Here is a 467,524-nt window from a genome sequence, read left to right as displayed (position 1 = left end):
ACAGCAGCCAAGCCCGAGGCTTGAGCCCTGGTCCTCAATTCAACTGAGACTACGCAGCTCCCATGTCATCTGTCCCTCCACCAGACAAGGTCTGTAGGCCAGCGGCAACTTACATTATCACTCTCTAACAGAGTCTTGCAATCACCAATGAAATGTCCGAGACAATCTCCCATGGTTATACCGTACCAACTCCGAAGCTTGCGAGCAGGGGGCAGCAACGAAATCTGTAGCCAGGTCAGTTGGTCTGAATCCAAACCGGCTCTTCCGACATCCTAACCAGCTCCTCCATCCAGCTACTCTGATCAACAAGTAGCTTACTGATGGAGTAGCCCTGCAGTACCCAATGTTCTTGGAGCAGACTTGTCTTTGGATTGTAAAAAACAAATTTTACAAAGAAAAAAGCTTCTTTGATTGCCCCCAAGAGGCTGCTGCATTCACATGCACCGCCAAAAAAGCCCAAAAACTAATCCCCCCCACCTAACCAATGTCCATTTTGCTCCACCTTCCTCATACTCATGTGCCTGTCTAAATGTCTCTGAAAAGTCTCTAATGTATTTGCCTCCACCACCATACCAGGCAGCACATTCCAGCCATCCACAACTCTGAGTAAAAAACCTACTCCTCAAATCCCCTTTCAACTTACCTTTGAACCTTCAATACATGGCCTCTGCTATTTGACATTTCAACCTTGGGGAGAAAGATACTCCCTGTCTACTCAATCTATGCCTCTCATAATCTTATAAACCTCCATCAGATCTCCCCTCAGCCTCTACTGCTCCGTAGAAAACAACCCAAGTTTATCCAACCTCCTATGATGGCGCATGCCCTCTAAACCAGACAGCATCCTGTTAAACCTCTTCTGCACTCTCTCCAAAGCCTCAACGTCCTTCCAACTTGGGTTAGGCCATATCTGGAGTATTGCATAGAGATTTTTGCTGGTGGTGGTATTGGGGAGAGTCGTCGTCTTGCTGCTGCTGCTTGTGCATGGGAGAGGGAGTTGGGGGGTGCTTTGGGGTTCTAACGTTTAACTCATTCTTTGGGGCACTCCTCTGTTTTCACGGATGTTTGCAAAGAAAAAGAATTTCAGGATGTATATTGTATACCTTTCTCTGACATTAAATGTACCTTTGAAACCTCTATCAGCATTTTCAAGGAGCTATGAACTTGAACCCCAAAATCTGTCTGCTCAGCAACACTGTGAAGGGTCATTTGCTCTACCAAGGTATAACGCCGCACATTTATCTGAGTTAAACTCCATCTGCCAGTTCTCTGTCCATATCTGCAACTGATCAAGATTGTGCTGCATTCTTTGCCAGTCTCCTACATTAGCTACAACTCCACCAATCTTAGTATCATCTGCAAGCTTACTAACCCACGCATCTACATTTTCATCCAAGTCATTGTTATACATCACAAGCAACACAGATCCCTGCAGGACACCACTGGTTACAGACCTCAAGCTCGAATAAATGCTTTTCACCACTACCCTCTGTCACCCTGGTCTCCATGCATCCTAATCTGGATTAGCCTTCCATGTGGGACTTTGTCAAGCATCTTCCTAACATCCACATTGACAACACCCACTGCATTACCTTCATCGATCTCTCTCATCACCTTGTCAAAAAACTCATTCAAATTGGTAAGACACAACTTGCCCCACACAAAGCCATGCTGCCTCTGCCTAATTAGGCCAAATGTTTCCAAGTGATCATATATCCTATCGATAAGAATTTTCTCCAGCAACTTCATGCAAGCTTTAACAGAGCACTGCAAGATCTGTGGGTGATACTCAAGATTAACCCCCTTTGTCTGTTTGCTGTCCCATCCTGCATTTTCCTCTTCCTAGTCCTACAATTTAATTCCATTTTTCAAGTTATGAATTAAACTAGTAAACCACTCTGTGAGTTCATTCCGATGGTTTAAGTACATTTGAGATATTTTCCAGTAGCTGTAAGTCTCTCTTTGAAGTTGTTATTACCATTGCAGTAATGCTACAAACAGAGCATTTTAAGAGCAACATGTCTGTGATTGCTTGTGTGTAACATGTCTGAGGAAGACCTGTATGCTAATGGGAGGAAGAGAAAGGAGAACGCAACATATATCTCCTGCTAGAGCCCACGACCGATTGCTGGCTCAGGCAAGCTTTATTTTGCTGATGGAATGTACGTGAGATTGCCGGGCTCTACCTTTGAGGGAGAGGAGAATTGCAGCAGAGGCGTTTGATGCTTAATTTACTTTTTGAAAGCAAAGTAGGAGGAGGATTATCTTAAATTCTGTCATGAAAGATGATTTGCAGGACACACAAGTGCCATTCTTCATTCTGCATCCTGCTTTCTTGGTAGCAAGGTAACACAGCACTGCCCTTAAAGTGCTTTCATGTGCGTGCTCAGAATGTGGTTTCCCTAGAGCCTGTCAGTCAACACCCTGCCCCTACACTCTGTGCAGAATATTCAAGGAAGGAAGGAAGTGGGCTGTCGCTGCATTACCCATAGGATTGAAAGCTACTAGTGCAACATTTTTACACCAGATAGCCATTAAATGTTAATAATCCTGGATTTAAATCACCAGTCAAGTTTACTAGTCCATTGCAGAGCTAGTGCATCTGTTTTAAATCACCACAAGGTTACCAAGTAGTGGATTTTAACTGTTGGACACGTAGATTGGCTGCCCATTGTACACACCAGCTAATTTTGCTTTCAATTAACTCCAGTGGAAAAGAAATTCAGGCAGTGTGTATAAATGGTAGCTGATTATCCACGGTCAGGTTGAAATTGACACATCGGATTTTAGTTGCGGCACTGAAATGTCGACAACATATCGCCGAGCAACAGGTCAGTGAATGTGGCAGGGGTGCACTTGCAGAACCCTTCAAATTGACAGGAGGATTCCTTTAACAAGACAACCGGAGTCATGCATGCTGTGTAGTAAGGGTAATGATTAGTTATGGTGTCTGGCCCTTTGGGAGCTGCTGTGACACTCCTCCAAGCTAATTTAATTAAGGGCTCTTGACAGCCCTACAGCATGAGACTCTCAACTCTCCTTCAAGAGCTGCCAGGTTCAGAGAAGGCTCACTCGAAAATGTAGCCTGGCCTTAGAGTTGACAGGATATGCAGTGAGCTGAGTGTCCAGGACTTGCTGCTCCAATAGCCCTGCTGTAGTGTAGGATACAGGTTCTGCCCAGATTACAAACGTTCAACTTGGATGTACAGCTGTGCAGGTGAACAAGCTTTGGAAAGGCTGAAAGGATGAACTTGCTGGCTCCTTGATGAATGCAAGGCTGGCTGGTGGCGTAGTGGCATCAGCGCTTGACTTCGGGGAGAGAGGTCCCGAGTTTGAATCCAACCGGCTCCCTTGCACTGTTTCCATCTGTGCTGGGTTAGGAGCTGGAGATCTCTTAAAAAAAAACCGGCGGAAGGCAAAGGCAAACCACTGCTGTAACCTGCCACGTACATGATTTCCCAATATGTCAGAGGGGAATATGGAGCGAAATCGTCCGCCAACTGGAAATTCCAGATGCGACCTACCGACGACGACGACAATAGGCGAATGCAATCATTTTCTGCTGCATGGGAAATTGGTTCACTGCAATATCTGGATGGTTGAGTGAAACATATTGTCTTGGATGGTGGCAGGATCAGAAGCAGGTTTATTATCACTGACATATATGCTGTTTTCATGGCAGCAGTACAGTGGGATAAAAATACCATGTTAAAATTAAAAAATTAAAATATACAATGTGCAATTGAGGAATAGTGAGATAATATTCACAGGTTCTTGGACCGTTACTAAATCTCATAGTGGAGGAGAAGGAGCTGTTCCTAAAACATTGAGTGTCCATATTCAGGTTCCTGTACCTCCTTGCTGATGGTATTAACGAGAAGTGGGCACATCCCAGATGGTAAGGGTCCTTAATGAGGCAACGCATCTTGAAGATGTCCTCAGTGGTGGGGAGAATTGCACCCAATGATGTCGCTGGCTGAATCTATAACCCTCTCCAGCCTCTGTGACTACTAGCCTCTCCACTGTCTTTTGATCCTGTGCTTTGGAACCTCCGTACCAGGCAGCGATGCAAGCAGTTAGAACGCTGTCCACTGTACATCTCTAGAAATGTTCTAGTCTTTGGTGATATACTAAATCTCCTCAGACTCCTAATGAAGTATATCCATTGGCATGCATTCTTCATAATTGCATGAATGTATTGATCCCAGGGTAGATCCTCTGAGATTGCTTAAGATTCATTTAAATATATTGTCAGGCAACTACATTTCAGTTACTTCTCAGGAATGGAACCCTGCTATGACCTGGGGAGGACCAGTTATAAGAGGAAGATGAATTAGCCATCCCCTGGATAGTACCTAAGTATTTTACTCTGCACTCCAAGGCTGTGACCCTCAGTTTCAGACCCCTTAGATACAGGAGGCAGGTAAAGAGACTGGAATCTAATGTTTATTATGAATTGCTGCATTTAATTGGAACACAAACGGAAGTACCTCAAGCATTAGAATTCTGAAGAAAATGTTGAAAATTCTCAAAAAATAGTTTGTATAAGCATTGGATGTTTTCTATGCAGCATCAAAGGCTGAGGGGACAACCTGATAGAGTTCATAAAATTCTGAGAGGCATAGATAGGGTAGTCAATGTTTTTCCCAGGGCTGTACTGTCAAATGCTAGAGGACACTAAAATAGGTCGGGCTATTGACACAGAAGACGTTTATCGGGATTTACAGAGGGATCTTGATCAGCTAAGTGGGCGGAGGAGTCACAAATGGGTTTAACTTAGTTAAGTGAAAAGTGTTTCATTTTAGGAAGACAAATGAGTCCAATGATACAAATGTTCTACAGCACTTCCTAGGTCCTTACCAGTGAATGGTGGGGCCCTGGGGAGTGCTTTGGAACAAAGCAACCAAGGAGTGCAAGTACATGGTTCCCCTAAATTGGCAACACAGGTAGAGAGGGTGATGAAGAAGACTTCAGCTATACTGGCCTTCATCAGTCCATTGCACAGAGATTACGGTAAGTTGCATTTGAGCAAGGTGTTGGTAAAGTTACATTTGCAATTAAGATTTCTGGATTTTTGGAATTTCTTCTGAGGAAGGTTTGACCTGTATAAAAAGGACAGGTTGTACCTGATCCTAAGGGGGGGGGGGCACAATATTCTCATGGACAGGTTTGGTAGAGCTGTTGGGGAGGGTTTAAATTATTTTGGCAGGGGGTGGGAACTGGGGTGATAGGGCTGAGGATGGGACAGTTGTTACAGAAGTAGATGCAGTGCATAGTGAGACTGTGAGGAAGGACAGGCAAATAATAGGGCAAAATTGCAGTCAGTGGATGAGTTAAAGTGTAGCAGGGGGTCAAAGTCAAAAAGGGTGAAGAATGCAGGACTGAAGGTATTATATTTGAATGCACACAGTATATGGAATAAGGTAGATAATTAGAGATTGGCAGGTTTGACATTGTGGGCATCACAGATTCATGATAAAAGATTATAGCTGGGAACTTAACATTCAAGGATACATGTTGTATCAACAGGGCAGGTAGGCAGGCAGAGGGGGAGGAGTGGTTGTATTGGTAAAAAAAAATCAAAGCCTTAGAAAGAGGTGACATAAGATAGGAAGGTATAAAATCCTTCTGGGTAGAGTTAAGAAACTTCAAGGGTAAAAAGACCCTGATGGGAGTTTTATACAGGCCTCCAAACAGTAGCCAGGATGTGGTAAACAGATTGCAATAGGAGACAGAAACAACAGAGTTGTTTAAAAAGATTCAGTCACACAGCATTCAGGATGGGGTAGTAAATTGGATTAGACATTGGCTTTGTGGGAGAAACCAGAGAGTGGTAGTAGATGGTTGCCTCTCTGACTGGAGGCCCATGATTAGTGGAGTGTTGCAGGGATCAGTGCTAGGTGTGTCATTAGTTGTCATCTATATCAATGATCTGGATGATAATATGGTTAACTGGATCAGCAAATTTTCAGATGACACCAAGATTAAGGGTGTAGTAGACAATGAGGAAGGCTATCATGGCTTAAATCCACTGGAAAAATGGCAGATAGATTTTAATGCAGATAAGTGCAAGGTTTTGAACTTCAGTATGACCAACCAGTGTAGGTCTTACACAGTGAAGGTTAGAGCACTGAGGAGTATGGTAGAGCAAAGAGATCTGGGAGGATGTAAACAAAGATGAAAGAATACAGAGAAAACTCACAAGGATGTTGCCAGGTCTGGAGGATCTGCGTTATCAGGAAAGATTGAACAGGTTAGAACTGTATTTGTTAGAAAGTAGATTGAGAGGAAATTTGATTGAGGTATATAAAATTATGAGGGGTATAGATAGTGTAAATGCAAGGAGACTATTTCCACTGAAGTTGGATGGGACTACAAACAGAGGTCATGGGTTAAGGATGAAAGGTGAGAAGTTTAAAGGGAACATGAGGGGAAATTTCTTCACTCAAAGGATCATGAGAGTGTGTAATGAGCTGCCAACACAACTCCCCACCTCTTTCTGCAGGGATCGCTCCCTATGCAATCCCCTTGTCCACTCGTCCCCCCATCCCTTCCCACCGATCTCCCTCCTGGCACTTATCCTTGTAAGCGGAACAAGTGCTACACCTGCCCTTACACTTCCTGCCTCACCACCATTCAGGGCCCCAGACAGTCCTTCCGGGTGAGGCGACACTTCACCTGTGAGTCGGCTGGTGTGGTATACTGCGTCCGGAGCTCCCAGTGTGGCCTTTTATATATTGGTGAGACCCGACGCAGACTGGGAGACCATTTCGCTGAACACCTATGCTCGGTCTGCCAGAAAAAGCAGGATCTCCCAGTGGCCACACATTTTAATTCCACGTCTCATTCCCATTCTGATATGTCTATCCATGGTCTCCTCTACTGTCAAGATGAAGCCACACTCATGTTGGAGGAACAACACCTTATATACCAGCTGGGTAGCCTCCAACCTGATGGCATGAACGTTGAATTCTCTAACTTCTGTTAATGCCCCTCCTCCCCTTCTTACCCCATCACTGACAATATTTAGTTGTTCGTTTTTTTCTCCCTCTCTGCCCATCACTCTGCCTGTTCTCTATCTCCCTCTGGTGCTCCCCCCTCCCCCTTTCTTTCTCCTGAGCCCTCCCATCCCATGATCCTTTCCCTTCTCCAGCTCTGTATCACTTTCGCCAATCACCTTTCCAGCTCTTAGCTTCACCCCACCCCCTCCGGTCTTCTCCTATCATTTCGCATTTCCCCCTCCCCCCACTACTTTCAAATCTCTTACTACCTTTCCTTTCAGTTAGTCCTGACGAAGTGTCTCAGCCCAAAACGTCAACATCGCTTCTCGCTATAGATGCTGCCTAGCCTGCTGTGTTCCACCAGCATTTTGTGTGTGTGGGTGCATGTGAGCTTGATTTCAACATTTAACAAAAATTTGGGTAAGTGCATGGATAGCAGGGATATGGAGGGCTATGGTCCCAGTGCAGGTCGATGGGAGGAGGTAGTTTAAGTAGTTTTAGCATGGGATAAGTGGGCCAAAGGGCCTGTTTCTGTTCTGTACTTCTCTATGACTATGACTGTAAAAAGAGCAATGTTGTGATAATCATGGGGGATTTCAATATGCATGGGTGACTTCAATAGATTGTGAAAGTCCATTTGGTGCTGAATCCCAAGTGAGGGAACTTGTAGAACGCATACAAGATAGCATTGTGGAGCAGCTTGTGTTTAGCCCACTCAAGGAATAGCAATTCTAGATTATGTGTTATATAATGAAACAGATTTGTTTAGAAATCTTAAGGTAAATAATCCTGCTGTTTTAGAAGGAGAAGCTAAAATCAGATGTATCAGTAGAGTAAAGGGAATCACAAAGGCATGAGAAAGGAGCTGGCCAGTGTTGATTGGAAGGGGACACTAACAGGGATGATGGCAGACAGCAATGTCAAATATATATATCAGCTGCACATTACACTAGTGATGGCATTTCAGAATTACTTGATTCTCTTGCAACACCTGCCATTGAAATATTTTACAAGTTCTCTGTTGGGTCTTGCTCAACACATACCTTTCAGGAGGATTTAAAATAATGTGGCAGGGGGATGGGAACAAGTGCAGAGAGATAGAGGGGTGTAAAATGAGGGTAGAAGCAAAAGGTAGTAAGGTGAAAAGTAAAAGCGGCAGGCAGGCAAATCCAGGGCAAAAATCAAAAAGAGCCACTTTTCAACATAATTGTATAAGGGCTAAGAGTGTTGTAAAAACAAGCCTGAAGGCTTTGTGTGTCAATGCAAGGAGCATTCGTAACAAGGTGAATGAATTGAATGTGCAGATAATTATTAATGAATATGATATAGTTGGGATCACAGAGACTTGGCTCCAGGGTGACCAAGGATGGGAGCTCAACATCCAGGGATATTCAATATTCAGGAGGGATAGACAGGAAAGAAAAGGAGGTGGAGTAGCATTGCTGGTTAGAGAGAAGATTAACGCAATAGAAAGGAAGGACATCAGCCTGGAAGATGTGGAATTGATATGGGTAGAGCTGCATAACACTAAGGGGCAGAAAATGCTGGTGGGAGTTCTGTACAGGCCACCTAACATTAGTAGTGAGGATGGGGATGGCAATAAACAGGAAATTAGAAATGCGTGCAATAAAGGAACAGTAGTTATAATGAGTGACTTCAATCTACATATAGATTGGGTGAACCAAATTGGTAAGGGTGCTGAGGAAGAGGATTTCTTGGAACGTATGTGGGATGGTTTTCTGAACCAACATGTCGAGGAACCAACTAGAGAGCAGGCCATTCTAGACTGGGTATTGAGCAATGAGGAAGGATTAGTTGGCAATCTTGTCGTGCGAGGCCCCTTGGGTAAGAGTGACCATAATATGGTGGAATTCTTCATTAAGATGGAGAGTGACATAGTTATTCAGAAACAAAGGTTCTGAACTTAAAGAAGGATAACTTTGAAGGTATGAGATGTGAATTAGCTAAGATAGACTGGCAAATGATACTTAAAGGGTTGACGGTGAATATGCAATGGCAAGCATTTAAAGATCGCATGGATGAACTACAACAATTGTTCATCCCAGTTTGGCAAAAGAATAAACCAGGGAAGGTAGTGCACCCGTGGCTGACAAGGGAAATTAGGGACAGTATCAAGTCCAAAGAAGAAACATATAAATTAGCCAGAAAAAGCAGCACACCTGAGGACTGGGAGAAATTCAGAGACCAGCAGAGGAGGACAGAGGGCTTAATTAGGAAAGGGAAAAAAGATTATGAGAGAAAGCTGGCAGGGAACATAAAAACTGACTGTAAAAGCTTTTATGTGAAAAGAAAAAGATTGGTCAAGACAAATGTAGGTCCCTTACAGTCAGAAACAGGTGAATTGATCATAGGGAACAAAGACATGGCAGACCAGTTGAATAACTACTTTGGTTCTGTCTTCACTAAGGAGGACGTAAATAATCTTCCGGAAGTAGTAAGAGACCGAGGGTCAAGTGAGATGGAGGAACTGAGGGAAATACATGTTAGTAGGAAAGTGGTGTTATGTAAATTGAAGGGATTAAAGGCACATAAATCCCCAGGGCCAGATGGTCTGTGTCCCAGAGTGCTTAAGGAAGTAGCCCAAGAATTATTGGATGCATTAGTGATAATTTTTCAAAACTCCTTAGATTCTGGATTAGTTCCTGAGGATTGGAGGGTGGCTAATGTAACCCCACTTTTTAAAAAAGGAGGGAGAGAAAAACTGGGGAATTATAGGCCGGTGAGTCTGACATCGGTGGTCGGGAAAATGCTAGAGTCAGTTATCAAAGATGTGATAACAGCGCATTCGGAAAAAGGTGAAATCATCGGACAAAGTCAGCATGGATTTGTGAAAGGAAAATCATGTCTGACGAATCTTATAGAAATTTTTTGAAGATGTAATTAGTAGAGTGGATAGGGGAGAGCCAGTGGATGTGGTATATTTAGATTTTCAAAAGGCTTTTCACAAAGTCTAACACAGGAGATTAGTGTGCAAACTTAAAGTGCACGGTATTGGGGGTATGGTATTGATGTGGATAGAGAATTGGTTGGCAGACAGGAAGCAAAGAGAGGGAGTAAACAAGACACTTTCAGAATGGCAGGCAGTGACTAGTGGGGTACCGCAAGGCTCAGTGCTGGGACCCCAGTTGTTTACAATATATATTAATGATTTAGATGAGCGAATTAAATGCAGCATCTCCAAGTTTGCTGATGACACGAAGCTGGGCGGTGGTGTTAGCTGTGAGGAGGATGCTAAGAGGATGCAGGGTGACTTGGATAGGTTAGGTGAGTGGGCAAATTCATGGCAGATGCAATTTAATGTGGATAAATGTGAGGTTATCCACTTTGTTCGCAAGAACAGGAAAACAGATTATTATCTGAACTGTGGCCAATTAGGAAAAGGGGAGATGCAATAAGACCTGAGTGTCATTGTACACCAGTCATTGAAGTTGGGCATGCAGGTACAGCAGGCGGTGAAAAAGGCAAATGGTATGTTGGCATTCATAGCAAAATGATTTGAGTACAGGAGCAGGGAGGTTCTGCTGTAGTTGTACAAGGCCTTGGTGAGACTGCACCTAGAGTATTGTGTGCAGTTTTGGTCCCCTAATCTGAGGAAAGACATTCTTGCCATAGAGGGAGTACAGAGAAGGTTCACCAGATTGATTCCTGGGATGGCAGGACTTTCATATGAAGAAAGACTGGATCGACTAGGCTTATACTCACTAGAATTTAAAAGATTGAGGGGGGATCTTATTGAAACATATAAAATTCTAAAGGGATTGGACAGGCTAGATGCAGGAAGATTGTTTCCGATGTTGGGGAAGTCATCGGAAGGATGAAGGGGAAGCCTTTTAGGACCAAGATGAGGAAAAACTTCTTCACACAGAGAGTGGTGAATCTGTGGAATTCTCTGTCACAAGAAACAGTTGAGGCCGGTTCTTTGGCTATATTTAAGAGGAAGTTAGATCTGGCCCTTGTGGCTAAAGGGATCAGGGGGTATGGAGAGAAAGCAGGTGCAGGGTTCTGAGTTGGATGATCAGCCATGATCATACTGAATGGCGGTGCAGGCTCGAAGGGCCGAATGGCCTACTCCTGCACCTATTTTCTATGTTTCTATGTTTCAACATACTTTCAAACGAAGTCCATTGTCTTTCACTTCCTGTGATTTACATGATCTGTAGGTAAGGAGCAATACGTCTCAAGCTTAGTATACAGACTGATCCTGTCCTAAAGAGGAAGGTTATCAGAGATCGTGTGGGCTGCGCCTGTATTCAGTGTATCAATAATTAAAGACTGGTCAGGCAGCCTAGCAATACACAAAATACTATGTACTCCAATGTACTAAGAAATGAAATCATGAGGTCCTAAATTTATTGTCTGCCTGCTCCCCAATCAGAATCCTAAGGATTGAGGTTGTTGGTGTTGACTGGTTTCACTCCATATTTGTTAAGTGCAGTCACTTATTGGTTCTTCTTCACCCACCTCTTCACATTCTAGTCCACAGACAGTGTGCATCGCCATTTCTGGTAAGTGCACAGGTTGATCAGTTACTGCAACCAGTTAACATCGGATACCAGAGTCAACGTTGGTAAGAGTGATGCCATGCTCTCCAGCATCTAGTCCGACCATTGCAGCAGCCCCTTTGCTCTCAGACCTGGTTTAGAGGGGCTAAACAACATAAAAAGAATTGGCTGAAGCAAATTGGGAGAGTCAAACAAAAATGGTCTGTGGAAAGGGTCCAAGATGCAGTGACTTTGATGGGTCATGTTACACAGGTCTAGAGAGAATGGGGACCAAAGTATTCCAAACGTTGCCCTCATCCTGAGGACCGCCTTCATGCGTCAGGCTGTACATGGATCTAAAGTACATGGGCACCAAGTGTCATTACCTGCTAAGATTCTACCTGTCCCTGCTGTTGTAGAAGATAGGCCCAGCCACTTTACTGCACAATGGCTATTTGTGGAGGGGTTCTTCCAATATAACACCAAGTTTGACCATAAGTCCATCAAGCAGTGGTTAGCATAGAATGTACCACAGATACTGTGGGAAAGGGACACTATGGATTCTATGAGTTTTCTCCCTAATCAAACAGTCCAAACCATCGGCAGAATGCCTCATCACCAGAACTAAGCAACAAGCACCAAGACCTTACTTGGCTGGAGATAAGAACAGCCTCACAGTCAGGTCCTTCCTGTACAGACATCACATCATTCCCTCGTAACAGCTAAAGTGAAGAAGTGATGGACCCCCACCTCATTGCAGACGATGTATTTGCTCAGAGTGTGGAGAAGAATGCAAGGCTCCCTATCCTGCTTCATCCCGCAGCTATGTGGTGGATTCTCTGATCTCTGCGCTGTTCACAGGAACACACATTAAGACAGACATAAGGTACTGCTGGAAGATCGTTAGTTCAGTGAAAGACGCCCTTTGGTCTGTCCGAATCTTGTTGGTCTTCCAGCAGTAAAGGAAAACTGCAGACTGGCACAGTGGAAGCTGTAGAACTACGTACTGAGGGATGGGCCGAAGCCTGGTACTGCCAATGCGATAGGTCTGTGGGGAAGAACCTTCCACTATTACATATGGAGGGCTAGATTAGGGTGGGGAAGCCCCTTGGACAATGAATGGGACATCACCTCAGGGGGCTATGAGAGTGCTCTGTTTGTTTGTGTTGTTTTTCTTTAAAGGTTTACACTACTGAATGAAATAGACATGAATGTAAATGTTTGCTTGCACTATTTCATTAAATATTTTGTTATTATAAGTAAAGTCAATTTCCGGAATTAAAAAAATATTCTGGAATGTAATTACATGACTTTATCTATTGTTTTTACATTGTATTATTTATTTTCATACATATGACATGAGACGAGCATTCCTGTTGAGTTCAGTCAGCTAGTTAAATTGCTTGCTTGACCAGCAGGAAACCAAATACACTTGGTTGATTCAGGTCTGGCAAGGCTAACTACTGCTAACTATATGCAAGGAGTGCAGTGTAAGCTCTGATCAATTGATCCATATTACAACGTTAACACATGTGAGTAGATTCCTGACAGAATCTGTGGTTCTATGAGCATTCCCTAGCTGGCACTCTAGGGTATTGTAGCACTTAGAGGCATAGTCATAGAAAAGTACAGCTCTGAAACAGGCCCATTGGCCCATCTAGCTGCCTAGTCCCATCAACCTGCACTGGGACCATAGTCCCCACCATCCATGTATCTGTCCAAAATTCTCTTAAATGTTGAAATTGAGTTTGCATGCACCCCTTGCACTGGCAGCTCATTCCACACTCTCACAATCCTTGAGTGTAGTTCTCCTCATGTTCCCTTTTAACTTTTCACCTTTCTCCCTTAAGTATGACCTCTAGTTGTAGTTCCATGCAACCTCAATGGAAAAAGCCTGCTTGCATTTACCCTACCTATACCTCTCATAATTTTGTATGCCTCAATCAAATCTGTTCTCAATGTTCTGTATTCCAGGGAACAAAGTCCTAACCTATCAAATCTTTCCATATAACTCAGGTCCTCAAACCTGGCAATATCCTCATAAATTTTCTCTGTACTCTTTCAGGTACAGGATCAAGGATCAGCAACATGAGCCTCAAATGATTCAGAGAGCACTTGCTTGTTCTGTTGTCTACCCTGAATTGCTAGGACATTTCTTAACCCACAGCCCTTCCAAAAGAAGTAGAAATTCAGCATCAGTTGCTTGCATGATTCCAATCCAACGATACCCAATGTGTTAACGTGAACACTGTAAAGCTGAATAATGTTGAAGCCTGCCGTAAATATCCCAACTAACTCTTCCCTCCCCCTTGTGTTCCTGGCCAGTAATTAACAAGGATTTAGACAGCATGTACCCTGCCATCTGGTCACTCTCAACCAACTAAATCCTAACAAATTCATTGGGATTATAGTGACTCAATAATCCAGCCTTCCTTTGAACTGAAAAGGATTTAAAAGGATTTGAAGCTACATGATAATAAAGTTTATTAGGATGCAATCCGCTTTAGTTCACTGCCTCGGATAGTATCAGAGGGATGAAAGCAAAAAAAATAAAAATGAGGGACACCTCTGATTCCAGTCCTGTGGATCAACAGACCTACCTCAGAAGGCACCTTTCATTACCTCACAGTGGATAAACTTGCATTATTCTTTCAATGGATTAACATGGGATCTTTAGGGAGAACAAACCAATCACAGCTTCCCATTGTTTTATTTTTCTTGTATATCATTACTGTTTTAACATCAAAAATTTCAATCTCTATCTTTTAGTCACCTCCTCTATCACTCCTTTGGCAGCAGTCTGATACACAACCAGTAAATGCTCTTGGAGCTAAAGACTTCTTCTCTTTATATGCATGGGTAATTATTATTGTAATGTTTACAGAAAGAGCTAGGCATATTGTATAACTAATGAACTAGAGCTTTTATTTAAATTGCTTTCATTATATTACATAACATTAAGGAAAATAAATTTCAGTCAGAAGTTGAATCACTTTAGATAAATGCTCTTACTTCCAAAGTCTTGTCCATCGTATTGAGAATCAGAATCAGGTTTATTATCACCGGCATGTGACGTGAAATTTATTAACTTAGCAACAGCAGTTCAATGCAATACATAATCTAGCTGAGGAAATAAATAGCAATAAATAAAATAAAAATTATAAGAAGAATAAATAAACAAGTAAATCAATTACGTATATTGAATAGATTTTTTTAAAACACCCAAAACAGAAATACTATATATTTTTTAAAAAGGAGGTAGTGTCCAAAGATTCAATGTCCATTTAAGAATCAGATGGCAGAGGGGAAGAAGCCCCTCCCTCTTGCTGGTTTGTATTGCTAGAAACAAATTAGTGCATAGCTGAGAAGCTGGTGTAGGGGGCAGGGCTTCAGGTTCTTGGATCATTGGGATCTCTTCTGGGGGAGGTATGACCTGTTCAAAAGTGACGGTTCGCACCTGAACCTGAGGGAGCCAATATTCTCGTGGGCAGGTTTGTTAGAATTGTTGGAGAGGGCTTAAATTAATTTTTTCAGGGGGTGGGAACCATAGTGAAGGTATTCAGGACAGGATGTGTGGTTAAAAAAGCAAAGACTGCGTGCAGTCAGACTGTCAGGAAGGGCAGACAACTGATAGGACAAAATTGCAACCAAAAGGGTGAGTATCAGTGTATTAGGGATGCAGAATCAAAAAGGGTAGCAAATCCAGTACTCAAAGTGTTAAATCTCAATGCAAAGAGTATAAGAAATAAGGTAGCTGATCTTGTTGAACTATTGCAGATTATCAGGTACGACGTTGTGGCCATCACTGAATTATGGCTGAAGGATGGTGGTAGTGGGAGTTCAGTGTTCAATGTTACAAGTTGTATCGGGAGGAGAGGATGTTAAGTTGAGGGGGTGGAGTGCCTCTGCTAGTAAAAGATGGCATCAAATCATTAGAAAGATGTGACATAGGATCAGAAGATGTTGAATCCTTGTTTGAGCTAGGAAACTGCAACGGTCACTGATGGCAGTTATATACAGGCCTCCCAACAGTAGCTGGGATGTGTACTACAGATTACAATGGGAAATAGAAAAGGAATGTCAAAAGGCAATATTATAATAGTTATGGGAGATTTCAACATGCAGGTTGATTGGGAAAATCAGGTTGGTAATGGATCTCAAGAGAGTGAGTTTGTTGAATGCCTAAGAGATGGCCTTTTAGAACAGTTTGTCATTGAGCCTACTAGAGGATTAGCTATACTGGATTGGGTGTTAGGTAATGGTCTGGAGGTGAATAGGGAGCTTAAGGTAGAAGAACCCTTAGGAGACAGTGATCACAATATGATAGACTTCAACTTGGAATTTCATAGGGCGAAAGTAAATTCTGAGGTAGCAATATTTGAGTGGAGTAAAAGAAATTACAGTGGTATGAGAGAGGAGCTGGCCGATGTAAATTGGAAGAAGTTGCTGGCTGGGATGACAGCAAAGCAGAAATGGTATGAATTTCTGGGGGAAATGAGGAAGATTCAGGATAGATGTATTCCAAAACCAAAGAAATACTCAAATGACAAAATTGTACAACCGCTGACAAGGGAAGTCAAAGCTAATGTAAAAGCCAAACAGAGGGCATACAACAAAATAAAAATTAGTGGTAAATCAGAGGATTAGGAAGCTTTTAAAAACACTTAGAGAACAACTAAATGAATCATTAGGGAGGAAAAGATGAAATATGAAAGCAAACTAACAAAAAATATCAAAGTGGATAGTAAAAACTTTTTCAGGAATGTAAAGAATAAAAGAGAGATGGGTGTGAATATAGGACACCAGAAAATGAGGCCAGAGAAATAATAATGGGAGACAAGGAGATGGCAGATGAACTAAATGAGTATTTTGCATCAGTCTTCATAGTGGAAGACACTAGCAGTGTGCCAGATATTGAAGTGTGTGAAGGAAGAGAAGTGAATGTAGTTACTATTACAAGGGAGAAGATGCTCAAATAGCTGCAAGGCCTAAGGGACAATAAGTCACCCATACCAGATTAACTGCATCCTAGTGTTCTGAAAGAGGTATTTGTAGAGATTGTGGAGGCATGAGTAATGATCTTTCAAAGATTATTGGACTCCGGCATGGTGACAGATGACAGTAAAATTGCAAATTCCACTCCACTCTTTAAGAAAGGAGGAAGGCAACAGAAAGGAAGTTATAGACCAGTTAGCCTGATCTCAGTGCTTGGGAAGATGTTACACATGAAGTTATGAAAGACTTGGTGAAACAGGACAAAATAGGACAAAGTCAATATGGTTTCCTTAAGGGAAAATCTTCCCTAATAAACCTGTTGGAATTCTTTGAGGAAATTACAAGTAAGATAGATAAAGAGGACGCAGTGGATGGTGTATATTTGGACTTCCAGAAGGCCTTTGACAAGATACCACACATGAGGCTGCTTACCAAGTTAAGAGCCCATGGAATTACAGGAAAGTTACTGGCATGGTTAGAATATTGGCTGATCGGTAGGAGGCAGTGTGTGGGAATAAAAGGATCATTTTCTGGTTGGCTGCCAGTTACTAGTGGTATTCTGTAGGGATCAATGTTGGGATCACTTCTTTTTATGCTGTATATCAATGATTTAGATGATTGAATAGGTAGTTTTTTTGCCAAGTTTGCAGATGATCTGAAGATTGGTGGAGGGGCAGGTAGTATTGAGGAAACAGATCAGCTGCAGAAGGGCTTAGACAGATTAGGAGAATGGGCAAGAAAGTGGCAAATGAAATACAATGTTGGAAAATGCATGGTCATGCACTTTGCTAGAAGAAATAAATGTGTGGACTATTTTCTAAATGGAGAGAAGATACAAAAATCTGAGATGCAAAGGGACTTGAGACTCCTTGTGCAGAACACCCTAAAGGTTAAGTTGCAGGTTTAGTTGGTGGTGAGGAAGACAAATGTAATATTAGCATTCATTTCAAGAGGTCTAGAATATAAGAGCAGGGATGTGATGCTGAGGCTTTATAAAGCACTGGTGAGGCCTCACCTTGAGTATTGTGAGCAGTTTTGGGCTCCTCATCTTAGAAAAGATGTGCTGGCATTGGAGAAGTTTCAGAGGAGGTTCATAAGGATGATTCGAGGAATGAAAGTGTTATCATACGATGAATGTTTGATTGTTCAGGGTCTGTACTCCCTGGAATTTCGAAAGATGAGGGGGGAGGGGGTATCTCATTGAAACCTTTCAGATGTTGAAAGACCTAGACAGAGTAGATGTGGAAAGGACGTTTCCCATGGTGGGGTAGTCTAGGATAAGCCTCAGGAATGAGACACATCTATTTAAAACAAAAATGCAGAGAAATTTCTTTAACCAGAGTGCAGTGAATTTGTGGAATTTATTATCACAGGCAACTGTGGAGGCCTGTCCATTGGGTGTATTTAAGGCAGAGCTTGATAGGTTCTTGATTGGACATGACATCAAAAGTTACGGGAAGAAGGTCAGGGAGCGGTGCTGAGGAGGGAAAACAGCCAGGATTGAATGGCAGAGCAGGCTCAATGGGCCAAATGGCCTAATTCTACTCCTATGTCTTTGGTCTTATGGTCTAGTCTTCTGGTATTCTCAGGACTCCTTATCATCATAGCAGGCAAATGTACTAACTGTGGTTAGCATCATGATTGAATCTATCCTTGTCCTTCAGAAGAGATCAAAACAAAAAAGAACTCATATTTTAACTGTGCTTTTCTCAAGCTTATCATGTCTCAATCAGTAAAGTACTTCTATAGTTTAGTGGATGCCGGGAATGTTACAGGGATCTTATGGTAAGAATATGCACACTCCAGCTGGTTTTCCACTCTTGGGTATCCTGAATCCAATTAAAATATTCCTCGTGCTCCCCTGTTTGGAACCCAATTAGGAACAGGCCATTCAGCCCAACAAATCTGTCTCCAATAGTCAGTGAGATGATGGTTTATCTGAACCACAGTTCTACCATTCCTGAGTCCAAATCACTTAAGATCATTCTCAAACTAGGATAAGAGATGAAGCAACTGTACAACTCAGCTATAAAAATGATAAGGGTGATTGATTCTTACAATGGATCTTCACACATTTAGAACAGCAATTCTTTTCTGGATGAGTAACATTATTGATACAAGCCAGTTCTGGAAACTGAGAAGGTAAAGGAATAACCCCTAAAAGGTTTAAGCATGACATTGAGATTTAATGCCTGTCACTGTTTATCTTTTTGAGAGTCCCTTGGCTACTGCCCTGGAATCAGTAGCATTAATTATTCTTGTAGCAAATTGCCCCACAGTGAAGGTGAGTGGGCAGACCTCATAGGAAGTTGAGGGAAATGTGAGGAGAATACAGTGGGAATAGTTGTTTGATGGCCAGCAAGGATTCAATAGACTGAATGGCCTGTTCCCATTCAGACTTCTTATTTTCCAGAATAAAACCACACTGCTAGATAACAGCCAATATATGTATTATCATGGAGTGTATTAATGTAACCATTCCTGATAGCAATTCTGTGCCTTTTGCTGTCAAATACCTGGAAATTCCAGAGAATCCTAAATACTGTGCTAGAATAGCATAGATACAATAGGACTAAAGGCTTGGTCACAATAAATTGAATATTACTTAGCTCCGGAGTTGGTCCTTCCTCTGGAGAGATTGGCCTTGCAAGTTCAATACGAGTGCAAGGGACTGGCAGCTTTCTCTCCAGGTTGAGGACACTGGCATTCTAGCATGAGAAAGGCTTTAGGAATTATAGTAATAAACAGGACAATAACTTACAATTTTTGGAAGTGAAATTTGTTTATTTATTTATTGATTGAGATAGAATGTGGAATAAATAGGTCCTTCCAGCTCTTTGCGCTGCACCCAGAATTTCCAAAGTTCAAAGTAAAATTTATTATCAGCTACATATACTTCAGCACATACAATCCCGAGATTCTTTTTCTGCAGGTATACTTAGCAAATCTATAGAACCATAACTGTAAACATCAGGAACTATAATCTCTAAACAAACTGTGGAAATGCAGATATAAATAAGTAGCAATAAATAATGAGCATGAAATGACAATATGACAGAGTCTTTAAATGCACTCATTATCCCCTTTTGTTCAAGAGCCTGATGGTTGAGGGGTAGTAACTGTTCTTGAACCTGGTAGTGCGAGACCTGAGGCACCTGTACCTTCTACCTGTTAGGAGCAGTGAGAAAAGAGCGTGGCCTGGGTAGTGAGGATCTTTGATGTAGATTCTGATTTTCTACAGCAACATTTCACTTATGGCTCAATGGTTGGGAGGATTTTACTCATGATGTACTGGGCTAAATCCACTACCTTTTGAAGGATTTTCCACTCAAAGGCAATGGTGTTTCCGTACCAGTCCATATGCAGCCAGTCAGCACACTTTCCACCACACATCTATAAAAGTTTGCCAAGGTTTTCAATGGCATGCCAAATCTCCACAGACTCCTGAGGAAGTAAAGGCTTTCTGGTCACACGAGTGAATCTGCAGATGCTGGAAATAAATAAAAACACAAAATGCCGGCAGAACTCAGCAGGCCAGACAGTATCTATGGGAGGAGGTAATAACGACGTTTCGGGCCAAAACCCTTCATGCAAAACCCTCCTGATGAAGGGTTTCAGCCAGAAACGTCGTCACTACCTCCTCCCATAGATGCTGTCTGGCCTGCTGAGTTCTGCCAGCATTTTGTGTTTTTATTTTTATATGCTTTCTGGTGCTTTCTTCACAACAATGGGTTAATTCTTCACAATAAATCCATTTATATGGCAGGTTCTCTGAGATAGTGACACCCAAGAATTTAATGTTATTGACCCTCTCCACCTCCGATAATTGCTGGCTCATGGACCTCTGGTTTCCCTCTCCTTAAATCTACAATCAGTTCCTTGGTCTTACTGACATTGAGTGAATGGTTGTTGTTATTACACCTCTCAGACGGGTTTTCAATCTCCCTCCTGTACACTGACTCATCACCACTGTTCATACAGCCCACAACAGTGGTGTCATCAGCAAACTTGTCATAGGACAATTTACAATGCCCAATTAACCTACCAACCATTACGTCTCTGGTCTGAGGGAGGAAGCCCACGTGGTCACAGTAGAATGTACAAACTCCTTACAGGCAGTGGTGGGAATTGAACCTGGGTTGCCTCTACTGTAGATTGTTATGCTAACCACTATGCTACCCTGCTGTCCCAGTAATGAAATAACCATTTCTAACAAATGGAACCACATTTTTTAGAATCACCAACCCCAGCCTGTCAGCACAGAGAAATTTTGTCCAAGAATGTGGAGGGTGAGTTTATTTCCAAACTGAACGTATTCACATTTCAGAAGAACAACCTGATAGAAGTTTGAAAAGGTGCCCCTTTCAACAAGCTGGTTAGGAGAGAATACGAAAGAAATGAAGATCTTTCTTCCTACAGCTAGCAACCTGTTCAGAGGAGGCACTTCTTTCGCACCTGTCTCCTATCAATGGACAGCTAAGCAGAAGCTGTAATTAAGTTCACAATTGACAAAAAGGTTTGGCCCGCCCATAGAAAAGCTTATAATAGAGTGGCTTTGGTGAGGATGTTTCCTATCATGGGTAAGTCTAGGACCAAAGGGCATGGCCTCAGGATAGAGTGACATCCATTTAGAGCAGAAATGAGGTGGAATTTCTTTAGCCAGGGTATTGTGAATCTGTGGAATTCATTGCCACGGGCAGCTGTTGAGGCTAAATCATTAAGTATACATTAAGCAGAAATTGATAGGTTCTTCATTGGCAGGGTCATCAAAGGTTACAAAGAGAAGGCAGGAGAATGGGGTTGAGAGGGAGAATGAGGTTGGTGGAATAGAATCAATGGGCCAAATGGCCTAACTCCACTCCTATGACATGGTCTTATCAAGTGTACTTAGAGCACATAGCTCTAGTAAGAGGGGGATGAGAAAGGACTGAGTGTGTCGGAGATTGAGGAAAAGAGAGAGAGAGAATGAGAACTGCTGTAGAGATCAGTGTTTCAACCCTGCCAGCTGTTAATTTGGTCTGCCTGGTAATTTATTTAACAGCTGCCATTAAATTTTATACCTTACAATGCCGACACTCATATATGGAGGCTGAAGAGGGAGGGCAAATGGATTATCCTAATGAATGTGCTGGTGGGTGGCCAGGGATTTGGGTACTTAATTATCTTATCTACCTCCCAGGTGGTGCAGCTGACCGTTCAGTCCTGGGAATGTGCCACAACAGGTATCCCCATGACACCATGGTTCAAATTCCCCATGCAGTGCTTCAAAGGCAGCAATGGTTGAGGAATGACTTCACCCCATGCGACCACGCCTGGCAGGGAGAATTTAGAGGAAATGCCCAGTCAGATTTTAAGTGCAATGCTGAACAACTCAGCAATGTTTTTCTCATTGTCCTCTCTGATTGAAATCAATGCTTTTTAACTACATTGATATAAAGTGTTATGAAATTTAACTTTCAGGTGCATGCATCTCTATTTAAAGTGTGGCAAGGTCAAGTAAAAATCATTATGTTCTTTAAAGTGAAGGTACAGATCAATAGTTATGGTTGGATTCACTAAATTCAATCATTACAACATATTAAATTAATAAGCTCCTATTCTTTTCCATATAAATAGATAACCCTACTCTGAGTTCTTCGTTGTTAATTACATTGTTGCATTATTATGCTTGACCAACTGTTGCCTTCACAACTTTACGCTACATTGTTAGAAGAGCATCTAACTCACAGTACTAGAAGTCAGGTTCAATATGGACTTTGGGGCCACCTGTGTGCCCATACAGTCGCATGTTTTCCCTGTGACTGCACGGGTTTCCTCCTGATGCTACAGTTTCCTTCTACATCCCAAAGGCATGCAGGTTGGTAGGTAGATTGATCACTGGAATTTGCCCTCAGTGTGTAGGTGAGTGATGGAACATGGGTGGGAGAGCTGGCATACAAGTTCAGGAGAATACTGAGAGAATAAAAGATGGCATTAGTGTCAGATTCATGTAAATGAATGTACAAATGACAATGTGCACAAAAGGGCTTGTTTCTAGGCTGGATTGTTCTTTGAATCTATCATTATTCTTGTTTATATGCTTGACATTTACCCAGCATAATATTCAAAGCAATCAGCTGACTATGGCTTGCCACTCAGAGTGTGTCAGAGAGCTTAGAGCAGGAAATAAAGTTATATCATTGTCGTGGTCCGGTCCGTGGGCACCAGACTCTGGGTCTTTCGGCATTCCCTTGCCTCAATTGGGCTTAATCGTAGGCACCTGATTCTTGTCTTTGGGCCGGGAATTTAAGTGGCCCTGGGTTCAAGGCTGGTTGCTGGTTTGTCTTGTCAGTATTCTATCCTTGTCTCTGTGGGGTTCATCTCGTCAGTATCATGTCCTTGCCTCTGTGTGGGTTTGTCTTGTTGGTATCCTGTCCTTGCCTCTGTTGGGTAAGTCAGGCTGTCATTGCTGTTATCCTGAGGCTGGAGTTGTTCCCTTCCTTATCACTGAAGCCCTACCCTGTAGCCTGTGCTGGGAGCCCTGCCTCTGTTTGGAGCCTTGCCCTGTTTACAACTGTCTGTCAGTGTCCATGCCTTCACTAGGTAGGTCTGGCTGTTTTGCCGCTACCTAGCGTTGGGAACTGTCTTGTTGTGTTCAGTGTTCTGTGTAATGAGTCCTGGCCCTACGTCCTGTACCCAAGGAGGGGTCCCGGCTCGGTGTTCCATGTCCCTGCCTCTCCCTCGACTGTGTTCTGTGTTCATGTTCTCCCTCGACCAATGCTCTGTGTTCTGCATTCCTGTTCTCCCTCGACCAAGGCTCTGGGTTCTGTGTTCCTGTTCTCCCTCGACCAAGGCTCTGTGTTCTGCATTCCTGTTCTCCCTCGACCCAGGCTCAGTGTTCTGCATTCCTGTTCTCCCTCGACCAAGGCTCTGTGTTCTGCATTCCTGTTCTCCCTCGACTAAGGCTCTGTGTTCTGCATTCCTGTTCTCCCTCGACCCAGGCTCAGTGTTCTGCATTCCTGTTCTCCCTCGACCCAGGCTCAGTGTTCTGCATTCCTGTTCTCCCTCGACCAAGGCTCTGTGTTCTGCATTCCTGTTCTCCCTCGACTAAGGCTCTGTGTTCTGCATTCCTGTTCTCCCTCGACCCAGGCTCAGTGTTCTGCATTCCTGTTCTCCCTCGACCAAGGCTCTGTGTTCTGCATTCCTGTTCTCCCTCGACTAAGGCTCTGTGTTCTGCATTCCTGTTCTCCCTCGACCAAGGCTCTGTGTTCTGCATTCCTGTTCTCCCTCGACTAAGGCTCTGTGTTCTGCATTCCTGTTCTCCCTCGACCAAGGCTCAGTGTTCTGCATTCCTGTTCTCCCTCGACTAAGGCTCTGTGTTCTGCATTCCTGTTCTCCCTCGACCAAGGCTCCGGGTTCTGTGTTCCTGTTCTCCCTCGACCAGGGCTCTGTGTTCTCATCTTGCTGATGTGCCTTGCCCAGCACAGTAGTACCTTGCCCAGCCTGGTGCTGGGATTCCCTCGTCCTGTACTGGGGTTCCCTTGTCCTGTCCAGGAGTCTCACGTCCAGTCCTGTTGCCTCTCCTCATCCTGTAGCCACGTCTTATCCTCATCTGGCTCTGGAGTCGGAGCCCGAGTCAAGACCCAGGTTCTGGGTCCTTGTCCAGTCTCTGGCTCGGAGTCCAAGCCCAGGCTCCTAGTTCTCAGTTCCTTGTCTTGGTTCTGCTATCCTTGTCAAGTCCTAGACCAGGCCTGGAATCCTTGTCTCATCTGGGGCCTTTGTCATGTCCAGTGTCCTTTCTTCCTCACTTCCCTTGCTTCCTTCTCATGCCTAGTCCTATTCCTGGGAGTTCAGTGTCTGTGCCTTGCTTTTGGGTCCGCTCCCAACACCTCCCCCCCCCCCCCCCCCATTATGACAGTCATTCTCTGATAGGCCTCCTTCCACAGATTCTTTAGGGTCACTACCAAGGCATTTCCTGAAAAACAATACATTCCCTAGTTTGCATTTTTCTGAAGGAGCCATCACCTGTGAGGTACTGCAGGAAACCATTCTTAAGACTGTTGTGCTTCCTGTAGAAGTCAAGGTCACATTGACACCCAACTTCGTAGAAACACAGAAAACATACAGCACAATACAGGCCCTTTGGCCCACAAAGCTGTGCTGAATATACCCCCACCTTAGAACTACATAGGCTTTACCCATAGCCCTCTATTTTTCTCATCTCCATGTAGCCATCCAGGAGTCTCTTAAAAGACCCTGTTGTTTCCTCCTCCACCACTGCTGCTGACAGCCCACTCCACACACTCACCACTCTTTGCGGTTTTTTTTAAACTTACCCCAACATCTCCTCTGTACCTACTTTATCAGATCTTTCCAAGCAGCAGATCTCTGTTATGCACTCAACGTTGCTCTTCCCCACAGCACCAGAAGGCACCCTGGCACGATATTCACAGAAGAATTATACCAATCATTTTTATTTCAGTATAGCCAGTGAGGCCTTGTTGTTGTGTTTCATAAGGTTTGTTCTCTAATACCAGTCCTGGGATTCCATTCCAGTCAATGATCACTAATATTGAGATGAAATTTATGACAATGATCCTAAACCAACCTTTCACTGCTATGATTGTGATAATAGTGTTAATTTGTAACAATGTTCTGGATCTACCCTTATTTCAAAATTTATTACCTTACATACATTTGTAATACCAATTCTCAGACACTCACTTTAGCACTCAAACTCTGTTGGAAGAGTTCCCATTCTCTGGTTCTAGATACCAACCTTACTTTTCCTCTTAAACAAGGAGATTCAGCAGATGCTGGAAATTCAGAGGAACACACAAAATGCTGGAGGAACTCAACAGGTTAGGTAGCCTCTATGGAGGGGTATAAGTGGTTGTCATTATGGCTCGAGACCCTGCATCAGAACTCATGTTAGACCATAAGATGGAAGCATTTGGCCCATTGAGTCTGCTCTTTTGCAAAAATGAAGGAGTTCCTCAGCATCCACATCACCGAGGACCTCACATGGTCTGTACACATCAGCTGCATGGTGACAAAGGCACAACAGTGCCTCTTTCACCTCAGACAGTTGAGGAAGTTTGGTATGGGCCCCCAAATCCTAAGAAGTTTCTACAGAGACACAACTGAGAATTTACTATCAAGATCAACAATTTGCTGACATTAGTTATTACTGTAGGACAGCAGTCAGATATGTAGTGGACCAAGCATTTAGAATTAGATGTGCTCAAAGATACCAGATGATTAATGATGATTAATGTATGAGGAATATTTGATATCCCTTGGCTAAATGGAGTTCAGAAGGATGGAGGGAGTTCTCTTATAAACTTAGCAAAAACTGAAAGACCTGGATAGAATGAACAGGGAAATGATGTTTCCACTAATAGGGAAGTCTAGGATCTGAGGACACACCCTTTAAATAAAGGGGAGACCCTTTAAAACTGGTGTAGTTGCATTAGCACCAGACTTCAAGGCAAATGGTCCTGAGTTCAAATCCAGCCGGCCCTCACATGCTTTCCTTCTGTGCTGGGTTGAGCGTTGAGCTAGAAACTTGGCCGTGTTGATACAAACAGTCAGATGCTACAGAAACAGCAAAAAAGCCAGCCAATGCACCACAGGTTGCGAGAAGGAACAACAACAGCTTTAAAACTGAGTTGAGCAGTAATTTTTTCAGCCAGAGGGTGGTGAATTTGTTGCCATAAAAGGCTGCGGAGGTCAAGTCCTTGGGTATATTTAAGGCAGAGATTGACATGTTCAGTATTAGCAGGAAGGTTAAGGGTTATAGGGAGAAGGCGGGAGAATGAGGTTAACAATCAGGCACGATTGAGTGGTGGAGCAGATTTAGTGAGCTGAATGGCTAATTCTCCTCTTATATTTATAGTCTAATGGTCTTCTTCAAAAAAGTACAACACCTCCATGAACTCCTGGAAATTTCCAGCCCATAACTTCTCAAAGAGAAGAAGCAACTCACATAAGGACCACCCACCCATCCTTTGAGTCACCGCCTGCCCAATCTGAAAAAGGGTCAATGGTTCCCACATTGTCCTCATTCAAACACCTCTAATCCAAAGTGGAAGAAAATTATCCTTGATTTTTGGTTCCTCATTAAAAAAAAGTCAGCTTCTCTATTTCTTGAGGAAATGAAGAAAGGCTGAAATATATTTGGAATTGTCAGCATTGGAAGGGTTAATTTTCTCCATCCCACACTGCAGGTATTCCTTATGTAATTAACTAAGAAAAAGACATTCAGCTTACATAACAAGGGATGGCATATTAGAATTTAATGAGTTGAGCAAATGGCTTCACTAACCTGACACATATACATAAGTATGGAGTAGCAACTTGGCCTTGTTGAAACAGTCAGATGCTACAGAAACAGCCAGAGTTATTAACTCCAAGCTTGGAGTTATTTCCCTGTGATTGTCAAATGCTGTCACAGTCTGTTTTGAAAAAGAGCCACTCACAATATTTTTTTACTGTTGTGCCTTTCTAAGACATTAAAAAGCAAACAATCTCAATATGTAACCACAAGGAAATCTGCAGATGCTGGAAATTCAAACAACGCACACAAAATGCTGGTGGAACACAGCAGGCCAGGCAGCATCTATAGGGAGAAGCACTGTCGACCTTTCGGGCCAAGACCCTTCGTCAATACGTAACCAGGCTTGTTTAATCCTACCAGTAGATATGGAGGATTTTGCTGACATGCAGCACTGTGCAAAAGTCTTAGGCACATATACCTATCTAAAGTGCCTAATACTTTCGCACAGTACCTAATATTGATTGGCTAAAATAGGAGGGTGGTTAGGAAACAGAAATAAGAGTAGTAGTATTAAGTATTTTTTGGTAACTGGAAGACATAATATACAGTACTGTGCAGCAGTCTTAGACACACTAGCTATATCGATGTATCTGAACCTTTTGCATAGCTCTGTAGTATTAGTGGTATCTATACAATGCTTTGACATGCCTGCTGTAGGGGACCCAAATTTCAGAAGTGTATAAGTGGTCAGTGCAGGCCATAAACAGTGACTTTTATATTGAGTATAAATACTTTTATTCTCAAAAAGTTAAATGCTGTATTGACACATTGAAGGTGAATTTCAAGACTGATGTGTGCCTTCACTGAAAGACGTCTCTCAGAATATAGAAGTAGCCAGACACACAAAATGCTGGAGAAACTCATCAGGTCCGGCAGCGTTAATAGAGGGGAATAAACAGTCAACGTTTCAGGCCAGGACCCTCCATCAGTTTACTTTCCTCCATGTCATTACAAGGAAGGCATAGCGGTGCCTTTACTTTCTTCAAAGTTTGCAGAAATTCAGCATGTCTTCTAAAACTCTGACAAACTTCTATAAATGCCCAGTGGTGAGTATTCAGACTAATTGCAACATGGCCATGCCCTTGAATGGAAAAGCCTACAAAAAGTAATGGATACAGCTGAGTCTATCACAGGTAAAGCCCTCCCCACCACTGAGCACATCTGCAAGAAGCTTAGTCATAGGAAAGCAGCATCCACCTTCAAGGACCCCAACAGTCCAGGCCACGCTCACTTCTCGCTGCTGCCATTCCGAAGGAGATACAGGAGCTATAGGTCTCACACTACCAAGCTCAGGAACAGTTATTAACCCTCAACTATCAGACATAACTTCACTCACCCCAACACTGAACTGATTCCTCCACCTATGGAATCACTTTCAAGCATTCTGCAACTCATGCTCTCAGTATTTATTATTATTGTTTGAATTTTTTTGTATTTGTACCATTTGTTGTTTTTTTATAAATCATTGTCTGTTTGTCTGCCTTTGTGTGCAGTTTTTCATTGATTCTGCATGCTCCTTTGTATTTACTGCAAATGCCCGCAAGAAAATGAAATTCAGTGTGCCATACGCTCAGTAGCCACTTTATTAAATACACCTGTGTACCTGTACCTTGGTACTAATATCAATCAGCCAATCATATGGCAGCAACTCAATGCATAAAAGCATGCAGACATGGTCACGAGGTTCTGTTCTGACTAAACATCAGGAGGTAGCTAATTACAGTAAAGAACCACTTAGTGTAGTCTCTTTTATTTCTTTAGATTAGTGTGTGTAGTGTAGTCCTCCGTTAGTCTTGATAGACCATGGATTTGCACCTTGGGAAGTTTCCAGGGCACAAGCCTGGGCAAGTTTTTTTATGGAAGACTGGCAGTTGCCCAAGCTGCAAGCCTCCCCTCTCCACGCCACCGATGTTGTCCAAGGGGAGGGCATTAGGACCTATACGGCTCAGCACAGGTGTTGTCACATTAGATTAGTAACAGTCCACTCGTAAACATTGGAGCTGAGGTGCAGAACTGTAGGGAGAAAGATGGGGTGGGGTGGAGGGGAGACTTGTTGGAGCAATAACATAGTCTTGCTTGGTACCGAGATTGTATGTGTTAGTGACCCAGAGGTGAGGATCATGTCTTTATGCCATCATGAAGCAAATATGAGATGGAAATGAATTGTATGCTGGCACCTGTACTGTTGGACTCCAAGAGACATCATGGTGTACAATCTGAGAATGGAGGTGCTCAGATCACCACAATCTGATATCAGATCTACCAGGAGCGTCTAGCAGGAAAGATTAATATTTAAACATCACCCTTGTGGAATATACCTTAAACAACTGATAGAAAGAGAATGCGTTCAAATATCCCTGAGCTCTTGTGAGCTAAACATTTTGAATTCTAGTGACAAAAAAAAATTTGCTGTAGTTGATTTTGTTTCCCTTTCAAGTTTTGTCAGGTACCCTTCACTGGTACCTGTTCTTCATTTAGTTCTTTTTCATGCCTAAGCTGATTTGCTGAAGGTGATGGAATTGAAATGCTCCAGTCTGGGAGATCAGTCCACACCTCTTTTTCTGCACAAACTGCAGTCCTATCCCATTTATTGCTCACAGTTTCCCCCTTTGTATTTGCTCCTTTTAATTTTCTAATTTTTATTTCTTTTCTTTTACTCTTATACTCGGTCCTTTCCCTCCTTTCTTGTACTTTTCTGCCTAATTGTATCCTTTTTCATGCCTTTCCCTCATACATTCACTTTAATGCTTCTTTACTGCATCTTTTTTGTTATTTTTGTTTATTTAATTCTTTTAATATGTTCCATATTCTCTCTTCACTCTTTTCCATTTCTCTCCCCTTTTTTTTATTTTTCTCTCTTTGTTGTTTTCCTATCCCCTTCTCCTACTCTAATTTTATTCTTTTCATCTCAGAGCTTTTTCTTTCATTTTTCATTTTTCTAATTCTTCAAAATCTTAACTCTATCCCCCCTCCAACCCCTTCTTTGCCTTTAATTTTTAGCCTCCCCCTCTTTTGTTCCACTTTCCTTTCTGTATTCCCCCTTTCTCTGCCTCCTGCCTTCTTAAACAAGCTGTGTGCTCCCTTAACTTCTGGAGTCTTGCAGTGGAGAAGAGCAATTCTTTAACCATGTGATCAGAGCTGTAAGTTTATACCTGTTAGCAACTATTCTTGTCAGCAGTTACTGTCCTTTTGCAAAGGATGTTCTGTTGGGAAATAAAAGCCTGCCCGAAACAGGGTACACCTATTCATCTGCTACAGAAAAGTGAGAAATGGTTTAAATGCTTAAATAGTTTATAATTAGTGCAAGCTTTGTACTAATGGATAACAGACAAACTACTTAGTGGAAGGTTAGTAGAATGGTGATTGACACTGCAGGAAGTAGGCAGTATAGATTTTGCATGAAAGTTCCATAATTTGCCTTCTAATCCAATAACATTTGTTGTCCTTGCACAATCAACTGTTACTTGAATATTATCTTCTTCTATAAAAATGGCAAACCTGCAGACAATGGAGGTCTGAAATAAACTCAACAATGGTAAAAATACATGGAAGGTCAGACAGCATCTATAGATAGAGAGATGGAGAGAGACATTTCAGACTAATGATCTTTCATCAATTCTGCTGCCCTCCATGTATGATAACCTGATGCAGGTGTTTAGTCACATGAGTAGAAGCAGAGTTCCCTCAGTCACTCCAGTCTCCTGTTGCTCACATGTTGTCTGAAATATAAGGCTGGTGAATGATTGGAACAAACAAACTTGCCCTTGCCTGGAAATGGAAATGGTTCAGTTCTGAAAAATGCCACAATTGTTCAATCACATTATTAATTTTTAATGATTAAAACCTCATACAGTGAACAAAAACTTCCCAATCCTTTCCTGTCATTTATTTATTCATTTATTTATTCATTCATTCATTTGTTTGTTTATTTATTTATCTTTCTATGTATCTATTTATTTATTTATGTGGCAATACAGCACGGAGTAAGCTTTTTTGACCCTTCAAGCCAGGCCCCCTCAGCAACCCCTGATTACCCCTAACCTCTTGATGAGACAATTTACAATGACCCAGATGGTGTGTCTTTGAACTGTGGGAGGAAACCAGAGAATCCGGGTCAAAACCCATGCATTCCATGGGAGAGACGTAAAGACACCTTACAGAATGGCACCAGAATTGAAACCCCAAACACTGGAATGCCCCGACCTGTGATAGTATCATGCCACCATGTAATGGGATATCTCAAGCCATCATGATCATTCATATAATGATTTAGGATACATTCTGATCTGTGTCAATTGGAATGCCAACTTCAGCAAGAACTCAAAGGGATTAAAAAAGTGCAGATGCGGAATGCCAGAAATAAAAACAGAAAAACACCGGAGACTTTCAGCTGGTCAGGCATCATCTGTGGAGCAAGGCATAAGGTTGGAATTTCAGGTGAAAGCAGACGAGCAGAGCTGGTGACCCGAAAATAGAGTGAGAAAGCAGTCAGTTTCATCGCAAGATCTGTTAACGTGTTCTACCAAATCATTAAATGCTGAAAACACCCAACAAGACAGGCAGTCTCTGAGGAATGGCCCACCAGCTGAAATATCAATTCTGCTTTCTTTTCCACAGCTGCTGACTGACATATTGAGCATTTCCAACATTCTCTTTTCACCTCGAGGGAATAGGATGCAGATTCTGGGAAAATGTTTTGACTGATAGCAACATCAGAATTAAACCAAAAAGAATGAAAATTAAACAGTTTGAGAATTTATATAAGCCCAATTAATATAAACCCAAAATGCTACAAATATATTTAATTACCTAATGCATTAAGTGGTTGTTTGTAAGTATACCTATTTCTGTTTTATGATAATAACTTTGATTAAATTATATGGATATAGGCATTTAGTCTAGTTTTGCATACTATAATGCTTAATAAACAATTCAATCCTGACCAAGACGATATGGGAAATCTATTTTGACGTTAGGCCAAATGAAATCGAGGATGGGTGAAGAATAGTCTTTAAGAAACTGCTGTTCTTTAAAATAAAGTGTGAAGTACAGTGATTTCTGTAAAACCCATTTTTGCCTGCTCTCTACTTCCCTTGAAAGGCCAAACATTGGAATTTGATGATAAGCTGTTGAGGAGGAGGAAGCACTGCTGGTGGTGGTGGGGGGGGGGGGGGTAGCTGTGAGAATTTCCTGTCCTCCTATACCCTGCTACCTGCTGAACGCGCTTCTGCCAAATTATCCATTGATTTTAAATTCATCAGTGGCTGCTTTGCTAGCACTAGGCTTAATTTCCCAAGATACCATTTAGGTTAAAGGCATCCTGTCAATAAAGTGCAAATCTGAAAACCCTTGCAAGCTTACTCGCATGCTCCCTCCACCTCGCCATCTCTCACCTTCCCTCCGCACCATTCTTTGTGCAAGCGGACCCCGTGCTATACTGGGCACTCGGCATGTAAATTGTCTGACGCTGTTGACTCGAAAGGAGATTAATAGGGCCAGTTCCCCTCAGTCTTGTACCCCACCATAAACAACCTCCCGGTTCCATTTCCCGTTCAATAATTACTTGATGAGAGAGACTGTGATGAATTCTATACATGAAATATGTCCGCTCCCTTTGACTCGTCGCTGTATATTAACCAGCCCGAGAATCCGCCGAGATCAACCTCTATAGAATTGCCCTCCCTGTCCTCAACACATTCATTTCATGGCTCCCAGTGATTATAAAAGAAATTATAAGACAACAGGTCATTTATCCAGGCGGCCAACACTGTCCCCCACCCAGGATGTAATCGACCAATTCTTTGAGCGAAAGCACGTGTCGGAGTGCAGTGTCATTGGTAGAGGGAATTTGTTTTCCAAAGGGAAACTAATGTTATTTCAATTTATACTCCTTATATAGGTGGATATATTCCTTATGTTAAATAACGTGCCTTTAAAGCACATTTGTTATTTGTAGAGAGGCCTGTCTGTCATTTTTACAGCCTTTGGAAAATAGCTAGAAGAAAACTGACAATATTCCGGAGAAGGAAGCCAGGAGTAAGTGTAGTTTGCATGCGCCGTTTCTCTTGCAGTTGTCCATGCAGACATACAGGCGAACGATTGTACATCAGAGGCTTTCCATTAGCATTAAGAAACAGACCGAAATGTTGTTATCTTTCCAGTCCTGATGAAGGGTCTCGGCCCCAAACATTAACAGTTTAGTTTTTACCATAGATGCGGCCTGGTCTGCAGAGTTCTTCCGGCATTTTGTGTCTGTCGTTTGTTCACGTTGATATTAGTAACTGTAGTTGGAATTAAGTGCTGACCCTGCAGTTAAATAGACCCGTATCTTTGCAAGTAACTTGAATAAAATTGACTGCCTACTGATTTGTGCATAATATTTGCTTGTGTGTAAACTAGAGGCATTGTTGAATTGTTCTTGAGGTAAATAGATATGCTTAAGACTTGATAGACCTTTCTCGGGCACAGACGAAGGTCCCATAGCTCAATACTTAGAGCTCTCACACAGCCGTGCTATGTATCCACACAATCATCGCCATCTCCAAAAGGAACCAGTTGGGTGCTGGGCTGACAATGTTGAAGGGTGCAGGGGTTGGGTAAGAATTTGTTTGTCCGGGTCACGATGACAGAAACGAGAAATATCATTTTGTGGTGGAGGGGAGGATGGGATTGCTGGTGGAAAGGGTGGGCGGGATGGGGGGGGATGTTATTTTTGAACTGACGGAATGAGGGCTGGTCCACAGCGAGAGTCTGGAGATCTCAGACATGGACAGCGAGAGGGAGCTGAGTTACCGCGAGCAAGAGACACAGAGTTTGAACAAAGATTTCCTGATGGCATTTCTGGGTCAAAACCAACAAATTGGAAACGGTGAGAGAGGACCTATAGCCGGATAGTGTTAGAGTAAGATGTATTTACGAGCGTCTAGCATTGATATTCATTGACCTAGCCCGAGCACGTCGACTGTATTATAACTCTGAGAGATGTGCTCAAAAATAAACAATTTATTTAAATGGATAGGTCGTCTCTGAAGTGAAAAATATTCCTAACTACGGAGCATAAAATAAGCAAATTTGCAAATTCTTTAAGTAGATCATTCCTCACAGATTTCACCCCCAATATCCACCCCCCCCCCCCCCCGGTAGCTAGCCGGAACTGGGAGTGAAAGACCCAGACCGGTGCTTTGGTCTGATCTGTACAGATAGGCTGATTGTAAGTATATTTATCAAACAGGCAACGTGTCATTTCCCCCTCTTCTAAATAAATTTCATCGTGATGTATTTTTGCTGCTTCCTTGAATGTACAAGTTTAAACAAGCAAGATACAGTTACATAGTCAATTAATCCACAGGCGGATTTGTCAGGAGACAGCAATTCCCTAATAGCATTTGCGCCAAAGTGCAATTTAATTTTCTCTCTGTTATCAATAGCTTTCTTCTCCATCTGACAATTACGGCGGCTGAAGGGGGGAGTCTGGCTTTTGTTTGTACTGTTTTGTCTTGTGATTCACCAGAAACAGACATTTTATTTTTCTCTCTTCCTTAATCGATTGTTATCGTTATTATTATCGTGATTATTGCGAAATATCTAATTGTATAAAGTCCATCTGACTCCTCGCTGAAGGGTGCGTAGCCTGGTTGGGGTTCTGAGATCCAGTTAGCCGGTAGGTCTGATGTTAATTTTTTGCATTATATATCGCAGGGAGGGTGCATCTGATGGGCATCTGATGGGCATCTTTTAATATCGAGGCTCCTACCACGCTATTAGCCGAGAATTCCTGCCTTTTCTTGCGTACTCATGCGGATCATTTGTTTGCATCAGTATACTTAATAATAGACTCACCCTAGAGGAGAAGGCTCGCGGTTTTTGAAAGTACAGTATTTATTCCCAGAATCATTATTAGATAGAGAGGGGGAAATATTATCTACAGAACGGCATGTTTCTATTAACTATATGTAAATTTCAATGGGCAGAATCGAATTACTTGGTTGGTTATTCCAGTCGCGGATTTTCTAGTAGATTAGGCCCAAGAATAGAATCATTGAAAGTGTATTTCATACATAGATCAAACAGAACTGAGGCAGTGGCGGGAGACAACGCTTGTACTGAATAGACCACCATAACACGTGTAACACCCACCGGTCTGTGTGTGCATTGAGGTTCCCCCCACCCACAACGAGTAGCAACTCTGGGTGTTAAATCTCTTCAATGGATATAAAAACTCGTTGAGTAAAGACATGAGAAGTAAGACTCACATGGCCCGAATATAAGCCCGCGACACCGGGCGTGAACACACTGAACCCGGCTGTACTGGGTTTAAAACTCACTTGACCGGGTATGAAGTGGCAATGTACTGGGTGTTACCTCACTGACTGAGCGTGGTCCCACTTCTCAGCGGTGCTCTGAGATTTTTTGTCGAACAGTACTTAACAAAACGAGGAGCCGCTTATCAGATCACTCATTGCATTGAACCTGCTTTTTCCGAAATTGCTCGGACAATGCGGAAGTTAAATAAAAGATCGTGTTCCTGTCCGGTCACCGGACTCACGTTCCATCTGTTTAGCTATTTGATTCCTCGCGCACTCTAACCTTCTCATCAACACCAAGAGACCGAATCCCGGACACTGCTGTCCCAAACTGCCGTCCCAAACTGCGATGCATAGCAGGTGGGAACAGTTATTTTATTAACGGGGTTTCAAATCTACACTTTGCAAAGGACACCCATCTATTATAGTTCGGAATTCAGGGATATTTACAGACGATTTCGTGTGAAGAGTGACATCAGTGACATCATTCTGTCAACTGAAAGTTTTAGTAAGTGTATATCTTAAGAACGTTGCAATCAGTTCTTCGGCGATTGTTCATAATCTATTGGTTTTTGTAACGAAACGAAGGTTCGGATTAGGACTGAGCTGCCGATACACTTGTTGATTAAATTATAATGCTGCCTTCTGCATACCACTCTGTTTTGGTTACTATGTAGAGCAGTTCTCTGTAATACATTAATCCACACTGTACAGATAAGTTATGACACGTGTCTTCATGTTTTTCATGAAGAAAAGCTTCCAGAAGAACTTCAGTAGTTTTAACACATTCAGGAAGGAAGACAAATTTTGATACTTAGATACAAGTCTTTTGCGTATGAAATTTTATCGACTATTTCATATCAGTCGGAACATCATGTAATACTTTACATTGATTTCCGTAATAGATTTATTTGGTATGTCACAATAATCCATATTATAAAACGGCAGGTTCTGCCTATAATTTTCACTACTTTTGATGACAATACCCAGGCACTTCCTCTGATAAATGCTGCTCCTCCCCGATGTTAAGTCAGTTCATTTAAGGATAACTGCGCCTTCTGTGTGGCTACGCGGTGTTTTTGTATTTCTGTTATTATGTCAGATCTGCAACAAATCAGGAGGTTTGCGATTATGTTGGAAATAAATCAGATAAAAGAAAGTCCAGCTGGTGTATTTACTAAACAGCTGACCAACAGAGAGGACGTTCGTTCAGTCCATTCATGGAAATTTTGCAAGTTGAACTGGTTTTAAAATAAATCTTTGTGAGCGTAAGCTCGAATAGCTATTTGAAGTTTAACTGTGTGAAAATCCATATGCCTGTTTTATGATGTGAATGCGGGGATGTAAATTTCCATATCATTTACGTGCGTTCTCTCTTCTCTCAACCCACGCCCTATCCAGTCAGCTTTTCCGACAACAGTTATTTTTAAATGTATAACGCTTAGCCCCTGAGAACTTGTCTCAGAGCTCACAACAGTGTTGAAAAACAAATCGGGGCAGTAAACCACAGATGTGGAATAGTCAAACATTTGCCAGTTAGACCTTGAGTGCATGAAAAGAGGGGAAAGAGGTAAAGAGATTTTCGAAGGGGGCTTCTTCCTGCAAATTGTGGCTGAGAAACTGGGAGGAGTCCTGGCATCTGAAGGCGAAAGGACTGGAGGAGCTGACGGACATAGAAATTGAAATTGTTTGCCCTCTAACCCCTCCTTTCTGTGCCCAGCTCCTGCCCTGTTCACCACATAGGTACTATTCTGAGTGTGACCGAGGCCTGATGCGTTGCCCTCTCTCACCGAGCTTTGTCCCTCCCCTTTATAATCTACTTATGTTGTTCCAGCTGTTCAAAGAGCTCAGCGCAGCCTTCAGAAGCACAAATACACAACAGACTTAGCAGGGATCAGTGCAGGGAACACGCGCAGGCCGGCTCTGAGTTCCTCTCACGCTTTCAGGTTGAATCGTTGGCCCGAAAGGCGGAGGAGTGGTGCGGGCGCTTTTTTTAATTGAACAATTTCGTCAAGTTCTATGAAAGGAACGCAGACGCAGCAGACCTTAATAAGTGCTGAAAAAGCAAGAGTTTCGGATGTGGATGGAGAGAGGTTGAAAGGGTGATTCTGGAAATGTATTTTACATGGGAAGTGTAATAATTTGTCTAGCGTTATTGGAATTGAAAGTTTGACAGTAAATAGATGTGATCATTCCATGGATAGTGGTCCTGAAGCGACTGTTTATTTCTCTGTTTTTGTGATTGTTTTGGCTGGACAGTGTTGCAGCCCTGCTTCCGGCAGCCCAAACCCTTTTTCACCTTTGCCCAATCCTGTAGAAAATGCACAGGCGTTGCTCCCTCTGTCTATTACGACAGCTGAATATCTAAAAATACAGATAAAATCTCCGTCTATCTTTTTCATTAGTAGATGTGAATCTTGATTTCTCAGTGCCGAAATTTACTATTAAAATTAGATTTTTTTCAGCCAGGAAATACAATACTTCTTCGGATATCTGAGGATAGTCAGAAAAATTACATGCACCTGAAAATATATGGTGAAAAAGCATCAAAAATGGAAAACAATATATGACTGCTCTTATATTAATAAAATTACAAACAGTTACTGCACACTGGCGAAAAAGAGCGTTGCATTAATATAACACATGCACATGTTTCGGCAATTCACGCATAAATCATTTCTTCACGTCTTGAATTTTGCATTTATGCAATCTGTATACATAATCTAGAGATTTCTCATAAATATAAAACATTGTATGCAGATCTCGCAAATATTCATCCCTTGATAGCTACTTTATGCAAATCATACATTTTTTACAATACAGTAGTACGTGGAAAAATCTATTAAATATCCATGAAATGTTTACTGATGTGTCTATCTATAACATCTGTGCAGCCGGCCAAAATATATAACAGAGGATTTTGTGTAGTATAACGACTCACAGATATCTCACGGGTTAGTCTGGTGAACAGGTACCATCGCCGGGTATTGTCAGGAGTTGGCACAGTACTCTGCAAAAGTCTTGGGCACTTATATATAGCAAATCTTTTGCACTGCACAGCAGTAACTGTATGTATCGCACTGTACAGCTGCCGCAAAAAAAAAATACAGATTTCATGACATACGTGAGTGGTGATATATCTGATTCCGATATGGGTCTCTATTGTGGATTGAATGGGAAATGGGCTGGAAGAGTGGAATCATGGTTGGGAAAAGGGGAAGGGAGCGGGAAGTTCCAGAGAGACATTCTGTAATGATCAATAACCCAACTGTTTGGAATCAAATTACTTTGCCTGGTATCTCAGCGCTGGGTCTGTCTGCACCCGTGCCACACCACGCCTCCTGCACTCGTTCTTTGCCATGTGTCCCACACCCCTCCCGTGGTGCTCCACCCTCGCCATTCCCAACTTCCTTTGCTCCCGCCAGGTGTTCAAACTCGCTCTCCACTCCGTGTTGCCAAATATAGTGCGTGTTGTGCAAAAGCCTTGGGCGCCTTAGCTACATATGTATATATGCCTAAGACTTTTGTATTGTACATGGCCAGAGATAGACCCAGAGTACTTAAAGACACCTTTTAGACTGTAAACTCATAGTTATATATAAAAAACACAAAGTCTGTTTTGAACAGAACTTGAAGCAAGAGTAGACCATTTGGCTCCACAGGCCTGCTTCAGGGATTATGAGAATTGTGTAGTATACCTGTTCAGTATTACTCCTTTATTTTATAATATGTATCAAAGTCGGAATAGAATTCGAGCATGTTGTGTATTAGCATAGGGAAGTCACATGTTTGGCTGGTTTTCAAATCTTCCAACTATGAAACATGCCAATTCATTCTGTTTTCCCTAATAGAAATAAAGGAGCTGTGCACAGGTTAGTGGAACAGAACTAGTATATAAATATAACTTACTACATATTCACTTTTATATCATAACATGAGGATTGTGTACTGAATAATAACCCGATATCTCATAGATAGCTAATATAGGGCATGTTTCCGTAATATGTAAAGCACATTTAACAATGCTCTGTGCACAGTACCAAATACACAGCAAGTATAAGTATGCAACATAACATTCTGTATATTCCAGATAGAGCTCATGGCACAGAATATAAATGTATGTGCCTCATAAATGTAATAGTACATATAATATTAATTACATATTATGTTATTTCTGTATTAATATACAGTGTATCATCATCATTATGTGCTGTGTCATATGACGTAGACAATCATGGTGACCATAAATGTTCTTGACAATTTTTTCTACAGAAGTGGTTTTCCATTGCCTCCTTCTGGGCAATGTCTTCACACGACGAGTGACCCAAGCTATTATCAATACTCATCAGAATTAGTCTGAATGTTGCCAATGGTCACATAACCAGGACTTGTGATATGCACCGGCAGCTCATACGACCATCCACTACCTGCTCCCATGATGCTGATCAGGGTGGCTAAGCAGGTGCTATACCTTGCCCAAGGGTGGCCTGCAGGCTAGTGGAGATAAAGAATGCCTTACACCTCCTGTCTTACACCAGTATCTCTACCCTGACACCCTATACAGTGTATCAATGAATTATCAAGTCAAGTCAAGTTACTTTTTATTGTCATTTCGACCATAAACTGCTGGTACAGTACATAGTAAAAATGAAACATCATTCCTCCAGGACCATTGTGCTAAATGAAACAACACAAAACTACACTAGACTATGTAAGACAACTCAAGGCTACACTAGACTACATAAAAAACAACACAAAAACTACATTAGACTACAGACCTACACAGGACTACATAAAGTGCACAAATCAGTGCAGGACAGTACAATAATAAATTAATTAATAAATAACTAAATAATAAACAAAACAAAAGGCACAGTGGAGGACAAATTTCAATATAATAATAAATGATGTAGATATCAGTCTAGGCTCTGGGTATTGAGGAGTCTGGTGGATTGGGGGAAGAAACTATCTATTGCACAGTCTGGTTGTGAGAGCCTGAATGCTTAAAAAAAACATATTGCAAGACACCACAGACAGTTAACATACAAAGTCTAGTGTCTTTCCACTTGCTGAAGTGTGGACAGATCTCTTAATAAGAATATACTCAGAATATACAATTCAGATGCTACAGATATCTCAAATTTGCATTACAAACTTGTCTTTGCTTGATGTACATTATAGTTGCTGAAATGCAATATGACTCTTCATATTTGGCCTATTGTGAGAAATCTGGACTGAAGAAATTGTGCTATTTCCACCACCAGCCCACACATTATTGCCATTCATTACTGTTGTATCGTGTTAGCTAGTATAATTCCCATGCTCTAATTATGCAGTGACAGAACTTCTGGGAATTAGGGTATTGCGGTTAATGGGTAAAATTCAGAATTTGTCCTTTTGAATGGTCTTGACTGCCTTTCTCTAACTCATGTCCCAACTGAAATATCACTGCCCCACTTTATATTCCTTCAGGCAGAGCGTTAGATTTTGCCTGAGCTATGATGTCATAACTTCCCCCTTTATTGATGTAGTGCTTGAGGTTGGACTTAAACAGTAGGTGATTGACTGTATTTGTTCATTCATAATGACAATGGCAGAAGCAAACCAAATGAAAAAAAATGTAGACAGTATAGTGTAGAATATCCAAAATATGGATTTATACCAGCATCAAACAACTAACAGCAGCCAATCTATATGATACGTAAAAAAGTTTTTTTTCAAATGAAGCAACAAATCCTTTCAGACTCTTTGAACATTTGAATGGAATGCACTCTGATAAAGCAAACAAGAACATGACTTACTTTCAGTCATTTCTTGAAAACTTTCAGTAAATGGAAAATGCTTCAAAACATGTTTGCCAATACTTCACAGCAAAACAATGCTGACTTGCGAGTTCATGCAACAATTCATTGCTCATTGTTAAACTGATTCTGTCAGCAGTAAGGGAGGTTCTCAATACAGTTTTGCATAAGTCACCAAACCAAATAATTAAAGTGATTCGGCTCAGCTACAGCTCTGTTCAAAGATGAATAGATGAAATGTCTGAGAATGTGGAAGACACAACATACTTAGGATAGCAGAATTTGCTCTGCAGTTGGATGAGTCAATTTTGCCATGCAATGGATCATTGCTTCTTGGTTATGTTCATTTTATAAAAGATAAAAACACGGTTCAAGAGTTGATCTTCATAAAGAGGTTGGAAACAGATATGAAGGTGGAGTGGAGTCAATATTTTGGGTTGTTGAGCAATTTTGCAAAGACAAGGACACTCCACTCACCAACATTCATGGTTTTGCAACAGATGGGGTGCCAACAGTAACAGGATGCCACTGTGGGGTCATTACTTTCTTTAAATAAACTGCACCTAACATGTTTACCATTTACTGTGTAATTCACAGACAACATATAGTTTTAAAAAAGCTGAATAAATCAGGTGCATAAAGCATTAAATGTTGATATCACAACAGTACATAAAATAAAGTCCAAGACTATTTCAAGAGCTTTGCATTGAGAATGAAGAACAGTTGGAATGCTAGCTGTTGCACACAGAAGTCAGATGGCTCTCAAAAGGAAACTGTCTGAGGCACTTTTATGTGCTTTTTGAAACAATGATAAAATTCTTTGAAGGCTCAAGTCCTTCATTCAGTAATCAGCTCAAGAATACTAGGCATGATAGTGCTTGTTTGTCAGAATTATTTGCAAAGTTTAATGAAATCAATTTTCTATTGCAAGGAAATGATGTAGTAACGCTGCCGCATTTGGCTGTATTCATGATTATTCATGTATGGTTAAATGACAATTATAACTGAATTGAATTGTATCAAGGTCAAATCAAGTGTCTCCACATTTCAGTCCAAGTTAACGATATTTAGGGGCAACATTGGCCATCGTGACCTGTTCCAGTTTCTGAGCCACTCTGATTTGGAAGGCAAAGAAAGAATAATGGATGATGATCTTCAAGAACTGTATACTGTGCCCACCTGGCTGAGCTGCAAACAGACAGGTCAAGGAGATTTCAGGATCTTCTCTTTATCTAAATTCCAGATTGGGTTATAAATCCATTCCTGAGCATTTGTACTGAGGAATTAACATGAAGGATGGAGGAAGAACTGATCTCACTACAAAATAATTTAGAGCTGAAAGCACGGTTCAAAAAATTGTATCAAGACTTTTGGTTGTAGAAAGAAATCTCTGAATGCTGTCTTGCACTGTGGAAAAGGGTCAAGATGTTCTTCATTGCTTTTCCAATGTCATATTTAGTGGAGTGCAATTTCAGTTCCGTCACCCAACACCTTTCAAAGCAATGAAACAGACTGCAATTACTGAACATGGGGATCTGAGCCTCCTGAGTGACAATCGGCCTGATGTTGAATCAAAATAAGAATCATAATCAGGTTTAATATTACCACGATATGTTGTAAAATTTGTTGTCCTTGTGACAGCAGTAGAATGCAGTAGAAAATAATAGAGAAAAAAGTCAGAGTTACAGTAAGTATATACATACTAAACAGTTAAATTAAAGATATAGTGCAAAAATAAACATTTTACAAAGTAGTGAGGTAGTGTTCATGGGTGCAATGTCCATTCAGAAATTGGATGGCAGAAGGGAAGAAGCTATTCCTGAATCATTGAGTGAGTGCTTTCAGATTCTTGTACCTCCTTCTTGATGGTGGCAATGAGAAACAGGGCATATCCTGGGTGACGCCGCCTTTTTGAAGCATTGCTTCTTCAAGTAGCCCTGGTTACTATGGACACTAGTGCCCAGGATCAGAAGTCTCTGCAGCTTATTTTGGTCCTCTGCAGTAGCCACCGCCACACCCCCCCCCCCCCCATACCAGACAATGATGCAGCCAGTTAGAATGCTCTCTACGGTACATCTACAGAGATTTGCATTTGGCTTTGGTGTCATACAAAGTCACTTCAAACTCCTAATGAAATATGGCTGCTGTTGTGCCTCCTTTGTAGCTGCATCAATATATTGGGTCCAAGATACATCTGCAGAGATGTTGACACCCAAGAACTTGAAATTGCTCACACTATCCTCTTCTGAACCCTCTACGAGGACTAGTGTGTGTCCCCTCGTCCTGCCCTTTCTGAAGTCCACAGTCAGTTTGTTGGTCTTACTGATATTGACTGCAAGGTTGTTGTTGTGACCCCACTGATATATCTCGCTCCTGTACACCGCTCCCCCACCCCCCCCCGTCACCATCTGAAATTCTTCCAACAATAGTTCTGTCGTCCGCAAATTTATAGGGTGAACATATTGCTGTAGAAATGCATATGCAAATTTACAAAGACATGCATATTGATACAGATATACACAGGCACACACCCAAGAAGATGATGTATTTGAACAAGCACAGAGTCAGAGTAGATATTTATACAAAACTACCAACACATGTAGATGGAAGCACACGTGTATAAAAAAATTAGCAGACATGCTGTATATGCACACAAAAAAACACATTATAAGTTTTTATAGAGTATTACAGAGGCCAAACTAAAAACCACACAATGTCACATACATGCAAACACTTATATTGAAAGAGGGCTTTTGATTCTGACTGCACTATTTATGTAAAGGTATCAAGGCTTCTGTACTTAATAATGACTTGCTCAAATTTGACCTTGCTCTTTTCAAGTTGATTTGTGTCAGAGAAGCTCAACACAGAAGTAAATGTAGAATCCCATGTTGCTGTTTGGCATGAGGCTAGAATCATAGTTAAGCAATGTCACAACAATGATTAAAAAAGAGTTATTAACAGCCAAAGCTTTGACCAAGTGCAATCTAATCTCAATTGTGCATTTATATTATATTAAACAGAACATGCTGGGCAAAGGTTTTTTTTCCATCATAAATGAAGTAGGTGTTTCCCAAATGGAGACAGGTTACATAGGCTTTAATAGCTTGGCCATCATCAGCAGTCATAAAATGAAATGAAAAGTAGGGATCCACACTGTAATTACAGCTACAGGAGCAACACTTAGGGTTAGCAAATTAAATGCTTCTGCTCCTTGACCCCGGTATTCATTCAGTCACTGCTATAGATCAATTTCAGCAAGAAGGCCCTTGTAGCACAGGCAGGAATTTTATAGCAGCAATTTTATCGGGAAAAAAACTCTTAACTAAGTCTGATAGCAGCTTCTCAATGGTGATGTGGCCATTTAGTGTCTGTTAGTTGCATTTGACATTTGGATTGTAAATTCAGCTTACACTGCTGCTTTTTAGTAGATTTCTGTAAATTGAAATGTGTCTTCAAAGTGTTGTTAATTACAGATAAGAGGAAACGTAATGTTTTGAACTGGAGAAGGCTGATTTCTAGAGGAAATAAAAACCTAGCAAAAATAGATTGGGTAAAAAATGCTTTCAGGTAAAACAGCAGACAACAAGTAAGGTCTTCAAAAGAGATTTAGTAACAGTTCAAGGGCAGCAATTTCTGGTATGGATGAAAGGTAAGCTGGCAAGACTAAGGAACTTTGGATGACAAAAGGCATTGAAGGTTCGATCTGGATAACAATAGGAAGCATACAACAGGTATGGACAATTCGGCTTGAGGAAATTTCTTGAGGAATATAGAGTGTGTGGAAGAGAATTTAAGAATGAATATAAGTTGAAAAGGAGCAAAGAATTATACTTGACAAGTAAGATTAATCTCGACATTCCATAATTATATTTGGACCAAGAGGGTAGCCAAAGAGAAAGTGGGTTGCATTCAGGACCAAAGGGGTTCTGTGAAGGATGTGGAGAATAAAGTGTTCAGGGAAGGGTACACAGATAATCTCGAACAGATCTGTATAAAGTGGGGGGGGGGGGGTTGTTCAATGTCATGAGACACATAGGAATTGTTAAATTTCCTGGGCTAGGTATCTCCCAGAAATCTATGGGGGAAAAACAGAGGAGATGGAGGCATTCACATATTCATTTGTAGCTTCTGAGGTAGCAGAAGACTGGAGGATAACTAAATGATGCTTTATTAAAGTTCTGCACACCTTTGAGTAGATCCATCATGAAGAACCCCCACCATCCAGGCTATGCTCTTTTCTAACTACCAACATTGGGCAGAAGATAGAGAAGTTTTAGGTCACACACCACCAGGTTCAGGAACAGTCATTACCATTCAACCATCAGACTTCTGACCCAGTGTGGATAACCTCACTGAACACAACTCCTGAACTTATTGCACATCCTATAGACTCACTTTCAAAGACTCTTTTACCACTCATATTCTCAGTATTATTTTTATTTGCATATTTTGTCTTCTTGTACACAATCTTTGCTTGTCTTTCTATGTTTATGTATGTTTTACTTTGTAGATTCAATTGTATTACTTTGGTTTTCCTTTAAATGCCTGCAAGAAAATTACCGTAAATTCAAGCTAGTATATGGTAACATGTAGGCACTTCGATAATAAATTTATTTTGACTTTTGATTTTGACTTTATTTAAGAAGTGAAACAAGAATAAGTCAAGTAACTACAAATCAGTGAGTTTTATGTCCTGGCAGGGAATTTGTGGAAAAAACTCAAGATGCTGGAAAGGTAGTAATGGGAACAATGAAATAGCAGACAAGCTGAATAAGTATTTTGCGTCACTCTTCACTGTGGAAGACACTAGAAGTATGGTGGAAGTTCCAGGAGTCAGGAGTCATGAAGTGTGTGAAGTTACCATTACGAGAGAAAAGTTTCCTGGGAAATTGAAAGTTCTGAATAAGTCACCTGGATCAGATAGTGTACACTTCAGAGTTCTGAAAGTTCTGAAGGTAGATAAGTCACCTGGATCAGATAGTGTACACGCCAGAGTTCTGAAAGTTCTGAAGGTAGATAAGTCACCTGGATCAGATAGTGTACACCTAGAGTTCTGAAAGTTCTGAAGGTAGATAAGTCACCTGGATCAGATAGTGTACACGCCAGAGTTCTGAAAGTTCTGAAGGTAGATAAGTCACCTGGATCAGATAGTGTACACTTCAGAGTTCTGAAAGTTCTGAAGGTAGATAAGTCACCTGGATCAGATAGTGTACACCTAGAGTTCTGAAAGTTCTGAAGGTAGATAAGTCACCTGGATCAGATAGTGTACACGCCAGAGTTCTGAAAGTTCTGAAGGTAGATAAGTCACCTGGATCAGATAGTGTACACGCCAGAGTTCTGAAAGTTCTGAAGGTAGATAAGTCACCTGGATCAGATAGTGTACACGCCAGAGTTCTGAAAGTTCTGAAGGTAGATAAGTCACCTGGATCAGATAGTGTATACTTCAGAGTTCTGAAAGTTCTGAAGGTAGATAAGTCACCTGGATCAGATAGTGTACACGCCAGAGTTCTGAAAGTTCTGAAGGTAGATAAGTCACCTGGATCAGATAGTGTACACGCCAGAGTTCTGAAAGTTCTGAAGGTAGATAAGTCACCTGGATCAGATAGTGTACACTTCAGAGTTCTGAAAGTTCTGAAGGTAGATAAGTCACCTGGATCAGATAGTGTACACCTAGAGTTCTGAAAGTTCTGAAGGTAGATAAGTCACCTGGATCAGATAGTGTACACGCCAGAGTTCTGAAAGTTCTGAAGGTAGATAAGTCACCTGGATCAGATAGTGTACACTTCAGAGTTCTGAAAGTTCTGAAGGTAGATAAGTCACCTGGATCAGATAGTGTACACCTAGAGTTCTGAAAGTTCTGAAGGTAGATAAGTCACCTGGATCAGATAGTGTACACCCTAGAGTTCTGAAAGTTCTGAAGGTAGATAAGTCACCTGGATCAGATAGTGTACACGCCAGAGTTCTGAAAGTTCTGAAGGTAGATAAGTCACCTGGATCAGATAGTGTACACGCCAGAGTTCTGAAAGTTCTGAAGGTAGATAAGTCACCTGGATCAGATAGTGTACACTTCAGAGTTCTGAAAGTTCTGAAGGTAGATAAGTCACCTGGATCAGATAGTGTACACGCCAGAGTTCTGAAAGTTCTGAAGGTAGATAAGTCACCTGGATCAGATAGTGTATACTTCAGAGTTCTGAAAGTTCTGAAGGTAGATAAGTCACCTGGATCAGATAGTGTATACTTCAGAGTTCTGAAAGTTCTGAAGGTAGATAAGTCACCTGGATCAGATAGTGTACACCCTAGAGTTCTGAAAGTTCTGAAGGTAGATAAGTCACCTGGATCAGATAGTGTACACGCCAGAGTTCTGAAAGTTCTGAAGGTAGATAAGTCACCTGGATCAGATAGTGTACACCCTAGAGTTCTGAAAGTTCTGAAGGTAGATAAGTCACCTGGATCAGATAGTGTACACTTCAGAGTTCTGAAAGTTCTGAAGGTAGATAAGTCACCTGGATCAGATAGTGTACACCTAGAGTTCTGAAAGTTCTGAAGGTAGATAAGTCACCTGGATCAGATAGTGTACACCCTAGAGTTCTGAAAGTTCTGAAGGTAGATAAGTCACCTGGATCAGATAGTGTACACTTCAGAGTTCTGAAAGTTCTGAAGGTAGATAAGTCACCTGGATCAGATAGTGTACACGCCAGAGTTCTGAAAGTTCTGAAGGTAGATAAGTCACCTGGATCAGATAGTGTACACTTCAGAGTTCTGAAAGTTCTGAAGGTAGATAAGTCACCTGGATCAGATAGTGTACACCTAGAGTTCTGAAAGTTCTGAAGGTAGATAAGTCACCTGGATCAGATAGTGTACACCCTAGAGTTCTGAAAGTTCTGAAGGTAGATAAGTCACCTGGATCAGATAGTGTACACTTCAGAGTTCTGAAAGTTCTGAAGGTAGATAAGTCACCTGGATCAGATAGTGTACACTTCAGAGTTCTGAAAGTTCTGAAGGTAGATAAGTCACCTGGATCAGATAGTGTACACCCTAGAGTTCTGAAAGTTCTGAAGGTAGATAAGTCACCTGGATCAGATAGTGTACACTTCAGAGTTCTGAAAGTTCTGAAGGTAGATAAGTCACCTGGATCAGATAGTGTACACGCCAGAGTTCTGAAAGTTCTGAAGGTAGATAAGTCACCTGGATCAGATAGTGTACACTTCAGAGTTCTGAAAGTTCTGAAGGTAGATAAGTCACCTGGATCAGATAGTGTACACGCCAGAGTTCTGAAAGAGGTGGCTGAAGAGAACAAGGAGGCGTTATCAATGATTTTTCAAGCATCACTATAATCTGGAATGGTTCCAGAAGACTGGGAAATTGCAAATGTCACTCCACTCTTCAATAAGAGAGAGAGGCAGAAAAAAGAAAACTATAAGCCAGGTAGTCTGACCTCAGTGTTGGGAAGATGTTGGAGTCAATTATTAAGGCTTGTTGAAATAGGCTGTAGCCAGCAAAGTTACCTCAAGGGAAAGTATTGCCTGACAAATCTGTTGGGATTCTTTCAAGAAATAACAAGCAGGATACACAAAGGAGAATCATTTGATGTTGTGCACTTGGATTTTCAGAAGGCTTTTGACAAGGTTCCAAACTGGGGGCTGCTTAACAAGCTACGAACCCATGGAATTAGAGGAAATATTCCAGAAATGAAAAAGCAGTTGCTGATTTTCAAGAGGCAAAGAGTGGAAATAATGGGTGCCTTGTCTGGTTGCCTGCAAGTGATTAGTGATGTTCCACAGGGGTCTGTGTTGGAACTGATTCTTTTTACATTGTATGTCAATGATTTGCGTGATGGAATTGATGGCATTTTTGCAAAGTTTGGAGGCAATATAAAGATAGTGGAGGGGCAGGTAGCTTTAAGAAGTAGAGAGGCAACAAAAGGACAATCAGATTAGGAGAATGGGCAAAGAAATGGCAGATGGAATGCAGTGTCAGGAAGTGTATGGCCATGCACTTTGTTAGAGGAAGTGAAAGGGTTGAACACTTTTTAAATGGAGAGTAAATATAATTAACTGGGGTGCAAAGGTGCTTGGGAGTCATTGTGCAGGATTCCCTAAAGATTAATTTTCAGGTTGAGCCTGTGATGAAGAAGGCAAGTGCAATCTTAGCATTCGTTTCAACAAGACTAGAATATAAAAGCAAGGTGTAATCTTCAGAATTAAAACAGCACTGGTAAGGCCTCACTTTGGGCCCCTTACCTTAGAAAGGACATGCTGAACCTGGAGAGGGTTCAAAGGACGTTCACAAAATTGATCTAGGATTGAATAGCTTGTCATATGAAGAGCGTTTGATGGCTCTGTGCCTGTATTCACTGGAATTCAGAAAAATGAGGGGTGACCTCATTGAAACCCATCAAATCATGAAAGGCCTTCATAGAGTGAATGTGGAGACAATGTTTCCTATGATGGGAGAGTGTAAGAACTGAGGACACAGCCTCAGAATAGAGGGAGGGGTGTCCTTTTAGAACAGAGATGAGGAATTTCTTTTACCAGAGAGTGGTGATGTGTGGAATTCTTTGACACAGGCAGCTGTGGAGGTTAAGTCTTTATGTATATATAAGGCAGAGGTTGATAGATTCTTGATTGGTCAGGGCATGAAGGGATACAATGAGAAGACAGGAGAACGGGGCTAAGAGGAAAATTGGATCAGCCATGATGAAATGGTGGAGCAGACTCAATGGTCAAATGGCCTAATTCTGCTCTTATATATTTCTGGTCTTATAAATGATTTGACTACATTTGAAAAGGCTAGACCTGATCACAGACAGTCATCAAGGTTTTGTGCAGAGCAAATCCTGCCTCACTAATTTGACTTTTTTGAGGAGATAACTGAGAAGGCTGATGAAGGCAAAGTGGTAGATGTTGTTTATATGGACTTTTGTCAGGCATTTGAAAACATCTTGCATCACGGGCAAGTCCAGAAATTTAAGGCATATGGGAACCAAGGTGAGCTGGCTAATGGGATCCAAGATTGGATTGATGATGTGTCATGTTGGAATGATGCTTTTTTTGATTGCAAGTCTATGACCAGTGGTATATCACAGACATCTGTGTTTGCAAACTTGTGTTTATGATATATATTAAAATCTTGAATATGAATATAGGGAGTATGATTACTATGATTACAGGTGGCATGAAAATTAGTGGTGGTGGATAGCAAAGAAGATTGACTAAGTTTACAGTAGTTTATAGATCAAGTATAAAGTTGTGTGGCTTGTTAGAAAAAGGAATTTGATATCAAGAAGTACAGCATCTCAAAATCTTCCTGTGAAATCAGCCCATACTTTTAAAACAAAGCAATGAAAAAGATCTTCAGATTTGGCTTATATCAAGGATTGCAGCAATTTGCAGTGCAGTGAAGAAAAGATGATATGGAATTAATGGGAAAGGTCATTACTAAGGGAATAATGGAGTCATAAGGAAAATAAATAGTCAAATCAAGTCATTTTCCACAAATGATGAAGTCATGCAAAGTTAAGGTATCAATTCAGAAAGCATTCAAAGAATCACAGGTACAGAATGGTTAGAAAGTGGAAGGAGACCGCTCAGTCTGCATCTTGATGTTAGCTCTACTAACTTTCTAGTTGAACATTCTACGCAGGAATGTTCAGCTTCACACCATTTCCCTACAAATCCTAGAGAGGGAAGGAGACTGATAAGACTCAAAGAACATGAACAGTCACATAACAGTGCAGACTAGTGATTCAAGATTCAAGATTGTTTAATATCATTTCTTGTAAATAAGTGTAAAGGAGAGTGAAATAATTGTTACTCTGGATGCAGCACAAAAACTCACAAAGGAGAGAGAACAATAATAATAAAAGCGCAATAAATCTAAATACATAAAATAACTAAATACAGTACATAAGATACCTTATATACATTGATCATTTATCAATGAAGTGATGCTAGGCAGTACATAAGGTGATGCACAAGAGATAATAAAGTTGTGGTGGAGTTAGTGGGTGGAAATGTTGATTAGTTTTAATGTTTTGGGAAAGTAACAGTTTTTGAGTGTGGTGGTCCTGGTATGGATGCTACACAGCTTCCTCCCTAAAAGGAGTGGGGCAAACAGTCCATGAGCAGGGAGGATGGAATCCTTCATGATGTTACTGGCTCTTTCCTGGTGCCATTCTGTATACATGTCCTTGATAGTGGGTAGGCCAGTACCAGTTGGGCAGTTTTGATTACCCATTGTAAAGTCTTTCTGCCACCACAGTACAGTTTCCATACCAAACAGAGGTACTGCTTGTCAGAATGTGCTCTACTGAAGGATTATGGGGAGAAGGCAGGGAGATGGGGTTGAGAAGGAAATTAATCAGCCATGATGAAATGGTGGAGCAGACTCTATGGGCTGAATGGCCTAATTCTGCTCCTATCTCTTATGATTGACTGTGCATCTGTAGAATGATATGTGTATGGATGTGCAAAGTCCAGTTCTCTTCAGAAAGCAGTGATGCAATTAATGAATAGTAATATGAAACTGGAGCGGGTGAAGATATGCTTTGTGTGCCAAGTTACCTCTAGAAGAGTATAGAATACCAAGTTTGTTGATGGATTAAGGTGCATGCCTCACCTGTTTTCTCCCTAAAGTTATTGATAAACCTTTTGGAGAGTTGAGGGACATCTGGGCCCAAAAGTCGATTCAGTGTTAATGTCACTCCAGCCCTCTGTTCTCGTTGTGTTGGTATTGCGCTATACACTAGTAAACAGTATCTGCAAATGCCTCTGTAAATACACTGATACCAGCACAATCACAATATTTCTTTATTTAAACCGGCAATGAATATCCCATTTTTAAATGGCTTTGATAGTTACAAAGAAAATAATCTAATTTCAGTGTTTTGATGACAAGCAATTTGAGCTGTTTTCGGATATATTTTGCTTTAGTTCAACCTTTTTAACATCATGATGACTTGTATCAAGGTAATATTCTTTATCCTTTCACTGAGACCATTTTGTATTTCTGGCATTGTATTTTTTCAAATTTCCATTTAAAATCAAAACTAATTGTGATAGCACTTTGGTGACATTATGTCTTGTCATATTTTTTGTGCTGCTTTGTCTATTAATGATGACTTCTTTGTGCTTCTCTCTGAGTCTTCAGCAACTTGTATAGGAAATAGAAGTAGGAGTAGGCCATTTGGTCCTTCATGCCTGTTCCACTTTCATTAAGTCCATTTTGTACCTCAGCACCTGCTTCATATTTCTCTGCACCTATTTTCCTTGATTCCCTTAATATCAGCTTCTACAAATAATAGCTTTATTATGCCTAAGGATAGACTGAGAGACTGAATGCAGTAGAGTCAGTGTAAGCTCATGTGAAGTGAAAACATCGGCGTGAATTTTGGTCTGAATCACCTGGAACGTCACTATAATACCAGTTAAGTGAAGTGATCATGTGTCCAGTCCCAAGTGAGCACATCTGAGGCCTGAGTTGCCTTTCTTACTTAAGTAGATGGTTTGGTTGTGAAAAAACATTTACTGAGTTTTTGAGTATTGCTGTTCCAGTTAGAGGCACTGAGCTGTGTCAAGTGCAGAGAAAATAGCATCTCATTGTGTCCAAATTCATCTTCAGCTTTACATTTTCTCCATTACATCTCTACAATCATTAAGTGTTCCATTTCTTGTGATCTTCTTGTAAACAATACTTTATTATAAACCCTCAGTTTCATGGGTCAGTTTGGCTTGATTCGTAACTCTCTCCCGACCCAGTTCAGAAGATTGTGAGCTCAGGTTACGCATTAAAGTCAAAGTTTGTAATCTAGGCTAGCCTTAAGTAGAATAGTGATCAAGTGGAGATATAACCTGTTGTGGTTTTGTAATATTCTGCTTGTTCACACAGCTGTTAAACACCACTGGAATACACGTGATTAGCACCACTTAGGCAACTGTGTGTAAATGATGCTGGGTCCAGGGTTTCAGCCTTGTTTTTTAACATAGTTCCTGCAAGTGAATTGATGGAGGTCAATTGATGGTCAACAACCCATTACTAACATAATAGGCACTGCCAAGCTAGCCTCAGGATTCCACACCAGTTTTTTTAAATGCTTGGCTACATATTGTGGTGTGAAAAGGTACTGTATAAAGGAAATGTATTGCTTCTCCCATGGTCCACACTTCAGTCCTATCAGATTACTTCTTCAGTCCTTTATCTTTTCCACCTATCACCTCACAGCTTCACATTTCATAACCATCCACTACCCACTCATTCATCTTCTCCCTCACCTGGTCTTTCCTATCCTCTCATGGCTTCACCTATTATCTTCTAGCTATCCTTCCATCACCTGCTGATTCTAGCATTTTCCCCTTTTCGTTCCAGTACTGAGAAGGGTCTCAGCCTGAAAGGTTGAATGTTTGTTCACTTCCATGGATGCTGCCTGACTGCTGAGTTCCTCCAGCATTTTGTGTGTGTTGACCTGCCAGCTTGTACTCCTTCCCTGCTCCCACCCCACCTTTTATAGATTTTCCCCCTTCTTTTTCAGTCCTGATGAGGGGTCTCAGTGTGAAATGTCGAGTGTTTATTCTCCTCCATATGCCTGACTTAGAAACATAGAAACATAGAAACTGTACAGCACAATACAAGCCCTTCAGCCCACAAAGCTGTGTTGAACATGTACTTACTTTAGAAATTACCTAGGGTTACCATAGCCCTCTATTTTTCTGGACTCCATGTACCTATCCAGGAGTCTCTAAAAAGACCCTATTGTATCTATTTCCACCTCCATTGCCAGCAGCCCATTCCATGCACTCAGTTCCCAATACAAATTAAGTACAACCTCTCTTCTTGTAAGCTTATCTACATATTGTGTCAAGAAACCTTACTGAACACACCTAACAAACTCCACCCCATCTAATCCCTTTGCTCTAGGGAGATGCCAATCAATATTGAGGAAATTAAAATCTCCCATCATCATTTTGTGTTTTGCTCTGGATTTCCAGCATCTGCCAATTCTCCTATGTACTAATTTGTATTTTTGATCAAAGAAAGTTTATTTCAGTCAGGTCTATTAAGAAAATCAGTTGTTGGTAATGTTTGAGATCTGGAGGCTGATTGTTCTGCTGCCTCATTTTGTAGCTCTGATAGCTGAGAGTAAAGTATTGCCCTTCCATGATGTGTTGTGGCTCACCTCAATCATAAAAATCAGAAGTTTGTTTGCTCTGCTATATAAATCCTCTTTTGCATCACACATTAATCCAACCATGTTAAGTAACCTTTTCTACAGGGCTTAACATAATCATATTATCATCCTGTGCTGTGGAAAACATTACTGATCCTGTGAGGACCATTGAGATTAGGACCAGTCAAGTGTGAGAGTGGAAAAGTGTGTATGGAACCAGAGGCGATAGCAGAGGTACTTGATGAGAACTTTGCTTCAGTATTTAGTACAGAAAAGAATCTTGGTGATTGTAGTAATGACTTACAGTGGACTGAAAAGCTTGAGCATGTAGATTTTAAGGAAGAGGATGATTTTAAAGAAGAGCTTTTGAAAAGCATCAAGTTGGATAAGTCACTGGGACCAGACAAGATGTACCCCAGACTACTGTGGGAGGTGAGGGAGGAGATTGCTTTCTTTCTTTCTTTCTTTCTTTTTCAATCTTTTTATTGAATTTCATATATATAAAGAGAAACATAACATAATATAAATAGGTTATAAATGCATTAGATTTATAGGAGATTGCTGAGCCTCTAGCAATAAAGTGGGGACGGGAGAGGTTCTGGAGGATCGGAGGGTTGCGGACGTTGTTCCCTTATTCAAGAAAGGGCGTAGAGATAGCCCAGAAAATTATAGACCAGTGAGTCTTACTTCAGTGGTTGGTAAGTTAATGATGAAGATCCTGAGAGGCAGGATTTATGAACATTTGGAGAGGCATAATATGATTAGGAATAGTCAGAGTGGCTTTGTCAAAGGCAGGTCATGCCTTACGAGCCTGATTGTATTTTTTGAGGATGTGACTAAATACTTTGATAAAGAAAGAGCAGTAGATGTAGTGTATTTGGATTTTAGCAAGGCATTTGATAAGGTACCCCTTGCAAGGCTTATTGAGAAAGTAAGGAGACATGGGATCCAAGGGGACCTTGATTTGTGGATCCAGAACTGGCTTGCCCACAGAAGACAAAGAGTGGTTGTAGACAAGTCATTTTCTGCGTGGAGATCGGTGACCAGAGGTGCTCCTCAGGGATCTATTCTGGAACCCCTACTCTTGGCAATTTTTTTATAAATGACCTGGATGAGGAAGTGGAGGGATGGGTTAGTAAATTTGCTGATGGCACAAAAGTTGGGGGTATTGTGGATAGTGTGGAGGGATGTCAGAGGTTACAGCGGGACATTAATAGGATGCAAAACTGGGCTGAAAAGTGGCAGGTGGAGTTCAACCCAGATAGGTGTAAGGTAGTTATTTTGGTAGGTCAAATATGACGGCAGAATATAGCATTAATGGTAAGACTCTTGGAAGTGTGAAGGATCAGAGGGATCTTAGGGTCCGAGTGCAAAGGACTCTCTAAGTTGCTGCACGGGTTGACTCTGTGGTTAAGAAAACATATAATGCATTGATCTTCATTAATCATGGGATTGAGTTTAAGAGCTGAGAGTTAATGTTGCAGCTATATAGGACCCTGGTCAGACCACACTTGGCGTACTGTGCTCGGTTCTGATTGCCTCACTACAGGAAGGATGTGGAAACCATAGAAAGGGTACTGAAGAGATTTACAAGGATGTTGCCTGGTTTGGGGGCATGCCTTATGAGAATATGTTGAGTGAATTCAGCCTTTTCTCCTTGGAGCGACAGAGGATGAGAGGTGATCTGATAATGTATGCAAGATGATCAGAGGCAGAGATCACGTGGATAGTCAGAGGCTTTTTCCTAGGGCTGAAATGGTTAGCATGCGAGCACACAGTTTAAGGTGTTTGGAAGTAGGTACAGAGGAGATGTCTGGGGTAAGTACTTTACGCAGAGATTGGTGAGTGCATGGAATGGTTTGCTGATGACAGTGGTGTAGGCGGATATAATAGGGTCTTTTAAGAGACTTTTAGATAGATACATGGAGCTTAGTAAAATAGAGGGCTATATGTAAGCCTAGTAATTTCTAAGGTAGGGACATGTTTGGCACAACTTTGTGAACCAAAGGGCCTCAATTGTGCTGTAGGTTTTCTATGTTTCTATGTCTAGAAGAGATGTCAGGGATAATTTTTTTACTCAGAGTGGTAAGAGCGTCTTCAATGCTGCTCCATTCCCAGAAAGACAAAACACAAACAACATCACAGGGAGAAGGTCAGCACTGTAATGGTGTGGACTGGCAACTTGTTTTGATGACCACCACACTGCTCTGAGGATCTCTGGGCCCATTCTGGGCTGTTGTTTACTAGGCAGCTCTGATGATTACTGGCATTCTCTGGGTTGTTAATAACTGGCCCATACTGAATAGTACTGACTGTCACTGGCATACACAGGGTAGGCAATCACTGAAAAATACTAGGTAGCCAATCACCGGCACATACACTGGGCAGCCAATCACTGGCACACACTGGCAGCCAATCACTGACACACACTGGCAGCCAATCACTGACACACACTGGGCAGCCAATCACTGACACACACTGGCACACATTGGCCAGCTAATTACTGACACACACTAGGCATCAATCACTGGCACACAGTGGACAGCCAATCACTGGCATACAGGGTGCTGCACTGACATTATTTCAATTTCAGATTCCCAGTATTGCACTTTTTTCACAAAGTTTTACACTGATTTGGTTAAATGGTAGCAGTATGACTTAATCTGAACATGTATTGAGATTTATGATAGAAATCAATAACATTGCATTGAGGATTCAAACTGAATGGTGAAGATATTCAGGCAATCGAGCAGCATATGTGAGTCAATAACTTCTCATGGAAACCAACTACTTTAATTTTACAGCATCTGCCATATTTTCTTTTAGATTATTTGCTATTTCACACAGCTGCTGTGGTCATAACGGCTGCATCCTCCACATTCAGTCATTCCTCTGGGACACACAGCTATTCTGACAGAGGGATCTAATGAAACAAGGTGAAATGAATTTCCCTTTCATTAGCTTTGGGCAAGGACAGTTGCAAGTATCTTCCCTTTAAGTATTTGGATCAATTATCATGAGGAATGTGGCTGCTCCGGGAAACATGTCAAACAACATGCACACAAAATGCCGGAGGAACTCAGCAGCACAGTCAGCAACTATGGAAGTGAATAAACGGTCGATGTTACGGGCCGAGACCCTTCATCAGTACTGGAAAGGAAGGGGATGATGCCAGAATAAGAAAGTGGTGGAAGTGGAAGGAGGACAGATTAGAAGGTGATAGGTGAGGCCAGGTAAGTCGGGGAGGGAGTGAGATAAGAAGCTGGGAAGTGAAGCCCTGCCTGCTTTCTGAACATCCTGTAAGTGACAGTCAGCTTGAGAGCAGCAGTGGATCTGTTCATGGGTGCTTTCAGACTGGGCCAGGCCCTCAGGTGACTTGCAACAGTGCTCCATTTAACACAGAACAATACAGCACATGAACAGAGCCTTCAGCCCACAATGTTGCACCAAACCAGCTAAATAGCAAATCTAAAACACCCAAGTGCTAATCTCTCCTACCTACACAATATCCATATCCTTCCAACTTCCTCACATCCGTGTGCCTGTCTAAATGCCTCTTAAAAGCCTCTGAAGTATTTGCCTCTGCCACCACACCAGGCTGCACATTCCAGACATCCACCATTCTCTTGGTAAAAATCTTACCGCTCACATCTCCTTTGAGCCTACTCCCTCTCACCTTCAATCCATGCCCCCTGATATTAGACATTACAACCCTGGGAAACAGACGCTCTCTTTCTGCTCTATCTAAGCCTCTCATAATCTTATAACCCTCTATCAGATCTCCCCTCAGCCTCCGCCACTTCAGGGAAAACAGCCGAAGTTTATCTAGGCTCTCATGATAGCTCAGGCTCTCTAAACCAGGCAGCATACTGGTAAACCTCTTCTGCACCCTCTCCAAAGCCTCAACATCCTTCCTATAGTGGAGTGGCCAGAACTATATGCAATACTCCAGATGTGGCTGAACCAGAGTTATATAAAGTCAGAAAATAACCTCTTAACTTTTGAACTCAGTGCCTCGACGAATAAAAGCAAGCGTTCCACAAGCCTCTGGATCACCTTATCAACCTGTGTAGCCACTTCCAAGGAGCTATGAACTTGGATCCCAAGATCTCCTGCTCAGCAATACTGTTAAGGATCTTACCCTTATCAGTAGACTGACTGCTTGCATTTGCCCCACCAAGTTGCAACACCTCATATTTATTCTGCCATTTTTCTGGCCATAGCTACAACTGATCTAGAAGGTGTTCTATTCATTTTCAGTCTTCTGCACTATCCACTACTCTACCAATCTTGGTAACATGCACAAATTTGCTAACCCATCCATCTACGTTTTTATCCAGATCATTTATATACATCACAAACAGCAGAGGTCCCAGCACAGATCCCTGTGGAACACCACTAATTACAGACCTCCAGCTTGAAGAAGTCCCTGTAACCACCACCTTCTGTCCTTTATGCACAAGCCAGTTCTGAATACAAACAGATAATTTGCAGTGGACTTCATGCATCTTAGTGTTCTGGATTAGCATCCCATGAGGGACTTTTTCAAATGCCTTCATAAAATTCATGCAGACAACATCCACTGCATTGCCCTTATCTATGTTTCTCATCACATTGTCAAAATCTCAATCAAGTTGGTAAGATATGACTTACTCTGCACAAAGCCATGTTGGCTCTCTCCCTAATTAGGTCATAGGTTTCCAAAATCTCATATATCCTATTCATAAAATTTTCTCCAGAAATTTCCCTACAGCTGACATCAGACTCACTGATCTATAGTTCCCAGGATTCTTCCTTGTTCCCTTCGGAAACAAAGGTACAACATTAGCCACACACCATTCCTCACCTGTGCCTCGAGAGGGCATGAAGATACAGGTCAAGGCTCCAAAAATCTTGTTTTCTGTCTCATTCAATAACCTGGGGTAAATCCCATCAGGTCCTGGGGACTTATCCACCTTAACATTCATTAAGAGGCCTAACACTCCGTTCTCCTTGACCTCTAAATAACATATTTATACACTCAGCACTGATCTCCTGGTTCCTCCATTTCCTTGGTAAATACTGAAACAAAGTACTCATTAAGTACCTCACTCACATTCTCCACATCCAAGCAAATGTTCCCTGCTTTATCCATGATGAATAGTCCCTAGTTATCCTCTTGCGCTTGTTGTGTGTATACAATGCCTTGGAATTCACCTCAATCTTACTTATGAAGGACTTTTCATGGTCAATCCTAGCTTTCCTAATACCCTTCTTTAGTTCTTTTCTAGCTTCTTTATACTCCTGATCTCCTTTGTTTAATCCTAACTTTGAAAGCTTTACACATTTTTCCTTTTTCTTCTTGACTAAATTTGTCACCTCTCTGAACATCCGAAGTTCTCTTATCTTTCCAACCAAGTCCTTCCTTCTAACAGGAACATACTTTCCTGTACTCTGTGCAATTGATCTTTAAACACCCTCCATATACCTGATGTGGACGCCAGAAAAAAGATGTTCCCAATTAATTTCTTAGTTCCTGCCTCATTATTTGCCCTACACCAATTTAAAACTCTCCTGCAAGCACCATATCTATCCTTATCTATAGCTTTCCTTAAAGATAAGGAGTTGTAGTCACTCTTCCCTATCTGCTCACCCAATGAAAGGTCAGTCGCCTGGCCAGGTTCATTACCCGACACCAAGTCGAGTACAGACCCTCCTCAAGTTGGACCATTCGTATATTATCAATATATTGATTTAAGAAACCCTCCTCGATACACTCAACAAATTCTGCCTCACCAAGTTGCTCAACCAAGTTTTAGTAATGGCTACAACATCATATTTTCACAGTTTGGCACCTTTGCTACTTCCACTAGGGTTCCAATCTGCTATTTTGAAGATGCAATTGAAGTTGCTGGCCAGGATGTCACCAGCAGTGGTGGGACAGTGAATCAGCGGGGACATTGGGAAATCCAACCTCATCTTTGGGGTCAGCTACAGTACCGCTCCCAGTCACCCTCAGGGGGTGCTACTGGACTGAGTACTTTTCTCACCGGTTCCTGGCTGGGTCTTTACTTCCTCCTTACCATTCCCTCTATTTTGCTGTTTTCTCTGCCTATGGTATCAATTTGTTGGTGATATTTCATTTCAAGATGGGGGCACACTCCCAGCTGAGCATTTGTACTTTTTCCCTTTTATATTCTCACTATTCAAGATGCCCAGGCTTTTGGATGGTGACTTCTGTACCTTCTTCATCTTCAACACCTGCCACTCCTCTGTATATTCCACTCTGGTCCCTCTTCCGTTGATTCGATCACTAGGAAAAGTGTTCAGGGTTTGATGTCTGAGGCGAAGTAACCTGAGGTGCTCAGACTTCCCTCACTGTTCCTATCTTCTTTCTTTGCTGGAGTCTCAGTGAGGATAACCTTGTCATCATTCCTTGAGGATTTGGTTGACAGCTCCCCAAGTTATTGCCCATCTATAAAAGCCAAATGAGTTTATTGTTCTATGCACAGATGCATGTGTGTACAGGTGCAATGAAAAGCTTTCCTTCAGTAACATCAGAGGCACATGGCGTCATATAAGCAGCATTCACAAGAAAACATAAATTAAATATAAATTATACAAATTTTTATGAGAAAGCTTGCAGGGCAATAAACAATGAAGTCCATTTTGGTACAAAGTGATCAAATTGTTTATTATAACATCATAAGACATTCAAAAGATTTCATTGAGATCCCCCCATCCTTCTAAATTCCAGTGAGTATAGACCAAGAGGTATCAAATGTTCCTTGTATGATGACCCTTTTATTTCTGGAATGACCCTTCCAAATCTCCTCTGAACCCTCCCAATGCAGCACATCTTTCCTGAGATGTGGAGCCCAAACCTGTTCACAATACTTAAGTTGAGGCCTCACCAGAGCCTTATAAAACCGTAGCATCACATCCCTGCTCTTGGACTCTTGAAATGAATGCCAACATTACGTTTGCCTTCCTCACCATTGACTCAACCTGCAAGTTAACTTTTAGGGTGATCTGGAGAAGAACTCCCAAGTCCTTTTGCATCTCAGATTTTTGGATTTTCTTCCCTTTTAGAAAATAGTCTGCACATTTATTTCTACAACGAAGTGCATAACTATGCATTTTCTTACATCATATTTCATTTACCACTTTCTTGCCCATTCTCCTAATCTGCCTAAGTCCTTCTGCATCCTATCCGTTTCCTCAACACTGCCTGTCCCTCCACCAATCTTCTTATCATCTGCAAACCTGGCAACCAAGCCGTCTATTCCGTCATCTAAATCATTGATATGCAGCATAAAATGAAGCCAATGCTCTAACCATGCCAGTAACTTTCCTGTATATCATGGGCTCTTAATTTTGCTAAACTGTGGTAATTAGCATTCTGCCAGTTGTTTCAAGAATTAAATGGCTGTTCTTGAACCAGGTACTATGGGACGTCTAGCTTAGTTACTTGCTTCCCGGTGGTATATATGAGAAGATGAAGTGGCTGGACAGTGGGGAATTTTGACTAACGATGTTGCTTTCTTGAGGAAGCACCTGCTGTAGATACTGCTGATGGTGGGGAGGGATGTGCCTGTCATGTACTGCGCAGAGTCCAATAGTCTCTGAAGCTCCTTGTGTCCCTGCGCATTTGGATTGCCACACCAGATCATAATGCAACCAGTCAGGTTACTTTGGACAGTACGTTTGTAGAAGTTTGTTGAAGTGTTAGATGATAAGCTAAGCCTCGGCAACCTTCAGAGACAGTAAATACACTGGTGTGCTTTCCTTGTGATTGCACCTGTATGCTTGGTCCAATAGCCAGCAATTTGAAGCTGATGACTCTCTCTGCCATCAGTTCCCCAACATAGACTGGTATATGCCCAGCCTCCTTTCCCATCCTGAAGCCAACAATAGCCCTTTAGTTTTGTTCACATGGAGCGAGAAGTTTTTTGTTGCAGCTCCATCCAGCCAGGTGACTTATCTCACTCTAACTAACTCATCACCATCTGTCATTTGTCCAATAACAGTAGTGTTGTTAGCAAATTTAAAGTTAGCAATGGAGCTGTGCTTAGCCACACAGTCATGTGTGTATATAGAGTAGAACAAGGGAGCTAAGCAGTCAGCCTTGAGTGTACCTGTGTTGATGGACAGCAGGGATCAGATATTGTTACCAATTGAGGTCTGCTGATGAGGAAGTTTGAGTATCCATTTACAGAGGAGGATACAAAGATCCAGGTCCTGAAGCTTGATGATGAGTTTGGAAGGGATGATGGTGTTGAACACCAAGAAGTAGTCAATGAACTTCAGCTGAACAACAAGTTCCTGTTGTCTAGCTGGCTCAGAGAAGGGTGAAGAGCCAAAGAAATCTCATAAGCTGCTGATTCATTGTGGCAGTAGGCAATGTGGAGCAGATCGGGTCATCTCTGAGACGGGAATTAAATTGCGCCATAACCAACCTTTCAAATCACTTCATTACATTTGTTGAAAGCGCCACCGGATGGTAGTCATTGAGACATGTCACCATGCTCTTCTTGGGCATCAGTAAAATAAATGCCTATTTGAAGTAGGTGGGAACCTTGGTCAGTAGAAAAGAAAGACTGAATATGTCAATAAGTCTTCCATCCAGTTAGTCTGCACAGATTTTCAGTATTCAGCCCACCAAAGCATTCATAAAATGCATTGAGTTCATTTGGGTGTGATGGGTTGTTGCCACCTAATTTTGCCTTGCAGTAAGTTAAATAGTGCAAGCCATGGCACAGCTGTCAAACATCTGCCTATGATTCCAGTTAAGTCTGAAATGACATCTTTGCATTTACAATTGGCTACTGATGTTGTACCTGGACTTCTTAACTAAGTCTGGGTTGTCAGTCCTAAATGCTCAGATCTAGCCCTTAGCAGATTACAAATTTTTTGGCTCATCCAAGCTTTCTGTTTGGGGAGGATCTGGTGAATAAGATCTAAGGCAGATCTTTCCATGATGAGAAACTTCCCCACACAGTTTGCATCTTGATCTCCTGACAGTCTTTGATATAATGGCCTTCCCATTGCAATTCATTCACATGATTACTTTTCACTGGTCTGCTAGATGTCCTGCTACTGTTGAAGTTATAGCACACCCTGGACTGTTCTATATACACCATATACCTACCTACATCTTTCTCCAACTGTGAAAATAGACGATAAGTAGATAATAATTCCCTTGTCAATGACTCTCTATGTGACCTTGACCTGGCATTTGCTCATCAAATCAAAATAATCATTCACATTGATGCAGTTTCCTGCTCCCTCAACAGATCGGGACAGTGAAGTTCGCGCATCCTTGAAAGGAAATATGGGTTGAATGTGTGTACAGTGAATCTGCATTCTCTTCTTGTGGGAAAGACAAAGAACAGCTGTCCTTCACCAGTAAAAGGTGAACTTCACTAGTAACAATAATAAAAATGTATCATAATCTCCCTTCTCTTTTATTCTATGCACTGCTATGTATCCTTTATGTCTTTTTCACTACTTTATCTTCCTATGCAGTATCTTCAGGAATCCTTAACTTGCGCACAAAGATTCCCCGTTCATCAAGTCAAGTCAAGTCAAGTCAAGTCACTTTTATTGTCATTTCGACCATAACTGCTGGTACAGTACATAGTAAAAGTGAGACAATGTTTTTCCGGACAATGGTTTACATGACACAGTACAAGAACTAGACTGAACTACGTAAAAAAAAAACAACACAGAAAAAGCTACACTAGACTATAGACCTACACAGGACTACATAAAGTGCACAAAAACTGTGCAGGCATTACAATAGATAATAAACAGGACAATAGGGCAAGGTGTCAGTCCAGGCTTTGGGTATTGAGGAATCTGATAGCTTGGGGGAAGAAACTGTTACATAGTCTGATCGTGAAAGCCCGAATGCTTCGGAGCCTTTTCCCAGACGGCAGGAGGAAGAAGAGATTGTATGAGGGTGCATGGGGTCCTTCATAATGCTGTTTACTTTGCTGATGCAGCATATAGTGTGAATGTCCGTGATGGCAGGAAGAGAGACACCAATGATCTTCTCAACTGACCTCACTATCTGCTGCAGGTCTTGCGATCCGAGATGGTGCAATTTCTGAACCAGGCAGTGATGCAGCTGCTCAGGATGTTCTCAATACAACCCCTGTAGAATGTGATGAGGATGGGGGGTAGTGGGAGATGGACTTTCCTCAGCCTTCGCAGAAAGTAGAGACACTGCTGGGCTTTCTTTGCTAAGGAGCTGGTGTTGAGGGACCAGGTGAGATTCTGCATCAGGTGAACACCAAGAAATTTGGTGCTCTTTACGAGGAGCCATCAATGTTCAGCAGGGATTGGTCGCTCTGTGCCCTCCTGAAGTCAACAACCATCTCTTTTGTTTTGTTCACATTAAGAGACAGGTTGTTGGCTCTGCACCAGTCTGCACCTCCCCTCTGTAAGCTGACTAGTCATTCTTGCTGATGAGACCCACCACGGTCTCATCACCACCATCAATACTCCCATTCACTATTAGTCCTCTCAAAGTGTATTGCCTCACACTTATCAGAATTAAATTCCATCTGCCATTGCTTTGCCCATCTTAACAACTGATCAATATCATCCTTCAATCTAAATTGACTTGTTAGCATAAGCAAAATTAGTTTTGATAAGGCAGTCTAAACTTGCCCTTGGTGGCATGCACTAAAATTATATATTCCTTTATTTAGAGTAGAAAAGGTTAAAGTTAGATTTAATTTTGTTTAAAATATTATAAAACAATTAAGCCTTTTTAATTGTGATGAGGAGAGTAATTTTCTAGTACAAAGGTATAAATGGTGGGGAGTCACGAATGTATAATTGATATTAGCAATAAGTAGAAATATTAGAAGGAATTCTTAAGGAGAAAGCTTATGGACCACACAATAATTTGCATTGGAAGAGTGTTGATGCAGCATCCGTTGCATCTTTAAGAAAGCTTGAACTATTATCTGAAATAAAGGTAAATGCTGTGGACAGTGCTGCTCTAGCCTTAAATTATACCAACAAAGAATTAGCACAGACTATTCAAATGGTCACAAACCGTGGTAGCAAGTGCTTTGGTCATTAAAATGTTATTGCTGTTAATAATAAAATAACTACTAGTAAATTATCATGAATTTGTTGTAGATGATATCTATAGAACACTGAAGTTATTATTGGTAATCTACACAGTAATGGTATTAGGAAATAATCAGATAAATCATTAATACTCATAAAAAATGGCAAGACTGGTAAAGTTCACAAATTATTTTAAGTAACAAGTTGAAATCAATATTAGTGGATTGTTAAATTATTACTGGTATGTAAAAATAGCACTTTAAATAATGAACAATTAAATTACTTTTGGTAATACGTTCCAAAATTATTACTGAAAACAAAACCAGAAATTATTTTAAATAATGTAGATGAAACCTTCTTTAATGCAGATTATTTCCACAATACAAAACCAAAGTTACAATTAGCGTGCATGGAATGACTCTGCTGAATGTAGACAGGGTAAGTCGAAAGTCACCTGCAAGGTTCGAGAGGCCGCCTATGATATCATGATGTCAAGAAATGACCTGAAATTCTCCTGGAAATTGATTTTGATACGAGAGAATGTGCAGAGAGTGGGGAAAAAAATCCTTCGTTATTGTAGACTTAACAGGACCAAATCAAAGTGAAAGAAAACAGAGGATATGCCACATTTATGGGCAAGATAAACGCCGGATTAAATCCGTACCGCGTGGGAAAGTGAATCTTTTATGTTTATCTTCCTAATGTGATAAAATCAGTAATGATACTATGTTTTCCAAAATTAACATGTCTTGGAACTGGGGGCGTGGTGGGGGGGGGGGGGTCGTTCTAACTCGCCGTGTCGTGTAAATGGTTGCAATTAACGCAAATTTGAACCTAGTAGCAACAAAGCAGGAATAAATCTTGATGGGTCAAAACGCCAGCAGCTAAAGAAAGAATAAACCACTCATTCCTGAGCTCTGGTAATGGGATCATTGCAAGCAGTATTTATTCTCTCCGAAATTCGCGAACTGAGGTGTGTGAAAGCAGTGGGGAAACTCGTTGCATTTCTAGTATGCTTGTCGCAATGGTTCTTCTGTAATCTATGTTAGTCATTACCCAAGCAGTGACCTGGTCCAGGGGAATTAGACATGATAAGCGGCTCTGGGTAGGTGGGATTATGCACCACCTCGAATATTTTCTCCGATTTAACCATTAAAAGTTAGCCGTAAATGTTTATTAAAGCCCATCAGTTGGGTACGTGCGTTGTTGGCTGGCGGTAGTGCAGTGAGTTCGGTGCATTGCAAATACGTCCCTTCGAAATGCTTCAGGGGCTAGCGATCCTTCAGTGTCTGATCCAGGAATCCGTTCAGATCCACGGGCTTAGAGTTGCTATCAAGGAGCAGCTGTTAGATGTTTGAAACTGGACTGAGCAAGAGACTTCCGGATGCAAGTCAGTAAGTATCCTTTCATGGAACTAAGGGATCGGTTTCAATGTTGTGAATTGTTATCAACTGTGCTCTAAAAGGCGGCTTGCAGAAGAAAGAAATGGAAACAGGTTCAGCGCTTCAAATGCCAGTGTTATATTAAATCAGGCTGCGCGTCAGCACGTGAGTTTACCTAAGCTCTTGTGCTGAATTGTCTGCATTCACGTGAATGTTTTACTTTTGTGACATACAGATATAATTGTGTGATTCTGTGTTTTGTTGGGATTACTGGGCAACAATGTGAAGCAACCTTCATCGTGTGCGATTATTTGTTTCTGCTAGCGTTTATAGGAATGTGTATTAATCGCAAATTATTATTTCTGTGTTCACGATTAAGTTTTCTTTCTTAGTGGCGTTTCTGTGCATTTGGCTAATTAGCTACATTTCAGTGCGAATGGACTGATATTAAAGTTACCTTTTAATTGCTTGTTTCTAGATTGATTAGAAACTATTGTGTTTGATGTCCTGTTTTGAAACGTGGAAGTTAAGACATTCACTCAGATCGTATTAGAGCTAAAACGTTTAATGCTTATATCAGTCTAGTTCTCTGGCAGTTTTGAGATTTCAGAATACTTGTTTCTTTTAAGCTTGTGTTGAGGACGTTCTATCTAGGTTCACAAGGTTTAAGAAAAACTTTAAACAAATTAGATTCACTGGTTTATGTTAAAAATCCAGTCGCTTCTTGAAGCAAAGTAGGCAAGGGACTGTGAAATTAATGCAGAAGATGCTGGAAGCACTGAGTACGTGTTTCCACATCTTTGGAAATAAAAACATTGTGTTTTAGGTTGAAGATATTTTGTCAGAATTCAAGGCAAAGCCCTTTAGATAAGGCCTGCAATTCTTACGGAAGTTGTTAATCTAAAACGTTAACTTTGTTTCCTTTCCCGTGAATGTTACCTGACCTTTTGGACGTTTCTAACATTCTCTGTTTTTATTTCAGGTTGCTTGCATCTGCAGTTATTTTTGTGTGTGTGATTGTGATTTGGCAAAATGGGGATTACTTCAAAATCTGTTTATGCAACACCATGGACTCCTACACTAAGATTTTCAAATAAAATTCACTACGTTTTGTTTCTCTACGCCCCCCTCCTCCCCACCACACATAGACACGATTGATCCTAACTTTTCACTTTTTAGTCCAATGTCTTCCGTTCCCAAATTTAAGCCGTGAGCCCTTACATTTCCAGAAAACCTTCTGGTAAACATGAAATGGATGGTACAAGGGCTTGGGAGTTTAATCTTTGACGACAGCTATGCCTCAGTCTCTCTGCAGTGAGGACGCAGTTCAGTTTGTTGGATGACGTCTTGACGTTGATTGCATTTCTATATGTATACCTGAGAGGGTTTAGTTTCAAAATGTAGCGGCCGTGCTCTCCTCTCCAAAGGCAGGTGTGCGGTTGCGGCGGATCATCCTTGAAACTCAGATTGATTTTTCTATAATATGTTTCCAAATTAATCTTTGCTAGATACTTTAACGATTTTGTTTCATTCTGACGAACGATCAATAAATTCAATGGAAATCAATTCTTTCGCTGATTTAATATGTGGGACGAGCAAGCCTGTGAAAGATTCTCTCTGGATTCGTTTTGTTGAGTATTCACACCTTTTGGGGACAGTTTTACAACTTACACGAGCGCACAACGTTCCAACGTATCTATTTAGGATATTTAAAGTAATGCACGCAAGTTTTAATTGGTTTCAGCAGGGCAGGGAACATCTGTAGAAGGAGAAGTAGACAATTTTTCGGGTGAAAGATCCTTCGTGGGATTGTAGATGGGACATGACTCGAGTGTGGATATGTGCCTTTGATCTGGGCTGCAGTCAACGGCCGCACAATGAGGCGATTTTGGGAAACATTGTAAAATTGGACAAAGTCAAAAGAGGAATGTCAGTTAATGCAAGATTTTAACTTCATAACATTTCATTAAAAAAACAAAGATAGCAGATTTATGAAGAATTTCCTCTTTGCATACGTAGACAAGGAAGTAACAGCTCCACGCAGACGAATCAGGTTTTGCTGAAATTAAAATTCGCGTTGAGAGTCCTCGCGATATTATTGTATCAGCTGCAAATCACAAAACAGAAATATACATAGTTAAGGACGTAGTAGACCTGGGTGATTCACTTATGTTCCTCGCGACTTTTCCTTACACGTGATTTATGGTGCAGTTTTTTTCCAGGAGCTGTCTTGTAAACCCGACGTTACGGTGAGCAATTTGAATAATGTAATCTGTCTCATGTACACTGTAATTAAAGCAATGGAGGAGAATAACGTAATTTTGTATGCAAAACTGGGAATCCAACAAAAAATGGAATCACATTCATGAACTAACGGCTTGGGCATCCAGCAATAGTTATGCAGAAGCGACTCACAGTGGCCGTGAAATGGGAGCCATTGCGAGAGAGCTTGGTGTGCCAAAGCAGATTGGGGGTTCAGTGAAAAAGTAGCTGGTGTGATCACGAGGAATTATGATGTAAGCCAAAAATGCACAGCGAGACAACGTGTCGACAGTATCTCGATATAAAATGTAAACACGGGGTTTCTCCAGCATTTTCTGTTTTTTTTAGATGACCAAGATTTTCACTTTTTTAAATATTAACGATGTGATCCAGTCAAACAAAAAAGTAACTCTTGTACAATTTTATAAACATAATGAAAAAGAGCAATTTTGCCAGGTAGACAGCGTAGCTGGAGATTTATGTGCAACTGTGTGCACTAGTTGGTGAGGCCAGAAAGGAGAGAGAAGAGAATGGGCAGAATAGAGCGAGGACTGAGTGACCACGTGACATGGGGTTGTATTTCAACAAGCAAAGAAAATGAAGTAGTAGAACTTTCTGAGGGGCTAAAGTCATGAAGGGTAGATAAGGAGAAGGTGGTTCGATTGGCAATAGAGACAAGTCATGTGGTATTTTTGCCGCAAGCGCGGGTAGGGTAGGGTACAGAACACTTGCTAATGCTTGGGATAGGGTTGAGCAGGACTGTTGGTCTGAATAACCTGACGGTTTTAGCAACGCAGTTATTCCTGAATCGGGTGATGTTAAGTGGGCTTAAGTTGACTGGTGCGAGGGCAAGAGGAGAAATGAAATGACATGGGAAGTCCTGACTTGTGGACTCGAGGCGGAGAATCAGCAGAAACTTTCGAATAGGATGGGGTACACAGTGCTGTGCAAAAATCTTAGGGACACTACCTAAGTCCTGTAGCAAATTTATATATTGCACGATACTACCGCCGAAAAAAAACGAATTTCATGGCATATCTGAGTGTTGATAAACCTGACTTTGCTATAGGTCTCTGCTGTGGACCGAGAGTGCGAAGAGCTGGGAGAGGGGAATCATGGTTGGGAAAAGGGAAAGGGAGAGGGGAGAGAGCGGGAAGCATCAGCGAGACATTCTGTAATGATCAATAAACCAATTGTTTGGAATCAACTGACCTTCCCTGGTATCTCAGGGCTGGGCGTGTCTGCACCCATTCAACCCCCGCCCCTGGCTCTCCTCTGCTACCTGTCCGACAGCTCTACCGCAGCACTCCATCCTTGCCATTCCCAACATCGTTTACTCCCACCAGATGTATAAACTCGCTCTCCGCTCGCCGTTGACAAATGCAGTGCTCAGCAAAAGTCTTAGGCACCCTCGCTATATATATATATGCCCAAGACTTTTGCACAGTACTATATCTGAATATGGAGATACCATAATGTTCTTGAGAGAAGACTGAGATGGATGCAACCACCCACTGAATTACTGGACGGGCCTACTTACACCTCAGTACTGTATGATTCAGTGAAGCGTGAATCAATGAAGCTAATACATTAAAAAAGCATAATATTGAGAAGCTCTGCTGCAAACGCTTCTGCATATCGAGCAAACTGCATTTGGGAACTACATAGCTGAACGCCCCAAACATCGTCATATATACTAAGTTAATGACAACACTTAAATTTCAGGGGGAAGGGAAAAGCGTTCATAGTTCAACAGTACTGATGAAACCGTCCTCTGTTTACGGAATCGTTCGCTCCATTACTGACATTCCAAGGCTTTGGTAGGCTGCCCTGTCGATTTCCATTTGGGAATCCAATCCTTTAAGATTTCTAGCATCTTGATTAGATCGACAAGGTTTGCCAATCTATCTCGAATTGTCAGGTCTTGGTTGGAGGCTTTGGTTGCGATTGCTTCTCTGTACGCGTTGAGCTCACAATCACCCTTCTTGTTGGTCGCTAATCTAACCTCCTAAACTAACATCTTCATTTTTGTCCTGTGGCCTTGAGTGTTTTATTGGCAACTATCTCTCCACCGCATACCAATTGTAGGGTAATGTGATCTCATCTCAGTTCGCTCTGCTTAATCAAAATGTAAATGAAACTAAATACCTCTGCATATTGTTCCTTAATTTTCTGGATTCATCCTTATTATCCGAGATATGTTTTGCTAAATTATTGCCCAATCGTGGTGTGACCGTTTCTTAAACTAGAATAGTTAATGGGCAAACGTTGGGATAATCTAAAAAAAGAATTAAAATGACTCATGCTGACGCGTATGACAAGAAGGTGGGATGTGGGATTAAATTAAGACAATTGAAGAAAAACAATGTTGACGGAACTGATTAAGGAACTGGAGTCTCTGGATTACAGAAGAGATTGTTACCGGGTGTGCTGTGCTCGTCAATGGTCGAGACCTGTGGTGTGGAATTAGAGATACGAGTAGAAACGTAAGGGGTAGATAAGGAGGAAGTGTTTTCAAATCACTTTTCAAACTGCAAAGTGCAGTTTGATTGCAGATATCACATTGGATTGGATTGGCCGTGAGAATCGAAGTTGAAAGAGGTAACAGAGGAAGGATGGTGCTTGAAATGTACTAGGGCATATGATAAACATTCCATCAATCGTTCCGTTGTCTGTGGGGAGTCTGCACCTTGTGATGGTGTGAATGGTTAAATTACACCACTTCCCTGCTCTAGCCCTGTGCCCCAACAGGCTATAGGTCTTCAAATGGTCCACCGTGCATCTATTAAATGTTAAAGATCTCTATTTCTGTCATCTTTCGGATGATTTCCAGACCCCCAATTGCACTTTGGGCGAAAAACTATAATTCCCAGCTGACCCCTAATCCTTTGGCCAAGTACTTTCAATTTAATCCGTAATTGACTTTCGTTCATCTTGTCAAGCACCCCTTCTCACTCGTCCTAGACCAATTCAAATCAAAAATTATTCTCCCCACGTTTTCATCAAGTCCCATCCGATTCTACCGCTCACTTAACACCAATCTAGATATTTCTGAGATGTGAGAAACTCACGCTGTCACAGTCCACTCTGAGAACAGCTGAGGACTCTCGTGTTGCGAGGCAGCAACTCTACCACTGCGCTACTGTGCCGCCCAACTGTTGGGTGAGAATTGTAGATCTTACCAGACAGGATCTGAGCTGGAACCTCACAGGGGTCTTCTAGTGGGTGAAACAAACCTTCAATAGAAGGCAAATCATTTCAATACGGCAGCACGAAATTAGTAACGCAATTGGAGCCACCCAACTGCATTTTGCAGCTTTAAAGGCAATGAAAGTTCTGCTATTACTCGAACTCTCTCTGAACCTTATATTCTTCTCAGTGTTGATACTGAATTATTAAACACGTGCCCGGGTTGATACAACCCGGTGCAGTACCTATCCAGGTATTGTAAAGGAATATAAATCATGTACAATATCTTAATTTGGAGAGTATTTCTTGGTAATGTCTGCAGGTATTGTTAATGCGGAATATACTGTATAATCTCACAGTAGTAATTGTCGGGGTGTGCCGGATTATATTGTTTATGTGGATAGCCAAATTAAGTGGACCATGTCATTCTCTGAAAGCAAAGCACAATCTTATTTTTCGAAATATTTGAATGTGTAAGTGTTCTCAACCTTTATTTAACAAATAATAGTTCTGAGAATTTACATCCAAATAGCAAATCAATCTATTATCATTACTATCCATTGTAAATATCTCTGCTTTCTTCAATGTGAAAAGTCAAAAGACGATTAACACAATGTTTAATAAAATGGACCTCGGTGAAATAGTGAGACGTTGGGACAATGGAGTGAATACTTTTCCAGAATGATAGGGGATTTTGGAGGGGAGGGATATAGAGATTGGGAAGAAGGAAATGCTGGTATGTGGAGCCTAGCAGATCATGGGGTGGCTTATTGCAGTGGGATGGACGACGGAAGTTGCACAGGAGAAGCGAAAGACGAGTGTTGGGAGGACTGGGTAGTGGTGAATGGGAAGTCTGGGGTATGTTGCAGATATTGGTAAAGGCACGTTGAGAGAATGTATATTAGCGCAGATGGGCGTGACAAATGATCTGTATTTGGAGCACGGTGGGCTTCAGTCTACTGAATATAAATGAGCTGATGTTTACAGTTTGTGGCCTATGGTGGCATAGTCGTTTGGAGGTAGCAAAGGCTTTTGATCTAAGCAACAGTGTTGTGTAATGTTGTCAAGATGAGAGCAGATATGACTTGTCATATAATTCTACAGCACCATGGAAACAGGCTTTACGGCCCATCTCATCCATGCAGACCAATGTGCCTTCCTGAGCTAGTTTCATTTGCCTACATTGGGCTCGCATTTATATAAGCCTTTCCTTTCCGTATATAACTGTCTTTTAACGAGTAAATCTGTACTAGTCTGCGCTGCTTCCTTCCATACATCCAGCATACTATTGGAAAAACCTACCCCTCGGGTCCAATTTACAATTTCCCTTCTCGCCTTAAACCTCTGTCCTCGAGAATTAGACTCTCCTACCTGGGAGGAAAGATCTGCCACCTGATCGATGCTCCGACATGATTTTATAAATCTCGGTCTCCTTTGTTCCAGAGAGAAGTCCCAGCGTATTCAGTATCTTCTTATTCAAGCGCCCCGGTCCCAGAAACATCCTTATACTCTTTTTGTTTGCGCCGTCGCTATCTTTATCACAGAACTGCGCAGAATATTTCAGATCGTGTACAGCCGCAACAACTTTTGTACCCCGTTTGATGAAGGCATGAGCACCTCACGCCTTCTTCACCACCTTGTCTACCTGTGCGCCAATTTCAACCATTTGCGCATTTGTAACCCTGAGTCTCTACAAGTTCCCAGCGATGAACCGATTATGTATTTTTAGCAACATACTCAAAATGCTAGAGGAATTCAGCAAGTCAGGCAGCAGCCATGGAAATGAACAGACAGCAGACGTATTCGGCCGAGACCCTTCTTCAAGACTATATATGTATCTATAGAACCGGATTGTGATCCATAGGATTGTTAGGCCTTCAATACGGTTCTAGCTGAGACATTGAGCTGCGAGCCAAACTTGATGGTAAGTGCATAGGCAACGTGCCTGGGGCTTGCATATTGTGAAACCTGGATGGGCAAGAGAGTTGCAGCAGGGATAGAGATCAATACAATCACGGTGCTTCTGAAAGTGGAGCTCACGCCTTCGGACCAACAACAACAGTGACATCTCCAAAGATGTTTCACAACTGGATCATTAAAGGACAAAAGTAACATTAAAACATTCACTTAAGCGATCAGAGAGGCGGCACGGGGCAGAACCTTACAGACGTTGGAAACGTGGAGAATCTGGATAATGTGAAGGGGATATCTCAGGGCTAACTTTGCCAAGAGTGGACAAACAAGGAATACACGTGAACGGCCTGCATTGGAAGAAGTCAACTGTCGATACCACGGAAGTAAAAACATAGGAATAAGGAAAGAGATCACTGTGGTAGACACTTCTGCTACAATTGGATCGGCAGTGCTGCTGCCTTCCAGGCCGGTGGAACTTAGCTATTTGGTCAGTCCGGTGACTGCGAAGTGGCGTTAGATCAGACTGACAGTATTCAGAAAATAAAACTCGATTCTACACGGTACAAACATTGGATCATGGGTGCAGGTCTGCTGCTTGCTTTTGCCACAACCATAAATATAAGTCCATGCATTCTGTGCCAAAATTCGGGAGTGGAATCTATGGTGCGTCGAAGTATACTGCGGCTTTAATTAGTTCCACTGAGTGAAAAGAACCCGAGGTGGTGCATTGATTGTAATGACGCACCTATTTATGGAGATCCCGCCCATCTAAGCTCAATTATCTCCGCTTATGGCAAAGTCGCGCCCCCAGAGGGGGCATCCTCGGTGCCTGATTGGCAGGTGGGAGTCGGTGATGTCATGAAGTGTTGGACTGACTGTATGATAGCGATCTTGGATGTGTCAGTGAGTAGGGAATCCCGCATCAGCCCCAGCGACCGAGGCAGTAGATATATTTATTAATATCTACACGGATCGGCGTGCAACACGGGCCGGAGTTATATTGTGTACATTTATTTTATTGTATGTATTTTTTCTGTTCTCTGTTGGGGGAGGGGCGAATTTCGGTTTGAGAATGATGCAAAGTGCGGCGGTCGCCACAGAGAGTCCTGGGAAAGGAGTTCAGGAGCTGTTGGGAGTCACAGTGCAACGTAAGGAACCATTCAAACAAGGACGCTTTCTCCCTCCACTTCGCCACCGTCCTACCTGTCAGTTCCACACATTCCAGAACCAAGCGAGCAGGAGATTTGGTACTGGGCCAGGGTGGGTGCACGGACTTGGTGGGGACGGGGCGAGTGGGGAAGAGAGGCTAGTAGAAGGATATATCAGAGGGGAAAATGACGAGTGACGAACCGCAAAACAAGCAATTATAATGTATTTCTAGACTGCGGTGCTAATAAGGCCCAAACGATTGGTCATGATGTCCGTATTATTGACGGGAAGCGTGATACTGGTCTGTGCAGTGAAAGGGCGTGAGTTACAACTTTATTATTGAGAACGCTGAAAAGGGTGAGAGGTAGTATGGTTTATTTAACTGTGGCTTCCGACCGCATAAATCACCTGTTATTGAGTACGACTTCCAGCGACAGGAGTGACAGCGCTCGTGTTGGACCGATAATGTTGCAGCATTAAGGTAGTGCGATTGAGATATACTTACGAGGCTGCGCTCTCCGCACTGTGCAGTCAAGTCGGAGCCAAGTTCAGTCAGGCAACGCCGCAAAAATAAAGCGTCATTTCTGCTGAAACCGCTAATGGAGTCGGCAAAGCAAAATGTTTAACAAGCGGCCAACAGCCAGTGATCGGGGCAGGAAATTTAAAAGGAAGGGCAAGGTGTCGAGCCTGTCGGATACGGATGCTGGTACAGCACGAGTAAATTGTCTGAACTGTTTTATCTGTAGGCCATCTCAGATGTAATTTTGTATCACTTAGGCCTCTCTCATATCTTCGGTATGTCACTAGCTATTTCCCATTTGAAAACGGACCTCTAGAGAAAATCTACCATTATAGGAGGATTTCTATCTTTTCTTTAAGGAATAGGTAACACAAAATCTCGACGGAAATACCCTCACTGCAGTGGTGCAGAGGTATATCTGGCTAGACAGGTATCAGCTGGTTAGGTTTTCAATTACAGATACCTAGTGGATGAAAATAGGTATTTACTATTTACTGCTGAAGCGTTATCCATTTAACCCTGAATCCCATTGAAAAGGCAACGTTGCTCCCTGGCAATGAGCAGGGCAAGACAGCATATTTAGTTGTTTATGTCACCGCAGTTGCCAACTCTCACCGGCACTTGTCCCATGTCAACAAAATGGAACAGATTTGATGTTAGGCTAAACTTATTTAAAGCCCTGGACACTCGTCCATTTGAGAAATGTATGACCAGTTCCGTTTTGAAACACTAAAAACAGTATCTGCAATCTCAAAGCATTTATTTCGGTTAACGCATGTTCTTCGGAAACGATATTCCTGGCGCTGGCCGTACGCAGAATGAATACATTGATACAAAGCCATCAAATACTTTTCATTCTTAGCGTTCACCCTACTACCGATTTAATTCGTTTAGGACAATCTCACCCCTGACTATTTTAAAATTATAGGAACACAATAGCTGTTGAAGTCCAGGACAATTTATACCCGATGGACACTATTTAAATGTGGGGGAGTTAGGAATGAACTACCGGGCATTGTAAACACCTTAATCCTCGCGTTCGTGTTTAATGGAGACATAGCCTGCATTTTTTCTCTCTTTCTATTTCTCATTGAATCTTCCTGTCCTTTGCTCTGTACATTTGAAAACGTTTTATATATAACATGCTGCACTATATGTTTAATTGCTGTAAGTTTATAATTAAATTAGAAATCGCAACAACGAAGTATTCCGGAGGGTTGAACATAGTCTCGATGTTATAAAGTTTCCATGCCAGTACTATTCTGTCCATTCGCCGCCTTTCTTAAATCAGAAATCTTTACTGTATAATTCAGACTGGCTTTTTGGTTGTAACCGTTGAATACAGAAATTTCGCTTGAAAAGCTATATAGCTATTTTACGGTCTATTTGGTTGACTGTGGACTTCTTGCAAAACGTTTATTATTTTACGCTAAGGCTTCTTTACACCTGAGTGATTTAGGTTTATGCATTTCCACTTGTTTTTTTCCACTATCCGGTATTAGATTCATCCCACTCCCACAGCTTCTGTATCTCTTTCAGCTTGTTGAATTCTCTCCCTCTCCTTTGTAGAGATCCCGCTGTGTGCAGGCTGCAATCAGCACATACTGGATAAGTTCATCCTGAAGGTGCTGGACCGATCTTGGCACAGCAAGTGCCTGAAATGTGCCGACTGTCAAGTCCAGCTGGCCGACAAGTGCTTCTCCAGGGCTGGGAACGTTTATTGCAAGGAAGACTTCTTCAAGTGAGTCACACTTGGGTTTACAAATGGGTAAGGGAAGGAATGGCCTCAGTCTTGCACGGTTTGGGGGAAGGGGTGGAGAAACGAAAGTAATAAACAGCAGTGTCCGCCCCCGCCACGTCGGCGGAATTGCCCGTGCCCTCCTCCTTCAAAAGAAGCAAACTATGCCCAATTTCATACATGGCACTTTCCATGCCGCGGGTTATGGAGTTCGTGATTAATAACAACATAAACAGCGTGATTTTAACAAACAACATCTTGGTTTAATTATCACCTTTGCGTCAGGCAAAGTTATTATTGTTCACTTATGGTAGTGATGCCCACGGGCACTCGTTGTGACATCTGATATTCCTGCCACCATACCCACCCCATTGACTCGTTAGTCGCTACTTAGAAATATGGATAATTGTCCTTTTAAGCCGACGCACCAATCTTGTTTCAAACACACCTTACTTTGATCGTAGCGGCGTTGTTTCATAGGACTTTTCCAGTATTAGCGCCGGTTGTAAAGTAGGTGCCAGTAATTGTTTAAAGAATAGAAAATGTTGGGAAAATTTAGCAGGTCAGGCAGCATCCGTGCACCAACAGAAACAGATGGTCTTCACCCCTTAGAAACTCTGCTTTTCTAAATTTGAATCACTATTCGAATATTTAAAAATGCCAAAATAGATATTGATCCTTGTGTTTATAGTGAGGAACCCTGTTGCAAAGGTGCTTCGGATCAAAGAAGCGTGGTTGTTCCAGGAGCAGTTCGCACCAGTCTACAATTATAGTCAGTAACGGTGGTGTGTGTGTGTGTGTGTGTGGGCGAGATTCTGCTTCGTCTAAATTCGTTCAGTTGGAAAACCCGAAACAAAACATTAAGAATGGTGTTAGATCGGATAGTTAAGGAGGGGCGGATTTGGTTAAACAACCCACAACAAAGGGGGCGGAATATGACCTGTCAGAGCGAAAGAAGGACTTTCTTCCTCCGTGCTATGAGCAGGATTTGTGAGTGGTTTAGACTGGAGTTAGTCAATAGCCGAGGTTTGTCCCTGAGATACCAACTATTCTCACTTTGTGCTGGGGTGCAGGGGAGCCACAAAGAGAGAGCAACTGGCAATTCTTGAGGCAGAGATTCTGCTTGTTACATTACACATTGTTATCAGATGCTTTGTGTTAATATTTTCAGACCAGTCGTACAAATATTATGAAGACAATTGTGTAAATATTCTGTGCTTTCCGTGCCTAGAGTTTGGTGCTATTAACCATTAGTTTACTGGGAGTAATCGGTTGAGTCTCGGGTCCCTCGTCCTCCTCTGGGCCCTCTCTAATGTTGACTGTTGCTGGAGGGACACTGCTGGACCAAACAGTAGATATAATTGTCTTTGTGGCACAATTAACCTCCCTTAAATAAATTTATTAGTAGATTTGCAAACCTGCCGCCTTTATCATTAGCGAGGAAGCATCGAACCTGGGCAGAGTGTTTGAGAGATAATGGTCGCAGGCTGGCTGTTAATGTTTTGCCTTGGCTGAAGTTACTCCGTGCATGGACACATATGTAGTATTGAATTATTATTTCTGCCAGAATACAACAGTTCACTGTGCTGGACACGTGCTTTACTGCAAGTGATATTGCAATAGAGTAAACACGCAGAAAGTAACAGACACACGTCGATATAGTAATGTATATAGATAGAATGATTACATTATAGTTTAGGTTTCTGTCTTCAAATGCAGCTAGGCGTACTTAGGCGATTTGTTTATAAAATAAGGAAACATATCGGACGACTGGTACATTGTGAGTGTGTTGAAGAAACAAAGCGTCCAATGTTAATAAAGTGCGTTCGTGGCATCGAATATCCGAAAGAGCGAACGAAAAAGATGCTTAAAAAGCATGGTGATTCTTACAGCGGGACCCCTATGTTAGGAAATTGCTGTGTACAAACACGTTCCTTCAAATTACAGTTAATGCAACCATTTATGAAATTCTGTGATTGCTGGGTTTGCTTTTTACAAGTGAAGTTGCACTAGCTGCTCTGGAGTTCTCTTTTGTTTTGCCCTCTCTCTGTCTCTCTCCTCTTTCTTTCTTCGATGCTTTATGTTGACCCAAATACTGAAGATTAACTTCTGCGTGTTTGCCACCGTATTACACCGAAAATCCGAGCCTTTAATCACCTCGTGAAACAACATCTGTTCACACTCATCGAAGCCTAAAATGCCGACCTCTGGTTGTGATTGTGCGCAGCATTGTGCATGTAAAATAAGTACTTGTTTTATAAGCAGCGCGTTGTAGTTTACTCGTAAATAGAGCCAGGATTCATCTTTCCATTTAAAATGAACAGTCGGTACATTGTCAAACCTTTGTTTAAGTCATTGTCGGTACTTATGCAGATTTTGCGGTTTCTTTACAGACCGTTAAAGGGTTTGAAACAGGACCGTTCTCTAATTCGGAATGTTGTATTATAGTGCTTAAATCGAAATGTTTTAAAATCGAAATGATTATTAAATTTGGCAAGTGGTAGTAAACCTGGGTGTTTTGCAATTATTGTTAAACTAGCACAGAAAATTATATTATTATTTCACTTTACCTAACCACTAAATTGCACGCATCTTTAACAGGTTGCAGTGTCAGATCATTGTTTACAATCGGAATATTATACGATCTGAATTTGAGTTTTAATGGGCTTTCACGACCAAATCTTGTGTTAGCAGAAATGGCTTTCTAAAGCACACCCGCTTGACGCGATTAGATACTGGGAACATTTTGTTTAATTTAACATGATGAACTAAAAGCCTTGCGTTTAATTGCTTAGCGACCGAAAATATAGAGGTTGCATTCTGAACAAATTACTATATACTGTACTCTTTTTATTCAAATGGCAATTCTGCCTTTATTCGCTAATTTCCAACCAGAATTAGATATAGTTCGTTCCGCACTGAAGTCAGTAGACCGACCGCCCGAGATTTCTCTTCTGAACCAAACAGCAGAACCACACTCATGATTTTTTTAAAATAAATTAGAACAGAAGTAAATCTAACAATAAAATAAAACGAATTTATATTCATGTTGTTTTTCTGCCGAGTTTTAACTGCCTGTAACTGATAATGGATAAATTAAACAAGCCGTGACTTTGTTGAATTGATGGCAGGCACGCGAAGCCCGGCAGATATGAAAGATTTGACAATCATATATTATCTGGCTAGACTGATTGAAAAACCCGTATTTCCGTCAAATGAAACTCCACTAACTCTACTGAATGTCTCTTCTAGCACAGTTAGGATGAAACTTTGAAATGAAAGAGGAGATCTGGTAAAGTGCACGAGAGGCGTGAACTGTGGGCAAGATTAGATGGGTGAAGCGTGTAGGATTGTAGTGTTATTGGGGTTCAGTGTGAAATGGTTGTTTCTAAGGTTGAGTTTCACGTGAACATATTTTGTTATTCACACTTGTGCTCAGCCAAATTTCTTCTTAACTCGCTTCCAAACCCTGTTGGTCCTTTCTGTAAATAAAATCCCTTCTGCCAACCCACTTAGAATCGGAACACGAGCTATCTCTACAGGCCGAGGGCGGCTCCCCGTTGAATCATGAAACTTCTCAGAAAAACTGAACACGTACTCATTGGAAACACATTTAAAAATAACAATGAAAAAAAAATTGAGCGTCTTTCTCATTTTAAATAAGCCTTGTGGTTGTGAATTCCCAAGCTTCCCTATAGATACAAGACCAGCAAGCGTGTGCACTGAGAGCGCGGGCTATGTTTCCAGCAGTTGGTCTGACCGATACGCCACTCGTCGATCATTGAACAGCTATCGCTGCTCTTCACAGGTATCTCCTAGTCCAGCGAAGCTCAGGAAATGGTGAATGCCATTTCAGTGAAAATAAATACCTTTGCTTTAACGATCTTGAAAACAACTGGTACATTTATTTTTATGTGTTAGAGAATGATAACTTGCTTTCCCTCACACCAGTTCTCCAGTGTCGTAGGACCTTTTTTATATAAACACTTCCAACACAGTTTACAGGGAATACAGAGTGAGTGTGTGTGTGTGTGTGTGTGTGTGTGTGTGTGTGTGTGTGTGTGTGTGTGTGTAGTGCTGTTGCTGAATTTGCGGGATATAACAGCGCAAGCAATGGTCAGGAATGGAGGCCAGTGTGGAATCGCACTGGATTCTCACTTATTTCAGATATTTTTTGGGAACCTAGTGCACTACTCTCGCCCTTTCACCAGCTCGGATTAGCCCGCGGCTGTGGCTCGGAATCTACGCTGTCGGAGTCGAGTTAAACACCGAGCCGTCTCTTTGCTGCGGGCAGCGCGTTCACGTGCAGCTCAACGCAGCACTTTAGCTGGAAATCAGGGGTTATGGCTTAACCTGAGTCCGGGGGCAAGTGACCAACGACTAATCGAAACCATGCAGAGATTAGTTCAAACAAAATGACGTATTCGTTCTGATAATAATGTGGAAGTGCCAGAGCGGAGAGGAAACGTTGCAAAGAGCCCCTATGTCCAGTGAATCATTTCTTTTGGGGAAATGATGAGGCTGTGAATATCTCTCTTTATAAAAATAAAAGCGGGGATACAAATAATACACGAACATTTAAAAAAGACTATAAAATCAAATTATAGAAAATACTCGGCAAGTCGGACGCATTTGTGGAAAGGAAAGTTAACATTTCAGATAGAAGAGCATTTGCTTTGTTTTTGTTTAATGCAGATGGCTGTAAAACAGTTAGATCAATATGTGTGGTTAAGTAAATACTGGTCCTTTTTTTGCTAGGTATCTGGCTTTAGACAAAGTAGTATGCAAGATTTCTGGAGTCACATGTGCTTTTTCAGCTTTCAGGCTCAGAGAGTGTGGTGTCGGAGCTAATGTCCCCCAAAGCAGGACATAGCGTTTGAAACTAAAAGTAAACCATCAAAATGTTTTAACAAGAGTTGTGATTGGGTATAGAAGGGAATATAAAGCTGGTAGTTCAAATTCATTCTCATTGAGGTGTGAGTTAAGAAAAACATAAGTAGGTGAAGTCTAAATGGAATCAGTGTCGTGGAGTTACACCCAGTGGCCACATTATTAGGTACACCTGTACACCTGCTTGCTGATGCAAATATCTAGCCAATCATGTGACAGCAACCCAATGCATACAAGCATTTATACATGTCAAGAAGCTCAGTTGTTCAGGCAAACAAGAAATGTGACGTGACTGTCGCCGTAAAACGTTTGTTAGTGCCAGAGGAGGTGGTTTGAGTATCACAGAAATGGCTGACCTCTAGGGATATTCACACACAACAGACTCTAGAATTTATAGAGAATGATGCAAAATGCAAAAAAAACACAAACAGCTTCAAATGAACAGAGCAAAAACAACTTGTTATTAAGAGAGGTCAGAGGCTACGCCGACAGGAAAGTGATAGTAATTCAAATAACCACCTGTTACAACATTGGTGTGTAGAAGAGCATCTCTGAATGCAAACACCTTGACGTGGGAGGGTTACAGCAGCAGAAAACTACCAACATACACACTGACAATATTCGTTAGTACAGCCGGTACCTAATAAAGTGGCCAATGAATGTATGTGGGGCAGCATTTCATAGGATTTTGAAAGCTGTAATTAAGTTTGTGGGATTCAAGTTTTTGTTCTTGATATAGAATAGGCAGTGATGATCCTATATACAACTTTTGTATGACCAGCTAACAAGCTTTGAAGAGTATTGAATGGCACACTGTAGGCAGGGTACTGATGTTTTATAGATACTATAAAGTAGGTTGACCAAGATGAACATATGGTGAAATACTTGAAAATTGGCATATTATTTTTGAGACATAATGGATGGTTTTGAATTTAACCAATGATGGGATAAAATCAGACTGCTTTTAATAATGATGGGGACCAGTATAGACATGTATGAGAACACATGGAATAGAGAGTAGCAGCAAGCTCATTACAAGGATACTTATGAAAATGAGATATACCCTTCAAGGATTCAGGCACAAGCTGTGTGGGCAATCAGAATTATATTGGAAAGGAGGAATGACAGGATTGAGAAACAGGAGCCAGATCTGGTCATGTGTTTTCACAAGTCTGATCTTCCATTCCAAAAGGACCCGTCTAACTGCCTATAACTCAAGGTGACATTCCTGATTAATTCCCATGTCAGTGTTTTTTCGTCCTTCAATTTCAGCTTTGAATATACCCAGTAACTGAGCAGTCACAACCACCCAAAGTAGAAAACTCCAAAGATTCAACTCAAAAGTCACAATCTTCTTCTGATTGAAGAAGTTCCCTCTCACCTTATACCTAAATGGCTGACTACTTCTAAGGTGTTCTTCAGGGTACAGTCCTAAAAAATATGTTGAGGAGAACAGCGTGATTAAATCACAACCATTTATGGATGGTAGCTGTTGGTGTTTACGGTTCTATTAACTTGATTTGATATGTTAAGTTCTCTACGTTTTTATGCCAATTTGCTTAGCTACAGTTTATTTGGGCCATGACCTGACTTACACAATAAATGATGAGCAATTGTTCAGAGGAGGTATTGATTACCACCCTAGGTGATGAGACTCCTGAATCCTCACTCCAATTGTGCTTCTGATATAAACTTTGTTGTTGAATTCATGGACAATAACTCAGAATTTATCCAAAGCAAAGCATAAATTCAAAAACTATATAATTTTTAAAAATTTCTTCCACTAAATTTCAAATTGGTAGAACATTTGAATGCCTTGACAATGAATTAAGAGTAGTTTATACCAGCAGCGTGACCTGATTCTTCAGTTCCCAGAAGACATGAATTTCTGTTAACCATAGCTTCTTTCATCATGTTGTGAGATGCAGTGGTCCTTCCATAGAAGCATTACATTACATTTAAAAATCCTGTTTCTTGAAGGAGCTTATGTTTGGATCTTCCCCAATGTTGTTACTCAGCTTTTGGAATTGAACTCATGTGCACAACACGCCTCCTGTGTTCCTGCCATAACCCAGGAACAGAATTTGTGTTTTTCAATCTGAGATGCTTGATGCCACCCTGTTCCCTATTTGCATGCTGCCCATTACACTGCTGGTATTTATGGAGGCAATGAAGGTCCTCCATCTTTGTCTGTCCTTGGCCATCATTGTGCCCCAGGTGTAGTTCAGGTCTCTTTTTCTGCCTGTACAATCTTTGGTCTTTCACATTTCCTCCGCCATTCAATGAAGTGCTGTCTTGATAATAGAGTTGGCCTCTCTTCACATTCCCCCACGTGGCCATGTCCTCTTGATGACACTGAAGGAGTAAGGTGTGGTTGGAAATCTTTCTTGGCCAGAAAATATGGAGGATCTTTTCAAGGCTCCTGGTGTGGAATGACAACAGCTTGGGAAGATCATGTGCCAGCATTCTGACCGTAATTGTATATCCCTGATTTTTTTTTGGTCCATTATTCTGCCTTTAGCTACGTAGGTCCCAAGTTTGCAAATTCCCTTCCCATACTTTACAATATTTCCAAACCCCTCAACTTTTTAGAATTTCTTCTGCTCCACCTCTTTAATGCAGACACACTTGCCCTGATATATCCTTATATCTTAAAGTCAACCTTGCTTTATAATTACCCTTGTGAAGAGCTTTGGATGTTTTATTATATTTAATTATATAGGGTGTTGCAATTTCTCAACCTGTTTATATGTAGTGCATACAAATAATGGGGAAATTTGTGCTTGCCTTTCATTGCAATCAATTTGACTACCGTGCCTGTATTTACTCACTATAATTTCATTGTTAACCTTTGACTTGAGCTAAATTTAATTCTGCAGCCAGCATGTTGTGAATCTGTCAGTGCTTAAGATTGCCCAACAAACAGCTAGGTGAACTGCTGAGACGGCACAGTTGCAGTAACTGAACTAGTGCTCATTATGGATTGGGGTAGTTCTTCAAGGAAGTTCTTCAATGAAGAACTATGGAAGTTCTTCCATAACTTCAAGGTAGTTCTTCGATGAAGTGTCCACAACAGCGGTGATTGATAAGTTTGTGACCTAAGGTAGAAGGAGGTGAGTTATACAGCTCTCGTTACATGCACATGCAGGTCAACTCTTTGAATGGTTATGCGGAAAGTTTAAAGTTAATAGCTCATCAGGGTGATTGATAAGTTTGTGGCCTAAGGTAGAAGGAAATGAGTTATGAAAGTGTGGACACTTTCTGGAGGTCCAAGATCCATATGCTCCACGACCGCTGGACTAAGTGTGTAAATGTAGGAGGGGACTACGTTGAAATATAAATGTGCTAGGTTTTCTAGAATTGACTCCTTCTGCCTTAGGCTATGAACATATCAATCACCCCTGGTACGTCAACATTTAAATGTAATTATTTTAATATTCTGTTCTGTTTTCTCTTTAATCCAGCCTTTCATCCACTCTCTTTATTTTTTTTATATATCCCACACTGATTTTGAACAAATCAAATCTTAACTTGGTTATCTCTCAGTCCTCTTACCTCATTGATTGCCCTGTTTGTTTTACGTGACTAAAGTTGTAGCTGTCCCCCTTTCCTTGCCACCCTATTGTCCACAGAATAAGCAATAAAATGAGCAAAATACAGACATAAGGGACTGAATATGTGGGGAACTCAATGGGTAGCGATTGATCTCCAGCAGTTGAAAGGCCTCAACCCGAAAGTCAATTGCCAATTTTCTTCCATAGACACTCTCAGACTCTCCAGCACTTTGTGTGCGTTGCAATGTGAGGAACAACATGTTTTAAAAAGTTACTATACACTTGCAAATCTTAAAACAGGCCATGTGTAATATATCGGCACATACACTCAGAGATCACTTTGTAAGGTACCTAGTAAAGTGGCCACTGAGTCTCTGTTCATGGTCTTCTGCTGCTGTAGCCCAACCACTTGAAGGTTCAATGTTTTGTTCAATTTGATTTGTTGTCACCTTTCTTTCACCTTGAACCAGTCTGGTCACTCTCCTTTGACCTCTCTCATAAACAAGCCTTTTTTTTTGCCCAAAAAACTGACCCTCACTATGTGTTTTGTTTGTTTGTTTTTTTACGCTCCATTCTCCATAAATCCCAGGAGATCAGCACTTTCTACAATACTCAAACCACCCTGTTTGGCACCAACAATCATGCCATGCTCAAGATCACTTTGGCAATATTTCTTCTCCATACTGATATTTGGTCTGAACAACAACTGAACCTCTTGACCTTGTCTGCATGCTTTTATACATTGAGTTGCTGCCACATGATTGGCTGGCTGATTAGATATTTGAACTAATGAGTAGGTATATAGGTGTACCTAATAAAGTGGCCACTGAGTCTATTTTAAGAAGTGTGTAATTAGATTTCTGCTTCCATAATCCTTAGCCTTGGATTTGTGTAAATTTTGATCATTCCATGCACAGAGACCTGATTTTAAATATTCGGGCACTTTGGCTAGGTAGTGTTAGCAGTGATCTGTACATGTAATATTTTAGCTTTCTATGGCAATGTGTCACAGTAGATGTACATGTAGCACATTGCTATCTTTTAGGGTGGCTTCACAGTAATGATGTCACTGCCATGTATTAGAGTACAGGACAATAGAATGTTATGAACTATATAAATGTATTTTTTCATTGAGTTTAGTAAGTTCTGACTGTGTTTCAGTATCTTTTGGGGTGCAATGTTTGATGTTCTTACAACATATATGGATATATCTGGGCTCTTCCTGCTCCTAATGTACTGACATACAAATGTACAAGTTGAGTGCAGGAAAAGGGCAGTCCGTCTCTGCAATCTGTATTGTCATTCAATAATATAATGGCTGATCTGATTATAATTTCAACTCCACATTTCCATCAACCCACGACAACTTTACACTACCTTGCTTAATATCAATCCAGCTGTCTTAAAAATTCTTTACGACTCTACTTCCACTATCCTTTGAGAAAGAGAATTTCAGATTGCTAAGGTGCACATTGAGAAAAACAATTGGCCTGATCTCTGTCTTATTTTTGAACAGTGACCCGAGTTCTAGATATTCATTCAAGAGGAAATATCCTCTCCATGTTCACCATATCAAGACTACTCAGCGTCTTTCATACCCAATCACCACTGTAACTCTATGTCCAACACCTTATCATTTCTCTCTCTCTCACACACACTTCTCTCTTTCTCCATTTCTCCCTCCATTTTGTTTTTTCACACTGCATCACTCATTGCCTCTCTCTTGCCCACTCTTCCTCATCCCTTTTCTCTCTCCAATCTCTCCATTTTCTCCTCCACTTCCATTTCCTTCTTCCCATCCTCTATATCTCGTCTCTCTTAACTGATTCTCACTCACTTGTTTTCCCTTCTTTCCTTGCTCCTCCTACTTCCTTCCCTCTGTCTCTGCACACTTTTTACACTTCCAGCCTCCTCACCTTTGCCTCTCATTGCTGTCTTCCATCTCTCTTCCCATTGCCTTTCCCCTCTCCCTCCTTTTCCCTACTCTCTCGAGTTTATCTCATCAGCTCTGACCAATTTGGTTAACAACACCCAGAGTGATTAGGAAGACAGAAGCAATGGAAACTGAACAGGAATTGGCCTGCCCAGTCTTTCAGTGGCTCCCTTTTCTGGGCTCTTCACTTCTTGCTCATCGAAAAATAACTTTTCTTGAGTAAACTTAGCAGTGATTTAACTGTACTGCTTTTTAAATGGGTTGCATAGTCAACAGTGGTTTAGCAAAGGAAAACAATATATATATACAAGAGACAAGAAGGACAGATTGTTGAGATCTGAGACTACTTGATCAGTGGTAACCACAAAGATAGGTTGAGTCCATTGAGGAGTATGAACACAATTACAATTTTTATTTTATTATTTGAGGTTATTATGACAATTCATTTTACACTGAACCACTCAAAAGTAAAATCAAAGCCTTTTCCCGGCAATATCCTGGTAAATCTCCTCCGCACCAAATCTAATTCCACATCCTTACTACAAAGAGATGTCCAGAACTGAACTGCAACATTACCTTGTGGCTCTTGAACTCAGGTTCACGATTAATGAAGACCAATGCATCACATGTCTCCTTAACCACCCAAACAACTTGCATGGCAACTTTGAGGAACCTATGGACTTGGACCCCAAGATCCCTCTATTCCTCTACACTGCAAAGAGTCCTGCTATTAACCCTGTATTACACCTTCAAGTTCAATCTTCCAGAGTTTTTCACTTCACACTTTTCCGTATTGAACTTCATCTAACACTTCTTAGCCCAGCTCTACAGCCTTTCAATATCCCGTTGTAAACTACGATAACCCTTTACTCTATTCACACTATCAAACTTTCTATCATCAACCAACTTTCTAACCCATCCTTCTACTTCCTCATCCAAGTAATGCATAAAAATTACAAAAGAGCAGAGGCCCCAGAATAGAACTCTGTCAAACACCACAAATTACGGACTTCCAGTCAGAAAATTCTCCATTTACTACCTACCTCTACCTTCTGTAGGCAAGACAATTCCAAATCTTTTGCAGTCAGCTTTACATGGATCTTATGCTTTATAACTTTCTGGAAGAGCTTACCATGGGGAGCCTTATTAGATACCTTACTAAAACATAACCTTGACAAGTTTTTTCCATGAATTTTAACATTCAAATCAAATTCCCATTTTTGTCTTGATTTATGAATTCCTGATTTGTCTGTTTTTGAATCAAGTTATACATACAAGATGTAAGTTTTTTAATTTTTCCTTTTCGAATTAATATTTCTATTTCACTAGATTTTGGCATCAACATTGTTTGACCCAGCTTTTCTCATAAATAAGCCTTTAATTGAAAAAAACTGGTCAAAATTATGTTCTGATGGTATGAGAAATGCAATAAATGTTTGACTTAGATTAATACAATATAATTTTTTACATCAATTATATATAACACCACAGAAAATAAATAGATTAAATTCAAATATGTCTGACCAATGTTTTCGATGTAATCGAGAAATTGGTACTTTTTTACATTCTACTTGGTCTTGTTTTAAAATTCAACCATTTTGGATAAATCTAAGACTTTTATTGGAACAAATTACTGGAGTACAACTCCCACATAGTCCAGTATTATTTTTATTAGGAGACATTAAAGGGACACTACCGAAACTTAAATTGAATAAGTATCAGAAAAAATTTATAAAAATTGCATTGGCAGTAGCCAAAAAAGTTATTGCAGTTACTTGGAAATCTGATTTATATTTAACTATGGATCGTTGGAATAATGAAATACATAGTTGTATTCCACTTGAAAAAATTACATACAATCTAAGAAATGAATATGATATATTTTTGAAAATTTGGCTCCCATACCTACAAAAGCTAGGAGTAAATACATAGGTCCTTTGAAGATAAAATTATAAAGTAATTGGGGAAAGTAAAAATAAATATTAAAATTATTTTGAACTCCATGGAGCTTGTGGGGATCCTCCGATATCCAGGCAATCTTTCTCTTCTTTTTTCCTTCTTTAGATAAGGGTTAAGGGGAGGGGGGAGGGCTAATATTATTTTTCTCACTATTTATCATCACATTTATTCTTTGTAATTTTCTAAAATTTAATAAATAAATAAATATTTTTTTTTAAAAAGATACCTTACTAAAATCCATATGCACCACAATCACCAGTCTACCTTCATCACTTTGTTTTGTCACCACTTTAAAAAACTCAATCAGGCTCATGAGGGAAGACATGCTCCTCAGAAAACCATAAACAAGAGAAAATCTGCAGATGCTGGAAATCCAAGCAACTCACACAAAATGCTGGAGGAATTCAGCAGGCCAGGCAGTATCTATGGAAAAAAGTACAGTCAATGTTTTGGATCAAAAACCTTCCAATGCAGGAGTTGGATGGTGGGGTATGTGTGTTGATAGTTAGTGAGGTGGGAGGGGAGTGTTTTCCATCTATAGTTTAAACGGTGTTCCCAATGCTACAAGAATATTCAATGTTATATGTTATAGTGTAGTAATGTATCATAGGAGTATTGAATATTCCATGACATTGTGTATTACTATAATGTAGAGATACTGAATTCTCAGTTCCATATTCTCCACTTTTAGCAGCGATATACACTATTACTTCATGGTCAGGGATATACAGTATTACTTCAGCTCATTGAGTACTGTCTCATGAGTGCCTGATGCTCCTGTACTGCATTTATATACCTTCATGGAATGGTCAAAGGCTATTATGTACTAATTTACAGTGCTATGGAATATTTATAGTATGTTCATCTATTGTGACATGGCATTCAATGTTCCTATAATACATTAAGATAAATTGGCATGGGATGCATGATATCCCCTTAGTACATTAATAATCTTTGTCATGGAAGGGTTGGGGTCCCTATGGTGTAATGCATCATGGATCAGTCAATATTTTGATAGTGCATTAAAGCACCATGACATTGAGTATTCAATATCCCAAGTATACTGTGCACTATTGTAAATAATATGCTGTGCCATGGGATCTGAGCTGCCCTCATACTTCTCATTTAGAAATAGGGAAATATTGTTGCAATTTTACAGGGCATTGATGAGACACAGTTTTGGTCCCCTTATTTAAGAAGGGATACACTTACACTGGAGGCAATCCAAAAGAGATTCACTGGGATCATTTCTGGGGTGGGAGGTCTGACTTATCACTAAAGAAGTTTCAGTTGCATTATTTGGAATTCAGAAGAATGGGTGATAATTTTATTGAAATATGTAAGATCTTTCAGGGGGAAGAGAGAGTTTGTGCAGAATTGTTTCCTCTCATGGAAGAATCTTGTGAGGCAACGTACAATGAAGTTTAGGGGACAATCACTTAAGACTGAGCTCTGGAGGAACTTCTTCTTAGTTAATCTCTGAAAGTCCTTGTGTGGTGCAGTGGCATTGCTGGTACAGCCATTGCCTCACAGTGGCAGAAACCTGGGTTCAATCATGACATCATGTTTCTGTGGTATTTGGGGGTTAACGTTGATGACAAGTAAGTTCAGGGTGGGAAAGGCTTGATCTGAAATATAATCATGTTGGGGTAACAAGGGCAACATGTGCTTTGGTTTGACAGGGCAAGGACTGATGAGGAAATTGTGCTGTGGGTGTAGGTGGGGGCTCACCAAGCAAGTACAGTTAAAGATGGAACCTACTTGAGACACATTAACAACTCACCAGGTCACGGAAGCTCTTTAATGCTAAAGTGGGATTTGACCAACTGACTAAAGCCTACCCCAGTATTTGTGTCTGGCAGCTGAGTGCTGGGCACCATTTTGATGTTATGGCACTGATCCAGAAGACTGCCCTGCATACAGTTTTGTAGATTAAATATTCAGTTGCATTGTGGCACGATAGCTTAGTGGTTAGCATAATGCTTTACGACATCAGCGACCCAGGTTTAATGCACACGACTGCCTGTAAGGAGTTTGTACGTTCTCCCCATGACTGCATAGGCTTCCAATGGGTGCTCTGGTTTCGTCCCACTGACAAAAGATGTAACAGTTGGTAGGTTAATCGGTCATTTTAAATTGTCCCGTGATCAGGCTCAGGTTAAATCGGGGGGTGGGGGGGGGGGGGGGTTGTTGGGCGGCATGTCTTGAAGTGCCAGATGGACCTATTCTCCACTGTATTTCAATAAAAAAATAATGTACTTAATCTTCTTCAGTGATAATCTTTTTGATTAAATTCTTTCTCATCATGCATAAATGAGTTATACCATGGAATTTCTAGACTATTATTTCCATAGAAATGTACCTATGATCCATTAATGAACTGTGTCGTCCCTTGGTCTGTGTCCATATTGAACTTAAGTACAAAATCCTTGAAGTACTCTGGATTTCTATATCTCTTTAGTTAACCAGCGTAGAGTGTTCAAGACTCTTATTGGACATTTATCAGGAAGTTCATCATGGGTGTCATAAAATATAGTTCTCAATATCTCAAAAGCATTTGAGTATACAGTACTGTTACAAGGATTGCTTATGAACTCCATTGTATGTTAAGATGCTCTGCATGTGAAGTGTTAGTAAAATGTCACAGAATATTCCATATCACAATCACTTAGAAGCATGTCACCAGATGGTATTTGCGTGGTCTTCCACAAAGCATTTAATAATTGCTCTCATAAGAGAGTTCTAGATAAAATCCACAGAATAAAGACAATTTATTAATCTGGTTACAAAATAGGCTGAGTAAGAGACAGAGAATGGATAATGGGCATATAGTTAAGTTGGTCATGTGTAACTAATGGTATCCTACAAGGCAGTGTTGGAGCTGTAAATAACAATTATACTTATAAATGAATTAGATGGTGCAATGGAAAGTCACATATCCAAGTGACCAAAAGGCAGGTGTCATTGTGACTACTGTAATTAGAATTTTAACATTGCAGAGCAAATGGATTGAGTAAATGGATAAAACAAATGCAGATGGATTTCAATGCAGAGAAATATGAGGTCAGATCAAAAAGGACAGAGCAGATTTCCAAAACAGTGAAAAACTGCTATCAAAAGACTCTACAGGATTCATACACACAGACAATTAAAAACTAGATGTAAGAAACAATCCAAAGGTATTTGGATACTGGTCTCATATGTGGATGATGTAAATGAAAGGTGGAAGTTGCACTAAGCTATACAAAGCCATTTTAAACATCACCTGGAATACTGAATGTGGTGCAGGGTAGCACATCTGAATTATGGTACATAAGCTCTGAAGGGGAAGGAGTATAGATTTATCAAAACAATACTTGAATGCTAAGATTTGGATTGTGAGGTTTGTTTATGCAAACGTGCACTCCCTGGAATTTAAATTATTAGTGTGATTTGAATGGAGATTAAGTAGAACTGATGTAGATGGATAAGGACATCTACTTCTGTGATCAAGGGGTCTTTGACAAATGTGTGAATGTTAATAATTAGTGCAATATCTTTCCTAAATGAATTTAGAAAGTGTTTAATGCAATTTCAATCAGTAATTTAAAATCTTAGACAGATAAATTTTATTAGTCAAAATAAATAAGAGGATATGAGGCTAAGTGGAGTTAGGTGTGAGATCATTCAAATTGCACTGGATGGTTGAACAGGTTTGAGGAGCAAAATGGTCCAGCTTCTATGCTTTATTGTTTCTAGTACATTATAAAATGTTGTGCTGAATGACCCAACAAGGCAACAAAATACAGTGTCATTAAGTAATCTTTGCTTAAATAGTATATTAGTATTCTTTGCTGTGGAATTTCCAATGTCAATGTGGTATATTAATAAATTGTGTGATGAGACACTCATTTTCCCTATTGAATGCTAATTTATATTCCAAAGAGTGCTTTATGTCCCTTTTGGATATTAATATTTAGTGCAATGTACCCTTGAATCACAATTAATACACTGTGTATTAGAATATTCAAGGTTCATATATTACATCATAATACCATATCAAGGAGCAATCAGCATTCCTATAATGCATAAATATATTGTGGCATTATGTGTCCTACACACTGTTATACACACTATTCAGTGTCCCGGTAGTACATTATTGTGGCATGTGATGTTAATTTTAGTACTGTGTTTGTTTTATATTCCTATTTTATGTTAATTTGCCCTACTATGGAAAGTTAATGTACATCAAAGAGTAATGAATGTCATGAGGTGCACATCTTCTTTATACTTCATAATGTCCCATCTCACTGACTGCTGAATGCTGTACCACAGTCAATGTCCTGGCAATGCATTACACATTGTGACTTGGTGTGCTCGATTCACTGCACCTGTATGCTGTATAATTGTGTTCTCAATAAGTGACTGTACCAGAGGATGCCCAGTGAGCCTGGAGTCTATACTCTAGAAAATGTCAAAGAACTTCTAGTTCAGATCATGTCAGGAAGCAATTAATGTCTTAATGATATATGTAATGATTGTGCACTATGTCAATATTTGGTGCATATATCAAATGATAATATATAATGATCTCCCAAAAGTGCGATCGTATACTGTGATATGCAAATAAAATATCCATATAGTATGGTAATGCACCGTTTCATGAAATGCCCATCATTTACAGTCCATTTTATTATTTCCTCTGTACATTACTTATGATACCTGTGCTTTATAAATATACAGCACACATGAACTCACAATGAACACCAATATATTGTGATTGTCTATGGTTCTAGTCTTGTCACACTTGCACCAGAGTTGCAAAGTCACTGTGGTTTGGAGGTGCAGGCTGCAGGTGGTTGTGAAACTGGGCTCTGATGCATCATTTGATGTCTCTATTGTGCATTAAATTAGTGTGCCAATTAAATGTGTGTGTTCCTTTTTTATGGGACCTGGGCATTGCCAGGAAGACAAGCATTTATTGCTCATCAATACTTGCCTTTGAGAAGGTGGCATTGAGACATCTTCTTGATGGGTAGTACAGTTAAAATATTGCAAAATGAAGTATTCTACAATGTACCTCTATAGTACACTGACATAGATGCATCCCAGTGCTAGACAAGACTGTTTAACAGAGTGATCCACACCCATATTTTGTATTACAAAACAGTACCCGTAGAATAAGCAATGTATTGCTTGGCACATTAATATCTTATATCACAGAATTTAACTCCTCCTAAAAGTTCATTAATATATTGATTCATAGAGTATTTAATATTCACATAGTACATTAATATTTGTGCCATTTAGGTTACATATTTCAATAAACACTAGAAATACTCAATGCACAGAAGACACAATTTAAATTATATACAATACCACATTAGTAATTTGAGCTAAGATATGGCTTGCTACACAACGTTCGATCTATAACCCCAAAAACCTGGTGTTTTGGAAGGCTCAGCTTCCTTCTGGAACATTTACATTTTCTGGATCATGGAAGGCTTGTATTTTCTAAAGTATGTTAACACCAAGTAATATGAAATAATGCCCAAATTGTACTCTGTAATCCTTGGCATTCGTAATGAATTGTAATACCTTGCATGGTGGAGTACCCAATCAACTGTGCCTGTAAGTACATTGCTGTACTGTAACACAGAGTTTGATATCCCTATAATCCTTCACTATACCTCAACACTAAGTAATCAATGTTCCAGAAGTATGTTAATATATTTTTGTCATGGAATAACCAATGTTCCAAATGTCATGCAGTGCCTGATGTTCATATAGTACACAAATATATTGGGACTTGAAGGCTATATACTTATTTATTCTGGTACAGCATGGAATAGGCCCTTCCAGCCCTTTGAGACAGGGTGCCCAACAACCCCCGACTGAATCCTAGCCTAATCACGGGACAATTTACAATGTCCAATGGATCTATCAACCAGTATATCTCTGGACTGCGGGAGGAATCCCGAGCCCCAGTGGTGTCATTGTGGTCTTGCAGCTTATTGCATGCCTGCACTTTCTCTGTAACTGCAACACTATTCTGCATTTGATTATTGCTTTCCCCTTACAGTAGCTCAATACACTGATGTGTTTGAAGTGATCTGAATGGACATCGTGCAAGACAGTTTTTCACTGCACCTCAGTACATGTGACAATAATAAACCAGTTTAAATGAGTTAGAATTAAGACTATACTTTAGCAACTTAATTTGCACTTGGCTAATTTTCACATTTACTGATAGTTATAGACTTCAAGGAGATATAACCATACTGGTAGGAATGAGCAGATCTATGATGAATGAAAAGTAATTTGAAAAATGATGAGAAACAGTATGCAAGCGGGGATAATTCTAAAAGAAGGGTTTTAAAACTAAAGAGGCCCAAGATCATGGAAAGCAGTGGAGTAGGCTAATAAAGTGTTTAGCACATGAGTCCCTGGGCTTTGGAAAAAGGTTTAGGCCACAAGAGTACAGTGAGCAGATGCCACAGCACCTGAGATTTTGAGTTTAATACCAACCTCAGGTGTGGTGCTTGCATGTTCTGTCACCTGCAGGTCAACTCCAGGTAATCCAGCTTTTTGTTTATTTATTGAGATACAGTGCAGAATAGCCCCTGAAAGCCATGCTGCCCCGTAGCCCTAGTGGAGTAATGGGATAATTTACAATGACCGATTAACCCACCAACCAGTACGTCTTAGGACTGTGGGTGGAAACCAGTCTACCCAAAGGAAACTCATGCAGCCATGGCGAGAACATACAATTTCCTTGCCGAGAGAGGTGGGTTTTGAACTGGGGTCGCTGGTACTGTAACGTGTTATGCTAAGCACTATTCTTTTAACAGGGCCTGGGCATTGCCAGGAAGAAAAGCATTTATTGATCATCAATACTTGCCTTTGAGAAGGTGGTATTGAGTTGAGTCACCTTCTTGAACCAATGCTTCTGTACATAATGCAGTTCATATAGTGCAAAATGAAGTATTCTATATCCCTATAGAACACTCCCCACCAGCACTACTTTACCATCTCCTGTAAGAGTCAGCTTATGTACCTAGTGTCACTTTATGTACATATAATCAGTCTATATATATGATAACCTTCTATATTTACATCTACTGTGTTTTTATTGTATTCTTTGAGCTTATTGTGTTTTTAATGCTGCATCAGATTCAGAGTAACTATCATTTTGTTCTCCTTTACACTGATGACTGACAATGAACAAACTTGAACCTTCAATCCAGAGCAACTGTGAATCCTGACGAAGGGTCTCGGCCCAAAACGTTGACTGCTCGTTTCAACGGATGCTGCCCGACCTGCTGAGTTCATCCAGCTTTTGTACGTGTCAACTATGGAAAATATCAGCCAAATACAGAATTGCATTAACAGCCAGAGGAAATGAATGAGCAAATAACCTATAAAAACTCTTTAAGTACCTCTGCTGGAAGGTCCAGAAATTTGGGTAGTGTTTGCTGGAGTAAAGTGGTAGCACAAGTATTAAGTTAGTTTTGCATTCACAGTGACATTAAAACCTACCTGTTCAGCACACCTTGGTTAAACACAAGTTTACAGCTTTCACCAAAACAGCAACTGGATCAATTTTCATGTTTCTTGTATTTTCCTTACAACAAAGAAGTCATTCATCCCATCAAGTCTATGCTAGCTCTCAAAACATTCACCTATGTCCTATTTCCCCCATTTAGTCCCTATAACTTACTCTGTCTTACATGTTCGTCAACTCCCCATTATCCTATCACACACATGTACTGTGGCCAATTAACTTAAGAGTACATGTTTGGGATGTGGGATGAAATCGGAGAACCTGGGGGAAAATGTGGTCACGGGGGTGGGGGGGGGGGGGAGATGCAGACACCACAGACTATGCATCCAAAGTCAGTACTGAACTGGAGAATGGGCACTATTGCCTGATGCACAACAGTGTGACTCAGCTGTACTTCTGTATCTTCCTGAGCTGAATCCAATTGGGCACTGCAGAGTATTTTGGATCCCAAACAACAATGTCACTAGCCAAGGTACAGCACAACCAATCCCAGCTGCATGCCCACTCTGTCTTGGAGTGGCGTGTGCAGTATTTTTTCTTCAGCGGTTTGATCGAGGGACGACTGCGCAGGCGCGTAGACATCAGCGAGTTAGACCGGCGGGAAGAATTTAAAATGAAGACAGCTTTATAGAGTGGGCATCAGAGTGGGAGGGCTTTGGCTCAACGGGTATATTACTTGTGAATAATATGAATAGGAAGTATGTCTGTGAGGCCAGTGTTCTGTACTGGGATGTCTGGGAGACTCCCAGCCTCCTGGACGGCCACGCCTGTGTCAGGCGCATCAAGCTGCAGCTCCTTAGGAACCGCATTAGGGAACTGGAGATGCAGCTCGATGACCTTCATCTGGTGGGGAGAGTGAGGAGGTGAGAGAGAGGAGCTACAGGCAAGTAGTCACACTGAGGTCTCAGGGGACAGACAACTAGGAACAGTCAGGAGAGGGAAGGGCAAGAGTCAGATACTAGAGAGTACACCTGTGGCAGCCCCCTTAACAATAAGTACTCCTGTTTGAGTACTGTTGGGAGGGACGACCTACCTGGAGGAAGCAACAGCGGCCGTGCCTCTGGCACAGTCTGGCCCTGTGGCTCAGAAGGGTAGGGAAAGGAAGAGGATGGCAGCAGTGATAGGGGACTCTGTAGTCAGGGGGTCAGACAGGCGATTCTGTGGATGCAGGAAAGAAACGCGGATGGTAGTTTGCCTCCCAAGTGCCAGCGTCCGGGATGTTTCTGATCGCGTCTGTGATATCCTGAAGTAGGGAGGTGAACAGACAGAGGTCATGGTACATATTGGTACCAACGACATAGGTAGGAAAAGGGAGGAGGTCCTGAAAACAGACTACAGGGAGTTAGGAAAGAAGCTGAGAAGCAGGACCACAAAGGTAGTAATCTTGGGATTACTGTCTGTGCCACGCAACAGTGAGAAGAGGATTAGAGCGAAGTGGAGGATAACTGTGCAGCTGAGGGATTGGAGCAGGGAGCAGGGAATCAGATTTTGAGATCATTGGGACCTCTTTTAGGGCAGGCATGACCTGAACAAAAAGGATGGGTTGCACTTGAATCCGAGGGGGACCAATATCCTGACAGGGAGGTTTGCTAAGGCTTTTGGGGATAGTTTAAACTAGAATTGCTCAGGGTGGGAACTGAACTGAAGAGACGGAGGAAGGGGCAGTTGGATCACAAATAGAGAAAGCTTGTAGGCAGTGTGAGAGGGAGGATAGGCAGGTGATAGTGTAGGGATGCGCTCAGACTGATGGTTTAAGTTGTGTCTGTTTTAATGTAAGGAGTATCATGAACAAAGCGGATGAGCGTAGAGCATGGATCAGTACTTGGAGCTATCATATTGTGGACATTACAGAGACTTGGATGGCTCAGGGGCCTGAATGGTACTTTAGATGTTTCAGAAAGGACAGAGTGGGAGGCAACAGCGGTGGGGGTGTTGCATTGCTGATCAGAGAATGTGTCACAGCTGCAAAAAAAGAGGAAGTCATAGAGGGATTGTCTATTGAGTTTCTGTGGGTAGAAGTTAGAAACAGGAAGGGGTCAATAATTCTACTGAGTGTTTTTTATAGACCACCCAATAGTAACATGGTAATCGAGGAGCAGATAGGGAGACAGATTCTGGACAGGTGTAATAATACCAGGGTCGGCGTGATGGGAGATTTTAATTTCTCAAATATCGATTGGCATCTCCCTAGAGCAAGGGGTTTAGATGGGGTGGAGTTTGTTAGGTGTGTTCAGGAAGGTTTCCTGACACAACATGTAAATAAGCCTACAAGAGGAGAGGCTGTACTTGATTTGGTATTGGGGAATGAACCTGGTCAGGTGTCAGGTCTCTCAGTGGGAGAGCTTTTGGAGATACCGATCACAATTCTATTTCTTTTACCATAGCATTGGAGAGGGATAGGAAGGGACAAATTAGGAAAACATTTAATTGGAGTAAGGGGAAATATGAAGATATCAGGCAGGAACTTGGAAGCATAAATTGGGAACAGATGTTCTCAGGGAAATGTACAGCAGAAATGTGGCAAATGTTCAGGGGATATTTGCGTGGTGCTCTACATAGGTATGTTCCAATGAGACAGGGAGAGGATGGTAGGGTACAGGGACCATGGTGTACAAAGGCTGTTGAAAATCTAGACAAGAAGAAAAGGAAAGCTTACAAAAGGTTCAAAAAGCTAGGTAATGATAGAGATCTAGAAAATTATAAGGCTAGCAGGAAGGAGCTTAAGAATGAAATTAGGAGAGCCAGAAGGGGCCATGAGAAGGTCTTGGTGAGCAGGATTAAGGAAAATTCCAAGGCATTCTACAAGTATATGAAGAGCAAGAGGGTAAGATGTGAGAGAATAGGACCTATCAAGTGTGAAAGTGAAGAAGTGTGTATGGAACCGGAGGGCATAGCAGAGGTACTGAATGAATACTTTGCTTCACTATTCATCACAGAAAAGGACTTTGGTGATTGTAGGGATGAGTTACAGCAGACTGAAAAGCTTGAGCATACGGGTATTAAGAAAGAGGATGTGCTGGAGCTTTTGGAAAACATCAAGTTGGATAAGTCACCGGGACCGGATGAGATATACCCCAGGCTACACTGGGAGTCGAGGGAGTAGAATGCTGAGCCTCTGGCAATGATATTTCCATCATCTATGGGGACAGGAGTTGTTCCAGAGGATTGGAGGGTTGCAGATGTTATTCCCTTATTCAAGACAGGGAGTAGAGATAGCCCAGGAAATTATAGACCAGTGAGTCTTACTTCAGTGTTTGGTAAGTTGATGGAGAAAATCCTGAGAGGCAGGATTTATGAATATCTGGAGAGGTATAATATGATTAGGAATAGTCAGTATGGCTTTATCAAAGGCAGGTCATGCTTTGCGAGTCTGATTGAATTTTTTGAGGCTGAGACTAAACACGTTGATGAAGGTAGAGCAGTAGATGTAGTGTATGTGGATTTCTGCAAGGCATTTGATAAGGTACCCCATTCAAGGCTTATTGAGAAAGTGAGGGGGCATGCAATCCAAGCAGACCTTGCTTTGTGGATCCAGAATTGGCTTGCCCACAGAAGGCAAAGAGTGGTTGTACATGAGTCACATTCTGCATGGAAGTTGGTGAACAATGATGTGCCTCAGGAATTAGTTCTAGGACCCCTTCTTTTCACGATTTTTATAAATGACCTGGATGAGGAAATGGAGGGATGGGTTAGTAAACTTGCTAATTCAGGTGTTGTGGATAGTGTGGAGGGCCGTCACAGTTAAACATCAGGACATCGATAGGATAAACTGGGCTGAGAAGTGGCAGATGGAGTTCAACACAGAAGTGTGAGGTGGTTCATTTTGGTAGGTCAAGTATGATGGCAGAATATAGTATTAGTGGTAAGACTCTTGGCAGTATGGAGGATCAGAGGGATCTTGGGTTCTGAGTCCTTTAAACCATAAGATATAGGAGCATAAGTAGGCCACTCAACTCATCAAGTCTGCTCCGCCATCAATCTTGGCTGATCCAATTCTTCTCAGCAATCTTCACTCCCCTGCCTTTTCCCCAAAGCCTTTGATGCCCTGGCTAATAAAGAACCTATCTATCTCTGCCTTAAATGCACCCAATGACATGGCCTCCACAGCCACTCATGGCAACAAATTCCACAGATTTACCACCCTCTGACTAAAGTAATTTCTCTGCATCTCTGTTCTAAATGGACGTCCTTCAATCCTAAAGTCATGCCCTCTTGTCCTAGACTCCCCTACCATGGGAAATAACCTTGCTATATCTAATCTGTTCATATCTAATAATGTTTCTTGAGATCCCCCCCTCCCTCTCATGAACTCCAGGGAATACTGCCCAAGATTTGCCAGATGTACCTCATACAGTAACCCTTCCATTCCTGGAATCATTCTTGTGAATCTTATTTGAACCCTCTCCAATGTCAGTATATTCTTTCTAAAATAAGGAGCCCAAAACTGTACACAATGTGTGGTCTCATGAGTGCCTTAGAGAGCCTCAATATCACATCCTTGCTCTTATATTCTATACCTGTCAAAATGAATATCAACATTGCATTTGCCTTCATCACAAATGATTCAACCTGGAGGTTAACCTTTAGGGTATCCTGCACAAGGACTCCCAAGTCCCTTTGCATCTGTGCATTTTGAATTCACTCCCTATCTAAATAATAGTCTGCCTATTTATTTCTTCCACCAAGGTGCATGACCATACACTTTTCAACATTGTATTTCATTTGCCACTTCTTTGCCCTTTCCTCTAAACTATCTAAATCTCTCTGCAGGCTCTCTGTTTCCTCAACACTACCTGCTCTTCCACTTATCTTTGTATCAAAAGCAAATTTAGCCACAAATCCCAAGGGTACATTCCATCAGGTCCAGGAAATTTATCCACCCTCAGACCATTAAGCTTCCTGAGCACCTTCTCAGTTTTAATTTTCACTGCACATACTTCACTTCCCTGACTCTTGAATGTCCGGTATACTGCAGATTAACCATGTAACAATTACAGATGTCTTCCACTGTGAAGACTGATGCAAAATATGCATTCTGTTCCTCTGCCATCTCTGCGTCTCTCATTACAATATCGCCAGCGCCATTTTCTATTTGTCCTATATCTACCATCAAAATCTAGGAGAAGAAAAGCTCTGATCTCAAACCTCCACTACCTTGCAGATATACCTACTCATGGGGAAGGCTTTGGGAGTAAACCCAGAGGAAATCTCTGGAGCTAGAGTCCCTAAGTCAGTCCTACTTTGAGGTCAATGCTGATTGGCAACTCCTGTGATGCCACTGGCATGTAACTGTGCCAATCTCTGCCATCCTTTGGATTAATTAGCTGTGTAAGGAGGAGGAGTCTGCTGCAGGGGCAACAGTTTGCCCTCCACATTGTATTTCCCTGACTTGTATGTCATGTAGACAGCTAGGACTCAATATTCATGGCTGACCCCAAACAACTGACGGTCTCAAAGGTCAGAGATCAACAAAGACCAATTATTATAAATATACAACTAAATAATTAATGCCCATAATATACATGTATTTTAGCAGGGAATTCTCAATATTCTCATAGTATATTATTATTTATTCATGAATGCATAATCTCCTTATAGTACATTGATGTATTGACTCAAAAGTATATTAATAAACTTTGCCATGAATCAGTCCCTATCCCTTTGCTGCAGTAATAAACCATGACATCGAGTGGACTTTGTTCTTATAGAGCATTAGTCATCATTTTCCTTTAGAAGCTGTGTTGAAACCCGTCCAGCAATATAAGTTCCATGAAGCCTTCAAAAACTACATTAACAAACTGAGCCCTGGCAGCTTCACTATCACAACATTATTTGTTATCATACCATGGTGCAGGGCTCAATCACAACTCCATAACGGAATGGTCAATGAAATTGCAGAAATTTATTTCATTTAATACTTCATACAGTATTGTATAATACTACATAGTGCCCTGACTCTTAAATATCACTTAGAATATTAAGATAGAGTGTTTGATGTTCATTTGTAGATTGACGACCTCAGCACCCAACACCTTTTCTCCCTCACCTGCTCTCACCTATCACCTACCACTTTGTACTCTTTCCCCACCCCCACCTTCTTACTATGGCTTCTCCCCACTTCCTTTTCAGTCCTGATGAAGCATCTTGGCCTGAAATGTTGACCGTTTATTTTCTTCCTTAAATGCTACCTAACTTTGCTAAGTTCCTCCAATACTTTGTCTTGCATTAAATATTGACCCTGATGAATGGTGAAACTACATGATATTGTGCAACTGAAACCAGGCAAGAATAACAGCTTTCTTTGATGGAGTAGACACTGTTAATTAAAATACAGGAGATCTGATTCTAAGAATCTCTGCATTAAAAGCCAGTCAGAGAAACAACACTTGTCACTGATCTTAAAAAAAGCTGCTCAAAAATTAGATGTGTCAATTTTCTCTTTTCCTGATAATTGCCACTGTTAAGTGTCAGCTCCAAAGGGGCCTGGGCTTCCATAAGCTATGATACCAACAAGCATGCTGAGTGACAACCCCCATTAAATAATTCTAAATCAAATCAAACTAATAGAAAGGGGAAAAAAACACAAATTTTAATCACTTTTAGGCATGGGCAGACTAGGAAGCCATTCTCTGGAATGTGGGAGTAACTTGGAAGAGGTATATAGGATCTTGAGGGATATAAACACATGAAAGTGCATGGTCTTTTCTCCAGGGAGCGAATGCTAGATACGAGAGGAGCATTGGGTTTAAGATCAGAGGAGATTTAAAAGGGGCTTCAGGGGAGGTTTCTTCATGCAAAGTATGGTGTGGTTTTTGGAATGAGCTGCCAGGTCAAGGATTAGGGCAGGTGTATGAGCAATCTGAAAAATTACAGGAGTAGGAGCTGTTTAGATGGCTATGGGGCAAACACGGGTAGATGGGACTAACACAGCTGACGTGGATAAGTTGACTGAAGAACCTATTTCTATGCGATATGCTTATGACTTTATACAAGAAAGTAGTGCCCCACTGATGTTGAAATCTCTCTTGTATATATTTAGACTCTACCATGTAATGCTTTCACACTCATTAGTATGTCACATTGAAATGCTCATCTGTTCCATGTGGTACAGAGATGTAGAGTGAAACAATGTCCACTGTCACCATATTTCACCAATATACAGTGTAGGCAGTGATCACATCGTACTTTCTGTATCAATGGAATGCATAATACTGTGTTTATGTTATGTAGTAGTAGTGTAAATATTTCTACACTGCATTGCTTGATGTAACTAACCTGCTATGCAGAGGAGAGTTCAATATCTCAGAATCAGGTTTATTATCACCGGCATGTGACATGAAATTTGTTAGCTTAGCAGAAGCAGTTCAATGCAATGCATAATATAGAATTAAAAAAATAGATAATAAATCAATTATGGTATATGTATATTGAATAGATTTAAAATTGTGCAAAAACAGAAATGCTGTTTATTTTTAAAAGTGAGGTAATGTCCATTTAGGATTCGGATAGCATTTCGGAGGGGAAAAAGCTGTTCCTGAATCGCTGAGTTTGTACCTTCAGGCTTCTGTATCTCCTACCTGATAGTAACAGTGAGAAAAGTGCATGCCCTGGATGCTGGATGTTCTTAATAATAGATGCTGCCTTTTTTAGACACCACTCCTTGAAGATGTCCTGGGTATTTTGCAGGCTAGTACCCAAGATGGAACTGACTAAATTTACAACCCTTTGCAATTTCTTTTGGTCCTGTGCAGTAGAGCCCCCCCCCCCCCCACCCCATACCAGACAGTGATGCAGCCTGTCACAATGCTCTCCACAGTACAACTATAGAAGTTTTTGAATGTATTCCTAATGAAGTATAGCCACTCTCTTGCCTTCTTTATAACTACATCGGTATGGTGGGACCAGGTTAGATCCTCAGAGATCTTGACGCCTAGGAACTTGAAGCTGCTCACTCTGTCCACTTCTGATCCCTCTATGAAGATTGGCATGTGTTTCTTCGTCTTACCCTTCCTGAAGTCCACAATCAGCTCTCTTGTCTTACTGACATTGAGTGGCAGGTTGTTGCTGCAACACCATCTCACTAGTTGGCATATCATATTCCTGTATGCCCTCTCGTCACCACCTGACATTCTACCAGCAATGGTTGTATCATCAGCAGATTTATAGCTGGTACCTAAGTTATGCCTAGCCACACAGTTGTGGGTTCATTTGTATAATGAAGTGTCAAGCAGGCAATGGCCAATGATTTGGTTATATCATGGCACAATGTGTTTGATAATCATATAATGCATCAATAAACCATGTCTTGGAATGACTGATGTCATCATATTCAATGCACAACATCTGTATAGCATATTAATATACTGCACCATAGAGTCCTCATTGTCCTTAAACTATAGTAATATACTGTGGTCATTTAATGCTTAATGTCTCTGGAGTAAATTAATTTACTCTTATGTGCAAGCTCATAGTCCCAAAAGTACTTTAACAAAGCATGTCCCAGAACAATCAATGTCTTGATTATACATTAATATACAGTGACACGGAGAGCTTGGTGTGCCTATAGCAAAATGAGGCACAGCCTCTGCAGGGAAGGCCAGACTGACAATTCAAATCATTTCTGAGAGCCGCAGACATGAAACCTGTTTTGTTTTAATCACACACGCAATACCTAAGACCTTTGCTCAGAAATGCAGTAGTTTTATCACTGAACTGCTGCAAAAAAAAACAAGTTTCACGACGTAATGTGAGTGATGATAAAACTGATTCTGATATGGATCTCTGTTGTGGACTGAAATTGGGAAGGGGACTGGGAGAGGGGAATCATAGTTGGGAAGAGGAGAAGAGAGAGGGGAGGGAGTGGGAAGCTCCAAAGAGACAATCTGTAATGATCAATAAACCAGTTGTTTGGAATCAAGTGATCTTGCCTGGTGTCTCAAAGCTTGATGTGTCTATGCCACCCACCCACGGAGGTGCTCCTTCTCTACCACCTGTCCTACACCCCTCCTACATTGCTCCACCCTCACCATTCCCAACATCCTCTGATCCTGCCAGATTTACAAACTTGCTTTCTGCACTACATTGACAAATACGGTATGTGCAAAAGTCTTAGACACACACACACACACACACATATATATATATAGCTATGGTATCTATGATATCAGTCTCACACAAATGCTGGTGTTTGTCTACAGTCCTGTTGCTGCTTAGATTTCTATCAAGTTTCTTTAGTTAACACGCAGGGGGTTATGACTGGTGCTTTTTATTTGCCTAACAGCATAGTTCTCTTTGAAATTATTTTATAGCACTTTGTTATTGCCAGTAATCAGCATAATAGAAGGAGTTTGCTATAACTGAGCAAATTCCTTGAGCTGAACATCCAGGGATTTGCATACAAATTTCAAATATGGGGTGTACTATCAGCAGGAGGAGGACACGTAACACGTGCAGGAACATGTAGAGTCTCTGCCAAGTTCTGCAAGTGCGGTGCCCTCTGAGAGACAGTGCTTGAGTTGCAAATATCTCCACTGACACTGTCAGCAGAGTGAATATTGCACTGGTTGATGACAAGAGGCAGTAAATGAGGTCTGCCTCATTTGGCATCTGAAGTGAAAAAGGAAGATTCCGCGGCACTATTTTGAAGAAGTGCAAGAGAGTTATTGAGGTATTCCCTGGTCAAATTTGTACTTTGTAAAACACAAGTGAGACACATTTTCTCACACTTCAGTATGTAGGATTCATCTTGATATTTCCTATCACACAGCAATGAGTGCTGCGGATAAACAGAGCTTTAGAACATCTTTCTTTTCTTTCTTTCTAAATCTTTTTATTAATATTAGTAATATGGACAGAATACAGATGATATATTGATAAAGAAATTACCAACATACACATTCCATTACATATGAAAAAAAACATACATAATAGTTACAATATAAATGAGTTTACCAAGACATAAGCCATAAGATATATGTATGGACATAGTAAATCTAAATATTTCGTAATGTATAATATAAAAAAAACAAAAAAAATTTATATAATGCAGAACTAGCTAATCTAATCTAATAACTATAACTAATAAGTAATATAAAAGAAAAAAAACAAAAAAGAAGGAAAAAAAAATGGGCTGTTTATAATATCTCACAAAAATAAGTATTCATCAATGCCGTCACTTCTGGTCCTCTCAAAATACATAAGCTGAAAACTGGGAAATCAAATGAACTTGGCACAGGGTCATATTACATCATATGAAAATGTTGAATATAGAACATCTTGAAGGACTCATAATAGTCAATATATAAATAAATGTTGCCATTTCTTTTTGAGAGCCATTTACTGCTTGAATGAAATCTTATTGTGGCAACCTCTTCACTCAGATTAGGTTTCTGAAATTCTGTTATTAACAAAAGGATTGTTTTCTGAACAATTGATGACTGCTATAGTTAGAATTATTTTTTTCAATATATGTGCCTCAGCTTTTTTCTATGTTGTCTAACTATGCAAGAGAGCAGAGTTAGGGTTAGAAAATTGCCATGTTGATCTCAGAATAATTGTTAATTGAAAGACATGATGTTAGAAGCTTCTAACAGGTGCACCGCAAGGCTGGGTGTTTAGCTCCCTGCTCTACTCACTTTACACCTTTGACTGCGTGGCAAAGTATAGCTACAATGCCATATTCAAGTTTGCTGATGACCCCACTGTCATGGGCCAAATCAAAGGTGATGATGAATCAGCATACAGGATGGAGATTGAAAATCTGGCTGAGTGGTGTCATAACACAATGTCAGCCAGACCAAGGAACTAATTATAGACCAGGAGAGGGAAACCAGAGGTCAATGAGCCCTCCTCATCAGAGGACGAGAGGCGGAGAGGGCCAGCAACTTTAAATTCCTGAGTGTTACTATTGCAGAGGACCTATTCTGGACCCAGCACTTAAGTGCAATTGCGAAGAAAGCACGGAATGCTTCTACTTCCTTAGGAATCTATGGAGATTTGGCATGACATCTAAAACATTGACAAAATTCAATAGATGTGTAGTGGAGAGTATATTGATTGGTTGCATTGCAGCGAGGTATGGGAACACCAGTGCTTCTGAATGAAAAATCCTACAAAAGGTAGTGGATTCAGTCCAGTGCATCACAGGTAGAGCACTCCCAACCACTGAGCACATCTACATAAAATGCTGTTGTAGAAACGTAGCAACCATCATCAGAGATTCCCACCAGCCAGGTCATGCTGCCATCAGGTAGAAGGTACAGGAACCTCAGGACTTACACAAGCCAGCTCAAGAACAGTTACTACCCCTCAACCATAGGCTCTTGAATAAAAGGGGGTAACTACACTCACTTGTCCCAACATTGAAATGTTCCCACAACCAATGATCTCACTTTTAAGGTTTTTCAAAATTTCATTATTTCATAATCTTGTTATTTATTGCTACTTATTTATATCTGTATTTGTACAGTTGTCTTTTGTACTCTGGCTGATCATTCATTGATCCTGTTAATATTCTATAAATTTGCTGAGTATGCCCACAGGAAAATTAATCTCAGGGCTGTATGTGGTGACATATATGTACTGTACATACTTTGATAAAATTTACTTTGAACTTTTTAATTGGAGGGCACTGGATGTTAGTGGTTTCTGATCATGTTGTAGAGTCATAGAATCATACAGTATTGAAAGAGGCCAGGTCTGCACAGGCCATCAACCATCCATTAAAACTAAATCTACACGACACTGACCTTATTCTAGGTTCTAGCATTTACCTACATACTAGGGATAATTACAGTGACCAGTTAATCTGTCAATCTACATGTTTTGGGATGTGAGAGGAAATCTGTTCAGTTACAGGAAGACCATGCAAACTCTACACCGACAGTACTTGAGGTCAGGATTGAACCTAGATCACCGACACTGTGAGTTAATGCCTCCACTAGCTGAGGCACTGAGCCATCCTCTGCTCCACTACCAGCAGCACTTTCTGTCATCTCTGTCACAACAGCTCGGTGTTGAAACCTCATCTTTGTCTCTGCCCCACCCTCCATAAAGTTCAACTCATCCCAAACGGCTACCTCCCTTATCCAAGCTCAGGCATTGTTCTTTTCACCCCTGCGTGCTTTATGAAGCATTTTGGCTCCCAGTAGACCAATGAAAGAATTTTAAAATTCCCCACTTTAATTTCACATTCCTCAACAGACAAAACCCGTCCTATCTAATAACGGATCTCCTGCACTACAGCCATGTAGAATAATACCTATCTCTATTCCTAGCTTTTGTGTATCCAAAAATTTAATCACTTCCTCATTGAATGCTGGAGTTTTCTTCCTAAACCTTTTTGCCTGTGCATCTTTACCATGCTCCCTGATATCCTCTTATACCAAGCTATTAGTCAGCTGTTTATTATCGTATATGTGGAGCAGCAGGTAGTGCTGCTGTCTCACAACCCCAGCAGCCTATGCCTTCTCATTTGGAGTTTTCTCTGTGACTGTGTGTGATTTGTTATGTGCTTTGCTATCCTCCATATCCCAAAGATAAGCTGATTGGTAGTTTAATTAGAATGGAGGTGAGTGACACGAGATCTGGGGAGAATCGATGGACACATGAAAGAATAGCTTACAGAGAAATAAACAGGGATGGGACTGATGAGATTGCTTTGAGCATTAGCAAAGACAGTAGACTAAATGTCCTCCTTACCTTTCATGAGAAAATATAATATATTTTTAATTGTTCTTTCATGAGATGTACTTAATACAGAGTCTTAGAGCTCATCCTTGAGAAGACAGTGATGAGAAGCCTTTGCAAATTGTCACTAGCCGCTTGCTGAAAGAACTCCCTCCCACAATGGATTGGGGGTGGGTCAGAGAGTTCCAGGATTATACTGTCCAGTGAGGAGGAGGAAACTGCAATATATTTAGAGTTCTAAATAATGGGTGATGTGGAGGGGACCGCAGAACTGAAAGTGTTCCCTTCTGACATCTGTCCCTGTTCTTATAGCTGGTAGAGTCTTGAGATGCCTCTAAGAAGCTTTAGTGAATGATTTCACCGCATCTTCATCACACCTCACTGTCAGGAGTGGGTAAACGTGCCAACCAGGGTCACCAGTTGGTGAAAAAGGCAGGTGGTAGGCCACAAAAGCACATTAGTGCAAAGGGTTTTATTTAGTTCTAGGCGGAAAAAAAGAACAAAAGCTACCCAAAAGTTATAAAGTTAAAAAATTATTTACAAATAGACAAGTGAAAACAAACATGTACAAAAATTTACAAATATACAGAGGCTCTCTCCTCAACACACTTTGTCATTAACTTTCCAATGTATCTATTCACCAACCATCAAATGCAACCTCCACACTCCTCAGCAAAGCCAAACAGAGGGTTTAACTCTACCCACGTAGGGTGTAGCGTGCCTGCTCCCACTAACCCAGACTTTACTTTAGGATGCCCCAAACTGTCCACTGGATCTTTGGGGCCATTCTGCTATCTACAAACTGATATAATGGGGTGAATGAAAATAAATAACACAGTTTGGAATGCCTGTGTTTAGAAGCCTTATTTTTATGAGTTATAAACCAGTAGAGCACATTAACTGAAGGGGTTGTTTTGATTAGCCAAAATAACGATAGTTTTACTATTGGGGTGTGTAAATTGTGAACTCCAAAAACTGTGGAATGGGAGGGCAAAGTGTGTGAGCTGCTGGGGAAACTGGACCATGAACAGAATGAAAAGGATGGACTAACTGGGCAAAGGGGTAAGGTTAGCGGGAGAATTAGCATTGCCAAACTGTTCTGTCACAGTCCTATAGATGGAACACACTGTAATGGTAGGGTAAGGAGTATGGATGACATGTTAACACTTGGGAAGGCTGCTTTGCCTTCAATTGCATAATGTTTCTTGAATGTTGTCAACAAAGTTCTCATCAAATTCAATTAAGTATTTCATCATAACCCTGACTTACATATTTTGGGAAGTGGAAGGCATTGGGGACTCATTTCAGTGATTTATTATAGCATACTAAGTGTCTGAGATACATTTGATAACTAGTCCAGTTAAATTTTTGGTCCATGGTAAAGCACAATAATGAAATGGTGGAGAGAAGGTGCGTGGGGTAATGCAATGTATTGAATATCAATATAGCGATGTAGATATTTCTCTTTGCGGAAGATCATCATTGTCTGGAACATGTGTCTTTCCAACTACCAGCTCAAGCATAAATTTTGTCTATGTCTTTCTGTGTTCAAGCATGGATGCTTCATTACTGATACATTATGAATAAAATTGATTACTGCACGCTCTTCTGCAATGTCTCATTTCTGGATTTTTACAGGATAGTTATCAATCAAGCAGGTGAGGATGGTCAACCTCAGGAGGAATTCCTCCAGTGATATTTTGGGGATAAGATGACATGCCTCTAACTATATCTTACTTCTCTAAGGAGTTTCCTCGGCTAATACAGAGCTTCCATATAATTCCCATTTACCTTAATTTTACCAAGTTCTTGATACCACAAAGGAAAGTTACCTTGATGTCAAGGCTGTTCACTAAAAGTCAGCTTCTATTATCAAGGTTTGGCCAAGGTTGTAATGAGGTCAGCAGTGGAATCATTCCAATAAAACACAAACTACCCATTTCTGATTAAGATTTGGAGACTAAGTGCTACTAGATGGCAATCCTCATCACCTTGCTAATTGATGTTGGGCTGATGGGGCACAAATTGGCAAATAGGATTTGTCCAGCTCTTTTAGACAGGACATTCCTGGATACATTCACATTGCCAGATTGAAGACGGCATTGCAACTGCATAGCCATGCCTTGCCAGTATATTAGCTCTAAAGTGATTTACAGTAGATGTATTCAAAACTCCAGAATATATTAATATGTTCTGCTATCAGGTGCATCTTACTTTTCCACTGAGTTACGAAATGCCAGGATACTGGAAGAGAAGCAGAAGGCATTTTTCACATAGCGGAACGAGGGTTCTTTCAGCCTGAAATGTGATCACTTTAAACATCTTCAGATTGCAGTAAGTGGAACACAAACTGAAAGGTGGAAGAGACTGGCTGAGGAAATCCCGTGCTATGCTGACACTGAAAACCTTAAGATGCTCTTCAGTGCCATCAAAGCAATCAATAGACCACACAAGCCATGCACCACACCCCTTCTGTCAGCTGATGGCACAGTCCTGCTCCAAGAGTAAAAGAGCATCAACAACAGGTAGAGAGAGCACTTCCAGCAACTTGTTCAACAGGCCCTCCACAGAGACCAGGCTGCACCTGGTCAGATCCCCTAGGAACCCACTGTCGAAAGCCTCGGCTGCCCTCCTACAACGGTTGAGGTCAAACAAACCATTGCTCACTTAATTTCTGGAAAAGCCTCAGGGAAGAACAGAATCCCTGCTGAGATCTTCAACTCAATGGGTCCAAGTGCACGAATGGCCTTTCGTTCCGATGAGCATCTGGGAAAATGAAAATGTGCCCAATGAATTCAGAGGTGCTTTGAACAAAGGCAGCAAAGCTGACAATGGTTACTACTGCGGCATCTCACTGCAGTCTATTGATGGGAAGACTGTATCATTCTCAAGTGCTTAATCACCACCATGTCAGAGAAGAACCTGCCCATGACATAGTGTGGGTTCTGCCCTGGAACAACCATTGATATGATGTATATTGCCCATCGGGTTCAAGAAAAGTGTACTGAGTAGAACCTGAATCTATACATTGTCTTCATAGATTTAACCAAGGCCTTTGACACGGTTAATGGAGAAGTATTCTGGCCAACCTTGTCAAGGTTGGAATGCCCACGCAAGTTCATTGTTCTTCCTTGTCTTTTCCATGATGCTATGGCTGTCCTTGTTCTCTTAAGTGGGGAAGCCTCAAAGCCGATCAATATCCTAAATGGCATGAAGCAAGGGTGTGTGCTGGCCTGTGCCATTCAACCTCCTTTTTCACACATGTACTCAATGACGTGGTCAGGGACCTTGGATATGGGGTGTATTACAGTACAGACTTGATGGATCATTGTTTGATCTGCATCGCCTAAAATCCAAATCTAAGAAGGTTACAAGAGTCATCCTATACAGACGACTTCACTCTAATGGCCCACATGGTGTCTGGTCTGCAAATAGTTACTGTCATGTTCACAGAAGCCTTGCGTCTATTTGGCCTCACCATCAGTCAGGACTAACCAGATTTCAGCCAGCTCCTGAATCCACTGCTCTGCTGTCTTGCATCACCATCAAAGGCACAACTCTTAGGGGTAGTAAAGGAATTCAAATACCTTGCCAGTGTCATCTCCAATAATGGTTCCTTTTATAGAGAAATCAACACCAGGATTTTCAAGGCTAGTTAGGGCCTGTGTCACCTGCGATCACGTGTGCTAAGTCATCACAATATCCAGATGGCCACTAAGATCAACTTTGTGAAAGCCAGTATTGGTTCTAGTGGGCTTGCTCCCTGGCATTTGGAACATAGCATACAAGAAGGAACTGGTTGAAGTGCCTTGGTTAAACTTGCTCACAGCAACCTAGAAGACAAGTGTCACACGATCCTGAACAGGAAAGCAGGAGCAGCAGCCGTGCCTACGGAATCAGGGCAATTCCCTTGTCCCTACTGTGAACACCTATGATGTTCAAGAATTGGCCTTGACTGTCACCTCTGAACGCACATCAGATGAGATGCACAAACACAATTGTCATCGTTGAAATCGGCAGATCATCAACATTCTTAGCTGTTAAAAGAGGATAGTGAAGGAATTTAAATACCTCGTCAGTGTCATTTCTACTGATGGCTCTTTGGATAAAGAAATCAACGCCAGGATTTGCAAAGCTAGTCAGAGCCTAGGCTGCCTGTGATCATGTGTGCTAAGTCAGCTATGCACTAGGTCCTCATGACATAACATCCCACATCATGCAATAAATGTATTGAACTATCTTTATTATGAGGTGCAGTGTTTGATGCTTAAATTGTTCATGAATATGGGGTGTTAGGAATTACTTTAATAATATAATACTGCACTTCATACAACAACTCCAATGAACATGCAGGCACTCTGCCATGACATACTCTCACCTGTGGATTCGTGTAGCTGCTCATGCATGATGACGGCCACACCTTGCCAAAATGTGTCTAAGCTAGTTGAGGGGAGCCAGTTGACTTGTATTCAGAATGATGGAGGGCTCAGTGATGATTGTGGTGAACAGGGCAGGTATACTCCAAATGAGAAGACATGGCAGCAATGCCACTCAGGTCATGGGTGTGGAGACATCAAGTTCTAATGGCTACCCAACTTTGCCCTCCCACATCTGTTAACATTAATTTCATCATACCATTGAATGGAAATGTTGAAGGAAAGAAGTGTAAGGTAAACTAATTGAAGCAAACTCTTATATAATGCCATTGCATGCAATTAAAAAGCAAAGAAACAGGTCATCCAACCACTAACAACTGTCTGCAGTGCCCAAAAATATCATTCTGCCATCTTTCACCATGTACTTTTAGTCTATCTTCTACTGCTTTCTCTTTCTTATACTTATCTGATCTTGCCCAAAGTACATCTTACAGTAGCGGATTGTAGATCCTCAATATTCACCAAGTGTAGTGGTTATTCCTGGATTTATTAATGGCCAACAATATTTATAGCCTCTGATTCTGGACTTGTGCCACAAGTAGAAGTAATATCTCCACATAAAATTTCTTCATAATTTTAAGGACCTTTTACAAGCTGCCTCTCAATCATTCCAGGAAAGAATGTCTCAGCCCATTGAGTATCTTTCCCCAGTTTTGGTATCATGCTCGAAGACATTTATTCTACCTTTTCCAATCATTGTACATTTTTTAATATTTGTAATACAAGGGACAATGCACAGTGTTGTAGATGGGGTCTAATCAAAGTTCTATATCAGTTTTACTTGTCTATTTTTGAACTCTATTCATCTTAATATGAACTCTTCACTCTACTTGCTTATTTGAGGCCTGGTTAAACTATATTGTTACTTAAAATGATTGTGATTCTGCATCTATAATTCTTTTTCTTGTCAATTTACCTTCTTGCTTTCCTGCATGTCAGTGGCTTCTGATATTCTTTCTACCTAAAGTGTCACATTACATCTTGAAATTTATATTCTACGTAGATTCTTGTTCTATACATTTTCACTCAGATGAACTCTACTCACCACCTCAGATCCATCAACAATTTGGTGTTATCCCCATATTTTGATATTATGTTTCCAATTCTAAGTTCCTACTTGATTGCAAAATTGTTAAACTGTGGGGTAAACGTTAAACTGTAGAGTTATGGTATTGGTTTACAGATGACACACATTGCTCATAATAGAAACTGTTCTACATAATTCAGAATCACTATCATTGAGTCATTGTGTTCACTTTAAGAGACAGTGTCTGACATAATGATGTCAGTGCAAAGCGACTGCTTTTGTTTTCTTGGCAATGGAAGTAAAAGACTGCAGCTTTTGTTAAGCACACGTTTTATTGACAAAATCCTACAAAATAAAAGTCCTAGCATCAATGTCAGTTGAATATCACTTCCTGTTTTCCTCCACATCTGCTCCTATTAAACCCTGTTCTACCTTAACTATTCTTAAGCCATTCTTGTCATTTTTCTCCCCATATTCGACATCATAATTCCACAACTACACCAGAGAAGAATGGACAAGAAAGTAGGTGAAGTTACTCTGAAACTGTGGTTGGAGATAAACATACGATAGGGTCGTTCATCAATATACTAAATAAAAATCATTGTTGCCTGCTTTCACAAGATTGAGTGAACAATTTTTCACGTAGGAATAGATTAGATTGATACAGCATCTTTTTAATATCATTCATAAGGTTCTTCACAGAAGTACTATCAAAGAATAGGTGTCATGCTCCAATAAATGGAAGCATGTGTGTTTTTACATTATATTTTAATGAGCATCTTGTGAGAAAAGAGATAGTTTTCACAGAGAATCCAAAGGTTAGTGCTAGAACAATTGAAGGTAGAGCCAATGGAGAGTGTATGAAAATGAAGAGGAAAATTTTAAGAATATGAGGATTCAATTATTACAATTTGGGGTGACAGATGACAGAATGTAAATAAAAATATTTGCAGGCAAGGGTTGGAAATTTAATGTTGTAATGGCACTGAACTGGGAATCTAAACACTCAAGCAACTTCAATCAGAACATGAGAAAGAGACTTTTTGAAAGCCTTGGTGGTTTGGGATGATTTCACACTTACAGAGGGTTGAAAATGGGGGAACGAGAGGAATATTCTGGATGAAGATCTTGGCATCAAATGAGATGGGGCAGAGTACAAATAAGGTAGGAGAATGATAGAAGAAATTGATTTGTTAGCTGAGGATCAAAATGATTTCCAAACTTTGTAGTTACTCATTTATTGAGATATAGCGCAGAGTAGGGTTCCAGCCCTTGGAGCCGCAACGCACAGCAACACACAATATAACCCTAGCTGAATCATGTGACAACTTACAATGACCAATTAACCTACCAACCAGTATGGTTTTGGACTGTGGAAGGAAACCAAAGCTCCCAGAAGAATTCCATGCAGTCATGGGGAGAATGTACAACCTTCTTGTGGACAGTGGCGGGAATCAAACCCGGCTTGCTGGTACTGTAAAGTATGATGCTAACCACTATGCTACCACGCCAATATTTTAAGTCAAAGCCCTAATATGGATTTTTGACCCAAAACATCAACTATTCCTTAACTCAAATGATGCTGTCTGACCCACTGAGTTCCTACATCAGATTGCTATTCCTGAATATCATGCTATAGTTGAATGGAGAACAATTTTTGGAAGCCAACTGCATTCCAAATCAAGAATAAAAACCTTTCTCTCAGCATTATTTGAACACTTCATTGAATTTGGTTCTGACAGATTTTGATTCTGAAGATATAAAGTAGACTGTACAAAATTAAGCAGAACTGTCTGTGCTCAATTTGTCAGGCTTAAGGAAGTTGTTATCTATTTTACCAATCTATGGTGTAGAGGAACTTTGCAAAGTCAGTGTGTTCTTTTTATGTTTGTGGTCAAAGATTGATGGATTGATTGGTTGAGGGTGTTAGTGAGTAGATTAGCCAAATAGAAGAATTGTTATTTTTTGTTTAGAATCAGTGTGGCGTAAGATTCAGCATCCTATTTTGTCAACTTATTAAAGACACAGAAAGCACAATTTGATTTGCATGTAGATACAGCTGAACAATCAAGGATGTATGGTCAGTCATTAAAAACCTTTAAGTCTTAACCATAAGTACGTTCCACATACTGATTCCATTTCAGCCCTTATTGCTACAGGTTTATTCCAAAAACCCTCACTCCAAGAATAACCATGTCTGCGACCTATACACACCACTCACCTTTTCCCAACAAACTCCTAAGGACAATTATTTTTCCTCCCCATGTTCCATTCACAGTAGCTCCTTCAGTTCAGGCATTCTCTCTGTGTTACAAACAAGGGGACCCACATCTAACCGTTGAAGGTATCTAACTTTCTTCATCTGAGAAACACACACAAAATGCTGGAGGAACTATGCAGGCCAGGCAGCATCTGCAGGAAAAAGTACAGTCGACGTTTTGGGCCAAAACCTTAAGCAGGAGTACAGTCAACTTTTCGGGCCAAGACCCTTCAGCAGGAGTACAGTCGATGATTCCAGCTGAGAATTGTCAGCAGACCCTTCAGGCCTGCTGAAGAGTCTTGGCCAAAAACCTTGATTGTACGCTTTTCCACAGATGCCTGGCCTGTTGAGTTCCTTCAGCATTTTGTGTGTGTTGCTTGGATTTCCAGCATCTGCAGATTTTGTCATCTTTGTTTCATCTGAGTGATTTTTTTCCTCAACAGCCTTATATATTCTTTTTTTTAAATCATGCTTAAATCATGCTGATTCTTCTGTCTTCTTGTAATACCTGTTCAAAATTAGAATGTAAATGCAATATATTAGCATCATTTGTCCTTCTCGAACTTACAGTAAACCCAACAGTATTTAAGTAAAGGATTTGCCTTCATATGGGACCTCATAACTTTCAGAACTTCCAATGTGTTGTAGTGTATATCACTATTATAACGTAGAAAGCATCATCCTTCTAAATATTGTTCTGAGTTGCATGAACAGTCCCATTATTCCTCTGCATCTAATACCATTCTTTTCAGGGAATGTCCAATAATTATCTCAAATTTTACTTCTGATTTGCAGTCTTACTTCTCCCTCTCCCAAAAATTCTTTATCTACACACAGCTAGAAATGGAGCTGATCTCCAGAGGAATGATTAATATGCAGTACATCTGAAAGAATGAATATTGCAGAAATTGGGTTTATTGGTAAAATACATTTTAATTACATGTAGATGCAGCCAGCAACTCAATGGTGAATTATTAAATGTTAAACTTTCAGATATCAAACACCCTTGATTTGAAACTAAGATAGCCTGAAAGAAGTTGTCCTACTCATTGAGTCCCTCATGCTGACTTCAGCTCACTGTCTCCAACTGAACTGCCTCATACTCACCCTTTGATTTCATCTCTCTGTCCCACCACTAATAGAAGACCTTAAATGTTCTTTAGTGCCACTCCCTGGAAATCTATCCTTCATCAACCATCCGTTCCTTATTTGATCTTTGACAAGCCCATTTCTTGATGATTTTGCAAATTCCTCCATTAGGGCTTATTGTCTGTTCCATTTTATCTAATCTATTATAAAGCATCTTCTTTTCTCCACTTAGCAGTTCTTAATTTAATCAGATTACTCCTATGACTATACACTGACCTTAGTGGAATATGGAGATAGTAATTCCAAATGGCAATGAATGGCGTTATTTTGTATTGCTGTTTGTCCTTGGTTCAGGGCAGGCTGAGCTGAATGGTTGAAGTGATAACACATTACCTTGCCTTACTGGCATTGATCAAAAAATCATGTTTGCTAGGCAGAGGGGAATTGTGATGGGATAAAGCAAACTGAGCCAGTTCATGGACACAAATAGTTGCAAGATTTGAACAAAGTTCCAGAATGTTTCAATGATAAATGAAGAAGCTAAAACATATTTGATCAATTAGGCTATCAGAATATATTTCATATATTCATGGTGACACAAGAAACCACAGATGCCACTGGAAGAACTCAGGTTTTTGATGCAGGGTCTTAAACTGTGATGGTATTAGGTTTACTGACCATGAAGTTCTAAACTCAAGTAAAGATCTTAAGCTCTATTGGATATAAATGGCCATGAGTATTTTCACTAAAGAGAGGTTACACTGCAGCCATCTACTCTTCAAAGGCTAGGTTACTTCCTTGTTGATCCTGCACAGTGAGTTTAGCTGCCAATACCCATTGGTGGAGCAGTGGGTACCCACTCCCTACCAAGGAGGAGATACTTTTAGCTAACAAAGTACTTTAAACACAGTTTTTATTTATTTTTAATTATTCACATTTAAATTTACATAAATTTATTAAAACTCATTAAAAACTCAGAGGTTTTCTATCTTATAAACAATTTCTCAATTACAAATGATTTCTAAAACATAAAGCATTTCAAAAACACAGTCACAATTCCTATAACCTAACAAGACATACCAATGAGTTACAAGTGAATGAGTCATCTGTTGCAGAAATCAAAGGCAGAAGAATGCACCCTGATTTTCTGTTCATCGCCTTGATGCTCCTTGACCATTCCTAACAAGCCTGATTGCTCTATTACATGTCTACTTTTGGAAATAATTCTGAAAATGTGTAGCTTGTATGATTGAAGTTGGGTTGAGTTGTTCTCCAAACTTGACAGTTACTTGCAAATGTTTCATCACCATACGAGGAGACATCATCAAAGTGCTGTTAATGGTGGTGTGTCCTCTGAATGCTTGGCATTTATATACTTATCAGTCGGCTGATTGGTCATCATTACAGAAACTCAATTGTGATGTGAGGAGGAAATCTCATTGCTGATTGGTTGCATGTGTTATGGTCTGGAATTTGGCCTGTTTTGGCTCATAAATAGGATCGAGGTCTTCATCACAATTGAGTTTCTGTAATGATGACCAATCAGCTGATGATTATATAAAGACTGTCCGGCTTGAAGAGGCAGGCACTTCCCAGACTCCACCAAGCTAAGGAGTCATCTACCACTCGTTTCCAACTCATCACCTGCAGCCTATTTAAACCCAGCTCTCATACTCAGCACTTGTTCACCCACTGAGCCAGTCAGCCTCAGCCAGTTGCTCCTAGCCTTCAGGTACTTTGTTGTCTGTGTTGTTAACTATTTGTTCTCTTTCATTTTGAAGCCCCTTATGGCTTGTGACTTTTGCAGTCTATTATTAAAGTTATTGTTCATCGCTGGACCATTTTCACTACTCTCCTATTGGCTCAAGCCTCTGTTACATTCCCCAACAGGATAGGTGAACCACTGATTGAGCCAGAAAAGTTTGTTTGTCGAAAAGAAGTTGTCTGTCGACACGAGCACACGATCTGGAAGCAGCAGGAAACTGTTGACCATCTGCTCGTCACTCTGTCTCAATACAGCAACCCAGCGCCAGTCACCTTCCTCCCACAGAACACCTGATTCCAGTGCCTGAGCACTTTGATGCATCCCCAACCCGAAGCTGCAACTTCATGTCCCAATGTGTCTGCACTTAAAGCACCAGTCATTTCTGTGCTCTACAAACCGAGCCAAGATTGCCTTTGTCATCTCTCTCTTGCTTGAGTGAATATTGGCACTGGCTGCCACTAACTGGGACAATAAAGCCACCATTTGCAATAAATATGAGGAACTCACCTCTGAGCTGCATCGGGTTTTTGACCATCTGGGAAGTGGAATGGAGGCAGTGAACTGGATACTTAGTGTATGGTGAAACTCACACTTGGTGCTGGATTACCCCATGGAATTCCAGACCCTCACGGCAGAGTGCAGCTGGAATATGTAAGCACTGCTGACTCGTCACCATCTTGTGTGCTTACTGAGTAGCAGCTGATCACCCACATGCCAAATATCCACTGTGTCTGGCAAACTCCAGTGGGCTCACCCGTCTCCGGTCACCTAGGTGCACAACGGACTCTGGATTTTCTGTGACGCTGGTTCTGGTGGCCCTCCATGATCACAGATGTACATACATGAGTTTGTCACCTCATGCCTTCACTGTGCCCAGTCCATTCCCTCCAATAGTGGCCCTTTAAGCTTTTGCAGACCCTACCAGTCCCTCATTGTCTGTGGACCCACGTTGCCATGGACTTCTTCAAGGATTCTGCCGCTTTCCAATGAGGGTACATTGATCAAAACAGTGACAGACTAGTTCTCCTAGGAGGCAACTTCTTTGCCTTCCCAAACTCCATCAGCCACTGAGATCTGGTTTTCCAACAGGTAGATCGCCTTCACAATTTCCCTCAGGATATTGTGTCAGGACAGGCCCCAAAATTCGTCTTCCCCTTCTGGTGAGCCTTCTGCTTCCTCCTCCACACCGCAGTGAGTTGGTCCTCTGGCAATCATCCGCAGACCAATGGTCAGTCAGAAAGAGCCAATCAGCAAGTGGAGAAGTTTCTGTGATGCTTTGCCATCTCTTACCCTTCCACATGGAAGAACTATCTGCCCTGGGCTGAGCTGTCCCACAATCTATACATCTCCTCTGCTGTGGGTATGTCAGCCCTTGAAATGTTTCATGGCTACCAATCCCTGTTGTTTCAACAGACGAGCCAATGGTGGATGTTCCATCCATGAGGGCCCTGGTTTGCCGCTGCTAGAATGCTTGGAAGAGGGCACAGAGGGCCATCCTAGCTGCCAACCTTGCTGTCAGCACCAAGCCAGGCAACTCTGGCTCAGGGACCATGTCTGGCTGTCCACTAGAGATCTGCCCTTGTGCACCAACTCCCACAAGCTCTCACCCTGGTTCATTGATCCCTGTCAGACTACCCATCGCATCAATCCAGTCTTTTACTGTCCCTCGGGATCATACCTCCTGCCTCAAGCCCATTGTGTTTGGACCATTCAACTCACCTGAGACTACACCTCCGGAACCTCGGATGGTGGTAGGCGGTGTTATGTTCACGGTTCACTGGGTAATGACCTCACATCACCATGGATGGAATATGCAGTACCTGGTCAACAGAGAAAGGGTATTACCCAGAGGAGAGGTCATATTTTATCTTGAATCCATCTCTCATTGAGGAGTTCCACTGGACCCATCCAGATCACTTTGGGTGATTGGGTGCCAGCTGTGGAGGAGAGATCCTGTGAGGCTTGCATGTGCAGGCACCTCCTAGTCTCCACCCAACTAACAGGAGTAACTTGCCAGTCCTTTCCAACTCATCACCTGCAGCCTATGTAAACCCAGCTCTTATCCACGGTCCTTGTTCCCCCATCAAAACAGTCAGCCTCAACAAGTTGGTCCTAGCCTTCAGTTACCTTGTAGTCTGTGGTGTTTCGTATCTGTTCTCCCTTGTTTTGCGGCCTGTCATGGAGTGTTATCATTTATTGCTGAATCATCTCCACTGTTCTGCTTTTAGGTCAAGCCTCCTCTACATTCCCTGACAGATATTCCACACACCCAAAGTTATTGTTGTGAAGCTGACTCTCTACACAAAGCTTCCTACTATTGATAGGTCAGCTATTGGTAAATGATAGTATTGATCTGGTCTGCAAGCTTCCTTGAACTAAATAGTATTATCTGGTTTGAAACAGTCAAGTTAACATAACCCCATTGTCTCACACTGCATCTCCCAAGCAATTAGCCCTATGCAAAGAGCCAGCAGTCTATGTTCTATAGACAGTGTTGTTTGTTTGCAAACCTGTCCTTTTAATTTCACAGATTGCTATTTGCAATTTATATGAAGAACTGAAGATTGGATCCCATTTGCAACAAGAAGTTGAACAAAGAATATTGGTTGGAAGTTCAACGTACTCAAAAACAGCTCTTTGAACTCTAGAAGGGCCAACTGTTGTTGGAAAGTTGAGGTTGGCAAAAAGGCACCCCACCCAGCCCTGGACCCTTTTCCTCCACAAATGCTGCTTGACCCACTAAGTTGTTCTAGCAGTTTATTCTTTTTCTTCTATATTCATGTGGTCTTCACAGAAAACTATCACTTATTACCCATCCCTGATATAAATATGTGCTCTGAAGGGCTGATGTGAGGAATACAGTGACTCCTAAAGGAAATTAGATCAGACAGGGTTTGTGAGAATATTTCTCCTGCAGTGATTGAGATGTGCACAAGGCTTTCTTCTGAAAAGACTAAGACTAAGATTGTTCATACAATGTTTTCCTCTGAAGACACAAAGACTGGGATGGCATGAACAATTCTTTCTTATGAAGGCTGTTTTTTTTTCCCATTCGGGAATTATGGTTAATATGGAAAACCAGTTTAGTAAATTCTCAAGTGAATGCATCTGGGGACTTCTGATGCATGCTTCATTGACTCTTGTATAAACAGTAGATCTGTGAAATAGAACAAATGTAGAATATTAGGATCACTTACATGTTAGAGTGGAAAGAAAGAGTAGCAGTTGAACTACTTTAAGAATACAGTAATTAGTATTAGTGGCTGTTCAACAAAGTTAATATTTTATGCTTACTGACATAACCATCTAATTGCAAGGTTGACTGTTGCCAGAAATGGTTAGCCCAATAGTTTACTCTGATGGTCTATTGTTTGGGGGATTGGGAATATGTGAAAAGGTGGCGGTGGGGGTGGGGGGGGGGGGGGGGGAGATAAAAAGGAAGAGATAAAAGTAACATTCAAGTTATACTATAAGGGTTAGTTTAAAATTCAACATCTGCAGATGTGGATGTATTAAAGATTAGCTGAGTGGCCTAATTCTGCTCCCATATCTTGTGGTCCTATTCTTTCTCTAAAGTCTACATAAGCCAGGTGTTCCTTTTAAGTAGGTTGGAAAGGAGAGTAGGTTATTTATCCAGTATTTATGACATTACCAAAGTTCAAAGTATATGTATTATCAAAGTACATATATGTCATCATATACAAAACTGTAATTTATTTTCTTGCAGGAATACTCGATAAACCTATAATAGAATAATGGCCATAACAGAATCAATGAAAATCAGGAATGAGATTTGACTGATTATCATCACCTCACTCCCTATCTCCATTATCCCTTCCACTCACTTCTCAATTATTTCCCCTAACCTCATCTGTCAATTACCTTCCCTAAGATCACTATCAATCACTTTCTCTACCCCTTGCCTGTCCATCACTCTCCCCTCTGACCCAAAAAAGGTTGTGAGGCTCATGACTACCCCTGGTTAAAAGCATTGAAGTTAGCACTGAATAAAAATGAAGCTTAAATTCTTTCTGATTAATATGGTTGATTTTCTTTGAATTTTCATAAGGGTCTTCATCTGTCCAGCTCTTAAGCTCTGAAATTGCGTCTAAGCCTCTGTTCCTTTCTCCTACTCTAGAGTGCTTTTTGCAACCAACAATTTTGACCGATACCTGCATGATCTCTTTGTGGTGGCTTGTTGTCAAATCCTGTTGTTTCATCATTCACGTAGCCACACTGAGACATTTTACTATGTTTACGGTGCTATGCAAATACTTGTTTTTGTTGAGATAAATCAATGGGACAATTAAAAGGTCATAATGAGTGCATACTATTCAATCAGAGAAGACTACCCTCTTCTCCCTCAATGTCCATTCTCATGTTTCTGCATTTAATTGCAATTTGAGGGGTGGGGGCGCTGTGGTGTGGTAAGTGAGTGTTTGCATTTGGACGCAATATTTCCCATAATGAGAGTGGAGAAAAAGTTGTCAATCATGCTGGATACGCATAGCTGTAGTTTTACATTTATTTTGCATTATCCCATACTAACTGCTCTTTCTAAATAAAATGACACTGCTTTTGCTGAGAGATGTTGGGGTAGTTTGTTACCCCTTTAAGCAAAAGACTGACATCTGTGAATACCTCCAACCTATAAGTTGGCACAAAGTTGGTAACAAGCACTTTCTCATTTACAGTTGAAAAGCAAAAGTGTACAGGTGTTGAAAATCTGAAATAAAGACAAAAATGACAGAAAGCAGATAAAGTAACATCTATGGAAATGGGAACAGTAAACATTTTGGATCAATAACCTTCCATCAGAACTGAGTCAAAATATTGATTCAGCTTCCATCTCCACAGATACTGCCTGACCTGTTTGGTGTTTCAGGATTTTCACTATTCTCTGTGAACTCCTCTTCACGAACTTGGGCTGTCTATTTCTTCATAGGAATATCATATGTAACCTCTGAGAACATTGAGGAACAACGACTAAGGGCCACTGGAACCAACAAGCTTTTCTTTTTCATAGGTACCTATCAGTTTAACTTTCGCCTGACCCTGCAATCTCCCCACAGAAATAACCCAAACATCTATCGAATCCAATTTTTCATGATCCATAACAAGGATATTTCCCACTCTGGACCCTCAGCACAGCAAACATCTGACCAGATTAATTTCCAAGGTATTGACAGAAAACAAATCTTAGCTTCTTTCAGTCAAGATAAGCTGATACATTCAAATGCGGCTTTTCCTCGGAGCCAGCGAAATAAAAAGGCTTGCTCCCTGGGACTTACTTGTTTTTTCACTGCACTGCTTGAGCAGCTCAGCACTAATGAGGCAAAAGCAAACTGCAGTCTGCAAGTCCGTGCCAGCTTTCCTACATTAATAGCAATTTTTCACTTGTTTCTTTGGCAGAGAAGGGCTGAATACTGCATTAATGTCACCTACTGCTGCAATATTTTTGTCTGTGCTTTTTCCTGAGATATTGTCCATGGCATGTGGATAATTCTTGTTGTGTTAGATGCTTTTCCGTCTGACAGCAAGACTGAAGTGAAATCAGAAAATGCTAGAGATACACTACAGAGCAGGCAGCATCTCGGAACAGAGGGGAAAGGATTCAATGACCTTTCTTTATCCACAGATGCTATCTAACTGCCAAGCACTTCCAGCAGCTTGATTTCAGATTTCTAGTATCTGAAGTAGTTTGCTTTGGGGAGGATGGGGCTGGTGCTTCTGAAAGTGAATGAGAATGTTGAGTGGCTTGTGTCCTGTTATGGTGAAAGGAATCATATCCATGTAAAGCACAGCAAATATTTAGTGATGAACATAATTTAAATTTGTTACCAATGCAAGTGGATCATCAGTGGTGTAGGGGTTCATGATGGTCACATTCATTTTGGTACACCATCCCAGCCCATGCAGACTTACTTTCACCTCTTCTAACCTTTAGAGGATTAAGCTCAATCTGTTATAGATGATAAACCGTCCCCTGGAATGCCCCAGCAAACAATCAGATCAGAACTTGACTCGAGATAATCAGTCAAAGTCTACTGTGCAGTGACAGCTATCTGGGCTCTAAAACAAAATAAATCTCTTCCTTCTGTGTCCTGTTCTGCCAAGCGCACTGAATCCAGAAAAACTCCGGGCTCCATCTATGGTGAGATTCTGGAACTGACCTTAGCAGCCCTGTTCCTGATGTTAATCATCAATCATATTTGCAATGCACAGTGATTGGACTGGTGAAGTGAACAACTGGCTGGGTTGTGTCAGTGGAAGATTAGATGGTGGTGGCAGTGTATTTTGCCATAACATAAACAGGTTAGGATAAGGTGAAGGTAACAGAATGCAATGTTTCTATGAAAGTTTAATCAAGTTTTAATCCTTTAAGAGTCATGGAGTTAGACTATCTTTACCACACCATGTCCATACTCACCATGAAGTACCCATCTACATTACTCCCATTTACAGGCACTTGGTCAAATTCAAATGTTCGGCAAAATAAGGGATGGCACAGTGGCATCGTGGGTTACCATCGTGGTTAGCACAACACTTTATAGGACGACCAACTCGGGTTCATTTCCCTCTACTGCCTTTAAGTGGTTTGTACATTCTCCCTGTTTCCTCCTGTTGCTCCGGTTTCCTCCCACAATCCGAAGATGTACCGGCTGGTTGGTTAATTGGTCATTGTAAATTATCCGGTGATTAGGCTAGGTGATTGGGAGACTGCTGGGTGGAAAAGGCCCATTCTGAGTTGTATCAATAATTTTTTTAAAAAATGCATATATACATAGAGTACATTGATAAACATGTAGATAGATAATTAAATTAACAATAAAATAAAAATATTTCTTAAATGTAGTGAGAATACCTGCCTCTGTCACTGACTCAGGCAGTGTGTTCCATAATCCATCCATCGTGCACATAAAAAGGTTCTGTCAGAGCTCTTCCCCAAACTTTTTACTCTCACTTTAAACCCACGCCTTCTAGTATTAAACACTTCCGCCATGGGGAAAAGTTTTTTTAGTGTTTACTCAATCTCTGCCCCTTGTAACTTCGCATTGCTCTGTCAGGATCCCCTCAGTCTCAACTACAGTCAGTCCAACAGTCTAATTCAAAATTCTTGGGCACAAATATGTAGCTAAGGTGCCTAAGACTTCTGCATACTACTATATTTGTCAATGTGCAATGGAGAGCAGGTTTGAAAATCTGGTGGGAGTAAAGGATGTTGGGAATAGAGAGGTTGGAGTTCTATGGGAGGTGTGTGGGACAGGGGTCGGAGAAGGAGCACCAGGGTCAGGAGGATTGGCACGAGTGCAGACAACCCAGCCCTGAAACACCAGGCAAGGACATCTGATTCCAAACAATTGGTATATTGATCATTACAGAATGTCTCCCTGATGTTTCCTATTCCCTCCCCTTTACCCAACCATGATTCCCCTCTCAGTCCCCTTCCCACTCTCAGTTCACAATAGAGACCCATATCAGAATCAGGTTTTTCACCACTCATATGTCACGAAATTTGTATTTTCTCGCGGAGGTAGCACAGTGCAATACATAAAGTTACCAGAGTACTGTGTTTAAGTCTTAGGTACCCTACCTGTATATATATATATGAAGAAGCATGAAGAAATTTTGACTCAAACCGAAATTTGAAAGAGGGCTTGTACAGGGATCAGAACTATCCTTTATAGATATTAGCAAGAATTTCCCCAAAGTTTTCCTGAAACATGGTGTAGATTTCTCTTTAGCCCTGTAGTCTGCATTATCAGTGATCCAGCAAACCAACACAGCAGGATGTACTCTTGTGTGGATAAGAACTTTGTCTCCTTCTGGTCTTGTATCACGCACATTTATGTCTGTGCTTGTGGAGGCCCTGGTCTCTCTGCCCTCCACTATCTGAAGCAATACAATGGAAAATTGCGTTAGGCAATCTCAATCCAGTCCCTGGTGGAAATATGTTCAAAATAATTTAGAAAAGACAGCTCCATTTTGACAGAGATTAGTACTTACCCATGACCTTGCTATAAATGTCGACAAAGATTGCTGATGTTAAAAACGAAATGTCATGTGCTAACAATGAGTGATACGGTCCTGTGTTTAGAATTGAACTAATTGGTTGAGACAGAGCAAAGAAGGCCTCAGTCTGGGCATGGCCCGAGCTTACCAAGTGCATGATCAGAGCGTGTGGTAAAGAGGGTTCTGAGGCTGTATTCCAGGAATAAAACAGTGTTGATATGTTCTCCATACCCCACTGCTAATAACCAGCACTTGGGCATTTTCAAAGGGAGAATAACATAAAAATGTTCAAAATATTCAGGTTGTCAGGAAATGGAGTGGTTTTCTACTGCCATAGAAATGATAAATATGTTGAATCCTTACTAGTCCAGGCTCTGGCTGAAAACACTGAGAGTACCGAATATTTAAGGTTCCCAAACTCAGAAAGAAACTCAACATATAGGAAGTTCCATATTGGATCTGTAGCACTTTTCCCAGTAGGATGTGCCACTGGAAAGGTACCCTGTCTGGGAAAGGGGTAAGGAGGGTAAAAAGGAGCTTATTGGGGCAATCGTCTGAGGTTGAGTCAATTGCTCCTTTTAGATTATTTACTTATTTATTGGGGATACAGCGCAGAATGGGCCTTTCTGGCCTTTTGAGACATGCTGCCCAGCAAGCCTGATTTAACTCTAGCCTAAACACGGAACAGTTTACAATGATCAATTAACCTACCAATCAGTACGCCCTTGGACTGTGGGAGGAAATCAGAGCTCCTGGAGGAAACACACGCACTCACGGGGAGTACGTACAGACTCCTGACAGGCAGCAGCAGGAATTGAACCCAGGTCACTGGTACTGTAAAGCACTGAGCTAACCACCGTATTACCATTTGCACTACCAGCTTCCTTGACAAACATTGCCCCTGAGGAGCTAGGAGCTTTTATATTCAATGGATTGGAGGGGACTCACACCTCAACCCCTCTGACAACAGCCATCCATGCAGGGCAGGTTACTGGGCTATCCTGGCGATGGGCATGGAAGAGGGGAGCATTCCCAGTGTCATTGGAAACGGTCCCAGTGGGTGAGGTCTTGACACAGTCACTGAGTGGCACAGGTATTGGCAGCTATGGCTGAATCTGCCCATCTTTAACATTTACTGATAGCTGCCACAACTACATTAACCATGTGGTAACAGTGATTGAATTATCTCTCCCTTTGTAAAAGCACATCTCCCTTCATTATCACTTTCCTTAACGGCGCTAGTTCTTCTGTTTTGACTCTCAATGATTTGAAAAAAATGTTTGGAACAAAAAGTCCTGATTTATATTTGTTGTATCCTAAAGGGGGGTGGGGGTGCGTTTTTAAAGCTGAAGTATTGTGGTGCTTGAAATTACATAATTCCATCTGAAGTGGCACAGTGGTGCCCTTCCTTGCAGCTCAGCAGTCCATGTCCGATTCTCACCTCAGTACTGGCACATTGGCCCTGTGACAGGTGAATTTCCAGTTCCCTCCCACCTGCCGAAAAATGTGTGGCCTAGTTCTTTTGTTTGTTGCTGTAGTTTGCCCCAAGTCAGCGAGTGGTCAAATTTGGCAGGGGAGGGTGTGTGTTGAGATTTGATGATAGGAAAGTGGGGAGGATAAAATGGGTTAGGGTCAGATCACTACAGAAATCAGTGTTTAACGGCCACTGCAGACTTGCTGGGCTGATGGGCCAGTTTCCATGTTGTATTTCTTTCTGACAATGACTCTACAGCCTGTCAACTGCTTTGATTGGAATCTCGGGATGGCGCTAATTATTGCGATAGAACACAGAGGGAAGAATGGCTCAGTCGCATGGTGGTTAGCATAACACTTTGCAGTACAGGCGACCCGGGTTCAATTCCCACTGCTACCTGTAAGGAGTTTGCAGGATTTTCCCATGACCGCATGGGTTTCCTCCAGGTGCTCCGGTTTCCTTCTACAATCCATAGACGTACCAGTTGGTAGGTTAATTGGTCATTGTAAATTGTCCCATGATTAGGCTAGTATTTAATTGAGAGATTACTGGATAGCACTGCTCAAAGGTCTATTCTCTGCTGTATCTCAATAAATTAAAAAAGGAATATATATCACTGCTGATATAAATAGCTTTATCAGGCAGTAAGTAGACACAGGGGATTTTTTTCGAGTTCACACCCACTTCATTATTGTCTTGCCCAGTGTTTTTAACAGGCTGAAGATGAGCATTCATCCAGTTACCCAGGTGAATGCCTGAACCCTTAACTCCATCAGAAACTCATGTCTCCTTGAACTCCCAGTGCATGAATAAGTTCCCAGTTCTGTCTTGTATGAGAAAGATGGTGCAGTCGTCCCTTTATTCAGCACTGGAAAGACAGGCAGATGCAGTTCTATAGCAGCCCTCAAATCCACGGCCTTGTGCCACTGGTGAGACTTCCGTCCACTTAGTCACAGCTGACACAAGCGCAATGCCTCTTGAGGGCAATGCAAAAATGCAGCCGGTAAACGAGTTTTGTCATCGATGATGGATTCGCTTGAATGTGGATCTTTCAGTGAGGCTAGGAACTTGGCCCTAGAGTGCTGAAATTTATAACGTGGTGCACTGTTTCTTCATTATGGATAGCCTTCTCATCAGTCAACCTTAAGCCATTCACTCAGGAATATTATAATAATCTTTCAAACTTGGAACGATGATGTGATGAGTAAACACATTTGTGGATGGCACGCAGCCAAAAACATCCTGCATTAAAAGAAGGGATGGCTTGCATTCAGTGATAGTTCTTCAAGTTCTGATGGCACCTGCTTATTCATTCACCCGTCCCCATTAAGCTTCAGTTCTGCTGTTTGGTGTTAAATGGTGTCAGCTGCAGCCTGCTTCCCAGCCTCTTTACCTCTGGGTCAATGGATTAAGGGCTCAGACCCTGTCTAAACGTAGTCTGTCGTCTCAGCTAACATTATACTGCCAAACAGAGGAAGTGAATTAGCACGAGACCTTGTCTGCCCACCCCAGCCGATTTAAAACTCCCACCCCTCTGAACAGGACATACTGTCCTGTGTCTTCAGGAACCTGGAGAGTTTTACAGAGCCACAAGTAGATCTGCCATTGCCTATTGTGGAGCAAAGAAACAAAGTTGTGTTCATGTTGACTAACCCTGTAAAGTAAACGTGCCTTGTCACTCTGTTGTACTCTCATTCATTGCAGACGATTTGGGACAAAATGTGCAGCCTGTCAGCAGGGTATCCCCCCGACCCAGGTGGTGAGGAAAGCGCAGGACTTTGTCTACCACCTTCACTGCTTCTCCTGCATCATGTGTAACCGGCAGCTGGCCACTGGCGATGAGTTCTACTTGATGGAAGACAGCCGGCTTGTCTGCAAGGAGGACTATGAGACGGCCAAACAGAATGGTAGGCACTTTGCTTGTAAGGTGAATTAACTGTGAGGTGACAATTACATTGCACCTTCATTATCCATTATGGTGTACTGTTTAACTTGGTATAATGGTTTGCTGCCTTATCAACAGAATTATTCTACTCAAAGTTGACATTGTATATGGATTTCAACAAGGCATTTGATAAGGTACCCATTGCAAGGTTTGTTGAGAAAGTAAGGAGGCATGGGATCCAAGGACATTGCTTTATGGATCCAGAACTGGCTTGCCCACAAAAGATAAAGAGTGGTTGTAGATGGGTCATATTCTGCATGGAGGTCAGTGGCCAGTGGTGTGACTCGAGGATCTGTTCTGGGTCCCTTACTCTTTGTGATTTTTATAAATGACCTGGACAAGAAAGTGGAGGGATGGGTTAGTAAGTTTGCTGATAACACAAAGGTTTGGGGTGTTTTGGATAGTGTGGAGGGCTGTCAGAGGTTACAGCAGGACATTGATGGGATGCAGAACTGAGCTGAAAGTAGCAGGTGGAGTTCAACCCAGATAAGTGTGAAGTGGTTAATTTTGGTAGGTCAAATATGATAGCAAAATATAGTATTAACGGTAAGACTCTTGGTAATGTGGAGGATCAGAGGGATCTTGGGGACCGAGTCCATAAAACACTCAAAGCAGCTGCACAGGCTGACTGTGGTTAAGAAGGCATATGGTGTATTGGCTTTCATCAATCGTGGGATTGAGTTTAAGAGCCGAGAGGTAATGTTGCAGCTATATAGGACCCTGGTCAGACCCACTTGGAGTACTGTGCTCAGTTCTGGTCACCTCACTACAGGAAGGATGTGGAAACCATAGAAAGGATGCAGAGGAGATTTACAAGGATGTTGCCTGGATTGGGAGCATGCCTTATGAAAACTGTTTGAGTGAACTCAGCTTTTTCTCCTTGGAGTGACAGAGGATGAGAGGTGACCTGATAGAGGTGTACAAGATGATGAGAGGCATTGAACATGTGGAAAGTCAGAGGCTTTTTCCTAGGGCTGAAATGGCTGCCATAGCAGAGCACAGGTTTAAGGAGCTTGGGAGTAGGTACAGAGGAGATGTCAAGGGTAGGTCTTTTACGCAGAGAGTGGTGAGTGTGTGGAATGGGCTGCTGGCAACAGTGGTGGAGGCGGATACAATATGATCTTTTAGGAGACTTTTGGATAGGTACATGGAGCTTAGAAAAATAGAGGGCTATGGACAACACTAGTAATTTCTAAGGTAGGGACATGTACTGCACAACTTTGTGGGCTGAAGGGCCTGTATTGTGCTGTAGATTTTCTATGTTTCTATTGAGGATTGTCATGTACACAGTTACATGTAAGCACACTAAAACAGGGTAGTACAATAGTGTAGTAGTTAGCATAATGCTTTACAGTACCAGCGACCCAGGTTCAATTCCCACCGCTGCCTGTAAGGAGTTTGTACATTCTCCCCATGACTGCATGAGTTTCCTCCAGGTGCTCTGGTTTCTCCCATTTTCCAGAGACATACTGGTTGGTAAGTTAATTTGTCATTGTAAATTGTCCTGTAATTAGGCGAGGGTTAAATTAGGGGTTGCTAGGCAGCATAGCTCAAAAGACTGCAAGGGCCTACTCTGTGCTGTGTCCCAACAAATAAATTTATAGATAGATAGGAATCTTACTTCCAGCAACATCACTGGCACATTTCAACAGACAGACAGCATGAACATGAAAAATGGGAATTAAACACAAATTATCTACAATTTATTTTACAAGGAAGAACACAGTTAGAACAACAAAGGTCTATTATTGTGCAAAGTGATCAAGGTGGTCATAGATTTGCTATACCGAGTAAGGTCGTGTGCCTTGGTTCAAGAGCTAGTTGTTTGAAGAGAAGGGGAAGTCCCTGAACCTGGTGATGAGAGAATTCAGGCTTCTGCACTTCCTGCCTGATGGTTGCTGTGAGAAGATGGCATGGTGAGAATCTTTGATATTTGATGTGGCTTCCTTGAGGCAGTGCCTCATGTAGATATACTGAAGGCGGAGAAGGGATGTGTCCACAATGTGCTAAGTCCACTACTCTCAGCAACTTACATTCCTACACATGTAAATTGCCATATCACAATGATGCAACCAGTGAGCATATGTTCAACAGTGCATCTGTAGAAGTTTATCAGTGTGTGGTAACTTGCTAAACCTCCTTAATCTTCTTAGAAAGTAAAGATGCTGGCATGCCTTGCTTGTGATTGATTCTACATGCTGTAAGATTTAAATATTTAAAAACATTTTACATTAAAATGTCTTTCAAAAACCTTTTGAAGTTTAGCAGGCTCATTGCATTTACTTTAACAGGGACATGGCGTATCATTGACCTCTACCACACCCGCTGTGATCTTCCACTAAGTATGCTCTGATCATAATCATCTTGTACAAACCGACAGGTTTATCTCAGTCATTCTGCCCTCAGTGACTGAGAGTCTACACAGTAGGCAAAGCAGTCATCTTTGAACCAGACAGCTCAGGAATGCTCCTGAAAACTTGAGATTCTCCTTGAAAAGATGCTGAGGCTGAGGAGAAACTGAAAATTTCAGAACAGATTTGAAATGATCTTGTAAGTGAGGATATCAAGAGATAGAACCAAGGTAGTTGCATAGAGTTAAGAATCATTATGACCTAACTGAACATGGAGACTAGCGCAAGGGGTTCAATGGCATATTCTTTCTCTTCAAGGCATAGAAAGATGTTACACAGTTACAGGCTATTCAACCCAACAACTCCAAGTGACCTTTAACCACGCATTTACACTAATCCTATCCTAGCTGAATTTAGCTTCCCCACATTCATATCCAATCTCACAAGATTAAATCTCCCACGAGGAAGTTTACAGTGCCAATTAACCTACTGTATTTTAGGGATGTCAGAGAAAACTACAGCTCCCAGAGGAAGCACACATGGGAAAACATGCAAACTCCACACAGATAACACCAGAGAACATAAACATAAGAACATAAGAAATAGGAGCAGGAGTAGGCCATCCGGCCCATCAAGCCTGCCCCGCCATTCAATAAGATCATGGCTAATCTGTCCGTAAAGTCAGCTCCATCTACCTGCCTTTTCCCCATAACCCTTAATTCCCTTGCTATGTAAAAACCTATCTAAATGTTTCTTAAATATATTTAGTGAAGAAGCCTCAACTGCTTCCCTGGGCAGAGAATTCCACAGATTCACCACTCTCTGGGAAAAACAGTTTCTCCTCATCTCCGTTCTAAATCTTCTCCCCTGAATCTTGAGGCAATGTCCCCTAGTTCTAGTCTCACCTACCAGAGGTCAGAATTGAACTTAGTTTGACGGAGACATCAGTTCTACAGACAGAACCTCTATGCCACCTTTTTATACAGTGCTGGAGCCAATTTGGAAATTAGCAGTGGCAACTGTGCTGCTCCTTTAAGTGAACAGGGCTCAATCTGGAAGGTGCTGGTTGCTTGCACAGTGGAGGTGACTGTGGTCAGAGAAGAGGTCTGCACACAGATCACCCTGTTGTCAGGCTTTAAAGAAGGGAAGCAAAAGAACTACAAAAGCTAAGTGAAGTTCGATCAGCGTGACAAGAATGAGATGCAGATGGGTTGATTGTTCTGGTCATTTTTATACATCATGCTTCTACAGTCACAGCCTTGTTACTGAAATGTTCACATCTAATGTCTTTCGCTGACCTGTAGTCCACTGATCGACTAATATTAATGAGATTAATGACAATTACTAATAACCTGTTGTGCAGATAGTTATTAATAGGTCTCTGGAGCAGGTGTTGTGCACTGAGTAATATCACAACACCAAATACAAATGTACATTACATCACCTGAGCCAATCAATCAGATGGCAAGGATGCCACAATTTATAGTTACCCAGCAATCCTTTCTGTCAGCCTTGTAATGAATTAACTCCTTCACTCATGCAGTAGAGTGGCACTGAATATTTAAACCTATGAGGGCAGCGCTGGACGTCCTAACAGAGTATAACACCAAATGGGCATTAGCTCCATTGGAATTGAAGTCTTGGAAATATTTTTTCATCATTTTACTAAGGGGCAGGAAAGAGATAAATAGAGAGAGAGCGAGAGAGAGAGAGAAAGAGAGAGAGAAAATAAAATCTAACCACTCCATAGCACAGTGCCAAATTTTATTAGGAATTCAACACTAGCTCTGAAAACATTTGATTGATCCACTCATAGTTAAACTTCACTGATCAATTTAGGGATATTTTATTGATCAGTGAATGACTCAATTTCCTTTCAGATGCAAATTGAGCACAGGATTGAGCTATCTGTATTGGCTAACAAGTGTTAGCAGATGAAAAGCATATGTAAGTTATAGAAATAATTCAGACTTAGCATTGGGCTGTCAAATGCCTTTACTTACAGGCTAGGCCATTTACAATTCTTTCAGGCTACTGACAGATTAAATGCAGACATGTCTGAAGCATAAAATCAGGTGCCTGCAAATAACCAGACCATTTTCAGCAGCAATTGCCCGACTGTGAGTTCTACATTAGACTCTTGAATGTTTTCCTTGTCCTGAAATAATGTCATTTGCTTAAATTGGCTTAGTAAGCCATCAAGAAACATGAATTGCAAGACAATAGAATCAAAATTCATCTACACTGACTACTGTCTTCCTTGAAGCTCCATTATACAAAGGAAATGCACTTTTAGCCAATGATAACACTTACTGTCTATCAGCTTGTCCACAACTTCTGGAGCTATGAAATCCCCTGAGCTACAAAGTCTTGACATCCATAGATCCAAAGCCACCAGTCTCTCCTGAGGTTCCACACTCTATCCAAATACATTAATTCCTAAAGGAAATCTCCAATTTTTAACTTTAATTTGGATTTGACCATTTATAGCGTGAAGTCTTTAATCTGGGCAGAAATACGATAACTTTTCATTTTCTCTTGTCAATACAGTCTAACGTAATGTGTAGGATTGTAGATGTGAAGTAAGTGTTCATGAGCACAATTGTATATTCTTCTAAAAATTCAGTAAAGCAGCTTACATATTAAGTAATTTTTATTTTGCTTTGCTAAGGTATTTTCACTTCTGCACTAACTTATTTGTTCAAAACAGAATGTGGTCAGTAAACCTATCCTTGACAAAATGTTTTCAACCAATGTGGACAGAAATGCAACAAATGGTGATAGAGCACATTATTCCAGTCTTACTGCAGAATTGTCTAATCATCATCACTTTAATACCTAAAATCAAGTGTGTGTTTTTGGAAAGAACATCTAACCCACAGAACCCAATTTTTGGGGGGATTATGAATCAGGAATTGGCTAGATTTTAAGAATATTGCAGTACCGTAGATATTTAGCTCCAAGGAATTGCCTTTGTTCCTCTCAGTTGTATAGTGGAGAGCAGAGAGCACCTCATGGACATTACATCAACAGTACATCGGTTGCTTAGAAAGATGAGTATCGGACAGAGAAAGAACATATGGATACAGTAAAAGTAAAGGTAAAAAGTAGAAGTAAATTTTATTATCAGAGTACATACATGTCACCACATACAACCCTAAGATTCATTTTCTTCTTGGCATACTCAGCAATTCTATAGAATAGTAACTATAACCGGATCAATGAAAGATCAACCAGAGTGCAGAAGACAATAAACTCTGCAGAGGTAAATCTGCGTAAATAGCAAAAATAACAAGTCCATGAAATAACAAGATAAAATGTCCTTAAAACGAGATCATTGATTGTGGAACGTAACAATGGATTGGCAAGTGAGTGTAGCTCTCCCTTTTGTTCAAGAGCCTGATGGTAGAGGGGTAGTTAAATGGTGGAGCGAGTCCTAAAGCTCTTGCACCTTTTGTCTGATGGCAGCAGTGTGAAAAGGGCATAGCCTGGGTGGTGAGAATCTCTGTTGATGGATGTTGCTTTCCTACGACAGTGTTTCATGTAGATGTGCTCAATGGTTGGGAGGGTTTTACTCATAATATTCTAGACTGAATCCGTTACCTTTTATAGGATTTTCTATTCAAGGGCATTGGTGTTTCCATACCAGGATGTGATACCGCCAGTCAATGCACTTTTCACCTCACATGTATAGAAATTTGTCAAAACCTTTGATGTCATGCCAAATCACTACAGACTCCTAAGAAAGTAGAGGCACTGCCATGCTTTCTTGGCAATTACACTTATTTTGAATCAATCTCTGTATCTCCAGCCTCTGTTGTGAATGAGTTGCGAGACCCAGGTTTAACACTGACCTATAACACTAGAGCACTTGCCACGTATCTTTGCCATAAAAGTTTGATAGGCAATAACACACAGCTAGAAAACTGATATGGAAGAGTATGATATGATATCATACTCTTCCAGTTTATTCAGGCTGTTTAAGCATGTGTTTGAAGTTTGCAGTAGTGTAGATCTATGACAATGTGGAACAGGATATTTGAAAGTCAGAAGTTCTAAATGTTAAATGAGTGGCAAATGGCGTGTTAAGTTGGGGTGTGCCAGTAGGTGTTACATGACATCTAAATATGAGAGTTCTGACATTGACCACATGAGTGGATCCATTCCAAGGGACTTGATACTAGGTACTGTCTGTTGCTGTTAGTTCATCATGAGGCTGTGACTGGAGGACTTCCTGGTTTATATAAAGTACCTCTCCTTTCTTCTGCTGCTTTGAATGTTTTGAACCATATCTGGAAAACTATAGCAGCCTTCCCTGCCTCAATATATGCCATTCTTTAGTGTTTCCTCAGTCAGTTTCACTTGCTGCATGACTGCCAGCCGCTGGCATCTCAGCATTATGTTTGTGCAAGTTAGCCTAAGCATTGCAGACATCAGAGAGTGCAGATGCTGGAATCTGGAGTAAGACACAAAACTCAGGAGATCAGACAGCATCTGTGGAAATTAGGCAGTCGAAATTTTGGGTCAGGAACCTTCATCTGGACTGGAGAATTTCAGATGAAGAGTGTCAAACTGAAATATCAACTATCCGTTTCCCTTTATAGTTGCTGCCTGACCTTCTGAGTTCTAACATGTCTTTGTGTGTTGATTAAGTACGTATATATAACTTGCTATAGCTAGTTGCATGACAATGGTGTCTGGCAATGCATCCAGCCAGTGAAGAAATGGGGGCACTGATTAGACATGGATATAATTTAAATGAGAAAGCAACAAATTTCACGACATATGCCTGTGATAATAAACCCGATTTTGATTCTGAAAACCACAAAGCTGATGTGCTGCCTATAATGGCTGTAAGTTCTAAGTGAATTGTCAGGATTCAAAATTCAAGTTTATTTGTTATGTGTACATTGAAACATGCAGTGAAATGCATAATTTGCCTTAACAACCAACACACCTGAGAGTGTGTGTGACGCCACACATTACGGCGTCAACATAACATGCCCACACTGCTCAGAAACACGGCACACAACATAAGAAGCAACTAAACAACAGCGGCAAGCCGAGCCCCTTTCCTCTCTCTCTCACCCATGCACTTACACAGGCCTGTAATTCCAGGACAGGCCTCTAGGGTTGGGCCTGTGGACGCTGGGCTTCACCTTACCCAGTGGACTCGCAGAGACTCTCAGGCCAAAGAACCTCAAGTTCCAGACTTCAGATCGATCCTCAGCCTTCAATCCCAGGATCACAATAATCATTGATTAGGCCTCGAATTCTGTATTTGCTGATGATTGGACCCGGAACACTAGGACCATATCATCTGTAAAGCCTTGCTAGTTTTCTGGGACCATTCAAGGTAAATCCTTCTTGCCCCATGGACTGAATTAAGTTACTTCTCCAAGAAAATGATTGAGATAACTTATACTTTGACATTGCACATCCTTATGCATGTATTATAATATAAAGCATGTACTTTGTTTGCACTGACTTTATCACATGTTACAGCTTGTAATTTTAATATCTACTCCAAACCTGTTGTCTTACACAGATGCTGATGCAGAGGCTGGAGCAAAGAGGCCGCGGACTACAATTACAGCTAAGCAATTGGAAACACTGAAAAATGCATACAAAACCTCTCCAAAGCCAGCTCGCCATGTGCGGGAACAGCTCTCTTCAGAGACGGGGCTTGACATGAGGGTTGTGCAGGTAAATGGAGAAGCCACTTTTCTGGGCACGCACCTTGCTTGGTTTTGCTTGGCCACCACTATTACGTATGCAGAGTACATTAGTATTCACACCATTCCCTCACCAGTGGTCAAAGCAGTTTACAGCTGCTTGCTTGCAGGAGCAATGTCAGCAGATGGTGAGGTCACTGTGGTGACATCATCAAGGCAGCACTGAGACTAAACAGTGTCATGTGATAAATCAGTAAGCTCTTCCTCTCCCATAAAACGTGGGAACTTCAAGGCAGAATAGGATAATGATGCAGGCCACTGAAAAATGTTGCTATTTTTGGATTTTTTTCAACTATGTAAAATAAATCAAAGCTGCAATTATGGAAAAAAGACGTTAAAAATACCCGCGAAGCTATTGCCTCCGGTCTCATAAAAGTTGACCATATCATCTAAGGTCAATAATGTTTATCATGCACACCCAGCATACCAGGAAGAAGGGTTCAAAGTTGTAGCCCTGTGCTATTGCAAAAGGAAATGAGCACAAATTAGGTGCTTGAAGACTATGTGCTGTCTTGCTGAAGAACCAGTGCTTAGTCCATGAAGTTCTGGAAGGGGAGATGACTGGCTCAGTTCTACCCCAAAGAGCAATGCCTGGCTCTTACGGATCATGCCTAACATGTTGAAGGCTAGTAGAGTACAACATGAGAAAAACATAAAAACCTGTGTTCTATGGCTTTCTTGAGGTGAACCATCTAATGGCCAGCTGGGAAGTAGTGAAGTGTTTTCAATCAGCAAATTACTACAATGTGGACTGAATATCTGATGTCTGAATTCAGAATCAAACTTTAGGCCCCAAACAAGATTGGCATTGTACCCTAAACTGCAGATGCTGGAAATCTGAAATAAAAACTGTAAATATCGTAAACGTTCAGCAGGTCAAGCAGTATTAGTTAATACATCTGAAACCCATTATCACACTTTGGAATAAGATCAAATAATTATTTTTCAGTAATAAAGAAGTTTGGAGAATGGTGGCTGATAGGTTGAGACCTTGATTTTATGTGCCAATTAAATAAGTCCTCATTATCATCAATGGTTTTGAGTGTGGGCTGAAAATAAGAAATGTCATGAATAAGGTGCATTTTATGTTTGACTGATCATTCAGTTTGAATGCATTCATGATCACTAATGTGGTCCATCTGATATTTGACTGATCATAAATGCATTCAATAATTTTCACAACAAAGTCGATAAAGATTTGACATACATAGACCACATTACCTTACCTAGCCAGGTGATGCTGAGCAAATATATAGAGATGGAAATTGTCAAATTTCTTTCAGGTTTGGTTCCAGAACAGAAGAGCGAAGGAGAAGCGCTTGAAGAAGGATGCTGGCAGACACCGATGGGGACAGTACTACAAGAATGTGAAAAGAAGCCGTGGTGGAACAAAGAGTGGGAAAGAGAGCTCATTGGAGGATGTAGGCCTCAGTGATAGTGAGCTGAGTCTCAGAGGTGAGTAAGCTAAACACGGTCAACATCGTTTAATAGCTTGAGGAAATTAGCACACGAGCCTTCAAGAAAGAGTTAGTTATTAGGGTATTCAATTGGACATCAGAGCTGTTCTTTGCAGCTTTTAATAATCATGGCATCAAGTCTTTTGCAGACAATAGAAGAATTAGTGCATTGAGATCCCTGCCACTACATTGAGAAATCCTTGGGTGTTCAAGTTGTGCATTGGGTGGCAGAAAAAATCTATAGAAGCCATGTCACACAAACCAGGGAAAATTTCAGGCTCTACTGGTGTAATACCCAAATTCTTTCTACTGCCTCCAATTTGTGTGATGGTTTGAGCTCCCTTTAGCCAGATGGCAGTAGCTGTAATGAGTTTCAAGGAACTCACCCCTAGCATGGAGATTATTTGATCACTGTATCCAAAACTCATTTACAGTATTCATTCCAGTATCTAGTGTATTATCTACAGTGGGTACACTGTAGCATCTCATCAATTCTCAATGAAACACATCTGGCAAACTAGTCTGCACTGCAAACTGGAAGCACAGATTTACAAAGGCACATTTTCTCCTACTAATTTACATCACTTTTCAGTATACTTCAATGTACAGTACAAATTGACCAAAAAGTTAGACAGAGTAATTCAGCACAGAAACAGCCCTATCTAGCCCACGCCAACATGATTGTCTGCCTAGTCACACCTACCACACAAATATCATATCCCTCCAAACCATTCCCATCTACGTATCTGCCCAATCTGTTTCAACTGAACCCACATCTATCACATTTGCAGGCAAACTCATTCCACATGAGCATCACGCTCTCTCTGATGGGAAAAAGCCTGTATGGATTCACCCTGCCTATACCCCTCATAATTTTGTATGCATCTTTAATATCTCCCCTCATCTCCTGTGCTCCAAGGAATAAGGTCATAACAAATTCAAATCTTTCCCTATAACTCAGGTCCTCAAGTTCTGGCACCATCCTTATGAATTTTCTCTGCACTTTTTCAATCTTATTTAGATCTTTCGTGTAGGTAGGTAATCATAACTGCACATAATAATGTAAATTCAGCCTCATGAACATCATGTACAACTTCAACATAACATCCCAACTCCTGCATTCGGTGACCTGAGTTATGAAAGTCAGTGTGCCAAAAGCTCTCTTTATGACCCTATCTACCTGTGGTGCGAATGCCAAAGAATTGTTGATATCTCTTTGCACACCTCAGTGTCCTACAGTTCACTAAGTCTTACCCTCACTTGTCCTCCCAAAGTGCAAAACCTTGCACTGTCTATGTTGAATTCCATCTGCCATCTTTTAACCCTTTTTCCCAGCTGGTCAAGATCACACTACAAGCTTCCTTGCTGTCCCCTACACTCCCAATCTTAGTGTCATCCACAAATTTGCTAATCCAGTTTACCATATTATCATCAACAGATGATAAACAACAATGGACAAGGCACCAATCCCTGCACCACACCAATAGGCCTCCATTCAGAGACACAACCATTTACTACCAAATTCTGGCTTCTCTCACTAAGCCAATATTGGGTCTAAATGGTTACTTCATCGTATTTACCAAAAGATATATCCTTTTGGCATGAGGGACTTTGTCCAGGCCTTACTAAAGTCTATGTAGAATAAGTCCACTGCCTTCCTAAACCTTGGTAATCTCCTCAAAGATCTCTTTAGACATGACCTAACATGCACAAAACTATGTTGACTGTCCCTAATCAAGCCCTGTCTATCCAAATAGTTATATATCCTGTCCATTAGAATAGCTTCCAATAATACAGTACCACAGCTGATGTAGGCTCACAGGACTATAGTGTCTGACTTATTTTTAGAGCCTTTCTTTACAACAGAACAACATTAAGTATTGTCCTGTCCTCCGGCACCTCACCAATGGCTAAGGACATTTTCAGTATCTCTGCCAGGACCCCTGCAATTTTTGTACAAGCTTCCCACAATGCCCGATAGAACACCTTGTCAGGCCCTAGGTATTTATCGATTCTAATTTGCCCTAAGACAGACTCCTCTTCCATCAACTGGATATGGTCCATGACCTCACTATTCTTTTGCCTCAGTTCTACATTGTCCATGCTACCTTCCAAACAAATGCGGATGTGAAAAAATCATTTAAGATCTCCCCTATAACCTCTCAGCTCCATGCACAGATATTCTCTCTAATCTTCAAAAGGACCAATGTTGTTCCTTGCTAACCTTTTGCTCTTAATATAGTGATAAAAACCCTTGGGATTCTCTTTCACCTTGTCTGCCAGAGTAACCACATGGCCTCTTTTTAGCATTCCTGATTTCTCTCTTAAAGTGTTCTCTTGCACTTTTTCTCCTCCTCAAGTACTTCATCTGTTCCTAACTTCCTATACCTGATGTACACCAACCGAATTTTCTTTACCTGGGCCTCAAAATCCCACGATAACCAGGGTTCCCTAAACCTGTCAGTCTTGCCTTTTATTCTAACAGAAACATCCATAATTGACCTAGCTAACAAATTGGTTAAGTACCAGGACAGGAACAGAAATAGAACACCACTGTTTTAGAAAGGAACAAGGGAGAATAAAGGGAACCATAGACCATCATCATCATCATTATGTGCCATGTCATATGACGCAGATGATTGTGCTTTCATGAAAAAAATTGCTCTTGGCAAATTTTTCTACAGAAGTGCCAATGCCTTCCTCTGGGTAGTGTCTTTACAAGATCGGTGACTCCAGCCATTATTAATACTCTTCAGAGGTTGTCTGCCTGGCATCAGTGGTGACATAACCAGGACTTGTGATATGTACCAGCTGTTTATAGACCTTCTCTTCATGCTGCTATAGCTTTACATGGTCCTGATCAAGAGGATAAGCAGGAGTCACACCTTGCCCAAGGGTGACCTGCACTCTAGCAGAGCAAAGGAGCACCTTACTCCTCCTTGGTAGAGATGTATCTCCACTCTGCCACCCACTGCTTTGATATTAGTACTATGGAACCTGCTGAAATCCACTATAATGGTCGCACTCCCAGGGCACAGAAAATAATAAAAGGATTAGGCAGAGTCATCTGGGATTTATGAAATCTTCTTGCGAATTTACCGGTATACTTTGAACTTGTAATGATCAGAATCACGTGACATTTGTTGTCTTTGTGGCAGCAGTACGACGTAATAGAAAATAATAGAGAAAAAAACTACAAATTACTGTAAGTATATATATGTATAAAATAGTTAAGTTAAATAAATGGTGCAAAAGTAAAAATAAAGAAGTAGTGTAGCGTTCATAGGTTCAATGTCCATTCAGAAATTGAATTAGTAGATTTGATCAAGGCAAATCATTTTAATCTAGTGTTGTTAATAAGGTCCCACAGAAGATACTGCTAAGCAGAATTAGAGCACTTTTTCTGCCAGGTATTATACTCATGTGGAATGCTAGTTTGTTAACAGAAAGAAAACAAACCTGTAGGAACAAATAAGCGTGACGCAAAGGCACCAGAGGAACTCGTCAGGAAGCATCAGTGGAGGGAAATAGAGAGCTGACATTTTGTTGAGACCAGTCAAGCAGGAGAGGATAGATAAGAGGGAGGAAAAGGTACAGGGAAGGGCTGGAGAAGGAGTTGTCAGGTGATAGCTGGATCCAGGTGAGGGGAGTGATAGCAGATGAAGGAGAAAGGAGATCACTCAGCTGGATTCATCTATCATCTGTCAACTCTTGCTACACCCCTTCACCTTTTGTATTAAATAAGGTACTGTGCAAAAGTCCTAGATACATATATATAACTAGGGGGTGCCTAAGAGTTTTGCACAGCACTCTACACTGTTTATTCTGTAAGCTTCATGTAAGTGGGGAGTTTCATTTCACCCTGATGTAAATGAGAACAAACTTATCTGAATATAATAAGTATCTGAGTCTGTCCTCTTGGAGCAATATTAGACAGCAGAGTTCAGTCATATTGGCCTAAGAGAAATATGATGTGATTATACCTTAATATAAAACCTTAATTGCAGGAGTTATCTTAAAAATGCAAGATTATGCAGATTCAGGTTGTATTCGCTAGGATACAAATTAAAGAGATTATTTGATTGCTGTCCATGGTAGACTATTTTTCCCAGTATTTGTTGACAACCGCTCTAATTTTTCTGCTTGTCACTGTTCCAGATGATCAGATACTCTCTGAGCTAGGACACGCCAATGGGATATATAGCGGTGTGAGTGACGTGACTGGCCGGCAGTTACTGAATGGGGCCTTCACCGTGGATGTCACAGGACAGCAGTACCATGACCTGAGAGCAAGCAGCCCCTACGGAATACCCCAGTCTCCATCGTCCATAGCCTCCGCCCCCGCACACACCCCACTTATGAACAGCCTCGGTTATATTGACAATAACTTGGGAATTATAGCACAAGGAGGACAGGGAATGGGCCATGCCCTGAGAATGATGACAGGAGGTCCCACGTCTGATATCTCCACAGGTAGCAGTGCTGGTTACCCAGACTTTCCAACAAGTCCTGCCTCCTGGCTTGATGACATGGACCGGTTTTAATGCATCATGAGGTAAGCCTGAGATGCAATGGCGATGTCCGAAAGAGAGCGAGCGGCCTCAGACACTGCAGGACTTCTGCAGGCAAGCGATGTATGTGTTTACAGCTTTGGTTTCCTCACCCTGTGGCAGTGAATTCAACTCAAATTTAGCACAGAGTTTCATGGACCAAAACCATTGGGTCTGAGACAGGCACTCTTCTTGATGGGCCTTCCTGCTACACCAGTGCTTGCAAATGACAACAGGACCACTTGGTGATGTCTCATTGGCTGAAGTGTCAAAGTGATAGAAGCATGCAGGTGTGTGAGGGAGGAGACACTTGTGCAATGGTCTAGTCATAAAGGGGACAATGAAACTTGAGATGGGCTTACTGGAGGGTGCATTTCACTATAGCTAAACTTCAAATCTACAAACCTACAAGCAAAGAGACAAACTGTAGAGTTGGCCGTAAACGCCACTGTAAAATAAGCAGTAGACACGAACGCTCTGCCACACGTATCTTACTTCAACATGGTATTTATGTTACTGATGACATAAGAGGTGATACAGAGGCTAATCTATCTCAATGTTATTGGATTGACATTGAATGTGTGTGGCCCAGGGTTCATCCCCAGATGCTGATGGCATTGTGACTGTGGATGGGGTGGAGGGTGGAGGGGAGAAGGGTGGCAGGGGCAGCGCTTGATAAGGAGGTAAGAAGAACTCTAACCTTACCACTCTTGGTATACATTGCCAAGTTCGCACCCCCTTAGGAACTCTTTCAGTTGTTATAGGAACAACAGCTGGCCAATTCAGCCCAGTGAGACAACTTTGGTTCCACTTGCCCAATACGTTAGGCTAACTAGACACTGGGTTCTACTCCAGGATGAAACTGTGAAAGAAACACAGAATCAGTGGTGCACATTTAAGCCTGTGAGTCATAGCTGAAATGTATTATGTTCAGAATCTAGAACTCTCCCACAAGCATTTTGAGATTTGTAAACTCCTAATTGTGAACACAGGCAAACTCAAATGACTGTGCATAGATGTCCTGGGAATTCAACAAGTCCTGTATTATTAAAAGCTATAGAAATAAACCCCAAATAAAACAACAGGCTGGAGACTGAGTCCTTAACCTGCTACTAAGTAACTGCCTCCACGTTGCCTCTCAGCTCCAAAAAAATCACCTACTTAAATCCATACAAAACCCTTCAGCCTTGCCACTCAAGCCTGACACTTGCTGAAAGAGTCAGCCCAGTTCAAATTTGCCACTCGTCTTTGCTCTGTGGTGTACATATATATTTTTTCCAGGTACAACGAGAGCTTTATTAAACTCTCTATTTTACGCAACTAGGTGGGGCTGTTGGAAGAATTTTCCCTTTGCATATGTGTTATTTTAGGGAAAAGGATGGCAAATGCACTCTAGAACTTCTTTCTAAGTATTTTTTTTTTGTGAAACTGTCTTTTATTTTTTCCCTGATATATAAAAATGTATTGTGATACCAAGACAATCTTCTCCTGGCTTTGAAACAACTCGTAATGAAGGCAGACACAACCTCACAAGTATAGGAGATGTGGAATGAATGTGAAAGGTCAGTTGCCCATTTACTTCGGTTAAATCCTGACGGGTATGAACCAATTTGCTTTGTAAACCTATGTTTTATTTCAGGAATTGCACTGCATTCCATTATTTTTTTTAATCCAGTTTAGAAATCCTACCCACATCCCTTTTAATCAGTAATCCAACAATTCACTGGAAGCATAAAGCAGGTTAAGCAAAACATATTGCAATGTAATTTCTAAGTTGTGTTAGTGACATGTGAAATTAATCCTGTATTCAGCAGAAATAGACTGGCAATTGATGAACATTTTAGTGATTTTGCATTTGAAAATGTTGTACTAAAGCAAGAGGTAGTAATTTGGTGCACAGGAGCCCATTATACATTCTACACAAATGATGAGATATCTGATTCCTTAGAGCCTAACACAGCAATCTAGTCCTCTGAAATTCTACATGATGGTACACCATGACAAATGGCTTGGCCTCTTGAAGTGTTTTATTGGAACTTAAAATGATGGTAATAAACAATGTTACTCTGGCCCATTCTACCTTGATTTAATATGAGTGAAGGGAACTTTTATGCTCTGCTGGCTTTTCTGAAGCTAAATTAACATCTGCAATTAAGATTGAAATTTGTCAAAAATTTGATTTTTGTCCAGCCACCTAAAAGGCACAAATTACACAGAGCTGACTGCTGGAAGACTACTCATCCCGGATTCTTTTGAACATGTGGTTTGTTTCAGTAATTCACGGGTCTTTGCTAATATTGATTTGAAGATGAATCACAGGGATAAAATGTAAAGCCAATTGGCAGCCAGACTGTTTTCTCATGTTACGATGGAGTAATGCAGCATACAGAGGGTTGTCAATCCACTACCTTACACCCACACTCAGTGATCTATTAATCTAATCCTATACTAAGCATATTTTATTCTTCCCACAATCTCAGCAACTCACCCGCCACCCCCAGATTCTACCATTATCCTACACACTAGAGCTGATAACAATGGCTACTAAACTGCATGTCCTTGGAATGAAGGAGATACCGGAGCACCCAGGGCGAACCTAGATAGTCACAAGCAGAAGTCCACAAAGACAATTTTGGTCAGGGTTGAACCTGGGTGTCTAGAGCTGCCCCAATATTGATTTATAAATGCCCAAATGTAGTGGTAACAATGCGGGAATCATGACCTTTTGGCAATGCTAATAGATAAATAGTAATCAGTGATCAAAGCAGGATCAATACCACCCAGACAGATACTTCAAAGCCAGACTTGTTGGATCTGAAATGAACTTGCATTGGTTGTTGTCCACATGATTTGAAATTTGCTTCTTTTATCTACTTCTATTCACTCTCTGCACTCATGCACCTTGACTTCGCATCTAGCCAATGAACTTTTACTTCACTGGTTTCTCCGACGTTAGTACCAGTGAGTTTTGGAAAAGTACTTCATGATTTATAATCATTTACTGAAAGCAGTGTGGGCAGGGCATGGTCAACATGTCTTGCAAAATGAATGTGAAAACTGATAGCCATCATTTAAACTTGAGTCATTGTAACTGCTCTGTAACTGGAGCTAAACTGGAAAATTGAAATAGCACATTAAGCAGATCAGCAATATTAAGCATTAGATCTTTTGTTTCACATTTTCTAGTCCCTCAGGGGGATTTTTTGTTTATTTCAACACAAATACAGTATATTGAAGCAGTCACATCATAAACATTCATGTGGAAATTGTGGTTATTGAAAATGAAGATCATAAGACCACAAGACATAGGAGCAGAATTCTGACATCTGGCCTATCGAGTCTGTTCCGCAATTCCATCATGGCTGATTTAATATCCCTCTCAATCCCATTCTCCTGCCTTCTCCCTGTAACCTTTGATGAGCTTACTAATTAGGAACATACCAACCTATGCTTAAAATATACCCACAATCCCGAAAATCCTCTTTTCCAAAGATGCTGCCTACCCTGCTGAGTTCCTCCAGCATATTGTGTGTGTTGTTTTAAATATACCCAATGACTTTGCCTCCACAACCATGTGGGGCAGTGAATTCCACAGATTTACCACCAGCTGGCTAACAAAATTCCTCCTCATTTCTGTTCCAAAGGGACGTCACTCTGTTCTGAGGCTCTACCCTTTGGTCCTAGACTGCCCCACTATAGGAAACATCCTCTCCACACTCAAACTATCTTGGCCTTACAATATTCAATAGGTTTCAATGAGATCTTCCCTCATTCTTCTAAGCTCTAGTGAGCACAGGCCCAGAGCCATCAAATGCTCTACATACGTTAAGTCTTTCATTCCCAGAATCATTCTTGTGAGCATCCTCCAATGCCAGCACACCTTTTCTTAATAAAGGGCCCAAAACTGTTCACAATACTCCAAGTGCGGTCTGACCAACGTCTTATAAAGCATCAGTATTACATTACCTTTATATCTTAGTCCTCTTGAAATGAATGACAACATTGCATTTGCCTTCCTTACCACCTATACTACAAGTTAATCCTTTGAAATTCTGCTCGAGGACTCCCATCCAATATGCCTTTTCATTTATTTCCCACTTGAATACATGGTAAACAATTCCAATAGAAATGAGGAATTGGATCATATGTAGTCAGAGATTCCATAGTTGTTTAGTTCAAAATGTTCAGTGATTCCACAGCCTGTTAAGATCAAGTGCAGAATTTGAGACCCAGCCTAAATGGAGATATGTTATTATACCATGCCTGCATTGATTAACACTAATAATTGGACATTCCTTAAAACAGGCTAGAAGCCACTCAATAATTGAAGAGCCCAACATTTGTATTAGATGGGGTGGGTGGCTTTGCCCTCAAAAGTGTTATGGCTTGTGTGGGGGTGGGTGGTAATGATTAGTGGGGGAAACCTACATCACCTACATCTGAATTTAATTCCCCGGTCCTTGGTTTAATATGCAAATACTTAATGGAAATCTGAGGGCAACGTGGTGGATTAACAAATAGGACACCAGCTCAAACATAGAGGATAAGACAAAGTTTTACCAGTTTTAAAAGAATGAAAATATGTCAAGAAATTGTAGGACGATGGATGAGTACATAGTCATGTTTATAATTGACAAAGTGCAGATCTAGATTACCCTGCAGAGCTCAACATCTGTGCTTGAGTGTGAATCATGTAGAATGGTTAAGAGATTCAGAAAAGAAAATGCCCCTCTAAGTCATGTCTTCAAACAAAATTTACTTGAAAGACTGTTTGGATTTTTTAGGACCAAATTGTTAATTTTCTGAAATGCTGTGAGACTGAGATAATTGTTCAGTGTTTTTTTTTAAATAATTTGGAAGCTTTTTAAGATAAGATATGGACATGTGTTTTAAAGGCCATCTTAAAATATGAAGTGTATGTACATTTTTCATTTCTAACTTTCTAGATTTCTACTGTGAGTTTCATCTATTAAACCCTACTTGATATTGAAGACCAGTGAATGGCCCTGAGAGTCCCCATCTCATTGTCACAGTACTATATACCAGTTGACCAAGCAAAATAAGGTGCCTGACTAGTGCTTCTGATCAAAATGGACCCGCACAATTTTGCTTTGACCTCTTGCCATACAGCTGGCTGATCTCAGATCTAAATAGAGCTAAGCTTAATCATATAATCACCTCAAAGTGAAAAAAATTACAAGCACTCCAATCAAAACTATCTGGGTTGCTTGAATTACTTACTTCCTAACTGCTTAAAATGCAGACCTTATTCATTCACTGCTGGCAAAGGCACGGCTTTACTGCTTATCTCTAGTTAACCTTCCACTGAATGAGTGGCTTGCGTGGCTATTTTTAAAAGATGTTTAAGAGCCAACAATTGCTATTTTTTTGTGCCTCTGAAATCTTACATAGGCTGGATTGATTAAAGTTGACTCATTTCCTTCTTTAATTTGCACTGATGAATCAGATGTGCTTCTTCCAACCTCCTATTTAGCAGAAGCAGCAAAAAAATCACAACATTGGGTGTTTGTTTTTCCTAACATTCTCTATGTTGTTACTGTTTTATTCACATTAAACTGAGAATAAATCTAACTATGCATCTAGTCAAGGGCTGGGACCTTTCATTCTGCTCCCCCTTTCCTCCACCTCAATACAGTAAACTTTCTCCAGTAGGTTTCTGGTTGGTATACCGACCAGAGGCTCTGTAAATTTCCATGCAGAGGAACATCTGACCTGAAGGATGCAACTTTACAGATAAAGGTTAGGAAAATATCTGCAGCCAGTAACTGAGTAGTTTTGTAACCAAATAGGGAATAATAAGATAGATTGTTATAAATGGCAGGGGTTTGGTAATTGAGAAAAATGGAACTTAGTAATCATTGAAAATCCTTATTAATCTCTGATTCAATTGGTATACCAAATAACCTAGATGGTTCTATCACATGTGCTGATGCACTGTTACTGGAGGAAAGACATGCGTGGATGCTGAAGTGATCCTAGATAATTTAACTCAGAAGAGGAGGCAAATGAAAGGCATTACTTTCCTTTAGCTTCTGTCCCGGGCCATTTGGCCTTATTATGGCACAGGTAAAGATTATGAGATGGCAAAGCCTGAGGAATGTAGGACAAGCTAGTAGCATTATTCGAATAAAGAATATCGCTGCACTTCCTGAACTAAAATTCGAACAACCAAATCTAAAGTAAATGTTTAAATTGGAATGAAAATATAGGAACGGTTACTGAACTTTTTTATGTGTGTTTGACCTTTGAAGCAGAACTATATCCCATGGGCAGAGTTCTACATAATGATTTACCAATTAATTGAGATAGATCAACTCGTGACCCTGCCAGAGTCACTGCATTTTACTGTGGTGTTTTGCTATCTTTTGGAAAGATGTGTAAGGTGTGATATCAATGTAATTCCTTCCGTCATTTTCATCACATGACTGATGCAACATCAAACCACCAAGGAAATTGTACTTGCCACAGTAACAGGACTCCTACCAGATAGGGTTTGATCGCTGGTACTTTTTGATCTTGTGCACTTTTGAAGAAAATAAATCACAATAACTCTGATTATCTGTTAGTTGACTTGTTCGCACTTTTTCACAACTAAGTGTGAGGATAAACATAGAGGTTGGAGTCTTTGCCTGCAGACATGTGGCTGCATTGGAAAATATCTACAGCTGCCCATCTTGGTGGTTCTAGTGTACCTGAATCTGCACCATGTCACCTGTCTTGTAGTCACTGTTTCAAATTATTACCATTTGTAAATTTTGTACAGCTTAACAGTGCAGTAATGTTTGCATATTTTGTTTTTCTGTAACTATTTATTGCCATGTGTCTTTGCAAAAATAAAGTGGTGATTTAATTTGTATATGCCTACAATGAACTTGGCATGAAATCTGTCTGAAGAAATCTAATAAAATAAACTTCAATAAGGTTTATACGTTGACGTGTCAATTTTTACGTTTCCTTCAGATCACATTACCAACTGGGTTTAAAACAGATAGTCGTTGAGGCATGATTATGACAATTATTCTCTGCTGTAGGGTGTAATTATAATGGTTTGTAGTCAGTTCGAGCAGCTAAATATTTCCTTCAGTCAGCAACAAATGTAATGGGATTTCTTGTATAGACACATGTAGATAGGTTATGGGATTCTTTTTATTTTGTCATGAACTACTATCAGTTCCCAGCTTGAGTCCTTGCATCATTTTGAACAGCCCGCTGGATAAACATGCCACTTCTAAAGTGTTTCCCGAGTCTGAGGGTTGCCAATAACATTTCACATGACCTCATCTTCGTCTTTGTACATTCCTTGATTATCCACAAGAAATTAGAATGTACTGTTGAATAGACGTTCCTGTCTAATGATAGTATGAAATTGCTATACAGTCATTAAATAAGCTGATTTTAACACAGATAAGAACACCCAAGTACTTACTGTCGATATTTATATCGACAAAATTTCTATCATCTTGAATTGATTTATCTTTTAATATCATGCAAGTCATAAACATTTCTGTTGTTTTTATACTATTTTAGTAAAAATGTTTTTCTAAATCATATTTTTACAACCTTTGCTGCTGACAATGCTAAGAGGCCCTAGACCTCTCCAGCCATTAATACAAAAGTATCAAGTAAGAACAGTCGGCCATTTTATAAAGGTTTCTCTGCTCTGCATATAAATTCCAGCTTCACTCCATAAACCCCTCCTTGCACCCCCAAAATGTGATGGAACACCCAATGTACTAAAAATCCACATTATATTTCTAAACTATCCTTATATTCTACATTCTTCTAGATTCAGCGGATATTACTAAACAGTGAGAGCATTTAAGGTGTTATTCTTAAACCACTACAATGATAGATTGCAGTTAAATGCAAACTGGCAGCATATAAATAGTCCCTGCCAGACTAAAAGTCATACTAAACATTTGAAGTTCAGCTTCTCAATAGTTGGTAATCTAAGAGACTATTCCCTATAGTACTGTTTGTTCTCTACAGCACATTTTGTTAAACACATCACTCATCAAGACGGTTGGGGGGGGTGTGGGCTGGGTGTGGGTGGTTTGCAAGGTGCTGGGAAAGAGGAGCGAGCATATGCATAAGAGCATAAGAGTTGAACTATAGTTCTAAAGTGACAAAGTTATTTTCAGCATTATTGTTCTAAGTACAGAGTGAATTCAACTGGCCAAGTGTCTTGGTAATGTGAAGATCACATAAAGCTGATTGCTTTCCATGGGTCTCTTAGGCAAGACTTGATAGTTTGCATTAGAAATGCTGATCTATTTGTTTTGCTTGAAGGAAACATTAAAAAGCAGATTTATTTATTAGGTTGGGATGTAGAATATGGAGTTAGGGGAATCACTCTATTCTACCCCACAACATTGCGGTTTTTATTTATTGACATACAGCCCTTCAAACTACACTGCCCAGCATCCTAGCCCTCCACACCCGATTTTAATCCTAGCCTAATCCCATGACAAGTTACATTAACCAATTAACTTACCAACCAGTGTGTCTTTGGACTGTGGGAGGAAATCAGAGCACCCAGAGGAAACCCACATGGTCAGGGGAGAACGTACAACAGGGACTGAACTCGGGTCACAGGTACTGTAAAGCATTGTGCTAACTACCATGCCATCACACACAGTGAGAGGGTACACCACTAGTTGGCACCTTTCTGGGTATCAATGGACTTGAAAAATATGAGATGATGCCTGAGGACTTGGTTTCTGCTCAAGCAGTCAAGGACAATGCTTCTAATAGTATGTGGAAAGGACGTGAGGATGCTGACTAGTCTACTGTGCTTGCCTCTTCAATATTGTGGTAAAGCATAGTGTTGCTATCTTAACTCACACTCATCACCGAACTCCATATTCTCCATCACAACCTAATCCCTTCAATATTTTAAATACAGTCAACAAACTTTCCCAAAGTGATGGCTTTTTTTGTTTCTCCCTGTCTTGTAGAGTGTAAGCTCTCAAAAGAGGGATTCAATTAGCTTCAGTCCATTGAAGAGTTTCTATGTTAATGCTCTGATGCTTTGATGTTGTTGCTTCAAACTCTTTGACATCATTCACAAATTCATTTTGAGTTTCTAGTTACCTTTGAGTGTCAGTAGCACCACGATGTCACCCCTTTGGTTCTGCTGCTATGGAGGAATCCTGCAATGATCAGCTCTTCAGGTTGGAATTTACTAGGGAGTGCTAGTAGGATTGCACCCAATTGCTAACAACTTCCCCTAAAGATATAATCATAGAACTATGCTGCACGAAAAACAATCTCTTCCGCTCGTCCACTGACCACCAACTGCCTCTCTATACTATTATCTTTCACCAGAACTTGTTCAATAGCCTTCTCTCATTTGGAGATTCAAGTCCACATCTATATGGACTTTCTGAGAGTACTTGCCTCCACTACTCTCTCAGGCAGTGTTGCCGATTTCAACCACACTTTGGGTGAAATGTTTTTTTCTCAGATCCCATCTAAATCTCTTCCTCATCCTAAACCTAAGGCCTCTGACCTTGGACACCACTTCATGGGACAGAGTTTCTTACTTTCTCACAATATTGTAGACCTCCAACATGCTAGTCCTAAAATTGCGGGCCACCCTTTTGCTGGTGGTTTTGTGGTCCAGTGTTGGAGTCATTGTGGAGTTCAGCAGTGGAGACCAAGTTTTCTGCAGTTCCATAAAACAATAGAACCATAAACATTACAGCACAGAAACAGGCCTTTTGGCCCTTCTTGGCTGTGCTGAACCATTTTTCTGCCTAGTCCCACTGACCTGCACCCAGCCGATATCCCTCCATACCCCTCTCATCCATGTACCTGTCCAAGCTTTTCTTAAATGTTAAAAGTGAGCCCACATTTACCACTTCATCGGGCAGCTTATTCCACACTCCCACTACTCTCTGTGTGAAGAAGCCCCCCCTAATATTCCCTTTAAAATTTTCCCCCTTCACCCTTAACCTATGTCCTCTGGTTTTTTTTCTCCCCTGGCCTCAGTGGAAAAAGCCTGCTTGCATTAACTCTATCTATACCCATCATAATTTTATACACCTCTATCAAATCTCCCCTCATTCTCCTACGCTCCAGGGAATAAAGTCCTAACCTATTCAACCTTTCTCTGTAACTCAGTTTCTCAAGTCCCGGCAGCATCCTTGTAAACCTTCTCTGCACTCTTTCAACCTTGTTAATATCCTTCCTGTAATTCGGTGACCAAAACTGCACACAATATTCCAAATTCGGCTTCACCAATGCCTTATACAATCTCACCATAACATTCCAACTCAATACTTTGATTTATCAAGGCCAATGTACCAAAAGCTCTCGTTATGACCTTATCTACCTGTGACACCACTTTTAGAGAATTTTGTATCTGTAATCCCAGATCCCTCTGTTCTGCTGCACTCCTCAGTGCCCTACCATTTACCTTGCATGTTCTACCTTGGTTTTACCTTCCAAAGTGCAATACCTCACACTTGTCTGTATTAAACTCCATCTGCCAATTTTCAGCCCATTTTTCCAGCTGGTCCAGATCCCTCTGCAAGCTTTGAAAACTTTCCTCACTGTCCACTATGCCTCCAATCTTTGTATTATCAGCAAATTTGCTGATCCAATTTACCACATATCATCCAGATCATTGATATAGATGACAAGTAACAATGAACCCAGCACTGATCCCTGTGGCACACCACTAGTCACAGGCTTACATCAGGTATCTAAGAGTTCCCTAAGAGTTACATCAGGTATCTGCCCATTGAACCTAGTCAGACTTGTGTGGGAAAATGTCGGCCCATTAATTTATAAAGGCAGCTGTAAAAAGCAATATGTCTTTTGAAAACAAATCTTATTTGCAACCACTTTGAAATGATTAAGAATGTTTCAGTGTTTAAGAGTTATAAAATGCTCTGAGTTCTTTTTCTGAATATCAAGTTAGCTTCAGACAAATGGTACAAAATTTTGCAAATAACAAAATCACTGCCTTCCAGCTTCAGAAACCCAAATTCAATCCTGTTACCAGGTGCTATCTGTATGGAGTTTGCATGTTCTACCTGTAACTGTACGGGTTTCCTCCAAGTATCTTAGTGTCTTCCATATCCCAAGGACATGCAAGTTGCCGGGTTAATTGACCACAATAAATCAATCTTGTATGTTTGTGAGCTGTAAAATCTGGAAAAAGTTGATGGAATTGTGGGAAAAATTTTATAGGATTAATGTAAAAGGTTGGCAAGTGGTTGATGTGGACTTGATAGGGTGTGGAGATGTACTGGTAGAATCAAAATGGTATTTTTGTATGTAACAAAATGGAACCTGTATTGTACCAGAGTGCTTTGCTAATGGTGTTCTTGCAACATTATGCAGATGGACTCTGAGAATACGACAAACTGTAGAAAGTTAAGTGGATTTGGTTGCTGGAAAAATGCCAAATATATTAAATGAACAGACTAACAGAATGCACCCTGTTCCTGAACTGGTGCAGGTAGATAACATCTGTGTATAAAAGAGTGACTACACTGGTTTTTCAAAGCTATCACCTACTGTTGTGTGCTGATGGCCTTCCCTTGCAGCAAAAAAATAAATACGCTTAATATTGATACACTCTGTGTTAATAGTTGTTTGTTATAAGTCATAATGAAAAAATGAATAAGGGTCTCCAAGTTTCTATGTCATTTGTCTCAATGAAATAGCTGGTAGGTATGGCTTGGCTAGTAGGGGGTTTTGGATCACTATTGAGAATCCAGACAGCTTGGGCAGCCAACAGGACACTAAAGAGACTTGAAGTCTGATCATGCCACATAGGACCACAGTTAGTGTAGGCAGCAAGTTCTGATCCATATCTTGGATTCAACAAAAGCAATTTGCAATTGTTAAGCACACCCAAATGCATTGATATCTTGAGAACCTAGATCAGACTGATGAGTTACTAAATGAAATGCTCTGCTGCAACATTGTGGAGGAACTCAGCTGATCAGGCATCATCTATGGAAATAAATAAACAGTTGGCATTCTGGGCCGAGACCCTTCATCATGTGGCAATTCTCTGGAATGAACTGCCAGAGGAGGTGATAGAAGCAGACATGATTACTATTTTTAAAAAAGTACTGGGCATGTACCTGAATTGGAAGGGCATAGAGGGATATAGGCCCAAAGAAGGCAAAAGGGATTGGCATTGATGGTCATCATAAAAAGCACAAAATGGCTGGTTTCCCTTCTGTATGCTTCTATAGTTCTGTAACAGTGCTGGGAAATTCCAGGAATGTGACTGTGCTGAGAATGCTGGATGACTGGGAACCCAACTGGATCAGTCACACAATTACTCTGGATATAAGAGCTTCTCAGAGATTGGGTATCTCTGAGATACCCAATTGAGTATCCAATTGAGATTGTGGAAAATGAGTCACCAGTTGACGACCTAAAATTCCTCCACCACATACAAGGCACACATGCAAATACAGTCCCAATACAGCTCAATAAAGCTAAAACACCATCCAGGTCAATGCTCCACATTCACCACCATAATGTTCATTCCCTTCCCTGCTGGTGTACTGTGTATGTTATTCTCACTGCAACTCAGGAGTCTATTCAGTCCCTCACTTCTCTACTGGCTCCTGATGGAGTAATCACAACTGCTCTATTCTCTCTAATTTTCCTCTCACTCTGCAATTTTTTTTTGCTCTCACACTTGCACATCAGTTTCCTTTTAATTATTTTTGGCATCAACCTACACTGATGGACGTTTTATAGACGTCAGTTAATTTCCCAGCTAATCGTTGGGATGTGTAGGAGAGGCAAAGTGCCCATGGAAAACCATGCAGTTACATGGAGACCATGCCAACTTCACACAGACAGCAACAGAAATCAGGATCAAATTTGGGAGTCTGGGACCATCAGCCAGCAGTACTGACTGCTGCACAACCAACCTGCCTATCAGCGCCATTCATAAGATTCACTTCAGTTCTCATCTATAGGTACACCATCACTTACAGTGGGCCCCGCACATCGCACACCGTCCTCCTGACTTGTGAATGTATCACATTCACTGACAGAATCAAAATACTAGAATTCCCCAGTACCCACACCATAAGTGTTGCAGGAGTCTCGGGGCCTTCTTGAGAACAGCTGGGATGGGCAATAACTCCTAGTCTTACAAGTGACAGTCATGTTCTGAGCCATAACAATATCAGGTGACCTGGAACTTTGGGGGGGGGGGGAGTTATTCCGATGATATTGCTACTGTCAACGTTCTTGCTGGTTGATGTTAGTGGTAGATCAGTTACTTCAGACTATGAGGGACATGTCCTGCTGTTGTAGACACAGCAGTGATACATTGAAATTCCTGATATTGCTGGGGGGAGATCTGCCCAAAGTATTGCCTTCGAAGTGATGAGGAGATAATTGGGGTTTCTCATTAGTGCAGTTGCTTATTACTTAGCATTAATTGCGGGAATAAATATTATTGTCATTTGTTACCCTATGCTGAAGTGAGCTGCAAGCTGAAGTGCATATATAAAAAAAAACATTTTAATCAGATCTGTCCTTGACCGATTGGCTTAGCATTATAATCATTGAGTGTTGACGCTTGAAAGCTGTGTTCCATTCTAAGGGAAACTGCAGGCATGTGGTCATTATGCTAAAGAGTCTGTTAGTTACTTGACCCTCATAACCAGCGTGGATGCAAGGCAGCATTAGAGAAACACATATTTGCCAGGAATGCTGACCTTTCACAATAACAAATGCCAAATGGTGGTCATTGGAAGATGTGAAAATCAAGGAATAAATGCAGCATACAAAATATTCTTGCTTAAAATGAGCATTTTAAATAAATCACATTTAAAATTAGCAGAGCTTTGGCACATGAACTTGCACCAAAATAGCGCTGCCACAGGCAGTATCATTTCATTTTCTAGATTTTAAAGTATTTAATACATCAGCATTAAGAGATTTCAATGAGTGGATTGTGTCAGCTTTTGCTTTGCTATATTTAACAAATATGCATCAAGCACTTTACCCATCTCTAGTTAAGGATCAAAGCAATGTTTAAACATTATTTACTGGGATGTTTCGACAGGTTTTTGGAAAATAAAGCAGATTAAAAGATTTACAAGTGTTTTTGGCTAAGAGCCAGCCCCTCCAAATGGCCACAAAAATCATTCACAAATGCATTTGTGTCTGGAAAAATGACCCTGCTTTTACTAGGTGAGGTTGCTATCATTTGTTTCTCAGCTCTTTGCATATTCTGTTCATTGAGTAAATTGCAAAGCAAAATCCTGCAGTGGCTGAAAATCAGAAATAAAAACAGACTCCAAGGACACGTGATCTCTGTGTGGAGATACGCCTCATGTCACGCAGCTTTGATTGAGGGAGAAAAAAAATTAACATTCTAGCTCAACCAACTTTTATCTGCACAAATCATTGCACTAAAACATCAATTCAAATTGGGGAGAGGAGAAGCAACTTCACTTTAATTTCAGTTGGTCAACATGCTAGTTAGGGAACAGAGATGGCATGAAGTCACCATATCATACTGTACACTTGGACCCAGTACTATCCTGAATGACATTCATTGACTTCTGCTTGTTCACTGACATGTATTTTTAAGCATGGATATGCTTTTATTTGTGTGCCTATGTATATTCATACTGTGATAGTCATTGAATAAAAGAATCAAGTAGAAAGTCTACTTTGTCATATCAGTATTTTGAAGACTCAATGTGAATTGATTCAATATTCTGTGTTGTAAATAAACTATAATCTCAAGATGTACATAAATAAGAAATAGGAAATTGCTAGAGCTTTTACCAATTTCTTCATGTCCTCTTTAGCCACAGGTGTGGCCCTGGGGACTGACAAATGGCTAATGTTGTTTTTATTATTCAAGAATAGAACCAGGATAATCCTGGAAACTATAGACCAGAGATTCTCACATCAGTGGTAGGTTAAGTTACTGGGGAGAATTCTTAGATATAGGATTTATGAGCATTTGTAAAACCATGGCCTAACGAGGGAGTGCGAGCATAGCTTTGTACAGGGCCAGTCATGTCTTACTAATGTGATTGAGTTTTTGACATGGTGACGAAGATGATTGATGAAGGTAGAGCTATGGATATTGTCTACGTAGATCTTAGTAAAGCATTTGATATGATCTCCCAAGGGAGGCTGAAACCGAAGATTAAGATGCAGAGGATCCATAGTGAATTGGCAGTTTGGATTCAGAACTGGTTTGCCCATAGAAGACATGGGGTAGTGTGTTTATGTGTGTACATAGTAAAGAGCTTCAGTTCCTAACTTTACCTGTCTTTATTAAGAACAAACATAACAGGTAGTGTTCAAAGGGACTTAATCTAACTGAAGGCTTAAGGTTAGTGGTGTTCAACAGGGATCTGTACTGGGATGTCTACTGACCTTGATGTTAATAAATGAAAATGTAGATGAGGGGATGTTACCAAGATCGTTAGTGTTGTGGATAGCATAGAAGACTGTCAGTGAACACAGTGGGATATAGATCAGTTGCAGATATGGGCAGAGAAATGGCAGATAGAGTTTAACCAGAAAAAATGTGACATGTTTCACCTTGCCTGGTCAAATGTAAAGAGGCAGTACACTGTTAAGGATAAGACCTTTAAAAGTGTTGATGTGCAGAGGGATCTTAGAGTCCAAGTTCATTGGCCGAATTAATAGTTCAGCACAAACTAGATTGACTGAAGGGCCATTTTCTGTGCTATAGTGTTCGATGATCGTATGGCTCCCTGAAAGTAGCTATACAGGTTGGTAGACTGGTTAAGAAGGCATATGGCATGCTTGTTTTTAATAGGTGAGGCGTTGAGTTCAATAAGGCCATGGCTGATCTGGCCATAGATTCAAATCCACTTACCAGTCTTTTTCCCATAACCCTTAATTCCTCTGCTATTCAAAATTCTTAAATATGTTCCACAGATTCACTACTTTCTGGGAAAAGCAGCTTCTCCCACCTCAGTCATAAATCTATTTCCTCTTATCTTGAGGCTATGACTACTTGCTCTAGTCTCACATACCAGTGGAAACAACTCTCTAGCCTTTATCTTATTTATGCTTTTCATAATTTTATATAATTCTATAAGATTCCTTCTCATTCATCAGGATTCCAGCATGTATAGTTGTAGGTGGCTCAAGCTCTCCTCATAGGCTAACTCCAAAATCAAACCTCGTGAACCTCCCCTCTAGTGCCTCCAAAGCCAGCGTGCCTTTCTTCAAGTAGAAATATAGTACTCCACTGCAGCCTCACAAGCACAGTTGTAGCATTTACCTCCCTGTTTTTAAATTCAATCCCTCTTGCAATGAAGGGCAACTGTCCATTTGCCATCTTGATAACTGGATGCACCAGCAAACCATCTTTTTGCAATTCATGCACCAGGATGTTCATGTCCTTCTGCACAACAGCATGCTGCAATCTTTCACTATTTGAATAATAATTCTATCTTCTACTTTCCCTTACAAAGTGGTTGACTGCTCATTTAACAACATTGTACTTCATCTGTCAGACCCCTTGGCCACTCATTTTATTTATCTAGATCACTCTGCAGGTTTTCCACATCCTCTGCACAATTTGTTTTTCCACTCAATTTAGTCTCGTCAGCAAACTCAGAAATGGTGCTGTTAGTACACACTTCTAAATTGGTAATGTGTGTCGTGAACAGATATGGGCCCACCGACCCCTGACTGTCAAATACTTATGCCAACTCTCAGCCACCTATTGATCAATAAATAACCGATCCGTGCTAAAATATTACCCCACACCATGTATTGTTCTCTATGAATAAGTCTTTTATGTGGCACTTTATTGGTGCCTTTTGAAAATCCAAGAATACAACATCCACCAGTTCCCTTCTTTGATCGTATAGCATGTCCTAAAGAATTTATGAAGATATTATACACTGCAACTCAGAACTCCCAGTCTCCTCTTTTTAAACCCTGCCTTGTATGAAATAGATAATTGTCTCAAAGCTGACAATTCAATTCCTCCCATGGCTGCTGGTTATCATTTCTTCCACCGTTCTCAATTTGAGCCTTTCACCTGCTCATCATACATTTGGTAATAACGGCTTACCTTTAATGGTCTTCTATACTAGGTCTGTTAGGGAAACTGAGAAATTGGGGAATGTAAAAACAAAATGAGACCTTGTAGCTCCAGGGGCTTGTAACTAGAACAAAAATGTAGATAATCTCCTAACTTCTTCAACCCTTTACCACTTCCACCTATCATCTCCCTTTTTCTTCTATCATCGCCTTTCATCCCCCCTCCTCCGCTCACCCAACTTCCCTCTCACCAGGACCCAACTATTACCAGGTAGCTTGTGCTCCTCACCCACCCTCCTTTACTTCTGGTCTCTGCCCCCTTTCCAGTCCTAATGAAGGGTCTCAGCCTGAAACACCGATTGTTCTATTTATAGACGCTTCCTGACCTGCTGAGTTCCTCCAGCATTCTGTGTGTGTTGAAATGTAGATAACTTGGTTAGTACCTCAGGCAATCAGGACAAAAATGTAAATAGTTTGACTAGTAAATTTGCAGATGACAGACTTTTATAAACCTACTACCACTGCTATCTTGACTATGTCCCATCCTATTTCTCTGTAAAAATACTATTCCCTTTTCTCAGTTCCTTCATCGCTGCCACATCTGTTCCCAGGATAAGCTTTTCATTTCCAAGATATCAGAAATGTCCTCCTCCTTCAAAGAATAGGTTTCCTTCCTCCACCATTGATGCTGCTCTCACCCATATCACCTCCATTGCCCAGATACCCACACTCACTCCTACTTCCCACCACCTTTACAAGGATAGAGTTCCTCTCATACTCACCTATTATCCCTTGAGCCTCCACATCCAACTCATCATTCTCCACAACTTCTGCCATCTTTCAAAGAACCCTACCACCAAACACATCTTTACCACTCCCCCCCAGTTCTCTATCAGGGTAATATCCTGTGTAATTCACTTGTCCTGTCATCCCTGCACAATAATCTCCCTCCTAACATATATCCCTGCAAGTAAGAGAAATGCTACACCTGCCTATTCACCTCCTCCCTCCACTCCATTTAGGGCCCCAAACAGTCCTTCCAGGTGAAGGAACACTTCACCTTGGGGTTGTCTATTGTATCCAATTCTTTTGATGTGGCTTCCTCTACCTGACGTAAATTGGTCCCTTTTGGAGAGCACCTCAACTCCATCTGCCAAAAATGGAATTTCCTAGTGGCCAAACATTTTAATTCCTATCCTCATTCCTGTTCCAACATGTCAGCCCATGACCTTCTCTTTTGCCACAATCAGGCAACCCTGTTTTTTTCTTTTTTTTTGTCTTTTCCCTTGACCCTTATCTTATCTTCTATTCCCCGCTCTAGCCTCTTATCTCTTCTCCGCACCTGCCATTTACCAGATCCTCCCTGCCACCCGGGTTCCCTCCTCCTTCCCTTTCCCCTATGGTCCGCTCTACTCTCCTGTCAGATTCCTTCTTCTCCTTCTCTTTACCTTTCCTACACACCTGGCTTCACCAATCACCTTCTAGCTTGTCCTCCCCACATTTTTATTCTGGCATGCTCCCCTTTTGTTTCCAGTCCTGATGAAGGATCCCAGCACGAAATGTTCACTGTATGTTCATTTTTATAGATGCTGACTGACCTGCTGTGTCTCCAGCATTTTGTGGGCGGAATTCCAGAACTTACAGAATCTTGTGTGTTTATGACAGGTTTTGTTGTTTTAATACTAAATGTTATACTTCCTCCATAGTAGAAGGATGAAAGGCATCAGTAAGTTGATGGTAAACATTCTATCAAGAAAGAAGATTGATAAAATGGATATTATAGAAATAATGACTTGCAGATCAGTTTAAAATGTTGAGGTCATTTTTAAATGGCGTCCAAGGAATGGTGACCTCTGGACAGTCTGCAACACCTGGATTAAGCAGGAAGATTATATGTATGAATGAAAGAGACCATTAAGGGATTGTAGCTATTTTGAAGCAAGAGGAAACCACACCAGGAAGAAGTCAGCAGAAACGTGAAACAACTGAAAATGTTGGAATCTGGAGCACAAAAACAAGTGGAAGATCTCAAGGGGTATAACAACATCTGTGGAGATCTTTGGCTCCACAAACATAGTTCGACCTGCTGCATTCTTGTAGCAGTTAATTTTTGGCAAGAAGACGTCCTTGTAGAGTAGATTAATACAGGAGTGGCAAGAGGTTTAAAACACCAGGAAAAGTGGTGAGAAACAACTGTGTTCAGAATATTAATGACAATAAGATTAAGATTACATACTGAAATAAAATTGGAGAGCAATAGAAAGATGAGGCAGATGCTTCAAAACAAACAGCGATCTTCTTAAAAAAGTCTGTTTAGAGGAAAACATCAGTAAAATAAAGAACATGAGGGAAAATTGTTTAAAGCTCTGAAATCTGACAATCGGATTGAATGAACTAGTATATAATTATTTAAGATAAAACTAGTGGTTTGCTTATTAGTAGATGTTTAATAATAGCAATAACAAAACAGCTGAGAATCATAGTTTAATTGAGTAGAGTGTACTGCGGGCAAATGGAGTGAGCTGAGTAACATTATTAGCAAATAATTTTGTGAGACTTAAGCATAATAACATTCCAATGAGCTGACTTTAAACACCATTTATACCTAAAGATTTAACAAATGGGAAAAGAAGTGGTAAGAGCTCTTGGTGTATATTGCATGGCAGAAGCTATTGGAGTGGAGATGGCGATGGAAAATGCCTCCATTTGTAATTAAAATGTGTTTTTGGAGATCATTTTCCTATGATATGAGTATGATCTTTCAATTTTCTTTCACACATATCTTCATGTCAGTCCTGAATGGGATCTGAGAATCGGTGATGGATCATAGTCAGCTGAGTGCTTGTAGCCTCAAAGGTCAGAAGTCTTATGAAGGCCTTGTTGGGGCAGGGTAGAGTGAGTTCTATCCTGCATTTAACCTACCATGCATTTGACCTGGGAGTGCTTCGGGCTGACACTGAGATACTAAAAGAAGAAGGGTGAAAAAATCAATCTAAAATGCCATCCTTCACATTGATTTATATAAAATAAAATAGAAACTATATTATGTTTTGTTTTCAAATTAAATGAATATATATATAGGAAATGGAATGCGCATTTGGCCTGGGCCATTGTGTGATAAAGGATTTTTATCAGGATTGCTGATGCACTTAACTACCAAGTGATCTTCATTAAGTGACAAAAGAGACTAAACAAACTAGGCAATGGTCAAATGTTCTGAGGTATTACTATTCTAAATTATGTCCCAATGCAGTATGACAATAAATGGGTCCCAATATATTGATGACTAATACATTAAATCTACCTATTATGCAATCAAAAGACTAGCTTTTGCAATTCATTCATTTTTTTTATTTAGCCAATTATTTATTGCACTGTTAATACATTGCCCTGACTGAATTGATTGGCAAGGTAGCAGGTGTAAAGCATTTTATGGCACCATTAGCAGACAGGAAATAGATTTTAAAAATGAAAAATTCCCCCATCAATCTGAAGTAAATGTACAGATTGACTCTAATTTAAAATTTGGAAACAACATGTTTAGTGCACCTTGTAATAAACAGTACTATTTTTGGCTGAAAAAGCACAGGGAATGCGATTTCAGCAGAACCAAAGTCAAATTCTGGGAAATAAAATAATTCTGATATATTAAAGTTTGTTTAAGTTGAGTAGATACAAAGAATGCTCCCATTTACGAGAAAAGCAAAATTGGAGCTGTCAATATCAGATAGTACGCAATCAAGAAACCAATCCATCCGTGGAGTAGTTAGAATGCAGAACATGCCATTGTTGAGGGGAATTTCTTTGTCCTTTTGAAGAAGCTCAATAAGCATCTGAAATAGAAGGGAATTGATGATTGTGCTAATCCAGTAATTAGCAGAATAAAGCATATTGCCAGTACAGGCTGCTTCAGGCGTAATGACTTCTAGCCTGACAAAGTCTCAGCATTCATATTCTCATTCTTATACTCAGTTGAATCCCCCAACTGCATTTTTTTCACACAAGATCTCTTTAATCATCCAAATTTAATATCTTGTGCTTCCCCTAATTTCTTTACTGCACTGCTGGCAATTTGACATTCAGTCAAATAAAAATCCCAATATCTGGAGTTGTAATTGCCTTCCCAACCCACCATCCATTTGGTTTTCCTTCTTTCAGATATTCCTTATAACAAAACACTTCACTGTTCTTCAATGGTGTTTATCACTTCTTTGTATCTGTTAGCCAATTATCTTACAATGAAGTTTTGATATTTACACAAGTTAAGATTGTTTGGTAAAGAATATTTCTGATATATATAAAAAAAAGTTCTATAGCCAAGGCTTCTGATGCTCTCTGATTTATAAAATTATCAACTACATTAAAAAATTTGAACTGGAAAAAATAAATGTTAATAAATATGAAACCCTACATTTTATAATCCTGAAAGAAAGATTGGATTTGAACTCCTGAGTTTTTGGTATTATGTTTTTGCTACATTACCTACTGTGACCAAACATGATCCTCAAAAAGAGAGTTTCACTGACCTCTCGAGGCAGGGAAATGATAGCAAGGTGAAGGAATTATGGTTGACAAGAGATTTGGAACATTTAGTGAAAAGGAAGAATACTTAAGGTTTTGGAGGCAAAAATCAGAGAGGGCTCTTGAGAGTTTTAAGGTAGTCAGGAAGGAACTTAATAAGAGACTTAGGAGAGCTGGAAGGGAACATCAGAAGGTCTTAGTGATTAGGATTAAGGAAAGCCCCAAAGCATTCCATATGTATGTGAAGAACAGGGGGATGATGAAAGGATCAATCAGGAATAGAAGAGGAAACATATGCCTGGAGTCAGAGGAGGTTGGGAAGATCCTGAATGAAGAGCCTATATGGTGATAAGCTATCCTAATGTTTATCAAAGCCAAAGTGAAAGTCAAAGTAAATTTGCTATCTAAGTACATATATATCACCATATCCAATCATATCGAAAGTTCCAGTATATCCTTTTTCTTGACCTTGACATGTTCCAGCACATTAGCCTGTACTACGCTGACCTCACATTCATTAAGGTTCTGGTTATCATGAGAAGCGCCGGAAGATATTGCTGCCCCTTTGGCAAAGATGTTTGCAGGAGTACTACCAGAAGATTAGAGGATGGCAAATGTTATTCCTTTGTTCAAGAAAGGTAACAGGGATAATCCTGGGAATTATACAGCAATAAGTCTTACATTTGCAGTGGTGGGAAAGCTGCTAGAGAGGATTTTTAAAGACAGGGTTTATAAGCATTTGGAGAGGCATGGTCTGAATAGGGATAGCCAGCATGGCTTTCTGAGGGGCAGGTCATAGCTCATAAGCCTGAATGACTTTTTCGAGGAAGTGACAAAGCAAACTGTTGAAGGCAGAGCAGTGAATGTGGTGTATATGGATTTTAGAAGGTGCTTGACAAAGTTCCCATGGTTTGTTGGCTCAATCAGAATGTCAGGAGGCATGGGATCCAGGAAAATTTGGCTGCATAGATTTAGAACTAGTTGGAACATAAAAGGATTAGGTTGGAGGTAGATGGAGCATATTCTGCTTGAAGGTCATTGAAAGTGGTGCCTGCGGGGATCTATCCTCGCTGCTGTTTGTGATTTTTATAAATGACAGATGAGGAAATGGAAGAGTGTGTTAGTCTGCAGATGACACAGATTGGTGGTGGTGTGGATAGTGTAGAATGTTGTTTCATGTTACAACTAATTAATAGCAATTGCTATTAAACAGCAATTGTGTTAACGGTATCTCCAATTCCTAGTCTTATACCAGGGCTGTACAGATCTCATGACATTCAGAATTATGTAACCTCACCTTCCTATCTAATATCTTCATACCTCCGTACAATTTGGCACTCTCAAAAGGTAGCATTGTTTTTGTTTAGTTTAGCAAAATTTGCACAATACCTAATCTTTATCTTATTCATTTTCCTGCCTTCAAGCTTATTGAATACCATAAACATGAGAAAATCTGCAGATGCTGGAAATCCAAAGCAACACACACAAGATGCTGGAGGAACACAGTAGGTCAACAAAGAAAAAATCCCTCCCCTTCCTCTCTTCTTCTCTTCCGCACTTTGGCCTCTTTACTTCTTCTTACCTGCCTGTCACCTCCTCCTGGGTCCCTTCCTTACTCCTTTTCTCCTATGATCCACTCTTTTCTCCTATCAGATCCCTTCTTCTCCAGCCCTTCACCTTTCCTACAAACCTGGCTTTATTTATCAGCTTCTAGCTATCCTTCTTCCCCCCCACCTTTATAGTTTGGTGTCTTTTCCCCTTCCTTTCCAGTCATGAAGAAGGATCTCGGCCTGAAACATTGACATTCATTTCCATAGAGGCTGCCTGAACTGCTGAGTTCCTCCACCATTTTGTGTGTGTTATTATGGAATACCTTCTTATGGACAAAATAGGACTCAGTTCTTTACTTTTATTAGAGATGTTCTTAAAACAAATTTCTGAGTGTTGCCTGGATGTGATTTATTTTTGGTAGTCATGGTAGTTCTCTCTGTCTTGTATTTGTTAAAGTGTTCGAGGCTCAAACACTAATAACAGATTTTGGTACTTCCCACTCATAGTTAATGAATAGATCTTTCTTAATAGTTTATCCACCCTTAATGCAAATTTGTTAAACAACTGCAAAAGAAAAATCCCTGAATTAAGAGTCTGAGGATAATGCAATTTACTTAGCTACTTTTTAAAAAATGAACAGGTAAAATCATCAAGCCCTTGAAACATGATTTTTAAGCGTCATCACTCCAGTTTCTTAAGTTGTAATAGCCAAGGAGGGGGAGCCGGTTGTAGTGGGCATAAGCTTCCACTCCCAATAGTGTGCCTCTGGCCTTCACCTGTGGCTTAGATACTAAGCCTGGTGGAACCATTTCTACTTACAAGAAAAAGGGCAAAGGCAGGTTATTATCAAGTCAAGTCAAGTCAAGTCACTTTTTATTGCCATTTTGACCATAACTGCTGGTACGGTACACAGTAAAAATGAGACAACGTTTTTCAGGACCATGGTGCTACATGAAACAGTACAAAAACTACACTAAACTATGTAAAAACAACACAGAAAAAAAACTGCACTAGACCTACCCAGGACTGCATAAAGTGCACAAAACAATGCAGGCGTTACAATAAATAATAAACAATAGGCACAGTAGAGGGAAGTAAGCTGGTGTCATTCTAGGCTCTGGGTATTGAGGAGTCCAATAGTTTGGGGGAAGAAACTGTTACATAGTCTGGTCGTGAGAGCCTGAATGCTTCGGAGCCTTTTCCCAGACGGCAGGAGGGAGAAGAGTTTGTATGAGGGGTGTGTGGGGTCCTTCATAATGTTGCTTGCTTTGCTGATGCAGCGTGTAGTGTAAATGTCTGTAATGGCGGGAAGAGAGACCCCAATGATCTTCTCAGCTGATCTCACTATCCGCTGCAGAGCCTTGCGATCCGAGATGGTGCAATTTCCGAACCAGATAGTGATGCAGCTGCTCAGGATGCTCTCAGTACAACCTCTGTAGAATGTGATGAGGATGGGGGGTGGGAGATGGACTTTCCTCAGCCTTCGCAGAAAGTAAAGACGCTGCTGGCCAACTTTGCTGTGGAGCAGGTGCTGAGAGACCAGGTGAGATTCTCCGCCAGGTGAACACCAAGAAATTTGGTGCTCTTAATGATCTCTACTGAGGAGCCATCTATGTTCAGCAGAGTGGTTGCTCTGTGCCCTCCTGAAGTCGACAACTATCTCTTTTGTTTTGTTCACATTCGGATACAGGTGGTTGGCTCTGTACCAGTCCGTTAGCCGCTGCATCCACTCTCTGTATGCTGACTCATCGTTCTTGCTGATTTGACCCACCACGGTCGTGTCATCCACAAATTTGATGATGTGGTTTGAGCTGTGTATTGCAGCGCAGTCATGGGTCAGCAGAGTGAACAGCAGTGGACTGAGCACACAGCCCTGGGGGGCCCTTGTGCTCAGTGTGATGGTGTTGGAGATGCTGCCTCCAATCTGGACTGACTGAGGTCTTCCAGTCAGCAAGTCTAGTATTCAGTTGCAGAGGAAGATGCTCAGGATCAGTTGGCTCAGTTTTCCAATCAGTTGCCTTAAAGCCAATTGCTCCAGGCAGGTAGGGCTTGTCAGCTGTGGTTGGCAGTTCACCTAGGAGCAGGAAGTCTCAGATCTCAAATCTCTGCTGCCTTGCAGCTATACTCACTCAAGCAAAGGCTTTGTGAATAAACTCTGAGGAAAAATCCGGAGCTGGAGTCCCTATGGCAGTCTTATGTTGAGTTCAAAGCTGACTGGCAACTTTGACGCCACTGGCGCTAAACCGTATCAGTCTCTGCCTTTCCTTTGAGATCATCAGCTTCATGGGGGGGGGGCAGGGGGAGACCTACTGCATGGGCAACAGCTTGCTCTCGATATCATATTGCCCTGGGTTGTGCATCTACTTTCACAGATTGGACGCAATATCCATTCTTGACCTTGACCAACTGAGGGCCATATTTCATTTAGTTCTAATTTGTTTTTTGCTGAATTCATTTCATTTGAGTACTTCTGTGACTAACTTTTTTTTATCTTTTACAAGATCATTTACCTGTTTTCAACTGACCTTTACTCTTTGAGAGCATCCTGAGCAGCTGAATCACTGCCTGGTTCGGAAATTGCACCATCTTGGATTGCAAGACCCTGCAGCAGATAGTGAGGTCAGCTGAGAAGATCATCGGGGTTTCTCTTCCTGCCATCACGGACATTTACACTATACGCTGCATCCGCAAAGGAAACAGCATTTTCAAGGACCCCATGCACCCCTCATACAATCTCTTCTCCCCCTTGCCGTCTGGGAAAAGGCTCCGAAGCATTCGGGCTCTCACGACCAGGCTATGTAACAGTTTCTTCCCCCAAGCTATCAGACTCCTCAATACCCAAAGCCTGGACTGACACCTTGCCCTATTGTCCTGTTTATTATTTATTCTAATGCCTGCCCTGTTTTTGTGCACTTTATGTAGTCCTGTGTAGGTCTGCAGTCTAGTGTAGTTTTCTCTGTATTGTTTTTTTTTTTACGTAGTTCAGAGTAGTTTTTGTACTGTGAAATGTAGCACCATGATCCTGAAAAACATTGTCTCATTTTTACTATGCACTGTACCAGCAGTTATGGTCGAAATGACAATAAAAGTGAATTGACTTGATTGATTTAACTTGACTCTTTAGTACATGATTAAAATAAATATCCTTTATGTTACTTAGCTTTGCATCCATTTACTGATCTCTTTATTTTCCCTTTGCATATTTAACTAGTTTTACACTTGTATAAATGACTACATTCAACATTATCCTCATCACATCACACTGATTGACATCCAGTGCGGAGAATCATATATTTTATTTACCAAAATAAGAACATCATGATCTTGAAGAGAGAGTAGAGATTTACAGAAACAGTAACAGAGATTTCATTCATCTCAGGTTCTCGATGTTTATTGCTTATTTATTACTATTATTATTATTAATGTGCTGTTTTTTCCTCTTTTGTTTTTGCTCGTTGTGTTTTGTACATTGGTTGTTTGCCTGCCCTGTTTAGTGTGGTCTTTCATTGGACTAACTGAGTATGCCTGCAAGAAGACGAACCTCAGGCTAGTCTATGATGAAACCTTGATAATAAATTTACCTTGAATTTTGAGGTAGACACCAGAGAAGGTGAGGTTGCCCACCTTGGATCAAAGATTAAGGGAATATTTGTTTACTGTGGTAGAAATTATGTACTGTACTGTTTTGAGAGACAGAAAGATAATATGCTAAGGAAGATTTACGATAATTGCAGAACAATATACAGAAGATTACCCTAATCAGGGAAGTGCAGCCATTTTAAGATAACTAGTAACCAAAAAAAGATTGGGAAGATAATGTTTCTTTTCAGTTAAGCAAATTGTTACTGTTGGAAACACTTTGCCTAATATGATATTACAAGTAGAATTGTTAGCAACTTCCAAATATTCATTGAGCAAATTTGTATAACTATGAGAAAAGTGTGGAGTAAAGGAAGAACTTTTTAGCCTGCTAGCACAGGCTTAAAAGGCCAAGTGAACTCTTTCTCTGGTATATGGGTCTGCTGAAAGGATTCTAATCTCCCTGCAATATATCAACAATTATTTTAGTATATATTACATGTAATTCTGAAGGTATGTTGGAGGCCAAGAAAGAACTTTGATAACATGTGGTGTTCTGAAATACTTCTTGAAATACAATTTCTCCAAGCGAACTCATCTTCATTTATTACTTTTAGAGTCATTATTTGGAAGGCTAAAATTTTCTTAGATGAGAGTTAAGTGATTTGTAAATTACCTAGTTAAATGGAAAAGCAAGAACAGATTGTACATTTTAAGTGGCAATTTAAATTCCAAATTCCTAGTTATAATTTCCCATCCGAGCTAAAATTTATAGCAATTTAAAATTAATCTAAAATTGCTCAGTTCAGCTGTAATTAAATCCAGAAGACATTGAAAGCTGTTTGTGCTTTGCAGCTTTTATTAAGGGGCTCTCCGATCCCAAAGATGCTAATATTGGTTTTATTGGGAACAAATTGCTAATTGGAGGATATTAATAGTACTTGACAATTTATAACTATATTGTATTCCCATTCCAAAGTCACTTGGGTGGGTGGAGTGGAGATACGTCTCTACCAAAGGAGGTGTAAGATGCACCTTCCCTCCACTAGCCTTGCAGGTCACCCCTGGGCAAAGTGAAGTACCTGCTTAGCTCCCATTCAGGGCCATGTGAAGCCATGGGAGCAAGTGCTGGATGGTCATATGAGTAGCTGGTGCATATCACGTCCTGATTATGTGACCGCTGACATCAGGCAAACAACCTCTGAAGAGTATTGATATTACTCATCTTGTAAAGACATTGCCCAGAAGAAAGAAACTGCAAACTACTTCCTTAGAAAAATTTGCCAAGAACAATCATGGTCATAGAAACGTGATCATCACCCACGCCATACGAGACGGTACAGAATGAATGAATGATTCCAACGTACAGTGTACAACAAAGTAAGAGAAATGCTATATCTCTTTGGGTGTGCAAAAACTCCTGTAAATGGGATTCCACTATTAGGAATGGAATATCTGCCAATTTGTTCCTCCGATGAAAACATTCAATCATCTCTGAAATGTTAGTGTCATGTTTTCTGCGACTCCTGACTTGTCCAGAAGGGTAACAGTATCATTGTGGTCAGATTTGCTGGAGTGAAGATTTGAGGATTTAGTCCTTTGAGGCTTCAGCGAGGAGAAGCTTGAGTGAGAGAAGGCAAAAAGCGGTAGGTAGATTTTTTTTCCGTTTAGTTATTGTTTCCTTCTTTACAATTGCACAATAAGAGCAGTAGAGATGTCAGTCAGAACAATGGAATTGTGGGATATGAGAAGGCAGGGATACTCTGATGAATTTACCTGCGAGGTGCATCCAGCTGCAGCTTCCAACATTCTGCATGAAGGAGTTGGAACTGGAACTGGATGAACTCTGAATCAATCAGGAAGCTGAGGGGTTGATAGATTGGACATACAGAGAGGTAGTTACATCCAAGGTGCAGGACACAAACAACTGGGTGACAGCCAGGAAGGTGAAGGATATTAAACAGCCAGTACAGAGTACCCTTGTGGCCATCCCCCTCAACAACAAATATACCACTTTGGATTCCATTAAGGTGATATGGTCTCTGGCACTGAGTCTGGTTCTGTGGATCAGAGGGAAGGGGGAGAAAAGGCAATTGGTGGTGATAGGGGATTTGTTAGTTAGGGGAACAGGAAGGTGGTTCTGTGAATGAAAACGGAATTTCCAGATGGTATGTTGTCTCCAGGTGCCAGAGTTTGGGACATCCGGATTGAACCCTCATCATTTTTAAATGGGAGGATGAGCAGCCAGAGGTTCTGGTCCAAATATATTCAGGAAATTTTTCTTAATCAGTACATAGAAGCCCAATTGAGAGAGTGTGCAATGGTTGATCTGCTATTAGGAAATGAGACAGAGCAGATGACATAAGTTTGTGTAGGGGAAGAGTTTACATATAGTGATTATAACGCCATTAATTTTGAGATAATTATGTAAAAGAATAGATCTGGTTCTTGGGTTGAGACTAAATTGGAGAAAGGATAGGCTGTTTTGATTGGGCAGGCTGTTTTCTGGCAAAGTTGTGCTTGGTAAATGGGAAACTTTCAAAAGTGAAAATCTGAGAGTACAGAGCTACTTTGTGCCTTTCAGACTAAAAGGCAAGGATAACAGGTTTAGCAACTTTGGTTTTTGGGAGATATTGAGGCCCTGGTGAAAAAAAAAGGAGGTGCATAGCAGGTATAGGCAGATAGGACCAAATGAGGTCCCTGAGGAGCAGAAGAAATGCAGAACACTTCAGAAAAAGATCAGGATAGTTTAAAAAAAAGGCACAAGGTTGCTCTAGCAGACAAGCTGAAGGAGGGCTTCTACAGATTTTAGAGCAAAATGATTGCAATTGACATAACTGGTTCTCTGGAAGATCAGAATGGTAAACTATGCATGGAGCCAAAAGAGATGTGGGAGATCTTAAATAGATTTTTTTGCCTCTGTATTTACTTGGGAGATGGGCATAGAGTGTGGTAGAAGTGATACAAAGCATCACTGGGGTCATGAACCTGGAACAGATTACTGAGGAGGAGGTATTTGCTGTCTTGAGGTGAGTTAGGGTTGATAGATCCCCATGGCCTGACATGGTGCTCTCTCAGATCCTGTGGGATGCAGGTGCAGAAATTACAGTAGCACTAGGAGAGATAATTAAATTATCCTTAGTGACAGGAGAGATAAGAAAGGATTGGAAGATAGTTAATCTTGTCCTTTGTTTAAGAAGGGCTCTAAGAATAAACCAGGAAATTATAGGCCAGTGAGCCTGATATTAGAAGATGAAAATTATTGGAAGGTATTCTAAGGATCTGGATCGACAGGGACTTATTAAGTATAGTCAACATGCTTTTGTGTATGGTAGGTAGTGTCTAACCAACCTTATAGAGTTTTTCAAGAAATTTACCAGGAAAGTTGATGAAGGCAGGACAGTGTATATTGACCATGGACTTTAGCAAGATCTTTCAGAAGGTCTCACTAGGGAGGTTGATCAAGAAGGTTCATTCACTTGGCATTCAAGATGAGATAGGAAATTGGATTAGACATTATCTTTGAGGGAGAAGCCAGAGTGGCAGTAAATGGCTGCCTCTCTGATTGGAAGCCATTGACCAGTGACAGGGATTGGTGCTGGGTCTGTTTTATTTGTCATCTATATCAATGATCTGGATGATTATATGTTAACTGGATCAGCAAATTTGCAGATGACACCGAGATTGGGAGTGTAGTGGACAGTGAGGAAGACTATTAAAAGATTGACATACAAAAAAGTTGGATGAACTCAGCAGGTCAGGCAGCATCCGTTGAAAGAAGTGGCTTCTTTCAACGGATGCTGCCCGACCTGCTGAGTTCATCCAGCTTTTTTGTACATCTTGATTTGACCACAGCATCTGCAGTGTACTTTGTGTTTACCATTAAAGCTTGCAGTGGGATCAGGGACCACTGAAAAAATGGTTTGAAAAATGGCAGAAAAAATTTAATGCAGACAAATGAGAGGTGTTGTACTTTGGGAGGACCAGCCAGGGTAGGTCTTACACAAGGAGTGGTAGGGCACTGAGGACTATGGTAGAACAGAGGGATCTGGGAATATAGGTCCATTATTCGCTGAACGTGGCATCACATGTAGACAGGATCGTAGAGAAAGCTTTTGGCAAATTGGCTTTCAAAGATCAAAGGAGTTGAGACGTTATGTTGAAATTGTACAAGATGTCGGTGAGGCCTAATCTGGAATGTTGTGTGTAGGTTTGGTCACTTACCTACGGGAAAGATGTAAATAAGATTGAAAAAGTATGGAGAAAATTTACAGGGATGTTGCTGGTGCTGGAGGACCCGAGTGTCAAGGGAAGATTGAATAGGTTAGAAATTAATTTTCTAGAATGTATAAGATGTAGGAGAGATTTGAATGAGGTATACAGAATTATGAGGCTTACAGATAGGGTAAATGTAAGGAGGCTTTTTACACAGAAGTTGGGTGAGACTACAACTGGAGGTTATGTGATAAGGGTGAAATGTGAAAAGTTTAAGGGGAACATGAGGGGAATGCCATTTCTATTTCTAAAGAGAAGTTTGGATAGGTGGATGGGAGGGGTATGGAGGGCTATGGCTGGGTGCAGATTGATGGAACTAGGCAGCCTACATGGTTCAGCAGATACTAGATGGGCTGTGTTGTAGTTTTCCAATGACTGTTAGTGGATTAGAATTCTCAAGATGTAATCTAGTGAAGTATAATGGCAAATTAATTTACATTCAAAGTAATTAATTAAATAAAATCTCCAGAAAAGTGTATCAGTAATGCTAGCTATGAAACAGCTGCTTTGCCGTAAAAAAAAAATCTATTTCATTCATTAATTCCTCCTGGGGAAGGAAACCAGCAACTTTTAACTAGTCATGAATTTCTGTGTGACTTCAGACCCTGCAGTGTAGCCAGCTTTGAATTGTTCTTTGACATGGCTTCACAAACTAATTTATAGAAAGGACAATTCAAGATGGTGTGTATATACTGTCCTTGCCAATATTCACATCCCACAAATGAATGGATAAAAATCCCTGATGTTAGAGAACTACAGTTCAAATCTTGAGTGCAAAAAGATGTGAACAAGCTGTATGAAGGAGAATGAAAGGGGAAAAAAAATGGTGAATTTAAATTGTACTCTTCATCCAGTCATATAGGATATGAAAGGCTGGACTAAAATCTGAAAAAACATAGTCATTACTACCTATCATGAGCTATAGTACATGGTAATTGAATGGAATTCAAAGTTTATAATTTACAATACTGTACAGATGACTGTATTAATTAGTGTTACACCGTAATTATAACAAAATCCATCAAATTTCATTTTACATCTCTTTTTACACACATTTTAAATAATTTTGAAGTTAGGGAAAAACCTTTACTGACTGTTATACTTTTGAATCCAATGTTGATTTATCTGAAGATCTGACTGACTAAAAAATGACTGGATGTGTTTCCATACTTCTTTTCTTTAAATGGGTTCTACTGGGTTTCTTTGTTTTATGGTTGCCTGTAAGGAGACAAATCTCAAGGTTGTATACGGTATACATACTTAGATGATAAATGTCCTTTGAACTTTGAGAATAATTAATGTTTCTTGATTAATAACGCCACTTTGGGAGGAATGAGGTTCAGAAACAGTAACTGAGATGACATCTTTGCACTGGGGTTAGACTTTTCAAAGTGTACCTTCTCTACATCAAATAATGAAATCTCAAGATGATACAGTACAGTTTATGAAAATGTGCAGACTGATAACATAACTGTGCAAATCTCATTCAGTGTTTTGAAATAAAGGGATTATAATCATCCTGATAGTAATGATAACAGTTTTCTGGAGGTGCAAGGGGTGAGGGTGGTATCAAGGAAGGAAAATAGCTTAATTACTGACCCCATACCAGTATTTCCGATGCAGTAAACAAATAACTTGATTTGAAAATGCAGTAAGCAGGACAGATTTTCTAATTTATGATAAAGATTCTTTGATCTGAAATAGTATCTTTACCTAGCTATTGCCTGACCTGTTTCCAGCCTTTTCCTTTTTTTCCAAATTTTACAAAATTCTCTTTCTTGCTGTAAAGAAATTGTTCCATCCACTGATCATTAAGGTGCCAGAATGAAGTGTGTTCCATTCATATTGAATTAAAAATTGCTTATTATTACTTTCAAGTTGTCACACATTAAAACTCTGTTTTTGGTCTGTTTAATTTGAAGTGTACAATATTTGCTCAAGAAAATAACCAGAAGAAAGCATAACACTGCAGCCATGAATAACCATTTATTATTGCAGATAGCTAAGTAATAATTACCATGAAATACACTTCGATACACTTTGTCCCCATGCTGTTCATTTGGAGTCAGACACCTGACGATGGTGTCAGCCTTTAGATGAAGCATACTGTCGTAACATTTGTGAGATGTCTTTGGAGTCAGTCACCTCTTCAGGCAGACAACCTTCCCCATCCTGAATTGTAGGATCCGCACCAGAATTCAGTAATAACTCTACAATTTCAGCAAATTCACAGGCAGAAGCTGCAAAAAGACAAAGAGAAGGGAGTATCTATTATGTTTCATTGACATAGTCAAAAACTATAAAATGATTGAAGTGAAAGAATCTCGATTTTTTTCTGCAGAAAGCTTAACATTTTTAATAAAGTAACACTTCAAAAGGTAAGGAAGTGACTTCTTTGGGATCAGCAATAGTGTAATCAGAATGGTAATGAGGGTGAGGATGAGGGTAAGTAAGTAAGCTCCTATATGAAATGTAGACAATACTTAAGCATGGGCTTTAAATTGCAAGTTACAATTGTGCCACACAAGTGTCATTCAATGCCTAACTTTTATGTTTAACTATATTACCATTGCTGAGATGTCCAGCTTCAATGGAGAGAGGGGTCACCACTCAACAAACAATTAAATTGAACAACCAAAAAGACATGAGCTGCAAGGATAGATCACAGCTCAGGTTTTTGGAAGTGGGTGACTCACTTCCGGACTAGTCAAAGTCTCGACAAGGCAAACTATGTGAATGAAGATTTTTACTTGCCTGAATTAGTTCAGCTTCAAGAATAATGCACATGGGATTTTGCTGGATATCAATCGCATATCTAGGATGACCCTCTCTCCCCTGAATGTATTTTCACTAACAGTTTCCATTAATAGATATGATTTTTAAATGACTATCTATCATCATTTATTGAAGAAAAAAGTGCAGATTACAAATGCTTAACGATAATGAATGACTGATAGATATCATTAATAACCAACATGGGATAACTGGAGTCAGATGGGAATATCAGTGCCAAATTGGGAGGGTGATACCAAATACCATTTTACTGGAAATATAAGAGACTTTATTGTGTGATTAAGGGGGATGGCAAAAGGGCAAATGATAAATCCTTGCTCATAGGAAGAAACTCAATTACTAGATTGCCTTTACAAGGAATTCAATGTCATCATATGAACAAGGATGGACCTCACAGGCTCAAGGACAGCTTCTATCCCACTGTTATAAAGCTATTGAATGTTTCCTTAGAACAATAAGATGGACTCTTGATCTCAGACTCTACCTCTTTGTGACTTTGCGTCTTACTGTTTACAACCAGTACACTTTCTCTTTACTTTGCATGTTGTTCTTGTTTTCTCTTATATTACCTCAGTGCACATTCGTCTTTGGACTGTGGGAGTAACCCGGAGCACCCATAGGAAACCCATGTGCATAAGGGAAGAACACATAAACTTTCTTACAGAATTGAACTCTAAACTCCAATGCCCCAAGCTATAATAGCATCACACTATCTGCTATGCTAGCCTGACGCCCATCCAGGACAGAGAGGCCTTGGTACAACTTTACAAAGCATTGGTTAGGCCACAGCAGGAACACTGGTGTGCAGTTCTGTTTGCCACTATAGGAAGAACACGATTACATTGTAGACGGTCTAAAGGAGATTCAACAGTAGTTTGCCTGAGGTGGAATGTTTTAGTTACGATAAGAATAGATACTCTGGGGCCTGTTTTCCTTGCAGCAGAGGAGGCGGTAGTGGGGAAGGGCAGAATAACTTCTTGTAGGTATATAAAATTTTGAGAGGGATAAATAGGGTAGTGGGCAAGAAATATTGCTTGACAGAAGCTTATTGGATGACAGGTCATAGGTTTAAAGTGATGAGAAAGAGGTTTAGCGGGGATCTGAGAAAAATTATTTTCATTCAGATAGTGGTAAAAATCTGGGACACGCTGTCTGATAAGGTGGTGGAGGCAAGAACTTTCACAATATTTTAATAGCATTTGGAGGAACAATAGCATCATCAAGGCACAGCAGGGTATAGACCAAGTGGTAGTAAATAGGATTAGTATACACAGATACTTGATGTTTACCATAGATAAGGTGGGTTGAAAGTCTTGTGCAACTCTAATAACAAGCATTCAAATGCGTTCTTGAATAATAAGGAAAATAGATCAGCCAGTTGAGTGGTGTCACAACCACAACCTTGCACTCAATGTCAGCAAGACCAAGCAACTGATTGTGCACTTCAGGAAGGCGAAGTCTGTAGAACACAAACCAATCCTCATTGAGGAGGTAGCGATGGAATGGATGAGCAGTTTCAAGGTCCTGGGCGTCAACATCTCAGATCCTTGGTTCACCATATTCTTGTATTTATGAAGATGGCATGCCAGTGGCTATACAGTACTTTTTTAGGAGTTTGAGGAGATTTTGTATGTCACCAAGGTCTCTAGCAAATTTCAAAAAAAGGACTGTGGAGAGCACTCTGACTAATCACATCACAATCTGGCACAGAGACTCCAATACATGGGATCAGAGAGTTCAGAGGTTCTAGACTCAACCAGCCCATCTCAAGCACAAGGTTCCCCACCACTGAGAACATCTTCAGTAGGCAGTGTCTCCAGAAGGTGGCATCCATCATTAAGGACCCACCCATCTGGGAAAAGCTCTCTTATCATTACTAACAGCCAAGGGGGTGGGGGGAGGAGGTGGAGTACAGGAGCCTGAAGACCCAAGACCTCAGTATTTTAGGAACAGCTTCTTCCTCTCAGCCATCAGATCTCTGAATAGTCCATAAACACTACCGCGCTATTCCTCTTTTAGCATTTTTAATTTATTCATTTATTGTAACATAGCAATTTTGTATACCTGCACTGTACTGCTGCTACAAAAAAAGTAGATTTCACGACTGACATCAGTGACAATAGACCTGATTCTGCTTATCATTTCCCTCACTTAGATAACATCAAAAGGATGTATCACTCAATTTTGGTTTCCCCATTAAAGATTTCTAAAGTTCAAAGTCCAAAATAACTTTTATTATTAAAGTACATATATATCACCATTTACAGCTCTGAGATTCATTTTCCTGCTGGCATACCCAGCAAATCTATAGAGCAGTAACTATAACAGGATCAATGAAAGATCAAATAGAGTGTAGAAGACAACAAACTGTGCAAATGCAAATATAAATAAATAGCAATAAACAACAAGAACATGAAATAACAAGATAAAGAGTCCTTAAAGTGAAATCATTTGTTGTAGAAACATCTCAATGAATGGGCAAGTGAGTATAGAAATCTCCTTTTGTTCAAGACCCAGGTGGTTGTGGGGTAGTAACTGTTCTTGAACCATGTGGTGCAAGTCCTGAGCCTCTTGTGCCTTCTACCTGATGGTAGCTGTGAGAAAAGAGCATGGCCTGGGTGGTGAGGATAGCTGACGGTGGATGTTGTATTCCTGTGACAGCATTTCATGTAGATGTGCTCAGTGGCTGGGAGGTTTTTACTCATGATGTACTGGGCTGAACCTCTTTTTTGTTCTTCCCACATCTCTTATTTTCTGTAATTTACAGCATACTTTCTCACTTTTCCGGATTTGAGAAGCAGTCACTCTCTTCACAGATCCTACATGACTAGTATTCCAAAGATTTCCAGTATCTGTGGTTGTTCTTGCTTTTAAAATACTCCTGCAGAGGTTGACAATTCAGTAGAAATGAAGTCCTATCCTGGGACTGTACAAACCCCATCATTTGAACTATCACTCTGGGCATCATATACAGTATATATTGATGTATATGCAAAAGGGAATGCTAACAGATGATAACACATTAATAGGGTAGTGTTATTTTTTATATTTTCTTACGATATAGAAAAATGTTATTTGTCCCAGTGAGTCTATGATGGCTCTCAGAATAATCTCAGTTATTTCCTAGTAATCTATTTTCTCTCATATGCATGTCAACACCACCCAGATTCTTCAAAGTTCGAAGTAAAGTTATTCTTCAAATATACATATGTCACCATATACAACCCTGAGATGGATCTTTTTGTGGGCATACTCAATAAATAAAGAAACACAATTGAATCAATGAAAAACTGCCCCCAACAGGATGGACAAAGTGCAAAAGACAACAAACTGTGCAAATACCAGAAAGGGAGAAACAAAAATAATAATAAGTAAGAAATAAACAATCAATCAATCAATCAATCAATCAATTAATTAATTAATAGATATCACGGAATTTAGTTATAGAGTCTTTGAAAGTGAGTCCAAAGTTTGTGGGAACAGTTCACTGATGGGGTGAGTGAAATTATCCGCTTTGGTTCAAGAGCTTGATAGTTGACGAGTAATAACTTCCTGAACCTGGTGGTGTAAGTCCTGAGGATCCTGTACCTTCTTCCTGATGGCAGCAGTGAGAGCAGAGCTTGGCCTGGGTGGTGGGAGTCCTTGATGATCAATGCTGCTTTCCTGGCATAGATGTGCTCAATGGTGGGGAGGGCTTTACCCATGATGGACTGGGCCGTATCCACCACTTTTTGTAGGCTTTTCCATTCAAGGGCATTGGCGTTTCCATACCAGATTCTGATGTGAAGAGTCAATATACTCTCCATCATACACCTATAGAAGTTTGTCAAAATTTCAGATGACATGCCAAATTCTTGCAAATTTCTAAGAAAGTCGAGGCACTGCAGTGCTTTCTGTGCAAAGGCACTTGTGTACTGGACTGATCCCCTGACGTGATAACATTGAGGAATTTAAAGTTGTTGACCCTCTCCACCTCTGATCCCCCAACGAGGACTGGCTCATGGACCTCTGGTTTCCTCCTAATGATGTCAATAACCAGCTCCCTGGTCTTGCAGGCATTGAGTAAGAGGTTGTTGTTACGGTACCACCTAGCCAGATTTTCAATTTCTCTCCTTCTTTGTCACCACCTTTGGTTCAGCCAACGACATATGGCATTGTGCTTGGTGACATGGTCATAAGTGTAAAATGATTAGAGCAGGGGTCTAAGCACTTGTGCTGATGGAGATTGTGGAGGAGATGTAGTTGCTAATCCAAAATGACTAGGGTCTGCCAGTGAGGAAATCAAAGATTCATTTACACAAAGAGTTATCAAGGCTTAGGTCTTGAAGCTTATTTATTAATTTTGAGGGGATGATAGTATTGAACGCCACGCTGTAGTCAATGAGGAGCATCCTGATGTATGCACCTCTGCTGTCCAGATGTTCCAGGATTGAGTGAAGAGCCAATGCTGTTGATATGTTGTGACGGTAGGCAAATTGGAGTGGATCCAAGTCGCATCTTAGGCATAAGTTGATATGTTTCATTACCAGTTTCTCAAAATATTTCATCACAGTGGCTGCAAGTGCTATTGGGTGATAGTCCATGAGGGAGATTACCACTTTCTTCTTAGGCACCAGTATAATTGAAGCTTGCCTGAAGCAGGTGGTTACCTCAGAATGAAGCGAGAGGTTAAAGAAATTGGTGAACACTCCAGCCAGTTGATCAGCACCAGTGTTTAGTACTTGGTCAGGTATTTCATCCGGCCAGGATGTTTTCTGCAGGTTCACCCACCAGAAGGATGCTCTTACATTGACCTCAACATTCTGAAATCACAGGATCATCAGATGCACTGGGAGTTCATGAAGATGTCTCTAAAATGAGTCAAAGTAAGCATAAGTGTCACTGAACCATCTGGGAGCCCAACCGTGTTGTTACCTATGCTGCATCATTTCACCTTGTAGGAGGTGATAGCATTCGAGCCTGCCACAACTGTCGAGCTTCGTTCAGTAATCCAAATTTAGTCTGGATTTGCCACTTTGCACATGAGATGGCTTTTCGGAGATCGTATGGCCTGTAGCAGATTGCAGATTTCGAGGTCTAAGGTTTTTGGTTAGGGAAGAGTCTCAATGATTTTGTAGGGACAAACTCATTTACAACATAAATTATGTCTGTGATCACTGTGGTGTATTTGTTCAGATCCTCTGATGAGTCCTTGAACATGGCCCAGTTATCCAACTTGAAGGAATCCCATAGCTACTCCTCCACCTCCCTCTTCATTGTCCTCACCTCTGAAGCCTTGCTCTATAGCCTCTGTCTGTATGCAGGGAGGATAAGGATAACTAAATAATCAAATTGCCCGAAATGCAGTAGGCATTCCTAATTCCAGTAAGCATACAGAAAGCATTCCTAATTGTAGTATAACAATGGTTGAGTGTGTTGGGATCCCTGGTGCTGGCGACATGCTGATGATAATTGGGCAGGGATTTCTTCAAACAGTTCTGATTGAAGAATTCAACAGTGATTTGAAAGGTGTCAGTGTAGGCTGTTTCTTGTTTGTTGATGTTGGCACTCAGTACTGTAAGTGCCTGCTTAACATTGGATTTTGCTGGTATGTAAACTGCGGTCAGGATTATGAAGGACAACTCTCTTGGTAAGTAGAATGATTGGCACTTCATTATTGGACGTTCCAGATCGGAGGAACAAGAATGCAACAAGACCGCTACATTCAAGCACCAAGAAGAGTTTATCATGAAACACAGACCCCTACCATTTGTCTTTTCTGAATCAGTAATCCAGTCATTCCAGTGTATTGAGAAGCCTTTGGATGTCACCAATGTATCCGCTGTGTCTGGAGTGAGCCATTCATGGATTTCATAGACTCTTCTACCAACTACTTATTTAAAGTGGGCAATTGAGAGACCGACTGCACATCTTTGGGATATGAGAGGAAAGCTGAGCACTCTGGGGAAAGCCCTGGTGTCAAAGGGAGAAGATACAAACTCCACACAGATAGCAGCTGAGGTTAAGATCGAACTTGGTAACTGGAGCTGTGAGACAACTATGCAACATTGCACCATTTGGTTGCTGGAGATCGACGTTTTAAAAAAAAAGAGATTTACCAAGGTTCCTGATTTTGGGAGAGTATATAGAGATCAGGCAAAAGAGAACTGGGATTGAATGTCATCACAGAGCTGAACAATGTCTCAGTGGTCAGTTATGCAGCGTGGTCACTTAGGGAGGATGGCTAGCATTCATGAAATTGTACCCATCATTAGACTATCTTAAGACAGACAGTAGAAATACAGCATTCGTGTTACGTATTTGCATATGTGTTATTTATAACACAAATACATATACATTCTCATTAAACATGCAAAAATTGTATTAACATAAATAATATTCTGAAAGCTTGCATTGTGCAAATTAATTCTATCATAGCAAGCTGTGTATAAAAATTGAAAATAGAAGCTGGCTTATATTAGAAGTCACAGTTCAAAGAATGTTCATGTAATGTATGTGTAAGACTCAGGAGGTTAAGAAGCTGAATTTATGGTGCACTGGGACCCCATTTATCAAATGACAGAACTTTGGCCTTGTGCAGAGAAAAGGGAAAATGAATGTGTGTCTCTGCTAAACTTCATCAACTTGCATTATGCCACTTGTTCAGCTCTTTCTGTCCCTTGATGTCAGGGTCTGTCCTGGTGGGACTGAGGCAGCACACAACAGCAGATGGTGTCTCTGAAGCAAAGGGCTCCGAGGACACAGAGCCCGCCTCATCCCTCTCATGCGAGTCCCTCTCCTCCTCCGAGAACAGCTTGATTTCCTCTGGGACTGCTTGTGGGCAATAACGTAATCTCAGGAGGGCTCTTGTCTACACATCAGGATATTGCTGATTGTTTGAATATACACAAAAAACATTCACACAAACACACACGGATGTCTGCTGGTTTAGAAATATAATCTCCGCAATTTAAATCTGATATTCAGATTACAGAACAGGTTCATTCACATAATCTATCAGAATCACTTCGGTGAGTTAATAGATAATGTGAAGAAGCAGAGTTATTTGGTCAGTCTATTGTGCAAGGTTTGGGGATAGCTGGGAATATGCAGAGCTTGGGTTAAATTGCAGCTCAAAAGAAAACTGCTGCTGTCCAGAAACTTAATTTCTATGGTATATCTATACCAATTTGTTAACATATTAAGTTCATTTTTAAATCAGAACTCAATTTGCTTGAATAACAAAAATAACTTTTTAACACAACAACTGAGATAGCCAGAATTACGCACTTACTTCATATAACCTTGGATTAAAAAATGTTGACCTATGTAGAATATGCATGTGACATAGCAGGCATCTGCAGCTACTTAAATGAAAACTTAGATCATAAGAATATCAGCCAGTGTATTATCAGCCTAATTGCATCCTGAATTTTCAAGCATAAATTTTGTGTATGCACAAAACCAAGCTGAAAGAGAGAAAATGCACAGACTAAGTTTGTGATGTCATGAATTTGGATGATTATGAGACAATCTAACTGAAGTGTTTTAGATGATCAAATGAGTTGCTCAGATGGATGGTAAGGACCCATTTGCTCTTCCGTCAAGAGAACTGACCAAGGATTAGATGGCCCATCAAGAATAAGCAAAATTGCCAATGAAGTCTTTCCTCAAAATGCAATTAACGGTGGGAGTCAACTTAAAATTTCAAAACAGATTGATAATTCATGGAATTCTATATGTACTCCACAGCTTGTGAATGATCGACCTACATACAAACAACCATTTAGTAAACAGGCCCCAGTGGCGCTGCAGGCATCTTCTGCCATGTGAGAACGAGCTTCTAAACTGCTGGCAGAGGTAGGACCCTGGTGTAACCTAAGGAAGATCTGTAAAGCTCAAGATAGAACCTTGAGCCCACTTAGTCTGTCCATCAGCTATTCATTTGCACTAATCCTGATTGATTCTCTGCACATCACGTAAAATTTTAGAAATCAAAACCACTGCAGCAACTCCTCTAATGAATTAGAGTGGTTCAATGCAGGGTATACTTTTTCAGGTGAGTGTTAAGGTGCGAAGCTGAATATGTGGATTATGGAGGAGATATGGAGTAGCTAAAATATAAAAGAGTAACTGAGTTCTTGAGTGCCACTGCTACTGGTGCAGCAAAGCAGAAATGTGAGCCTTAAAGTACAACCCGAAATGAAGTCTTTTTCACATTTTCTAAACTAATGTAGCTGGGAAATATAAGTCGTGATTTTGACAGATTACTGATTACACATACTATGAACGCTATTCAAAATACACGTCAGAAATTCACTGAGTAAAACAAGGCACAGCATCCCTGCTTGAAAATTCAGATTGGTTGTTTAAACAAAAAGAAAAAAGTCATGCAAAGTTTTCAGTGAACCAACAACTATATCTTTCTGCTCGTGGGTTTTTGTATTATACTGTATTCCTCTGCATTATGTTTGCTTAGGTTACAGAAATTCACCCACAAAGAATTTCCAAAACACTACCAAGAAGTCTGAGATACTGAATAAAAATTTGTTCTCATGGAATTTATTTGAGAAGAAAAAAATAACTAAATGAACACAAATTGCAAAATAATCACCAAATATAGCCAATTCTTGTCAAGATTTTCTTGGAATGCGACTCCTCTATAATGTGAGGGTAAACTCGACTTTTAATTCATTACTTCAAACCTAAGTAGTCCACCCCTGTACTATATATTGTTTCCAGACACAACCCATTTATTGTTTTAACAGTTTAAAAGGATACAAGATAAAAATCATTGAACCTCATTTAAATCCTGGCACTATTTATGGCTTTATAAAGAAATTTAGCAAGTGAATTAAAATTCTGATGCCAAAATCTATTGTACAAGATGGAGGATTGATGAAGTATTATAAATATGTGGTAAACAAAGTGTGTTGTGAGCTGGGTTAGGAGTTAATTCCACCTAGTCCTGAGCTGAAGGGCACATCTGTAGTTCTCTGAGAATATTGTTACTGATGAAGGCACAATGAGGATTGTTCAGAGGAATTTTAATTTAGAAAGGAGGCAGAAGCCACAGACAGTACATGATTAAAGCTGTTATTCACCTTTACCCTGTTCCATCTTGGATCTAGCAGCTGCACACCCACCCACCAATATTTCACACTTTATCACCACAGGTGACAGCAAAAGGCCAATTCTGATAAAATGGCATTTAATAAGTACTGGAGTCAACAGCTTTAGCCACAATAAGCAAAGTCTGACTCTGAGTTATGCATGTGTTCAATATGTTCAGTTGAACAATAGCTCCAGCAGGGCAAATAAGTGAAATAAATGTTTTCACTGTTCCTATATTTCAGTAATTAAGAAAAAATATTTTTGTTCCACAGTTAGTGTGCTAACCTTCTGCAGTTTTCTGGAAGTTACATTGTAAATCTGGGGCAGGCCATTCCAATGGAGAGGAGTGAGCCTGAGGGAGATACAGAAGTTTCATACATTGGTGAACTAAGTTATTCAAAGGTACAGGGGTGCTAAAAAGTTTGTGAACCCTGTAGACTTTTCTCTATTTCTGCATAAATATGACCTAAAATGCAATCAGATCTTCATGCAAGTCCTAAAACTAGATAAGAAAAAAAAACACAAAAACATTATACTTGTTCATTACTTATTGCGAAGAGTGATCCAATATTACATGTATTTGTTGGAAAAAGTTCGTGAAACTCTGGGATAATGCCTCTTACAAAAATTATTTGGAGTCTACATGTGTTCCAATCAATGAGATGAGATTGGAGGGGAGGGTTGTAGAGGTGCCTTGCCCTACAAAAAAAAACATGCAAGTTACTGACAGAGTCTGCTCCTCTCAAATGTGCACCATGCCTCGATCAAAACAACTTTCAGAGGACCTTAGAAGAATTGTAGAGATGCATGAAGCTGGAAAAGGCTACAATAAGATTTCTAAAGACCTGAGTGTTTATCAGTCCATAGTAAGAGAAATTGTCTACAAATGGAGGGAACTCATACTGTTGCTATACTCCATAGGAGTGGACATCCTGCAAAGATTACACCAAAAGCACAATGTGCAAAGCTGAAGGAGGTGAAAAAGAATCATGGGTAACAGCAAAAAGCCTGCAGAAATCTTTAGAACTTGCTAAAGTCTCTGTTCATGTGTCCGCTACAAGAAAAACACTGAATAAGAATAGTGTCTACAGAGAAAACCACTGCTCTCCATAAAAAAACAACATTCCTACATGTCTCGAGTTTGCAAAAGACCAATTGGACAATTCCGGACAATATTTCTAGGACAATATTCTGTGGACAGATGAGACAAAAGTTGATCTTTTTGGTAGAAATGCACATTGCTATATTTGCAGGAAAAGGGGCACTGCACACCAACACCAAAACCTCATCCCACCTGTGAAGCATGGTAGAAGGAGTACTTTGGCATGGGGCTATTTTGCTGCCTCAAGGCCTGCAGAGTTTGAAATTGTTGAGGATGCAATGAATTCAAAATTGTATCAAGACAATTTACAGGGGAATGTCAGGGCAGCAGTCTATCACCTGAACCTTAATTGAAGTTGGATAATGCAATAAGACAAAGATCAGAAAGTCAAGAGTAAATCAGCAGAATGGCTTAAAAAGAAAATTGGTAATTACCAATTTTTATTCCTAAATCTTTTTTTTTGACATTATTGACTCCAAAATATCCTTGTATGTGTGGCAGAATAAAAATCCTAGATTAAGTAAAAAATATTTACAGAAGCCTAAGAAGGAAGGTGGTTTGGCTTTGCCAAACCTAAGATTTTACTACTGGGCAGTTAACATTCGATATTTAATATTTTGGACACAAGAATCGGTTATAGTACCTTGCCCACAATGGGTAAATTTAGAGTGTAAATCTGTACAAGACTTTTCATTGTTTTCTATTTTAGGATCTTCGCTTCGTTTTACTTTATCTAAACTGAATAAACAAATAACTAATCCTACAGTTAAACATATATTATGAATATGGTTTCAATTTCGTAAATTCTTTGGCTTGAATAAGTTTATCTTATCGAGCCCTATTATATCTAACTTTTTTTTCCAGTCCTCTTTTATGGACCAAGCCTTTGTGTTATGGAAAACAAAAGGTATAACATGTTTCCGTGATCTATTTTTAGACATCAGTTTTATGTCCTTTGAACAGCTGTCCAATAAAAATAATTTGAATAATATGTTACAGCCTTTTCCGAAAATATGTCCAATGGATATTATGCAAAAAATTCTAGCTCTGAATCCTTGCCAGAAGGGTTTAGTAGCCATAATTTATAATATGATCATGAAAATACAGCCAGGGGTATCAGAAAAAATTAAGAAGGAATGGGAAAAAGAACTTTACTGTCCTGTATCCACAGAGCAGTGGGAGAAAATTTTACAATTAGCAAAATTTTACAATTCTTCTTCCATTTGTGCTAAACATGCCCTAATACAATTTAAGGTTGTACATAGGGCTTATATGTCCAAGGACAAACTTGCTTGATTTTATTCTCATGTTAATCCAACCTGTGACACATGTCATTCTGAAGTCGCTTCATTGACCCACATGTTTTGGTCTTGCCCCTGTCTGCAAAATTATTGGAAAGATATTTTTGGTATTATTTCAACAATTCTGAACATCAAATTACAACCGCATCCTTTTACTGCAATTTTCAGTTTACCAATGGTGGATAATAGTTGTTTATCCCCCTCAGCCTGGCAGATGATTGCATTTGTCACATTAATGGCTAGAAGATCTATCCTATGGAACTGGAAAGAAATTAATCCCTAAACTACATTTCAATGGTTTTCTCAAACTATTTCTTGTTTGAGTTTCGAAAAAATTAGAAGTGTTGTCTTCGACCCTTCAGTTAAATTTGAAGAAACTTGGAGACCATTTATTCAACATTTTCATATGAGCTAAACTGACTTTTCCTAAACCTTATTCTTATCATCTTTAATTATTTGGATGGAGGTGCGGAGTTATTGACACTACTGTGTATATTTGATATAATGCAATGGCCCATGTTGGTTAGGTTAGTTTTTTTTTGTTTTTTAAATTTTTTTCCATTTTCTGCAACCACTATGAGTTTGGGAGGTTATTATATATGGATTATTAACTATTTGTTTTTATACCTTAACCTATTAATTATGTACTCTCAAGCTATTTGTACTCAATATTTCATTTATGTTTGTTTAAAATTAATAAAAAGATTTAAAAGAAAAAGAAGAAAATTTGTGTTTTTGAATAGCCAAGTCAATGTCCTGACCTTAATCATATAGAAATGTTGTGGAAGGACCTGAAGCAAGCAGTTCATGCAAGAAAGCCCACTAACATCCCAGAATTGAAGCGTTTTGTAAGGAGGAATGGCCTAAAGTTCCTCCAAGCAAATGTGCAGGACTGATCAACAGTTACCGGAAATATTTATAAAGTTATTGCTGTACAAGGGGGTCACACCAGTTGCTGAAAGCAAAGGTTCACATACTTTTTCCAAAAAATACACGCAATATTGGATCATTTTTCTTAATAAATAAATGAACAAGTGTAATGCTTCTTGTGTTATTTATTTAATTGGGTTCTCTTTCTCTAGTTTTAGGATTTATGTGAAGATCTGATCACATTTTAGGTTATATTTATGCAGAGATAGAGAAAATTCTACAAGGTTCATAAACTTCCTAGTACCACTATACTTGATAGTGACATTTCAAATATTTTATATTTTAATTTTTGCTAGCACAATTAATTTCTAACAGTTCACTGCTTGTAAATATTTTTAACGTTCAAAGTCTTCATGGATGATAAGGCTAAAAGTGCAGTTTAATTGCCTCTCGAACCAATTTTGTAGGAGAGTACTGTTTGCATAAATATAATCTGAAAAGCTAGCTTTTAAAACAAAAATTTCCAAGACATCTGTGTTTTGATTCCTTTTCACTTGTTATTATCACCTAGCTGCATCCAAGAGGCAGTTGTGTGTGCTGCCTCTCCACACAACCCAGATCCAGCGTCCCGATGCTGTTTGCGTGGAGTCTGCACGTTCTCTCTGTGATTACAATGTATAGTTGAGTTTTAGGATGGCAATGGAGGGGCGAATGTTGATGGAAATGTTGGGACAGTAGGCATACATTTAATAGAAAGGTTGGAGCACTGAGAGTTGGATTTCACTTGATGGATCAAATCGCATCCTTCTATGTTGTAAGGAAACAGGGAAACAATGGTTTTAAGATTTATTTCTGAAACTTCCCCGCGTCAATTGAAATGTACTAACATGTGTAAGATGTTTGCTACGGTCCATCTAAGTCTCAACTTGCATAACACATATTCTGTGGGTAGTAAGTCATTTGCTAACTATAGGTCTGTGTGATGGGGTTCAGCAAGCAAAGGGTAGACAACCTAGAAATGTTCCATAGGCAGCAAGCATCCAGTAGAAAGTGTACACTTTGTTCACAGCTTTAGACAATAATGATGAATACACAATTGCTATTAATTCACCTCAAATCATTATTTTCTCCATATTTTAATTCTTGGCAGTGGTTGAATGTAACAATCATAGAACTGATAGATTAGAAACAATTAATATTTGAGATATTAGGTAGAATCTCTGACACCTCCTCTTACTTATGCCTAGAACAGGACCCCACCAAAAAACATCAAACCATTGTCTCCCGTACCATCACTGCCCTATCAACTCCGGAGACTTTCCATCCTCGGCCAAAAATCTCATAATTCCCACACCCCGCACTGCTCGGTTTTACCTCCTCCCCAAGATCCACAAGCCTGACTGTCCTGGTAGGCTATAGCTCCTGCCCCACCGAACTTGTATCTGCCTACCTGGACTCCATTTTGTCACCCATAGTTCAGTCCCTCCCCACCTACATCCGGGATACATCCCATGCCCTCCATCACTCCAATAACTTCTAGTTCCCCGGCCCCGACCGCTTCATTTTCACCAAAAAATGTCCAATCCTTATACACTTCAATTCCCAATCGAGAAGGCCTCAAAGCCCTCCTCTGCTACTTTTTTGACAATAGACCTGATGCACCATCAATAACTCACACTGAGACGTAAGGCGAGATATCGGCTTTTATTGACTGGAAGAAGGAACCAGGAGTGAGTGTCCATCATACTATGTCCTGGAGACTGAGGCCGAGCGTCAGGCCTCAGATCCCCTTTATACAGGGGCCTGTGGGAGGAGCCACAGGAGCAGTCAGCAGGGGGCATGTCCAGACAGGCACATAGTTCACCACAAGACCTCACCAGTTCCCCAACACCACCACACTCCTCCGGTTGGCCGAACTGGTACTCACACTTAATAACTTCTCTTTCAGCTCTTCCCACTTTCTTCAAACCCAAGGGCGTAGCCATGGGCACTCACATGGGCCCCAGATATGCCTGCCTCTTTGTGGGTTATGTGGAACAGTCTATGCTCCAAATCTATACTGGCACCACTCCCCAACTTTTCCTCCGCTACATCGACGACTACATTGGTACTGATTCCTGCACCCATGCTGAGGTTGTCAATTTCATCAACTTTGTCTCTAACTTTCACCCAGCCCTCAAATTTACTTGGTCCATCTCAGACTCTTCTCTCCCCTTTCTTGATCTCTGGGTCTCCATCCCTGGAGACAGACTGTCCACTGACATCTTCTATAAACCCACTGACTCCCATAATTACCTTGATTATACCTCATCCCACTCTGCCAAATGTAAAAATGCTATTCCCCAGTTCCTCTGTCTCCGCCGCATCTGCTCCAAAGGACAAGACTTTCCGTTCCAGGACATGTCAAATGTCCTCTTTCTTTAAGAATCGTGGTTTCCCTTCTGCCGTCATCAATGATACCCTCACCCGCATCTCCTCCATTTCCCGCACTTAGGCCCTCACCCCATCCTCCCGTCACCACAACAGGGACCGTGTTCCCCTTGTCCTCACCTACCACCCCACCAGCCTCCAGATCAAGCATATTATCCTCCGCAACTTCTGCCACCTTCAACAGGACTCTACCACTAAGCACATGTTTCCCTCTCTACCCCTCTCTGCTTTCCTCAGGGATCATTCCCTCAGCGACTGCCTGGTCCACAAGTCCTTCCCCACAGATCTCCCACCTGGTACTTACCTCTGTAAGTGTAAGTGCTACACCTGTCCCTACACCTCATCTCTTACCACCATTCAGGGCCCCAAACAGTCCTTCCAGGTGAGGCAACACTTCACTTGTGAGTCTGTTGGGGTCATCTATTGCATCTGGTGCTCCTGGTACGGCCTCCTCTACATCAGCGAGACCCGACGCAAATTGGGGGACCGCTTCGTCGAGCACCTCCGCTCCATCCATCACAATAGACAGGATCTCCCGGTTGCCACCCACTTCAACTCTGCTTCACATTCCCATCTGGATATGTCCATACATGGCCTCCTCTACTGCCATGATGAGGTCAAACTCAGGTTAGAGGAGCAACATCTCATACATCTTCTGGGTAGTCTCCAGCCCCTTGGTATGAACATTGAATTCTTCAACTTCCAGTAATTCCCTCCCTCTCCCTTCCCCATCACACTCACCCTGCCTCCCCTTCTAGCTGCCTATCACCTCTCTCATGATTCTGCCTTCTTCTACTATCCACAGTGCTTTCCCCTTACATTCCTTCTTCACCTCTCCTGCCTATCCCCTCCCTGCTTCCCCTCCTCCACCCCTTGATCTTTCCTCTGATTGGTTTTTCACCTGCACCTTTACCCCTCCCACCACCTTCTTTATAGGGCCCCTGCCCCCTCCTCCTTCAGACCTGACGAAGGGTCGCGGCCCGAAACTTTGACTGCTCCTTTCAACAGATGCTGCCCGACCTGCTGAGTTCATCCAGCTTGTTTGTACGTGTTTCTATGAACACTTATCTATTATTTAATTACAAATTCCTTTGCACACAACTAAAATTGAGGCGATCTACATAAATGAGTGAGAGGACCTAATACATTGTGGAGAATTTATTTTTACATTCTCCATTATAAAAAGGTGGAAAAATAATTCATAATGGAAATATAAATGAGGACCCTTCCCTTGTTCTGGCAACTATCTGAACCTGAATTAGCTGGGCCAGAGGTAGAGTGTCATGTTTGATTCCTGAGATGAACCATTTTTGCTTTGCTACCAAGATCTGCCTAATTCTACAGGCATTCCAATGGCATTTTACATCCTTATTTCAAAACTCTCATCAATCCACTCATATCATATCCTGGCTCTTTTTTGATAGTTTTACAGATTACACAAATTCCACTTATAGTCAGATGTCTGCAGGAAGAATGCATAACTCATGCTGAACAATAAATAGACAAAAAGGTTGTCTGAAATCCTATCCCAAGATGCTGTTGGACTCCAGTGTTGATATGGAACTTTGAAAACACACTGTTTTCATCCATGTGCATATTATTTGATAATGTCAGCAAAGTAACAAACCATTACAGAAATAACAAGATGACTTCAGAATGTTTAGTTTTGTCCTTAATTGTCACTTGCTCAATATGAATGTTTGTGGAATCATGCATGAACAAGTTTTAGACTGCTGATAGGTAACACAAAAAAAAAACTTTCTTGCATCAAAGCATCTTTGTTGCACTAATGGTTGAACATCAAGTATTCCTATCAAACAAACAGGATAGGATGTGGTACAATCAAAAGGATGGTTATGATGAGTAATACTTTTAGATTATAAAAGAGGAAGAGGGAGAAGAGAGAAAGTGAGACAGAGACAGAATCAGCGAAAGAGAGAGAGGGAGCCAGCAAGAGAGTGTATAAGTGAAAAGGAGAGGAAGATTCCTCACCCCTCATCAAATCCATTTTTACTGCAGAAATATTTTGAACAAATTTCACAATGGTTCTCTATATCATCATAAAATCAGGTTGCATGTGTCTACTCTTTGACAGCAAACACATCTATAGCATAAGAAATCAGTTGCCATAATGGTAACTGTTCAATATGTGCCTATGCTGATTTGATTAGACTTTATTAAACTAAAGGTTGATGTTCTATACTTACTTAAGTTGTGCAACCAAAAGCATGTTCAGAGCAAGGAAAGACTCCCCAGAAATGCTATTTACTGGTATCATTGACATCTTATTGGCTTATGCTTTATTAATTGCTGCTAAAACTCCATAGGATGTTAATGCTACAGGAATTACTTAGAGTTGGTAACATCCACGGGGAGTAGTGCACAAGGTGCTGAAGGATTCTGTCTCAACTTCAAGCTTTTGCACAAATCAGCACAGTGTTGTTAATGAGCGGAAGTAAGGTGTAAGGGTAAGAGCTCACAAAAGCAAGCTATGTTTACTCAGAGAACAAGTTTCCTTCCCAAGACTACACAATCATTGTCACATTTGGATGCCATCTGTGCCATCCTAGGCACCAATCTCACAGCAGGGAGAGAACCACTGCTCTTTGGACAATTTGGTTAGCTTTCTGCTGGTGCCACCACAACAAATCAAAGGTTACCCAAAATGACCAGGTCTTGACAACGCTGCACACACTCACTAATGGGTACAGACATTTCCAAGCTGCCAAATATACAGGGACTGAATCCTGTAATGCTTGGACAATAATTAATAATAATTCTGCCATTTACAGCATGTTGCTCTGGGAAAGCCCTGTAGTACCTTATAGAGTGGGTCTCAAGATTCAGGTTACCTTTGAAGCAGAAAAGTGAGGAGGAAGGAAAGAGATCTTGGGTAGATCGTCTCGAATATCTGGATTAAAGTAAACATTGAGCAACATATCTTCAGTATGAGCAATAAGGTCCAATGTGCTGTGAGTTCTGAGATGCTCTTCTGCACACCACTATTGTAATGCGTGGGTATTTGAGTTACTGTTACCTTCCTGTCAGCTTGAACCAGTCTAGTCATTCTTCTCTGACCTCTCTCATAAACAAGGCATTTTCACCCATAGAGCTGCTGCTTATTGTATGTTTTTTGAATCATTCTCTGTAAACTCTAGGGATTGTTCAGCATAAAAATCCCAGGAAATAAGCAGTTTCCGAGATACTCAAACCACTGTTCGGCACCAACAATCACTCCATGGTCAAAATCAATTAGATCACTTAACTGTTTATAGTTACTGCTTTGTAGATTTGCTAAGTATGACCACAGAAGTTGCAGTCATATGATTGGCTGATTAGATATTTACATTAATGAGCAGGTGTACAGGTGTAACTAATGAAATGGCCATGGAGTGCACTTTATTGTGATTTGCCAACCCATCACGATGTAATAACTGATATATTTTCATTCATGGTCAAGAGAGAAAAACATGTAACTTAAGGGATTAAAATACAGACAGAAAAAAATTCTGCCTATTATTTTAGAGTCAGCAGTACTACCATACAGTTGCTAGGGAGATACCAATATTAATATCACACTTAACTTGTAGTTTCCATTCTCATTATGACCATAAATCCAGAAATTATTTTGTTAATAAAATAAACTACTGAATTCGAAATTATTTTGATCTAGCCTTCCTTTCAAAATCTGGCAAATAATCTTTGCAATGCAGAATAATTAAAACAAAATCAAGTTAACAGACTTACCATAGTGCAATGCTGTTTGTCCTTCACTATCCTGCAATCAGAAGAGACAAGTTTCATTGTATGTCATTTGGAAAATCCAGAAAAATAATCTGTGAAGCAATTAATACACTTCAATAATTTGACAGGCATTACATTACTGCTTTTACTTATGATACCAAATGAACGCAGAGGCTTTACTGAACTCTTATCCAGTGGTTTTTCATTTTTGAGTTTGACTACGTTTCAATGAAACTCACCACACTGGTTGCAAAGAGAGCAAAAGTGAAATGTTTTCTCTCATAGGCCCAAAGCGCAAAATGCAGAAGCAAGGCAAACAGCCCAGCAACTTTGAAACTTCTTGTATGTATGGTTTATTTTTTGAGTCCAAGAAAGCATTTGCATTGGGATTGGACAGCTCTGCACCACTTTGAAGGACATGTTGTCATACAAATACACAAATTTAGGATCAGAGTAGGACTCAGAGGCACCCAAGTCTGCTCTGCCATTTGATAATTTCATAGTCAATGTAAATGTAAACTCAGCTCTACCTTCATGGCTACCTGTGGTATTATTTCTTCCCTGGCTTATCTGTATAATAAAAAATATTCGAAGTCTCTACTACTACTGTCCTTTGAGGAAGAAATATACAAAGGCTGTGAAATGTCCAAGATAAACAAAATTCTCAGTCTTAAATGGGTGGCCCCATATATTTAAATGTTTCCATCTAGTCCTCAATTTTCCCTCAAGAGGAAACAACCTTCCATATTGACATTGTTAAATCCACTCGATTTTTTTTAAAATACACGAGTCAGGAAGTCATGCTGCAATTATATAAAACTTCGGTTAAGCCGCACTTGAAATATTGTGTGTAATCTGGTTGCCCCATTACAAGGACGTGAAGGCTTAGAAAGTTTGCAAAAGAATTTACCAGGGCACTGTCTGGATAAAAGGAGAAGAGGTTTGACAAACCTAGGATGATTTCTCCATTGTCAAAAGCTGAGAAGAAAAATGACAAGAGTTTTATAAAATTATAAGTCACAGAGAGGGTATTGAGTCAGAAACTTTTCCACAGACTTGAAATATCTAATACCAGAGAGCAAGCATTTAAGGTGAGAATGAGTAAGTTCATTGGAGATGTGTGGGGCAAGTTTATTTTTACACAGAGTGGTAGATGCCTAGAAGAGGATGTCAGGGGTGGCAATGGAAAGAAACACAATTGTCGTATTCAAAAAACTTTCAGATACACGTATGAATGTGTAGGGAAATGTACAGATAAGGTCATGTACAGGAAAAGGAGATTTAGTTTAATTTGGCATTGTGTTTGGCACATACAACATGGGCTGAAGGGTCTGTTCCTGTGCTGTGCTGTACTGTTCATGCTGTATCATTCCCTTTCAATCTTCTAAATTCCGGATGATACTTACCTAATCTTTCCACATATGAAAACTCAGCTTTGAGTTTTATTATACCCATGACCTTTTTAAATGAAGCATAACTCCCTGTTTTAATGTTCAAATCGTTTGACAGCAAACAGTTACATTATTAGCGATCCTCATTATTTGCAGTATTTGCATACAAACCTTTTGTGAATCATGCAAAAGGATTTGTTATGCCCAGTAGGCAACCTTAAATAAGTGGATAACATTAAAAAAATAACAGCAGGGATACCCATCAGAAGCTGATTTTGGACCTATTTCTGGGCCAGTAATAGAAGGAGGTTTACTCTTTCAAACTGTGTTTGAGTTCAGGTTTGGAATACTTGATTATGATCCCATATATCTGCAACTGATTCATTACCAGCCTAACAATTCTCATCAAAATCTTCCATAACGAAAACTTGCTTTTATGCTACTGTATGTCTGCATAAATGGATTATTAGCAAAAATAAGTAACAAGACAAAGAAGGTTGCATTAGGACTAAATGACCGAGAGCTTGATGTACGTTGGTGTAGATTTTAAAGTAACTGTGGGAAAGAGAGGTGACGAGACAAAGGAGGGAAGTTCCCAGAACCAGAGGTTTGCTGTTAATTTTGAAGGATATAGGAAGTTACAGAGGAAATAGATTATCTGAGTCTTTAGCCACTTCATGCAATACTCAGTGGGCTAACCTGTGTTTGATAGAGGTTGAGTTGTTATCTAACATTGGTTGAACCACTAGAGTATTATGTTTAATTTTATTCAGCACATCAGTTTCCATGGATTTAGGATTTCAGATATAAAGTTATGCTAGAGAAGTTGGAGTGACTGTATTCCTCCACAGAAAGCTGGCAGGGACTCAATAGACTGAATGGCTGTCTCTTGTTCCAAAGTGATTGGATGATTTTTAATCTTTGCACATGTACAGTGTACAAACTTCATAACCAACTAGATGACAGCATAACTAAAACAGAATATGTAGGAGAAATAGAGGAGTGTATATTGTCCTAAGAATCCCTGAAAACGTCCACACACTTCTTTATTTGTTCAATATTAATTTCAGAATCAGAATCAGAATCAGGTTTATTATCACCGGTGTGTGACATGAAATTTATTAACTAAGCAGCAGCAGTTCAATGCATTACATAACTTAGAAGAAAAGAACACAAAATAAAATAATAATAATAAATAAATAAATTGCAGTATATGTATGTTGAATAGATTAAAAATTGTGCAAAAACAGGAATACTATGTATTAAAAAAGTGAGGTAGTGTCCAAGGGTTCAATATCTATTAGGAATTGGATGGGAGAGGAAAAGAAGCTCTTCCTGAATGACTGAGTGTGTGCCTTTAGGCTTCTGTACCTTCTTCGTGATGGTAACAGTGAGAAAAGGGCATGCGTGTATCCAAAATGGAGCCATCTAAATTTACAACCCTCTGTAGCTTCTTTCGGTATTGTGTAGTAGCACCCCCGTGCTCCCCCCTCCATTTACCAGAGAGTGATGCAGCCTGTCAGAATGTTCTCCACAGTACATCCATAGAAGTTTTTTAGTGTATTTGTTGACGTACCAAATCTCTTCAAACTCCTAATGAAGTATAGCTGCTGTCTTGCCTGGTCAGACCCCACTTGGGAGAACTGTGCTCAGTTCTGGTTGCCTCACTACAGGAAGGATGTGGACGCCATAGAAAGGGTGCAGAGGAGATTTTCAAGGATGTTGCCTGGATTGGGGAGCATGCCTTATGAGAATAGGTTGAGTGAACTCGGCCTTTTCTTCTTGGAATGACAGAGGATGAGAGGTGACCTGATAGAGGTGTATACGATGATGAAAGGCATTGATCACGTGGACATTCTGAGGCTTTTTCCCAGGGCTGAAATGGTTGCCACAAGAGGACACAGGTTTAAGGTGCTGGGGAGATGTCAGGGGTAAGTTTTTTACTCAGAGAGTGGTGAGTGTGTGGAATGGGCTGCCGGCAACAGTGATGGAGGTGGTTACATAGGGTTTTTTTAAGAGACTTTTGGATGGGTACATGGAGCTTAGAAAGATAGAGGGCTATGGGTAACCCTAGTAATTTCTAAGGTTGTGACATGTTTGGCATAACTTTGTGGGCCGAAGGGCCTGTATTGTGCTGTAGGTTTTCTATGTTCTATAACTGCATCGATTCAACCATATATGAATATGGCCAAATGAAACTGCATTCCTCTGGGGCTAAGTTGCAAAGTACATTACCAACAGCACAAAGTACACTGCAAATAGCACAAATAGCAAATATGGTTACGACTTCAGAAAAACATACAGTCATAAAGAAAAAGAAAACATAGCAAAGTTTGCGAATGTCATGACTGTAGGTTGTCTTGGTCCAGCTTGTCCTTCCACTGAGTGAACACTGGAGAGCAGCATTGATGGGAGGTTCCAGCTCCCAACCCAGTACTGATTCCAGTGCAGCCACAGCAGCCCCTGCTCTCTCTCCCACGCCACCCCCGGGCAACTGCAACAGGCACCATTCCTTGCCACAATGGAGGATTAATGCTGTAATGTTTCATTCTAATGCTGTTCTTTGTCCTGCATGGTGAGCTTATGTTCATTTGTGAATTGTCTAGTCAATTAATCCCTGAGGTCATAGTGAAAGTTTATTGGATTGGGCTGCACTCAGAGAAAAAATAAAGAATGCTTGCTGAGCAAAGTTGTACAGTATGTAAGTCTTTTATGATGACACTTCAAATACGTTAGTGTAGTAGCTCCCTAAAGATGTTCTGTGGTTAAGTGTCATAATGAAGGTGAATTGAAATGTAATGTGATGTGTTTCTGATCCGTCATCCAAAGATCTGCAGCTGTAACAATAATTAAAAGTAGCACTGCCAAATCAGAACCGCAACATCACAGAACTACAGAGCAAGTCACGCTCCATCTGATACCACTGTGATGTCTAGAAAGATCTTCCAACAAACAGTTACCAGATACACTATTTTTCTTACTTCAGAAATATATTTCCAACTGTGTCATCAGCGACCATCTGTCAACAGTACACAATGGTAGTAGTGAACTGCAGTTCATTTGTTGTGAGGTATCTATGAGACTAGGATGGGTGGGTGGAGAGGGATTAGTGGTGTTGGTGCATAGAGGTCAGGGATAAGGGAGACTTATTTTTCTCCCTGTCTAGAGTTAATATCTTCCATTAGGACATAGAACAGTGCAGCACAGGAAGAGGCCTTTCAACCCACAATGTTGTGCTGCAATAATCAAATTAGTAACCAATTTAGCTAATCCCCTCTGCCTGCATAATATCCACATCTTTTCATTTCCTGCACATTCATGTGCCTAAAAGCCTCACAATACGGGTATTCAAGAGACTTCCATCACTAGCACAGGCAGCACATTTCAGGCACCTACCAATCTCTGTGTAAAGAAAACCTGCCCTGCACATCTCCTTTGAATTTACCCCCTTTCTCCTTAAAATGCAACCCTTTTGATATTGGATATTTCAAATCTAGGAAAAAGATAGCAGCTGCTTACTTTATCTATGGCTCTCATAATCTAAAAAACATCTAAGATCTCCCCTAAGCCTCCACTGCTCCAAAAGAAAGTCTATCCAAACTCTCCTTATAGCATATGCCTTCTAATCAAGCAGCATCCTGGTAAACCTCGTCTGCACCCTTTCCAAGCCCTCAACATCCCTCCTACAATGGGGCAACCAGAATTGAATGCAGTACTCCAGATGTAGCCTATCTAGGGTTATATATTCCAAACTCTTGGACTCAGATCCTTGACTAATAAAACCAGTAGGGTCGTGCCTTCTTTACCACCCTATCAACCTGTGTAACCACCTTCTGGGAGCTAAGGACTCAGACCCCAACATCTCTCTGCAAATCAACACTGTTAAGGATCTTGTCACTGCAACACTACAACCACTCTTCAGTTGAAACAAGCTACTTGTATGTCAGACATTCAATCTAGAACTATCTGATTAGTATGGCTCTGTACCACAGTGATCAACAAGTAACCTAGAGCAATCAGGAAGCTTAGCTTTGGGTGTTTATTGGAGATTAATGACTGAATATTGAAGGACATGGAGGATAGGAAGATGACTGTTGAGATTATTAACATGCAAGGGAATTTTGAAGTAAAGAAGGAGATAGTGTTGGGTCTCTTAAAGAGCATTAAGGTGGATATGCTCACAGGGCTAGAGGGAATTGAAAAAGGTTTTGAAAGAGGCAAGAGAAGAGATTGCTGGGGCCTTGATCAGTATCTTCGTGCCTTCTCTAGACAAAGGCAAGGTCCTGAGAACTCCTGAGAGTAGCTAATGCTGCTCTATTATTCAAGCAGGGAACAAGGCATAATCCTGGAAATTACAGACTGGCGAGTCTCAAATTAGTGTTAGGGAAGTTACTGGATAGAATTCTTATGGATAGGATTTATGAACATTTGGAAAATCAAGGCCTTGGGAGAGCAGTATGGCTTTGTGTAGGGTAAGTCACATCTTACTAAATTAACTGTGCTTTTTGATGAGATGATGAGGGTGATAGATGAATATAGAGCTGTGGAGTTGCCTACATGGATTTTAATAAGGATTTTGATAAGGTCCCTCATGGGAGGCTGAAATTGAGGATTATTTTATTTTTATTTCATTTATTTATCGATACTGCATGGAGTAGACCCTACTGGCCCTTTATGCCACAACCACCTCAACAACCACTGACAAACCTGATAAATCCTAAACTAATCAGGTCTAGATTTACAATGACCAAGTAAACTACCCAGTACACCTTTAGATTGTGGGGGAGAAACCAGTAAATACAAGGAATCCACCGTGATATGGCCGTTTGTATTCAGAACTGGCTTGCCCATAGAAGTCAAAGGGTAGAGAGAAGGGACTTATTCTAGCTGGAGATATGTAATTTGTGGTGTTTTGCAAGGATCTGTATCTGGACCTCTGCTGTTTGTGATGTATACCAACCTAGATGAAAATGTAGATGGGTGGGTTAATAAGTTTGAAAATGATAAAAAAAAAATTGGTGGTATAGTGGATAGCATAGAAGGTTGACAAAGAATGCAACACTGTATAGATCAGTTGTAGATACGGGAGGATAAAATGGCAGATGGTATTTAACCCAGCCAAATGTGAAGTGTTACATCTTGGTAGGTCAAATGTAAAGAGGCAAGACCCTTAAAGGTGTTGATCAGCAGAGGGATCTTGAGTTCAAGTTCATAGCTCCTGAAAGTGGTTAAGCAGGTTGACAGGGTGGTTAAAAAGGCTTATGGCATGCTCTCCTTTATTATTCGATGTATTGAGTTCCAAAGTCAGCTTTATGAAACTCTAGTTAGGCTGCATCTAGACTATTGCATACAATTCTGGTTGCCCCATTATATGAAGGATGTCAAGGCTTTGCAGAGGGTGCAGAAGAGGATGTGGCCTGGATTAGAGGACATATGCTATAACAAGAGGTTGGACAAATTTGGGTTGTTTTCTCTGGTGCACCAGAGGCTGAGAAGAGATCCAATAGTTTTGTGAGATTATAGGGGGCACAGATAAAGCAGACAGACAATATCTTTTTCCAAGAGTTGAAATGTCTAATACCAGAGGGCTTGCATTTAAGGTGAGAGGGGTAATTTTAAAGGAGATGTGAGGAGCAAGTTTTTCTTAAACACAGAGAGTGGTGGGTGCCTGGAATGTGCTGTTTGGGATAGTTGTAGAGGCAGAAACATTACTTTTATAAGACATTTAGATATGCACATGGATGTGAGGAATGGATGAATATGGACATTGTGTAGGCAGTAGAGATTTCTTTAGTTGTCCATTTGATCACTAATTTAATTGGTTTGGCCTTACAGTAGAATGAAGGGTTGGTTCCTGTGCTGTGTTGGTCTGTTCTATGTTGTTGTTCTGGTTCTTTGTTCTGCAAACACTTCAGTGAATATGCTGACTTCTGAGAAACATGAACTTTAAGGTTACTCAATGTTTCACAGATTCTGGAATTACTTTTTAAATGGTTGGGTTAGTTTAGTATATGATCAGACAACTAAAAGCATATATGGTGAGCTTTGAGTTTGGGCTATAACAAAGTTACGGAGTAAAGTGGCATATATTCACTCTAATTGTAATGTAAATGGATCTTAACATGCAGAGCAGAGCTCCATTTACAATCTCAATAATGGGATTTAACTTTGTGGCCAGTTTCCCCATAATTTCTGTGATCTCTGTCTCAGAGGCCAATGTCAGAACATCACTGAGAGGGTGAACCCTCACAAGGCATCAAGCCCAGACAGTGTTCTTGGAAGGGTACTAAATGAATATGGACACTGTGCAGGCAGTAGAGATTAGCTTAATTGGTCATTTGATTACTAATTCAGTTGGCCAACTGGATGGGGTGTTCAAAGACATCTTCAGCTCCTCATTGCTGCAGTCAGAGGATCTCACCTGCTTCAAAAGAGCATTGACCAAAGAGCAGGGGAGAGTTATCTCAATGCTTATTGCACAGTAGCCCTCACATCTGCTGTGATGAAGTGTTTTCAGAGTTTAGTCACGTTTAGAATCAATTCCTGCCTGAACAAGGACCTGGATCCACTGCAGTTTGCCTACTGCCACAACAAATCAACAGCAGAGGCAATATCACTCACTGGCTTTCCACATGAATTTGGAGCATTTAGAGAATGGCAAAACATACATCAGGCTGTTGCTTATTAATTACAGCTCAGAGTTCAACACCATCAACCATTCAATTCCTATAAACAAGCTTCAAAACCTCCTTCTTCAACTAGATCATCAGCTTTTTAATTGGAGACCACAGTCACGTAACATTTCCTTCCTTGCTGACAATTAACAAGAGGTGCTCCTTAAGGTTGTGGGCTTAGCCCACTGCTCTACTCTCTCTACATTCAGGACTGAGGCTAAACACAGCTCAAATGCCATCTATGAATTCACCAATGACACTACTATTGGTGATGAAGAGTGAGCTAGATTGTTTGGTTGAATGGTATCACACACAGTGTCAGCAAGACCTAGGAACAGATTGTGGACTTCAGGAAGAGGACATCAATAAAATACACACTATGGAAAGGGTGAGTGAGTAGCTTCAATTTTCTCAGCATCACCATCTCAGATTTGTCGGGGACCTAACATGACGCCATCACAAAAAGGGTACATCAGTGGCTATACTTCATTAGGAGTTTGAGGAGATTCTCTTGAAAATTTTGACAATTGTATGGTGGAGAGCATTCTGACTGATTGCATCACTCTCCAAGGAGGAGGAAAAAAGAGGCAGCAGAGGGTTGTAGATTTAGCCAGCGCCATCGTAGGCTGAACCCTCCTCACTATTGAGGACATCTTCAAAAGCCAGTACCTCAAAAAGATGCATCCATCTTTAAGGACCCTCATCATCTGGGACATGCCCTCTTCACTTTATTAACATCAGGAAGAATGTACAGGAGCCTGAAGACCCACAGTTAATGTTTTAGGAACTGTTCTTCCCCTCTGCCATCAGATTTCTGAATGGTCCATGAACCCATGTACTGTACAGTACCTTGTTACTTCTTCTATTCACATTTTTTGGTAGCTTGTCATAATTTATATTTATTGCGCAAAACAGCAAAATAAATTTTGATTCTGATCTGAACCAACTTACTATGGCTCCTCTGATGAAGATTACCATTTGCACTCGGAAAGTATTCGTTCAATTTTCTAATTCATATCTCAGCCAGATTTTGGCCCGTGTTTGATCTTACTCAATCTCTGTTATTTTAAATATTCAGAATATTAAATATAATCTACACATTGTCAAGTTTCAGCTGGTTTTATCAAGACACATTAGAGTTCTAATCACTTTGTACAAATTGGATTTTCTTTCAATTGAATAAAACAGATGAAAAAAAGAGGATTGGTTAGAAAAGTGGGTTAGAGAACTATCCTTTGGGATCCTCCAGTAGCTTAGTGGGCAAATGCACCATCTGGGATGATCCTCAACATTATGGACAAAGAAATCACAAGGTTACATGCTCAGTTGGTGCCGAATTTGTTAATGCATCCACTTGCCTTCCTCTTATCCAGGAGCACCAAGTCCAATTGTACACTCTCTCACTCTTTCAGACTGCTAAAACATACAATCTCAGTTAAAAAAAACAATATTTCAGTGGGGATATTTTGGTCTTAAAATACAGGTTGGATTTAATTCATATCTATCAATGATATGCAGGTTAAACCATAGCAGCCAGCCAAATACAGTCAACAGGTCCTCTTGATGTTATTACAGTCAATCGAGACATTTCAAAAATAAAAAAAAGTGGTACCTTACAAAAAATGGGCTCTATAAAATTATATAACAAGCTAACTCACAGCTGGTAGACAGGCAGTGCTAAACATTGACACTTTTATGTTCTTAGTATGAAAATTATTAATGTTATGACTAAGAGTAAGTAGCACAGCTCACAAGCTCTACACCAACAAGGGAGTCACTTGCAATGCAGCCGAACCCATCAGATAAGTTTTCCCATTTTTCTCCTAGTCTTTAACTCCTCTTTCAGAGCACTGATAGGATCACTTCAACTGAATTACATAACTGCAGCTGATCTGTATCTTGAATCGGTAACCTGCTTTCTCTTCAAGCTGTTAAAGCAAGAGCTTGGATTAACTTAATCATAGCTATTTAATTTACCTTGGCTTTATCTCAAATTTGCAACATTCCAACATCCTGTATTATGGACTCTGGCTATTAATCAAAGATTAGTCTTTCTTCTGATTAAGCTGAAGGAGTGCTCTTAGTTGTTCTTCCAGTTGAAGCATATGCAGAAGAACAGTGGAGTACACTATCAAACTCCCAGTTCAGGCCCTAATATAGTGAATAGCCTATGGGAGTAAGATATAGTGAAACCAATTTCCAAGAATGAGTTGTTTTTTTCAGGATATAGAGAGGGAGGTGACAAATGAATAATGGGAGCTCTTAACTCATTTTGAAGTAGCCAGCCTTAGTAGCTGTGCCTTGCAAATTGTTCTTTTTTCTTAATAAATATTAAGCTGTGTAAGGTTCTGCATGTCACGTCTTTGGTAAATTTATTGAAAGCAATCCACAATTTTATGGTGCTAAGTGGTAGAAGTGATAAGACTAATATAAATGATAACTGAAACAACTTTCTAGTGATCCTCGATGTTTGGTTGAGTTCCATTTGCAGGAATCAAAATTTGGAGGAGAAATGCAGAGATGGGTCTTGCTGCTTGCTCAAGAATTCCACTTATAGGAATTTAAAGGAGGTAAATTAATTGCAACACACAAAAAATGCTGTAGGAACTCTGCTGGTCAGGCAGTATCTATTGAAAAAAATAAAGAGTCAGCATTTTGTGCCAAGATCTTTCTTCAACACTGGAAAGGAAGGGGAGAAGTAAGAGTAAGAGAGTGGGAGGGGGAGGGGAGGAAGAAGTACAAAGTGTCAAATGATAGGTGAAACCAGGAGAGGGGGAGAGATGAAGTAAAGAGCTGGGAAGTTGATTCATGAAAGAGATAAAGGGCTGGAGAATAGGGAATCTGATAGGAGAGGACAGAAGATGATGGAAGAAAGGGAAGGGGAGGAACACCAGAGGAAGGTGATGGGCAGGTAAAGAGATGAGGTGAGAGAGAAAAACAGGAATGGGGAATGGTGAAGGGTGGGGAGGGGGTGGAATTACCGTTACTGGAAATTCAAGATATCAATGTTCAAGCCATCAGTTTAGAGGCTATGCAGACAGAATCTAAGGTTTTTCTCCTCCAACCTGACTGTGGCCTCATCCTGGCAGCACAGAAGGCCATGGACTGACATATCAGAACGGTAATAGGAGATAGAATTGAAATGGGTGGCCCAGGATCCCACTTTTTGTGTCAGCCAGAGCAAAGGAGTGTGGCAAAGTGAAAAGTCAGCTAATTTGTAGTTAATAGGTAATTGGCTAACTAGTTAAGTGTCAGCAGCCAATAAAAAGAAGTTAGGCTCAAGTAGAGAGGCTATTTTGGGAGGGGAATGTTGGTTGTCTAACTATGCACTTTGGTGAGCAATAGAAGGTGAGGTAGGTCTTTCATTGTCTGTTTATCTCCCAAAAGGTTTTCAGTCATGGTTGGTGAGCTCAGATTTGTGTCATGCTCCTCTGCTGTTGGATGTTGGATCCCAGGAAGGCTTCCAGAGTGTCCAACTGAAGCTGCTGACTAATGCATGATGGCCCTGAAGTTATACATGGAGCATTCACATTATGAATGTTGTGGATAATGCATTTAGTGAGTTGATCACACCCTCAGGGTTTTGGGAAAGATAGGGAATGAATAACAAACAGGCAGAGCAGTAATAGGAAGTTAGTACAGGAGGCCCCTGCAGTCATCTTGCCCCAAAGCAGATATATTGCTTTAGATACTTTGAGGGGCGATGGCATTTAAAGGGGAAGGTAACAGTAGCCAGGAAAAATATGGCAGGGATCTTAGTAGAGGGACAACTGGTAGTCCCATTTGCCACTATAGAACCTACAAATATTACCAGTTGGTGTGTTGTTTCCCTGATGCAAGAGTCAGGGATGCCCCAGTGTGGCTGCAGGGCATTCTGGAAGGGGAGGGTGAACAGCCAGTTGTCATGGTGCATGTAGGTGCTAATGGTATAGGAAAAAAATGGGAGGTGGTCCTAAAAGCTCAATTTAGAGAGCTAGGTGATAAATTTAACAACACACAAAAATACACCTCATCTACCGTCTGGGTAACCTCCAGCCTGGTGGTATGAACATTGAATTCTCCAATTTCTGGTAATTCTCTCCCCCTTCCCCTTCCCCTATCCCAGGTCCCTCTCTGCCTCTTTCCCCTTTCTGCTTTAATGCTCCAGTTCTTTCATGCTTATCCCCTCCCTCCTTTATCTTTCCTCTGATTGGTTTGCCACCTGGCACCTCTAAGCCCTACCCCCTCCCCTATCTCTATTACTGGGCTTCGGCCCTCTCTTCCCCCCCATTCCTGATGAAGGGTCTTGGCCTGAAACGTTGGCTTCTCTTTTCTCATGGATGCTGCCAGACCTGCTGAGTTCTTCCAGCATTGTGTATGTATTCATAAATTTAATAAATATGTTCTCAAAGGTAATAATTGCAGGATTGCTACCTATGTGAGATACTAGTGAGAATTGGATTATCAGTAATTAGGATGAATATGTGGCTTGAACAGTGGTGCAGGAAGGAGGGTTTCAGATTCCTGGGACTTTGGAACAGGTTCTGAAGGTGGGACCAGTACAAAATGGATCGCTACACCTGAGCAAAAATGGGATCAATGTCCAGGGGGATTGTTATACAAAGTCACCAATAGTAATGCAAATCTAAAGATGGGAAAATATTAAATTACAACAAAGAACCATTAAGCAAGCAATAAGGAAAGGTAAGATAGATTATGACAGTACACTAGTACAAAGTATAAAGGCAGATAGTAACAGTTTTCATTACATAAAGCAGAAAAGGGTGACTGAAGTAAACATAGGTCCCTTGGAAAATTATAAGGGGGGAATGAATGTTGGGTAATTTGGAGAACTTGGTGGTTCACTATTTTATCCGTAATGATAGCTTCAAGCATTTACCTGACTACAGTCTAAGTAACCTTTAGTTACCTGCCTTTTGCCTACATCCTTTTAAACAGTGGCATACCATTCACTGTCTTTCACTCAAACAGTCTAGAGAATTTTTGTAAATTATCACAAACACATCTACAATAACTTTCATTTAATGCATCCTATTAGGACGAGGACACTGGCTGTCTTTACAGCCACCAGTTTTCTCATCATTACTTCTTTAGTAACAGCAATTGTATAGAGGTTCTTACTTCCCATTTCATGCATAACATATCTTTGGCAACTTAGATGTGATGTCCACTGTGATGATCAACAGGGAGGTTATGTGCAAGTGTGTAGGATACTGGTGAGGGTGCACCTGGAATACTACATACAATTCTATACTTTCTTGATGAAGATAAACTAGCTTTCAAGGTGGTGCAGAGGAGTTTCAAAAGGTTGATTCTGGAGATAAGGGATGTAGCCCATAAAGAGAGATGAAGTTACCTGGGGCTATACTTGCTGGAATTCAGAAGAATCACAAGGGATCCTTCAGAAACATAAAATTATAAAGGAATAGATAAGATAGAGGTAGTAAAGTTGTTTCTGCTGGTAGGTACAACTTAAACAAGGGAAAATGTCCTCAAGGTTTGAGGGGTGGGATGAGGAGAATAGATTTAGGAAAGTGGGAAAGGCAGTTTCTCCCCAAGAGTTGTAAATTTGTGGAATTCTTTGATCATGGAAGTAGTAGAGGTTACCTCATTAAATATACTTAATATTTTTGCATAACAAGGGAATTAAAGGTTATGGGGAAAAGAAATGTAGATGAAGCTGAGTCAGCCATAACCTTATTGAATGGAAGGGCAGATTTGACAGGCCAGATGGACAATTCCTGCTCCTATTTCTTGTATAGTCAATTCCCCCATCATCTTTCTTGTTTATCAATTCCAATTTGCATTTATCTGAAATCAAAAAAGTTGCATTTATCTGGCACAATTATAACCTTAAATAATCCTAAGCAACACAGCTAAATTTGAAGAGGACGACGGAGGAGGAGGAGGAGAAGAAAAACAAGGCCCTTAACTCTGAGTGGTCATCGGGACACTGTCGTGATGGCTTTTTTTTAGAAGGTTTTCTTATTTTTGAGTCCAAGTTGCTAGCTCGATGCTCGACCCAGCACAGATGGAAAGCGTGCAAGGGAGCTGGCTGGATTTGAACTGTGAAGCCTTCGCTCCGAAGTCCAGCACCATTGCCACTACGCCATCAGCTGGCACAAAGGGTTAATAGATTAAGCTAAATTTTGCTCCTAGAATCCTCTTCTGCTTTTTGGATGGTCAAATAGGGTTTGGGGGGGGGGGGGTTCAAGGATAAAAATTTTAGAGCATCAAGCACTGCCAGCTGAAGGATGGTCATTGATGATGGAGTAATTCATATTGTTCAAAACTGAGAGTGCTGACATGACAGTAAGTTGCAGAACTGAGGGAATTTGCATAAGAGGGACAAGACCAGGAAGAAATTTTAAATAATAAGTTAATTTTGAAATCAGTGTTTCTGAGTTGGTGGATAATGAAAGCTGATTGCAATAAAAGTAAAGGATGAAGGTCATTAGGAACAAACGTGGCAGACTTGAGCAGCCAGATCCAACATAAGCATGAGCAGGGTAACATGGTGCTGGTACTCCAAAGCCTTTTTGCCCATCTGACCCTCAAATCCCCTAGGCTGATGTATTTCAGAATGCAGTTAAACCCACCACCCCTACTGAGGCATAGGCCTCTGACAGTAGCTCGCCAGAGTTCTCTGTCCTGGGCCAGTGATTCAAGTTATCCTCGGGGGTAGCCAATTTTTAAAAGATCACTCCTTTCCCAAGGCTGAGGTCATCAAGATTTCTGTTGGCATTTCTGCAGCTCTGAGTTTTTACGGATGGGGCTGCTAGCTGGATGCTCAACCCTCCTCTTTTTGAGGCTCGGCTTCAAACGGTCCATTGTGGAGTTTGAATGTAGATGAACAAAGTTATTTGGTCTTGAATGTAATGAATGACTGAGTATCCACAGGACTCTGGTGCAGAGAACAGTAAAGATTCACGGCACTGAGTAAACAAAAATCTCATCTTAGTCATAAATCCTTAGACTCTCCAGTTCCAGAGAAACAACCTTGCAGTACCTACACTGTCAATCATTTACTGAACCTGACATGATTCAATAAGGAATCTTTTAATAAACATAATTTTAAAAAACACATCTGTGATGTCTCAAGTCTGAGCTTTAACTTTCCACAGGGTGTAAACAAACAGATTCAGTACCTTACCCACGATCTTGAAATGTCCTACTTCATTGACCTAATCTAACATGAGGCCTGACTCACATGGCATATAAACAAAATAGCAAGACTAATGTATATTCAATATATAGTAATGGTTTTCAAATTTAATGTGTATATTCTCATTAGAACAAGGTACTTGCATACACTCTTGTGTATAATCTAAGAAAAATGCACAGGTAGAATTCATACAAGGAAATAACAGCAGGATGTTTAAGAGGAGCATGACAGATTTCAAAACTGTTTAAAAATATTTCCAAAACCAAGCTATATCTCAATATACATTTGAATCCAGTTTATTGGAACACATTGGGACCAGTATATTTAGTACGACACTCAAATTTCTATAGTTGTGCCGTGGAGAGCATTCTAACTGGTTGCAGCACTTTTTAGTATGGAAGAGCCACTGCATAGATAAAATGCTTCAGAGAGTGATAAACTCAGCTAGCTTCATCATAGGCACTAGTCTTCCCAGCAGTGAGGACACCTTCAAAAGATGATGCCTCAAATAGGTGGCATCCATCATTACTGACCCTTATTATTATTGATCCCCATCACCCAGGACATGGCCTCTTCTCATTGCTACCATCAAGGAGGAGGTACAAGAGCCTGAAAACACATTCAACATTTCAAGAACAGCTATTTTTGCTCAGCCATCAGATTTCTGAACGGACAGTGAACCCATGAACTATTTTTTTGCCCTTGCACTACTTGATTTAATTTTTCATTTTATATATATCTGTATGCACACACAATATATATGTATATGTATTTATGGTAATTTATAGTTTTTGATTATGAATTGCAATGTACTGCTGCCACAAAACAAATTTCATGACATTATGCAAGTAATATTAAACCTGATTCTGTATGCTGCCATGTTACTTTGACTGACTGTAAATAAACAAAATGATTGCAGATACGTGGAGCAGATAATGGAATGTTTTCATACAATGCTTCTGACGATTGCATCCTCCAAATCTTCATTTTCACTGTAACATTCAAGGTAATTATTGATACCTTCAAATTCTTTGTAATCTTGCTGAAGTTGTGAAGTCATTTCATATTCACACCTGGATGTTTCTGGCATCTCCAAGTTTGAATGTTTGAAACAGCAGAGAGCTTTACAGTTCCGTATTGTCCTAATGCTTATGCCTCACCAACAGTGATAAAAAAAATCACTTTTTTGGACACAAATACATACAACTGAAGCTATTTAAAAACTGTTCACTCCAGGCACAGTGTAATGTCTAACAGCCACACAAGTGCATGCAACTGATGCTAGTTAGAAACTGTTCCGCTACTGTCTCCTTCCCCTACGGTATCCCAATGAACTAAGGAAGTCCCAGCAATTTTCTCAATAGCTCTTGTTCTTTAAGTGTTGTCCCAAATAAGCGAGTGCCCAATTAACTGATGGCCCAAGTCATTGTATCCACTGTGTTTTATATATATGTGTGTGTGTGTGTATATATATATATGTATAGAGACACACACATCATACATAGACTTTCAGTAGATTAAAGAACAACAAGCAGTAGTCAGTACTGGCATGCAAGCAAAACAGAATCCTTCCCAGAATTCTCCAAATAAGTAAGGATGCAATTAGGAATTACACCTGACACACAGTGCAGTGCTTTTAAACAATCTTGTGGCTGATCTAATTGCAGCACAGATGGGATGCAGGCCTGAAGCTGGTTTATCGATTGGGTGAAGTGCCTAATTCTCAACAGCTAAATGGAATATTAAGTCTCTGCTGGCTCAAGCCACAGCATGAAACTTGTTGCATTTAAATGACATTGTTTAGTGTGTCCTTTGAAACAAATCCTAGAAATAAAAGGCTTAAACTTTCCAGATGCTATAGATTAATTAGTATCCTTTCTTTGCAACAAAAGCTACTGCATCAGACTCCATGAAAATAGATTCTAACCTCTGAAGCCAAGTATAGAAATATTTATATTTTGTCATGTAAATTCAGCACAGCAAATAATGCCAGGAAGTTAATTTTGGAGATAATCTTTACCTGCGAACAGCCTTGTTTACACTGGTATAAATACTGAGTGTGCCTTTCACTTCTTACATTTGACTTTTACCAACACTCTAGTTTTACTTCACCTTTTGAACACTTACTTGATTTTGGCAGGGGGCATTAGAAGACAAGAATAATGTAATTACAGTTACAAGAAGGTGTAAGATTGTCATCATGGAGAGGGGGCTGCATTCATTGCAGTGAATGGTAGGTATATCAGTGGTTTGCAAAAAGATTAGAAGAGTTTAACTGGAGAAGAATCAACCCATCGTGTCAATCTTTGAAGGAGCTACTCAGATAATCCCAGTCTTTTCTTTCCCACATCATTGCAAGTTTTGTTTTGTTGCCTCAAGTATTCAACTAACTACCTTTTGAATGTTTTACTTTAGTCACAGTATTTCTGTATTCCACATCATTACATTCTCCAAAACATGTTTTATCTCAATCATCACCCCAGCCACCCAGATTTGGTTAGTGAAATATCAAAATTCAATGGGCTCTCATCATTTATAATGCTGCCAATGAAGTAATCTTGCCCTATCTACAAAAATGTCATTCTTATGAACTTTTCATGGAACTGTACCACAACATTCTCTTTTCTATGGGGAACAATCTCAGCTTCTCCTGTCAATTACTGAAATCCCACACTCCTAGTACTACAGACTTTAATGCACTTTTAGATTATTTACTTGCCAGATTCCCAAGACTTTGTCACTCTGGATCTGCTATCATGCATTTGAGTAAATTTGCTGTGCAACCGGTTAAGTTGAGAATGTTATGATACGATACATTGCTATTTCTCCTGTCTACTTTGATTAACAGATCACTGCAAAATAATTACATCAATCAGAAAATGTAAGAGCATCAAACATCTAATCCATGCTGCCAATGCAATGGATTACTAAGGCAATGGTACATTATCAGGCGTGCCATTTTCAAATACCACTCAGAATTAACACTTACTCTGAAAGTTCCAGCTACACAGGCAGGTGCATTTTAAGACATCTGGGGAGTTTTCTGAGCATCAGTTCCAAATTTCTTCCACAGACCATAAGTGGATTTAAAGGGAATTATAGATGCATGAGAGAGGAGCTGACGAAAGTTGATCGGAAGAGGACACCAGCAGGGATGAGGACAGAACAGCAATAATTGGAGTTTCTGAAAGCAATTTGGAAGGTGTAGAACAGATACGTCCCAAAGGAGAGGTAGTATTCTAAATGCAGGATGATGCAACCGTGGTTGACAAAGGAAGTCAAAGCCAACGTAAAGGTAAAAGATAGGGCATATGTAGGGCAAAAATTAGTGGAAAGCTAGAAGCTTTTACAACCCAACAGAAAGCAACTAAAAAACCATAAGGAGGGAGAAGGTGTAATATGTATGAAGGTCAGGTAGCCAATAATATTCAAGAGGATGTCAAAAATTTTTTCAGATATATAAATAGTATAAGAGGAGTGAGAATAGATATCAGATGGCTGGAAAGTGATATTAGAGAGGTAGTAGTAGGGGACAAGGAAGTGGCGGACAGACTAATTAAGTAGTTTGCATCTGACTTCACTATAGAATGCACTAGCTGTATGCCGGAAGTTCAAGAGTGTCAGGGGGCAGAAATGAGTGCAATTGCTATTACTAAGGAGAAGGTGCTTGGGAAGTTGAAAGGGCTGAAGGTGGATAAGTCACTTGGACCAGATAGACTACACTCCAGGGTTCTGAAAGCGGTGCCTGGGGAGGCATTAGTGATGGTCTTTCATGACTCACTAGATTCTGGCATGGTTCCAGAAAAATAGAACATTGTAAATGTAACTTCACTCTTCAAGAAGGGAGGGAGGCAGACAAAAAGGAATTATAGGCCAGTTAGCCTGACCTCAGTGGTTGGGAAGTTGGAGGTGATTGTTAAAATGAGGTCTCAGTTTACTTGGAGGCACATGATAAAATAGGCCAAAGGCAGCATGGTTTCTTTAGGGGAAAATTTTGCCTGATAAAATCTGTTGGAATTCTTTGAAGAAATAACAAGCAGTACAGACAACATCAGTGGATGGTGTGTACTTAGACTTTCATAAGGCCTTTGAAAAAATACTGCACATGAGGCTGCTTAACAAGATATGAGCCCATGGTATTACATGAAAGATACTAGCATGGATAGAGGATTGGTTGATTGGCAGGAGGCAAAGGGTGGGAATAAAGGGAGCCGTTTCTGGTTGGCTACCGGTGGCTAATGGTATTCCACAGGGTTCAGTGTTGGGACTGCTTCTTTTTACATTTGTAACCCCCTGGGTCGCCTCAGGCTCGCTCAGCTCATTCTCATCTAGAGGAGCAGCCTTCGGCTCCGCCAAACTGGGTAATCAGCTTGTGTAGATGCTGTGTGATGTCCCCGCCTCGCCCAAAAACAGACAGTACACCATATGCGATTAAATGATTACAGTTTATAAAGATTACCATAAGTAATTAATAATGATACAGTATACATGAAAGAAAATAAAATAAAGGCACCAAACTTATCAAAGTCCAAACCACTTTGTGCACAACCGTTGGAGCTCAATTACTGAAGTCCTCTGGCCACCATTTGATCCCCTCCAAACTCCTCGACTCGCAGCTCAGGATCACCCGCAGTGATCAACCAAGCACATCTATCTTCATCTCCTCTCCTCGGTGTACCTCTTGGCCTTGGACCCCTGCTTGTGGTCCATTCCTCACCCAGTTTACAGTATCACATCCTCTCTCTCTTACCCCCTCACGCCGAATCTCCCCAAAAGCCTGCCAACAATAGCTTACAGACTCAGAAGAAAGAACAACATTAATCCCAATTGGTTTACAAAGGAATATAATTCTCGATATCAGTAAATTTTAACCCAAACAAACTTCCAGCACTCTCTCGCAACAAAGAAAAAGAAGAAACCCCCCTTTACACATTATATTACAGTAATGTTGGAATTGATGGCTTTGTGTTGTGGCCAAGTTTGTAGATGATACAAAGATAGGTGGAGGGGCAGGTAGTGTTGAAAAAGCAGAGAGGCTGCAGAAGGACACACAGCTTAGGATGATGGGCCAAGATGGAATACAGTGTTGGGAAGTGTATGGTCATGCACTTTGGTAGAAGGAATGAAAATTGTATTTTCTAAACAGGCAGAAAATTCAAAAATCTAAACTGCAAAGGGACTTAAGAGTCTTCATGTAGGATTCCCTTAAGGTTAACTTGCAGGTTGAGTTGGTGTTGAGGAAGGCAAATGCAACGTTAGCTTTCATTTCAAGAGGACTTGAATATAAAAGGATGTAATGCTGAGGCTTTATAAGGGACCAGTGAGGCCTCACAGACTATTGTGAGCATTTTTGGGCCTCTTATCTAAGACAGGATGTACTTGACTTTGGAGAGAGGATTCAGTGCGATTCATGAGAATTATTCCAGATTATCGTATGAGCAGCATTTGATGGTTCTGGGCTTCTTCTTGCTAGAAACGAGGAGAATGATAGGGGAATCTCACTGAAACCTATTTACTGTTGAAGGTCTAAATAAAGTGGGCGTAGAGAGGATGTTTCCTATAGTGGGGAGTCAAGAACCAGAGGGCACAATCTCAGACTAGAGGGACATCCATTTACAGTATAACAGAGATAAGAAGGAGTTTATTTAGCCAGAGGGTGGTGAATCTGTGAAATTAATTCCCAGGTCATTGGGTATATTTAAGGTGGAGGTTGATAGGTTCTTAATTTGTCAGGGCATGAAAGGTTATGGGGAGAAGGCAGGAGAATGGGGTTGAGAGAGAAAAGGGATCAGTCATGATGAAATGGCAGAGCAGAGTCAATGGGCTGAATTATCTAATTCTGTTCTTATATTTCATAGTCTTATGGTCTTTATAACTGCAAGTTCCTCCTTTTACCATTACAGGAAACGTTAAGTCAAAATAATGCAAAATAAAACTACCTAGAACTGAATGCCAGTGAGTAACTGTAGGCTATCAATGTGACTTACAACACTCATTATTTTCAGATCTGAAATTTATGTAATTTGAATTTCATTATTGTCTCTTACTCTCTCCTAGCCATTTCTTTTTTCTATTATATTCAAAATATATAAGCCTCTTTGATCAGGTATAGACCCTGTTATTTATTCTCACTTATACATTATTATATGTATAAACTATTCAGAATCTCCCACTAACATCCTGTGAAATTCTAGGTTTCTCTCTCTGACCTCCATTATTTAATATACTATCTATCTGAACAACCACCATCTTCCTTCACATTGTGATTTTACAAGGCTATCTTAGTCCATCAGTATGTTAATGCACACTGATTATTAAAAGTGGTGCTTTTAATAATCAGAGTTTCATTTAGAACCCATAATCACAAAATCAATATTGTTTCATAAGCTCACAATTCCCTTTGGCCCCTCAATTACTTTATATTTTTATATTTCCCGAATAGCTTCTGAGTAAAGTACTCAGTAGAGATCCTGGACAACAAATTGGAGAAGTAATGGGATAGGATATGTGTTTGTCCTGCAGATCAGACCAGAATTACTTCTAATATTTTAAGGTTAAATGACCTGTACCCAGTAATCCATTTGAATAATCACAGCTATACAGTTTACAAAGTTGTGGTCAGGTGGTTCAGTACAAATATATCTCACCTACCTTAACCCAGAGATTAAAAAAGACAAACAATAGATGTAAGATAAATGGAAGTAGTGCAACCCTCTGCTTCATTCACCTTCCCACAATTTCCAAAAACCACAGGGAATAAATATGTGCTTCGTAAACTGTTGAGATAAAGAACAGAGTACACCAAAGTCCTGGTTCTAATACATATGTATGCCATGGTTGAAAATACTCTGTGGGATATTCTACTGAATAAATCATTGATCTGATCTTATATGGGAGCACTTGTCGGCATTTTTTTAAAAAAAGGAATCGAGTCACTGAGACAGTAACAAACTCCATCTTAAAATTTCTTGTAACTTTTCATTTTTTGAGAGTTAGGCATCACTAAAAGGGTTAGTATGTATTGACCAGCCATAATTCAAGTTCCGGTTCAAGTTTATTCTAATTTAGCTGTACACATGTATACCACCAAATGAAACAATGTTCCTCAGACCAAGATGCACAACACAATACAAATAACTCACATAAAACACAAAGTAATATTACCACAAACAAGATAACAAATAATATTTAGCATTAGGTGCATTTACAACACAAGATAAAAAGTAAATAATAGAATGCGACTGGTGCTTCATACTAGATGAGACCAGGGTGATGGCAGGGAGTTCAGTAATCTCACGATTTGAGGGTGTCACATACACGTAACCCTGTAAAAGTATCAGCAACAATAGAACACACCTGGAGTCTGGTTTCGCTGTTAACAAAACACTATTTTACTAGTAACTATGTCATATAGTAACTTAAACCAGGTAAATCAAGAGTTAAAGGTGTTATGCAAATATAGGTGTAAATAAAGTTCCCAAACTTATTGAAGCTCAGGTGGCAAAAGTTACAGTCTTATGTTGGTATGTAAGAAATGTTCAGTTCAGATGCATGGGATTGAAGTGAGAGAGAGAGATACTTGTAAGCTGAATAAATAGGTGTCGTAGATCCTCCTCGATGTCCTCCAAATCTTCCAAGTCAGCCAAACATGACCAACATAAGAGCGCCATCTTCAAGTGATAATCTACCAACCTAGGTAAGGGTTAGACACACCGGTAGATTCCACAGGGTCGCCCCTTACACGCACTAATAGTCACGGATTGATTCCAGTTCCACGACATATGAAATAACTTCAACAGTGATTTGCCACAGGGGTGCCTTTCTTCAGTGAACTACCACACCCAGACAAAGGGTAAACACACACATGGTATTCACAAAGGTTTTCCCCTCACCAAAGAACCCACTCCTGTTGTTTAACTAAGTGACAATCACACTTTCGCATTTGAATGGAAACAAACTCACCTTCACGGGCTACTTAGAGAGAGTCATTTATCAATAGTATCGATCTTAACTCATCCTTTTTGGGCTACTGAAAGTTTAAACCAGCAAACGACTCACTGGTGTCTTCCATTGACCAAATCCATCTTGACTCTAAATGTGTCTTTTTATGTGTCTGTGACTGTCCTTGTAAATTGAAAACAAGCTGCAGAGAAACCATAACATCGATTGTCCATCAAATAACTCCACCTCTCTCCACCATGGTAACCAAGCAACTCTGCAGTCAGCAGAAATCCAAGTATCCAAAAGTCAGTCTCATTCTCCTGGCGATTTAAAGTGACAGTCCACAGAAACAATGAACCCTAGGGGTACATAACAGGGGAAGAAGCTATTTCCAACCCTAACAGTTCATGTCCTAATGCTATGGTATCTCCTGCTGATGGCAGGTGTTCAAAGAGATTTTGGGATAAAGGGGAGGTATCTACGACAATGTTAAGGGCCTTGCATATACAGCAGTCCTGATAAATTTCTTGGATGGGTGATAGAAAGATGCCGGTGATTCTCTCAGCAGTCCTCACAATCTTTTATAGAGTCTTATGGTCAGATACCTTGCAATTCCTGTAATAGATGGTGAAGTAGCTAGTCAGGACATTTCAGTGGTGATCCTGTAAAAATAGTTAGAATTGAATAAACCCTTCTCGGGCTTCCAGCCAGGTACAGGTATTGATTTAAGTGACATTTTGATGACCAACTCTGCCATCTTCATCAAGGCATGTCTAGTCCAGTAGTATTTATAACTCCTTATAACTGGTTAGTCCTCATCCAATCAGGTTTGGGCTCTCCCACCTTGTTTACAATCAAATTCCAGTTCTTACTTAAAGCCAGAGCTTTGTCTTTGTTAAAATTCTTTTTCCTCTAGGTTTATTTCAATGGCTTCCTTTACCAGGAGGTTCCAAAAGTTATTGGTTTCACACAGTAGTTTTGTGCTGTCGGTCAATCCTACGGCCATTGCGAATGCAATGTTCTGCTACTGCCGATTTCTCTGGCTAACCCAAACAGATACATTGCCTCTGCTCCTTGATGTAGGTTTCCACCGTGCATCCCATCTGGCTGATGAACGCTGCTACACATTCATAAGGAATCTGGTAAACATCAGCCAACCTGAAAATTAGTAAGAATGGTGGGGAATGGGGTGCAGTGGAGCCTCACTTGCCTCAATCTCCTCAAGATGTGGCATTTGAGAAGGTGATTAAAGCTGCCTTCTTGAAGAACTGCAGCATTTCAGGTGAATACGCTGCCAACAGTGTTGTTGAGGAGGGACTTCCAGGATTTGACCTAGTAACAGTAACGGAATAGAAATTTACTTCCATATCAGAATGATGTGTGACATGGAGAATCACAGATCCTGTGTTCCAATTGATGAAATTTTCTTTCTTGGAGGTAAGGGTAGCAAAGGTAAAGGAACAAGAGAAAGAAAAGCAAAGGGGAAATGAGAGATTGAGAGGTAGAAAGAAAGGTCTGGAACAGTGCAGACAAAATGGGGAGGGAGGAGCCAGGAAGAATAAGACAGTAAGAGAATATGCTGAGGTTAGATATGTGTAGTTATAAGATAAATGGCAGTGATATATACAATACCTCCATAGGTCTTAAATATAGCAGAAAACTCAACTAGTTGCTCCCTTAGTTTCACTGTTTCCTCTTATTTGTTTCAGGGGTAACAACTCAAAAAGTAATACATTGCCATATACTTGTCTACTAGCTCCCCTCAATGGTTGTAACTGGCGATTGTAGGAAACAGATTGTAGGAAATAATTTTGTTCTATAGCAAAGTTCCATGTTATAATATATTATTTGTATATGCATTATGTGCACTTCTAAAATTCTACATCTAATGAGAGCTAACAATCTGAGTCATAAGAACAACTCTTCAACACCATTATCAATACTTATAATACAGCACTGAAATCAGTTTCCCATCATAGTTTAACAAGTCCCAAGTACAGTAATTATTAATTTTTTTCATGGATCTTCTAACTTTTTTATTAAGTATCTCCATTGCATAGGATTATCTTCCCAGAAACTGGAAAACTACAGTATATAATTGTTTAAAGAAATTTAATTTAATAAAAATCGACACACAATGCACAAAACCTTAAAAAACTATCACCTGCATTTTTTTCTACTGACACCTTGTTCTGGGAAACACTCTGAAAAGGTTGACAGTAATTATGAGTGCAAAGCTTTGATGCAAGAAAATGAAAATGCACTTGAAGGATACAGAATTGTTGGGAGCTTGCTTTCCCCAATTTAGGTCGATATGCGCACAAATCTCAAGAGACAGGGGCCCATAATCCACATCAATGCTTGTGTAAAAAGTATGGATATTGATTTCAAAATAATTTGCCCTGCCTCTTATCCAGCAATATCAATTACTTTTAGGCCTAGGTCAGTCATAGTCCATACTTAAAAACTGACAAATATGAATAATACTGAACGACAGATCGATTGAGCATAAAGGTTCTGTAAATATGACCCAGTCTCTTCTGGAAACCTCAAGCAATCGACTGCAATCGAGAGATAGAATTTAATGCTTAACTTGCGAAAGGGTTAAGTTTCAGCCACTGTCTAATAATATAAGGAGCTAAAACAAATTTCAATCTAAAATCACACATATTCCCTTCAGATGTAGAATTATTTTTTTAACCTTGTCAACAAATAAAGAATTTGACCTTTCCAAGCGCTTAAACATTAAAATGAAAATCTAAAATGATTGAATAAAGGTACAAAATGTTGCTTCAAAGCAGAGAGTTATTTCTGATAATAAATACAGATCAATCTGCAAGAAGCCCAGATTGGATCGTGTGGCCCAGACACTTTAAAATGACTGACCTGTCACCGAAAATGTGACAAATAATCCATTAGAAATGCCAAAAAGTTTGAGCTAGTGTATGTCAGATTGATACAAAGCTTTAGAAACTGTAGTTACATGGTTAAAAGCCATGTAATTTGGATAGGCCCTTGCCTGTATAGTTTGCCATCCAATTTAGTTCAGCAATGAAATTAATGTAATTGGTTACAGAGCCTGGATTGGTAAAAGTAAAAAAAAAGACAAGATGGAATTGAATTCCTGATTATTGTCCAATGCTCCTGCTGGAAATGCCTGTGTGTTGGCAGGACCAGCTGTCACCTATCAGGGCAGAGACGATGATTAATAGTTTGGTGTTGTACCTCATAATACCGCTGAAAAACATCTTGACTGACACATGACAGCACATTCAGATGGGTGAAGATTTCATTTCTTACAATATAGGAGAGGCCATTCAGTTCACTGAGTGAATGCTACCTTTCAGAACAATACCATCAGTCCCACTGTATACCCAGCAGCTCTCAAGATGAAGATCCTTAATTCTCTGCCATCTATCTACACAAGGGAGTTATAGTACAGCACTAAATATCAAACAAGTGATTCCACATGTCAGAATCTCATTAGTTCCTCTGAAATAGAAAAAAAAATCTGATTAGCACTATTGTGTTAGAGTTGACATTGAAGACTGCAGTAAATTAAATATTTCTCCAATGAATTATACCAAAGAATGACAGCAGGATTCCTGAATGGCCACATAGCTATGAATAAAGTGCGAATCAGAAACATAGGACACAAACTAGCTGCCATACCTTTGACTATGAGTAAGACAGAAAAATGCTGTCAGGCAGCATCAATGGAGGGGAATAAATAGCATATGTTTTGTCCTGAGACCTTTCATTAGGACTGGAAATGAATGGAGAAGAAGCCAAAATAAGAAAGTGGGGAAAGAAAAAGGATATAAGCTGGAAGGTGATAGGTGAAGCCAGGAAAGGGGAAAAGGGGGTGAAGTGAGAAGCTGGAGGTGAAAGATATTAAAGGTAAATAGCTGAAGGAGGAGGAATCTGATAGGACAGGAAAGTGAATGATGGGATAAAGGGAAGGAGGGAGGGACACCAGAGGGAGGTGATAGGCAGATGAGAAGAAGGGGTCAGAGGGAAGACAGAATGGGGAATGGAGAAGAAAAGGGGGTGGGGATGAAATTACCAGAAGTTGGAGTACTGAAGCTCTGGATACTGAACTGTAAAATGAAGTGTTGCTCCTCCAACCTGAGAGCCCTCTGACTCTCAGTCAGATAGTCTGAGGTAGGTTCTCTGACTATGAGCACTATTAGAACACATCCAAATACCAGGAAAAATTTCACAACAAAGCAATTATTCAGGATTTTCCCACCATTATCTTTGGGTCATAATCATGAAGGTGCTTTCACTTTGCACCAACAGGCAGGAATGTGGCCATTCTTAGAGCAGTTAAAGCACAACATGGGGCTGGAGAGAAGATTAAACAAAATACCTCTGGAATCAGTGCTGGGACCACTCCATAAATCTGCTAGATACACAAATTTCAACAACTGTTTGAATTTGCTGATGATGCCCAGATCTACAATCTCTCTATTTTGTCTAAATGCAGTATCTTTCCCACATCCTCCTTAATGGCAAATAATCCAGATGTACCATCATTCACTATCTTTGCATTCTCCTCATACATCATCCTTATAACCAAGCTTCATCTGCCTTCTGACCTGTAGCCTTCAAACTAACTCCATTTCTCTCCCTGGTCATTCTTCTACAACAGGACTTTTGTAACCTCAGTGATTTCTTTTCATCGTTTAAAGATAGTCATGTGATCAGTTCATTTTAGAAATTTTCTTCTCATTCTCTGTTACTCTTTTTTTCAATAACTAACTGCAAATAAAAAATAGGAGCAGGAGTAGGCCTATTGATCCTGCTCCGCCATTCAATAAGATTGTGGCTGATCTGACCATGGACTCACCTCCACCTGTCTGCCTTTTCTCCACAACCCTTAATTCCCCTATTATGCAAAAATCTATCTAACCTTGTCTTAAATATAGTTACTGAGTAGGCTCCATGGCTTCATTGGGTAGAAAATTCTGCAGATTCACCACTCTTTGTAAAAAAAAACAGTTCCTCCTCATCTCCGTCCTAAATCTACTCCCCAGAATCTTGAGGTTATATCCCCTTGTTCTCGTCTCATCTACCAGTGGAAACAATTTTCCTGCCTCTATCTTATCTATCCCTTTCATAATTTTATATGCTTTATAAAATCTCCTCTCATTCTTCTGAATTCTAGCGAGTACAGTACTAGGCGACTCAATCTCTCCTCATAGTCTAACGCCCTCATCTCTGGAATCAACCTGGTGAACCTCCTCTGCACTGCCTCCAAGGCCAGTATATCCTTTCTCAATAAGGAGACCAGAACTGCACGCAGTACTCCAGCTGCGGCCTCACCAGTACCCAGTACAGATGCAGCAAAACCTCCCTGCTCTTAAATTCAGTCCCTCTACCCATGAAGACCAACATTCCATTTGCCTCCTTTGATAGCCTGCTGCACCTGCAAACCAACCTTTTGTGATTCATACACAAGCACTTCCAAGTCCCTCTGCACAGCAACATGCTGCAATCTTTTACCATTTAAATGATAATCTGCTCTTGCATTTTCCCTTCCAAAGTGGATGACCTCGCATTTACCAACATTGTTCCTTGCCCACTCACTTAATCTATCTATATCTCTCTGCAGCTCTCCGTATCTTCTGCACATATTCTTAAGTCGTCTTACCATTTTAATGATTTTTACATTGTTGTGACTTCAGATATAGGCAACACAATGCAGAAAATATTACTCATTACTTCAAACTGATTTAGTAGTGCTGCTTATGATGTCTGAAGGTGCTGGACCATTAAAAGACAGATCCAAATTGAAAATTATACAGTAATGACTCAACTTTCAAAAAATTTCTTGAAGTTCCACAAATAAGACAATTGATTAAACTCAGAACTTTGAGAATGCAAAAGAAATTTATAAAATAGGAAAGAAGGAATGTTTTCTAGATGAGCTATAGCACAGCCTGTGAGAGAAGAGGAGAATAAGATGTCTCCCTCCCCCCCCCCCCAGTCCTGAAGAAGGGTCTCATCCCAAAACGTTGACTGTTTGTTCCATGAATGCTGACTGACCTGCTGAGTTTCTCCAGCATTTCAGCACTTGGTGTTTAAACACAACAGAATCTAAGTGAGGAGGCAGTAATCAAATATTATTTCACTTTAGCATCCCCCACCCATTTCTGGTTGTCAAGGTACAAGAGAAATTTTCCTGCACTGAGTTCATACAGAGACAGGGTGAAAGACTAATTCCTCTGTCAGGGATCCATATTATGAGGAAAGATGGCAGAAAGATGAGTTTATTCAGTTTTAAAGAATGCATCCAAAGGATCAATAAATTCAGTTATCAAAATAGGGAAAAACTGTGCAATTATTTAAAAAAATGTTTAAGCTTAAAATAATCTCCAGTAATATTGTTAAAGGTTATTTCACAATTGGAGAAAGACTAAATTATCACATATATTTTAAGCCTTTCCAAAATACTGGTGACAACACTCCAGTTCAATCTGATGTCCAGTCATCTCTTCTCTTACCATGGTATCTTTTTGCACTACCTTACTTTCCCTTTTCTATTTTCTAATTATGATTGATAATTAATTTTTTAAAAATTATATTTACTTCGATTTGTACTACAGAGAGCGCGAAGTGCAGAATCAAATATCACTGTGATGATTGTATGCTCTAGTATCAATTGTCTGGTGATGATAAAGTATCTAGTCTTCACTAGCTACTATAATCCTGTTTATCACCAACAATGATGAGATGGCCTAGAGTGGAGGTGCAAGAGCTTGAGGTCTGGTGCCAGGCAAATAACTACTTCCTTAACGTCCCAAGTCAAAGTAAATTTATTATCAAAGTACATATATTGTATTCACCATATGCAACGCAAAGTTTTGTTTCCTTCTGGACATACTCAATAAATCCAATAACCATAATTGAATTAATGGAAGACCACAACCAGCAGGGCAGACAGTGTGCAAAAGACAACAAACTGTGCAAATACAAAAGAAAAATAATAATACATACATACATAAATAAGTAATAAATACTGAGAACATATGATGAAAAGTCCTTGAAAGTGAGTCCATAGGTTGTGGGAACAGTTCAGAGATGGGGCAAGTGAAGTTGACTGAAGTTATCCTCCCTGTTTCAAGAGCCTGATGGTTGAGGGGTAATAACTGTTCATGAACCTGGTGGTGTGAGTCCTGAGGTTCCTGTGCCTTCTTCCTGATGGTAGCAGCAAGAAGAGGGCATGGCCTGGGTGGTGGTCCCTGATAATGTCAACAAGACAAAGGAGATGGTTATTGACTTTAGCAGAACACGCACCACTCACCCCTAAACATCGGTGAAAAAAGCAGTTTCCAACTCCTGGGAGTGTACATCTCACATAACCTCTCGTGGTGCCAGAACACATCCAACACTGTCAGCAAAACTCACCAACACCTCTACTTTCTGAACAAGCTGAAGAGAGCTGGACTATAAACATCCATTCTCATGTCATTCTATAGATGTGCAGTGGAGAGCATCCTAACAAACTGTGTCACTACTCAGTATGGTGGACAGGAAGGCTCTACTATGGATAGGCAAAACTGCCCATTGCCTCACTGGCACTAGCCTACCTACCATCAAGGAGATACACACACACACCTACATACTTACCTGCTGGAAATGGACTAGTGACATCCTGAAGGGTTTCATCCAACCTCATGGACTGTATGTCCCACTCCCATTAAGGAGGAGGCTACGTAGCATCCACATCAGGACCACCAGACTCAAAACCAGTTACTTTCCCCAAGCAATAAGGTTGATTAACACCTCCACCCACTAACCCACCTCTCCATGCCCTCAACCACCACTATATAATTTCCTGTCAGCCACCTTATATACAGTCACTCCTCATGGACACACAATTAATCCAAGTATAAAAGCTATCTCATGTATTTATATTTATTGTCTTTTTTGTTATTATTATGCTTTTTATCTTTTGTGGATATTTTGCTGCATCAGATCCGAAGTAACAATTATTTTGTTCTCCTTTGCACATGTGGACAGGAAAGGTCATTAAGCAACCTTGAATCTTTGAAATAGATACAACTTGTACTTTGTGAAGAGACTTTGTTTGCTGCTTCTGTCTGGATCCAATATTTTTTTCTCCATCTTTCTTACAAAGCCTGAGTAGTACTAAAATGCTTCTAAAGAATGCTACCACAATTTATATGTGCTTTGATCCAATGGCCACAACCCCAACTACTTTATCATATATCACTTACAGACATGCCTGATAGTACTGTAATGCCATTTATCCAGCAACTTACTCCTTTATTCATTTTCCATGTAGAAAACCATCTTGTGTGTCTAATCTCATGAGCAGTTAGACTGCTCCAGTACAGCCAGTACTGATCTTGTTAGGTCTTAATAAAAATGTACTATAGTGTACACTGCTTTTAACTCCCTAACAGAGTTGAGTTTCTATGACACAAGCAATGCAACAATATGAATGGCTGTTTTTACTGTGCCCAGTAAATAGCTTAGCCTTGAACTGTTTTTTTATATATTTTTGACCAACCCATCAGCCGAGGGTCAGGGTCTTTTTTTGTGGATCATGAGCTAATGCTTCATGTGAGATTGATGGAATCAAGAAAATTGGATTGTGTCCACATTTAGTGGGCCGTATAGTCATCCTATTAGGGGAACAGCAACAAAAAAGCCTTTCAAATGCCAGTGAATCTTTAGAGTAGTAAGTAATAAAAATGTTAAAATGCAATAAATAAGTGTCAAAAAGTGCAAAGCTGATACTAGAAATCTATATACAAAATCAAAAGTTTTGAACACCATCCTCCTAAGTTCCCCTGCAATACACCAATTTTCATTTAGGAAGAGACATAATCACCCACCATGCAAATAAAGGTAACTTTAAACTCAGTCTGCTAAATGCTTGCAAAATCAATGTATTCACAATTCACCAAACATGGTTTGTGAATTGAATCCCAGAGGTCAGTGAGTCAGTGGCTGGTCCACGCTGCATCCCTCAGACCTCGCGTCTGTGCACAGACCACAATTAATCCTTCAGAAGCTCAGCAAGTATGTACTCCAGAAAGCACCTTTCACATTGTGAACCACCGTACACCACACTGCTTCCTTCCAACTCAGTCAATACTTAAATTACATAGCATTCCAAAGACAATTGGCCATCGCCAGACAGAACTTTTCTCTGACCATGAGCCAGTGCTCAACCTAAGTTACTTTGCACCAGTACATGACCCACACCTCCTGCCAACATGTCCATGCATAACCTTTGCTGTCTCCCTCTACCATTAGCCAATAACCAGCCTATACTACATTGTAGTTGGCAATGTCCTTGCAGACATGTGCCAATAGACAACCCACACTCCTTTCCAGATTGGGAGCACTTCAGAGCCAGCACCACTTAGACTTTGGGGCAAGTGCATATATCAAATCAATTTACAAATACTGAGAACCAGTATACATTGCACATTACTCCTCAGATACTGAGCTTACCATACTGTTTGTATAAGTAGCTGATCAACTGTAAAACACTGTGAAGTAGGATTTCATAATCCTCCATTCCCCTATAAACAAATGGAAGGGTGAAAGGATGCTGAGAGCATTTCAATAAAATATAATGTCAGACCTCATAAAATAATTCAGTGTCTTGTGTTGTCAAGACTCTAAAGGGTAAATAATTCTTAGGACATGTGAATCATAAATCAAAGTATTTCTGATACAATTATGGAAACTAATCCACCCCACCAATTAAATGAATGGTACTAGAAGCCTATGAATATATTATAGGCAATTGAACTAACAAGAGGAGATCAACGTTCTGGTGAAATTGTGCATTAACTGCACATCAAGGTTGTCACAAATTATGTGAATTTCCTCATTGAATAAGCACCTTAGAATTGAAAATTATTGAATCAGATATGATCCTATATTGGTTAGCAATGAAGTTGATCTGATGCAGAACACTGGGTCACTATTATGAATAAATGACTTTGGTAAAAGGCAGAATGGTGATAAGTCATTAGTTTAGATGTTCCCCAATGTGTAAAAAAAATGGCATTAAGATGGTACTGCATGCCAGATCTGTGATTGTTTTGATTCAGGTTGGAGAGGACAGACATTCTGCCTCACATGAATCAGGACTCCGCAGCCACCTAGCATAAAAAAATACATCCTCAACTTAAAATCAGGTAAGCTGGAAAACAATCCGTGAGGTGCTTTGCAGTGGATTTTCCACAAGGTATTTGGGAATAATATACTGGGCATGAAGTGTATCTAGTGGGCAACTATACACTGTGGCAGAGGTGAATTTAGTGGATTCTGGTTAATTGGAACACATTGGGTCCAGTGCATTTTGACCCCATTAAGCGACTGCCCCAATTAGCCAAAATTTTATGGAAATAGTTCAAAGATGTAATAGACAAACTACTGTTTAATTGACTAAAAATTTATATATTTAAATGAAATACAGAACAAATTAGTATGCTGCCAATACCTCTGCAGTACTTTAAAACTGTAATCAGTACCTAATAGTTATCGATGGAGGAACTTGTCTGCCTTGTTCCTTTGACTGTAATTAAACAAAATTAGCACAGTCACCCAGTGCAGATAAAGGACTGCTTTCATATAATGCTTTAGACGATTGCATCCTCCAAATCTTCATTTACATTGTAACATTCGAAATGACTGTAGATACCTTCAAATTCTTTGTAATTCCTAACTTGTTGTAGTGAAATTGTTTCATTTCCACTCCCAGATGGCTCTAGCATCTCTAAGCCTGAATGCTTGAAACCACAGTGAGCAAAACAATTCAGATTTGTCTTACTGCTTATTTCTTGCCAATTATAGGTGACAAAAATCTGTGTCTTTTTGAACACAAACTCATGCAACTGACGCTATTTCAAAACTGATTGCCCTTAGCACAGTGTAATGTCTAATGGCCATGCAAATTAGACACAAACTGACGCGTTAGAAACTGTTCGGCAACAGTTCTGCCCTAATTAAGCAGCATGTGTCCCAAATAAATAAAGGAAATCCCGACTAGTTTCTTGACTTAAACGAAAAGAACAGCTACCCCTATTAACCAGCAGCCCAACTGACTGGAATCCAATGTACTTGGAACAGAAATCATGATAGTCACAACCCTTTCTTAGAAAAGATTCTACCTTGAAAAATACTCCTTGGAACGCCCTGGAAGATTAAAGTAGAATCTTCACTACTAGATATCCGCACAGTGGATCAAGCTGGGCTGGAGCCCTTAAGTAATACAACTGCAAACCCTGAACTTCAACAACAGCACATTGGTCTGTTTTAACTCACAATCCTTTCAGTTCTGGTTTATCTATCCAAATTTAACCCAGCACATTGGAAGGAGGGAAAATTCTACTTTCAACTATTTGTAGAGATTTTGCATGAAATGAGATTTGATGGCCTCAAGCAACTAAACCAAAAAATGAATTTGTCCAAAATACCTCAAATGACCAGTTTTGGAGAGGCTATTAAAATGCCCCGAACAGAGTTAGGAAAAGTTATTTTGGTACAATAAAGATTTTATTTTCAGGTTGGTATTACAAAGCAAAACTGTGTGAGCTGGTTTAGCACTGGACCACAGATAAATTGTAAAGAAGTATCAAAAACAGATGATAAAAAGGTAAAACCTTCTATTTCTAAGACTGAAATCAAGCACTAGAACATAGAATAGTACAGAGTGGAACCAGGCCCTTCAGCCCACAATATTATGCCAAACTAAATACATTAGTAAACAAATGGCCAACTAAACTAATCCCCTCGAGCAACACAACGTCCATATCCTTTCTGAATCCTCACATTCATGTGCCTATCTAAATGTCTCTTAAAAGTCTCTAATGTATCTGCCTCATCACCACTGTGTAAAAACACTTGCCCCTCACATCTCCTTTGAATTTACCCCACCTCTCCTTAAATGCATGCCCTCTGGTTTTAGACATTTCAATCACAGTTTATCTATGCCTCCCCTAATCTTATAAACCTCTATCAGATTTCCCCTTTGGCTCTGCAGCTCCAAAAAAAAAACAACCAAGTTTATTCAACCTCTCATTATAGCACATGCCCTCCTAATCCAGACAGCGTCCTGATAATCCTCTTCTGCACCCTCTCTAAAGCCTTGACATTCTTCCTATAATGAGGCAACTAGGACTGTATGCAAAACTCCAGATGCAACCAAACTAGAGTTTTATGAAGTTGAAACATAACTTCCTGACTTTTGAAGTCAGTGCTTTCACTAATAAGAGCAAGCATGCCATATGCATTCTTAACTACTCTATGAACCTGTGTACACTTTCAGGAAGATATGAACTTAGACCCTAGATCCCTCTGCTCATCAACACTATTAAAGGTCTTGCCTTTATAGTGTACTGTTTTTTTGCATTTGGCTGGGTTAAACTCAATTTGACATTTCTCCGCTGTCATCTGCAACTCATCTATATCCCACTGTATTCTTTGCCAGTCTTCTACGCTATCTACAATATCACTGATCTTCATACAATCTGCAAACTTACTAACCCACCCATTTATATACATCATAAACAGCAGAGGTCCCAGTACAGATCCCTGCGGAACACCATTAACCACAGATCTCCCCTTCGACCTCTACCCTCTGCCTTCTATGGACACGCCAGTTCTGTATCCAAACAGCCAATTCACCATTGATCCCACACATCTTAATCATTTGATTGAACCTCCCTTGATGGACCTTGTCAAATGCCTTAATAGAATCCACGTAGACAACATCCACAGCTCAGTCTTCACCAATCACCTTCGTCAATCAAATCCCAGTCTTAAGACATGACTTGCCCCAAACAAAGCCCTGATGGGTCTCCCTTATCAGGCCATGATTTTCCGAATACTTATAATTCTTACCCTAAGAATTCTCTCCAGTAACTTCCCTGCCTCTGATGTGAGACTCACCAGTTTATAGTTTCTAGGATTATCCCTGGTTCCCTTCTTGAACAATAGAACAACATTAGTGACTCGGCTGTCCTCCAGGACATCACCTGTACCTAGGCAAGACACAAAGACATTGGTCAAGGCCTCAGCATCTCTTCACTTGCCTCTCTTAGTAACCTGAAGTATATCCCATCAGCTCCAGGGGATCTATCCACCTTAATGCTCTTTAAGGTCTTGAGGTGTACAAGATATTAAGAGGAATAGACAGAGTGGACAGCCAGCGCCTCTTCCCCAGGGCACCACTGCTCAGTACAAGAGGACATAGCTTTAAGGTAAGGGGAGAGAAGTTCAAGGGAGATAGTAGAGGAAGGTTTTTCACTCAGAGAGTGGTTGGTGCGTGGAATGCTCTGCCTGAGTCAGTGGTGGAGGCAGATACACTAGTGAAGTTTAAGAGACTGTTAGGTATATGGAGGAATTTAAGGTGGGGGGGGGGTTATATGGGAGGCAGGGTTTGAGGGTCAGCACAACATTGTGGGCCGAAGCGCCTGTAATGTGCTTTACTATTCTATGTTCTAAGAGATCCAGCACCACTTCTTCCTTTACCTGAAAATGTATTTGCATATTAATACTCTTGGCACTGATCTCCCATTCCTCCATGTCCTTCTCCTTGGTAAATATTGATGTAAAGTACTCATTAAGGACCTACCCCCAACTTCTTTTACCCTCCCCCCTTTCTATCTATTTCTAAAACATCCAAACCCTGGGAAATTAAGCACCATTTCCCGTCCCTCTCTCAATCAAGTCTCTACAATGGTCACAAAATCATAGTTCCACGTGCTGATCCATGCTCTACATTCGTCACCTTTACACATAATATTCCTAGGATCAAAGTACAGATACTTCAAACTATCCACCCATCATATCTATACTTGGCTTCTGTCCATTTTTAGTGGTCCTGACATCTACCTTCCACTTTCTGACCCGATGCTCTGTTTCCAATCTCCTTCTCAAACTAGTTAGCACCAGTAGCACCAGTTAGCACTCCCAAGTAGCACCAGCAAATTTCCCGTATTCGTCTGCCTCCAGTTTAGGTGCAACCAATCCCTCTTATGTAGGTCACACCAGCCCTAGAAAAGATTCCAATGATCTAACAACCTCAAACCCGTTCTATGCTATAATCCTGTTCTTGCTCTGACTAGCACTTGTCCCTAGGATAATCCAGAGATTACAACCTTGGAGTTCCTGCTCTTCAGCCTCTTCCCTAACTCCCTGTACTCCATGTGCAGGACCTCTTCCTCTTTCTACCAACGTCAATGGTGCCAATATGTATCATGACTTCTGGTTTCTCAAACTCCCCCTTGAGGATATTCTGCAGCTTCTCTGAGAAATGCTGGAACCTAGTATCAAGAAGACAACACACCATCCTGGCTTCTCCTTTGCAATCACAAAATCTCCTGGTCATTAACATAATCAATTCTCTTATCTCTATCATTCTGCCTGACTTTACCCTTCTCTAATGACTCAAGAGCCAGCCACAGTACCAATGGTTTGGTTGCTGCTGCTGTAACCTGAGTGGATACCGCTGGGGGGGAGGGGGGAGGCATGACCCAGGAGATATACGTTGCTGAGGGGAATGGTCACAGGGGAACCCTGTGCCGATTGATTATTCCCCTTACTTCTCCTGGTGGTCAATCAGCTACTAACTGAAGACTACACTCTGTGACCATTTCAGTAAAAGTTTCATCTTTGAGGTTTTCTCAAAAATGATTCTGAGTACACCCAGCTCCGGCTGCAGTTCTTTGCCCTGTCAGTCTAGAGCACTTCCTGTCAGTTGGATAAACTTCCTGCAGCTATAGTCATCAGGGAGACTGCTAGCTTGCCTACCCTTTGGCCCCAAATTCTCAAACCCAAGTTCCATAATCAAAACAAACGATAGCAAGTGACTCAGCACCCTTAGCCTCTGCCTGTTCTCGCTGAAGTCTGTTGGGCCAAAGCCTGACCACTCTAACAGTGTCCCACTCATAGTGGGATTATCTCACTGATAAGCTTAAAAACAGAAATGATATGGGGACAAGGCAGGGACTGGGTATTGATAGTGAATGATCAGCCATGATCTCAGAATGGCGGTGCAGACTCGAGGGGCTGAATGGTCTACTTCTGCACCTATTGTCTATTGTCTATTGTTAGCAGATGAAAAAAACAAGGCCTCAGTTTGACATGAAGGAGGATTAGATTCAATTTTGTAAATATATTTACATTCAATATTCATATTCATAGTCATGAAGCACTACAGCACAGAAAAAGGCCCTTTGGCCCATCTAGTCTGTGCCAAACCACTAATCTGCCTAATCCCATCGACCTGCACCTGGACCCATAGCCCTCCATACCCTTCCTATCCAAATATCTATCCAAACGTCCCTTAAATGTTGAAAGTGAACCCACATCCACCACCTTGTGCTGGTAGCTCATTCCACACCCACCACCCTCTGAATGAAGAAGTTCTCCCTTATATTCTCCTTAAGTGTTTTACCCTTCATCCTTTATCTACTTGTAGTCTCACCCACATCAGTGGGAAAAAAACCGCTGGCATTTACCCTATCTATATGTCTCATAATTTTGAATACAGTACCTGTATCAAATCTCCCCTCAATCTTCTCAGTTCTAGGAAATAAAATCCTAAACCTATTTAACCTTTCCTTTTAACTCAGCTCCTCAAGTCCTGGCAACATCCTTGAAAATTTTCTCTGCACACTTTTAGTCTTATTCACATCTTTGCTATTGGTAGGCAACCAAAACTTCAAACAATACTCCAAATTAGGCCCCACCAACATCTTACACCATTTAACATAGTATCACAATCCCTGTACTCACTGCATTGATTTATGAAGGCCAATGCGCCAAAAGCTTTCTTTACGACCATATCTACCTGTAACATGACTTACAAGGAATTATAGATTTGTATTCCCAGATCTATCTGTTCTACCGCACTCCTCTGTGCCCTACTGCTCAGTCTAAGACCTACCCTGCACGGTCCTTCCGAAGTGCAACACCTCACATCCGTCTGCATGAAATTCAATCTGGCACTTTGTAGCCCACTTTTCCAGGTGGTCCAGATCCTGCTGCAAGCTTTGATAGTCTTCTTCACTGCCCACTACACTCCTACTCTTGGGGTCATCCATAAATTTGCTGATCCAGTTCAGCATATTATCATCCAGGTCATTGATATTGATGAAGAACACCAATAGTCTTTGCCCTTTCATTTTATGGCTAATAAATACAATGTTTTGCAGTAATTCAATCAGGTCCTCATGGACCAATTTATTTTCACAAGAAAAAAAGCACTGCCTGGGGTTATGTCTTGGAAAGTTCCTGCTCCAATCTTCTATCTGCACTGATTTGCTTAACCTCAGCTGGTACAACAGCTAGAGTACTGTAACCTTGTTCTTAGATTGTGTATAGGTGAAATAAAAATCAATTATGACTCCTATTCCTGACTGTAGTTTCCACTGAACAACCCCCTGTGCTGCTTTTGACCAAGGAGAGGGTTAACCCCAGCAATGACAGTTCTGTGATCTGTCACTGTCAGAGTTTGCATGGTAGGATAGTATATGGGTGTTAATGATCCTTGAAGATCAGAACATGAGTAGACATTATGAAGTCACAGGAGGAAAGAAGATGCCTGAAAAAAAAAATCAGGATCATATTCTTCACCACTTCCTTCATTGGAATAAATGTATTAATTTGTTTATAAGAAAATCCTTTCAGTACACTCACCCCAAACTACTACTTGGAAAGAACACTCTTTCAGGATTATGACCCTCCCATTCCTTTATCCCCATCCTCATTTCCTACCTTGGCATTTACCAAAGGTAATCTGTACATTTTGGGTGCGTCTGCAATGCTTTGCTATCAAGATGGGGTGATGTGAGTCTCCATAGAGCTGGGATTCCTACCTGGGGTCCACGGACCACTCAGTTAATGATATGGTATAAAAATGGTTGTGGAACCCCTGCCATAGAGCTACTTCAGAGGTACTGCTGAGAAAAATATTTGCAGATTGGCAGATGCTTGTGAGCAAAGAACAATAAATGCAACGACACAACAGGTCAGGCAGTATCAGTGACGAAGGAAACAGAATCAATGTTTCAGGTCAAGGACCCTTTATCAGAACTGGAAGTATACTATGACAAACATAATGAGTTGTGGTGTGGGGGTAGGTGGGATTAGGGATGGAGAATAAAGGGAATGCCTGCGATAGTTTGAGGACCAAAGTTGTCACAAGAACAATAACTTTTAAAATGAGCAAAAGAAGAAAGAAACAAAAAGGAAATTGTAGCAGAGACAGAAACTAATATCTAACAAAATACTTGTAGAATCTTAGTTCCTATTCACGAGGACAAGGGAAGCAAGATCCTAAAAACTAACAGGAAAATTACTGTGTTGCTTAATTCTTTTAATCTATGAAGAAGTAAGAATGGATATGATCAGTTCTATCTTGCAATTGTCATTATATCATCAGAATGCAATCATATTGGGATCTTCCCTTTTACTGACACCAGGTATCACACTTTCTTATTCACAGTCTCTACTTGCTAGTCTCAGCAAGACCAGTTTCTAGATGAATGTAACATTTGCATTGATGGAAGTTATGGACAATATTTTAACGATAACGTCTGAATGTGTTTTGTCTGTTCAGTAAATATCTACAAACCCCATTTCCAGAAAAGTTGGGATATTTTCCAAAATGCAATAAAAACAAAAATCTATATGTTAATTCACGTGAACCTTTATTTAACTAACAAAAGTACAAAGAAAAGATTTTCAATAGTTTTACTGACCAACTTAATTTTATTTTGTAAATATACACAAATTTAGAATTTGATGGCTGCAACACACTCAACAAAAGTTTGGACAGAGTTAAATTAAGATTGAAAAGTGCACAGAATATTCAATTAACACCGATTTGGAAGACTCCACATTAAGCAGGCTAATTGGTAGCAGGTGAGGTATCATGACTGGGTATAAAAGTAGCGTCCATCAAAGGCTCGGTCCTTGCAAGCAAGGATGGGTCGTGGCTCACCCCTTTGTGCTAAAATTCGTGAGGTAATTGTTAGTCAGTTCAAAAGGAACATTTCTCAACGCAAGATTGAAGAGAATTTAGGTCTTTCAACATTTACAGTAGATAATATTGTGAAAAGATTCAGAGAATTCAGAGACATCTCAGTGCGTAAAGGGCAAGGTCGGAAACCACTGTTGAATGTGCGTGATCTTCGAGCCCTCAGGCGGCACTGCCTAAGAAACCGTCATGCTACTGTGACAATTATAGCCACTTGGGCTCAGGAGTACTTCGGAAAACCATTGTCACTTAACACAGTCCGTCGCTGTATCCAGAAATGCAACTTGAAACTGTATTACGCAAGGAGGAAGCCATACATCAACTCTATGCAGAAACGCCGGTGAGTTCTCTGGGCCCGAGCTCATCTCAAATGGATCGAAAGACTGTGGAACCGTGTGCTGTGGTCAGATGAGTCCACATTTCAGCTAGTTTTCCGAAAAAATGGGCGTCGAGTTCTCCGTGCCAAAGATGAAAACGACCATCCTGATTGTTATCAGCGAAAGGTGCAAAAGCCAGCATCTGTGATGGTATGGGGGTTCATCAGTGCCCACGGCATGGGTGAGTTGCATTTATGTGAAGGTACCATTGACTCTGAGGCGTATATTAGGATTTTAGAGAGACATATGTTGCCATCAAGGCGATGTCTCTTCCCGGGACGTCCATGCTTATTTCAGCAGGACAATGCCAAACCACATTCTGTACGGCTACAACAGCGTGGCTTTGTAGACACAGAGTGCGTGTGCTTGACTGGCCTGCTGACAATCCAGATCTATCTCCTATTGAAAATGTATGGTGCATCATGAAGAGGAGAATCAGACAACGGAGACCACGGACTGTTGAGCAGCTGAAGTCTTATATCAAGCAAGAATGGACAAAACTTCCAATTGCTAATCTACTACAATTAGTATCCTCAGTTCCAAAATGAATAAAAAGTGTTATTAAAAGGAAAGGTGATGTAACACAATGGTAATCATGCCTCTGTCCCAACTTTTGTTGAGTGTGTTGCAGCCATCAAATTCTAAATTTGTGTATATTTACAAAATACAATTAAGTTGGTCAGTAAAGCTATTGAAAATCTTTTCTTTGTACTTTTGTCAGTTAAGTAAGGGTTAATGTGAATTAACATATCACAGATTTTTGTTTTTATTGCATTTTGGAAAATATCCAAACTTTTCTGGAAATGGGGTTTGTACTTTTACCTTATTTATTTTTGAAGTTCTTAATATTTCCAGCCTTGCAAAGAACTTCGGATTAGTGTGGTGGATATTCGGTTGGTAGGCCCATGGATGAGGGCTGATGATGCCCCCAGGTCAGTGAGCCCAAGGATCAAAGGTCTGTGCAGTCAAAGCCTGAAGGTTGAAAACTAAAATGAGCAAGCCCGGAAGTCGAAGTCTGATGTTCACATATCTAAGCCAGGGACTGGAGTTTGAAGGACCTGTTGGAGGTTGGAGACCTATTGGTGAGCGGGAAAGAGCAAAGGGGCTTGTTTTGCTGTTGTTTTCGTTTTGTTCCTGTTACTGCGTTGTTGTTATTGTTGGTGCTGTTCTGCTAAACGTTCGAGCGTGCTGGAAAATGCAGTGACACTTGTGGGCTGAAATGTACTTGGGTTAAATAAATCTGATCTGGTATGTTATCAATTAAAAGCATGGTCAAAGCTCACTTATAGGAGTAGTATCAATTTTCAGACTATCTGTAAAAATCTGCAAATCTCTTTTGGTACGTCATTATGCTTCATGGCTGATTCCCTTTTGTTTCTATTGTGCTTTTCTCTTCAGTAAATTGTCTTCAACTTATGCTGAGGTAAAATTCTATAACAAATCCCTACAATTTGATTGTTCAATGAAATGCTTGATGGATGTTAGAATTGCACCAGATAAAGAATATTCTATTAAGAGTCCCTGGACAGGTAAAATAATAAATTTCACAATGTTTTAAAATGGAAGGACGGATGGCAGATTAATAAATTAGATGATAGATGGGTCAGAAGATAAAGTGATGAATGCTTGACAGATAGCTCAGGCAATACTATCTGCTTAATTAAAATAAAAATATATATTTCTATAGAAAGTTTTTTTTACACCAGACAGAGGTGCAGTTAGTGATACTAATATGCATGACTCAGGAAATAACATCAATGAAAATCAAGCAAATTTAATTCTCAGCAGACTTTGTTTCTGTGATAGGTTACACAACAAATGTTCTGCTTGTAACATACTGTACTCTTCAGACCCAGAGATGCTCAGAATTTCTTTCACAAAGAACCTTACAGTACAGACACAAATCATTTTGCCTAATTGCTGTCTATGCCAGACTTAGTACTCCTAAGATTCATCCACTTCCTTCCTCTAACCCCATCAACATGATTTTCTATTCCTCACTTTCTCTTGTGTTTGTCTAACTTCCTATTATTTTGTCCAGTTCACCTCAGTGACCCTTTATGGTTACAATTTCTATATTCCAACCACTCCCTGAGGAACAAAATATTCTTTTGAATTCCTTTTTGGATTTATTGTAATATCTTTTATCTATGAATCTTAATTTTAGATTAATCCACATTAGAAAAGTCTGTCCTGGTCTGTGCTAGGTTAGCCAAATGAACAATGCACTGTGGAGGCAAAATGGTTGAATCATGATTGGTTAGAGGTTACCCCTCCCTCAACCATGGGGCCACTTGATCTTTCATTGATCCAGTCACAGTTACTATTCTATAGATTTGCTGACCATGACCACAGGAAAAATAATTGTATGTGGTGACGTATATGCATTCTGATAATAAAATTGACTTTGACTTTGATTAGCAAATAGAAGATGTATCCAATTTTCCACCAACTATTCTAGGCTTATTGCATTCACTGCTTCTCTGAGAGTACTTTTTGAAAGTGATGACTCACAATGAAAAATGAGATGCCGCTCATTCTTGGATACCTGTTGTGAATCGCCACCTCAGGTGATTCCTCTTTTCATGCTTGTTCACTTTCCAGGTTAGTTAGGACACTGACTACCATAAAGCCTTGATAGCTATTCTGCTTGAGAATGATGAACAATGACTATTCATCCAAAATTATCTCCTGGTTTGTTTGTGTTGGTATTATACTACCAAATACTCAGTGCCTCCTATATGGAACTTTGAAAGGAAAATCTAGTGGGCCTACTTCTGACATAAACGCCAGAAAATAAAAAGGCAGAGTGCATCTAATAAATGTAGAAAACTGTTTGCCAGCTGATCCTTAACTTCTTTGAAAGAAGACTGTATGAGCCTTAGTGATATATTTTTTCAAATAGTACAACCTCAACATGATAAAAATATTTTCTTGAATCAGTTGCACAAAATTGCTTAACATTATAAATTAATGTGCTTTTCTCCTCTTTACATGACATCTAAGTTAGAGGGACTCAGTTTTAGTAAAACTTTTTTATACTTTTCTTAAATATAGATGAAGTGGAAGAAAATTAACTCAATACTTCTGTGCATTACTAGAGATAAAACACTGAACCAATTGGAGCCAATGTAAACTATAGCAGATTAGTCCTTGGACCTGATGGATGCTATTTCAAATTGAATGCAACACCATTGAACACATCTCTGTTTGTATAGTTAAAAGGCAAAAAATTGCAGAGACTGTAAATCTGAAATAAAAGCAGAAGATGTTGAATAACTCAGGTCAGTCAGCATCTGTAGAGAGAAAAATAGAATTAATATCTTACATCATCAACAAAATAGGAAAGTGAGAAAGTAAGCATGCTTTATGATGCAAGTATGAGAGAACAAAGGAAGTAATGCTTCTGATTACACCTAGTTAATGGATAAATTTAGGGAAAAGAGAAAAAGAAAGCTGGGACACTGAGAGGCAGAAGTTGCCAGAAATCAGAAACAAAAGACAAGATTGGAAATTCTTAGCTGAAATGAGTCATATCTGTGGAGAGAGAAAAATTGAGATGATGTTACAGGTGGATCACCTTACATCAGACAGGCCAGTTTTAGAACCAAAACATTTTGGATACAGAACATCAACATTGTTGTCTCTCCTTAGATATTGCCTGACCTGAAAAGTATTTCTAACACTTTCAGAATTCCAGCATCTGCCACTGTTTGACTTTCAATTCTCTTTGTCCTATTCCACCCCTCCTTCTCCCTGCAACTTAAACCTTACTTTTCCATTTCTTATGAGGAATCTCTGAATTGAAGGAGTAACTATGTTTCTTTGTTCACAAATGCTGCCTAACCTATGGAACAACTGCAAAACTTTGCTTTTATTTCTGGATTGTTAAACAGCAAACTTTATAATTGACTTCACTCCTATAACTTTCCTAGAACTCTCCAATTTTGATCTCAGGTACACCTGAATTCCTCCATTCCATCACACCTTCAACTGTTCTTGCATGAATCTGCTAAACACCCCCCCCCCCCCCGAAAATCTAGTCTGCTTTAAAATATTCTCTGCATCCTAACTCTTTAGTCATTTCTGATCATTCAGCTCAGGTTTCATTTGATCTACTCCTGTGAAGCACCTTGGAATATTTTATTAAGTTAAAGCCTCTGGTAACACATGTTGTTGTTAGGTAAAACACAATCTTATAAAGAATGGCTAACCTTTGACTGAGTAAAACCAGCCATACAAGCCTAGTGCAACCTATGGAAGTGAGAGCAGACATAACATTTCCTTTAAAAATGCCAACTTATTTCAAATGAAAAACTTCCACAGACTTAAATTTAGAAAGGTGATAAAGAGCTAAGTTATAATGCAGTAAACTAAATTGATTGGTTTTACCACCGCAGGTGATAAAAGAGAACAGAGGCACACAATTCAATGATTGCTTAACATTCACCGCTGGACATCTGTTACATAATTTATTGTTTATTTAAAACTTTTATATTTATTTTTGAGTTATTATTACAGGATAGCATAATGTAGTTGAAGGTATAATAAAGTGATGGTGGATTTGCATCACATACTACCTTATGCAGTATTCTGAGTATTCAGCAGCAAGTTACCAGGAGAATGCACTTTGATGCAAAATCATTGGGTGGATGGAGATAACTTCGTTGTGATTTAGTTTGGTCTATGGACTTTGTGATTTGAGTGTTTTTTTTTGCCGTGCAAAAACAGACTTAAGAAAAGGCAGATGACCTTCCTAAATATTGTAAGATAGTTACTGAAAGGATTAATGCTTCTCATACTTTATCAAAGTCACAATTACAATTGCACACAGATACACTGTATATAGCTTCCAATGGAAGTTAGGTCTCTTGATTTCATGGTCATGGGCAAACTTCATCTACAATTCAAGTGCATGCAAACTTCCTTTCCTGTCTCTGTGTGATGCTTCAAATTTAGTGTGAAAATTACTTGACTGTTCCTGGGTCACAGGCTATGTTAAGAGGATCAGGCAGGAGAGTGAGCTAATCAAATCAGAGAAGCTCATTGAAGAAACTCCAGCCTGTTTTGTACCTCTTAACATTAACCTTGCCAATCAAAAAGCAAGCAGGAGCGTGCCTGTGCACATTAACTCCTACCCTGTCCTTGAACCAGTACAAAAACCAAACCAATAAGGCCTTCATTCCCTGTGCCAAGAGAGCCCTGGAGATAACTCCAATTCTATTAAAAGAGCTCTCAAGAAAGGCACGCATATTCTTCAGTGCAAGGTCCTGAAAAGAGCTGATGCCATACATATTTATTAGTGCCACCAAAGGAAAACAAATTAAACAGAATAGCCATATATATTGGCCACTGACTATTACCCTTTCTAGCCTATGATGTTAGTGTGTCAAATTCTTTCATTCCCTTATTTAAGTATACAAGCATTTAGGGGCTTCAAGGTTACTCAGTTAATCACATAACCAAATACTGAGGTCCTAACCAGTTAACTATATAAATCAGATAGCCATTTCAATGCTGATTCAGTACATATTCTATGCAGTTAAATCCACTTATCATCATACGCTATTAGCCATAATACATATTCTGAGAGAGTGTGCGTTATGACACACCAAGTGGGATTCAGCAAGAACCTGTTAACAGCCATGTGGGAGTAAGTAACTTTAAATATAATCCAAAATGCTAGGATGATAAAGTACATTTTCCACTCAGCTGTATTAGTGGAGTTAAAAGTAGCCCACAATAAGCAAGCTCCTCAGGGACCAGCAAAGAAAACGAGAAAGCTAACGTAACATATAAATCCAACATAAACTTCAATAGCTCACATATAAATAAAGGCATACAGTATGTTTACTTTGGTATGGCACTGCATTGTGTTGAATTCTGACATAACACCTTGTTTTTTTTAAAACAAATAAATATTAATGTTAATACTCCTTCATGCAGTACATTTGGCATTTTATCCTGGTTCACCTTTGCCTTAATCTTTTCTCAGTAAATGAATGTTTTGTAAATGAACTAAAATGATATTTTAGTGGCCACCAGCCAACACAGTGGCCAGGATATTAGATTACTTAAAATTTCAGGTGTTTAAAATTTTCTCCTTTCTTCCTACTCTAACTAAAAGATAATTAATGCCTTTATGAAAGAACTCTAAATAACCAGCGGGTAGATGACACCCAGATCAATAATTTCCTCTCCTAATCTGTTAGAAATCCTCTCCCTTCTACATGATGCCTCACCAAATAAATATATCATTTGATTGTGGTATGGTTACTTTCACTTTATTGGATTCCAGTTAGGAACAAGAAATTCTAATCCAAAGAGAAATTTAACTTCCATTAATAATGATCTAATAAAAATTAGCAAATTCATCCTTGACCAATGAACACACATGGAAATCTCATTTTTTTTTCCCATAGCTGCTGCGTGACCCGCTGAGTTCCTCCAGCATTTTGTGTGTGTTCCTTACGGAAGGATATACTGACTTTGGAAGCAGTGCAGAGGAGGTTCACCAGGCTGATTCCAGAGATGAGGGGGTCTCAGACTATGGGGAGAGATTGAGTAACCTGGAACTGTACTCACTGCAGTTTAGAAGGATGAAAGGAGATCTTACAGAAACATATAAAATTATGAAAGGGATAGATAAGATAGAGGCATGAAAGTTGTTTCCACTGGTAGGTGAGACTAGAACTTGGGGACATAGGCTCAAAATTCTAGAGAGTAAATTTAGGACGGAGATGAAGAGGAACTGCTTTTCACATAGAGTGGTGAATCAGTGGAATTCTCTACCCAATGAAACATCAATAAATATATTTAAGACAAGGTTAGATAGATTTTTGCATAGTAGAGGAAGTAATGGTTATGGGGAAAAGGCAGGTAAGTAGAGATGAGTTCACAGTCAGATCAGATGATCATTGAATGTGGAGCATGCTTGAAGGGCCAGGTGGCCTACTCCTGCTCCTATTTCTTATTCCTTATGTTCGGAGGACCTGTCCTGGGTCCAGCATGTATGTGCAATTATGAACTTGTGCTCAGGAATGTGTGCTTTGCCCACTGCTCTACTCTCTTGACAACCATAACCGTGTGGCTAAGAACAGCTCAGATGCCATCTATAAATTTGCTGACAACTATTGTTGGCAGAATTTCAAATGGTGACAAAAGGGCAGAGAGGTGCGAGATGTGTCAGCAACAGCCTTGCATTCAACGTCGGTAAGACCAAAGAACTGATTGAGGACTTGAGAAAGGGTAAGATAAGGGAACACACACTAGTCCTCATAGAGGGATCAGAAGTGGAAGGAGTGAGCAATTTCTGTGTGTCAACATCTCTGAGGTTTCTATCCTGGGCTCAACATATCAATACAGCTACAAAGAAGGCATGACAGCTAATATATCTCATTAGAAGTTTGAGGAGGTTCTGGATGTCACCTGAAACACTCTCAAATTTCTACAGATGTACTGTGGAGAGCAGTCTAACTAGCTGCATCACCATCTGGTATAGAAGAGAGCTACGATACAGGATCAAAATAAGCTGCAGAGAGTTGAACAGTCAGCTCCACCACAGGCATTAATGTCTGTAGTATCCAGGACATTCAAGTAATGATGCCTCAAGAGGCAGCATCCATAATTAAGAACCCCCATCACACAGGACATGCCTATTCTTATTGCTACCATTAGGAAGGAGGTACAGGAGTCTGGGCACACCGTCAAAGATTCAGGAACAGCTTCTTCCCCTCTGCCATCCAAATATTCCTTGAAACATAGAAGATTGTGAGGAGATTTAATAGAGGTATACAAAAATATGAGGGGTATAGATGGGGTAATTGCAAGCAAGCTTTTTCCACTGAGGTTGGGTGGGATTACAACCAGAGGTCATGGGTTAAGGGTGAAAGGTAAAATGTTTAAGAGGAACATGAGGGGAAACTTCCTCACTCAGAGGGTCATAAGAATGTGGAACGAGCTGCCAGCACAAGTGGTGCATTTCAACTTTTAAGAGAAGTTTGCAAAAGCACATGGATGGTAGGGATATTAAGAACTATGGTCTCAGTGCAGATCAATGGAAGTAAGCAGCTTAAATAGTTTGGGACAGACTAGATGGGGAACAGGGCCTGTTTCTGTGCTGTACTTTTCTACGACTATTTCTGAATGGACATTGAACCCATGAACAGTACCTCACTACTTTTTTTATTTTTTATTTTTTATTTTTGCACTACTTATTTAATTATCTTTTAAATATATATACTAACTGTAATTCAGTTTTATTTCTCTATTATTACCTATTGCATTGAACTGCTGCTGCAAAGACACAAATTACATGACATAGGCCGGTGATATTAAACCTGACTCCGATTCTGAAGAAATCCAGCAGCACCTTTATTTCCTTGGAAGTTTGCGAAGATTCAACATGACGTCTAAAACTCTGACAAATTTCTATAGATGTGGAGAGTATAATGATTAGTTGCATCGCAGCTTGTTCTGGAAACATCGTTGCCCTTCAACATGAAATCCTAATAAAAGTAGTGGATAGGGCCCAGTCCATTGCAAGAAAGCCCTCCCCATCACTGTGCACTGATGTTGTTGCAGGAAAGCAGCATCCATCATCATGGACCCCCACCACCAGGTCACGCTCTTCTCTCACTACAGCCATCAAGAAGAAGGTACAGGAGACTCAGGACTCACATCACCAGGTTTAGGAACAGTTATTACTACAGGCTATTGAATCAGAGGGCTAACTTCACTCATCACATCACTGAACCACAACCTATGGATTCACTTTCAAGGATTCTTCATCTCATATTCTCAAGGTAAGCTTGTTTGTTTTTTGATTTATTCATTTATTGAGTATGTTTACAAGAAAATTAATCTCAGGGTTGTATATAGTGACATGACTGTAATTTGATAACAAATTTACTTTAAACTTTTGGATATGATCCCAGAGACTGCAATTCCAATAATTCACTATTTCCTCACTGCTACCTAAATCAAGTGCCAGTGGGCTCAGGTGCACAAACATCTAACCCAAGAATAAAAAGTGCAGAGGAAAGCTCCCACAAGACACAACATTTCCTGCTGTACTTTCATATTAGCTTCTTGCAAAACATCATGGATGGACGGTATGGTAGGGCGGCACAGTAGCACAGTAATCAGTGTAACATTATGGTGCCAGCATGGGTTTCCTTCGGGTGCTTCAGTTTCCTCCCACATTCCAAAGACACATAGTTAGTGTGACTGAGTAGTGGACATGTGATGTTGGCACTGAAAGCATGGAGACCCTTGCCCAGTACAATCCTTGTTGGATTGATTTTACACAAAATGATGCATTTCACAATACATTTCAATTTTTTGATTCACATGTGACAAATAAAGCTAATCTTTATCTTTAAATCTTTAAACATCAATCACAATAATAAGCATTCAAAGCATCAAACTATAACTGCAAGAACAGAGAAAAAACTATTTAAAAATGTTACCTTCCAATAAATAATACTATTCAGTTGATCTTTGCTAGCCTGCTCAATGTAATGGTCTCTTATAAATTTGTAAATTAAGAAGCACAAATAGTACTACTTACACAATAAAAAATATGCAATTGTATAGGAAAAATTATGACAAATTCAGATACACCAGTAAGCATGTGCTTGAATGGCATAAATGATAATTGTGCAACTTTGTCAAAATTCAGCTGTCACCTGACTAAATATTATACCTGTTTACAGTATTCCACTTTTCAGGCCAACCCCAGCCATTAAGCATCAAGATCATAATGATGCTCTCTTTGTAGGGATGCTCCAGTACTGTTGTGCATTTAAGATAGAGGATGGCAGTTTCAGGGAGCAAATCAGAAAAAAGTTCTTGATTGGATCTCCAGGCAAGATATTTTTAACCAAGTATAGAGCAATTTCAAAGATCCATTTGGAACAGAGCAAAAAAGAAAGAATATACCGAATGCACCAAATGGCTGCAGCAACATGATGGTTTGTCCTATTGTTCCTGTTCTCAAGTATTTGCTCCAAAACACTAATTCCTTTAATGTAATTAGATAATAAATCACATCTCTTGGTGATGTTAAGGAAAGAACATCTGTGAAATTTTGGAACATCCCCTTTCATCAATTCACATTTCTGATTTCCATTCAAATGTGACCAAACACAGAAATCCAAATCAACCGGATGATTACATGTTCCCACTCTATCACTGCACTCATCACCAATGTTCTGGGAAATGAGGCAGACTGTGGAGTGCTTAAAACTTACCCAAAATTGACTGGAGTAGTGATGTTAACCTCTGTCATCGGCAATGAACTGTTGATCTCATGGAGAAAGGTAAGTGTTGATAAGTGTTTGACTGTTCTTATTATAACAATTTTTAAAAATTGTCAGTGTTTTACAGTGTTCAAAATCAGAATCAGGTTTAATATCACCAGAATTTGTCATGAAATTTGTTTTATTACTTTTTAAACATTAAATTATATCTGAATGAATTGTTTTAAAATGTCTTGCACTTTAAAAGTTGCTGACAACTCTGGTCAAGATGGGCGTCTGCGTATAACACTCCTTTGGCTGACATCTGGACAGATCATGAAACCATACATTTCAGTTTTTTTAATGTCTTTCATGTTTGTTTTTTATCTTGGATGTGATTCTGGAACTGTTGGAGCCTGTGATTTGCTGTTTGGAAATAGTTTGGGTGACAAGTCTCCAAGAGGAAGAGGAAGCATGCAGGAACATCACGGTGGGCAGGCTGTGAACCAATATTCAACTCCATTTTGCCGATTAAAGTTTTCATTGTTCACTGAGTAAAACAACAAGGGAGATTGAGGCATTGATGCAAGTGCGAAGGCTGAGTGCTGGCTGCCCGTCTTTCATTGGCTCTACTATGGATAGGGAATGGTCTGTGCTGTGCCCAGAGAGTGCTGCCCAGGGTTTCTGCATTTTGTAGACTTGGGCTACAGAGTTCTTTCCAGTCTTATAGTTTTTTTATATCCTGTGTTTTTCCACCCAATCTTTCTTGTGTTTTATTGTGTGGGATGGGAATTTGCAGGTCAATGTACCCATTCCATTTTGTTTGTTTTTTTTTGTGTGAGAGGAGGAACTTGGGCTTTGATGAGCCTGTTCTGTTTTGTTCATTTTTTTGTGCAGGAGGAGGGATTTGGGGGTTAATGTGTCTTTTGCATTTTTTTTCTCCAGGTTTTTTGCGCAGGAGGAGGGATTTGGGGGTTGATGTGTCTGTTCTGTTTTTGTTTGTCTTTTGTGCAGGGAGGGGTGTTTTTCGGGATCATACTGCCTTGCTTTTCTTTCTTGATTTCATGGCTACCTCGAGAAGAATTTCAAGTTGTGTACTTTGATAATAAATGAACCTTCGAATGTTTCACAGAATGGTTCTTGGACATGCGGAGTTAGCTTATTCTGCCTTCATATCTGGGTAAGTTATCTGCAGGCCAGCACCTACCACAGACAGTAGACTCAATCCACAACTAGTTCCAAGATAATGTAATCTATTATCAACATCATTGGATGGTACTGAGTGGTCAACCAGTATTGAGAGCTTTGGATTGGCCATAAATACTGCCCAAAATGCCCTCAACCCTTTAAAGATGAAAAAAAATTGCATCCCACATGCACGATGCTTCGACAGGCATGCAAGTGAGAAAAGTAGATGAGAAAAAGCAGTCAGAATAAAATGGCAGAGTGACCCATAGAGAGATACTATTTTCAGAGCACGACACAAGGCAGAAGGACAGGGTAGAAAGGACTTGCAACTTTTATGCCCTTAGCATCTCTTAAAGTATTTTACAAACCACTAGGGATTACTGAAGCAATCACATTCTCTGTCAGCGAAGGTGAAATCCAAATTGCAATGAGATAAATAACCAACTACCTCGCTCTGGTGGCATAGATCAAGAAGTCTTAAAGTAGTGGCAGCATTGCAAACAACAGCTCATCCCTTCTCAATGAGCTTAATGCACTCTATGTACATTTTGAAAAGAAGGGGATTGGAATGTCACCACCCATTCTTACAGTATGCAATGTAACTGAACCCACACTCACCATGGCAGACACAAGATGAGTCTTTCAGAGAGTGAACCTGCAGAAAACATTTTGCCGAATGGTGGCCCTGGCCATCCCTTAGATCCTATGCAGATCAACTGATAGGGGTAGTTACGGACCTTTTAATCTCTCCCTGCTTTAATCTGAAATTCTCGCCTGCTCAAAAGACCATTATCAATCCCGTAACTAAGTAAAACAAGATAATGTGCCTTGATGACAGAAACATAGAAAATAGGTGGAGTAGGCCATTTGGCCCTTCGAGCCTGCACCGCCATTCAGTATGATCATGGCTGATCATCCAACTCAAAACCCTGTACTTGCTTTCTCTCCATACCCCATGATCCCTTTAGACACAAGGGCCATATCTAACTTCCTCTTAAATATAGCCAATGAACCAGCCTCAACCGTTTCCTATGGCAGAGGATTCCACAGATTCACCACTCTCTGTGTGAAGAAGTTTTTCCGCATCACGGTTCTAAAAGGCTTCTCCTTTATCCTTAAACTGTGACCCCTCATTCTGGACTTCCCCAACATCAGAAACAATCTTCCTGCATCTAGCCTGTCCAATCCCTTTAGAATTTTATACGCTTTAATAAGATCCCCCCTCAATCTTCTAAATTCCAGTGAGTATAAGCCTAGTCGATCCAGTCTTTCTTCATATGAAAGTCCTGCCATCCCAGGAATCAATCTGGTGAACCTTCTCTGTACTCCCTCTATAGCAAGAATGTCTTTCCTCAGATTAGGGGACCAACACTGCACACAATATTCTAGGTGTGGTCTCACCAAGGCCTTGTACAACTGTAGTACAACCTCCCTGCTCCTGTACTCAAATCCTTTTGCTATGAATGCCAACATACCATTTGCCTTCTTCACCGCCTGCTGTACCTGCATGCCCACCTTCAATGACTGGTGTACAATGACTCCCAGGTCTCATTACATCTCCCCTTTTCTTAATCGGCCACCGTTCAGATAATAATCTGTTTTCCTGTTCTTGCAACCAAAGTGGATAACTTCACATTTATCCACATTAAATTGCATCTGCCATGAATTTGCCCACTCACCTAACCTATCCAAGTCACCCTGCATCCTCTTAGCATCCACCTCACAGCTAACACCACCGCCCAGCTTCGTGTCATCCGCAAACTTAGAGATGCTGCATTTAATTCCCTCGTCTAAATCATTAATATATATTGTAAACAACTGGGGTCCCAGAACTGAGCCTTGCGGTACCCCACTAGTCACTGCCTGCCATTCTGAAAGTGTCTCGTTTACTCCCTCTCTTTGCTTCCTGTCTGCCAACCAATTCTCTATCCACATCAATACCATACCCCCAATACCGTGTGCTTTAAGTTTGCACACTAATCTCCTGTGTGGGATCTTGTCAAAAGCCTTTTGAAAATCTAAATATACCATATCCACTGGCTCTCCCCTATCCACTCTACTAGTTACACCTTTTAAAAATTCTATAAGATTCGTCAGACATGATTTTCCTTTCACAAATCCATGCTGACTTTGTCCGATGATTTCACCTCTTTCCAAATGTGCTGTTATCACATCTTTGATAACCGACTCTAGCATTTTCCCCACCACCGATGTCAGACTAACCAGTCTATAATTCCCCGGTTTCTCTCTCCCTCATTTTTTAAAAAGTGGGGTTACATTAGCCACCCTCCAATCCTCAGGAACTAATCCAGAATCTAAGGAGTTTTGAAAAATTATCACTAATGCATCCACTATTTCTTGGGCTACTTCCTTAAGCACTCTGGGACATTGCTGACTACTGCGTACCTTGTGGCTACAACACTCCGACCAGACATAGTCCTGTGGTCCACAACAGCCAAGCTGGCATATGTTGTGGAATTGACAGTACCATGGGAAGATGGTGTTGAAGAAGCTTATGAGAGGAAAAAGACCAAGTACTCTGAACTGGCAACTGAAGCTGCTCAGAACGGCTGGAAGACCAAGATTTTCCCTGTAGAAGTGGGATGCGGGGGATTCGTTGCTACATCTACGACCAGTCTATTGAAGAAGGTGGGGTGAGGGGTGTCTCCCTCCAACAAGCAATCAAGTCCTTGTCAAATGCAGCAGAGGAAAGCAGCAATTGGATTTGGATTAAAAGGAAAGACAACAACTGGGCTGCAAAATGAAGACAGGACGGTACGGAACTGAGGGGGGTGTATCTGGGACGCCAGGTAGCACCGTTGAGCCCTCTGGAGACTTCATGGGCTTATCAACGAAACGTCAAAGAAGGAGGGTACCCACCTGATGACCCCGATGAAGTAGCTACCCTCCTTTTCACCACACCAAGCCTACTGCCAACATCGAGAGTGCCGACTTTATCACTGGGATTGAAACTTTATCATCAAGTCCTATTAGCTCTACTGCTCATTGGCTCTGATATACATAATCAGGAAGTGCTTCAAGAGGTAGGTTATTGGCACTCTTCAACTCCAGCCTACCAGACAGCGTGGACACACTTCAATTCACCTACTGCCACTAACTAACATGTTTATGGCAGGCACTCCTTCGATGGCCCTACATTCGTCTCTGGAGCACCTGGACAGTAAAGATGACTTACTTAGTTCACTGACTACAGTTCCACCTAAAGTACCACTTATTTAAGTTTTCATCTCTGAACTCCTAGATCTGGAAGTCAACACCTCCCTTTGCAAAAGGATCCTTGACTAACAGCCCCCAATTAGTAATGATAGCAGCAACACCTCTGCCACGTTTATCCTCAACACAGTAACAGCAAAGCATAACTAGGATGATAATGGTCTCTTAAAGAGGTAAGAACCTCAGATTAAAGCAGAGAGAGGTCAAAAATATCTTCAAAAACCAGCAAAGCTGAGTCTGCAGCCACTGACTCTATTCCCCGTACACTCATGACTGCATGGTCAGCTCCATCCACTAGTTTGCAGATGATACCACTGTAGTGGGCTGTATTTCTTGACCTCACAACCTACATCATCATGACTTTGCAACTTATTGTCTACCTGTATTGCAGTTTCTCTGTAGCTGTTACACCTTATTCTGCACTCTGTTACTGTTTTACCTTGTACTACCTCATTGCACAGTTGTAATGAACTGATCTGTATCTTCGTGCATGTGACAATAACAAACCAATTTACCATAGCGGCATAGTTCTAATGTTTCAAATGTAAAACAAAACTCTGGTTGTATCCTTAAAGCCTGGCAATATGAGGTACAAACTACAAAGGAGCTGTCAGAAGAAGTAGCCAAACTAGTGAAAATTTGAAGTATTAATTTTATAGAGGAAGTAACATTCACAGTTAGCAGGAGCATAGGTCAGAATTTTCCAAAAATTAAATTTGCATAAATTTTCACGAGCACATTTGTTTTCAAATTTGTTACTCTTGTTCATAAATCTTTGTTTTGTGGATGCCTGAAAGGAGATGAATCTCAAAGTTGTATATAGTATATATTGATAATAAATGTATTTTGAACTTTGATGTACACGCTCCAGTTTTGCTTACCTGTGTTTGCACTGCAGTAATCCTGGCTTTCAGGCACCTCTGACTCCAGGTTGCCAAGTCTCCATAGAGAAATGGCAGTGAGAAATATTTGCCAAGTCTACCCATAATAAAGGCTATATATCTTAAGAGTGATATTGATCTTCCACTAGAAAGCCAAATATCTTGTAAATGTAGTTCAATAGGACAATACAGACTTCCTTTTGGTTCCTAGCGTTCTGCTGGAAAACCCACTGTTGGAGGTTAAACTGCATTAGACTCAATAAAAATACATAAGTGAAAACATTGTGTGAGGCAAAGATATTCAAAGTATTTTCCCAAGGCAGTGTTTTCAGATTCAAGATGAGAGAACGAGGTTTCTTAAGGGCAAGTGTTTCTTTTAAACACAGAGTTATTGATACTGGGAACACACTGTCTGAGAAATCAGGTACAATTATTATGTTTAAGAGGCATTTAGACCAACACTCAAATAGGTAAAGCCTAGAAACATACAATCCTAATGAGGGTTAATGGGATTAGCATTGCTGAGAATTAAGATAAGCATGGATGTGGTAGGCGGAAGGGCCCACTTCCATTCTGTACAACTCTGTGCATGTCACAATTGTTGGTTTATGAAAAGTAAGGACAGTGCAATGTAATGTTTCATAGCTCTGCTGTGCCCCTAATAATACTGATATGCTGTGCTTCATGGGAAGTAAAATTATTGCTTTAATAAGTAAAACACATACTGATTATTTCATCATGCATTACAACTGCCAACAGTGTAAAAAGGCTGGAGGTGCCAGCCATGGTTGTCAAAAAGCATAGGAATACTTCCCTCAAATCCTCCTCCATTTAACAGATGTGAAGGAGAAAATGGACAACAAAAAGCTTTTCACTGAAGATTTGGATAATACAAATTCAGCTGCTAAGTAAATGCAGGAGGAGCACAAATCTGTACACAAATAGAAACAAACCCTCAAGTAAGCTAAGGATCTAAACACACTACCCGACATTGGAAAGAACATACAATTTTCTTTACTTTAAACCATACAAAATAAACTCTTGAGTGAACAATAAAGGAATTTGTTTTCCCTTTTAACCAAAATCCATTCTGTGCTACTTCTATACTTACAATATACATACTTTACTGTAATAATTCACAGAAAAGGCATATGACTGAAGTTCTTAGATCAGTAAAAGAAAATCTCAACAAGGTAATAGAAACTTGTTGAAGGGGACTAAATTGCAAATTATTAAACGAAAGCATATTTTTCATAATTTAAAAAAATCTAAATTAGTAAATTTATCAATTTTGATAAGCATTCATCTTTAACACAGTCCCCAAATCAAATCTGTTTGTCTGCAGCAGGCTCTGAAAGGTTCCCAAATTTCTACCTCCATGTATCCTCAAGAGACACCTCCAAATCCATTAAGTAATTTTGTAGGGGCAAAAGTAGCAGAAAATTAACATCAGCACGCTAAGAGGTTTCAGGCTCATGTATTTCAAGAGAGGGAAAAAAATCAATCAAACTGCCTGAATTGTCACTATACGGTACAACCCTGTCATAATTTAGAAATTAATAATGAGCACCTAAAGAGCCTTCCAGAGGATTTAGTCACAGAGTACCCTGAATGATTACATAATTATGCAGTAAACAGATTGGTAAATGCATTTGGGAAGTTAGATTTTTAAAAATACACAATAGAAACATAGCTGCATTATGACTGATTATATCAGGCTGTATAAAATGATTGATCCATTAGTTAAAGACCCACAGGGTAAAGGTATAAATTACACTTTTATTTGTGATATCAGAAATGCTCAAATATTCCTTTTATAAAATTATAATTAATTATTTGATGAAAAGCCTTAACCCTGTTACTTACACTGGAAGAAAACTATGTCAACCCAATTTCAGGAAACGATTCACAGCCCTTCATTCATACAATTTACATGAAAAATATACACGCACCAATACTGGCTCTTTTTATACATCGAATGTTATTGAATTTAATATTTCACTAAAAGCATCAGTGAATGTGCAGTTTTCTTCCTGGTATACAACTGCTATTGCGTAAACACAAAATGCAGCACCATTATGAATCTAAAGCACACATTAACATCTACTAGTAATTACAGCACTGTTTATTCTCAATTTAGAATAAACCACACTATAATTCCTGAAGGGCAATACTGTTCCACGTACTTACAGCAATAACACATTCTGTACAGTCTGGCCGATGTTAGGTATTTATAAAAAATACTTTTTGGGATTGCAAAGAACAATCATTAAACACTGTACTCTGCCATCAACTGGCAGTAGATCTGCAAATCTCGGAATGGCAACAATGGAACATTTTAGCACACAATCCAGGAGCTAGAATTTCTTTCCTCAAACTTCTCTTGACAAATGTAAAACTTGAAAGCTGCTGCTATGTGTTAAATGACCATAGTTATGAATTAGTGTTTTTCCTCTCCCACAAAAATCTTCCTTGATTTTTAAACTGCCCACTGTCTATAGACGCAATCATACTCTTGATCCCTTTCCAAGAGAGCATATTTCCAACACATGGCCAAGACAATGATTAAAAAAGGGATACTGAACCATCATCCAGTCCTGACCTGACATGTAACCTATCCTGTAAGACTCAGACATGAATAACTACAAATTAAACATCATGCTGATATTTTAAAATATATCCTGACTGAATTCAAGACATAGCTAAAGGAAACTGATTTATTTGGCAGTGTAAAAATCTGACTTTTCTCAAAATATTTTTAAAACAAATTATTTTAAGAAATTGTTGTGTCCTCACTTGTGCATACAATCTTCACAATATGTTTCACATTGAGTTTTGATGAATTTGCTGTGCTTGCATTTATCGATTATATGATCAGTCCATTAATCCATCAGTGATTGCTGTGATTAATTATCTAGTCAAATCTTAAGAAATATGATTAAAAGGAGATTAATGTTATTTCACTAAACAGTGGTATGTATTTATAGCAGATGAATTCACTTGCCAATCTACAACAACTCTTAAAGCCATAAAACATATTAAAATAAATTTAACATATTCATACAATGAAGTTAAGTGATGACAGTGCTAGAAAATAACCAATCAGTAACCAATAGATTCATACACTTATTTTGCTCAAAATGAATGCAGACTTTTTGATGAGCTGAATCTTGCGGGATTGCTCAAAATGTTTAATCAGATACTTAAAACAAAAGGGCTTCCTCTTTCTTTTCAGACACAATACAAGGTCCAACACTGCTCAACTCTTTCCTATAATTATCAGTACAGTTATTACTTTTGAATATGTTTAGACCATGATATTAAACTATTTGAATGCAGATGACATCACAAATAAAACACACACAAATCTTTCAGCAAGAACACCACAAATAGAAGAAGAAATATGGTCAATTGTTTTCTCTTACACTGGTGGTAAGAAAAGGATTCCTGGCTCATTGATACCTGATAAGTCTGATTCTGCTTTCACTTTGAGCTCTTTTGCTTCAACCACCTATACTGTTTCACTGAAGCTCAAAACAGTCTCAGGGTGCAAATCAAATTACCTCTTGGCATGCACAACCTTGTCAACACAGAATTTGTAAGATTTTGAACTTCTCATTCAAAGTCTCTTCTTCAGTCATTTTTTGTTCCTTTAACACATCCTTTTACCACACTTCCTCTATCACCATTGCAAAAGAAATGTTTCTACAATTTATTTTAGGGTAATGCCACAGCTTCTAAGCTCTCTACTGGCGTTACAGGAAAATCTATCAGTATGACATCAAATTAAGGCTACATCAGGAAAGGAGACTTGGGAGTCATATCAATGGGTCATGGTTTTAAACTGGGTTTTGAAACATTAATCATGTTTCAGAAATCAAAAATTAGAGTGCATCTGCAAAAGACTTCATTTATGGTAAGTTATGCACCAGATCAGGGAGCTGTAATCACACAACTTTTTGGTGCTGTGGTAAGTGTAGTTACTACATCTTTGCAGTAAATTAAGAAAAACATCTAGTTACACGAAGCAGCAGGATGAGTCCTGCTAATCAACTATAAATCAAGATAACAGAAGGCCTTCTGGCTGTATACTCTCTTCTTTGTCCTTTCACTTTAAAATAACAACCATATAACAATTACAGCACGGAAACAGGCCATCTCGGCCCTTCTAGTCCATGCCGAATGCTTACTCTCACCTAGTCCCACTGACCTACACTCAGCCCATAACCTTTCATTCCTTTCCTGTCCATATACCTATCCAATTTTACTTTAAATGACAATATCGAATCTGCCTCTACCACTTCTACTGGAAGCTCATTCCACACAGCTACCACTCTCTGAGTAAAGTCTTGTGTTACCCCTAAACTTCTGCCCCCTAACTCTCAACTCATGTCCTCTTGTTTGAATCTCCCCTACTCTCAATGGAAAAACCTATTGATGCACCATCAACAACTCTCGGAGACGTGAGGCGAGATATAGCCTTTTATTGGCTGGAGGAAAGAACAAGCAGCAATTGACCACCACACTACATCCTGGAGACTGAGGGCCGGGCCCAGGCTCCAATCGCCTTTATACCGGGGTCTGTGGGAGGAGCCACAGGAGCAGTCAGCGAGGGGGGGGGAGGGGGCGTGTCCAGACAGGTATATGTAGTTCACCACATTCACCCCCCCCTTTGTTTTAAAAGAGAGACCCCATGGGGTGAAGTTTCTCACAAGTATATTTATAGGTTAAGTCTATCAGGTTGACCATATCCGCGATGTGGGGTAGGGGGTACGCGTCAAGCTACGTGAACCTTTTGATGGTCTGGCTATAGTCCACGACCATCCTATTTTTCTGCCCAGTCCGAACAACAACCGCCTGGGCCCTCCAAGAACTTGTGCTTAGCTCAATGATCCCCTCCCTGAGCAGCCGCTGCACCTCCAACTGAATGAAGGCCCTGTCCCCCGCGCTGTACCTCCTGCTTTTAGTTGCCACAGGTTTACAGTCGGGGGTCAGGTTGGCAAACAGCAGTGGGGGAGGGATCTCGAGGGTGGAGAGGCTGCAAGTGGTGTCAGTAGTGCAGCTGTCGGCATGGTGCTGGGTGGGATGTGTGGGTCGGTGTGTGTGTGTGTGGTCAGTAGCGGGGTATATGACGAAGTCCCACAAAACTGAGGATTCCGGACAGTGAGTGGTGGGAGGGGCCCGTCATATGCCATAGTCACACTTTTGAGATGGCTCTGGAAGTCCAGCCCCAATAGCACAGGGGCGCACAGTTGAGGCATGACCAGTAGCGCAAAGTTCCAATATTCTGTGCCCTGCACCACCAATGTCACTACACAACCCACCCGGATGTCTGTGGAATGCGACCCAGAAGCCATGCTGACCCTCTGGCTTACCGGCTGTGTCACGAGTCCGCAGCATTGCACCGTGTCCGGGTCAATAAAACTCTCAGTGCTGCCCGTGTCAAACAGGCAGCTAGTCCTGTGCCCCTCCAGTAGGATGTCCATCATTGAACTTGCAAGCTGGTGTGTGATGCATTGGTCAAGGGTTACGGAGGCCAGAGTTGAACCGCTGTCTTGGTGCCCGGTAAGCACCAGTGGGTCGGGGGCGGGTCGAGGTGGCGCCGACAAAGATAGCCGCCCCCATGCCTCACACGCAGTGCTGCCCGACCCCGCTTGTGGTTCAGACATACAGACCTTGGCGAAATGGCCGTTCTTTCCGCAGCTGGAGCAGGTCCCTTCTCGGGCTGGACAGCGTTATCGGGGGTGCTGTTCGAGTCTGCAGAAGTAACACCAAGCGGACTTGCGACTGGCAGCAGCTGTGGTCGGTTTCGGGGAGTTTGTGGACTCGCGACTGGCAGCGGTGGTGGTGAATTCGCTCGCAGGTGGCGGGGTCTGCAGCGACCACGGAACCGACAGAGGATCGCACGGCTGGACAGCGTCAGCGTTGTGCACAGTGGCCTCCAGCATGTTGGCTGTCTCGATCGCCGAGCGTAAGGTAAGATCGGCATTTTCCAGCAGCCGCTGGCGCACGTACACTGACCTGATCCCCGTAATGAAGGCGTCTCTTACCAGCAGCTCCGAATGTTGTTCCGCCGTCAGTCCCTTGCAGTCGCAAGTTCGCACGAGTGTCTGTAGGACTCAAAGAAACTGCCCGCTCGACTCGCCTGGTCACTGCCGCCGCGTCGCTAAGCGATGTCTTGCGTAGATGGTGTTCACCGGCCGCAGGTACTGACTTTTAAGGATGTTCAGTGCCCCTTGGTAGGTCAGCAGGTCCCTGATAAGGGAGTAAACTTTCGGGGTGACCCTCAAAAGGAGGATTCTGTGCATAATAGCGGGCTTAATCACGGGAATCTGTTCCAAGTATGATTGGAAGTATGCAAGCCAGAGTTCAAAGGCAAGAGCTGCTTCTGAGTCTTGAGGATCAATGTCCAGTTTTTCCGGACGTAAAATGCTTTCCATGTTTTAAATCTTCCAGCCAATAAAATTGATGCACCATCAACAACTCTCGGAGACGTAAGGCGAGATATAGGCTTTTATTGGCTGGAAGAAAGAACAAGCAGCAATTGACCACCACACTACATCCTGGAGACTGAGACCAGGGCTCAGGCTCCAATCGCCTTTGTATCGGGGTCCGTGGGAGGAGCCATGGTCAATGGGAGGAGCCACAGGAGAAGTCAGCGGGGGGGGGGGGGGGTGGGCATGTCCAGACAGGTATATGTAGTTCACCACACCTATCCACGTCAACTCTATCTATCCCCTCTCATAATTTTAAATAACTCTATCAAGAAGTCCCCCTTTAACCTACGCTCAAAAGAATAAAGACTTAACTTGTTCAACCTTTCTCTGTAACTTAGGTGCTGAAACCCAGGTAACATTCCAGTAAATCTCCTCAGTACTCTCTATTTTGTTAATATCTTTCCTATAATTCGGTGACCAGAACTGTACACAATACTCCAAATTTGGCCTTACCAATGTCTTGTCCAATTTTAATATTACATCCCAACTCCTATACTCAATGCTCTGTGAGTTATAAAGGCCAGCATACCAAAAGCTTTCTTCACCACCATACCCACATGAGATACCACCTTCAGGGAACTATGCACCATTATTCCTAGATCACTCGGTTCTACTACATTCTTCAATGCCCCACCATTTACCATGTATGTCCTGTTTTGATTATTCCTACCAAAATGTAGCAACTCACACTTATCAGCAGTAAACTCCATCTGCAATCTTTCAGCCCACTCTTCTAACTGGCCTAAATCTCTCTGCAAGCTTTGAAAACCTATTTCATTATCCACAACACCACCTATCTTCATATCATCTGCATACTTACTAATCCAACTTACCACCCCATCATCCAGATCATTAATGTATATGACAAACAACACTGGACCCAGTACAGATCCCTGGGGCACACCACTAGTCACTGGCCTCCAACCTGACAAACAGTTATCCACCACTACTCCCTGGCATCTCCCATCCAGCCACTGGTGAATCCATTTTACTATAACTTCAATATTAACACCTAAAGATTGAACCTTCCTAACTAACATTCCGTGCGGAACCTTGTCAAAGGCCTTACTGAAGTCCATATAGACAACATCCACTGCTTTACCCTCGTCAACTTTCCTAGTAATCTCTTCAAAAAATTCCATAAGATTTCGTGACCTTCCACGCACAAATCCATGTTGACTGTTATTAATCAGACCCTGTCTATCCAGATAATTAGATATACCATCTCTAAGAATACTTTCCATTAATTTACCCAACACTAACATCAAACTTACAGGCCTATAATGGCTAGGTTTACTCTTAGAACCCTTTTTAAACAATGGAACAATATGAGCAATATGCCAATCCTCCGGCACTATTCCAGTTTCTAATGACATTTAAAATATTTCTGTCAGAGCCCCTGCTGTCTCTACACTAACTTCCCTCAAGGTCCGAGGGATTATCCTGTCAGGATCCGGAGATTTATCCACTTTTATATTCTTTAAAAGCGCCAGTACTTCCTCCTCTTTAATCGTCATAGTTTCCATAACTTCCCTACTTGTTTCCCTTACCTTACACAATTCAATATCCTTCTCCTTAGTGAATACTGAAGAAAAGAAATTGTTCAAAATCTCCCCCATCTCTTCTGGCTCCACACATAGCTGTCCACTCTGATTCTCTGAGGGACAAATTTTATCCCTCACTATCCTTTTGCTATTAATATAACTGTAGAAACCCTTTGGATTTATTTTCACCTTACTTGACAAAGCAACCTCTTATTTCTTTTAGCTTTTCTAATTTCTTTCTTAAGATTCTTTTTACATTCTTTATATTCCTCGAGCACCTCATTTACTCCATTCTGCCTATATTTATTGTAGATATCTCTCTTTTTCCAAACCAAGTTTCCAATATCCCTTGAAAACCATGGCTCTCTCAAACTTTTAACCTTTCCTTTCAACCTAACAGGAACATAAAAATTCTGTACCCTCAAAATTTCACCTTTAAATGACCTTCATTTCTCTATTACATCCTTCCCATAAAACAAATAGTTCCAATCCACTCCTTCTAAATCCTTTCGCATCTCCTCAAAGTTAGCCTTTCTCCAATCAAAAATCTTAACCCTGGGTCCAGTCCTATCCTTCTCCATAATTATATTGAAACTAATGGCATTGATATCAAAGTGCTCCCCAACACATACCTCCGTCACCTGACCTATCTCATTCCCTAACAGGAGATCCAACATTGATATTGATATTGATCCTGTAAAAACAGTTGCTGACATGTGCAATGGGATTCTACACCTAAACCTGAAGGTATGGCAAACACTTTACAGGGTATTGGCAGAATACAATGTATAGTTCTGATGACAGGCAGCATTGACAATGATTAGAAAATCAAGGGCACTTTTGGAAAATAAATGAAAATTAGATTTTGGATGAATGTGAAATTTGAGAAACAGGTTACAAAGATCATTTCTGGTGCAAGCTTACCTTGTAACTGAGGATCATGTGAAAATGTGTCCTTTGGAATATCTTCTTCTTCTTCTTAAAATGACTTCTATACCCACAACAGTCTTTTTTGTTCATCTGAAGCGTTCCTATCATCTTCACTCTTTCTCTTTCATATTTCTTACATTTTATCAATACATGTTCAACTGTTTCTGGTTGATTACAGTATTCACACAAACCAGTTGGATGTTTCCCTATTTTGTATAATGTGTAATTAAGACTTGTGTGACCAATTCTTAAACAACTGATGACTGGTTCGATTTGTAACTGACATAATCTACATTCCAGAATACTTCATTAAAGGTAGCCATGATGATGTCCAATCACAAATGTTCCCTTTGTCCTACCTATTGGAAGAATGGGCAAAAAAGTGCCCAATGGAACATAGTGTTGGGATATGTTATAATGCATTTTGGTAAAAGGAACAATAGTGCAAATTATTATCTAAATGGGGAGAACATTCAAACATCAGAGGTGCAAAGGGACGTAGGAGTCCTCATAAGAGAGTCCCAGAGGCTAATTCACAGATTGAGTTTATGGTAAAGGAGGTAAATGCTATGTTGGCATTTATTTCAAGGGGAATAGAATATAAATAATAGAACAGAATGAGTGACGGAGGATGAGAGGTGACCTGATAGAGGTGTATAAAATGATGAGAGGCATTGATCATATGGATAGTTAGAGGCTTTTTCCAGAGTTGAAATGGTTGCCACAACAGGACACAGGTTTAAGGTGCTGGAGAGTAGATACAGAGGAAATGTCAGGGGTAAGTTTTTTTACTCAGGGTGGTGAGTGCATGGAATGGGCTGCCGGCAGTGGTGGTGGAGGCAGATACGATAGGGTCTTTTAAGGGACTTTTTGATAGGTACATGGAGCTTAGAAAAATAGAGGGCTATAGGTAAGCCTAGTAATTTCTAAGGTAGGGACATGTTCGGCACAACTTTGTGGGCCAAAAGGCCTGAATTGTGCTGTAAGTTTTCTATGTTTCTATAAAAACAAGAAGATAATGCTGAAGCTTTATAAGACCCTGGTCAGGATGCACTTAGTGTATTGTTAACAGTTCTGGGCCTTATTTCAGAAAGGATGTATTGTCTTTGGAGAGAGTCCAGAGGGGGTTCAAGGATGATTCCGGGAATGAAGAAGTTAACATATGAGGAGCGTTTGGTAGTTTTGGGCCTGTATTCTCTGGAACTTAGAAGAATGTGTGGGGATCTCATTGAAACCTACCAAATGTTGAAAGGATTAAATAAGGTGGATGTGGAGAGGATGTTTCCTCTGGTGGGGGTATCCAGAACTAGAGAGCACAGCCTCAAAATTGAGGGGTGACCTTTTAGAACAGGAGGAATTTCTTTTAGCCGAAGAATGGTGAATCTGTGGAATGCTCAGCCATTGTCCGTGGCAGAGGCCAAGTTCGTGGGAATATTCAAAGCTAAAGTTGATAGGTTTCTGATTCATCATGGCATCATGGGATATGGTGAGAGGGCAGGTGTATGGGGTTCAGTGGTGTCTGGGATCAGCCATGATGAAATGGCAGAGTGGACTCAATGGGCTGAATAGCCTAATTCTGCTCCTATGTCTTACGGTTTTTTACTTCCCCTACACTGTGCTACTTAAAGCTAATTTATTTTCTCTTCTTCCCAGTTTCAAAGGATCATCAGCAGTTTATTTTCTGCCAACGTTGTCTGGTCTGCTAAGTGTTTCAGGTATTTTCCATATTTAAAAGTATCATTTACTCACTCTGGTTACCATGGTAATGCATCACATTTTATACTGACATCATGCTACATCTGTCTGTATGATGGTGAGATCTATGGCTAGATGTTTACAGTCCTCCATTTTGATATGTGGAAGGTATATCCACCCTGTTGTGGTGATATCATGTGTAAGAACATGATTGGAGAGAGTTCCGAGGATGCGCAGAAATGATAGAAAGATCTGGAAGCATGGCGCTGTAAGACACATGTGGTTGTTGCTGTTAAATAAAAGTTCTATTTCTTCCAGAATATGGTTCTTTATTAGAAACTCACGGAACGTATAAATATAAAGAACACAACATGGTGTCAGAAGTCGGTCTGGAAGAATAATACATTACCTAACACGGGAGAATCGAAGATAATCGAAAAGAATTCGAACTGTTTTGGTGTTTGCTAACAGTTTTGCAAATGGAAGGGCTGCAACCTCCACCGACACTTCAATTGTCTGGGAATGTAGCAGATTACTGGAGAAAATGTAAATGTTTTCAATTATATTATCGGCAATCGGAGCAGATCAAAAATCGGAGAGAACTCTACGTAATAGGTGACAACACATTTGAGGTATATAACCACTTTACTTTTGAAAATGGAGATAAATTTCAATATAAAATTGTTAACGGACAAATTTGAAGCATATTGTATACTGAAGCATAATGAGACGTATGAGTGATACAGATTTTTTACATGTAAGCAGAGAGCTGGTGAAACTATTGATCAATAGTTACTGAGTTAAGACACCGGAGTAAAACATGCGAGTTTGGAGAACTGACAGACTCTCTCATTAAAGACAGAATTGTTTGTGGCATTCTGGATAATGGTCTGAAAGAAAGACTGTTAAGGGAACAAGACACAGATTTGGAAAAAGCTTTGATGCTCTGCAAAGCTTCGGAAACAGTGATGTCACAGGCTAAAGAACTTTTCATTGAGAACTGCAATGTACACTCTGTGAGAAAGCGTGAACATATTAGAAAAAATAATAAAACGACAACAAAAATGACAGAGAGCAAGACGTCATCTGAGAGAAAAAAACTATGTGATCGCTGTGGGCGGCAACATCAGTCAAAAGAGTGTCCAGCGTATGGTAAAATGTGGAATGACTGCGGTAAGAGTAATAATTTTTCACGCTGTTGCAGTAGAAAGAAAATAAAACAAGTAAATGCAGTGCTTGAAAATGAACATGAGGAGTTCTGTATAGATGTTCTTTGTGAAAACGAACAAAGTAATAATGACTGGACTATTCCATTGTAACTGAACCAAAATATTCTGTTAAAACTTGGTACTGGAGCGCAAGTAAATGTCCTTGTAGAATCTGAGTTTAATGCATTAAAGCCAACACCAAAGTTACATAAGACAAATATAAAAGTGACTGAGTATTCAGGTGCAGACATTCTAGTTAAAGGAACATGTGTGGCAAAAGTATCACTCAAAAATATTGAGCACACGCTTTCATTTGTGGTAGTGCCAAGGAATGTACAGTCAATAATGGGTTTATCTGCCTGTGAGAGACTGAATTTGGTGAAAAGAGTCTTAGTCCTGGACAGTGACACAGAGCCAGAATACAGTGATTTGATGAAAGAGTATAAGGACTTGTTCAAAGGGCTTGGTTATCTTCCAGGAGAGAATATGATTAAAATTGACAACACAGTGCCACCTGTACTACATCCATGTAGAAAAGTGCCTTTGTATTATGTCATCAACTGAAAACAGAGCTTAACAGAATGGAATAGCTAGGAGTCATAAACAAAGCTCCCAGACTCATCCCTTTGTTACCAGCATCTGACAAAGTATTGCCACCAAAACCAGGAGTTGCAATTTTGCCCTCTGGAAGTAATGCACATGCATCAATGGGCCGTGCATTCCATCACAATCTCACCTCTGCAGGAGGACAGAGGCCAAACTTGCCGGTCCAGTACAATACTGATCTGAAGCCAAAGAGTGACAACAATCAGGATCAAATTAAAGAACTGAAAGCACAAGTGAAGGAATTGAGAAGTTTTATTGAAATGATGAATTCTCAGCATAAAAAAGAGATTACACAGTTAATGAATGAATTAGATGAAGAAAAGAAGATTCGTATTTCATTACAAATGGAAGTGGAAGAAATTAAGACAGCTACCGTACTTGAAGAAGTACAACCCAGATCAAACATGTTCCAAACAGAAGAAGGAGCAGTGTTAAGAAGAAATCGTAAAGACGTCAAGAAAGAGCCAACTTCAGAGTTTCAGTTAACTGATGCAGACCAGACAAAACATGGAACTAACAACGGAACACAAGAACTATGTGAACCACTGAGAAGGTCTACTCGTGTTCATAAACCCACAGAGAGACTGCTAGGGACATGTTAAATTATGCATTTGTTCTGGTCAATGTTGCTAATTGTTTTTCTTTTTAAGGAAAGGAAGATGTGGTGATATCACATGTAAGAACGTGATTGGAGAGAGTTCTGCGCATGCACAGAAATGATAGAAAGATCTGGAAACATGGTGCTGTAAAACAGGTGTGGTTGTTGCTGTTAATAAAAGTTCTATTTCTTCCTGAATATGGTTCTTTATTAGAAACCCACGGTACGCATAAATATAAAGTACACAACACCTGTACTACTTCAGTCCTCTTGCAGACAGTTAATCTGACCATTGGTGAAGTCAGGCTGAGTCCAAGCATTTAAGCATTTAATACACTGTGTGTGAAGTACAGAGACAAATAATGATCAAAATTAATTAATTAAATTAACAACTATTCTTAAGCATTTAATTACAGACACCACACTTTTCCATATTTAATTTGCTTCATTGTACCTTTAAAGTTCTACTACAAAGCTTTCACTTCATTGCTTACCAAAAGCCCTTTGCAATCACCTGTATCCTTTTATCCTCATCACTTATGTATTAATAGACATTTCAAATTTATGGTCCTGATTTCATAGACATAGTAAAATAATTACTGTTCAGACTTCTGGAAAAGCCATTCTATTTACCAAATTAACTGTCCTGAGAATGCTCTGGTCAAAACAAATTAGTAGTCTTCTTCCTCCTACTTGCAGTAACAAAACAGAATCCATTAGGAATACAGAGATTTTCAGGTAAATCCAGTTTTCAATCATGAACCGGTACTGACTGAAGGAGTAGGACAACATCTCATGTAGACCAGCCTTGCAGGCAGGTACAGGCCATTGAAAGAATTCCTTGTGATTCACAAAATGTGATTTCCTTGTTATATAAAAATTTATCTATTCCATTGAGAGCAGCTCTGATTGATCTTGCGAATGGTCATGTGTATGTATAATTTAACAGCTTATAAGAAAACAATTAATTATGCCTGCTTCTCTGTAAAAAAAAACCTTTATTCCATTTGCCATTGTGTATCTATAAGTGAATATACTGGTATATTTTTGTAAAATAATTTATCACTTTCATATACAGATCTCCTCTTGCCTTTTCAATAAATGAATAATGATACCAGTTACTGCAGGCTCTTAAATCATTAGTGGAAATCGCTAACCCATTAGCTCACTTCCCCCATGAATTATGTTTTCTGTGGCATATGCTGTAATATGTGGCCGGTTGGGACCCTTGAGTGAGCATAAATTTTTTGAAAAGTCCTATTAGTGGTTGTATGGTCTGATGGGTGTCCATTGCCACTGGTAAATAAAACAAACATTAAATGCGACTATTTTCCCTCCTTTTCCTCGTCCAAAACTTACCATTTAATGGAAAAGTAGCCTTACAGGATCTTGGCCATGTGGTCATCTTCTTGCACAATCTTATGCAGAGAGTGTCATTAAGCTATTGCATATGTGGAAGAAACTGGGTTTCAATGTGCTCTCATTCAAACGTGCTTGCCACCACATTTAGAAATATTATATTTAAATAGTGAACAGCACAGCCTGAGATCAGGAAACTTAGTAGTCCAGGAATTGCCCTGGATTCTACTTCCACCACCAAAATCAAGCAGCTTTATACCCAGTAAGCTATGAAGGAACTGGAACTGTGTAACTCAAAATTCAGTAATTGTTCCTCAAAAGTTGAAACATATTTTATTTAATTTCTACAAACTTCTTGTGGAATACATTGTCATATTTATTGGAATTATTCTGTTATAAACAGTTTTTTTCCACAACAATCCTTCTGCTGGTTCCCAGAGAACTGAGGGAAGTTCTCGAGTCACTGCTTGCAGATGCTGTGACCCTGAATGGGGATCTAACTGTTGGTGATTGGAAACCTATAACAACATCACCTTGGATATAGCAGGGTATTACAGGCAGCTCCTCAGAGAGCTGCAAGCATTTGAACATGCAAGTAAAAACAGGCCCACAACTTCGAGAACACATTTTGTGGCAAATTTTCCAATTCTTAGAGTCAGCAGCAGGACAGAAAATTCCAGAACTCATGCACTAAACCTGTGCTCAATGCAGAGGTATATGCATTTGTTCCAAAGGAGAGGAACCAAAACTAAAAGTATTACATAATTTATACTTTTCTGGTAACAATCAAAAGACACACTTATAAATCGTTACACCTATACCTATTGCACAAGCAATAAATTTTATTGTGAGCAGCGTGTTTTGTAAAATACTTTCAAAATAGGACAGTGAATAAAGCATTGCTCAATTGTTTGCAATAGAACATACTGATCAGTGAAATGACTGGAATAATTTGGGAAATTTTGTGAAGAAAAGGTGTGCAGCAATTAATAATGTTGAATACCCAGGTTAGCTGCTTTGGGTGCAATTCAGTACAAAAGCAAAAGCTGACATAATGAAAATACTTAATTATGCCAAATAATAACTAAATAAGCACACCTAACAACTGAATCACTCAAGCCTGTTCCAAAGTTACACAGTGAAACTAAACACCATGAGGCTAACGGTTTTCCCCACATTGAACAACCTTGTTTGACAGCCAAGAGCAGAGGTGTCAGCAAATGACTTTCCATACACTTTCCCCTCTCCATCTCTTTCTCATTTCCACTTCCCTCTGCTCACATCCACTCATGGTGTTTTTTGACACATAATACAAGCAAACTCCACTTCAGCTAATAGGATCCACCTTCATCTCTGTCAGAGATTTTCAGCATGGCTGTATACCTTGCTATGCTGCACCCCTGAAACACATTATATGTCAATACAAGACATTCCACTGCCAGGTACCACTTGCATACCGTATCAGGCCATGTACATCTCTCACAATACACACACTTCCATGAATAGGTGGAATGTAATACCCCAAATTCTGTCAGTTTGATGCAACCAATGAGATAATCAATATGTTCAGTATCAAAGACATCAACATTTCCCAATACAAATTCTAAAATCTACTAACACTAAACAACAAATATCTTCAAAAGATAGCCCCCCCCACCAAGAAGGCAGCATCTATCATTAAGGACGCTCACCATCCAGGACAAGCCTTCTACTCATTACTACCATCAGAGAAGAGTTACAGAAGCTTGAAGACTCACAACTTTCAGGAACAGTTTCTTCCCCTCTGCCGTCAGATTTCTGAAGAATCCGTTTTTTTATTTTATATTTTTATATTGAAATTTATAGTACATTTTTATGACTTGCACTGTATTGCTGCCACAAATCAACAAATTTCAAGACATATATCAGTGATAATAAACCTGATTCTGATTCAATCAGAATCAGAAGGGGACTCTCCAAGCTGATTTCTTGGGGTAAATGGGAAATGAATGCAACAGTGAACATTTGTTCTCTTCTCAACTAAAGCAACAGATCAGGAACAGGAATTTACTAATAAATGAATGGAACATGATCAGAGTTCAGGAAAAGTAACAAACCCCTTCTTTACTTGTACAGGTGGATGTGTGAAAACTTGTCAAATTTCTCACGTGTATTTCCATTTCTATCAAGATTATGGTTTTAACGAAATTCATCCTCTTCGATGTTCAGAGTTCAAAGTAAATTTATTATCAAATTACATATGTGACAGCAAATACAACCCTGAGATTCACTTTTTGCAGGCATTCACAAAAGAACAAAGTAGAATAGAATCAATGAAAAATGACAAAATGCAAAAAGAAGCAAATAATAATAATAATTTGAGTTGTAGAGTCTTTGAAAGTGAGTTCAGTGATCAGTTCAGTGTTGTGGCGAGTCAAGATGTTCACACTGGTTGACGTTGAAGAGTAATAACTGCTCCTGAATTTGTTGGTGTTGGACCTAAGGCTCCTATACCTTCTTCCTGATGGTAGCAGTAAGAAAAGAACATGGCCTGGATGGTGAAGATCCTTGACTGATTCGTCCTGACGAAGGGTCTCGGCCCGAAACATCAACAGCGCTTCTCCCTATAGATGCTGCCTGGTCTGCTGTGTTCCACCAGCATTTTGTGTGTGTGGCTTGATTACTGATGCTGCTTTCCAGTGGCAGCTCTCTTTGTAGATTGCTCAATGGTGGGGAGGGTTTTTCCTGTGATGGACTGGGTTGTATCCACCACTTTTTGTGGGCTTTACCATTCTTGAAGCATTGGTGTTTCCATATCAGGTTGTGATGCAACCAGTCAGGATACCCATCAATGTGCATCTATAGAATTTTGTCAAAGTTTTAGATACATTTCTGAGAAAGTAGAGGGGCTGCTGTGCTTTCTTTGAAATGGCATTATGACTCTCTAGTACGATAACACTCAGGAATTTAAAGTTATTAACCCACTCCACCTCCGATCCCCAAATGAGCACTGACTGGCTCATGGACCCTCAATTTCTTCCTCATGTAGTCAATAATCAGCTCTTTGGTTTTGCTGACATTGTGTGAGACATTGTTATAGCACCAATCAACCAGATTTTCAGTTAACCTCCTATGTTCCAATTCACCAGTACTTTTGATTCGGCCAACAATTGGTGTCCTCAACAAACTTAAATATGAAATGCCAGCTGCACAGCCGCTGAGCGACAAGACCTGCATCGCGTGGTGAAGGCAGCCCAGCGAATGGTCAGGATGGAGCTCCCAGGACTGGATACCATCTATTCCAGCAGACTCAGGAGGAAAACAATCAACATAACCAGAGACACCACACACCCTGTCCACTCCCTGTTTGACCCGCTGCCATCCAGCAAAAGGTTCAGGACACTAAAAGCCAGAACAAATAGACTGAGGAACAGCTTCTACCCCAGATCTGTGGCCTCCATCACACCACTCTCACAGAACAATGATTGAAACAGCGAGCACACACATGGATTCAAATTCTTGCACTAACGGCACTTTGTGCATTACTGTGATATTCTGGTGCTGCTGTAACTTATTTTCTGCTACTTATCTATCTAATACTGTTTTTCTATTACTGTCTTGTTTTTATCTACCACTTTGTTTGATTGCCTGAGAGGAAGCCAAACAGAGTTTCATTGTACCTATGTATAAAGACAATAAAGATCATTCAAGGTTGGAGCTGTACTTAGCCTCACAGTCATAAGTAGAATAGAGAGCTAAGCACTTAGGCTTGTGCTGATGGTCATTGTGGAGGAGATGTTGTTGCCAAGTCTAGGTCTTAGAGTTCATCGATTCATTTTGAGGGGATGATAGTGTTAAATGCTGAGCTGTAGACAGAGCATCTGATGTGTGCATCTTCATCATCCAAAGTTGAGCAGAGAGGCAATGAGATGGCGTCTACAGTTGACCTGTTGTGACTGTAAGCAAATTGGAACAGATCCAATGTCAATCTTCAGGCAGGAGTTGATATGCTTCATGACCAACTCTCAAAGCACTTCATCACAGTGGATATAAGTCCTACTGGACAATAGTCATTGAGGCAAGTTACCATTTTTCCTTGGGCACCAGTGTGACTAAAGCCTGCTTGTGGCAGGTGGGTAGCTCAGAGTGCTGAAGTGAGAGGTTACTCCAGCCAGTTAATTAACAGCAGTTTTCAGTATTTGGCAAGGTACATTGTCCTGGGTCAGATATTCGGTCTCAGAGACTGAAACTACAGGGTCACCAGGGGCTGTGGGAGTTCGTGAAGGTGCCTCCATATTCTGTTGGTCAAAGCAAGCATAAAAGGCATCAAGCTCATCGGGGAGCAAAACCTTTAGGTCATTTTAGTCACTTGGTTTTGCTTTGTAGGAAGTGATGGTATTCAAGACCTGCCACAGCTATCAAGCATCCTTCTATATTTCAAGTTTGGTCCAGAATTGTCACTCCGCATGTGGGATGGTTTCCTGGAAGTCATACCTGGACTCTCCTGAGATGCCAGACTTGAAAAGCCAACATACTAGTCCTCAACAGATTTCCGATTTCTTGATTCATTCAGGGCTTCTAGTTGGGGAAGAGGGAAGAGTCTGAATAACTTCATGGGTATTCACTCGTGCATGAGTTTTTTTAAGTCCACGGAACCATGGTATATTCACTCGGGTCCTCTGATGAGTTCCTGAACATGGCCCAGTCCGCCGACTCAAAGTAATCTTATAGCCACTCCTCTGCCTCCAGTGACCACCTTGTTATTGTCCTCACATCTAGTGCCTTACTCTTTATGCTCTGCCTGTATGCAGGTAGGAGAAGGACAGCCAGATTATTAGATTTCCCAAAATGCAGTAGAGGGATGGAATAATGTGCATTCCTACTGGAACACAGAAAAGGAATTCCAGTTTTTAACTTCCCTTTGGTGGTGCTTATTATAAAATATGTATTTTATTGCACAATACAGAAGTCGGTGCACAGATTTTGAGACTGAATGACTGCATGTAATGAAACTCAATATTTCAATAGGACCAGCTGAAAAGTTTCAAAAGCACAATAAAAAATCCTGAGAAGCTTAATATATTTTATACTTGTGCTGTATACAGTAAATTGATTTTCCTTGGCAATAGTTAGGAGATAAATTCTCTCCTTTTGTTCCTGACATCTTACCTCTGGTGCACAGAGTGCAGCACATAGCTGAAACTCTGCCATGGATACCATTAAAGTCCCTCATACAGAGAACAATCTGTACACTAAAGGCTTTTTATTTCAACAGACTGATGTATATTTAAATGATGGAATAAAACAAGAGTACCTCTTAGTGGTAATTTTTAAGGGCAATAAATCACCCATGAGTAAACAGAGTAATAAGCTCAAGATCTTTAAATATTAGTATTGAGTGCAGCAGTGGGAAATGGCAGAGATTTTTTTTTATTATTTATCCCTGTGGACAGAAATGAAAACCTAACAGAGGGATTTTATTTTCTTCAAGGTGAGGTATAAGACTGAACCCAACAATAGAAAATATTGTACAGTGATGAAATCTGTCATTTTAATTTGGCCCTTCCTCAAATGTAACAGATTTTCATGACTGAAGCAACAAGTGAACAATACAAAATCATAAAACACTGGAAACACTCAGCTAGTAATTCAGCATCCATGGGGAGAAAAGCCTAGTCAATGTTTCATGTCAGCGAGCCTTTATCAGAACTGGATAAATGGACAAAAGAGAAGTATTTTAAGTTGCATAAAGTGAAGACCAAAGTTGTTAAGATAGCAATTACTTTAAATTCCAATAGTTAGACAAGATAATAAAGAAACAAAGAAACAGACTGCAAATGAAATACCCAGTAACATCTGTGGAATGAGAGATACAAAGGTGGTCATCTGAAATTGCCGAATTAAATGTTAAGTCTATAAGGCTACAATCTAGTCATATGGAAGAAGAGGTGTTGTCCTGTAGGCTTTCATTTGGCATCTTGGAGCTATGTAGGAGGCTAGAGATATTGGTCAGAATGGAATGAAAAGTTAAAGTGACAGGTCTCAGTTTTCCCCTTACAGAGGTTATTTTGAAAACTTTGCTCTGCATCATATCACAGATATTCTCTATGCTCTTCTCAATCTACAACCAAGCACACTTGTCTTCTCACTTTTCCAGTTCTGATGAAGGGTCACTGATTTGGAAGTTCAACTAGTTTCAGTTTCCAGATGCCACCTGATTTGTTACTTTCTTCCACTATTTTCAGTTTGTGAAAATAAACAAGACGGTTTGCCAACCATCAAAAATTGCCAAATCTTTTGTTTTAATATAAACTAGTTGCTGTTTTTCTCTGGTAAGTGGGGAGATATCCAACTTCACCCCTAAAACCAGACATCTCTAACAGCTCAGTGTGTAAGATCTCAATGAGCCAGATAATTAACAATTACATAAAAAGGAATTTGTTTGTATAGATACTGAACCACACAGCATTGTAGAAATTTTGCAATTTGAATCCATGCAGATGTAAGCAGCAAGTGATAGGAGACACTCTTATACCAATGTCTCAAAGATTTGATTTAGAGCTGCAAAATCATAAAAATCATCAACTAACAAATAGGCCCTTTAGCCCACCATGTTATTGACAACTATTATACATGCAAATCTGGAACTCATTTTATGATAAAATCACAAAAAATGTCATAGTAGCTCAATACTGTTGTTAGAATGTTCATTGTAGAATATTAGTATTATAGATTTTTTAAAAAGCCTTCTGGGCAATCTTTTATTATTGATATATAATTACAAAGGCCTGGCAAATTGTGCAGTATTTGCCTTTGTTACATTGAAAAGCTGATGGCATCTAAACACTGAAGTGAATTAGCCTCTGTAACTGATATGCTGGCTCTCCAAACAGTACACATTTGCTGTCTTCGTGAATGCAACTAACTCAAAGAAATTTAAAATAAACTTCGACATTTTGCAGGCCACATTGTTAAAAAGTAACATCTTTATCTGCAGGCAATAAATCTAAATGATTGTTTCATCAGGAAAGTAAACCCTGAACGCAGGAAAGTCATAGCAACCACTTAAGTGTATTTTTCACCAAGTAGAGCACCTACACCGAGAGTGTATCTGAGCAAACAGGTGCCTGTAACTTATACATTGTGTTTCCATTCACACTTCTCTATCTTGGGCCTCCAAACTATTCCAGGGAAACTCAATGCAGACTTGAAGAAGAACACACCTTCCAATTGACTCCAAAGTCAACATTGTCCAATAATTGTTAATTCAGTAATCATTTTATCATATTACTTCACCTTCTTCTATCATCCCTTCTTATCCTTTAATTTCTCCTGTTTTCCATCCGAATATAGACCTTCCTCTACATTCTCTCCTACCCTTTTCCAATTGTGATGAAACATCATCAATGTGAGCAACAGGATGCTTATCTATCAAAGAACAAGTCCTTAGTTATTTGAGGACCATTAAGTCTGACAGATGTCATCCTTGATTCTGATAGTACACAACAAAATATGACAGAATAAGTCAAATACAGTGATTAAAAAGGAACACAAAATGCATTATTTTGCTAGCTAAGGCACAGAATAGAAGAACAAGATTACACTGGACAGCAAATTTTTTTGGAACTGTTACTTCCTCAGAAATTTTGTGGTTATGATAGACCTCTTGAAGTTGACCGCAAAAACAATTTTAGACTACAGTACTTGTATCACGAGAAACAAGAAATTAACTTTTATTGAATATAATGCGATAATTGCTAACAATGCTGAGACTTTGCAATAGTTCAACTAAGTTAAAAATGTATTATTGATGATTTTTGTTTGTACTCAGTGTCTGCAGCTTCTTGCTTAAGTGTCAAGCAATAATCAGCCAGCACTGATGGATTCCAGTTGTCCTGATACCACATTACCATGCTCATCACCAACAGCACCAAGAGTTGCAGGGAAGAAGTCAAAATGGGAATGCAGTGACATTTTGCATTTCATGGTTTTGTATGATTGAAGCATGTTGTCAACCAGCTGCGCGAAGTTTGGTGCTCTGTAGTTACCAAGAAAATTTTCAACAACATCCTTGATTGTCTTTCATGTGATTTTCTCCAGTACCACTAGAAGTTCTTCAAATTGCCTATCATTGATGACCAGTTTGATTTCTGGACCAACAAAAATGTCTTTCTTAATTTTAGCATCAATTATTCTGGGTAACACTTGTCTCGAATATCAAAATTCTTCATGAAAATCTTTGTACCTGGTGACAGCAGATTCCATCCTTGCAGTCTCTGACCAGGTCATTTAACTCAGACTGAGTTATCAGATGAGGATCACTTGACATAAAGGGTTCAAAATCTTTATCAGTTTCGATTTCCATTCCTGGTATATGCATCATGGCATCTTCATCTGCCTCATCTAGACTTCATGTCTCTCGTAGTTTCAGCACTGGAAGATTATCATCAATCAGTACAGGTCTCATGGCTGGATGGAGATTGGGGTATTCAATGGATTTTGTGCTTTTTGCAGAGAAACCAGACACACTGGTCAGACAGAAGCAGCAGCCCCCCTGCTTTCGCCATATCATCGGGACAGTAAACGGCATTGACTTCTGAGTACCCTAAACCAAGCTCTATGATCGACAGTGCATTTGTGCAAGAAATGTGAGAAGCCCAGGCTTTGTCTTGGTCACCAATTTTACACCCAAAGTAGAGTCCCTCGTCTTTCTTAATGAGAGGAGTCATGCTCTTTCTTTGAGATTTAAAGTATTCTTCCCACAAACATAACTGAAAGTATCACAGCTTTTGAAACATTGGCGAGACACTTTGCTCCTACAAATAATCCTGAAAATATTACTTTATTATAATGTGTACATACAATATACTATGCACGTACAGCACGTACATCAATGTGATTGCAAACCAATATACGTGCAAACGCAATGCATAGAATGGTGTGTGTATGATGCTTTTAAAGTCTTTCTAAAACCTGTCCTGCCATACAGAATCCACCCTGCCTAGGCACGCAAGCCAAGATAGAAAACTTTACAGTTTATATTTTGGGGACTATTTTAATAGGCACGACTAATGAATATAGGTGATTATAATAAAATGATGCTTGATAGGGAAATGTTAGTGATTTTTATGATCAGGAACCGAAAATCCATAAGATACACCCAAAAGTATTCAGGAATTAAAACGTTTGTTGTCCAGTGTTATGCTAGAAAACTAGCATAACTACACACTATGCACACTACCACAGATTGAAACAGCAGAGTTCCAGCCACCAGATTAGAGAAAAGATAAGACTGTACTGGAGATTTTAGTGCAGTTTAGATGTGAAGGTGTTGCCATTTTAAACGTGAACGAAGATTGGATAAACTAGGAATGAAAATGTTTAAAAATGTTCAGATACTGATCTCTATGAGAATGGGATTTTTATGTCATATCTGGATTTGCAGAGGGAATATAACCTTGTAGATAAAGGGAATTTCTGGAAGTATTTACAAATAAGACATTGTGTTAGTAGCATATTCAAGAATGGTAGCCCACAAAGTAACCCTTTAACTGAATACTTTACACTACCACAGGAAGTTCATAAAGCATCAGTGTTTTATAAAATGTTCAAGCACTCTGCAGCTTTGTCTCCTGGATGATACCTAATGTAAACAGGGACAAATTTACTATTTTAAAGGTGGGTCTCATCACAGCTGCAAGAATTATATTGCAAAACTGGAAAAAACCCAGATATCCCACTGTGAGGGAACGGACTGAGGAAAACATTAAGATTTCATCACATGCACACATGTTGGGAAGAATTAACTGTGAGGGAAAAGTGCAAGACGGGTGGGATCAATTTTGGTTGTATGTTAATTTAAACTTAAATTAGAAGTTTTTTTCTGTTTCTTAGTTTTATATGTTTTCCTGTCATGGGATGCCTGTGTAAATATGCTGCACTGTATCTGCTCTATGATATGCTGTGCTGCTTTGTAAAATAAGAATAAATAATAATAAAAATTTGAATTACAAAAAAAATGTTCAGATACTTAAATAAAAGATAACGTTCAAGCAAAAGGACCTTGAGATAAAACCTACAGCTTGATTATTTTTACTAATAACATTAACATGGCATGGATGCAAACATACTAGAATGCATGAACCAGTTTACAAATTGCTACCTCCCATATACCATCTGAATGTCAGACAATGGGAATTAATTTACACTTTCAAATGGTTAACTGAATCCAAGATGGCAGGAGCATGCTTACATGAATCCCCATGCAATAGGGAGGAATGAATTTGATAGGCAGGTTGGCTGGAAAGGACTAATAACCATGTTATAGTCATTGACAAACAAGAGAAAATCTGCAGATGCTGGAAACCCAAGCAACACACACAAAATGCTGGAGGAACTCAGCAGGCCAGGCAGCATCTATGGAAAAGAGTATAGTCAGTATTTCGGCACAAGGGGTTTTAATAATAGCAAGGGTTGTATTTAATTACATGCTTAAAAATACAAGACTCTGTTGTTATGTGTAGGTGGATTTGTGAATAACCTAATTATAAAGCAAAACTACAATCCGAGAAAGCTGAAATGAAAAAAGAGATTCAAGATTCAAAATTCAATTTTTTTTATCATATGTACATTGAAACATTTATATTATTTTAAAACTAACACTCCTGAGGACGTGCTAAGGGCAGTCCACATGTCGCCGTAATCCTGGCGCCAACGTAGCACACCTACAATGCTCGGCAGAACAACACAGAGCACAAGTACTAAACAGCAGCAAAATAAACCCTGTTCTTCCCTCCCCTCTCACGCATATACACAGTCTTCCACTCAGTCTTGAAGCTTGGCTTTGACCTCCCCAGTGGAATCACAATGATTTGCAGACTCAGAGCTCTGGACAATGGGCCTTGATTTTCAGACTTCCAAATGATCCTTAGGCCTTACATTGATCCCAGGACCCAACCAATCATCGAACCCTGGGTCTAAAACTCTGGACTTGCCACAGAACACCAGTGGACTCTGGACATATAACACCAGGCACTAAACTTTACAGACTCGCCACTGATGGGACCCTGAACACTAGGCCTTGAATTCCATTCTCACCAATTCATGCACTCGAGGGTCAGCGGACCTCATTCCTCCTCCCACATGGAACTCCTACTCTGAAACCCTCTGACAACTTGCTGAATTTCGGTGGAATGGGGGGGGGGGTGGCGTCAACCCTTATCCACACTGGTCTGCTGTCCAATATATATAAAATATGTCCACGATGTCACACATCATCGCTGGCTTTAGAATGCAGAGAGGAGGCTCAGAATCTGACCTGACCCCACAGCCCTGTCCGTAAACCCTTAACTCCCATCTCTATCCAAATATCTTCCGTATGAACCTAAAAAAAGATCGAAAGAACAACTTAATTGAGCCGCAATCGCAGCAGAGACCGCAGCTCAGTTCCATCTTGAAATCAGCTTCCATTGAAAAACATCAAAAACATCTTGAGAACAGAAGCCAGTGAAAATGCTCAGCAGGGAGTTCCTTGGAGAGAGAATCTATGCTGAAAATTTAAGGTTGTTAACAATTCATGAGAACCTTTAATGATAGGCCATTGTTTCTCCCTCCTTGGATGCAGCCTACCCTGCTCAGCATTTCCAGCAATCATTTAGTTACTGGACAGGTAGAATAATCTTGACATAATAAAAATTAAAATACTTAAGAAATAGTGGAATTTTGAAATCATTCTTTGATATGTTGTTATGTAAAATATACAGAAATAAACACTGTTATTAATGAAAATATAGAATAGAAACGATACAAGTTGCATGAAGAAGTTTGTGAACCCTTTGCAGCTACCTGGTTTTCTACATTAATTAGTCATAAAATGTTATCTGATCTTTATCTAAGTCACAATAATAGACAAACACAATCTGCCTAAACTAATAACACACAAACAATTGTACTTTTCAAGCCTTTACTGAACACATTGTTTAATTATTCACAGTCCAGACTGAAAGAAGTATGTGAACCCTTGTACTTAATAACTTGTAGAACATCCTTCAGCAACAATAACCTGCACCAAATGTTTCCTGTAGCTGCTGATCAGACTTGCACAGAGGCGAGGAGGAATTTTTGACCATTCCTCCACACAAAACTTTTGAATTCATTGTTCCCTCTATGAATGGTGTTCATGGAAGGACACCACAGAGGAAACCACTGCTCTTCAAAAAAAAAACATTACTGCAAGTGTCAAGTTTGCAAAAGCCCACCTGGATGTTCCACAACGTTTCTGGGACAATGTTCTGTGGACAGATGAGATAAAAGTTGACTGTTTTCGCAAAAATCTGCACTGCTATGCTTAGAGGAAAAAGGGCACTGTACACAAATACCAAACCCTCATCCCAACTGTACAGCATGGAGGAAAGAGCATCATGGTTTGGGGTTGCTTTGCTGCCTCAGGGCATGGATAACTCATGGATAACAATCATTGAGGGAACAATGAATTCAAAATTGTATCAAGACATTTTATAGGGAATGTCAGGGTAGCAGTCTGTCACGTGGAGCTTAACAGAGTTCGATGATCTAAAACACAAGCATAAATCAACAACAAATTGGTTTAAAAAGAAGAAAATTCATGTTTTGGAATGGCCAAGTCAGAATCCAGACCTTAACTCAATTGAGATGCTGTGGCATGACCAGAAGAGGGCTGTTCATACAAGGTATCCCAGAAATATTGATGTGAACTGAAACAGTTTTATATGGAGGAATGGCTTAAAATTCCTCCTTGCCTTTGTGCAAGTCTGATCAGCAGCTACAGGGAATATTTGGTGGAGGTTATTGCTGCTAACGGAGGTTCTACCAGTTATTAAATACAAGGGTTCACATACTTTTTCCAATCTGGACCGTGAATGATTAAACAATGCGTTCAATAAAGACAGGAAAAGTACAATTGTTTGTGTGTTAATTGTTTACGCAGATTGTTTGTCTATTATTGTGACTTGGATGAGTATCAGACCATATTTTATGAGTAATATAGAAAACCAGGTAATTGCAAAGGCTTCACAAACTTTTCCTTGCAACTGGAGATTGTGTGACCTTAAGGACATATTTAAATGAAGTCTGTGTGTTAGCAATTCCAGCTCCAAGGAGATAAGCAGCAATAATCTATAAATTACTCGAGATTAGATCAGTTGTCATTTATGTAATTTTCTTTATTTCCAAAGTATTCACTAAATATTTTCAGTACAGTTCACCAGTGATAAAAAAGATCAAATCATTTGCTTGCTATGCTTACCTATCAGGATACTTTCTTACAAATACCTAAAAATTTTATTATTTGCTGTTGCTTTATGAATTACTTAGTTCATACAAGTTTCTTTTACAAGGTACAAAATCCACACACCAGAAAAAAAAGCAGCTTCTCTTAAAAGTTCTCTGGTCCATAAGAATGATTGTTTTGCCTACACTATAATCAGGACTTCAATTCAGAGTCACCATTCAAAACACAATGGTGTGGGGGGGGGGGGGGGGTGTTAAAGGTATAATGTCTGTGTGTTGGAGGCGATCAAATCTTCTCTTTCCTTTTGCAGAATGAAGCAAAGTAATCCGTGTAGTCCCCATATTTGCATTGTTTTTGGGAGTTGTCTAAATTTAAAAAGTTATATCCAAATTCTAAAGGTTGCTACTTTTTCAACAGTTTGCATTATTGTGTTAAGATTATATCAAATTGCAAAAACACATATAAATGATTTATGGCAATTTCCAACTGCAGTTTACATCATGAAAAAGAAGTAACTTCCATTTAAAAAGGTCATTATACAAGTGACCCATACTTTGGCCATTCCCCAATAGGGAATTCAAGATAAATGACAATTCTCATACGCTGGCAATTGTGAAGCCTGGTGGTTATAAGAGTGCAGCTTCCGGCAACAATGAAAGAATGATCAAAGTGCTTTCCCCAACAAGCTGTCAGTTTAGCTTTCTATTAAATTCTGTCTATCAAACAGGAATACATTTTGGTATATAGCATTTGCAAACAAACTTAACTCATTGATAACACAGCACTGAAATTATTGGCCATGCAATTTGACTCAAAGTTTTCTAGGAGACAGAACAACTTTTAAAAAGAATACATTTCATTACTAATGGGCTAGTTGAAGCCAGTATTAAACATTGAAAAGCTGAGTTAAGAAAAAAAACCTACAATAAATAATAACTTAACTTTTCCATTTATTAATTTAGTGAATATTGTTGTTCCAATAGTGCATTCTGTTGACATCACTGGATAATTAGATTTTGAGCAGTTAATGAACCCAACTTTGTTAGTCTGCTAAATTAATTAAGCAACTAGTTTAATCTAGGGAAGTTTTATGATTGCATCACTTCAGCCTTTTTCAGTATTCTTAAAAGGTGTCATCAGTATTTGCACCATATATTATAAAAATACTGAAATTTGAAAATAGGTGCTAAATTGATTATTAAATTTACTCTTCCTTCAAAAGAGGAAAGGAATTACCATTGAAAGGAAAAAAAGGTTTTTGCTCAAATAATTCAGCTAATGTTCAAAAATAATTCCTAATCTAACTGAATCTACAAAATTTATTGTGCAATTCTGTATTTTTGCAGATGGTCAAGTGATGCCATAAAAGGAATACGATTCGGATAGAAATTTGGGCATAGCATTGGCAGATGGAACTTAATCCTGACAAATGAAAGGAGTTCCATTTTGTGAAGTCAAATAGTGGTAGGGCATATGCAGTAAAATGGTACAACGCTAAGGAATGTCGATAAACTAGTAGACCTTGGGAGCTCAATTATATAGTTCCCTGACAGTAGCAACACAGCTAGATAGGGTAGGAAATAATGCATACGGTATGCTTGCCTTCAAAGGTTAGAGCAATGAATATAAAAGTTGAGTGGTTATGTTGCATCATAACAAAACACTGGTGAAGAATATCACGTGCAGTCCTGTATCAGCACAATATTGGAAGGATATGGTTGTGCTTTACAGAATACAAAAGAATTTTGCATGGATGCTGCCAGGATTGGAGGACTTTAGTTATTGAAGAGTGATCTGATAGACTTAGCTTCTGTTCCCTTGAGCAAAGGAGGCCAAAGGATGACCTGATAGTAGCATACAGAGTGGATAGTCAGAATCTTTTTCCCATGGTAGAGATGTCAAAAACAAGAGGTCATGGGTTTAAGATGAGAGGATGGAGTTTTACAGGGGATTTGAAGGGGTTTTGTTCTGCTACACAAAGACTAATTGATAGCTGGAATGCACTACCAAAAGAAGTGGGGGAATCAGACATAATCATTTTGTTTAAGAGACATTTAAACAAGCACCTGAATAGGCAGGGCAAAGAAGAACACAAAGCTAATAAAGGCAAATGGAATTAGTGTAGATGGATAAACAGTTTGGTATGTACATGGGGAGGTTGCAGGGCCCATTTCTATGCTGTACAATCTATACTTCCATCTATGTGTATTCAATAGCAAATAGGTGAATGAAATGGAATTGCTCCTCTAAAGGACAAAAGTCCTCCCAAACTGATAATTAACAAAATAATCAATGTTAAACAACATTAACACAAAAATAAATCTTTAAAAAGCCACACCAGTTGAAACAGAATTAATATTCATTTAGTCAATGGAATACAAGCCCAGATATATTTTGCTAAATTGGCCACTGATGCATTGATATATTTCTTTAATTGCTGTGGCACCATGAACAATATAAATAGTTCTCTTCAGAGCATCCTCATTATCACTCTCAAAAGTGTGCCCTGACAGATGATCAGTGTCTAAGCTAACATAGGAGGCAATATCTATGCTGAAGCACCATTCCATTTCCACCATTCACCACTCAACAGTATGGAGTTTAGACAGTAGAAAAGATGCAGCAAGTTTTGCAGTTGTCCCAGGCAAGACAAAATGGGAACAAATGTGTAATTCCAACATTATTGAACTGGATTAATATACAACACCAAAATCGATCTACTTCCTCCTCTGAACTCACTCATTGTCCTTCTCTCTGATTGCCATTAGTCTTGTATTGTTTCTCAAAGTCCCAGTGAAGCATGGGAAACAATACACCTGATCCAAATTTTCCCATTAAGTCAACAGAGGCCATGGGATAAAACTGGGAATCCTCAATACAATCACAATTCACTAACAATAACAACCAGTGACACCATCATCTAATTAAATCTGAATGACCTGGTAATGCACTGTGGAGAGTGCAGCAGAAGATATGAAAAAGGAATTTGATTCCGCCATCACTCTCACTCACAAAGCAAATCTTGCTTTGATCTAATGTAGCAAAATGAATTACCTCACACTTGACACAGGTAAACTACATCTTGCATTCCTTGGTTCACCTCCCTAGTTTATCCGGATCCTGTTGTAATCTTAGATAACTTTCTCTGGTCACTACAGTACTAATTTTGGTATAATCTAAAAACGTACTAACCATGTTAACAACATTTTATCATCCAAATCATTAATATAGATGACAAACAGTGGATCCAAAACTGTCACACCACTGGTCACAAGTCTCCAAACTGAATTATAATCTTTCACCAACATCCTCTATCTCCTTCCATTAAGCTAATTTTATATCCTATCACTTATATCACTTATCGATTACAGCTTGGCATTGAACACAATCATCTCCAAAATACTCATCAACAACCTTCAACACCTGGGCCTCTGTACCTCTCTCTCCAACTGGATCCTTGACTTACTCATCAGGAAACAAGTCCATGTATCTTAAAATCTCCTCCTCACTGACAATTAACACAAGCACACCTCATGGATGTGTGCATAGTCCACTGTTCTACTCTCTTGTACACTCATGACTTTGTGGCTAAGCGCAACTCAAATGCTATCTATAAATTCACCAATGCCACCACTGTTATTGGCAGAATCGCAATGGTATCAAAGAGGTGTACAGGAGTGGCATTGATCAGCTGGCTGAATGGCGTTGCAACAACTATCCCACACTCAGTGTCATCAAGACCAAGAAAATGATTGAAGAATTCAGGAACAAACACCAATCTTCACTGACGGGTCAGTGCTGGAAAGGGTGAGTAGCTTCAAGTTCCTTGGCATCAACATTTCGGAGGATCAATACTGCCCCAACATACTGATGGAATCACAATGAAGATGTGCCTGCAGCTTTGTTTCATTACGAATTTGAAGAGATTCAGTATGTCACCAACAACTTTTGCAGATTTCTAAAATGTACAATGGAGAGCACTCTGATGTTGCATCAGACTGCTATGGAGCCTCCAAAACACAGTAATGCAAGAAACTGCAGCGGGTTGTAGACTCAGCCAACTCCATCACGACTACAACCTTTCTCACTATTGAGGTCGTCCTCAAAAGGCAACGCCTCAAGAAAGCACCATCCATCATTAAAGACCCTTACCATCTAAGATATGCCCACTTTGTGCTACTACCATCAGGGAGGAGGTACAGGAGCCTGAAGACTCACACTCAACATTCAAAGAACAGCTACTTTCCATGTGCCATCAGATTTCTGAACCGTCCATGAACACTCTCTTGATATTTATCTTTTACACCATATATTTTTGTAGCTTAGAGTAAGTTTTGTCTGGCATTTTGCTGCTGCAAAACAACACATTTCACAACATATGTCAGTGATAATAAGCATGATTTTGTTTTCATCCTGAATCCCAAGTGAGCTTATCTTCCAGACTAACCCACCACAAGGGACCCTGTCAAGGGTCCTGCTAAAGTCCAAGTTGACAAGGCCAACTGTCTTACTCTCAAAATCTTCAAAGCCTCTTCAAAAAAATCAAATTTGTGAGGTACCATTTCCCTCATTCAAAATTATACTAATCATTCCTTTTCAGCCCCTGCCTTTCCAAATGCTAGCAAACTTTCAGAATCCCCTCTAGTAATTTTATCCATGTCAGACAACAGATGTATGTTGACTTTTTTCTTCCTTTTTCAACTTCATGTTTCCAGTCCAAGAAAGGCTCTTTATTGTTTACTCTTGTTTGGTCAAAGCAGCCCCAGAGTTCACTGGTAGTGAAACCAAGATTATCTTCACAAGTTCTAAATGGACATAAAGTTCAAAGTATGATTTATTATCAGAGTACCTACATGTCTCCACATTCAACCCTGACAATTTTTTTCTGTGGATTAGCAAATCTATAGAAGAGTAACTGTAAACTGTAAACATTATGCAGATGTGGATATAAATAAATAGCAGTAAATAACAAGCACTTAAATAACAATATAACAGAGTCCTTAAATGAGTGTAGCTATCCTCTTTTGTTCAAGAGCCTGATGGTTGAGGGGTAGCAACTGTTCTTGAACCTGGTGATGTGACCCCTGAGGCACCTGTATGGGCTGAGCGGTGAGGATCTTTGATGACGGATGCTGCTTTTCTATGGCAACATTTCATGTTGATGTGCTCAATGGTTGAGAGGGTCTTACCCATGATATTCTCAGCCAAATCCACTACCTTTTGGAGGATCTTCCATTCAAAGGTAATCTGTTCCCATACCAGGCCATAATGCAGCCAGTCAGCACACTTTCCACCACACATCTATAGAAGTTTCCACCACACATCTCCTGAAGATGCAGAGCTGCTGTTGTGCTTTCTTTGCAATAATATTTATATGATGGATCCAGGCCAGGTCCTCTTATATACTGACATCCACGAATTTAAAGTTACTGACCCTCTCCACCTCTGATCCTCTGACTTAATCAAATTAAAAGCTCATGTGTACAAAGTCACAAAGAGTAGTGGGAGACTGGGGGATTGGGAAAACTTTAAAAAGCAATAAAGAACAACTAAACAAGAAATAAGGAATGGGAACACAGAATATGAAAGTAAATTAGCACAAAATATAAAAACAGATAGCAAAAATTTTTATAAATATATAAACCGGAAGAGGGTGGCTAAAGTCGATGTAGGTTGCTTGGAAGACGAGAAGAGGAAATTGATATTGGGTAGTAGGGTAATGGCTGAGGCATTGAATTAATATTTTGTGTCGGTCTTCATGGTGGAGGGCACATCTAATATGCCAAAGAATGATGTTGTGGATGAAATGGGAGGTGAGGACCTCAATAAAATCACTGTCACTAAAGAGATAGTGATGAGCTAACTAGAGGGGCCTGAAGGTAGATAAGTCCCCTGGTCCTGATGGGATGTATCCCAGGGTGCTGAGGGAATTGGCGGAAATAACTGTAGATGCGTTGGTAATCATTTACCAAAACTCACTAGACACTGGGTAGGTCCCGGCGGATTGGAAGACAATGTCATGCTACTTTTTAAAAAAGGATGTAGACAAAAGATGGGCAACTATAGGCCAGTTAGCTTAACATCTGAGGTCGGGAAAATGCTTGAAGCTGTCATTAAGGAAGAAATAGCAAAACATTTAGAAAGAAGTGGTTCCATTAGACAGACACAGCATGGATTCAGAAATGGCAGGTCCTGTCTGACAAACTTACTGGGAGTTCTTTGAGGACATAATCAGTGCAGTGGATAGAAGGGAACAGGTGGATGTCGTATACTTAGATTTCCAGAAGGAGTTCTATAAGGTGCCACACAAGAGACTTATAAATTAAAGATATGGATACATGGAGTCGGAGGAAGTGTATCAGTATGGATAGTGGATTGCTTAACCAATAGAAGGCAGAGAGTTGGTATATATGGGTTGACAATCAGTGGTGAGTGGGGTGCCGCAGGGGTCGGTGCTGGGCCCACAGCTGTTTACCATTTACATTGATGATTTGGAAGAGGGGACTGAGAGTAGCATAGCAAAATTTGCTGATGACACTGAGTGGAAAAGCAAGTTGTACAGAGGATGTGGAGAGTCTGCAGAGGGATCTAAATAGGTTAAGTGAGAGGGCCAAGGTCTGGCAGGTGGAATACAATGTTGGTAAATGCGAGATCATCCACATTGGAAGGAATAATAGAAGAGCAGATTATTATTTAAATGATGAAAGATTGCAGCATGCTGTTGTGCAGAGGGACTTGGGAAAGCTTGTGCATGAATCGCAAAAAGTTGGCTTGCAGGTGCAACAGGTTATTAAGAAGGCAAATGGAATGTTGGCCTTCATTGCTAGAGGGATTGAATTTAAGAACAGGGACGTCATGCTGCAATTATACAAGGTACTGGTGAGGCTGCACCAGGAGTACTGTGTACAGTTCTGGTCTCCGTACTTGAGGAAGGATGTACTGGCTTTGGAAGCAGTGCAAAGGAGGTTCACCGGGTTGATTCCAGAGATGAAGGAGTTAACTTATGAGGAGAGATTGCGTCACCTGGGACTATACTCTCTGGAATTCAGAAGAATGAGTGGGGATCTTATAGAAACATACCAATTTTTGAAAGGGATAGATAAGATAGTAGGAAAGTTGTTTCCATTGGTAGGTGAGACTAGAACTAGAGGACATTGCCTCAAGATTCAGGGGAGAAGATTTAGGATGGAGATGAGAAGAAACTGGTTTTCACAGAGAGTGGTGAATCTGTGGAATTCTCTGCCTAGGGAAGCAGTTGAGGCTTCTTCACTAAATATAAGATACAGTTAGATAGATTTTTACATAGTAGGGGAATTAAGGGTTATGGGGAAAAGGCAAGTAGATGGAGCTGAGTTTACGGACAGATCAGCCATGATCCTATTGAATGGCGGGGCAGGTTCGATGAGCCGGAAGGCCCACTCCTGTTCCTGATGTTCTTATTCAAACTTTCTCTTCAGTGACTTTAACAATAATATTCATGTATTTCACGGCTGTTTAAGTTAATGGTGCTGAGGTCAAGAGGTCTGAGAGCTTCAAGTTCCTAGGAGTAAACATTAGCAATACAATAAACATGGCCAAGAAAATGCACCACCATCTTTATTTTCACAGGTGGTTGAAGAAATTCAGCATGTTCCCACTGATTTTAATAGATGCACCACAGAAAACATCCTATCAAGATGCATCTTAGCTTGCTGGGGCAATTGCTGTTGTGGACAGAATTCAGAACAGCATAAAAACCAGTCTCTCTTCAACTGACTCTATTTCTCACTGCAGTAAAACAGACAGCATAACTGACTCTATTTCTCAACTTTTTCTTTGTATCATATGGAATGAATGGGGTGTATAGCTCACCAAATTTGGTCTCCATTGGATACTCAGCTCTTACCTGTTGCTCCAAGTAGTTGCTTGCATGCAACAGTGGTCACACCCCGATCACTGCTTCAAAAGTGAGCTAAACCAGTGAGAGCAACCAGCGGGCCTCATACCTCAGTGACATAGGGATATGCCTGTCCTAGCACATGAATTCAGCTCCAGCAGATTGGGCAGATGAGATCTGCAGGTGGTTTAGCAGCACTTAGTGAAGAGTAAAGAACATGGCAAGACATAGAAGTAGTCATGGTCATCCACTGCAGCCAGGAAGGCCCCAGTTATAGCGACTACTCGTACCACTGAACCCCCACTTCTGAGGTCGAGAGAGTGGAACTGTCCTAATGCAACAGCTTCTCCACATCAAAAACTTTCTTGCATGTTTGCAATACGACGGTAACCACTATTCCCATGGAGTGAATTAAGATGTCTACGAAAGGAGACAGCAGAGAGAAGGCTCTGTCTGGTTGCTTTTTGATCAGCCTTAATCTTGGAATTTAGATTAGGATTCACCACTGTTGAGAAAGCAGATTTTTTGGATCGTCTTCCTTTTATTAGTTCTCTAAGTGGTATTGTCTTCAGCTCTGCCTTCAATACTATAATTCCAAGTAAACTCATCTCCAAACTACTAAACCTGGGACTGAACACCTCCTTTTTCATCTGGATCCCTGACTTAGTGTCCAACAGACTACAATCAGTAAGAATAGGCAGCAACACCTCCACCACAATTATTTTCAGCAGTGGTGCCCCACAGGGCTGCATTCTCAGCCCCTTATTCTACTCCCTATACACTCACAACCCCATGGCTGGGTTCTGCTCCAACTCCATCCACACGTTTGCAGATGCTACTATTGTAATACGCCATATCTCAGATAACGATGAGATAGAGGGCAGGAAAAAGGTAGGGAACTTAGTGAAACTGTGTCATGACAACAACTTTTCCCACTATGTCAGCAAAACAAAACAGCTGATCATTGACTTTAGGAAGTGGAGATTTATGGTGCACATGCTCCTGTTTACATCAATAGTACTAAGGCTGAGAGCTTCAAGTTCCGAGGAGAGAACATCACTAATAGTCTATCCTGATCCAACTTTGTAGATGCCATGAACAAAAAAGCTCACCGAGGTGAAACAGAGGAAAGAGAGGACAAAGGGACCAAGGCACAATTTACATGAGAGGAAGGTGAGAATAAGGAAGGGGGTATTAAGGGAGAGCTGGGGTAGGGAAAATTGAAAGAGAGGAGTCTCAGGGAAGGAGTAGGGAAAATCAATGGTCAGTGGCAAGACAGTGTGCAAGAATATCTGCATCTGAACTTATGTGTAAGTGCATCCATACAGAGAGGCACCCAAATCTGTGTCCAGTTAGAAGTGCAAGTTAATGTCAATGCAATAAAGCCCAGTCTCCCTAATTGGCCTGAGATAAACAGTGCACTTGCAGCACACAAGGGCAGATGCTCTTCCATTCTATCTGCACAGAAAGAAATTTAGTTGATTTTGACATTTGACATCAATATGATCTCATGCCCAAACAGAGGTGTTTCAGTAAGAGTGGTGACTTGTTTATTGAGCCAAACACTTGAACTTTCAGATTTAGGAGGACTGGTATTCTCTTTTCATTTCTTCCTCTCGGACACAATGTTTCTGTCTGGCAGCAATCTACAATCTATCCCAGTTTACTTTGATATAGCTAAAAGAGGGAGGCTTTGACAATGGACCTTTATTATTTTTCATAGCAAGGAGAATTAAGCAGACTAACTGTGGAAAGTGCATTGTGGTCATTCAATTATGTTATAGAAAACATAATAGATTGTTTTGTTGAGGTACTCACTTGCCTCAATGAAGTATTTTAAACTTTATAATTCATAAATAAAAGATAATTCAGTGCCAGCATACTTCTGGTCTTACTATTGTTTGATATTAGGCAGCAAAAGGTAAGCTCTCAAGCACAAAGGATGAATAATCTGCTCACAGATGCAATAAGACATCAACTCAAGGCACCACTGCCATACAAATAGCTCTGCTGAACACAGGGAATGTTATGAATCTCTGGCTAATATCTTCCAAGGTCAGCATAGTTGAGATGCATTAAAAAGTTTGTCCTGAAAGTTATGAAGATTAAATTATCTTTCTTTAAGAAACATTTAATATTAATAAATGTAGGAAACATTTTGTTTTTATAAATGTGGGCATGCACACTGCTACTATTAACTATTTTATTTCATTTTCTTATTTTGTCACCCACTCAACAATAAAAATAATCATAACCTGGTTAAACAGTCATGCCTGTGATTACTTAAACCTTACTTTTGTTCTTCCTGCTAATTTTGTTTTCTTTCCAGGGTTTTGTAGCTTTGATTAAAAGAGCCCATATGCTAAAAGTAGGTGTGAAGTCAACAAATCAATCGCAGTATTATTACATTACTAGCACCAGGTCATGAGGGAGAAAACTGCCAGCATTTCAAACACTATTTATTTGTCAAAATGGTTAAAGCTTTCATCCTTGAGCTCCATAGTATGTGAGAAACAGTTTTCCTACATATGTACACACAATGTTGTGGGCAAGATTAATCCTTAACTGTGCTCTGCTGCACAGTTGAAATTACTCCAGTCCCCAGGAGTCTCCAGTCTCCAGTCCACAATTCAGATAAAAATAGGAGGTAGCACAACACTGGGTAAAAATGCAACCACAACAACAATAAGCTACATTATTGTGTAGTAATGGAGAGTGAAGCACTCATGTTCATTTGGCTTAAAGTCAAATTCAATCACTGACGGATGAAGAGTTTTGTCCTACTTGAGCTGCCATAAAATAGGAATAAGAAGGTAAAACAGGAAGTAGTCCATATGCCCTTGGAATAGAAATACGGAAACGCTAAGCAAAGGTTAGTAAATGGAATGTAATACCAGAGTTGGCATATTTGAGCTAACAGCTGCTACAAAAAGCAGAACACCTAGAAATGTTGTCAGGCATTTCATGCTTCTCAAAGTCTGCAATTTTGTTCAAATACATTAAGGTGTCCAAAGGGATTAATGACTCCATGAACAATTAAGATATTTTTATTAAAAATAAGATGAAAGGCCTTCATGGTGGCATTCTGGTTATGCTTAGTTTGTCTTTTGTTTATCTCCCAGCAGGACAACCGAAAGATTGCAAGGATCCTACCAATCATATTAATTGATCATTGACCAATCGTGGCATGTCTGGCAGCTCGGTTCGTTCCCAGTCCAAATGTTTCTCAATCTCCACAGACCATGCTAATCCCTCACAATAAACTGCTTGTAGTTTAGCCAGATATTTATTACTATTGATCAGACCTGTCCCTGCTAAGACTTTTGTTCTCTGAGCTCTGGACTCTGACCTCAATTAAGTTATGAATTTCAATCCAATAGACTGCCGCACTAACTCTCCTGCTTGCTCTGACTGTAGCAATTATAATTAGCAAACACAGGAGTCATGGAAAGAGCAGCGAATGGATCATGTTATTTCAATAACAAATAAAGCTCTGGTGGCAAATAGTGCAAACAATATTTTAAGAAATTATACATTCCATCATTTGGAAAGCTTGATTTTTTTTGGCAATATGAAATAAAACTTAAGCTTCACAAAAATAACTTCAATGAGCAGGTCAAGACATTACAATATTAAACAACAACCTGTATATCCACCAGAAGGGAAAGTATTTTATATACTGGGCAAAAGAATAATCCATTCACATCCATTCTCGGGATATGTATCAAATATTAATATTAACGTTCTAACGCGGTCTGATTAAAGTTTGTATTCTGAATGGGATGGTAATTATGTCACCATATATCACGCTTACTTCATAGAAGTATATATAAAAATAAAATCAAATCAGTAGTACAAAAAGAAAGGAGAAAAATACCAAGGAAGAGTTCATGGGCCCGATTCCATGGATTCAAATTTCAGCAGTAGAGAACTTAGTATTCATTGTATTAGCAATTAAGGATAAATAACTATCCCATTTTATACTGTAATACAAAGTATAAATTATCAGAATCAGGTTTATTGTTACTGACATATGTTTAAAATTTGTTGTTTTACAGTGCAAAACTATAAGTAATAATAAATATATATTTAAGAATAATACAAAAGGAGTGCAAGATAGTGAGATTGTATTTATGGGTTCAAGGAGTGTTCAGTAATCTGATAATGGAGGGAGAAGAAGCTGTTTTTAAAGCATTGAGTGTGCAACTTCAGATTTCTGTACCTCCTCTCTGATGGTAGTGATAAGAAGAGGGCATGTCCTGGATGGCGAAAGTCCTTAATAATAGATACCACCTTCCTGAGGCACCACCTTTTGAAAATGTCCTCAATGATGGTAAGTTTAGTGCCTGTGATGATGCTGGCTCAGTCTACAACCCTCTGCAGAGTTTTTTCTACCTGGTGCAATACAGCCTCCAAAGCAGGCAGTAATGCAACTAGTCAGAATGCTCTCATAGTACAACACATCTGCAGAAATTTGCTAGAGCCTTTGGTGTCATAGCAAATCTCCTCAAACTCGGAATGAAAGATAGCCACTAGTGTGCCTTCTTTGCGATTGCATCAATCTGCTACACCCAGGATTGGTCCAAGGTCGAGTGGAGAACCAGTGAGATTGCACCTGCTGTCAACCTATTTGTACACTACATTTGATTATATATTGAGAATCCAACATAATCATCTGGTACAATTCACACATCTGGAACTTTTTGGGTCATAGTCAACTTCTATATACAAGTACAACGGACCAAAATAGATATCCTCCCCATAACCCCAAAGAATAGGAAGGTTGGGGAGCTTATGGGAAAATAACTTAATTATCATTACAAATATGTGTAATTATGCTCTTGGAGGACAGCTCCTATGCAACTGGTGCTTAAATGTAGATTGAAATTGGTGCAAATTCAAAATACATTATCTCATCTTCAAATCAATTACAATATCCCTATGTCACGCAGTGCAATGAAAACTCCAGATTAAATCTGATCAATGCAACAGAAATCATGATGAAGTTTCCCTGGGACCAGGAAACAACAGTACAATGCCAGACTCAGAATTCATTAGAAATCAAATTGCAGAGTGCTCTGTTTTCCAAATTATACTAGTTGTGCCACAAACCAATGGATCCTCAAAAAGGAGTATCTCAGAACCAACTTAAGAAAAGCCAAAGATTTTGCTTTTACCTTCAAACTATGTCATTAGCAAAAAAACAAGCTGCTGCTGCTCAATTGGTCAGGTTGCATCAGTAGAGTGAAATGGATAGTCAGCATTTGGCTGAGACTTCCATCACAATAGAGAGTAGAGGTAGCCAAACAAGATGCTGCCTTACCTATTGAGTTTCCAGAAACCTGGTTTTTTTTAAATTCCATATTCCAGCATCTGCAGTTTCTTGTGCTTCTAAGTAAAAAGCAAGTTTTTCTGATAAAATTAATAACAAGTTACTGAATGTGACAATGTCAGAGAGCCACACATTAAAACAAAAATGTTAAAGTAGAAAGCAACCCAAAGTCATGGTGCTAATAGATCTATTAACAGGCATGAGCAGTGCTACATGTCACCTCTTTTGATGGTATCATTAGCAATAATGCCGTCATCGGGCAGAAATCAAGAAAGGATTGCAAAGGCCATACCTATTATTGATTCTATGTTAATAGTAATTTATGACACTCTTCAATACTGTAAAGATTTACCTTTCTGCAAAGGGCTGAAAAATCTGGTTTACTACTACAAATAGCAGGAAGTATTGCACTAAGAGACCAGCTTCAGTGAACATGCCAGCAATGGAAAATAAGACCACTCATTTGGATCTGATTGTAATACAAATTGGTTTAGTGTTGCATGCAACCAGCCCACCCCTAACCCCTATGGATTAAGGTAAAATTGTAGGCTTCAGGCAATTTTTTGAAGGGAGTGCGATGAAGTGTAAGAAGTCCTATATACTATTAGTGTTGTATTTCAGGAGGCTGAATAGCTGTTGTTTTCACTTCTGAACTACCTGTCCCATGTACACCTGTAGCAGATAAAGAACATCAAACAATACTACCACGAATCACACAGACAATTTAACAAATCACGCATATTTTGCTATGTTTAACCCTGCTCAAATCAGCAGAATGTTTAATGACCAGCTGTACAGATGAATTACACGTTTCATGGAAGAAAAACAATGCATTTCAATTTTAGTTATTTTGAAGTTAATGAGATTTTTTAGAACTATATATATTAGCACATAAAACTAAATATTGCTAAACATAGGGAAAAAAAGGACTTTGCCAGAAAATATTTCTGTTAAGGTTCTCTGGTAGAAGATGCTTCAATTAAAGAAGTTAGAACAAAATCACCAAGTTCCAAGAAATTACCTAATACATTTGTCATAACTAACATGGTAATGACCAAGAGAAAGATTTTCACACAAGTTTCATAGATAAAACTATTTTAAAAAATACATCACTATCATTAAAGTTTTGAGGCATGAGCCTAGGCTCACCTTGAAATATATTCCAATAAATCAAATTTATTCAGCAGATCTTGCAAACTACAGCTTGAAATAATTAAGGATAATACAACTTCAACATAGCAAGAAAGAAAATTGTACCTTATCATTCCTTACTTTTTTTTAAAATCAGGATGCAATCCTGTCTTTCTTTAACTCTAGAGATCCTGCAAATATCCCAGTTATTACAAACCATGGATGCTGGAATGCAAATTTTCTGTCCCCTCTAAGCTTCGTTCTTTTAGTCTTTCTGAGCTTTAAGGAATGCATGCTACACATCATTTCTCATATCCATATACCAGTATCACCAATCACTGCATTTTCACATACTGTTAATCCATCCCAGGGCATTAAAGCTACATAAATTTTATTGTACTTTCACTTATCTCTCTTGATTCCATCAATGCACAAGGTTCTAGAACCCAGATGTAATCTTATCTAACCAAAGTGTCTCAATTTAATTCTTCATACTTTGACAGTTCACCAACCTTGACTGAGATGAACCTTGTTTACAAACATTGTAGGGTGACCATTCATGTAAAGTATTGCTTGGTAACCACAGCTCCTGTGGTAAACAGTATAATCGCAAAGGAAGTACTCACTTGACAGAGCTCAGCTGAGTCCTTTATCAGCCAAGAGCCAAAAGAAAACAAATTAAATAAACATATTTGTTGTTATGCTAAGAAGCGGTTCAGCTTCTCCACAGACCAGAATCAATTTGGATTTTCATTCCGCTGTTTTCCAACCCCTCTTGAAGTGATGAGACAACAGAAGAGATTTGAACTTTCTACACTGGCTCATCTCAGTCTGACAAACTCTTTTACAGTCAGGTTAGAAACATACATCAAAACATCAAAAGATGATTTTGTCTAGTGCCTGGAATCCTTCTGCATTTAATTATATTCAAAATTCATGAAGCCTTTTCAGTTGATACACTGGAGTACTCAAGAGTACCACAGGTTATCCGAAATTCATAAGCTATCACACATCAACATGTGATAACCAAAGTTTCGAGCGATAATGGCTGAATTTGGCTCAAGTTTCCAAAAGGAGGGTGAACCCACTGAAAGCATCTGGTCACCTGGTTGAGTACTGTAGATCTGTGCTAATCAACTGGCCAAAAACATGGTGACAAATCAGCACATAGGAGGGGAGATTAAAATCCGGCTGAGTGGTGCCACAACAATAACCTCTCACTCAATACACACAAAATGCTGGTGGAACACAGCAGGCCAGGCAGCATCTATAGGGAGAAGCACTGTCGACGTTTCAGGCCGAGACCCTTCGTCAGGACTTCGCCCGAGACGTCGACTGTGCTTCTCCCTATAGAGCTGCCTGGCCTGCTGCGTTCCACCAGCATTTTGTGTCTGTTGCTTGAATTTCCAGCATCTGCAGATTTCCTCGTGTTTACCGCTCACTCAATGCTAGCAAGACCAAAGAGCTGATTATTGACTAGAGGAGGAAACAGAAGGTCCATCATCACGTCCTCATCAGGGAATCAGAGGTGGCGAGGGCCAGCAACTTTAAGTTCCTTAGTGTTATCATTTCACATGATCTGTCTTGAGCCCAGCATGTAAGGGTCCTAATTAAGAAAGCACTGCAGTGCCTCTAATTTCTTAGAAATTTGCGATGATTTGGCATGTCATCTAACACTCTGGCAAGGTTCTACAGATGCGCAGTGGAGAGTATACTGACTGGTTGCATCATAACTTCGTATGGAAATACCAATCCCCTTGAATGGAGAAGCCTACAAAAAGTAGTGAATGCAGCCCAGTCCATCACAGGTGAAGTCTTCTCCATCACAAGAAACCAGCATTCATCATCAAGGACTCCCACCATGAAAGCCAGGGACTCTTCTCACTGCTGCCATCAGGAAGGAAGTACAGGAGCCTTTAATCCCAAACCACTAGATTCAGGAACAGTTATTATCCCTCAACCATCAGGCTCCTGAACCAGAATGGATAACATCACTCACCCCAACAAAGAACTATGGACTCACTTTCAAGGTTTCTACAACTCATGTTCTTAATCTTTAGTATGTATGTATGTGTGTATGTATGTATTTATTTATTTATTTTCTTTTTGTATTTGCATAATTTGTTCTCTTTTGCACATCAGTTATTCATCTTTCTTAGTGTGCGGTTGTTCATTGATTTTATTGATTTTCTTTGTATCTACTGTGATGTCCATAACAAAATTAACCTCGAGGTAGTACACGGTGACAAATGTGTACTTTGATGATAAATTTCTTTGAACTTTGAAAAACACAGGACAAAGTTATCCGCAATGAACCCACAGAAAAATCTGTCCCTTTAGCAGGCCCAAATGCCGTAATGAGTACTTCTTTATAGATTCCATTCTATTTTAGGCACAGCAATGGGAAGACAAAGTTATATTTATTAAAGTGGAGATGGCATGGAATAAGACTTTTCATTGACTTCACAATGTAAAATACTTTTTGGTCTATAAGGGCTGCATTGGAAATGAAGCAATTTCCAGGATGAGGGAGCATATCTCTCCCATCCTAGCTACTCTGTATTGGCTTCCTGTATTTTTTTAAGAATTGATTTTAAAGATCTCTTGTTTTTAAAGCTCTTGATGGTCTGGAACAGGAGTACATCAGAGAATCGTTTTTGTTTTATAATCCCGCTTGAGCTCTCAGGACTTGTCCCACTGGTCTCTTAAACATAAATAATCTCCCTCAGAAGATAATTGGCAGGTCAGCTTTTTTGAATTTTGTTCCTAAACTGTGGAATTCAATGCCTAAAACTAAGAGATGCAAACTCAGTTGACACTTATAAACACCAGCTCAAAAGCTATTCATTTAAACTTGTTTTTAGCATTTTTTTTACTTTTATTTTCATGGTTATTTTTATGCTATTTTATTTTCATGTTTGTACTTAGAACTACATTCTTTATATGAAAAGTGCTCTATAAATAAGTTATTATTAATTTCAAAAAAGAATTAAGGTTATAACAGATAAATGACAATTTAAGCAAATACAACTTTGCTGTCAAATCAAATTGCAAGGTGCTAAAAGTGAATTGGGTTTCTTGCTTTTTAAATATATTTAAATCTCAATACTTTATTTTCAGTCACCTTCCCATTTACAAAGAAGTGTTAAAAAAAAGGCACTGTTTGGAATGCTCCACTGTTTTTCTCAAATACTATAGTTTGTTAAAAGGGTTCAAAATGCCAACAAAAGAGTTAAGTAGCATAGTCCAACTAAACAATATTATCAAAGCAATTGTTCACTGATAATTGCGGAAAATACCTATTTCCATACCTGTAGCCAGCACTGGAATGTGATCCCATCCAGATCCCTGGGTATGTGTACCAGCAGGGGATATTTAACAAGGTGTCATCTCTCACACTCAGAGAGAAAGAAAGCTTAATCAAAACCCTCACAAATAGGAAATCTGAATCCAAGAGGTGTGAAAGAAACCCACTGAACCTTAAGTGCAGCAAAACAGAAAAATATTTCACACAGGTTAGTCTCCTTGTATACAAGCTGCTTCCACATCTATATACCTCAATACTTTTCAAGCTTACTCATTGAAGAAACTGAATTAACATTTGGGCAAAATTTGTTTAAGATGCATTTATATCAGAAAATTGGGACTTATGTGTAGCAAATCTTGTGGAGCTTCTCAAATAAGAGATGTGGTACAGCTGCAAATTAAGAGTGTTCAGCAGCATCATCAATTCATCCTCAAATAGTCTCTTTATTCAGAGTTTGTTCTAATACGTGGCAGCACAAGTGCTTCCAGCTCTTATATACCTTTAGTGGTAATGAAAGGTAGAGGTGCAAGAAAAAGTGAAATGAAGCAAAGAAGGTCAGCCATCAATAAGATTCAGCACAACTGGGACCAGATGAGTGATATAAAAAATAATGGGATACAGAAGATATCAATTGATTTAAATGTGTCAGGACAAGAAGCAAGCTGAGATTGTGTAGAGCAAGTTGAAGACAGAATCAGAGCCTTATGTCCATTTAAACAAAACAAGATGCTACACTAAGGTTAAAACTCAGTGGAAAGTACTTTGAATTAGAATTAGAATCGGGTTTCATTTCATCAGCAAAATTGTGAAATTTGGTGCTTTGTGACAGCAGTACAATGCAATACATACTAATAAAAAATATAAGTTACAAGTCAAGTCACTTTTATTGTCAATTCAACCATAACTCCTGGTACAGTACATAGTAAAAATGAGACAACATTTTTTCAGGACCATGGTGTTAGATGACACAGTACAAAAACTAGACTGAACTACGTAAGAAACAACACAGAGAGGGAAAAAACAACTACACTAGACTACAGACTTAAAAAGTCTATAATACTTAAAAAGTAAAATAAATAAGTTGTGCAAACGAGAAGGGAAAAAAACTGAGGAAGTGTTCATGGGATCATTACCCATTCAGAAATCTGATAACACAGGGGAAGAAGCTGATTTGAAATGCTGAATGCGTGTCTTCAGACTCCTATACTTCCTCCTCGTTGGTAGCAATAAGAGGGCACGTCTGGGTGATGGGGATCTTTATAGATGGATGCCACCTTTTTGAGGCATTGCCTTTTGAAGATGTCCTGGATGCTGGAACTGGTTGAGTTTACAACTTCCTGCAGATCTTTCTGATCCTGTGCAGAGGCTCTTCCATACCAGATTATTCAGTATTTATTTCTTGATTGATTCGCTGAATGATTGAGATGTGGCGTGGAATAGGCACAGCAAGGATTCACCCTCTTGAAAGATGTTCTATCAGCTTCCGAGACAGAGTTCATAGGATCTCTGGATGCTGGAGGGATTTGCATAGATGTAGTATTGTTCTTGAAGGCACACACTCATCCACACAGGTTTTAATGAAGTCGGTGATAACTATGGCGTATTCAATCAGGCTTGAAGATGAATCCCTGAAAATTATCCAGTCCACCGATTCGGAGTGGTACTGTAAACACTCCTCGGGCTCCCTTGACCATACCTTCTTGGTCCTCAGCATGGATGCTGCGCTCTTTGGTTTCTGCCTATATGCTGGGAATAGAAATACAGTCAGGTGATCAGACTTTCCAAAGTGTGGGTTTGGGATGACATGGAAGCCTTCTTGATGGTACTATAAGAGTGCTCAAGTCTGTTAGCTCCTCGGGTTCAACAGGTGATATGTAGTTGTTCAGAGATTTCTTCAAGCTGACCTGGTTGAAATCTCTCACAGTGATAGGGAAGGGAACCGGGTGTGCAATTTCCAGCCAGCTGATTACGTTGCTCAGCTTCTCCAGAGCCTGCCTATGTTGAATGTACACCACTACCAGGAAGATGGCACAAAATTTCCTCAGCAGATAAATGACGGCATCTGACCATTATGAAGAATACTCCACCTCATCTGCCTTTAAAAGACTGAGCTGTTTGACTTAGCAGAGAATGGTGAAACCATTGAGCTGCAGTGCTGTGTCCGAAAAGATGTTGGGGACAACAGTCCCTGATGTCCCTCTGGTACAGAAACCTTGCTCTAAGGACTTCAATTTTATTTTCCAGAGACTGTATATTCACCAGCAGTTTAGTCATGGGCATTTCAAATTAACTTATGGACTGAAGCAACGTCCCCACTTGTTTTCTTACAGTGAAACGCTTGTCATGACCCAAGTCTGCCATCCAAGGCTCGATTTCATGTATCAATAGATTTCTTTCAACGTCTTAAAATGATGCTTCTTACAGAAGTACCCATGGCTGTTGCTGTAGATTTCAGCTGCAGTAGCACTTATTGGTAATATCTGATGATTTAATCGGAGCTACACGCAAATAGTCTTTTTTATCCAAAGCTTTCTGCTTCTTACACTGGTTCAAATGGGTAATACTTTCCACTCTTGATCAAGTTATATGTTGAGTGCTCAGTTCAGAGACCTGAGCTCAAAAATCATTGCTGACATGCCAATCTAATGCCGAGGGAATGCTATGTGGTCAGAGGCACAGTGTTCAAACAAGACTTTAAAATAAAGTTCAATTATCTTCCAGTTGAGCTTATAAAGTATCCTGCAGCCCTATTTTAAAAAAGTGCCACAGATTTAACCTCAGTGACCTTGCCACTATTTTTCATTCAATAAATATCACTAATTACTAACAGTTACTCTATTTGGCCATTATCAGATCGTGAGAGCATGCCGTACTTATTTGCTGCCATTTTTCCTACATTTTCAATAGAGACAATAATTTAAAAATAGTTCAGTACTGTAAGGAGCTTTGGAAAGCCATCATATCATAAAAGCAAGGTTTTATTTTGATTGTATTATTTCTTGACAAGTGAAACTGTAGGAACGACTGAATAATGTCATCCACACTTTATTTTTGTAGCAGTCTCTCAATCAGCTTTCCAAATCTCCAGAGCCATCTTGCCACAAAGGCAGATACTAATGGTAAAATTCATATCCACTGCCTCACCACAGCCTTTGGCTATCGGAGAAGAAAAGAGCATTTGTAAATCAACACTTCAAGCAAAGCTCTAAACACATGGTACACTGACAGCAATGATCCTTGCTCTCATGTATGCTTGGTAGATGTAGACTACTTGAAAACCCCAAAACTCGGGAGAGATACCACTTCACAAAATCTTCCAAATCGATAGGCAGAATAAGCAAACCGATATCTGCAATTTTTCCCTGGCTAACATTTTCAGCAAATAATTCAATTTGATTAAGTCATCCACATTGCTGATGTGTCTCTGCCTGACAAGAGCATGGAGCAAACAGTTCATGTTTTGAAAGGTTCCTTCAAAGGAAGGCTAATCAACTCATGGGAATCCCTGCTAAACGTTCACTCAAAGCAGAGAAGGAACACTCAGGAGAACATGAATGCTAAATAAAAACTGTGTGAAGTCATCATCACCCATTTTGCCCACCCACCTGTTTAAAAATCTTTTGTCTCATCCATGGCAGTGTGTACAGGTAACACCTAAGAACAAGTGTGGAAGCAAGTGATATTTGACTTTGAGGGACAACAAAGGATGATGAAAAGCAAAGAGTGCAGTTGTTTTGCAAAAATTCCAACTGCTTTGAAAGCTGCCCTACAAATAAATAGGCCAATTTCTACAATAAAAGAATAAAGTGGTACTACTTAAAAACAGTGCACTTAAATGAGTGAGCTGTAAGATATCATTTCAAGATAATCATTTTAAACTAACTCAAAGCACTGTAACTGCAATGAAAATAACAAAATGCTTACTGTTTATACAGTGAGATTCTTTACGCTCTTCTGACTACACAGGTACATGCCACTTGATCATTACACGTCTTACACGTAAGTAGGTATTGGGGGATTAATGGGCACAGTCATTTCTCACAAAATCACAGTTATACAAGCATTTTATTGCCTTGGTAACAGGGTTGATGACTGCAATAACTGTAACCATTACACTAAGTGTGGTAATCTCTTAATATCAAAATCAGAATCAGGTTTATTATCACTGGCATGTGACGTGAAATGTGTTAACGTAGCAGCAGCAGTTCAATGCAACACATAATCAAGCAGAGAGAGAAAAATAAAATAAAACATAATAAATAAACAAGTCAATCAATTACGTATTTTAAAAATGTGCAAAAACAGAAATACTGTATATTAAAAAAAGATATTAAAAATATCTGCAAAAATGGTCCTTCCAAACATACAAAATAAGGGAAGAATGATAAAAATGGTCACATTACCATTGGCCACATCCTAGGAACAAACAGTATTAAAATATTTTTCCATTAATATAAAAGAGTTGTTTAGTATGGTACCTTTTCATAGGTTACCAGGATTTGGAATGTACCACCTGCTGGTGCAGTTTTTCCATAATATTGCAGATATTGTTCCATCAGAATTCAAAGTGACTCCAAAAATCTAAAGTGCAGGTGTTTTCAGACTAGTTACTTCAGATATTAGATTTTCAGTATCATGAATCATTGCCTCTGACTATCTTTGGGGAAATTGGAAATACCAACAAGTAAGGTGCTGTGCCTATGAGGGGTTTATTAATGGCTTAAGTTCCCAAGTGTGGACTAATTAGATGTATTTCCCCCAGAGGGGAAGCAAACTCAACAATTCACCTTCATTGGCACCACATATTCTGTATTATTTACACATCTATTTTTATTTCAAGCTAAAAGAAACAAGGGATTTGACAAAATGCTGTATCTTATTCATCATAAAGTAAAAAGGACAGTGGCAAATGCCAATAGTTTTACAAGAAAATAAATTATGTTTCCTTTTACATGCTGATTGACCGGCAGCACATTTGCTGTTATATTTCATAGAGCTTGCAGAACAGCAATGCAGGTTCATACAACAATGAGAATACGGAACTCAAGACCAGAAAAAGATTAAAGAAATAGTATGGATATAGTTAAAAGAAAGGCTAGATGTGCAAATGAGAGAGAAGGTAGGGTTCTGTTTCTCTGCAATGCAATGTAATCCTATGCAATGAGGCCACAGAATTTGACCCACTGTTTCCACCTGTGACATAAATACAAATCATTTTAAATATTTTTCTATGTGTATACTTCCTTTCAAAAAAGAAACCAGATCAATCATCTGTGCAAACTGCTGCTGCAATAATGTAAAGGTGCCATCCAAATTTACCTGACTATTGATTTCAGCTTTTTGTTGAAGCAACATTCCAACCAGCTCTTTATGTCCTCGGTCACATGCCCAATGCAGTAATGCTCTGCCCTAGAGATGGAAATTAATGCATGCTTATTTACAAGGCATTACATGCAAAGTCATCCACATTGCTAAAGGAAATAGAAAACAGGATATTTGTAAATTATGAAAAAATGAGAGTTCTTGAAGATGAAGTGCCCTTGACATCAAGAAAGAACAACCAAACATGACAGCTGTAATCCATCAATTTCTTGTTTACTTACTTAAAACTTTCTGCAACTCTAATTTTTTTCAGGATAAAAATTATCTTTAAAGTTAATTTTGTTTATCTCTTCTAGTGCTGTCCGAGTGTTTCTAGTACAGGCAGTTCTGGATTATGGACACTCAAATTAAGTACACCACTACATATGAATGAGCCCCTTCTTATTAAATTCAGAAGTCTGATGTAAATAACTATGTTTACAAACAGCAGAACTAGTCTCTTATCTCTCTTCATTTTTACTTATTATTCTTATCAGTCTTGGGTATTTTTGATGTCATTCATAACAATATCATGGAGTTACTGCATGGAGTGAAATTTATTGTATTTTCCTACTTATGACCAAAACTGACACAAGGACATCTGCAAAAACAGAATCTGTTCATTATGCAGGAATGGGTTGGGTTTTGTTTTAGCTCAGAATATCAGCGTCTGTGATATTTTGCTATTAAATAAGTTTCACCCCACTGATTATAGATGCCATCAAGAAAATTGCACTTGATTTGCAAACTCTAAATATGAGGGGAAAGGCCAACTCAATAACATGGGGCACGAGAGTAAATAATTAACTAAAATAGCAAAGTTCAAGCTTTCAAAATAAAAGAGAAGGGCTGAGGTGACTTATTGGGCTGGTCACAAATCCTATGGTTGCAATGAAGGCATGTTTTGCTGTATAGTTACATGTATACTATACAACACACCATTAAGTTACATAAATTCTTAGTAAGTATAAGGTAATGGATCTGGTTGGATTAAATTATAACTATAGTTGCATAACACAAATCAGGAAGAAAATATGAGATAGATTTCTACACTAAGACTGAGATAGACACCTCAGCTGAATATGATTTTTGCACCTGCTAATTTTCTCTCAGAACCTACTAATATATTTTGTATATCAAATATTACAGATAACCCTTATAATCCTATCAACTGGCTTGATTAAGGTATTTTGATTAGTTGTTGTAATTTATGTCATGCATATTTGTTTTGTTATCTGATTGTGGACAATTAACTAAAAGGTAATTGAGAATTCATATTGATGTGCATTGGAGATCACCAGTCACACATTCAAAAAATTCCACATTTTCAGGACATCTTACTCCCTAAATAAAATTTAAGCTACTAGTTTAGACACACTAAGTTAATGTTATCCAAAGCACAACGATAGGTTTACGCTAAGGAAGGATTAAACTCTCAGTGAAGATCATGCATGAGCTTTCTCTGTGTACAGCACAATTTCAATACCATAGCATGATACAAAATTTAAGCAATTGCTAAAATTATATCAAATATCAGAAGAGTAGTTATGGTTAAAAAGGCAGATAATTGATCTGTGTTTTCAAATGAACCCTGCTGACTTCCACGTCTCAATCCATGAATGTGTAAGGACTACAGTTGTTCAAGTGTGTGACACATTTTATTCTTTTTAAGTGGGTGATGAGGATGAAGACAGGAAATGGAGATTTCCTTAGTCATTATTAGACTGCTTTGATTTGCTGCAATAGATACTGCCCTCTACTGCTGATGCTTTGCCAATTCCTGTTCAATAAACAGTCTAAACTGCTCACTGTTCCTACAAATCTTGCACTGACATTACAGGAGACAATTAAATGGGCAACCATTTAAAAAAAAAATATAAAATGTATGTAACTGAGCAAGATTTGGATGATTTTGTGTCATAGTAATAGACTGCTATGAGGTCCTTACAGTATTAATAACACATCACAGCAGCATGCTATGCTATCGTGGAAAGGTAGGAATGCAGTCTATCACTTGGTTTACTCAAAACTTCTGCTTGGATTCAACAATCTCTTCAGTAGAAATTATCTTTTTCTTTGGAACTCCAAACATTTCACAAATAATAAATGTCAAATGTTGGATTTGCTACTGACCCTTCAGTGGTACTTGGATTTAAAGAAATTCCTTCCCAAAGCAGGAATATAGTGGGCTCAGAGGCAAAGTATATTTCAAAAGTTTTAAGATTTAATCTAGGTTTTATTTTTTATAGAAATGCAATGTTGATTGGATCCTTCACAGAGATATCATTAAAAACAAGGGGAGGGCAATATAGATACAAAAATCAATATAATGAATATTGCTACATTGTTATTTAAGTAAACTAAAAATGTACTGCAATTCACAAATAATTTTAGATATACCAGAATATGTTTTAAACAATCCCTGTATGTGACAAATCAATATTTTGATGTGAAGTTCTAACAAGTAGGCAAAACTATTGAAAATTTATATGTACAGATAAAATGTATAAAATATATCTACAGAATAGAGGCAAAAAATTTAATGCATGCAATGAATTGAGAAACTATCACTGAAAAATGTACCTCCTCATCCTTCAGGTTAACATCCACATTGTTAGATAGAGCTTTTAAAACATGGTCAATGTTGTTCTCTCTGCAGTGATCAAATATAGTTTTGTCTTCTTCCCTGCAAAATAAAGGAAGTAAAACATTTTAATACAGGCTGCACAGAGAGATTGCAAAATAATTGGAAAAGCGTTGAGATGATGGATGACAGAAGTGAATATAACCAACTTCTACTTCAATAGTCTAGACAAAACCATCAGAATATTTAACTTTCCCTTTCCTCCAAAATCCTTATGAAAATACAATCTTCATCTTTAGTTCCAGTGCTTCATCAGCTCAACAAAAATAAGTTCAATGGACTCACAATCAACTATGTTTCAAAAGATTCTGGACAGTGACCCCACTGCAGAATTTTGAATGCAGTCTAAGCTGGCAATTCAATGAAACATATTGTGAGTACTGCATTATTCACAGCATCAATACTGAATTGAGAATTTAAACCAGGCTTCTTCTGGTCCATTCTAAGGATACGACACCAGGAGTATGTTCATTTCCCTCCTTGACCAACCCTTCCTTAATCAGTTCCTATTAGTCATATTTTCACAGAACAACAAATAATATAATGAATGAATATTTGAAAGCTAATGTTAATTCAATGCTGCTAGTGCATGATTTTTGAGATATATGATGAGGTTAATATGCTTTGAAAATTGAACCGGATGAATCACTGAGCTTCTGGGGGTATTTCTCACCAGTTTTCCTCCTGTACAATTGAAAAATGTTGAGCCAATAACTGTCAAATGGGGTTGGCTTGCCTTTAGGAGGGAAGCAAATGTCAGGCCATCCTTACATTTTACTACATTGGATGCTGTTCAACAGAAATTAAGGGTTATCATGAGCACATATGCCATTAACAGTGATGGATCAATTTGCATGTACCAAAATTGTGGAATACAAAACAATATCATAATGATTGTACACTAATTATAATCCAATCTCATCATTAAAATTATTCCTTATGAATAGAAAGGAAAGTAATGGGTAAAGAAAATAGACTAAAACCTTCACAGGATTTGAAACAGATTAGGATACTCAAAAATCTGTGTCTTGGATGTTTGCTGCCATAAAACACACTGTAAACACTTCGAAATAATTTTTTAAAAACTATTAATTTATTCAGCTGCTATTAAATGCAAATTCTACCATATCCACAAAACATTTCAACCATGAGATAAACTGGCAGGAAGAGGATAAAAGGATAAAGATCAGATGATCTCCATTTGTTCTTGAGATGCGACTAACACAGGTTGCAACTGGTTGCTCCAAGAATTAAAGAATTGGTATCAAGCCATCCTGAGTTAGCACATTTCATTATGTTAAAATTGTGAAATTGTAATAATATGTAGGCCGAGACGAATAGATTTTGATTCCTGGGGAGAACAATGATTAACTACTGTCATTTTAGTGTTACTGGGCTTCACATGTTTCTAGATTTAGTGAATTATTTTCAAGATTTAGATGGAGCTATCCAAGCTCTCAGGCTATAACTTGTTAATCAGTAATATAGCCACTCATACATTCTGTATTTGTTGTAACTCATAACAAAGGAACATTGCAGTGATACATTTACATACTGTCATACATTTCTATTTCTGTTGTTTTAACCAATAATCTTTTTTGAATGCCAAACTTATTGTCAGGAGTAACTGATGGCAGAAAGGGAAAGGCAAAATGATTTCCCTATTATCCTATAATTATGTAACCTACTGCAGTAATTAAACCAATCTGCATACAAGTTGAGTACCCCTTATTTAAAAACTCCAAAATCCAAAAACCTCCAGTATCCGAATTTTTTTCAAGCACTGACAGACATCAAAAATGAAAAATTGCACAAGGCACTGGGAAGGCTCCCAGGCAACGCACAAAAAGCAAAAAATGAAGACCTCGATCGTGTATTGAATGAATGCATCCATCAGCATCTGTGAACGTAGGCCGCTTTATGGTATGCTGATCATGAAACAAGCAAAGATCTAAAACGAACTAGAAAATTGAAGGTAACTGTGAATATTCAGCAGTCTGGCTGCAGAAATTTAAGAAAAGGCTCGGCATTAAATTTTTAATAATTTAAATTTTTTTTTAAAGGTGAGCACAAAGCACTGGCAAGTTTGCGAAGATTGCCACTGATGAAAATCTAACACCAGAACATCTCAACAATGCTGATTGGTTCCATAAATTACAAAAAAAAGCAAAATACAAATACAATGAACTGTAACCTTTCGATCAAAACACGGCATCTTAGGTAGAGACTGAAAGCCTGCCAATTCAGGTATTCTCCCAACACTGCTGAGCTGTTTTTATTACCCTGCACACATTATATTTTCATTATATTAATGTTGTATAATAATTTTTACTGTTAAGTGCATATGTGTGATGAACAGTTGTAAGACAAAGACTGCTTACCGGTAGTACTTAAATTCAGAGTCAGAAATGATGGCAAACCCAAGCTACATATCTCATTATATAGCAACACACACAAATCCTGGAGGAACTCAGTAGGCCAGGCAGCATCTTTGGAAAAGAATAAACAGGCAATGTTTCAGGCCAAGACCCTTCATCAAATGTAGACTGTAGATGCTGCCTGACCTGCTGAGTTGTTCTGTGTGTGTTACATTGGATTTTCAGCATCTGCAGATTTTCCCGTGATTGTGTATCTCATTATACATTCTAAAATCTGAAAAAAATCCAAATTCTGAAACGCTTCTGGTCCCAAGCATTTCAAATAAGGGGTATTCAACCTATACTACCTTAAATTTCATACTTAATTACAACTGATCTCTACACTGATACAAAGGGTGTGACTTGATGGCACTAATAGTCATTTGCTGCAATGTAATATGTCCATGTGCTCAATCTTGCCATGACATGGTTACAGTACAACACTCAATTTGTTGACTGTAAAGGTTACAACCCATCTCAAATTTCACTGTACATTCACTATCGTATTTAGTGGCGGTGCACACGTTTATAGTTCAAAGTTTAAATATTTTGGATCCTGATAGCATTGTTCAGTCTGTTGGAAAGTAATACATAACAGAATAAAGGAAGTTCATGAGATCATATACATCCAGTATTGCACCAGAAGGAAACAACAATGAGGAGAAAGATCCAGCAATGTTATAATGTATTATTGGTGTAAACAACATTTCTCAACCTGCTACTGAAGTGATGTTACTGAAAGATGACACATGAGCAGAACATATTCAAGAGTGAGCTCACATAGGATTCCTGCAATAGTTATTGTTTATGTTGAGACATCCCCCGAGAGAAATTTTCACTTAATCTATAATTATCTCTCTACTTTAATCACTTTCCTACTTCAGAGGCTACAGTGCACAGGCTGCAAGAAAGCTCATTAACTTAGCGCATTTCTTCTCCCCTGTCACTGCCACTGTTTAATTGCAATGTGCGAATATTATCTATAGCCACAACTGTGGTTTTATTCATAATAAAGTGGAGGGGGATGGGGGTATGAGGAGGGTCTCCAAGGCACATGTCACAGCCGATTCACAGCTTTTTAATTATTTTGTGGCCAGACGCTTCTTGCAAGTTGAATAAATTGGTAACTGAGTTTATTCCCTCTTGCGCCCAGATGTCAGTTCCTGAAAAGAGATTGCAGGGGGTGGGTGGCAAAGCATTCGATACTCTGTGTAATGTGTAAATAGCCCTCCATCTCACTGGTAAATTAGGATGAGCTGCCAAAACAGTTCATCTGTCTATCAGAGTAACTAATCAGCCCATCACTAATACCCAGTGGATAAGTGAAGATTGGTCCCTGGGACCAGTTGGCTGCAGGAGTCAGTGGTGAAATGGTGTGGAGTTCAAGTTCAGTTACAACACAATCAATACACACGGTATTCCAGAAAGACTTAAGGTTCAAGATAGATTTAAAACTCATCCCAGCTGAAACTGATAGGTGAGCACTAATTAAAACAATTAAACCCATGACTTTGCTCAGCTCATCTTATTTTTTATATTAAACTTTTTTTATTGTATTTCAAGTAGTTACAAAATAAAAGTATGGAAAAAAATGTATATTACCCATCCCCCCTCCCCTTAACCCCTCCCCCCCCTTGTGAGTTCACTGAGAAGCCCACTCACAAAATAAACAGATGCCAAACTTTGTGTTTGTGTCATAACTAATATAGTGATGAAAATACTGTTTACACACAATAAAAGTTCTTTTGTAAGCTCATTTCTATAAGCAAATCTGCCCTAATTCAGCAGAACCCACACATCTTTTTGAAGACCCTTTAACATTAACTCAGTTTCTCTCTCCACAGATGTTGTCTGACCTGTACAGTGCTTCAGCATTGTTTGTTTTCAGATTTCCAACATCTGTAATGTTTTGACATTTCCTTGCATCAACTGCTTCAATCATTACACCAGGAAGGTTCTTAGTGGAAGTGGCCAAGCTCATCCATTCTCAAAACTAATATTTGCTCAAAGACCATAGAGATAATTTGTTTCTGGAAACTAATATTTATTTATTTATTTACTGAGATACAATGCAGAATACCCTATGAGCCACAGCGCTCCAATCCCCAATTTATCCCTAGCCTAATAACAGGACAATTTACAATGACCTATTAGCCTACCAAATGGTAAGTCTTTGGACTGTGGGAGGGAACAGGAGCACCTAGAGGAAACACACGCATGCATGGGAGAAGGTACAAACTCCTTACAGACAGCAGGAGGAAATGAACCCAGGTCACTGGTACCATAAAGCACTGTGCTAACCACTATACTACCGTGCTGCCCCATTGGCACAAGGGGGAATACTCAGGACTGGAATACTTAAGCCACAATTCCAGCTGCTCGTAAGGAGCACTTTATCAATGACATTATATCAGACAATGATGGTAAAAGTATTGTTATGTCATCCTGCAAGAAAGAATGGGAAACTTGGAAGAAAAACAGATAAAGATCAGAATCCTTGGGCACATCTCTACTTTCCACTCCACCCCTACTATTTTGTTCAAAATTTTATGCAAGTCTTATTTCATTACGGAATCCCACCCTTCCCAGCTTTTAAAATCTTCAGCTTTAACTTTGAGAAGAAAAACTGTATCTGTCTTTTCTCCTCTAGACTGTTGTATTTACAAAAGTACCATTCCCAGCTCACAAACCATAATGGTTACCTATTTTATGATCTCTGTTAATGAGACTAGTATTATTCAACACAGCATTAATACTGGATCAACCTGGTAGGGAATGCTCTTTCACCATAATTCTAAGCATCCAAATCAGGATGACGAGAAGTGAAAATAGGGCAATAGGTACTCTCATCAGTGACCATCCAAAAATCCCAGCTTTAAACTAAGATGGCATCACAACTTTAAACAAAAATGCCAAGTTGGACAAGTAATAATTCCACACCAAGAGGCAAACCAATGTCCAAAACAAAAATCTTAGGATTATTCTCATCATATTATTCAGGGTTGAGTTACAAACTGCTTCAAGCAAGTTACTGAAAGTGTGTTAATCTACAGCTCCATCAAATTCCCCAACTAATTCTACCTCAGAGACAAAGGTGATCCTTATTTTTCTTTCTCCTCCTTGGTTCCCATATGGTACAGCAGTGACAGAATTTGGCCAGGTGGGACTCACAGGTACAAACATAAGCACAGTGCACCGAGAGCGACAAAGCACACTGTGATAAAGCGTTCATCATAATCATTTCAGCTCCATTAAACAACAATTTTTTTTAAATCCTTGTATGATCTTTAATACACAATTCTGAAAAGCACATATCGTTTTGAAAGAGGTTAAATTAACCTTAATTCTACTTGGAAAGTTACAGCTGAATTCCAAAAACATTCTATGCATCTTAGGTGAAAAACTCAATTTTTCACATTTTCTCTGACATAAATGTATTGTTTTTAATATCAGAAGGACACCTCTCCCAAATTTTTTGTCCACTGTCAGAATTTATTTTGTAAACATAAAATCCCCTTTTGATTGAGATGTTTATTGAAGTGATTTCATCAGATGATCAAGGATTAAATAAATATGAAAAATAAAGCTTTCGTTTCTTCTTTCCCTTCTTTCCCCCCCTTTCCTATCAACATGGATAGGATGTTACCTGGGTTTCAGCACTTAAGTTACAGAGAAAGGTTGAACAAGTTAGGTCTCTATTCATTGGAGCGTAGAAGGTTGAGGGGGGATTTGATCAAGATATTTAAAATTTTGAGAGGGATAGATAGAGTCGACGTGGATAGGCTGTTTCCATTGAGAGTAGGGGAGATTCAAACGAGAGGACATGATTTGAGAGTTGGGGGCAGAAGTTTAAGGGAAACACGAGGGGGTATTTCTTTACTCAGAGAGTGATAGCTGTGTGGAATGAGCTTCCTGTAGTAGTAGAGGCCAGTTCAGTTGTGTCATTTAAGGTAAAATTGGATAGGTATATGGACAGAAAAGGAGTGGAGGGTTATGGGCTGAGTGCGGGTAGGTGGGACTAGGTGAGATTAAGAGTGCGGCACGGACTAGGAGGGCCGAGATGGCCTGTTTCCGTGCTGTGATTGTTATATGGTTATATGCACATTTGGTAAAACTCAGGACCAGCATTCGAAAAAGTGTCACATCAGAAGGAAAATAGAAGCAATGGAAACATCCATTTACACCCAGCCTAATATGTTTACCAAGAGAGTTCTCCTCTGTGATCCTGACTGGAGTTTACATGTCACCAAAAGAAGATGTTAAACAAGCACTCAATGCATTAAGAGCCGCGACTGGCAAACAAGAAACAGCCTACCTGACGCCTTTCAAATCAATCTGCTGAGGACCAGATCAGAGGCATTCAAATATGGTGACCAAGAAAGTCAGAGGAGGTCCAGGTATGATCGGAAAGCTATCTCATGGGCGGTGTGAATTCCAAACTAATCTTGAATCAACGAAAGATGCTTGGCATTTGAGGCAGAGATTGAATACTATCTCTTCTTATAAAGTTAACTCAAGTGACAGCACGGCTTTGTTTCCAGATGAGCCCAATGCCTTCTATGCTCACTTTGCCCTCAAAACCTGGAGAAGCCATCAGGAACTCATACTGCCCCCGATGATCCTGTTACTTCAGTCTCTGAGACTGATATGAGAGCATCTTTCAGGACAGTGAACCCACAGAAAACATCCAGCCTAGATGGGCTACCTGGCCGAATACTAAAGACCTGTGCTGATTAACTGGCTGGAGTGTTCACCAATTGGTGCAATCAATCACTTCAGCGGACTGTGGTACCCACCTGCTTCGAACAGACTTCAATCATGTCGGTGCCTAAGAAGAACATGGCAACCTACCTCAATGACTTTCATCCAGTAGTACTTATGTGATAAAGTGCTTTGAGAGGTTGGTGATGAAACAATTCGATTCCTGCCTGAGAAGTGACTTGGGGTTTGCTCCAATTTGCTTACTGTCACAACAGGTCAACAGCAGATGCCATTTCACTAGCACTTAACCTTGGAACATCTGGACAGCAAAGATGCATAAATCAGGATATTCTTCATTGACAAGAGAAAATCTGTAGATGCTGTAAATCAAAGCAATACACACAAAATGCTGGAGGAACTCAGCAGGCCAATCAGCATCTACGAAAAAGAGTAAACAATTGATGTTTCGGGCAAGTCCCTTCATCAGAACTGGGAAAAAAAGACCAGAAAAGTCAGAATAAGAAGGTGGTGGGATGGGAGGAAGGAGTACAAGGTAGTTAGTGATAGTTGAAATCAGGAGGGACGGGTGAAGTAAAGAGTTGGGAAGTCAATTGGTGGAACTGGATCCTCTATTTTCCTCACTTGCAGCCAATAATCTCCTCCACAAACTCCCTCAGCACCAGTGCACCTACAAGGCTTTATGTTTAACCACATGGTCTACTTGCTTTATACTTATAACTGTGAGGCTAAGCACAGCTCCAATGTCATGTTTAAGTTTGCCAACAACTTTACTATCGTTGGCCGAATCAAAAGTGGTGACAAGTCAGCATATAGGAGGGAATCTGAAAATCTGGCTGAGTGATGCCATAATAACCTCTCATTCAATGTCATCAAGACCAAGGAGAAGATTATTGACCTCAGGAGGAGAATCTGGAGGTCCATGAGCCAGTTCTTTCTGGGGTATCAGAGGAGGAGAGGGTCAGCAACTTTAAATTCCTCAGTGTTATCATTTCAGAGGATTTGTTCTGGATAAGTGCCATTAAGAAGAAAGCATGGCAAAGCCTCTATACTTCTTAGAAGTTTGTGAAAATTCAGCATGCAATATAAAACTTTGATAATCTTCTATAGATGTGTGGTGGAGAGTGTATTGACTGGTTCCATCATGGCCTGTTATAGAAGCACCAATGCCCTTGTATGCAAAAGCCTACAAAAAGTAGTGGATCCATCATGAGTAAAGCCCTCCCCTCCATTGAACACATCTACGTGGAGTGCCATCATAAGAAAGCAACATCTACCCTCAAAGACCTACACTATCCAAGCCATGCTCTCTTCTTGCTGCTGCCATCTGAAAGGCGATGCAGGAGCCGCAAGGGCCATGCCACCAGGTTCAGAAACAGCTATTACCCTTCAACCATCAGGCTCTTAAACCATAGGGTATAACTTCATTCAACTTCGCTTGCCCCATCACTGAACTGTTCTCACAAACTATGGATTCACTTTTGAGAACTCTTTATTTAATGTTCTCAGTATTTATTGCTTCTTAATTTATTAATATTATTATTTCCTTTATTTTTCTCTTTTTTTTGTATTTGCAGTTTGTTATTTTTTACTCATTGGTTGTCGTCCATCCTGTTGGGTGTGATCTCTCATTGATTCTGTTATGTTTCTTGTATATACTGGGACTACCCACAAGAAAATGCACCTTACAGGTTTGTATATGGTGACATATATGTACTTTGTTAATAAGTTTACTTTGAACTCTGAAGCACAGAGATTTATCAGAAAGTATCTTCAAAGCTATTCATGATGAGGAAATTAAAGCAACACAAAGTTAGGCCAAGTAAGGAAGAATAGAAGATATTTAGGAAAAGGGATCTGGGGAAAACTTGAAAAGGAAAATCTTGCAAGGATTCTGCACAGTGGTGCAGGAAATAGAGCTGCTGTCTCACGGTCCCACAAACCCAGGTTCAATCCTGACCTTGAGAGCCGTCCAGGTGAAATTTGCATGTTGTTGTTTTGTGTAAGTTTCCTTTGAGCTTTCCAATGTGTGTGTTTTTTTTCGGGGCATTGAGAATACCTTCAATTTTTTTTCCTCTATCCATCTGATAATCCCCTCCCACAACAGTTCTGAATACTGTTTCAGGGGTATGATGACAGACATAGAAAAACTATCGAGTTTTGTTCAAGATATCCAAGGAGTCAGATATAAATCTTTAAATTTTGAACTTTTCCCTTAGCTGTAAAATCAAGAAATCTTCTTTCCCCTTTAAAATGTGGCAGAAAATCTAAAAAAACATCTTCTTCCAAAAGGGTGCAGATGTTGGATCAACTAAAATCTTCGTGACCAAAGCAGCCAAATGCTTTTGCCTAAAGCTATGAAGACACAGGTGAGACAAGTTGAAGCAACAATCAAAATGTTGCTCCAGTGCGATCTCATTGCAGTGCACCTTCAGGTGTTTGCTCTTGGGGCTAAATAGCCCAATCCTGTAACTATGAGCTGTATGTAAGTAAAAACAAAAACAAAAACAAAATAATGTAGACTAGTGCAATGTCCTAGGACATTGTGGGAATGCTAGAGAAGAATGATTGCTAATCCTGTGGTTTATTTAAGAAGCGATGTAATGAAAACCCAGGGCACTATAGGCTGGTCAGCCTAACACCAGCAATGGTAAAGTTACTGGAGGGGAACAGGATCTACCAACATTTAGAAAAGCAAGGATTGATAAAGGATAGTCATCATGACTTTGTGCGCGGGAAATAGAAACTTACACATTTGATTGAGTTTGAGGATATAACGAAGAAAACTGATGACAGCAAGGCAGTAAACAAGTCTATATGGACTTTAGCCAGGCCTTTGTCAAAGTAGGTTAGCATGGAAGGTTAGATCAAATGGGATTCAGAGTAAGCTAGATAGAGTTTGCTTTGTGGAAGGGGATAGGGAGAGGGTCATAGTGCAGGTTGGAGGCATGTGACCACTGCTGTACTGCATGCATCAGTGCTGTTGGTCATCATCTATATTAATGATTTGAATGACAATGCTGCTAATGTGACTTTTAACTTTGTGGTTGACACTAAAGTTAGTCATCTGGTGGACAGTGAAGAAGGTTGTCTAAGGTTACAACAGGATCTGGCTGAATTCAGGAAGTGAGCTAAGGAACAACAGAAGGAATCTAACTTGGACAAGATGCAAATGCAAGAATTGTATTTTGCAAGTTAAACCAGGACAGGGCTTAACACAGGAGAACTGCAAAACAGAGGGACCTGCGAATACAGGTACCTGGATCTTGCAAGTGGAAACAGAGGGTGGTGAAGAAGCAGTTTGGCCTACTTGTCCACTGGTTAGACCAGGGGTCAGCAACCTTTACCACTGAAAGAGCCACTTGGACCAGTTTCCCACAGAAAAGAAAACACTGGGAGCCGCAAAACCCGTTTGACATTTAAAATGAAATAACACTGCATACAACGTTTTGTTTTGCCTTTATGCTATGTATAAACAAACTATAATGTGTTGCATTTATGAAATTGATGAAATCCTGCAGAGAAAACGAAATTACATTTCTGCATGCAACAAAAACATTTTGAACTCCGAAAAAAAGACGTTGGGTTGAAGGTTACTTTTAAGTAAAATACTCAACGTCTATTTGAGTCCTTCTTGTATTTATGAAAAACGCCAAACTTAAATTTGCCGCCAGCAGCAAACCAAAAATAACGTCAGCCAGCTGTCAACCTGAAAAATAAAAGGACTATTTCACTGAACAATGAAAACATATGAATATACGTAAAATAATAGGCAATTAAAATATTTATCATACTTCTTCAGGTTGACTCACACCTGACAATGCAGTCGTATTCAGTAGGGATGGATCGATGCTTAGGGGAGTGACCGGGAAGCATAATGTGTTTTTTTCCTCTCTGAACTCACAGAAGCGTTTCCCAAACAATGTTTGCATTGCGATGACTGCAGAATGTAAATACTCCGAATTTATCATGTCGTGACCTTGTTTGAACTCTCTCAAATTGGGGAAGTGAGACAATATGCCTTTCTGTAAATCTCTGGCAAGCAATGTCAACTTGCGCTCGAATGCCAAAACATCCTCCAACATGTGCAGGGCTGTACGTCCTTACCCCGTTGAAGAGCTGTGTTCAGCGTGTTCAGGTGCGCTGTCATGTCTACCATGAAGTGTAGCTTTTCCAGCCACTCTGGCTGTTCCAGCTCAGGAAAGTTGAGCCCTTTGCTGCCCAGGAAAGTTTTCACTTCTTCCAGACACGCGACAAAGTGTTTCAGCACCTCCCCTCTGGACAGCCAGCGATAAAAACACGTTGTAGCGGTGTGCTACACGCAGTCAGTAAACTGCAGTCAAACATAGCTTTATTCGAACTAAACAGCCTTGCTTTTAAGCCTCCCTCAACCCGCCCCCCATGGGCGCGGATGCTGCAAAAGACACGTACTCACAAACCCCCGTAGGCTATCTCCCTTAGCCTGAACGCTGGCTAATTGTGAGCCGGTTCGGATGTGTCAGGAAATGGGTCGCCACAACGTCTTATTTAGATTGTACAAGATCACCATAATCTTCAAATTTAGATTTACATTTCAAAAACTAACAAACTAACATAAAATACATTTTAATTAAATACTGACCATGTAGCGGTGTGCTACACGCAGCGCTAAAATTACGACACGGAGTCGGTAACTGCAGTCGAAGGAAAAAACTTTATTCAAAATCTTCAGCCTCACTTTTAAGCCTCCCTCAACCTGCCCCCCATGGCGCAGAGGCTCCAAAGCTCTGTGCTCGCAAAACCCCGTAGGCTATCTAATTGTGAGTCGGTTCGGATGTGCCAGGAAAAGGGTCGCCACAACCAATTATTTCCCAAAGCAACAGGGAGCCGCAGCACAGAAGTAAAAGAGCCACATGTGGCTCCGGAGCCGCGGGTTGCCGACCCCCGGGTTAGACATATTATGTTGCAAATTTGCAATCTTTTGGTAAAACCACACTTGGAGTACTGTGTGCACTGCTGGTTGCCAAGATACAGGAAAAATGTCATGAAACTGGAAACGGTGCATAAAAGGTTCATGAGGATGCTACCACAATAGGGAGCCTTCAACTATGAGGGGAGGCAGGATAGGCTGGGACTTTATTCCAAGGAACATAAGAAGCTCAAAGGTGAACGTATAGAGGTGTGTAAAATCATGAGGGGCACAGATAAGGTGAATAGGAAGTCTATACTATGAGGCATGATTTAAAATAGGTGGGGAATGATTTAAAAGGGATCAGAAGGGAATCTTTTTCATACAGTGGGTGGTGAATATATGGACTCAGCTGCCAAAGGAAGTTATATACGTGGATACATTTACAATATTTAATAACTATATGCTTTTACTGCAAACAACCACTTCAGGCCAATTCCATGTGTTAGTATTTTGCAATGACTATTCAGGTTCACGGAGAGATAGTCTTACAATCTGCAAGACTTATCTTCCCAACTCTGTTTATGCACAGTAACTCTTTACCACACCACCTCACCCCACCTTCCTTCACAAAATGCAATGTGCTCATAGATGATTTGTTTGCTAATTTGAGAAAATCTAAGTAACCGCTTCAGCTACTCAGCTCTTCCACTTCCAACCTACAAAATAACTGTGTTTCACTGCTTCCATCTGGTTCCAGCACAACCTTCCAGTACACTGGAATCTCGGGCAACCAACCTTGATGACAACATTCACTGACACAACACATGTGTCAGTAGACATGCCGATGTTACCCAGCAACAGCTCTCTCCAACTCATCTCGGTCTCATTCCTGCTTCTATGCTCTCAAGGCAAAAATATCTATTCACATTAAGGAAAGCATCCTTTGCCTTTAAGATCAATAAAAGGACTTTCTTCCCTTCACATAAGGGATCAAGAAAGATTACTCAAGCAAATACAAGCTGTTTTTGAAAAGTAATAAAAATCATTGCACCCAGCAACTATTTTGTTTTTGGATATTTGTACAAGAAATTGCAGAAGAAAACATGAGCTTTTTTTGTTATCTGCAATATGGTATGCTCTTATAACTGCAGCAATTTTCCCTTGGGTGTTGATGCAATATAACAAATATAACAAGTGAAGCGATAAAATGCAGGGTTTTGCTTCATTACTACACATTAACAAAAGGGACCTCAGGCAAGCACATGTACAAATGAAAATAGCTCGAAGGCCTATATATCATAACTTTCCCTTAAATAGGAAAAACCAAAATCCCTGCTGGATTGTAGAAAACGCTAAACACAAGATAACGGGAGACAAAGAAATGGCAGACAAACCAAGTACAGTATTTTGTGTCAGTCTTCACTGTGGAAGACACTAGCAGAATGCTCAAAAGCAGCATCGGGGGTGTCAGGGGGCAGAGTAACTGTCTGCGAAATAGAGAAGATGCATTTGAGGCCATCATTAATGGTGGAGAAAGGGAAACCCGGTTTTTAGAAGAAGGATATATCTGATGTCCTGGATAGAAAAGCCTCATCCTGGAAACAGATGTAGCAGACATGAAGGAACTAAGAAAAGGGAATAGCATTTCAATGTTCAAAGTAAATTATTATTATTAAAGAACATATATGTCACCATATACAACCCTGAGATACATTTTCTTGTGGGCATACTCAATAAATCTACAGAATAGTAACCATAACAGAATCATTGAAAGACTAGGGTGTTCAAACAGAATGCAGAAAACAACAAATGCAATATTTATAAAATAAATAGCAAAGAATATCAAGAACATGAGATAAAGAGTCCTTGAAAATGAGTCCATTGGTTAAGGGAACATTTCAATGATGGAGTTCATGATATGAGTGGAGTTATTCCCTTTTGTTCAAGAGCCTGATGGTTGAAGGGTAGTAACTGTTCCTGAACTGGTGGTGAAAGTCCTGAGGCCTTTGTACCTTCTACCTGCAGTGAGAAGACAGCATGATCTGGAAAGTGGGGATCCCTGATGATGGATGCCACTTTCCTACAACAGCGTTTCATGTAGATGCATGCAATGGTTGGGATGGACTGGGCCGAATACAGTACTTTTTGTAGTACTTTCTGTTCAAGGGCATTAGTGTTTCCATATCAGGCTTTGATGCAGCCACAAAATATACTCCCCACTACACATGTTTAGAAGTTTGTCAAAATTTTAGATGTCATGCTGAATCTCTACAAACTCCTAAGGGAGTAGAGGTACTGCCATGCGTTCTTTGTACTTGCATTTCCATGCTGGGCCCAGGACAGATCCTCTGAAATAGTAACAACTAGGAATCTAAAGTTGCTAGCCCTCTCTACCTCTGATCCTCAATGAGGACTGGCTCATGGACCTCTGCTGAAGTCTACAATCAGTTCCTTGCTCTTGCTGAAATTGAGTTTGTTGTTATGACACCACTCAGCCTGTTTTTCAATCTCCCTCCTATATGCTGATTCATCAACACCTTAGATTCAGACAATGACAGTGATGTCATCAGCAAACTTGAATACAGCATTGGAGCTGTACTTAGCCACACAGTCTTAAGTGTAAAGCAGCAGATAAGCACACAGCCTTGTGGTGCACCTGAACTGATTGTGATCATGGACATGTTGCTGCCAATCTGAACTGACTGGGGTCTAGAAGTGAGGAATCCCAGATCCTATCGCATATGAGGTCTTGAGGCCAAGGTCTTGGAGCTTATTGATCAGTTTTGAGGGGATACGGTATTGAATGCGTGACTGTAGTCCCTGAAGGTCGTCCTGATGTATGCATCTTCACTGTCCAGGTGTTTGAGTTGAGTGAAGAGCCAATAAGATGCCATCTACTGTGGAGTTATTGCTCCGGTAGACAAACTGAAGCAGATCCAAGTCACCTCTCAAGCAGGAGCTGATATGTTATCTCACCAACCTCTCAAAATGCTTCATCACTGTGTACAACTGGGTGATAATCATTGAGGCATGTCACCACATTCTTCTTGGACACCAGTATAATTGAAGCCTGCCTGAAGAAGGTGAGTACCACACATTACCAAAGTGACAGATTAATGAACTCAGAGAATACACCAGTAGTTGATCAGCATAAATCTTTAATATGTGATAAGGTACCCTGTCCAGTCCAGATGCCTTTCATGGGTTCACCCTCCTGAAGGCAGCCCACACGTCAGCTTCAGAGACTGAAATCGTAGGATCACAAGGGGATGTAGGAGTTTGCGACGGTTCCTCAATGTTCTGAGGGTCAAAGCAAGCATTGTGCCCCATTTGATGACCAAGTTGCTGAATGGCACACTTTCACATTTTAGGAGTAACATACTTACCTAGCATTATACCAAATAGTAATTTTAATATTTTCTGAAGAAGGGTCACAGCCTGAAATGTTGACTGTTCACTTCCATAGATGTGGCCTGACCTGCTGAGATCCTCCAGCATTTTGTGTGTGTTGATTTGGATTTCCAGCATCTGCAAAATATCTTGTGTTTGTAATACTTTGCATTATTTACAAATATTCCTAAATTTGTGACTTATCAAGCTTTCAATATCTCTGTGGGATGATAAGTGAGATAATTTATTCTGAACGGCATCCAGTTTTTTGAACTGCACACATTCAGGCAAGTGAAGAGTATTTTTGATGTACCTTTTAAAAAGTGCAAAGGCATTTAGGCATCAGGTTACCAGGTGAATGATGACCGATGGGATACTGGGGGAACTCAGCAATTACTGTGGCATTGAATGTCAAGTGTAGGGTGCTAATATTCTTGCTTGTTGGAGACAGTCATTGCCTGGCACTTCTGTGCTGCAAATCTTACTTGCTACTTCCATGCATCAATGTTGAAAGTATCTTGACCAGTTACATAATGGTGTGGTACAATAAATGGAATGCACAGCAACATAAGGAGCTGTAGGTAGAAAGGGACTCAGCATATACATCCCTCCCCCACCTTCGGTAGTATCGACATGCGGCACTGCTTCAAGAAGACAACATGTACCAATACACAATCATGGACATGCCATCAGCTACCATCAGGCAGGAGGTACAGAAGTCCCACACTACCAGTTTCAAAACAACTACTTCCCTTCAACCATTCAGTTCTTCAGCCAACAGGCACACTAACTAAAATGGACTTACTTTGTTCTAATTGTGTTCTTTCTTGTAAATATTGCATATAAATTTTACTTAATTTATGTTTTTCTTGTGAATGCTGCTAATCTAATGCTAAGTGCCTGTGATACCGGTGCAAGTAAGTTTTTCATTACACCTGTGCATACATGTACTTATGTATATGACAATAAACTCTGCTTCGACTTCTAAGTTTTACTGCATGTGAGAGGTACTGAATTTACTGCATCAATAATTACATACCCTGAAACAGAAGCTGACAAATGAAAATTCAGCAGAACTTCTTTTTGTGAGACAGTTGACAAACTCAGTCTTTCTTGGGCTTCCTCATGGAATCTTAGGTTGACTATGGTACTGTTTTAACAAAATTTCAAAGTAATAAAGCACTTTTTGATGAATAATGGAGTCAACTGTCATTCCAAATAGATTCTAGTTTCTTAAGAGTCCATTCACCTTTCTTACCTCATAAGAATCAGAGCAAAGTTAAAGACATAATTTTCAATCACGTACTGCACATTTATTAAAATATAACTTACCAAATAAATACATGGCAGACCTTGAACTTGAAAATAATAGCAGAGAACGGAACAGATTGTTCCCAACCCAATTATATGACCGTAAGTAGATGAATTTAAGAAATGAGCAGATCCTTCAGACATGAAGTTGCTAAACCAGGAGAAATTACAATTGAACAGTCCATATAATAAATAATTGCAAGGTGCAATTTGACATATGGAAGTAAAACATGAGAATAAACTTATGACTTTTTCTGCACTTAAATCCAGGACTACCTTAATATGTTAAAACTACAATACAAAGCTACTGCCATTGGCAAATTTATCAATTTATGTGCGCAACTAGAAATGCAGCCATTTAGTTAAATATATTCACGTGAAAAGCCATTCAGCTAACATACCTAATTGTTTCCTCCTGGTAAAGACTGCTGACTACTGGACCACCAAATCGTACTTTCAGACCAGACTCCTTCGATAAATCCTGAAACACAATCAAAAAAGTTAATATAACTGTAATTCTTGCAATTTTACAGGCACTGTTAGAATATCTTCACACTTATTACATTGAGCAAATATTCTTGAAAAGGTTGCTGGTGTGGTCTAGTTGAAATGTAGTCCAGCAACATATATTTATAAATCTGCCAATCATTTGCTTTGAACAATTGTAGACACTTTAACACTATAATGGTTTAAGTAAAACCTCATCTTAGGTAAAGAATAGTCCACTAGGAGATTCTAACTTACTGATCTGAGGTAAAAAGGACATTAAAAATTCTATGTACTAGCTTCTACAATCCTGACGTGCAATCTTAGTTGTCCTCCAACTGATGGTCACGGCCTTGTGCCGCACTGTTACCTTATATTAATCCACATCCGATTTTATGAAAGATTTAGGATTCTTCAGTATAAATCATCATAGGAAATCAGCATTTATTATTTACTGCTGCTTCATTCTCTAAATATCCAGTGATCTGTACAAGAACACCCTGGTCTCATTGATAATCTAGAACTTTCAGTCTCTCGTCATTTAAAAATGCTCTGCTGTTCTAGTTTTACATTTCTGTAAACATAATTTCCACATTATTTTCTCGTTCCTACGCCTTTGCCTCTTTATAGGATCTTCCATTTCCATGTGAAACCTGTGTACATTGTAATTCACAACTCCACCCAGCATTTTTAATCAAGAGCATACCACTTAATCCCCAAATCCAAATCAATGATACAAATTATAAATAGCTGGAACCCTGGCACAAATTTTGATCAACCTACTATCACAGGACTTCACCCATTCAAGGGACCATTTTGTTCAGTCAGCAATGAATTATAAAATCATCTCAAAGTATCACAAAAAAATCAAGTATATGCTACCAGCATGAAATGCAAATGTCTAAGCACACCATCCAAATATCCATTGACAGAATATTATCTTATTTATGCCCTAAGCTTGATCCTGTCGTTCCCAGCACCGTCCTTCCACAAGACTCTGCAGTTTAAATCACAGTCGAATGAATCTATAGCTGACTGCTTTTGAAGGGAGGTGTTAAGTACACATCTTTACAAACTTATGCACATGACTTTACCAGTGTTAGGACTATAGTTCAGTGCATATCCCTACTGGCATCATACTACACACACACCCCCATTTGAAACAATAATGCTCCTCAATAATGCTTCAACCTGCCTTTTCTCAGCAATTCTTTTCAGGGCCCATTAATAGTTGTTCAAAAATTTTTTGAAAGGGAAGTCTTTAGCTGCTCTGGCCATCTGGCAGAGAAATGAGGAGAGAGAAAAATCACAGAGAAAGGAACAAAATCAGGGAGAGAGAACCAACCAAATTACAACAGCTTTACCAACAACATATAAGAATCAAGAAAAGCCTGCTCGGAAGGGAAGTTTAAAAGAATGATCAGAATTAAATTTTCAAAAATAATTTTCAAAAAATCTAATTGTTTATAATATTTAGCTGCCTTTTTCACTGAAATTTAGAATATCATACATGCCTGCTTGCCACCAAGAGACTGTTTAAGTGTTTTATATGTTATGGAAAAATATTTATTAAAGAGTAAGTACAGCAATTTGCAGGTTTAGTGCTTAACCTTGAAAATTACAAGGAAACAATCAAAAACAGAGTAGATGTTAAGCAGAAAACAGTCAATATTTTTATTCCAATGCAAATGTGGATGTCAGTGACAAGAGCTGTATTTATTGCTTATTGTAAATTTTTCCAGAGATTGGTGGTAAGCCATCAGTCTGATGTACTGAAATCTGTACAGTTAAGGTATTTTTATAGTGCTTTTAAGGTAAAGAGCTCAAGGATTTTGAGCCAGAAAATATAAAGTAATAAAGTCATATTCAAATTAGAAGAGTACACTATTTGTAGTGGTAATTGCAGCTGTTTTTTTTTCCTAAATTGCTTGCTGCCCTTGTCCTTCTAGGCGGTAGAGGTTGGAAGATTTGGAGGTGCTGTTGAAAATGCAGCAGAGCTCCATGTAACTAGATTCCGTTCATAATCTAGATTGTTAGAACATGTTTCTGGAGAGATTTAAAAAGGGGGAAATGGAAAGTTTTAGGAAGGGAATTCTAAAGCAAGTGGCTTATTCATTTCCACCAAAAATACACTATTAAAATATGATAGACCCAGAACAGTAGAATTAAAGCACACAATTGCTCTAAGGGCATTTTTTGCAATTAAATCTTTTTTCCATAGATTTACTCTAATATCAAATACCGAAAATTAACAGCATCAGCAGCAAGCTTCCGATTTTTTCCCATTGGTATAAACAGAAAAAAGGCATTTTCAAGAGAACCTCCAGAAAAACACACAAAATGCAGTGAACTAAACCAACACACCTCTAAGACTGCAGAGTTCCTGTAACTGTCCAAACTAACAGCAATAAAACAAAACTACATAACTTCTGTCATGGAAATAACTAAACTCCTGTCAGAATAATATAGTCTAATCTCTTTTCCAACAAGAACAAACAGAATCAATTATCTTCCATGGTTAATTTTTGTATGCCAGTTGTGTTTTGATCTTTTGACAACATCATCTGCTCTGTGGGTTGGAATGACATTTCTAGAAGGTTTAGAAAGCTTCTCAAGAGGTCTCAGTTATGCAAGTCAACAAATCAGCAACATTAAATAATGTTTGCAAACGCTTTTCCTATAACACCAGTTTCCAAAAACAAGTTAGATTAGAGCTGTCAAATAAACATTGTACTCTGCATTTCTCTCATGATTAAGGTAAGACAACTAAATGTTTTCGGGACACTTCAGCGAAAACTTCAATTTGAAGGCTTCAATGGAATTCATACTGACAAGATCAGTTTTGCTCTATCAGCTACCTACTGTCCAAAATTCAGTTGAGCTATGTAGGAAGAGTTGTCAAAAGGTATATTAGTCCAATGCAGTAGAAATTACATATTCCCACAAAATACAGCAACCCAAAATGAGTGCAATTTTGGTTTGTTAACATCTGCCCTACAATTTTTCCACTCCTCATTGATGTGGATACTATAGAGAGAGTGCAGAGGAGATTTACAAGGATGTTGCCTGGATTGGAGAGCATGCCTTATAAGAATAGGTTGAGTGAACTTGGCCTTTTCTCCTTGGAGCGACAGAGAATGAGAGGTGACCTGATAGAGGTGTATGAATATGATGATAGGCATTGATCATGTGTATAGCCAGAGACTTTTTCCCCAGAGCTGAAATAGCTAATGCGAGGGGGCATAGTTTTAAAGTGCTTGGAAGTAAGTACATAGGAGATGTCAGAGGTAAGTTTTTCACACAGCAAGACATGGGTGGGTGGAACACACTGCCAGCGAAGGTGGTAGATGAGATATAATAGGGTCTCTTAAGAGACTCTTAGATAGGTACATGGAGCTTAGGAAAATAGAGGGTTGTGCGGTAGGGAAATTCTGAGCAGCTTTTAGTGTAGGTTACATGGTCGGCACAACATTGTGGGCAGAAGGGCCTGTAAAATGCTGTAGATTTCTATGTTTCTATTTAGGGGCCCCAACTTGACAGTGTGATGCTGGATCTCCAATTAGGAAATCAGACAGGGCAGGTGACACAAGTGTGTGTAGGGGAACACAAACTGTTTCAGCTGCTACCATCTGGCAAAGCATTAAGGCCAGGACTAACAGGCTTTGGAACAGTTTCTTTCACCAGGCTATCAGATTTATCAATACACATACATGACTGTACATTGATCTGACTGTGTATCTGATGACACATACATGTATACAAAACAATTATGTATACAATCATAGCGTTTGGGCACATTTGCCCTCTTTATTACTTGTACATTTGCAATGGAGACGCAATGTAAAGACTTTTACTCCCTTGAATGAAAGAAATGAAATAAATACAAATACTTTGTATCTAGTGATCATAACTAGATATAAGGAGAGCAATTACTGAAAGCTTGAGAAATCGATGTTTATGCCATCAGGTTGGAGGCTACCCAGTCAGAATATAAGATGTTAATCCTCCACCTGAGCGTGGCCTCATTGCAGCAGCAGTGGAGGTCACGGACTCATATGCTGGAATGAGAATGGGAAGTAGAATTGAAAGGGATAGCCACAGGGAGGTCCTGTCTTTTTCTGGCGGACGGAGCAGAGGTGCTTGACAAAGGACTCCAATCTATGTTGGGTACAACCTTGGAGCAGTACTACTACAGCAGCATGATGACACTTGGCGACCCGTGGTCTATACATCAAAGACTTTAACAAGTACAGAAGCCAACTATGCACAGATAGAGAAAGAGCTTCATGCCAGCACATAGGCATGTGAAAGGTTCCACTAGTATAGCTTTAGACAAGCTACTGAAATCATAAACTGCTGGCCTCAATTATGTCCAAATCACTGAATGACTGTCTCATGAGGATGCAGCGCATGCTGACAAGGCTGTAGAAATATGATGTGAAGATAAGACCATAAGACCAAAAGATTTAAGAGCAGAATTAGGCCATTTGGTCCATCGAGTCTGCTCCACCATTTCATCATGGCTGATCTATTTTCCCTCTCAGCCCCTCTCCAGTGTCAGCAGATTCTTCCTAAGATAAGGGGCCTAAAACTGCTCACAGTACTCCAAGTGCTTTATAAAGAATGCTAACATCACACTTGCTTTCCTCACCACCAATTCAACATGCAAATTAACCTTAATGAAATCCTGCACAAGAAATCCCAAGTCATCAATTCCGTCATCTAAGTCATTAACACTTAACATTAAAAGAAGCTCTCGCAACACAGACCCCTATGGAACACCACTTGTCACCAGCAGCCAACCAGAAAAGGCTCTCTTTGTCTCCTGTCAATCAGCCACTGCTTTATCCATGCTAGTATCTTTCCTGTAATACAATAGGCTCTTAACTTGTTAAGCAGCCTCATGTCAAAAGCCTTCTGGAAATCCAAGTACACAACATCTACCGATTCTCCTTTATTCTGCTTATTTCTTCAAAGAATTCCAACGGATTTGTCAGGCAAGATTTTCCCTTGAGGAAACCATACTGACTATGGCCTATTTTATTATATGCCTCCAAGTACTTATTCAGTTCGTCCACCATTTCCTTGTCCCCATTACTACCTCTCCAGCATCGTTTGCCAGTGGTCCAATATCCACTCTCACCTCCCCTTCACTTACCTGAAGAAACTTTTGGTATCCTCTTTAATATTATTGGCTAGCTTACTATCGTATTCCATCTTTTCCTTCTTAATGACTTTTTAGTTGCCTTCTGTTGATTTTTAAAAGCTTCCCAATCCATTAACTTCCCATTAATTTTTGCTTTATTTTATTCCTCTCTTTGGCTTTTACATGGCTTTGACTTCTCTTGTTCTCCTCAGTTGTGTCATCTTTTCTTTAGAATACTTCTTCCTTTTGGGGATGTATATATCCTGCACCTTCTAAGTTGCTCCCAGAAATTCCAGCCTTTGCTGCTCTGCCATCATCCCTGCCAGTGATCTTTTCCAATCAATTCTGACCAACTCTTCTCTCATGCCTCTGTAATTCCCTTTACTCTATGTAATACCACTACATCTGACTTTAGCCCTCAATTACATCATGATCATGTTTCCCTAAGGGTTCTTTTACCTTAAGCTCTCTAATCAATTCCTGATCACTGCACAACACCCAATATGGAATAGCTGGTCCTCTCATGGGCTTAACCATGCTGCCCTAAAAAGCCTTCTTATAGGCATTCTAGAAATTCCCCCTCTTGGGATCCAGCACTGATTTTCTGATTTTCTCAATCTACCTCATATTGAAATCCCACATGACTATTGTATCATTGCCCTTTTGGCATGAATGTTCTATCTTCCATTGTAATTTGTAGACCACATCCTGACAATCTTTCGCATCATCATCCAAATCAACAATCCAAATTTACAATTCATGCTTAAAATAAACCACCAATCCCATCTCTTAACTTTTGAATACAATTCCCTCATGTGGGACTTTATCAAAGATCTTCTGAAAATCCAGATTCATCACACTCACTGGCTTCCTCTTTTTATTCTACGAGTTATATGCTCAAAATATTCCTGTGAACATGTCAAACACAGTTTCCCTTCATACTTTATAAAAGATGCTGGCATTTTCCCTACCACTCATCGTAAGATAACTGTTCTGCATTTGTCACCTTCCAATAAGAAGTAATTTTCCTCTAACCTACTGAATTTTGATAGCTGTCAGTCAATACATCTATTAGTTACATCACTTTTTCTTTTACTATTTGGGGTTTGCAGATTATCAGACCCTGGAGTTTCATTGATTCCAGTCCTATTAATTTATCCAACATGATGCTTTTATTGAATATTAACATCAGGTAATCCTGTGGATGCTAGAAATCTAAAATTTAAAAAAAAACAAAAATACTTGAAATACTCAGCAGTCAGGCCATATTTATGGTAAATGTACTGAGTACTTCCAGCATTTTTGATTCTTGTTTTACATTTCCAACATCTGTAGGCTTTTTTAAAAATTCTGCTACACAATTTCAGGAATAAATACATGAGCAATTAAAATTCAACTCCAGAAGTTGCTATCAGGGACTGTCTACTGCTCCACAGGTTTGCAGATTTAATTTTTTATATGTAGTATTTCTGACCCTAAGTATCTATGAATCAATGCCAGGTGTTTATGAATTAGAGTAGCCTCAAAATATCCTGAAAATAGTGCATACAAAGCAAAAATTGATTAAGATGGAAATATGAACCTAAAACAGAAAATAATAGTCGGCACCTGTGGAGAAACAAAAACTGAGTTAATGTTCCAAGTCAATACTTTACATCAGGCCTATTTTGATAAAAGCTCATTGATCTGAAAGATTAACTCTGTTTCCCATACCACAGATACTACCCAAATTGGCACATATTATTGTATGAAATATATGTTTAAGTACTGACCTATTTACTTCCATTTGACTAACTAAATTGTGGGAGCTACAATCATCAAGCTGCAGCCACCATGCTGCAAATCAAATTCAACCACATAAACCAAGATACAATCATCTGTGCAATCATCATGTGAATAACAAGTGATCAAATAGAATCAAAGAGTGATACATTTGAATCCATATATGACTTTGCCTCAATATTTACCTTGATATAACACCAAATTGCACACTTACTTTCAAATCCACATAGGAAAACTAGAAGGAAAGACAGTATGTAAGCCAGCATCATCTGGAAGGTTGGAAACCCCTAAGGGGAAGAACTTGGAGCCAGAATCACAACATCTACATTCACCCTTCCTTATTCCAATACCTCAGATAAGAATACTATATCCACACAGAAATGAGGGAGATACATGACAAAGAGATTACTAGATCCAGGCCTATGGCTTCCAGTTAATTGGGATACATCAAGACCAGCACATTTTGACCCAATTAAGCAGCTGCCCCAATTATCCAAAGTCTCATGGACATAGTTAAAAAGACATATAAAGACAAACTGAGTAACAAATTATGTATTTAAATGAAATACAGTATAAATTAATACACTACCAATAGTATTACAGTATGACAAAACTGGGTACTAGATGGAGGAGCTCCTGTGTATTAGATAGAGGAGTTCATCCAGTGTCCACTACTATGTTCTTTTGATTGACTGTCAATGAACAGACACCTGGGCAGATAATGGACTGCTTTAATACAATCCATTCGACAATTGCATCCTCCAAATCTTCATTGTAACATTCAAGATGATTGCTGATACATTTATTCATAGTTCCTAACTTGTTGAACTAGTAAAATTGTTACGGTTTCACCCCGGCCAATTCTGACATCTCCAAGTCTACGTACTTGAAACTCCAATGAGCAAAGCAGTTCCAAATTGTCTTACTGCTTATTTCTTGCCAACTATCAATGCCAAAAATTGCTGCTTTTGAACACAAACAGAAGCACGATGTGGTGTCTAACGGCCACGCAAGAACACATGGCAAACGCTAGTCAGAACCTGTTCAGCAACAGTCTCCTATCAAATTAAGCAGCAAATAAACAAAAGGAATCCCAACTATGTTTTTCGATTAGTTTTTGTTCTTTAAAAGTTTTCCCAAATAAGCAGCTACCCTGATTGACCAAAGGGCCCAATTAACTGGAATTCACTGTACTTGTTTGTGTGCTGCTTCTCGGACAGAGACAAATGTGAAAGGAACTGCACAATACAAAAACATAACAGTGCACCGAGTCTTTAAATCCAACCATCTTTAAAGTGACAAATACCCAAATGATTTAATTCTTTTCCAGTAAGAAGTGATTTTGGATGATGAGTGCAGCAAATTGGAATAACAGCTTACTATAAGTATAGTTTCCGAAGGACTCAAACCTGTTCAAAGATTATGAACAGTCTGTCTTCTGGTCCTGAGTGAAGCTCTACACATACCAGTTAAAAATTAAACTGCACTGTAATCATCCTGTGTCTTGGTCAGCAATTCCAAACTATAGTTATGATTGAAAATGTTATTATATAGATTACAATTTATGCTTCAAAGTTTATATGGAGTCAACATCAATTTGTGCTTTTCCAAACTACCTCTTCAGTTCAATCTGGATCTGTGTGCTGCACTCTTACCCGAAACACTCTAAATATTCCATTATACTCAATATTTCTGATGACTTAAACAAGAAGTTTGAAATATCAAGTGGCAGGTCTAGACATTCTATCATAGATTTCCAAAGGGTCAATTCGATTTCAGTCAAATCAAAGGTGATTACATCATGCCTTCAGAACCCAATTTGTCAATAAAATCAAAACTGAAATTCCTTCTTTGCTGCAATTCTACGTGACAGTCTGTCACAACGCTGCCCATATGCACTTGTCACTGACAGACAAGTTACAATTGTTATGTAAATGTACAGCTTACTGCAAAAGATGGGGCCCAGTCCTTTATAAGCAACTATAGAATCATTGGTATTCAATGTAAGCTACAGTACAGGCCGACAGGCATCAAATCCACTGATGTATGACTGGATTTTTTTTATTGTTATTAAACCTGCAAGCATTTATGGTAGCATAAGTTATTTCACATCTAAATAAGTAGAGAAGAATTATTAACCACTTGCAGAAGAAAGTCATATTATTCTAAAAATTCTGGTCCTGCTTTTACTTGTGATCACCAAACCATGTCCTATTTTGGAATAGAGACTAAACTTCAAAGAATTTCCTAAGTGATAAATTGCTTTAGGACCAGATAATGAAAAGTGCTTTACAACAGCATGTTTGCATTTCTTAAAACAAACACTACAACAGAAATCAATTCATATCCAACTGTGCATGTTTTAGACTTTGGAAGTTGAATTCCCTCAAACCAAATATAAAGATCCCTGGTGTGCAGCTGTGCCGTGTAGAATATAAAGTTCTTAAATTCATTTACACAATTTGTGCATACCTGAGTAGAATATTTGATTTTAATTGGTCCATAATTTTAAACGGTAACCAAATTTTGTGGAGAACTTTGTTTAACTCCATGTTAGCTTTCCTGAATGCTGTTATATCGCTAGGTTTAAACTGTATAATTACCTAAACATCCCAATCTAATTGCAAATTTCATGCAACCAGCACATAACAAACTTTTTTCTATATGCACAACTTTTGTTATTATCTTGTGCATTTACTGCTCTGACAGCAGCATTCTATTGTTTAGTTTAAAAGCAGGAACTGTATTTTATATTTTATACAGTTTCTATCCATGAAACTCTCTCTTACAATGAACAAATGTATCAGAGGTAGAACTCCTTTAAATTCTTCAAGGCTCATATTAACAAGGAATGGCACACTAGAAAACATATTACTTTATTTGGAAAAAAAGTCAATAAATCAGAGATGCTATGGTTAAAGCTGATTAAAATTTGTCATCCGTGTTTAAAATTCCCTTTTCAATTTGCTTTCAAGATTAGAATGCATGCTGAATGAATAACCTGAACCACTACATCTTGTGACTTAAGAATGATACTCGAAGAATATGAAAATATTGCTAAGTGGGTAATCAATAAAACTCCATAATCAATATGAACTTCCATGTGATATGCCAACATATTTGCATATGTGAAATGTAGTGTCCATAATTGTGGAAGTGCATTACAGAGTGAGGGTTAAACAATCAAAGTTTATTCCCATCATTCTTTTGCTACATCATTGCTTATTAAAAAAAACTTATTCTGACAGCATATTTGGAATGACAAATAATGAAAAACATTGCAATGCAACTAAACATAAGCTTTCAGGCTCACTTAAAGAAAAGAGTTACTTCTGCTGTCTCATCCTGTAAAACATTCTGCTCAATGCAACCAAATCAGTTTCTTAGATAACAGGAACTAATTAAGACATGTTAGTGTAACATTTGCAGACAGGGGATTTTGTGCTTTGTCTAAAGGAGACATTACAAGCCTGAGCATGCTTGTTGCAGGCATGCCTAACTACTCTCAAGTGCAGCAAAGCTGAAAGCTTTCTAAATGGAGCACAAGTAGGTATAGTCCATCCTCTCCAAAAATGAACAACACAAGTTGATCACAGTATAGTCTCATCAAGTTCAACAACAGGTAGGTCCAACTGAACTCTGTAAACAAATAGCATTAGCTATTCAATTGACTTCACTCTCCTAGTCTTCCCACATTTATTTTTCCCTTCTCAGCACAAATGCAATTTGCTTTCACAAGTCAGCTCATTATTTGCTTGCATGGACCCTCTCAATTGCAGCCTGCATTTATATGGTTTCTTTAACATTACAAGCAATGCACTCCAGATACTGTATTATCTACTGTAACACTGAAAGGACCTTATCTTTTCTCTAGTCTTCCACTGTTTATTTTCAATCCATGCCATCTGCCAGAGAAGCTGACTTCTCCCTAACTGATTAAGCTCTGAACATGCCCATGAGATCATTCCTCAGCCATCAGCACAGCAAACCATTCCAGCAGTCTAGTGCTTCCCAATAACCAAAATTATTGCTTCCAGGATTGTTCTGATTAAGTTTCTACGGAAATGCTCCATCTTTATTTTAGGGAATGACCTTAATTGATTGAAAAGGAACTTGCAAAAGTTTCTATCCAAAAATAGATTCAAAACAAGTGAGAAGGGTTGTAGTAGGGCTGCAGGGAAAGACCAAGAGATTGAGTGACTGAATAGATTGACCTATAACCATCCAACAATGATTCTAAGCAAGGGCAATCCAGCTCGTCCCACATTTCTGCCTTCTTCCCATGTTTTATTTTCATTTCAAGTACTTCAACAATTGTACAGAGTAAAAGGGAATACGGAGTACAGAGAAGGTTCACCAGATTGATTCCTGGGATGGCAGGACTTTCACATGAAGGAAGACTGAATCGACCAGGCTTATACTCACTGGAATTTAGAAGATTGAGGGGAGATCTTATTGAAATGTATAAAATTCTAAAGGGATTGGACAGGCTAGATGCAGGGAGATTGTTTCCGATATTGGGGAAGTCCAGAACGAGGGGTCACAGTTTAAGGATAAAGGGGAAGCCTTTTAGGACCGAGATGAGGAAAAACTTCTTCACACAGGGAGTGGTGAATCTGTAGAATTCTCTGCCACAGGAAACAGTTGAGGCCGGTTCATTGGCTATATTTAAGAGGAAGTTAGATATGGCCCTTGTGGCTAAAAGGATCAGGGGGTATGGAGAGAAAGCAGGTACAGGGTTCTGAGTTGGATGATCAGCCATGATCATACTGAATGGCGGTGCAGGCTCGAAGGGCTGAATGGCTGCACCTATTTTCTATGTTTCTATTCCCTTTTGAAAATCCAATATCTATCCCAGCAGTGAAATCCAGTCCTAACCACTTGCTGCAAAATAAGAATTATTATCTTGTGTCAATCTTGGTTTTTTTCCAATCATCTTTGTTACATTCACTCTCTGATCTTGACCTTCACACTATTGAAAATAATTTTTTCCTTCTCTTCATGTCTTGAAATACCTCCCCTTCTACTTCCTCAGTTCCAAGTAGTATAGCCACAGATTTTCCAGTCAATCCACGGAACCAAAGTCCCTTATTCAGGGAAACAGCACAGTAAATCTCTCTGCAACCTTTTCTAAGACTATTACATCTGCTCTAAATCCGGGTGCTCAAATCAAAATTGTTTCTCTAAAAGCCTAGGAAAGGTTTGAAAGCAATACATAAAACAGTGAATGGACAGAGTGGATAGTGAAAGGTTGTTGCCTTGTGATGGAAAGACTAGTCTAACTACATCTTCTTGAAATTTATCTTCTCAGTTGCATTCACAAGGCATTCCCTAATTTTTCCAATTATTGTTTCTAAAAGTGCAATATTACATAGGAACACCGAACATGGATTTGGAATGCATCACATCCAGATGGGACTTCTGAATAACACACAGATCTAACAGCAAACCATGAAACACTACTTATCCTTCAATTACTTGTTGCTATGGTGCAGACTAACCAGATAAAGATGGGCAGCAATCTTTCCTGAAAGACACTGATAATCTGAGTTTTTACAACCAGCCAGTAGATTTCCGAAATCAATTTTAACCCAGAAGTTGTCAAATGTACAAGATACTAAATTGACTTGAGAAATTTAACCAAAGCCCCTATTAAGTTATTGTACATGACATTTTTTAATGGAGGGACAGACTTCTTACTTAATGATAATGTCCTAAGTAAAGTTTATCTCAGCCTTTAAGCGAGAGAATAGTTAAAGAAAGCCAAAGTTGTTTGCACCATAGTAATTCCAATTAACAGTACACATTACTTTCATTTATGAAACTCAGAAAATCTCTCCCTAATGTGCTACCAATACCCTCAGCATACAGCTGCAATATACAAATATCCCGTGGGCACAACATCTATGTTAGATTACAAGAGCACGCACCTTGTCCAACACTATGCCTTTGTAAACAGGAATACCATATGGAACAGACATGAACTAATGTGAATTATTTCCTCGTGAATTAACAAAATCCCCAATGTCAGCAAGTTCTATTTAGATGGGAATCCCTCTTGTTTTTTTTAAACTACAATGTGGATAAGTACTACAAGCCTTCAAGGCATTATTTGATCAAAATTAAAATAGAGGTAATGAGCTACTGATATAAGCTACTGATGAAATTCTACACAAATGGAAACTTAATTGTATTGTATATGCTAGTGATCTTTCAGTTGATTATGAAAGGCTCACACTCTTTTTGGTTTTGATGTCGAGGACTTGGTTCAGCCTTCTTCTGTGAGCTTTGCCAAGGAACCCTCTCCATTTGTTTATTTTAACAGAAAGGTAGCACTATACAAATGGAAAGGGCTTTTTGATAAAGGTAAGTTTTCTAAGTCAAAAGGAGATATGCCCCCAAAATTTTAACATCATTATCAGGTGTCCTACATAAGTCACAACAACAATCAATAAAGATTTGTAATTGTACATAATCTGCACAAGGATGAAACAGGTACAGTTGTTTGTTGCTTTAGTAATTCAAAAGCCTGGTTTGTTAATAATCAAGCTAAATTCTGCCTTTAAAGTTTGACAATTCAATTCATCATAACTGAAAATGCAAGCTTGTTTTAAATCAGTAAAAGTGTCCATGAGAAACAGTTGTACAAGGACCAGTCAGATCACCCTGAAGTAAACCTAATGTTTATACAGGGCCTGCTCAACATGTTACTCCTGTACCAGGCCAATGTGTAATCCTTGAAATTGCTTTTCACCTGATTCCTTGAAATGGTTCAGCACTCTTCTCCATTGTTCTCCACCTAAAAACCTGGACACAAGCACAGCCAGCATATTTTCATTACAAGTACCTAGATACAGAATCATTACGGCAATTCAGGCAGCAACCTTTCAGCCACCAGTTGTTAGGTGGAAAACAGGAGACAAACTTCTGGAGTAACCATAAGAAGATCTGTCCCCTTTATTGAAGGAAATTATTCTGACATAATATTCCCAAGCTTGGGGTTTGATGTGAATTTATATCTGAAGCTTCTCTCCATCAAGTTTTAGAATATGAACAGAATTAGAAACAGGTTTAATATCACTGGCATATGTCATGGAATTTGCGGCAGCAATACATTGCAATTCTTAATAATAAAAAACTGTAACTTACAGTAAGTATATAAAAAAATTAAATTAAATAAGTAATGCAAAAAGAGAAGAAAAAATTAGTGACTCATTGTTCATTCAGAAATCTGATGGCGGTAGGAAGGAAGCTGTTCCTGAAACATTCAGCGTGTGGCTTCAATTTCCTATACCTCCTTCTAATGCTAGAAATGAGAAGATGATGTTCTGGGTGATGGGGGCCTTAAAGATAGATGCTACCTTTTTGAAACATTGCCTTTTGAAGGAGTCCTCAATGCTGGGGAGCCTACTGCCCAGGATGGAGCTGGCTGAGTTTACAACTTCCTGCAGCTTTTTCCCGATCCTGGGCAGTGGCCCCTCCATACCAGATGGTGATGCAATCAATTAGAATACACTCCACAGTACATCTGTAGAATTTGTAAGTACCGAGTCTCATCAAACTCCTAATAAAATATAGCTACTGGCATTCCTTCTTCGTAATTATATCAATATGTTGAGCCCAGGATAGATCCTCAGAAATGTTGACACCCAGGAACTTGAAACTACTCACCCTTGAAATTGTTGATCCCTCAACAATCAATTCCTTAGTCTCACTGACATTGGGAGCAAGGTTGTTATTGCGACACCATTCAACCAGTTGATCTATCTTGCTCCTGTACATCTTCTCGTCACCATCAGACATTCTAAGAACAAGTGTTATGTCATCAGCAAATTTATAGATGGCTTTTGAACTGTGTCTAGTCACACAGTCATGGGTGTAGAGTGTAGAGCAGTGTGCTAAGCACAAATCCTTGAGATGCAGCAGTGCTGATTGTCAGCAAGGTAACTTTATTTCCAATCCGCACAGACTGTGGTGTCCCCATGAAGAAGTAAAGAATCCAATTGCAGACGGGGGTACAGAGGCCCAGGTTTTGAAGTTAGTTGATTAGAACTGCATGTATGACAACATACCATCTGCTCCTTAGCCCTCAATGGCCTTATGAATTGACTGCTAGTCTGGGGTGTTGGTAAGGTCAATCAGGCAAATTGCAGTAAAAGAAGTCAAGGACACTCACGTTAAGAAGACTTCCAATTGTAGAATTTCTGCCCATTTTAATTAAACCAGTCCTGTCCTGGTGGTTTCTGGTAAAGAAGCTAAGAATGTAGCTACCCAGAGGCACAGCAGGCATGATTCTTCATAATGTAACAACTTCAAGAAAAACATATGGAGCAGCATCAGCATGTCTATTTCGAACTCACAACAGTTTTTGACTCCCTTAATCAGAGAATCTACGATAGTGGTCGCCAACTCGTCGATCGCGATCAACTGGTCGATCTTTGAGACTTTCCAGTAGATCCCAAAAAAAATGAAAAATAAATACACAAATACTGTTGAGAGATTGTTTCCGGGTTGTGGGGTTTTAGTTCCGTTCTTTCTGCCCAGTGCGCACGCGCATAGCTCCCCTGCACTACACAGTGTACTTCAGTGGTTCCCAACCACCGGGCCATGAGGAAACAATATGAGTCAGCTGCACCTTTCCTCATTCCCTGTCACGCCCATTGAACCCATGTGAGGTCATCAGTCACCTAAACGCAGTGATACCCTTGCGCGGCCGGCGTGAACTATTGATGCTACTGGCCTGGAGCGCGGCCGGCAGGAAGTGCCGATGCTACTGGCCTGGAGTGCAGATAGATGGGTGCCAACTCTAAACCAGTTTAGCACACCGAATGTTTGTGGGGAACCTGGTGCTAAAATATTCGCAGACGACCTAATTCAGGCTCAGGGTTTCGTAAGTAGCAGAGCAGCTACCTCGCTGCGATCTGCTGAAGCAAACTTTTGTCAGCCAATCGATCCTACAAGGGGGGTGGGCGTGGGCCTGTTGCTCTCCTCACTCAGTCAGTTGGTCGCTCTCTCTGGACTGCAACCGCCGCGGCCCCGGCACGGGGACCTCCGGCCTTGACTTTGTCCTCTCACCCCACCCACAACCAGCTGCACCTGGCCAGGACGTCTGGTGGCGAGTGGGCAGAGGTTGGAGTTCCAGCCGGGAGGCTGTCTAATGAGGCAATGAAGCCCTCAAAACTGCTTCGGTACTCTGAGTCCAAGCACCCTGCACTTAAGGAGCTTTTAAGCTGAGCTGAGCTTTCTCTGCAGAAAAAACGTGAGCAGCGCGGGATAGCAGCTAAGTGCCGACAGCCGCAGAAACTAAATTGCGGAATAGACTGGACGCAAGGAACCTGCTTCGAGTATCGCTGTATTCCCATAGTGCTTAACCACCCTCCCTGTCGGGCAGACTGCAAGAATATTGTCAATATTAAACCGGTCCGTGGTGCAAAAAACGGTGGGTACCCCTGGTGTTTATGCATTATTTCTACTTCTGGATTGCGGGGTTTTACTTCCCATCTTTTCTGCTCAGTGCACATGCGTGTAACTAATCGACCTGGGGTCGATCTCGCCTTTCACTAAGGCTGAGGTAGGGGATCTTGGGCTTAAAAAGGTTAGTGACCACTAATCCAGGACATCCTCCTTAAACATGGCATCTTATCTTAATCCTGTGTCTGACATACGAAAGCATGCAGACTCTGATTTCAATCAACACGTTCCGCAATAGACCAATGTCAGTGTAGAATGGCATCAAGCAAGGCAGCATCATTGCCCTAATCTTTTTCTTGACATTTTCCACTCCAAGCTGCTCCTCACCACCAAAGTGTTCCTTGCTAAAGTCGAGCTAACCAACAGGACGAAAGGAAATTCATTGTTCCACGTCTGAACTAAGATCAAGCAAACTGTGGCACACAGCTAATTCGCTGATGTACAGTGGAAAGCACAGCGCCCAGTACAGAAATTCCAATGCATGGGAAGATACGAAACTACAAAAAATAGTTAACTCAGCCAGATCCATCATAGATTCAGCTCTCAGTACCATCAAAAACAAACTACAAGATGCAGTGTATTAGGAAGGTGACACTGATCACCAGGGCTCACCACCATCCAGACCAGACCCTCTTCGCAATGCTGCCACCAGGTAGGAAGTACAGAAGCCTGAGATATTGAGAAATATACCTGACATAACCACTATATATACCTGAAATATAATCACTATGTATTAGCTATTTACTATACTGTGTAATCACTTCCAGGTACTGAATATTAATATGTATTATTTTACTAGACACATTTTGTTATGTGTTGTTTTCACTAGATACTTTGTACTCTCTTAGCTGCATATTATGGCACTTACAGAACACCTGTTTGGTTAGCAGCACTACTAGCTGAGATGTATCCCATGTATTACACTCAGCCTTTGTTTAGTACGAGATAACGGTGGCGGACAGGATGCTGCGAGCAGGAATGTAATGTGAGGGAGGTTGTCTGGAAAACATAATCTTGGCCACGAATAAGGCCCCAATGCGAATGGGTGAAATATAATGGTGGCGCACCACGGGCTAGGCAAGACTGATTAATTAATTCATATATAAATGATATGCAATTAAAACTTGATTGGGTATGCCGATGAAACCAAAATGTAACTGAGATAAGAAATTACTATAAAGAATGCTGTACACCGGAGCTCGGTGGGCTTTCGGTGACAAGTTCATTGATTGCCTCAGCCTTTGTTTGCAAATAAAGGTTTAATCTTCTTGAAGAATTGTCTGTGTCTCCAGGTCATTTCAAGTAACCACGACAAAATTGGCGACCGCGGCAGGACCGGAAAGAGACCCGCGGAAAAGATTCGGCGGGTTGGGGCCGCTTCCCGGTCCCTCGGGAGCCCTTACAGAGCTAACAGAATTACAGGTGCACCCAGAAAAAGGTAAGCGCTTTTTGCAACAATTTGGATTAAAATTCTGTTGGTTTTGGGCATCTCAGGGACTCAGAAGTGTGTAGCAACTGCTGAAGAGTCTCTCCGATCCAAAGAATCTGGCAGAATTGAGGGTTTGACAGGAGGCTCAGAGGATTGATCGAGAACACTGCAGTGGGGGTCAGTACGAATAAGGTAATAAGAGGTTGAGTAAAGGGAATTCCACATGGTGTTGGTAAAGCCCTGTGGATACTGCTTCACACAAAGCGAAGGGCTGAACAGGCAGGGGGAGTGAAGTGAAACTCCTGTGAGTACTGCCCTAGGTTGAGGGCTGTTTGGGCAGAACGGAACAGAAGGCAAGAAGAATTTGATAAATTGCTTAAACACTGGTAGAATAAACTGTAGGGCTAGGTGTAAAGATAGGATCGGGGAAGTATTTGAACTGTGAGACTTTTAAGAAATAGTACCTAAGAGAAGGAGAAAACACCATGGCGGAAGAAAAAGGAACAGCAGTAGACATTCTGTGCAAGAAATTCCCGGTAAGTAGAGGTGAGATTATTGCAATTTCAGAAAAATGGGAAAAAAGAACCAAAAACCTGCGCACGAAATGGCCAAAAGAAGGGACATTCGATGTAAGCTTGTGTGAAGAGCTGGAAGCACTAATTAAAAATCATAAACCAAACGATAAGTCCAAGAAAAGGGAGGAAAGGAGAGTGCAGGAGATAGAAGTATTGAAATTTTTTAGGATGGAGGGAGAGAGATTGAGAAAAACAGGCAGGATATTGATAATAAACGAAAAAGACAAAAGGGAACAGGAAAAACAGTTGGGTGATGGAGAGGAAAAATCTAACAGAAGCCCGGCTTCAGCTCTATACCCAGATCTGAAAGAAGTAGAAAGACCCCCTCCCTATCATGAGCAGGGAACGCCCAAGCAGTGCCCCATGATATCAGGAACAGTAAGCCTGCAGGGGGAAGTAGAGGTCTGGGACCCTGAGGAGGAAAGAAGGAAATATGAGAGGGTGAGAGAGGTACTGAAGAACGAGACAGAGGGAGAAAAGATAAAGATAGAACAGGAAAGAAGGGAGATGGAAAGAGAAGTGGAAAGGCTATAGCAGCTGAGAGAGAAGAGGGATTATGAAGAGTATCGGTTATACTGTAGAGACAGACAGACTAGAAGAGAACAGGAATCATCTAGACAGCAAGAATGGAGAGGAAGTTGGAGGAAGGTAGGAGACGAGAGTTTGGAGGAAGTACGAGAGAGGATGGAGAGGCAGATATTGGAGATGGAAGAGGGGACTAGAGTGGAGAAGGAGCAAGGAAGAAGGTATACCCCAGGAAGGTATGAGTGGCAGCCAGTAGTACTAGGGCCAGCAAAAGATAAAGAACCAACTGAGGAAGGAAGCTTGATTACATGGAACGGGGAGAAGGAAATGCTGCCACTGCTGGTAAAGGGATCAGGACAAGTACAGTATATCCCTTGGGGATCCCAGGACCTGGAAGGGCTGAAAAATACTCTGCCTAGTCTGCATAAGGGGGCAGAAAAGTAGATTAGAGCCTTTGAGGAGGAAATAACGGGACGATTGTTGGCTATGGGAGATTTGAAGGCACTGCTGATAAGGTTGATGGGAACTTCCAAGCTGAAAGAACTGATGGAAATGGCTGGCTTACAGAATGTGGGCAGCCCACAGACCGATGGGGCCAATTTTGATCCAGTGAGGCAGAGGGTATGGCAGGCCCTCAGGAAGCTTTATCCACCCAAAGTGGACCCCAAAGCCTTAAAGGGGGAACTACTGGGAGACACTGAAAACCCAGCAGCCTATGTAGAAAACCAGTTGAAAAGGTGGAGACTGGAGACTGAGCAAGAGGTGGAAAATAGCTTGTTTCTGAACTCACTGTTCCGACAAAGCATTTTGGATGCAATGCCTCCGCAGGTCAATTCTAAATTGGAGGAAGTGGTTGGGCTGTCATCACTGACCCCATGAGCATTCAGTGATCACGTAGTCCACGCGGTGGAGAAATATCGGAGAGACAAACAAAAGTTGGCTGAGCAGCAAGAAGAGGTGCAGCGAAAGCTATTGCAAATGCAGCTCGAAGAACTGAAAAAGAAAGACAAAGAAAAAAGCAAAAAGATGCTGCCAGCCACCACTAGTGTGAGTATAGCCATTACACCATTAGATGGAGGAACCGGTCATTCTGTCAGTCAAGAGCCAGAAAACCCTATGCCAATAATGAATGTCTTCGGAGGAGCATTTCCACAGATGCCCTATTGGGGACAGAGTAGAGTTAAGCAACAACCCAGACAGGACTGGAACTCCCAAGGAGGGGGACAGAGGAGTTATGGGCAGAGAGGATTAGTGAGGAGACAGCGGGAAAGAGAGATAGAAAGATTGTGCTGGGGATGCAACCAGCCTGGACACATGAAGAGAGACTGCCCATTTAAACCATGGCCTGTCTCGTATCAGCAGGAGCCGATAGAAAGGGAGCCACAGTTTGGCCACATGCCGGCTCCTGGGGGTCCAAGCGGACCTGTAAACCCCTATGCAAGGTATTAGGGGTGCCCTGAGAACTCGATTGGGAAGGGACATTAACCAATGATAACGAGGGAGGCAGAGGAGGAACCTATGGTTCAGGTTATGTTAGAAGGGCAACTGACACCAATGATGATAGATACTGGAGCCATGTACACTTGTGTACAGCCACAGTATGCCCTTCACCTTCCCATATCAGGAAAGTTTATTAAAACGGTAGGGTTCTCGGGGAAAACACAGTTAACACAGTGCACGGCTCCAGTGCATTTGAAAATTGGAAATAAAGGAATTGTCTTACCAGTACTAGTATCTAAAGGAACTCCGATTAATTTGTTAGGCAGAGATACTCTATTGAAACTGGAATTAAAATTAGAATGCACCAGAAATGGGTTAAGTGTGGAAAGAGCATGGGCTCAATTAATAGTGCGAGACGATAAGAGAGCCAATGCTTTTTGGATAGGGGACATAGAAGATCAGATCTGGGATACCTGGGAAAAGTGGAAACAGGGCGTGCAGGCCATATTACCTGAGGCTGTAGCGCTCAAATCTGAGTTACATTGTACCGTAATTTTCGACGAGGCTCAGAATAAGGAGGTAGAGAGGAGATGGAACATGAGGACAGATATTCGACAACACCTAAAAGGGGAAGCCATTGTAATTGGGAAGCAGGGGGCAGCCCTGCAAATCAGGTGGAATACCTTCTTGAAGGAATGGTAGAGGATGCCAGAAACTGTACTCCACATAACCCTGCTGGTAAATGAGGGATACCAGTCTAAAGACCTAGGACCCCTAGTAAAGCAGGTAAGCACCATAACGGTTTGGAGAAAGGTTATGCCTGAGGTATGGTTATCTGGAGACAACAACTACATTAAAATAGGGGTAAACATAGATGTGACAGGAACTATGAAGGAAGTTGAAGTAACTCCTCAGCCACACATGCTGTTGTTGGGGAAGGCAAGGGGTCAGCAGAAAAATAAAATATTGGACAAGTTGCCATCTATTCTGTGGTCGCAACATGACATAGACGTGGGGAAAATAAAAACAGCCAGTCCGGTGGAGTAAGGTTAAAGAAAGGAGCAGTTCCACCTAGGAGACCACAATATCCCTTAAGACCAGAAGCAGAGGAAGGTATAGCACCGACAATACAGGGACTGTTAGCAGCAGGAGTGCTTAAGAGAGTAAACAGCCCCTGCAATACTCCGCTGTTGCCTGTCCCAAAAGCGGACAGATCTAAATGGAGACTGGTGCATGACGTACGAGCAGTGAATGAGGTCATGGAGGATTTGGCAGCAGTGGTCCCGAATCCACACACACAGCTGACTAATATCCCACCAGAAGCAAGCTTCTTTTCAGTAATTGACTTATGTTCGGCTTTCTTCAGCATTCCCCTAGCCAAACAGTGTCGGTATTTATTTGCATTTACATAAAGAGGCAACCAGTACACCTACACTAGAATGCCACAAGGATTTAAGCATTCACCACATGTTTTTAATAAAGTATTGAAGGAAGATTTGGATGGCATTTCGCTGGAAAGCACACTGATACAGTATGTGGATGATTTGTTGATTTGCTCTGAAAGTGAAGAGCAGTGTGAACGGGATACTGTGATACTTCTAGAGAAACTGGCGTATGGAGGACATAAAGTATCTAAGAAAAAGCTGCAATTTTGTAAGCAGCAGGTGGAATATTTAGGAAGGATGGTATCTAAAGGCGTAAAGGCAGTAGCTCCGAGTCAGATTGAGGCGATAATGAAAGCTCCAAAGCCCCAAACAGTAGGGCAGATGATGACGTTTTTGGGAATGACAGGATATAGCTCAGATTGGATTGGAGAATATGCTGAGATTGTAGCACCACTGAGGAAGATAATGAAGGAAGCAGGCCATACCAATTTGAGAACTAGCCTGCAGTGGAATGAGGAGGCGGAGATAGCTTTCAATACTATTAAGCAGGAATTGCAGTCAGCCCCGGCATTAGCATTGCCTGACTATGAAAAGGTTTTCCATCTGTATGTATCTAATCGACGGGAAGACTATGCCGCAGCAGTGCTGACACAAGTGACAGGTACAGGGAAAGCGAAGTGGCCCAGGCGTATCCACCCTGTTATCAGGGATTGGCAGCACTGTACTATGCGTATGAGAAGGCATCATCTGTAACTATGGGTTATCCTGTGATACTGTACACACACCACAAGGTAGCAGAATTGCTGGATAGAGGGAAATTTGTGTTAACACCAGCCAGGATAGCAGCGTATCAGATGTTGTTGACATTTCCAGATGTAGCCATACAAAGATGTACCACCAGTAACGTAGCTGATTAGGTCCCTTTAAGCTGCAAAGGAGAACCCCATGATTGTGTAGGGAAAATGATGACATTTGCCAAGCTGAGAGCAGATTTACAGTCAGAGCCACTAGAGGATTCGGATAAAAAGGTTTTGTTTGTAGATGGTTCTTGCTATAGGGATTATGATGGAAATCATGCAGGATTCTCAATAGTACAGCAGGACCAGTCAAGCTTCAAGGCCATCAGAGTGGAAGCTTGTCCACAACCGTGCTCCGCCCAATCAGCAGAACTCAAGGCTTTAACAGCAGCATGTGAGATGATGGAAGGTGAGAAAGTAGACATTTACACTGATTCGGCATATGCTCATGGGGTATGTCATCTGTTTGGGGCAGTGTGGAAACAGAGAGGTTTCAGGAAAAGTATTGGAGACCCCATTCAGCATTGTCAGCAAATTTCAGACTTAATAAAAGCACTTATGAAACCCCAAGCACTGGCTATAGTGAAATGCCAGGCACACAAGAAAGGGAATGGTATGATAACAAAAGGAAATCAAGCTGCAGACGAAGCAGCTAGGAAAGCATCTGGGTGTACATCAGTTACTATTGCACCCCATGTAAGACTAGAGCCAGAACCCATGATAGAGGACCTGGTCGAAAAGCAAGGTAGGGCAACGTTGGCAGAACAGACAATGTGGAGGCGACGGGAGGCCAAGCAGAACTCAGAAGGCCTGTGGAGCACGGAGGATGGTTTGTGGGTAGCACCTACTCCTTTGTTCACTATCCTAATTTCAGAAGCACATGGAGTGGACCATTGTGCAAGGGGGGGAAGTAATAAGGAAAATAAAAAAGGATGGTTTCTGGTTGCCTTACTTACAGCCTTCGGTAGACTATGTTTTAACACAATGTGAGGTTTGTGCACAGAATAATGTTCGAAGGGGGATTGCAACCCCAATAGGTCACATACCCGTGCCTGAAGGACCATTTCGACATCTGGTGATCGACTATGTAGATATGATAAAAACGGTAAGAGGGAAAAGATACATTCTGGTGGTAATTGACAGGTTCAGCAGATGGGTAGAGGCAGTACCCTCGAAGGATCAAGGGGCAGGAACAGTGGTAAAGTTCCTGACAAATGAAGTGATCCCAAGATTTGGAATGCCTATGGAAATTAGCTCAGACAACGGTTTGGCCTTCATCCAAAAGGTGGTCAAATTGGTATTACAAGTACTGAGAATAAAACAAAGGTTTGGATGTGTGTACCAACCACAGGCACAGGGCATGGTGGAAAGAATCAATGGCACTCTGAAGGCCAAGCTGAACAAAATTTGTGCAGAGACTAGACTGAATTGGGTTGATGCATTACCGTTAGCATTAATGAGTTACCGTATGCAGACTAATCAGGTAACATGCTTGACACCACATGAAATGCTAACTGGAAGGCCCATGCAAGTGCCCCAATAGAGAGGACCATATAAGGGACCCAGTTTAGAGCAATTGGAACTTGAACTAAGACAATATATGCGGCAATTAACTATGATACATCAGTCTATTTATACACAGGAAAAACAGAAAGAGCCGGAGACTGTCCAAAGGGAAGGACCAATCCAACCGGGAGATCAGGTCTAAGTGCGAGTGTTTCGAAGGAAGTGGAACGAACCAAGAAGGGAAGGGCCTTTCACGGTAATCAAGGCATCACCCACTGTGGTTCAGGTGGAAGGGCGTTCCACTTGGTATCATCTCAACCACTGCACTAAGGCAGTTCCGCAGGTACAGTCAGAGGCGGAACCCGAGGTAAGTGGTGAGGAGGAGCAGACTGCAGAGGCCAGCCTGGAGGATCAAGAAGCCAACACTGCAGCACAGAATTTGACCAGGTGGTAAGGGAGGTCTTTGGTAATTCTGAATGAAGTTAGGGATAGTAGTATTCCTCCAGATAATGGGGATGGTTTGGGTACAATCAGTTTTGCCCCACAGAATAACACACCTGCCTACTATAGCGCAGATTTGGAAACCATCAACATGGAGGATATGGCATGGGAATGATGTAATGATGGGAAACTCGGGAGCACGCAGTAAGAGAAGTAGCACACACACTGTTTTGCCACGACAAGAGAACACATGGTACCAATGGGCAATGTATACAGCAAGGACGATGGAAAGACAGAATTGCTACCTGTGCTCAAAGGCAAACCCTGTGCAGCATGTAGTCCCCATGCCTTATAATTCTTCCACTTGTGCGCAGTGGCGTAGGGAACACAAGAAGCGATGTGAGCAACGATGTCCTGGTCCAGTCAGTGCAAGGGCTTGTTACATGAGGATTTGTGTTAACACTGATCCCTGTTATAGAAACTGTCTGAACAATGCACCCATGTGCCCATATGCTACATCAGGCGTCCTCGCATTTTGACCAAAACAAGCTTGCCTATCACTGTAATTATAGTAGACACTGGGCTATAAATAAAAGGAGCCAAACACCTATGCAGGAACAATTTATGATGCAGGGTCATCTGAGTTATGAATGCTTCATGCAGGTGGGCACTCGCCCGGTTGGCCATTTCCAAGGCAACTGCACTCAGACGTGGGATGTCACCCCAGGTAAAAAACATACAATGGGTACCCCTCCTCCTGAGGGAGCATTGGACTCTCAAACTATCCCATGAGCAGGCACTTGGTGGCTGTGTGGACAGAAAGGAGATCTGAGATCTACGCTCCCCCTCAATTGGGCAGGAACATGTATGTGTGTCATGCTGCTTCAGGAAGTTATAATGTCCCCTGAAGTACAGTCCAACGCTAACTTCCCTGAGCAGCGGACACTGCTACGGCGGAAGAGAAAATATGAACCTAACCCAACAATCCGGATTGACAGTATAGGACAGCCAAGAGGTATACCTAATGAATTCAAGGCACGGAATGAGATTGCTGCAGGCTGGGAAGCTCTCATACCTGTGATAGGGATAAGTAAAAATGTTGAATGGATAAATTATATATACTACAATCAACAGAGGTTCATCAACTACACCGATGATGCGCTGGAGGCCTTAGGGCAACAGCTGGATGCAACTAGCAGGATGGCGTGGCAAAACAGACAGGTACTGGATTGGCTATTAGCAGAAAAAAGGGGTGTGTGTGTGATGTTTGGAGAACAATGCTGCACTTTCATACCCAACAATACTAGCCCAGAAGGGTCTTTCACCAGAGCAATGAATAAATTAAAGGATCTGCAGAAGGAGGTCAAACAGAATGCAGGATTCGGGCATCAGTGGTTTGACTGGTTAGAAAGCAAACTAGGGGGATGGGGTGCGTGGCTGACTAAATTGGCAATGACTGCAGGCATTGTGCTGATAAGTTGTGCATTTATTCTGTGCTGTTTTCTTCCATGTCTCAAGACTTTGATAATGCGTGCGACAGCAAAACAATTCCCGATGCTCCTGGAAATTGTTGAATCTGACCCCAGACAAGGAGAAAAGCCGATGATGTACTGCTACAGTCTGGACGATGCATCAAGCGGACTGGAGGGTGTTAATGATGTGGACACTAGTCTGTAAGGGTGTCTGAGTCTTTTTTCCTGTCTTAGCTACGGAGGGACAGGTTTTTGGCTCAACAGCCTAGGATAACAGAGAGAGATCATTTTGAGTTCCAAGTATGGAAACTGTAGTTGACCCAAATTTGGGATTAAAATGCTGGACTTTATTTTGGCTTTGGTGCACGGCCTCTGAGTGTTCTCTTTCTGTGTGAGACCCTGTGGGTCTCAAGGGGGGGATTATATTGAGAAATATACCTGACATAACCACTACATATACCTGAAATATAATCACTATGTATTAGCTATTTACTATACTGTGTAATCACTTCCAGGTACTGAATATTAATATTACTATTTTACTAGACACATTTTGTTATGTGTTGTTTTCACTAGATACTTTGTACTCTCTTAGCTGCATATTATGGCACTTACAGAACACCTGTTTGGTTAGCAGCACTATTAGCTGAGATGTATCCCATGTATTACACTCAGCCTTTGTTTAGTACGAGATAACGGTGGCAGACAGGATGGTGCGAGCAGGAATGTAATGTGAGGGAGGTTGTCTGGAAAACATAATCTTGGCCACGAATAAGGCCCCAATGCGAATGGGTGAAATATAAAGGTGGCGGGCTAGGCAAGACCGATTAATTAATTCATATATAAATGATATGCAATTAAAACTTGATTGGGTATGCCGATGAAACCAAAATGTAACTGAGATAAGAAATTACTATAAAGAATGCTGTACACCAGAGCTCAGCGGGCTTTCGGTGACAAGTTCATTGATTGCCTCAGCCTTTGTTTGCAAATAAAAGTTAATTTTCTTGAAGAATTGTCTGTGTCTCCAGGTCATTTCAAGTAACCACGACAAAGACACATACCTCAAGATTCAAAAACATCTTCCCCAGTGCATCAGTTTCCTGAATTAATCTGAAAAACACTGACACTACCTCAAACTGTATCTCTCTCTCTCTCTCTCCCTCTGCCTCTTGCACTAGTAGCATTATGGTGACTTTGTAAGGCAAGTTATGTATAATTTAAACTAATTTAAGTTTACGTTAAATTATGACTGCAATGCTATATGTACTGTGCTGCTGCTGCAAAAAGCTCATTTTCATGGCATTTATATCCTATGTAAGTACACCTATAACAATAAACTTAAACTTGTTCATAGGCATATTTAGAAGATATGCTCAAAATCATTTCAGTGAAATAGCTAAGAGAATGCACTTTAAAATGAAGAACATTTGCCTGGCAATTTGTTCCTGTTAGATGACATCCCCCTCCTCGCACCAATAAAGAGACACCCTGGAGAGCCTAGATCATTTTCTGTATCTCAGGATCCAGCTCTCAATGAGGACAAACACTGATGATAAAATTCAGCATTACCCTCAGTGCTCTACCCTTTCCTCCATTTTTTTAATACTGGCTATTTCGCTCTATACTTCAGTCCAGAAGAGTCTTAACCCAAAATATTAACTTCAGCTTCCATTTTGCAGCATGCCTGACATAAACACAAGACAGTATGCAGATGTTAGAAATCCAGAGCAACACACAGAAAATGGTGAAGGAACTCAGGTCAGGCAGCATCCATAAACAGTTGACATTTTGGGCCAAGATCCTACAAGACTGGAAGGAAGGGGGAAGAAGCCAGAACAAGAAAGGGGGAAGGGAAGTTCACCTCAAACCAGGTGAAGGAGAAGTTGATGGGTGGGGAAGGGGATAAAGCGAATAGCTGTGTGGTGGAAGAGGAAAAAAACTAAAAAAGAATGAATCTAATAGGATAGCGGACCATGGAATAAAAGGAAGGAGGAGGGGTACCAGAGAGAGGTAATGGGCAGATGAGGAGAAATAAAGGGGTAAGAGAAGCCACAATGGGGAATGTAAGAAGAGAGAAAGAGGAGGGGGTTGATAGAAGCTGCCTGACTTGGCTGAGTTCTTCCAGCGCCTTATAGGTTGCACAAACCCTTATTGCCTACTACTCAGCAGTGATCCTTCTGTATGCTTCTGAAACATATGCTACCTATAGCAGACAACTCAAAGTATTGGGAAAATACTTTCAACAATGACTCCTCCAAGGAAAACATAAACTGTTGGACAAACTCAGTGGGTTGAGCAGCATTGGTGGAGAAATACAGATTCACTGGAGAATTTATCCTATTATCTAACATAAAGTAGTGAAATAGAAGTTTGTTCAGGTATGAATGGGAGTAACAGCTAGTAGACCTGATAATCTGTATCTAGTACTACTAAATCCTAACAATGCTGGATTATTTACTGTTCATACCAAATTTGCATGTGCTTGGTCCAAATTTTCTGTCATTTAAAGTGGTAAGATTTTTGCTAAGAGCTACAGCTTCTAAAAGATACTCCACCTATGAAATGAGCAGCAATTGAATTGCAGAGACAGATATAAGCAGCATTGGATAACCTACTGACAAATGGTTTCCCTGCCTCCAGTGCAATGAAGAGCATGTCATCAACCCTTTCAAGAAAGCTTTCTTCGCCTACTTTTACAAAAGATGTCAACCTCGCCTTTGCTACAAACATTTAGCGCATTCAGACGATAATTAGCTACAAGCAACTATAGAGAGAACAAATAGAAATGGCTTACAGAAAAGCATATATTTTTTAAAGAAATCAAACTTGTCACAGAATGTGACAGCTTTGTTCGTCATTGCCTGAAACATCTTGTGGCAGCATATGGAGAAAATCAATCCTTTGCTCCTTAGTTTCATCAAATACTGTTTAGGCAAAGAAACTGGTAAGACTGGCCCATTGCATGTGACATTTTATCCATTGCAATAGGTTCCCTGTGGGCTTTAAACAGGGCAGCACAAGTTACTATAATCTAAAGATAAACCATCAGGATTAGATTAACCACATAAGTGCTAATACATCTGCACTTCAATGATTATGGATTTCATTTCCAAAGGAAAGAGTGACTCACTGAAAATCCCAATTGCCGCAGAACTATCCATCGATAGGTTTGGAATTTACTTGAGGCATTGTAGCACACATTCTAGAGAACTCGTACTCAATGAAGCTTTGGGAAAACTTTAAAAACATGGAGATGTACTAGGTTAAGAATGGTTTAAATAAAAATAATTCACTGTTAAGACCGAAGCTCTGAGCCATAATTACTTGCCTCCACTCTATTTCAAAAGGTGAAATAGAAAGCGATCATGGGATATTTAGGCTCCATGACAGGTAGAACAGAAAATGAATGACAGAATCAGCAGATGAGTAACATTTGAAGCTGCGTATACATTCGGTCATTTACCCAGTGTTTCTGTATGCTCCCAAAGCAGGTGCTTGAGGTTATAATTACCAACCCAGATGTTCATTCTCTGTTTTGAGTTGATCATGAATAAGGGACTCCTAGGAGTCAGTGGGGAAGTTTGACTTTTCAAGGTAGGTTCTTGTAACTTATCTTCTGTCCATTACAGAGCTCGCAATAAAGTGCCTCTTTTGGGAGTCTGGAGCTGGGCATGCAAATGCTGTGCTTTAACTCGTTACGTCAACAATGAAATCACTAACTCAGTACAAGATTTGTCAGCCTAGGAAGGAGCTGATGATGGTTTGCTTTACTGCAAGAGGATTAGAAGAATTTTTGAAAAAACCATATTGATGCTACCTCTGCAGTGTTTTCAGGTACATATGTAGAGCACATACCTTAGATCAGGGGTCAGCAACCTTTACCACTGAAAGAGCCACTTGGACCCGTTTCCCACAGAAAAGAAAACACTGGGAGCCGCAAAACCCGTTTGACATTTAAAATGAAATAACACTGCATACAACGTTTTTTTTGCCTTTATGCTATGTATAAACAAACTATAATGTGTTGCATTTATGAAATTGATGAACTCCTGCAGAGAAAACGAAATTACATTTCTGCATGCAACAAAAACATTTTGAACTCCGAAAAAAAGACGTTGGGTTGAAAGTTACTTTTAAGTAAAATACTCAATGTCTATTTGAGTCCTTCTTGTATTTATGAAAAACGCCGAACTTAAATTTTCCGCCAGCAGCAAACCAAAAATATCATCAGCCAGCTGTCAGCCTGAAAAATAAAAGGACTATTTCACTGAACAATGAAAAAATATGAATATACATAAAATAATAGGCAATTAAAATATTTATCATACTTGGTTAATGGGATTTCTGCTCCTGGACCTCAGCGCACAGCGTCTGCACATCAGGGCTGTATGACGTCACCTTCATCTTTACACAGGATCGCAAGCTGTCATCTGTGAAGTATGCGCGATGTTTGTTTTTAATAAAGTTCATGTTGGAGAACACCTGCTCACATACATATGTGGATCCAAAGATCGACAGGACTCCAAGCGCATACTTTTTCATGTTTACATAAATGTCGGGCACAGCATTCCATGTTTCAAACACAAGTTGGTCCGGATTTGGAAGGTTTTCAATATCGCTCCATTTGTGATTCTGAGCAAGAACGGCCTTCTAACGGGCAACATCTTCAAGGTCTGCTGTCAAGCGTCTAAACTTGGACACCCATATGTCTTTGTCGGCTATGTCGGCCAGTTCCATCTCAAGATCAGGTTGACTCACACCTGCCAATGCAGTCGTATTCAGTAGGGAAGGATCGATGCTTAAGGGAGTGACCGGGAAGGATAATGTGTTTTTTTCCTCTCTGAACTCACAGAAGCGTTTCCCAAACGATGTTTGCATTGCGATGATTGCAGAATGTAAATACTCCGAAATTATCATGTCGTGACCTTGTTTGAACTCTCTCAAATTGGGGAAGTGAGACAAAGTGCCTTTCTGTAAATCTCTGGCAAGCACTGTCAACTTGCGCTCGAATGCCAAGACATCCTCCAACATGTGCAGGGCTGTGCGTCCTTTCCCCTGAAGAGCTGTGTTCAGCGTGTTCAGGTGCGCTGTCATGTCTACCATGAAGTGTAGCTTTTCCAGCCACTCTGGCTGTTCCAGCTCAGGAAAGTTGAGCCCTTTGCTGCCCAGGAAAGTTTTCACTTCTTCCAGACACGCGACAAAGCATTTCAGCACCTCCCCTTTGGACAGCCACCGGACTTTGTTGTGCAGCAAGAGATCAGAATATGCGCTTTCCATCTCGTCCAGTAACAAACGGAATTGACGGTGATTTAAACTTTTTGCCATTATTTTATTGACAATCTGAATGACAACATCCATTACTTCTGTGCATTCCGGAGGAAATGTTTGAGCGCACAGTGCCTCTTGGTGCAAGATGCAGTGAAAAGTCAACAGCTTTCTGTCCAGCGACTTCTGCAGTAAAGCCACAAATCCCTTGTGCGTTCCCGTCATATTCGGAGCCCCATCAGTAGCTACTGACACCAGATGGGTGGTCTTTATTCCTTTGGCTCTTAAACAATTCAAGACAGCCTCACAGATGTCCTCCCCCCGTGTTTGGTCTTTTAGAGGTATCAACTCAATCAGTTCTTCCTGTGGCCCGGCAGAGTTTACATACCGGCAGAACAACGCTATTTGTTCAATATCGCCTTTGTCTTTAGACTCGTCACAGGCAATCGAGTAGGCCACAGCTGAATTGATGTCTTTAATTTGCTGTCTTGTGATGTCTTCTGCCATTTTTATGGTTCTGTCTTTGACAGTCTTTGCAGAGAGGGGCATATCCCTGATTTTCTGCACAATTTCACTCTTGTTTTTAAAGTCCGTGAATAGATGTTCTGAAATCTTAATGAAAGATTCTTTTATATATTCACCATCTGTAAACTGCTTCCCGTGCCTGACTATTTCCTGAGCGGCAATATAACTGGCGTATGTCGTTGATTTTCCTGACTTCATCCATTTCTGGAAATGATTTTTGCTCAGATCAACCTTCCGCATCAATTCCGAAACGGCTTTTTTTCTCTCATCTCCATCCGGATATTTTTGAGCAAAGGCTGCGTGTTTACTCTGGAAATGCCTTGCGACATTTGACTTTTTGTTGTTTGCTAGTTTCTCATTGCATATTAAGCATACCGGTAAACCAGTCTCGTCAACAGTGAAAGCAAATGAATCTGTCCACGTATCATTAAACGTTCTGTTTTCTTCAGTCACTTTTCTTTTTTTAGAATTCTCCATAGTTGGCTTACCTTGGATCAAAAAATTAAAGAAATCGCGCACTGGCGGGTGTCAGGTATTGGCAGTGGTGACGTATATTAATAGCGATAAAAACACGTTGTAGCGGTGTGCTCACGCAGTCAGTAAACTGCAGTCGAATAACTTTATTCGAACTAAACAGCCTTGCTTCTAAGCCTCCCTCAACCCAGCCCCCATGGACGCAGATGCTGCAAAAGACACGTACTCACAAACCCCCGTAGGCAATCTCCCTTAGCCGGAATGCTGGCTAATTGAGAGCCGTTTCGGATGTGTCAGAAAATGTGTCGCCACACTTACATTGTACAAGATCACCATAATCTTCAAATTTAGAATTACATTTCAAAAGCTAACAAACTAACATAAAATACATTTTAATTAAATACTGACCAATTATTTCCCAAAGCCACAGGGACCCGCAGCACAGAGGTGAAAGAGCCACAAATGGCTCGGGAGCCGCAGGTTGCCGACCCCCGCCTTAGATGAATAAGACAAAATTACACTGGCTGTCTAAATTGTGAGATCTTGATCTCTACACTTTTTACCTCAAATGACAAAGGCGTTGTTAAATGTCTTCCTTTGTCAAGACTTGGCTCAAAATATAGCAAGTGATCTAAGTTTTCTACAATCTCTTTATGATTGGAAGTTAGTGTTGTATTGTGGGATCAGGCTGGTAGAAAACATTGAATTGAATTGACTTTATTACTTACATCCTTCACATACATGAGGAGTGAAAATCTTTACGTTACGTCTCTGTCTAAATGTGCAATTTATAGTAATTTATAATAAATATTACATACAACAGGACAGTCAACATATATAACAGAGAAATACAGTTGCATCAGCATGAATTAAGCAGTCTGGTGGCCTAGTAGAAGCAGCTGTCCCAGAGCCTGCTGGTATTGGCTTTTATGCTGCGGTACCATTTCTCCGATGATAGTAGTTGAAACAGTTTGTGGTTTGGGTGACTCAGATCCCCAATGATCATTCGGGCCTATTTTACACACCTGTATTTGTAAGTGTCCTGAATAGTGGGAAGTTCACATCTACACATGCACTGGGCTGTCTGCTCCACTCTCTGCAAAGTCCTGCGATTGAGCGAAATACAGTTCCCATACCAGGTAGTGATGCAGCCAGTCAGGATGCACTCAATTCTGTGTCCCTATAGAAAGTTCTTAGGATCTGGGGGCCAATACCAAACTTCTTCAACCGTCTGAGGTGAAGGAGGCGTAGTTGTGCCTTTTTCACCAAACAAACAGTATCTCCAACAGCCGCGTGAGATCCTTGGTGATGTGGATGCCGAGGAATTTAAAGCTATTCCCCCTCTCAACCCCAGATCCATTGATGTCAATAGGGGCTTGCCTGTTCAATTCCTCCTGTTGTCCACAACCAGCTCCTCTGTCTTTGTGACATTGGGGCAGAGGTTATTTTCTTGACACCACTGTGTCAGGCTGATGACTTATTCTCTGTACGCTGGTTTGTAGGCATATAATGCATATTCCTCTCATTTGTAAGTCAGACTCTGTGCAAATACATACAAAAGCCCCATTGTCAAAGTGTCATCTACTGTAGCTGATATGATCTTGGGTCTGGAATGGTGTGGAATAGGTTGAATAATTTGTCATTACACGTATAGATTGTCTCCACTCCAGTGAGAAAGCTGTTGGAGATAAAGTGCCACATGGCAACAAGGAAGAGTGAAAAGAGTTTCAAAGTGATGACACAGTGTTGCTTGACATCACTCTACACTGAGATTGGAAACATTGTAGATTAATCGGTTAGGATAACACTTTGCATGCCATTGTGAAGCAAATGGAAAATTGAGACCAATTTCTGCAGGCAACTAGATTTGAAGATGTTCCACTGACTCTCTCAAATGGTGGAGTCAAAGGCTCTAGTTGAGATCAAAACATTCTATGTACAGTGGTTGATCCTGCCTCCTGCACTTTTTCCTGGAGTTGTTCTAAAGGGATCTCATGTCCACTGTGACTTCACATGGATGGATTTTTCACTTCAATTTGAGGAGCAGTTCTTCAGCCAAAACAGAGGGTACTATTGAAGAAGTTCCACATGGCAACTTCCCCAATGGCAGACAATGTGGAAAATTAGCTATGGACACGACAGTTATATCTGTCTTCTTTCTTGAAGATGATTATGACTACCCTCTGCGATTTGCTAGCATGTCCTTTTCCTCCTACAAACAAGAATTAAAGCAGTGAATTTGCAGCAGAGTTTTTTGAACTTCAGCAAGGATAATGTCCGCTTCAGAGAGCTAGTTGTTTTTCACTGGCAACAGGATCTTTTCAATACTGTCTGTCGAGTAGCAATGATGCTGAACTGGATAGTTCGCTGTGAAACGGAATCAAAGTTGTTTACATCAAAGACTGTGACAGTTGTGAAGATCTCTGAAAGGTTCCTGCCAATCAACACAGACTGCCACCCTGGGTTGGTCAAATGGCCTTGACAGTGCTAAAGAATCCAAGCATTTCATAGTCACCAGCAAGTTGCTGCATCTTTAATACTCTTTCTGCTCATCAACTGTTCTTTAAAACATTCATGCTTTTATGATCTCAACCTACATATGTTTGTTAAAGGTGCTCTTTCTTTTGTAGCAGGATGGAGCTTCTAGTCATATCAAAAGCTGACACTTGAAGTTGATTACCTCCTGATCTGTATTCATTATTCACATCAGACCAAACATTGTTCTTTCTCGTGGAGAAGCCACTGTAAATACTAATCAGAGGCTTGTGGCCGTTTACAGCTTCTGTTCATTGGCAGTAATACAGTCGGTGAGGCACTCTCTAACAACAGCTGCCTTTCTAGATTCCTTCAGACCTTCAACATTTAATTACTTGCATTAAAACATGTTTCAAGCTGTTGTGTATGTAATCAATGCCCATCCTAGAATGACATCAGATGCAACTCCCAAAGCTGCACAATTCTTCCTTCCACCTCCCCCCACCCCACCCCAAGTCTGGTCTCAACAGTTCAGTCTACTGAATGCAATCTCATATTACTTCAAACAAGAAGGATGTTAGAACCAGTGTTTCTTCTTCCTTATCACAAGAGTACTAGTTTGTTAAACCAAATTATCAACCCATTCTTTCTCACACAATCTTCCTGACAGCACAGATAAATGAAAGAATATAGAAGGTCCCATGCTTCATTGTACAATAGCACTTCCTCTAATCAGAAACATTGGAATTCAGTTCTTCAGGGATTTTTGCTAGAAGACTCAACATGCACTTTTACATCTATTAAGGCCTACAAATTCAGATGAACAAGAAAGTAAACTAGGGAATGAAATACAGTGAGCTTAAGCAAACCAGCTAAGCTCATTAGATTACCTGGACCTAACATTTTAACACTTGGGGACTAATTCAATGGTAGATGTGGAGCTGGGCAGGACCTGCAGCTTTTCTATCTATCAGTACATCAGATGGGAAACTTTAGGAAGCAGCTAATTGTATTTGACAACCATAATTACCTAGAACACAGAGGATCACATGAATGTCAATAATTACAGATTTATTTTCCCCTGGAGGGTAGGAAAGAAGATTGGATTTGGAAATGTAAGATTCACCTTGACTGCAGGTGGTCTTGAATTCAAGCAAAGTGCATCTAGAGACAGTTCACAAACACAGGTTAGCATCTTTGCAGGAACTCTGCCAGAGCATGAAATTGGAAAAAATACTTTACCTAATGGAATATAAAGAGGTGAATCCCTTAGAAATCCATCACTGTCCCAAGTATTGGCTATTATGAAATTATATCTATTTTCCTATTTGACCAGTTCCCTCAACCCCCATAATAGTTTGTGCAGTAATGTAATTACTCCAGAACTACAAAAATGTAGTAAGAATTCTAAAAGAATGAGTACACATAATGGCCCAGTGACTGAACTGCACCAGACAACTATAAATTACTTAAAATACGATGAGTATGTTTCTCTTTTTTAAGTAAAACTTTTACCAAGTCACCACTGGGGAACTTTTAGGTAATTCGCCACGCTTATATCAATGACTGGGTTCTTGTCCTCACCATGGTCTATTCCTCTTGTGCAGGCTCCTAATGATTTTGTGTACTGGGGAGAAATAATGCAATGATTTTCTTGGTTGTGAATTTTCCTTTATTCACACTGCTACTACAATTGAAATACTTTAATCCAACTGCTGCTTGATTAGGAGGTTCTTTGGGAAACTGGATATATTCCACAGTGACATCAAATGTTTTCTTGCTTTATCAACATTAAAAGTGATGAAGAGTGTATTTCTGAAGTGCTTTTTGCAACCTCAGAATTGGGAAGTTTCAGATAACAAATTGCCTTTGAGCTGTATTCAGTTATGATACCCTGAATTCAGTTCTTAGCTTGACACACAAAAAAACATTTAAAGGCACACTCTCAGGAGACTAACAGAGATCTGGTTGCGAAGGAGGGCACAGCAACAGGAAATTAATGGAATCAGCAACAATAGGAACAAAGGGATCATCAACCAGTTGAACAAGGTAACAAATATTATTTCTGAAGGTAGAACTGATATGTGTATTTTGGCAGTGCAGCCAGGAGATCTCAAAGAGAAAGAGGCAAGAGACTTAAAAAGAGCCAGGCATGATACAGAAGAATAGCATAAATAGCATGATAGAGGAATATTCATAATGATAAATTCATTCATGTGCCTTTTAATAAACATGTAGAAAGCCCCTGCCATATTTCACCCATTAAGCACTGGAATTTGATTGGACATTTCCATTGGTGAAACAGTGACAGCGATGTCAACTCTAAATAATGAAGAAAAACATTGAAATAGCACAAGCTATTAAAATTTCAAAAGCTTGACAGATCAGAACTTGTTAACCATTAGCAGTCAGATATAGTACCCTACCCTAACTGTAACCCTAACCACAGGAATCAAAATTGTCTACAGAATAGATCGCAGACTTTTCAACCTTGCCTATCTCAAGTCCAAAAACAAGACATCCACAAGTTCCTTCATCGAGTTCCAATATGCAGATGACAATAGTGCTGCAGCTCTCTCAGAAAACCACCTACAACAGATTCTGACCGCCTTCAACCGTGCCTACACGAAACTTGGACTTACCATCAATTCCAAGAAGACTCAGATCATCTACCAACTGAGAAAAATCAGATAGAACCAACAAACACGAGGAAATCTGCAGATGCTGGAAATTCAAATAACACACTCAAAATGCTGGTGGAACACAGCAGGCCAGGCAGCATCTATAGGGAGAAGCGCTGTCAATGTTTCGGGCCGAGACCCTTCGTCAGGACTAAATGAAAGGAAAGATAGTAAGAGATTTGAAAGTAGTGGGGGGAGGGGGAAATGCGAAATGATAGGAGAAGACCGGAGGGGATGGGGTGAAGCTAAGAGCTGGAAAGGTGATTGGCGAAAGTGATACAGAGCTGGAGAAGGGAAAGGATAATGGGACGGGAGGCCTCGGGAGAAAAAAAAAGGGGAGAGGAGCACCAGAAGGAGATGGAGAACAGGCAGAGTGATGGGCAGAGAGAGAGAAAAACACGAACAACTAAATATTTCAGGGATGGGGGTAAGAAGGGGAGGAGGGGCATTAACAGAAGTTAGAGAAGTCAACGTTCATGCCATCAGGTTGGAGGCAACCCAGCTGGTATATAAGGTGTTGTTCCTCCAACCTGAATGTGGCTTCATCTTGACAGTAGAGGAGGCCATGGATAGACATATCAGAATGGGAATGGGGCATGAAATTAAAATGTGTGGCCACTGGGAGATCCTGCTTTCTCTAGCGGACAGAGTGTAGGTGTTCAGCGAAACAGTCTCCCAGTCTGTGTCGAGTCTCACCAATATATAAAAGGCCACACCGGGAGCACCGGACGCAGTATACCACACCAGCCGACTCACAGGTGAAGTGTCGCCTCACCTGGAAGAACTGTCTGGGGCCCTGAATGGTGGTGAGGGAGGAAGTGTAAGGGCAGGTGTAGCACTTGTTCCATTTACAAAGATAAGTGCCAGGAGGGAGATTGGTGGGAAGGGACAGAGGGGAACGAGTGGACAAGGGAGTTGCGTAGGGAGCGATCCCTGCAAAATGCAGAAAGGGGCGGGGGAGGGAAAGATGTGCTTGGTAGTGGGATCCCATTGGAGGTGGCAGAAGTTACGGAGAATTATACGTTGGACCTGGAGGTTGGTGAGGTAGTAGGTGAGGACAAGGGGAACCCTATCCCGAATGAGGTGGCGGGTGGATGGGGTGAGGGCAGATGTGCAGGAAATGGGAGAGATGCGCTTGAGAGCAGAGTTGATGGTGGAAGAAGGGAAGCCCCTTTGTTTAAAAAAGGAAGACACCTCCTTCGTCCTGGAATGAAAAGCCTCATCCTGAGAGCAGATGCGGTGGAGACGGAGGAATTGTGAGAAGGGGATAGCATTTTTGCAAGAGACAGGGAGATAAGAGGAATAGTTCAGGTAGCAAATTCAACTTGGCGAGACAACCATGGAAAACATGGACCACTTTCCATATCTTGGAAGTCACCTCTCCTCCAAAGTCAACCTTAATGACGAGATGCAATATCATCTTAAATGCGCTGGAACAGCTTTTGGACGACTCCGAACAAGAGTATTTCATGATCGTGACATCCGAACAGACACCAAAATGTTAGTGTACAAAATTGTGGTAATCCCAACACTCCTGTATGTATCAGAAACCTGGACAACATACCGACGACATCTGAAGGCACCTGAAAAGTTCCATCAACACTATCTTCGAAACATCTTAAATAACAGCTGGGAAGATAGAAGAACCAATGTCAGCATGCTAAATGAAGCAAAAACAACTAGCATTGAAACCTACGTCATCAAGAACCAGCTAAGATGGAGCGGTCATGTTGTTCGGATGAAAGACAAACTTCTGCCAAAACAAATCTTCTACTCCCAGCTTAAAGGCGGCAAACGTAAAAGAGGCGGACAACAGAAGAGATTCAAAGACATCTTAAAAGCCAACATGAAGAAATGTAACATCGACATCAACAATTGGGATACCAATGCCAAGGACAGGAAACTCTGGCAAGCCATCATCCGAGAAGGAACAGCAACTTTCAAACCCAACAGATGTGCAGAATTAGAAGAAAAGAGAAGAAAATGGAAAGAGAGGCAGCAACAACCAAAGCCTGATCTGCCATCTGGAACTACCTGTCCTGAATGTGGAAGAACTTTCAAAGCCAAGATTGGACTCGTAAGCCACTTGAGAGCACATAAATAGATCAACAGAACGAAGACTATCATCCTCGACCTCAAGGGATAACCACCACCACGACGACGATAGTGGCCATATCAAACAGAAGAGCTGAATTAAGTTAGCTCCAAAAATATTAAGCAATGCTTTAAATCCATTTATAATTTATATGTTCTATTTGCAATTTATAGTTATAAAGTGATAAATAAGGCTTGCAATATAACAAAAGCAAACAAAATTATTATTTCATGAGTCTAATTAACTAACCATCAAAATAGCCTAAATATTTTAGATCTGTTTTACTTAAATTTCTCTCAAAAGCTCAGGATTAAAGAAACTACAAGTTGGCTAGTCTTAGTAGATATAACTTCATTTATAACCATCCAGCATGTTTTATTCAGAGCAATAATTAGAAGCAGTCTCTCCACCACACTGACTTTTTAAAATTTTACCAAAGCATCAAAAGACCAATGGGGAATTCTGGAATTGTTTTCAACCAAGGTATCAAAAGAGTGAAATATTTAACAAGACCAATAACTGCTAGCATTGCCAGAGATGCAAGAAAAATGAGCAGATTATGTTATTTACGTTAATTTACTTCATCTGAGAGATCAGTAAGACAAAACAGGCAGGCAAGGTATCTATATCAGTAAACTGAAAATCTTCAGCTCTGCTGATGGTCTATTAAGAGCTTAAACAAGTGCTTGCCTGGAGTTGAGCTTTGGACTATAAACCAAGATGCCAATTTATGTTTTTATATGGGATATATTAAATAACTCAATACCAGAAAGTGAAGTAATTTAAAGTCTGCTGAAATATCTCATGTTATAACTGATTTACCTACAGTACTTAATGTAGTACTACTTTTTATTTGATTAGTACATGAACCTATAAATTATCATCAAGCCTTAGAATTTAGGCTAAATACACCAGTTTTAATATCCTTATGGAAAAAAAACACTAAATATAACTGACTTCTCACAAAACATTTGGGTAGAAATTATTTCTCAGTTGAATACAGTGAAAATATGATCTTGAAACATATGTACAAGGTACTTCTGCTTCCAAAGAAATCAGTCCCGTTGAAACCAAAGGAACTGCAAATGAGGAGCTGAACACAAATATGGAATTCTAATTCATGTGACAGAGTTCAAAGTTCTAACCCAATGTCTCCTTTCACAGATTCACAAACAACAAAATGTGAATCCACCCAAAGTCGATCTAGGCAAAGATAATTGATTTCCTACTTTTTGCAGCAGTCTCCACTTGAGTGTATGCATATAAACACATGTACATCATATAAATCAGTGATAATAAACCTGATTTTGATTTTGACATGAACATGACCATAGAAATCCACAGCAGGAGCAGATCACTTGGCTTGTCAAGGATTTTTCACCATTTAATAAAAACATGGATGATCTAACTGTATCCTCAAATCCACTTTCCTGTTTAACCTGGCAACCTTTCAGCCCCTTACTTTATAGGTATTTATCTATGTCTACCTTAAAAATAATCAGACTCTGCTTCCACTGTCCTTTAAGAAGTTTTCCCAAAAGTCCAACATCCTCTGAGAAAAAGCATCACCTCACCTCTGTCATAAAGAAGAGGACAAAAGGTGGGGGTCTGTGTTACATGATAAATTCATTGTACCCAGGACATCTTCAGGGAGCAGTGTCTCAGTAAGGCAGCTTCCATTTTTTAATCTATTCAATATACGTATACCACAGTTGATTTACTTACTTATTATTTTTTAATTTTATTTCAGAATCCCAGAATCAGGTTTATTATCACTGGCATGTGACATGAAATTTGTTAACTTAGCAGCAGCAGTTAAATGCAATACATAATCGAGCAGAGAGAAACAAATAAATTCAATGTCCACTTAGGAATCGGATGGCAGAGGGGAAGAAGCTGTTCCTGAAACGCTGAGTGTATGCCCTCAGGCTTCTGTACCTCCTACCTGATGGTAACAGTGAGAAAAGGGCATGCCCTAGGTGCTGGAGGTCCTTAATAATGGACGCTGCCTTTCTGAGACACCGCTCCCTGAAGATGTCCTGGGTACTTCGTAGGCTAGTACCCAAGATGGAGCTGACTAGATCTACAACCTTCTGCAGCTTCTTTCGGTACTGTGCAGTAGCTCCTCCATACCAGAGAGTGATGAAGCCTGTCAAAATGCTCTCCACTGTACAACTACATAAGTTTTTGAGTGTATTTGTTGACATGCCAAATCTTTTCAAACTCCTAATAAAGTATAGCTGCTGTCTTGCCTTCTTTATAACTACATCGATATATTGGGACCAAGGTAGATCCTCAGAGATCTTTACAGTCAAGAACTTGAAGCTGTTCACTCTCTACACTTTGAATCCCTCTACGAGGACTGGTATGTATTCCTTCATCTTACCCTTCTTGAAGTCCACAGTCAGCTCTTTTGACTTACTGATGTTGTGTGCCAGATTGTTGATGCAGCACCACTCTACTATTTGGCAATCTCACTCTTGTATGCCCTCTCATCACCACCTGAGATTGTACCAACAATGGTTGTATCGTCAGTAAATTTATAGATGGTACTTGAGCTATGCCTAGCCATACAGTCATGGGTATATAGAAAGTAGAGCAGTGGGCTAAGGTGCGACAGTGTTGATCATCAGCGAGGAGGATATGTTAACACCAATCTGCACAGATTGTGGTCTTCCAGTTAGGAAGTCGAGGATCCAATTGCAGAGGGAGGTTCAGAGGCCCAGGTTCTACAACTTCTCGATCAGGATTGTAGGAATGATGGTATTAAATGCTGAGCTATAGTCAACGAACAGCATCCTAACATAGGTGTTTGTGTTGTCCAGGTGGTCTAAAGTACTGTGGAGAGCCATCGAGATTGCGTCTGCCGTTACCTATTGTGGCAATAGGCAAATTGCAATGGGTCCAGTTTTCCTTGCTGAGGCAGGAGTTCAGTCTAGTCATGACCAACCTCTCAAAGCATTTCATAATTATTATTACCTTTGTCTCTGCTAAATTATGTATTGCATTGAACAGCTGCTGCTAAGTTAACAAATTTCATGTCACATGCTGGTGATAATAAACCTAATTCTGATTCTGATTCTGGTGCTGGGACATAGCAGTCTTGTTGCACTCTTGTTACTCTGACCTGGAACATCTACTGATTATGTGCCAACTGTACCACTTACCAAGAGAGCTCTCATCTGTGATCCTGACTGCAGTTGCCAAAGACCAATGTTAAGTAGGTATTCGAGGTATTGAATGCAACAATTAGCAAACAAGGAACAGCCTATCCCAACACCTTTCAAATCATTGTTGGGGACTTCAGTCAGGCTTATTTGAAGAAATCTATGCCCAATTGTCATCAACATATCACCTGTAGCACCAAAGGTCCCAACAGACTTGACCACCGTTATACTACTTTTAGGAATGCCTACCATTTCATCCTAGACCGCATTTTAGGAATTCAGACAATCTAGCTGAACTACTAACTGCCTACAGGCAGAGGCAAGACGCTAGAGATAAGGACAACAAAGAAGTCGTCACGAAAGGGAGAGGAACAGCTATGGGATTGCATCAAGTTGCTCAAGGACTTAGAGGATCTAAACAAAAAGGACATAGCTGTCACTGACTTTATAACAATAGTCGTGGATGAGTGTGTCTTCCACAATCAGAAGCACTGGATGTACCAAGAGATCCGTAATCTGTTGAGGGCCACATCAGTGGCTTTCAGGACTGGCAACCAAGTAAAATACAACCAATCTAGGTACGACTTTCATTAAGTCATGTCTCACGCGAAGTAGCAATTCTGGACCAAACTTGAATCATTGAAGGATGCTTAGCATCTGTGGCAGGGCTTGATGTTATCACCTCCGACAAAGTGAAGCCAAGTGACATACGTGACAAGAAGATTTCACTCCCAGATGAGCCCAATGCTGTTTATGCATTCATGCAGAGGGGTGTGGGAGTTCATCTTTGTGAACTCTCATGGCTACCAACGATCCTGTGATATCAGTCTCTGGGGCCAACATGAGAGCATCCTTCTGGAGGGTGAACCCACGGAGAGCATCTGGCACAGACAGGGTACCTGGCTGAATACCGAAGACCTGTGCTGACCAACTGGCTGGAGTGTTCACTGATATCTTTAACCTCTCTCGTTGCCAGTCTGAGGTATCCACCTGTTTCCAGCAAGTTTCAATTGTACTTGCTTTATACTTATGACTGTGAGGCTAAGCACAGCTCCAATGTCATATTTATGACATTACCTCTCAACTATCACGCTCTTGAACCAGAGGGGATAACTTCACTTACCTGAACATCGAACTGTTCCCACTACCTGTGGACTCACTTTCAAGGACTCTTCATCTCATGTTCATGATATTTATTGTTTATTTATTTATTTATTATTATTATTTTCTTCTTTTTGTTTTTACTGTCAATGCACATAAGAAATGCATCACAAAGTTGTATGTGGTGACATACATGTACTTCCATACTACATTTACAAAATAAATTTACGTTGTACTTTGAAGCAGATAATCCTTTAGGTTGAAAGAGTGCTCAGAAGAAACATCCTCTCCCCTTCCACCCTGTATGGATTTTCTAAGTTTCAACTGTCAATTCAATTCGCTTTTCTAAACATCAACCACTACAACCCAAGCCTGTCCAGCCTTCCTCACAAGACAACCTGGGATATTATTACACCATTAATGAGAACATCAAATCTCTCAATTATCTTACAACGTTCCTCACTCTTTTCAAGGGTTTATGATGCACAGTGTCTTGTTTTTTAAGACAGAGAATTATAATTTCTCACTACAAACCAGTATGAAAATTTGTGTTCACTCAGTAATTTGTTTTTCAGTTAGACAATCAGATGCCCTCAAATGCAATTCAAAATTAGAAATTACCTTTAAGCATTATCAGCAAATGCAGCAAGTTTTAAAGCCTAAAAGAGCATTATCTGCAATATTTTATAGTAACTTGTAGCCAAAGAAGCTATCCCGTATAAACCATGTTCTTCATGACTACATCACAATACGGTTTACAGTTCCTGTAGAATACATTCAAATTCTGGAAGTGAACAATATTTGTGTTTTATAGAGTGAATATCATTGGATCAGGAGTTAAAGTTGTGTACTTCATCCACCAATCATTATTATAGAATATTCTCTGCTCCAAAGTCCAAAGCTCATATTTCACTCGACTATATTAGAAAGGATAGCCATGCCACTTATAAACCAGTTTTCTTTTTACAAGCTGGTGTGTGATATCAATGGGAATGAGAATGAGAATGAGCTATCTTACAAGTTTGCAATTGCTCATTGAACTAGATATTTTCATCACTCATACACCTGTAAGAGGCAACATTGTGCCAACAATGTTGAGGATTACACTTCTCAAAAAGAGACCCGAACCAGCAGAACTGAAGAAACTTGCTGAAATCAGAAACAGTATTAATTCTGAACCACCAATGGGGGAAAGAATTTGTGCTTTGCTCCAAAGCTTTCTCCTTGTGATATCAAGCACATTGCAGAATTTGTATAATTCCTATAAATCCCATTATCACTACAACATACTATTCCTGTGAAAGACACAGATCTGTGAGTAATGAAGGGAAGTGTTAGGACATGCCATGGGCATTGTCTAAGTATTGAAATGGGGTAAGTTTTGAGAAAAAGTAAAGCAACTGCAATATGTTGTTAATTTATTAGGACACTTCACTAAATTGATTATGTCACAACCAGAAAGAGAATTCAAAGGGCTGAATGATTCACTGGAAAACAGAGAGAAAAAAATTCTGTTTTTTGCCTGAGCTCTTGCTGAGAGCCAAGAAATCATTCCAAAGAAAAAGGAATATTACCTGGACCTTTGAAAGTCAAGATGCTCTTCGTTTCAACCATCCATTTTCCCAATCTCTAAATTACATCCCCACATGGCAAATGCACAATTTAAAAGAAATATTATAGACACACACACCATTGCTAAAATATATCCACTGCCAAAACAACAAGTTCGCATTGACTGTCTACCCTTCTCTAAAATGAAAAGCCCGAGGAAGATTATGCTGCCTAATTAGAGTCCATCAGAACAGTCGGGAGCAGGCTCAGGTTACGTCCACACTAGACCAGATAATTTTGAAAACGTCGGTTTCACGTAAAAACGACAGGCGTCCACACTATGCGTTTTTAAAAATATCTGTGTCCACATTAAAATGGATATTTCGGCAAAACTCCTCCTACTGCGCACGTTCACGACACATCTACCGAAAACAAGCAACATGTTTGGTGTCAAATCTCGCCTTGAAAGTGCGTGTTTGTGCAGTTACAAACTAGAAAAACTTAAAACGACGGACAGCTGTTAGCTCTTGGCAGGAGGACTTAAAAGTAAAAAAAAACAAATACTGGAATGTATGGAGGCAACCGACAGGGAGTTCACGGACAGTATGACCCAGCTGACGACGAACATTGAAAAACTGACTAACTCTGTTGCATTAATAAAGCACTTTGTTAAATGTATAAAATATGTCTGCATCAGTATTATCTTGTATTTCCATACAATGTTACATTATGCTGTTACACATCTATTGTCAAAGAAGTACTTGCACAAATAGGTAAACCACCTTCATACGAGCAAGGACAGATGTTATGAATGTACCACAGCTCTGAGGGGCCGAAGGGTGCGGGGTAGCCCCCTCCTTTGTGAGAATCGCAAGAGCATAATTGGGTTGGGTCAGAGGACCCAGGAAATGAGAGCGAGAGACATGGCCATTGTCTCCTGGAGACAACGTTTGTGGATTGGGGACTATGCTACGTGCAAGCCCTCGGGCAAAGTGGGCTAGTTGAGAGAGGGATTGCATCATCCCAACCTGATAGACATCTGAGACCCCGTGAGGAAGTATAAAAGAGGGTCTGGGGCGGGGGTCGGCAACCCGCGGCTCCGGAGCCACATGTGGCTCTTTTACGTCTGTGCTGCGGCTCCCTGTTGCTTTGGGAAATAATTGGTTGTGGCGACCCTTTTCCTGGCACATCCGAACCGACTCACAATTAGATAGCCTACGGGGGTTTGCGAGCACAGAGCTTTGGAGCCTCTGCGCCATGGGGGGCAGGTTGAGGGAGGCTTAAAAGTGAGGCTGAAGATTTCGAATAAAGTTTTTTCCTTCGACTGCAGTTAACGACTCCGTGTTGTAATTTTAGCGCTGCGTGTAGCACACCGCTACATGGTCAGTATTTAATTAAAATGTATTTTATGTTAGTTTGTTAGTTTTTGAAATGTAAATCTAAATTTGAAGATTATGGTGATCTTGTACAATCTAAATAAGACGTTGTGGCGACCCATTTCCTGACACATCCGAACCGGCTCACAATTAGCCAGCGTTCAGGCTAAGGGAGATAGCCTACGGGGGTTTGTGAGTACGTGTCTTTTGAAGCATCCGCGCCCATGGGGGGGCGGGTTGAGGGAGGCTTAAAAGCAAGGCTGTTTAGTTCGAATAAAGCTATCTTTGACTGCAGTTTACTGACTGCGTGTAGCACACCGCTACAACGTGTTTTTATCGCTGGCTGTCCAGAGGGGAGGTGCTGAAACGCTTTGTCGCGTGTCTGGAAGAAGTGAAAACTTTCCTGGGCAGCAAAGGGCTCACCTTTCCTGAGCTGGAACAGCCAGAGTGGCTGGAAAAGCTACACTTCATGGTAGACATGACAGCGCACCTGAACACGCTGAACACAGCTCTTCAGGGGTAAGGACGTACAGTCCTGCACATGTTGGAGGATGTTTTGGCATTCGAGCGCAAGTTGACGTTGCTTGCCAGAGATTTACAGAAAGGCACTTTGTCTCACTTCCCCAATTTGAGAGAGTTCAAACAAGGTCACGACATGATAAATTCGGAGTATTTACATTCTGCAATCATCGCAATGCAAACATCGTTTGGGAAACGCTTCTGTGAGTTCAGAGAGGAAAAAAACACATTATCCTTCCCGGTCACTCCCCTAAGCATCGATCCATCCCTACTGAATACGACTGCATTGTCAGGTGTGAGTCAACCTGAACAAGTATGATATATATTTTAATTGCCTATTATTTTACGTATATTCATATGTTTTCATTGTTCAGTGAAATAGTCCTTTTATTTTTCAGGTTGACAGCTGGCTGACGTTATTTTTGGTTTGCTGCTGGCGGCAAATTTAAGTTTGGCGTTTTTCATAAATACAAGAAGGACTCAAATAGACGTTGAGTATTTTACTTAAAAGTAACCTTCAACCCAACGTCTTTTTTTCGGAGTTCAAAATGTTTTTGTTGCATGCAGAAATGTAATTTCGTTTTCTCTGCAGGAGTTCATCAATTTCATAAATGCAACACATTATAGTTTGTTTATACATAGCATAAAGGCAAAAAAACCGTTGTATGCAGTGTTATTTCATTTTAAATGTCAAACGGGTTTTGCGGCTCCCAGTGTTTACTTTTCTGTGGGAAACGGGTCCAAGTGGCTCTTTCAGCGGTAAAGGTTGCTGACCCCTGGTCTGGGGGAACAACCCCTTCAGACGCACCAGAAGAAACGCTAGCGATCCCGTAATAGCGGGAAGCCATTTGAAGGAAGCCACGTGCGTTCGGTTCCCTTGCCTGGGGCTGGTGGCTGGTACCACGGAAAACGACTTGGAACTAACAACGGGGAACCAACTGCCCCCGACTCAACAGATTGGCCTCATAAAAGACCTGGGCAAGTTTCAAACCGTCTCTCTCTTAAACCCAAAGAGCTGCAGCTTGAAAGGACAGTGACTTTTATCTTTCCATTGGACAATACAATATCCCCTAGACCAGGGGTCGGCAACCTCCGGCTCCGGAGCCACATGCGGCTCTTTCAACTCTGTGCTGCGGCTCCCCGTGGTTTGTTAGTTTTTGAAATGTAATTCGAAATTTGAAGATTATGGTGATCTTGTACAATCTAAAAACGTTGTGGAGACCCCATTTCCTGGCACATCCGAACCGGCTCACAATTAGCCACCGTTCCGGCTAAGGGAGATAGCCTATGGGGGTTTGTGAGTACGTGTCTTTTGGAGTATCCGCGCCCACGGGGACTGGTTGAGGGAGGCTTTAAAGCAAGGCTGTTTAGTTCGAATAAAGTTACCTTTGACTGCAGTGTCTTTATTTTAGTGCTGCATGTAGCGCTACACCGCTACAACGTGTTTATCACTATTAATATACATCACCACTGCCAATTCCTGACACCCGCCAGTGCGTGCTTTCTTTTAATTCTTCGATCCAAGATAGGCTAACTATGGAGTAACCTTCAACCCAACGTCTTTTTTTCGGAGTTCAAAATGTTTTTGTTGCATGCAGAAATGTAATTTCGTTTTCTCTGCAGGAGTTCATCAATTTCATAAATGCAACACATTATAGTTTGTTTATACATAGCATAAAGGCAAAAAAACCGTTGTATGCAGTGTTATTTCATTTTAAATGTCAAACGGGTTTTGTGGCTCCCAGTGTTTTCTTTTCAGTGGGAAATGGGTCCATATTGGCTCTTTCAGTGATAAACGTTGCCGACCCCTGCCCTAGACAAACGATAGTGCTATTGATTAATTGATGATTATTATTATACCCGCGTTTTTAGATTGAGTATTGACGACGTATATTATCTGAATGTCGGTATTAATCTTATTTCTGTGCCCCTTTATAAATAAAGTCTTTTAAAAATAGTACCATCAGACTTCAACGGACCTCTCTATCTTTGCTGGTAAGTGATCCAGTTACGGGAGTTTCATAACACAGAAAATAGGGCAAAGTGAGTATACTTATTTATTCAGTAAGTTATGAGTCAAAGTATTTGGTAAGTACATTTCTAACTCTTCTGGCTTCAGTCTCATTGCCGTCTGTTCTGAAATTGTTAGATTGCATTCAAGAAAACAATGAAATGGCGCACTGCCACTAGCATCTGCTCCGGCACGTCATGACAGCATTTTTAGATTTCTCCGGTTACCCCATCCACGCTGCTCTGGCCAAGTGGTGTTTTCAAATTTACACACCCTGGAGAGTGTTTCTGAAAATCTCCGGTTTCGGGGGACAAAAACGCCGCTTTAGTGTAGTCGGAGGGTAAAAATGAAGAGAAAAAACTTCAGTTACGGATTTATCCAGTGTAGTGTGGACATAGCCACAGTCTGCAGAGGCAGCAAGTGTTACTATGGCCTTGGGGCAATGCCAACACTGAAAGACGAGACCTGCAAGGATACCTGTGAAAGTCTCAGCTTTAGTGATGGTATTAGCACAGCTGATCTGACCCAACGTTTTTTTTAAAACAGTTTTGATTTCTGCAATAACAACATCTGCTCTTCAAAATCAATACATTTGATTTTCTTCCATCCAGCTGAAGGATTAGCCAAAATCACAACTTAATGCCTCATCAGAAAGATAACATTTGAAGGAGAGAGTGCTGCATAATGTAGGAGAAGCAGTTTACAAAGCAGGGTTGTTATATGCACTTGTGAACAAGAAATATATTGAGCAATTTTTGTAACTTTTAACTTCCTGTGAAATAACTTTCCATCCCTTTTCATTTCTACACCTCCAATCATTGTTTGTCTGTTCAACTGAATCAGCTCAATCCCGGATGCTATGATGTACTTGAATCAGAATCAGATTTATTATCACTTACTTATGACATGACACACATAAAATGCTAGAGGAACTCAGCAGGTCAGGCAGCATCTATGGAAATGAATAAACAGTTGACATTTCAGACTGAGACCCTTCATCAGGACTGGAAAGGAGGGAGGAAGGCTTCAAATAAAAAGGTGGAGGGAGGGGAAGGAGGACAGCTAGAAGGTGATAGGTGAAGCCAGGTGGGTGGAAAAGGGTAAAGAATTAGAGAGGGAATCTGATAAGAGAGGAGAGTGGACCAAGGGACAAAGAGAAGAAGGAGGGACACTGGGGGATGTATTAGACAGGTATGGAGAAGAGGTAACAGGCCAGAGTGGGGAATAGAAAAAAAGGGAAGAGGGAGGAAAGAGCAATCGATGTTCATACCATCAGGGTGGAGGCTACCTAGATGGAATATGAGGTGTTGCTCCTCCACCCTGGAGTTGGTCTCATCATGGCACAAGAGGAGGCCATGGACCAACGTGTTGGAATGGGAATGGGGATGAGATGGCCACCAGGAAAATCCACTTTTGGCAGATGGAATTGAGGTGCTCGACAAAACAGTCCCCCGAATTTACGTGTGGTCTTACCAATCTACAGGAGGCTGCATCAGGAGCACTGGATACAATAGACAACATCAACAGATTCACAGCTGAAGTCTTACTCACTTGGAAGAACTACTTGGGGCCCTGAATGGAGGTGAAATGGGCAGGAATAGCATTTCTGTCACTTGCAGGGATATGTGCCACAAGTGGACAAGGAAATCACAGAGGGAGCAATCCCTGCGGAAGCAGGAGGCTGGGGTGGGGGAAGGTAAAGATGTGTTTGGTCATATATATCCCCATTGAAGATGGCAGAGGTTGCAGAGAATGATGTGTTGGTTATGGACGTTCATGTGGTGGCAGGCAAGCAGAGAAACTCTATCCCTCTTAAGGCAGTGGGAAGATGCGGTGAAAGCAGACGTCCAGGAAATAGAGAAGATAAAGGTGAGGGCAGCTCACCTTTCTTTTTTTTAAAATATATTTTTATTGAAGGAATGACACGATACAGAATACATAATGGATTACATTTTCCTCCATTTTGCTTTTATATCTTACCCCTAAACAAACCTCCCCTCACCCGCCCTCCCCGAACATACCATGGCAGCTAATGTATTTACAATACAACAATTCACAAATACAAGTGCAGACATTTCACAGCCATATCCCCACACTACTTCAATACGAAGGCCCACACACATCCACAACATGTCAGATGATCTAAAATACACTCATATTACAATTCATCAACCACCCTGTGAGGTAAACCATATGCGTGTTAAAAGGGAGGCAACTTCCCAAGTACAATCAAATGCCCTCAACTAGTAGGTAATTCCTTGACTTCCAAAATATGACAAGAAAGGTCCCCATTTCGAATAGAACTTTTTCACAGACCCCCTCAAAGTGAATTTAATCTTTTCTAATTTCAGAAAAAACATTACGTCCTCTAACCAAACAGCAGCAGATGGGGGAGTGGCAGATTTTCAGACCAGCAAGACTCTCCTACGGGCCAAAAGCGATGTAAATGCAACGATATCCGACTGGTTTGCATTTAAACCGAAAGCATCATCCGCCACACCAAATACAGCTATAAGCGGGCAAGGTCTCAGTGTCACCCCCAAAACCTCACTAATAATTTTAAAAGCCAGTGCCCAATAGCCATCAAGCAGAGGGCAACACCAAAATGCATGCACTGTCAACCGGAGAGAAGGAACACCTGTCACAGCCAGTGTCTGTCCCGGGATATATGTCAGCAAGCCTGGCTTTACTTAAATACACTCTGTGTAAAACTTTAAATTGTATGAGTCCTCGACTAGCACCTGATGACAAGGAATGAACCCTATTCAATGCTTTTGCCCAATATTCCTCAGCCAGATCCATACCTCCCACCTAATCTTAGTTTTGTTTAGATCTTGAACTCCCAAAGACATCAGTTGAGAGTATAGTACAGAGATCAGCCTTTTATTATTAAAGCTAAGAGTGAGTTTTTCCCACAACATAGCATGTGGTAGATCAGGAAAAGAGGGAAATTTTTCTTTGACAAAGTGGTGAATCTGCAGATATTTTAAAAAATGATTATGTGGAAAGCCATATTTACTGCACAGGTTACCAAAACTAACAAATATGTTATCAGTATACAAATCCTTAATGCACATAAGACCGTTCAAACCCCATTGTCTAAAAACTGAATTGAGTGTGGAGGGAAGAAATAGATGGTTTCTATGAATGGGACCCAAAACTGAAGCTGATGTGAACTTATAGTGGCAGCGAAATTGATTAAAAATTTTGAGGGTGGACAGCATGACCGGGTTAGATGTGAATTGAGAGGATTTCAATGGCATGGAAGAAGACACTAAAGCTGGGAGAGACAAGGAGTGGCAAGACTGTGTCTCAAGCAGGCACCAGTTTATATCTGGCCGGTGGAGCCAAAATAATACCTTTTGAATGTTTGGTGCCTAGTGATAATGAATAAAGGTGAAACCTATTCCGCCTTCATCACAACCTCTTTGGAGAGTGTGTTTATTAACCCTTGGGACCTTATTTTCCCAAATAAAGAGGTTATAGCTTGGTCGACTGATTTGAAAAATAACTTAGAAAACTGGCAAGCACTGGAACAAATAAAGAAATCTGGGAAGTATAGTCATTTTCACTGATTGAATAAATCCCATTCTTTGAAGAAGGAGGACATCTGTGACGTCCTGGCAAAGAAATTCTCTTCCTGGGACCAGATGCAGCAGAGGAGGAGGAATTGAGAAAAGGGAATAACATTTTTACATGACACAGGGTAGAAAGAGGTATAGTCACTGATCACCGGTAGGTTTATAAAGGATATTGGAAGACAGTTTATCTCCAAAGATGGAGACAGAAAGATCATGAAAGGGGAGCAAGGTGCCAGAAACAGATCAAGTGAATTTAAGGGCAGGGTGAAAGTTGGAGGCAAAGTTTATGAAATTACAAGCTCAGCATGGGTGTATGAAGCAGCACCAATGTGTCAATGAAGCCCAGTAGGAGTTGGGGAGCATTACCAGGAAAGGCTTGGAACATAGACTGTTCTATGTAGCCAATAGAAAGGCAGGCATAGCCAAAACCTACACAGGTGTCCATGGCCACCCTTTAAGTTTGGAGAAAGTTAGAGAAGCCAAAGGAGAAATTGTTGAGGGTGAGGGTGTTCTGCTAGACAGAAAAGGGTGGTGATGGGATCGATCTGGTTGGGTGTTTTGTCAAAAAAGAAGCAGAGAGCTTTAGGGCCTATTTGATGGGGGATGGAAGGATGTAGGGACAGGGTATCCATGGTGAAAATGAGGCGGTCAGGGCCTGGGAATTGAAAGTTGTTGAGGAGTCGCAAGTGAAGTATTGTGATGTAGGTGGCATGGGAGTGAACCAAGCAGGGCGTGGTAGAATCAAGTTGAGGTATGCAAACATGAGTTCAGTGGGGCAAGTGCAGGAAGAAATAATGGGCATACCAGAAATTCATGTTTGTGGATCTTGGGTGGTAGGTAGGTGCGGGGTTAGGGAACCATGAGTTTGGCAGCAATGGATGGGAGATATCCAGGGTTGATGAAATTAGTGATGGTGTTGGAGACCATTTTCTGATGATCCAGAGTGGGGTCCTTTTCAAGGGGTAAGTAAGAGGTGTCTGAGAATTGTCACCTGGCCTCAGCAAGGTAAAGGTCAGTTTAACACAATACAACACACCGGGTTTGATGGTAAGATTGCAATTGGTGCAGTGAGGGTAGAGGGCAGTGCATTCAGAAGGGGTAAGCTTTGAGGAGTACTAAAGTTGAGCCGATTGATGTCTCGTCAGCAATTAGAAATGAAAAGATCCAGAGCAGGCAGAGTACCAGGGTGGGTGTCCAAGAGGAGGAGAAGGAGGGTTGGAGATGGAGAAAGGGGTCATTAGTTTAGGGTGGGGAATTCTTACCAAAGAAGTGGGCTTGGAGACAGAGGCAACAGAAGAAAAGCTCAGAACTTACCAAGGTGCAGGAGAATGGGGACAAAGGTAAGACTGTAGCTTAAGACAGAACACCCCACCTCGGAGAGGGGAAGGTTGGAAGGACATGAAATTTGTTATTTTCCAGCAGCAGCACAAAGACATAAAAATCTATAAATTACAAAAATAAATGAATAGTGAGAAAAAAGTGTTCATTGGTTCATGGACAGTTCAGAAATCTGATGGTGGAGGGGTAGAAACTGTTCCAAAATCATTGAATGTGTCCCTTTAGGCTCCTGTACCTACTCCCTGATGGTAAAGGAGAAAACTTGCTGCTCCAGATTTTGTGAGTCCTTTGTGATGGATGCTTGCTTCTAGAGGTACCACCTCTTGATGATGTCCTCAATTGTGGGGAAAATTGTGCCCATGATGGAACTGGCGAAGTTTATAACCATCTGCAACTCTTGTGATCCTGTGCATTGGATACCAGCCTATGATGCAATCAGATTATTCTCTACCATTCATCTACAGGAACTTGTAGGAGCCTTTGTTGACATATTCAATCTCCTCAAACTCCTAATGAAAAGGAGCCACTGATATGCCTTCTTTGTGACTGCGTGAAGTATTAGGCCCAAGATAGATCTACTGAGGTACTCAGGAACTTGAAGGTGCTCCCCTTTCCACCACGGACCTCTCAAAGAGGACTAACATGTGTTCTCCTGGCTTTCCCTTCTTGAAGTCCACAATCGTTTCCTTGGTCTTGCTGATGTTGAGTGTGAGGCTGTTGTTGCTCAGTTAAGGACTGCCTTATTGTTCTGGCTGAGTACTTATTTAGTGGACTGAGCTGGCATGAATATGCAAAGTATATTTGGAATCATTGTTCCATGCTGGATATATCCACCAAAAATAAAAGCAAACTAAGCATGCTTGCCTAATATTTGAGGCAGAGATTTCATCCCAACATTTCAGATTGGAATCAAAACTACAATTCAAATACAATGCCCACCTACTAGTCTTTCATTTTTAAGCTTTATATTTTTGTTTCAAAATCAGCCAAAGTACTGAACTACCAGCTTCACTATGCTGATGTTATTTTCTTTCTTCTTGCAACATATCATCTCTTAGCATTTCAGGTGCAAAATATAAACTGCTTGTTGGAAGAACTCAGTGGGTCATGCATGCAACATTGGTAGAGGTAAAAAGATGGTCGATGTTTCAGTTGAAGACCATCCCTTTGCCTCCACAGATGCTACTGGATCTGCTGAGTTCTTCCAGCAATTTGCTTTTGTGATCCAGAATCCAACATCTGCAGTCTCTTGTGTCTCCTAGGAAAATCCAAAATCATTTTAGAATGATCTAGGACCACAGGGTTCAATATCCCACTTCCACTAAAAAAAGTAACAACGACCAACCATGAAAATCTACTATTCAGCACCAACAAAGTCCTAAGATTATCATAATTTTACTACATTTGAGATGCTTACAGCAAAAATGATTCCAAAGCTTTCCTGCACTGTCATATGCATTAGGATCAACTGAAAAGAAAATGGAGAGAAGTGGGACAAGAAGAACCCACACCACATTAATTTCACTAATGTGATACAACAGTGACACCTCATGGAGGAGACGATTAGCCACATGTACAATCTAGTGAAGTACTAACCTGACTAAGTGAAAGATGAAGTCTCTGTGGTAAGATTATTCGTGTCAGCTAGAATGATGGAATATAAAATTCTGAATTCCACTTACAGCAAAAATCAATTTGGGTTACCTGCTACCATTGTATATTTAACTATAATACATATTTTGCCATTGACTATTTAGCTAAAACATCTGTAGATTTGGCATGGGGATGCAGCAAAACTTAACTACATTAGGAAGTAGTGGTTTACTGAGATGTAAAAGCTCATCTGTTAAAAGAACAGTTCAACACTCAAACATTACTTTGCTCTACTGGAAAAGTAAACCAAACTTATTTATCATTACTGATTCTTAATGGATAAATCTTAAATTTAAAAAAAAGCACATAGTGAGGTTAGTTGTTTAAAGTAAACTCAGAATACTCCTGAAAGCAATAAAAAAAAGCTTTTCTTCCATCATTCAACAATTCATCATTCCAATGACAATAATAATCACAATTTATGCAATAACTAAATGGATCCAATGCAAAAAAAAAGCAAGAAACAGTAGCATTTTAATGCCGATGATATTGAGCACTTCTTTCATTGTTGTTTGTAACTTGCCTCATTTAGTCAAATGAATATACCAAAACTAACACAACAGCATGCATTCATTAACAAAATGAGCGTGGGACTATACAAAACATACGATTATCTAATTGTGACTACCATGCAGTAGTCAATAAACTAGTAGTGTATCAAAATGCTATAACTTCCACTATATTTAACCCTCAGAAATCGGAATTGGTTTATTAATGTCACATGTTCTTAGAATTGCAGAAAAGCTTGTCTTTCATAAAAATCAGATCATTACACAGTGTATTGAGGTAGAACAATGCAGAATAATTAAGAAAGTGCAATTACGAAGAAAGCATGGAAGTGCCTCTACTTAGGAGTTTGCGAAGATTTGACATGACATCTAAAACTTTGTTGAACTTCCATTGATTATGTTATGTTATCATTCTATGGATTTATTGAATAGGTCCACAAGGAAATTAATCTCAAGACTGTGTATGGTGACATACATTTACCTTGGTACTAAATTTATGAACTTTGAATAGTGTGTAACAGTACAGAGAAAGTACAGTGCAGGTAAACAATAAGGCTTAACAGCATAATGAAGTGGATTGTGACATCAAAAGTCCATCTTGTCAAACTTATAAAAGCAGGGTGGAAGCTGTACTTGAGCCTGGTACATACATGCTCTCGGGCTTTTGGATCTTCTGATCAATGGAAGAATGGAGAGGATGTCCAGGTTACAATGGTGTCTTTGATTATGATGGCTGCTTTACTGAGGCAGCAAGAACTATTGATGTATCCATAGAGGGGAGGTTGGTTTCCATGATATGCTGAGCTGTGTCCACAACTATGCAGATTCTTTTAGTAATGTGCAGAATAGTTGTCACACCAAACTGTTATTCATCCAGATAGGATGCTTCTTAGAATTCAGAGATTCAAAATAATTCCAAAGGAACTAAAGGAGAGATGAGAATAAATCCTTCACATGGTAGGCTGTTATGAAATACATTACCTGACAGTGTAGAGAAACTGATGTAACTGAAACGTGAAAATAATTGGAACGTACATGAAAAGCTAGTCATCATTCCACATTATAGGATATGCCAGCACTCTTAAGAAAGAATTAGCTAAAACATTGTACAACTGTATGTTCTCCACAGAAGCAAACAAACTATTCACATCTTTCAGGATATCAAATGGTATTTGATAATGTTTACCAAAATGCCATGGGCTTTTATCTTGTCATAATGGGCGCTACATAAGATATTAAGCATAGATGTTTATTCTTTTCACAGTTCATCTTCAATATCTTTGAAGACAAATAACTGGAAAATAAAATAATTCATTTCACAAGGAAAGTCCAAATACTTTCAGAAAGGGATAATAAAATTAGAAATGCACTACACTTGCCCAATTGAATTGATCATTTGTAAACTATTGAAAACATAACCTGAGATTATCAAACAGCATTCTGAAGACTTACTGCATCAGTACTTTTCAAATCTCAACAAATAGTTACTAATGGTGTCACAGTGCCAGTACTGTTTCACAGCTCCAGCATAATGAAGTTCAATTCTGAGCTCCACTACAATCTGTATGAAGTTTGTATGTTCTCCTAGCTATCAGCATGCACTTCCTCTGGGTGTTCCAGTTTCCTATATATCCCAAAGAGATGCTAGCTGCTAGGTTAACTGCCTGTTGTAAAAAGGCGGCTGATAAAACAATCTAGAGGGGACTAATAAGCCTATATGAAAGAAAAGGATACATGGAAAAAAAAGGGGGTGATGGATTGCCTTGAGAGCCAGCAAATATTCAGCAGGCCAAATAGTCATCCTCCATGTTGTAAAGAAATACAAAATATGAAATGGTAAACACACTTTAAAATGTATATCCACAATCAAGCAAGCCAAAGATTTCCTGTATTGTGTCAAGCACATTGGGAATCATCCTGGACTCCAAAATGCACTACGCAAAGTAAGAATTATTTTCCTTTACACAAGAACTTTACCATATATCACTAAACAAATTGGGTTTGCTTCAAAGTTGCTAGTAGATTAGTTTATGTCCTGTACATTTCCTAGCCTGTGTTTTCTCTTTAACCTGAATTGCAGTTCCCTTGAACATCTGCAATTACCCTTCCATTGTCAGCACCTACTGACGACTGCTTAAAAACAAGGCCATTCCCAATTCCACTCTCTCTCTCTCCTACCCATTCTGCAGCCAGCACTAACACACCAAACATCGCTTTTTTACCCCCTTTACCTTAACATTAATTTAATAAATATCTTTTGTTTGTAATTCCTGTTATGGCCTGACTCCTTTGGGTTACTTTCTGAAAGTCAAAGCTGTAACAAATCATAACCCTCTGGTCTTTCTCTGCAGCATAAGGAATTCTAATCAGCATTTTATGCAATGATTTATTCCTGGAGGGGTATGACCTGAAACTTTGCCATGTCTGTGGAAGGGACAATGTGCTAGCAGATGCCCTTTGGAAGTTGTAAGTGTACCTGGAGTCTGCTTACATCCTATATTCTTTATTGATCATACTGTATGCATTATCGGGGTAGCTTTAGGTTGCCCCAGAGGAGCTTTTTTAAGGGTGGGTGTGTTATGTCCTGTACATTTCTTGGTCTGTGTTTCCTCTTTACCCTGTACTGCAGTTCCCTGGGACACCTGCAATTACACTTCCATTGCTGGCACCAGCTGGGGAATGTTTAAAAACATAGTCATTCCCACTCTCTTTCTCCCTGCCATTCTACAGCCAGTATTACCACACCACACATCACCCTTTTTCCCTTTACCTTATCATTAATTTAATAAATAACTTCTGTTGTGGCCTGACTCCTTTGTAACAATTAGTAAACAGAGTTGGTCAATTATTATCCCATTTAGTGATCCTCTGATGTATCTAAAATAATTTCACTACAGTTACATTTCAAATAAATTGCTGCTTCAGAATACTCTAGACTGCATACCTATAGTTGCTTCAAAGCTATTTGCCTGGAGAATTTGTTCAGTCTGAGAGGAAGGACTATTCTGAGCACAACTGGCCTATAGATTCCTTGACCAAATAAAAGACAATAGGCAGTCTTCACTACCATGAGAAAATCTGCAGATGCTGGAAATCCAAGCAACACACTGGAGGAACTCAGCAGGCCAGGCAGTCTTCACAGATCACTCTTAATTTCTCCTCCATTTGAGTATTCAAATAGACCTTTCCCCCTAAAAGATATAGGTACACCCACTAAGTAATATTAATTATTAAGAGCTACCAAGTAAATTAGTATCGGTGAGGCTGAATGGAGATCTGATAAAAGTTTGTAGAATTATGAGTAAGCACTGACAGAATAGACAGCTCAAAATGTCAAGGTCAAGATGTCTAATACGAGGGCATGGATTCAGGCAGAGAGGAGAGAAGTTCAAAAGAGATGTGAGGGACAAGTTTTTCTTTTACACAGAGAGTGGTGGGTGTCTGGAATACACTTCCAGGGGTGGTAAAGGAGGCATAAGGACTGAAAGCAGCAGGAATTCATCTAATTAGGTGTTTAATTACTAGATGAAAGAGTCTGGCACAGCATTGTAGGCTGAAGGGCTTACTCCTGTGATGTACCGCTCTACATTCTATTAAAAACAATTAAATTCTATCTTACTTGCTTCCATGGTAAGAGAATTCTGGGAACCACTGCTGAGGTGCAATTCCAAGGACTCTGTATGTATCCTCTAAAGCAGCGTTTGTCAACTGTTTTTATGCCATGGACCCCTAACAGTAACCAAGGTGTTTGTGGCTCCCAGGTTGGGAACCCCTGCTCTAAAATCTCACAAATGAATTGTGATAACCACTGCACCCCTTCATTTTATCAGCTTACTGTTCTATCTCTAATCAGTATGCTACAGCACAACACACTGGTTAATGTTATTAGATGCTTTTAACTAGCTGCAGGCAACTGAATTTACTAGTTATTTTAAATGTATCCAATGTTCACATACTAATCAATGTACTTTTTCATATTTTTGTATTCAGTCATGATGGTGTTTGAGAGGTTGAGAGGCATCAAAGGGAAGGGTGGAATCAGGTTATGCGCATTAAAAAGTAGAGTGATCACAAAGAAAAGGGAAATCAATATGAAGAAAGGCAATGAATGATAAGAATATGGAGTTTCCTCCGAACCATCAACTTGAAGATTCAAGGGATTCTGCTTAACTGGATCATTGGTTAATCTGGAGAGCCTTTTTTTTTGGGACAACTGTTACACAAAAAAAAATCCAGAAAATTGCTGGTATTCCCTTTGTTTATTTGGGACACCATGTCACTTAATTGGGACAGAAGACTGTTGCGAAACAGTTTCTAACTGGTGTCAGTTGTGTATACTTGCATGGTTGTTAAGACACTGCACTGTGTTTAGAACAATCAGTTTTGAAATAGTGTCAGTTGCATATGTTTGTGTTCAAAAAGCAGTGATTTTTGTCACTGACAGCTGCAGAGAAATAAGCTGTACGGCAACTCAGAACTGTTTTGCTCACCATGGCTTTAAGCATTCAGACTTGGAGATGCCAAAAGTGGCCAGGAGTTAAAATGAATCAATTTCAATATTTTAACATATTAAGAATTACAAAGAATTTGAAGGTATTGACAATCAATTTGAATGCTACAATGAAAATGAAGATTTGGAGGATACAATCGTCAAAAGCATTTTATGAAGGTAGTCCATTATCTGACCCAGGTTTCTGCACTGATTTTGTTCATATACAGTCAATAAAAACATGGCAGAGGAATTCCACCATCGATAACTATTACGAACTAATACACAGCTTTATAGTACAGTAAAGGTATTGGCAGCTCTAATTTGTTGTGTATTTCATTTAAATTCATAATTTATTACTCATTTAAATAGTAATTCATCTTTTTAATTGCGCCAAAATGTACTGGTGCCAATGTGCCCCAATTAACAAAATCCACTGTATTTAATCTTGCTTTTCTCCATGTAACATTACCTTAGTCTGCCATTCTGGGTCTAATTCCTTTACAGCTGCAACATATTCCTCCATAGCCTGTTGTGCAGTCATATCACCCAACTCCTTCCATGCTTCCCTGTCAGTGAATAAAAAGCTAATTAAATTGGAGAAACTTAAAAGAAAACAAAGTGTTTCGGTTCAGGTTGTCTCATCAGATATCCTTCTGGTCAGAAACTTTAGTTCCCACACTACATTGCCTCCTCATATCTGATGGGACAGTTCTGATACCATCTCCCCTCCCATAATTCAACAGCAACATCCTGGACAAACAAGCCTCATCAGTGAGTCTATTCAAACTACTTGACTGTAGAGGTATTACCGATTACCAAATTCAGTCCCCAGAAGCAAAGTAGACAGGTTTCTAATATTGCCTCTATTCAAATTTCTATAGGAAGCATATGCTAATACTACTTAAAGAGAAGTGCTCAAATTTGAGCAGTAAAAAAAAGTTATCTTTTAACATATAGAACAATTTTAAAAACTCAACCTAATATATTGACAAAATGAAAGACAATTGCCAAGCATTGAGATGATTTTCTCTAAGAGGGCCACAACCTTGTTGTTGGGTTTGGAAGCTTATGTGCCTTAATGACCCGGAGAGCTATGTTGGCTGGAGTCAGGGCTTTGTGCTTTGGCTCTTGTTAGGGTCACCCATGCCGAACAGGTCACAGGGTAGAGGCCAGAATAAGAGACATCCACTGATCCTCCAGATTCGGGGATTCAGCTTAGGGCTAACTACCCTGACTGGTCAAAAAACAATTGTTACAGAAACAGCAACAAAGAATCCTTCTACCGTCAGAGATGGAGGACCGTCGTTGCTGCCCTAAACATCAGTGACATAACGAGCAGTAAATAATAGATGGTTTTGTTTTCATTTCAAGGCTTCATCAAATCTCAGAATGAATTCTTTCCTACTATATTCAGTTTACTTTATCCTTCTATTCTCTGAAAAATACTTTTGCTGTTTTTAAAACAGATCTATTAAAAAATGTTTCAGTTTTATGTATTTACCATTTCTGTCTGCCTTCAAAGTCAAAGAATCCAGGCTTTGGAATATTGCATTTTCCAAATTTGGCCTACAAACAGAACACAAGGATAACTGATCAAACTGTTGATAATTACAATAGAAATAGTTCCAATATAATAAAAATCATGTTACAGAAAATATGCAGAATTGTTTATCCTTTGCTTTTAACTGTCTTTGTTGTTTAGATCTTCCAAGTAAGAGACAAGAAACAGTTCATAACTAAAAGAGAATGCAAGAAACATTAATAGTTTAGATTGTTTCTACGGCAAGAGGAGCAGTCATTGTTCTATATCAATAGCCCTTTATCACATGGTGAAACATGATGAGGGAAAATAGTCATTAACCTGGAATAGTAATTCTGTTTCTCTCTCCACATTGGCTGACTATTCCTAGCATTTACTGTTTTTGTTTCTGTGGTGAACTCCATATACCTGCCTGGACACCACCCCCCCCGCTGACTGCTCCTGTGGCTCCTCCCACAGACCCCTGTATAAAGGTGATTGGAGCCACAGACCCTTCCCTTCCTCAGTCTCCAGGATGTTGTGTGATGGTCACTTGCTGCTTGTACTTTCTTCCAGCCAATAAAAGCCTACCTTAACCCATGTCTCAGAGTTATTGATGGTGCATCAGTTCCAGATTTCAGCATCTCAAGTATTTATTTCATCTGCAATAAAATTATTCAATCTCATTTCACTGGTCTGGTGTAAAGAAAAAGTTATATTATATTCCTTCTTTGTATTTGCTAAAATGTGTGACCAAAATGGAAGTTTGTAAGACAAAATGGTGTTGGTCTGGAATGTAGGGATGAGGAACTACAAGGAAACCAGTCCACAGGAATGTTTTAAGAACTTATTGTGAATTCCAGTCTGCAACCTTGAGAGTAGATGATAGTGAAAAACATGTTAGTCTGAATAAAGGGCCTTGAATGGTAAAAAAAGGTGCAATTTCTTTGTGCAATTGGGAGTCTTCACTTAGGATATGTCACAACTAGTACTAAGAGCTAAAGACAAGGACATCAAGACTGCAAGAAAGCGCAAGAGAAAGCCGGTGTAACTTACATACCACAAATGTTGTCTGACAATTGATGAGTTAATTCAGCTATAGGGGCCTTCTTCAATACCACAGTTCATTTTTCTCAGTAGTGATTTTCAACCAGATTAACATGCTATGATTTACAAGAAGATCTCTGGGCTAAATTACACAGCTCATAGAACATTGGAACAGTACAGCACAGTGCAGGCCCATCAGCCCTCAATGTTGTGCAACCCTTTTAATGTACTCTGCAATCAATCTAACCCTTTGTTCCCATATAAGCCTCCATTTTTCTTTCATCCATGTGCCGATCTTAGAGTCTCTTAGATGTCCCTACTATATCTGCTTCTACCACCAGCCCTGGCAGTGCATTCCTTGGACTTACTATCTGTGTAGAAAGCCTACCTCCAACATGCCTACTGTACTTTCCTCCAAACACCTTAAACTACTGCCACCCTGGGAAAGGTGCAGAGTGTCCAACTATCTATGCCTCTGTACACCTCTATCAAGTCACCTCCCATCCTCCTTCACTCCATAGAGTAAAGCCCTAACTTGCTCAACCTTTCCTCATAAAACATGCTCTCTAATCCAGGCAGCATTCTGATAAATCTCCTCTGCGCTCTCTCAAAAGCTTCCAAATCTTTGACCAGAACTGAACACAAAATTCCAAGTGTGATCTAACCTGAGTTTTATAGAGCTGCAGCATTTTCTCCTGACTGATGAACTCCATCCCCTGATTAATGAAGACAAACACACCATACCCCTTCTTAACCACACATTCAATCTGTGCAATAACTTTGAGCTGACTCACCGGTATATTATTCCCAGGGTTATCACTATTATCTTTCTTGAGCAAAGGAATAACATTTGACATCCTCCAGTCTTCTGCTACTACTCCTGTGGCCAGTGAGGACACAAAAATCATCACTAATAGCTCCAGAGACTTATCTATCCTAATGTTTTCAAAAGTTCCAACACAAAGTTCTTCTTTCTTAACCTCAACTGGTTCCAGCACATTAGCTTGTTCTACCTTGACCTGACCTTCATCAAACTCCCTCACTGATGAATACTGAAGCAAAATATTCATTAAGGACCTCCATTACCTACGTTGACTGCAGGCACATTTTCTTACTCTTCCCATATCAGTCCTACCCTCACTCTAATCATCCTCCAGTTCTTTATGTATGTGTAGAATGTCTTGGATGACTAGAAATTAAACGTAAACGTTGCTTAATTTCATCACTGTGGATTATAGATCCACAGGTTTTCTTTGACACAGTGAGTGTTCAGATTAATTACAGGACTAATCAATTAATGTTAAAACCTTAAAAAAAAACTACAACCAGATTCTCAGAATATATATATATAAATTTATATCCCATTTTTATATATAAAAATAAGTAGCACAAAAATAGACCAAGAAAAGTAGTATACAGTACTGAAGTACTGTTCCTAAAATGTGTGTGTGTATATCTTCAGACCCCTGTACCTCCTCCTTGAGAACAGCAATGAAAAGAGGGCTTATCCTGCGTGATGGGGATCCTGAATGATGGATGCAGCCTTCTAGAGGCATCGCCCTTTGAAGATGTCCTCAATACTGGGGTGGCTCGTGCTCAGATGGAGCTGGCTGAGTTTGTAACTTTTGCAGCTTTCTCCAATCCTGTGCAGTACCGCACCCCCCCCCCCCCCCACCACCCACCAGGTGCTGAACCACCAGTTAGATTCCTCTCAACGGTACGTCTGTAGAAATGTGTATGTTTTTGGTGACATACCAAGATTTTTTAAACTCCAAATAAAATGGAGCCACTGTTGTACCTTCTTTGTAATTGCATCAGTATATTGGGCCCAGGATAGATCTTCAGAGATTTGAAACTGCTCACCCTTTCCCTTAATGAGGACTGGCACGTGTTCCATCGACTTCCTCTTCCTGAAGTCCATAATCAATTCCCTGGTCTTACTCATGTTGACTGCAAGGTTGTAGTTGTGATACCACTCAACCAGCAGACCTATCTCCCTCCTGAATGCCTCCTCGTCACCATCCAAAATTCTGTCAACAATACTGGTGTCTCCGGCAAGTTTATAGATGGTGTTTGAGCTGTGCCTAGCCACACAATCATGAGTGTAGAGGGAGTACAGCAGTGGGCTGAGCACACATCCTTGAAGTGCACAAGTTTTGGTTGTCAGTGAGGAAGAGATGTTATTTCTGATCCACACTGACTGTGGTCTCCCACAGAGGTAGACAAGGATCCAATGGCAGAGGGAGGTGCACAGGCCCAGGTTTTGGAGCTTGTTGATAAGTACTGAGGATATTTAAGAAAACAACCCTACCACTGCCAATCAACTTCTTTTTAAAAACAATGGTTATTACCAGAGTACTAAAGTCGACCTCAGATCTAAGAGTTTGACAAGAAACAATGCATGATGGAGTAACAAAAATGTCCAATTGTGTCCAAATAGTGAAGACAGATTCATGCTGGGTTAGAACATTCCATTCTGCCTCCGTTCTAAAGAAATGTTTCAATCACCCCCCACCCCCCCAGCCCCCAATTCCCATGACTGGCTAACATTAGTTGACAAACAATTTCTATTTCTATATTCTCATCCTCCAACTTTGCAGCCCTACCCTGAGCCATCAACAGTGATTCTCTCAGAATAATACAGCATTGATTGAGATTTTCCAATTCATTCTTAAGACTTGCTATCGTTTTACACTGATGTCGTACAATCGCTGCAAACAGCCAGAAAGCATCCCACTGGCTATCTTTTCTCCTGGGAAAACCCAACAATTTGTATGGAAACAATGTGAAGTCCCAATTCAACTTTGGCAAAATTTAACTGGTCTGACCAATCAACCAGCATTCCATAACCCATCAGCAGGTTAGCAAGCCTTCCAAAGCCTTCACTATTATCTGTCCACCCTGGGGCTCTGCATCTCACATACGAGGGTCACCTTTTTTACATAACTTTTCAAAGAACTCCATTTCTGCTCAAAAAGCCAGATCCTACTCACTCAGAGCACTAAAATGTATTGTTGAATTAGTTTTGTGGGTCTGGCAAGTGTTAATAAGTATATGAATCATTGATTTACAAGCAGTAAAAATACAACCAAACATTTATGTTCTCCAAATTATAGACACTACAAAGCTGAACATTCAACAAACATACTTACTTAAAAGCACGTGCAGAGCATACCTTCCCAATGGTTATGTGCTCTGCTTGCCTTAAACAAAGGAAGACAGAAAGAACCTTCCACACGTGCTCCCTATACACCAAGATATTTGAAACTGGACCCAGGCAGTTAACCAATGGGAAAAGCAGCTGCAGTTTCTAAATTAACCAATCACAACGGAAGTGACTTTTGACATAGAATAAACCATGCCCCTGTTGGACACATCTCTACTGTAGTGTCTGGATCTGCCCTGAGAGCGTCTCCAGGAATGTCATCTGGACCAGCTGCCTTACTTTTTTTTTGCAGCCTCTCTGGTAGGCTTGTCACAGTTTATAGGCAGGTGGAGGGATGTCAGATGGGTTTAGAGATGTGAGTCTGTTCAGCAGATCTTCAAAGTTTTCAGCCTACCTGTTCAGCTGCAGCTCTGTTCCCGCCCTTCTTTTTCCATCCTTGTCTTTGATTGGCCCTCAAGATTACTGTACTTGCCGATTCTAGGTGTTGTCGTACAGCTTCCTCATGTTGTTACACCTCATTGCTTGATCTGCTTTGTCTGCCTGGCCATCTATGTAACTATGATTGTCTGCTTTATCACTTTTCTTCGCTGTCCTGTGAGCCACTACATTATCTTCCTGTGCTTGCTCATTTCCCACTCTAGTCCTGCTGTTATTCATGACTGCTCTCTTCTGCCTCCTCAGTTCAATCTTGCGTATCAATTCAACTGAGATTCATTCTTCCTGTTGATTCTTTTTGCCAGCTAGTACCTCTTGACATTTCAAGACCAGCCTCCCCTTAACTTTATGCCATTTGTTGTGTAGATCCTCTTACTCAAGCAGTTCCTATAGCATTTGGAACTTGCTGTTGAGGACCAATTTAAATATTTCTTGAGATTGCATGTTACACACAAGGTCAATGTTGAATCTCTACCTTGTTAATGCCAATTCTTCTTTGTTTCAGCTTCACAAAGGTGTGGTCAGATGCAACAACTGCTCCTCTTCTCACTCTGATATCTTGAAGTGATCGCTTGAATTTCTTGGATATACAGATGTGGTCTGTTTGGTTCTCTGTTATGTGGTCAGGTGACACCCAAGTGATCTTGTATATTCTTTTGTGGAGGAAGATGCTGCCCCTGATGACCATGTTATTCAATGCGCACATGTTGGCAAGGTGTTCTCCATTCTCAGTCCACATGTTCCTTAGTTTTTCTTGCTGCAATTAATTTCCTATTTATATCTAATATGCTAGCATTATAGTATTTTAGTAGAGAATAACATATCCTGCCTTTAAAAAAAAGTGCTTTCTTTGTAACTTTCATTTGGGATGCATGTTTATAAAGAAATTAATGTCATTTCAATACATTAGCCAACTGCCAGATTCAGCAAAAAAACAGCACACAACTCATGAAGGAAGCTCCTCGAAGGTCGTATTTTTAAAAAAGCAACACCAAGTTTTCCACTTTGTAACGCAGTACAATACCAAAAGTCAGTACAATGTGACAAAGAAAAGCAAAGAACTCCATAATTCTTTCTTAAGAAAGCAGGTCTTCGCAGAAGTTGGACCTACATCACATTCCCTTTCCCACACTGCCAACTATTTCTTCTCTCTCCTAATGCTGCTGGTTCCTTGCTATGGTATGATTCCTTTAGTGCTATGTATGTTCAAATGAGGACTGTCTGTATTTGTTACTGGCAATCCATCTTCCCAGTAGGAGCCTCTCACCAGAACTAAACTTTGTATTTTTTTTCAACTGGGCAGTACTCAGGATTGGCTTAAAGTTCTGTTTTCTGCAGCATTTGCTCAATAAACTTACAGGGTTAAACATGCATGGGAATGCCCCTGAAATAATGGCTCAGTTAAGAGCTTAAAATTCTATTTCTTACCACATGCATAACTGAAGCTTTAAAATACTATCAGGATTTGAATACATTAGTCCACAAAGAATTTGAAAGGATTTGAATCAGAGATAGAGCAATAGCATAGTTAATAGGTAATTAATAAATTAAGTTTTGTTATTTCAAAACCTGGTTCATTTCAGCACTGAGGTATTTCCGTTGTATGGGAAGACTACAAAAACTGAAATTGTTAACCTTAATGTTAGTCAAAGGCATCACAGATTTCAGACATAAAAGAGTATTTTTTAAGATTGAGCAGGGACTATTACCAAAATTAAGTGGTTGGCAGCAGAAAACACAGATTTAAAATAATTGTCAAAAAAACTAGTGGATTACAGGGAGAAATGTTGTTCTGTTCTGGAAAGCATTAGCTGAAAGGGTTGTGTTTGGAATCTGATACAAAGACAAAGTGTAAGATTTGAAAAGAGAAAACTTACAATGATATAGGAAAGGTAGGGAATCAGCCCAATTAACAAATATTTCAAAGAACTAATACAGGCATAATAGGCCACTCTTCCTTGGCATTATATTATTTAATGATCAGCACAGGCTATTCATGCCACAACCATTACCTGTAATAACTAAATCCCTTCAAGACGCAATTCAAATCTAGAAAAGCAAAACTTTAATGCTGGTTGTTTTCTGTCCTTCAGCTGGATTTACTGCAGAAAAACCGCACAGCTCTGCTTAAAAAATTAGTTTTGTCTGTTTTGAATATTTAACATTAATTTTGTACTGAATTAAACCGACTTCATTTAGTAATTAGTCAATCATGCATAGGTCTCGGCCTCAGATCTATAAAGTATGAGATGCTAAGATCAGCAAAATAAATATCAAAGAATCAATTGTTCAAGTTATTCAAGGCCAGTACATAATGTTAAATCCTCTAAGCCAGGGTTTCTCAATGGGGCTTCTGAGAGGTCGTGATTAAAAAGTATAAAGACCTTTTTTGAACTTCGCGCACGATGCTAATGCTCGCAGCAATGGGCAGAGACCAAGCAGTTCCATTAGCAATCTTGTTAGAGGTCTCTCAGCCCAATATGGCAGTGCAGAGTAAAACAGTGTTTATTTGACTGAGTCCATTCTCAGTCTTTGACTGGGAGATAGGGCAGACCATTGATAATTGGTGAGCGCTGTATTGCACAGAGGGGAGGACGCTAGGCTGATGAGGAGTGTGAAGTGCATTTTCCGAACATTGAATGGACTCGCCCAACTTGGGCTGTGAAGTCAGTCTCTCCCTCCTGAATTACTTCCCCCAATTTCCCTTTACACAATAGTGACTGACTTATGGGAGCGATCAAACTCTACCAGTGTAGTAGAAAATTGGAGGGAAATTTCACTCCAAAGAAGGAATTTTTACATGTTGCAACTCAACTGCTGGCCTGCCACTTTGCTATTGTAGTAAATGGTGCAAAAGGTGGATCATGTAAGTTAGAAGTGAATTGTATTATGAAATTTTTGTATCATTTGCGACTATCTCGTTTACTTATTTATTATGCCAACTCCAGCAAAACTGAAAAGACACGTAACTATAAATCAAAGCCATATGACACATAAAAGTGCTGATTATTTTAAATAGCTAATGGAATCTCAAAACGAACAGGATAAAGCTTTTGTTAATAACATCACAGTCAGTAAAAGGATTCAGGAAGCAAGTTATCTAGCAGCAGAACTTATTACCCAGAAAAGAAAAAGTCACACAGTTGGTACCTAATAATGCCAGCATGTAAAATTATGGTGGGTAAAATGCTAGGACAAGAAGCAGTACAAGAAATTGTAAAGGTTTCACTCTCAAACAATTTGATAAGTCGACATATTGATGTCACGTCAAATGATGCTGAAGATGTTTTGTGTGAAACAATAGCTTCTCTATCCAGGTTGATAAGTCAATAGATTTCACCAATAAATGTCATGTTGTAGCATTTGCAAGATTTGTAAGTAATGGTGAAATTCAAGAATATGTTTTCTGTTGCAAAGAGCTGTCAAGGCAAGCAAAGGCCAAGATATACGTAATGTTTTGACTTCATATCTGGAAAAAAAATGGTCGGTCTTGGAGGAAGTGTGTTGGCATCCGTACTGATGGTGCCCCATCAATGGTTGGCTCCATGAGAGGTTTTGTTTCTCCTGTTAAAAAAAGGAAAATCCTGATGTTGTCACAACACACTCCTTTCTTCAGAGAGGTGCTAATGATCAAAAACTTGGAGATTAAATGAAAAAAAAAGTTCTGAATGATGCTACAAAAACGATTAACTTTATTAAAGACCAGTTCACTCGAGAATGTTTAAAAAGCTGTGTGAAAACCTTGACAAAGAGCACACCAATCTCCTGCTACACACAGAAATCCAGTGGCTTAGCAGAGAAAGTTCTCAACGGGGTGTTTGAGCTGAAAGGTGAATTGCAGGAATACTTTCAAGAGAATAATAGGCCAGGTTTTGCCGAGTGCTTTGAAGATGAAAAATGGCTGCAGAAACTAGCCTACTTAACAGATATTTTTCATCATATGAACCAGTTCAACAAGTCTCTGCAAGGCCCTGGAAAAATGTTTTGACTTCAAATGACAAGATTCTTAGATTTAAAAAGAAATTGAATCTTTGAAAAAATCACATTGAAAAAGGAAATCTTGAAATGCTGCCACTGCTGCTTGGGCTTGAGAGTGAGGAAGGATATCAGAAAGTCTTGAGTCTTATTGAAAACCACCTGGAAGAACTGCAGAACAAAATTGGACAGTATTTTTCCTCCCTTTCAACAAAAGTGTATGACTGGGTGAGGGACCCTTTCTCTGAATCTTTTGCTCAGTCTGAGAACTTGACTGTGAAAGAAGAGGTAGAACTTTGTGAACTGCAGTCTGATTGTGCACTCAAGATGAGATTTATGACCTGCCCCTAGACAAGTTCTGGATTTCTGTAAAAACATAGCAACATTGAAAACCTACAGCACAATATAGGCCCTTCGGCCCACAAAGTTGTGCCGAACATGTCCCTACCTTAGAAATTACTAATATCCTCTATTTTTCTAAGCTCCAATGTACCTATCCAAAAGTCTCTTAGAAGACCCTATTGTATCCGCCTCCACCACCGCTGTCGGCAACCCATTCCATGCACTCACCACTCTCTGAGTAAAAAACTTATCCCTGACATTTCCTCTGTACCTACTCCCCAGCACCTTAAACCTGTTTCCTTTTGTGGCAACCATTTCAGCCCTGGGAAAAAGCCTCTGGCTATCCATACGATCAATGCCTCTCATCATCTTATAAATATCTATCAGGTCACCTCCCATCCTCCATCGCTCCAAGGAAAAAAGGCCGAGTTCACTCAACCTGTTTTCATAAGGCATGCTCCCCAATCCAGGCAATATCCTTATAAATCTCCTCTGCACCCTGTCTATGGTTTCCACATCCTTCCTGCAGTGAAGTGACCAGAACTGAGCACAGCACTCCAAGTGGGTCTGACCAGGGTCCTATATAGCTGCAACATTACCTCTCGGCTCCTAAATTCAATTCCATGATTGATGAAAGCCAATATACCATATGCTTTCTTAACCGCAGTCAACCTATGCAGCTGCTCTGAGCATCCTATGGTCTCAGACCCCAAGATCCTTCTGATACTCCACACTGCCAAGAGTCTTACCATTAATAGTATATTCTGGCATCATATCTGACCTACCAAAATGAACCACATCAGAAGAAGTTTCCTACCATTCATAGAAAAGCAATGAATATTTTGCTGCAGTTTTCAATTTCTTATATGTGTGAGCAAGCTTTTTTTGTCTAACAAGCATGGAAAACAAGGATAGAAATCGTCTCATTTCAGCTAGTGAAATCCGTGCACTTATCTCAAGTTTGACCCAGAATTGAATACTTGTGCATGCTGGTCCTATGTTTGAACCTGATCATGTCACTTAGTAAGAAAATGTTTTTTCGAAATCTTGTATAAAATTGTTTTAGGCTATATTTTCATTCATATTGCTTTGGCTTATAGTATTTAGTAACTTTACTTTTAAACAATCAATAAATTTTCATGTTGTAAATAGTATTAATCAAAATAAATTTACAACCTTTATTTAAATTAAATCTACCAAGCCTACCTATGGAAAAATTAAATCCCATTCTGGCTTAAGCCAGTTATTTAACAGAAATTTATTATGCCTGCCACATGAGTTTTTAAAATTTATGAAAGGGAAAGAAAGAGATTAAATTCAGAAAAGGTAAGCTAAGCTTAATGACCTGTGTTTTTCAAGAAATGGTGTCTAAAAATTCATACTGTACTCAAAATAGCATTGACAATTAGTTTTGGATTATTATATCTACAACTTTCTGATCACTAATGTACTGAAAGCTGTAGATATAATAATTTTTACACAGGGGCTCCCTGAGACCTGAAAATTATTTCAAGAATTCCTGCAGGGCAGAAAGGTTGAGAAAGGCTGCTCTAAGCAATTGACAAAAAATGGAATTTTAATAAATGACAATTTCACTTTTTTTATAGCAGATGGTATCTGTATTTGGCAATCGGAGCCAATTTCCATCTACTCTTATCTTTAACAAGCAATAAAGCTGTTAATTGTGTTTAAATGCATTAACGCCACTGCGAAAAATACTGCACTTAAGAATCCACTTTTTAGTTATTGCACAGTAACATACAGAAACTTTAGTGTAAGAAGGAACATGCAGAGCAACTCGAATCTAACTGATCAAAACCTATTGCGTTGGTGACAAATGCATCTGCACTCCTCAGCATTACTCTGTAAAACGTCAACTTCTGAATTCTGCACATGTTCAGAAACGTGAAACTACTGTCCATGACATATTGCCCTTCCACAGTGTGCTGTCCCAATCTTTACAGATGCATTCAGTGCTAGATCAATGAACTAATTTAAACTGCAACATTTGCCACTCAATTCTCAAAATCCAAGAAGTCGCCTGTGTTGATTTAATGTTTAAATTATATGCTAAGCCTTAACAACTGCAGACTGCTTTCAACTACGTAGATACTTGTTTTCACAGATCATTTAATAATGAACCAACTTTAAATATAAAAGGTGTCGAACATTTATTTAGTACCAAACACGAGGAAATCTGCAGATGCTGGAAATTCAAACAACACACACATAATGCTGGTAGAACACGGCAGGCCAGGCAGCATCAATAGGGAGAAGCGATGTCGACGTTTCGGGCCGAGACCCTTCGTCAGGACTTCAGTTCCAACCCTGAAGTTTATGTTCCAATCAGTTCTCGGGGGTAATCACTATTCACATTTGTCATGGCCGAGGATTGATCCCCACTCACGCCCTTTCTGGTCACGGGTAATCCAAATTCACAGTTGTCTGGCGGTGGATGTGGCAAAAGGGACAAGGAAGAAATCAGTCACCAGTCACACATTTCCAGAGCACTGGTCTTGAGAAGTTAGTGGTTACTGTTGGCAACTGTTCCGGGGTGGTGTGTGTGTGTGTGTGTGTGTGTGCCTCTTCTGGACTGATTGGGGGTGGGGGGTGTTATTCCATATTTGCATCTGTCCTGACTGCATATTCACAAGTCCTCTGTACACATCTGCCTTGGGGAGCGGCATTCACTGTGTACCTATCCTGGTAGGTGAGAGTATGGCTATCTGTACACAGCTGCCGTAGATGGAGGGGTTTTCTCCTCACCGTCTCAGTCCCTGATAACCCCCGTCCCAGTGTTGGTGTAGATTGTTGAGGGTTTGGGGGGGACAGGGGTATATTTCAGGGCGGGCTTTACCTGTTTGAACCTGCCGTACAGGTAGAGCAGCTTTTCCCGGTTCGCCACGTGCGCGAGCTTGATCACGTGCTCGGCCGCTTCCTCGAACTCGGCGCGGAGCGCGCTCCCGCTGCAGCCGCAGTCCTCCTCCTCTCCTTCCTCCGGCTCTCCCACGGCCGCACGCGGCCGCTCCTCGCCACCACCGCCCGCCGCCGCCATCCTCTCGTGAGCTGTCGTAGCACCCAACCAGAAACCAGCCGCTTCACTAGTCGGCTAGTGTCTGGTTACCTCACTAACTACCAACACTGGGAGGCCGCTAACGATCCAGCTCCATCAACCCTCCGGATGGAACTCCCGTTCCTGTATGAAGGTTCCGCTTGTGCAGCCCTAACCCCACCCCGGGGCTGATCTATCACATTTTCAGACAGTCCATTGTGTGAGGAAGTAGTTAACTGTACTTTCATTCTTATTCTCACTATAATTTCACTTATTAGCCAGAGACTGGATAGGCTGTGACTAGTCTGCTATAGTTTAACTCTCATTTATCTCATCCACAACAGTGAAGAACCATCAAATCATGAGAGGCATGATATAGGGTGAATGCAGACAGTCTTTTTCTCCAGGGTAGAAAATCTAAAATTAGAAGGTATAAGTTTAAGGTGAGAGGGTATAGGTTTAAAAAGGACGTGAGGGACAAGTTGGTCAGAGTGCAGTGATTATGTGGAAGGAGATGCCAGAGGAAGTGGTCGAGTCAGGAACAGTCACAACATTTAAAGTACATTTGTATAGGTGCGAGAACGGAAGGTTCATGTTATGGGCAAAATGCAGGCAAATTGGACTACCTCAAGTAGGCATTTTAGTTGGCCTACTGAATAACTATAACTTTAGGAATCCTGTTGGTTAGATGGCTTGACTAGGGAAGTGCATTAGTTTATCAGTTGCACCATTTTCACTCGTAATTACCGCACCTTGTTTTGAATAATATAACGATTTTTAATGCGCTTGACTTCGCTGCAGGATCAGTGCACATTTTTTCTTTTAATTTACAGGCGGACCACCGCCCCCCTCCCCACTCTGTTGGAGCACAGACATGTCAAAGAAGGAAAACAGTGTTTTGCTATCAATGCTTACCCCCTTAGTATTTTTATCGCCCACTGAATTCTTCCTATAACTATCTGATGGCCATTTTCTTACATCATAGATCAAGTTGCTTCAATTCTGATTGAGACATTGGGTTATACAGCATGGAAACAGGTTATTCTGCCCATCAGCTTACACTGGCCAGTGACCTACCATCCGTATTAATCCGCAGCACTTGGCTCATTGTCTTCTATGTCTAAGCGATTTAATGCCCATCTAGACACTTTTTTAAATATTTTGAAAATGTTCTTGATATACTCAGAAAGTTGTCAACTTTTTCACTTCAAGCATCTTGTGCACAGTACAAGTAAAGACAAATATAACCTAAACATAAATTAACATTAACTTAACATAGTTTACACATGTAGGCTTTTTAAAATAACAGGTACTTGATCAGAAAAGGGTGACTCCTTCCTGAGGAATTCAAGATCATCCCAAAAACATGAGGATTGGTACATTAGTTAGCCACTGTAAATTGTCCCTACTATGTAGACAAGTAGCAGAATCTGGGGATGGGATGATGGAGTTGATGAAAATGAAGGGAGAGTAAAAAATGCAATTAATGTATGTGGGTGGTTGCTGCCAGTATATTGAATGACCTGTTTCCATGCACTATCTCTACGACGTTAACATTATATTTACATCATCAGTACATCATTCATTTGCACTTGTTTTATCTCCCTGTGGACCTCAGTAAAATGGCTTTAAGCTTAAGAAGGGATGGCATAATCTACAAATAATCCACAAGAGAAATTGCAGTGAAAAAGGGAAGTTCCAAAGGACCACAAGGTCACATGGTAGCTGTTCTTTGCACATCATAACATGCACAACAAAGAACTTGTATGTCAATGTGTCTATGTATAGAATTGTTCAAAGATTGTGCAGTAATATATAATTATACGTATAATTCCTGCCTCTGCCTATGAGGAGTTTATCTGTTCTCCCTGTGACCATGTGGGTTTCCTCCCACATTCCAAAGACGTACTGGTTAGTAGGTTAACTGGTCATTGTAATTTGTCCTGTGATTAGGCTCTGATAAAGTTGGATTGCTGAGCTGCATGGTTCGAGGGGCCAGGGGAAACTACTCCACACTGTATTTCAATAAATAAATGTGACAAAAGATCTAAAGCTGATTTCATTTGTAGTAATTTGTAAATCTTGTATGACAGTCTGAGACAACATATAAAGGAAACAATAACAAAGTGTATTTGGGAGGTTAAAGCTGGGTTTTTGTCATATGCACAAGTAGATGTGTGTACAGATGCAATAAAAACTTACTTGCAGCAGCATCTTGGGGCCAAATCGAAGCGGCAGGGCCTGGATCCAAGAACAAGGAACAAGCTGGTGTTTGCCCAATTTCAGGGCAGGGCCTGATTGAAGAGGTCGATATGTTGGGTCTGGAGGTGAGGGATGGGCTCATCGCTTTGTCTCCGCACTGAACTGAGGCTGTGGCCTGCAGCTAATGGGTCCCTAGACCCAGTGCAACAATGATCTGCCTCTGAGGCAATGGACTTTAATTCTGAATGTGATTTGTCTACTTTTTATTGTTTACACGATTTGTTCTTTTTTTCCACACATTGGGTGTTTGATAGTCTTTTTTAATAGTTTCTATTGGGTTTCTTTGTGAGGCTGCCTGTAAGAAAACAAATTTCAAGGTTATACATAGTATACATAGAAACATAGAAAACCTACAGCACAACACAGGCCCTTCAGCCCACAAAGCTGTGCCGAACATGTCCTTACCTGAGAACTACCTAGGCTTACCCATAGCCCTCTATTTTTCTAAGCTCCATGTAGCCATCCATGAGTCTCCTAAAAGACCCTATCATTTCCACTTCTACCACCACCACTTGCGGCCCATTCCATGCACTCACCACTCTCTGTGTAAAAAACTTACCCCTGACATTTCCTCTGTTCCTACTTCCAAGCACCTTAAAAATATGCTCTCTCGTGCTACCCATTTCAGTCCTGGGACAAAGCCTCTGACTATCCATAGGATCAATGCCTCTTATTATCTTGTACACTTCTATCAGGTCACCTCTCATCCTCCGTCGCTCCAAGGAGAAAAGGCCGAGTTCACTCAACCTATTCTCATAAGGCATGCTTCCCAATCCAGGAAATATCCTTGTAAATCTCCTCTGCACCCTTTCTATGGTTTCCACATCCTTCCTACAGTGAGGCGACCAGAATTGAGCACAGTACTCCAAGTGGGGTCTGACCAGGGTCCTATATAGCTGCAACATTACCTCTCAGCTCTTAAACTCATTCCCATGGTTGATGAAGGCCAATGCACCATATGCTTTCTTAAACACAGAGTCAACCTGCGTGGCAGCTTTGAGTATCTTTTGGACTCAGACCCCAAGATCCCTCTGATCCTCCACACTGTCAAGAGTCTTGCCATTAATGCTATATTCTGCCATCATATTTGACCTGCCAAAATGAACCACTTCACACTTATCTGGGTTGAACTCCATCTGCCACTTCTCTGCCCAGTTTTACATCCTATCAATGTCCACTGTAACCTCTGACAGCCCTCCACACTATCCACAACACCAACAACCTTTGTGTCATCAGCAAATTTACTAACCCATCCCTCCACTTCCTCATCCAGGTCATTTATTAAAATCACAAAGAGAAGGGGTCCCAGAACAGATCCCTGAGGTACTCCACTGGTCACCGACCTCCATGCAGAACATGACCCATCTACAACCACTCTTTGCCTTCTGTGGGAAAGCCAGTTTTAGATCCACAAAGCAATGTCCCTTTGGATCCCATGCCTCCTTACTTTCTCAATAAGCCTTGCATGGGTTATCTTGTCAAATGCTTTGCTAAAATCCTTATACACTACATCTATGGCTCTACCTTCATCAATGTGTTTAGTCACATCCTCAAAAATTCAATCAGTCTCGGAAGGCACAACCTGCCTTTCACAAAGCTGTGCTGACCATTCCTAATCATATTATGCCTCTCATAATCTTCATAAATACTCATAAATCCTGCCTCTCAGGATCTTCTCCATCAACATACCAACCACTGAAGTAAGACTCACTGGTCTATAATTTCCTGGGCTATCCCTATTCCTTTTCTTGAATAAGGAAACAACATCCACAACCCTCGAATCCTCTGGAACCTCTCAAAGTATACATACTTCAATAATAGATGAACTTTGATATAATATTATAAACAGCATTCAACAAGAAAAGCATAAATATGCAAGAAAGAACAATTAGAAAAAAATACAAACTGAGTACAAAGGAACAGATTATTTGGCCAAATAAACACGCACAACACGCTGGAGGAACTTAGCAGGTTGGGCAGCATCCGTGGAAATGAACTGTTTGTTTCCACAAATGCTGCCCGACCTGCTGAGTTCCTCCAGCGTGTTGTGCATGATGCTTTGACCCCAGCATCTGCAGAGTATTTTGTGTTTGTTATTTGGCCAAATAGATCTTCATTAGCATTTATCTTCACTTGAGACACCTCCATAAGCATATCCCATTTTCTTTCCTCCTCGTACACTTATCTAGCCTCCCATTAAAAACATCTATGCTTTTTTGCCCTTACTACTTCTAGCAATAGTGATTTTTCTCTGCCAGTCTATTATAGGAACCCTTTATTGGTTCAACACCAAAACTTCATGGCCAGATAGGATGGCATGGTAGCGAGGTGGTTAGCACAATGCTTAACAACCCAGGCGATCTGGGTTCAATTCCCACTACTGCCTGTAATCAGCTTATACGTTCTTCCCATGACCACATGGATTACCTCTGGGTGCTCTGGTTTCTCCCACATTCCAAAAGATGTACCAGTTGGTAGAATAACTGGCCATAGTAAAGTGTGCCATGATTAGTTTTGGATTAAATCGGGGGGGGGGGGGGGGAGGGAGGGGGATTGCTGGGCTCTGTGGATTGAAGAGCCTATTCCACACTGTATCTCAATAAATTCTAAGAACAAGGAGGTATTTGCAGAGTTTGACTAAAAACTAAATGTAGAAGAACAATAATATGGTTCCAAATGATTAATTGAACATTACAAATAGGGCAGCACCTATATTGGAAGATGAAAGCAGAAGTCAGAATAATAAGTGGCCTGAAGACACATACTCAATATTTTAGGAACAGTTTCTTCCTCTCTGCCATCAAATTTCTGAACCAACTCATCTAAACTGACTCACTATTTTTGCTCTCTTTGCACAACTCATTAATTTATTTTTTATGTACTTCTTATCATGATTTATAGTTTTTCATGTTTTGTACTGTACTGCTGCCACAAGACAATACATTTCTCAATGTATGTCAGTGATATTAAACCTGATCCTGATTCCATACACATGACAGTAATGAACTAATTTCAATTCCATTCCTTTTGCTCCATTGTTTGACTATTAGTCATCATGTTTAAAATACAATCACCACTTTTTGTCATTAATCTTTCAAACTTAAATATCTGCCTAACTTCTTCAGATTACTTAAAGGATTAATTTCTACATCTCATCAGGTAGGTAGAGTTTCCAGTCGGAATGTACTTTACCTCCACTTTATAAATCTTTCTCTCCTAATTCAATTCCATGACTGAAGTCAAAAACAAGAGATTCTGCAGGTACTGGAAATCCAGAGTAACACATTAAAAAATGTTGATGAAGGGTGTTGCCCCAGAATATCGACTGTTTATTCCTTTCGTTAGAGATTGCCTGATATGCTAAGTTCCTCCAGCAGTTTGTATGTCTCCCCATTACTGATGTTATTGATCATTCACCATTTCTCGGTTCTTTTCTATCTGTACTATCGGTCCTGCACAGACAGACACCTCCCAGTCTCCACCCAGCTAACAAGAGTTACTTACCATTCATTTCCCACTCATCACCTGCAACCTATTTAAATCCAGCTGTCATCTGCAAACCTTATTCACCCATTGAACCACCCAACGTCAATCAGTTCCTCTGAGCCTTCAGATACCTTGTGCCTTACCATGTTAAGTATCCATTCTCTCTTGTTGTGTGGTCCTTCATAGCTTAATATTTCGTAGTTTCTATTAAAGACAGCGCTCACCACTAAATCTTCTCTGCTATTCTGTGTTTGGATCAGGCCTCTTCTACATTTTCTTATATACTATATTCCTTATTCTCTTAAAAACTTTTAATAGATTGCCTCTTAGACTTTGTTGATTCAAAAACACTATTATCTTTACAATCTTGCCTCATAACTGAAGTCCTTTGTTCCTGGAAATATCTTCTAAGCCTTCTCTGGGCCCAGCAGATTTTCTTGAAATAAGGAGCTCAGAATCATTCAAATGTCTCCTACTGAGGCCCAGCCATTTATGAATTCTCACATGATCCCTTTTCCTTAATATTTTATTCATCCGTTTATTGATTCACCATGTGCTAACTTAACCACATATATTTGCTTCAACAGATATAATCTTAAACAAAAAAAAAACTCACAATGTTTAATTCTTTAGTTTTCCTTGGGGAGCACTAACGTTTTTTGATAAAGATGGAATAGTCATATGAGCAGACCTGTAATATCCTTAGTCAAATAAGAGAAATTCCACCAAATTCCATCAGTATGTGGACTTTGCAAAGAGGGGGGAGAACACATTGGACCTGGTTTACACAAACATCCCCGACGCGTAACTGCCACAGCCCCACCCCCACCTCGGATACTCAGACCACATCTCTGTTCTCCTAATCCTAGCATACAGACCACTCGCCAGGTGCTCCAGACCAGTTCAGAAGCAGGTGAAAACCTGGCCAGAAGGAGCCATCTCTGCTCTTCAAGACTGCTTTGAGCAGACTGATTGGCACATGTTCAGGGAGGCTGCAACCGATGGCGACTCTACCAACTTACAGGAGTACACAGCATCGGTGACCAGCTACATCAGCAAGTGCTCTGTCCAAGACCATCACTATACGTGCCAACCAGAAGCCATGGATGATCGCAGAGGTGCGTGCGCTACTGAGGTCTCGTGACTCTGCCTTCAGAGCAGGCGACAAGTCAGCTCGAACAACAGCAAGGGCCAAACTGTCCCGAGCCATCAGAGGGGCAAAGCATGCACATGCCTAGCTAATCCACAGTTAGTTCCAGGACAGCGGTGACACGTGGCACATGTGGAAGGGTATCCAGGACATCACCAATTACAAGACAACATCACCTGACTGTGCCGGTGATGCCTCCCTCCCAGATGCGCTGAATAACTTCTATGCCCGGTTTGAGGTGGAAAATGACGTAGCGGCGAAGAAGTCCACCCCTCCTACAAATGACCAGGTGCCGTGTCTCACTGTGGCCGACATGAGAAGAACCCTGTGCAGGGTCAACACACGGAAGGCTGCTGAACCAGACAACATCCCTGGTAGAGTGCTCAGAGGATGTGCAGACCAGCTAGCAGATGTTCTCACTGATATCTTCAACATCTCCCTGAGCAGCGCTACCACTTCAATGTGCTTCAAAGCTGCCACCATCGTCCCCGTGCCGAAGAAATCTTCAGTGTCCTGCCTAAATGACTACCGTCCCGTTGCACTTACATCCATCATCATGAAGTGTTTCAAGAGGCTCGTCATGAGGCATATCAAGACCCTGCTGCCCCCCTCATTGGACCCCCTGCAGTTTGCATACCGTCCCAACCGCTCATCAGACGACACCATTGCCATCACCCTCCACCTGGCCCTAACCCACCTGGATAAAAAAGACACATACATTCAGATGCTGTTCATAGACGTTAGTTCAGCATTCAACACAATCATCCCTCAGAAACTGATTGGAAAGCTGAGCCTATTGGGCCTGAACACCTCCCTCTGCAACTGGATCCTAGACTTCCTGACTGGGAGATCTCAGTCAGTCTGGATCAGGAGCAGCATCTCCAACACCATCACACTGAGCACAGGGTCTACCCAGGGTTGCATGCTCAGTCCACTGCTGTTCACTCTGCTGACCCACGATTGTGCTGCAACACACAGCTCGAACCATATCATCAAGTTTGCCAATGACACCACCGTGGTGGGTCTCATCAGCAAGAACGACGAGTCAGCTTACAGAGAGGAGGTGCAGCAGCTAACAGACTGGTGCAAAGCCAACAACCTGTCTCTTAATGTGAACAAAACAAAAGAGATGGTTGTTGACTTCAGGAGGGCACGGAGCGACCACTCCCCACTGACCATCGACGGCTCCTTGGTAGAGGTCGTAAAGAGCACCACATTATTTGGTGTTCACCTGGCGGAGAATCTCACCTGGTCCCTCAACACCAGCTCCATAGCAAAGAAAGCCCAGCAGCATCTCTACTTTTTGCGAAGGCTGAGGAAAGTCCATCTCCCACCCCCCATCCTCATCACATTCTACAGGGGTTGTACTGAGAGCATCCTGAGCAGCTGTATCACTGCCTGGTTCGGAAATTGCACCAACTTGGATCGCAAGACCCTGCAGCGGATAGTGAGATCAACTGAGAAGATCACTGGGGTCTCTCTTCCCGCCATTACAGACATTTACACTACACGCTGCATCCGCAAAGGAAACAGCATTATGAAGTACCCCATTCACCCCTCAAAAAACCTCCTGCTGTCTGGGAAAAGGCTCCAAAGCATTCGGGCTCTCACGACCAGACTATACAACAGTTTCTTCCCCCAAGCCATCAGACTCCTCAGTACCTGAAGCCTGGACTGACACCTTGCCCTACTGTCCTGTTTATTATTTATTGTACTGCCTGCTCTGTTTTTGTGCACTTTATGCAGTCCAGTGTAGGCCTGTAGTCTAGTGTAGCTTTCTCTGTTTTTTTTTAATTACGTAGTTCAATCTAGTTTTTTGTACTGTGTCATGTAAACCATGGTCCTGAAAAGCGTCTCATTTTTACTATGTACTGTACCAGCAGTTATGGTCGAAATGACAATAAAAGTTGACTTGACTTGACTTGACTTGAAAATCTGCAGATGCTGGAAATCCAAGCAACACACACAAAATGCTGGAGGAACTCAGCAGATCAGGCAGCATCTATGGAAAAAAGTATGGTCGACGTTTTGGGTTGAGACCCTTCAGAAGGACTGGAGAAAAAAAAAGATGAGTAGATTTAAAAGATGGGGGAAGGGAGAGAGAAACACAAAATGAAACTGGAAGCGGGAGGGATGAGGTAAAGAGCTGGGAAGCTGAATGGTGAAAGAGATATAGGGCAGGAGAAGGGGGAGTCTGATAGAAGAGGACAGAAGGCTATGGAAGAAAGAAAAGGGGGTAGGAGCACCAGAGGGAGGTAATGGGCAGGCAAGGAGATGAGGTGAGAGAGGGAAAAGGGAATGGGGAATGGTGAAGGGGGTCGGGCATTACCAGAAGTTTGAGAAAGCCATGTTCGTGCCATCAGGTTGGAGGCAACCCAGACAGAATATAAGTTGTAGTTCCTCCAACCTGAGTGTGGCCTCATCACACCAGTAGAGAAGGCCATGGACTGACATATTGGAAAGTGAATTGGAAGTGGAAGTAAAATGGGGTGGCCACTGGGAGATCCCATTTTTTCTGGCAGACATAGTATAGGTGCTCAGCAAAGTGGTCTCCCAATCTACATCATGTCTCACCGATATACAGGAAGCCACACCAGGAGTCACTTCACCTATGAATCTGTGTCTGGCCTGCTGTGTCCCTCCAGCATTTTGTGTGTGTTGCCTGCAATATCTCAGATAAGTTGAAGGAATATGGAATATTACAAGGAAGCAGTACACTAAAAATGCGATTTGGAATGTTTTGACAAAGAATTTAATACCTGACACGATTTCCAGTTATTGCTTGATAATGGGTTCAACTTGATCCTTCATTCCTGAGATAGTTGTCTTCTATTCATAATCTGAGATTAAGCATTGGATCATAAATCTGGAGCCAGAGATTATACTTTGCATCTGCCTTGACAATATAATGCACAGATATCTATCTCTCTGGCAGAACAGCTATACCATGGGTTACCTGAATAATTCTAATTTAGACCCGTTGCGAAGTATTTTGGTCACAAAGAAACAGTCTTGTGGGATTGAGGTGAGGAAAACTTTCTACAAGGCAGTGAACCTTTGGAATTCTCCACTCAGGGCAATGTAGTTATTTTCATTCTAAACAAAGATAGAAGGATTTCTCAACATTAAAAGAATCAGTGGGAGTTGGAAATGGTGCTGGAAATTGACAGCAGGATAGAAGATCAATCACAAATTTATTGAATGGTGGAGTAGGTTTGAAGGGTGAGATGCTTCTATGTTTTCTGTTTCCATCTAAAGATAATCTTCCTTCCTTGTGCCCTTGTGCCCTTCCTTGAGTCGTCAGGGCACCATCATGACATCATTGCAGCAGCCTGTTGTGTGTCAGAGCCAGGGTAACTGCAAATGTTTTCCTTGTCCATCCATCATTTCTTCTGTCTGCTTCTCCTTCTTCTCCCCTCCACAGTTCTTTGTAGAATGGTCTTTGCAAGGCCACTGGATCTTGTTACGTGTCCGTACCATCTCAGCTTTCTTTTCTTCACCGTTGTGAGAAGGTCTTCATGGGGGCCAATGTGGTGCTGGATGGTCTTGCAGACCTACTCATTTGTGATGTGGTCCAAGTATGAGATGCCCAAGATGTTGCGATAGTATCTCATTTCCAATGCCTGTATCTTCCTCTGTAGCTCTGCTGTGAGGGTCCATGTCTCGCATGCGTACAAGTAGATGGAGAATACCAATGCACGCAGGAGTCTGATCTTGTACTTCATGGCGATGTTGCTGTCCCTCCATATTGCCTTCAGTTTGGATAGTGTAGTCATTGTCTGTGCTGTTCTTGCCAGGACTCCTGGTCTTGATCCTTCATCACTGTTGAGTGCCCCCAGGTATTTGAACTGTTGCACTCTCTCAAGTTTCTGACCATGGACTGAGATGTCTGTTGTGAGGGCAACGTTGGCATTTGCCATGAGCTTGGTTTTCTTTGCACTTATTTCCATTCCAATCTTTGTGGAAGCTCTGTCAAAGTGGCTGACCAGGTTGGCTAGTTCGTCCTCTTTTCCTGCAAGTCCATTAATGTTGTCAGCAAATCTTAGGTTTGTGGTGTTTCTCTCTCCGATGCTAACTGTGAGCAGTCAGCAAAGATAATCTGTAGGCGGATTAATTCATCCTGTTAATGCTTCTAACCACCAGGAGGCATCCTCCCCACATTGTTTGAACTCTAGCATGAAACTCAAACTTGTGGTGTTGGGACAGGAAACCAGTTTAGCACATCAGTTGAGCTGATTTTTTAAGAATTAGCAATACTCTCACTTATGTAAAGTGAGAACCTTGCAAAACCAAAAGTATTTTGTGTAAATAAATACTAACTATACTAGGCAAATATATGCATACGCAAAGAGCTAAAAATATAAGGTGGCAAAATATTTCAGACGGCTACTTAGAGAGGGTTTTACACCACAGTGTAAATTTTGTCTTTTATTAGAAATGTTTCTGAACATTCTTCATTGTGGAAAGATGATTTAACTGTGTTTTTCCATCTTGAAACAACAAGAATCATCCTTTTTTTTAACCTACTTATGGTTCACACAGAATGAATAGCATGGAAACAGACTATTCAGCCCAACTACAGTCTGCTAGGACCTGTTTTCCACGAATTGATTTCACTACCATTCCTTCCTGCCTCATGTGCTTAAATGGATCCACGCTGAATGCATAATTTAATTTTTGAGTAATATTTGCTGTTCAATAGGATTTCGAGCAAAGCCATAAAACATCTTGTTTTATATTCTCTGCAGCTGATAAAATAGAACACCATTAACTATTACACTGAGTTTCCAAACTAATTGCCATGAGCCACTCTGCAGTGAAATAAATAATTCAGTGACTCTAACTTAAATAATCCTCTGAAGCATAAGTGTGCTCTGCTCAAAAGCTGAAAACTATTAAATGATGAACATGTTTAGATAACTGTTATTTCATAGTACATATCAGTGGATGCAGTTCTAGTACTTCCTCAGAAGGGATGTCTGTTGTTTTGCCTCTAGCTCGGAAACACAGAGTTTGCAAATAGGCTGCTGTATGACATTGGGACAATGCAATCTGTACTGTCCTTGCTGAAGTCAACTAGAACTGGCTTCAGTGTCACCAGAGCAGGGAAAGGAAAAAACAATCACCAATGGCCTTATTTGTAGCCTCACACTGGGTGAAGTTGGTGCTTGTTTGAAAGCAGGAACCCACCTTGGCCAACATTAGATCAAGGGCAATGATACAAATTGATGCTCTTATTGGTGATTTGATCTTCTGCCATTTACCTCCTGGTTACCTGTGAAGAATGGTTATTAGGACAAGGCATGACTTCCTAGCTACCGGAGCTCCTGTGAATTACAGCCATTGACAGCATAAGCATTTGTACAATTAGAAAGCAGAAAAGGTTAAAAAAAAACTTTGATTTGAACATTCTTTTAGTCCAATCATAAGTTCACTATCGTAAATATAAAGAACAGGAGCAGCTGTAGGCCCTGAAAATCTTACTTTTGTTGTTTTTTTTTGCATTTAGTTCCCTATACTACCTGGCAGGAATACTTTAGGATTTTAAGTCTTTTGAACAGTACATCGGTTACCAGGCTGATAAAAGCATTACACTACATCTTGCAGAAAATCTCTACGAATTAAAGTGCTCACCCATAGTGTTTTGAGATGAGAGCAGATGCTTAGCTCTCTGTTTCTTTTTAAGATAATAGGATGCAAAAATGGTGATTTAAGGTTTATTACGTTACTATTTTGTGGCCTGTACTGTCGTTACGTAGTTGATCATAAGATCATCTTAGGGAACTCTGAACTTTAACTAAAGGAGCTAGTTGCCCCATTATAGAAAGGATGTGGAGGCTTTTGGAAACAGTGCAGAAGAGATTTAGAGGGCGGGTGCAATGAGGAGAAGTTAAACAAACTTATATTGTTTTCTCAGAAGCAGTGGAGGCTGGGGTGAGATCTGAGAGAGTTTTATAAGATAGTGAGAGGCATAGACAAGGTAAACAGCTGGGATCTTCTTTTCCCAGGATTGAAGGGTCTAATACCAGAGGCGTGCAAGGTGAGGGGGGAAGTTCACAGGAAGTGTGCAGTCAAGGGTTAAATGCACTGCCAGGTGTGGCAAGGAGGCAAATACAACAGAGGTATTTAAGAGGTTCTACATGCATATGAATATGTAGAGAATGGAGGACTAGCAACACTGTGTAGGCACAAGGATTCATTTAGTCAGGCATTTAATGACTACCTTAATTTGCTTGACACAACATTGTGGATCAAAGAGCTGTACTGTTCTATATTCTACCTTTACAATTTTAAAATGCATCCCTGTGCCACTAATAAGGTACCACAATAACAGGGTTGCAAAGTTCTCATGATCATCTGTAATCTATTAATATTCATAGTATTTTATATTTACCATGAAGTGTACAAATGGTAGTGTAGTTTTCAGAGGTTTAACTGCCCTGAAACTTTTTGTGATCCAAAAGCCAGTATTTAGTTTCATTAAGCCATTGAGGTAAAGGGTTGGAAATTGCAGCCTGTCAATGGCAAATTGTTAATATCTCAGGAACCATGGTTAGTGTAGTGGTTAGTACACACATTATAGTACCAGAGACCAGGGTTCAATTCCCACTGCTGCCTGTAAGAAGGTTGTACGTTCTCCCTGTGACCGCATGGGTTTCCTCCGGGTGCCTCGGTTTCCTCCCACAGTCCAAAGACGTACCGGTTGATAGGTTCACTGCCCATTGTAAATTGTCCCGTAATTAGGTGAGGGCTAAATCAGGGTTTGCTGGACGGTGCGACACAAAGCACCGGTAGGGCGTGTTCCATGTTGTATCTCAGTAAATAAATAAATTGCAGTAAACCTGGCATAACATTGCCTCTGACTTTGCAGGAGTATTGGCAGTATTCACCTTTATTACATTGCATAATGGACAGCAACTTCTAGATTTGGAAGTGCTTATCCATTTAATATGGAAAGTCAGTTATTTGGCTCTTCTCCATAAAATGCATTGATTTGCTTATTCATTGTTCAGGATCTGGGCATCACTGGCAATGCCAACATATCTCATTGTTAATTGCTCTTGAGTAGAGAACAGTTCCTGCCTCTCTGGTGAAGATACTCCTACAGTGCTGTTTGGAAGGGACAACAGAACTTAAACCCAGTCATGATGGTGTGCAAATTGGAGAGAAATTTATACATGCTGTACTCTACACCCATGACTGTGCCCAGGCACAGCTCAAACACCATCTGTAAGTTTTCCAATGACACAACTATTGTTGGCAGAATTTCAGATGGTGATGAAGGAACGTACGGGAGTGACGTAGATCAGCTGGTTGAGTGGTGTCACAACGACAACCTTGCACTCAACATCAGTAAGACCAAGGAATTAATTGTGAACTTCAGAAAGGGGTAGCCAAAGGAACACACAACAGTCCTCGTCGAGGGATCAGCAATGGAAAGAGTGAGCAGTTTCAAGTTCCTGGGTGTCAACATCTCTGAAGATCTATCCTGGGCCCAACATATTGATGTAATTACAAAGAAGGCACAATAGTAGCTATGTTTCATTCAGAGTTGGAGGAGGCTTGGTATGTTACCAAAGTCTCATGCAAATTTCTATGAATGTATCATGGAGAGCATTCTAACTGGTTGCATCACCGACTAGTATGGAGGGGTCAGTGCACAAGATGGGAAAAAGCTGCAGAAAGTAGCAAACTCATCCAGCTCCAACAAAGGCAATGCCTCAAAAAGGCAGCATCTTTCATTAAGAATATGCCCTATTCTCATTGCTACCAGCAAGGTGGTGGTACAGGAGCTGAAGACACACACTTAATGTTTTAAGAACAGCTTCCCCACTGCCATCAGATTTCTGAATGGACACTGAACCCATTTACACTACGTCATTAATGTTTTTCTTTTCCTTCATTGCTTACTTAACTGGATTTGATTTGTAATTTACATCTTTTTTATTATGTATTGCAATATACAGCAGCTGCAAAACAACAAATTTCATGACATGTGCCAAATGGTGATGGTGTTTCTGTGACGCTAGTAAAGGTGCAGACAAAATAGATTGTGGTAAAGGTCACAGTCTGGGAGGCACTTTCGGGGTGGCCTGGATGAGAAAGTGCAGTCCATTTTGTAGAAGTTACGCACTGTGGCCACTGCATCAGCAATGCATTGATGTATAGGACAGTGAAATATGCAAGAATCAAGTGGGGTGCATTGTCATAGATGATGTCAGTCTTCTTAAGTGTTGTTGGATCTACACTCATCCATTCAAGTGGAGAATAGCCCATCACACTCATTTGTTTTCGCTGGTTGGGATGTCTGGAAGTGAACCATTCGCCACAGTGTATTCAGTCTCTGACCTACTCTTGCAGCCACAGCATTTATGTGTCTGATCCTGTTGAGTTTCTAGGGATTGGTGGTGTCACTCCCCATGCCCCTCATCGATGTTGATGGTGGGAACTCAGTGATAATGGCCATTGAGCACCAAGGGTTTGTGGTTAGACTCTTCCATATTATAATAACCATTGTTCAGGTCTTTTGAATTTTGTGCCATGAATATTATTTACCATGAATCACCCCATAGCTAAATGTCATCTAGCTCTGCTGCATGCAAGCATAGAGCCCAGGTATTTCAATGATGAAATAACCACAGTGCTTAAGACCAGTATGCTGCCATGGGGAACTGCAACGCTGGAATCCTGGGGAGAAGATGATCTCCATTCCTTTGTATACAGTATCATCCAACAACTACCCACTGATCGAAAATATCTCCAATGTCTCCATGGAAAATGCTGTGAATTTCAGTATTTAGAAAGAAAAATATCACTTAATTGCATGATATCAAATCAGTTTTTAATGGTGTATCATTCACACTGACAAATAAATTATTCAGATCTATTCTAAATTTCCTTATTTTAGAAAAATATTTATGACATTGCAGCTTCCATTTTAATCAAATAATGTATTAATAATCCAATCCTTATATTAGATTATATATAATGTTTAAAATGTTAACAAATGCTTGCCTCTAATTTGCTATCTGTAAGAATATTTGATATGGCTGACCTGCTTGATGATATCACAATTACTTGACATCATGTCTTCTGACCTGATGCCTCCCAGCAGCCCTCAGGACAGGGGAGGTTCTCAGCACAGAGTTCCCAAGATCTTTATGGCAAAACTCCTTGAAGATCAACAGAAGGCCCATTGTTTCACTGATGACCTTAAATTCTATTTGAAATGGGTTTGCATTATGATTGAGATAATGGTTGTTTTGTTCTACAATAGATTCACGGAGAATGTTTCCTGACGTCTCTCATGAGGTTTAGTGTCCCAAAGTTATTATTCTGGCCCCTGAACCAGCATGAACAACTTCCCTTACCTCAACATTGAACTGACTCTGTAATCTATGGGCTCACTTTCAAGGATTCTACAACTCATGTTCTCAGTAATATTTTTTTACTTTATTTTGTTTTCACATTTTATCTTCTTTTGCTCATTGGCTGCTTGTCAGTCTTCATTATCTATAGTTTTTCATAATTTTAAGGTATTTTATTATCCTGTAAATGCCTGCAAGAAAATGAATCTTATGGTAGTATATGATTGGGGCATGACTGCGCAAGCATGTGGACATCAGCCAATGAGAAGAGCGAGAAGTGTTTATAAGATTCGCCTTATAGAGCGGGTGTCAGAGTAGAGGAGGACAGAGAAGGAAGTCTTTGGCTCAATGGGGCTTCGGCAATGAAGGGTCGAGGCGAGGTAGGTTGCCTGAATAGAATACAAACAGGAAGGATGAGTGTGAGGCTGGTTTTCTGTGCTCAGTGTCAGATGTGGGATGTCCAGGAGACTCCCAGCCTCCAGACGTCCCCACATGCAACAGGAGTATTGAGCTGCAGCTCCCTAGGGAACTGGAAATGCAGCTCGATGACCTTCGCCTGGTATAGTCAGGTATAGAGAGGAGATATAGTCAGGTAGTCACACAGGGCCTGGGGTGACAGATAAGTGGGTAACAGTCAGGAGAGGGAAGGGCAGGAGTCAGAGGCTAGAGAGTGCCCCTGTGGCTGTACCCCTTCACAATAAATACTCCTGTTTGAGTACTGTTAGGGGGAACAGCCTACCTGGGGGAAGCAACAGTAGCTGCACCTCTGGCACAGAGTCTGGCTCTGTGACTCAGAAGGGTAGGGAAAGGAAGAGGATGGCAGAAGTGATAGGGGACTCTATAGTCAGGGGGTCAGACAGGTGATTCTGTGGACGCAGGAAAGAAGCGCGGATGATAGTTTGCCTCCCAGGTGCCAGGGTCTGGCGTGTTTCTGATTGTGTCCATCATATCCTGAAGTGGGAAGGTGAGCAACCAGATGTCGTGGTACTTATTGGTACCAACGACATAGGTAGGAAAAGGGAGGAGATCCTGAAAACTGACAACAGGGAGTTAGGAAGGAAGTTGAGAAGCAGGACCTCGAAGGTAGTCATCTCAAGATTACTGCCTGTGCCACGTGTCAGTGAGTATAGGAATTGAGTGAGGTGGAGGATAAATGTGTGGCTGAAGGATTCAGATTTCTGGATCATTGGGACCTCTTTTGGGGCAGGAGTGACCTGTATAAAATACAGGTTGCACTTGAATCCAAGGGGGACCAGTATCCTGGCGGGGAGGTTTGCCAAGGCTATTGGGGAGAGTTTAAACTAGGATTGCTGGAGGGTGGGAACCAAACGGAAGAGACAGAGGAAGAGGTGGTTGGCTTAAAAACAGAGAGAGCTTGGAGACAGTGAGAGAGGGGGGATAGGCAAGTGATAGAGAAGGGACACACTCAGACTGATGGTTTGATATGTGTCTATTTTAATGCAATGAGTATTATGAAGAAAGCAGATGAGATTAGAGTGTGGTCAGTACTTGGAGCTATGATGTTGTGGCCATTATAGAGACTTGGATGGCTCAGGGACAGGAATGGTTACTTTGAGTGCCAGACTTTAGATGTTTCCGAAAGGACAGGGAGGGAGGCAAAAGAGATGGGAGCGTGGCACTGTTGATCAGAGATAGTGTCACGGCTGCAGAAAAGGAGGAAGACATGGAGGGATTGTCTACTGAGTCTCTGTGGGTGGAAATTAGAAACAGGAAGGAGTCAATAGCTCTACTGGGTGTTTTTTATAGACCACCCAATAGTAACAGGACATCGAGGAGCAGATAGGGAGACAGATTCTGGAAAGGTGTAATAATAACAGGGTTGTCATGGTGGGAGATTTTAATTCCCCAAATATCAATTGGCATGTCCCTAGAGCGAGGGGTTTAGATGGGGTGGAGTTTGTTAGGTGTGTTCAGGAAGGTTTCTTGACATAATATGTAGATAAGCCTAAAAGAGGAGAGACTGTACTTGATCTGGTATTGGGAAATAAACCTGGTCAGGTGTCAGATCTCTCAGTGGGAGAGCATTTTGGAGATAGTGATCACAATGCTAGCATTGGAGAGGGATATTAACAGATACGTTAGGAAAGCATTTAATTGGAGTAAGGGGAAAAATGAGGCTATCAGGAAGGAACTTGGAAGCATAAATTCAAAACAGATTTTCTCAGTAATGTATGGAAGAAATGTGGCAAATGTTCAGGGGATATTTGTGTGGAGTCCTGCATAGGCACGTTCCAATGAGACAGGGAGAGGATGGTAGGGTACAGGAACCATGGTATACAAAGGCTGTTTTAGATCTAGTCAAAAAGAAAAGAAGACCTTGCAAAAGGTTCAAAAAGCTAAGTAATGATAGAGAGCTAGAAGATTATAAGGCTAGCAGCAGGGAGCTCAAGAAGGAAATTAGGAGAGCCTGAAAGGGCTATGAGAACGCCATGTGGACAGGATAAAGGAAAACCCCAATGCATTCTACAAGTATGTTTAAGAGCAAGAGGATAAGATGTAAGAGAATAGGACCAATCAAGTGTGACAGTGCAGAAGTGTGTATGGAACCGGAGGAGATAGCAGAGATACTTAATGAATACTTTGCTTCAGTATTCACTACGGAAAAAGATCTTGGCAATTGTAGGGATGATGTACCGTGGATTGAAAAGCTTGAGCATGTAGATATTAAGAAAGAGGATGTGCTAGAGCTTTTGGAAAGCATCAAGTTGAATAAGTCACCGGGACCAGACGAGATGCACCCCAGACTACTATGGGAGTCGAGGGAGGATATCACTAAGCCTCTGGCAACAAATTTTGAATCAAAAATGGGGAATGGAGAGGTTCTGGGGGATTGTAGGATTGCCGATGTTGTTCCATTATTCAAGAAAGGGAGTAGAGATAGCACAGGAAATTATAGACCAGTGAGTCTTGCTTCAGTGGTTGGTAAGTTGATGGAGAAGATCCTGAGAGGCAGGATTTATGAACATTTGGAGAGGCATAATATGATTAGGAATAGTCAGCCTTTGTCAAAGGCAGGTCGTGCCTTATGAGCCTGACTGATTTTTTTGAGGATGTGACTAAACATGCAGATGAAGGTAGAGCAGTAGATGTAGTTTCTATGAATTTTAGCAAGGCTTATTGAGAAAGTAAGGAGGCATGAGATCCAAGGGAACATTGCTTTGTGGATCTAGAACTTGCTTGCCTACCGAAGGTTGTAGACAGATCATAGACGGGTCATATTCTGCATGGAGGTCAGTGACCAGAGGTGTGACTCAGGGATTTGTTCTGGGACCCCTTCTTTTTGTGATTTTAATAACTGACCTGGATGAGGAAGTGGAGGGATGGGTTAGTAAATTTGTTGATGACACAAAGGTTGGAGGTGTTGTGGATAGTGTGGAGGGCTGTCAGAGCTTACAGTGGAACATGGATAGGATACAAAACTGGGCTGAGAAATGGCAGACTGAGTTCAACCCAGATAAGTGTGAGGTGGTTCATTTTGTTATGTCAAATATGATGACAGAATATAGTATTAACGGTAAGACTCTTGGCATTGTGGAGGATCAGAGGGATCTTGGAATTCAAGTCCAGAGGACACTCAAGGCTGCTGCGTAGGTTAATTCTGTGGTTAAAATCATACTGTACATTGGCCTTCATCAATCATGGGATTGAGTTTAGGAGCTGAGAAGTAATGTTGCAGCTATATAGGACCCTGGTCAGACCCCACTTGGAGTACTGTGCTCAGTTCTGGTCACCTCACTACAGGAAGGATGTGGAAACCATAGAAAAGGTGCAGAGGAGATTTACGAGGACGTTGCCTGGATTGGGGAGCATGCCTTACGAGAATAGGTTGAGTGAACTTGGCCTATTTTCCTTGGAGTGACGGAGGATGAGAGGTGACCTGATAGAAGTGCATAAGATGATGAAAGGCATTGATCGTTTGGATAGTCAGAGGCTTTTTCCCGGGGCTGAAATGGCTAGCACGAGAGGGCAGTTTTAAGGTGCTTGGAAGTAGGTACAGAGGAGATGTCAGGAATAAGCTTTTTATGCAGAGAGTGGTGAGTGCGTGGAATGGGCTGCTGGTGGCAGTGGTGGAGATGGATATGATAGGGTCTTTTAAGAGACTCCTGGATAGGTACATGGAGCTCAGGAAAATAGAGGGCTATGGTAACCCTAGGTAATTTCTAAGGTAAGGACATGTTCGACACTGCTTTGTGGTTCGAAGGGCCTGTATCGTGCTGCAGGTTTTCTATGTATTTATGTTTTTTCTTTGTTTATATGGTGACCTGTATGTACTCTGATATAAATTTACTTTGATCTTTGAAGTACTCAACATTTAATGAAATCTAGTTGCTATCGTAACAAAGAATTCACAGCAAGCAGATGCTGTACAGAAATTCCCAAATCAATGTGATAATAGCCAGGTGACATATTTTAATTTTCTTGGTTAGAGTACCTTTCATGTACATTTAATTAATAGATGTATTGTATTTACTTGACACAAACAATTTAAAAATTGCTGATCAAAAATATCCTGATAGAAAATAAACTAAAAGCCTGTAGGTGGTGCTGATTTTGTAATGCAGGGTGCAGAAGCAGAACGTGGGAATCTAATGATTGAGAATGGAGTAAGAAAGAAATGTCAATCCTACCTTAACAGTCAAGCCATTTAGGAAGTAGAACTATTCCATTTCATGAAATGGAACGTCAAACAAAAAGGCTCTTGTTTGAATTTTGCAAGAGACTTTAAACTAACTTTAGATTCAGCTTCTGGATTGAGCTTCAACCTTCAATACAGTTATAACATTTCTGGATAAAAGCAGACATTGAGTGTGTGCAGAATTTACACAGCAGCTGTTACAGTGCAGGGTCCCTTTGCATAATGACATGCACATGCTCCATGCAAATAAAGTGAATTGCTGGGAAGCATAATTCTGTTAAAGTAATTTCAACTACTGGACGTGTTTATGCATTTGATTATCAGAAATAATTTTGACTGCATAAATTTCTTTAGCAACATAGTCATAATAATAATCTTTTTGTGATATGCCCTCTTTATATTCTGCCTGAGAATATCAAGATTTTCAGCTCTAGCTTCAGTCAGTAATCATTAGGGTTCTATCTAGACATAATGTACTAACTCTATATGACTGGATAGACACAAAATGCATTGAAATTACCAAACAACACACACAAAATGCTGGTGGAACACAGCAGGTCAGGCAGCATCTATAGGAAGAAGCACTGTCGATGTTTCGGGCCGAGAACCTTCGTCAGGACCAAGCTTTCATGTCAAAACATAGTTTAGGTTGAATATTGATGACATAGAGTCAAAGCAGTAATGTCCAAGTTTCTCTCCCTTTCCTTGTGGAAGATCATTCGGTGGATCAGCACAGGAGACATTTCCTTGGATGCCTTGACTAAGGCCCTTCTCTCGTATCCCTCATGGAAATACTCCAATTCTGTGGCACTGAAGTTCTCCATTCTTGGCAATACAGCCACAAGCTCCTCCTGCTATAAATTCACTCGTCATTCCACCTAAATCAAGTTTAACTTAACCCAAGAGTGAAGGCAACAGCTTTCTTACCAGTTCATTCATATCACCTACATTGCTGATTTAACTCATCAGTACACTGTATCATCCTGTACTGCCTCATGTTCACCCCTAGCTTTATTTGCCCATTATACAAGCAAATGTAGCAAGACTCAGCATCTGGGTTTCAATGGATTATTTAGAACTTCTGTCCCCAGGAAGTACAAAAATATAGATTCATGGAATCTCACAGCGCAGGACAGATCTTTTTACATATAATTCAGTTTAGCTTTTTGTTTGTTTTTTCTAAGTATTCAGCAAAATGTATTTAGTTATTTAGAGATACAGTGTGGAATAGGCCCTTCTGGCCCTTCGAGTTGCACTTCAAACCATCTATTTAATTGGCATGGTAGCGTAGTCGTTAGCACATTGCTTTACAGTACCAGCCCCTGTTCTATTGCTGCCGCTGCCTGTGAGGAGTTTGTACCTTCTCCCTGTAACTGTGTGAGCTTCCTCCTACAGTCCAAAGACGTACCCCAGTTGGTAGATTAATTGGTTATTGTAAATTGCTCTGTGATTGGGCTAGTGATAAATTGGGGGCTGCTGGGCGACAAGGCTTGAGGGTCAGAAGGCCCGTAACTGCACTGTATCTCAACAAAAAAGGGTCTTGGAAGTGGGTAGAAGGGGGATGTCAGAGGTGAGTTTTTCGCACAGAGTTGTGGGTGCATGGAATACATGGCCAGCGATGGTGGTGGAGGCAGATACAACAGGGTCTTTTAAGAGACTCTTGGATAGGTACATGGAGCCTAGAAAAATAGTATGGTAGGGAAATGCTAGGCAATTTCTAGAGTTGGTTGCATTGTAGATTGGGGCACAACATTGTGGGCTGAAGGGCCTGCAAAGTGCTGTAGATTTAAAAACACAAAAAAATACAATTTACAGTAACCAATTAACCAGTGCGTCTTTGGACTGTGGGAAGAAACCTGAGCACAACAAGGAAACCCACTCGCTCACGGGAAGGAAATACAAACTTTCTTACAGAGGACGCCGGAATTGAACTTCAAACTGCAACGTCCCAAGCTATAATGGTGTTGCACTAACCACTATGCTACGATGGTGCTCATTGATAAAATCATACCATAGGTAGCATTCCATTTACTATAGATAAAATCAGTTGGCTTTATCTAGGTAAAGAATAATAAAATGCATCAGCTTTGTTCTCTATGTTCAAGAGTCTTATGAACATTAAAATTTGTTACTCTCTTCAATATCACCACTGTCAATGCCTTGGGATTGGTAAGTAATCCTTAAGCCCATCTTGAAAGCATTGTGCTCTATCCCTAGAGTAAAATGAATGGAGGTGTAATTTTTGTGTGGTTTACATTTACTGCCAATGTTCTTTAATTTTACTGATGAAGCTCAACAAGTTATTCCAGTAGGTCTGATGGACAGTGATGGCATCAAGAAATTAAACAATTACTTTCTATTCTTATGCAGTTAACACCTAACGATAGCTATATAAAATGTTTACTTGTTTTATTTAGTAACTCAAGATTAAGATTAACCTTATTTGTCATATGTACATCAAAACTTCAGAGCATACAGTGAAATGCACTGTCTGAATCGAATCAAATAAGTGAGGTTTGTGCAGCGGCAGCCCACAAGAGTTGCCATGCTTCTAGCACCAACATAGGATGCTCGTGTCTCACTGCCCCTAACCATATGTCTTTGGAATGTGGGAGGAAAGCGGAGCCTTCAGAGAAGACACACACAGTCACGGAGAGAGCATACAAACTCCTTGGGGATATCAGTGGGAATCGGGCACCGATCAGTAAAATGGTTGTGCTGACTGCTGTGCTGCAGTGCCATCACCTTGCTTGCTTCAAAAGGATCAAATTCTCCACTGAACTTCACTCTCTCATCTCCAATACCCTCATCAACCCTCCTGTATTAATTCCTGAGGGCATTCACATCTTTCTCATGATGCCCAAAGATGTACACAACATTCCGGAGGTGTACAGTAAAGATCCAACAGGAGACCTTGTTCAGTACACCCATTTACATTGTCAGATATCCACAGGCTTCCCTGCCACATTCAAGGATTTCTGATTATGCATCTCCCAGCTCCATCCATTCTTGTACCCCTTCAAACTGATACTGTTTAGATTATTAAGTCTCTCTAGGTTATTTCCCTCAAAACACATCACTTCACAACTACTTAAGTTTTAAGCACACATGCTTCACTGGTGCCTCTTTGCTTCTTGTGCATGCTTTTTTCAAAGTCACCATATTAATGGATCTGGAGTCACATATTGACTGGAAATGGCAGAACTACATCCAGAAAACATTCATGAACATTTATGAAACATTGCTTTTCCAGCAATCTGGTGGTTAAGTGGCCGTGATTGCTAATGTGCAGTGTCTTTATAAATCCCAGGTTATTAACAGATACCAGGCTGGGATTTGCTCAGGTCTCTTGATCGTGAATGCAGGTCTCTGAGTTACTAGATTGGTGATATAAACACTGACCCATATGCTTTCATGCATTGCTTACTTCACCATTATGCTCCTGCTCTCCTAAAGCCTGTTCCTTCCCACTTTACCTTCCCACCCTCCACATTTCTAGGTTTGGAATTGGTTTACTATGGTCACGTGTATCAAGATGCAGTGAAAGATTTGCCTGGCATATTGTTCAAAGAACAAAGAACAATACAGCATAGTACAGGCCATTTGGCCCACAATGTTGTGCCAAACCTTAAACCTTGCCTCCCATATAACCCTCCATCTTAAATTCCTCCATATACCTAATAGTCTCTTAAACTTCACTAGTGTATCTGCCTCCACCATTGACTCAGGCAGTGCATTCCACTCTCTGAGTAAAAAACCTTCCCCTAATATCCCCCTTGAATTTTCCTCCTCTTACTTTAAAGCCATGTCTTCTTGTATTGAGCAGTGGTGCCCTGGGGAAGAGGCACTGGCTGTCCACTCTATCTATTCCTCTTAATATCGTGTACACATTTATCATGTCTCCTTCTCTCCAGAGAGTAAAGTTCTAGCTCCCTTAATCTCTGATCATAATGCATACTCTCTAAACCAGGCAGCGTCCTGGTAAATCTCCTCTGTACCCTTTCCAATGCTTCCACATCCTTCCTACAGTGAGGCGACCAGAACTAGACACAGTACTCCAAGTGTGGCCTAACCAGAGTTTTATAGAGCTGCATCATTACCCCATGACTCTTAAACTCTATCCCTCGACTTAAACTACCCTATCTATCTGTGAGGCAACTTTCAGGGATCGGTGGACATGTACCCCCAGATCCCTCTGCTCCTCCACACTACCAAGTATCCTGCCATTTACTTTGTACTCTGCCATGGAGTTTGTCCTTCCAAAGTGTACCACCTCACACTTCTCCGGGTTGAACTCCATCTGCCACTTCTCAGCCCACTTCTGCATCCTATCAATGTCTCCCTGCAATCTTCAACACTCCTCAACACTATCCACAACTCTGACAATCTTTGTGTCATCTGCAAACTTGCCAACCCACCCTTCTACCCCCACATCCAGGTCGTTAATAAAAATCACGAAAAGTAGAGGTCCCAGAACAGATCCTTTGTGGGACACCACTAGTCACAACCCTCCAGTCTGAATGCACTCCCTCCACCACAACCCTCTGCCTTCTGCAGGCAAGCCAATTCTGAATCCACCTGGCCAATCTTCCCTGGATCCCATGCCTTCTGACTTTCTGAATAAGTCTACCATGTGGAACCTTGTCAAATGCCTTACTAAAATCCATGTAGATCACATCCACTGCACTACCCTCCTCTATATGCCTGGTCACCTCCTCAAAGAACTCTATCAGGCTTGTTAGGCATGATCTGCTTGATACAAAGCCATGCTGACTATCCCTGATCAGACCATGATTCTCTAAATGTCCATAGATCCTATCTCGAAGAATCTTTTCCAACAGCTTTACCACCACAGATGTAAGGTTTACTGGTCTATAATTACCCGGACTTTCCCTCGCTCCAATCCTCTGGTACCATTCCCATGGACAATGAGGACATAAAGATCCTAACCAGAGGCTCAGCAATCTCTTCCCTCACCTCGTGGAGCAGCCTGGGGAATATTCCGTCTGGCCGCAGGGACTTATCCGTCCTAATGTATTTTAACAACTCCAACACCTCTTCTCCCTTAATATCAACATGCTCAAGAACGTCAACCTCATTCATATTGTCCTCACCATCATCAAGTTCCCTCTCATTGGTGAATACCGAAGAGAAGTATTCATTGATGACCTCGGTCACTTCCACAGCCTCCAGGCACATCTTCCCACCTTTATCTCTAATCGGTCCTATCTTCACTCCTGTCAACCTTTTGTTCTTCACATAATTGAAGAATGCCTTGGGGTATTCCTTTACCCGACTCACCAAGGCCTTCTCATGCCCCCTTCTTGCTCTCCTCCACCCCTTCTTAAGCTCCTTTCTTGCTACCCTATATTCCTCAATAGACTCATCTGATCCTTGCTTCCTAAACTTCACGTATGCTGCCTTCTTACATCTGACTAGATTCTCCACCTGACTTGTCACCCATGGTTCCTTCACCCCACCATTCTTTATCTTCCTCACTGGGACAAATTTACCCCTAACATCCTGCAAGAGATCCCTAAACATTGACCACTTGTCCATAGTACATTTCCATGTAAAAACATCATCCTTTGTTCCTGATGCTTCTTGCATTGAAGTACACACACTTTAGCCCAGGGGTCGGCAACCCGTGGCTCTGGAGCCGCATGCGGCTCTTTCATCTCTGTGCTGCGGCTCCCTGTGGCTTTAGAAAATAAATGGTCAGTATTTAATTAAAATGTATTTTATGTTAGTTTGTTAGTTTTTGAAATGTAATTCGAAATTTGAAGATTATGGTGATCTTGTACAATCTAAATAAAACGTTGTGGCGACCCCATTTCCTGGCACATCCGAACCGGCTCACAATTAGCCACCGTTCCGGCTAAGGGAGATAGCCTACGGGGGTTTGTGAGTACGTGTCTTTTGGAGCATCCGCGCCCACAGGGGGCGGGTTGAGGGAGGCTTTAAAGCAAGGCTGCTTAGTTCGAATAAAATTATCTTTGACTGTAGTTTACCGACTCCGTGTCGTTATTTTAGCGCTGCGTTTAGCACACCGCTACAACGTGTTTTTTATCGCTATTAATATATGTCACCACTGCCAATGCCTGACATCCGCCAGTGCGTGATTTCTTTCAATTTTTTGATCCAAGGTAGGCTAACTATGGAGTAACCTTCAACCCAACGTCTTTTTTTTGGAGTTCAAAATGTTTTTGTTGCATGCAGAAATGTAATTTCGTTTTCTCTGCAGGAGTTTATCAATTTCATAAATGCAACACATTATAGTTTGTTTATACATAGCATAAAGACAAAAAAACCGTTGTATGCAGTGTTATTTCATTTTAAATGTCAAACGGGTTTTCTGGCTCCCAGTGTTTTCTTTTCTGTGGGAGATGGGTCCATATGGCTCTTTCAGTGGTAAAGGTTGCCGACCCCTGCTTTAGCCCTTCTACCTTATTACCTTTACACCCTTTATTCTGTTTCTCTTTCCCCAAAGCCTCTTTATATGCTAGATCTGGATTTACTCCATGCACTGTACTTGCAGCTCTCGCATGACCTTTATCCTCCTCCACCTCACTATCTGCTCTAACACTCTGTTTCTCCTCCCCCTGCAAATCTAGTTTAAACCCCCACCCCCCCCCCCCGGAGCAGCACTAGCAAACCTTCCCACAAGGATGTTAGTCCCCCTGCAGTTCAGGTGCAACCCGTCCCGTCGGAACAGGTCCCACCTTCCCTGGAACAAGGCGCAATTGTCCAGAAACATGAAGCCCTCCCTCCTGCACCAACTCTTTAGCCACTTATTTAGCTGCATTATCTTCCTATTTCTGGCCTCACTAGCACAGATCAAATCATTATACAGTGCATTGTTCATACAGATCAAAACATTATACAGTGCATTGTGGTAGAACAACAGAAAATGATAACAGAATACGGAATAAAATACAAGAACTAAAGAGAAAGTTCATTTCAAGTAAACACTAACATGCAAGATCATAATGAGGTAGATTGTGAAGTGAAAAGTCCTTATTGTCATACTAGTAAACAAAGCAAAATTATTATAACAGCAGGGTAGAGGCTGTCCTTGAGCCTGCTGGTACTGGCTTTCAGACTTTTGTATGTTCTGCATGATGGAAGAGAGGAGAAGAGAAAATGGCCTGGGTGGGTGAGGTCTTGGATGATGCTGGCTACTTCAGTGAGGCAGTGAGAAGTGTTACCAGCATCCACAGGCTGGCTGTTGCCAGGCTGGTTTTCGTGATGTGCTCAGCTGTGATCATGGCACTCTGCAGTTTCTTGCAGTCTTGTGTAGAGCATTTGCTTCGCCAAGCCGTTACGCATCCAGATAGGATGCTTTCTACAGGGCATCAATAAAAATTGGTAAAATTGACAGGGGCATGCCAAGTTTCTCTAGCCTCCTGAGAAAGCAGAGGTGTTGCTGAACTTTGTCAGACATTGTATCTTTACAGTTGGACCGAGATGTTCTCTCTTAGGAGCCTGAAGCTCTCTACCTTATGTTGAAAGCAGCATGTGCACCATCCCCTTCCTGTGGTCAGTGACCAGCCGTTTTGCTTTGCCGACTTCGAGGGAAAAGTTGTGTGATGTTCCAAAGCTCTCTCTCTCTCCTTCCTGTGCTGTTTGGTCTTTGATATACTGCCAACTTGCAGGTGGAGTTAGGGCAGAATCAGGACACATATCCCTGAGTCCACAGAGAGTAGAGAATGGGACTGAAGTCAAAATATTGAACACACCGATGTTTAATACTACATCAAACTTTGAGACTGCCTTCTTCAGAAGCAAAAGAGAAAAGCTAATCAAACCATATGGAGGTCAGTTTTTGAGTCAATACCCCACATAATTTTAATTAATTACGGAACTCTGCAGATGAAAGGAAGTAATAGCAACAACCTTTTCAGAAAGTAGGAGTTCAGCATGATGCACACAACAAGGAGCTATACTTTGGTAAAATAGCAAGAGTATTGAGCTATAGAGTTATTACCACAGAGTGATGGGCCCCTACCATTAACCAAAGGGTCCATGCATCCCAGAATGGAAACTCCTGGTTGAGAACTTGTATTTCTCTATTTGCAGCAGGCAGAGCATCAGAAGGGAGGAACCAACAGTTTTCTGACTGGCCGCATGCTTTACCATTAATAAGATTGGGTTAAGCGTGGCCATTGTGAGCTTGGGTCAGTGTAGGAGCTGAGGTGTTGGCTAGAGAGGCTTCAACAAGGAGGTAAGTAGCATGTAAGTATCTGATAAGCACACACAAAATGCTGGAGGAGCTCAACAGGTCAGACAGCATCTATGGAAATGAACCAAGAGTCAACGTTCCAGGCCAAGACTCTTTCAGGCCTGAAATGGAAGGTCGCCAGGGAGGGAGAGGAGGACTAACTAGAAGATGATAGGTGAAACCATGGCGGGTGGGGAAGGGGGAGGGGATGAAGTAAGAAGCTGGGAGGCGATAGGTGGAAAAGGCAAAGGTTTAGAGAAGAAGGAATCTGATTGGAGAGGAGAGTGGACCATGAGAAAAAGGGGAGGAGGAGGGGCACCAGAGGAAATTAATGGGCAGGTGAGGAGAAGTAAGAGTTTGGAGTGGGGATTAGAAGAGGAGGGAAGGGGGACATGTCAGATCGGGAATGGGAATGGGAATTCAAATACTTGGCCTCTGGGAAATATCGCTATTTGTGGACGGAGCAGAGGTGCTTGACAAACAATTCCCCCAACTCATGTCGGATCTCACCAATGGAGAGAGATAGAGTTCCTCCTGTTCACACCTACCACCCCAAGAGCCTTCACATCCAACACATTATTCTCTGCAAGAAAGTTGAAAATGTACACTTAACAGTAGACCCCTTAAAAACATTGAGGTCTAGAGGGATCTTGAGGTTCAGGTCCATAGTTCACTGAAGGCTGCTATGCAAGAGAATACATGCTAAAGAAGGTGTGTGACATGATTGCCTTCATTAGCAGTGGTGTTGAGTATGAGTAAGGAAGTCATGTCGCAGCCATGTAAAATTTTAGTCAGACTAAACTTTGAGTGTGCAGTTTTGGTCACCCCATTATAGGAACAAATTGGATACTGTGGGGATGGTCTAGAAGAGGCGGACAATCATTAGAAGGTATGTCCCTAAAGAAAAGGTTGAACAAACTTGGGCTGTACTCTCTAGAACTTTGGAGGCTGAGGGGAAACCTAATATGGGTTTTTAAAATTAAGAGATGCATAGATAGAGTACACATCTGAATCTTTTCTCAGGGATATAAATATCAATTGCCAGAGGACCTGATTTTGAGGGTGGGGGTAGTTTAAATGCGGCATGAGAGCTAAGTTTTTATTTATGCAGAGAGAGGTAGGAGTCTGTAAGAGTTTACCAAGGCTAGTAGTGGAAGCAGAAGGTTTGGTGGAATTTAAGAGGGTTTTTAGATGGAGACATGCATATGAAGGGATGATACATAGGAGAAAGACATTTAATATAAATTGGTATTGATATCGGCACAACATTGTGTGCCAAAAGGCCTGTCCAGTGCTGTTAATTTTCTATGTTCTATGTACTAATCTGCAATCCTTTGGGATGTGGGATGAAACCAGAGGACTTGGAGGAAGTGCACATGGCGCAGACAGCACCAAAGGTCAGTACTGAACGAAGGCTGCTGGAGCCAGGAGTCAGCTGCACCACAATGCCACCCAGTGAAAATAAATGAGAATATTAACTCAGCAGTGAGAAAATTAAATACTATTTGAGGGGGAAAAACAAAGGAGAATCTTTGGCTGAAATTTTAACTCTTTCTTTTTTGCATAGGTACTATCTGACCTGTTAAATGTTCCCAGTATTTTCTGGTTTCATTTCAGGCTTCTAGTACTTTTCAAGATTTTCCGTCTAAAGTCGATGTGACCGGAATAGCAAAGTATTGAAACAGAAAATGGGATTTTGTTGTTTTTTCAGATGAATGGCAATAAATACAAAAAGCAGGAGACTGATTTTGGGGGTATTCAGGGAGATGGGATAGATCACCACTAAAATGTTTTTAGTTTTAATAGTTTGCTCAATATGTCAGCAGAGAAGGTAACATATAGGAGCTACAGAAAGTATAGCTGTAAAACTAGGTAAAACTCCAATAATCCAACTGTTCAGAAACTTCTCACTAGTCTGGAATGAGAGGAGGGGAACAGGGATGGTTCTGCAAGGCCAAGGTCCTGAGTACTTGTATATTTACTGCTCCCTTTAAGCTCAGCGGAGTCACTGGGAAACTGTGTAATATGTCAAAAAGAAGTGTATCTGAGCAGCAAATACCTGCCAGAGGAACGTGTGGGTTGAAGGAACTGTTGATACTTTGGGTTGAAACCCTGCATCAGGACTCTGTATTTAGGTATTATGTGTACCATCCAGTAGCTCCTCAAAGTTCAAAGTACATTTATTGTCAAAGTATTTATACACTATACAACCTTGAGATTTGTCGCCTTACCCAAAACAAGAAACCCCAAAGAGCCCATTTAAAAAACACTGACAAACACCCAACGTACAGAGAGGGGGAAAAAAACTATGTAAGCAATAAAAGTAAGCAAATAGCATTACAACAAAAGTGACATGAAGCACAGAGCAGCCGGAGCAGGCCCACAGCCTCCGCCTCAGTTCAGCACATTGTGGAATAAATGTCACGAGCAGTGAGCAGAACTTGCCTGACTCTGGTCCCAACGCTCTGTCCTTTCAATCCATCTGGCTCACTGCTTAAATTGTCTAAACATCAGGTCGTTACTCACTCTAAGAGCTGGGCCTTATTGCATCAATACACTCTGGGCCTGGACCCTGCTGCCACATTTCTGCCCGACCCAACTTTTCCAAATCCACCCAGCACTTAGATCGATCAAACTTCGCTCTAGGTTTGGGTGGACGGGCCCCGAACCTGCCTCTCCACCTTTGTCCACTCCACTCGCCTGGACTTTGTCTCTTACGTGCCTTGACTCACCGCAACGTCACCTTGCATGCTTTGTCCCTCGGCTTAGCCGCACCTTTGCTCACCTCACCAAAGGTTCAAACAGTCATTTCAAGGTTCAAAGGTTCATTTATTATCAAAGCATGTATCCATATACAACTCTGAAATTTGCTTTCTTGACAGCCTCTAACAGTCCCAGAAACATATGTCTGAAAAACAGACATAAGAGAAGTGAAAAAGAGATTTTTATGAGCTATCTGGAAGATGTCGACCGAGGAAGTGTTGTACATTGGCGCCATCTTGAACAGAAAACTTAATTGTTTGCAGTGATTGTTTACCATAACTTCTTACAGAAAAAAATGTTATCAATGAAGTATTTAGTTGTATTTCTTGTTTTGTTAACCGCTAGTAAGTTGTCACTTGCCTTCAGCAGCACCATTATAAAATGGGAGTGTCTCGCGCTACAAGTCTTAAGTATGATGGTTTGTAAGAGTTTTACTGTAATATTTACCGAAGAAAGTTAAACCAAATGACTTTGACCTGGGTTGTCTGGCTAGAGGCATAGCTTTTGAAAACTGGAATTCAACACCAAATCTGTCAATCAAACCCAGACTTCGGTGATAGACAACGAAGGCACCAATATCCCAACAGTGTTTCAATCTGAACCGTCCTCGTTGGGCCGCTGACATCTCACAATGTTGTCTGGGCCACAGGAATTATACTCATACTTTTATGTGTCAAGTTTACAAAGTGCCTTCTGAAGTGAAAGGCAGCAGGCTACACAGGGCCTGTGATCACTGAAGTTCCACAGCTAATGTTCAAAACTACAAATTTCAGAATAAAATAATCAGCATTTTAAAACAAGATATTCTCACTTCCCGAGTGCTCCTCTGAACTCAGACCTCCTGTCCTGAGTCAGACCTATTTAAATCAAGCAATTAACTTTGCTAGATGGAATGCATTCTGCATTATCAAATCCAATGACTCATGAACTGAAACTGTCTCCTGATCTCTGTGCTCCGGATGGGGGCAGCAGGCTACAGGATGAACAATTACCTCTTAATCACAGTGCAGTGCTGAAGACAATGCGGGATGCCTATTATATTGTCTTTCATACTCTGAAGGGCAGTAAATGCAATATTCCTTGAGAACCATAATTGACCCAATGTATTTACAAGTCACATAATTGGAACCCAGATACAATAGTGAAAATATCCAAAATATAAAGACTGATTTTAGAGATACATAGTATGAAAGCAGGCCTCTGAGTGCTTCTTGACATCAAGAACCCATTGAATTAATAAAATACTTGTTTTATTCTCCCTAAATTCATAGCAATTCCCCCTCTCAGATTCTACCTCTCAACTACACACTAGAGGTAACTTAAAGTAGTCTTGCCTGGGTTTAACTTACTAAAGTTCAACAACTTGTACTTGTCTATGTTAAATCCCATCTCCCATTCTTGAGTCCACTTCACCATTTGATCTAGGACCGGTTTCTCTTGGATAACCCTTTTCACTGTCCACTAAACCACCAATTTTGGTGTCATCCACAAACTTAATAATACCCATTACAGTCTCATCCAAATAGCTTAAGATAATATTTCAAAAGAAACCTGAATTTAAAGAATGATTATGTGGCACTTTCAATGCAACATCTCCTACAAGATATCAAAAGAGCGTTAACAAATAAAAATGATTCTGAGTCACAAAGAAAAGATGTGCAAAGTTCTGGTTGAAAAGGACCATTAAGGGAGTGTCAAACTGACAGTAGCAAGAGACAGGGAAGTCTGAGAGAATTCCAAATTCCTCATATACTCATTCAGTTAAATATTGAATAAATTAGTCATAATAATCAATTATCCATAGCTGCTAATCTCCAGGCATTTTTTTACCTTGGGCAGACACAGTTGGGCAATACTTCAGATCAACTGATATGCTGGGTTGAAAAATCTGACCATATGTCCAATATGCCTCAGGGAGTGTACTGTAGGAAATGCCAAGACACCTTCACTTCTCTATATTTTGCTGCTCCTACCTTCTTCAATCTAGGTTTTTTTTTCTCTATGTTCTAACTGTACCCATTCACTCATTGAACAGCAACCCTGTTTACAACTTATCCTCATGCGCATCCTGGCTGTACTCTGTCAGATACATAAGCCTCCCCCAAGCTTCCTGCAGTTTAACAAGCTTCTTTTATCTTCCTTTTAGTTCTGACAAAGATTCTTCAACCTGAAATTTTTAGCTCTGCTTTTCTTTGCATAGATGTGCCCTGGCCTGCTGAGTACTTCCAGCATTTTTATTTCAAAGCTTTTATCCAGAAGGAGAGAGTGAGTTAGTGTAGCGGTTAACACGACACTATTACAGCTCGGAGTGTTGGAATTTGGAGTTCAATTCTGGCAACTTCTGTAAGCAACTTTGTACGTTCCATCCCCTGTGTGCGTTGGTTTCATTCGGGTGCACCAGCTTCCTCACAGAGGCCAAAGATGAACCAGTTAGTAGGTTAATTGTTCATTGTAAATTGTCCCATGATTAAGCAAGGGTTAAATACGGGATTTGCTGGGTGGCACAGTTCCGTGCTGTATCTCTAAATAAAAATAAAAACAGGTTTATCTATTTCTTGCCAAAACATAAACCTAGAATACAGAGGACCCTCACACTCACTCTCAGCTGAATACCACTTTATTGCTTGGGTTAATTGAATGTTTAACATTGGAAACCTAGCTGGGAACTGAAGAACTTGGAATAGTGTTCAGTCCTACAGATGTTGACTTACCTACCATATCTTCCACAGCTGGTATCTTCTGCGAGAGCCAATAATGCAGTGCTAGGTACCTCTCCACTGGGGGTATGTACATGTGTAGTTTCTATTCACAATTGTACGCTTAGGAAGCAAAGGAAATCATTTAAGTTCTCACCTGATTGCCCTCTGTCCCTGGCTCTGCAGCACAGAGAAAGATTGGAGCTTTTCATTTCTGGTTACAGCTGATGTTATTGAGTCTCGGCATGAGTGAGAGAGTGGGAGTGCAAATTTGATTGAGTATGCAAAAGGAAGCGAATGAGATCAAGAGTATAAGAATGTATGAGACAGAAAGAGAGACAGGGAGACCTTGACTGCACAGCTGGAAACCATATGAAGAAGTGGTTATCCACTAGACCAGAAAAGCCCCAGGGAACCACAGTCATGTGAATATTCACATCACAGAACCTCGTAGACCGATAATAAGCCAACAAATCAAAATAAGAAATAAGCAGCAGCACGACTGCTTTATGCTCCCGTTACCAAAGCAACAAGATCTTTTCCTTCTGCCACACAATGCGATGGACCAAACTGGAGCATGGGTGCCACCCCCAACCACTGCATATGGTACCATTCACTGTGACAGATGCAAGGAGTTAAACGGTTCAGAAAGGCCTCATCATTTCAAGCAGAGATCTTCACTTGTCCAGAGCAAGCTCCAAAAGCAGATATTAGTGCCTTAAAGATCAAGTCAGAGGAATCGCTGGCTGTGCTCTTTATGCCCTTAATTAACTAACAACCACTACTGTGACAATTAGCTTGTGTTGCCATAGAGATCGGATAATGAGCTGACTAACTCTTTTCTACCTTTTTTTAGAAAGATGCAGTTTTGCACATTTTCTCTGATTTTGATCTTTTTACAGTGTTGACTCCCTGCAACTTCTGTGAAGGATTAGCATTCAATTATCAGAGTTTTGTATTTTACCATAATTCCATCTTGCTTCCCACTGTTACAATACTTGTAGAACAGACTCTAAAAGATAGCCATATCAATTCTGCCTGAATAAAACTCAACTAAGCATCTTCATTGAAATTGTGACTTTACTTGTGCTTTGCTCAAGATAAAACTTCCAAATAAGATGTTATTAATCTTTCCCAATCCAGATTGATGGGAATTTGGATTGTGTTGAGGTCATTCTTCATTCCCAAAGAAGGGTCTTGGACTAAAACATCAATTGTTTACTCTTTTCCACAGATGCTGCCTGACCTTCTGAGTTCTTCGAGCATTTGCGTGTGTTGCTTTGTATTTCCAGTATCTGCAGAATTTCTCGTGTTTATGATGAGAATCTAATGGCATTTGGCAACGATTGAATCAACAACTTCCCAAGGACAAAGGGAGGTCCATTGTGCAGCTTGCCTCAGTTTCTTTCAGCAAAGTCACCTCTACTAGTGTTCTGTGTGAACAAGTCCAATCCATTATAATTCCATTTGCACATAGGTTTCAGATACCCAATTTATTCATGTTGACCATGGTGCCCACCAACCTGGGCCCATCTCCCTCTGAACCTCTGCTATTCATGTACATCCAAAAGGTTTTTAAATGTAGTTATTGTACTAACTTCAACCATTTCCTCTGGCTGCTTGTTCCATATATGTACCAAGCTGTGTGTAAAGTTACCCCACAGATCCTTTTCAGGTCTTTCATATCTCACCTTAAATCTATGTCGACTATTCTTTAGTCTTTTTTTTCTCCAAGGAGGTGAACTATCTGCTTTAACCCTATCTAGTAGATGAGTGTGCCCCCACTAAATCATTCAGAGTCTTCTCCAATCAGAAGCTCTGAATGACCATGAGATCTGAAATTTGCTGAGGGCCAGTTCAGAGGCTTTCAAGCCTGGAGACCAAGAATGCTACAAGAGGTGCAAGTATGATCACCAGAAAGCCATCTCACGGGCAAAGTGGAGATTACGGATGAAACTTGAATCAACAAGGGTGCTCGACAGCTGTGACAGGGCTGGAATGCCATCATCTCCTACAAAGTTAAATCAAGCCACATAGGAAAGAGAAGGGCTTCACTTCCAGATGAGCTTAATGCCTTCAATGCTCGCTTTGACTGTCAGGACATGGAAGAACCATTGTAAACCTCAATATCTTCTAATGATCCTTTGGTCTCGGTATCTAAGCTGACATATGGGTTACTTTCAGGAGGCTGAATGCACAGAAAGCATCCAGACCAGACGGGGTACCTGGCCATGTACTAAAAACCTGTGCTGACCAACTGGCTGGTGTGTTATCGTTATATCTTTAACCTCTCACCAACAGCGTCTGGTACTCACCTGCTTCAAGCAGGCTTCAATTATACCGGTGCCCAAGAAGGTCGCGGTGATCTGCCTTAGTGGCTATCACCCTGTTGTATTTATATCCACAGTGATGAAGTATTCTGAGAGGTTGGTGATGAAACATATCAACTCCTGCCTGAGAGGCAATTTGGATCATGTTCCAAGTTGCCTACCAGAATAACAGGTCCATAGTAGGTGCCATCTCATTGGCTTTTCACTCAATCCCGAAACACTTGGACAGCCAGAATGCTCTTTATCAACTACAGCTCTGCATTTAATATCACCATCCCCTCAAAACTAATCAATAAGTGCCATGACCTTGGCCTCAAAATCTCCTTGTGCAATTGGATCCTGGATTTCCTCATTTCCAGACCCCAGTCAGTTCAGATTGTCAACAACATCTCCTCTATGATCTCAATCAGAACAGGTGCACCACAGGGCTGTGTGCTTAACCTCCTGCTCTACTCATGTTACATCAATGATTGTACAGCTAAGCAGAGCTCCAATGCCATACTCAAGTTTGCTGATGACACCACTGTTGTGACCCGAATCAAGGGTGGTGAGGAATCGACATACAGGAGAGAGATTGAAAATTTAGCTGATTGTTGTTACAACAACAACAACCTCTCACTCAACGTCAGCAAGACCATGGAACTAATTATAGACCAGGAGAAAGAAACCAGAGGTTCACGAGCCAGTCCTGATCAGAGTATCAGAGGGGAAGAGGGTTAGCAACTTTAAATTCCCGAGTGTTACTCTTTTAGAAGATCTGTCCTGGACCCAGCACATAAGTGCAATTGTGAAGAAAGCACAACAGCACCTCTACTTCCTTAGGAATCTGAGGAGATTCAGCATGACATCTAAAACTTCGATAAACATCAATAGATGTGTTGTGGGGAGTATATAGACTGGCTACACCATGGCCTGGTATGGAAGCACCAATGCCGTTGAACAGAAAGTCCTACAAAAGCTAGTGGATTTGGCCCAGCTCATCATGGTAAAGCCCTCCCAACAATTGAGCACATTTACATGAAATACTGTCGTAGGAAAGTAATATCCAACATCAGAATTCCCCACCGAACAGAACATGCTCTCTTCTTGCTGCTGCTGTCAGGTAAAAGATACAAGACCCTCGTGGCTCGCACCACCAAGTTCAAGAACAGTTACCACTCCTCAACCTTCAGGTTCTTGAACAAAAGGGGATAACTACACTACCCTGTCCGTCCATTGAGATGTTCCCAATGATTTCACTTTAAGGACTTTTTATCTTGTTACCTCATGTTCTAGTTATTTATTGCTCTTTATTTATATTTGCATTTGCAGAGTTTGTTGTCTTCTGTATACTAGCTGATCTTTCACTGATCCTGTTATACTTCCTATTCTATAAATTTGCTGAGTTTGCCCACAGGAGAATGAATCTGAGGGTTGTATATGGTGACATATATGTACTTTGATAATAAAATTTATTTTGAATTTTGAACTCATGAACTCTCATGAGTTTATACACCTATATAAGGTCACCCCTCAGTCTCCTACATTCCAAGGAAAGAAGTCCTAGCCTGAACAACTTCTCCCTATAACTTGGGCCCTTGAATCCTGCTAGCATCCTTGTAAATCTCTACAGTCCTTCCAATTTAATGATATTTTCAATGATAGTTTGAAATCCATATCATTCACCAACTTAAGCTATGAGCGCTGTTGAGGATCAGACTAAATTGTCAAGATAAATGAGTCCTCCTGCAGCTTAAAACCAAGTTTCTTGTTCTTGATAATAACTGATTTGCTCGTGGCGCAATTTAAGACTGTAAGAAATGGGAGCAGAATTAGGTCATTCTAATTCTGTTGCTGCTCTATTCCATTATGGCTGATCATATTATCCCTCTAAAAAACCCCCATTCTCCTGCCGTCTCCCTGTAATCTCTGATGTCCTGATTAATCAAGAACTTAACAACCACTCCTCATATGTTAACCCTTTTATTCCTGGGAACCTTGTCTGGACCTCTCCAAAGCCAGTATATCTTTTCTTAAATAAGGGGCTCAAAACTACTCACAATACTCCAAGTGAGGTCTGACCAATGCCTTATAATGCTTCAGCATTACATCCTTGCTTTTGTTTTCTAGTCCTCTTAAAATGAATGTTAACATTGCCACTGGCTTCCTTACCACCGACTCAACCTGCAAGGTAACTTTGAGGCAATCCTGCACGAGGACTCCCAAGTCCCTTTGCACTTCTGATGCTGATTTTTTTCTCCATTTAAAAAATAGTCAGCAACTTTATTCCTTCTACCAAAGTACATGACCATGCACTTCCCTGCACTATATTCTAGATGCCACTTCTTTGCCCTTTCTCTCAATCTGCCTAAGTCCTTTTGCAGACTCTCTGGTTCTTCAACTTTACCTGCTCCTCCATTGATCTTCATATCATCTGCAAACTTGGTCATAAAGCCATCAATTCCTTCATCCAAATCATTGACATAACATGAAAAGAAGCGATCCCAACACCAGCCCTTGCAGAACACCACTAGTCACCGACAGCCAATCACAAAAGACTCCCTTTATTCCCACTCTTTTCCTCCGGCTAGTCAGCCAATCTACCATCCATACTAATATCTTTGCTGTAATATCATGGGTTCTTATTTTGTTAAGCAGCCTCATGTGCGGTACTTTGTTAAAGGCCTTCTGAAATTCCAAATAAACAACATCCACTGTCTGTCCCTTGCCTATGCTGACTTATTTCCTAAAAGAATTCCCACAAGAATTTAAGATTTCCCCTTAATGAAACCTTGCTGACTTTGGCCTATATTGTCATGTGCCTCTGAAACCTTATCCTTAGTAATAGACTTCAATATCTTTCCAACCACTGAAGTTAGGCTAATAGGCCTATAAATTCCCTTATTCTTCCTTCTTGCCTTCTTAAACACTGGAATGACATCTGCAATTTTCCAGTCCTCTGGAACCATACTAGAATCTGATGATTCTTGAATGATCATTGGTAATGCCTCCAAAATCTCTTCAGCTACCTCTTTCAGAATCTTGGGGTGTAGTTAATCTGGTCCAGCTGACATCTACCTTCAAACCTTTCAGCTTCCCAAGTAGCTTCTGCTTAGCAATAGCAACAACACTCACCTCTTCCCTCTGACACTTGTGAATTTCTGACACCCTGCTGGTGTCTTCCCCAGTGAAGACTGATGCAAAATGCCTATTAAGCTCATCTGCAATTTCCTTGTCCCCTATTACTACCTCTCCAACAGACCGATATCCACTCTCATCTCTCTTTTACCCTGCATATCTAAAAAAAACTTCCGTATACTCTTTGATATTATTGGCCAGCTTATCTTACTCCATCATCTTTTCTCTCTTTATGGCTTTTCTAGTTACCTTCTGTTGGTTTTTAAAAGCTTCCCAATCCTCCACCTTCCCACTAATTTTTGCTATACTATATCCCCTCTCTTTTGCTCCTATATTGTCTTTGACTTCCCTTGTCAGTCATGGTTGCCTCATCCTCTTTTTAGAAAGCTTCTTCATCCTGGGGATGTATCCCAGAAACTCCAGCCTTTGGTGTTCTGTGTCATCCCTGCTAGTGTCTCCTTCAGCAAGTTCCTCTCCCATGCCTCTATTATTCCCTTTACTCCACTGTAATAGTGATACATCTGATTTTAGCTTTTCCTTCTCAAACTTCAGGGTGAATGCTATATTCTGATCACTGCATTCTCAGAGTCCTTTACTTTAAATTCCCCAATCAAATCTGGGTCATTATACAATTACCAATCCAGAATTGCCTTTGGCCTAGTGGACTCAACCACGAGCTGCTCTAAACAGCTATCTTGTAGGCATTCTACAAACTCCCTCTCTTGGGATCAAGCACCAACTAAATTTTCCCAATCTACCTGCTTATTGAAAACCCCTATGATGATCATAACATTGGCCTCTCTGCATGCCTTTTCAATCTCCTGTTATCAATTGCAGCTCAAATCCTGGCTGCTATTCAGATGCCTGTAAACTCCCAGTCTTTTTTTCCCTTTCATTTCCTTAACTCTACCCATAAAGTTTCTACATCTTCCAATCTTATGTCATCTCTTTACAAGGATTTGATTTCATTTTTAGCAACAGAGCCACCCTATCCCCTCTTCTCCCAACGATAATCTTCTTTCAGCCATGAGTTAGCAGTGCCCACAACATCATTCCTGTCTCTCTCTAACTGCACTACAGATCATTCAACTTATTCCCAACACTGTGTGCATTCAAATTTAACACCTTCGTTCATGTTTTCATCATCCTTTGCCATTTGGCCCCCAGCTGTTACACTTCAACATCCGACTGACAGTAATTTTGCCCTATCATCACAGTCTCACTGCACACTGCATCTGCTAGTACTGCAATTGCCCCACCCTCAACCCTGTCACTCCAGTTCCCATCCTGCTGATTCCCTTCCATGATGGCACCAGCTGATTGCTGGCAAACTTCAGCGTATTTGCATTTTTTCACATCAAGAATGGAATACCGGGAGTGGGATTTGAACCTATGGTTGCAATAAAGACTTCAACTTGAACGCATGTTTCCAATGAATTGTGCCGTCTAATTTACCCAGAGGATTGAGTTAGACTAAAAATGTGCAGTTGAATTACAAACAAAATTGGAAGAAAACAGGCGAATGTATCATGGAACAAAAAAAAAGGCGTTATAGGGATCAAGACCTCAAACCAGAAAAAGTAAGTTTACCTGCACTGCATTTTGTCTGTAGCTATTCCGCTTTATTCTGAATTGTTATTTTACCTTGTCCTCCCTCAATGTAGTATTATAATCTGATCTGTATGAACAGTATGCAAGATGAGCTTTTCACCGTATCTTGTGGGAATAATAAGCCAATGATGTAAACTCATGGACAGAAACCTCTCCCAAGATTGAGAGATGAAAGATATAGGCAGCAAAAGAAAACTGAATGACCAACAATAATGAAGGACTAAGATGTCAAAATTACAAAGATAAATTTAAGCCCACAAGATACTGTTTGACTGTAATTAAGACTCACCGCATCAACAAAATTTGCAGCTACACTTAATGGATAAGGATCCTAACTACACAGGCAAAATGTGAGATTAGTCCAGCAAGTCAGCCAGCATCTATGGAAAAGAATAAATAGTTGACATTTCAGGTGATACTATTCTTCAGAACTGGAAAGGAAGGAGGAAGATCCCAGAATAAAAACTTGGGAGGGGAGGACAGATAGAAGAGGAGAGTGGACAATAGGAGAAAGGGAAAGAGGAGGGGACCCAGAGGAGGGTGATAGGCAGGGAGGAGAAGGTAAGAGGCCAGGGTGGGGAATAGAAGAAGAGGGGAGGGGGAATGGATATTCTGTTTTACCAGGAGGAGAAATTAATATTCATGCCATCAGGTTTTCATGTGTTCTCACACATTTGTGTATCATGTGCAGTAGAGTACGACTTTCTGTTTTCCACTGTCAGCTGTACACGTGCCAGTGCTGGATGTTGTTGATTTACTCCTGAATAACATTACACTTTCATAACCGCCTTGACACTTCCTCAATAAAACCTGTGACTGCCATTCTCAGTCTATGTGCAGGTTGAAAGTGTAGTGTGGTAAAGTTCAGCTTCAGGCAAGAGGCAGGAACTTCATCTGCAGAAAACAGGCAAACGAATCAGTAGGAAGCAACCGTGATTAGAAACTAATACTACAGTGAGAACAAATCTAAATGTTCACTTAATTTCAGATGAAGTTTTGCGATGTAAGTTACATCTTTCAGATCACAATAGAACTCTGGGCTAACTTGCAGTTTTTTTCAAGTTATAAATACAGTCATTACAGCTAAGTAAGGCAGTAAGATTATTTTCCAATGCTCTATTTCACCAACGTTTAAACAGTGCTATTCCCAAAGTGGAGGTCCCTTTTCAAGGTGGGTGCATTCACAGGAAAGTTGAGTCAATCAGCACAAAAGAATGGATGTGGGGAATGGAATGTTTGGCCTCCATGCTGAGAACCATAAAACATTACAGCACAGAAACAGGACTTTTGGCCCTTCTTGGCTGTGCCGAACCATTTTTCTGCCTAGTCCCACTGACCTGCACCTGGGCCATATCCCTCCAAGCCCCTCTCATCCATATACCTGTCCAAGTTTTTCTTAAATGTCAAAAGTGAGCCCGCATTCACTTCATCTGGCAGCTCATTTCACACTCCCACCACTCTCTGCGTGAAGAAGCCCTCCCCCCAATGTTCCCTTTAAACTTTTCCCCCTTCACCCTTAACCCATGTCCTCTGGTTTTTTTCTCCCCTAGCCTCAGTGGAAAAAGCCTGCTTGCATTCACTCTATCTATACCCATCACAATTTTATACACCTCTATCAAATCTCCCCTCATTCTCCTACACTCCGGGAATGAAGTCCTAACCTATTCAACCTTTCTCTGTAACTCAGTTTCTCAAGTCCCAGCAACATCCTTGTAAACCTTCTCTGCACTCTTTCAACCTTATTAATATCCTTCCTGTAATTAGGTGACCAAAACTGCACACAATACTCAAATTCGGTCTCACCAATGTCTTATACAACCTCACCATAACATTCCAACTCTTATACTCAATCTTTGATTTATAAAGGCCAATGTACCAAAAGCTCTCTTTACAATCCTATCTACTTGTGACGCCACTTTTAGGGAATTATTTATCTGTATTCCCAGATCCCTCTGTTCTACTGCACTCCTCAGTGTCCTACCATTTACCTTGTATGTTCTACCTTGGTTTGACTTTCTGAAGTGCAATACCTCACACTTGAACACATTAAACTCCACCTGCCATTTTTCAGCCCATTCCTCCAACTGGTCCAAATCTCTCTGCAAGCTTTGAAAACCTTCCTCACTATCCACTACACCTCCAATCTTTGTATCATCAGCAAATTTGCTGATCCAATTTGCCTCATTATCATCCAGATCATTGATATAGATGATAAATAACAATGGACCCAGCACTGATCCCTGTGGCACACCACTAGTCACAGGCCTCCACTCAGAATAGCAATCCTCCACTACCACTCTCTGACTTCTTCCATTGAGCCAATGTCTAATCCAGTTTACTACCTCACCATGTATACCTAGCAACTGAATCTTCCTAACTAACTTCCCAAGCGGGACCTTGTCAAAGGCCTTACTGAAGTCCATGTATACAACAACATCCACTGCCTTCCCTTCATCCACTTTCCTGGTACCTTCCTCAAAAAACTCTATCAGATTGGTTAAACATGACCTACCATGCACAAAGCCATGCTGACTGTTTCTAATAAGTCCCTGTCTATCCAAATACTTGTAGATCCTATCTCTTAGTATTCCTTCCAATAATTTACCTACCACCGATGTCAAACTTGCTGGCCTATAATTTCCCGGCTTACTTTTTGAGCCTTTTTTAAACAACGGAACTACATGAGCTATCCTCCAATCCTCCGGCACCTGACCCGTGAATATCGACATTTAAAATATTTCTGCCAGGGCCCTTGCAATTTCAACACTAGTCTCCCTCAAGGTCCGAGGGAATATCCTGTCAGGTCCTGGGGATTTATCTACTCTGATTTGCCTCAAGACAGCAACCACCTCCTCCTCTTTAATCTGTATAAGTTCCAAGTCTTCCCTACTTGTTTGCCTTGTTTCCATAGACTCCATTCCAGTTTCCTTAGTGAATATAGATGCAAAAAACCCATTTAATATCTCTCCCATTTCTTTTGGTTCCATACATAACCGACCACTCTGATCTTCAAGAGGACCAATTTTATCCCTTACTATCCTTTTGCTCTTAACATACCTGTAGAAGCTCTTAGGATTATCCTTCATCCTGACTGCCAAAACAACCTCATGTCTTCTTTTAGCCCTCCTGATTTCTTAAGTATTTTCTTACTCTTTTTATACACCTCAGGCACCTTATTTCCTCCCTGTTGCCTATACATGTTATACATCTCTCTCTTCTTCTTTATCAGAGTTCCAATATCCCTCGAGAACCAAGGTTCCTTATTCTTATTTGTTTTGCCTTTAACCCTGACAGGAACATACAAACTCTGCACTCCCAAAATTTCTGCTTTGAAGGCTGCCCACTTACCAATCACATCCTTGCAAGAGAACAACCTGTCCCAATCCCCAACTGTCTCAGGGTATGTCTTTACTGCCTCCCGCACAAATTTCTCTGGGGTCCTCTTCTTCCCTTGGTCTCCCTGTGGAGTCCTTCCTTTCTGTCCTGATTCAATACTTGGTTGGCCCCTGGAGTATTTTTCGCATCTCCTCTGGCAATCCCCTCTCAGTAACTTATCTGGCTCTCTCTCTCTACTTCCGCAAGTCGCTCCCCTATCGCCTCCTTCTACTCTTCTAGGCTTCTGCCTTCTACCTCTTCCCCACAAGTTCTCACATCCTCTCTCTCTCCACTTAACTCTTGCTCCTCCAATGAGTCACCTTCTCTTTCTTCCTGTCCATGTCTGTACACCTGTGGCAGGGACTCCTGATCCTTACTCGTGCTTGATTCCCTTCTCTCTTGTGTTTCTCCAAAACTCTCATCTCCTATCTTTTTCCCACTTCCTCTTGAATGTCTCATCTCTTCCTGCCCTGATGAGCCACTTTCTTTTCTATTCTGTTTATTTCTATAGTATAACCGATACTCCTCATACTCCTTTTCCTCTCTTAAGTATTTCATCCATTCAATCTCTTCTTTCATTTCTCTCTTTGCCTGTTCCACCTTTATCCTTTCTGCCTGTATCTCCCTCCATATCGCCGCTTTTTCCTTCTCATATTGTCTGTTTTCCTCCTCATTATCCCAAACTTGTACTTCTCCCTGCATGTTTACTGTCCCCGTCAGCAGGGGGCACTGCTTAGGGGTTCCTTCCTCATTATAGGGAGGGGGCCTTTCTGTTTCCTTTGCATCCGGGTACGGAGCTGAAGCCAGTTTCTCACCGTACCTTCCTCTCTCTCTAACAGGCAATGTTTCTCCAGCACCTTAGTGTCTTCCTCGCTTGTAATCAATATTCTCCCTGTCCTCCTCAGCCTTTCTCCCTCCGTTCTGAAGAGTTTTAGCACTTCCATTTCTCGTTCTCTTTTTTGCCCTCTTTTCTTAGATTTATCTTTTGGTTTGTAATTTTTAATTAGTGCCTCCATTTCTTTGCACAAACTTACATCAAACGTTCCTTCTCTTGGCCATTTTGTGACCAGGTTTTTGGTTCTCTTTTCCCCTTTTTTATGAAGTTTTTGTGATCTCATATTTATTTACCAGGATTTTTTGCTCAGAATCTCTACTGCCGTTCCTTTTCCTATCATGTTATTCTCTCTTTTTAAGGTATTTCAGAGATTCACAGTTTGTTTGCTGGATAATATTATTTACTCTAATTCTATGCCTAGTCTATCGTCTATCTACCAGCGCTTTAAACTATATATTGGACTGTCCTTGTTTTCTATTCAGAGTGGTATCCACAGAACTTTTCTCTTTGCACCTCGTCTATTCAGACCCTTATCTCGTAATGCGGTATCCACGAGGATTTTCTCTATTTTTCCTTTCCCTGCCCGTTCAGACCTTCGTTTCATATGAAGCGGTATCCACGGGGATTTTCTCTATTTTCCCTTTCCCTGCCCGTTCAGACCTTCGTTTTATACGAAGCGGTATCCACAGGGACTTACCAACACCATGTGGAATTTTTCTTCACTTAACTTCTTATTAGCTTATTTGTACTTACCCTCACTGTAGTGTTCTTGATCAATCCTCTGAGCCTCCTGTTAACCCCCAATTCTGCCAGATTCTTTGGACCGGAGAGACCCTTCGGCAGTGGTTCCACACTTCTGAGACTCCAAGACCTCCCCAAAGCCAACAGAATTCTTAGTCCAAATTGTCGCAAAAAGCGCTTATCTTTTGCTTGGGTGCACCCTTAATTCTGTTAGCCTTGTGGGGGTCCCTAGAGGACTGGGAAGCGTTCCCAATCTGCCGTTTCCTTTCCGCGGGTCTCTTTCCGGTCCTGTCATGGTCACCAATTTTGTCATGGTTTCTCATGCCCCACAAACGACCAGGAGACACAGAAGATTCTTCAAGAAGGGTTAAACTTTAATTTGCAAATCAAAGCTGAGACAGTCATTGAGCTAATCACTGACTGCCCACCGATCCTTGTACATAGCATTTTTTATAGCAATCTCCTGGTTTAGTTGTATTAGCATATGCAATCAGTCCGACACTATTGTTTCTACCCATTGACTTAATCATGTTCTAATCTACATCTCTTAGCTACCTCTCATTAACACACCATTGTCTTCTACATTCTTAAGATTTCATTCTCCTACTAAATTGGATACATGCATAGCAAATAGCAAGTTCAAAGCTGACTACATAGTTTTGGTTACACAGCAAACAATGCAACTTTTATACTCCAAAAGAACTAGCTATCAGGTAGTGTAAGAATTTCATGATATGTGAGTGATGATAAAACTGATTCTGGTATGAGTATCTATTGTGGACTGAGATTAGGAAGGGGACAGGAAGAGGGGAATCATAGTTGGGGAAAAGGGGAAAATAGACAGGAGGATGCAACAAGCATCAAAGAGTCATTGTGTTATGATCAGTAAGCCAATTATTTGGAATCTCTTACCTCGTGTCTCAGGGCTGGGTGTGTCTGCACCCACGCCATGCCCCCCACCCCTGGCATTCTTTCTCTGCCACCTGTCCTACACCCCTTCTGTTGAGCTCCACCCTCAACATTCCCAACATCCTGTGCTCCCACCAGATTTACAAGCTCGCTCTCCACTCCACGCTGACAAATACAGAACTGTGCAAAAGTCTTAGGCACCCTAGCTATATATTTGTGCCTAAGACTATTACATAGTACTATATATGATTTTTGATTTAGTATTTATTTTTATTTGATCTAAAAAGCGTAGATTTTAAATAAATATGAGATCACAAAAACTTCAGAAAAATGGGAAAAGAGAACCAAAAACCTGGTCACAAAATGGCCAAGAGAAGGAACGTTTGATGTAAGTTTGTGCGAAGAAATGGAGGCACTAATTAAAAATTACAAACCAAAAGATAAATCTAAGAAAAGAGGGCAAAAAAGAGAACGAGAAATGGAAGTGCTAAAACTCTTCAGAACGGAGGGAGAAAGGCTGAGGAGGACAGGTAGAATATTGATTACAAGCGAGGAAGACACTAAGGTGCTGGAGAAACAGCCTCTTGGAGAGAGAGGAAGGTACGGTGAGAAACTGGCTTCAGCTCCGTACCCGGATGCGAAGGAAACAGAAAGGCCCCCTCCCTATAATGAGGAAGGAACCCCTAAGCAGTTCCCCCTGCTGACGGGAACAGTAAACATGCAGGGAGAAGTACAAGTTTGGGATAATGAGGAGGAAAACAGACAATATGAGAAGGAAAAAGCGGCAATATGGAAGGAGATACAGGCAGAAAAGATAAAGGTGGAACAGACAAAGAGAGAAATGAAAGAAGAGATTGAATGGATGAAATACTTAAGAGAGGAAAAGGAGTATGAGGAGTATCGGTTATACTATAGAAATAAACAGACTAGAAAAGAAAGTGGCTCATCAGGGCAGGAAGAGATGAGACATTCAAGAGGAAGTGGGAAAAAGATAGGAGATGAGAGTCTTGGAGAAACACAAGAGAGAAGGGAATCAAGCACGAGTAAGGATCAGGAGTCCCTGCCACAGGTGTACAGACATGGACAGGAAGAAAGAGAAGGTGACTCATTGGAGGAGCAAGAGTTAAGTGGAGAGAGAGAGGATGTGAGAACTTGTGGGGAAGAGGTAGAAGGCAGAAGCCTAGAAGAGCAGAAGGAGGCGGTTGGGGAGCGACTTGCGGAAGTAGAGAGAGAGCCAGATAAGTTACTGAGAGGGGATTGCCAGAGGAGATGCGAAAAATACTCCAGGGGCCAACCAAGTATTGAATCAGGACAGAAAGGAAGGACTCCACAGGGAGACCAAGGGAAGAAGAGAACCCCGGAGACATTTGTGTGGGAGGCAGTAAAGACATACCCTGAGACAGTTGGGGAGTCAGGCGAGGAGGAGAGCCAGGGCAGGTGGGAAGAAGGAGGAAGAATGATGCTGTTGTTAGTTAAAGGATCAGGACAAGTGCAGTACATCCCTTGGGGATCCCAGGACCTAGAAGGGCTGAAAAACACTCTGCCCAATCTACATGAAGGAGAAGGGAAATGGATTAGAGCCTTTGAAGAAGAAACGGCGGAACGATTATTGGCTATGGGAGATTTGAAGGCACTATTGATAAGGTTGATGGGAACCTCCAAATTTAACGAACTAATGGAAATGGCTGGCATAGTAAACTCGAACGACCTGAGAACTGATGGAGACGGGTTTGACAGAGTGAGACAGAGGGTATGGCAGGCCCTCAGAAAGCTTTATCCACCCAAAGTAGACCCCAAAGTCTTAAAGGGGGACCCACTGGGAGACACTGAAAACCCAGCAGCCTACGTAGAAAACCAGTTGAAAAGGTGGAGACTGGAGACTGAGCAAGAGGTGGAGAACAGCTTATCTATGACCTCACTGTTCCGACATAGCATTTTGGATGCAATGCCTCTGCAAGTAAAATCCAAACTGGAGGAAGTGGTTGGACTGATGTCAATGACCCCACAAGGATTTAGAGACCACGTAGTCCATGCGGTTGAGAAATACCGGAAAGACAAATGAAGGTTGGCTGAGCAGCAGGAAGAGGTGCAAAGAAAGTTAATACAAATGCAGCTTGAAGAACTCAAAAAGAAGGAAAAAGAGAAAAACAAAAAGATGCTGCCAGCAGCCACCGGTCCGAGTACAGCCATCGAACTGGACAAAGCACTGCTATATGGAGGAACCGATCATACTGTAAGACAAGGACTGGAAAACCCTATGCCAATAATAAACGTCTTTGGAGGAGCATTCCCACAAATGCCCTATCAGGAACAGACAAAATTCAAGCAGCCCAGACAGGACTGGAAGTCCCAAGGAGGGGGACAGAGGAGCTACGGGCAGAGGGGACCAGTGAGGAAACAGGGGGAAAGAGAGGTAGAGAGATTGTGCTGGGGATGTAATCAGCCAGGTCACATGAGAAGAGATTGTCTGTTTACACCATGGCCTTACACACACCAGCAGGAACCGATAAGAAGGGAACTAAAGTTTAGCCAAGGACCAGCCCCCCACAGGTCCAAGCGGACCTGTGAACCCCTATGTGAGGTATTAGGGGTGCCCCAAGAACTCGAGTGGGAAGGGACATTACCCAATGATAACAAGGGAGGCAGACGAGGAACCCATTGTTCAGGTTATGTTAGAAGGGCAACTGACACCAATGATGATAGATACTGGAGCCATGTACACTTGTGTACAGCCACAGTGTGCCCTTCACCTTCCCATGTCAGGAAAGTTTATTAAAACGGTAGGGTTCTCGGGTAAAACACAGTTGACACAGTGCACGGCTCCAGTGCGGTTGAGAATGGGAAATAAAGGAATTGTTTTGCCGGTGCTAGTATTTAAAGGAACTCCGATTAATTTGTTAGGCAGAGATGCCTTATTGAAACTGGAATTAAAATTAGAATGCACCAGAAATGGGCTGAGCGTAGAAAGAAGCAGGGGCTCAATTGATAATGTGAGAAGACAAGAAGGCTAATGTCTTTTGGATAGGAGACATCGCAGATCAGATTCAGGAAACCTGGGAAAAATGGAAAAAGGGCATGCAGGCTATATTACCTAGGGCTGTAGTGCCCAAATCTGAGCTACGTTGTACAGTGATTTTTGATGAGACTCAGAACAGGGAGTTAGAGGAGAGATGGCACCTGGAGGCATGTACCCAACAGCACCTGGAAGGGGAGGCTGTGATAATTGGAAAGCAAGGGGCAGCTTTACAAGTTAAGTGGAACACCTTTTTACAAAAATGGTAAAGGATACCAGAGGCTGCGCCCCACATAACGTTGTTGGTAAACAAGGGATATCAGTCTAAAGACTTAGGACCCTTAGTTAAGAGTGCTGAAACCGTAACAGTGTGGAGGAAAATCACGCCAGAGGTGTGGATATCAGAAGACAACAATTGCATTAAAATAATGGTAAGTGTAGATATGGTAGGGACAGTGAGAGAGGTCAAAATAACTCCCCAACCATACATGCCATTGCTGGGAAAGGAAAGAGGCCAGCAGAAAGATAGAAGGTTAGATGAGTTGCCATCTATTCTGTGGTCACAGCATGACACGGACATAGGGAAAATAAAAACAGCTTGTCCAGTGGAAATAAAGCTGAAAAAAGGAGCTTCCACCCAGGAGACCACAATACCCTCTAAGACCAGAAGCAGAAGAGGGAATAGCGTCGACAGTGCAGGGGTTGCTTGAAATAGGAATGCTTAAAAGAACAAACAGTCCATGCAATATCCCGTTGCTGCTGGTCTTAAAAGCAGATAAATCTAAGTGAAGATTGGTGTATGATTTGCGAGCGGTAAATGATGTGGTAGAGGACTGGCCAGCGGTAGTCCCCAACCCACACACGCTTTTTGACTAATGTTCCACCAGAAGCAAGTTACTTTTCAGTGATTGATTTGTGTTTGGCGTTCTTCAGCATTCCTCTAGCCGACCAGTGTCAGTATCTGTTTGCATTTACTTACAGAGGTGCTCAGTATACCTATACCAGAATGCCGCAAGGATTTAAACATTCACCACACGTTTTTAATCAGGTGTTGAAGGCAGACCTAGAAGGCATGCCATTGGAAAGTACATTGTTACAGTATGAGGATGACCTGTTGATTTGCTCCCACAGTAAGGAACAGTGTGAGCAGGACACTATAACTCTGTTAGAGAAGCTGGCGCACGGAGGACATAAAGTATCCAAAAAGAAACTGCAATTTTGCACGCAGCAAGTGGAATACTTAGGCAGGGTAATATCTAAGGCAGTGAAGGTGATAGCACCAGATCAGATTGAGGCAATAACTAAGGCCCCAAAACCCCAGACTGTAGGGCAGATGATGACGTTTTTGGGAATGGCAGGGTACAGCTCAGATTGGATAGGAGAATATGCTGAGATTGTGGCACCTTTGAGAAAGATAATGAAAGAAGCAGGACATACAAATGTAAAGAGGGTTTCTTCTTTTTCCTTTGTTACTGTTGGGAAAGGGTTTCTTTGTTTTGTTAAAAGCAGGAATGTTTCTTTGTTGCAAGAGAGTGCTGGAAGCTAGTTTGGGTTAAAATTTACTGATAACGAGAATGGTATTCCTTTGTAAACCAAATGGGGATTAATGTTCTTTCTTCTGAGTCTGTAAACTTTTGTTGATGGGCTTTTGGGCAGATCGGCACGAGGGGGGTCGAGAGAGAGGACGAAATGCTGTAAGCTGGGCGAGGAACGGACCCCAAGCGGGGGTCCGAGGCCCAGAGGTACTCTGAGGAGGAGGGATGAAGCTAGAAGTGCTTGGTTGACCACTTCGGAGGGTCCTGAGCTGCGAGTCAAGGAGTTCGGAGGGGATCGAATGGTGGACTTCAGTAATTGAGCTCCAACGGTTGTGCACGAAGTGGTTTGGACTTTGATAAGTTTGGCACCTTTTCTTTATTTTTTCTCTTCATATATACTGTATCGTTATTAATCACTTAGTTATAGTAACCTTTATAAATTGTACTCATTTAATCGCATATGGTGTACTGTCTGTTTTTGGGCGAGGCGGGGACATCACACAGCATCTGGCGGGGCCGAAGGCTGCTCCCCCTAGATGAGTACGAGCTGAGCGAGCCGGAGGCGACCCAGGGGGTTACACAAATTTGGCTTACAGTGGAATGGAGAGGCGGAGATAGCTTTCAATACTATTAAGCAGGAATTGCAGTCAGCACCAGCATTAGCTTTGCCTGACTATGAGAAGGTTTTTCATTTGTATGTATCCAACCGACAGGAGGATTATGTCACAGCGGTTCTAACACAAGAGACAGGCACAGGAAAAGCAAAGCAGCCAATAGTATACTACAGTACGAGACTAGATGAGGTGGCTCAGGGGTATCCACCCTGTTATCAGGGAATGGCGGCGCTGTACTATGTATATGAAAAGGCATCATCTGTAACCCTGGGCTACCCTGTGACTCTGTACACACACCACAAAGTAGCAGAATTGCTGGAAAGAGGGAAATTTGTGCTGACGCCAGCCAGGATAGCAGCACATCAGATGCTATTGACATTTCCTGACATAACTATACAGAGATGCACTACCAGTAATATAGCCGATTTTGTCCCTTTGGGCTATGAAGGAGAACCCCATGATTGTGTAGGGAAGACGATGGCATTTGCCAAATTGAGAGCAGATTTACGGTCAGAACCACTAGAGGATGCAGATAAAAAGGTTCTGTTCATAGATGGCTCTTGTTACAGGGATTATGATGGAAATCATGCAGGGTTCTCAGTAGTGCAGCAGGATCAGTCGAGCTATAAAATTATTAGGATGGAGTCCTGTCCCCAACTGTGTTCTGCCCAACTAGCGGAAATCAAAGCCCTGACAGCTGCGTGTGAAATGGTGGAAGGTGAGACAGTAGACATCTATACTGATTCGGCATATGCTCATGGAGTATGCCATTTGTTCGGGGCAGTGTGGAAACAAAGAGGTTTTTAAAAAAGTAGTGGAGATCCCATACAACATTGTCAGCAAATTCTAGACTTAATAAAAGCCATAATGAAACCTAAAGCATTGGCTATAGTAAAATGCCAGGCACATAAAAAGGGAAATGATGTAAAAACAAAGAGGAATCAAGCTGTGGACGAGGCAGCCAGAAAAGCGTCTGGATGTACATCAGCTGTCATTGCCCCCCAGGTAAGCCTAGCTCCAGAACCTGTGGTAGAGGACCTAATTGAAATACAAGGTAAGGCAACTTTGGCAGAACAGACAATGTGGAGAAAAAGGGGGGCCAAGCAGAACCCGGAAGGCTTGTGGAGCATGGAAGATGGTTTGTTGGTAGCACCCACCCCTCTACTGACATTTCTGATTTCAGAAGCGCATGGGATTGACCATTGTGCAAGGGGGAAGTGATAAAGAAAATAAAGTAGGATGGTTTTTGGTCACCTTATTTACAGGCTTCAGTGGACTTTGTCTTGTCACAGTGCGAAGTATGTGCACAGAATGCAGGGTTCGGACATCAGTTCTTTGATTGGTTGGAAAGTAGACTTGGAGGATAGGGAGCATGGCTGACTAAAATGGCAATAACTGTCAGTATTGTATTGTTGAGCTGTGCGCTTGTGCTGTGCTGTTTTCTTCCTTGTCTCAAGTCTCTTGTAGTGCGTGCTGCAACCAAACAATTTCCGATGCTCGTGGCAATTACTGAAGCAAGCTTAGTGGAGAAAGAAACACCGAAAATATATTGTTACAGCCTACAACACCTGCAGGATGAACAAGAGCAAAACAACAGTGTGGGAGTAGATTGTAAGGGCTTCTGAGTTTTTTTCCCTGTCTCAGGTACAAAGGGACAGGTTTTTGGCTCAGCGGCCCAGGGTAACAGGGAGTGAATACTTTGAGGTCTTGGCGCAGAAAATTATAATTTAACCCGAGATTTGGGAATTAGTGCTTGAGTTTATTGGGGCTTTTCTGCGCAGACCCTTAGTCTTCTTTCTCTGTGTGAGACCCTATGGCTCTCAAAGGAGTATAAAAGTTGCATTGTTTGCTGTGTAACCAAAACTATGTAGTCAGCTTTGAACTTGCTATTTGCTATGCATGTATCCAATTTAGTAGGAGAATTAAATCTTAAGAATGTAGAAGACAATGGTGTGTTAATGAGAGGTAGCTAAGAGATGTAGATTTGAACATGATTAAGTCAATGGGTAGAAACAATAGTGGTGGATGTACTTGTGATACGCAACTGTAGACCGATTGGATATGCTAATTCAACTAAACCAGGGGATTGCTATAAAAAATGCTATGTACAAGGATTGGTGGGCAATCAGCGACTAGCTCAATGACTGTCTCAGCTTTGATTTGCAAATTAAAGTTTAATACTTCTTGAAGAATCTCCTGCGTCTCCTGGTCGTTTGTGGGGCACGAGAAACCACGACAGTTCTTGAGTTAGATTACATGAACTAGAGGAGGTTGCAAAATAAAAATAAGCATCATCACCTACAAATCTTCTTATCCCTGTATCCTGACTGAGCTGATTGTAAGAAGTGTGCTCACATGTACGCCGATTATTGGTAGGATACCTTCTGCAGTCAAAAACCAAACTGCAGTGGCAAATGGCTCCTTAGGTTGACATCTTAACAGGATTGCTAGAACTGAGAGAATTTTGGCCCAGTGATGGAGGGATCCTCAGGGTATCATTGAAAGGAGATCCAACAATTTCATCCTAGAAAAGATTGGCACGAAACCAATACTTCTGGAAACAGTTTTCCAAAGGAAACCATTATTTTGAACAGGTCTCAAGAACTGACAACACACTGGAACGCACTGTGCTTGAAGGCAGGGTAGAAGGAAGCCGCTCCCGAGGCAGACAGAGGACAACCTGAATCGACAGCATCAAGAAGTGGACCAGCCTCGCCGCCAGAGGTACAAGAGGTTTGACTGCGGACAGATCGCAGTGGAAGAAAGTGGTCGCCAAGGCTCTGGCAGAGTATGACACATGATGATGATGATGGAGGGAGTAAACTATGTTGGAAAATTAAGAATAAATAATGTGTTTACCTAATTCAGTCATCATCCTGAGAGGAATTCTTCTCCCATGGAATTGAAGTGGCCTGGTTCATATTTTGTGACTCCTGGATTTATCTCATGTCAGGTATGTGTATGTTATTTTTAAATGACAGAACTGTATAATTTATTTATTTTAATACAAACTGTTTCAAACATATTAGGAGTTGGTAATTCCATATTTCCACAGCCCAAAGCAAAATATGGCAGAGCAATTTATAATAACATTGATTTTACTGAAGGCATGATGCGTGAAGAATCAACGTGAATTTAAATTTATCTACGCTTAGCTGAGCACTAGCAATCCAGTCATCATATATGCACATTTTCCATTCATCAAAAATGCAATTTTTTCCACACTCAAAAGTGTTTATTTGGGCATGACATGTTTTGAAAGGCACAAACTTGTTGCACACCTGTGGCAGGAGCATCTTAAAAAATAGATTTATTTTGTAAGGTAGTCATTGAATGAGATTAACACAGATATTGTACACTAGAGTAATGTCATTGAAATAAATTTATACTCCATCAGTGAAAGAAACATGGTGTAACAGTTCTTTTTTATTGTATTATTTGGGGCTTTAATGTCTAAATAATTAATTTCTAGCATTTCAAAGGTTGTTTGCAAAACAGGATTTGGTGAAGTTTACCTAACTGGCAGATGGTATGTCATTAACTCTCCTCAATGAAAACAAGAATACACTTTACTAACCTGCTGTTGTTAAGTGAACAAATTCATAAATCCTCATTAACAACTGCTTCTGTATATCGTCTCTCTATCAACATAAAACTGCTAAACTTGTTATGTTTTCAACCCATTTAGTTCCAATTTGGAAGTAAACAGATTTGAACTATGGTGACCACAATCAGAAAAAGGCCCTTCAACACAATTGGTCTATGGTGGCCAAGATTTTGATTTACCATATCACTCTAAATCTCCCCTATTCATGTACCTGCCCAAGTGCCTTCAAGCATCTGATATGCAAAGGGATTGGAAGCCCTTTGCAGGATTTCTGAATTTGTAGGTTAAGTTGGTAGTGTGGAAGGCATATGCAATGTTAGCATTCATTTCAAGAGGACTAGAATATAAAAGCAAGGCTGTAATGATGATGCTTCAACAGGCACTGGTAAAGTATTGTGAACAGTTTTCAACGCCTTATCTAGAAGGGATTTGCTACCATTACAGAGGATTCAAAGGACGTTCATGAAAATGTCACTGGGATTGAAAGGCTTATCATATGAAGAGCATTTGATGGCTCTGGGCCTGTACTCACTGAAATTCAGAAGAATGATGGAGGATCTCATTGAAACTTATCAAATGTTGAAAGACCTCGATAGAGTGAATGTGAAGATGATATCTCCTAAGGTATGGGGCTCTAAGACCATAGGATGCAGCCTCAGAAGAGAGGGATGTCCATTGAGAATGGAGATAAGGAGGAATTTCTTTAGCCAGAGAGTGGTGAATCTGTGGAATTCATTGCCACAGGTGACCGTGAAGGCCAAGTCATTTGCCATTTTTAAAGCAGAGGTTGATATATTCTTGATTACTCAGGGCATGAAGGGTTCAAGGAAGAGGGCAGGAGACTGGGGCTGAGAGGGAAATGGACCAGCCATGATGACAGTGTAGACTCAATGGGCCAAATCACATAATTCTGCTACTATATCTTAGTGTCCTGTAAGTAAAGTATGTACTTAATCTACTTCCTCTGGCAACTTATTCCATATATTGACAACTCTGGATGGAAGAAGTTGCCTCAGGTGCTTATTAATTCTTTCCCTCTCACTTTAAAGCTATGCCCCAGACCTGGGAAAAAGACATTTACACTACACGCTGCATCTGCAAAGGAAACAGCATTATGAAAGACCCCATGCACCCCTCATACAATCTCTTCTCCCTCCTGCCGTCTGGGAAAAGGCTCCGAAGCACTTGGGCTCTCACGACCAGACTATGTAATAGTTTCTTCCCCCAAGCTATCAGACTCCTCAATACTCAGAGCCTGGACTGACACCTTGCCCTATTATTCTGTTTATATCTATTGTAATGCCGGTACTGTTTTTGTGTACTTTACGCAGTCCTGTGTAGGTCTGTAGTCTAGTGTAGCTTTCTCTGTGTTGTTAGTGTTTTTGTTTTACGTAGTTCAGTCTAGTTTTTGTACTGTGTCATTTAACACCATGGTCCTGAAAAATGTTGTCTCATAATGTACTGTACCAGCAGTTATGGTCGAAATGACAATAAAAGTGACTTGACTTGACTGTATGTTGACTATGCCCTTGTGATTTCATGCATATCTGCACGAACACCTATTCTGCTTCACTTACACTCCAGTAAAATCATTCCCAATCTGCTCAACCTCTCTCCATTGCTCAGTCACTCAAGTCTCAGCAACATTCTCATTAATCTCCTCTGTACTGTTTCCAGCTTAATGGCATATTTTCTTTTGCAGGACGGCAAAACTGAACACAATTCTCTAAATCTGGCTGCATCAATGTCTTGCACAATTACAACACAACCTTGCAAATTCTATACTCAATGCCAACTTCCAACTTCATCCACCCACTTAAAACACAGGTTTTACCTCCACACAACACACACAAAATGCTGGAGGAACTCAACAGGCCAGACAGCATCTATGGAAAAAATACAGCTGACGTCTCGACCCGAAAAGTCAACTGTACTTTTTTTTTCATAGATACTACCTGGCCTGCTGAGTTCCTCCAGCATTTTATGTGTGTTGCTTGGATTTCCAACATTTGCAGATCTGTTTGTGATTTGAGTTCTACCTCCACACACTCACCCCCTCCCAAAAAAATCTGATTCTAACTGTTGCTCACTTCTTCCATTTTACCTTAAAGGTCTCCATTCTCATCTCTCTTACTTATCTGAATCTAGCTCAGTTAGTACGTTCTGTTCCTGCTCATCTCCCACCAGCAGCTGTCATCCATCTTCACACTCCCTTCCCCCATCTTGCCCCATCTGTTGTTTTTCCTCTGTCTCCATCTATCATTCACCTACCAGAGTCTTACAACTCCACCCCTGTTCTCTTCCCCTACCTGGCAATACCAGCCTTTCATCTCACACTCGTCCTCAGTCCACCAATTTCTTCAGAATGCTTTCCCTCTATATGCTGGCTATCTCATCTCTCCACTTTGTCCTAATGAAGGGTTATTAACCCAAGACGTCAACATTTCCTTTCCTCCCACTGATGCTGAATTCTTCCAGCAGGTTGTCCTGTTCTAGATTCTAGCATCTGCAAACTTTTGACACAAAAAGTCATGCATAAAGCCCCTCAGCCAATGGTCCACACGATCAATCACACATTTAAAGTATTTTCCTTCCCACATTCCCAACAACCACTCCCATATCCGTGCCCTCCCCCAGTCACCTACATACTTCACAGCGACTAATCAACCTACCAACTCACATATTCACAAGGGCTGGAAGTCTTGAGCAACATACACAAAAGTGTGGGAGGAACACAGCAGTCATTCCTATCAATTGACAGTTTGGGCCAAGGTCCTTCATCAAAGTGCTGGTGGAACACAGCAGGCCAGGAAGCATCTATAAGGAGAAGCAATGTCGACGTTTCGGGTCCTGACGAAGGGTCTCGGCCAGAAACATCGACAGTGCTGCTCCTTACAGATGCTGCCTGGCCTGCTGCGTTCCACCAGCATTTTGTGTGTGCTGTTTGAATTTCCAGCATCTGCAGATTTCCTCGTGTTTGTCCTTCATCAAGACTCATTCTGTGGGGTTGTGAGAGAAATCAGAGTAAAGTCACACAGTCACAGGGAGAGCATGCAAACTCCACATAAGCAGTTCTGGATGTCATGATTGAACCTGGGTTGAACTTTTATTCCTGAAACAAATTTATTTACTCTAGTTTACACTGAGAACATTTAAAGGACGTGTGCACATTGGCCAATCAATGAGTAAGAGGCACATCTATTGGTTATAAACAGGAGCAGCAGCACATCTTCCAGGTTATAAATGGAAACAGGTACAGTATGTATATGTGACAGTAGGAACTGATGTGTTGACTGTTACTTTATATACAATATGACTCAGGTGGTTTACAATTGGGAATAGTCACATACATCTTCTGATTTATGAGAGGAGCCAAGTCAAGTTTATTAGCGTGTGCAAGCACGATGAGGTAGATGGACAGACATCACACAGAATATAAATTATACATGACAGTGAAGAGAGAGAGATAAAAAACTGTGCAAACACAAAACTTTAATGACAAGATCAGAGACAAGTCCATGGTGATGCAAGAAGAGGTTTATTGTTCCATGAGTGAGGTAGGGTGAGGGTTGTACATAACAGTTCAATAGCTTGATGGTTGTAGGATAGTATCTTCCTGAATCTGGTTTGTGGGTCTCTACCTCTGCCTGATGGTGGCACTGTGAAGAGGGCATGGCTGACAAGCTGGGGATCAGTGATGATGGATGCTGGCTTCTTGAGGCAGCACTTCCTTGCAGATGCTGTTGGGGGTGGTGAGGGCTGTGCTCACGATGGAACAGATGCATGCATACATCTGCCATTTTATAATTAAAGCAGGTGTCTTAGCAGTAAGATATTTTTCACCAACCCATGAATAAGCTATGTCTTAAAAGTTTTCACTTTTTTTGTACTCTTGAAAGTTGGGAAAAGCCTTCTTGGTTTCTTAATGGTATATGTTGGCTGGCACCTACAAATTCCTGATGATTAGTTTGCCCTGGACAACTTTTGAAAGGATTGAACCACTGAGACCAGAACATGTGTCAATCTTGAAATAACTCATCTCTGCTGGCATCACTACAGGATCATTCTTCAAACAGCCTCCATGTCCCTGGACTGAAAGGTTGAAGGAGAGGGGAAACGAGGGTAGAAATTCCAGACGATAAATAACCTTTGTCTAACCAATGACGACTTTAAACTTATTCTCCTTAAGCAACAAAAAACCTGGCTGTTAATTTAAAAATCCATTCTCATTAGTAATTCTACGGCTGAGTGCACCACTCCTGCCCTGGCTCGCTCTTCACTGTGCTTCAACAGTGTGGTGATTTACCTCATGTTGTGCACTTTAGGGTGAATAATTTCAGCTGAGGATCAGTGAACGGTTCCCATTGACCCCAGTTAAAGTGGGCGTGGGAGATGGAAACAATCCTTTGATGTGGTTCTTCTAATCTTTCCACTCTCTTCACTAAATGTTTTCTTTCCAAGAGGTTTGCGGATTTCTGTCTGGAAGTCAGATTCTGACACAAAGGTTCACACACATGACAGAGCATATATATTGCTGCTTAACAGCCGGAGCATACATTTGAACAAGCACATACACGTGATGAAGCATGCACACGTATGATCTGTCAGTCAAGTGAAACAGAGCCAGTGATCTCATGGCTAAGCTCTCCCCACGTCCATCTGTCAATCACCAAAGTTGCTGCAGTGAAATACGATATGATTTCTTTGATCTAATCCATCATCTATCTTGTTCACTTTCTATCACTTCAGTCACCTGACCTTCTCCATTTTGCCAAATATACCAGTTTATTGTTTGCTTGCATCATGGCACCAAAATATACCAGCGTCCTGCATGGGCATCTCTGTCTCAGCCACTATTGCAAGCATTATCTAAAAAACTAATGTCCTTAAATAAAACACAGAACAAATTAGAAACTACCAAGACTACCACAGTACTGGAAGACTGTGCATTGGTTCCTAATCGTTATTGACAGAGGAATTCTTTAAGTGTAAGCTGCTGCCTTCCCTTCACTTACTGCAACAAAGAAACAGAAAAACTACAGCACAATACAGGCCCTTCGGCCCACAATGCTGTGCCAAACATGTACTTAACTTTAGAGATTACCTAGGGTGACCCATAGCCCTCTATTTTTCTCAATTCCATGTACCTACCCAGGAGTCTCTTAAAAGACCCTATCATATCCGCCTCCACCACCATTGCCAGGTCCATTCCACGCACGCACCACTCTCTGCGTAAAAAATTACCCCTGACCTCTCCTCTGTACCTACTTCCAAGCACCTTGAAACTGTGCCCTCTCGTGCTAGCCATTTCAGCACTGAGAAAAAGCCTCTGACTGTCCACATGGTCAATGCCTCTCATCATCTTATACACCTCTATCAGTTCACCTCCCAATCTCCATCACTCCAAGGAGAAAAGGCCAAGTTCACTCAACCTATTCTCATAAGGCATTCTCCCCAATTCAGGCAACATCATTGTAAATCTCCTCCGCACTCTCTCTATAGTATCCACATTCTTCCTGTAGCGAGGTGACCAGAACTGAGCACAGTACTTCAAGTGGGATCTGAACAGGGTCCTATATAGCTGCAACATTACTTCTCGGCACTTAAACTCAGTCGCACGGTTGATGTATACCAATGCACCATAAGCTTTCTTAACCACAGAGTACAACCTGCGCAACAGCTTTGAGTGTCCTGTGGACTAGGACCCCAAGATCCCTCTGATCCTCCACACTGCCAAGAGTCTTACCATTTAGACTATATTCTGCCATCATATTTGACCTACCAAATAAACCACTTCACACTTGTCTGAGTTGAACTCCATCTGCCACTTCTCATCCTGGTTTTACATCCTATCAATGTCCCGCTGTAACCTCTGACAGCCCTCCACACTATCCAAAACACCCCCAACCTTCATGTCATCAGCAAATTTACTAACCCATCCCTCCACTTTCTCATCCAGGTCATTTATAAAAATCACAAAGGGTAAGGGTCCCAGAACAGATCCCTGAAGCACATCACTGGTCACAAGCCTCCATGCAGAATATGACCCGTCTACAACCACTCTTTGCCTTCTGAGGGCAAGCCAGTTCTAGATCCACAAAGCAATGTCCCCTTGGATCCCATGCCTCCTTACTTTCTCAATAAGTCTTGCATGGGGTACCTTATCAAATGCCTTGCTGAAATCCATACACACTACATCTACTGCTCTACCTTCATCAATGTGTTTAGTCACATTCTCAAAAATATCATTCAGGCTCGTAAGGCATGACCTGCCTTTGACAAAGCCATGCTGACTATTCCTAATCATATTATGCCTCTTCAAACGTTCATAAGTCCTGCCTCTCAGGATCTTCTCCATCAACTTACCAACCAATGAAGTAAGACTCACTGGTCCATAATTTCCTGGGCTATCTCTACTCCCTTTCTTGAATAAGGGAACAACATCTGCAACCCTCCAATCCTCCAGATCCTCTCCCGTCCCCATTGATGATACAAAGATCATTGCCAGAGTCTCAGCAATCTCCTCCCTCACCTCCCACAGTAGTCTGGGGTACATATCGTTCAGTCCCAGTGACTTATCCAACTTGATGCTTTCCAAAACCTCCCTCACATCCTCTTTCTTAATGTCTCTATGCTCAAGATTTTCAGTCCACTGTAAGTCATCCCTACAATTGCCAAGATCCTTTTACGTACTGAATACTGAAGCAAAGTATTCATTAAGTACCTCTGCTATCTCCTCTGGTTCCATACACACCTTTCCACTGTCACACTTGATTAGTCCTATTCTCTCACATCTTATCCTCTTGTTCCTCTCATGCTTGTAGAATCTCTAAGGATTTTCCTTAATCCTGTCCGCCAAGGCCTTCTCATGGTCCCTTCTGGCTCTCCTAATTTCTTTCTTGAGCTCCTTGCTGCTAGCCTTATAATCTTCTGGATCTCTATCATTAGCTAGCTCTTTGAACCTTTCGCGAGCTCTTCTTTTCTTCTTGACTAGATTTACAACAGCATTTGTACACCACGGTTCCTGTACCCTACCATCCTTTCCCTGTCTCATTGGAATGTACCCATGTAGAACTCCACACAAATATCCCCTGAATATTTACCACAGTTCTTCCATACATTTCTCTGAGAACATCTGTTTCCAATTTATGCTTCCAAATTCCTGCCTGATAGCCTCATATTTCCCCTTACTCTAATTAAATGCTTTCCTAACTTATCTGCTCCTGTCCCTCTCCAATGCAATGGTAAAGGAGATAAAATAGTTATCACTATCTCTAAAATGCTCTCCCACTGAGAGATCTGACACCTGACCTAGTATTCATTTCTCAATACTAGATCAAGTACAGCCTCTCCTCTTGTAGGCTTACCTACATATTGTGTCAAGAAACCTTCCTGAACACACCTAATAAACTCCACCCCATCTAAACCCCTCACTCTAGGGAGTTGCCAATCAATATTTGGGAAATTAATATCTCCCACCACAACCACCCTGTTATTATGACACCTTTCCAGAATCTGTCTCCCTATCTGCTCCTCGATGTCCCTGTTACTACTGGGTGGTCTAGAAAAAACACCCAGTATTGACCCCTTCCTGTTTCTAACTTCCACACAGAGACTCAGTAGACAATCCTTCCATGACTTCCTGCTTTTCTGCAGCCGTGACACTATCTCTGATCAGCAGTGCCACACCCCTACTCTTTTGCCTCCCTCCCTGAAACATCTAAAGCCTGGCACTCAAAGTAACCATTCCTGTCCCTGAGCCATCCAAATCTCTGTAATGGCCGCAACATCCGAGCTCCAAGCTCATCAGCTTTGTTGGTGATGCTTCTTGCATTAAAATAGACACATCTCAAACCATTGGTCTAAGCATATCCCTTCTCTATCACCTGCTTATCCTCCCTCTCGCACTGGCTCCAAGCTTTCTCTATTTGTGAAACAGCTGTCCCTTCCTCCATCACTTCAGTTTGGTTCCCACCCCCCCAGCAATTCTAGTTTAAACTTTTCCCAATAGCCTTATTAAAGCTCACCCCCAGGATATTGATCCCCTTGGGATTTAAATGCAACCCGTCCTTTTTGTACAGGTCACACCTGCCCTAAAAGAGGTCCCAATGATCCAGAAATCTGAATCCCTGCCCCCTGCTCCAATCCCTCAGCCATGCATTTATCCTCCACTTCCCTCTATTCCTATACTCACTGTCGCCTGGCACAGGCAGTAATCCCAAGATTAACACGTACAAACAAGCTAGAGGAACTCAGCAGGTTGGGCAGCATCCGTGGAAACTAGCAGTCAATGTTTCCGGTCGAGACTCTTTGAGGTCCTGCTCCTCAACTTCCTTCCTAACTCCCTATAGTCTGTTTTCAGGACCTCTTCCCTTTTCCTACCTGTGTCATTGGTACCAATATGTACCACAACCTCTGGCTGTTCTCCTTCCCACTTCAGGATATCATGGACGTGATCAGAAACATCCCGGACCCTGGCACCTACCATCCGCATTTCCTTCCTGCATCCACAGATTCGCCTGTCTGACCCCCTAACTATAGAGTCCCCTGTTATTGCTGCCTTCTTCCTTTCCCTACCCTTCTGATTCTGTGCCGGAGGCAAGGCCACTGTTGCTTTCCCCAGGTAGGCCATCCTCCACAACACCACTCAAACAGGAGTACTTATTTTTAAGGGGGACAGCCACAGGGGTACTCTCTAGTATCTGACTTCTGCCCTTTTCTCCCCTGAGTGTAACCCATTTATCTATCTCCCAAGGACCCGATGTGACTACTTGTCTATAGCTCCTCTCTATCATCTCCTCATTCTCCCTGGCCAGCCGAGCTGAATTACCACTTCCCTAACCTGGTCCGTAAGGACCTGCAGTTCGAAGCACCTGGTGCAGATGTGGGAGTCATTGTAAATGAACCAAATCAGCGTAGACACCTAGTGCAGACAATGGACTGTCTTCATACAGTGCTTTCAATGATTTCAGCTTCCAAATCTTCATTCTCATTGTAACATTCAAGATGATTGTTGATACCTACAAATTTTTTGTAGTTCCTAACTTGAAGTAGGTAAGCATTTTGTGATAAGCCAAACATGTTGGCTCTTTCTCCTGTCCACGGAACTTTGAACACCTAAATGCACACATCAAAATAGAGCAGATAAAATTAAAATCCAGTGATGACAGAAATATAGTGTGCTAATGTGAGTGAAAAGCTGCAGTGATATTTTTTGGCAGGGACCATTTTTGACGTGGAGGTGTCGAAAGCACAAAGGTAAAGTTGATGTGCTGTTTTACCTGTAGCTTCAAAGGAAAAATACAAGATTATTTATTGTTGCATCAACACTATCCACATAATAAAGTAATGATGAAAAACACAGCAGATGCTAGAAATCTGAAATAAAATCAAGCAGGTCAGGCTGTATCTGTGATAACAGAAAGGGTTAATTTTTAGCTTTGTTCTAAATGTCATTGTTGTTATAATAAAAATAGGTGATTTCATAATTAAAGACCCATTGGAGAAAATACAGGATCAGATAATGACATACTTTTTTACATAATAATAACTTTATTGATCCCGAGTGGGAAATCATTTCATTACAGCAGCAGTATTTAAAACATACTTACCAATAATAATAATTTTAACTAATAAAGTACCGAATATACAATAATAATTTACCAATGTGAAATACTGTGCAAAAATAATGTACAAAATAATAAAAAGAGACAATTGTACTATGATGTGTGTTCCCCTGTCACACAGAGATGGACTGCTGTATGTGCTTATTGCATTTGGTAGGGAAGATTTTCTGTCACGATCCTTGTGACAGGCATTTGATAAGGTTCCCCATGTAAGGCTCCTTCTGAAAGTAAGGAGTCATGGGATCCATGGAGACCTTGCTTTGTGGATCCAGAATTGACTTGCCCACAGAAGGCCAAGGGTGGTTGTAGATGGTTCATATTCTGCATGGAGGTCGGTGACCAGTGGTATGCCGCAGGCATCTGTTCTGGGAACTCCTCTTCTTTGGGTTTTTTTTTAATAAATGACCTGGATCAAGAAGTAGAAAGGTGGGTTAGTAAATTTGCTGATGACACAAAGGTTGGGGGTGTTGTGGATAGTGTGGAGGGCTGTCAGAGATTACAGCGAGACGTTGATAGGATGCAGAACTGGGCTGAAAAGTAGCAGATGTGAAGTGGCTCCTTTTGGTAGTCAAATTTGAAGACAGAATATAATATATATATATATATATATAAGTATCTTGGTGTGGAGTTCTGAGAGGTCTTGAGGTCCATGTCCAAAGGACGCTTAAAGCTGCTGTGCAGGTTGACAGTGTTGTTAAGAAGGCATATAGGGTGTTAGCATTCATCGACCGTGGGATTGAGTTAAGAACCATGAGGTAATGTTACAGATATATAGGACCCTGGTCAGACCTCACTTGGACTACTGTGCTCAGTTCTGGTTACCTAACTACTGGAAGGATGTGGATACTATAGACAGAGTGCAGAGGAGATTTACAAGGATGTTGCCTGGATTGGACGGCATACCTTATGAGAATAGGTTGAGTGAACTTGGCCTTTTCTCCTTGGAATGACAGAGGATGAGAGGTGACCTGATAAGATGATCAGGGGTACTGATCGTGTAGATAGCCAGAGGCTTTTTCCCAGGGCTGAAATTGCTAACATGAGGGGGCATAGTTTTAAGATGCTTAGAAATAGGCACTAGGGGATGTCAGGGTTACGTTTTTCCACACAGAGAGTGGTAGGTGGTGGAATACACTGCCAGCGACGGTGGTGGAAGTGGATACAAGCAGGCTCTTTTAAGAAGGTACATGGAGTTTAGAAAAATAGAGGGCTGTACACTAGGGAAATTCTAGGCAGTTTCTAGAGTAGGTTGCATGGTCAGCAAAACATGTGGGCCGAAGGGCCTGTAATTTGCTGCAGGTTTCTATGTT

General features: G+C 40.5%; 2 protein-coding genes across 7 annotated transcripts; one reads left to right on the top strand and one right to left on the bottom strand.

The window, feature by feature from the left end:
- The first annotated feature begins 74,971 nt into the window (after window positions 1-74,971).
- On the top strand, window positions 74,972-145,968 carry lhx4 (LIM homeobox 4). The gene is made up of 6 exons (XM_059983641.1): window positions 74,972-75,047; window positions 77,138-77,309; window positions 131,641-131,843; window positions 139,781-139,938; window positions 141,251-141,422; window positions 145,583-145,968. The coding sequence occupies exons 1-6, from the start codon at window positions 74,972-74,974 to the stop codon at window positions 145,966-145,968; spliced, it is 1,167 nt and encodes a 388-aa protein (XP_059839624.1).
- Window positions 145,969-166,728: 20,760 nt separating this feature from the next.
- On the bottom strand, window positions 166,729-400,463 carry acbd6 (acyl-CoA binding domain containing 6). Of its 6 annotated transcripts, XR_009514820.1 has the most exons (9): window positions 400,104-400,451; window positions 388,264-388,328; window positions 387,232-387,328; window positions 325,893-325,972; window positions 308,703-308,805; window positions 306,078-306,167; window positions 198,301-198,331; window positions 178,982-179,204; window positions 166,729-166,871 (listed from the first exon to the last, which is right to left on the bottom strand). XR_009514820.1 is itself a non-coding variant. In XM_059984843.1 (8 exons), the coding sequence occupies exons 1-8, from the start codon at window positions 400,299-400,301 to the stop codon at window positions 179,050-179,052; spliced, it is 819 nt and encodes a 272-aa protein (XP_059840826.1). In that variant the 5' UTR covers window positions 400,302-400,451; the 3' UTR covers window positions 178,938-179,049. The 6 variants fall into 6 exon arrangements, 5 of the variants coding, with proteins under 5 accessions (XP_059840826.1, XP_059840823.1, XP_059840824.1 ...); XM_059984843.1 differs by lacking the exon at window positions 166,729-166,871 and having other exon boundaries at window positions 178,938-179,204; XM_059984842.1 differs by lacking the exons at window positions 166,729-166,871; window positions 178,982-179,204; window positions 198,301-198,331 and adding exons at window positions 228,500-228,715; window positions 234,414-234,505 and having other exon boundaries at window positions 400,104-400,457.
- Between the last annotated feature and the right edge of the window lie 67,061 nt (window positions 400,464-467,524).

Source organism: Hypanus sabinus, chromosome 11 (genome assembly GCF_030144855.1).
Source record: "Hypanus sabinus isolate sHypSab1 chromosome 11, sHypSab1.hap1, whole genome shotgun sequence".
Classification (NCBI taxonomy): Eukaryota; Metazoa; Chordata; class Chondrichthyes; order Myliobatiformes; family Dasyatidae; genus Hypanus; species Hypanus sabinus.
Note: the sequence above shows the minus strand (reverse complement) of the source record. Positions and strands in the feature narration are given on the sequence as shown.

What these genes read in the sequence shown, in the direction of transcription:
- acbd6 (XM_059984840.1), bottom strand. Translation starts at nt 400,301, where the DNA reads ATGGCGGCGGCGGGCGGTGGTGGCGAGGAGCGGCCGCGTGCGGCCGTG. An exon ending in TTTGAAGGCAGACAGAAATG is followed by an intron (nt 387,329 to 388,263) that starts GTAAATACATAA and finishes ATTCACTGACAG; the next exon opens with GGAAGCATGGAAGGAGTTGG. An exon ending in TTAACCTGAAGGATGAGGAG is followed by an intron (nt 306,168 to 308,702) that starts GTACATTTTTCA and finishes TTCCATCTCTAG; the next exon opens with GGCAGAGCATTACTGCATTG.
- lhx4 (XM_059983641.1), top strand. Translation starts at nt 74,972, where the DNA reads ATGATGCAAAGTGCGGCGGTCGCCACAGAGAGTCCTGGGAAAGGAGTT. An exon ending in TGCAAGGAAGACTTCTTCAA is followed by an intron (nt 77,310 to 131,640) that starts GTGAGTCACACT and finishes CATTCATTGCAG; the next exon opens with ACGATTTGGGACAAAATGTG. An exon ending in TTGACATGAGGGTTGTGCAG is followed by an intron (nt 139,939 to 141,250) that starts GTAAATGGAGAA and finishes AATTTCTTTCAG; the next exon opens with GTTTGGTTCCAGAACAGAAG.